This window comes from Hirundo rustica, chromosome 2 (assembly GCF_015227805.2).
Source record: "Hirundo rustica isolate bHirRus1 chromosome 2, bHirRus1.pri.v3, whole genome shotgun sequence".
Taxonomy (NCBI): domain Eukaryota; kingdom Metazoa; phylum Chordata; class Aves; order Passeriformes; family Hirundinidae; genus Hirundo; species Hirundo rustica.
Window position 1 is genome coordinate 104,872,597 of NC_053451.1, and position 544,740 is coordinate 105,417,336.

General features: G+C 40.7%; 2 protein-coding genes across 4 annotated transcripts; one reads left to right on the forward strand and one right to left on the reverse strand.

The window, feature by feature from the left end:
• Positions 1-15,272: 15,272 nt before the first annotated feature.
• On the forward strand, positions 15,273-118,730 carry PHEX (phosphate regulating endopeptidase X-linked). The gene is made up of 22 exons (XM_040057033.2): positions 15,273-15,384; positions 19,517-19,585; positions 20,725-20,886; positions 36,404-36,490; positions 37,535-37,761; positions 40,935-41,003; positions 41,569-41,685; positions 44,781-44,864; positions 45,177-45,322; positions 51,557-51,650; positions 56,427-56,555; positions 60,474-60,575; positions 77,002-77,079; positions 78,645-78,748; positions 86,109-86,167; positions 97,945-97,999; positions 101,092-101,159; positions 102,985-103,115; positions 106,106-106,171; positions 106,288-106,392; positions 108,137-108,213; positions 118,614-118,730. Exons 1-22 carry the CDS (start codon positions 15,273-15,275, stop codon positions 118,714-118,716), a joined length of 2,244 nt encoding a protein of 747 aa, XP_039912967.1. The 3' UTR covers positions 118,717-118,730.
• On the reverse strand, positions 110,202-435,526 carry LOC120749537 (uncharacterized). Of its 3 annotated transcripts, none has more exons than XM_040057035.2 (7): positions 435,499-435,526; positions 348,642-348,812; positions 335,381-335,448; positions 287,126-287,249; positions 286,009-286,127; positions 116,138-116,578; positions 110,202-113,181 (listed from the first exon to the last, which is right to left on the reverse strand). In XM_040057035.2, exon 7 carries the CDS (start codon positions 113,145-113,147, stop codon positions 112,047-112,049), a length of 1,101 nt encoding a protein of 366 aa, XP_039912969.1. In that variant the 5' UTR covers positions 113,148-113,181; positions 116,138-116,578; positions 286,009-286,127; positions 287,126-287,249; positions 335,381-335,448; positions 348,642-348,812; positions 435,499-435,526; the 3' UTR covers positions 110,202-112,046. The 3 variants fall into 3 exon arrangements, 2 of the variants coding, with proteins under 2 accessions (XP_039912969.1, XP_039912970.1); XM_040057036.2 differs by having other exon boundaries at positions 335,381-335,451; XR_009208605.1 differs by lacking the exons at positions 110,202-113,181; positions 116,138-116,578 and adding an exon at positions 184,447-184,600.
• Between the last annotated feature and the right edge of the window lie 109,214 nt (positions 435,527-544,740).

Consider the following 544,740-nt stretch of genomic DNA (forward strand, 5'->3'; position numbering starts at 1 on the left):
TCTTTTAAAAGAAAAGCAAGTCTCTGTGTTAGAATTTTCAGATGCAAACTGCAATAGCTGATCAGTTTTCAGTGTTTAAGGCCAGTTGGGAAATGGCTGTGATTGCTGCACTATGTATGCAAACAGTTCCCAAGACATGGTTAACATCAGAGGTTTCTTAATTATTCTTTGCACTAAATGCTGCTTCCACCTAGAAGTTATTGACTGATAGTAGTTTGTGCAAGGAGAAGCCTGCTGGCATTGTATCTACTGCATCTGTGCAATGCACATGTTGAAATAAAGGTATGCTGTCATTCCTTGTATGTTTGAATTGTTAAATCCATTGTGGATTCAGTGTATTCAAATCACAGAATTGATGGGTATGATGCTTACCATTGTACCTCCTTTTTCCTTGTAGCATAAAGGTACTTCCTGGTCCTTTTATTGAGTCTCTTTTCTGTCTCAGATTAATAAATTCAGTTATTTTCTATATAATGAATGCTCAGATAAGATACTCTGTAGTATGGAACAGTGCACTGATATTTGTAATGGGGGAGTCACTTGAGACTTCAGTGATATTTGCCTAGAAAGAGTTAATTTTCTGTACAGTGTTTTAGATGTGAATTCTTTTGAAGGTCTCTAAGTGGAAGTTTGAGTTTTTCTGCTAAAGCAGTAAGTTGGCTTTGGTTGATAGTGTGACTCATTGCATGGCACAGAGAAAAGACAGGCTTAGGAGGAGTCAGCGTGACATTGAGAATGATGGAGACTGGCACAGAACTTCAGGAAACAGGGAGAAGGTCACTAACAGGACAGGCACATCAAAGAGGTTATTAATCTTACCAAAGCACACCCCAGAATAATGTTATACTATGAAAGAAAAACATGACTTCCAGAAAATATAGAGAGATTTACATGAATTCCAGCTAACTGGAAAAGAAAAGTATTTACATCTGCATTAAGTACAGAGATAGCAGAAGGCTTGCTAGTTGGGGAAAAAGAAAGGGGGAAGGCTTAGCTTAGAGGGGAAAAAAAGTCTCCCATATAGGCTGAGGGTAGAATAAGGAGTAATTTTGCAGCGCCTACATGCACGGTAGGGAAGGTAGGTATCTTGGGTTTTTATTTTTGCTGTCTGAGAGTTTGAGGTGTTGACAGCTTGCTGGAGGGGGAACCAAGGCGAGGGGACAGGTGAGAGGAAGAGAACTCAATTTCTTATTTTAATTGAGGAATAGGAGACTGCGGATGATGTTGCCTGTGGGTAATAGGAGAAAGCTGACAAACTTTGCCCACAGAGAGGAGTAGTTGGAGTCATTAGAGATGCTGAGGGAGCAAGTGAGAGAAGTAGCGAAGTAAGCAACTGCTGCAGTGATTAATAATAGTGCTGAGCAGCTTAGAAGTGCCTTCTTGAAATGTGGAATGCTTTAGGAAGCAAGGAATGTGGAATGGGAGCTGGGAGGACGTGAAGAAGTTCATACCGTGGTCCTACATTGCAGTGAACTTGAACATTGGAGGTCGAAGTGGAGGAGGTAGAAAGAAGGAAAAGTAAAATGTGAAATTAATTTCATAATTGGAAGTGTGATGAGAAGTATTCCTGTGGAATGTCTAGAGTGGAAAGGATGCAGGGACAAGAGACAATAAGTTGGAAAGGAGCTAGGGAAATGAGCCAGGAGGAGGAACCAAGAAACAGGACAGCGCAACAGATGTGGTGTGGGGATGTAGGGAACACATCTGGACATACAAAAAAGTGCCAGTCACACTGCCCAGCCCATCCTCTGATGGTACTGGACAAAGAAGGAAGAGAAATGGGAAACATTTGGCTTTCATTTGCCTTTTTTTTTTTTTTTTTTTAACTGAGTAATGAGTGCAAGATGTCTTCGAAGTATTTTAGAAGGAAAAGAGCTTAACTGCTGGAAATGAAATGAAGACTAAAAGGAAACTTCAGATTAAGGAGTGCTTAAGGGTAGACTGATTACTGAAGCAAATAAAGACAAGCTTCATGAAGTCCAAAGGCAGCACATCTGTGGGATTTATCTCATGTGTTGTCACTGAGCATGGAAGGGAGGAAGGCAGAAGGATACCAGTGGCATCTCTGCCGTCTTCAGCTCATGGAACTGGAAACACTGATCAGAAGTGGGAAATGTATGATAATAATTAAGAAGCACTGCTACAGCCATCTGAGTTCAACATGCCATGATAACTTCATGTGTTATTTGAGAGGTTGTTTCATGACTCAATGATGAGTATGCCATGTTGCCTGTGGAACACCTAAATAAAAAAGTATTTTAGTGGTGCATAATGGAAACATTATGCAACTGTTCTTTGTATAGGCACAGAAATGCACCAGTGGAATTAAACAATAGTTTTAGTAGATGGGAATAACAAAAATGCATGTGTATATCTCTGTGACGCCTTTTGTTGTTCTGGTAGTGTTAATCTAATGCTTCCCCATTTAAATTTAGTTAATGATCAAATCTAATGGGTTTGATTTTAAAAATTATTTAATTTTATTCTGTGCTTTGTCCTGATTCTGCACTTAATCTCCTCACTGAGACTCCCTGTGAAATTACTTCCTAGTGATTGGCATGTCTTGTATCAGGTGTTTTCAATGATGTTTTATAACTACTGGTTAATTAATTAGGGTGGAAGGATGACAGGTCTTTTTTTCAGGAAAGAAATTTTTGGCAGCTCATTGTTTAAAATCACAATGAAGACTGACAAAATACTTATAGAAACATGCATTGACTTTTCTTTTTAGAAAGGACCAGATACTGTTAGAAAATTTTCACCTGTGTCTTTAATTAAAATGTCTCTACTACGATTGTAGAATTCTTACAGTATGTACAACAGTTAAATACTAAGGAAAGGGAAGTTATCTGCTGGCATTTTTTGGAGCTGATTTGCAGATAGCCATGTGGATTAAGTTATAGTCAAGTTGCACATAATAGAAACATGAAGGTAATCAACTGTTAACCTAACCCTGCCAACACTAACCCATGTCCCTGAGTGCCATATCTGCTTCATGGATGGTGAATCATCTTCCCTGCACAGCCTGTTCCAGTGCTTCACAATGCTTTCAGCGAAGAATTTTTTTTTTAATAGACAGTGTAAACTGCCTGTGGCACTTGAGGCCATTGGCTCTTGTCCTACTGTTTATTACTTGGGAGAAAAGAGTGACCTCACCTTACTCCTTTCAGGTGATTAAAGAGAGCAATAATGTCATCCCAGTCTTTTTTCAAGGCTAGAGAAGCCTTTCCTCAGCTGCTGCTCCTAAGGTTTGTGCTCTAGGGTCCCACAGAGTGAACCTCCAAAGGCCTTAGAGGCCCCTGAGTTCCTCTGTTCCTGACTGTCAGATCTTCCCTACTGCTGGAGCCTCAGCCTCCTCTGGATGCAGTTCAATGGCTTCTGGGAGATGGCCTTGTGTGCAGACACTTCTGGTTTTTGCCTTTCTTTCTGCACTGCTCCAAAGTAGAAGGATTGCCTGTGTCTCCCAGGCAGCTGCGAAGGTCGCTCATGGTGCAGGTAAATGAATGTCTTTGGCCTGGGGGTCTGGGCCCGGTAGCAGTGAAGCTGCAGGACTGGATGGGGTGAGAAGTGATAAAATGCTCCGTAGTGGAGCTGGAACAGCCCTGTGAGCAGCAAAGTGAGAGGAGGGCAGAGACTACTGCAAGCATCAGAGGGGAGATTCCCCTGCTGCCCTGCACAGGACTCCAATGGAGCATGGACTTCCCTGCTGTCTTTGGAGGGAACTAGGCCAGGTAGGGATCTACTGCTCTCCACCGGACGTGCACTGAGGCATGTGGATATTTCCTGAAGGAACTGGAGCCCCTCTGGCAGCAGCTTTATCCTGAAGGACCGTGACCCTTGGCTGGGGTCACTCTGGAGCAAGGGAGGAGCGCGTGGAAGATGGAGCAGCAGGTTAGAGTGGGTGGTAGTGACTGAGCCCAGCTCGGTGCCTTGCACCTCTCAGGGGAGTGGGGCACGAAGGGGCAGGAGTGAATCTGAGCCCAAGGAAAAAGACTTGGGATGTGAGAAGTGTTTAATCTTTATTGCTCACTTCCCTGCATTTTTAACTGGCAACACGTTGAGTTTGGTAACTGGTAAAAAGATGAATGTTATGGAAGCTCAGCTGGAAGGAACTTCTAGAGCAAAAAGAAGTATCTAGTCCAAATTCTTGAGGGTATCTAGTCCAAGTTCACCTCAGTGAGGAAAAGTTAGAGTGTATTGTTAAAGGGCATTTCCCAAATGCCTCTTGAATGCTGGCAGGCTTGAGGCATTCACCACCTGTCTAGGAGGCCTGTAGGATGGACATTTTTCTTAAGTCTCCCTGGAACATCTTCAACTTTTTTAAAAAAAAAGGTACATTAGGTATGACTGGGAAAACAAGAGAGGAATTTAGTGCTCTTCTAGGTAAGTAGGGCAAGTGACAGCCTCATTAAAACTGAGGAGTCCAAACCATTTTCAAGTTGCTGACTGCTTAGCCTGGAGGCATAAAAATATTAACAACTTTTGGAACTTCTGGAACAATGAAAGATGGTGTTATCTTGAGCTAAAGCTAAAGAGCCAAACTACTGCCAAAGCCTTTCTATTGCTGTGTGTTCAGCCTAGGGGTTGTGCTAGGAGTATTTTATGAGCTTGTTCCCTATACAGACCTAACCCTTAGGTTTGCTGAGGCTATGAGGTAGAGTCTCTCTTGTCCCCTGTCTCTCTAAACTTCTCTTTTTAGTAGTGCTGCAAATGCTTATGAGATATGTAAATTTAATGAGCTGTAACTTCTCAAAGGTAAATATTTCAGACTCTTGACTGGGGTGTTTTCTAAGGTCTGTTTAACACAGTCCTCCCAATGCTACAGGTTATGGGAGAGGGTTGCTGTGGTGTCATTTATTCCAGTAGCTGTGCCATGTGAATGGTCCCAGCTGTCTCTGCACTCTCATTGCTTTGGCATCACCTTGTGTTATCACGTCTGCCATGAGAGTTTCAGCGAGCTCTCCTGTCACCCTGGTTTTTCGGAGTTTTTTAAAGCCATTTGATTGTTCATAAAATGGAGTCAGACTTTTTAGCTACTGTACAATATTAGGAGCAGTTTCTACCTTTTCCCACATGTAACATAAACAAATCCTTTGTTTTTCATTCTCTGTCCTTTGTGTGCATATTTCTAACCTGAAAACAATTGTAACTGACAGTTGGTCTGGCCATTTGGCTGAGGGGTGAAAACTCCAGAAGCCAATCTACAGCCAGACCCACAAATGTATAAAAAGTAAGAAATAAACAGGCTGGGGGGCTCTGGGCTTGGCTCAGCCTTGAGCTCGCTAGGAGGAACTCTCTGCCCTGCGAAAATTTCTCATTTCCGTGTGATTGCTTTGCGTATCCCAGTCACACTCTTCCCATGGCCGTGTGACCAAGCAAGTGGGTTAAAAACAGGCAAGCAGAAACCTTAAAGGGAGATGGGAAACTGACATCGCTCACGCTGCTGAAATGAATGGATGAAAAAGCTGCCTGTGCTTCAAACAGACCTGTCTAGCTCCTCGTGTGCTGGCAGACCCCAGTGGTGAGCAGGAACGGGAACTGGTGGTGGGATTGAGGAGCAAGTCATGCCAGGTGTGAGATATGGGAAAAATGTTTAAAGTAAGGGCTGCAGAACATCATGGTTTGTACTTGCTTTAGAAATATGGAGAGGAGTTGTTAAGGGGACTTCCCCTTGGTTTTTTTTTTTGGGTTTTTTTTCCCTTGTCTTTCTCTGACCCCAGCTACTGAATTACTTACGGGACTTTCTCTGACCCCAGCTACTGAATTACTTACGGGACCCTTTCAACTAAAGATATTCTATGCAATTTTGATTTCGGTCATCCAGAAATTTCAAATCATTTGAACTTTTAAGAGCATGTTATAGGTAAGCTAGTAACTTTGTTCTAGTGGGAACTTTGTTCTAGTGGGAATTAGAATCTTTATCTGTGTCAGTACTCTGCTGGTGGTGTAGCTTTGTAGGTTATGTGTTGTTTTTCAGTTACCTGTTGCCATTCGTACCTTCAAAACTTCTAAATAAAATTTTATGTCAGCAATTTGGCTGTCCCAGTTGATTTTGGTTACATGGATTGATTTTTTTTTTTTTTTTCTTCTGAGACTAGGTTAAAAATACGATAATATTTTACTCAAGTTTTAGATACATTTTCTCAAAAGGAATGTGTTTTGAAGAATATGGGGACAGCACCCATTTTGTGCAACATGAGCTTCCTGGCTCTTGATCTTTGCTCTATTCTTTAAAAATAAAGAAGTGTGAGGCTCATTATTTAATTTAATTTTTAATATAAGCAAAATCAGCAATGTGGTTTTAAATACTTTTGCAGAAGGAGTGCTGCTGTATGCTCAGTGAGTTACAGTGGCAGGTACCTGTGTGGGCTGTGGTGAGTTCCTTCATCCAGCAGAAATGTTTTTATGTACTGAATTTGTGTTATTTGCAAGAACAGAACAACATGGTCTAGGTCTGGATCATGCTTGTGACCTGGCTTTCCAGCACCTGCTTGGTTGTTGGGTGGCAGTGAGTGAAAAGTTTTTCCAGCGAACAGAAAATTTGCCATTTTTAAGCATTTAATAGTGAACAAATTATACTCAAATACACCTGAACTTCAAATGTACGAAAATACATTTTATGTCATGCTGATCAAAATATATTTGAATAACTTTATCTATTTTGTAGTGCATCCAGATTCATGCTCAATGAAGCTCAATGGATGAGTTTCATTCAGTGTTTTATTTAGTTTAAAATTATGTTTTATAGTTGCTTTTATGCCCAGATATAGGGGAGAAAAATATGTAGTTAAAATAAAAGCAGTAAGCCATAAATGTTTTTATGAAAAGAGGTTGAAAACATTCCATACCTCTTAAGAGCATGTTTTCCAAAGGCAAAGGCTGCAATGCCCCAAGAAAATGTAGTCATGGCATCACACTATGAAAGCCTAGACAGGAGTATGAGTTTATCTGATTGTCTTGGTCTGAAGTGAACTGAATTTGCATCATTCCTGTTTATGTGTTCTGGAGCTCTTAAAAGTGTGAGTTGTGACAGCAAAGGGAATGAATTAATTTCAGCAATGGTCAGCACCTTGGTGAAAACCGGAACATGGCACTGCGTTTTTTCAGAATGCTTTTCCAGGGAAAGACTTGGAACCAAAGAAAATTAGGAAAGGCCTGTGTAAGAGGAGCAGGAGCCTCTATGAAGTCTAAGAAAGACCTGTGAGGAAATGGAGGGCTTTCACTTAAAACAGTTGATATCCTGGGCTGTGAGGCCATGTTCTAGCTGGCTACAGCACAGCCTGGGATCCTGATCTCTCTGATACCCCTGGCACACAGAAATTCTCATCAAGGTCTTACCAGTCTTGTTCTACCCCAGCTGCCCTGAACGTGGTGTTGGATATACCCAGATGCAGAGTTAAGTCAGGTTTGGGAAGCCAGTTGGAAATGAATGTTTAGTGTGTCTTAGTCCAGATGTAGTCTGGCTGTGCTTTCTCTCTGTTTTGGGGAGATGGAATATGCCTCTCCAGGCTCTTATTTTCTCTCATTAATTGCTGCTTCAAAAGCCATGATACTCCTACTTTGTTTTTAGGAACTTACTGCCAGCCTGCAGACTTTTGCTTAGGTAAAGCAGATGCTGTATGTTCTGGCCAATCTAAATTCTGTTGGTAGTTCAAATCGCAAGACACTTATCACATCTATCACTTTTTTATTAAAAGCACAATCTTCATGGAAGTTTTACTTGAATGTTGTTTTGAAGTTGGGTAATGAATGTCCCATTTCAGTCAACCAGTTCAACCAAGGAAGAGGTTGATCACGTTTACAGCAATTTCAAAGAACTAGCAACAGAAACAGCATTAAATTATTAAAAACCTATGAATTTATCAGCGTCTTTTAGTGGACCAAGATTCTGTCATTTTCTTGGGAAATGCATATTGAAGAAGCTAAGGAAACTTTTTCAGAAGAACGTGATCCTTTCTGCAAGTTGTAGGAAAGGATTTAGCTTTGGTTGGCATAATTTTCCTTCCCTTTAAGCAAGCTTGGTCTGCCTGACTATTGACTATTTTTGTCATTGTTATTAACTTTGCTAACCGTATTGCTAATTTCTTTGCATGGTTATTTAGATGTCTGAGAGTAGCTAGTTAGAGCCATACTGAGACGCTTTCATCTGTTTCCCTAATCCAGCTACTAGTTCTTAGGTTAGTGAAAATTTATGGGGAGCAATACCATTTAATGATCCAGCTTTTGATCTATAACAAGTAGTTTGGGTATGTTTGACAGTACAGAAATCCTTATTCTGTTCTAAAACCTTGTGTTAATAGTAGAGAAGACAACAAAGCTTTATTTGAATTAGAGATGATAGAAACTTAAGGGATGGGCTGTCAGAGACATAGCAATTTGACTTGTAAAGATAATTATAGTTGGTGCCTAACTTTGATTTTTGAGGATTTCTGCACGAAAGCTAATGTTTGGTCTTGATGATCCTGTCCCGTGGGGCCTCATGCTGTGGTTTCAACCTCATCCGACTCTGGTCTCCCCTTTACAGAGAATTTGCTGGCTAAATACATTCACACTCTGCTGGGGGGTTGCTGCTTGGCATTATTAGATACGTACATAGTTACTGGAGTTGCACCAAGATGAGGACAAGAACAGGCAATATTAGAAATACCTCCACTGAATTAATGCACACAAAATCTTATGTTGTCAAGGGGCGTTTTGTTTAGGACATCATATTTAATGTGTGATCTTTCTGGCTTTTAGCTGCATGCAAAGTGAATTTTAATCTCATTTTGAGATGAAGAATGAGAAAAAGAACTCAGTGGAACAAAATGCTTTGAAATAAAGCTAACTTCATGAAAACCCTGAGCTGGTTGTAGCAATACCCTGGAAGAGCAGGATTGGGTTTTTCAGGTTTGTGGGTGTGGGTTTTTTTGTTGGTGGTTTTCTTGGTTGATTGGTTTGTTTGTTGTTGTTGTTTGTTTGTTTTTTGCCAGCCTGATTTCTTCTGAAAACAGAGGTAATGCAGTTGTGCTTTCCTGTCTCTGTGTCCCCTCTCTCCCACCCAGCCTTGCTAAGAAATGCTGGACCTTGCCAGCCAGCTTCAGTCAAATTTGACAGAGGAGATTTGGGTTCAAAGATATTAGTTCTGATAAGTCTTTTCTGGGATGAAAAGGTGTCTTGTTTCTGCTACAAGCCCTTGGTTAGGTGCATTTGTTGTGCAAAGGGATGTGACCCACCAGCTCCTGTGCAAGAAGAGCTTTCACCAGAGCTTGTGCCTGATGGGACTGCCGAACTCTACTGCCTTGGGGTTAAAGCACTTGGAGGAGCTTTTGCTTAGCTTTTTTGGTTTCCTATGAAAGTTAGCACAAACAAGCTCTGAGTAGATAGCTGTGACACAGTGCCTGTTACCTGTTCAGTGGCACCTCTGTGGAGCAATTGCTCTGCTCCTGGCTGCAGGTGTCTGAACTCTGTTGCTGCCAAAGACAGATTTGTGCTGCTGGAGATCCAAGTGGGAGAGCAGGCAGGAATCATTGCTTTTGCAGAGTTAGTCATGCTTCTCCAAGAGACAGAAGGTCAGAGTGGAGGGATCTCCTTGGCAGATGCTAAAAGCAGTCACATTCAGGACTGGTGGCTCCCCTCTTTTAATTTAAAATACCAGTGAATGCGTGTCTCATTGCACGCCTGGAAATTCATCCATGGGACACAAACTCCTTGGTAACCAAGCTTCTTGTTTCAACTCATATAAATAGACTTTGACAGCTGTGAGCGAACATCTGGACAAAGCAAAATAAGTGGGTAAAGCTCTGGTGGAATGATGCAATATTTTAAGGAAACAACAGATATTTGTGTTCTATCTCCCTGCACCTACAGCTGTGATCACTGGAAAGGTGACATTTGCCAGCAATGTCATTTTCACTGTCTTTACAGCCTATGTATGTCATTAGATTATAAGAAAAAAGCAAAAATTTGCTCTGAGTTATGCCAGGGTATCTTGTATATTTCTTAATCCCCAACTGAAATGCCTTTCTACAGTGCGTGTCAGCATGAGCTGTTGTTTAATCAATACAGCAGGATGACATATGGGAAGGATGCCCGTGTGATGGCTCTGTCTAAACACTCTCTGGTTGTAGTGCGAATGTGGTCTTTAGGAGAAGTAGTGTTTGGTTTAGCTAGAATTTAATGTGCTTCTTGACAAAAAATTGCCGGAAGACCTAAAGCAGTTCCTTCTGCTTGAGAACATATGCATTGCTTCATTAAAGTGCTTTTTCAAAGGCAGCAAATAAAAAGCTTGCAAACTTGAGTGGCATAACTTTAATCATCCCAGATGTTGGGTTTCATAGTCAGTTGCTGTTTGGGTTAGATATAAGCACTTTTTGGTCGGAGACCGCAATGTTTCCTGCAGCAGGGAAATTTTTTTCTTGGAGTAATGAAAATAGCTTAATCTACTTGGAACTGAAAAAGAAAAAAATTGATTTGGGGTATTACATGTTGGAGACCAAAGTTTTCTGCTTTGCAGGGTGTTCTTGCAGTTGCAGTTAGAATTAGTGGAAAAGCTTGCCACCAGCAGCGTTTGGAGCCCTGCAGATCCTGTTGGCTCAGTATTGACTCCTAATTAATGACCCACATTCTCACAGATGCGCAGAGGCCTTCTGTGATGTGGCTGTACGAGTGGAAAACAATAGAATAATTTCTTTCCAGCTGTATCTGTCCCATGAATAAAGGACATGAAGTAGTGCCAGAGTGTGGTTTCTCTTGACTGCAGCACAGAAGTTTGGCAGCTTTTGTAGCCAAGGGAGTGTAATTTATAAAAATCAGAGATCTGATGACAACTGGTCAAGTTGTCTTCAAATGCAGTATGTTGGGATTTTCTTGAGTACTCTCTGTGTGTAAAGCCCAATTCTGGCTACAACAGCTGCATAATTCAAAAAAACAGTTCAAGGCCCAGGGTGAAACCCTTGAAATGGGATGGACTATAGCCTTTACTCTGACCCATGCTAATTAATCTCTTTCAATGAAGCCAGCATATACCTCTGTTTCTACAAGGAAGCCACTCAAGCTGTATCTGGTGTCTCTGCTTCCATCAGTGTGATGGTGGCTGTGTTTTCCTTTTACCATGGGCTAAAAATACTCAATAGTACATCACCTAAGCTGTGATGCTGTGATTGTGGACTACTTCTGTTAAGCTGTACTTGTAGTAATGTGCATTGGGCACATCCCAGATAGGACAAGTCTTTAATGTGCAATATGAATACAGTGGCCTCTGGGGCAATGTCTGTAACTCATGTGTTGGTGTAACCTAATATGTTTTACCTGTGTTACATTGGAGTTTACATCTAGAACTGAGCTGGGATTTTTTTTTTTTTTCTCTTTGTTTAAAAATTATCAGTGATTGTTTTAATATGTTCTGAAGTTATCTAAATGCCAGAAAGATTAATTTTACAGTACTCATGTTCATTGCACACAGGTTCTTTAAGCAAGCTTGAGCTGATCATGTGCTGACCTCGGGCTGTTTTGCTGTTCCAGACATTCACCAACACCTATGCAACTGGTTTTGGCTGGTCCAGTGAAAACTGGGCAATATGTGTGATTTTGTTGATCAATTGAAGAATCAAACCTCACTTCCTTGGAGGAAGCCATGAGGAGAAGCCAAAATGGTCCTATTGATTTTAGCTCTGATAAGTGCTCTTCTCTGACTCTGGCATAATGGGTGGAAGTGAGAATTGTCTGCTTGTGGAAGAGCAGGATAACAAACAGTCATGTGTTTGTGAGTGTACATTCACCTGCATTCGCATACACACTATATTCACAGACAGACCTGTTCTAGAGGCTGGGACACTTGCTGTGTGTCCCAGCCCGGAGCGAGTTCCAGAGGGTTTGCCACCTCTGGCATATGGCCATGGATAAATTTTTTGTGCATTGCCCTGGCTTTGTTATAAGTGCCAGAGCGATCCCGTTATTGGAGTGGGATCTTGGTCAGGAGGAATTCTGAATGAATGAAGCGTGATTTGCAGCATGTAGCATTTAGTTATTACTTTTTTGCCCCTTATGTCTGTTCAATGTTTTATGGCTGTTTAGCAGAGTCTTTGCCCAGCCTCATTAAGTGCCTTATTCGGCTACAATGGGCAGGAGTGCTGTTAGCAGTTCCAGCAGGAAGTGTGGCCATGTATCCTGTACCTGCCAAAGAGCTTGGGATGAGCAAGGCAACCAAATCCTAGAACACTCATCAAAAATGCAAATTAAATTCCACAGGCTTCTGTCACAGATCATCAGTATCAGGAACTTACATGTGCTCTGTGCACCTTTTCAAACCCTGCCAGAAATGGACTCTACAGCTGTTGCCTGCAGCTGTTTATGGTTTAGCTGTAATTTAATAGTTCTGTACATGCGGGAGAAACCGAGATGGTTTACTGACTACAGGCAGACTCTACAGCCAGAGGGAAGGACACTTTACACTATACCACGGTGTAAATAACCCCACAAACCCAAACATGGAAAAGTCATTCTGTTGCTGACAGCTGATTTGTGATTTTTCTTGCCACAAGGATTAGGTGCTCCTTGGAGCTGACTCGCCAGAGGACTCCTGTAGTTGGAGCTTGCTGGATTTTGTTGGGGTAGTTCCATGTTCCCATAGTCCTCACCTTCTGGTGTTTGGGAGAGGGGAATGAATTGTCCAGCTTCTCCCTGCTCCTTCCCTATCTCTCCTTTCCCTCTTCCCCTGACACAGATTTCCAAAGAGAAATAACTGGTTGCTGCTTTGTTGAAAGCTGTTCTTGGTTGCTGGCTTGATGTTGTCCTAGAAAGAGATCAATTGTGACGATGCAGAGCCATGCAGGGTGCCCAGGCAGTGCAAAGGAGAGCGCTTCATTGCAAAACCCAAGCCTTTTTTAGCAGTTAGCTGGTTATCAGTTTACAGAGATTTAAGGCACAACAAGCCCAAGTCAACCAACCACCATAGACCACGATGTGGGCATACGGCAGTCACGCAGCGCGTCTCTCACGTCTCTCTGCCCCCATTCCAGCTGAGTCACTCTCCTGTAGTTCTCTTATACTTGGCCTAAGTAGCACACCTGAGCCATGGTTTTACAAGGGTCACAAGGCCCTTATTTTATAAGGCTTTACCTATGTGCAACAATTGATGAAGGCAAAATCCTGCTAGTGGAACACTGATTGAGCATGATGTTCAGTACATTCTAGTACTTCTCAAGGGGAAGAACCTGAAATTTAGAGATTATGCAGGAATAGGGTAAGCATATGACAATTCAGTGTTGGTTGGGGGGACATAAAGCTGAGGGTATGAATAGGTTTAATAGCTCAGCATTTGTGGTGTTGGGGTTTGGTAGAAAAACCATCAGGTAACCAACAGCAAATACGTGTGAAAAGGTCCTTCTGAGGTTTAGTCAGTGGTCAGATCACGGACACAGTGGATTAAGTGTTGAGATCACACTGCGTCCATGCATCTTCTGGGTAAACACCCTGCCCTTTTGGCAGCGCCTTTGAGATGATAGTGATTTCTGATATGAGCACTCAGTTGCACTGACATCACACAAATACCTTCCCAACCCTGTGCTGGTAACAGTCTTGTGCTGAGTATTTCTTGTAACCTGATATCCGCTCACGCACGTGGAGTCATTCATGCATGAGTGGGAATTTTTGTACTGCAGGGCATGTGGTCCTCCTGGTTCTGCAGCAAGCATCATTTCCCTCTCCTGCCTCAGCTGGTGGATGTCAAAATCATGGGTTATATGTGGGACAATAGGCAGGTGAAAAGGAACAAATGTTTTTTTCCTGTTCTGCACCAAGCAGAGATAAGAATGCCCTCTTGAAGCTTCCTGGTGAAGAGATTCAGAAATAAGAACTGAGGGCATTTTGTTTGCAGCACCTCAGCGAGTTAGTAGAGGGGGTTGAGAAGTGAGGATTTCAGGACCTTCAAACTCTTAAGTCTTTTTCTAGATAGAATGAACTTTCCCTTGATGTCCACCTGACATCCAGGACAACTTGTGTGCAGCTGCTCGCTCAGAAAAAGGTTTCAGTCTCCAAACTGCTAACTGCCATCACACACATTTTGTGACACTCTTGTCTTATCTTGTGTCTTCTCTCTACTTGTGCAGCTTTTTATCAGGGTGGTTGGGGGCCGAGATGAGGACTTTTAATTCCCCACAAAAGTAAATAACTCAGGCATATAAACTATAGCTGAAAGCGTGAGGACGGTGCTCTGTCTCCCTGCATCCTTATGTTTTGTTTGAGAGTCCAGCTCTGGAGAAAGCAAGAGCTCTCAGAGGGCTGAATGTCACACTCAGATCAGAGAATTCACCCTGAAATGGCTAATTTTTTTTACTTAATTAATGAAGAAAGTTTGCTGCATGGAGAGAGGACTATCCAGTCTACTCCACTGAGAAATCCATATAAATAAGATTTTTTTTTTTAATCCTCCACCATCTTGAAGTGCCAAATAGATACTTTTACACTGAGCTCCTAGTAGTACTTGACTTGGAAGCATAGGATTGTCTCTTAAAATGTGTTGTGAACCAACAAGGACTGAAATATCTTGCCTGGAAAAAAAAACAGATCTCGCTTTTAGAGCAGGACTCTTCTGTAGGTTGTGCTGATTATTGCTTTGTGCTGCTTGACTGTGATTTTTGGCACAGAGCGTCACATACCAAATTCCCGAAATAAAATGCTACATGATATTCTAAGAGTTCTTAGGAAGCTTTAAAAAGGGATTTGCCTGCTGAGTGGGTACCTCTTCTGGTGAAGCCAAATGATACAGCCAAATGGTTTAAAAGGAAAAAACTTTAGTCAGCAGATAATTAGTCTTTTTAAATAAGTGCAAGGAGAAAAAACGAAAACCTTCCATCAGACTTGTGTTTGTAGAAGTTGTCAGCAATCCTGCTTTGATTGGAGAGGGTGTGCAGCTCCTTGAATAGTTAAAACATCTGTTCAGCGACGTTGTGAAATGCTCGTGTTCAGAACCCCTGATAAGGGGGACTGCTGAGCGCTTGGCTCATAGAGGCTCCACAGGCAGCAAGGGCTGCACAAGCTGTGGCCACCGCTTGCCTTTCCTCCTGCTGGGCAGAGCAAAACAGAGGAGACAACTACTGTTTTACATGCTTTGAGAGGGAGAGAGCAGGAAGTGCCTAGGAAATGGTTCATGACAGAAACCTGGAGTTTTAAATAGGGGAGAGGAGGAGGAGGAGAGCTCATGGGCACAGTTTATGAAGAGTTGAAACACTGACACCACAGCAGCAGGAGAAAACCAGACTTCTGCGAGAGGAAGCGCATCCCAAGCTATCCTGATGGAAGGAGAGACAGTCCCCGAGGGCAGAGGAGCAGCCAGCAAAGCCACTCGGATCGCCCTCGGTGTCTTTGTGAGTGGCACTGTTGTGCTTGGCACCGCTCTTTTCTTGGGTAAGTGAAAACATTGACACTAACCTGAGCACAGCCCTCCCCAGCCTGTCTGCTGGGCGCCCGTGTTTGTGCCTCACGACGTCTTCTGGTGAAAAGCTAAGTCTTTCTTTCATCCCCTTTTTATTTTTATCCTGAAAGGGATATGGATCAGTAAAGGAGTTCTTGTTGTGGGAATCCTAGAGCTGGGAGATGCAATGTAAACTCATGTAATGTTTTGAATGCTGAATTTAAATTTGGATAATCCGTTGAATGTGTTCTGACCAGAACCAGGTTCTTTCACAGGACGGAGAGAAACAGGTGAGATTATGCTGATTACGGATTCACTGGCTGTGACCGATGTGGAGTAATAGCCTCTCTTTCCTGAGAATGAATCTGTGTAGTGCACACATTTTATGGTATCTTTCGGATTTTCGTTCATTTGGTTTTCATTTAGGGCTTGACTAAAATTCGCATAGAAAGCTTCAATACTGCATATGTGTGCACATATTTTAGATCTTTCTGTTCTATGATGAATTGCAAAGTCGCCTGTACAAAAGTCATAAAGAGTGCATCTAGAATGAAACTGAAATATTTTCATCAGATATATAAACTGTAACTAGACGCAACCAGAAGGAATTAGTTTTTCCTCTCCCAGATTTGGAATTGCCTGTAGATTGGTTTTGTTAGAACACTTGAAAGCATATGCCTACACTTCTGAAATTGTGTGTAGAAATATAAATACGCCCAGAAACTCCAACCAAAGAGGAAGCTGTGTTGTATCCTGTAAGAACTTTGCAGAGTTGGATCCTCTTTTGGAAGAATTCAGCCAAACTTTTTGTTTCTTTACACAAATTTCCCTAGATTGGTGGAAGCCTTGCCTCTAAGTATATCTTTTGCTTTCCTCCAGTCCTTTATGATACCGTGATCTTGTTTGAAAGGTCTGCTTTGTTTATAGTCACAACATAGAAAACAGTGTCAGGTTTTCTATAGAATATTTAAAGCACCAGATTCACTTTTGGTTAGAGTTTTTCTGCTCTGGAGCAATTTCTGCAACATTTGCAGGCAAATAACTTCGGTGTTAGTGATCCCATTCAACTCAACAAAACTTTTTATAACCATGAGTGAGTTTGAATCTTCAAATTTCCAGATGAAAAAAAAAAAACAAACGTTTTTCCCCTAAAGAATGCAGTATAAACAGCAGGGAGTAATAATGGAGAGACCTTATTTCTTTTTGCCTGCACTAGGTTTGTTAGTTTATTGCTTAGAGCAATAAAAGAAATAGACATTTACCACCACAGCTTCTCAGAGATAGAACTGCTTTGTCCATAGGCCAGGTGTGAAAATTCAAGGAAATATATTAATTTTTGCAGACAGTTTTCCAAGTGTGCCTGTGGCATGTTCTGTAGGCAGGGATTCAGTGTTAAAATTTTCATTGGCATAACTGCTAAGAAAAAAATGTTGGCCTTGTGTCAACCAAAATGCTTTTAGGTTTTGTTTGGAAATTGTCTGAAATTTTCAACCTAAAGAACCAAGGAAAAAAAGTTAAATTGTTTTGGTTTAACATTTTTTCAGTTAGATGTTTCCATGCTTCATGGTGACAAGGTTTTGTTTGTAAGTTTGAGCTTAATTTTTTTTAGTTTTATTTAACTGTAGAAATGGACATCATTTTTTCTGTCCATATGAAACATTTCGGGCACCTCAAGATGTTATTTTTTTCTTCAGTTTTCATTTAATCTGCAAAACTTGCTCTTTCTGGTACACCTGAAATGAATTTTCCAGCCTGAGGAGTGAAATGTAGCTTTCTCCTACTTTCTCCTTCTCGTGGTTGCTGCAAGTCTAAGGAGGGTGTGGAAGAATCAGGTTTTATTTACTGTTCCTTGCTCATCCTGGCTGTGACCTCAGTGTGACTCCAGTGGGGAGCTCCCAGGGCAGAGGCTCGGCATTGCTGGGGTCCTGCCTGTGACACTCTGGTAGGAGTGGGGGCTGTGGCAGGGCAGGAGACACCTCCTCCTTGGAGAAAGCAGATTTCTCTCCTGTCCCTTAGGTGAGAAGTCAGGCAGCTTTGAATCTCATTTTGAAAGCCTCTCCTCCTGACTTGGTAGTCCTTTGGGCTTCTCACATCAGAGGAACGTTCACATAATTTGCTTCTGTAAATTTGTATGCCTTTTCCCTTATAGATTTTTTTTTAACTCAATTGTTATGTGCATTTGCTTAAGAGTCTGGAAACAGGCTTATCAAGAAAGAAGCTAAGATGCTGAGGGTTATAACCATAACTTTAAGTAATAATCTCATAATTAGTTATCTTAACAATAAAAAGGCAAGAAAACAAAACTGTGCAGAGTTTTTCTGTCAAAATTAGCAGTTACTTAAAATGGAAATGTTACTGCCAAAAATTTGTTCAAATGATCAAATTGTAAGTTTCCCAGTTGAAATGGTATTTTGCTTTTGTTTGTAAGTATCAAAAACACAAGGACTGCTTCAGATTAAGAATGAAATGATATCTGGGCTTTTCCTTCCTTTCTCTGCTTTGTTGAGAAAAAAGTCTAGCAAACGTTCAAGACCTGGATGAATTCTAAAGGGCTAAATTCTAATCAGGGAAAAAGGTGAGTTGGGAGGAATGCAGTATTTAATTGAAAGGGACATTATCCATTATTTTTAGTTCATCTTTGTAGTGGCTCAAAATCATATTCTGGAGATCTTCACTTCTCTATTTTCTCCTGTTCTTCAATATTCCAATTGCTATCTTTGTATGCCTCAAAATTTCTTGGCTAATTTACAAAGGTGTTTGAGGTGTTGTGTTTCACTAAACAAATGCAAGCTTTGGTAAAGCTGTCCAGAAATAATTTTGCATTCCCATTTTCTGAGAAACTTGGATTGAAATCCAGCTATTCCTGTCATTCGTTGCCATTAAAACTGCAAGATTGGAAGAGATGAAACAGCTTTATATTTAATTCTAGATTTAGGACTTCTGGTAAAAAAAAATTCCAGGGCTAAATATGCTAAAAATATTTCACATTTTGCAATCACTTTTGAACAACATATAACTACAGCAGAAATTGTTGTATAACTATCAACGCTGTTAAAGCTATTGTGCCATAATATATTCCATTGTTGTTTTTTTTTGTTCAGCATTATTTGCTTTTTTTTTATTTTTGCCATGGACTTTTATTAAGATAATGGATATAATGAGACATTTCTTTATGCCTACTGAGCACGTCTAGTGAGTGCTATTTCACCTATCCCTTGGGATTCTCCCTTCCTAATCCTAAGTATCAATTATCTGCATATTTTCTGTCTGAGAGCAGTGTCTGAAATTAGCAATTCCTGTGCTTAAATTTCAGTGGCAGTTGTAATACATGTTTTTAAAAGATGAGCAAAATTAACTGACAATTTCATAGTTCTTCTCAGCAAGGCTTTTGGAAACAAATGCCATTACAATACTTTTGGGAGAAAGTTCAGACAGAAACTGGGTTGCACCTTGTAAAGCACAGCTATCCTTGTGCCCATTGCAATCTGCTTTGTTCCAGGCTGGAATTAGGAGACCCTGGGAGTGTCCTGTTGGAGCTGGGCAGTGTCAGTGTCAGCTGCAGGGCAGTGTGAGCCCCGCAGCTCAGGGGAGCTGTGGAAACCCTGCCGAGGGTGCTGAGACTGCTCCGTGTTGCATTTCCAGCCATGGGAGGTGCACCCTGGTCCAGCGGAAGGCCCCTGCCCATGGCAGAGCATTGGAATTAGAGGGTCTTTAAGGTCCCTTCCAACCCAAGTCGTTCTGTTCTCCTGTGTTTCCAAGCTCTGGAGGATGATAACGATGCTGAGTTGTGTCATGGTGGTGCTGGCTGTCGGTGAGCAGGGCTGAAGTGATGCTGCTCCAGGCACTCCGCAGCGACGGCCCTTGCTCTGTGCTGCCCGTGAACAAAGAGCGGGAAACAAAAAGCGGGATTAGGAGGGGAAAATCATTTGTACAAGCTGCAGTATTTACATAACATACATTCTAAATATTTACTTAATATACATTTTAAGTGCTCTAAATCAATGCAGTCAGAGAGGCACTGGGACCAGAGGCTGCACTGATATTGGAATGATCGAGTACACAACATTTGGCTGCAGTTGTCAAAATTCATTGAAAATGATCTCATTATGGTTTTCCATTTTGCAGTTAGCCAAGGTCTTATAAAGTTTCATCCGAAGCAGCAGTACTGTTTGACTGCAGAATGCATTGAAGCTGGTAAGCAGCAATTTTATCCTCTCAATTGTATCGTGATTATAGTATGTTAATGAGATATTTATACCATTTAATTTTTTCCCATTATACATTTTAGCCAGAAAGCTTAATTAATGAGGGAGAAAGAATGACAACCCCAAACTTTTTAAAAAGTCACTGTTCAAATTGCTTCAGTTCTGTTTATTTTGTACAATTAAAATTCGTGTTTTAATTTGGTCTAATACTAGTCTAACAATGTTGACTCAAAGTTTCCCATAGGGAGTTATTTTTCTTTTTTTTAAATAGGAAACAAAATGTTAGCCTTCACGTATATTTTGTTGCTTCCTTTCCAGTTATCAGAAAACTAGCAAGTGAATTGTTAAGCAGAGAGATGCTTTTGTACCAGATCTGGCACATGCTTTATAGGATTTAAAATTAAAATAAGGTAGATTCAGACTAGTTATATGGAAGAAAATTTTTATGGTGGGGGTGGTGAAACACTGGCACAGGTCACTCAGAGAAGTTGTGGAGGCTTCATTCTGGAGGTGTTCAAGGGCAGGTTAGATGGGACTCTGAGCAACTTGGTCTAGTTGACGATGTCCCTGCTTATTGCAGAAGTTTGGACTAGGTGACCTTTAAGGGTTCCTTCCAACCCAAGCAATTCTGTGATTTTGTGATTAGGTACTGAAAAGTTACTGAGTCTTGGGCTTGTCAGACTGATCTCTCTCTTACCGCCTCTCACTGGCAATAGCAACCGGTAAGGAAGCAGTCACAAAATGGAGCTGAAAATACAATTATCTTTTCCAGTGTATGGTAGATCATAATTTGATTTATTTTCTAGTGCAGTATTCAGCTAGAGGTAAACACTGCATAGTTACTGAAATGCTAATCATAATCTACTTAATGTGTATCACTACTAAATTCCTCAGGCAATTAATTCTATCATGGAAACAATGGAGAGCCTGCTGGCTCCAGCAGCTCATATTCATGTTATGCCAAGTTCAGTCGTTGTTGCTGTATGGCACTCAAGAAGATTCATTGCAGATATTTTGTCTTTTTTGTTTGTTTGTTTCTCATTAATCATAATTTCTGTGCTGTAACCTTGTGTAATTCTCTATTTAAGAAAAAGTGTTCCACAAAATCAATGTGGTGTCTTTTTACAGCTGCTGCCATCCTGAGCAAGATAAATCAATCTGTAGATCCATGTGAGAACTTCTATCGATTTGCATGTGATGGCTGGATTCATAATAACCCCATTCCTGAAGATATGTCCAACTATGGTGTTTATCCCTGGCTGCGACACAATGTGGACCTCAAACTAAAGGGTAAATAGATAATTTCTTAAAGTATTTGGTTGGCTTGTCACTGTAGCTTGGTAATTGGCTGGGTTTGAGATGACCAAAAATCTCCACAGTTCTCATCACTGGATAACATCCAACAGCCCGACTTGATTTTCTCATATAAGTGTATATATATATATATATATATATATGTGTGTGTGTGTATATATATATATATATAAAATTGAAAATCACATTGAGAGATACTAAATTTAACAAAAGCAGAATTTGGGAGGAAGTATAGAACTGCTGGGAATTCTGGGAATTCTACCAGTTAAGAATGAAGGGATGAAATGATACTGACTATACCGAAAGGAAAAGACAAGGGGATTTAACTCTTTCCCCCTTCCAGCAGATGGTTAGACCAGAGTGCCGGAGCTCAGCACACACACGTAAGAATGTCCCAAAACCAATCATCAGTCCAGAGCAGCAGGCTGTCTCTAAATGGCCAACAGCAGGAAAATATAATAAGGCCAAACTGGAGTGATATTCTCCAGTACACTCACCTAGCCCTTGGCAAAGAAAATTTTCAGGCCTCCAGAGATGGAGGTTGTTTGGATATTGTGTTTCCTTCCCACTGCCGTTCAGGCTGCCACTGAAGTACCTGAGCTATCATCAGTGAAACAGAAAGTTTCTTAGGAGTGTTTCTGGAGGAAAAAATAGCCCCAGGGTGGAAATGTGTAGGAAGAAAGGTATTTTAATCTGCATATGACTTGCCTTTGGTCTGTACTCTGCAGTGTGGCTACCTCACCAGGAAGCCCTGCAGACCAGCTGGGGAGAGAGGGTGATGATTATTGTTTGGTAGGAAAATCTTGCAACATTCTTATAGTCTCGGCTAGAAGTGAATCATTCAAAAAAAGGGACGCATGCAGGATTTAATATTGTTGGTGATGTGCTTGAGCTTTGCCCACCTTGAGTACACAATTGACATGTTAATTGACATAAGGGCCTGATTTGAGCTCACCACAGAATGGAGGTCAGTTTTAGGATTCAATGCTTAAATATAGCACTTATTTTTCTTTGGATTTTGTGTAGGCACCAAAGCCCTTCTCCAATTGCTTTCTCCAGTCTTATTGTGTTCAGTTTCACATCATTAAGTATTTTAAAAGCTGCATTTGGGTTCAGAATATGAGTTTTGGTTTTCAGCATTGTATATGATCTCAAGACTTGCATTTAAAGTCTGCTGAAGCTGTCACAAGGAAAGGAAAAAAAATATTGCCAGAGCCTGTTTCAAGTTATACTTTTCATTCTAATTGATCTGCTGCCAGAATTGGGCTATATTAGATAACAGCACATCCTGCATGAACCATGGCCACAAAGAGGCCAGGCTTAATTGAATATAGAGTAGCAAGCTGTCACTGTCATCCTTAATTTCCTCTTTTTACAGGTCCTAATCAAGGACATCATGCTAAGCCAGATTTTTATTAGGTTTACTTTCTGCAGTCCCTTTAGAAGCTGCTAATACATAGAAAAAATGCAAGACAAGGAAAGAAACATCCAAGTGGGAAGTATTTGCTTAATGGAAACTCCATATCAGATAATGGGAGTTTATACAAAGTTATTTAATAGGAAACCCTTGGCATGGACAGGGACAAAGATGTAAAATGCTGGTTGGTGTTCAGGAGTGTTTTTAATACAACATTTGCCATCTCCTCCTTAACTTTTTACTTCATGAACTGTCCAAAACATACCCTTTGTAAATAAAAAAAAGGAAAAAGAAAAGTGTTGGTAGCTGAAATAACAAGCATAACTTCAGCCTCTAGGTATATTTGTGTTTTCCCTCGAGTTATTTCAATATACTAGCTCAACACTGAGTTATTAATTTGTATATGACCACAACCGTGCTAGCAGAAGTTTTAGCAAGAGGAAGAACTCCTGTATAGAGAAATGATTATAGGACTGAATAGACCTTTGGAAGCAAATTTAATCTCTCCTTTCTCAAGAACTCTTAGTAGAACTTTGTACCACACAGTACACACCTGTTTGACATTCGCTAGATTAAAAAAGCCGGGGTTTTAAAGACCTGGTTATTATGCAAGTTCTATGCTCTGAAATACTTATCATAATAAAGAAATCTACTAATCTTAAAGTCATAACATGGCTTGGGTAGAAAGACACACTTTTCATATTTGATTCTCTTTGATGGTACAATATAGATGGAAACATTTATTCAGGCTATATATTAAAAAAATATGTTATTTAAATAAACTGTTTGGACATCTAATCTGTTTTCTGTTCCCTGAATGTTTCTAAGCCTGCTCTTCTTCCTGAGAAAGGGATGTTGGGCAAAGGATATGTTACACAGGTTGCACAAGTGTATCTTCAATATTCTGGAAGCTTAATTTTTTTGTTCAGGAGCAATTTCTTCAGAAGATCCTTCAGTTAAATAATGGGTAGCAAGTGTAAGAATTAATTTAGTCTTACCAAAAAAATGTAGTTGAAGCTATGTAATGTCATGTACTGAATCCTGCATTAGGTATTAGTGGGTTTGAGAACAAAACATTATTTTCTATTTCTTTTGTGTTTGGTGTTTTGGTTTGTTTGCCGTTTCTTTGTTTGGTGGGTTTTTTTGTTTGTTTAGTGTTGTGTGTGGTTTGGGGGTTTGTTTAGTTTTCTTTTTTTGTGGCTTTTTTTTTTTTTTTTGTGTGTGTGTGTGTGTGTGTGTGTGTTTTGGGGGGCGTTTAGAGGTTCTTTGAGACTTACAAGAGGAAACAATTTTGCAGCTTCAGAAAAGGGTAGAACATTTTTTGTGCCTTAATAGGGAATTTCAAAGAGAGGAAATGCTAGTAGATCAATGGAAAATAGCTAAGAAGTACTGGGTGGTTGATTTTTTTTTTTGGCTGCATATCTCTGGTTGATTAAAGGATCAAAATTAGAACCATTAATTTTGGGGTTCTTCTAGATCTGAAAGACATAATGTGAGAGTTAAAAATACTTTTCTTTTTAAGATTTGGGTTTAAAATGGGGTAGGAATATAAATATAATGCTCCCATGGGTTTCTCTAGCTGTCTTAAGATGCATTCAAGCTAAAATCCTACCATCATTTCCCCTTTAATTTTTTTTCCCATACATTGTTTCCATACACTTGGTTTATTTTTCTGCACTCAGAGGAATCCACAAACCACATGTGTAACTCACTTTGATCGCCTGGCTATACAAAATAAATAAAGTTCTAGCCTGGAGAAAGTGGTAGTAGGTCTTTCCTTGCAGCCTTCAGCAGGATTTTGGGCGTCATGGAGGAATGTAAAGAAGATAATGGTAGAGAGCCAAAAATGTCTCAAAAGCAGCGGCCTGTGGTGTGGGTTACGATGCAGATCTAGGTAAAAGACATGTAATATGCAGGTTAAAATTTCTTATAGAACTGTTCCTTATAGAACTTTTTTGGAAAAGTCTGAGGTACAACCACCTCCCTGTAACCATTCCCGTCTGGACCAGATTGTCCCTGACCTGAAGCCAGCCTTTCCTTTTCAAACACAGCGCAGGCATGTGAAAAAGTACCTCACGTGGGTTAAGAGCAAACACTCCTAGTGCCCAATAGACCTCTGATGAGGAAGTTCTTGGAGTCCTTCAAAATGGAAAGAATCATTTGATTGTGGCCTGTGTTGTATGAGCAGAAGCGATAGCAAACTGCAACAGCTTCAGCCTTATGTCAGGTCAAGACTGCAGTTAACTCTATGAATCACTAGATGTTTGTCCACTTACCATAAATTTCCTGCAAAGCTATTTGTGTTCCTGATGAATTTTTCCATTTTGATTTGATGACCTCCATTAAGGTTTTAGGAGTGCTTTTGTCTTGCCACTGAAAAGCAAGGGCTTTTCGTGGAGAGTTCAGAGCTGGAAGTCTGAAGCACATAATTCAATGCTTATTATCTGTGGTGAATGTTGGTTGTGAACCCAGAAGCTTCTTTTCCTTTCTCTGAAGTCTGAAGTACAATGGTATACAGCTGGCTTATTTTTTTCCTTCTCTGAGTGACCATGCAGGAAGCAATAAATTAAAATAAAAACAACAAAACAAAACTCCAAAAACTTTTTGAAATCTCAGCACCGCAAAGGAGCTGATTTGAATTATGTGAACCATTTTATGCAGCGTAGGCAACTTTTCCCAAGACAATCTGCAAGGATTTCCTTTGGAAAATAAATTCTTTATAAGTAAAACCAGTAAGTAAAAATCTCGCTTTGGAAATTTATGCTGTCTGACTATAAAATATAATTTCAGACTGATCCCAGGAGCTGGTGTTGGGCAGTTGCTGCTATTGAGTGGTTGCTGTCCTGCACAGAGGGCCCTGTGCCACAGGGCTCTTTTAGGGCTGGGTTTTTTCTCCCACCATTCAACTGGTGCTCAACTGGGACCACTGGGATAGTTTGGATGTGTCCTGTTAAGTCTGAAATGCAGCTGCTGACACTCATCCCCAGGTTTCTGTGTTAGCTGACCTGTCTTTTGTGATTTGTTTCCTTCAAAATTATTTGAGCTTTTCGAGAGCTGTCCCAAGCATGAGGAAGAATACCAGCAGTAATTAAGATAAAATAGGATATTTATGTTTTTGCCTCCAATATATTACTGGGCAGCTGCTCTTGAATAAAAGGAAAGCAGAGAAAAGCAATAGCACTTCATGCTGTTTTGCTTGGTATTTTCTGCAGTAAATTGATCTCTTTTCAATGGTACAGACACTTTTTTCCAGTGGTCCAGATCTTTCCTATAGTGGCTTATTTATCTGAATGTAAGAAAAAAGAGAAGTGGCACAAGTCAGGTAAATCTCTCCAGTCAAGAAGTTAGTAACTTTTTGTTAAAATGAAATAACTAAATCAAAAGTAGAGATGCCAAGACTTTTTCCAGGCTTGTGGCTGCTCCAAATGAAAATTGGGTTTGTAATGGGTGATTTTGGAAAACCATGAGTACAGAGAGGAGACAATTTTGGTATCTAAATGAGGTTTAAAGGCAGCACAGTAACTGAGCCGCAGGATTCCCACAGCATCTCCCTGGTTTGGAGACTAGAATGGGATCCTCCTCTGAGCCCTCAGCTAGAACCAAAGTGGCACATCCTGCTCACTCCTGTTCCACATGTGGCACGTATTTCCCCTAAATTTACAGTGAGTCTGGGGTTTGTATGATATATATCATGCATATTTGCTGGGACCGAATTTCAAAATTCTTGATGGCTCTTTTTGGGTGGGTAATTTTACAGAATGAGGATTGATGCCTTGGAAGGCACAGCAACCCATAACATCTGATTCCCTTTTCAGACCAAAAAAAAAATCCCACAAGTACATGTTGAAAGTGTTATTGCAATGATGTAAATGTAAATGTCATTAAGTATGGAGCTCCACCTATATTGTAATGATTGGAAAATTTGCAATCTTCTGCTGTAAATGCAGCATTTAAGATTTAAAATCATTTGCATAACGTTATAATGATGTGTTTTCTTCTAAAGCATAATACTTGGAGGCCAGAGGGGCAGGGCAGGGAAGAGGGCAATTCTACTCAAAAGAGTAAGATTTATTGTTGAAATTAAATTTATGAACAGAGGCTCTCCCCTCCTTATAAAACAAATTTTGGGTTGATCACAGCTTGTGTACAGTTATGTTGACTTGTGGAGGAACTCACATGATGGGCTTATCTTTTGACATAGTAACTCAGAGAATTTACGAAATGCTGAAACTGTAAACAAACAACATTTCCATTTCGGAAATGTGCAGTGTATTAGGGCACTGAACAGCATTAGGAAGCACTTATGTAAGCACAGCTGTGTGAATGCTATTTCCATGAGAACTTCCATATTGCTAAAATGGATATTCAAGGAAAGAATTGAGGAATTTCTTTTCAAGGGGCGAGGGGGAGCCCTAGAATATCAGTATATTAGTTGGGTTTATTTGTCTAAATACAGAATTCTTTCATGAAATTGGTATTTGGGAATATATATTTGTTTTACTTGGTATATGTTTCTTGGGAACTAGAACCTATATGAATTGATTAATTACTAGATTTTCATGAATTCCTGTGGAAATACATATTCATATAAATTACATCCTCATGAGTACAAAATTAATTCATAATGATTTAAATGTGTCTGTGGAATATTAGAAGAATTAATAATGAGGGGCTGTTATTTTCAAGAGTCACTGCTCCATCCATGGTGAGATGAATGCTGCCATCAAGAAATTGGCTGATGGACATTAATTGTATCAAATACAAAAAATATCTTCCTGAATTGATAACTGCTCTCTTGATCATGATTAAATACCTTAAAAAAACCAAAAAAACCCAACCAAAACAAAACCCCAAAACTAACCCCCCCCAAACCAAAACAATAAAAAAAAGCAAACAAACCAAATTCCCCCCCACCAACCAATCACCAACCCATCCTCTCCCCTCAGCTCACAAAATAAAACAAGGGGAGGAGGGAGAAACAATTTATCAAAACAAGGCATGCCTAGACTAAGGCATCAGCTCCACAAGGTCCATTCTGAGGAACGAACTCATAGAGCTGCAGAATACACTGGTAGTTCTATTAAAGAAAAAACAAACAAACAAACTAGTTAATGGTTTGGAAATATGGAAAATTTTATATTTAATATCTGAAGCATATCTGAGGCTATGCAAGCCAACACAAGGCCTTCCAAAAGTGACTAATGGCCCCGTCCATTGATGTCCTGGGTGGTTCTGCCTTATAAAGAAGTGGGAATACACAACGCAGCAGGTGTAGGGCAATCTGAGAGGAGTCCAGTGTTCTGCATTATTTCATATTCCTGTGTGAACAAGGGGTTTGCCATTATGAAATTTGCTTTGAGTGATTGTTTCAAGCACTTACGTACTCCAATAAGATGATTCTGGTGATCTGATTATTAGTAATGGGGAACTGAGAGGAAAAAAAAGAAAGTAGTAGAAGGCTGGTTAAGAAGGGAATGCAAAAAGCATGAAAGTGGAAATAAAGTACGCTTTGGAAAAATTTAAGAACTTCATTATAAAGAGAACACCAGAAAGGTGTATTGATTTCTTACTTTATTTTACTTTAGACACTCAAAGCAAAAGGCTTTAATTAGGCAAGGGTAACTTTAAGCATATGGAGAAAGCTTTTTTGCAAACCTTTTATGCCAGTTTGTTCTCCCATATATATATATATATATATTTAGCAAACAGTAGAGAAATCTGGACTATAATTCATCAGAAACTCAAACTAGGTATATATAAAATGAAGTGAAATATATTTTGTACTGCATTATGTTTGGATTGCTTCCCTTCCTGTGCTCTGAAACCGAGAATTGTTTACAGCCACCAATGCACAAAGAAAAGGAAGAAGAGCCTTAATGTCAGTAACAATTCAGCAAATATTTAATATATTTATGATGGCAAGAAAATTTTTCATTGCTTTTTTTGTTTGTTCATTTGTGAAGGAGTAAAAATTTTATCTTTAGACTGTGTGTTTTCTTATTTTGGACTTTTGGAAACAAATTTTTATTTGAAAACCAATCATTTGCAGTTCACTCCTAATGCAGTGGGGAAGAGGATTCTGGACTGCACGTGTCAGACTGTGCATAAGATACCTGGACTAGCAAGGAGCAATGCAGAGCAATTAGCAGAACTAGTAGTTTACAAAAAAGAAATAATTTTAGATTAGGCCATATTTTAGGGAAACCTCAGAAACCAAATATTGTATTGCTATCAATTGTTGCTAGAGGAAAGAAGTGGCTTTGCACACTTAAATTGCCTATCAGGAGACATTCTCAGCTGAACTTTTGTTTTAAAGGCATAAAGGAGTTTAATGAGGCCTTGAAATCATGTATTTGAGGTTGGGTTGCACAGGTGTTGGACAAGAACTGTGAGCAGGCATCTGCACATCCACTGAGATTTTTCTCTGTGGTATTTTCCAGGCAGGCGAGATCTTGCTTTGCTCTTCTTCCAAGGCTTCCAGATGAAAAACAATGCTGAAATGGAAGCTGGGCTGGTGCATTTGTGTGGGAGTTTGGCCTGTGCTATTAACCTGCTAAGAGGGGCAAAGTTGTACTGAAACATTAAATGTTGTGTCCTACAGCAGATGTCCATGATTCTGAAAATGATTTCAGAGGAGTGCTCTGAGGGAACAGACTTAACTCCAAGAATAATCTTGGCTTGATGATGCTTGTGTTGTTCCCAATAAGTATGTTCAGCTTGAAATTCCAAACAAGTCTGTCACTTCCTTTCAGAACATACATACATACATACATATATATATATGTAAAATATTCTTCACTCTCCCCTCTAGACTCCATTCCAGCTATAAGAGTCCCTTTTCCACAATGATGAGAATAAAAATATATGTATGAGTTTTTCTTCTTTGACTGTTTTGTAACCTGGAATGTTGCAGTCTAATGAAATTTTTATTTTCATGTATCAAGACAGGAACATTAACATTACACAGCAGTCTTGTGTATAATTTTATATGCTGTGGCCAGTGCTTTTATTTTGGGGTAGAACATTGTGCCCCTCGGAGGCACAATGAAACTTACCACTGCCAACTCTCCTCCACTTTAGACTCTGAAAAGGAGGAATTGGAAACCAGATACTCTAAATGAATGTCAGCTGGCCCCAAACCATTCTGAAATGATCACTCTTGGAATGTGTAAGCTCATGTTGCTTCAGACTGTACATTTGTCTAGCTGTGATGTCTGTAACAGCACTGTGGTTTTAAAGTTTTTTGTGTGCCCTTTGGCATCCTGGTCAAATCTTTGCTCTGTGAACCACACTGACCTTGGCTTCTGAAATCCAGTGTGCTGAGAGTTTGAAGAGAGGGTGAAGCCTTCATGCTACAGCTGGAGTGCCAGACAACCCCAGTGGCACAAGTGCAGTTGGATACTTGGGGTTTAGAGGTTACTTTTCAGAAACTCTTTTGCCATACCTCTTAAGTGTGAAGAAAATATGGGAATTAGAGGTTAGACATTCTTAATGAGAGCTAGATTAATCACAATTTTCTTATAGTACAGGGACCTCAGGGAATGACATTCTGCACATGTGTTGTGTGTTTGATTTAATTGCTAAACACCAACCAAGGTTTCAGAAGGTTTTTCTCTACATTTAAAAGGTAAATCCTCACAGAACCTCTTTAAAAGAACTTGCTGCTGGCTTCAGAGGATCACCTGCAATTTTCCAAAAGATAACTTGGGTTTTGTTTTTTCACAGAGGTAGCACATAACAGTGCTAATTTAGGGAGGAAACAAAAGTTGTCACTGGTAGCTGGAGATGGGAATAGATCTTTTAATTACTCTTCTCATCAGTTAAGAAACTCAGTTCTTATAGCTGTAGAGCGCAGTGAGGGGAGGGTGACTAGCAGAGTATTGCTCAAGTATTGAAAGAGAAATTCTCTGTCATTGGGTATTTGCAAATAAACCTGCTGAATGTGGAGGCCCTTGGGCTGCTTTCTGAGTCTGATCCCAAAAAGAATGCATTACAAGCTGCTTTCACTGTAGTACTGAGCATCATCTGGGCAGTGCCAAGCAACTCCCACTGTCTCTGAAACGGGACTGAGGGGCATTCACCGTCTCCAAAGGATCACAGTCTTTGAGTGTATTGATCAAGTTCAGCAAGCTTTATGCTCATAAAGGAGCACTATTCCAATCACTATGACTCTGATAAGGAGCAATCTGTGGCTCACTTTCTTTATCTGCAACAATGGATAATGGCTGTGTCTCCTTGGTCTGTCATGTGCTTTGAGTGCTTTGAGATCTGTATCCTAAATATATAGAGTGCAATCGTAGGAGGAACCACTGGATTATTTCCTATGACCTTTTTTGTGTCACAGACAACTATTTTACCCATGTAATGCAGCTCAGTAGCTTGCACTGGGATAAAACATAATTGACTTTGGGGTAAAGTTAATCTCCCCAAAAAGCATGAAATCTTGAACATATTAAAGGGCAGAGAAGCCACTATCTCCTCTGGTTGCTGGTTCCAGTGGTTAATCACTGTCACTGCTGAATTTGTCTTCATTGTTCAACAGCTGGCTTTCTTTGTGTCTTTTTTTTTTCAATAGACTGAAGTCCTCTCTGGCACCAAGCATTTTCTAAAGGTGTTTTGATATTGTGATCCCATCACCCTTTCACATTTCTTGGGGGAAAATCATGTTCCCTCATTATATGCTTTTTTTGAGCCTCCCTTCTATTTCTCAAGCCACACCCTCCAAAGAAAAAACTCAACTGTTTTGGTATTTTTCTGCCCTCTGTCCAACTGTCCAACATTGTTTTTACAATTCAGACAGCCAAAGGGCAGGCTGTGTTCCAGTCTGTCTCACCAGCCTGTGTACACACTAAGATCATCTTCCCACTTTGATACTTCTCTGGTTTTGCAGTCCAACACTCCCGTCTGTTCTAGCATTGCCATGGGAGTTCATGCTGAATTATTTGTCTGCTTCTAGCTTTTCACTCCTCCAGGGTTACAACTTTCCAGGAAATGGGATGTCCCTTGGGGTTCTTGTATAATTTTTGTTTTGTTTACAGTCCAAACGTATTCCCTGGGGGATGTTTGCACATTGAGTTGTTTTTCTTCAAGATACTAAGCATGAAAATATATTTCAAATCATTGTCAGATATCACTGTGCAAACGCTTGAACTTGCATTTTCCACACAGAGCAAATGTTTGTAAAAGGATAAGGACAAAATCTAATGGAAAAAACGCTACTGACTTTACTAACCCAATGATTTCTCTGCATCTAGGGTTGTAAAGTGCAGAGAAAACTCTTATTTTTCTTGTTAGAATAGGAAATAAGCCTCGTGAATAACATAGTATTTCTCAGGATTTCAACACAACTATATACATAGAAAACTGTCTGATAGGATACAGTATATATACAATCTGATCAGGACACTGATAAATTGAGTCAATATTTCTAATCTGAATAAATGGCGTGCATGTTTCTTTTCTCTGCAAATCTGGCTTTACAATCCTTTTTCACGCAGTCCAAGTCAGACGAAGGAAAGGTACAGGATTTCTTGGTGCCATAAATAAAATATGGTGGTTGAAAACCAAAATGAAGCTATGCAAGACAGTGGGCTGGAAAATCAACAAGGGCTGGAAATGGAAAGTAAGGTTAAAGGTAAAACTTAACCGCAAGACTATCCTTAGCAGCTTTAGAATAGTATGGAGTTAAATAAACACACATGCAAAGCTTACTTTGTAATGTGCCTTGCTCTCACTTTTAACAGCAGATGATTGCTATTTACTCAAGGGTAGTGAACCACAGGAAGCTGGCCTTTTTTAGCCCTCTTGCCCTGAAAAAAAGACTATGTGAAAGGAATTCAATATCAGCTCTCTTCCTTCCCGTCCCAGCTCCCCACCCCCAGCTGTGCCTTTTTTCCTTGACCGTATATCTGAGCATCTCCAGTTCAGACAAGCGAAGATCACTCCCAGCTATGGAGTGTTTTTTTGTCAGTGATGTTGAGTCTTTGTGTTCTATACAAGAGTTGGGGAGTGCAGTGATGCAAACGTGCCTGACCTGGGGTGACAGAAGTTCAAGAACCTTGACTGCAATGGGAACTTCTGCACCCCCAATGCCTTGGTACAAGAAAATGAATGATGAAGCCATTTACAGTCTCAGGAAGTTTAGGATATTGTGAACACCTTTAGCCAGTTTCTGACTGTGCAAGTGGTAGCTCCTTGATGAGATGAGCTACATTATTACAGAACTGTGGAGTGCAATTGACAATAAGTGTTGACACTTGCCATAACTAAGTTTTATGTGACGGGAAACCTGAATCTTGCATTTGGACATTCTGTGCATATGGAAACACGAACAATGAGGTGCTGAGGTTAGTGATAGAGGCCAAGATCCTTTTTTAGTCCAAAGAGAATGACTTTGGAAATAATTTAAAAGTGAAGAAAGTGAAAGATGTAATTGAAAAATAGCTGTTCTGCTAAAAAAGCCATTCAAATGTATACTTGATATTTGGCTAAGGAAATGGGATCCAAAGTGTACATTCAGCTGGCTTAAACTATGCTGGTTCACTTTGTTTGTCCTGGTGATTTTTGGTAATGATATTCTGCTTTGCAAGCAGGCTAGTGGTTTAACTCAGTAGCAGCAATAAATTGTTAAGTTTTGGTTGATGTTAATAACAGTTTTGTGCTTTTTCAGATGCCTGGAAATCAGCTTAGATTGTGGTTTCTTTTTAACCTCTGCAGCCAGATTGCTATTCTATGTCTAGTGCTGTATCATTCAAATGAGAGCTGACAAATGAGCTGTTATTTTAAAGGTGTCTTTTCAATATTGTTGGAGTGATGTGTATTTCCTAATCTGATCAAAACTATTTATTCCTAACAATTCTTCTTTAGAGGTAAAAGTTTGGTGTCCTAAAATGGAAGATTGCTTTAAGAAATTAGAACTTCTAGTTTGAAACAAGAAAACAGAAAACAAGCAAGCAAGCAAGACAGATCCAAGAACAAGATCAATGTCCTCCTCAGTGCTAAGTGAGCCATTTTAGTCAAAATGTTGGTAGCCCTGATCTTCCTAACTAGGTCAAAATTTAAGGAACCTGTGCTTTAGGAAAACCTATCAGACTGAACTTCTCAGTGGATTTATATGAATATGCACAATTCCTTAGTGAGGTGTGAGAGCTGGAGCTTGGAAAGACAAAGTAAAAAACTAAACAGCAAATCTGTGGTATCTTATGAGGTTCAACATTAACTGGTCTTTGGTGGTCTTTCTCTTCCTATCCCTCAAAAAACAACATAGGTTTTGCTTACATTTTGGCATTGAAACAGAAAATATCTGAAGCCATTACAATTTTTCAAAGTGGAAGGAAATTCTCCCAGACAGCTATAGTTCAGGTGAATTTTTTTCTGAGGGGCTGAATTTGCTCTCCATATATCACTGGCTGGCATTTCCCTTACTGTAGATGAGAACCTGAAATCCATGTCAGGTGTCAGGAGGAGAAGCACTGCTCAGAGAGTGTGGGATGGCCCTGGGGCAGGTTTGTTCAGCTTGCAGAGTCCTGGGAGAGCAGAGACTGAGCTGCTGCCCTGTGGAGAGCAGCATGCATCGACCCACACGAACAGAAATGCTCTGTATGGAGTGGGTTTGTCAGAGCCTGCAGCTGCAGCCAGGCTACTCACAGGACCCAATACTGCTAATTTAAAGAGAGCTTGATGGGCTTGCATTGATCTCAATCACAGTAGTGACTTTCTTTCCATGAATAAACAACCCCTAGACTAATTGATTACATATATCTTTGATCTGTATGCTGTGCTTCTTGCCTTCTCTTGCTATTTATCTTTAAGAACTTAAATACTCAAGGACCTGTAAAATCCGTATGTATTTGTGAGCTAAATAAGAAGCAAATTTCTAAACGTTGAATTTGGATTTTATACTAGCTAATGTAGAAATCATGTGGATGTGAGCAATGCTCCAGGTCTGACCTTCTAAATCTTGCTGAAAATGTGAGGTTAAGGCTGGGAAACCTCCATAGCCTAAAGACTATCCATGGATCACACCCCCTATTCCAGTGTCCACAGGATTTAAGCAACTTATTAAGTCTTTTATGTTTGATCACTGGATTTTATATTATAGAACCGAGAATTGTCTTCATAAAAGGATTCTGATCAAGTTGGCAACATCTACCCCGCCTCACTCTCTGCAGTAAGAGGTCACATTAATGACATGGTTTGATGGGAAAACACCAGACCTGATTTTAATACAGTTTGATGCAGTTGTATCTCTAGAGTTGATTATATTGGCTCTTATAATCTGTTTCTCTCTTGAGTTTTAGCCATTGGATTTTATTAGCTTCAAAGCTCACTGGCAAAGACAGAAATTATTGTAATGGCTTTAATGGGAGAGTAGTTTTTCATCCTTAGTTTTATGGAGGATTCATTTATCATTTCTTTTAAAATGCCATTTTAAAAATGTGAACAGGTCTGATTATGCTGCTAAGAATTGTGTACACTGAACATACATGTTGATGATTGGCATTATATTGTGTTTAACAATTTGGGAAATACTAGAGGATTTAAAACCAAAGCTATCCTCTTTGGAAATATTTTTAGGGGAAAATCTTATTCATGACTAAAAGGGAATAATCTCATTAAATTTCTTAAGGGTCTAAGCAAAAGAATTGGACAATGGGGGTTTTTGTATGTTTAAGGAGAAAAGGGGTTGGAGGGAGAGAACAAGTGACATTTATTCATCACAATGGTATTCCTTGAGTAATAAAGTAATAAACAGTTTGAGGTCTGCATTATGGTCCTCTGAGAGCTCACATGAGTTCAGGTGGTGAATGTCTAAGAGGAACCATGGCTGGTTCCTCAGAGTGCTGTGGAGATTTTTGGGAAATAAATGCCTTAAAATGCTGCCTCAAGCAGTGAGCTCCTAGTACTGAGACAAGCTGTGCAAACCCAGGCTGTTCTCAGCTGTAGAACTGAGCAGTCACACCCACCTTTCTGCATTGTGGGATGGACTCTGGCAAGCTGCGGGAAGAGCAGGGCTGGAGGGTGAGCAGCTGCCACTGTTTGCAGGAGGGTGCTGCTTTTGGATGGCAGTACCGCCGCCTCTCCAGCACTCTGCACGTCCCCAGCCAGTCCTGGCAGAGGAATCACCTTGCATTGACCCCAATCCTGTTCCATGTGGGAGCTGTTTGGTCTTGCCATGGCTGGTGTAAGGGAGTCTCAGTGGTCCTCTGCATTCACAGGCCTCTGGGACTCTTGTGTTGCACTTTTGTGTGGAGCATGCATCTCAGCACATTTGCACTGTGCTGCCGTTGCTCATTTAAAACGCAGAGCCCTGGGTGGTACTTTGGGCAGGGAAGGGAGTCTTGAATTTTTCTAGGCTTTTTAGCTCTGGCTGAGCACACAAGAGGAGGGACTTGATACCAGCAAAGCCACTCCTTCCAGTGGTTCCAGTAACAATAAGGTAAGGCTGTGCAGGACCTGCTTGGGTCTTTCAAAACCAGACAAGGTCCAACAGAATTCACCAGCCCTGTTCCTGTACTGTGCTCAAGAGTTACCTGCTTCTCTTGGCCATGGAAGTGCTTGTGCTGTGCAGCCCCTGAGCTGACAGAACTCTCTGAAGCTCAGCTGCCTCTACATTCAGCCATGGTACTTTTTATCTGCAGCTGCATTGTGGCAGATTTACAGCTTTCACCTGGAATCTTGTAACCTTCTCAGTTAGGTCCTGATTTCATAATGTATCAGCACCAAAAGCTGAGCCACTGGAAGAAATTCCTGACTCCCTGCTCTGTGTGTTGATTCCTACCCTCACCCCGTGATTGCCTGTCACCTCAGTTTGCTGAGGGTAGCTGGTTGTGAGGATGAGTAATGAGCTGCATCTGTCATTTGGCTTTATCTCAGTTTTCTTAAAAATAAATAAATAACAAATCCTTCTCAGCTGGGGATTGGAAAAGGTGCAATTATGTCTGTGCTGCTGCTAAAGAAAGTACGTGTGGAGCCTCATACTTAATTAAACAAATGCTATGATTAAACCAAATGCTGAAACAGGAAAACAGTGTCCACATTTTCCAAAGTATTGAAAAAATAATTTTGTTTTTTCAGCACTACTAGAGAAACCCATCAGCAAAAGACGAGATAGTGAAGCTGTACAGAAGGCCAAGATCCTTTATGCATCCTGCATGAATGAGAGTAAGTGAATTGATTTGAGGAGGGCATAGATGCATTCCCTGTATTTATAAAGACAGGCTTTTTATCTCTCTGCAGAGCTCTGTGAAGCTCTGGGCAGGTGCATGGACCTTGCTGATATGGATTCAACTGAATGCAGAGGGTCTTTCACACATCTGAAGCTGACTTGAGACTGGGGTACACCCAGGCACAAGAAGTCAGTTTTAGAGAAACCTCTGCTTGTCTGAATGGTGAAGAGATATTTATCTGTGCAAAAGGGTGTTAAGCTGCGCCTCACGGTAGTGGGGTTAGTGCCTGGGGTTAGTAAATCAGAGGAATCCTCTGATGAAATTCTCATACTGATACTTTCAAGAGCCTGTTGCTCATCACCTTCTACATTTCTCTAAATCTGTTTAATCAAAACACTACCCCAGGGCTGGGTACAGATGGCCCTGGACTCTTAACTTTGGTATCTCCATGTCAAGCAAGCTAGCCACATTTGCAGAGTGCTTTTCCTCAGCTTGTAAACGCTGCTGTAATGTAATGTACAATAATTCAGGACACATCACTACACTTAGGTTGCTGCACAGGTGAAAGAAGACTTGGAAGTCCCCTTTGTCCTTTTGACTCTTTTAGGATTTATTTCCTGCACAGTTTCCTTCCAGCATGGCCCATCTGACTGCCAGCAAGTGAGACAGCCTGCTTTACAGCCCTGGTGCCCAGGTGGTGCCCCTCTAGCTTTGATTATGATCAATAACCCCCCTCCCCAAAAACAGTGGAGTTTCCATGTTAATTCCTAAGCAAGGGGTGTTTTGTTTTTTTTTTAAATTTACTTAATTCCAGCCTTTGTCTTTTCTGAAAGGCACTGACTTGCCTCTTATTCTTGATACAGATAAACACGGTTGGACTTCTATGCTGCTGTGCTCCCAAGCAAAGCAGAGGCGTTGAGTTTCAGCTATTGTGATTGCCTTGCTTGGAAATCAATCAATGCCAATAAATCTTTGTCTTGTGTGGCTGCTGCTGGACTGGAGTTGTCTGGAATGTAATTGTCACACTTTGACATTTCAGATAAAATTGAAAAAGCCGATGTGAAACCCCTGTTAAGTATACTGAAGCACTCACCTTTCCGCTGGCCTGTGTTGGAATCCAATATTGGACCTGAAGGACTGTGGTCAGAAAGGAGGTTCAGCTTAGTCCAAGCCTTGGCAACTCTTCGTGGCCAGTACAGCAGCTCTGTGTTCATCCGCTTGTATGTGGCTGCTGATGACAAAATCTCCAATCGCTATATCCTGAAGGTACAGCACGGCATTTCTCATAGGTTACTTTGCATGGTATTTTATGGTCTCTTTTTTAAAAACACATTTACATACCAAATGTTTACGTTTAATTGTTGTTGTTTATTATCTGCTTGCTTACAGATGTATGTAGGTGCCAGTTTATGTAGAAGCCAGTGGCAACAACATACTATTGAAAAGTATTTCTGTGCAGGTTTTCTTCTTTCAAATAATAAAAAAACCCCATAAAAATGTCTAGTAGACCAATAGCCAGGGTCTACGTGCATGAGAGAAAGAACTCAATATCTAATTCTGTGTGCTGCTGATGACTCTTTGCTTGCATGAAGAATGCTTTTTGTCTGTGGGAATGAAAAATGGTCTATCAGTAGCAGATATTTTAAAATTGAGCTGGTTTTCTTGAGATGGAAGCACTTAATCTGGTGCTTATACAGCTCCTTGCAATACAGATATATCCCAAGTGCTTTTGAACATGAAATAAGAGAATTTACTGTTTTCCTGAAATGCTCTTGCTTTTAGACCAAAACATTACCAGTTTGTTAACAGTGCATGGCATTACACAACAGTTTAGTAAAAAACAGACTCAGGAAATATTGCCTCCCTCTAGTTTGCCAAAGCTCCAGATAAAATTGTATAACTGTGGCAAGACCGAGTGTCTGAGCCAAATGCATTGTTTAAGAAGCAGTTCAGATGAGTGGCCAGAGCAGACCCTCCCTCCACGGCTACAAGAAAATACTTTGTGAAGGCAAGAGAGAGGGAACATAAGGAAATAAGAAAGTTATGATGGCATTCATCGCAGCAAAAGAGGATCTGTGACCCTTATTTGCTAGCATCTTGGCTAGCTGTATTAATGTAGCTGAGAATATGTTGTGTTTGTAGACCGTGGTGGTACTGGAGTGGATGTCAGTTCTAAGTCAGTTCTTCCATGTGTCTTTTGACTGAGGCATTTAACTGGCATAAATTTGAAGGGTAACTTTTCCTCATCTCTAGGACATTTTCCTGGATAGCCAACAGCAGACAACAGTTGGCTGTATTAAAGATGTCATTCTGCTACGATGCTGTTGAGATCCTGTCAGGTTTTTTTCAGCTGGAGACTCACTTAAAAGAACTGAGGCAGAAAAATCAGGGAGATGTTTATTTGGATATCTCTTGTCATAGTATTTCAGTTCAAGTCACCTGTTAGCAAATAGTTGGGCAGGGACACCCTCACTGCTGGTCTCTGGGAAATGATTTATAACCAGCAGTACCTTCACTCTCTATGCTTAGGGGCACCTAGGAATTAAATTTCTAACTGAAGTCCTACATGCTATGAATAACATATCATTCTGTAGGGTATTCTGATGTTAATTTGATTAGGACCTTGGTCTGCAGAATGCATCAGCTAGCCATGCTCTACTTTGTCCATGTTTTAACAAATTCCCTGGGGTGTAGATGTACCACAGAGTATTTCAATCTGCTTGTGAAAATGTCTTTATTGCAGAATTCTTTTTGTTCAGCATTGCAAAATCATCAATGGGTCATAAAAGAAGTGGAAACTCCAAACAAATCTTTGTTCAGCATTCAATATCATCTGTTTGTTTTGGTTTTTTTTCCCATGTGTGCTGAAGCAGTTGGTTAATTTTTTTTTTTTTCATTTATTTCTCATATTTGTGCTCTCTTGGTTTAATGTGCTGTCAAATCTAATTCTTAAGACCAGGGTATTTGAATGAGCATTTAATGTAAGTCACATAATTGAAATTTCCCAAATAACGTGAAGTTAACTGTTGCAAAGACACATGTGCAGAAAGCATAAGAATATATATTTTTTGCATCATTGTGCTAAGAAAAGAAAGTGATGCTGTTTTACAAAGAATGACAGTTACTGAGCATCACAATACTCCTTTATGAGGATGGTTTGTTTTATTTGTTTATGGTATATTTTAAAGTTTGTGAATATCAACTAGTAGAAGAAAACATTACATTTATTTATTCACTTTAAATTCTAAGGTTTTTTTATTTGTTATATGTAAAAAATGTGAAATATAAATCACTTAACCTAAAGTATTTAGATTAAAAAATACTTATATGAATTGTATGAATAAATACAATCTATTTTCACTAGACTTATCTTTTAAAAACAATTGCAGCATCAAAACAAAAATGTTTAGAATATCAAAGCAGTTGTTTCTGCTCCAATCAGTATCTTATTCAGAATTTGGAAGCTGATTGATTGAAGTTTTCAGCTTTGGCTTCCATACCCTAACCTAATTTGATCACATTGAAAAGTTCTGGGAAATCTCAGTTCCCAGTAATTTATATAAAATATATGCTGTGTACTGAGTTTTTCCTAGTTAGGAATTTGAAGCAATATGCAAATGTTCCCGTGTAGATGTTTCACTCAAAACACTAAATGCAGATCTCAAACTTTTCAGGCCTAATTCCAATATTGGGGTGAATGTAGATCAGAAAATCTGATCCATGTTTAGATGGAAATGATAAGTGAAGGTCAAAGTTTCATCTGGACTACCAGACACCTTTAGCTAAAGTACTGGGGACATAACAATATCCTGTGCATGCAGAACTGTCTGGTAGCCACTTCAGTTTCAGTTCATCTGTTCAAAAGACTGAGAACATCACCCAGTGCTGGTCTAGGGTGAAGCTCAGAAGTGTCATCTCAGTTTCAGTCAAAAAAACCTAATGGTGCCTCCTAGATGGACAGCAGCTCTCATGCTCCAGCACCTCAGGGCCATTTGGTGCTTGCACTAGAGTGCTGTGGTCCCAAGCTGACTCTTGTACCCCTGAAATAGGCATAGTATGGGTGCATGGTCATCAGCACCAAAGGTTTGATCCTGTAGGCCCAGTCCTTTTGCATTTCCTACTCACTGAAATAGCTGTTTTAAATACCTAAATCACACCCGTGATTCTTTTCTTTAGGTGACCCAGCTATTGCAGGGGTCATCTGAGGCTCCTCAGGTAACAGGAATATGATTTAGTTAACACCTGTCAGCATAGCTTAGCATTTTCCTGTTGTTTTGAAATCCTGTCGAACACATGGTGCAGTGTTTTATACGTCAGATATTTGCACGCAACTACCGTAATTGCCAGAAAAATACAAACCCTTCCAAAGCTTCTAACCACTTTATCTTTGAATCTGATTAATTTAGCTGTTAAATGTTACTGTATGTTGTTTTTAACAGCTTGATCAAGCAAGCCTCTCTCTGGCATCCCGAGAGGATTACCTAGAAAATACCACAGAAGCCAAATCTGTAAGTATTTTCAGGTGGAAAATAGAGCCACCATTTTTCCTCTCATATTTTTTTCATTGTTGGTTTGGTTTTGTTGAGCTCCAAACTCTTGAGTTTGGAGAAAGAGTTGTGTTTTGTTTGGATTTGGGTTTTGCAGGGCATCTAGCAGAAAACACCACTTCTATCAAAACACTCTTGCAAAGTTTCCTAAAGGAAGCTTGCACTTTTATACAAGTACTTCTGTCCCATGGTGCTTACTGTATTAGCTGGCCTAAAATACTGGTGTACATTTTTACACATTGCCTAATCCATTTGTAAGAGCTGAAAGTTGCCAGCCGAATCCAGAACTATGATTTGCATTTCCTGAGATTTGTAGTCTGAACCACAGCAGTTGTCTCTGTCATGCACAATATTTTATTTCTCCTTTTTAACTTGCGTAGCATTGAAGGTAAGGAAAGAACAACCTTGGTTCCTAAGGCTTAAAAGTATTATACTCCTTCCTATAGCAGGGCATTTCTGGTCTACTGCTACAACTCTGCTCAAGAGCAATTCCTGTTGTCATTTCAGTCTTTCTCTTTCTTTGCAGTACCGAGATGCCTTTTTGCAGTTCATGGTTGATACAGCAGTGCTTCTGGGTGCAAATGCCTCCCGAGCTGAATCTGATATGAAATCAGTTCTAAAACTGGAAGTTAAAATAGCAGAGGTTGGTAATCTAAATTATTCCTGTACTGAAATGAAAAGCCATTATATCAACAGCGTTTTAGAAGCAGAATGAAAGGAGCAGATCCTGATGAAGAAAAGATGAATAATATTTCTCCCTTAGTTAATTGTTAAAGTGTAAATTTTATTCTCAGGGGAAAAGCGTTAGCCAACTACCCTTGGTGTTTTAAAACATAATGTCAGCCAGGCTGACTAGAGGCAAACGTGGGGGTGTCATGGCAGCATTTGAGGGATGGTGCATTAGAGAGGTCCCTTGGTCTGCCATCTCAGTGGAGGGGGGGGATGGATATCCATATTGCAATAGAGATGCAGGGGTTGTTGATGTGCTAGAAACTGTAGAAGTGCCTGAGGATGGTCCCATAGGAATTAGGGCTTCTGAAAAGGTGATGAGATCAATATCCCAGCTGAAGTGCATCTACAGCAGTTCACTGGTACCCACTGGGTAGCTGGGGAAATGTGGTATAACTCAAGACCTTACATGTCTTTTCCAACCTCAGTGATTCTATCATTTTGAAGCTGTGTAGAATCTGAGCTCCTGCCATGCATCTGTGTTGAGAACATATTCCTCTTTTGTTTAAGAAGCAGTCTAGGCTGAATCTCTGTGGAACAGTCTAAAAGCAGTGCCTGACTGAGGTGGGATATTGAATCTTGGTGCTGAGAGAGCAGTGTTTACAGCAGCACCACCCTTAGCTCCTGAAGTGTTTTCCTGGAGGAGTCTGGGAGAGTGGATGAAAAACTCATGAGTTTTAATTTAGGGGATCAACTGAATTTAGTAAAGCTAAGTGTATTTAAATCTGGTACTTGGTTCTGACATTTACTTGGTGACATTTTTGCTCCCTCGTGGAGTTTAATTTATACCACAGGATTATTGCAGATCGAAGGAGTATTTTTTCTCCTCTATATCTCTGTTTCAGTGTGCCTACTACAGGAATCCCACTCATGGGAGCAGCAAGTTCATTATCATTTCAACATCTACTAAAACTAGAGAGAAGGGTTGGCCTTAGTGTTGGGAAACCACCAAAAGAAAGGGTACAGACTTGGTGCTCGTTTGCAGAACTGCCAGCTGAGTATTTCCTCATATTGGCAAGGAAAGAAGCTATCACTGTGAAATGGTGGTCTCCTGTTAGCAGAGAAACTTGTTGCATGGAACAGGTGATGCAGCAGATGTCTTTTATCTGGGTTCTCCTGTTGCAGTCTACAGGCTGCTTCTTAATGGTGTGTTTGTACAGAAGTGAGGGCCACCCACAATAGTAGCCATTCAGTGTTTCCAACTCTCTGCAGAAAGGGATGAAATTTTATCAAATGTCTAAGCCAAGCCCAATATTCATTTTCAGTTACTTAGCATGGATGGACTAATGCACAAATATTTCCTTGTGACTTAGCTTGACACTTGAAAAACAGTAAATATTTCTTATGTTTATCAGTGATGGCATAAGAATATGAATCCTTAGCTCTGGTAGCTCTAATGCTTTGCTTAACAAGTGTCTGACAGGGCATTAATCCACAAAATATGTAAGTGAAGCTGCTGTGTGAAATGGCATGGATCATGTAACAACCCTCAGCATCAGCAATGCACATAGTTATGCAACAAGCCATGCTTGCTTACACGTCCTTTTAGTAAGAACAATCCTCCTAATATCTGTCCTAATATATAGATATTAGGCATGAGTCAATGGACATGGATTGTCGCATAAACCCTAATAAACATAATGATTGTATAAACATCTTAGTGTGATGGAAGTAGTCCTGTTTGTCACTGGAGATTTTACTGTATCCTGTGTTCCTCTGCATTTTTTCAAGTAAACATGTTTCTTTAAATTTCTATGCTCAGGAAGAAGCAGCAAGAATACTTTGGATAAAGGAAGGACTGGCTTGCTTTGAGAGAACTAGTTGTGTACATGGAAGATTTTTATTAAGTTTAAATCACTGGAGCAAGAGGGAAGTTTAGAGAGGAAGGGAGTAAATGCTTCAAGAAGTGTTTAAAGATTTTTCAGAAAAATAAAATTTGCAGAAAGGGAAAAGTGTTGTCTGTTTTTGTTGGGGGTTTTTTTGTGTTTGTGTGTGGGTTTTTTTTTTTTTTTGTGTGTGTGTTTTTGTTTGTTTGTTTGTTTTTTGTTTGTTTTTTTTTCCTCTATGGCTTGAGCAATACTAAAACCATAAACAATTACCGGAGGATTTTGGTTGGAGAAGCGCCCGCTGTCTGGTTAGTCTGGCATCAATCTCTGTCCTTTCGACAGCCTAGAATACAGCCTGTTGTATAGGATTTACCTTACAGCAGGGCTGGAATTGCCATTGGGAATATTTGTTTCTCTTGAGCACTGAGAAAATTTTGAGCTATATCTTGTACTTTGTTTTACTGTTATGAACCACAGGGCTGTCTTGGAGTCTGCATGTCCTTCTTGTCAGTGATAAAAGGACTTGCTTCATATTTAGGATTTCTTTTGCTGTATCCTTGGACACTGCCGAGGAACTTGAGATCTGTCTGGTCACCCAGAGGAGAGGCCTGGTTGGGGAATGCTTTATTCATGTCTGGCCGGTATACTCAGGTTTCCTGCTATGAAAATCAGGATGATGGGGTGAAATGAGGAGAAACTTGTGTGTATCTGGATGTTCCCCCAGGTGGAGTAAAGCCCTAGCAGCAACACATTCAAATCCAAGATGTGAGATGCACTTCCAGTTATGAAGATGCACCTAACTCAGATTTGACCTATTAAATCTGAAGTTGGCTTCTACTTGATAGGAAGGAATGACTAATTATTAATAGTCAAGGTGTACTTTTATCTCTTATGTAGTAACATGTCTGCCCTTAGCATAATCAGAGCTAAATCAGTCTAATAAGTTCAAAGAAGACCTGCAGCTCACTAAATTTCCCAGTAATGAGTTAAACATAAAAAGAACTATGTTCCATTTCTTCTAGTTAAATGCAGTCCTCAGAAATGGAAGCTAGTGCCATAAATGCTTGGGAAGTAGGTGGTGAGATATTTGTGCACCGGGATTATGAAGGATGGTAATGACGTAAGAGTCCCTGCAAGATTAATCTTGTTTTGATGGTTTTTTGCATTTTTCTCTCTTCACCAGATCATGATTCCATATGAAAATCGAACAAGTGAGGTGATGTACAATAAAATGAACATATCGGAGCTTAGTGCCATGATTCCACAGGTTGGTTGGGGAAAATTGAAAAATTATTCTTTTAATATCTGACCTGTATAATTAAAACTGTCTTTAGTGTTCAGAGCAGCATGTTAAAGAAGTATCATTAGGAATGTATGTGCTCATTTACAGTGTATGCTTTTTTAAATACAGTTCCAACTTTAATATTAGAGGATTGAAAACATATGTAATGACAAAGTGCAATAGTTTCTAAGTTTTTCATAAGTGAAGCATTGAAACCATTAGTTTTAAACCTGTACCTTAGTTAAAAATCATCTCTCTTCACATCTGCTTTAACCAGCCTTCTCTTTGTCATTGCAGTTTGACTGGCTGGGATACATCAAGAAAGTGATTGACACCAAACTCTATCCTGAGCTTAAAGATATAGGTCCTTCAGAAAACGTGATTGTCCGTGTTCCCCAGTACTTCAAAGATTTATTCAGGATACTAGAAAACGAAAGGAAAAAGTAAGGATCCTATGATGGTACACTTACACTTGTAAGGGGACATAAAATGCTGGTTTTTTTCTATATCTATTTTTTTTTCCCATGAGTTTCAGCTATTCTTGGAATCAAGTCTCTAGGCTAACAGTTTGTTTGGTTTTGTCTGAATGAGGATTTAGATATTACCTGGTGCCCAGCAGGAGAATTTTCGGTTTCAACATCTTTCTTCTGTGGTTAACACAGGTTGCAGTAAAGCTGCTCTTTCCAGATGCATTCAGCATCTCTTAACTTGTATAAGGTCTTGTATCTTGTGAAATCCTTTACACCTGTAGAACATAGTTGTGAAATGCAGGTAGCTCAGATTAAACATGGTAGATGTGCTTTTCACAGGGAAGAAAGACAGCTTAAGGGAGTGAAGAAAAAGTTGCATCCCATTTGAACCATCCTTACTGATGACATCTAAGGGATTTCTGTGATAGTTTTTTCTCTGAGGCATGTTACTGAACTTTAAAATAAATTTTGTTAAGATGTTGCCTCCAAATATTAATCTTTGCTGATTGTATAGTATAGCCACCAACCAAAGTATTTCAGGAAAAAAAAAAAGACAAAGATTATTCTTATATTGTCACTCTATGTCTCTAGTGATGGAATGCTTACATTAATTCTTAGTACCTGTAAAAATAGCACGCAAATCAAACAATTGGAAAAATGAAATTACTGATTTGCCTACAGATCATCAAATATTCTTTCTTAAAAAGATTCAGATAAGTAGCATTACTGCCACCAATATTAATCTATTGAAGAAAGCTTTTAAAATTGTTTGGGCCATCCCTGCTTTCTAATTCAAAGTTTGTTACATTGGTGGGTATAAATGTGTGATTTAGAGGACGCATATCTAGCAAGATAACAGGGAATTAGTTATTCCCTGCATACAAATATACTTATATCCAAATATATTCTATAACTACAGAGTAAACACCTGGAGACTTTTTCCATTTGTTTCTTACTCAAGGAAAATCTGACTATTCAAGGGAAGTTAAGCCAGCCTGTGTGTCATGGCAGAAGGAGGCTGGAGTAATGACCAGAAATAATTGCAATGCTTGTCTTTAGCAAAGTTCAAGATCGGGTTTCTGACCTCACAGGTCAGGGGGAGAGGGCAAAAACAGTCTTAGTGTATTCACACTGCATATGTTATAGGTGTTGATGGCTTAGGCATTTTCTGCCCAGTCTTATCCTAAGAAATTTGTGTCATAAAATGTTAAAAATGACAAATAGTGAGTACTAAACTGAACCCAAGCAGGCTTCAAATTCTTGTGTATAAAATGTATCCAAACAGCCCAGGCATGATAACCAAGATCATGTTTATCTATTAGGTGATAATGTTCATTACTTAAAATGTCAGAGTCTGCTCCAGAGGTAGCATTGCTATCTGGCCTGAGAAAATTAGGAAATCATCTCAATGTGAGCTCCTAACAATGAGGTCTCAACATTTCCCTGTAGGGTGAACCCTGAAAGGTTAACAAGGATATTTTCTTTTAGATGATCTCATTTGTCATTCTCCATATGACATTTTAAAGAATTATTTAATGTAAACAATGTGAATTTGATTTGTTACTGAAAATATCTAGACCTGAAATTCTTAGAAAAGCATTTCAAAATTTTAGGTTTGCTTCAGTGTTTGTAATGGGAATTTTCATCTCATCATTTCAGGAGATGGAGTGTCATTAGGAAAAGCAGGTACTTTTGCCAAGTTCATATTCTTTTCAGTTACAAGGCTATCCCTAAATTATACTTTTATTCCAGTGCCTTGTGTGCCCTCTTCCTCCTCCAGAGCACCCTGCTAGCCTGGGTTCTATTTAAAATGTCACAAAAAGATGGCTCATGCCCCTGTATCTTACCCAGTGATCTGGTAAAGTATTTCCTGAAGTTTGTTTCAGGTGGAGGAAAGAATGGAGTGAAAATTAAGTCTGGCTACAGCAGCAGTTCGTGTTGGAAGTGTCAAGTTGTACAGACTCACAATCCTCGTGTTAAAAATTTCTCCCTCAGAGAACCTGCTGAGCAATCTTGAATTGTGAAATCATTCACAGGGCAATATTACTAATGGAGAGCTCACTGATGTGGTGTAGCATGAATTTAGCAGAATTTTACTTGACTGCATATGATCCAGTTACGGTGTGGAGCTCGAAATAGGTACAGCAGCATGGTGCAGAGTTCGGTCTGAAGTCCCCAGGCCAGGGCACTGCTGTGACTCCAGCCTAGGAGCTGGGCTCTCCATAGTGAGCTGCCCAAGAGGCTCAGCTACCAGCCTGCAGGAGTTTCCATTAGCTTGGGGTTAGCTAGCCTTAGTCATGTCAGGTGCTGAAGTAAGTCACACCTTTGTAAGAGGGATTCAGGGATTCATTCAGCTTTTTGATGTACTCATTCATTTTTTAATGGGCTTATCTCTATTACAGGAAGAAGAGATGTTATGTAGCTGTAATGTAAATGAGCAATGGGAGAGCTCCAGTACAGCTGTGCCACGTGAAGGGGGGAGGTAGAACAGTGCTGGCACTAATCAGGAACTTATATCCCTTCCTTCTTACCTGTGTGCTGGTGCTTTATGTGAGCCATAAATAGGATGCTCTAAATTGCATCCTTTCTGGAGATCTTTGCAGCTGTTGAAAGCAGCTTTATCATTCTCATAGACCTCAGAATACATAATTAGTTTCACAGAAAGGTTTGGGTCGGAAGGAACTCTGTAGATTGCCTTGTTTCAACACCCTTGCCACAGGCAGGGACACCTTGCACTAGGCTGGGTTGCTCAGAGCCCCAGTGTGACGACCCGCCCGTAAGGGCAAGGGATGAACGCTTTCAGGGATGGGGCATCCACAGCTTCACTGGACAACCTGTTCAGTGCCTCATCTCCTTCCTAAATTCAATAAAGAATTTCCTCCTAATAGCTGATAAATCTATCCTTTTTCAGTGGAAAACCAGTCTCCCTTGTCTTACCACTCTATGTCCTTGTAAAATGTCCCTCTCCAGCTTTCTTGTAGGCCCCTTTTCCTTTGTCATACCTTCCCGTATCTTTGCAGTATGGGACCATTAATTGAGAAGAACTCTAATTCACATAACGTACCAGGAATTTTCTTCAGAGTTGGATGGAGACACTAAATCTCTTTTCTGGTCTTAGTATCCATCTGAAAAATTAGGGAAGTTGCAATAATTTGTCTTGAATTAGTGCCTCTAGCAACAGAGGCAAAAGTTTTTCAGTACTTATAATTTGATCCGTGACTCAATTCTGAATACAATTTTCAAACAGATATAAAATTTGTGAAAGAGATCTTTTTCTTAAAATGTCAATTAATTTTTCTACCTATCTCATATTAAATCTGTCCTCTTTAATTGCTACCGTGTCTGTTGATTAAAATATTGCGAACTCAAAGAATTTTACATGAGCAACCTACTTTATTCTCAGACAGGACAGAAAGTACTTTAGTAAATATTCATAAGTACTGGTTTAATTTTAACTGTCCCAGCAAACAATCTCTCTACCACTTCCTTTGGGAGTGTGTGTCACAATAAGGGTCATACTGGTTAAAAGTGAGCCTACACTTCCTGCAGCAGGCATTTGGAAGTTAAAATAGAGTGTACAGTTCTGAAAGGTTACAACGACAATTAGTCTGGTCTCATCAAAAGAACAGAGAGGATTTTTATGTTTTATTTGTGTGTTGGATTTTGCTCCATGTATAGAGATTAACTTCTCTGAGCTTCAGTGAACTTATTTGCAAAACTGGGATGAAAATCACCCCAATATCTGCACTGTAGTAACTTTATCAGCAAAAAGTGAAAGTTTTTAATCCAACTGAAAATAACCAAATTATTTGAAGCTTGCATAGTTATCCCAAAATGTAAAATAATAATCTCCCAAGTGGGTAAACAAATTCAGATAAATTACTATTTTAGTTTGTATTGAAAAACAAACTAAAGCCCACTGCACTTCAAACATGTGACAACAAACCCCCTCAACCTTTCCGCCTGTTGCCCACCCCCCATTAATAAGCATTCAAGTGGAACCTCCCTGTTGTTTTTTGCATTGTGTGTTCTGTTGTGCTTACGACCTGGAATTATTACTGTCTCATCTGACAGCTTGGTTTTAGCATGTGTCAGCCTTTTTCTTCCCAAATTAAAACAATCCCATATTAATTGTGTTTCCTGCAACTGTCATCCACCTTCATTACTTATACCTGACACAAACATCTCTGAATTCTTGTTGATACTACTGTTTTTCAATCAGTCAGGTTTTCGAGACCCAGCCTTTATGAATTTGAGTCTTTCATTCTACCAATTTGAGAAAGGTTCCCCATCTCAAATGTAAGGACAAACATTGCTGTGTGAAAACAAGTACACAGAAGAGAGAATTGATTTTGGTTTTGGTGGTGATTAAGTACTACATTGTAATGCATAATTGATGCCTGATAGTGATTTATTGATGCCTGGGGATTTTACCCAAGGCTTTTGATTGGAAGCAGATCTTTAACCTTTTAATCTGTGAGATTTGTATAAATGCTGCAGAAGTTGCTACAGCTGGCTATTCTTCAGCTCTCCTAAAATATCTGAGACAGATTGTTGTGAGATTGCTAGAGTTCATGTCATTTACCAAAACAAGGAGAGCTGAGTGCTTTTAGGGTGCTTCACTTGTCACTGAGTGAGCAAATTCCACACTGTCAGAAACTTGTTAAGGGAAAAATCTGAGCTTTGTGGCATTTCTTAGATTGAAATTAATTTTTAATGATCCTAAACATTATCTTAAAATGGCGTGATTATCTAAACAGAGCTAATTATTTTGGCTTTTGTGACATGTACTGTGTTATAAATGTACATTATTCCTACTAAAAAAATCTGTTCCAGATCTGTTTCACAATTATTGTGGGCATTTACGTGCACTGTAGAATATATCTGTGTATTAAAAGAGGGAATATACCCAGCATGAGAGGTGCAACAACACATCTTGAGCTGAAGGCTTTGTATGGGTGGACTGGAGCTTAGCTAGAGGCAAAACTGAAGTTCTGTCTCAAATGCTGCTGTCAAGACAGCATGCGCACAAAGTGTGTTTCCAAGCTGTTACGATTCAGAGGAGGGAACTGCTTGGGTTGTGTCTCTGAGTGAAGCTAACGGAGTGACACTGTAGAACAGCTGCATTGCCCCGCACTTACGGCAATGGGAGATTGCAGAAATGGGAGTTTCAGAGATGGGGGAGTTGTTCAGACAGTCCATAACAGCACCCTTGGTTGTATAGAGGCCATTTTCCTGCCTACAGAGAAGTCTATGGCCTGTCAAAAATATTATGTATATCCCAGTGGGGAACAAATAACATTTGAATATCCTAGCTTTGAAGCCATGACTATCCTTGAGAAATATGTCATGTATAAAAGATGAGAATAAGAAGTGTAGGCCATTGTTGGACTTGTTTTGAGACTGTTTGAAGTTGAATTGCGTATTTCAGAATGCACCTTTAGCTCATACAGCCACTGCTGAACATGGAGAGAGATCAATCTAGGCTGGATAAATCCTCCAGTCAGGTGCCCAAAGTTTTAGAAAAGGGGCATGGATGCGAGATCTCCTGGGAATTTTAAACAAGCTCTTCCTTGATCTCTCAGCCGAATTCGTAAAGATTTTTGTTACTGACACTACTCTTTTTTGGTATTTCAATTATCCATCTGACAAAATATGAATGGTAATACTTTAATAACTTGGTGAATAGTAGAAGTTTTCAAAGCATATTGATAACTTCTAATGAAAAATACAAATATGAGATAATGAGAGTGTATATGGGATGGACTGTTATCTATTCTGTTACCATTTATGTGCTCTACTAATGAGGGGAGATAACATTCACTTTGATCTACAAAAGAAAAAAAACAGTTAATCTCTGGATAGAACTTTGATGCAACTATTAATATAACAGTTCTTGCCACTTCTAAGGAAAATGAAAGCTGCCTTTTGGGGAAAAGAAAACCAACTGAAAAAGATGTACTAGGTGATGGACTTGTTATAAATAACCCCTTGAAGATGGTTATCATGGGGAAATTATATATTAAATGGTCGCAATCATACAGATTCTCCTGTGTAATTGGGATTTATCAATTTGGCCATCACTCATTAAATTTAAGGTGAAATTTCCACCATTCGGGTAAAATGTTTGTAGAGCTGTTTCTGTGAGTGCTTTGTGGTAGATCATATGTGTTTACAAGTCTGATAAAAATATGTGTGATTTAACAGGACTCTTGCCAATTACCTGGTGTGGAGGATGGTTTATTCAAGGTTATTTAACCTCAGCAGACGTTTTCAGTATCGGTGGCTGGAATTTTCTCGGGTAAGTTATGCTTTCATAGAATTTACAAGGGTGCTAGTGTTGACTCTGTTGGTTTCCTCTATAGCTAAGTATGTTTCAGCTTATACCTTTGCAAAACACAAAATGTTTTCCATGCTGGATAAATATCTTGAATAAACTGTTTCTTTTTTTTGAAGACACCCTCTAAAACAATTGACATACGTATTTTTGTGTATAACACTAAGACATTTGCATGATGCTAATATGACATTAAGACAAAAAAGTCTTTTAGGTGATGTTCAAGAGGTTTTGACACCTCCCCTCTAAAAACCTTAGTCTTCTTTTGCAGAAACTAATTTTGTTATGAGGGCTGTGACATTCAGGCCAAACCCTTTTGACCAAAATCTAAACTTTTTTGAAAACTACTGTTTGCCCTCGTGTGAATATAGCTCTAATAAAACAGAAGTCTAGGATTTCACTTTTTTAAAGCTTGCTCAAAGCTCTCCCATGCTCTAATGCCAACATTACATGAGCTCTAGCACAAGGATACCCAGTCATTTCCACAGAGAAGATAATCAGGTGCTTTCCAGCTTGGGATTGCAGAAGAACCAGAAAACTGCCACAGGCTGTGAAAGCAGAACTAATTATCTGTTCAGTAATATGGGCATTTATGTAAAACACATTTGATTAAGTGAACCCTGAATAGAAAGCGACCTTGGTAATTGTGTGGGCAGTGTGAGGGCTCCTTAAGTAAACCAAGGATGATACTGAAACTGAATGGTATTTCATCTTGTGTCTAAGCCACTTTGGATGGTGAACTTTGTTTGGCACTATGAAAATTGGCTGACAACAGGAGGCTGGCATGGTGCAGGAGGTGTGGGTGTTCTGTTCTCCCTGGTGAGGCATGCAGGTGACTAATTAAAGAACCTGTACTGTTTTTCCTTGAGTAATACTGGAATACTTCTGCGTGGATCACATACCTAAAAATAAACTCCAGTAGCTTGATGGAAAACTACACAGGAAAGGCAGCCTCTTGTACTTCTTAGATCATATTCAAAATAGTCTTGTTAAAGATGCTATTTTCTTCATGTTAAATATGAGAAAATGGCTGTCAGAACCACAGTGACAAGTTTGTAGGTGTCCCCTCCTGGGACATTTCTTGCTAGTCAGGTAAAATAGATTGATGCTGGCTATCAGCCAGTCTGTAGCATAATACTGAGTTACATTGAGTTATATAATGGCCAGAAAAAAATCCTGAAAGGAAACATTAAGCTTTGGATGCTGTGCATTTTAATATGATAACTGGCTGCTGTCACATCGCTGGGATATAGAAGCCTAGGGAGAAATCTAATTTAAAGTGATTCAGTGCTTTTTAGTAGTCTCATCAAGGCTGTCATAGAATTATGGAATGGGTCAGATTGGAAGGGACCACAGTGGGGCCATCTGGTCCAGCCTCCCTCCCTGTTCAAGCAGGGCCATCCCAGAGCACATGGCACAGGATTGTGCCCAGGTGGTTCTTGAACATCTCCAGTGAAGGAGATTCCACAGCCTCTCTGGACAATCTGTGCCAGTGCTTGGTCACTGCACAGGGAAGAAATTCTTCCTCATGTGCAGCTGGAACTTCCTGTGCATCAGTTTCTGTCTCTGGTCCTATTGCTCAGCATCACAGAAAAGAGCCTCCGAAAGGCTCCATCCTCTTGGCATCTTCCCTACTTTTAAACAGTGATGGGCTTTCCTCTCAGTTTTCTTTTCTCAGGGCTGAACAGGCTCAACTCCCTCAGTCTCTCTTTGTAAGAGAGATGCTCCAGTCCCTTAATCATATTTGTTGTGCTCCACTGGATGCACTCCAGGATCTCCAGGTGTCTCTTGTCCTGGGGCAAGGCACAGCACTCCAGATACACTCATCTCACCTGGGCTGAGCAGAGGGGCAGGATCACCTCCCTGCCCTGCTGGCAACGCTCTCCCTAGTGCACCCCAGGATCCCACTGGCCCTCTCGGCCCCAGGGCACTGCTGGCTCATGGACAGCTCATTGTGCACCAGGAGCCCCAGGCCCTTCTCTGCAGAGCTGCCCCAGCCGGTCGGCCCCAGCCCGTGCTGGTGCCTGGCCTTGTCCTTCCCCGCTGCAGGACCCTGCATTTGCCTGGGCTGGATCTCAGGCCGTTCCTCTGCCCGTCCCTGCAGCCTGTCAAGGCCCCTCTGAAGGGTGCACAGCTCTCGGGGGTATCGGCCACGCTCCCAGCTCTGAGCATCAGTGACCTCACTGAGGAGGCCTCTGCCCCTTCCTGCAACTCACTGATGGGTCAGTTAATGCTGGCCGTGTAAATGGCTGTGAAAGCTTACAGCGCAGTAAAAGCAGTGAATCGGCAGCTCACTCCTGTTATCTGCCCCTGGGACCTGGAGATGAGAGTTAGTTGAGTGAAGTAAACAGCGGTAGCTAATAGTTAATAGCTAAAGTTAATTGGAGTAATCAACTCAGTGGAACAGACTTCACAGGTCAATAGAAAGGACATGAGGAATGGAGTCCAAGGCATTGCATTAGTCTGTTGTTGAATGGATCTGTCTAGTCAGAGGATGGAGAACTAGAGGCACTTTAGGATCATAAAAAGGACCCACCGAGCCCTTGCCAGGTAAGTGAATAAAACTTTGAATTACTGCTAAAAAGATATGACCATGAGATAAATCAGTGACCCTCAGAGGAAAGGATGTATTTTATTTTATTGTTTCATTAATTCAGTCAGCCTCAACTATCACAAGCAGACTGGGTTTTTTTTCACCCGGTTCTCATTTTTTATTGGTGGCTTTTATACCTTGTATGTAGAAATCTTGGCACCAGGGCTTTAAAATCTTTGCAAGGAGAAGGAAAAATACATGATGAGACTTCAAAAAAGACTTCAGGTTTAGAAATAGGACAAACCTGCTGACTCTAGAGAAAGTGCTTTGAGTACCACATCAGCAACCATCAGCAGCTCCTCTGCAGTGGCACTTTGAGACCTTGTAAATGTGCAGTGGCACCTGGGGAAGAGGTTGGTTAATTGTGTCGTGAAGCTCTGAATTGACTGGGAGGGCTTGAAACCTGCTATTTATAGCCACTGTTACTACCTGAAGTACTGTGTTTTAGAGTGGTGCATTAATATTAGGAGGACCATTTGAGGGAGTTCCTGTTGGCTGTTGCAACATAAATATCAATAAACCAGCTGTGAGATATAATCTATTCCTCTCAGCTCTATTTTTATTGGTCTCACAGCTTGTGCTGCCTTTATGTCCCCCTTACAGTCAAGCCTCCCTCAAAATAATGATAATTATTATGTTGTAATAATAGTATGTCACAGTCTAAAACCCAGCTCTGTCTCCTGACTATTTCTATGGCTGATGTATACTCGCAGCTTTTGGAATGAATTTCAAGCTCTAATGAGTAATGCCATAACTCCCCTTCTTCCCCTGCATCAGGAAAAACTCCATTGCGGGTTTACTCTCACCACAGAGAGAAATTTCCTTCTCTTTTGTTCTTGTTGTTCTTTTGTTGTTCTTTTGTGTTTTGTTGTATTATGTATAAAGGTTGAAGAACTTGGAAAAGGAGTTGATTGTCAAATTTGGCTCTGTTTAGAAAAAAATATCACCTTATTATGTATTGGTTTGACTAATAAGATTTTCTTTTAGAAGCAATGTACCCTTTGCCATCGAAAATCTATTACTGCATATACAGTATTAATGAAAAGCATTTGGAAATGCAATTCACCGGTGTATTTAAGTGTGAGTCATTGATTATGCTTAATTACAGACAATATGATAGGGAAAATCAATCTTTGAACTACCAAAATATCTCACCTTCAATAGCTGAGGGTTAAGCTGCTCTGGAATTTTCCAATGAAATCTTATCCTATTGGAAAAAGACAAATCCAAACCCTTCTGTTTTGTTGGACATTAATCTTGTGCTCAAAGGAGGAGAATAATGGGGAAAAAAAGGGCTCAGAAAAATTGCAAAATTGGTGCTTAAGAGGCTTATATAATCTGGGAGAGACCAAAATCCCTATCCCACCTGCTCTGGTCTGAGGCTGACTATATTCTGCCTTTACAGGGCTGTCAGGTGCTAACTGCTGGACTGGGATTGTGTTTATTTTCTATGGAAAAGCTTAAACAGTTCCTTAAGTGGAAAGGGAGCACTTTGAACCTTGAAAATTACAAAATTTTCATAAATCAGCACTGCTTATAGCTCACATGGACCCATCTTCTATCTTGTTGTGTGCAGGATTTATTTACACAAGCTACATCTTGATGAGCAATGTAATGTTAGCTAGGTAAGCACCCACAGTAATAACATTCTTCCTGTGAGAAACAGGAACCAAGGCAGAATAAGCTCTTGAGTTCTATTTTGCCTTATTCCTTGTTGTGTTGACCATTCTTGACTGTTTCTTTTGAAGCTCATTTATGGTAACATCATCAGAGTCTGAAAGTATGTATTTAATAGCATTCCTTTAGTAAAATATGCACGTTGTCCTACTAATATCTTTCTACTGCAACATAGAGTGATTTTTTTTTTTTTATTTTTTGGGACAAGACAAACTTATTCAGTGTTCTTGATAATTCAAACCTCTTTAAGCACTAATTCTCTAAGCCTAGTCTAAGTCATTGCTACCATTGTCCTGTTCTTAAGTTTAAAATCTTACAGGTTTTATGTGGTGTTCAAAATATTTGTCATCACATTGGATGAGAATAGAAATAACTGTAGAGTATCATTGTTTCATTTTGGTGGCTTTTTGACAAATATGCTTTGGCCTGTACCACACGTGGGTTCTTAAACAGTATGCCCCTGTCAACAGGTGATCCATGGGACTACAACTTTGCTGCCTCAGTGGGATAAATGTGTGGACCTTGTAGAAAATGCCCTTCCCTATGTTGTGGGTAAGATGTTTGTGAAAGCCCATTTTCAAGAAGACAAGAAAGAGATGGTAAGTCCTCTGCAGTCTCTGTCTGGAAATTTTCAATTAGTGGTTTCATCCTCACAAATTGCTGATGTGAGAATCAAGTTTAAAAAGAGATAAGATTTTAAAAATTTTTTTGTTTGAATTTAAAACCCCCAAAACACAAGGAGAAAGTTTAATTAGTTTGAAGAAGTGTTACCTTTCTGCGCCCCTGGGCACTGCCCCTTCTTTCCATCTGCAGTCCCTCAGACAAATAAGCAGCCAATTCAAAAACAGCAGCAAATTTATGTAAATAGTGAAAGCCAGGCTGTGCAGGAATAGAGTGAGGGGTATTGATGAGTAGTGGTTCAGTATAGCTAATATAATTTATTGTAGTAAACTTTTTACTGGCTAGTCAAAAAACTGGTTGAGATTCCTCTGCTTTAGGACTCCACTTTGAAAGCTGTGACTACTACACCTGTAATCTGAGCAAGAAGCATGTGACTGATGTCTGGCTCAAATTAAGGGAAACTGAGAGCCACATAGTGAGAGTTTATATTCGTGATTCAAATCTTTACTGCTGAACAGTGGAAGGAAATATTCTTCCATACATTTGTGTCTAGAGAGATGTTCATCCTCATTCTAAAATTTCAACAATAGCTATGTTATCACTTCTCTCAATAACATATTCAAATAATTAATTGCCCTTCACAATAATGTATGACGTATTTTCACTTCATGTTTTTCTTATGAGATTTTCCAGTATCTGCTTTTACAGCCATTGATTTTCCAGCAGTAATCAGTTTTAAATTGACTCCTTTAGTCATTGAACTTAGCTCTCCATGCAGTAGAGGCACAACCATTTAGGAAATGACATGAGATAACACCCTGTGCTGGGACCAACATCTCTGTGAAAGCCCTGCACTGAAAATATACTTTCCTCTAGCCACCCCCTCGGCTCTCACTGGCTCAGTTGTTCAGGGGTTTTAGAGAAATATATTTCATAGAGATAAAATAAAGATTTCAAAAGAGTGGCTCTCACCTCCAGCTTCTGTCCAAGCTTTATTCTCGATGTGATGTTCCAGGAGCCCGAGAAGAGAGAGCGTGAACAGGAAGAGAAAGGGGTATATCTATTTTTGGGCCAAGGAAAGATATTGGCCCTGAGCCAATAGGGTCAGGAGGAGGTATGATAGGGAAGAAGGGTTAAACTACATAGCACAGGCTTCAGGGGGATTCTGAGGGGAAAAACCATTCCTCAGAGGAGCACAACACTGCACTGCCCTGGCTCAGTAGCCTGAGTTTGCCTGATTGACTTTATCTACTTGGACTACTTTCTCAGAGAAGGAAATCATAAAAAACATTTTAGAAAGCACACACTTATTTGACTTGCCTAAATCTTTGTCATCTGTTTCCCTCTCAGGTTCTACTTTTTTTTTTTTTTTTTTTCATATTTGCCTTCATCTGGAGTTTCCTCTCTGAGATCCAGCTTTTCAATCCCCCTTTTTTGAGCCAGTTTGTAATGTGCTATTTGGCCATTTTGTCACAAAAATATGCCAGGCATATGCAGCGTGTTATCCTGCACGGATAAGTGGGAAGAGTAGGAGTAAAAGAAATGTACACTTTATGGAGGGGATGGACACATTTTCATATCTGCATATGTGAAGAAAAATTATGAGAAGCAGATAGAACAGAGACTGGTTTCTCTTGAAATGTGAGTTAATGAGAATATTTCTTAGTGCGCACATTCCTTTTAGACCAAAGCTTTGGAAAATTATCAAGTCTGAATTCACAGTAGCACCCATAGTGAGAAATGCATATAAAATTCATAGTGTAGGTCACAACATTCAGTCTTAAAATGAACAACCCATGAAGCTAAAATTACATACAAGTGAAATTAATTGGATTTTATTTAGAAGTGTGCTTTTCAAATTAATAATTTGTGGTGTTATCATTTTCATTTCACTGGTTTTCAGCTCTATTTCTCTCGCTTACTTTTAAGCAGTAAGAAAGCATGTGAGTAAAGCACTCTTATTTGTAATTTTTTTTTTTTTTTTTCCTTTTTTTTTTTTTTTCTTCTTTTTTTTTTTTCTTTTCTGGCTTACAGCATATATCTGTCTATGATAAGCAAATCCTGAGTTACAGATATTATGGATTCTTCCCCCCCGCCATGTTTTGTGATTGATGTTTCGTACCTTAGATACTTCTCCTTTTTTTTTTTTTTTATCAAGAAAGACATTATTTGTGTCTAAATATAGCACTGCTTCTAACTCAGAGTGCCTGCAGTGTTTTTTACAGATACGCCTGAGCAGTTTCAGTAATAACTTTGATAGCAGGAATAGGTTTCTGCCTCTGCCCCCTGCAGCTGCAGCTGCTGCATAAAGCCTAAGTATACACCAGGGCCCAGCTGCAGAGCTTGAGTTTGAACTTGTAACCTCCAAATACAGGGAGTTCACCTCATTAGTGAACCAAGTTAATTGAGTCAGTGCTCTGTCATCAATATCTTTAAGTTAACCTATTTCCTGGGATGCAGTTTACTGTGAATGCTCACTCTTTAGTCATATTTAATGCTAGACCTGCTCTGGTTGACCCATATTGCCTCTAAAAATAAGAAAATGTTTTTTGAAAAAGGTAGGAAAAAATTAATAATCCAAGGAACTTTGCTACCTTTTTTTTCTGACTGCACCACAAATAAAGGACAGTTCCAGATTAAAATATTCATCTGATACATTAATGACAATTTAGCTGAAAGTAATGTTACTTTTGAGGTTTTAGTTCCTGCTTTTAATGACATTTCAGATCTACTAGATTTACTGAATAAGATTATACGAACTTCTGCTGCTTGACATTTTCATTATTTTTAAATGTAACATAACTGATAACACAAAGATCCAATAAGTCTTCATCTAATGGGTATTTGTCATGTTTGGTGCTGTCTTAACTCTGGTTTGTGCTAAAGGACTCAGGCAATGGCTGGATCCCCCTCACCGCCTCACTCTCACAGCATTCTCCACGTCTATCTGTCATGGAGTTCATCTCATGATGTAAATAGAGGCAGCTGCTTGCATACACTTTTCTGGCTTGCCAGACAGATCCATAGGGATGAGGGTTCTTTAGACTCATAAAATGCCTATCTTAGCCATTACATTTCTGTCATTTCAAGGTTATCTTACTGTGTATACTCACTGAACAGTCCTATTATTGTTATTTTTTACTTGCTTGAGATGTGGTCTTGGCTTTGCAGAGGTGTCTGAAGAAACAGCCCAGACGAAATGGTTGTGGGCTTTCCTTTCCCGGTTTGGCACAGATCCAAGCTGTCACTGGTGGTCCAGGACCACAGAAGCAGTTAAGGCTGCTCAGTGGTGTGAGCCAGGGCCTCCCTCCCTGCAGTAAGTAAAGGGTAGCAATGCTTCACAAATGCAGGTAAATACAGGCTAAATATTTGGATACTGCTTTGTATTTGGATCACGATGCTGTCAGCCAAATTCAGCTCTTAGCCAGTATTAATAAGGCATGTCTCAGTCTCACATAAACTGAACCAGGCCACAGGCATTCTCTCTGCAGGAAAGGGATTATTTGTGCAAATGCCTTTCAGCTGGCTCCTTCTGCATGGGCCAGTGCTCTAGAACCTAAGGGCCAGAAATCTCCCCAAAGGACTGCCAATCTCTTGGTGTTTTCCATGATTTCAAGATTGATATTCTTACAAATATGACATGAAATGATCAGTGATGCACAGGGTGTGTGATACGAGAAGGGAAAGAAGACGGAAAAAATCTTACCTTCAGAAGAAGTGTCTTAGTACTGGAGGAAGCAGAAATTAGCCTTCAAGAAAGGACAGCAGATACCCCCTGATCTGCAAACATTTGTGATCTAACCAAGCCTATCACTCCTACATACACCAAAACTTTCCTTACAAAGATTCAGCCATGATATATTTTACTGGGGAGGGATTTACTAAATATTTTGCAGATGGAGGAATTGACTGAAGGAATTCGCTGGGCTTTTATCGACATGTTAGAAAAGGAAAACGACTGGATGGACTCTGAAACAAAAAGAAAAGCTCATGAGAAGGTAATAAATATATGTGTTGAATAAGTAAGATTCAGTTATGATAAAGATTTGACTTGAGTGATAACAGTATGTCATGGACAGTACTTGCAGTTCCAGTTACTTACTGATCATTTTGTTTGAGAAGGGACACATTTGTTTTATTGGATGCCGAGCCATCTGAGCACCTGCTTCTCTGCAGAAGTTATTTTTGTTACCTTGTTCTTCTTCCCTTGTGTCCACCTTTCGCTATCTGTCTCTGCCTGATGTAGACTGTGAGCTTATTTCAGATTTCTCTTTTCTTGACAAAGTCTTCACCTTGACTGGGATCCTAGGGACGCACCAATCTACAGAGAGAAAACAGTGTCTAAAGCACCTTTGACAGCTGGGGATATTTTCTGTGAAGGTGGAGGATGCAGCCTAGAAGGGAATATGAGAATAAGCCAGGTTTCATAGTTTTTCCAGTGTTGTGGTGGGAGGCCTAAGCTGAGAGCTGCCTTTGGAGGGTGTAATGGTGATCCCAGGTGAATATGCATTTCCTAACAGAATAATGCCAGTTATGAAGTGTTATAATCAAGGATGGCATTGCTGGTCTTGATTGCTTTCAGATAAAGCCACAATAAAATGCAGGAGACAAACCTGAAGGCAGAAGGGTGGACTCAAAACCTCCTTTTCATTCTATTCCCACATTTACAGCATGTGATGAGTGGAAAGGAAGATTGTCCAGATGCAGAGCTCTGCCCCCAGAGCAGAAATTGGAGGGGACATATAGAAAGAGAACTGGAGGGCGTTGTGTAGGTCTGTGTCCTTATTTGTTGAGGTAATGGGATATCAGTGAATTAGTAAGCACCCTCTTTGAATAAACTGACAGGCAAGTGCAGCTGAACTGTTCCTGCTCTCTGTGCTTGAATAAAAATAGCAGTATCTTGATTTAAAAGCAAACATGGACTTCAAAGTTTTTTAGTAATTCTAATGAAAAGGCTGTTGAGCCATTTTATCATTGGAATGATTTAAATTCCTTATGCAGTCCATTTACATTTTATACAGCAGTGCTCTTCACATATGTGCAAACGAAATAGAGCTGCATAAATGCACCAATAAACTCTATAGCAAGAGAACAATAGTAAAATGACATTTATTTCCTGCTAACCTAGTGGTAAATGGGCTGCAGTTGTTACTTCTTACTGGCTGTTCTGCTTTTTTTTTGTTTGTTACTAGAAATTCCATTAGAAATATAATGATCTGTAATTTAGATATTTGTTAAAATTGATACAAAGTAAGAGCAGGAAGATTTTCTAATGATTTCCTTAATAAAGATACTTCTATATAACAACCTGCTTAGTGATTTTGTTCAAAATTTGCCACCTGCCTTTCAGCAGGGAAACAATACAAACATCGCCAAAAATTAACTCCTAAAAAAAGCTCTCCCTTTCCCATTTTAAGGAGGGTTTTCATCAGAAGGTAGGCTAGATCTTTGGTAGATAGAATTGGCTGTTTCTCTCTTCTGACACATTTTGGAAGCACACAGCACCCTGCTCCCAATTTAGACATGTCACTGAACGTTCTGAAGTTTGTGGGGTGAGTCTGGGCTGAACAATGCATGTCAAACTAAATTACATAAGCACAACAAAAATAATACTACAAGCCATAGTACTATCGAATAGCCAACAGTTTAAAATCATTCTCACTGAACTGAAAAAAACGTTTCATAGTTTGCTGACATAGGAACCAGGTCAAACTTGTAAGACATGGGTGTTATGTAATGCCTTAGATACTGCAGTAACTATTATGTGGTACGAGTTACATCTACAAGTTTAAGTTCAGATTCACAGAAATAGCTACTTGGCTGGAAGGAAAGAGCCTAGAGAGACATTTGGTAGATTTTTCGGATGTGGAGTGTGTGCATGTTTATTAAGTATTACTTATTGTTAATGATAGATCTTCTCTTTGCTCTGGAACTCTTGGATGAGTGTGTTTTTAATTCAAGAAGTAGATTCATTACATGTAGGGTCAGATAATTCACAGGGGAAATCTAAGTTTCATAATACAACAGAACCTTCAAACTCTGTTACACTGTTCTAATTAAATCTCAAGAGCTTAGCACTTTCTGCTGTTACTTTTTCAATACTTTTGGCTTTAATAAAGCAGCACAGACAAGTACGAATTTTATGAGGGAGATTGGTTGGTTAAAAAAAACCCAGTATTACTTTATTGTAGAGACTTGTAAAAGCTGCATTTCTTTGTCAATAAATGTCATCCACATGCTGGACTCTGTATCCAGGATGGAGAAGCACCAGGTATCAAATATATATCGGGAGAGAGCGCAAGGCAGCAGCTAGGGACTTGGGGGCTCTCTGCTTCGGGGAAAAGCAGGCTGAAGGGCCACCTCTACATCTTCCTGAAGTGGGGAGGTGGAGAGGGGGGTGCTGATCTCATCTCCCTGGGGTCCAGTGACAGCATGTGTGGGAACAGTTCAAAGCTGCTTCATCAGCAGAGGTTGGACTGGACATTGGGAAGCTTTTCTTTACCAGGTGGGTGGTAAAACATTGGAACAGGTTTTCTGGAGAGGTAATCAATGGCCCAAGCCTGTGTTTAAGAGGCATTTGGACAATGCCCTTAAACAACATGCTTTAACTTTTGGTCACCCTGAGGTGGTCAGGCTGCTGGACAAGATGTTCTTCCTTCCAGCTGAAATGTTCTAATTCTATTCTATCAATTAAGCAAAGAAAGGAAGCTATTAGTTAGATAAAGGATGTTTTAGTCTTTTATGTTTCCACCAGTAGCTGTTGCATAGTTCCCTGTAGTAGTGCAGATTGGACCTTCTGCCCTAAGTTCCATGGCAGAACTGTATCCTGCATGTAAATGAGTGATTCAGATATTTTGCTCATCCTCTGTATTTTTAATCTCATTGCATTCTTGAAATGTTCAGATGCTCTGAAAAGAAATTAACTGCAGAAACATTATGGTGGGTTTCTTTACTGTGCCTGCTTCTTGTGATCTATTTAATTTGCCTTTAGTTTTTCTTTAACTCCAGGCATATTTGGGTCATTAACATTTTTTTTTTACTCATTTCCATAAGGAAGAAGAGGGTCAGTGTGGGATCTGGGTGTCTGGACAATGAGCATGGAGAGCCTTGTGGTGGTTGTACCTTTAGATGACAACATTGTAATGTAAAGGACGTGGCAGGTTTAAAATAGAATTAATTGCAAATCCTCTCTGTGATTCAGGTTCTCACTGTTTTGTGTTTTCAGCTTCCTGATTTCTGACTGACACCCACCTTTCTTTTGTGTTTGGCTGAGGCCAAATTTGTATACCTTGCTGTCAGCCTGATGCTTTGCAATCAAAGGAACCATCGACCTCCAGAGGACTCACAAAAGACCCTCTGGTAGTTACTATTCTTGAATTTTGCTTTAGGCAGCTTGTCAGATCTATCTAATCACTCAGTCTGTGACTCTTTGTGTCTGTCCTGTTGTTTTATGTTACTCAGAGGGGACACTACTAATTTGATGCTAAAAGGATCGAATCTACTACTCCATGTGACACAGGGAACAATTGTCTTATAGCCTTGATATCTGAGAAAAATCTCTTTAGCCCTCATATAGTTTGGGTTAAGGTTTGTCGTTCCTTTTGTAACAAAACAGTGTAAGGAGATAACATCTAATAAGTTACCTCTCTCCTCCCTTCATTCCTTTCTTTCTGTGATCGAACGATGAATTTAAACCAGACCATCTGAAAGCCAATCTTACCGAAGGTTTCTAACAGGGTTAGGTGACTCTGCCTTCACGTGCAGTTCTCACCTGGCTCTCTGGATGGAGCTCACGCTGCTTCCAAAGGAGCTCTGAGTCCCAGAGCTCAGCTCCGTGCTGTGCTGCTGTTTTCTCTCCTGTCCTTGCTCCTCTGCTCTAGTCAAGCCCTTCTTTATTGTACCGTATTTCTCTATCATCTCAAATTTGCTTCAAGTATGTCTGTTAATCCCCCGGAATTTTCAATGGAATGAACAAACAAACAAACACCCCAGGCAGGTTTCTGTTCGTGCCCTTTTAGTCTCCCTTTTGTAAGGGTCATTACGTTTTGCCCTCATTTGCGGAACAGAGAAATTACTCAATTGGGTGCAGCTCCCAGGTGTGTGTGGCAACACTCTTCAGATGCATGTTCTGTGAGTTCCCCATGGCCATGTCACAGCCTCTGAGCAGGGCTGCAGGGGTAGGGAGAGAAGCGAGACCCTTTTGTTTCCCTTGCAATGAGTGTGCAGAATGCAGCCAGCTATGGTGGCTAAATGGTATTGACAGCTGTGTTTCGGCATGGTGAACCCCAAGGGAGAGGGGGAACCCACAAATGGAACTCCACTGATGTAACTTGTGTGATGAGGGCTCACTTCTTTAAAATGGTAATTTGTTGCTTCTGCTCTTCAAAAGATAATTCAATGGAAGATCATCACTGACATGTTACATTATTCCCACTCCTGGGTAGGAACCATTATTTCATTAATCACTATTTTTCCTTTCTAAAATGCCCCTTGTTCTTGAGTTTAACTGGAGGCTTGAAAAAAGACGTTTTTCTTAAATTCTGCTAGTCTCTTGTAAAATACCCTGTTAGGCTATGGCACTACACTTCTTATTTGGAAGTTAGGTTTTTTGCTTTGCAGTACTATTTTTAAGGCATGGATGATAAGCCAAAAAACCAGCTTGTTTATCCTCTAGTAAGATTTTTCTGCAACATTATTAACCTCCTTAAGACATGGAGCACAAGTCCCAAGGTCACTGTGCAACCATTTGGCCCTGATCTTGCCTGCTGCTTTGCTTTATTTCTGAGGAAGTTGTGTATGCAACATTTGTTTTCTCCACATCTCTGAGTCTGAAGACTGAGTCAAAAGGAGCACAGGAAAATATCAGGACCGTGTCTAGCTATAGGTGGCTCTCTCAGGCAGTGTTTGGTACCTTTGTTTAGCCTACAGGGCTTGTTCTGCTGCTTCAGAGAACTACAGCAAATCTCCCTAGACAACACAGTGTAATTTGGGCCAATAGCCCTTAGGAAATCAAGAGAATCAAGAGCCATCTGTACCTGATTTCACAAAGTACAGGTACTTTAAAAGGAGGTAGGTGTCCGTGGGTTATCCCACTGAAGCCATTTGTTTCCCAGCCAGAACTTGCTGGCCCTATCCAGTCAATTATCTGAGCTGCAACCTCTTTTCTCAGTTCTCTGTGGTCTCTCTCTCTCTCTTCACATTTGGGTGATTTCACCATGAGCATGACAGATATTCTAGTCAGAGCAGAGTCCAGTGTCTGCTTCGGACAGTGGCCAAACAGTAGCAGATGTTTAGAGATTAATGTAAGGACAGGGAGAGCATAAAGGGACACATTCCCACTGTCCTTTCCTGGCCTCTGACAAACTGCAGCTCACTTGCCTCCTGAGCCAGAAGTGGTGTCTTTGTATTTATTCATATTTCCCTGCTGTGGGTTTGTATAATGACTTCTTGAACTCACAACAATTTTCATCATCCACAACTTCCCAAAGAAATGAGTCCCACTGCCTCACTGTGCTCCGTGGGTAAAAAGAATGTCTTTTTGTTTGAATGAAAAATGTCACCTTCTCCTATGTTATGGCAGTGCAGAAACCAGAGAATCATCATTGCCTGTTCTCTTTTTGTGCTCACTTTGCTTCTGTAAAGTCTTGGCACAGCAATACATACTGGGGGAATGGAGCCTCCTGCTTTTCTTCACATTGCCTGTCTAGGGCATGCACTAGATAGAGTTATGAAAAATAACATTTCATTGAGATCTGAGGCAAACCCAGGCAAAAAGGCCAGGCACCACTGCTTCAGGAGCTAAAATTAATCTTGCTTAATGCCGAGCTAGTTTTGCACAAAGATGACAAATCATCCAGTCTTGAAAGTGGTCAGTGGGTGCTCTGCAAAAATAAAATGTCTTTTGAACCTTGTGGGGTCTGTGGACCCATCCTGTGAAAATTAATTCAAAAATACGACAGAGGAAAGAGTCCTGAGACTCAGTGCCTCTGATTTCAATGGCTGTTTCTAGAATGAAAGCCAGCACAAGGCTGATAGAACAACACTTGGTAAAAGAGATGGATGGAGTTTCAAGACTAAAGCCTGCAAGACACCTTTTACATGTTCCTTTAAGATGATTTTATATCTTTGCTTCAAAATGTCAGAGAACTTCACAAAGTGTAAGACTGCTTCAGAGCACTCATAGAAACTGCTAGACATACTTCAGAAGAGCAGGAGGAATTTCCAAAGGCTCTAATTGCAGTTAGACACTTCATTCCTATTCAAAAGCCTATAGGAGTGACTGCTGACTTCCTAATTTACTGGTTTCACTGGGAAGTTTGATTCAGATATTCATGAAACAACCTTGCCATTTCTAAATTGGACAGTGTAATTTTGTTGAGTACCAATTAAACCTTAGCCAGCTTCTACTTCATGGAAGTGAGCATTCTGAAATTAGGGTGGTCTCTGGATGCAAAAAATTCGAGGGCCTTGTTGTATGGCAGTAGCTGCATTGCAAGGCGCAATGAGCAAATCTCCTCATAAGGCAGAAATGTGTGGAAGTTTGGAAAAGGCAGTCACATTTTAACTCTTTTTCAACATGTGTGCAATTCCTTCGTGCGTTAAATATATCACTAGGGGTTTATCTTCCTGGTTTAACTAATCTTTCACAGAATCACAGAATGGCTGAGGTTGGGAGGGACCACAATGGGGTCATCTGGTCCAATCTCCCTGCTCAAAGAGGGTCATCCCAGAGCACACGGCACAGGATTGTGCCCAGATGGTTCTTGAACATCTTCAGTGAGGGAGACTCCCCACACTCTCTGGGAAATCTGTTCCAATCTATGTTTGGTCACTTCTACAGTAAAACAGTTCTTCCTCTTGTTCAGGTGGAACTTCCTGTGCATCAGAGGCAGTTTCTACCTCTTGTTCTATTCTCGATGTCACCGAGACACACAAAGCAGTCACACACAGGCAAGAGATTTTCGCAGAGGTCCTTCCGATCCCAGCTCACAGCTGCAAGAGCCGAGAGAAGAAGAGGAGACCCCTTTGTTTATTTTTTTTACTTTTTATACATTTTTGGGTCTAGCAGAAGATTGGCTTTTTGGGGTTTCCACCCCTCAGCCTCAGTGGCCAGACCAATTGTCAGTTACAATTGTTTTCAGGTTAGAAATATGCAAACAAAGGACAGAGAATGAAAAACAAAGGATTTGTTTATATTACATCTGTGGGAAAGGTAGAAAACTGCTCTAATATTCTACAGTAACTAAAAGATCTGACTCCATTTATGAAAATCAAAAGGCTAATAAAGAAACTCAGGAAAACCAGGGTAACAGCTCGACATCATTTAGAAGAGCCTCCAAAAGGCTCCATCCTCTGACACTCTCCCTTCAGGTACTTATAGGCATTGATGAGATTCCTTCTCATCTCTTTTTGAGACTGAATAGCCCAGTCCTTCTTCTACCATGTACATGGACATATGAAAATAAGGGAACAACTCAATAGGAATCTGGGAGGAGAGTAGGTGCTGCTCAGAAATCATGTAAGGGATTTGAAAAGTTTGCACTGCTTACCTAGTCTGGAACTTGGTTGGGATTTTTAGGCTGCCACTCCTGTACCATTCCTGAGATAGCTGTTTGGAAAGTACCAATTTTTACAGTAACATTTTTTCACCTGGGAGAAACAGAGAATGGTACTTTCCTTCTACAGTACAAGTGTTCCATGCTTTTCTCTGGATAAAAAATAGGTCTTCACTTTCTATCAGATTAACATCCCCTTTTCTTTTTTATTCATTTTACATCAAATATTTATTTCTCATCACAGACTTTAGTTTTTGAGCTCTAACAATCTATCACACCCTGAATTTAATTTAACCTTCACAGGAAGACTGGGCTTTCCTGATCAGTAACCACAGGAGACGTTCTTCTCCATTGGCCAGAGCTGAAACTAATAGCCATGGCATGTTTGCTTATCTCTTATCTCTGGGGTTAGATTGCTGCTGTCAGCTTCTCCCTTGTTATCTGGCTGCTGCTACTGCTCCCTCAGTTGTGCAGGGATGTCAGTTCCATTAATAACCTGAGCACCATGTAAACAGATAGTGGAAAACAGGTGAAGGGAGAGAAAATTGTGTTTAACCCTGATCTCACAGCTGTCATTTTTCAGACTCTGCCATGACTACGTAAGGCCAGAATGGGTGAGTGACATCAAACACTGGTGACAAATCTCATGTTTGAAATAGGAAGGAGACAGATGGACAGACACCTGCAGAGGCTCAGGGACCACGGTGAATCTGAAGGTTTTATGGCAGAAACAGAACATGAAAGCATTATTATGCCAAATGACAGAGTAATTCTTCCAAAGAGCAAGAGATCCTCCACCACCCCTTGAAGTCTTGGACAGTTTCAGCTTTAACTTTCCCTATCTTTGTTGTTTTAACAAGTAAACCTGTCCCCTGTAGAGATACAGTTACAAAGACAATGTAATCCCTCATTTCAGCAGCAGCAGATATGGAGGTGCAGGAGAGCCATTCTCTATGTGGAGGAATCTACAAGGGCATGCTCAGGTACCTGCTCGGCACTCCCTCGCTCTTTGCAATCAAAGTGCATTTCCTGGCTGTGGTGATCTCCACGTGCTGTAAATGCCCACTGAGAGGAGAGCTGCCTGCTCTGGAGTGGGTGAGGAACTCGGCAGGGCAGGGCCATGGCTCCACCAAGGACCCCAGCCTTGGCACTGAGCTGTCCACAGCCAGGAGCGCGAACCAGCAGCGCTTCAGTTTGCTCAGGTATTGTACCAGCCACTGGGGTCTGCAGCAAAATCCTGAGATCTTAAATGGCTTCAGGTACTGGTATTGCTGGAGTTAACTAGTAAAGGGCCTTTACCACAAGGAGCTCATCAGACTCAGGAATTTCTTGATTTAGTGGCCTTTTAGAGGCCAGGATGCTGTGACTAAGAATAAAGGCTTCCTGAGGTGCCCTCATTTGGGAGGGAGCTGTGAAGTGTCTTGTGCTCAGTTTTCTGCATATGGGATGAGCTTAATCCATATAGATGGATCCATATAGATCTTATACCTAGATATAGTTTAAATAAAAATAAAAATATTTAAAGGTTTGGAATAGGGAGGAATTTGATCTTGAGTAGAGAATAGAGTATTTTCTGAATATATTTTTTCTATATTCTGCAGCCTATGTTTTTGATTATGTATGCATCTGTTTTCCCCCCATATGTTACAAGGCATGGACAGCTAGTGACATGCTTACTGGCACAGTGCTGGTCAGGGTCCCTGTTCAAGCGAAAGGAATTCCTCCACAGAGATAAAACATGCAAGTCATGAGTAATACTTGTGTTTAAGCTCTCAGTCACCATTTCAGTTTGAGTAGTGTCCAAAGGAGTCTCTGCCATGTCTGGTTTCAGTTGTATCAAGACTGCGCCTGAAGCTCACTTGTGAAATGAGAAATGAAAAGGGAATTTTTCACATGCAATTTTTAATGTTAAAAAAAAAAAAAAAAAGCTCAGCAACCTTTGCTTAACCTTGAAAATGTTAAATGAATGTAAACTGATGCAAGCAGAAGCTTAGGTCAGAAGTCCCTTTCTGGAATAGGTTATTCAGTTTTGCATAAACCTGAAAAAGAAACACTGTAGTAAATCATATCCCATACAGTTATGATGGGGAGAGAACTTCCTCACTCTTTCCTGATCTCTGAGCCTGCTTCTCTCTATGTCCAATGCTAAAGATCTCAACACACAAAGGTTTTTTGGGTCCCTGGGGACTTCTATTTTGCTGGCACAGTGGGCTTTCTTAAGCCTGCTGCTTGTCAAGAGCTAAAAAAAAAAAAACAGTAGGAATGATTTTTGGATCAAGGTCGGTGTGTTTCTAGCAAGAGGAGGCATGAACATGGGAGTATGGATCAACTCATGAGGTGTTCTGGGGGTAAGCAGTGAAATGGGTCCAGGAAGGAGTTTTTATAGAATACGGAATATAATAATTTCTGCAACTCACCAATGTGACAGACCAGCCAAAGGTGGTGCTTTTTTTTTTTTTTTTTTTTCCTATTGCAAATCCTTTAGGATCCTGGTGCAAAATTTTATCGTTAAAGATATCTAAGGTAATTTCAAAACACAAAGAGTATTTTGAGTTGGGGGAGTGTGTTTGGTTGTGTGGTTTTCATAGATAACTGTATTGGAAAACGTGCAGTGTTGCCTGAAAATAGAGGCAGGAGGAGTGTGGTTTTTTACAGTGCTAGGTAAGAGTCCAAGCCTAGCTTGACATGAGTCCTATCAAAGGCCCCTTACAGCACATACCATGGGCCATGTATCTATATCTATCTCATGATACTAATGATAGTCTGTGTCTTCAGACCAAAACACATTAGTTTCTGGCTTGTTTGAAGTGCAGCTGGAGGAGCTCCCAACTCTCCACACACCCTGGTGCAGTCATGCCCCAAGTGATCCACAGCTGTGCAGAGGGGAATCCAGTGCAGAAACCCCCGTGCTGGAGCTGACCTGGCACTGCTGGTGTGGCGCCGTAGCTGAGTCATGTTGCATATGTGGGCATCATCCTTTCTTCTGGTCCATGGGCATCGTTCCATCTCCACTGAGAATGCAAAGACCCTTAAAACTCACCCAGGTGCTTTGGACACGAATAGCTAGCAGCTAAGGACTTCTTAGCAGTTAAGGACATCCTGTGCCAGGAACTCAACTGTGCTGGTCTGCAGTATAAGTGCACTTATATTTTCAAAGATGAAAATATTTTCTGTGTGCCACAAAGAAAGGTTTAGCAGATCTGACATTCTGTTTGTGAAAGACGGAATCTCACATATAATATCGTGTGTATAACATAATGGAATCACGCTAGTTGTCATACAGAGGTAGCAAATGGAAAATGGAATTAATATAAAACGGACAAAGATTTTTTTTTCTTAGCAAAATGAAAGCAAAGATGGCAGCAGAATGAGTTTCTGGTGGAAGGAGAAAATATGAATAAGTCTATTGATTGTAGTGCTGCATTGAACTGAAGGGTTGTTCTTATGAAAAATCACAGTTAATTAGTATGTTTATATAAGCAAGACTGAAAGAAAGATGCTAATTTCACATTTTCTCTGACTTAGTCCAGTTTTATTACTTAAAAAAACAAAAACAAAACCAAAAACAAAACAAAACAAAAAAACCTCCAAAAAACACCACCATGTGGGATTAATTTAAAGTGAAAAGTTAATTCCAGTGAAACTTTCATCACAGTGCTTGAACCAAGGAGTGAATCTTTGTATTCCAGAGAGCCAGAAAGGATTTAGGACAGGAAAGAGTGGCACTGATATACATTGTTGCTTTTTCTGACTCTCTTGTTCATGGTAGTCCTACTAAACTTTTAGATGCTTTAAACTTTATTGTGAGTAATAATAATATTGTCTTGCTGAATAGTAGCTATTAAGAGTGAACATATAATCTCAATGAACACCTGTCTTAGAAATTGCTGTGTCTCTTTTCCTCTCTGTTTCCTAGAATTATAAGGTATGGTATGGTATTTTTACATGTACTAAATAGCATTGTCTTGTCAGTAAATTTTCTCTGAGTGAGTCTTTGGTTTCAAAAGATCATTCAGAGGAGGAGCTAACTACTGTCCCACATAACCCTTCTCGTCTTTGTCACATCATGTGTCCCCAGTACTTGGCTTGGAAAAGTTCCAGAACTTGTTTGGTCTCTCTATGTAGTGAGTGAGTGATTCAGCTCAGTGATCTGGGGAAAAGCTTGGTTAAATTTCTGCTGTGTTATTGATGTGTTAAGTGGTCCCACAGAAGGATTGTGTCGAGGAGCTGAGGCAGCCTTTGGAGGCTGTGGGTGCAGGCAGCATGAGAACAACTATGGACAGAGCTGAGAGGAGCGGGGATGAAGAACAAGGACTAGGACATTTTTTTTTCATTTGGCAGCACACAGTTGTTAAATGGACTCAGCTACTTTTGAAACCATAATGTGTATTTAACTGAAAGCAATTTTCTGTGTACATGGGTGTCATTATTCACATAAGTCACTTGATTATTTATTTTACTTTTTCTTTAACCTTGGCCTCAAGCTATTACAAAGATGGAATGATAGCTGTATTTTCTATCTCCATTATTTTAGCAATTATTTTAGAGCATTCAAAAGAATGATTGTAATACAGAGGGGATGGTTATGGTGCAGTGTGAAGTGGTGGAATGTGAATTATTATTAAATGAAACACCAGTTCTTGAAAAGTTTACACAGCTTCTATTATTGTGACATGCAACAAAAAGAGGATAGTTAAGCCAAGTCTTAAAAATAAATAATCATAATCTGTATTCTTGAGTATGGATTAGACAGTTCACTGCAGATCAAATTCTGTTAAAAATTGTCATTTCAGGCCAAGTGTTCATGTTTGAGTTCCCGCTTCACTTTCCATTGTAGTTTACAATGTTAAAATCCCTGATATTTAATTTTTCCACAAAGGAAATGCTGTGCATCTTTAGGGTGAGCTCAATCTATCTCTCACTCAAGTCAGTAGTGACTCCCTACTGACATCTGTAGGATTGGGCTTTAGCCCTGTGATGGAACCTTCCTGTGTTTTGCCAAGATCCATCACTCTATTTTTTCCGTATGTGAACCCTAGATAGATGCAGTCAAATTTATGCAGCAGTTTTAACAGATGGCTCTTGAATCATCTGTTCTCAATGAAAAATGAAAAGACTGGGCACATATATAAAGGCTGAATTAATCTTTGTAATTAAATGGAACATTACTTTGCCATGAATTATTTTAGCTTTCACAATGTATTTCATGCTAATTTTTCAGTGAAGTGTAATTGTATTAATTTTTTATATATTTAGAAGCTTTAAAATTATCTTCACAAAGTTATTGAGTCAAGTTAATATACAGAAGATCTCTGTCAGACTCATAAAACTTTGTTGTGAGATAAATGTTTTGTTTTGTTTTCTCTTCAGAGCAAGTAAAACACATCTGTACTTAGTGCTGTATAAAATATCCGAGTCATACTCTGAGAGGCAAAAAGGCTTTCAGAATGGTCACAGGTTTGATTGTCAAGTGAGAATTTGAATAGGCTGGAAGCTGGGCTGCTTTGGAGCACTGAAACACGTGTGCATTCCCACACTGGCAGGTTGTTAAGCAGGGAGTGAAAGCTAGTTTATTATTTTGTCTGTGTAGTAAAGTGACTTGCAATGCTCTCACTGTGACAGAATGACACTGATGGCAAAATCCTGGCAGTGTTCAAGTCAGTGGGGAAACTTCCACGCACAAGGAGCTGTGGAAGTAGTCCCACCCTGGCTCCTATGCCTCAGAGCCTGCTCCCTCTGGCTGCTGGGATAGAAAAGAGTCATCATGACTTCCCCAAAGCACCCTGTGAGAGCCTCTTGCTTGTGATGGTAGGAGAGAGCTCTGCAGCGATGAGTTTCCTTAATTTACCCAACAGCCCAATGCAGGCTGAGTGCTTAATGATGCTTGGGGGAAGTACCCCATTGCCTCTTTCCTGCCTGTACACATGGCTGTTTAATATGCAAATTAGAAAAAGGAGTTAAATGAGCCTTTAAACCATAAAAAAGTTGTGCAGGGTGGATTTATGGAGGTTTCATGTGCAACTGCCACATGGCTGGTTCCTGTACATTTGTCACATTTCATTTGACTCCCTCTGCTTGCCTCCTGGAAGGCTGGTCTCTCATATATACTCTTAATCCTATCAAGGGGAAAATAATGACATCATTATCAAAGAGTAAGCAAACTGTAGAAGAGTTTTCCACTTCCTTGTGCTGTATAAATAAGGAGTCTCCCAACTGCTGTTAAATATTACACAAGTGAACAGAAAAATAGGCACAGAAACAGGACTTCCAGCACACAAATTTAGAAACCTGCTTTCAATATGGTACTTTCTAACTTATCAGTTGTGTAAATAAATTGAACCAAGTGCTGGGCTCGACTGAAGAGGTTTGCACCTGATGCAAAGCTTCTAGGAGTGATCCCAGTCAGAGGGATTCCCAAGGACTTCAGAAGGCTTCTTATGCTCTCTCATGAGTTTTGCTTTGGAAGTAGGAAACAGTTTCCCTAACCAGGAGCCAAGCATACTTCACTGTCAGCATCAGCTTTGTCTGCCTTATTTGCTCATATCTCTAAACCACACATATTGTGGTAATGCCTTTTAAGTAACAAATGCAATAATATACCATATCTATCTATCGCTCTATCTCACAAAATACATACAGCTTTAGACATTGACAAAGCGTCAAAGTACTAAAAGCAGCATTACCTTTTGAGTTTGCTTTCAAAAATCTAGAGATACATTATGTTATTTACTAGGGTTTTATATAGCCTTTATAAAAAAAAAAAATCTCTGTAGTGTCCAACTATTTTATTCTCATGCTTAGGAATCTCAGTCACACGACATCAAATGTGAAAGTCACAAAGCAAGCAATGAACTCATGCAGAACACTTGAGATTCACCAGATTTGTTTAAGTAGCTGACTTAGCAGAAATTAAAACTGATTGGTTTTGCTCTTTCCTTTTCCAAAGCTAGTTCTAATTAGTGTGGAAAATTGGGAAATGGTAAAGAAAATTTTCTGATTCCTTGCAAAGTTCTATCTGTTAGATCTGACAACACCACCAGGAAAAATTTAGACACTCTTCATTACATACAAGTTTGCAGATGAATCATGCTCCCTTCCTGGCTTTTTATTCTCCCTCACCACCACAGCATTTAAAATATCTTGAAAGACTGCTGAACCTTCTGGCAAAGTGAGGAAACATTCTGTTGAGAGTTAATTTGGCTCATTTCATATTTTCCATTGAGCATTTTTCTTCCATTGCTTTTTTTATTACTAGGGCAATTTGCATGACAATGGGATCTTGCTTAAGAAATTGTCTGCTCCTGCTGCTAATTTCCTACCTGAAGTTGTTACCTTCTGTTTGTGACATCTTAATTATCTCAACCACAATTAATTGTGATGTCACAAATGGAGGATTATGACTTTGAGCTGGAGGTGAGTTTGAGAAGTTGAAGGAGTTTGAAGAAGAAAAGAAGCCTTTCTTCTTGAAAAATAAAAGAGAAGACAGAATGACTTTGGTTAAATGGAGACAATCCTCCATCACCTTTCTTCTTAGAGTTGTGGAACAGCTGGTTTTAGGCCTTGCTGAGTAGGAAGCCCTGGTGTATTGAGATACTGTGAAGTGGGAGAAGGATATGTGGAGGAAGAGGAATCTTCCCTTGAGCTGTCAGCCCCTGCAGCAGGAAGGAAATAAAAGTCGTTGGACCCTAGAGAGGTCCAGGTTCTGCTCACAGAGAGCAGAATGCAGGGTTGGTATGGTTGTACTTGGTTTAAAGGCCAATTATTTATTGCTTATCATATCTTGCAATATTCATTTGAGTTTTGACATCAGAGTTTGATGACCAGGGGAGGACCATTTCTTAAGGCATGGAGGAAATTCCAAGGACTTATGGAGAAATTATATTCACCATTCTGAAAACATAAAAAATGAATGTTTTGTGCTATCCTAGTCTGTCATAGCTGTAATTTTTCCTATGGAATTGTCACATTTCACTTCTTGGTATGTCATCTTAGTTTTTTGTGTACTTTTGCTTTTCTTCTGGAAACCTGTTTCCACAGAGATTCTGGGTGGACTGCTGGTGTTTTTATGTGGATATTACCAAGGCTGTTTATACACTCACATCATGATTTACAAAGTGGTAATACTCATCTACAGCTATTTCACACTGGACTGTTAGTGCAGGTTGTGCATAAATGCTGGGACCATGTCACAACTGAAAGAGGGTTAATGAAAAGTGAAGTGTCTTATTTTAACATCTCTACTGACATTAGGGAAAGGGCAAAGACTGCAAACTAAAGGAGGGAAACTGGACAACTAAACACAGATCAGTCCTGTGGTTTTTGGAAAGCACAGTGTCCTTCAGAAAAGGACCCATCCTCAAGTGCAAGTAGAAGTGGCCCTCAGTGGAAACACCAGTCTGCACTTGCTGGCTCCAAGGCTGATTCACATCTGTGCATCAAATCTGTTCTAGCAGTTGGCTGTGTACTAGCTACTGTGCCATAGCAAAGCAGGCTATTTCCTGTTGTCCTTTGGAAAACGTTGTACAAACAGGCATTTGACCATCTGATTAACACCAAACCCTGTAGGGAAAATCAGCTGTTAAGATTTTGCACTCAGACATGTCGCTGTAAGTACGCAAAAGCTCTGCAGGCAGCGACAGACCCACTGTGATAATCTGACAGCGGAATCCGGACCCTCTGCGTTGTGATGCCGAGCTCATTTGTGGCACCAAGTTTACCTTGTAGGCAAGTTGTTTTGAAGGTAAAATCAGGATGGCTCTAGGGAAGCATAATAATACAAAGTGCAAACTGAGCAAGAAAGAGAAAAAGCTGTATGCTGAGAAGTGTTTTTTTCTGCCAAAACTTTTTTTTCTCTTTTTCTTTTTCAAAGGCAAAAGCAGTTATTGCGAAAGTTGGTTATCCTCAGTTTATAATGAATGACACATACATTAATGAAGACATCAAAACAGTAAGTGTCAGACTTCCAGTCTTTATTCATTTATTGCAGCCATTCTTTGCTGTTTTGCTGCTGTCTAAAGTCAAAATTAATCTTTTGTTTGGCATGCACCTGGACTCGTGCGTGCCTGGTTATTTTTATTTTTGAAGTGTGCTAGCTCTAAATTGTGTCTAAATAGTCAATGCTGTTGTATCTAAGTGAGATAATGAGACCTGCTGGAAGTAAAATCTGCCTGCAAAGAACCTTCCTGCTATTAAGCATTTTAAAGGTTAAGCACAGGCTGTAATAATTTTGCATTTAGTTATAAAAATGGAACAAACTAAAAGCATTTCTTCTCAAAATAATGATTTTCAAAAAAGATTTTACCTCATAATATCACAATTTAAGATGCCCTGTATAAATTCTCTTCTTCTCTCCAGGCTATGAATTTAATTTACAATGGCTGCTTATAAACATGCCAAGAGGTCCTAACCAATCTATAGGTCTATTGGGCTGCCTGCTGGACAAGGACATTGTGGAGGGAATCATTCATGCCCCAGTGCCTGTTCAGCCTAACTCAGACAGGAAGGCAAATGATTAATAATAATAATAATAATATATTTTACTATTTTCCAGCTGTGGCATGCATTTGATGAATTGAATTACTGAAAGTCACAGGCAAACTAGAAACCCAAGTTCAGTCCCCAACCAGTACAATACAAGAGCAATCTTAATTTTTGCCAGAGGACATGAACAAACACTAAATGGAGGCATCATTTATTAAGAAAACCAACTCAGTCAGCCTAGTCCTTGTCCAGGGAAACTGTAGGGTGAGATGGTGCAGTGAAAACAGTATAATGAGATGGAGCATGCGACCAACTCTATCACTCAGTATATGCAACTATTTGCTCAGATAAGTGGCAATGTCTGGTGAAAAATACTTGTTAATCATGCTTGCAAAACCATAGTTTATATCTGAAGAGCAACTTCCTCACAAATCCTAGAGCTGTTTTAAACTGATGACAGGGATTTATAACCTATTAACTTCCCTGTTTAGTTTTGTGTGCATGAATGCTATTAGATTTGGAAACTTACGGAAGCATGGAACCCTGTGGCTGTAAATACTTAAGGTGACAGAACTCTCAGAAGGCACAAAATATGAAGCATTTGTTATAAAATGTAAAGCAAACTGAAAAAGGGGGCTTCATTGCATTGTTGGAATGGGTTTTAAGATGCACTTTTAAAAATAAAAGTAAGCCTACTTCCTCCTGGAAAAGAAGCTCTCCTAATAATAGCCATAGAAATGTGCAGTCTGCAATCCATTGTTGGGTGCTTATGATTCCTTCAGCAGCATTCTGCACAGTGAAGATCTTTCCCTGTGTTCCAGACCCTTGTGCAGATCTGTTCAGCCACTGGGTTTTTTTTTAACTAAGCTCATAAAATATTTATTCTTCCTACCAAGTGTGAAAATTTTACTTGCTTTGATAATCGCTAAAAAATTAGGTGATTATCTCATATAAAATAAAAGTTCTGCTTGTTTTATGTCAGCTTTTGTTTCTTTGGACATGCTTTAAAAATGTTTGTGCTTTCCAACACAGCTGAAGTTTACAGAAAGTGATTATTTTGGCAATGTGTTGCAAACCCGCAAATATGCAGCCCAATCTGATTTCTACTGGCTTAGAAAAGAAGTTCCAAAAACAGAGTGAGTAGACAAAACTTTATATAATCTTCTAAAAATATTTAAACTTATTATTTAATTTATATATTAAATACTGTTATATATTAAGTTTTAATAGAATTATCTTAACAGCAATATGTTATGCCACAAAAAGCCTATGGGCAAACTCCCATTCTTCAGAAACTCCTGTGGATTTGGGGTTTTTTTGTAAGTTCTAGGCATCCCTGTTTATATGCAGAGTAGTCACATGCTTGAAGCTTAAACTTAATTTAATGAAAAAAGGGGTAATTGAATCGCAATTAAAAATGGATTATGTCTCTTGGTCACAGAGTTTGAAATGGTACAGCAGGGATTTATGAAATAAATTTTGTAGGAATGAAATCATAGTAAGAGATAATAGTATTAGTAATACAAATCAGCATTGTTAGTTACCTGCTGCTGATAGCAATTGCACAGAATGAAACATAATTTAATCTACATATGTTATTTTTATTTATTTGTAAACACGAGAGTGCAGATTGTGTCACAAACTGTCATAAAATACATGAGAGAATCATTCTCTTTTCTTTCTGGTGGGTAATCAAATCCTTAAAATGCAAATTAAAACCTAAGCAGAACTTAATTAGTCTAATCATGCTACTTAGAAATGACTCCTTTTACACACAGACTTTGAAATCAGAGCCAATGCTTAGCTCCTGTGGTGGTATTTTCTTAGGGCTCCAGAAATCCTATTCAGACAGAGCTATACCTTGTTCCAGGGGTGGCTCTGTGCTGTCCCTGAGACAGGGGGACAAAGCAAGCCTCTTCATGGTTAGAGTGTTTTAATTTGGCCCTGTGTGTTCAGGGCATTATTTGTAGCTTGGATTTGATTGTGAATTTTACCATCCCATCACAGCTTTCTCTGACGTTGCACTGGTCAAGCTCAGGGGATGATTTTAGGGATTTCCCTCGATGTCAGGACCAGACCATGGTGGTGTATTCTCTTCAGGGTAACAGTTCTGAGGGAGCAGTGACACAACACTGGCCTCTCTCTAGCAAGGGTCAGCCTTGGGGCAGCACTGATGCACCTGTGGATCCTTGGCACGATGGGAAAGCCCCCTGTAAGGAAATCAGTTGGCAGGCAGCCCCTGACTCAAGGACTAGTCTGGGAGTTGTCACATGGGTATGCTTAAAAAATGAAATTGTTACCCAGCTGCCCTCTACAAGATTGAACACCTTCTCCTGCCTGTCTTTACCTTCTTAATTCCAGGACTACATAATAGCCAGCCCCTTATCACCTTTTAGCTCTTTTCTTGTCAACCCTCAGAGTGCATTCAGGCCTGGGGGATGCCGGTTTGATTTCTGGTCCCTTCCCTTTGTTAGCACAGCTATTTGCTCTGCCTTCTGCAGGGCTGGAGGTAATCTTCACCCGAGCCCTGGCAGGGAGGGATAATTAGGGCTCCTGCTGGGACCTTATTCTGTCTCTGCAACTGTTCAGTGATAGAAAAGGACTCTGGAAGTGGTGTCATTCTGCCTGCTGAGGGACACCAAGGCACAAAGAGTCATTGCTGCCTCCAGTAATTTTTAAAAAAAATTATTAAAATAAACCAATAACTCCCACTTACCAGTCTGAGGTATGTCAAACCTGGCCTCAAAAATATCAGCCACTTTTTATAGCCACTTCCCACTTTTAAATTATCATACTCCACTGCTTTCTGATGCTTGTACCTCTCTTTTTTTTCTCACATTTTTCTCTTTTTGCTTTTAAACTTTTACATTTCATAGAACTCCACAGAATTTTTGATGAAACTTGGTGCTATGTTAATAGCTAATTACCCTTGGGTTTTTGTTTCTATTTGCTTCATTTCTTCTTTTCCCTAGTTTAGTGGCTTTTAGCATAGCATTTATATTACAAGATAGATATTATAAGATCATCAAAGTTGTGGACCAAAAAAGATAAATAAGAAAATGAGTGTTTAAGGAAATGAAATAAAAGTTGTTAAAGTAATATTACACTCAAAAAGTAGAACACTATATTCTTTTAGCAGGCAGTCCATGTTTCTCAATAATGTTGAGAATGAGGAATCATTTTCCTCATCTAAATGTGAAATTAAAATGATAGTTCAATCAAAGCACCAGGGAAAGACCATCAGGGGATGGACAGAGGAGATGGGAGATAGAAGACAAAGCAGTTGGATAAAACAAGTGGGGATGTGGATAACCAAGTGGGAAAGAATTGTTTTGGAAATTCAACAGTTTTTAATCTAAAAAAAAAAGGAAAAAAAACTTAAAGCAGGAGTAAATATCAAAAAGCTTTGTTCTCTCTTCTATTCCCTCCATCCCTGGCATTTATCTGCCCGACAGGAGAAGGGAGCGTGGAGGAACTCCGATGAGGCCTTGCTCAGGGCAGGGGTAGCGGGACAAACCCATCCCTACTGGTACCAGAGAGCTGTGAGAAGGCACTGGGGTGCTGCCTGGCCTCTTCTGCCAGTCCTGGGGCCAGGCTCCCCTGAGCACACCTCAGCTCTGGGAGGTATCACTCGTGCTCAACAGCAGCTTTGGATGCCATCTGCCATCCTCACAGCTGGCTGGGGAGATGACTGTCACCTTCACAGCTGGCTCTAGAAAACAAGAAAAAAAGTGCTCAGGTATCAGCAGAGAGAAAAATGAAAGGGATTTGTGCAGGAGCTGAGGAATGTGGTGCACAAACCAGCACAGGTTAGGTTGAGAGGGTTCAGTCTGGAAGGGGCAGTGTGGGAGGATGGGCACAGGTGCGAAGACAATCATTACAACCCACGTGAGATACTGCTGGAGCAGAGGAAAGTGAAGGGAGGTACAGGGGGAAGGGATGGTGATGTGGAAGGGAAAAATTTAGGATAGTCAGGGTTTTAGCTGCATTTGCCTATCCACCCATGGAGTCATACACATTCATACATTCAAATATAGGGGTGTGTGTGTATACAAACACATACCTACATCTTTTTATCAGAGACAGAATCCGTCCTTCTTAACACTGATATCATACTTGCAAATAACAAAACATCAGAGGATTTCTTGGGCACACCACTTCATTATTATTCATCTTTCTGCTTTGAAGTCAGCATATAATCTAAGATTTTTAGACCTGGCCAAACCTTTCTCCATTTTTCACTAGACTTTCAGTGCTGGGGATGTAGACATCTGGGATCCTGATAAGGGGATACAAAGGAAGTAGGCTATGAGAGGATTCTGAGGTCTCCTCCAGGACCTATCCCTGTTTTTCTTGACCACACACAATTGTGTGTAAGCCCTGGCTCTTGGTTTGCCACAAGGGAAGACAGCTCTGAGAGGTTCTGGGTTGGATACCACTAAGGGCAGCGTAAAAGCTCCTTCTGCAAAAAGGAAAAAACAGTCATCAAAAACACTGGGCAGGCTGTTGTCTGTTGGAGAGATGCTGCTGGAAATCATGTGGCTGGGACCTGCCCTGGAGAGGAGAGGCTGAAAAGGAGCCTCCTGGAGCCTTTTCCTGGTCTTTGAACCTCATTTTAAGCAATGATGTGGCACTGAAGGCTTGGCCCAGCCTTACCATCCTAGTTGCTTGTCCATTCCTAATAGAGACAGGTGGCAGCCTGGCCTAGGACAATAATCCATTTCTGCATGGGAAAATATATAAAAGAGACTAACAATGGGAAGAGGAAATACAATTTTGAAAGTCACCTTGAAGGTTGCCTCCCATTTAGAAGTCTTTCTTTATAGTGTTTTCTTTGGAAGACATTTTCCAGCTTCCAGACTCTTTGTACAGTTTTTCACTTCTAACCAGCTTAATTCTTTGTACAGTCACAAGTTCATTTTCCTTGTTTTTATGATTATTTATTTTTCATTTCTTAATTTGAATGTTGAACAGCAAACTGAATGATTTCTTCCAACTCAAAAAATTGAAGACCAATTTGCAAATTCAGTTTGTGCTTTACAAAGAATTAAATAAACTAATAAGCTCCTTGCTGCGTTGTAAATGCTCCCAGCCACCCCGTTCATAAATGGCAGTGTAGCACACTATTCTCTTAACACAGAAAGAAAATATCACAGAGAAAATTGCAGCCTCAAGAACACAGGCTAAGAGAGTTTCTGCCCCACTTGCTATCTCAGTGTATGTTTCACATTTTATTTCTACAAGGAAGATCTCAACCTTACTAGTGTCAGCTCTGCAGAATTAGGTTTTGACTGCTGCAGTAGTAGATAGGTGATGCTACAGGACATCATTCAAAACTGTCCCTTTTTCACAAGCTTATAGCAAATGAAAAAAGTGTAAACAGTTCTGGAATTTTCATTTATTTACTTTGTAATTAATAAGAGCTTGGAATATGTAATACCTTTCCCTTTTTTCTATCCCTCTGTTAGTAGATAAAGTGCACAGAAATTGTAACATGACTTAGAGCAAATGCTCAAGGAATCTGACTTCAAACAAGAATGGGAGAGTTATTTCTAAATTTGCTTCACCTTAAAATTTAACAACAGCAAGCTATTTATTACACACCTTAATATTGTAATTTGGTGTGTAATTAGTTAAGGACTGTCCCTGAAGGTTCAGTCATTTCAAGGAACTTACTGAAAGAGCATGGTAGATGAGAAGTGAAGTTGTTCTGCTAGTCTGGATGGAAGCAGTCTTGGTTATTTCTATTCTTTCATGTAAAATACTTCCTAAATCTTTTTGAGAGGGCTCAGAATGGTACAACAAAAAGCTGGAATGGAAATATGCTTCTTGCCAAATGTCAAATAGGAAATACTCTGCTTGAGACTAGAGAACTCTCATTCTTCGTGGCTCCTCAGTATGGCTGCTGTGTCCTCTTCCCAGCTGCTTAAAAGCATAACAAATTTCATACAGGGTCATTCTTGAGGCCTCTTTATGGACAATCAATTTGAAAAGAACTGAGTTCAGTTTTACAGTGGGAAAATCAAGGCTGCTCTCAGTCTTTGCTCATGCTAAGCTCAGCAAACAAGATGAGCTCTGCTACTGTGGTGGGAGATAGTGAGCAACCTCAGGGCAGGGATGCTGTGATACTCCTTAGCCTGCAAGCTACAAATCTGTGAGTTCACAGGTGTGAAAGCATGGCCAGAGGATGGTGTGATGTCCTCCCTCTGTAAATGCGGACCAAACGTCACCAGCACTCACTGCTGCTCTTGGGCAGGGTGAGGTGTTCCTGTGGGGACAAGCACCTGTATCAGCAGCTCCTCACCCAGTAAAAACAAGTGCAAACTTGTGCAGTTAGGGAGCTGTCTCTAGGCAGTGAAGAGCTCTTTTCTGCTGCTTGTTGTGGTTCCTCTCTGCAGCGAGCTGTGGTAAGCCCACCCCGAGGATGGAGGGAAGAATCACAGCACATTAATCTGTTTTGAAGTATCTGCTATACATCTCAGGCCCTTGATCCTCTGACTGGAAATAAAAGGCTAAGAGGAAATTGCAAAAAGGGAGCATTTTCTGTCCCAAAAGACTTTTTCATGCTTAAGAATTGCTGTTTGAGAACAGAAAGGGAGTTATAAGCAGAACAATCCAAGAGGGTGAGGTGCAAGTCACAACGCTATGTGTCTTTGCTCAAACTGACAGTAAAATATAAATTGAAGAGGTGACTGTTTCGGATGAATCCTTTTCAGATGGGTTTTCCCCTTGTCAAAAAAGGGACAGTTCTTCAGATTTAGAGCTAAGCCTGGAGCGCAGCTCCCAAGACATAAATGGCAGGCTTGCATCCTTTAAAACAGTTCAGCTGATTGTTGCTGAGAACAAACATGAATTTGAAATGTAGTTAATTAAGCCTCTATTTTTTTTTAATATCCCCACACCATATATATTCTTTCTTCAATTTTCCATTATCTCACTACATTACCTCTAACAGTTAATCTCCTTATGAAGAAAGCAGAAAACAGACCAGAAAACAACTTCCCCCTGCTCCTCCCCTTCACGATCTCCTAATAAACAAGAGGGAGAGTTGTCTCTGACAATTAGAGCCAGTAATGTGGCAGATGTTTAAAATACGTACATAACATCACTATTTTAGCTTTCATTGATTAGTTTTTCTAGTTGATGCATTGGAAAATAAACTGTTCAGCTTGGAGAATAAAACAAGTGGTTACTTTTATTGATAAAAGGCAAAATGCCGTCATTTTAAAATTCTCCCCTTTGTTACATGGTTTAAGTGAAGATAATCTTTTTCAGAAAAACAGCCAGGATTTGCAGATGACTCTGTTATAATGGGGCTATTTTAGAGCATGAATTGTGTATACATTGTCACTGATATTGTATATTTTCCATGTTCTGATAGATCTTTCTTTGTCTTACTCATTATTTTGTAGCTCCTTTATCTTCTCTTTAAAAGAAATTCTCCAAAACAATTACATTGCATTCACATGGTTTTATAAAACTTTTGAATAATATTTTTCTAATGACATCAGGATGTTCCTGTTTGGATATTTACTGGAGTTACTTCTAAGTTATTATGGGCTAACCACTAATTATCTTTTTTATTATTATTTTTTTTTTTCCCTCACTTCTCCCTTATAAAATCATAAAGTGAAATCTTGGGCTCACTGAACTCAGGGTTTCACCCAAGGGGATTTGGATCTTGCTGAAGTCAGCCAAGATTTTCCATTCATATGGTTGAAGCCACTGTCAATATAGATGAGCTTAAGCTAAGGAGATTCGTTTGCTATTCATAGAGTCATAGAATTTCCTGAGTTGGAAGGAACTCACAAGGATCATCAAAGTCCAGCTCCTATTCAAGTCTAGGATTTCTTCCAGTATATATGAGAAATAAAACTATGAGAAGAAATGCCTGGCAAGTGGTCTGTTTGTTTAGGATGGTCATGTTCACTGCTTAGGGTACAAAATATGAAGCTGTTTATTTTGAATTTACATTCCCAGAAATTACCTGTTTATGTTGCTGGCATAATCCTAATTTTTCAACTAGTTGTTCAGCAAAGCCTCTAATGCCACTTTACTTATTTCAAAATACTCTCCTCTCCTCTAATTTCAACACGGAGTTCCTTCACACGTGTTTGAAAAATACCCAAGAGAGTTTTTACAGCTGCTGTCAGTTTTGCAGCCTCTGCTGGGTGAATTTTGTTTCATCAGCATGGCTGGCCTCACAAGCACAGTGGTCACTTAAAAATTAAACAGATCACATGATAGGAACACTAACAATCGTTCCTGTAGGGCATTCATTGCCTGTATGGAGTTTAAGTCATTAAACAATAGATTTCAATGTTCTAGAAACAGTGGGTAACGTGTACTGAAATGGAAAAATACTTAAACTTTAATGTGTATTAAGTCCTTAATGTTTTTACTTCCCTCTACTGAGTTCAATTTTATCTTTGCTCTTTGATTCATAAAGGTCAATGGCAATGTACTGACAGACAATTTCTTTTGTTCTTACTACAGGTGGTTTACAAGCCCGACTACTGTAAATGCTTTCTACAGTGCATCTACCAACCAGATCAGTGAGTATCTGCCTTCTGAGCCTCCTTGTAAAGTGCCTGTTTGGGAATGTATGTACCAAGCTTCAGATAACAGCTGTACCTATTGTGTTGTTTGTGACTGAAAATTAAAAGTTCAAACCTGGTAATTCAGTTATGAGACTCAAGTGAGAGGATTGTTCTGGAAAACCCAAAGCTCCCACAGATTGGAACTACTGTTGCTCCATGAGTTACCCTGTATCAGAAGAGTTGGAGTGACTGTGTGTGTCTGTGTTTGTGTGTGTGTGTTTATACTCTGTCCATTGTGGATGATAGTTTAAATCACTTGTATTAAGCCTAATGTTTCTATCTTCTGTTTTCTGTGTCAAAAATGTGCACACACATCTCCATAAATACACAGTGATAGCAGTTCTGTTCTCTAGTAGTGACAGATATGTAACAATAAATGTGACTAGAGAAGACTGTGATATAGACCAGAAAACATAAGAAGGTGTATCCAGCGCATCTGTTCAATACCTTCAAGGACAAGGAGGGATATCTGTAGTTAACTGAAAGTTCTTACCTGTATGTGCAGTACTACCAGTCTTATTCTAATTTTTGTTAATGGTTGTTTTTAGGTAGCATACATTCTAGTGTGGAAACAAATAATGTAAAAGAGCTGAGTTTTTCAAAGTTGAGTTGTGAGTTTGGATGTTCATTTCCTGTTTGCTTTAATGGGGCTTTGAATTGAAATTTTCTAACAGGCTTTAAAATTCCAGTCTTTCTGTGTACAACAATGTTACCTTTACCCTGGCAATTCTCTTTGCTCTTATTAGCTTTGCATGCTAATCAACCTTCTTTTTCTATGCTGTTGGGGTCTGGAAGGTGGCTGCCACCGATTCTGTGCTTTCAGTCCCCAGAGACAGGACCTCAAAAATTGCTGAGTGATTCCCCCATTTTCTCCTAAATCTCTTTTAGTCACAGAGAGAAAGACATAAAGTTAACATATCACACTGAAGAAGGTACAGCAGAGGGCTGGCACTTTGAGTCTGCTGGTATTTGCTTCTATCAATTTCTGTAAACAGTTTCAACTTCAAACCACTCACTGAAAATCTTTCATGTCTAAGTGGTCTCATTTGTAAAGCATGTATAATAATTAGGCAGTTCTTTTGATTTAAATTAGTGCTAGATTTAGGTAGCTCTGCCTCAGTTAGAGGGCTGTCATCATTAAGCAGTCACATTTTTGTTGATCATCTGAGGGAGCACCTGGCTGAGGTGGTCACAGCTCCGAGGTACCCGTGAAGCATTACAGCTGCTCTTCCTCCAGCCACCACTGCTGCTAGAAAGGTTTTGTGTGAGTGGAGAGGAAGCCTGCTCAGAGAAGAACAAGAGCCATTGCTGTTAAACCTTCTTTAATATTGGCTTCTTTCAAATTTGAGCAGTGCTCAGCTGTCCCAGCCTCTCTGCTGTGGTACATTAGAGAAAACTGTGATGAGAGGCTGGAGCCACTGAAAATTTCACACTCGCTGTGTCTGAAAGAGTCAGGAGGCAGAGAGTTGTCAAATGTGAGCCATCAGTCATGGGTGTAGGGGAAATTGTATTTTCTATCATAACTGCTGACCTTGTTCTGCTGGCAGGTGACCTGGAAGTTTGGACAGTGCCACTCACTCTCGGTCCTTTTAGGACTGTTTCAAAGAGGAAAAGGGTTTAGGTGGCTCTGAACCAAACTCTCTTGTACCTGAGAGAGAGGTACAAATGTAATCATGCCCTAAAAATGATGTGCAACAGGAGGAAAGATTCAGAGAAAGACACAGTACCATCCTGCACTACTGGGTTTTTACGGGGCAAAGAGGTCCTGTGTGATGTGGGAAGAACATTCTCTGGGAGAAGTTGCTGATAAACATTTGGCAAATGACTTCTGATTTCCCATCAGTGCTGGGGAATGAAGAACTGCGGCCTTACTGCTTTGCAGCTGTGTTTTCAGTAGTAATCCGTACCAAGTTCTGGCAGCTGCTCACATGCCACAAGAACTGTGGCATTTTTAAAGAGTTCTAGAAACAAGAGTCATTTGAGAATAACAATTAATCTTGAACTCCAGCAAGTTAAATGTAAAACTGTGATACAGCAAGCCCAGAAAGATTTCAAGGACCAAATTTCTAGGAGCATAAGAGCTAATAATAAAACCTTTTTGTCAAATTCACTGAGAGAGTCTCTAAGGCATAAAAATCAGATAATTCTTTGCATTGGAAGAGTTTGGGAAGTTCTAATTCCGGAGCTTATTCTTGTGAGGTTAGTTCCAGAAATAGTTTTAAATTTAGAGTCAATAGAAGGGACTTTAGAAGAAATTGATACAATGAACTGTAACAAATACAAGGACCAGATAATATTCTCCCAAATGTTTCAAATAAACTTAGACAAAAAATTTCCAAACAACCAGCTTCTATTTTTCAAAAGACAGTTCAGAGGGATCTGCATAGCAAGTCATTTTATATGAAAGAATCTGGTTGTGACCACAACATGATTGAATAGAGAGAGAAAAAATAAGCATATGATATAACAGTGAAGAGTAAACATGAGAATATGTTTTTGCTTTTTCCTTTAGAAAAAAAATCACGCTTTCATAATCTACTAGAATTTTTTTTTTTAAATTCAGAAAGCAAGTAAGCATGCTTGATATAATTATATGTTTTTTTCCATAGAACACTTTTGATTAGGTTCTTTCCCAATACTGATAACTGAAAGTTGTCGTGGGACAAGAAAGATGGCCCTTTCATAAACTAATGACTGATTAGAGATAAGAGCAGGAGGTAGGAACAAATTACTTGTTAGTAAATAGTTGGAGAGGTGTGTCGTGAGGATCTGTGCTGCTCACTGCACTACCAGGTGAACTGAAAAGAGGGTGTTGTGTTCTGTACAAAAAACCAAAGGGATCTAAACCCCGTCTAGGAGGAGAGTTCCCTCTGCTGCTGGCTGCTGGAAGGTAGGATTATGTGCTAGCAAAAGAGTTACCTCACAGGTAATTCTGACACTTTCCCTTCTCATCTACTAATGATCACTCCTGTAAATGAGTGAATGGACCAAATATTCTTTTTATCTTCTTTGAGTGCCTCTGCTCTTCAGTGAGCAAACTGGACTTTAGTGTCTTCAAGGCCCATCCATTTTTCCTCTTTGTAAGTGAGTTTACTAAGAAGAATTTGAGAAATAAGAATTTTAAAATGCATAATAGAATTTGATTATGGAAAGTAGTTTCTACATAAATTGGAAAATCCCCGGTTCCAAAATTTGATTCTAAGAATTAGGACCAGTAGTTTGGAAATGGAAATGTACTGTGTGATGATATCAACAAAGCCACAGCAGCTCCAAACTTGATCAGTCGCTGGAGGTTTTTTTGAAAAAAATTAGAGAAAAAGAAACATCAGTGCCTTGACCCATGGATTCTGAAAAGGAATGATCATCAGGTACCTGCACAAAGGAAGGGGATTGTGGATGTTTTGATCACTTCTGAGTTTTAGGCAGCTGCTTTTGCTTTCTGTGTTCAGAGAACAGGGAAGTCTCTGACACTCTTGATGGAAGGATCACAAATTCTTCTCTCTCTATAATCTGTATCATTGACATAAATTTTGGACTATCCATGCAAGTCCATGTGACCTTCATATACAGGCAGGCTGTTAGTGTTTTCAACTTGGCTACTCAGTTACTTGGAAGAAAAGGTCTTGTTTCTCTAAAAGAGAAAATTAATAGAGAATAGAAACTAAGATGATTTTTAAAATTTCTAGATTTGGGAGAATTTAGCAAATCTTGCATATGTAGTCGATGCAACAGATTTTGCTCTCTTCCAGTGCAAACACTTCTGTGTTTGCTGTTGCTTTGTTTTATTTTCATTACTAAACTACAGATAGTTTCAATCACCAATTATTCTGTTAATACCTCCAAAGGAGAAATAAATAGCTGCAGCAATGTGAGATGTGCTGCAAAGAGCTGAGTTAAAATATGTTGCATCTAATTTATCTTAATATTATATGTTTACTCCTGATGTTCTCTGTATGTGAGTTCTATTTATTTATTTCCTTTTCTTCCATAATTCAAAATGTCTTAGATGAACGACTATGCATGTTTATATTGGGTGTTAATATTTTTTAAATCCTAGTTTGGATAATTTTTCAATTTTCTGTACATTAGTTTGTCAATTTCCCCTTTAATTATGGTACTTAACAAGGACAACAGGTATGTGTCATTGCCTTTAGAGTCTCAAAATGTGTATCTAAGTACACTTCATATCATCTAAGCAGCATGAATACTATCTTTTTAATTACCATAATTGGAACACTAAACACACATTCCTAAAGGATTAGTTTATTTTAATCCACTCTAGAGCAGTCAACAAATATGTGCTGAAAATAGACACAAGTGATGATCAAAGTGTGCTAGCATACTTCTGTTCAAGAAAATGTTTTATTTCATTACAGCACTAAAATATTGGCCTTTGAATATGTTAAGGATAAAAGGGAGCTGTTCATCAGACATTTGGTGTATTTAGGCTTTTTTAAACTGTAAATATATGTGCCTCTACAATATATAAAAATAGTCACATTTGTGGGCTGTGAACAGCAATGAAAGGGATATTCACCATGAACTGAGGCAAATATAAGCAATGCACTCATGAGATATAAGCTTGAATAGATGTACTGGATAATTCATGTTGATATTATCTCTGTAAGTTTATATCCATGCTCCTTCTCAGTCATTTGTGATGTTACTGCAGTTCTCTAGTGAAAGTCAAGAGGCCTCTTTAGAGAGTGGCCTCAGTACATTACAGGAAGCAGATATAATCTACAACAGCATTTAAAAATTGCATTCAAATTAGCATCCATAGAGAAAACCACAGATGAGAGCTCATATTAGCCAATAAGTATCACCTTTACAGGAAGCATCATGCAGATATTTACGCTGGCAGCTCACTGATGCTGTGAGTTGCAGGGGAGAACTCATCTTGCCAAGAGCCAGGGAAGTGCTGGCAAACAGCACCTGGTGCAGTGGCCCGGGCAGGATAAGGGGAATGTGCACAGGGGCATTCTCTCTTCTGTTAAGAGCTGGACTACTTGGAAGGTTATAGAGGAAGTAGTGTCAAGTGTGCCATTAGTTTCCTGGAGGTTAATGAACATGGCAGATTTGGACTGAAGACTTTCTGAGCCCTGTTACTGAGTAAGCTTTAAGTGTCTTAAGTGAGCCCTCATTTTCAATTTTTCCTATTTACTAAAAGAGCACTATTCTCTTTAATCATGGTGCATGATCCTTACCTCCATTCTTTATTTTTTTCTTCCTAAAATTCTTATCATGAATGTATAAAACAGAACAACTTGTTCTCTGTTCCTCTCCCCCTACCCCTGTTCCCTCACCCTGGGGAATCCACTGAGGCTTTTTCCTCATAAAATAAAGATTAAAGTTTCTTGCAAAACAGATGTTTTCACATTTCCTACTCCCTTAGCAGACAGTATTCCTTGGCGCCTCACAAACCACGTCACGTTTCTCCTCATGTTGCCCCACTGAGGTTGGTAAACACCAGATTCTCTCTATTCCATGAGTTGAAAAAAGTGTCTTTGTCAGGTGAAGCAGAAACTGAGCCAAGGATTGAAGCAGATGCTGCAGAGTCCTTTGCTTTAGGACCATTACTTCCCATTTATTCACTGACCTCTTCATAAAATTAAGCTTTGTATTCATGCATTGCATGGAAGGGTTACTGTGCCTTACACAATTGATATTTTTTATTGAGTCGTTGAAAACCGATATAGTCACGGACAAAAAAACCTCTAACTAATTAAAGTTAGAAAGTGGTATGTTTATTCACCGGCGGGCGGCACGGGAGTCATCTCCCAAAGGCGTGGCCACCCTGAACAAGGCTCTTTGCTCTCTATTTATTTTCCCAGATTTTACCTACAATACATATGCATAATCCCAGCACCTCCCATCCCCGCTCTGTATTAAAATGAGGCTCTCAGTCCTTCATGTGTGTGCAGTTCTTCTCTTGAATTGGGTCGGTGGTCTCGAATTGGGTCAGTGGTCTCAAAGGATGAAGTCAGGAGAGTCTTCATCAGGTCTCTATGACCCTCTGGCACTGTCCAAGGTCCCCTGCTTTGTGATTGATTGATACCAAGTCCAGGTGCTGGCCATTGTTCTTAGTGGTTTCAATCTGTTCTTATGACAGTGCACTTACTCCACTTTTTCTATAAACAAACTCATAATATAACAGTTAGCTCGAGCTTAGGCATCTGATAATCATTAACCTACCATTTACGAATCTAACTTACATCTTGATCAATATAAATTGCTTCTAACCTTTAGCTAAAATCTTAACTCTTTAAAATCATGTTTCACTATCCTTACACATTTTTTGTTTTCTATCCTCTTTGCCCACAGGGTAAACTTGAAATAAGGTGTATGATTCAGGTCCATGTGATGACAGGCACTTTGGTCTCTGTCACCTAGATATGGATGCTCAAAGCTGTCTGGGGTGCTCCACGGTGTCTGAAAGGTTTTCTCATGTGTTTTATCTGAGATAAAACTTACAGGAGCACCTCGCCATTGAGATTGGCAGCTAGACCCTAAAGAGGACATCAAAACCATCTCTGGGGTGAGATTCAGTTGACCAAACAGAAGTCTGTGGAACCATCTTAAACAAGTGTATCCTGCCCTTTGGGCTGTTTTTAGACAACTAACCAACACCCCAGCTGTCTTCACATTAATTCCTTATGTGAATTCAACATTCTTTGATTACTGACCAGTAATTAGTCTCCTGCTTATATCTTCTCCATTTAAAACTGCACATCTGAATTCATTCAACAGCATTTGAAAAAAACAAGTTGTTCTTTTGAACACATCTGAGAACTGCCAGTGCACCAAGTGGCACCAGAGCACCTTGTTTATCACACAGTTTAGCACAGCTCTCTCCCATACCTGTTACTTACATAAAGGATTCACTAGCCTGTCAGAAGTTGCTTTAAACAAACCAACCTCATCACTGGAAGCTGTAAATGCACTAACTTGGAATTTGCCTTACTCAGCTAAAAACATCATGCAATATAACTGAATAATGTAATTGAACTATAAAATTTGAATTCATACTTAGATTTGAACACCACATTTCCTCATGGTTTGGTGAATCTTCTCATGTGTTTTTGTTTTAGTTTATCCATTATTGCTCTGCATTTTTTCAGGGAATTATCAGATCAAATTTAGTTACTTGTGTCTACTTGGCAAACTAGCAATATTATATTGAGGTAACGGTATTCATCTGCTATTCATGGTATTCATGGTGTTATTTTACACCATGAAGGTATCAGCTAGTAAATGGATTTATTAATGGCAGTACAGCCCCTGAAAAATTGGAGAAAAAGGAAACACCTTGAAATTTTTAATACATTCTGACAAGCTTTACAGCACCTTGCTGGAGAAAGATGCTGAAAATGATATCACGGATATAACAAAGATAGAAGCCTTCAATAACATTAATAGTAGTCCTGTGCAGGCAAAGTTCTGCCAGAGCTTCAAGATGAGCATAAATTCAGAGTGAAATATTTGAAGTAAGCCAGGTGTACTCCACTGCTTGAAGTTCCCCTGCATTCCAGAGCAGTAAGGTGACTAAGAGGAAAGTTGAACAGTCACTGTCCAAGACACAGGGGTTTAGAAAGCCAAAAGCCTCCCTGGAGATGAATCTGGCAAGGGATGTGAAGAAACGTTTCTGCAAGTGTAGCTGCAGCAGCAGCAAGTTGAGGGAAAATGTAGTGCTGAATGTGATCAGGGGCCCTGGTAACAGAGGAGATTTAGGAGGTGTAGGTTAAGGAACGTTTAACCAGACTGGGCAAACACAAGCCCACAGGCTCTGACAGGGTGCACCTACAAGCTCACAACATCATTATGAGGCCAGTCTTGGTAATATTTGAAAGATTATGGTGACTAGGGATTGGAAGAGTCCTGAAGACTGTAAAAAAGCAAATGTCATTCCTATCACTAAGAAGTAAGATCTAGGGAATTACAAGCTAGGCTCACAACAGTCCTGGTGTACATGATAAAGTAAATCCTGGAAACAGTTTCTCTGACCAGCTTTCTACATCAAGATTACTAGCTCAGTGGAGGAGGAGAAAGATGTGAATATGATTTATTCCTCAGAAAGAATTTGAGCACTGTCTCCCCTAACATGCTCAAATACAAACCGCTGAAGAATTGGCTACTCGAGTGGATGGTCAGGTGCACTGAAAACTCCTTGACCTGCTGGGCTTAAAGGGCTGTGATCAGAACAGCTGGTCTCTAGCAGGTTGGGATGAGCAGCACAAAGTCCATCTTGAGGATGATCTAGCCTGGCTGTCCCATCTTGCCACCAGTAAGATGCACTGATGTTGGTAGCAGTGCTGTTCTGTGACAGCCTGAGCTCAGCTGTCCACGGAGCAGTGCTCTTGAGGCATGTCACACCAGTGCCCGTCTCAGAATGACCCTGCAGCCCAGTGGCATTGCTCCAAATTTAGGGAGGTTTTAGGAAGGTAGTCAAAGCATATTCTGCAAGTCCAGGTCTTGATGGCAGATGGGTTTGTGGGGTCTGTAATACGATAACACAACATTCCTTCTGTGTGCTGTCGGTGAGTAATGGCCTTGAGTGTGGACACTGGGCCTGCATTTGCAATCTAATGTATAAAATCATCTAGTGTATAAAGAGAGACTGTCAGCCTGTATCTCTCTTCTGGGGCTGTGTAAAGGGAGAAAGCTTTAGAAGAGGCACAACATGGGATAAATCTGTGGTCAAGTGTCAGCTCAAAATACATCCCCAGTGCCTGTATCTATTCCTTAAGATGTGAAATTCTCTGAAGCCTGTCTGTCTTACTCCTTCAGATCTGTCCTTTTCCTGCTTGAAATCCAGTGGCATACAAATAACCCCATTAGTATTTATTGCATCTGCAGCCTAGTATGAGCTCTCTGAGTTTTGTCATTAATTCTTTTAGGTGCAATATGCCAAACAAAAAAAGAAACAGGCTTCACAAGGGAATTGCCTAAATTGAGGGATTCAGATCAGCACAAAATAAGAAACTGGTGATCAATCTCACGTTACAATTTCAAGGATGTTCTAGGTATAAGACATTGTTATCCTTGCTCCCCCCAAGGATGATGTAGTTGTTGCTTGCCTGAAGGAGATGTTGCATTAAAAGCGTTGCCAGACCTTCATGTGTAGAGCTGGAAGTGGACAAGCACCCTGAGTCCCTCAGTGCTGCTGACCTCTGGGGAATGGGCCCCATTTGCTCTACTAGCTCACCAAGAATCACTTTCAAACGTAGACTTTTTTTTTCTTACTAAAAACAAACAAACAAACAAAACCAACAAACCCACAAAACATGCAGCCCTCAAACAAAACAAAACAAAACAAAGCAACTCCTACTGGTGATAATGTATTCCAGTTTCCTGAATTTTCCTGAAATATTTGTTATGTTCTACTGGCCTCTGACTCTGCTTTGGCCTGAAAATACTTTCTGAGCTTCCTTTAGTGCAAGCTACAGAGGTGTATTCACACATGTCCAGAAGCAGAAACAACTCCTTCAACCAGCACTTCGCTCTAATCTAAAATGGATCCTGACTCTGAGTAAAATAATTACCAACCTGTTCTACAGATTCAGCACTGGAGCTTCCTAGCATTCACTCACATTGTTTGTTCAGTGAAAACTATCTCATGGCTTAACTCACAGATGATTGTGTTTCAGCAATGTTCAAGAAGACACACTTAGTGTAGCTGGATAAGCCTGAGTGAAGATTTGTACCTTATTTGCTGTAAATAATGTATATTACCTCTACTGCAGAAAAGTGCAAATTCACTGCATGTTTATACCTGGAAAAAATAATTGCAGCCCCTTAAAAGCTCTTGAAAGCCTCTTGGTGCAGTGACAGGCACCCAGGATTGTTTGATCATTAAACATGATTTGTGGGGTGACTGTGATGGCTTGGTTTATACCACCTTCAGTATGGCTCATTTGTTCATTTTGGACACAGCTCCTCTCATCCATTGCTGTGGGGATAGGATCATTTAGAGTTAGCAGAATCTAAGTATTCCTAAAACCTTTTCCGAATTTCAGTGTTTGGAGGGAACCAGTGCAGACTAGATTTTCAGCTCTGAACAGGCTCTTAAGGCCTAACAAGCAATTTTTATCAGGTTGAATGAGTGTACCATTTCTGCTTAAAATGTTCTGTTTAAACGTGCATAATAAATAATCTTTGTGCACTTGGAGGCAAGGAGAGTTAGATCAATAAAACTTTGTCCTTGACATTGGTAAAATTGTGGTTTGTAGTGCTGGAAAAGAAAATGATGCTGTGCTTGAAACAATAAAACAATATCTGAAGAAGTAAGGATAAAAACCCCAGACAACACTTGGAAAATAAGTTTGAAACCCACACTTTTTATAAATTAGTTGCAGATAGTGAATGATGGTGGCAACAGAAGAGCAACAGAAAAAGGCAGCTGGGCAGGCCAGGAGGGCATGCCTTGGGCCACATCACTTGGCATGAATTACACCCAGCATATTGGGTTTGGGGGTTTTTGTTGTTGTTGGTAGTGGGTTTTTTTGTTTGTTTGTTTGTTTGTTTTTTAATTATTATTTTATTTATATTTTTATTTGAAGGTAAGTTTTAAAGTCTTTGTAAGGAAGAGACAAAGATCTTGCCTGGCAACTTATGTCAGATGTAAAGAAATTTATGATCAATCAACAAAAAACTGAATAGTGTTACAATCAAGTGAATATGTTTTCTGTATTGTCCTGGGTGTTCAGGTGATTTCTTGAAGAGATACCTATAGGGTAAATCACCAGTCCTGGGAAGACAAATGAGCCACTTGAGGAAATGTTCTTCCTCAACAAGGTGATGACCATGTGGGTAAACCTTCTAAGCAGGTGTGTGCCTGTGCTTTATAGATGGCAGTTTGTGGTACAAGACAGTAAATTCCACATTTGGGCCTGGAAGGATGGCACTTTTCACCATCACAGAAGAATTTTAACCATGGGTGTATGTTTTATTTAGGAATTCTTTGGACTGGTAAACTTTTACCATGTGTAATTCCATTGTCTTTCGTATCCTGGCCCTAAAATGTCACCCTGGAATTGAAAATAAAGCTGTGCCTTTGAATTTGAGGAGCAATTTTGATTCCTATAAGAAACATAAGTAGCTCATCACTCACCACTGATATTTTTTGTCAACTGGTTAGTCTACCAGAAGCAGACAGGTAATTTCTGTAGCTAGAGTGACCCTACAGACTTAATAATCTACAGTTTTCCCTTACAGAAGTGCCTAAGTATGTTTATTTACCTTTGTTTTTCATAACTAGAATCAGGTTTCATTTATCTTTGTTTTTCATAAATAGAATCAGCTTACACTTTATCACTTTTGTATTTCCTTCACTGAAGCCTCACTAAGCCAACAGTATTTTAATTCTTATTGCACTTTACCTGTGTATTGTCTATCGATCAGTCAGCACATTTGAGGGTAGTCAGTACTCTTCACAGGAAATATGGGGTGTGTTTTTCTCAGGAGCACATGCATTCTCTCCGACAGGCGTGTGGCGGGATCTCCGCTGCCTCTCTGAAATCCTCTCTATTGCATTCTTCCACCTGAGGGAAAGCTCCCCTCGAAAAACATTCTGAAACCAAACAAATGAGGCCATAAAATCTAAACCCTAGGGAATTGTGACAGCTATTCAGCAGTATTCAATTGACCTCACTCTTTTTTTTTTTTTTTTTTTTTTTTTTTTTTTTTTTTTTTTTTTAATTTGTTTTTTTTTGTTGTTGTGTTTGTTATTGCAGGATTCCCAGCAGGAGAACTTCAAAAGCCTTTCTTTTGGGGAACAGAGTATCCTAGGTAAGTGCTGCACCAGGGAACCTCATCCACCTAGTACTGAGGAATACAGGGAAAGTTATTGCAAACACATATAGACAAAGAAGAGGGCATGGAGAAGAAGGTCATGGTACTGAAGGCAACCGCAAGGTAGCACCTAAGAAAACTGTGTTGTCCTTCTGTAGGGCATGTTTGGCCCTTGGGTTGTTTCTTTGCTGCTGTCTCCTGCTTTTTCTACTGGAAGAGCTGACTTTGAGAAGTGCTGCTTTGTGCAATACTTTTTCCTACCCTTGGGAGCCATATGCACTGCTGTTGTCTTAAACTGATGACTGATTTCTCACTAGAATTCCTAATTAAGTGCACCCAAGTGCAAGTGTTTCAATGCTACAGCATGCAGATATAGCAGTGTGCACATGGCAGGTATTAAAAGGAATTGTAAATCAGGTAACTAACACTTCCTGAACAGAAGTGAATACCCTGAGAAGCCAATTATTATCAGTTTATTGTTCGCTTTCTGCTAATATCTAAGATTAGCAGTAGGCCCTTGTCTGTGCCTGTCGAGGTGCATAAGAATATCTTCATGTGCATAAACGATTGCCTGAGCAGGCCCATGTGCCAATGTAGCTGAGGAAGGGTAATTATAGGTCATGTACATTAAATTTTGAAAAATCACTGCTTTTGTGCAGTTCAATAGGTTTCTATTTTAGGGCAGGATAAGACCATGAAAAGTTTCTGATGGCAGTTTCTGAAAGTTATTTTGCAGTTATATAAAACCAGTTGCTGGTGAAACATATCCTTAATAAATCTTTTTTAAAAAAAAAACCCTCAAACTTTTTGATCACTTTGTGTTTGCCATCATCCAATCGGGATTGTGTCCTTGTAAACAGAAAATTTGGCAATATATGTAGAAAGACACGTTCAATTTAGGAACAAATTAATTTGTATTCATAGAGAATTGTTGCGGGCCAGGTGACTTTGTAAGTGGTAATTGGGGATAGAAGAAAGACCTTTTTTTTTTTAGGTGAACTTATTTACTGTTACAGTTATTGCAGACCTGTTTCCAGCTTTGCTTTCTGAAGAGATTTCTCTGTATCTTGACCTCCTGCCATAGTGATAAAATTGTGGTTCTTTCAAAGTATTATACTTTGCTCATTTCTCTTCTTTAAAGGTTACCTTAGCCTAAATTGGTTTTGCTTGAGTAGGTATCAAAATGAAATTTAGTAAACAAATGTAGCTGGTTTATATCAGACAACAGATTGCTTTTGTCCTTGAAATATTCTGGCTGTTTTCTGTCTGCATAGAAGAAACAGTACATGACAGTGGAACAGATAAACCATGCAAAAGTCACCAGTGCTTGCTGAAAAACTGATTTAGCAAATATTTAACATTTAGTGGCATTTTAATGTCCAGTTCCAGACCAACCACCAAAAACCAGTTACATCTATTTGCATAAAGAGAAGCTTAGCTATCACTTTTGCATCTCAATACAAGAAATAATATAACATTCAAATAATTTACAGTTGTGAGTTTTTAGTGCCAGGTATATTGCAGTAGAGACTTCAAACTTCCTGATCTCATCACTTCCTTACAGTTCTCTGAGCCTCCCCAGTCCCAGAAAGTTCCCCTTTAATGTGGTATCTGCTGGGCTGCACCTATCCCTTCCATCCCTGTCCAGCTGTGCCCAGAAGTGAGAAGCAAGAACAGGGCTGGAAAAATTTCTGGAAAAAATGTTGTTGAGCTGGACAAAATGCTGAGCTGGAGTTCACAGGTTCAAAGGCCAACATTCACTGCAACCTTATCCCCATCTTTTTGAGTTAAGGAAAGCTGTAGGAGTGCCAGAACATCAGCCTGTCCTTTCTCCTGTCACTCGTGGTGACAAAGATCCTTAGAGGAAAAATAAGATGTATTTAGTAATAGGGCTTGTTTCTTCTTTATCTCTTTACATGTTTTGTGCCATTATTTTTATACTTCTTCCGCTGCAAAAGATCCTGTATAACCCCTTTACTTCAGATATGGAAAACAAGTCTTACATAGTGAATTTATTAGGGATAATTATCACTGTGTGCTACACAAGATTACAAATTTGTCACACAAAAGGATGATATTTCCATTGCTGAAACATATAATTTTAACCTGCATTTTTTGGAGATGGTTTGTAACCGTATTTGGTGTAAAAAGCAGTAGGGAAGATTTTAACACATGCAAAGTACCATTCAGGAAAGAAAAAACAAAGTGAAGGATTTTCATAGGAGCAGAGGGAATTAAATGATATAATACTTTTTGGGCATGACTGAGATGAGTAATTAGTGCACTATGGATCATTAGGTCCAATAATGCATTATTTCAAAACCCTCTGCCTTCCTTCTATTTCAATAAGATGTGCTGGAAATACTATAAGCTACTTTGAAGTATGACATCTCAATAACAGAAATAATTCAAATCACAAAAGCAACTCAATAAATGAAAGATGCATTTAGTAAAACCTACCCCATGATAGTCACTGTATTTGGTGTAAAAAAGCCCTGAGCTTTTCCCTCTTTCATCCCTATTTCTTCTAAAAGCAGTTTATTGTGATATAATAAGGAAGATATACTTAATTGTCAATCAGGAATACAAGGTATTTATTTTTACTCTGTTTCCTGGGTGCATTAGATCTAACTGTATTATCATGTCCTACTCCAGGGCAGGTGCAAGAGAATTATATGACCTTTCTTTTTAAAGCTGAATGGACATCTGTTAATGCTTTACAAAATATAATCTTTGTTTTGGAGTAGTTACAGCTATAACTTTGTCCTGTTCCCAGTCAGAATATACAGAGTGCAGTCAGCTGAAGGAGATATTTTGGAGCTCATAGAGTGCTGATAAGGGATTTGGTTGGAAGAGGGAATGATCACACTTCTTTCAAAGTTTTGGATTAAATGTTACTTTTAAACAAGAGTTTAATGTTAAGACTTTCAACATCTTTAAGTCAAAATTGTGTAGATCTGATTTTTAGACCCATATACCCTGCCTCCTCACTCTCTTTTTAAGTCAATAATGATCTTTCCTGAGGTATTTGTCCTTTAATGTTCATGACTGTGAACACCTTCTGAGGAAGCTGCTTCTTCGTGTTACAGGTCATTAAGTTATGGTGCCATAGGAGTGATTGTTGGCCATGAATTTACTCATGGATTTGATAGCAATGGTGAGTATTTCACTGCATTTTGACAACTTTTTTATTTACAGAGTTGACAGATTAAAAAGCTGACTTGTACATGCTGTAGCATTTTTAGGGTTTTTGTGGTTTTTTTTTTTTTTTTTTTTTTTTTTTTTTTTTTTTTTTTTTTTTTTTAATGGTGCTGAGTTGTGTGAAAAAATTATAAACCTGTATTTATTAGATTTATTTGCATGGAATCTTGCTTGTCTGAATTGGATTTTATTTGGTAAGAAATATCACAAGTCTGATCTTTTTCTGTTTGTCTTGAATGAAAACTAAATCAGCAACAGATTCTGAAATCCTAACAGGCAGTGGGAAGGGCAAAGGGATAATTTTTGATTGAAAAAATTACTTCCAAGAAAACTTTTCATTCCAGGTTTAACATTTTTCAAAAGATAATTGCAGAAGTTTTAAAGTACAATACTGTACCAAGAGTGGCACAGAAAAGGTCTTGCAAAATATTAAAATTAAATTCAAAAAAGAGAGAGAGGGGAAAAATGGTCAGAAAATGTCAATCCTATTGTCCTGACACACTGGATGGAGTGGGGCATTTCCACTACCTAGGTTTGGCTGTCTCAGCAAAGTGCTTTTAAAAATTGGGCTCCTGACAGAAAGTGAGGGGAGAGAGGGAAGGAGGGAGGTGCAGGGAGAAAGAAACTTGAACCTCCTTCTCCAGGGAGCAATTTTGAGTTTGCTTATGTTGTGTAATATTGAATACCTTAAAAAACCCAAAAACACCTCCCCCCCCCAAAAAAAACCCCCACCACATTGTATCCTGGTATCCTGTTTGCACTGCTCTACAACACTTTGTGTCAGCAAACACTCCAGAATGGAGACACTTTTCTTCATAAACTCCCACCTTGTGCAGGTGAGCACCTAATCTCCACCTTGTCTCCTGCCAGTCAGAAAGGAACCTGAGGTTTGATTCCCTCAGCAGATGAGGGAATCCTCCTCCTTCTTGCCAGGGTCTTGCCTTCCAAATATAGAAATAAATAGGGAATTTTTTACCTTCGACAAGACAATATACAGAGGAGGAAAAAGAAAGGAAATAAAAAGATGAAACAAAACATCTGCAGTACTTGGTATTGTGGCTGTGTTGCTCCTTACCTCTCTCTCCTGCAGTTACAGAGAAGAATCAAATCACAGAGCAAGGCTGCATCCACACGGGCAGCTAAACACACTCTCAGAAAAGTCCAAACATGTCTTATGTCAAACTGGCTGGAGTCATGATGGAGATGAAATATTCTCCTTCAGATGATAGGAGCAGGGTTTCACCTGAGGCTGAAACAAGCCACTGCTGTAACCATCAGCTGGGCAATGGGATGTGTGTATTCCCCCTGTTTCCATGAGTAGGGTTTAAAAGTTCCAGTTTTGCTCCAAAATCAAGAATGGGAACTTCAGAAGTTTGCATGAAAAGGATTTTTTTCTTAATCAAGTGAAGAATTAATAATAAGTTAGTTATCATCACATTTTTAAAATTAAAGACACATAGTCTGAGGATGAAAAATGCAATTATACTTGCAAGAAACCTAAGTACCTCTTACACTATGTAATTACAAAATGTACTATAGAACTCATTAGTCATTACTATCTTTTTCTGCAAATGGCAATTATGACAATAAATAGAATGCCAGCTTTTCACTGCTGATTTGAGTGGGGTCAAGATTTTGCTCGCTGATGCTATCCATTTTGTACACACACTTACATGAGAACATTCACCTCTCATTTCTGTAAAGGTGATAGATTCCTAAACTGTAAAAGTTTTCTCCTGCAAAAACATTTGTTTTCTTTCCTTCTTTCTTTCCTTTTTGAGGCCGGAAATATGACAAAAATGGAAATTTAGACCCCTGGTGGACAACTGACTCTGAAGAAAAATTTAAAGAGAAAACAAAATGCATGATTAATCAATACAACAATTACTACTGGAAGCAAGCAGGCTTACATGTATGTAAACCACCAGTGACTGAAAACAGTGGTACATGAGGAGTTTGGGTTGTTGTGCTTTTTTTCCTAAGTTCTCTTTTTATAAATCCCAACATATTGGGATATTAGGCTACTAACTTCATTTTTCACAACAAATGATTTTTTGAGGTGAATAATTGTGTTAAAAATTGTCTGTCAGGTTTGATTAGTCCAGTCAAATACCACTACCCACACTCTGGTGACAGGGTTAAACCATTTATCTCCATCACATCGTTTTAGAATCAGAGGAAGAGGATGAAGCCACTCAGCAGGGCTGGTCTAATTATTGTGAGCATGTTAAATGTCTTCTGAAGATGAGGTCTGTAATGAAAACCAAGCAGTCACTCTTTGAGAAAGAATATAATAGCATATTTTATAGATTCCTTTTAAAATTCTGCCCATTATTTATTGCAGCTATAAAATGGATGCATAAGCCCTACTTTATTTCAGATTCAACTCTTGCTATTTCTCCCATGTGTGCACACAGACCCCATTTGTATGTTTAATCAAGGGAATATGACAGCAGTAGCTCCTAGAAAAGGATTGGGAAGGAAAGTGTGAGGGAATTGTTTCTGTTTCATTGTCTATCAGAGGTATGGGCTTCCCTGAAAATGTGTTCATATGTGTGTCCAAAAAGAGGATAAACTTCATATGTGTGTCCAAAATGAGGATACATCCCAGACCTTCAGAAATGAATAGCTGAAATTCCAGTAATGTTGTCTGGGACATGATTTTAATCTTAGTTTCCAGGATAAAACACATGCTCCAGTCCCCACTCAATTCTATCACCCCTACTTACATTTTAGAAATATTAGTACATCTTTGCCTTTTAAGAATAGTGAGGGCCCTGTGAAATGCTTATCAACAATTCTAGCACTCTTCCCAGGCTTGTTTTGTACTGATCTCAGAGATAACAAAGCCATATTGTGTTCCAAACTGAAGTCCAGCAACTCAAACTTGAAATACTTCATAATAAGCTAATTTACAAATAAAAAAATTCAGGCTTATTCCTGAATATCTGTAGGACAAAAACTGTCATTACAAAAATGCCAATGATCAAGGAAGATCATTAAAACCTTCCCCAAGGATGTGGCTGAGCCCGTCCCGTGCCTCTGCCACTGGCTTGGCCATCCCCTTTTGCACTGTCTCTTGAGATGAGGTAGGTCTGAACTTCCTCCCAGAGTAGAGACTGCCTTTGAAGACCATGGATGGGCTTCCTAGAGAGATCCTGTTACCCACAGCCTTGTCATCCCATTTCTTCTATATCCATGGGGTAACCAAAAGGACTTTTTAGATTATAGAAGATTTTCCCAATTTTCTGCCATATTTTATAGCTTTTGTATGAAGAGCTATGCAAGCAAAGACCTTTTTTTTTATTATCATTTTGGCCTGTAATTTACATCAATACTCTGCAGATTTTTTTACCCTTGTATGAATATTTTTCATGGATCAAGAAACCTATTTATTCTTCTTCTTTCTCATCTGGTATACAATGAAAATGTCTTCAGAAAAGAAGCCTGATGAAAGAATAAGTGGATATAGAAATTGCTTCAGAGTGCAACAATCACATAAAGTCATCTCATCAAATACAGGGCTTATCATGGTCCTTGATCCCTGCCACAAACTCTCTGTGCAGAATAGCCTAAGATACCTGATCCAGAGTTGCCTGAGATCAGCAGAAAGAATTCCTCCACTTTTTAGATGACCTGTGGCCCTGTGTCAGTGTTAGTTTATTCTGATCTCATGCTCTGAGTCAGGCTCCTTCCCAAGCCCAATGCAAGTAAATCGTGTGAGCAGGAAGGGCAGGGAAAAAGGCAGCTGTTGTGCATGCCTGTTCCCTGGTGTCCCAGAACCTTTTGTCCTCTCACCTCTGTCTCCATCCTCCTGAGGGCAGGGGAGAGCTGACAGGAAAGGGTTGCACTTTCCTCTGTGGCTCCCATTTTTCCTGTGACATTGCACACACGTCATCGAGTAAGATGTCCTGAGTCCAACCTGGGCTCTCCTCTGCACTGAGTGCACAAGTTGTGCACAAGTACCTGGCCATTGTCTTGGTGTTTTTACCTCTTCTTCTCCATTATTCCCTCTTTTGCCATCCTGAAACTGAATCCTGATGCCAACCCCACTGTACTGAACCCTGTGGCACGGGAGATCTGATGGCTGCAGCCAGCATTGACCTTCAGAGCCCTGCTCAAACTGTGCTCAATTATTTTGCTTATTTGAGGCACAGGAGAGAGGAAAACAGCTTAATTATAAATATATTTGGTAACACAAGGACCTTAGTAGGCTGGGTGAGTAGAGATAATGCTACTCCAGCAGAAATTAGGATTTCTTTGTAATGACATTGCGCTTGATAATGCCAGGAGACCAGTTTCCTCACAAAGTTTATATAGTGCAGTTTCTCACAATACATTCTAGTTGCTATTGCTCCTGCTCTTGGAATCAATACACAGGAGAAGCAACAGGAATCTCCTTTGCAGATATTTTTAGAGCACTGAATATACTACCAATTTTGATTCTGTCTCTGACAGTTATTTTTAATTCTGCTTATTTATGTTATGACTTAGAAGTTATTTTAGCATCCCAGTAGTATATTAAGAGTTATGTAGGGAAATAAATATTGCCTTTTAGATAAAAGTTTAAGAGGCTACTGGATCTCACATGTCACCAGATATAAACAGTCCTTTGGGGAAAATTACTGACGCTCAGCTCAAAGATCAGGGGCTGGATTCTTAAGTGCGTTCTATCTGCTATATTTTGTTCTACAGAGATCTATGACCAGAGCCAGGATAACTCATCACAGAAAATAGTTTAGTGGCAGTTTTCACATGGAAACCCAGTTTTCCTAACCAAAGTTGGTTGAAATTGACTGAGGTTGTCCTTGCCTTGTTTTACTTTCCCCCCTCTTTTTGAAGCTGACCAAGCAGGAAGTTTGGAAATGGGTCAAATGACTGATGTTCTTTCATTCTGCCAAGGTGAAAGGGAAGAGAACTCTGGCAGAAAACATTGCAGATAATGGAGGTTTGCGAGAAGCTTTCAGGGTAAGTAGATGAAAAATATCTGAAACGTCGTATTATTAAAAAAAAAAAGAAAAGAAAAAAATAGCTGTGGTTATCTTCATGTTGCTGAAAGGCACTTAGTATCTCTTTCTTATCAGGCATACAGGAAATGGATTACAGAAAAGAGGGGAGGACAAGAAGAGCCTTTACTGCCAGGCCTTGAGTTCACACATAACCAGCTTTTCTTTCTGAGTTATGCCCATGTGAGTAGTACAAATGTGTTTCAAATCCTCATCTATTAACCTGAACAATACGCAGTGCAGAGATGAGCTTGATTGGTTTCAACAATCTGCGTCACCTAAACACAGACTTTTGAGAGTATAAGCAGGGACTTTTCCCGCAATTATTGTTTCTTTCTCTTTCCTTCTTTGTCCTGAACTACCCATGGGGCCAGAACCGCTGAAATTATTCTTGGTTTTGCACAGTGTTGTCACAGCAACTTTCTTCTTTCTATTTCCCTGCACTAAAAGGATTTTCCTGCATGTATTGACTCCTCAGCCTCCTTCAATTTTAACTAACACCATTTGTTACTGTGTATGCTGTTCAAGGACGCTAAGCAGCAGTGAAGAAAGTCTTAGTTTGTTTTTTCCCATCTGTACACTAAATATGCCGTAACAAAACTTTGATAAGGAATGTGAGTTTTTTAGAAAAAAAACATAGAGCAAGAGAGAGGATCAGAACTTATTTGGGTAAATAAATTGAGGCAAACTCCCTACATGAGAGGTAAAAGGCTATAAAACTTCACCACCAGTTGGAGGAATGAATCATCCAAAACTGAAGAAACAGGACCTAATGCAACCCATCCTGGCTGAAAATAATTTCTCTGCTGACAGTCAGTATAGCAGTCTATGGGCCTATGTCTGTTTCAGTTTGACTATACTGAAAAAAGAAGATATTCCACTCTCATTGTTTGTTCTGAATTAAGTTTCACCTCATGTCAGTTTTTCTCCAAGAAAAATTTGAAGCAATAGGGAACATCTGGGGGTCTTTCAGGACCATGGCAGGAATCATATGTCCGGTGGTCCCTCACAGGGAAGGGGACTCGTGCACAGTGGGAGCACTGTATGCAAGGTACCCTTGAGCTCAGTCTATTTCCACAAAGCTCAAGACACACAACAGACTTATTTAAAATGTCACAACTGCGTTCAGCCAGACAAAATTGCACTCAAGTCCACTGAAATCCTATGGGCAATCTGGCTTAAGGGATTTTGTTGATAGGAACATTTAATGTAGAGACTTAGGTACGGTAGGGGCAGTTTAAAGGAGATTTTTCATGCAATGGATACAGTATAAGAGGGATAATTCAGTTGTACAAATATTCTAGCTACCCTGGTTTTGGTCAGTTATGATTGGGTGAAGTATATCAGGAACAGGGAACTGGGGACCACTAATGGAAATGTGGAAAATGTGTAATTTCAAAAGAAACTGACATTAGAAAATGGCATAAATATGTCAGGTAAAAGAGCAGCAATTCTAGAGATGATAAGCATCATTACGTGTACCTTTTGTACCTACATTACATAGTTTTGAGACCAAAAAGTATGTTTGGTAGTTATTAAGGTGTGAGATGCTGCAGCACAAGCTGAAAGACAAGCTACTATTATAGAGAACTTAAAAAAAAAAAACTAGTTAAGTGACTGTGATTAGATGATGGGAAAGAATGTGTAGAGAAAAACAGTGGGTGGATACTGGATCTATTAGGGGATTTGAAAAACAAGATAATATACCAGAAGAAAACTGCAGATTGGCAAAGGTGAAACAAAGTAAGAATTTATGGTGTCTTTCCATTTTATGAGTTCTATAAGTAATAGGCATCTTAAGAACAGTGACATTACATTTTGTTTTACATTAAATGTCATCCCAGATAATGTGCCTCTTTCTGTTTTTGTTTGTTTGTTTGTTTTTTGGTTGGTTTTTTGTTGTTGTGTTTGTTTTAAATTTTATTAGGTAAGATGCAACTCCTTTAGACCGGAATCTGCGAGGGAGCAGATATATACTGGAGCTCACAGCCCTCCTCAGTTCAGGTAGTGCAAATGTGGTATTTCCTCGGTGTACACACAGAATCACTCTCTGCAGAACAGAAGTGCAGAAATATAGCATTTTAAGAGGAGGTTAAGAGCAAACACAAAATTGGACTGTGCTCTTGGTTTAGATGGAAATTGAACTGGTTTTATTAGCTTATCTTTCACTATTACAAATGGTTTTCTGTGAAATTGAGGAGCTTGCATCTACCTTCAAAACCATTTGAACGAGAACATATTCTGATCCCTGTGATGTCCTGTAATCATGGCCTGAGTACCTAAAATGCCTCATGTATCACTTTCTTTCCCTAAGCAATTCTAGTTTAGAAAACAGTAACTATAGGTAGGGTCCTTGACTTACTCTGTCTGAGTTCACTAAAAGCTCCTAATTCTTGACCTTGAATGACATTGATAATGCAAAGCAAAATGTGCCCTGTGAGTTCAGTTCAAACTCTTCCAACGGCCTTCAAGTGACACTTTGCTTGAAGGAGCTGTGGTTGTCCAGCACTGACAGAGGGAGTCTGTCTTTGCCAAAGGGCCCCCCACAGGCTCCTGCAGCCCCAGACACTTGTGAACTCCCTGCTCTGGGAAGGGGGGAGGTTTTAGAGACTACACAGGAGTTAGGGAGTCAGAGTTTTTTTATCTGCTGCTTCACCAAGGTCATGTTGGTTTTGTTTGGATTCATGTTGCATTTACTTAACTAAGAATTCTGGGTTTGCCTGTGGTCAAGTACTACATTTAATCTTTATTTGGACAAAGGATGTTAACTCCACAACAAAATTCACACAATACAGTGGATTACTTGCCTTCTAGAGAATCCTACAACTTTCTGTTGACTTTTTAGTCAGCAGAAATCAATAAAAGAGTGTTTTACCAGCTAGTGAGGGTAAAAGTAGTGCATATACAAATCTTTGTGCCTTTTAACAAGGCACAAAGAGATGCATCATTGAAGATACATCATGACAATGACACAGAAGTGTCAGGCTGACTTTCAGCCTACAGGGATTTTTTTTTCGTAATTCCCACCCTTGTTAAGATTTTGGTAAAATAACAATCTGTTGTCTTTTAAAAGACTCATATTTATTTACCTATAGGTGTATTTATATTCTGAATCATTACATAGATACGTTCCCATGAGATGGTGTCACTATCCGCTAATACCGGGTGGAAATTGTGATGGTTTGGTGATCTCAGAGCACAAAAGACACAGCAGGAGACAACAACAGTCTACTCAACAACAATGCACTTTTATTGAGTGCAATCACGGTATGCAATAGAGGGAGAGGAGGAGAGAGAGAGAAAGAGAAAGAAGGGATTATAGCTACCAACAAAGAAGAATGGAGTCCTCGTGGTGATGCCAATAGATGCGTCTTCCCACGGGGTGATCACGAGTTGGTTAACTAAGGGGGTCTTCTTTGTAGTCTTTTCCAAAGCGACAGGCAGTTGGCCAACGCATGGGGGGTTCCTTTGAGAGAACAGGTACAGGACAGACCAGTCCTCTGCAGCAAGCACAGCCAGTCCGCCGTGACCTGCCCATTGTTCCTGACCTGTTTTCTGGTCCAGCAAACACTCCTGCAGCAACACTTGGCAGACATCCCACCTCAGCCAGGCCAGAACTCCTGTGATGGGGTCTCAGGGTTTCATTCTCTGTCCTTGGTGATGGTTGTGAGGCAGATGAGGGATCTTTGGAACGTCTCTTACACCACCCCATGACTCACAATTGTTGTCAAGAGAGCTCCATTAGCAAGATTCCGTGGTGTTGTTGCGAAGCCTTCAGGACTCGTCAATGTTGGTAGCATATCCCGGAAAATAGAGACAGTATGACAGAGAGAGAGAAAAAGAAAGAAAGGAAAATTAGGAAAAAGAAATAGGAAAAAATAAACAAATACAATCAATATTAATTAAAACAAATTTTTCAAATAATCAAAACAAATCAGAAAAATCAAAATAATTTTCACAGGATTACAAAAAATTAATTCAAAACACACATCTAAATTTTGTAATCCATAATTATGGCTTATTCATATAGTTTGCCTTGTACCAATAGCCTTGGGAGTGTCCACAGGGGAGGGGACATTGGCCAAATTGTGTGCATTAATTATAGACATCAGTTGTGTTAATTATTTCATCATCCTCCAATTCATAATGAATAAAATTGCTGATAAAACAAAACCAATCAAAGATAAAATCAAAAGGACAATGATGGGATGACACAATTTGTTCAGGACACTTGTGGCAGTAGGTGACCACCCAAAAAGAGTATCTCACCACCTGTGTTCGGCATTCTTTCTTACCCTTTCCATAACACAATGTATTTCTTTCACATTGTGATGGACAGTCACCAGGGTTTTCTGTCCCTTTTCCTTGATCTTTTCCAAAATTTCTATTAAAACCTGATGAAGCAACAATTTCTTTACCAAAGTAAGGTGATGAGACTCTCCCCGTCGGAGCCCGTGCTCCATTTTAGCCTCGGCTAGCTTGAGAGAGAGCCCACACCAGAAGGAATCTGCCTTCACCAGGATCCTTAAAGCTGCCCAGAGAGGCTGCTGGAACCTTTTTCTTTAGAGCGTTCAGGAGACCCTCGATGGCAACAGGAGAGTCTGCTCTCTGTCCGTGCGGGAATCGCGGCTTTATTCTGGGGTCCTGCCCCTGCCGGCCTGAGCTCAGTATTTAGCTCTGTTTCCATCCCCACCCCATCCCATCCCAGAGAGAGTGAGCCCCCGGCCATCCCAGGGCTTTTTCCCAGGGGAGACGGGCCTAGAGGCAGGGACAAGCTACTGCCCAGTCAGGGATAAGGTGGGAGTGGAACAGAGTTGGGTTACGTTCCAGTGTGGGGGATGGATGCAGCTGAGCAGGGACAAACCACGTGATAGCTTCCAAGGGGAACAGGGGATACAATAGAAAACATTACAAAACCCAATTAACACATTGTAACAGTAAGGTTCATCCCAATGGGGGGAGGCAATTGTTAGTGAATCAGTGTATAATTGGATTCTAAAAGGCAATAAGAGGTAACTGGGGCTGAATAAAAAAAATCACACCCTGTAATTTTGGTAAAGTTACAAACACAAAAATTTGAGTGATTTTTAGTATCCACAACTACATTTTCTAGAAATACAACATCACAAGCAGTTCTAAAGCATGCACAACAATTGCCTCTATATACAAGTACTGTTTCAGAAGTCTCGTTAGGATGAATTTCAAAATGACAGATATTTTGTTCTGTGTCCAGACAAACATCTTGAGCTATAATTGCATTACTTTCACAGATGAACCCTTGTTGTTCCCGGACAATACAAGATTCTAAATTAACAGTTTGCCATTTCTTACCAATTTGATGGGCCCATTCCCTATGCTTGAACAGATAGAGAATAGCTCCATCATGGTTCAATCCTAATGCAATGATAGGAAATATCAAATGCACTGCGGCATTATGCATGGTTAACACAAAAGCTGTGGCTGTGTTTGTAATGGGGTTGTAAGTAAAATTCACTAAGTTCCACCAGGATTGGAATTCTCTTTCAAAATAAGTGGCACTGTTCCAAATTGTTTTCTGAATTTCAGTAGGAAAAATGCCTTCTTCACCTTCTCTTATAATTGAGGCAGCAACTGACTGCATCCACAATTGTGCCTGGATACATCTGAGGGCCAAAAAATGTTATTTTGTGTAGCACCAAGTGCATCAATTACCAATTTGTTGTCATTCACATTTACCTTTCCCCATTTTGGTAATATGTTTGATAATAACCACTGATGTGTTCCCAAAGCCAATAAGGATGACTGCAGTGGTTGTAGTAATTTGGTCAAATCTCTAGTTGTGGCAGCCAATTTATTCATTAATGCTTAACAGATTGGGCTATAGCATTTATTTTAAACTTAAAAGAAAGCCCTTTAGTATTTTTGGACCAAAGACAAACCACTTCTACGGTTTGTGCTAATGTAAAATTGTGCCAACAATCCTGTACGCTTGGGTGCATACAAGCCTTTTCATGCTTATTTGTCTGATTTGTCAAAACACTGATTGAGGTTGCCTTTCTATGGGTAGTTCCGTTAATCATTCGACATCCTATACTAATTTTTTCCCCTACTACCCCTTGAAGCTGCCAGGTTTTTTGTTTTTCCCATTCCTGCCTAGTGTATATCTGATTCTCATGCATAACAACAGTTGATAAATTTAAATCCTTCACATTTCCCATGGATCCGGTAAAATGAACAAAAGCCTGGGACCAAGGCCATTCAGTATCATATTGACTAAGGGTACTCTCAGTCCCTTCCACCCTTTGGGGCGTAACTACTCTACTCAATGTGGGCTTTGGTATAGTATTTATCTTAAATTTGTGAATTAGGCCTTTTAAACCTAATGGATCTGTCGAGTTATTTAGCCAAAGGCATGTCACATAAGTTGGTTTGGCTAAAGTAAAACTATACCAACAATCAGTTGATTCATTTTTACAATCCTTTGTAATTGCAATATTGTTGGTCCTGGGACTTAAAGTGTAGTTACCAACATACTCCTGACGACAACACAAAACAAGGGGGATTTGTTTGGCACACTTCCACTTCGTTGTAGGACACAGTTCTGCTGTAGGGATGTGCAAATAATTTTTTCCATCTGGTTCTAAAAAATTTCCAGCAATTGTAATGGTGGAAGCTTTCTCATAAAGAGATCCTTCCACTTTTCTGCATGCTACCATAATTATTTCACCGATTGTTCCAGTTAGCGTTCTAATCCAATCCTCCCGATCCCATCTCCATTCACTTGGACGATATATCTTAGAGTCATGTAGCACTACAGTCGCTAGGTTCGAGTGATGATCTGTGGGATATGATCCTAGAACACCAGTGTACCTGATGGTAGCTCCAGACCATGGCAATTCAGCTGGTATCTGGCCATGGGGTTGTGGTAGGATGCAGAAAAGTATCACCAACTTTATCATGGTTTATGTGGTCTTCATGTCCCCCGGGGTTCTCCTGTGAAAAGTAAACACAACAAAGTCTGCCATCAAGAGGTAGAGAATTAGAATGATGGAATTATTCAGCGTGTAATTTATCTGATGCTCTTTCCCTGGAGCATCAAAGGCTATCCATGCATATTTATTCAGAGGGGTTTTTAGCACTAGTGGTACTTCTCCTACAGTAGAGAGGTCCACCGAAACAGGTTGTCCAGGGTAATGTGCTGGATTCTTAGAATCATTTAGTACCCATGGTGAGGGAATTATGCTTGGAGCTGTCGAGCAAAATGCAGTGATTTTGGGACACCCATTTACTCCCCATCTATCATTCACACCTTTCACAGCTTCTTCAGTTATTGAGAAGATGTTACAGTAATGTTCAATCTGAGCATACCACTTTCTTACTGAGGTCCTCTGGGCCACCCCATCAGGTGGGGGGGTCCCAGTAATGACTGTTTTAATAACTTTGAAAGGGCCTCACAAGACAATTGGTTGTTGTCATGCAACCTCTCCACTTCTATGAGAGCTAAGCTAACCACAAACAATCCTTTTTCCCAGGTAGTATATTTTTTTTTCAGCATCTTTGAAACCACAGGAATAAAAACCAACAGGTCTCATTGGACCCTCAGGACATTGCTGCCATATGTATACTGACAACCCAGAATTGACAAACCCCCATTCCACCTGTAAAGGGTCTGTAGGATGAGTAGGGCCAAGGGCTTGGTGAGCCATTGCTTCAAAAATCAACAACTGCATTGCTTCTTCCTGAGAAGCAGTCCGTTCCCATTTTATCCCTTTCCTCAGCAAGTCATGAAGATATCTGACGATTATGGAAAAATCTGGGATGTGTTTTCTCCAAAACACTAATAATCCCAAAGCATGGTGAAGATCTTTCCCAGATTCAGGCATTTTAATTTGATCTAAGGAGATTAGGGTATCAGGTGGGATACGTCATACCTCCCTTCCACCAAATTCCCAAATATTTCTCTTCATGTGAAGGTTTTTGGATTTTTTCAGAGGGAATTTGCAAATCAAGACTTTCTAAGTGGGAGATTATTTTCTGTTGGATGTCTCCCACTTCTTCTATTTCATCTCATCCCACAAGGATATCATCAATGTATTGATCTAACTCTTGGGCATCTTGAGCCCCAATATACCTAACACCTTTTGTTTTTTCTGATTTTTCCTCTGGGGTTTTTACAGGTCCATACTTTCTACTGTAATTAATGAGATCTACTGCAACCTGACTCCATGTCCAAACTTTACGATCACCGGCAGATGAGTTAGACTGAGAAGCTGGTGGCTGAGAGGGGGTTGAATATGGAGTAAACCCAGGATTGGTAGATCCAGTTTGGTCACTTGGGTTTCCAAGGAATCTATCCAGCCTCTCTACGGGTCCTAAAACCATTGTGGTTTTTTGTAAAGTAATTGCTGTAGGTTTGAGTGCTTCTGGAAGCCCCCAAATTAAAGGAGCCATTCGTTCAGGCTGCACAGGTAATTTGCATTGGGGATTCATATCCAGGAAATAATTTCCTTTCATGTATCATTTGCAGGCAGGCGTCTTTTTGGACGCTTTCCAAAAGCTGGTTGGGGGTACTGCCTATAGCTAAAGGGTCTCCCCTTTCCAAAGGATTAATTCCCGTAGCCCAGAAAGCTGTGTGCTGTGTCAGGGACTATGTGTCATGTTTGTCTCCTGTTGTTAAGAAAAATCCATGTCCCCCATATCCACTGGCCTCCTGTTCAGTCAATTTAATTTGGTCTCCTCCAGTGAGAGACACTCAGAAGATATATTCTGTCTCTGATTCTTGTGGGGGACAGCTGTATTCTGATTTAATCAGGGGTCTCAAACAAGGGCAGCAGTATTCCCCACAATTTTTTACTAATTCCAATTCCTTCTGGAGGTATATTCAATTAACGTAGGTTGTTTTTTTTTTTCATCTGCTTCCTTTGGGGAGTTGGGATTTTATGAATTCTTAGATTACTCATCTTTCAAGGCCCCGTAGCAAATGATTTTCATTCCTTTCTTCATCTAATTGTTTCTGCAAAATTCCCACTAAGTTTTGAAGAGATTCTATAATTTTTTCCTCTTCATTATACCACCTAAAGTGGTTTTGTATAGCAGCCGTAAGGCATGCTCCTAAAACAGAACATATTATGGCTTTATCTTGGTCAAATCTAAATTTTGTTTCATGTTGTAAAACACATACTCTATCAATCACACTCTCCAAATTAAACCAGTTATTTTGAGCCCACTCTTCTCTTCCAGGAGAGAGCTTGGCATTATGTTTTGCTAGCAGAGCATAAAGTACAGCTTTGTCTTTTGCACTAAGGTTTTCAGTCATTTTATGAAGAGATCAAAACCACAACAGGGAGGTAAGACAGTTACACACTCACACAGCTCAGCTGTGTCTCCCTTCGCTTCCCTGAGTGGGTGAAGAGACCAAATCTGCCTGGGAGGTACTCCTTAGTTACTGAACAGGTTGTCCCTTCACTGCACCAGACAGTCACAAAATTACACAAGTACAAAATCAGTCCCGCCTTTTGCACAATGAGATCTTTTGTGAAATCCTGAAGGCAGAACCCTCAACTTGAGTATGGGGATGCTTTACACCTAGGTGTGTACAGTTTGTGGGAAATTTGAGTCACCCCCCTTGCTTTCTTGACACCGCTCACCCCTTTCAAGGTGTCGGGCAAGGTGCGGCTGGAGCGAAACGCTTTTCCCGTTACAGACTATACACAACCTGCAAACCCCTTTGCCATCTGGATCCTGTCTGTGTTGCCAATTAAATGTCATGATCCTCTAATACAGGGCAGAAATCGTGATGGTTCATTTGGTGATCTCAGAGCACAAAAGACACAGCAGGAGACAACAACTGTCTACTCAACAACAATGCACTTTTATTGAGTGCAATCACAGTATGCAATAGAGGGAGAGGAGGAGAGAGAGAGAAAGAGAAAGAAGGGATTATAGCTACCAACAAAGAAGAATGGAGTCCTCTTGGTGATGCCAATAGATGCGTCTTCCCAAGGGGTGATCACGAGTTGGTTAACTAAGGGAGTCCTCTTTATAGTCTTTTCTAAAGTGACAGGCAGTTGGCCAAAGCATGGGGGGTTCCTTTGAGAGAACAGGTACAGGACAGACCAGTCCTCTGCAGCAGGCACAGCCAGTCCACCATGACCTGCCCATTGTTCCTGACCAGTTTTCTGGTCCAGCAAACACTCCTGCAGCAACACTTGGCAGACATCCCACCTCAGCCAGGCCAGAACTCCTGTGATGGGGTTTCAGGGTTTCATTCTCTGTCCTTGGTGACGGTCGTGAGGCAGATGAGGGATCTTTGGAACATCTCTTACAGATAGTGATATACATGGAGTTCTAGGGTAGAGTATTTATTAGGAAAACTCCTGAAGGCATGAGGCTATGAAAGAAAATTTCAGAGAAGTTTAGATTAATTTGAGATCTAGAAAACATAGACAGAACTTTTTCTTGGTTTTTGTGTGAGATACTGAGAACTGGCTTCTGTTTCAGAACTGAAGAAAAGCACTAGTGCTTGTCTCCTCTTGCAAATCATATCACCTGAGCTAACAAATATCTATTTCTCTCTAATTGGTTTCATTTATGTCCCAAGACTATTATAAGCATAGCTGCAGTACTTCTAGCTCCAACACTGACAGCTCTTTCTGTCCAAAAAGCTCAAAAGGCCCTTTTAAAAGTAATTATAAAAGGTAAAATAAAAATTATAGAAATTAACAACACATATCTAGAGCACAGGTGTGTACATCTAAAAGACTCACACCAGTTTCTCTTCACAGTCAAAAAGGAAATAGCATTTTAGAAGTTAATATATATATATAAATCATCTTTCAGCAGGTAAAAAAATTAAATTACTTAGACTCTGCAGGTACATCTTTCTGTTGATTACCAAGGGAGGCCAGCGTGACCTGCTCAAGGAAAGGTGTCTCTGCTGTAATTCAATGAGATGAAATCCAGACACCCCACTCTGATTTCAGTTAATGTGTGGCAATATCAAACCAGGGGTAGAAAAGTGGCACGCATGCACACATAAAGATTTTTCCACTGGAAAAATTCTGGGTTTATTTGTTTTTTAATTGGCAGATTTTCAGTATTAGCACATCTTTGCTATTTTTGAATGCCAATTTCAGATTGAAATCCCTGGCATGGCAGGCAGAACTCCCACCAACGTCAGCAGCAGTTCTGCACGACCAGCTCTTGACGTTCCAGTCCCTGAATTTGTATCTGCAATTTTTTTTATAGTAAAGTTGTATATCTTGTTTGAAGCCTAACCTCATTTGGTAATCTTCCCTACAAAACTGACCTTTAGGCATTTTTGTACCAGACGACTGCAAATTTTCTTACTCGCATAAAGTCTAATCAATGTAATAAGAATATTTTCTACCGTGCTGAGCTGCACTGAGAAAGTGATTGTCTGCAATATGGAAAAATGCCTCCTCACTGCATAACAAAGGAAAGGTATACAATTACACAGTAGATATTTTTCTGCTTCTATCTCAGGAAGCTCTTTAATACCATTGCAAGTTTCAGGTTAGTAAATCCCAAGATGGTTAAAAACATAGGGAAAAGCAGCAAACAACACAACTGCAATCTACCAAAGGTAAAATAATAGTTTCTGACTGGGGCAAATAATGCAGATGTGAAAGCAGGAGCCAACCATGACTGCATGCAAAGGCTAAGCTCTTCCCTATGCCTGAAGGTGCCAGCCTGGAATGCAGACACATTGTCCAGCTTGTGTCAGGCAGGGACATGCTGACACATGCAGGGACATGCAGTGTCACACCACTTGTGGTAGAAGCAAGAGAGCTTGGGACCTGGTCAGGGCAGAAGGGTCAGAAAATATATTTCCACAATATCAGAGGAGTTGAGAAGCTCACAGGTGCAAGGCTGAGCTGCCCAACAAGAGGCTGTAACTACCCCCAAGCCTGCAAAGTCCCAGGGACCCACTGCATGTGGGTGTGCAGAGTGTGTTGTTAGGAGGATCTGGAACCACATGAAACCACTGCCAGCACAACCCCAGTGTGTGCTTACATCCTCCTGTCTGCTGCACCGCAGCTGTCTGCAAGGCTGGAAGAAGAAGGATTCCACCATGCACAGCTGCTGCTGATCTCCCACTTGTGCTGCCAAGAGTTACACCAAGGGTTATATTAAAAAATTGTTCTAAAGGACACAGTATCACAAAATGCATTTGTTTTTTATTGAGTTTCTAGCAAAGCGAGATGTTTCTCAAAGCATAAACCAGTATTTGCTTCATATTAACTTTAACTAGGAGCCCTTCTCCTGGACCTTTTGGTTTTATTTGTGGAAAAAATTATATGAAAGCCTGAAAATTCAGCCTGAAGTGAAAACACTGAAATGCTTGCAGAGCTGTAGTATTTGACAAAAGGCAACCTGCATGTCAATCACTTTTCTCTCTGCAGAGTAATTGGAGCCATGAGCAACTTTGAAGAGTTCCGTAAAGCTTTCAACTGCGCAGCGAACACGACGATGAACCGCGGGGCAGAGTCCTGCCGGCTGTGGTAGCTGTCCCTTCCAGCTCTTCTGTCAGCAGGAGGCTGCCATGTGAACTGCTCAAGCCCACAGCCAGTTTCAGAATGATGGTCTGAAACCTGGAGAGGTGTTACTCCAAATGCATCTTCCTCATCCATGCTAATGGATCTGATCATTCCCTATGTAGAGCCTAGAAATATTCCAAATAGAAGAGTTTGTCTTTAAGCATAATAAAAAAACCCAACTAACTCCTTTTAGCCATAAAGCTACTCTGGCTCATCTGCAGTTGCACTGCTGTTGATGGATAACTGCCATTATCAATTCTAATTCCTGATTTATAGTTGAGCAAAATGTAAATGCTAAAATCCAGTTTTAATCTATGGCTCTGCAGGGGTTCTATGCAGAATGCTCCCACACAAAATTTATTCTTTCTGGATGAAGAAATTCATGACCTGCTATAGAGCCAGCTCTGATCTGCTGCGTGATACTGCATTTTCATAACTTATGCTGTCACAGCCCAGCATGCCAGAAATGATGTTGCATGATGTAAAGACACAAGACTTTATATAAGTTCAGTTTAATATGTCAGATTAGTGCCTCTGGTTTTGGAACAGTTTCAAGCTGAGAAAGTACCTCACAGTATCCATCTCTAGGACTAAAACATAAAGGATACTTTTCAGATCATGGCCTCTTCTAATTTTAGAACACCTTATGATAAAAATCAATGTATGGGGAAAATTAGAGGCTCTCAGAGAGGATTCCCAGCACCACAATATTCATAAATACTGCAGCATTTACCCCGGATTACACTATAGGCAGTTTTTTCCCAAGGGATGGTTTTTACTTTGTGCTGAAGATGCGTTCATCTACATTTATCTTTTTAAAGGTAGAAATACTATACCAGTTTTAAATGATGGATTTTATAGTGTCTGTGTCTTACATGACATTGTAACTAATGGGCATGTTTGGCCTCATGTTCTGTGTGGGGCAGGGTGACTTGTGATTTTAAGGTAAGAGTATGTGACAGAAAAACAGAGTACCAGCATCATTTGACTTGTCTAGATAAAAGACCAGTTTAGAAGTAGAGGACTTAAAAGTACACTAAAAATACAGACTAGTTGAGTTTTCAATTTGATTTTTAAGAATATTCATTAAAAGATATTTTATTACAGCAGAAAAACTTTAACACATAACTGTTACTAGGGGGGGTGGGGGATGGGATGGGGGTGAGGGAGGATGCACACACAACTCTTTTTTTCCTAACAGAAAGGTACTTATATAAGTGGTATGTATTTATACCTTCTGCATTATTTCATTTTTACATGGTGGAACTATTTTAAAAGGAGTTTCTTTAGACTGATTTAATTACTGCAAACCCATATTTGTCTCTGCGTGTATATACATACTTGCAAAACATAATTTTTATATTCTTTAATTTTATCAGTATAAAAATGTTAGTAAGATAAACTTTTTTACAAGGATTGGTCAAATACTGTTGGATAAGGACTTGGATGGACAGTCGCATCCAAAGGGTGGTAGTCAATGGCTCAGAGTTCCAATGGACATCTGTGCCAAGTGGTGCCCCTCAAGGGCACCAGTGCCATTTAATATCTTCATTAACGACATAGATAAAGGGATCAAATTCACCCTCAGCAAGTTTACAGATGAGTGATGTGGTTGCCACACCTGAAGGGTGGGATGGCATCCAATGGGACTTGGATGATGAGAATTGGCCCTTGGGACTGTCGTGAGGTTTAACAAGACCAAGTGCAAGGGGCTACACCCAGGGCTGGGAAACTCCTTGTATCAGCAAAGGCTGGGGATGACAGATAAAGAGCAGCCCTGCCTAGAAGGCCTTGGGGGAGCTGGTGGGTGAGAGGCTGGACATGACCCAGAAACAGGCATTTGCAGCCCCAAAAAACAAGTGTCCTGGGCTGCATCCAAAGCACTGAGTACCACGAGCATGCTGAGGCACTGGAACGGAAATGTTCAAGGCCATTTTGGATAGGGCTCTGAACCACCTGGTGGAAGTGCAAGGAGGTGTCCTTACCCTGGCAGGGGGTTGGAATTAGATGATCCTTAAGGCCCCTTACAACCCAAATCATTCTATGATTCTGATTCTATGGTTGTCCAACAGTCATGGTGGAGGAACGTTTACCGAAGCTAACTAATTGAAACAAATTGGGTTATTTTCCTCTGTGTATTCAGAAAGGAGGGGGACATAATGGAAGCATAATTTATGGAAAAGGACAGGATCTCAAACTACCTTCCAGGAAGCAGACATTCCTGTCCTCAAGGCTGTGTTGCCACTTTTTAGAAACAAAATATTGCGATTTGGGACCAAAACATTCTTTTATAATTTTTTCCTGGAAAAAGTTATAGTTTTCTTAAGAGGAAAGCATTTTCCCTTCTTTCATGCCAGCTCAGTTCCTGAGTTCCATGGATTACAGATTATCATTTGAATTGCTGCTGCTAAATTTTTTTCCTGGAGGTATTTTTCACATAAATAGTGGTGACAGAATTTTCATAGAGCTTTTCCTCAAACAAGTAGGTATGGGTCATTAGCAAAGGGATACTGTTTGCTGGCTAATGGAAAAGTTCCTTAGCAAATTATGTATGTACTGACTCTATTTCTGTGCTCATACGAGCACTGACATGACTTGATGTTAGCTGCTTTGGATCAACAGCACAAAGTTCAGGGTTTACATCCTGGCCCAATTAAAGGTAGTACCAGTATGGTTGTCGTTCTCAGAAAAATAAGGACATCCAGTCAGGCACTTATGTGAATTTTCTAAATTACTGGAATATACAAAGATGATTTCACAACAGTCAACTTTGGGTTTTCTAATTTTATCTCTCAAATCAGAGATGCATTTCCAAGAATTCCTCTCTCATGGTTATTTTCCAGTGGGAGAGATTCTTTAATTTTGTGATTTATGAAGTTGTTTCTCTGTACTGGATAGGAACTTTTTCTAAAATATCTGATGTTTCTTGCCTTAAATGTCTCTCTTCCTGCTCCTTGTTAGGCTGGGGTCTTTCATGTTTAATACCAAGGATTTCTGCACGGTGGTGTGCATTTTTCCAATGACACAGGAACCACTGCAAACTCTTTCATCCTTGTTAGGCCATCCCCTGCAGCAGGCAGGGGACAGGTTCTGGGCTGGGGGGAGAGTAGGGAGCTGGGTCTTTTGGGGGCAATGCACTAGGAGAGAGGAAGAGAGGGCATGACCAGATTTTGTACCCTGACTTTGGCAGCTGAGAGGGTACCCACGCACTGCCGGGGGAAGCCGTAAGTCCTTGCTGCTAACTGGTACGTTCATCGGTAGTATCCTAATTCAGGAAATTCTTGCTGTTGACTCAGGTTCTCAGTGTCTGGGGTTTAGGTCTTGCCTGTGTCCACAAAAGGATCCTGGCCTGCCTCACCTGCTGCTTTTTTACCTCAAACCAAAGAGTTGATCATGCAATTTACAATTCAATTTGGATAAGCTGCTTAGGTACCATTTGGAAAGCAAAGTAGAAGGTAATTTAAAAAGTTCTTAAAACTTGTCATCAAAGACAGCCAAGACATTAGTGATGGTTTGAGAGGGCTCTGCCCATTGCGTCTGTTTTTTCAGGCCACCTGGCTGTGCTTTGTTTTTGAATTGTGCCTCCTGGGTCTGTGCCAGCAGTTTCTTCCTGCATTGCTCTCAGGTTCACTTATTGCATCTATGCAAACAAATCCTTCACCATATGTATCCTTTCCCCAGAGCTTTAAAATTGTTATTTTTCTCAATTGTCAGTAATATTGTGAAATGTTTCTTCCTGTTGGCTCAGTAATTTACTTCTTTTTTAGTGACCAGGAAGGGAAGGGTCACCTATGAATGAAACATTTTTACCTTTGTAAATCTGAGGAGATATTTTTCTACTGTGTAGAGATAAAGAATCAGCCTCTACTCCTGTCCCATGTCTCCTTCTTCAGAAACTTATTCTATTCTAGTTAATCTAGTCTAGTCTTAGTCTAGTCTTTTTTTTTTTTTTTTTTTTTTTAAAAAAAAAAAAAAAGCCTGATATGCTAAAACACCAGTTTATACACTGTGAATATTTCTTTATTGTGGAAGACTTAGCTCTCTGAAAAGGCAGCTGTGCTATTCACCTGTGTAAACTGCTTAGTTAAATAAATGATGTCCAAGCTGGGTCTGGACACTGAAGGACCAAAAAACTCCACTGAATTATAAAACTCTGCCTCGTGCTCTGTGCAGGGGGACTTAACTATTCTTTAGGTAGCAACACTATAATGTTACTAATTGGTTGAATAATTTATAAAATAATCAGGTGGGTCTGCATATCTTTTCATTGAGTATTATTCAATTACAGGCTTGGAAGTATATCTCATAACAATGTTTTATATATATATATATGTATCTGCCAGTAAAAAGTTAGAAGCCTGACAGCACAGGTGGTAGAACTATAGTGACTTAAATGGTTGTTTGTGTTTAGGTCTTCTTTATCTCATTTTTATTTACTGGTCAGTCTTTTGTACATTTGAATTTTTCTACTTGCGTAGTAAGTTCTTGATTGACTGTTTTAAAGACAATTGTGTTAGCAAATAAAGCCAAAGTGTTGAAGAATTTTTCTATGCTTGCAGTATGGCAAAACTTGCTTGGCTTGGCACTGTCCAACTCTACAATATTACTTCTATAATATATAGTCTTAATGAGATGTAATAAAAAGCATAATGATATGGCCCCATGTTCTCAAGACTACTTTTACTGCTTGACAGGCTGAAGGACCTCTCAGACTCTCACAGAGTTGTGTAGGCATAGTCAGCCAGAGTATGGGCTCCACTTGCCCTCATCACCCTGCTGGAAGCAATTGAAATTAATGTCTGGTGAGCTGCTGTGGATGAGGGCTGGATGCTGTAAAAGCTGCAGAAGGGCAGACAGCAGAGCTGTCTCAACCAGAAGCCACTGAAAGAAAGAGTGAGAAAAGATCTGCCTGCCTGTCACACTCCCTCTTCCCCAAGTCCATGCCTGTCTCAGTTTTTCAACTGCTTTAAAGCATTTTCCAGAGGAGTTTTTGATAGGATAGTCCTTGTGCCATGGCTGAGTTTGAACTTCAGCTCAGCACACAATGCACCTCACGAGCACGACCGAGCACTTGTTCAAGGGCTGTTTGGGCACAGGGGCTGTGCTGGGGCCTTATCCATCACTAACTGGGCTTTTCTGGGCTAAGTGCTCCATTTCTTGGGCTCTGCCCCGACCAAGTTTCCTGGCATAGCTTGGGTGGCCATAAGCAGTGGTACTGTCCCACCTCAAGGCAGCATCATGTCTATGAGTGACAAGGAGCAATTTCTGCTGGTGGGGGCAATGTTGGTCTTGCTGCACCTTTTGGATGATGCTCAGTGGTGATGCAGCCCCTTGCAGGTCACTCTCCACATTGCTCTTGGGTTTGGGGTGGCAGGGTGTCTTCAAAAACCTGCATAAGGTCTGTCTCCTACTTTACCGTGCAGCCTTACAACATTTCTAAGAGCAAAACCAAAGGTTTCTGTGCAGGAAGATGAATTAACAAATCAAAGGTTGGGGTCAGAGTGTGAAACCAGCCTCAGTCCAAGAGAATTCTCATGGGTTTATCAGCACCTTGGAAAGATGCTTTAACAGTGTCTGGATAACACCCTGAGGAATTGAGGGTTTAACTGCTGCAGCGAGAGCCTGTTTCACTAATCAGACAATTTAATCCCATTTACAGTGTAATATATATTAATAAAAAAGAAAAGAAATTAAAGATACCCAAGGGATTCTTCAGCACAGCATTACATTTTATTAAATATAACATCAAAGTTGGAAGTTGCTGAGAATCAAGATAAAGTGTAACACTGAATTGTGATCAAAGAAAGAGATATAATGATATCATTTTAATAATCCATAAGCACCAAAGCTGGAACACTTTTATGTATGAGGTAAGACACACAGCTGCATATATTAACTGTGGTTGTGAACTGAGATGCACATTATAATACATGTTTAAAAATTTTATCATATCCATATCTACCATCCAAACTGGTAAACAAAGCTTGAGGAAAGGCTTCAAAAGGGGTTTTAAACTTTTTCTACCACAAAGTTTATTTAACATACCAGTGCTGCTGTTAGCAATGACCACTTAGGTTGCTTTATATGGATGATGCATAGTCCTTTTCTGAAATGTGAATAGCAGACATTTGAGTATAAAAATCTGAAAAAATATAATGTCACATCCTCTTGACACTAAGAGATAATCTGGGTAGAACCAGGAAAAAAATTACATTCTCAAATACAACAGTTAGGGAAACACAAACATGTGAGTTTATGCCATGCTATACAATAAGAAATAAAAAGCTTGTAGGATATGAAGTTGCCAGACTGGGTCAGGGGAATGGTTTGAAACTTGACAGATTATTTCTGCTGGGAGAAAAACCTGAGTGCAGGAGATCTGTCTGCCTTTGTGACTTCCTGGGGCACGTGTGTGTTACAGCTCAGTCCTTTGGTGGAGGTCACAGTGCTGTGCCATCTGAGTTCACCCCAATCAGCCCTGGGGCTTGAGGGGCTATTTGCTTTCTCTTGGGTGTCTAGAGCACCCAAACAGGCTGCAATTCTGCCACCGATTTCTAGTTTTATACATCTTTTTTGTTCTTGTCACCAAGGAACACATCGTATGAATCAGCTGCTCTCCATATCATGGCATTTGCAATGAATAAAGAGGTGCTTTTGTAGGTCTGTGCTGCAAAACAATGCAGTGCTGCTGCATCTCAAAAACATCTGTGTGGTTTGTGAAACAGGGCTGCTTTGCATCAGATAACGTGCTTTCATGTCATTCTACTAGAATGTGTCTTGGGTGGTTTGCACTGGAGACCAGAGAGCAAAATGGGAAATAACATCTGAATAGGATGACAAAGAGAAATTAGAAACTCTTTAGTGTTGTAAGTCAGTAAAAGATTCTACAAAGCATTAGTACAATCACTGCTATGAATGATTTTATAGATATATGGGCACAGTGCAGGAAGTCTGTAAGTCTGTGCTATGCATGTATAAAAATGTCAGAAATATGAATTATTTTTTAAAAAAATGAGTCTCAGGGTAGAACTTTGACCTCAGTGAGTTCATTGAGTGATTAATATCTGTGGGGCCAGCATTTTAGTCATTCTGGATAATAGCACATAAAGTTTACTGATTTAAAACTATTTGGGACACACATTTTCTTCTAGACAGAAAGAAATTTCTAGCCTCTGGTATTTACAGAATCTGCCCTGTCCTCAGTCATTTGCATAGGACTTACTCTATTTGCTCTTGTTTATCAGATTCTCCATTTTCATATTTTTAAGCATTTCAAGAGCGACTTTATCACTGTTTCAGAATTGCAAAGTAGCTTTTCCAACTTGCCCTTTCCAGATATGGTTCTATTAATCATTAAAATAAACTTGATATGTTCTGTCGAACTAAGTGTAGGCTTATTTATGACACTGAGGTCAAAAATTGGGGTTTTTTGCATCTCCTAAATGTCTTGGTCTCCATGATGTGGCAGAAAAGTTTTGTGTTACTGGGTTGACAGGGGAAGCTGTCGGTGCCCATGGCAAGGTCAGTGCTGTAGGGCTGCAGGGTGGCTGGGTCGTTCACCATGGGCACATAAAGCTGCTCAGCAGGAAGAAGTCTGCTCGTCTGTGTGACTTGCATTAAAATGGTACAGCCTGACAAAACAAACAAATCTATTGCCCCAACCAAGAAATTAAAGTACATTTCTTGGACAAGTCAAAAAAGTGGGAAGACTTGAGCCATGGTGCTGAGGCCAGTAGTAAAAGCACTTGCATGTTGCTTGTGCAAACTCCAGCAATGTTACAGCCCCGCAGAGCTGCCTCTGCCTGCAGCTGTGTCTTTCTCTTTGTTTTGAGATGACTCAAATTGCTGGATGGCTGAGCAAGGAACAAACCTCGCCACTGTGAGAAGGAGAGCTTGCTAGGAAACAGGGCACCCCACTGCTGTCCAGAGAGGAATCACGGAATCCTTTAGGCTGCAAAAGATGGTCAGCCTCCACTGCCAAGTCCACCACTAAACCATGTTCCTAAATGGTACATCCACACATCTTTTAAATACCTCCAGTGATGGTGACTCAGCTCCTTCCCTGGGGAGTCCCCAGTGGCTCCACCACCAGTTCCCACTATAGCAGTGGGGACAGTGCACCTTTTTACAGCGTCAGGTTAAACCTCCTGCCTCCTTAGAGAAGCCTACCTGTGAAAAACATGATGGAATGGAGAGGAGAAAGGGACTTGGCCCAGCGAGGTCTGTTAAAGCACTGGGCACACCTTGGTTTGTGTAAGCACCGGCAGAGTGGCAGGACTGGTGTGCCACCTCCCCAGCTGCCAGAGTTCTGGCGTTCGTGCACTCTTGCAGGGCTCCTGCCGGGTTCATGCACTCCCTCCCTCCCTCCCGTGCATGGGTGCAAATGCCCGTGTGTGCTGTGTGCACACACGGTGAGTGAATGTCTGAGGTGTGCTCTGCACACCGGCCTCTCCTTATTCCTGCTCCCTCCTACAGCCAGGCCAATCACCACCAGGCAGGAGTGGGAAGCAAGCAGGGTGCCCTCTTCCCAAGTCACCCCAGGTGAGCGAATTCCCTGGAAGCTTGCAGCAGCAGCATGTGGCAGCACAAACCCATCCCAGCCTCAGACAGTGGAAAGGTGTCAGGTCACTTTAGAGACAAGATAAGAACATTTCTCCTCCTAGCCTGGGTTGAAGTAAAATGTCATGGTCTGACTTCAGCTTAATAATTATTTTAGACCTTCAGTGTATGATAGAAGGGCAAAATATGGAACGTTCCTTTAGTGAACAATTTCATTCTTTCAGCTGGGTTTTCCTTTGTTCTGCCTCAGTTCAGTGACAGCCAGCAGCTCAAACCTGTTTGCACAGTAGTCCTTGCACGAACAACATGTGTTGAGGCAATCACTGTGGCTGTATTCAGCATGCTTATTCAGCTTTCTTTTAATAAATCCAGTAATAGGCTTTCAGAGGCAATGAAGGGAAAGGAATCATTTGGAAAGAAAGCTGTTGAAAAGAATACAATGCATACGTGATAGAGAAGAATGTGATTTTGGAGGTCTGTGCAGCTGTTTTATTTCTTTAGAAGATTTTCATCAACATGATTACACAGGGAAGCAAAGTGATTTTAAAACAGTATGGTTATAATCAGTCAGTAGAGAAAACAAAGGGGCATTTTCCCTTTTTCATTCACTTTTGTTTTCTCCCTTTCATGTGATATTACAAGTAAAAATCTCATATTAGCTGATTTTAATTAAAACTATCCATGCTAAGGTTTTCCTAGAGAAGCAATTTCAGTCTTTGCCCACTAGATCATTTAATCAAAGATATCCTAAATGCTTTCAAGATTGCTGTGGCTGCACCAATCTGACTGCCATCAGTTTAATGGCATTCCCAGTGGATTTGAAAAAAAAAAAGTGTAATTGGACATGAGCCCATCCTTTCAAGTGGGATTAGCTGCTTTGCTGCAGTCTTCCCCTAAATTTCAGGGTCTGATGTTATTTTCTTGTTCCTTTTGCACTTAACTGCTGCAAAGCAACCCTCCAGTGCCATCTTTAGAATTGAACAGTGCAGGTACAGCTAAGGAAAGTGTGGAGTTGGACTCCTGCAAAAAGCCACCTTTCTGTGTCACTAGGAGCAACTGGTGTCTGGCTGAAACTGGGGGTAACCCCACACCTTTCCTCACAAAAGAGAACTGTACGTGTGCAGTGGAAATTTGCCACTTGACGCTCCTAAAGGCTTTTGGATGGATTTTTCCAACAACCTCCTACCTACACCCTCTCCTCTGTGGTGTGCGTATCAGGACCCTTAAGCAAAGCACCAGCAACATTTTCCCTGCCCCAGCAGCCATATTCTGCATGTCCCACCTGGATGCCTGAGGCTTGGCTGCTCTCACCCTGCCTCGTGCTCACGCAGCAGCACAGCCCACTCACACAGCTCTTCCCATAGGGCAAGGCCAGCAGGGCCTCTCACCACGGGGCAAACACAGAGCGCCTCCCCCATGGTCACCAGAGGATCAGAGGGCCTTCAGGCACACCCCTGTGAGAAAATGACAGAAACCTTGCAAGATGTGGGGCTTCACGTGCTGCCTTGCTCTCTGCCTCCTTTTATACGTGAAAGGGGATTTGGTGCCTTGTGTCTAGAACCCATAGCTGCCCCTGTACACATTATTTTTGCTCCGTTATATTTTAGATGGACCAATTTAGGACAAAATTTACCTTTGTCTTTTCTGTCAATAATAATGGTTCCGTAACTGGTTTTTTCAACCCTCCCACATTGTCAAAATTTTTCAGAGCCTAACTTTTAGTCAACTTGTGCTTGTGAAGTTATTCAAGTGTTTACATTGCCAAAAGCAAAGGAAGTCCAAAAGGGGAATGCTTCACTTGGGTGGCGGAAGACCTACATGAGCATGGAGACCACAGGCACACTGTTCCCCTTCTCCAAGCCCTGTACCACGTCCAGGTCACCAGCAGCAGATATGGCAGCACCAGAGCACCTAAGTCCTGACCAGCTTCCAGGACAAAGGAGTGCCCAAGGGATGCTTTAGCTGGAGAGAGATGGTTTTGAACATGGAAACATCCATTTCCATAATGGCTGATGTGGGTTTGATGCCTGCTGTGGAAAAGTTTCATTTTAAGGCATTTCCAGATCAGTTTGTTTGACTTGTGTTATATTAGGTGACAGCTCAGGAAACAAAGACAGATCAGGTGGAATTGAAGGGAACAGGTCCTTCTCTTGGGGTGATTGAGTGAAATGTCCTTGGTGTCAAGAGGACAGTGGAGGAGGCTGCAAAAGAAAGAACAAGAACACTGAATGTCACCTCATCAAAGTTAAATTTCCCAGGATTTCAAAGGACACATGAAGACTGCCTAAGACATTCTTGGTACTGCTGGTGCAAAGGGTGGATATCACCAACAAATACAATTATAGAGAAGGAACATTTACCACCAAAAAGAGCTGGCTTTGGTATATGTGAATATAGAAATAATTTCCAGATAATTCTTACAGGAATCAACTAGCTGTAATTATGCAGTACAGGAACTGGAAGAGCCCTGCTCCCTGTGTCAAGACAACATGTAAGAAGTACGATTCAAGTGTTGTAAAACAGAGATGTGAAACTGTGATAGAGCTCTTGAATGTTTAAATGCAAGAGGGCATAAGCCAAAATACCACACAAAATGAGAAACAGAAAGGTGATTCTCAAGCCAATGTGGGAAGAAACTTCAGGAGCTAGGAAAATGTGCATGATGTAGGCAACCAAGAAGGTAATAGTCGTATTATTCCAGAGGAGCATTTCAGGGGGGCAAGGTACAGCAGAGCAAGAGGGAATGTAAAAAGGGACAGCTTCAAAGCAATGTACTGTTTGCCATTTTAAGCTGTAACACAGCTGAAGACCTGGTGGCTCAGATCCCCTGCCATGGAAAGAGAAATGTGCCTGAAGGCGGTGACTAAAGGAGGAGCCAGGCTGGCTCCACCAAGCAGCAGATGTGCAACTAGGTGTGTGCTTTGTTTTGTGGAAAATGAAGTGAAACTGGAACACTTTCCTTATGCATCATTGCAAAAAGTTCAAAAGAAAGAGAGATAAAACATTTGCCATCAAAGGGAAGAGGAGATAATTTTGGCAAGACAGCTGATATGAACCCTACTCTTAGCTCTACAGTGACAATCTCAGTCTGGAAAGTTACTTGAAAAAAAGGCAAGAGGCCAGTCCTCCTTTGATAGTCAGTGATAGTTTTCTCTTTTTGCTATTTTCATACCTGATATAATTAATGAGAAAATGTCAAAAATTACTCATAACAAAGACAGTGAATGTGTTGAACCCTCCATGAATAACAGCACAGTTCACATGAAATATGAAAATTAATACCTGCCAGCAAACTAAAATCTTTAAAGAAATGATTGAAAACACATTTCATCTTCTTCCTGGGTTTTATTATTTGCATTTTGAAAATACTGTAGTCTTTGATTGTGAAGACTAGGAGGACACGCCTACTGTTTTCCAAAAAATTTATTTGCACCACGATTCTCCTAGGAAGTCCTGAGAGAGCAAGGATTTGAAGGAAACTGTGCTTTGTTCTTTGTCCCTTGAGTATGTGCTCAGCCATGGGGGTTTTTTGGGGGTTTGTTTTTTTTTTTTTTTTTTTTGAGCTGTCTTACACCTTTCCAAACAATGATGTTTCATACTTGACAGAAGTGGTAGCACACCCAATCATCTGCATTCAATTTTGGGCAGCTTAATTAATTAAGTGCTTATCTTAATGTGCCATGTGACAAAAACCCCAAAAGCTTTCTTAGTGAAAATAGATATAATGTGCTGACAATGTTAAAATACAATTGGTGATTAGTGTGCATTGAGAGTTAAAAATATACCACAAGAGTCAGAGTTTGGGAAAGCATTTGAGCTGCACAGTAACAGAGGAGAACAACGATTCTTTTTCTCTGATGTCTCTTATAAGATGAATTTTCTATGAGGTGTTTTCTTTGAGGATTTGAAATCTTCCGTGGAGGGTTGGCATCTGGAAATTGTCCCTTTCCATCTGGTTTCTGCTTCCAAGTCTTGAAATATTTAGATGCATTTGGCTATTTCCCTTGTGTGAATGGCTCCAGTGAGTTACTCCTCAGAGTTTTTCCAACTACCAATAGGATGAATTTATTTAATTTACTATAATATAAAAAACAGAGAGATACCAGAAAAGCAGCTGGAGTTTAAATTAGCAAGGGAGGCGAAGGACAAGAAGAAGGGCTTCTATAACAGAATTGAAAAAGGAGAACTAAAGAAATTGTGAGCTTGCTGCTAAGAACAGCTAGAGATTGAGTGACAAAGGATACAGAAATGGTGGAGGTGGTCAGTGCCTTTTTGCCTTTTTTGCTGTGCAAGATTGCCTTCAGACTCTCCTGCTCTTGAGGCTGGTTGTAGTGTCCTCTGTGGCAATACCTGGAGGAGAGGAAGACAGAGTAAGGGAGCACTCAAGCAAGTTGGGCATATAGAAGCCAGATGGTCCAGATGGGATGTCTCTAGGAGCACCAGAGGAGTGGGCCAACATCACCCTGTGGCTGCTCTATAGCAGCTTTGCAAGGACATGACAAAGTTTATGGAGCCAGTCCTCTTGGAGGTCCTGTCCCAGTGCTTGAATGTCAAAAGGGTGATTGGAACCAGCCTGCATGGAATTACCAGCAGCATATTGTGCCTGATGAAACTGATTGCCTTCCGTGACGAGACAGATGACTCACAGTGAGGAGAGGGTGGTGGATGCTGTATATTTTGACTTTAGCAAAGCCTTTGGTGTGGTTTCCAACAGTATTTTCATGGCCAAATTGGTGAGATATGCTTGGCTAAGCGGACAGTAAGCAATAAGGTGAATGGATAATAGCCTGGACAATGTGTCTTCAAGGATTTTAATCAACAGTACGATGTGCATCTACCTGATGGTTGCTGTGATAGTCTTCAGGGATTCATATTTGGGACCAGACTGTTTTATGTCTTTAAATTACCGGGATGAAGGGACAGTGTGTGTTGCGGTGTGTTTTTGTCCCTAATAGTCTGTTCTGTTTCCCCGCTGCTTTGCTGGTTCAGTCTAAGTTATACCCTCCCCCTAGCTGTCCATCTTCCCTAAGGCCTATTCCTTGTTAGAGAGTTCTCTGTTCCTCCTCCTTTAGAGTTGTCAATCCCACACGGTACCTGCCCCCTGCTCTGGAAATCCCCTAGGAAATCCTCTAATATTCGAAGTCCCATTGGTTTGTTTGAGCCGTTCCCCTCCCCTTGTGTTCTCATTGGCTTGTATATTGTCAATCCCGCCCTGTGATGATCTCCCCGTGTCTTCCCTATTGGTTAAAAGTTGTACTCTCCACCTGAGACCTCTCCTTTATGTGTTTTCTGTTTTTCATCCCTGACCCTTCTTTAGAATAAACCTTTTGGAAACCGCAGAGAAGACCTCTCCCCACTTCTTGTTCCTGCCCTTGATGCTTGACAGCCTGTGCTGTAGAGCATAAGCCCTACAGCTGTATCCTGGACTGTGCTGCTTTCTGGGAACGGTCCACTCTCGGCCTGGTGCCGGGAGCTGGCTGGGGAACACCCGGCACTATATTGAGTGTGCACTACTCAGAAAATTCACAGCTGATGCCAAGTTGTGTAGAGGGAAATCTTGCTAGACTGGAGCAATGCATTGATTGGACCCTCATGAAGTTCAGCAAAGGGAAGTGCAAAATCCCGCACCTTGGAAAGAAGAATCCCAGCAACCATCTGGGCCAGGGACTAAGAGATTAGCAGGCAACCTTGCAACAAGGGAACTATCAATTTGGTGCTACAAGTTAAATATCAGTGAGCAGTGTATCCCTGTGGCAAAGGCAGCCAATCTCATCCTGCACAATTTTAGCAAAACTGTACCCAGGGGGTCCAAGGAAATGACTTTTCCCATGTATTTGACATTTATGAGGTTGTGCTGAAAGTTTTGCATCCAGTTTTGAGCTCCCCACTACAAGAAAGCTATGGACCTTCTGGGGCAAGTTCAGCCCCAGTCCCCAAGATGTTCACGGGGCTGGAGTACATGGTATAAAGGAAAGACCACAGGGACTGTTTTTTCAGCAGAAGAAAAGGCAAACGGGAGAGTTTATTGCTATCCAGAACTGTTTAATGAGAGGGTGTAGAGAAGACAGACCCAAACTCTACTCATAGAGATGAAGTGAAAAGAGGCAACAGATAAGGAAAAATATAAAAAATAGTAGCAAAACCATCTTCAGTGTGAAAAATGTCAAACAATCACACAATGCCTTTGGAGATTGTGCAGTCTCCATCCTAAGAAACACTCAAATTCAACAGGAGGCAACCTAGGCAACCTGCTGGTCCTACTTTTAGTGGGAAGTGGACTAGAGACTGGCAGGGTTTCAAACCTGGAATACTCTGCAATTCTCTGGCAGTGTTAATCCTATAATATCAACACTGTGTGAAATTAGAAGATGGTGGATTAGAGACCATGATAAAAGCAACTGTTTTGGTTGGCCAGTCTAGATATGGGGATGTTGAGAACATTTGAGATGCAAGGGTAGACGCTTTGGGATTTGTTTGATGTGGTGAGCCAGCCATGCAAGAGGTGGGGGAAGGAACCGATGCAGGGGCCAAACAGAATGACTGTGAAGCTATTAAGAGCCTTATGGAAAATCTTGACTCGTTGCATGGTAAATGCTGTTCATATCAAATTACAAGTGAGAAATGTGAGCACCTTTTGTGAGAGAGATCAGAATTTCATGGTTGATAACTGTTTCCAGAGTGAGCTGGACTAGAGTGCTACATCCAATGCTCCAGAGCTCTGAAAGCAGCTCAACCCGAGACCTCAGCAATACGTTTGAGAAAGGGCAGGTGGTTCTTTCAGCTGTTCTCCTGTACAAATTGCAGTTCCTGAAAAAAACACAAAGTGAACAATCTTAAAAGATGGCTTATTTAGTGAAGTAAATCTTGAGAGTTGTCACTTGAAGAATGATGATTTTTAAACTGACCTTGAACAAATAGTTTGTGTGACTATTTATTGTGAGCTGACTGTAGCCAGTGGCTTGCTCACTACAGCTCTAGCTCAGATGTTTGCCTTGTATGTCCAGTATGACACCCAGCCTGTTCTCAGTGGCCGAAATGTATGGTGCTGATCCTCTTCTTTGGCAAGCTCTAATTAGTGCTGCATTTCTCAAAAAATGCATATTCTTCAATTACAGAATAAAATAATTAATTCAGTGAATTAATTTTCATTATTAAAAGTTATATTTCAACATATTATTCATTACTATCTAGAAAATGGCTGGCAGCATCATGTTACAGGCTAGTTTTTCCTAGTTGTGACTTGCAAAATTCTTTTTTGAGAGAGGCTGCTAATGCACTCTGGCCATTACTGCATACCTAATAATTGCAAAGGACATTACCTGAATTCAGGGTTTTCATTAGTAAAATTGCTATTCTCAGAATTCTTAAAGGCCTGTGTCAAATGGAATCCTAGAATGCCTCACCACAAACCCATTTTTATCAGCAGGCTCACAATACTGCTTCTGTCTCTCTGACACATATTGATTCTAAGTTTTCATGACAAAGATAATGGCTTTGCTAATGGTGCAGTAAGTATCACAATTTACATCAGCTATAAATCATCGAGTATCTCAAGAGCATATAATCTACCATGAATGAGCTGAGTCATAAATTGTGTCCCTGTTACATTTGTGTCAGTCCAGCAAACCAGTATCACTTCTCTCTCCCCAGCCTACACATTACAAAGTGCTACAGGGGAGTAAAAAAAAAAAAAACAAAACCAAAACAACAAGACAACAACTCTAGAAATTGATTTTCAGACATGTAACAACACATCTAAAAAAGGTCAGCAAGTAAACTCCTTCTTGGGGTTGTTGGCAAAATAGAGTAAAATTGACACAAACTATAAAAAAAAAGGATGACAGCAAATTCATCCATCTGCCCCTTGGCTTTCAAGCATACCTGTGGCCTCATCGTTTAGGAGGAAAGACATGGAGAGCTCCCAGAGAGCACCACACACATGGACAGTGCATTGAGATGGGCTTTTTGTCCTTCATCATGAGCAGGTGGTTTTGCCTTCAGAAATCCTGTGGCACTTTCCCAGCCTGCTGTGGAATAGTTCTTCATGGGCAGCCAAGGAGTTAATTTAAATGATGATCTCTCTGCTCCCTGCCAGGAAGATGAGCCTTCTTGGCCAGGGCACAGGGCAGAGTGACCTGCTGCTGCAGGGGACACAAATGCAGTCTCAATTTTACATAACTTCTTTAAAAAATTTGAGCTCTCATGCTTCAAGACACAAAGACTTGACTGAATGGAGGGAGCAACCCTTGGCCAGATTTCCTCTAATCTCTGTCCTGACTGCTGTGCATTTTATCCGTGTCTGACTTTGACAGATGCAGTGGTTGTAAAAACCTTCAGTAAAAGGAAAAGATTGGGGTAGGCAAGCAAATTAACACAAAGTTTAGCCTCAAGGTGTTCCCTGCTAAATGTTTTCCTGGCATTCTTTCTGCTGGGGCAGCACTGCTTTGGAACTCAGGACGGTTTCTGTGATGTGCTCTGCCATGTGGACTTTTAAATAAGCTGATATGTAGTCAGACTCTGGTTTTCTCTCCCATGAGCACCAGTAGTTGTGAAGACTTGCCAGGGTTTCTTTTCAGACTTTCAAAAGTTGTGCCTAAATCTGTCTTAGTACATAATCTAAGTTTCACATGAAAGAAGTCAGGTCACACTGGGCTCTTGGATAGTTTGGCTTGGGGGAAAACAGATCAGTCTGCTGGATCAGGTTTTAGAAAAATTAATTGCTTTGTTTTTGAGGGTTTATACAGGACTTTGGTGGAATTAGCAATGCAAGCACAGTTTTGCTGATCATGGAATCCTGATTGGTTTGGGTTGGAAGGGACCTTAAAAATCACTTAATTCCACAGCCCCTCCCCAGGGATGCCACCACGAGGTCAGGCTGCCCAGAGCCATCTGCAGCCTGGCCTCAATCAGGAGCAGAACCGAGCCTGACTGCGTGAGATGCAAAAACATTTGACGTGAATAACATGAAATGAGTCTACAGAACAAGCAGCTGCAGAACTGCCTTTCAGCAGAGCTTGAATGGCAATGCAGAGTATTTTAAAATGTTTTGATATCTCTCTTAGGCCAGGAAAACCCAAGAGATCACCCCATTCGTGCTGCAGAAAAAAATTTCAGCTAATTGTGGGGGATTCTCATTCTAGTTAGCAGGCTCTAAAATGCCTACAGCTAACTCTAACCTTGACAGGAACTGAACTAAGATATTTTGCAGAATGGGTATTCACAAATAACAGTTGTATCTCTTGATCTTTGTAAGTATCTCATTTTATTTAGAAGTATTTCTAATAGAAGTTGGAGCTGTTAGTATAGATTGTGCCGTTGAAAAATTTACAAATAACGACACTGGCATAAATGGAATTGTTGAATAGTGAAACAACTGGCTAATTCTGTGCAAAGTCCTTTGCTGAGGCTCAGCAAAGCCATGAGAAGCCCAGGTTCCCCTGACTTCCTCCAAGTCATCATAAGATCCTTTGCTATTCTGAGCAGAGATGCACAGCATATGGAATTCTCTTATTTTATGTAATGCAGACAAGCAAAAATAAAATTCTGAAGACATAAGTAAGCACAAAGTCCATACATTCCCTTTACATTGGACCTGTGTAGCCATTTCTTTGGTGTTAAAGGTATTTCATAGGAGTTTTTCTTGGTTTTGTTTTACTTAAACTGTGCCCACATAAAGCCTGCTGTCAAGCACAGGATTCCTGGAAACAACAATTACTAGCTAGAATGCCTTCACATTCACCACTGTATCATGTTGGAGTTTTCTGCCCTGCTGTGTATGTTCCATTTCTGAGTAATAACTCGTTTTCTTTGTAGGTGAATAACATATGATCTTTAATATTTGAATAGTCCCTCAAAATAAAGTACATTTTGAAATGTTTTACTCTTCAATAACACTATAATTAGTATCTGTTTCATTACAAAGTGTCTCAAAAACCTTCCTATTCCTCTTCCTAACGAGCATTCAATCAAATTCAGTAATTCTGGGGCTGGAACACGAGAACTACTGCGATAAGTTTATGATGCAGTGTGCTTGCTGTGGAATGGGAGCATCCTAACTCCATAGAAAGCTATAGATAATTAAATTGGTCTCTTCATAAAATGTTTTTCACCTATGAAACATTGTACAGAAGTTTCTCTTTTCTTCTGTGAGCAGTTGAAAAGAACTAAAGCTCTTTTATTTTATTTTTCTCCAGCAAGATTGTTTTAGGTAAAGGCTATATTTCAACAACAAAAAAAAATCATAAAGAAAATAAAAAAGGTTTTGTGATAGTTGCCACCTCTTTTTGTTTCATCTTCAAAGTCAAATATTTTGCTTCGGGCCTCTACCCAAAGACTGCTATGGTAAATAATAGATGCTATGTTATTTGTAAAATGTTATTTTTATGTTCTTTCTATTTCAGCAAATCCTGCCCTTTTCTAATATTAAGAAATCTCTACAGTTGGTGTCTAAAAATATTCTTCAGCACAAGACAAATGATCTTCACTTTCCTTTACACATTTGTTCTCGACTAAACTTCATGGATACATTTCAGCTGAGAAGAAATTAACACTGTGATTGGGACTCCCCTGATATGACTGCAAAGAGCTGTGGGTGGGAGGAGGGAAGGAGAGAGAGGCATGATTGCCTCTCTATAAATAGAGCATTCTCTGCACATCACCGATTCTGCACAGATGTCTGTCAATGACATGGATGCTACTTCAGAAATTTCTTAAACAGCTGCATTCCATGCACAGAGGAGATAATTAACAAATGGATTGGGGTTGCAGAAACGTTTTGTTTGGTGACAGATATTTGGATACAATCTTACTTTTTATTTATGGAATAAACGCCCTTAATCTGATTTCCTTCTATTATTTGTCAGAGGAACATAAGTAATTATTTTCTAGGTGAAGATATTTATATCACAATCTAAGAGTCAATAATTTACTACTTTACTAGGAGAAAACAGATGCCTTTGAAGTACTGTTTGACTAACCACAGACATTTTTTCTGGGCAAAGGAAATGCACAGTGTTTGATGAGGGAATATATAAAGTCTGAAGCAGAGGGGCTACTTTCCAAGAAGAGGACAGACTTCTCAGGGAGAGCTTTTCTAGGAGAGTGTTGGCCCACCCTTACAAATGTTCCTTATGGGGATGTATACTCAACTTTTCAGGTTTCCAAACCCAAAGTAAATTTCCTTCTGGAAATTCACTGGTAAATGAATAAGTCCTATATTGTTATATAAACATTTTTGCCTAGAAAATAATTATTTACATAATAATAAACTGCTAGTTAACCTGGAGAACATGAGACAAATTCAATATCCAGGATTATGCAGTCAGATTAGGTAACATACTTGTGCCTCCTTGTCTTAAAATCTATACCTCCTTAATAATTCCCTGGATAACTTTCAGATTTTGGTAAGGAGTGCCACCATATCCTGTTCAAATCAAGTTACTCAGAAATACCATGGGTAAGGGTTTATCTTCCTTGGTAGTTCCCTCTCATTTCACTGACTGAAATGAACCTGGATGACTCCTGAAGGGATGTCCTAGGTTACAATGTAAGATGTGCCCAAAGTATGTATTCTATCACCATCGACATGAGCTGTTGAAGCTAGGCTGGGCAGTGTTTCCCTTGCCCCCTCCCTCCAGACTATCTTCTGTTAATGGCCCATCAATGCCTTCCTGCATGACTCATAGATAACTCCCTCCAGGAGCTATCTCTGTTCAATGGGCAATCAAGGACCCATTACAAGACTGATAAAATGATATCAGCCCATTGTGAGATGCTCCCCCCAGGGGGAGGAGCCAAGCATTCCCACCTGGATATAATCTGGGGTTTGGGGCAGCCTTACCCACTGGATTCCCAGAGGACAAGAGCTACCAGACCTTTCTGCAGGAACACTGCTTCAACAAGACTGCTTCTTCTGGACTGCTACCACCACGGTGTCAGGTTGTATTCTGGCTCTGTCAGTGTTCCTTTGTACTATTGCATGTGTTCTATTTTATTTTACTTTTTTTTTTCTTTTTTTTTTTTTTTTCTCTCCTATTAAATTGTTTTTCTGACTTGGAGTCTCTCACTGGTTTTGCCTTCAAGCCAGCATGAGGGACTAGGATTGCACTACTTGTTTTTGCAGGTATTTCAGAAATATTTGAAATATATTCCCCCTTTTGTTCCCTGCTTTGCTAAATAATCTGTGCCTGTTCCAGATCAGCTGGCATTAACAGGGGACTGGGGTGAAGGAGACACAGCAAGGGGAACTGGAAAGGCATTTCAGGGAGCGTGGGGAGGGAGGCAAGTGCGGTGGGAAGGAACCAGCTGCTGTGATTTAAAGCATGTGGTACATGTTAGCATGGAGCAAAATACATGCAGGGAGCTAATGGAGCTGGTGTAGTCTCTCAGAGGAGATAATTTAGGTATGCTGGATATCTTAACTGCCTTTTTTAAAGCCTGGAATAATTTGGTTCTAATTTCTGAGCAGGGACTTGAAGCCCACACAGCAGTAAGTCTTGATAATTATTAATTATATGTTTTCCTTCTGTTCTCGATGACCTTGTTGGTAAAAGCCGTGTGGTAAAGCTAGAATATTAAGAGGTTTATGGGCTCTGGCATGCCACCTAGCTGGAAAAGAGGAAAATATTGAAAGAACAAATGGATAACAGAAAGTATAACCTTGAACTTGCACCCTTTGAGAAGGCACTGAAATGTGGAGTGCACTCATCCAGCGCACATGGCCGCTGAAGGAGTGAGGAGGTGATTTCCGCGTTTAGCTACAATTAAAATTCACACACACTCTCTTCTGTTAGTCTGATCTAAAATGGCATCAGGCAAACTACCCATGGAGGAAATTCTAACTTGAAAACCTGCCTTAGCTTTATCCCAGCAGAGATCCAGGTACCACAGCTTTGGCTCAAGCATTATGGTGCATCACAAAAGGAAGGACTCAAGTACCATGGGGAACACAAATTAAATCTGAAGAGAAGAAACTCTGGTATGAAATTTTTGTTTCTACTTCGTTACCTTGTAAGAAGCTGCACTACAAGATCCCTGTTTTCTTTTCCAGATGTGGATATTAGTCTGGAAATCCAGGTTTCTGTACATGTGAACACTTATGCTGTTTTTAAAGCTGTACCTACTTAAAGAAGTGGTGCCCTCTGATCTTTCTCCAGTTGTCTGACTCCCCACAATTTATTTTTCTTTTCCTCATTAGAAATAATGAAGTAACCTGGCTTGCAATAGGTGAACAATGTTCTGGAAACCACAAAAGCAGGCTGTTTGCCACAGTTAAAAAGAAAAAGTATAACAGGATGTAGACTTCAAGATGCTGAGGAGATACTTTGCTTTTGACTCCTCTGAAAAATCAATTGGCCTTCAATCCTTGACACACTCAGAAGAAAACATTTCCTTACTGGTTCTGTCATGGATTTCTTCCACAGGTTTAGAACATAATGTCATTCTCTGCATGGTGGCTTGTATAGTAAGTGAATTATAGCAGTGATGTTGGGAAGAGCCCCTTAGAAGTTCAGACACTATAAAACCAGCATCCACCCACGCTTTACTTTTAACATTATCACACAACACAAGCACAGAATATCTCAAATTAAGTTAGAAATCTCAAACCTTTTATCTCCTGCCCTTTTGACTAACAATGTAATGTGTTTCTGAGCTCTTTAAATTGCAGAAAGTGGTCTCACTAGAGTAGCAAACTTCAGTGATAAAGATTTATGCGCAATTATGACTAGTAAGAGAGGAAAAAGAAAGGTAGTTTTATGAAAGCATAGATGTCTGCTGCAAAAGGTAGATTGGACTGGGAAAGTTAGAGCAGTTATAGAACACCCTTTCTTGCCTGAATAATATTTTAAAACACATCACTGCTTGCAGTGTGAGTGTTGCAAAGAGGTCACAGCTGGCTCTCAGAGCTGCTTGGAAAGTGGAACAAATGATGAATTCTTCTGTCATCTTCCCTTGTCTTTGTCCTTTCCACATTCGCTTTATCTCTCACTTGTGTCTTTTTGGTGGATCCACAGATGTACTCTCTCTGAGATAAAGAAGTGCCTTTTTGCTTGACTGGGCTCTCTAGTGAATATGGGAGCAACCTATTACAGGGCAGCAGTGCCTCAGCTCCTCCTGCTGAGGACTAGAAGCTGAAAACTGGTTAGCAGAACCCCCAACATTCAGATTAGGTGCTGCCAAAATTTGCTGTCTGGGAAAAACTTGCAATAGATTACACCTGGGCCACTAATTTTATGTCACAAATAAAGCAGCTTGCTAATGTGAGAAAATAAAGGTTGGGTAAAAATAGGAAGAGAGGAGACCATTACTGTGCTCACCTGCTGCCACTCAACTGGGAGGCATCAACCGTAAATACGGTTCCTGCAGCTTGTGAGCACATTGAGGGCAAAAGCAGAAGCACAGGAGGAAAATTTGGTGCCTTGGAAAAGCAACAGACTCTTGAAACTATCTTTGGTGCCACCAATGGTTTGGCTCTCAGCCCTCAGGAGACCAACAATAATTAATGGGCTTGTGTGGAAGGGCTTCAGAGAGCTGGAAATCCCTGGGAGACCCATTCTCCAGGCAGAAAAACTCACTCTGCAACACACAATCAGGCCTGATTATTTGTATTTCCAGACCAGTTCCAACAGGGACTGCAGAGATATGGCTGCTTTACTCTTCATGGTGCTTTGTAGGAACACGGACCACCTGGAGCATCAGGTCTGCACTTCCACTGCTTTATTTTTAGGGTCAGTCATCACTCCTTCCCTTAACAGCTGCTCAGAAGTCTCAAGTGATTCACATTTTCTTGTCTTGCCCTCTATTTAGTTACATCAAAATTTAGGAGCCCAGGTGAAACTTAGGCAAAAAGAAAGTAATTGATACAACATTATTTGCAATCTCTGCACCCAATGTTACACTTCCAATTACATATCCATATAAAACATGTAAGTACTAGAAAGTCAGCATGTTTTATAAACAGAGCAGCTGGCCCAGACGAAGATTTACCCTGTTGTAGTTTTTTATCATGAGGATTTTGCTCCATTAAGTTGAACATGCTGTGGGAGAAATGATCATATTGGTGAACAAAAACTCCTCAGCAAAGGGAGAACACCAATAGATACAACATACAGCAACCTCTCTGCACAGTGCACACTTCTGGCTCTGGTGACCTGAAATCAGATGGATTTTGAACATTGTGCCCCAAGTTATTACATCTCCAGTGTATGTCAGGGATATTACTGGTGCTTTAAATCTTGGACTTTTTATGGCAATATTATACAGAATCACATACCTGTCACCTGACAGTATAAGACAGAGTAAAGGATAATAAGATCTTTTCTTAATGTTCTCTTCAGGTCCTAAAACTTTAGCGATTTGTTGATGTTGTTGGTTGGTTGGGTTTTTTTTTAACTAAAATTAACGTTAATTCTTTGGTGGTATTCAAGTGCCTGTAACTACAGCTGCCCACAGCAGTCATCTGCAGCAGAGGAATAAGGGTTATTCAGCTTTAATGTGTGATTCAGCCATGAGAAATTGGGTGCCTTTAACCAAGCTGATGCCAATGAAAATCCACTTTTAAAATAAGCCATTTACATCAGTGAAGAAAGATGGCAGTGTAGTGGGAACATATTGTCTGGCACAACCAGACCCTATTAGGTCTGGCTATAGCCTTCCAGTGGTATTATGAGCAAGACAGCTAATCACTCAGTGCCTCTGCTCCTCAGCTATATAACAAAGGTGGTAATTCTTTGCCAGGCTATTCCTTTTTTCTTGTCTCTTCAAGGCATAGACTGCACTGTGTAGGACCTTCCTACAGGGTGTTATTTTTATATCAGTAGTACCTTCAAATATGAAATGTAGGCTAAAGCATCTGGTTTGGTTGTTATTACTAGAATAAAATAAAGGCTATTTTAGATTTAACAAGGGCTTCATCACAGAAAAAAAGCTGCTGAGTGAACCATCCATTTAGAATTACTTTTGGATTAATATACATCAGGTTTTAAATCACTCCAGATTTTGAATGAACTGTGATGGCATTAATAAAGGGGAAAATCTTCAAGTTTTACCTTTGTAAGGTTCTTGCCTTGTTAAGATGTTTTAGCATATGATCCCTGCTGCATTAATATTGGATGTGCAAAGCATGGAGAGTATTGGGGGTTTTGGGGTCAGACAGACTCATGGCACATCATGTCAAAAGCAGTAGGGGAGATGGGAGAGGCTTTCACACCTGGAGACATAGGTGGACACAGACAGGGCCTGTGTGGCTCTTTCAGACAGAGGGATGGGCAGGATGGATATTCAGTTCCCAGCTTTGTTAACTAGCTTTTATTAAGCCAGAAATGGTGTTTAGCTTTGTAAATAGTTTTACTCTGGCCTGGCTGTTTGCGTATTAGCTTGGAAGACTCAACAAATTCCAGTGTATGCTTGTAAGGCTTGAAACACCATGATGTCCTGGACTTTAACCTGTTTTCTTGCAGCTAATAAATGAAGAACTTTCTGTTCTCCACAGGACCACAAGCGTGTTTTTTAAGGCAGCACAGAGCTTCTTTTTCTTTCCTGCTCTTGCAGTTGTTTTGTAGAAGACAAGATGCTTTGCAGTGAGCCATAGGGAGGCATATTTTCCTCCTTAGATGTGGCTTTAACTTGCACAATCCAAGCAACAAATGCCATGTTTTGTATAATTGCAGGGAAGTGGATGTAACTAATGATCAATACCAAGAATTGAACCATTTTCTCTATCTGCAAATTATCAATAAAAGGCCTGGGATTTCATGATTTGTCTCTTGTTCCAAATTAATCAGTCAGGAAAGAAACTATAAATTAGTCAGTGTATTCACTGAGCAGGTATGGATGCTGATGGCTGGAAACTTTACAGACAGGGTGAGGTGAGTCCCAGAGTTTTCAGGAGCATCAAATGAGGAGCTGTGGCAGGGTGCTGCCAGGAGCTGGCCCCTGGGGAACTGTCAGCCAGATGAATTTTAAATCCTGCCTGCAAGGCTGTCTGCCTGGGGCAGTGGCGTAGCCCCACCCCATGTCCAGTGTCAGAGAAGCTGCCAGTGCTTTCTGGTAGAGAGCATAGCAGAGAACAGCATCCCTGCTCCCCCAGTACTTGCTTGGGGACTCAATTTTTGTGTTACCATCAGACAACCTTTGCATGTGCCTTCAGACCTAATTACCTTGAATTTCCTTGCTGTGTGGGGTTTGATGTGCCTGGGGGAAACACCTGTGCAAGAGCCTTCCCGTGACATCTGCAGGCTCCTAAAGAAGCAGTCTGATCTTCCCTGGAAAGCTCATGATCCACAAGAGTATCTAAAACGTGCTCTGCTGCCTCTTTTCATTTTAAATGCCAGCAGCACTTTAACATAAACACAAAAGTGTCCATTCCATTTATATTAGCTCTAAAAATGCCTTACAGATTGATACTTAGAGGGGGCTCTGGTGGGAAGCCATCTTCTGCCTCAATGTCCATCTTCAGCCTCTCCTCTGGTCCATTCAAGCAGACAGAAATATCTAAGAGCACACAAATCGTTATGTATGTGACTTTTTAACAAAACAGTAGCTCTCCTCTTTAGGTATGGCTCTCCCTCACCACACAGTAGGTTTAGGGTCCACCACCGCTGTCAGGTTTGGAAGCCCCCGTGAGCTGTATTTTAGGATTTGAGCTAGCCCATGTGGCATGAGGCAGCTGTGGGCTGGCTGCTGGTGCCTTGTTCCTCAGCCTCAGCTGAGTGTGGGCCTTTGGAACTGGTGGGGACCATAAGGGCTGTGTAGCAGAGCTGAGGCTTTCAGTGCAGGAACCTTCCTGATTGATAAGAGTTGTCATTTCTGCAAGTTCCCTTTAAGCATCCCTCTAGCATTGCCCTGGGTTTTAAAAGGTTTTAAGGTTATTCACATGACCAAGATCAAGCTGCTGGTACCATGTCTTTGTTGAATATAGCTGTGCAGTCCTGCAGATAAATACCTGACTCCTCCAGCCGGGTAGGTTATCCCTCCATGTCTAATCTGTCACAAAAGATTTGTGTTTGAAAGCAAAATAACAGTTTTCTTACTTTATTTTTTATTACCGTAAATCTGTCAAAAGCAAGCAGCAGGAGCAGAGCTCTACATCCTGAGGGGAAAGAAGAAAAAATATTGTTTTGATGGGAAACTCAGATAAATCGTTTAAATTAAGAATTACTGACACTGTGGCTGCTGGAGGTGCAAATGGAACACCTAACTGCTTGAAACAAGAGTCTGGGAAAAGTCAGAGAAATTGTGCAAAAAAGAAGTTGTGCATAACATTCCCTCTTCTCTGGTGCTTGTTAATCTAAGGTTTTTCTCAGCAAAACACCATAGGCTATTGTATACTGAGGAAATGGTCAATTTACTGTTGAAGTATAGGGCTGGAGTTTGAAGAAGCAGTGGACAAAATGTAACTGAGAAGGAAGTAGAGGCTGAAGTTTCAGATTGTGTTATCCAGTGTGTGTGGCCTCCCAGCCAGGAAACCTCAGCCTCACACAGCAGCACGTGTTTCAGTGGTGAGCAAGAACTGCCTCACTTGTCCAAGGGACCTTTAGTCCTGCCGAGAACTGCTTTACTGCATAAGCAGACTCCTGGAAGACCACTGAAGTGTTTCTAATGAAAGACATGAAAGTCTCGACAAATTGGTGAAGATGGTACAAAATGATGCTGCAATTCACTGCAGAAGGCTCTTTCCCTCCTGATGAAAGACCGGTGTCCTGAGCTTTAAGGGGAATCCACTGCAGCACTTTTCATCAAAGTTAAAGCCACAATTTAGACATTGACCTTCACCATGTAATTAAATAAAGACAGCAGCAAGGGCTTCAGCAGAGACAGCACCCTAACTTTAAAGACAAGAAGGTGGATGCAAAATCCTTGTGTGTGAAATGGCAGTATTGATCGCAGACTGGATAGGAGGGAGCACACAGGCAGCATGACTGGACAAGGGTGTACAGGCCTCATTATTTATGATAATTAAAGTTTGACGGTCAAAGTGCGCCTTAGATGCAATTTGCTGCATTGATCTCAACGCTCTTTACATAAAGAATATTTATACTTTACAGAAAACTTTCCCTCCCCTCTGCACGTGCAGCCTGGTTGATAGCTGGAGCTCAGCACACGTGTCCTGAGTGAACATAGCCCACCTTTGAACGCCATCCCAAGCCTGCCAGCCATGCTGACCTAGGAAATGTGAGATTATTATAACCCCCCAAATGAGTTTGCAGTAAATACTCAAAGGCAATAAAGTATTTTTTTATGAACAGAACACAAGACATTAAACAATTCATTAATGACAGCTTCACATTTCTTTGAAGTCATTATGATTAGAGATGCATAATGTAATATTGCCCTGCATTATGAAATTGCTTAGATTTCAATTTCTCCTTCACTGGTCACAAAAAGAAATCTAATATGTTTGGTTTGTGGGGTGTTTGTGTTTTTTGTTTTTTTTTTTTTTTTTTTTTTGGTTTTTTTTGTTTTGTTTTGTTTTGTTTTTTGTTTTTTGTTTTTTTTTCCCCTCGTGTAAATTCACCCTATCCAGTGTGGTGCTTCCAAGGCACACATTTCATTTTTATGAGCTGGGCACTGTGAGTCACACTATTAACCGGTATCAGGAGCAACACATCACCAGACTGTCCTTTGCTGCACGACCTATATTTAGAAAGGGAATGAGACTGCTGCTGGGTTATATAATGATGCAGCTATTTATAGATCTCCATTATACCTAGAGAGCACCATCCAGCCATCTGAGCTGAGAGCAGCCAGGCTGACAGAGGTGTGATTATAGATTCGTCATCTTCCCTACCTTTCCCCCAGACACAGCTGCAATTTTACATTGCCATTGTTTCTGTTTACTTCACTTGCAGTAAAAATATATGTAAAATCCTCTATTCAGACAAAAAAAAAAAAAAAAAAAAGTGCCCCCACCCAACATTTTAGAACCTGCAATTACTTGTGGAAAGGTAAAACAGAGTGTCACAAAACAAAACAAAACAAAAAAATAACAACAACAAATAAAAACCCAAACCCAAAACAAACAAAACCCAAGCAACCTACATTTTCATTTACTTTCCTTTTCAATTGCATGAAAGTAGTCAAATGGACCAGCCTTAAAAATACACCTATATTTCTAGTAGCACTGCACTAAAATTTTCAGATTCTGAGTTTTTCCACTTTTTTTTTCTATTATACTCACTTCTAGTGGCCACAAGTAGAAAAAGCAATGAGAAACACGACTTTTTGTTGGGTCTGAGCAAACATAAGGATGGGGAGTCAAGCATTTGTGTTGGAGGTAGAATTGTGGTTTTGCTGTATCTAGCATGTCTCACAGCTAAACACTGGTTCAGTCCTGCACAGCACTTAGTTCAGACAAAATACATTTTCAGACAAAGAGTTGCAAAGCAGATATTAACACTTTAAGGTGAGTTACGAAGAAGGCACGGGGCATGGTCTCCCTGCTTACACATCTAAGGCATTTCAGACATGTTCATTTGTATATTCTCTAGAATTGTAATTTTACTTGTAGAGTAGTAAATAGACCAGATTTCTGCCCTGGTCTCTTGGTGTCCACCCCGAACAGAAGGCTCAGCCCTGGCTGGAACTGCTGGAGCAATTATCTCACTGCTGCAATTAGCTCACACCAAGGCAGGTTCATTCCACAGTAGGCTCTTGCCTGTGGGAAAGTGTAAGCCTTGGAGCTGGTACAAAACTGGGAGGAGTGTCAGGTGCACCAGAAAGTCCTGCTGACATCCCAAGGGACCTCAACAGGCAGAAGAAATGGGCTGTCAGGAACCTCATGGAGTTTAACCAGGAAAAGTGTAAAGTCCTGCCTCCGGGGAGGAAATCCCAGGCATCAGAACATGCCAGGGGCCATCTGACTCTCAAGCATCTTTGCAGAGAAGGTTGAGGGGGTCCTGGGGGACACCAGCTTTGGCAGGAGCCAGCAATGTCCCCACCCATAAAAAAGGTGAACAGCACCCTGGGCTGCATTAGGAAAAGTGACTCAGACCTGGTGAGACACACCGGGACTAATGGGGGTTGAACTTGACCATCTCTAGAAGTGTTCTCCCACCTCAGCTTGTCTGCAGGCCTGGGAAGGCTGTTCCTCAGCTGCAGAATCACTACTTTGATCTTTAAGGACCTTTCCAACACAAACATTCCTATGGCTCTACACCTGTTGAAGAGGACGGGGTCAGCATGGGGCAGGAGGAATGAAGGAGGAATCCATTGGAGTGGATCCTCTCTGGGTCCTTTATGCAGTGAACAGACAGGGTAAGGTGTGTCAGAATGGATCTGTGGGACATGAAGTGCCAAGAGCAGAGTTACCAAAGGTAGTCTGGTTTTCAGCTGCTGTCAAATGCCTGCCTCCAAGAGGGAGGCAACGCCTGCTCTGGAGCTGTGCAGCTTCATCCGTTCCCCCATCAGTAAAGCAGCCAGATGCTTGTCCTGCTGTGCAATAAATCACCAGTTAGAGGTCTCCACAAGGCTGAGGGAGAGTTGGATCTGTCCCTTCCTCTGCTCCCAGGAATTTATAGCCTTGGGGCATGACTGAGGGCTGCTCAGAGTCCTCCTAGTTGAAGCCCAATTGCGCACAAATACTCAGGAGAGACCAGTGACAAGCTGTAGTGGCTGAAAATAATCAGCTCCTACCTGAAGAAGTGAAATGTGTTTTCTTTCAGCTTCCTGGATTTCCATGCATTTGTTTCTCCCCAGCCCATGGAGGTCCATGAACCAGAGTGGAGCACAGGAAACCTCAGAGCAGTAAGTTCAGGTGTCTTTGTGCTGTTGAATGTAACTGTGCTTGGCAGGGTGTAAAGTTCAAGTGCTGCTTTTTAGCTGCTGGGTGCAGGCTGGGTTACCTGATGCCAGGAGCAGGGACAAGGCAAGCAGTGGGTACACCAGGGTCTGCATCTGGCAGCAAATTTGCTGACATCTAAAATAAGAGAATATTTCTCAGTCCCCTTTTCTCTTTTTGATCTTTCCTTTCTTTTCTTATATCTCCCTCTTCTCTCATCAGGGTGTTAAATCTGTCTCTTCCAACTCTATTCAGATATCCAGTGTTCATAGAGCTAGCAAAAGTAGGATACCCTTGGAAGCCCTGTCAATGCTGATTGGAATCAGCTACTGACTCAACAATTTTCAGACAAATACAGTCACAGTGAAATCACATAAACATCAAGGAACCAGGATGAAAAGTATTTCCTTGTCGTATCAAAATAGTTTATTTATGGTGTCATAATACTTGTTACCTATATTATATTACTATTGCCTGGTACCTACGCCTAGAGGTGGTTTTTGCTTCATTTGCAAGAGTCCATGTCATCACATTGTGTCACCACATTGCGTCATCACAGGCCACTGTTTAGAGCAAGCACGATAATTCCAGCTTATATCATCAAGTGCTAATTAAGGTGCTTAAAATATTAACCATCAGGCATCAGCCTCTTCACTGCAATTATAAGCAGCTTGTTTCTGCAAATTGAGAGGGGTAATGATACAAAACACCTGGTGAGATGGCACACATTTTGTTCCTGGCCAGGGTTGCAATTCTCTCAGGCCCCAGGATTTATAAAACTCCCTCATGCCCTTTAGCCTTATCCTAGGGTAACTTAATGATGCTTGTATCCCCAATCGTCTGTTCTGTTTGTGCTGTATATTGAGTTCTGTGCCTTTAAGACTGGTTCTAAGAGCAAGGAGAAGCACGGAGTTTGTTTTGAGAAAACTGCCTGACTGCTCCACATTCTTCTGCGGACGGCGTGTTCGGCGGAGGGTTGGAGAGACTGCAGGACAGAGATCTTTTTCCTTTGCTTTTAGTTAGTTTCAGCTAGCTAGGGCAGAGAAGTTCCCTGGACTGTTTATTTCCTTTTTCTTGGAACTGTCTAAACCTGCTCTGGACAGAAAACCCAGGGGAGCACTGGGGGCTGCACCTGCGGCCCACCGGGGCCTGGACCTCGGCATTTTCCAGCAGCGCCGGAGGGACTGGGACTGAGGAGACGCTGAGAGAGAGCCGAGCTCCACCCACGGCAAGGACTTTCTCAATTTGCCATCTCACTTCAGAAGGAGAGGTTTTATTGTTTCATACTATTCATTCTTTATACTTGTATGCACTTCATTTGTTTAGTAAAATAGTTTCTTCCACTTTTCTCCAAAGAGGTTTTTTTTTTTTTTTTTACCGGACCGGTTGGAGGGAGGGGCCACTTGGGTTTGCTTCCTTAGAGGGATCCTATACAGGGGTTTTCTCCCAAATTTGTCCCAAACCAGGACAAGCCTGTACATGCAAGGCATGCATAAGTATCACAAGAGAATTACAATATAAAGGGGGGCACTGTCAATCTGACGGCCATTAAAATATGGGATGACCAAATCCCTTAATATACTGAGTTACTGCTGTTGGCTTTAAATACACATTGGAGAGGATTAACTGCAAAGCATGTTAAACCAAGGGCATATCTCTCACCCTCAGCTGCCGCAAATGGGATGTAAGTTCTGCATACAGAAGAAAGGAGAAGGATTTTGACAGCTGGAGATGCTTATCTTTCCTTACTACAGGGAAGGCTGGACAAGATGCTGCCTGCCACCTTTCCAGGCTGATGTTATCTACACATCAGTGAGGGTGCTGAATGTCAGTCTGTGACAGCTGGGGAGCACCTGCTTCCATATGCAGAGGAGCTTGCCACCACACAACAGCAGCAGATAATGTTCTTTGAAGTGGGGCAGGGGAGGCAAGGCACAAAGCATGCATTCAGAATAGGCACCATCCTCATGAATTAATTTGAGGACTGTTTATTAAAACATGTAAAAACATTGCAAATGCCTATGTTAGCTGGCAATCATTATCCATCATATTTAATTAATCCATAGATATCTAATTTACTCTGAGCTTCTTGTTAATATATGGAGTTTGATTTATTGTGGCTGGTATTGAATAGTAAAAAAAACCTCCCACTAAGACAACAGGCCAAACTGCTGTGGAAGACAAGCACAGTTGCTGAAATGTAAGAGCTTTTTGATGTCCTGCCTGGAGGTGGTACAAACCCTAGCTGTTGAGCCATTGCAGAGGAGGTGGCGTAATTTTGTCAACACTTGAGGCACATTTGAGGTCCAGAATGCCTCTCTGTTTGGAGAAGAAGCTTTTCCAGATCATACAGAGAAGTTCTCAGAGTATAATGGTTAAAAAACTATAATACCCCCACAGGGTATTATTTTGGTGTAATATTACCCTATGGACCCTCTTTGTGTGTTGTGCTGTATCTCAACAGCTTTGTCCTCTTGTGGTGTAGGGCACTGCTCCTGCTTTCTGGTTAGGGAAATCCCATCACCAGCAAATATGTGCCTCCCCTGTCCTGGTAGCCTCTTCCAACAGGGATGCTTATGCAGCAAAAGCTCTCAGTTTTTCCTCCTCACTGTGTAATTGTCAATATGAGACACCCAAGACCAGGCTTCAGAGAGGCCAGGTAAGGAGTAACATCCAAAATTTATTTTTCTGCTGCAACATAATGAAACTAGGGTAAGACAGAGGGTAAGAGCAGGTAAGGGGGTTCTGAGCTCTCCAGCCCTGTGATTTACTCAGTCAGTCACAGGGGGAGGAAAGTGGCCAGAGGCTGTTCCCAGGGACTGACGATACATTTTGGCAACCCACAGCAAACTGTTCCCCCTTCTCTGCCAAATGAACAGCTCTATTCCCATGTGAATTGAGGCATGTATGCCCCAGAGGCGGGTAGGAATTCGGGTGTGTAACTACATTTAGAGTGCAATTCACCCAATCATTTAGATTGGAAAACACCTTTAAGATCATTGAGTCCAAGCATTAACCCAGCACTGCCAAGTCCACCACTAAACCACATCTCTAACAATACATCTACACATTTTTCATCATTTTCCACCACTTTCTTGGGCAGCCTGTTCCAATGCTTGTCTACCCTATCAGTGTAGAATTTTTTCCTAGTAATTCCAATACAACCATACTGTCAATATAGTTAATTGACACAGGAGAGCTATTGACCAGGCAAAATGTTGGTAGCTGTTACAGGTGAACCCCCTTGCTGACTAGGCTGAGTAGAGTCAAGGTTCACGTACTTCAATGCAGAAAACTGTATTAAATTATTAAAAGGTGTTATGTCCTTTCTCCCATCAGGAGGCTGAGGTCTTCCCCAAGCTCCACATCACCTCAGCCAGCCCTGTGTGGGTGTCTTGGCTACCCTTCAGTGTCTCGAGTGGCCCCAGGATGTGACACTGGGGAGCTGAACTGGAACCTGGCTTCCCACTGCTTACCATCAGGGTCTGGGCATGCTGTTCACATCTTGGCACTTCACAGACCGTGCTTGGCTTTAGGTGTCACACCCTGCCAGCACGGTCTGACTCTTGGTAATTTCCCTCTCAGACTGCAGGTTTTCTGCTCCTGCTGTCCTCAGCTGGCAGACATATCACCCAGACCCTACAAGTCTCTGAACTCCAGGTTTTAGCTTTGGCTTGCAGATTTATGGAGCTACAGCAGAAAGAGGAAAAAAACAAGCTTGAACTGCTCATGAGAACAGAGTCTGAGGTGGGGAGAGGGCAGGGATGAATGGGGCAGTGCACAAAGTGTGGCAGCAAGGGTCTCATTGCTTTACATATCAGGTCTCTTGGCACACCTGCTTTTCTTTAATCACTGGTGATTTTCTCTGTAATGTCTACAAATGGTGCTTCAAATGTATAAACTCTTGTTGTTGTTGTTTAATAGACACATAGGTAGTAAAATAGGAATTGCTCATTCCTGCTTAAGTGCTGGAGGGAGCTTGATTAGTTGGGAATAGCTGCTATAAAGGTTGTGAGGTCAGGATCCTTTGAGATTTTGAAATATTTCATCAGGTTTTTAACTAGTCTTAGTACGCTGTCTCTCCCTGCCCCCAATTAGTGGGCTTTGTATTTCGGGATTCTGCTATGCATAAAAAGTTCTGCTTTACCTAAAGGAAAATAAAACTGCCCTTTAGCAGATATATTGCTTTTCAGAGCAAATTGGTTTGACTATATTTGGAAGCCCATATGTGCTGAAAAAAGCCCTTTAACTGGGAAGAGTTACTCAAAGACCATAAAATGAACGTACAGTAAATGTTCATGAGCTCAAACCAGGGAGCTGTTTCATTGAACTGCAGGAGACATAATACAACTGCAGAACGTTGTTTTCTCCTTTTCTTCACTTTTTGTTCATTACTATTCAAAGCAGGTGCTATCTAATGGTAGAAACAAGTTTTCCAGCTATATCCCTTCTGAGGTGTTTACAAAATTGATAGAATGCAAATTAGGAAAATTCCGAGGCTTCCCTCAGCTTTTCAGCTCTCTGGTTCTAAAATCTCATGTTATATTGCAGCGCTGGTTTGGAAGTAGCATATCCTCTTGTGGCACTGGGCTTGGGGCACTTCTTGGGTCCATATCTATGCCTCACATTTTGTGTGAGCCTTAGGAGAGCAGGGAGGGCCCAAGGACAGCTCTGGACTTCTGAGCTTCAGAGAACAGCCAGAGAGCTGGACCCTGGTGCCACTGATGGGCTTTGAGATCCCTCATGGTGAAAGCATTTCCCAGAGCTGGAGCTGTGTGGGTGTCTGCTCTTAACGTCTCAGGGATTAGGCAAGAGCTGAATTACCCTGGGATGGGAGAGCTCCCAGGGAGCCCTGCCTGAATTGCCATGGATTGTGCATCACACCCTGGGGAGAAGCTGCCCTCCTCTCAGGGATACGGAGAGTCTTTCCTTTGGAGACAGAGAAATGAGCGAGTGTCACTTCAGGAGGGACATTCCCTCATGATAAAATCTTTATAAGGCAGATCAGGACTGCTCCTTTGCAGAGACAAGGAGCTAGCTTGTGAGCCACAAAATATGATGATAACACAACATCCCATGTTCAGCCCACATTTTCTCCTGCTTCCAGAAGCATTTCACTTCTGTACACTGCTCATTGACTGAGAAAAGGAGACACAACACCTTTCTCCCTGGCTTCTAGGGTAATTTATTGCTGATACCAGAGAAAACTGAGCTTCTCCTGCCCTGCCCTTGCATGTCCCTATTCCTCTGAATTACTGCCTGAGGTGCTGAGACAGGCTCTCCTCCCCTGTAGTCCAAAAAAGGACTTTCTTACCAGCAAGCTACAGCTGAAGCTGTGCGGCTTTCCTTTCTCATTTCATCTGGAGCTGATTAGGAACAAATAAGGGTGAGGTGACAGCTCTGGGTAGAAGAGCCTTCTCCCTTCCTGGGAGAAGGAAAGCTGAATAAGCTGCAGGGGAGAAGTGATATTTTGTCTTCACAGGACTGCAGTAGGAAAGTAAATAAGAATACTGCCCTAGATGGGTAAGCTAAAGCTGGGATAGCTGGGGAGGTTTAGCTGTCACAACCATCTGCCTTGCCTCTCTCCTGGAAGCTGCCTCTCCAGCTGAATGATTCATGAATCACCTCAATTTACAGCGTGGCATAGTCATAGGAATTAAAATTAATGTGCTCTGCCTTTGATACATTACTCTGTAAGTGCAGCATTGCAGAGACAGAGACACATCCCAGTCAGAGTGTGCCTGATCCTTGAGGAATACTTGGCTCTGCAAGAGTGCAAGGTGGTTCCTCAAAAGAAGAAACCTGTCACCTTCCTAGTGCCATCCATGCCAAATATGTGCCAACAACTTTATCCAAGTTATTTTTCCTGTGCACTCTCCAAATATAATGTTTCCTCAAAAAAAAAAAAAAAAAAAAAAAAAAAAAAAAAAAAAAAAAAAAAAAAAAAAAAAAAAAAAAAAAAAATTGAAAAATATTTTTAGATTATTTGGTTCAAAACTTGCTTCCTCAGCAAGACTTGTGTATTTTTTCTGTTTCTCTCTGAAATGTTTTAAGATGCTGAATTGCAATTGTCTCTAGATAAAACACCTCCAACAGGCAGTTTTTACTAACTCGGTTTGCTTTGGTTTCATGCAAGGAAGTGTCATGGCTTGTAATCGTGCTTATCAAGAGGAATGAACAATTACATTCATCATCTGAGATGATCTTGGAATAAATTTTAGGGTTTTACTGGCATCAAGATCTGTACAGCAGAATCATGGATAGCATGCATGAGCTGAATTAGATGCATCTCTTCAAAATTCCCACTGGGTTTGATCAGCCAGCTATGTCTTTGCTAAAGGAATGTTATTGGTTACTTTCCAGTGTACCCAATGAGTGAACTCAAAACTTTAAAAGGCTTTGGGAGGGCAGCCCCTGGGGTTTCCTGGGACTTGGAGATAAAGTAGGCAGTCTCTAACTACACTGAGCTGAAGAGAGAGGACAAAAGAGGGCTTAAGAATTCTGAAAAAAAACTCCAAAGAAAACCAAAACCAAAACAAACAAACAAACAAACCACTGTAAAAGCTTCCTTTGACAAATTATAAGGAGAAAACCAAACAAATGGTAAAAAAACCAAAGTCTCTTAAGTGAATTGCATTCACATCCAGCTGTCGTTGTGAATGATTTAAGGACAGATTCAGGTTCCTTTACCCTGATTTCCTCTCCTCCTCCCCCCATTCCCTCCTCTCCTGCTCCCCAGACACGCATGCTGTGCCCTCTGCAAGCCAAGTGTGAAATAGCTGCCTTCATTCATGTGTGACCTGCATCAGCCCTCCAGGAGTGTGGAGGGGAGGGAGTTTTTCCTCCTGATTGTTGAATGCACAGGGTCAGGCAGGACCTACAAGGACAGCGATATTGTCTCATCTTCTGTGTGTGAGGCCCACAGGTTCCCTCACACAAGTACCGAGAATTACGCCACCAGGGCTTTTGATTCGCATCTGTTCTGCTCTAGAGCCAGCTGCATAATGTTACAGTGATGGTAAAGGCTTAAAGGCTGTGGGGGCTGAAGCAGAAAATCCCCTGGGGATCACTGGTAAGGGATCATTTTGCCCTCTGCAGCGAATGTTGTCCCATAGCTTGTTCAGGATAAAGTAGAAAAGAAGGAATCGCACCTCCCTGGTATAAAATAGGTCTCTTTTTAGTGTCGTGTGAACATCTGAACCATCTAAAACATGCCTTGTATTTTATTATTTTGTACACCTCTGGTGTACATTTTCTGTGATTGTGAGGACAGGGTTGTTTCTTGCTCAGGAGTGATTTTTCTAAAAGAGAAAGCGGAGGTAACCCTCCTGTTACCTACTGCTGCTCCCCAGAATGTGAGCTTTTCTAATATAAACCAAATCTTGCAGTGACAGGGAACAGAAGCAGCCCAACACAGCGCATATGAAACTGAAGTTTAAAATTGCAGCTTTGCTTTTATCAGCATGCAGGCAGCTGATACTTTTTTGTCTTGGCTAGCAGAAGAACACCTCTCTTCTCTCACAATAGATCTGGAGGCTAAGAATAGACATGGCAAGTTCGTCTGATAGGTTTTAATGGCATCTCTTGGGAAAAAAATGGGCAATCACCAGTCTGTCAAGTTAAGACTGAGAGAAAGACAGCCCAGGAAGCACAGGGCAAGAATATTGATGAACTGCCTTGTTCAGCATTTGTTTAGGTGCCACCTGTAGCTGGAGAGGTTTTGCTTTTCTCTCCAGTGCTTGATTGCGTCAGTGTGCGATGCTTTCCTTGCTGCTTCCTCCCTCCTCCTCAAAAAACAAACAAACAATTAAGTTTAAAGCCATGCTTATCAGGGAGGCAGGGTTGGATTAGCTTACAAAAATAAAAATTTCATGGTGTGCTGGAGACAGACACTGAAAACGGGGGAAGCACTTAAATAGCTGCGTTAGTGCAGTGCTGTGAGCATTCAGAGTGTGTCACACAGAGCTCAGCAACCAGCAGCAGCCTCCTGCAACACGGCTCAGTGACCATCACTGTCCCCCTCCCTCTGGGGCTGCTGCCCCAGGGCTCACAGCTGCTTTAAATGTGAAGGCTAGTTATGGTTCACCCAGCTCTGGAGCACCTCGCTGATGGGTGTTCCCCAACTGAATGAAAAACTGTTGTTTTAAAAAAATAGCTGACGTTAATATTCCTAGGAATTGTTATGAGCCTAAAGGGCACTTTCACAGCTGTGCCCTCGAGAGCAGCGTGTAAAGAGCAGCTTGTGGCTCCTGGGAAATACTAGTGGCTACTTTGGTTTTTTTTCACCTGCATAGTGGCAACCACATTTTAAAAGGATAATAAATGAAATTATGGCTCGACTTCACAAGAGCAAGGTGAGAATGGTCAGTAGTTTGCTTTTCCATAGGAATGTTGCCTAGGAAACATCAGCCTGTGGCAGCTGTATGTTAGTAAAGACAGACTACCTTTGGCTGTGAGGAGGCATGTCAAGAAAATGCTTCTAAAAGGAAGGGGGTGCGAGGAGACAAAGAGACCCTGCAGCCTGCCCTTGCTCTCCTGCAGTTAGGGCATATCACTAACAGCTAGAGCTGCCAGAGGACCTTGGGATGCTCCTGGCACTCACTGGTACACTAGTTGCTAAATTAAGGTGATCCAAGCCTCTCTTTGTCTTTGGAGCAGTTCGAGAGGCACATGACACACATGGAGCAAAACTGAGATGGATCTGCCTGTGCCATGGTGGGGGCACAGTGACTGGAGCATGACTGCTCCAAAACACCTGGACAGACACAGCAGTAGTCCTAGAAACACTTTTGAAGCAGAGAGATGGCATCATTAAAGAGTGAGAGGTGACAGAACCAGATATTAATGAAGATCCTGTCAATACCAAGATAGCAAAGGGAAAAGAAAATAAAAGCTTTAAGGGGAACAGGGCAGCTCTCAGGAGGAAGGGAAGAAAACCTCACTTTTCCAAAGACACAAGAGCTGTAACTAAAAGCATACAGAATGCAAAGCAGAGCAGTTTGGAAACATGTTGAATTTGAGGTGATATTGTCAATAGAAGAGGAAATAAGTGACTTTTTCGTCTTTCACAAAAGCTGTCAGAAAGCTACCAGGTGAATTGGAAAATTATTTTCTATATGACAAAACTTAAAAAAAAAAGATTTTGTACAAAAACCTGGGGAAAACTGTGAATGAAGGACTTCAATACAAGCTGAAAAATAACTATATGTCAAAGCCACTGAAATCTAGTGGCAGGTACAGTATTGATTTCCTTGGAAGACAGGGTCAAGGAGAGGTGACTTACATAATTTCAGAATAAATATTCTTTTCAATCCAGCACTGCAATCACTGTAGCCCCTCTGCATTTCCTACAAGTGCAAATACAATAATTCCATAAAGCCCATTTCTCTTCACTGCTCAGAAGCACCTCGCTTGTTCATTTTTTTTGTGTATGTAATAGTTGTAGATACATGTAGCAGAGAAGGAAAGGTTGAGGTGCTCCTTGGAAAAATGGAGGTTCAGAAGCAAAGTTTTCAAATCTCAGGAACTGTTTTTTTGTTCAATCCTTAGCTGTAAATCCCAAAGACCTGGGCATCTTCTGTCACTTCTAGAACTATGTCTGTATTCTGCAGCCATACCAAGTGGCCCCTGCTGGTTGACACTTTCACTGGAATTCAGATTTGTGGCTTGCCACATAAGAGGTTGTCAAGAAGCTAAAGCCAGCCTAACATAAAGGTTCCCCAAACCTTGTAGAAATTTAAAAATAGAGACAAAAGACACTATCTACTCTCTGTCTTTTCTTCTGGTAGGATTTCATGATCAATTTGTCCAACTTGCACTTTACAATCCTCCAGTGGTGGAAGGGTTGGCTGTCTTTTTCATCAGGAAACATTACTCTATGTTTATCCTAAGTTTCCCTTGCTGCTGTTTATGCTCACTGCTGTTTTTCCCAGTCCTGTTAGGGAAGGGGAAAAATTACTCTATATTTTGAACACATAGCCAAAACTAATTATCAACTCATTTTTCAGCCTTCCTTTCAACAAATAAACAAACAAAAAAAGCCACAAAAAAACCAAAGAAAAAAACCAAAAAAACCTCTCATGTACTGCGTCCTCATCCAGTGCTCAGTAGATTCCCCCAAGAGATCCCACATGTTTATTGATGTATGCTGGATATCAGCAATAAAGAGAACAGGGGAATTATTCACCCATCTACATGGGTTTATCCGTTTAATCCCGAGTCTGATCCTGTTCTTTCCCTGCAGGAGGGCAAAGATCTTTGATTGTAGCTGGTAATCAGTGGAAGTGTACTAGCCCAAGGCACATGGTGTTGGGGTTGTGCTCCTTGGGAGCAGGGGACTGGTATCAGAGACAAAACCCAGCCAGAGCTTTCTTTGCACTAAGCAAGGTACTCTCCCAAGGTCACTGATTGCATCTGTCAATCAGCATCATTCACTTTGAATGTTAATGCAAGTGACAGTATGATGTTATGAACTTGTCCTGTAATTGCTCCTATTAGCCCAGGATTCTTGACCTCCTGGATTTCAGGGGATGCTTGGATTTTTTTTTAAAAAAATTTTTTGCCATCATTATAATTTCACATTGTGGTTCTGGTTGTGTTAGGCAGTCAGAGATGATCTTCAGGCCATGGACTCATTTAGCAATGAGTGCAGCAGATGCTCTGAGAAGGTGAAGTCTCTAGAGGGGATTTGTGAAAGTGATTCTATCTTCCTACTTGCACAAGTTGCACCTGAGCTCACCGTGGGAAGAAGGGATCCATCAGCACCTGTTAAGGCTCAAATAAAATGGAATCTGCAGTATGAATAGTTCATGTTATCCATATTGGCAGACATGACCCCTTGGGGGAACTCCCTTTCACTCCAGACTGAGTCTGAAAACATTCCTGGAACAAAGAGGCTCTACTTATGTGGGCAATGAGTTCAGCTGTGTCATGGGCATCAGTGGAGAGTCCTTTGTTCTTGTGACAGTCATTAAACTTTCAGCAGTTCCTATCCAAATGTAGCAACAGTGGGAACCCCCTTTCTAGAGAAGAGTTTAAAAAACAATCCCACAAAGAGTTCCGTGCAGGTGTCTCATAACACGTCACAGTAGAGATGTGCAAGACACCTTTTTTCATGCAGCAATAGCAGCCCTTTATTGTTCACAGCTCATGTTTATATGGTTTTCTTAAAGCATTGTGTTTAATTTTAATTAGTTAGCTACTCCGTTCATTGGTTAGTAGTTGCTAGTGTACGTATTCACCAAAGACTTCCTTCCCTAAAGATGTTTACATTCTTGTATAATAATTCTCACAGGTACAGAATCAGTTCTCACAGGTACCAGTTTCTTTTCTCACAGGTGCAGGTTCCTTTTCTCACATCTCTGCCCCTATTCCAGCTGAGTCACTCTTCCGTAGTTCTCTTCCACTTGGCTTGAGTAGCAGGCCTGGGCCATGATTTCACAAGGGTAACAAGTTCCTTATTTTATAAGGCTTTACCTGTATGTCACAGTAACACCTCTGGAACAGGGAACAAGGAACTCCTCCCTTGTTACAGACCAAAAAGACCTCGTGTGGGCTGCAGACTAACACATACTTCAGTGAAGTGAGAATGGACCCGCTGGGTAAGAACAAAAGGCCATTCAGCTCTTTCTGAATGAGTCCAGAAGAAGATTATATGACATGAGAAATAAACTGTGGTGATTTTACATGATGCATTTCCTCAGCTCTCAGCAACCCCTGGTTTAGGGAAAATAGAAACTGCAACTGTTCAGAAGACAGAAAGGAGGGGTGGACTGGAGAAAGCGCACGAACCAGAAGAAACATGGTGCAGGTCATTGGTAATGAAGACCCAGGCAGCATCCAGCCTTTGGATGGGTTTTCACACTTGTGATTGATGTAAAATCATAACTCTGAATAAAACACGGGATCTGTTAGCAACTGAAAGGCAAATCTCTTTGAGAATTACTGTCTACTCTGGTTGGCTACTGAAGACCAGACAAGGGAAAGGAACTGTGGATTACAGGTAGAAAAAATTCTTGAAGAGGGGCTGAGCTTTGTTGGATTTAGTGCATGAAACAGATGTGATGAGCAGAGTGTCTGTCATCCTGTGAAGGACAGGGGAGAAAGAGGAAGGAGAAAAGTGGGGTTAGCGATTGGCATGAACCAGCATGCCTCTGATAATGCTGTGGTTGAGCTCTCCTCAGTTATTCATGCATGTAAGAAGTGGTGTTAGTGATTGAGGTTGTATAAAGAGATAAAATAGCTTTATACTGATAATTAGGCACACTGGTAGTTATAATTTATTTTCTTATAACTTACTTATTTTATTGACAAGGAAGGAGAACCATGCATCTGTCAGTTCATTCAGAGGTGTTACCATCAACTATATATGGGGTCTGACTTCAGGATGTGGAGGATATTGGCTTCAGTGGAGCCCTGCCAAGAGTATTAAATGGTAAATGAAGAGGAGCAGTTTTAAATTGAGGCTGGAGATTTTGTTCGAAATAAACTCAATGATCCAAGCTGCTTTTCTGCAATAGAAATCCTGACTGGCTTGCTTCTGAAATTCCCAGTACTTTGTGACCTGAGGATGTTGAGACCTATAAAAACTGAAAGTTGATCATTTGAATTTGCAGTTGAATTTGCCTGAATGTGAGGGAAAGCCTTAAACCAGAGTGAAAATCATTCATTCACAGGAATATGTGTTGAAGTCACTTTTTAAAAATTCAGTTTTTAATAGACAATGCTGCCATTTATTGACTAGAAGGGAGCATAACACCCTATTAGTCCTTGACATGCCATAACTCCAGGACACTCAACTGTTTCTGCATTAACAAGAATATATTGAAGAAATATTCCAAAACAGGACTTTTTGGATGGTTTCCCAAAATCTCCAAATAAAATCATAATGTTCTTCAAGTCATCATAAACATTGATTTCTCCTTAATTTTAAATAGACATACTATGACAATAAAACATTCTAACTTTACTTGTTCAATAGCAATATTTTTATAGAGAACTCGCTAATTAGCTTGCATGCTTTCTATTTTCTGCTTAATGTTGACAAATGACATTTAATTCAGGCCAAAATTAACATCATTGCAGAATTATGCTGAAGACACCACTGTTTTACCTTTGAACTTCACTAATTTCTTCTCAATGAGAGGAAATACAATTCTGCCTGACATGACAGGTCCTATCTCAAGTGAAGTCACATGCACTGAGTTTTAGGGAGGAAAATGCTAACAATTTTAATGTTCCCATACTCAATTTGCCAGGGGAAAGTAACAGATTTTTTATGGGAAAAGGCTGGATTTGGAGTAAATCTTTGTTTCTGAGTCATGATAAAGAAAAGACTGATGTGATTATCATACTTGATAGTGTTTAGGGAAAATAATGATGCATCTATCTCTTTGATGGATTCCCCTGTTAGCCAAAGCTGGCAATGCAGAATCCTGGGGATATTGTTGTAATTTTTATTTTCCAAAAAACCTTTCCCAGTAAATAAGCCTTCATTGTGAGGATGATATATCAAAATTAATCAGGCATGAATGGGAGAACACATCCATTTACAGGTGTGCATGAAAGACCAATTTTGGATTAAAAAAAGAAGGTAAATTACTGTCAGACTATAAATTCATTAAAATGAAATTTTAGGCCCTTTGCCTGCAAGATGGCTAAAAATAACTCAAGGGATAGCCTTGAGAAGCACCTTGAAGCCAAAGTTTTCTGTGTCCCATGGAGGGGACCATGTCCTACTGTGCTCTCGTGTGGCAGAACAAAAAGCAATTGAATTCAGCAACCAACACAGTCACTCTAGGCTCTTCCGGTTGATTTAAAACTTGATACATTTTATTCTTTCACTTCAGATTCAAATAGGCTGTGGGTTATGGAAGGTGAAGGTGCTAGAATTTTTGAAAAGTTAAAGGGGTTTCGGCAAAAATAAGATTTGCAGAAGGATAAAGCAGCTGAAGATTTTCAGACAAGCAAAGCGCTGTATGTTTTGATTTAAACTGTTCTCAGTTAAATCATTAACATTGCTAATTAAATTGTCACTTTTGGATTTCATGATTAATAGTTGATGGAGATGAATGGGAAAAGTCACACCTCTCCAGACTTTTGCTCCAGGCATTTCAAGATTTCCTTCATAGCCACAGAAGTTAGTAGTTACTTCCACAAGCAGCACCAGTAATGTGATCTGGGTGCCTTAGCTTTACATTTGAAGTAAAATGCTCTAATATTGAAGAGGGTTTGAGTCTTTGAGTGTTTGGGGGCACCGGAGCCCTCCAGGAACACCTAGCTTGGCTCCTCTGCTGCCTGGGCAGTGGGCAGTGCATACTGAAGCCTTGGCATCCATGGGGTCATTTAGGGCTTCTCTCTCTCTAAGCCAGCCACTGATTTTCAGGAAATTGGTAAAAACACATAGTTTTTTAAATGGCTGTCTTTATTTTAAATCTGGATACTGTCCCAAGTCTAACATTTATTAGGATTTAGTAAATAGATATTAAATACACTTAGATGCACACAAGAAACTGTTTTCTTGGCAAGCAGGGTAGACAACAGATCATCCTTCAGGTAGGATCAATACCTGCACACACCATTTTCTTCCCACTGAGAGTTAGGGCTTTATCTGTTTCCTGCCAAAGATTTTGACACTGGATGATAAACTTGTCACTGCCAGAGAGGCAGCCCTGCCTTGGGGACAGTGGAGCGCATGCAAGCTTTGTAACCTTCAATATCACCTTTCTTGGTGTTTTTTCAAATTTTGTTTGGTATTCAGGGTTGTAAAACTTCTCCTCCCTTGGTGCACCTGCTGCTTAGTGCCTGTGTCCTATTATTTCAGTTTGCCACTAACCTTTTGCTTCCTCCCCTCCCCTTTTTCTATAAAACCTATGGAACAAATCAGATAATTGGGAAAGAACTGAATACTGTGCTGACTCATACTCATCAATAGTTCTCTTAACAAACTTGTAAATGGAGGATGAGTATTACTGCTTATGGTCCACAAGGAGCAAAATAACTACTTGATATTCAGATCAACAGCTAAACAGAAGTGGAGGTGGAGACCAACCAAGATACTTCCGTTTCCAAATTGATTCAACTAATACAGAGCACTTACAAAGAAAGAAGGCCATTTTAAAACTTAATCTTAGGCACTATCTGAATTTAGGCAAAAAATCTGCGTACACCTCACTGCAAAATGTTCTCACGAGCTAAAAGGGTCACTTGCACTTTCTCCACTTAGTCACTGTGAAGAGGAGGTGAAAACGACCTCTTGCCTTCTACATGGGAATTGAAATTTCCTCACTTTTAGATATGCATTCCCAAAGGAGAAATGAAGTAATGTGATATTCAGAGCAGCAACATTTAACATTTCAACCTCATTGAATTCACAGCTGCTGCACTCGGTATCTGCTCTCGCACACCAGGCAAGAGGGCTGGCTGACACTGCACGTTCACAGCAGCTGCCAGGCTGGGGGGAAATCTGCCTTTCCTGCTCAGAAGAAACAACTGAAGAACTGAGTTTTCCTGGTTTTTTCCCTCAGGCCTAGGTTTAGACTCACCTCAGGTCAGCCAGAAAGTACCTGTTACCCTCTGGGAGGATGAATATCTTCTTTCTTGGAGTTCTCCTGTTTAGAGGCTGCATTGGTGGAAGCTGTTTCCAGCTGTGACTGGAGACCACCCTGAGCATCAATGGCTTGCTCATGGTTCAGCCCCACTGCTGGCTAAACAGCCCTCCTGGGTGGGAGAATCGGAGGAAGCAAAGAGAAGGAAATTAACTCTACTGTCAGTAATTTAATGCCTGCCTGCCATTAGTGCCTTCTCGGAGCAGGGAGGACTTTTCCTCACACAGGGAGGTTCCCTCAGGCATGCTGGCTTTGTGTGTGTGGATACAATGTCAGGCTACCTCAGGGACCAGCCCAGTGGTTTCAGGATTTTACTAGCTGTGTACTTGCTATGTAATTTAGGATTAAGGAGGAATTACTTGAGTGGCAAAATGTCAAACACGGAAACTTAAAAGTTCCTGAAAAGGCTGTTGTTTATTTATTAACTCTGTAACTCTTAAATATATTGACTCTGCTTTTTATTAAATATTTATAGTTTATTAACTTTTCCTCAAGGTGAATTAAAATCACAGAAGTCCTGTATTCACAGGTTTTCAGATAGGTTTACATATCATGTGGATAATTACATTATTCCTCCTAACTTGAAGGAAGTGTAAAAATGAGAAGCTTATCCTTGCACGAGATGCTATTAATTAGGTCAGATATAATCTATCGGTTAATGAGATCCTTTAGACTTTGAACATAGCTTCTGTTCAGTTCAGAGCTTTAGACACTCACTGCAGGGTACAAACCACAGGTGATTCCTGGGATCATATAGGACTAGGAGTGGCCCCATACCACAATCAGTACCAGCAGACAGTCTGGATTGCGCCACATCATTGTCACTGCCCCATAAAAAATGGAACCCAACTTTTGAAGACTATCATGAGAAGACCTGGTTTTATGAATGACAGGTTTGATCACACTGCAATTGGTTGCAATCTGAATCAATGCTATTTGGTCAATAGGGAGTTTTGTAAAGAGAAATCAAGGCACAGAAGTTTACAACTTATATTCTTTTCTTCCTTGGTATTTTTATTGAACATTTTTATCATGATTGTGGGCTATATTAAGCAATAATTCATTATGGCCCTGATCCAAAGACCATTTAAGTTAGTGAAGGAAATCCCATGTAATTCAGGATCTACCATTCACTGCAAAGGGTTCTGGATCAGCTCCAGCAGCTATAAAGTTTGTTCTGGAAAAGCTCATTTCTAGTCTGTATAGTAGCTCTGTATCAGTGTGACCAGTAAATCAATACTGGAAATTTCATGTATTTTTCTGTTTCAATTAAGACTTCTTTGTAAATTTTCCCATCTGCATGTCATTAGATATGTTAAGACAAGCAACTGTGATCCCCAGGGTTGACCAGGGTATCATAATAACCACAACCAATGGTTTTCTAAGTGCCAAAAGGAGTCAATCCTTTACCCCTTTCAGACTGCATCTGGAGAGCTTGCATGGCCATAGAATTTTTTTCCCATTAAATAAACCCCATACATTCATAAACACCATTAAAATTGTGCTACTGCAGATGTTTACAAGATCCAAGATAATGTAGAGATTCTTAAGGTCCTCCACAGGAATTCAAGGCAAACACCCCCACCTCCCCCCCCCCCCCCCCCCCCCCGTAGTGGTGCAGAACTGTTTTATTAGGTTTTTATAAGAAGTTTATGTTATGGTTCATTTCACTGTATCCCCAATTCTGTAACCCTTTTTGTGTTTTCTGTATAACAAGGTGTTTTGTGTCAGTCCTCCCACTCCTCACCTGACTTGTAACATCCCCTCTGCCCCGCCACGCCCTGGGGCAGCTTGTCTATCACTCCAGGGGTCCCTCCCGGATTGTGAAATCTCAGGGAGAGGGCTTCAGGTGCTAGGTCCCCTGGGGGGAATTCCTTTGGCTCTGGATTTTAGTGGTCCGGGGCTTGGGGGTGGGCACACCTTGTTACCCCCTGAATCCCCTGATTTGTTGTCTTGTTATAACCCCCCTGGAACCCCTCCCCCGCTTATAAGGTGGAGGAGGGAGATTCAAACTCTCCCGCTCCCTGGGCTGTCTGGCCTGAGGTTTGGACCGGCTGCGGACTTCCCGCAGCTGGGCCTGAATAAACACCTTTTAACCTGCTAAGCTGAGAGCCAGCCTTTTCTTCTACTGCTGCTGCTGTCACGACACTACTTGGTCCAGCGGCTGCTGAGAAGCCGAACCAGCAGGTAAAAATAACCTGAGTGCCTATCTGAACTGGGAACTTCTGCGGCTGTGCTGACCAGAGCTAGCCGGAGGTCAACTCCCGCCCGGTGCAGGGACAGAACCAGCCACACCCCCCCCCCGACAAAAAAAAACAACAAAAAAAAGGATAAAAGGATAAAGGTCAGTTCTTCTTTGTGTCATTGGGAAGAAAAAGAAAGTCAAATGCTGTAGTAAGCTGCAAGAACCAAATGATGGTCAAGCAGTGGAAGAGAGTTCTGTGGAGCAAGTGTTGTTTCTTATGCATGTGGACTGATGAGCTCTGAGGTAGAAAAGATGTCTTCCCCCTTCTAGTTTGTTTTTTGTAAGATAGTCTATAGTTTTGCTGTTTTTCATGTGGTTTTGCAGCATAAAGTTAAAAAAAATAAATTGTGTGTGTATTATAGAACAGGGGTAGTTTATATAATATTGCTCAGCACTGTAAATTTGACTGCAGACCTAACATTTTGGACCTGTTCCTGCTTCAGTGCTAAAGGAGATTGAAGTACTTAAGAACTTTAAATATGTAAATATTAAGCTTAGAAATCTCTGGCCTTAGAAGGACTTCTTCAGTGCTGGGGGAGGCTATTTATTTCCTTCTTTGTATATTGTGCTATGGATTCCCTCCAAAGACATGGTGCCTGTTCTCCCAGGAGCAAAGAGGATACTGGTGGTTAGAGACTTCACCCAAGAAAATGGACTTTTTGTCTCCTCTGTGTAATATACAGAATTCAGTCTTAACTCCAGTCAAGTTAGGGGAATGTGGGGCTGGGTATTCCACATCCCAGGTAATGTTGCAAACCAAGACACAAAACAGGTAAACAGAAATTTGGGAGAACCACACTGGAGGGACAGTTCAGGTCCCGAGATGCTTTCCCCAGGGTCTAGGGACCAGATCTACAAATATCCACTTTTACAGGCCTCTAATATTTCCAGGGAATTGTATTTTCTGTGCTTGCATGACTGGTCAGTGTAGCTCAGACGGAGCTGAAGGAGATGGACATCTTCTTGAATTGCTGGAACTCCTGTAAATGATTTATGTCAGTGAAATGGGGAGACACAGAAAGCCTGTGGGATCCCCATCCCTGGGAGTGTTCAAGACCAAGCTGGATGGGGCTCTGAGTAACTTGGTCAAGTGAAATGTTCCCTGCCCTGGCTGGGGGTTTGGGAGGAGATGTTCTTAAAATCTCTTCCAACCCAAACTCTTCTATGATTCTATGAATTGTATGTGCTGAACAGATTGGCTACAGGCAATAGGCAGCCACCACAGGATCCAGCCCACACAGTGTATCCAGTCTTCTGAAACTGCCTGACTGAATTGCAGATGTGCATGAAGGTCCATGATGGCCAGAGTTATTATAGGGCAACTCAGCTTGGGCTGCTATATGTCCACAACTTCAGAAAAAAGTATACAAAATTATGCATGTGGACAAAATCTGTGTTAGATACATCTCACATAATGTTGTGTTACTCCACAGGAACTCAGGAGTTCTGAGTGTACTTATGAGGCAGCAGAAGTCTCACCAAGTGTTCCTATTAACTAAAATTACATTTCCTGTTATCTGACATGAAAGGAGAGACTTCCTCCAAATTATCTTCACTTTTGATAAAACACCTTGCAGCTTTCAGAAAGGTGCAGAATAATAGAAAATTCACAGCCTGTTCAAAATCTGAGACCATTAACTGAGACTGATTTCCCAGAATAGCTGAGAGAGCGATCACTCCTCCCGGATATTCACGCACAAGAGAACTCTTGTGGAGATATAGATTGTCAAGTTACTGAAGAAGGACTGGACATGGGCAGATAAAATTTGAACTGTGCACCTACAACTTTAGAACAACACCCATATGGGTCCTGAATGTGGCTCATCCCACTGTGGGGCTCCAGGAGGCAAGCTGAGTTATTTCTCATGGGTGTAGTTGAATTTTTCTTTTTTGCAGCTAAGTGTCACTGACTAATGAAAATATATTGGCACAACCCTTGCAGGTTATTGTTCCATGTGGCTGTACTTCTTAGCTGGGAATTTGCAAGCAGGTCATGGCTGAAAGCAATATGAAGGCACTCAGCTATTCAAATATTCAAAATACATCATGCTATATTCATTGGAAGCAAAGTCTGATGAAATTATGTGTATACTAGGAACTGATAATGAAACATGGCATTGCATTGGCACTGGCTGTGTCAGCAACAGAGAAATTACCAACTTTAAATATTTATATAGTAAAATGAAATGCAACTATTAATGTTTCCAAGAAGCATGCACTGCTGTACTATAGATAGACATGAAGAATAGAGTTTTGGAATATCTCTAACAGGACAATTTATCATTTTTGCAGAATAGTTCCATGTCTGTGGAAACATGGTCTTAAAGAAATTAGAAAAAGGGTTGCAATGAACCAAAAAGGTCTGAACACGAAAAATGGATGTTCCTAAGGGCTTAAGTACACAATGGAAAATGAATGTCGTAAGTAACCTGTTTTTCTGTATTGCTGATTTATTTATGTTGATTTAAAAACAGTAAGTACACATATTTCTTAACAATGCTTTGGAAGCCAATGATATTTATGGTCCTTCAAGAGATCATAGACTTATTTTCTTTTTGTTAATTTAATTCTTTGAAAAATGACCACTTTGATGTTTATTATTTTTGGTGTGAGAAGATGAGGAATAAACAGAGCAACCCATAAATGCAGTTAATGGTGCTTAATCTCAGTTGCTTTCCTATACTGAAAGAAATCCTGAAGTCCTGCCTAGAGCATGATAAAGGAACCCTGGGAGCACTTAGGATGTGGGCCGGTTACATCATTTCCTTCAGCAGCTTGATAAATCAAAGTTTCCTGTTGCAGTCCCAAATTCATCAACTATAAACCCAAAGACTACAGTAGGGCTGGGATTTCTCTTTACTTATTCCCCAAATGGGATGAAAACATGGTGATTTCTGCCCAGCGATAAGAAAAACCTGCTTTATTGCAACACCAAAGTTAGTAATTTAAAGTCCTGGGAAGCTATGCATATTGATTTGGATTGTCTTCAGTTGTCTTGTCTAAGCTGCTGGTGTAAAATTATAGTAATTTTTTGAGACAAGAAGGGCTAAGGATATGATGTGGAGCACTGTGCTTCAGTTTCTGTTTTCTGCATTTTTGTTTTGGCTGTTTAGTGTAAGCTCACTCAAACCAACTGAAAAGGTGAACTGGGAAAAAGCCTTGTCCCTTCCATGAGTGATGGCCATGGCAGTGTAAATCAGACCAATTGCCACTGGGAGCTGTCTTCCTTTTCTCTTGTCCTGCACGGGCTGGGAGCAGAAGAACATCCAGCTGAGATCTAACCCAGCAAAATGGAGCAGTGCTCAGTCTGAAGCCAAAAGAAACCCCTGAAGACCTCAGCACTCCACCAGGTGAACTTCAGCATCAGTTCAGAGGATGGAACTGAGTACTGGGACACTTTCAGGTCACATCATCTCAAATTGCTGGGGAAACACAAAATTGGTGTCCATGCAGCTATGACAGAGTCTTTAGTGATTCTTGCCTCCTTATCTCAGCTTCAGCAGAAGCATCCATGTGATAACCAGGGTGAATTTCAGAATCTAAGCATTTGGTATGAATTATGTATGCAAAATGCTATTTTTTCCCCATCGGTGTACATCTTGACTCTGAAAAATCATTGACAAAAGAAGAGCGTGCATTGTGCAAGAGTTTTTTAATCACTTGTCATGAATTTGCCGAAACATATCTCGTGTATTGCATTTCATCACCGCAGAGATCAGACCCTTCCTGAAGGTGATGGAAGAACAAATCCTGCAAGCTGCAGTCAGGCAAAGCACCCACACTTGTGCTACATGGCTCTGAGGCTGTCCAGGCACTGCGACTCTGTGTTGGCAGGAGGACATGGTTTGATCTGCTGGTTTTAAGAAAAGTACATTTTATGCTTAAAACCACAGTCATGATTTCTCAGCTCTGACCTACTAGAAAATGAATTGATATCACGCTGTATATCTCACATGCCACCAAACAGCTGCTGGGACCTGTGTATATGCAATGATCCTCAGGTCTTCAAAGTTTTAGGTGCGCCAAGAAGCTTATTTAAAAGTAAAGTGACTTGTATTGAGCTTCATAACCTCTGAGCAGAATTTAGCCTGTCATTAAATCCCTGTCTTTTTTCCAACTATAAGCTTCAAGGCTTGAAAAAAAACCCCAACTTTTTTTCCTTATAGAGGCGTGGAAATGCTATTGCTAAACTTAGTGCCTGTGGCATCACATACAAAGAAACAGGAGCTCAGGTTAATAGAATCATATAGTGCCTACATTGCATATTTTGCTTCTTATCTTGCAAATAATGTGGCAGCTTGCTTCGGGTTATCTTGGTGGATGATGACCATATGAATCATGATTTTAAAGAGGTAAGATTTTAGCTAAGGGTTAGAAGCAATTTATATGGATCAAAATGTAAGTTAGATTTGTAAATGGTAGGTTAATGATTATTAGATGCCTAAGCTAGAGCTAATTGTTATATTATGAGCTTGTTTATAGAAAAAGTGGAGTAAGTGCACCGTCATAAGAACAGATTGAAACCACTAAGAACAATGGCCAGCACCTGGACTTGGTATCAATCAATCACGAAGCAGGGGACCTTGGACAGTGCCAGAGGGTCACAGAGACCTGATGAAGACTCTCCTGACTTCATCCTTTGTAACCACTGACCCAATTCAAGACCACTGACCCAATTCAAGAGAAGAACTGCGCACACATGAAGGACTGAGAGCCTCATTTTAATACAGAGCGGGGATGGGAGTTGCTGGGGTTATGCATATGTATTGTATGTAAGATCTTGGAAAATAAATAGAGAGCAAAGAGCCTTGTTCAGGGCAGCCACGCCTTTCGGAGACGACTCCCGTGCTGCCCGCCGGTGAATAAACACACCACTTTCTAACTTTAATTATTTAGAGGGTCTTTGTCCGTGATTGTATCAGTTTTCAACGACTCACATATACAATTCTGGGCATGGATGCTCCTTGGGAGGTGAAATAGTCATTCTGCATTTTGCCCTCTAAGGTGCTGTTCAGCAAGAGAAATACCTTAGTACTAAAAAAACCCTGAAATGGTATTAGAAACATACTTCTGAAAAATTTGGCTGATTTCAACTTTTAGGTTTTACCATCCATTAGCATTCACATTTGAACCTGGCTGATGGATATTTTTCAGCCAGGAACTGCCTCCACTGTTAGCTCTTCCACAATCCAAGCGATCAACTTGATTAAACCAAGCATCAAGCAGAGAAATCCAAGGAATTCAGAAGAGTTTACAGTCAGAAAATACCACAGCACTCCCACCAGAAGTCGCAGTAATTATTTCTGTTGTACTAAAGGGTATAAGTCTTGTCTTCTAAATTTAGTAAATGGGAAGGCCCAGGCAATAAGGACAAATATATTTGCATTATGCATATTCTTCATGTGGAAAAGACTCTCTATGGGAAATGCTGCAGTAGAACTGGTCATGAATACTTTAATATCTTTTGGGAATTTGCAGTCAAATGTCTTTTCCATTTTAAGAAAAATCTTTCTTGGTTGATATGCCCCAGGGGGTTTGCCTGATCCTGGACTGGGGGTTTCCTTTTTTGCCATTAAAGTGAAATATCAAATTACAATTTACAAGTAAATTTGCAGTCTATAGTGCTAGCAATATGTCATCTGATACAAAGAAGCATTTCCAGAGCTCAGGGAAACAGCTCTCTGCATTCTTAAATGTCTGAATATTTCAAATACAAGAGTGTCAGCAACAGCATTTTAAGGAAGCATTTTAACCATACTTCCTAATGGGCAGTGGCAGGGGGAAGTGGAAGGATATTTCACATTTCATATTTCACATCACAGCAAAATCGAATACAAGCAGTGGAGCATTCATGCATTTTTTAATACTTGCCATTACTCTGCACAGAATTTAGTTTATTAAGTAATGGTTCATTTCAAGAAAAGTTACAATATTTCATATCAGATGTTGTTTTTCTCCAGAATTTTTCTAGGTTGTCTTTTTTCTCTTGGTTTCTTTTGGGTGTTTTTTTGTTTGTTTGTTTGTTTTGTTTTTGTGAGTTTGTTTGGGGTTTTTTTTCTTTTATTGGGTTTTGTCTGGGGTTTTTTTGGTGGAGGGAGTAAGGACTTTTATTGATTATTTTTGGTTGGGTTTTTTGGTGGTTAGGTTTTTGGGGGTTTTTGCTTGGTAGGGTTTTTTTTGGTGGGGTTTGGGGCTTTTTGGTTGTTGTTTTGTTAGGTTTTGTTTTTGTTTTAGGTTTTTTTGCATTGTTTTGGGGTTTTTGGAGGGATGGGTCTGAGGACACATACACACATAAATAAACCCTAGTCCAAACTGGATCAGGGCATTTTTAAAGAAAATAAAAAATAAGATAAATATGATCTTAAACTCTAGGCAATATTTAATCAGAGAGAATATTTCAAAATAACTCTGCATATATATCTATAATTACATAATTATATATGCTTATACTTTGATGATGAAAATGAATGGTTTACTAACATGTTGCTCATCAAGAAGAGAAAAGAAGACAGTGATCAATATAAAGGGATAAGGTGAGTTTTACAGGTGATTTTATTATAGAATGTTTTAACTTTGACAGGCATAATGAATGTTCATTTACTGCCCAATGCCATAGACAAATGTGCCATAAAAAGGGCAAAGAGGACAAAGAATAGAAAATCTGAGATGAATTTTCTATTCCTTGCCTCCTGAAATTTTGTAAATACACCTATCTTATGATGTGCATTCCTCTCTCATTTCTCTTACTATTAAAGAGTTGAGCCCTTTCTCTCTAGTTTTGTAAGGATTAAAAGCATCCCCACCACCTGGTGCTGGTAGACTTTTCGTAGCACTGCAGTATTTACAGCATCTGATGTCAATAATATAATGTTGTACAGAGGGCAATAATTTCCTGTTCTGCTGAGCTTGTTTGTCAAAACATGATGCTTTAACCCAATTTTGATGCATTCAGTGGAGAGGAAGAAAACACACACACAGCAGTGCTTGTCTAAGGAGCTGAACAGACCTGCATGGCAATGACACTGAAGCACTTCCTTGCCTTAATATGTACTTGTGTTTCCATCTGTGAGTGATTCCATTCCATACAGATTTTCTAAGCCCTTGCTTACTTGGATGGTTGGCTTAAGCTTGCTTCCAGGATATGATTGTAACAGCACTCCAAAACCACAAAAAATCCCTCAATCTAGATCTTGAGTGACTATGGGTTATTTTAAAGTGGTTTAGATACTTTGAGCTAAATTTTTAACGACATTTATGGAGCTCAGTGATGTCTCCTACTCAAACCCTTCAATGATGATCCACTTGTATTTGCCTTTTCAGTTCCTAGTTCTTCTGCTTCCAATGCACACCTTTGATTTTCCCAAGCAGCACCTGCCAGGAGCAGTTTTCTCTGCCCTCCTTCACGAAAAACACCTAGCAAAACTGACAATGAGCAGTAAATATGTATGTATCATCAGATTTCAAACCTAGTATGAGCACGAACTTTCTGACTGAGCTTTTGCCAATAGCCTGAGAACTTTTCAGAGATGCTGCCTGCACTTCTCTTAGAGATTTCCCACTCTTCCCCCTTGGGCAGAGTCATTTGTGACACAGTGGCACAAACCACACTTATGCACCAAAGTTTGCTGTGGGTTTGGTTGGTATATTATTTTGGTTTTCAGCCAGGTTGATTTGGGGTTTTTGTGGTTTTGTTTGTTTATTTGTTTGTTTGCCTTTTTTTTTTTTTTTTTTTTTTTGCATTTGCATATGCATTTGATAATCATAAGGAAGATATTGTCCTTATCCCCTTCCTTTTGGGAGCTGGAGGAAGTAAAGCTTTTTTTTTTTTTTTTCTTTTTTTTTTTTTTTTTTTTTTTTTTTTTTCTTTTTTTCTTTTTTTCTGTATGACACCCATCAGCAGTATCAAAACCATTTATCACAAGGAACCATTTTGGAATAGCACGGTAGTTTTTAAGTGTGAATTAGTAATAGAGGTATATGTTGCCTCATTTTTTTTAATGATGTGAGGTTTCAAAGCAAACTGATGAGTTCTATGTGGCTTTCTATAAATCTGTGCCTCATTCTCTCCACAGTTTCATCTATTTACTTTCCTCTGTGCTGCCTAGCATAAAAGCATCTTTCGTGTTGAACAAATGCAAGCAGATTTTACTCTAGATGTTTCCCTAGGAGCAGGACAGAGAAAGGTAAAAAAAATAGCAGCCCAGATCATGATATGAATGATACATTTCAAATATCATTTCAGATCAGTCATGTCTCTTCTATACTTTGGACCCACAAAACAACATAAAGAGATAACCTAAGTCTATCAACTTAACTTCTTGGCATATTTCTATCTGTTTCTTTATAATCTGCCCCTGAAACTCATTCAAACTCAATTAGGGTCACTTCTGCTTGATCAGATTATTATTCTTTTTTCTGACAATAGTAGTCTGTGAAGAAAACTTTAAATGTAATATTTATTTAAAAAAATAAAGGTGAATAAAATCTTTCGACATTAACACGTTTATCCTTTACTTCGCTCGTGTTAAAGGGACATAGGTAATTTTTTTTCCTTCTCTCTTCTTGAAACATCAGCATAGTGTTCACTTCCTCATAATCTGAAATTGGTTATGATACATTTTATTGTTTCAGTAAAAATAACTACTTCCTACTGAAGAAGCAGGAGTTTGGGTGCAGAAAGAAATCTACAGATAACCTGTTATTATTTTAATTTATAAAGTTCACATTTTCATCAGAGTTGTTGGCTAATGAATCAGTTGGAAACTAGACGTACTTTGCCTGAATCAATACCATTGTTGCAAATATCCACCTGCTAATTCAGCCAGTAATTTTCAGTGGATGTAATATTCATAACTGATTTGCTTTAGCATGCCAAGACCGCTCATCTATGTTAAATGCTGTGGTTTCCTTCTTGTGAGTAAAAGATCAAAATGTTTTATGCATGACAGTAAAAAATAATGAACTTCAGGTATCAGATTTGGATCTATACCTCTGGTTAGTAAAGTAGACTACTGAGACATATTAGCCCATGAGATTGGCACATATGTTTGTGATTAATTAATATTTTAAGCTTTGTTAGTCAGAGAGAGCTGAAGTCTTATTTATGAGGATATGCACACATTAATTCTTTCATATTTTACCGTATATGGTAGGTTCAAAACATGAAGTCATGGTAAAGGAACGAACTAGTTCTTCACAGGATGTCTGTGTCATTCAGTGGATTAAAACAGACTATATTCACTTATGAGAAATTATTCAGCGTAGTGTTTTCCCTTTACTGTTCAGTGTATATTCCAACCATATTTATTGCACACAATATGGTCTTACTTTTAAGACAGATTTATTCAAGTCCTCAAAGCTTTTCTACGGCTTTGATACATCAAACCTTTCTATGGTTTTGAAGCCCAGTAGATGTTTCCATAGGCCTTCAACTCATCTTTATGGAAGATTTCGCCCTATGTGGACGCAAAATAATAAGAGATTCAGATCATCCTGTAGAATTGACTTCTGCTTGTAATTATTTCCCAATCTGTTAATGTTTGTGCCATCTGAAAACAGTACTAGCAATAATTCATGCTTCCCTCCATGTCATAGGTGAGAATATTAAAAAGCACAAAAGCAGACCTTTGGGTGATTTGACTGTTCACAATACCTTTGGGAGGTGATTTTTTTCTGTTAATCCTGTAATTTGATATGTACCATTCAGTCAGTTTTACTATCCATATACAAAAGGTTACATTTTATTTCATGTAATGCTATTATTTTAAGCAAATAGTATTAGATAAAATGCTTCTAGAAATCTGTTGCTATCTATCCTTTGCCAGTTAAGAACCTCATCTGACAGAGAATTTTTTGAGTATTGCCTTTGAAAATCAAATAATAAGCCACGATTTTTATTGAGAATCTTTTCAAAGTGATGACATAAGTATGATTGAAAAAGTACCTCAAAAGAAAATTTATAGGGTAAAAGGTGTGAAAATCAGGTTCAAAAGCTATGGAAATTTTTTTTTTCTTCATACCCCCCTAAAAGTTATTTTCTAGTGCTGTTTTCCCAGAAAAATGGACATTTTATGTTCTTTCTGCAACCAGCTAAAATGGGATTTATGATCAGCTTTGAGAAATATGAAAAAAAACCCCAAAGTATCCATGAGAAAATAGGCAATTTTTTCCACAAAAGGTCAAACAAGAAAAGATAATTGATCTGCTCAATTATGCATTAACAGATCTGTTCAACGAAGTAATTTGCAAGTGCCCTCTGAGTATTATTGGTTGCTGGGGCTCACCTAGTTTATCAAGAACTGAGTCAGATAAAGGAAAACAGCGATTTTCAGTCTCCTAAGCTACTCTGACATGCCATTTGTTTACTTTTTTCTGACATGAATATATGCAGTTGGCCTTGAGCAATATCTGTCAGGAGCCTTTAGACTCAAGGTCACCGTAGGTTGAACCTCATCTTTGGGTGTCTTAGGATCCCCAAGGCTGCAGTGCCTGACCTCAGGCACGAGAAGGAGGGGGAAGCCTTTACCCTACTACAGGACTGGTGTTGGTCTGCCTGCTCCTGACACCTCAGTCCTTATCCTTATCTGCCTCTTTCCTAAGCCAAAGGAAACCCTACCACCCCTACATTTCAGAGCGGCCATACCAGCCTCCTTGGATGGGCACATGGAGGAAGGGGGCCAGTAGCAGCAGACTGTTGATTTATGGGATGTGCAATGGCAAGCTTAGAGAAGTGGTTGTTTCCTTCCCTTTGTTTATGTGCCTGCTACATCCTACTGGCACTTTTGCTGCTCCAGTAGCATCACCAACTGTAACAGGAGCACAGCAATGATGATTAGATCCTCTTAAATTGATTTGTAGTGGCTAAAACCAATTCTATTTAATTTGAAGATTTTATCTGAGCTTTTACTTGCTATCCAGAGACTCAAGGAGCAGAAAATGGCTTACCATTAATTATGAATATCTATGAGAAGCGGAAATCCAATGACAAATTGTGCTGCCAGCCCCTATGATGCCTAGTACACATTGGTCATGCTCATTCTGTTCCCACAGAGTGGTTTGTCTGTCATACTCCTATCAGCTTCTTTTCTGATCACTTTTGGGTTTATATTATTTTTGATTAGCTCATGTTTTAGATCATTAGTTCAACAAATAACCTGTAGCCCGGTGACAGATAATCTGCATTGAGTGAGCATCATTCAACCAATTCCTGACAATTCCCCCTGATTTAGTTTTTAATAGTCATTTTAAACACTTTGAGAAAGAGTTAAATGAACATGAAAATCGTTCTCAGTTTCAAATTTTGTATATCCATCATCTATTAGACACCCACTCTGGGCTCCATCATGCTCATCAATCATTTTGGGTAAGTTATTACATTGGCATTACGTAAAGAGACAAACACTTCCATTCTTCGAGTGCTATTGTACTTTTTATTCTTTCTTGTCTGCACAGACAATGACCATAGGAATAGGTTAATATCAATTTCTGTTTAAAAATTGACCTTTGAATGCCATTAATTTATTGATTTTTAAGTTTCCATACAGTTTAAGTTGCACAAATGGATTTTAAATCACCTACTGACCTATGTTTCTCCTCTGAAGTCCTCTAATTTTCTGGGAAAGAATTGGATTTGGGGCAGTAGAGTCTTAATGGAAAGACATTGTTTGGGTACTGCTCAAAAGTGCTAACACAAAGAACAAAGTACTCCATCAGCACAGATGTCCTTTGGAGAAAAATCAGCTAATTATAACACAGGAGAAATGGTTATCTTATTAGGGAAGTTTAAAAAGATTCTGAGTAGGTATTTGCAGGCTTGTAATATTATATTCTGTAGTTTCTTATCAAAACTGAGAGGAAAGGTTAGTAGGAGTATTGAGGTAGGGGGAAGTATTCAAAAGCTGCCTGCCACTAAGGTCCATCTCCTGATAATAGAAACACAGAACAATTTGGGACGGAAAAAAATCTCAAAAATCATTGAGTCCAACAATTAATTTAACAATGCCATGTCCACCATGAAACCATGTCTTTAAGTGCCACATCTACTTATCTTTTAGATACCTCCAGGGATGGTGACTCAGCCATTTCCCTGGGCAGCCTGTTTTGATGGACGACAACCCTTTCCATGAAGATATTTTTTCCTAATATCCAAGCCAGACCTCCCATGGTGCAAAGTGAGTCTGCTTCCTCTTGCTCTATTGCTTGTGTTTTGGGAGAAGAGATCAACCCCCGTCTCACCACAACCTCCTTTCACGTAGTTGCAAAAAAAAAAGAGAATATCCCCCTTGAGCCTTCTTTTCTCCAGGCTGAACACTCCCAACTCCTTCAGCTGCTCCTCATCAGACTGGTGCTCCTGACCCTTCTCCAGCTCCATTGCCCTTCTCTGGACACACTCCAGCTTCTCGAGGTCTTTCTTGTCACGAGGAGCCCAGAAATGGACATGGAATCTGAGGAGCAGCATCACCAGTGCTGAATGCAGGGGGACAATCCCTGCCCTGCTCCTTCTGGCCACACTATCGCTGACACAGGCCAGGTGCCTTTGGTCTTCTTGGCCACCTGGGCACAGCTGGCTCATGTTCACCTGGCAGTGGACCAACACCCCCAGGTCCTTCTCCATTGGACACATTTCCTTCCACTCTTCCCCAAGCCTGGACCATTGCCTGGGATTGTTGAGACCCAAGTGCAAGACCTGGTACTTGGCCTTGTTGAATCTTATAGTCCATCAATCCAGTCTGTACAGACCCCCATCTACTCTGGACATACAAATTCTATTTTCCTTGGATACTGTTGTTTTTCCCATTTGAATGGCTCTACAAAGATAGACAGAGTGGGCAGGATTCAAGACAGAGCACCATCTTCAAGTTACAGAGGGGGCACCTGAATCCACACATTTTATATATATATTTGTGTATATATATGTATACCCAAATAAAACATACAGAATAAATATAATAGATACACTGTGCATACAAATTCCACAGGTACATCCATGTGCTGCATGAATGTATGTTCCCACACCCTGTGCTAGGTGCTGGCCAGGTCTGTGAGCATCTCTAAAAGGCAATCAAAAATCAAGGGCAAAGATGGGCCATAACTTCAGGTTACTAGGCAGGCTCATGCTGCTAGCTAATACAGAGAGAAGTCATGAAAATCACTAGTATTCTGTTCTTGGCCTACTGCCCTTCATCTGAGATGTGTTTCTCTCTTTTGACCATGCAAACTGGCTTAGTGTGTGCTTGCACATCAGCTAGGGGCACAACTTAGCACGTGTTTGTATGACCGCCATGAACACTGCTAAGTGTAGTATTGAAAGGTCAGTCTCTCAACCATTTAATGAGCCCTCAGTTCATGTCAAGAGACTGATGGAAAGATGACATTCTTACTGAGAATAAGAGATCCCTACTTTGTAATGCTTGTGACAGTTCTGTGCCTTTCCCAGAAGTGTGCCGTAGGCCAGAAGACAAGATAATCGTTTGCAGATCCAAGGCTGAGGCAGTCCAGCGTACAAATGCCCTGCAGGTCCCAGAAAAAACTTGGAGACCACCAAGCCCAATGGAATGCACTACAGCAGAGGGTCTCAGAGGTCTTTTCCAACTTAAATGATTCTGTCATCACTGCTCCACAATTTCAGCACTATGATGTATAGTTTTCTGGTGAAAAAGTCTTGTTTTAAACACTGAAGAGAAGTTTCTGTTTACCAAACTGTAGGCCCCCATCCACTGACCATAAACAATCCAAACAGATGTGTGCCTGGCTGGATGAGGAGCAGGTGGTTCAGTTCAAAGTGTGGCATGACACATGTGTGTTAAAGTGGGATGAATCAGGACAATAGAATACTCTGATGCTATTACTAGTCAGCTTCTACTTTTGTGGAAATAAGAAAATTTCTCAGAGGCAAAAATCCCCTCCCAAATTTGAAAAAAAGATATTTTGATGTCATTGCAGTTATTGTCTCCAGACAATTTTATTTATTTAATTTTATTTTTATTTTATCTTCTTGCATATTTTCCTGATGCTGCTTGTTCATGGAAGTTAACACTGTAATTTCAAGTAAGTGGCATAATATTTAGCTGAAGATTTTGAAAGCCTTAAAGATTGCATCTTAGGAACAGTATACTCTCTGGAGTTTGTTTTATTTGAAAGCTTGACTTCTTAACAGCAGTTATTTCTCAGTCTTGCCTTAAAATGTATGAGTCGTGCGTGTTTAGTGGATTCATATACATTTTCCTTGAATAATCTTTTTTCTCCTAAAGCTGCAGAGCAAACTTAGTGGCTTTTCACTGCTTTCTTCCCAATTTTCTTCCACTGGTTTTGACTCTCACTGAAAGTGGAAGACAAATCATTACAGATACAAATCTCCCTGTAAGGCATATTTAATTTAAGATGTATTTCTCTTGCAAGAAGAACATAGAAAAACGTCTTCTGAGAGATATTTGAAAAAAGACTCAAACAATCCTGCTGTAAATCACCAAAGGCTAGCACAATCTTTTGAAAATTCCATGGGAGAAGTGATATGCACATGAAAAATTTTCTTGTTGAACTTCAAGCTCAATAGCATTCTCTGCTCCCACTCAAAAAATGACAAGGGCATGCCCCAAATTCACACAATTACAAAGTGGATGTGCTTAGGCAAAACACTCTTCTTTTTCTGAGTGGAGGAAATTTGTTGTGTGTGTCAAATTTTGAATGCTCAAGGGATACCAGTCATGATATCCATTATTATTAGCCAATAAATCCTCTTCTTACTCCTCAGGGAATTTCAGCAAAAGGCTGGAGAACTGTTCTGACAGAGGGAATGCCTCAATGTAATGAAAAAATGTTTGAATTATCAACCTCCTGGCCATTGCGCCATATGGGAAGCATTGCTTGGGAAATAGTTGTCTAATTTAGCCATATGTTACATAAATTAAGTCAATGATCACAGGTTAAATATCAAATTATGTATTACGTAATATTTAGCAACACCCAGACTAAGAAAAACTGGTTAAAAAGTAAACAGTCATGATATCCAAGTATGTGAAACAAAACAACTCCATTTACTTTTAGGCATCTACTGTTAGAAATTTTGCAAAAATGCCACAATGTGTTCTGCTCCCACTGGCAAAATCTGGAGAGCAGAGAGCAGAGTGAGTTCAGCATATAATATCAACTGGACATGTATTAGGTAATTTATCAGACTATATTCTGTTTTATGCCTTAATTAGATACCTAAACACCTATGTCCGCATTAAATATTTTCAAAGTTTCTATTTCATGTAAAGAAATCCAGCTTTTCCCTGGGAAATCAAGTGCAAGGACTTTGCTCTTAAAACGAAACCTCAAGTGATTCTTAGTGAATGCTGAGTAAAAGACTTTCCAAAGGAAAATAAACTGATAACCTAGGCGGTGTGACTCTGTGTCTTACAGAAAACAGTATAGCAACTTTTCTGGTTTATAAGGTCCTGATACAAGTGCAAAATGCTACACATCTGACTTTGCTTTAAGCCATGTGTATGTTTAAAAATTCCTTGGTAATATTTTATATGTCACCAAGAATCATGGGGCAAGTTAACTCAAATCCATATCTTCTCGCAGATTCTTATCTCACACTGACTTTGTATCAGTAGAACACTGCTGGTATCAGTTACATTACTTTGCTGATTTGTACTGATACCAATTCAATCAGGAAGACTCGTGATAAGTAGATTGTCAATGACTGGATATCATGTGCTCTCCCTTTTGCTTTCTACTAGAGGTACTAAATCAATTTTCTAAAGTGCCATATATCTTTATAACTGTGGGATTTTGTCTCCATTAGCTCCAATTATTCTTGTTTCCATGCCTGTCATTTTTCATGAATGCTTTGCAAACATTATTTCAGTGGCAAATTACCACTGCCCTTTCTGGACTCTAAAATTAGTGTAAATGTTTATGGCATTTTTATATGGTGGTACTGTGATAAAATCTGAATGTTAACACAGGCAGGGAGATACTGCACCAGGCAGATAATGGCAGACTGAAGGCAGAGTTCAGGGCAAGTCTGAACAGAGCATGTTCAGAACACCTTGGAAATGTTTCCTCCATTCTACACCCATCAAAACTGAAAGCTGTTGGGAGGTTTCCTGGAATCATGGACAAAAGATAAATAAAGAAAAATACGTATTTTATTCTTCATATTTGACTGAAAAGTGACAGAAAGTAGGCCAAGAGTAAAGAATAACAATCTTTGGATAAAATCACTGAAGAGATACTCACTAGCCATCACTCTCTCAGTCCTATGTGGTCTTTACTGGTATCAGCTGATTGTCTCATTGCTGCCTATTGATTTTGACTTTTTAATTTTTTTTCTGATACATTATTCCAGGTGACTGTTGCTCCTCATTTATAGCTAACTTTTGGTCTGCCCAGTATGTCTTCTCCTGCCAAATACTTTTGTTTCACTCCTGCTTGTGCTTACACCTTCCTTTAATGTCAGTTCAATTTGTGAAGCCTTCGTCGTGAGGGAGGCTCATGAGGTAGACCTCTTTTGCCATGCAAGTCCTGTAATAATTCCCTTTCTGACCCTGGCACTTAGTTAACACCCTCAAAGTGGTGCTGGGTTTGTAACTACCGAAGTCAGCACCAGAAGAAATACCACTGTGGTGATCAGGGGTCAGAGCTGATCACCCAGCTAGGAGAGGATGCGAAGCAATCTCAGCCAGCCTGACACGTTTTTTGAGAGTTTGCAGTAACAGTATCTGCTATTCTGCTAGAGATCTGCTACAGTCCAGGTTTTTGTTTGTTTAGTTTATTTCTTTTTTTTCTAGATACTCATCTCCTAGACTAGAGATTAAATCTCCAGTTTCCATCTCTACACACAAAAATGTGAGTCACCAAGAGATCAGTCCTTTTTACCAAGCAAAGAGGTGTTTTCACTATACTTAGTGCTCCAGAAGATGACTTGAAAAGCACAGAAGAAAATCTATAGACACAGACCCTTTTCCAGTTTGGTGGTACAAGATAGACAGCTGCAGGCAACAGAGGGGGCTGTGCTGAAGCCCGTGTGGGCTCATCCTCAATCTCAAACAGAAGCAGTCTAGCCAGGCACACAGCACTGATACAAAACCGGCAGAAGAGAAAATTTTCTTCTGTTCAAAGTCTCCAAAATTCATAAGCTACATGACAGAAATAAAACCAAATGGTACATAGCAGGGCTTTAAAAACAGGGGGATAAAAACCTTTTACACTTCTGACATTGAAGCAGACAGGGGTCCCATTCTCTGATAAGGGACTGATGTTTATGAGCTGACCTTGAGCTCAGTGCACCCTCTCACAAAAGCACCCATTCAGTGACTTCAGTTCCCCTTCTGGGCTCTGGGAATGAATAATCCTCCCTCTTTTCCTTGGTGTCATGTGCCAGCCAAAGGAGCTTATGAAAGAAAATAAATACATGAACATTCAAGCATACATGAGAGAATAGAAGTTTTATTATCACAGAGCCAAATATAGTTACACGTGGCTCAAGCAGCAAAACCTCTGGTGAAACCCTGAGAATCTGCTGCCAAATTCTTCTCTGTGTTCAGTAGTTGAGGTGGGATTTCCAGGCTCAGCCCAAGTGTGATTTCCTGGCGCAGGTACCACTTCTTCCCTTGCCTGTTTGACGATGATACCCAGGCCCTCCATCTTGCAAGGCTTAAATATTTGTGTCTCATCACTACAATGAGGAACAAAAACAAATAAATTCATACAGGATTCATACAAGGACCCTGAACAGCTGCAGGCTATCCTCCCTGGTATAAATGATATTTCTGGGGATTCCACCTGCAGCAGTTTTTATTTTTGGTGTAAAGTATATACCTTATGCCCAGACACTGTTTTGACAGAGGGAGGAGCAATATCACCATGTTTCCCTCAGGAGCATCACTTTATCACGGTTTAGAAAACAATTTTCCTTGTGTCAGGTCCGAGGCCATTGTAAGAAATGATTGGAGCAACAAAATTCGAGATAGGAAAAATGTAAAATAGAGGCCAGCCCCCAAGCACAAGGAGCCTGTGTGAATTGAAGCGCTGAGGGATGTTGGTTAAATCTGTGATGTTTGTCAGACCTGTCTACACCTGGCCAGGCCTCCAGACCTCCTGCACAGATGGCTCTGCACTACCCATTGCCTCCACATATGGGATGAGGAGATCTCAGCTGTGGGGCAGGATGCACCTGTCTCATAAAGACTTGGCCAAGACCTTTGTGATATTTCCCCTGCAGTTTTCCCATTTTAATGGAGGGGATGAGACTTATTGCAGGTGGATGAAACCTCAGATAACAGTCCTCAGAGCTGCAGTTCCGTCAAGGTCCATGTGACAGCAGACTCTGGAAATACATTCCCTTTCTTCAGGAAACATGGAAATGGGTATCACCTGCACTGCAGGTGCTCAGTTTGAGACCGAGCCCCTGCAAAGGAGTTAGTTAATACAGCTCCTGGTGTTTCTCAGCATTTATGAGGGTGGTGTTCTCTACTGCAGCAGAACACAAACTGCACCTATAATTTACTTGGCTCTCCCAGAATGGCTGTTGATGGGCAGGAAAGAAGAAAGGCCTGTAGGTAGTTCAGATGGGCAATAAAAACGGAATGGATAATTCTCATAAACTTCTTCTGCTGGTAAACACATAATTCAGACCTGAAGCTCATTTCCAGGTCTGTTCATAATTCAGAAAATCCCCATATTGGAGACTTTGAGCTCAGACAAATGTCTTGCACTTACATATTTTTAGTATACAGAGAAAGCACTTAAGCTGAAAACCAGAAAATTTGAGAAACCAGAAGCGCAACAGAAAGGCCAGAGGGCACAATCTTCAACCACCCTGTAAAGCAGAAAAAGAACTACTACCTAATTACTATATTATTTGCTTTAATTCAAACAATAAATAAACCACACTGATTTATGGTTCAGGTAGTCTACTTGTTCTTCCTTAAAGCAGCCACTTCAGTGAACAGATTTATAAAAAGTCAAATCATTACAACTTTCTGAACCCTTGCAGTTTCTGATCTATTAATAATCTTGGCTGTGCAATAAGAAGTATGTTCTATCTGTAGTTAATGACATTTGATTCCTGCTGTGAACAAAAATGACAAGAAAAAAAAACAGTTCTACCCATTCACACTTAATATTTTCACAAATCACCTTTGCCAAGAAAGGAAATGCTCTTTTTTGTTTGTTTGTTTTGTGCTTCCCTAACTTCTTCAGGAAATGAGGAGTACTGCCTTTGCTGGCAGCACCAATTAAATAACCAGGTTTGTGGGAAATTACACAGCATCCTATATTTTTAATCCAGTTGCAGGAAGATATGCTGATTCCCAGCATGGGTCTGCTGTTTTGTGAGAGCAGAGAGTGGCAGAGCTGATCTGCTAGAGGCACTATGAATGATAATTGCATACAGGTTAAGTGCTTTGCAAATTAGCTGTGCTTCATCATCCACTTTCTTTTTACTGGCCGTTCAGGTTGGCATACCAAGTGTGCTGAAGGTGACTTGTCTAATCTGCAGCAGCTGGAACATCCTGCCATCCCCACAAAATGATTTCCTGCCATTCCCAAATGAAGCCTACGGAGACAGCTGTTCTTCTGCCAGAGGGGACACATGGAACCATGGATTTTGTCAAGGAGCAACCTCCTCTGGGGTTTTACATGAGTCACTCACTGAAAGAGCATTAGGGCTTAGGAGGCCTGTTCTGGATTCAGAACAGCACCTTGAGGTGTTTCTCTCTGGACTTCTGAAATCCACCTCCATTCTTCCCCAGGTCTCCCCAGAACAGCTGTGCTGAGAATTCCCTCTGAGCACTGGTAGGAAAACCCATACAGTGGCTCTTGTGGCTGACATTTCCCTGGACCTTCAGCATGTATTTCAGTGAGATAATGCAAGATGCGTGCTCTCTCCAGGTGTCTAAGGTAACAGAAAGAGATTATGTTAAGTGCTTGGTGAGAGGCATTTTCCATTTGCAACATTCAACTTCATTTAGCTGTAATGCATGAAAAAATTGACCCACGTGGGTGTTAATCTAGCCATTTAATTGTACCTCTGAAGAGTGAATGTGATGAGCATCATGGATTTTGGCACTGTTGACATTTCTTTTAAGCAGATGACAGTTTGAAAGGATGAGAGCGTATTCTTTTATCACTGCAACAGATAAATACACTACAGAGTGATCGAAGCAGCTTTACACACTGGCAAGTGACAGCAGAGAAAGTGATGGGGAAAAAGGCACAAAGGCAAGTAAAATTTAAATTAAAAAACTGAAGCACAAAATATACAAGTGTTCTTAAAGCCTCTCTGATGCATTTACACTGTGAATAACTGGTGCAGTTGACCAACAATAGACAGTAATAAAATTACAAGACTCTTAAATCTTCCTCGGAAGTGTATTTAAAACTGTGGATCACTGGACACGTACAGTGGGAAAGCTGAAGGGAGACAAAGACCTCTGGTAAAGAACAAGAAGGGTGGCTCTGACAGGGCAGGCTCTGATGTTCCAAATTACGCCCTCTTTCACATCAGTGTTTTAAAAAAGCATTTTGTTTGTTGGTCTGGAAGTCTCAGTACTTTTAGCAAGCCAGCAAGACCTAAGAATTTTCTAGAAACAGACTTTTTTCGTGGTGAGAAGCAATATTTTCCAGAAGTGGTCTGCGTTAGAAGCAGACAGGAATAGGTAAGAGAAGCCCTGGGTGGGGATCACCAGGACTGTAGAAAACATGAAACCTGTGGTTTTAAGGGTCTTGGGTTGCTGAGGGAAATTGCCAAATCTCATTTTTTCTGAGAATCTTTTAAGATTTTCAGCAACAGAATTTTGTCATTGACAATATGTTTTCTCATGCCCCCAAGTCATCTGAGTAGCTACCACCAAGTGAAAAACTCGGCTGAGACTGTAAAGCGTGGAAGACACAGGCACCTTTCAAGTCGCCTGAAATCAGGCAGGTGAATTTCCATATTTATCAACCTAGACAAGCAAAATCAGCTGCCAGCTCAGGAAGATGCTTGGACTGAGAATCCATTGTAACGTTTCCTATCTCAGGTTCGGTAGCTGTTGATTGTTTTCTCCTTGTGTACTTTTAGGGTGCCAAAAGAGAGTTTAAATGCAGATAAAGGTAATTCAATCACATGCAAACACCTGTCTAGCATATATGTATGTTAGCTTATCAGTGGCTATCAGCTATCTGTCAGATACCTTGGAAGGGTGAGAAAATCTGTTACTAACAGAGCAATAGGCTTCCAGAAAGCATTAAGACGGGACCCTTGAAACAGTAAATGTGAAAAATGCCATCTGCATCTAAGGAAACTTTTTGGGTTTTTTGTAAGAAATTTATTTAAGGAAGTGACAAATCTAAGGACACATTATTGCAAATGTAAAATCATTTCCTCACCCACTTTATGAATATTTTATTCCTCCCTATCCCCTACAAAAAAAAAACCCAAAAAAACCCCTAAGCCCCTGGAGAGAGAAACAGAAATGTTAACAACATTACTCTATCAGACATGTAATTGGAGGGGATCTTTCTTCTCTCTTGCCAGAGATAATAAATTATAGATGTTTTTGGGAACCTAATTATGTCACTGAGCAAACACTAACATGACAATATGAATGTTTTCTTCAAACTAACATGATTTTGTGAAACCATTATTTTATTTTAAAAGTACTGCAGAACTCAACTCTGGTTTATTTTTAAAATGATAGATTAAACAGAAAATTTGTAATTAAATACTATCCTGGTTCCTTTGCCACAAAAAGACAAAAGACCAAATGTCAATTTGAAATTAAACTCTTATAGAAGCTGAGCAAACAATAAGGGGATGTACCACTAAGCAAATTATAGCAGTGCAGATATATAACAGATACCCTGATTATCTTTTTTATTGTTGTTAAACCACTAGGCAAATGCAACTCCATCATACTGCGTTTCATGACAATATTTTTGAAGAACTTGAGGCAATAAAAGAGTGTAAGTTTATGTTTACTATGTACTCATGACGACTTAATGGCTGCTGAATTCAGATTTGAAGCAGTTGCAAGAAAGGCTCCAGCACTGTGATACTCAGTGCTGGAAAACCTCAACTTCCAGTACTCCAGACCAGGAGTCAGTGATGCTGTGCCAGCCCAGCCGGGGATGTGTTTGCTTCCTGCTTAGTGGCATCCACAACACCCATCTTACCAAGCAAGGAAATACTTAAACCAGCCCAAAGGGAAAACTAAGAGACGGTTGCTGCTGGAAATTGTGAGAGTGACTTTCCAATGTGGGCATCGTCCTGAGAACTGTCTCATACCAGTAGGTGCAGATGGGCTCAGGACCACCACCGCAACAGGAAACATGCTCCTGTCTCCCAGGCCCAGGTGCCTCTCCCAGGTGGGACTGAAGGCCAGAACTTGCCTCCTTCATGCTTTCATGGTTCTAAGCACATAAGAGCAGACCTCTCTGTTTTCCTGGTCCTCTGCAGCATAGCTTCCATCCTGAAGTATTTTTACCTGAGGAGGAAGGAGTGGGGTTTCTTTTCCACCACAGAAGCATATCTATACCAGTAGCAAATTAGATACTCCAAATGTAGGTTTCAATTCTTTTCAGGGCCAGGATAAATAATTTGTATCACCTGGTTTCCGAGACAGTGCATTTGCAGCAAAATAAAAGTATCCATTGCCTCTGAGCCCTACTCTTCCTCCAAGTGGATGGAAGGCTGCCAGTGCTGCTGAGACATCGTGTGAGTATGCCAAGTAAGCCAGGCTCTTCAGGAGCCTGTGCTGGGGGCACCTGTCAAATATGTAGGTGGGCTTTTAGTTAAGTGCACCCAAGATGGTGACATTTGTCAACGCATGCAATAGCAAAGCTCCAGGTAAATGAGCTTGCTTTGGAAAACTAGGAGACTACCACTAGGTGCCTTAGAAGGGTGAGTAGGGATTTCTTGGGTCATGCTGTTGGAGCAAGATGTGTTAGCTCTAAGTCACGCTTGGTGTGACAATCGTGATTGTAGATGTCACCCCAAAAATTTTGCTGTAGCGGGGGGAAGATCTGTACTGGAGAGAACCTGAAGATGCTGAGTCCTGGATCGTATTCTAAACTGGAACAAAAACCCTGTGCAACTTACTAGACCTTCTTTTTTAATGTTAGGAGATAAAACATAGGCAAAATATGTAGGGACATATTTTGTGGAGATTGGGAGAAATAATGGAAATAATAATATTATAATTATAATTAGGAGAAATAATGGAATAGACTTAAAGTTGAAACTAAGTGTTTTCCAGTTAAGGATTTTAATTTTCTTTGTCTCACTCTCTTTTTAAAATTACGTTTTGTGGACAGTTAAAAACCTTAAAATGGATGTACAACTCTCTGGACAGTATATTTAAGTCTGTTCATGATATTTACAATTCTCTTTGTTTCCTTCCAGAGAAACATAGTGCTCCCTCTCCCAGGACTCCAGAGAACACCACTACCAAGCATTTCAAAGAGCTCCCTGTAGCCTTCCTCCTCAATTTTTTCAGATTCTCTTAGCCAGAGGTACCTTTTTTTTCTGCATTCCTGTTGTTTTTATAACAGATATATTCGGATGCATTTTTCATTTTCTCTTACACACAGCTTCTGTTTGAGACCCTAAGGGCTTCTAAGTAAAATGCAAAAATAGCATGAGAATGAAACTTCCAGTCTTTCTTCAATCTGAGTATAAACAGCAAGATTTTTAGCTCATCATGCTAATTTTTTAAAATCTTCTATTTTTTGGAAATGTTTGTGAGACAGAATTTGGATTTTTAAAATCAGTTTTTCATTACTGTCTTTAAGAAAATCATGCCCATCAGTGGATTCAGGTGTAAACAGTGGACTCAATTTGAAGGGGTAGAAAACAACAGGAGTTTTCAAGTTTTGATGAAATTAATCCTTGTTCCACTGCTTGCTGGTAGATCAGGGGCCTGAACTCACAGCCCAACTCTTCTTGTGGTCTCAGCACCTCCCACTCTTTTCAGGCACTGCTGTGACTGCCTCCATTCCTCCTCAGCTCCTCTGCAGCTTCCCTGATCTCAGCAGCCCTATAACACCTCTCTAACAGATACTGCATTGTTCAGTTGAATCCCTATTTACTATTTTGTCTGGCATTTTTTCACAAGTCCTCTGAAAACCCCTAAGTTCAGGCTTTGTCTCCCTGGGTCTCCCACTCTTATCTGTGCTAACCACCTTCCCAGCACACCTTCCCAGCTTACAGAGACCTTTCAGGCTTGAATTAATCCTTTCCCCTGTCTGGGTTTGCACTTGCACACTTTCCTCGCACTGTACCTTGGGAAGCTCTTCTTTTCTGCCTTCATTTAGTGCACAGAGATGCAATGTTTAGAAAGGAAGGAGGCCTGTATGGAAGTCTTTTAAGCATTTAATGAGGATAAATCACAAGAGACTGAAAGATCAGGAATCACCAGTCAAACAAACTGAAAAAGCTAAAGAAAGTATTTTATAAAGTCATACATTGCTGCCTTTCTCCTTAAGCCCTTCCTTCTACATAGAACAGATAGCCCAACCTCAAAAATAAACCTCAAAAATGAAGAGAATTGCAGGAGCCGTGAAGACAAATCCCTTTTTTTATGAAGTTAAACAAAGCCGAGGGTCAGAGAAAGTGAGACAGAACTGTGGGGGCAGCACGGGCAGCATGGTGACAAATGAGGTGGCACTTGCTGGATGCCAAGATGATTCCCCTTGTCACAGTCTTTGCCAGAGATCAGGAGGCAGATGTGCCTCACACAGATGTTTCCTGGGGACAGAGAAGGAGACATTTATAAAACATTGGAAGTACCAGAACAAAGGTTTGTCTGGGGGGAATAAAGTCAAAGAGAATGTGCCTCTGTGCTGAATTTCCTTCAGCTCTGGCAGGTGCTGTGGTGCCAGCGTTCCTTCTACGTGCCCTGCCGACACAGAGAGGGTGTGCAAGTGTTTGTGCTCTAATTTAAGGTGGGGAAAACCAAGTTGCTTTCCATTTTTACAATACTACCACAGTTACTACTACTACTCAAATAATAATAAAACAGGTCCATCCCAGTCTGAGCATCATCAGATGATTTTTAAACCAGGGAAGTCTCCTGCATATGAAAAATAATAAAAACACTCAATAATGATGTGGGATAACTTCTCTGACTATCTGCTGCCAACAGAAATGCAAATGTGATCGCTGCCTTGAATTTGAACCCCGAAAAACTGCTAAAATGCCAGAAAGAAATGAGCTGTTGCCTAATGACTAAAAGTTTTAGTCCTTCCTCCAAGTAATGAGTTCAGCAGTAGTGTAATATGCTTCATACCCTTTAAAAAATAAACATTTCTGGTTTAGATACAATCTAAATGAACTTGGAATTAAAATAATTCTTCATTGGCTTCAAATTAGATGGATTGGCCAGGTCTGAGCATTACTGCTGCTTAATTTAATATGACGTATTGGCCTGGCATTTCCATTTTTAATGTGGGAAGCTGTGTTTATAAATAAGATCTTTTATCTCAGGAACAGCAGTTTAAATTTTTTGAAAACTAACAGAGATCTATTTAAATGATGTCTTGCACACTGTTCAGGCTGGGTACCCTAAGAAAATGTAAATCTGTTTTAAGAATAAATTAACCCATGAATAACTTAAAAAAACTTCAATTTTTTTGCCTCCTGCATCTCTTCCTGCTATGAAGCATTCAAGATAAAGTATTTCTTGGATGCTTTGATAGCACTGAGGAAATTGTGCATTTGATTGACATCTTTCAAAATATTTCTGGCCTGATATTTTCCTGTCATGCCCTGTAAAGGATGTATATGCATCATACTGACAACATGCAGGAATTCTTTCCTCCCCAGTTACAAAGCCAAAAGTTATCCTGAACAGTGCAGGAAATGTAGCCTGAAGATATGTCTAGCCCCATCTCTTCCAATTTTCTGATCATATCTATAAAACTGCTGAAACTTTGGCCACCATGAGCTGAAGCAGAGCAGTGTGTGAGTACTATCTGCCTTCCTTGAGGGGTAGCCCTGAAGCATGTGATAGCATCAAGCCCAGTACAAATGTAGCAACCAGGGCCATTTCCATTCCAAAATTCATCCTACACTTTACACACTAGCATGAAAGTTAGAGCAGTAACTGAGAAAAAAAGAACCTTGATCTCAAACCTTCCCCAGGATTAGAGTATTCCCCAGAGGATCACAGAATTCAGAATCACAGAATTATTAGGTTGGAAGAGATTCCAACATCATCAAGTCCAACCCAGCCCTAATACCTCAACTAAACCATGGCATCGAGTGCCGCATCCAGTCTTCTCTTAAAAACATCCAGAGATGGTGAATCCACCACCTCCCCAGGTAGACCATTCCAATGCTTTATTACCCTTTTTGTAAAAAACTTTTTCCTCATATCCAACCTATATTTCCCTTGGTGCAGCCTGTGTCTCTCGTTCTGTCAGTCGCTGCCTGGAGAAAGAGACCAACCCCCAGCTGTCTACAGGTGTCTTCAGGAAGTTGTAGAGAGTGATAAGGTCACCTCCGAGTCTCCTTTTCTCCAGGCTGAACAACCCCAGCTCCCTCAGTCATTCCTCACAGGGTTTCTGCTCCAAGCCCCTCACCAGCCTCATTCCCTCCTCTGGACACACTCAAGCATCTCAACGTCCTTCCTAAACTGAGGGGCCAGAACTGGACACAGCACTCAAGGTGTGGCCTCACCAGTGCCGAGTACAGGGGCAGAATGACCTCCCTGCTCCTGCTGGCCACACCATTCCTGATCCAGGCCAGGATGCCACTGGCCCTCTTGGCCACCTGGGCACACTGCTGGCTCATGTCCAGCTGCTGTCACCAGCACCCCCAGGTCCCTTTCCTCCTGGGCACTGTCCAGCCACACCATCCCCAGCCTGTAACGCTGCAGGGGGTTATTGTGGCCAAAGTGCAGGACTCAGCACTTGGACTTGTTAAACTCCATCCTATTGGATGCTCCTCTGCACCACCAAGATACAGGCCAAGCTGCTATGAGGACAGAAGCAATTTTTATTTGGTCAAAATGTAGTTGAATCTGATGGAAAGAGACAATCCCAGGCACAACTGCTGCTAAACAAGGGGACTTGCTGCTGGGATACAGCTGTCCAGGGTGTGATCCAGGAGCAGCAGGGAGCCCAGAGCCTCACTGTGCTTCAGACTGGAAGGCATGGAAGACTTTGCTCATGAAGTAAAAATGAACTCATACATTTTGTGAGACTCACAATGACACTGACCTCAGTAACCAATAGTCAGCACTAACATCAGAAGGAAACAAATCACTTGTTCTGGAGTTCTCAAGTAACACCTCTGTGCACAAAACAGGTGCAGGTGTGGTTCACGAACAGTTCAATAGTACACCTTTGAAATGTACATTCTTAGGGTGGGTAGAGTAGAAAGTAATCTCAGATATGCAGAAAACAGTTATTCTTTTAATTTGATAAGCCCTTTCCTAGCAGTTGGTCAGCAAAGGCAAGCAGGAGTTGTATCCAAATCACAGTTGCAATGAAGCCATCCCTGTACGCTAAACATTTTCAGCACTTGCCGATGACAGTTTTGCTTTTTGGGGACCCCCTTCTACCATGAAGCAGCCCAGTTACTCAGCATGCTGGAAATGCAGCTGAGCGGGAGCACAGGGGATGGAAGAGCTGAGCTATAAAACAGAAGGTCACTGGCCAGAGGATATAATTTCATCCTGTGTACTGGAGCCCATGGCAAGTATGCCACATGTTGGGACACATTGAAGGGCTGCTTTAGATCTGGAGTAAACACTTTAAAAATCTGAGAATTAGCAGGTAACTTTGTGACTGGGAAAATCTGGCTGGCAGCTTTGAATTATATTGTCTTCCAAGGCTGAGGAAAACCTATTGCAAAGAGGATGTGTCCAGGGTTACTCTTGGTTTGGTGAGGAGGGGATGTCCCATTTTTCTTCCGTGCTTATGTTAGTCCCTTGCATGTACAGCATTGAAACTGTGGCTCCACTGCAAAGAAGCTGCAAAGTTCCTAAGGGTTTTAGACAGCCACTTTCAGCAGCCTTCATAAGAGGACCAGAAAAAGCTCAGCTAAAGTCAAACTGCCATGAAACATCCAATAAAGACTTTTCTTTCTGCAATGTGCAGGCAGTAGCAATGAGATACCAGTCCAAGGGACCCTTTATCAAGTTACAGCTGTTCTGAGGAACAAAATTGCTGCTGTCAGTTATTTGCAGTTAAAGAACAAGCACTGCAGGGGGAAATACAAAATGCTTTTACAGCGCCCTAATGGCCATGAGTCCAGAGCATTATTTATGTTTGGTGAAAAGCCAGCATGAATCCAGTAAGGTAAAGCGCTGTCACTGTCACCAGTCTCCCCCTGCTTTCCCCTGCTGACCTGCCTGCCCTTGGGGGAGCCCAAAGCAAAGCTCAGGGGATGAGGGTCTCCAAGCCTGTAAGCAGCACCGAGCTGCCCTGCTGAGCTCTGTACTGTGCTGGCGCCTCTGCATTGTCAGCTACCGTCCCTCCGTGTCTCCTTCCTTGGTGGCACCAAGAAGATGGACGTAAGAAACCGGACCAAATTTTTTTTATTGTTTTTAATTTCCACAAACAGGAACTTGATAAATTAGATTGTTAGATTTTGTTTGTAGCAGCTAAGCAATCTCATAAACGGCTGGAGAGCTAATGAAGTGTACTTCAGTCACTGAACTGGACTGGTATATAATTTAATTTTCCCTTACATTCAAAAACTATATAATTATCAGAATTCCTCTAAGATTCCTCTTAACCTACTAAGTTTAAATTTTTTCTATAGATCATATTAATTTGAATCTAATAATTTAGATGGAACTCCTTCAATGTCTGCTGCCAATTCATTTGTGAGTTGCATTCACAGTACAGAAAGCAAGTATACAGTTAATTATTTTACATTTTTTCAATATACTAAAAGGTGGAAGAATTATTAGAATTCACCACACTTGGGCCAGGGACAAGAGTTCCTTCAGGCTTGAAATTTCAGATTGACTTCCTAATAAGTTTTATTCATAATGTAGAGTTTAATTATACTCAATTAGATATTCAGAATAGTTTCACTTTTATGCAGCTGCTAAAACTGTAGTTACAGTTAATTAATAGTACAATAATCAACCAGTCTTTATGTCTGAGTCAGGTTTCTCTTATATAAATGTAGTCCTGCAAAGTCCATTTCTGAGCTCTGTGTAGTTTCTTGGACTGTCTTCACAGCTTCTAGGAGAGAAGGTCACCAAGCTGTGTTCAGGTGGGCCCTGAAGATGGTTACTGCCTTAGGGATGTCCATCTCCTTGGCTAAGTAGGGAACAGAGCTGGTTTAGCCCAGGCGCCTCACTTTCAGGTAGCTGAAGTCAGGTAAGAAGGACTTAAGCCTTCATCTCTTGGGATTATTGCAGCTTTTTTTTTTTTTTTTTTTTCCCCAGGGAAGAGAATATTCTCTTTATTTTTTGATAATTTCTAGTCATGTTAAGACTTTGGCATTTTATAAAATGAAAGCTTCAGAATAGAGAATTAATCCCATCATAAAAATTTAGTCAATAACATTTTGAAGTAAAGAATGCAATTTATGCTTCATACATTTCCTAGCCCCATCTTGTCTTCCCTATGGAAGACTGTCTCAAGATACTGCTTTTTCCAGATCACATACCCATAAATATAGGAAAATACATAACAGTAGGGTTATCTTTCCTATATTCCTATTAGTAATATGTGCCATTTAAACTTTTCAATAAGAAAGGATATCCTAAACTGATGCTACAACTTTTTTCAAAGTTTGTGTCATGCAGTTACAGTGTATTTGAAGAGATTTATAAATTATATATATTCCCAATATGTGTATGGTATGTCATTGGTTTGGATTCTTATTTATCATTATTAGAAGTCATATCTCAGTAATGCTGCAATCTACATTTTTCATCCTTAGATAACGATATCTTGAAAGTACTTTTCACATCTTGAATCTGGGTCCATTGATACTATGATATAGTGATACACCAAGAAAGCAGAACTGAAAAACTTGCCCTAGTTTTTTTTTCTGGTTATATCAGTTTGTATACAAAAGTAAACTTAATCATAGTGCTTTCATAAGTACTTCATGGTTATTTTGAATATGTGTTCTACAGAGGTATTTTGAATGTAGAATCCCGAGAGGCCTGTAGCAGTAAGACCAATAAGTATCTGTGTATAACATTTGAAAAGATCAAAGGGTAAGATGAAAAGAATAAAAATATGGCCATATCTGATGCTCCTGCAGTCTGCCAAATATTACAAATAGAAACTGAAGACTTATCTGAAATAGAATGTTTGAGGAGCATCAAGGATAACACAGCCTTGTGAACAGTGGTGAGGACGCCTGAAACATAGATAGCTTTTTCATCTATCCTCCTAAAAGTCACATGGAAGGGGTTTGAAAGAGACAGGCAAATCAACAAATGGTTACAGGACTGGTGCCACAGCCAGGGGTTTGGCTGCTTGGATAATGGGGCTCTCTTTGAGAAGTTTGAGGAGTGAGGGCCCATCTCTCAGAGAAGGGGAAGATCTTTGGTCACAGGCTTGCTGATCTGGGGAAGAGGCTTAAATTGCAGTTGTGGAGAAGAAGCCTCAGTCCATCCCAATCATATTAGTTTGGTACCAGTGTGAGCAAGAAATGCCCAGAGCCTGGAGAGGACTTACAGGTCAGCAGGAGAGCACCTGAAGAGCAGCACTGAGGAACTGCAGCCACTCCAGCCAGTAAGACAGCTTATTTAAAATCATAGAAGCATAAAATCACTAACATTGGAAAAAACCACTGGGTTCCAATCTTTGACCAAACACCACCTTATCAACTAAACCACAGCACTAAATGCTACATCCAGTCATCTCTCAAATGCTTCCAGGGGTGGTGGCTCCACCACTACCTCGGGCAGCCCATTCCAATGTTTAACCACCCTTTCAGTGAAGAAATTCTTCCTGACATCCATCTGAACTTCCCCTGCTGCAGCTTGCAGCCGTTTCCTCTTATCCTGCCATGGGTTGCCTGGGAGAACAACCCCTGACTGGCTGAAACATCCTTTTAGGGAGTTTTAGAGAGCAATAGGATCCCCCCTGAGCCTCCTTTTCTTCAGGATTAACCCCCTCATCTCCCTAGGCCCCTCCTCACATGACCGACTCTCCAGACCCTTCACCAACCTTGTTGCCCTGTTGAGAGTCGCTCTCCAATGTCTCTATGCAAAGGCACAAAAGGCAGGGAATAAACAAGAGGAGTTGGAGTTGTGCACACCTCTGCAAGGCTGTGATCCTGCTGGCATCACGGTGGGATGGATCCTGGGACGGGAGTGCTCAGATGGAAGGACGCAGGCATTTTAGGAAGGACAGACAGAGAGACCAGGAGGAGGTGTCTCCATCTATGCAGAAGGGCAGCTGCAGTGTGAGGAGCTCTGCCTGCAGATGGGTGAGGAGCTGGCTGAGAGCTCAGGGGTCGGGGCTGAAGGGAGGGCAGGGCCAGGTAACATTATCATGGAGATCTGCACAGGCTGCCCCACCAGGAGTTCTGAACAGATGGAGCCTGCAATAGACAGGTAGGAGCAGCCTATGGGAATTCACCAGTCCTGGTCCCCAAGGGGCACTTCAACCACCCCAACACAGCAGGAAGCACAACAGAGCAGGGCATAGGCAGTCCAGAAAGTTCCTGGAATGCACTAATGATAACTTCCTACTCCAGGTGACAGAGGAGCTGTTGAGGAGAGGACCTTAAAATGGTTTCATTCCCCATGTGCTGTGCTGGACCTTGCTCTCACAAATGAGGGGCTGGTGAGGAATGTGAGGCTCAAGGGAAGCCTGGGCTGCAGTGACCAGGGAATGGTGGAGTTTGAGGTCCTTAGGGCAGTGAGGAGGGTGCACAGCCAGCTCAGTGCCCCGGACTCCAGGAGAGCAGACTTTGGCCTCTTCAGGGTTCTGCTTGATAAAGTCCCAACCCTGAAGGGAAGAGGAGCCCTAGGAAGCTGGCTGATGTTCAAAGATCATCTCTTCCAAGCTCAGGAGCAATGCATCCCAACAAAGAGGAAGACAGGCAAAAACTCCAGGGGGCCTGTGGGGATGAACAAGGAAATCCTGGACAAACTCAAACATAGAAACAAAGCCTTCAGAGGATGGCAGCAAGGACAGTTAGCATGGGAGGAATACAGAGAAATTCTCCAAGCAGCCAGGGATCAGGTTAGGAAAGCTAAAGCCCTGATAGAATTAAATCTGGCCAGGGATGTCAAGAGTAAGAAGAGAAGCTTCTACAGGTACATCAGTGATAAAAGGAAGACTACAGAATATGGGCCCCCTCAGGAAGGAAATACTCCTGCGGGGAGAACTGAGGTACTTAATGACTTTTTGCCTCATTCCTCACCAGCACGCTCTCCAGACACACCACTTGAGTCATGGAAGGCAAAGGCAGGGATTGGGAGAATGAAAAACTGCCCAGCACAGGAGATCAAGTTTGAGACCGTCACAGGAAGATGAAGGTGCATGATTCCAGGGGACCTGATGAGATGCACCCACAGGGTCCTGAGGAAGCTGGTGGATGGAGTTGCTAGGGCATTGTAAACCATATTTGAGAAGTCATGGCAGTTCAGTGAAGTTCCCACTGACTGGAAAAAGGGAAACATAACCCCCATTTTTAGAAAGGGAAAAAGGAAAGATCTGGGTAACTACAGGCCGGTCAGTCTCATCTCCGTGCCTGGTGAGTTCATGGAGCTAACCTGGCTGGAAACTATGCTAAGGCACATCAAAATTATGCAGGGGATTGGTGACAGCTAATGTGGCTTCACTAAAGCATATTTAGGATATGTACCTTATTTCTGAGTAATAAAAAATGTTAGGCAATAATTTTATTTCAAATAACCCCCTACTATTGCAGCTGCAGATGTATCATTCAGTTCCTAAATTTTGTTCTGTAACAGAATCATTTTTCCTTATCTTTAAATAAAGCTCTATTCAGAGGATATAGCCTGGAAAAAACTATGCCTTATTCGTGAAATTGTTGCTATAATCTAATCAATTAAGATCTTATTGTGTAGGCTTTTTAGCTAGTTTCGACTGAGAAAAAAAAACCATTTAGAATTCAGATTGTGGTTTTGGTAACTGTAGCATCAACTGTGAAATGAAAATCAGGGTTTTGGGGTTTTTTTTTAATAATTCAGAGATTCTTTTTTATGAATGAAAGAAATTACAGTCCTAAAAAAGTCAAAGCATGTAATCAGAACTTGTAAAATATTCCATTCTGTTTTATGACATCTCAACTCCAATCAAATAAACAGAGCCATAAAGAACCGGAGACTTGATTGACTGTTTAAAGGAAAAGCTGTCACTTTGATTACAGGCAAGTGAGCAGACACATTACTAAATGTAAACTGCATTTAATTTTATTATGCAAGCAGGTTTAATAACGTCACAAATCAGTTATGCAAACTGAAACACTATGTGCAACTGCATACAGATTTCTGATACTGAGTGGGGGCTGTGGATCATAGCTATTTTCAATTTAAGTGTTCTAAATTTATTAGGGAGTAAAAGGTAATTAAAAATGAGTGACCATCAGAGAAAAAACAAAACAAAACAAGGCAAAACAAAAACTCACACCCTGTTGTTTAAACCAAAGTGGTAGGGCTTTCAAATAGGTTTTCAAGTAGATTCTTGCAGTGCTGTGAAAAAATGCCCTTATGGTGCTTCTATTCAAAAATTTGAAGCATTTTTCTACTCCCTTTTCCCCTCTGGTTTCATTCTCCAAGTGCAAATAATTTTGAAATTCAAAATGACTCATTAAGTTATAGATCTTTGACACTATACTTGTGCAGGTTTTTTGGTCTACGCACAGAAGGAAGCAAGACATGAACCATTTCATAGAATCAAAGAATCAATTAGAACCGAAAAGACCTCGAAGACCATCAAGTAGGACTGTAAACACAGCACTGCTAGGTGCACCACTAAGCCCTGTCCCTAAACACCACATCTGCATGTCTCATAAACACCTCCAGGGATGGTGATTCTACCACTCCCCTGGGCAACCTGTCCCAGTGCTTGACAGCTCCTTTGGTGAAGAAATTTTTCCTGCTATCCTGCTATCCAATCTTTATGTTGATCTCTGGTTGAGAGTAATTTTTTCCTTGCCCTGCTGCCCAGGGGAGATAGTTCAAACAAGACTCAGCTGAGGACTTCTGAAAACACTGGGATATCGAGCCCAAAAGTGGACTTTTGCAGCCGTAGCAATAGTTCTGTGCTGCTGCGTGTTGAGGGGAGATCTGGTTTCAGCTGTGTTTTCCCACAGCCCATGGGACCCTGGTTTGCCAAGCTGGAGAGCCCAGCCCTGCCTGCTTATTTCTGCCTCCTGACCCACCCAGCAACGCAGAGTTACAGACCTGGAGCTGCCCTGGTAACGTACAGCTGAGGGAAACGTGCAATTACAACATATGATGCACATCAGACAAAACTCAGCAGGGAAACAGATGGGGAGACAGGCAAGGGTGGCTGCTACGTGATTCCCAATAGGAGAGCAGCACAGGTCCCTATCTGAGCACTTGTTCCCAATGCAAAGACAGGGAGAAAATGTTGGTGGGTCTGTAGGTTTCACCCAGGGAGCCTGTAGTAAAACACAACCGTCCTGAAGCAGTAGATGGCACATTCTCACAGCAATGATATGTCCAACAGAAAGCAATTCTATAGCAGGCTTTGTTGTGTTGGCTTAAAAAGTAAAAAAAAACCAAAAACCCCAAAATTTAGTCACTGGAGAGGAAGCATTCAAAGCCTGGAGATCAGCAATCACAATCTGATTACATTCAGTGTGGAAAAACAGAGAATAAGGGTTAGTTTTGTCAAGCTGAGGGAAATTATGAGAAGTTATTATTTTCTGACTGGCAATCTTTTTTTTTCTGGCTCCTCAGAGCACTCCTTAGAAACTTATATTAGATGATTAGAAGGCCATGAATGTACAGTTGAAAAGATGAAATGTTTTTCTAAAAGTTCCTTTTAGTTCACTAACAAAATTAAGGTGATAAGCTGGGTAACAAATATTGCAAAGAGAAATGGGAGGAATAGACAGCAGTCAATGCAAACTCAGGGTAAGCTTTTGGAGCACAGAAAAATGGAACGGAGATCAGCAGGTAGGAACTTTGGAAAAGATACAATTAAGCATCAGTGTGGTGATATGGAATTAAAACAACTATATCAGGAGAAAAAGAATTCTTAGTATACTAAATATACCTGTCTTGAAAAAGAATGATAGCACAGTCAGTAATGAAGGAAAATAGCAGACTTTTCAATAACTAATAAGTTGTTGTTGTTGTTGTTGTTGTTCAGAAGGAAACAGAATAGCTCACATATTCATGAAGACACAAGATGCATTCATTATTCAAAAGGAACTGAAAAACAAGATGTTGTTTCCAACTGCCAGCAGTTTTTAAACTAGCTGGCCTGAGTAAGTATCAGCATAAAAGGACTAGGCAAGGAGATGGGAGACTGATGCACCTACCTTCAGTACTGATAACTCAGAGTGCTTAACAAAATTCCACACCGTAGATGATCAGACCTGACCAGCAGCCTGTTGTGGGCAGCTGAAGAACACAGCTATTCTGACACCAACCTCAAATATAAAAATTGATCAATAATGATCAGAGCAATGAAAGTCACTCAGCGCAATTTGACTGCAACAAGACTCAGCAAAACAAACCTGATTTCATTCTTCATTGAGTTTACTTCCTGTCTGATTGTTGTGTTATAGATATATAATAGATGTAATGGATGTTGTTGTTTTTTTTTTTTTTTTTTTTTTTTTTTTTTTTTTTTTTTTTTTTTCATCACACACACATCCCAGCTGAGGAACTGGCACTTTACGATATCAACAACCTTACATTAAACTGTTTTAAGAGCTCAAAGAGCAATCCATGAGGGCATCTCTTAAGTGATTTTCACCAAAATTAGTGCCAAGTGATACTCTTCATCATTTCTATTTATGCGCTAGAAATACATATAAAATAATTCCTAATACAATTTGGCTTCAGCCTATATACAGGAATTTATCTAATGATGTCTCCAGCAACGAGGGCAGAGCACCGGCAGAGAATGATCTCAACAGATCACAAGCTGAGTCCAGACCACAAGTTGGGTCCAAATCGTTATAACAGAGCTGAAAGAAATTCTGTATGTGTTGGAACGTGGGGTGCAGGTCATGCAAAGAGACAAAGAACATCTGTCCCAGCACAAAGCTGTTCTAAAAGATTTAAGCATCTTAAATGAGAAACTGAGTATTATTACAGAAGGTAACAATTCTGGTACCTACATTTTAATGGAAATTAAAACTAATTGGGATCACAAAAATATTGAAATAATTGAAAATTATTATGTGAAATAAAATCAAATTAAATTTAATTAAAAGTTATTTAAATTTCTCACAGGTGAAACACTAACTAGGAGTTAAGATAAGGATAACAAACGAAGGAGTCTGTTTATCCTGTCAAAGAAGGGACTGGGAAATTACATGAGCTGATTGCCTTGCTGGACAAAGATGCGAAAGGACCCAGTTTTAGCAAAGACCAGCACACAGAGAGGGAACAGTTGAATACTGAGGTCATCCACAGCCAGGTGAGAAATAAACCACACTTCAAAAAATGACAGGCCTTGACCACTGAAGCAAGACATGAGAGGAATAAATTTGATAACCACAAGCCAGGATTAAGTGGCTTTCTGGAAGCTGTGGTTCATTTAACCAGGAGTTACTGGTCTCTAGGCAAGGATAATGGGACCAATATTAAGCCTTTTCGTGCAGATCATCAGGCTGCTTGCTTAAAGATTCCCCTCTAATCTTAAATACTAAAACCTGGCAAGACAAAAGGTAAGTGTCACGAGGATAAATGCTGAAAGTATTACAGGACATTTAAAACAAGTAAATTATAGAGATGACACTGGGGATCACTCCATTTTTGGTAAATACCTGTATAATTTTGATTCCTCAAAGATCTTAAGCATGGTTATGATTTTATGTGGGTGGTTAATTCCTCAGTGTTTCAATAGAATTTAAGCATCTGTTTAGCTCAATCAAAGTTTTATCTGAATATCTAGGGCTGTGAAATTTCATTTTTCAATATTTTAGTGCACCTTCTGCACATCTGATCATATGTCATCAATTATAACTGATTTCCACAGTCTTTAAGGAAAGGGGAATCAAACTGAATCACATGTTTATGGTATTCTAAACCTTTCTCTAACAAAGAAGATATTAAAATAGAGGTTTGTCTGAGAGCCAAATGAGGTGAATATAATGGTAAGAGATCAAACTTGGAAAAGAGGGTTTGTGAATTTACTTGACTCTTTGTATCATGAAAGAGCATGAGAAAACCTGAAAAATCATACTTAATTTCATGCTGTTTCAATATGCCCCACAGTATGTTCAATGTACATTTTTGCAGAGCCACAAATACTTTTTGTCTATATCTGGCTCATTCGGTCTTTGATAAAACTGGTCCTCCATCCTCATCTTCATCCTCAGTTTCTATATATTGAAACCCATCTGCAACGAGATATTCTTCTTAATGGCAGTGGAGAGCCCTGGGTCTACTCTTCTCTTCCAGAAACACATGGTAGAAATTTCAAAAGTTTCTCATTTTGGCCTCCAGAGGTCATCAAGACCTTTACCTTGGAGCACAGTGAGTGCAGAGTGAGGGTGGCTGGAAAAATCCCATTGATAGCTTCAGTGACTCATCAGTCTTGTTAGGGAGCAGAATAAAAAGGGAAAAAGTCTATTCCAAAAACATTCCATGTGGAAAATAAAGAGAAAAAGATAAAAGATAAAAGAGGAGGGAGGGGGGAGAGGAGGAGGAGGAGGAGAAGGGGAAGGAGAAGGAGAAGGAGAAGGAGAAGGAGAAGGAGAAGGAGAAGGAGAAGGAGAAGGAGAAGGAGAAGGAGAAGGAGAAGGAGAAGGAGAAGGAGAAGAAGAGAAAGAAGGAGAGAAGGAGAAGGGGAAAGGGAAAGGGAAGGGGAAGAAGAAGGAGAAGGGGAAGAAGAAGGAGAAGGGGAAGAAGAAGGAGAAGGGAGAAAAAGAAAGGCAAAAAGAAACCTAACCAATTAATTAGTCTATTAAATCAGTGTTAAATATTCACTCAGTTATTTTATTTGCAAAGTGTGTATAGGGAATGCTCATCTGTTGCCTGGCACAACGCAGGACAATCTTTGACTGTGTGGAAATCAAACTAAGATCTCAAGCAGCCAGACAGAAAAGTCCAGATGTCTTGTAAGCCAGCATTTCACTCATTTGGAGACTAGCTGCCAGGCTGTGCAAGTCAGGTAATTCCTCTGCCCCAGTGCAGTGACAGAGGAGAGGATGTGAGTGCACCTGTACCTGCAGAACCTCGTGGGTGCCCACATGGCTCCTGCCACTCCCTCCCTGACAGAGCTGGCACAGGAAGCTGGGTTGTGCTGCAGAGGCTGGGGGATGCTGGAGCCCCTCCCCTGCAGCGGGAAAGACAGATTTTGGCAATAAGTTGTTAAGTAAAAGTCTGGACTCAATTTCTTAGCAGTCTTGTTTGTGAAGTTAATATGTGTGTAAAGTACCAATTTGCCTCTGAGAACTGCCCCAGTCTCTTTGAAAATTTGGCAGAATATACTCAGAATGTACATTATATTTATTCTTAATTAAGGAATTCCAAGAAAGTATTTAACCTGTGATCTCAAAATGAAATGTGAAGGTAGTTAATGAGAATGGAAACCTAGTCTAAATCTGCAAAGAACCCAGCAAAGTTATTTATGTAAAAAATCCAGTAGAATGTATTTATACCATATAGAAATCTTTGAGGGACTATGCCAAATGAAATCCAGGCTATTAGGATTCTTATAAATGCAATCTCTTCACTTCAGTGTTCCTCACAATGTCATTCTTAGTTTTGTTACTTAAATTCTTTCTACATAATCTCTAGATATCATTCACAAGCTGCCTCATACTTCAGCCCTACTAAAAAAAATATCATTCCAAGGATGTCCCTAGTCCATGTTTCCTCTTCATGCAGACATATTTCTCAATATAACAAAATGAAAGGAGCACTGAAAAAAGTCCCCAAATATGTAATATGATAATATATAACAAGGATAATTACTGGAACTGGAGAGACAGTTGCAGGAAACTAGAATGTCATGAAGAAAGTACTTCCATTTTTGTACAAGTTTCTGCACTTCTACCATCCCATGGTTTCTACTGCTTCTTAACAAGATGCCTAAGGAATCCTTTTTAGCAGGTTTTGAAAAATAATGGGCACGATTTCTAGAATAACAGTATCTATTAAAAGGTTGCAGGATGTAAAGTAGCTTGATATGACCTTGAGATGATTACATATCCCTCTTTCAACATATATGTCAGCTTCAATTTTTCTTTTCATTTCAAATTTCTGCCATTTAATTATCAAGGGAGGCTGTCACAGAATGAAGAAAATTCCAGGTTTATGCAAACCTCTGGATTCCCTGTGTACATGAAAGGAAAAAGTTAGGGCTGTTTAGATGGAGAGAAATCTCAATAACTTAGAGAAAACAGTGTCCTATACTTTCATGATTGTGCATTTGTTCTTGTCAAATCTATGAGAACACATTAGCATACTTCAATTTAGATGACAGGTTTTCTCGGTTGCTTTTATGGACAATTTAGTCTGCTCTCAAACTCAAAAGGGCTTTTAATGTCTTGTATTGAGGTCTTGTGATCCACATTTATGTGGTTTATGGTGGACTGGGCAGTGCTGGGTTAACAGTTGAACTTGATGGTCTTGAAAGACCTTTCCAACCTAAATGACTCTATGGTTCTATGATCAGCAATATCAACAAGGAAATCCTGGGTAATTATTCTTTGGCTCGTGTGATATTCAGCAGCACAAAGAAAAGCAAGCACAGACACATGACACTATATTTTCTCTCTAAAAAATGGCAGCATAAGTTGTGTTTTAGCTTGTTCCTTTCCCTAGTTTTCACTCTTTGGGATATTTTACTTGATTTCTCTTTAATAAAATTATGACAGAAACTAATTCCAGATAAATGGCTCAGACTACTTCTCCTCTTAGAAAAAACATAGACCAGAGATGGAGACAAGCCTCAAAGACTTGCAGTTCACCTTATTATCAACTTCCATCACAGCAATGGCACTCAATCTGCTTGTCCAGGGCAGTAGAACACAAAGGTAGCCAGGGAAACCCACTGAAATATTTGAGAAGTGGAACTTGATTTCGCACTATGTCAATGATATGGTGGCATTTTCTCCTATAAATCAGTAACAAAATCAAAATTAATTGCTCCAGGTATAGAGGCAGCAATGATGTAATTTTTTAAGCACTGTGCATATCCAGTATATGTTATCTGATATGAAACTGAATTTTCTCATTTCTATGCTGTTACACACAACATAACAACATACAAATGAGAAGTAACATAGTTATGTTATTGCTTTTGTAACACACTTGAGTGTTTGGTGACCACAGATGATGAAACCTCACTGCAGATTTAATGCCTGTGGAATATATAAGTAATAATTTAGGAAATTTTGAGACCGCTGGTATTAATTTATCCTGAAAGGGGTAGTTCCACCAGAATTCAGATGAGTCACTTTCTTGGTGAAACATAAAGAAACTTTCTTTGTCTAAAGTTTTTTCTTCACGTTCAATTTAATCTGTGATCAAGCAGAGAATGTGTAATAAGCTGCCTTTGGTGTTCTGCGCCACGCTTTACTGTACGTGCTTATTGACTTTGGGAGATCTGCCAGAGCAGCTATCAGAGTGCCTATCTTGTTATGTCATCCCTAAAATGCTCTTGTACAACACACTTTTGTTCCTGATAACTTCTGAAATGTTTGAGTTGTTTCAATTTATTCATTGAATATAATCTCCCAACAACTTAAGAAGGTGACCTGCAAATAAAGCTTTGTGTAGTTCTACTGCTAAGTGGTATTCTACAAAAATGCTAAAATCAAATTAAAAATTAACTTTCATTCCTAAAGGGGACATATGCATAAATGATATCCCTCTGGAACTTATGGATAAGATTTAAAACATCCTGAGGAATTCTATATTTCTTCAGTTAAAATCTGAGTAACTTTTCTTGCAGATTGTACTGACAAGCACATTAGAATTGGGAAGGTGTATTTCATGAACAATAAACCCCATCAGCAAAACTTACTGCCATATCCTGGGCTGATAGTTTAAGAACTCAGTAAAATACTCTGACAGGTTAAATAAGCGGTAATAGCATCATTATAGCTGTGATGGTCCAAGAATGCAAGCGAGGAAAATCTGCAGGGAGCAGTACAGGCATTACCAATGCTCTTGGAAAAAACATTTTAATTTCTCACCTCGGAGGAAGGTCCTCCCTGCAAAGAGGTTCCTTTCCACCAGCCAGGTGGGGCCACAAGTGCTCTGCAAAGAGCACTCACAGCAGCACCCGAGGGCTGGGCTCTGCACCCCTGGCTTTTTGGTGACCTGTGGTTGATGGCTGGTGTGTGGAGGAAATTGTGTCAGCCCATGGGAGTTGGTAATTGCCACGTTATCGCTGCTCATTTTCCTTGCAGGGTCTAGAGGGATGATGCTGGTGTAAGAGGAAAGAGTGGTGATTAATGGCTTTATGTGGAAGTCAGAGTGAAATCAGACTTTCAGTCCTCACGATTGTGAGGCCACCTATATGCTCCAGGAATCCAGCAGTTATTAATTATTTGAACAAAATAATTAGGTTAAACTTAGAACAAATGTTCTCCACCCTGCTTAGTCAAAAGATTTCTCCTTCTGATCAAACTGAAAGGAGATCATTTGTGCTGGAAAGCCTGACCAATATCACTCATGTTTACAAACCTTTTTTTAACCTGTTTTATAGTTATGTTTAAATAATTCTTTATTATATGTTTGTGAATTTGGCTTCTTTCCTAGGACTCATGTTTCTTCCTGACAATTCATGCACTCACAGACTTACATATTCCAAAACCCAGAGAAAATAACCAAGACAATGAAGAGTTTTTTTAAACTACCACATCAAAGAAATATGATGGCAAGACATTGATAAAATCCATTCAGCAAGTACAAAACAGTAATTCCATCACCATGATCAAAGTGTTCTTGTGAAGCCCATGATCAAGTGAATACAATACTGGAAAATAAGAACCCATTTCTTGGAAATAATGTCACTTTTAAAAGGAGAAAATTCATTGCTCGTGTACTTGCAAATGAATGATACATTTAGTTGCTTACAGAGCCTTCATCTCTCAAAGGGGTAATGTAATTAAAATTAACCTGTGACCAAAAGCTGAAAATGTGCTCTTGGATGAAAAGATAAAACAGTCATCTACAATGTACAATATATTGAACTGGACAACAGCATTTGCTTCAAAGCTCAAGGACACCTCAGCATCTATAATTAGAAGGCTCTCAAAGGGCATAGGCAGAGTCTTTCAATTGAGGTTGATGACACTTCTTTTAAAACAGCCCCACAACATGAAAGCCTGAGTCCCTGTTAACCTTTTAAGGAAAGTAAGTGAAAGATGAGTACAGTCAGCTCTGCTTTTGGCTTTACCATCTCAAAGCAGCTATACCTCAGTAAAAAGTCAAATGGTGCAGCTAATAGATGTATTTGCCTTTTAAACTGTGATTCTGAAGTCTAGGACTGATTGAAGGAGGTTTCCAACATTAACTTCACAGAATCACAGAATAATGAGGTTGGAAGAGACCTCTAAGATCATCAAGTCCAACCTATGCCTTAACACCTCAACTAGACTATAGCACTAAGTGCCGTGTCCAGTCTTTTTTTAAACACATCCAGAGATGGTGACTCCACCACCTCCCTGGGAAGACAATTCCAGTGCTTTATTATTCTTTCAGTGAAAAATTTTTTCCTAATATCTAACCTGTACCTTTCCTGACGTAGCTTGAGACTGTGTCCCCTTGTTCTGTCAGTTGCTGCCCGGTGGAAGAGACCGACCCCCACCTGTCTACAACCTCCCTTCAGGAAGTTGTAGAGAGTGATAAGGTCACCTCTAAGCCTCCTCTTCTCCAGGCTAACTTATTAGGGTGTCTGAGCTTTTATAATCTTCCTGGAATTATTTTCTCTCCATTCTTGAATGTAACAATAAAGATTTATTCTTCCCCCCCTCCCCCCAAAAAATCCCTGAGATGTAACCCCTTCATATCATAAAACTGAGGGACTATGGCAGAAGTTAATCCTGACCTTTGAGGAGACATCTTACAGAAGGAAACACCTATTTACTTAGAGGAGGGCCCAAAAGAGGCTTTGTTTCCTTTCCAAACACTAAAGGGTGAGTGATAAACATCAAGTTTTGAATGCTGTTCATAACAAGCAGTATTGGAATGTCATATATTTTTCTCCTTTCCTTAAGTATTCTAAGTTTCTCTTGCATCTGGATAATTGATATTCTCAAGGCAATACCTTCCTGTATGACTCAGATACTGGAAGTATCCATGAGTCTGTAATGGGAACTGCATCTTCACGCAATACAGCAAAATAGCATGACTTCGAAAAGTTCATTATTTTGATTATAGGAGTATCATCCTCATATTATCTTCAATACAGCTACTGTGGTACAAGAAATACATTTATTAGCTCTAATGGGCATATTATCCTATCAGGTTAATCTGAGCTAAGTTCCTGCAAAACCACAGAGTGAAATCCCACCTCGCTCTCTGGAAGCAGGCTGATTTTAAAGCACAAAATAAATAAAGCTGTTTTAATATTAAACTGTTGCTATTCTTTTTTTAATTAAACTAATGCTATGAACTTAATATAATAATTTGTGTTGACTTTATATATTAGTCCTGTTTGAAGCTCGTAGATTGTGCTGCAGCATACTGATGGGACACAGGCAGCTTTGGCAAGCATCCAGGAGACTGCAGTCTTCAGAAAATGTTTTTCTTGGTATGAATCAATGTGAGGCAGATTTTGTCTAGAACGGTAACAACTCTAAAGGGGCAGTGTTGTATCCCCAGTGGTCTGAGTGTGTGCGCAAAGCAAGGGGAAAAAGCAAACCAGTCCTTGGGCAAAGCAGGCAGGCTTTTGGCACAACAGCCCTTCCTTTGGGAACACTGGCTCCTCTTCAAGTCTGAAATAGAAGCCACAACCCAGCTGCTATTTAAAGGTTGAGAGCAATTTCTCTGACTTTAGTTTAATTCCATCCATCAATTAGACAAATCTGAAAAGAAATGGGATTGGTACCTGGGGGACAGAGCAGGATTTTAGCAAGGAAGGAATGATAAGGTCACTGTCTCCCATGGGACAGAGAAAGAGAAAGTCCACTGATCGCCACCTGTGGAACATGAAGATGCAGACTGGAATAAATTAAATTCTAGCAATTACCAGATCATGCTAATATTAAACTGTACCAAATAAAAATCCCTTGAATCAGCACATGATTAGCAAACCAACTCTTTTATTTGTGTAGCGTGAGAAGCTGGTTCTGTGGTTCTGGGGGGGGTGGCTAAATCTCTCCATTCTTTTCCAACCAGTTGTGGACACAGATGGATTTAGCTTTCATTACCCAGGATATTAGGTGTGTGGTTTTGTGGGGTTTTTTTTGTTGGTTTTTTTTGGGGGGGTGGGGTTTGGTTTTTTTTTTTTTTTGTTTTGTTTTGGTTTTTTTTTTTGTTTTGTTTTGTTTTGTTTTGTTTTGTTTTGTGTTTTGTTGTTGTTGGTTTTTGGTTTTTTTTTTTTTTCCCTTCATCTACACCTATGCTATAGGGGCAACAATTAATTATCCCCCTCAGCCAGAAATTCATCTGGATTTCAGCTACATCAGTACAAATGTCTGCCCAGGTGTTAGCATGATGCAAAGAGGTGCTGGCTGGGGTTTGATTTCTTGGTGCCAGGCAATGAGAAGGAAGCCCTGAGTTTCAGTCAGATCAGCTCGGATCCAGGGTATCCCATGTGGCATTTACTGCCACGCTCAAAGTTGCAAATGATGGTCTGCAGGAGAGATGCAGAAAGCATGGTCCCTCTGAAGACCCTAAAATAAGGATAAGAATTCCTGACGAGTCATGTGACTGTCAGAGGATGGATGTGTGTTGGTAACATACTATGCAGCTGGAGAAAAAAAAAATCAGACTTTGGCTTACACCAGCTCGAGGTATTTCTGAACACTGACCTCCTGCACTAGGTCGAGATTCACCACAACAGCAATATAAAGGCTGGATGATTTTACAAATCAGTTTGAAATTATGTTGCAGTAATGAAATGGGTAGAAAAAATGTAACAATATGAAATGAGGTTTTTGTTCCAAGAAAGCAGAAGTAAGGTAATGATAAAACCACTGTTCAGCTTTGCACCCAGGTCTTTTTTCATTCAGAGAGAAGAAAATTCTTTAGAGCAGGAAATTATAAAGTGAAAATGAAAAACACAGTAGGCCAGATTTAAAAGTCAATTTTAATTGCAGAAATATCATCTTTAATTGTAGAAATAGCCTGAACTCTGAGGACAAGTAATACGATATATCTTTTGCTCAAAGTAATTAGTTAAATTTTAAAAAAAAGAGAGAGGTGATTAAAGGCACGTGTGAATTAGTCCTTAGACTCTCTAAGAACCTTCCTTGGCTGTGCTGCAAAGGAACAAAGCATTTTTATGGAAATGAAATGACACCAAGTCCCAAGATGTCACATGAAGAGAACTTTAATAGTTTGGATGACTCTTGGTTCAACAAGGAAATTGGCCAGGGCCATTACAGGTGGGGGGGACAAACTATTAGACAGGAGAAAGAGATCATGCCTTGCCAGTGATTTATGCAACTATTTGTTAGCAGACTGAGTTCATGGGGTTTCTTTCCTTCATCCTAGAAAGGTTATAAACAACTCCAGTGCAAATACAACCTTGACAAATTTATTCTGAAAGGCAGTGAGCTTAACAAGCTAACGGGCATCAGGTCATATCCCTAACCATGTCAGAGTCTGCAGTGTCTACCATTATCCAACTGACAAAAAAGTAGGAGCCCTCAGCTTCTTGAGAGACAGATACAGAACTCTTACTTTCATCAGCAGTAGCAATAAGCAGTGGAAGAACTTTCTCTGGATCCTCCCTGAGCACTTCACTACCTTACTTAACACTGTGTTAAGAAAGAGTAAAGGCACAGAGGAACATGCTTGTTTTAAAATGGTTAGAGAAACTGGACCTGAGGATGTTTTTTTCCAGAGACTGACCATTAAGCAAGACCTTGTCCCACCACTGGTTATGTTAAAAGGTCAGAGAACGAGTAAAAATGCCTCCACCATCATCATCCTGGGCCCTCATCCAAGGAATGGTCTATGGGCAGGAACAGAGGCCAGGATGCTCTGACCTCCCACCTCTGTGTCATCCAGGCAGGCTCTGGGCCAGGAGCAGAGGTCAGGCAAAAACAACTTCTTGCTGCTGAAGGGAATCTTGCCAGGAATTTCAGCAGTGGCTTTCAAGAAGGATGCCAATGAACAAGTCTGAATACCAATGATTTCCAGGGCCAGGGACTCACTCCAAGCTATGGGCATCCTGGTGTGAAGAGCTGTGGCACCAGCCCCAGGAAAACAGCGCCTGCCTGGGGCTCTGCAGGCTTGGGTTGGTTGTATTTATGCAGCAGCTGAAATCACTGTGCTGGGGATACCCACACCATTCGTTCTGTTTGACTTGTTAAAGCAATTTTCTGCTTCTAACAGCACTCCTGAGTGACCATGGGTCACCATGTGGCACCTTGGCCAGGAAGCCACGCCGGTGACTTCCCTAGACACATGGTGGACATGGAGATCCCCACTGCTCTGTCATTGTATGTGGGGGAGGAAGGGAAGGTCTCCCTGGCCTCCCTCCTCTTCTCCTGCCAGCCCCTTTTATCCAAGTAAACCTGAATTTCCAGTGGCAGCTGGGTCCCCACCCTCTGTCTGTTGGGTCCTGCTGAGGTGCACCTCTATCCTCACCAGACCCTGTAGATCCTGATGTGGACTCCAGAGACACAGATCAGCTACCCTGAGCTCTCCTGGCAGAAGGTAATGAATAATGTTACCTTGCAGGCAACACTCCCTGAATTTTAGCCCTCTGCTTGTCTTTAGCACACAGCCCAAGAGAAGCAGAAACCACTTACATGTTACTTATTCTTCCTAAACTCTTTCTTGGGAACAGCTGAGGAATTACGGTTGAAATATTTTTAAAAACCCTACCCAAGGCAGATGTAAGTGTAGCAAATTTCAGCTTGAGCAGTTCTGTGTAGTGATAAAGCAAAGAAAATACAGCTAATGGCAAATACTAAGCAGCCTTAGCCACAGGCAGTTTTACTAGCTCCAGCAGGAATGTGTGGTGTTTTTCCCATAAATACTGCATTGAAGTGCTGTAACTCTCACTCTGCCTCCGTTCAGCTAGCATCAAAACCCTAAGCAAACTTCTCTGTATGCACAACCCTAATTGAAAACAAAGTAAATTAAATGAATTCTAAGTAGTGCCAATAATAGCTACTAGTTATTTTGCAGTAAAAATACCGATATTTTATCAGTTTTTAATAACTGTGTTTTCCTGCTGTTTGCAATGACAAGAAATTTCTTCCAGTAACAACACAGTTGTTCCCTTGAAATTATTCAGCAGGCCTCAAATGAGCAATATATTAAAAACAAGATAAACAAAATTACTAAAATGTAATTGTGCTGCAAAGAAACAGATATAAAGGAGGGTCTATTTCAATTTCCATTTGGTGACTTTGCCTTAATCTCATTTCCAGTGAAACACTTTTGCAAGTGTTTCCATTCAATAACTTTCACCATCACTGACAAATGGAAAGGAAGATATAGTGCTGGGTAGAACGAAACCATTTCTGGGGAATATATTATATACATTTATCTTCTTTTATGCTTGTAATTTATAAAAATAATGTGTGATTTTTTTTAGCCTCTACATTACCTGAAAAAAAAAATATTTAAACCATTTATACAATTGCTCTGCATCTCTGAATGCAATTATCCTGAATGTGCAATGAAAATTTTCAGGTAAATTATGATCATATAATAAGTTTATCTAGAATAGTTCTATTCAATTTTTTTTTTTTTAAGCTAAAGTTCTGCATAAAAAATGAAAGGTTGCTTCTTCAGCTGGCCTATATCCTCTCTCCAATGCCTGGATTTGTGACACACTTCTCGTGGCCTTATGCTTTATGAGATTTGTCAGCCGAACAAGAGTTAACAACATTTTCCTCATGCAGCTATTCAGTAACGAAATTCTTATGTTTCATTTGCAGTGAAAGCAGAGAAAGTGGTGCTATTGTTGAGCCTGCACTGCCGTGTTCCCAGCTGGCACCACCGAGCCTCCTGCTCAGGGCTCTCCCTTCACAGAGCACCAGGAAACCTCACAGCACAGGGCAGGCTTTCAGCGCTCGGTCTGGGTGGGGAAGGGGTCTTCTTCAGTGATTCAGGAGCTTGTAAAATATTAGAATCCTAGGGGTTATTCAAATCCATTTTTAACTCTGTAGTGAAAAGAATTTCTTTGGTTGCTGCTGAACGAAAAGACTGAGAAAATATGATCAAGACTGTTGAAAGGTTTTGCGGTGACAAAGACTTTCCAGAGATTTCAGAGAACTTTAAAGAAAGAATAAATTATTCCTGGTTTATTGAATACTCCTCAGATACTAGTTAAATGTCAATTCAGCCCCAAACTGTCTTTCTCCTTCATGGTACTCTGCCTTATTCAGAGGCAAAATGATCTTATTGTTGAGCCCCGTGAGTCCACATCACACGAGAGAACGGAGACTTATGCAACTCCCATGTGGTAACACGCTGATGGAGAAACAGCTTTTATGCCAAAATCATTCTTACAGAACTTGCCCATCCAATTCTAATTAGAAGTTGGAAAATTTTAATGAAAGAAAACCATGAATATTTTAAAGACAATAGCCTGCTGGTAAAGTGTTTAAATTCAGCTCTTCTGCTTTTCTCTTTTTGCCTACATCCTGCCTTTGCCAGTGCCTTTCTTGGGGGATTCGGAGATGCACAAATTGTAGTCTCTCTTCCAAGCACTGGCTCTGATTTCCTTCCAGCCAACTGTGGTCAAAAGACTTGTTGGGGAGAAAAGCTCCTTCTTGCAGAACAGTAATTTTGAGGTCTTGCCAGAACAACCAGGCTTATCCCTCACCCCTCCATAGTCACTGGCATGGATTTCTAGGGAGTCATTGTTGCCAAAATAATCTGAAATGGTAGCTTACATCTAGAGCTATACAAAATATTTCCACTTCAGTGACAATGCCTCTAATTTTATTGGTCATTTCCATAGTAAATGCTGTGTAGCATGGCTAGAGTTTGCAGTCAGGATCAAACCTTGTTTTCATGGGTGATATGAAGGTGTAAGGATGAAATTCTAAGTACCTAGGCCTGTTGGACAGCTCAAGGCACAGGTAGCAGCTAGGGATATTTATTAACTTGGCTCAATATGGTAGGCATCTAACTTCCGTACAAATTGCAAAAGTTAGGTACTTAGCCTGCTTGGTTGTTTTGATTTACACTCACCAATACATACCTATGCTGGCAGGTCTCTAAATACCTTTAAAACCTACTCCATTAAAGCATAAATCTCCTTACAACCACTCGAACTTTCTTTGGGCTAGGACTGAAGGATATGTAGGCATCTGTTTGTCCTCTCACCTTTTGAAAGCCATGTGGAACTACACATATCTCATCCTGTAGCCTTGAGACCCTGGGCTCTTGCACACGAATCAGATCAGAAAATGGAGCCTCTTTATTAAACTATAGCTATTAAACTATAGGATTTTTTTCAGTTAAAGAAAGCAGGCTACAAAAATTACTCTGCTATTCTGACATACTAGCAGAAAATTATCTTGAATGCATAGAAGTATGTAGTTATAAATAAAAGCCAAGAAAGAAGATTGCATTAAACACCATAGTAATCATGAGCAGTAAGAGTGATATTTTTTAGGCTCTTTTAACCACATTTTCCCATTCTAGTTTCCATTTGTTAATTTAAAATAAGTGCGCATTTTCCCCACTTGAGGGGTTTTTTAGCTGTAATGGTCACCATGGTTATCACAAAGACAATTTAAATGTTAGAAATGCACAAAATTGACTTCTAGTGGTTCATTCTGGAGAATACTTAAAACTACTGAAGCCTGGTTAGATAACAAAGCTGGTTAAAGAAACCTCTCTGCTCAGTCATATTTATTTCATGGTTAGTTCATCTGGATAGTTAAGACTAGACACGTTCCTGAGAGAGATAAATTTGCATCTAGCCCTTAAATTGGCTGTATTTTACACCAAAGAGTCATTGTGGGTTGCAAACAAGAGGAGCTATAATCCTAGAAATGGGCCTAGGACTCTCTCTTCCTCAGTTAGTACTTGTACCAAGCAGTTCCTTAGAGAGGGGAGAATTTATTACTTCTGCCCCCTTCAGCTATGCCTAGTTTCCATTCAGTGTATTTTAAAATTTAAAGAGGAAACTGTTATACACATATCTGGGGAACCAGGCATTTGACTCAGGCTCTTGAAGTATAAGCAGCCAGGATTTTTCTCCACTGGCCTCCAAAAAGTGCCCATCTGCCCCTCTGCTTAAACTTGACAGCCTGAATACTTCCTTTAGGAGAACTAATTCACAAGATATCGGTAGCTAAAGGCATAAGATTTCCTTACACCTCTTTTAAGGTTTATCCTTAGCTGGTGGTCCTAACCCTTGTGCAGACCCTGCTGGCAGTGCTTTCCTCTCCTCCTCCTGCCCTGCCTGCCTCCAGCTCTGCCCCATTGCCATCCACACCTGTGTTCTCAGGCAGCACAGGCAGGACTTCTAGAGGGGGAAACACGCCAGCTCAAATCATCCCCACCGTGTGTATTCCCTGTTAGTCTCCTTGCAGCTCTCCAAACTCATCCCTGATTGCTGTCTCTGCTTTTATTTTTTGTTAACAAAAACCATTAAGCTGGGAACACTGAAATCCCCACTGAGCCTTTTCCTTTTCCAGAACTGCCATATACAGCCTGGCACAGCTGTAATGAGAGTCTCAGAAACACAAAATCAAGCCAATGTAGTAAATTCCCACTGGAAATGATCACTGACATCTATAAAGCTTAACATTATCCCCTGTCTAATACAGAATCCCTTGGCAGAAATGATGCAAACTTGCCTTCACCGAATGTATTAGCGGAGATGGGGGATAACTCTTGCTAATAAATAAACTGTAAATACTTCATAGGCTTCCTGCGTCTGAAATGAACAAAGGAAATGGAAAATTAAAGGAAAAGAAAGAGGAAAATAACATGAAGAAAAAAGAGGGAAGAATAAAGCATTTTCTGTTTTATTCAGGTTTCTGGTTTCCACAGGTTTTCTTTACTCTCTCAAGACAAAGAAGGAACTGTATAATTACAAAATAATTTTCCATGGATCTTGCTGGAGGTGACATCAGATGGACTCCAGCTTTTAGACCCAGCTGAGGGTTCATGCAGGCAAGACCTTCAAGTTATGTGGATTCAGTGGTTGCCCTCTTGGCTTTCATGTGATCATGGCCAACTCACTTCTGTGTTTCAGCCTTGCTTTTGCTCTGGTAGTGATAACTAAAGACAACTGTTTTTTGAAACTATGCTTATTCATAGCAAAATCTAAAGATTGCTCAAAAATTATTGTTTTCCTGTTTGCTTTTGGAGGCAACAGAGATAAGGCAGAATTTTCCACCAGGAAAAAATCCAACATGCAGACTCAGAGCAGATGACATAAACCAATCTGCCAGTAAATCTTTGACTCAGTTTATGGGAACAGCAATCCCTTGAGACTCCAAGGGGTGCTGTTTGCCCAGGAGTGAACACCTCTGCAGACACAGGGTGTTGGTCACAGTCTGAGGAGCTGTGATTCACAGCAGTGCCCTCAGCACAGGCAGAGGCTCCAGGGAACTGAGCCCAACAAAGGGATCCATGTGACCATTTTCATTGCAGGTGTAAAGATGAAATTGTCCAAATTCCCGTAATTTCAGTGTCTAGAATTTGTAATGTTGATTTGATGTTCTTGCCCAAACAAAACAGAACACAGAAACATATAATCTCCAAAGAGAAGAAAATAATGTTTTCCCTTTTCTCCTAATTTTCTATTTTATCATTTATTTCCTCTCTTCTCATCCTACACCTGCAAAACCAGGCTTTCTAAGGAAAGTCATAATCCTGCATGTTATAGCACAGCAATATTTTCCATATGGCTGGAGCTTAGAGAAGTGATGCCAAAACTAAAAAACAAAACAAAACAAAACAACCAAAAAGAAAACACACCCACACACACACACACACACACACACACACAAAAACAAACAAACAAACAAAAAAACCCCCAAAAACAAAAAACAAAAGAAATTAAAAATATATGGAATTATTTAAGTACTGAGTTTCTCTCAAAAGAGACAAGAGACATCAAAATTGAGAAAATCCAGGTGTATGGAACAAGCATATATTGCCTTAATTGAAACCCAGAAACATTCTAATTGCTAGAAAATGCTAATGAAGCAAAACTACTTGTTTCTTAAGTGAACATTTTACTAAATCACAGGCATTTAATTTCCTCTTGTGCATTTTGATAGCATGCATTGCCTGAAAATAAAGCACCCAAAGAAATGTGAAGATTGTGTTTACCAAAAAAATAACTGTTGTGACAATTAGAGTTTCTTCAAAAGGATATTTCAAAATATTATCCATCAGCTAAGTGCAAGAAAGCACATAATTTGGCACTAATTTGCCTCTAGCTTGAAACAGAGGGGACATTTCAGTGAAGTGTCTTGAGTAACCTTAGCAAGGAAATTTAAAGGAGCTCCTCATTTGACTAAGGGGATGGAAAGATCTGGGATTTTGGAAATCCCAGCAATGCAATATCCTTATATTTCTAATGAGAGCAACTTCATTAGTGCATTTTTAAGAGAACTTGAAGTGATTAACTGATAATTAACCAGTGGAATTTTTTTTTTTTTATTTCAGACCATCAGCCCACACATTGTTGAGGCCATTTGACTTAGGGACAGAAAACTTCCCTGCAAATTGGAAAAGTGGATTTGTGGAACAGAATTAAGAGATTTTGCTTAGATTACTCTGGAAGGTTTATATTGGTTATCTATGTTTGATATGACCGCCATTTTATTCCTCTGACTGAATAACTGGAATATTTCTGGTCTTTCCATAAAACACGAGACTGTCCCTTGAGGTAAACTAAATTCCCAGTCGGCCTACGAATTTTCTTAGGACAAATCATTCGTGCTAAAGGACAACCTCCTTTGATATCTTTCTTTCCTACTGAAAAAGCTGTGTTAGTCACCCTGCCCCGTGCAGCCAGTTAGCCTGGGGAGCTGTTCGGACACTGCAGTGGGACGCCCCTTTTCATTAAGGCCAAGCATTCAGTATTCACCTAACGGGACTTTCAATGAGTTCAGTGCAGCTGTGAGTTGGCATTCACTGTTTGCTGAGATGTCTTCCCTCTCCTTTGCCCACAAAACCTCCTTGGCCCTGCTTGAGTAAGAAAATGGGGTTATTAATGAACGGGGAAATGTATGCCCCAGCATTGGTATGGACAACATGAACCCGGACAGCTTAAAGGGAACGGCTTCTGAGGAATCAGGTCTGTGTTTGCACAGGGATTGAAGGTCCACGGAAATGAATGGACCAAATAACTTCAAAATAAGCACATTTTTCATCTTAGTGGTCACATTCAGTGCTTCAATGAATTATTTTAATTCACTGAGGATACAGAAGCTTTTACACGTTATTCCCCAATAAATGGAAGTTCAGCTCTTAATCTTTTTACAAACCTGATACAAGTAACAACTTTTGTGAAGCTACACCAACAACGCGGAAAAAAACCCCAATGAGGATAGGTCCTTTGCTTTGGCAGAGGGCCGGTGGTAGCTATAGCCTTGTGAACAGTGTAAAAGTTTTACTGTGCAGAACACTGGTAAAAGCCTAGCAAAAGCAAAAGGAAAAAATGTGAAACAGCACAGACATCTCAACTGTGCAAAGCTTATAAGCAGTATATATAGCTTATAACTTATATTTCAGCAATATAAAATATTTATTTAATCAAATCTACCAAGAACTGTTATAGGAAGGAACTCTGTGTTTCTTCTGACTCTGCTTTTCAGCTGAGTATTTTGCTTCCACACGTCACTTCCACACACAAGGAACAATTGCTTTTTTACAACTTTTACCCAAATTCTTTTCCACCCATTATCAAATAAAATCAGCTTCTTTCTTTTAGATTTACAGAAGTTTTTTGCATCTCCTGAATAGGAATTGATCTCATCCATGATGACAGGCTGCTTCCAGGACATTGACACCTGTGACATCCCCAGGGACCATCCCCATTTCCTGGGAAGTCTGGCATAATTTCCTCAGTCATCCTCATTTTCACTTAACCACTTCCCCACTTTTTCTCAAAAATGTGAGTATCTCAAACAGCTTGCTGAAAGACAAATCTTATAGATCTAGATTTATCTTTATTTTCTGTAAGCAGTCATTCCCACCTGCTCTATTTGTCGTTCTGCTGGACGGTGCTATCTCTGCAAGCGAGCTGAAGTGCTTCAGCCCCATTAGAAAAAGGTCAGTCATATACAGGATTTGAAACCTGAATTCTATTTAATCATAATGAAATACTTGCTGAAATCTCTCCTACTCCTCCTCCACAACAACAACAACAACAACAACAAAAACAACCGCCCAAAAATAAAAAAAAAAAAACAAAGCAAATCAAAACAACAAAAAATCCAAAACACACAAACACACAAGAAGAAAACACGGTGCCTGAGCATCTACTTGCACATCCCTTCATCAGCTACTTTAAGACAGTGTCATTCACCTAAGATAACTCCAGATCTATCAGGCAAATTTGGATGCCCAAACATTTCTCTGCGTGATTCCAAATATTTCATCCACACTCTAAGCAAAATTCTTGCTTTTAATAATGACCTTTGTAGTTTGACTTCCATTCACTGTGAGTTCAAAACTGCTCCTTCGTTCGGGTCGGGAATTGCTTTTTCAAAGCAACACCCTGAGGCACACAAAAATAACAAGGAAATTCAGCCGGCGTGCTCCCCTCTGCACTCCTTGCTTGCCAGCAGGAGTCAACAAAGTGCTGCTGCCAGGAGGCCACCTGGGATGAGCCACCTCTAGCAGCAATGCCCAAATTTATGTAAGTGCTGGTGCCTGTACAGACTGCAAAGCTTTTCAGTATGTCCTAGAGCACCCAGAGTTTGGTCCCATCCCTGGCAGTGTTCCAGGACGGGCTCTGAGAAACCTGGTCCCATGGAAAGGGTCCCTGCACGTGGACAGGGGTTGGAACTATGTGGTTTTTCTCCACCCTGAATCACTGTATGGTTCTATGATTATCTGAAGGCTATAGGTCTGTCTGACATTCTCAGAGCCTTGTGTTGCTCTTCTTTCCATGGGTGACCCAGCTCAGCAAGGAGCCCACACTTCCAAAGCACCAAGGTAGAAGGCTCTTGTACTTGGGAAAGCAGGAACAATATTGCTTACCCAGCCTGACAGACAGTGCCACGATCCTGCCTGGAGAATCCTTTTATTATACCTGGCCCACAAAGATACAATAGGTGAGAACTTCTCTAAGAGATTAATGTCACAAAAATACTATATTCTTCTATATTCTTCATCACTCAAAAAGTGATGAAAATTAAATCACAGAAGTTTAATTAATTCTCATTCTCTCTACCAAAACGTCCAAACCTAAACAGACAGCAAAAACCACAGAAAAATATCTTATACAAATAATTTAATAAATAGAAAAGATTATATTTGTGCTTAGCAAACACCCAAACACTGAGGAGCAGGTATATTTTACATACTGACCAGGAACCCTCTCTCTGTTTAGGGCCCAGAGAGGATCTAACTTCACACTGCTGATGAAGGGATGAAAGAGTCTGAGGATTAAGTGAACATATATAAAGTGGGAAATGAGATTTATGTGTGAAAGTCAAAGCCAGAGTCTTGCCCTTTCAAGCAAATTGCATTTGTGGGGAAAAAAAAAAAAAAATACATCTCAATACTTAGTTCACACAGAATTCAGTAGGTTTCTACACATATATATGGGGACCTGCTTACATAAACTCCTGTGAGGAACATGAACACAGAATAATAAGAGTACTAGATTTCTATTCTTAGTATTGAATCAGTAATAATGAAGGAAATCAGTGCAGTGCAATTTCATTTTCAAATACAATTCAGTGGTGTCAACAAACACCATTCCAAACTCATCATAATTTTTTCCGCCCAAGGCTGTGAGGGGAGAGACAACATCTATTTTCGTTGCATGTATGATTCTTAAAAACAACACTGTAATTGAATGATTCAGAATACTGAGTCTTGCAGCAATTATTTTTCTCACTGCTCCAGAATAATGCTTCAAAATCCCAACAGAATGTCTCCATAAAATGTAGGTGTTGTCCCTGTGCTCTCCAACAGGAGCTTTTCTGATTTATTTGCCTTGGAAGTTGTCTCTGCTTCTAGTAGACCCCTTCTCTGGCACAGGGCTCCCGGGTAGCATTAAAGCAGCAAGCATCAGGAAACTACTTCTGCTGCTTCACCACCCTCTGCTTAGCTTCCCAACACCATGCAAGCAGCCATTCAAGTCCCTTGCTGTTTCTCTGGCTCCTCCTGTCTCTTCTGTTAGGATGTGTCACAAGGATGTGCTGGTGTAGATCCTCGGCTTCTCCAAGGAACTGCCACTTGGGAACTTCAAGCCCTCATCTTCAGGCTCTCACAGAGATCCTCACACTACACCCCTTGGCAAAGCCTGGCTAGTCCTAAAAAAGAGCCCAACAGACAACTTCTTTCAACAGCTTTTGAAAGTATCTGACTTTCTTACTGGCTTTTTCCCCCTTCTGTCTTTATTAACTTCACCTTCTAATTAGGTCCCATGAAGATACATCTCCTCATTTAACTTAAAAGGTTCATTGACCCTCTGGCGCACTGCTGTAACCCAGTAACCTGTGAGTACAGTAATTAGGACATTATAAAACATTGAGTTGATCTTCACACTTCACATTCAGAGGAGGAGACGTGTGCTGTGTTGCAAAGAGAGCTGGCTGAAGCAAAGAAAGCCCAAAGTGAAGGAAAAATTAATAATTTAGGAAAGAAAGTTGGGATTATTCATGGGAAGAAGAGATCAATTGGAGCAACAAACTTCACGGGGAGTTGCTAAGGACTGCACTTTCAATGTGCTTCAAGAAAGCTCCAGGAGCAGTAAGGAATAAAAAGAGTGCAAAAGGCAGGAGAGGGAAGGGCAGCAATCACTCGCTGACTTTTGTTAACACATTCCTAGTGCAGCAGACTGACAGTAACAGGGCACATGATAAGAAACTAGCCAAGAGTCAGCTTTTGTCACATGCCGCTCCTGGTGTGGCCTGTGGTATGCAGATGGTCCCAAACTGTCTTCACTGCATTCATACAAAGTCATGTAGCTTCACAAGGATATTCATGCGAATTCAAGAAGCACAATTTAATCATCAAGGAAATGGCAGAACCTTTCCTAAAGTGTTATCTTTATGAAGGCAACTGACTCGTTCTATTCTTATTTACTATTACATTATTTTTCAGCCAATAAAAGTAGAATGTGTCAAAATGCCTGACAGCACGTAACACCAAGAGACAGATGAAACTGCAGATACAAGCCCGTGCCATACATCACTGCGGGTACAAAGCAGGACTTCAAGCACTTGTTTCAGACATCCCTGAAAGTAATGGTTTATGAACCACATCCTGGGCTTTTTAATCATCACAGATGTACTGCCTTCAACAGAACTGCACTGCTAAATATACATGTACTGATGCACAACATGATACTCTAAAACAAGTGTATCGAGCTTAGATCCATGTCAAAATAAAAAAACCCATTAAGTGTGTACATGGAACTGTACTTGTACCAATGAAGAATGTAGCTCATTAAACTGCTAGATTTAATGACAAGATTGTTAGCATTGTTGAGATATCTGCAAAATCCTTTGGATCATCCTGGATTATCTCTTCAGCTATTCCTCTTACATAATTTTTAATTTCCTTGGCAGTTAATCCTGTTACGGAGGAGGTTTTGAACAAACACTTTAATTTTTGCAAATTGATTTCCATGATATTCCTTTTCCATTGTGCCCCTTCACCGTTCAAGCTCTGCAATAATATTATGTAATGGAGCCCACACATCACCCTTCCCTCTTTTATAAAACAGTCACATCACACCATGTACTTTTACAGGCACCTCAGAAAAATGATTTGCTGGTTCCAAAACCCACACACAATTCTTTTTTTTTTTTTCCTCACAGAGATCCTGATTTGCTTCTTCAACATCAGTTATTTATCCCTGTAGCAGCCTGAAAAAATAGGCAATATTAGTCACTCCTGTAAATCCTGAATAAGCCATGTTAACGATTACAGTTTACAAAACTGTTACTGCAGGAGACACCTCAAAGTTCATCAATGAAACAAAGTGCACCTTAAAGTCTAGTGCTATTCAGATTAATCAAAGCTTTCTGAGGTTATAGAAGCAGGCACACTTTGAGAGTATGTGTGTCTGGGGAGCTCAGCTTGCCGTAATTCCATAAACATTCATCTTCCCTGCAGAGCCACAAAGCTGAGGGACTCAATCAGGTATGATATAACTTGGAGTGAAAACGCTGGGGTGCAGCTCAGTGACTGGGGGACACACCTTCGACCTCTCCAGGTGTGTGCCTGTGAAATTGGTCCCTTAAAGCCCTGCATTCCATGTTTCACCAGGATAAAGAGGAAAGGCTGTGGTGATGAATAGACAGACTTCAATTCCTGTTGAAAAAAGTTTTCTCCCTGTTTTTGATTTTTTTTTTTTTTTTTTAATTCTTCATTATATTAGAACATATAACACCCCTGCATCCACAATGCACTTCATGGTTTGAAAGGAAGGAGTTTCTGGAAGAAACAGCTATCCCAGTTTTACCTGGTATCTGACCATACACCTTCTCTCAAGTATCAATATCAACCATGCTTTGTTTTCATAACAGAAGAAACTTTTCCCCTATATGGTCAGCATGAGATCCAGGTAAATGTGGGATGATAATTTTTGCACTTGATTGTTTAAAACAGGCTTTATGTCGATGATAAACATACCTCAAAGGACTCATTCCAGGTAAAGGCAATGTTTGTGCAGATTTCAGGACTCCATCTTTCTCCAATAGGATGATACTCAGCCTTTCCTCAATCAGCATAAGAATTCACAAATGTTCCCATTTCATTTCCATATTTTTCCTTGTTGTGAACCAAAGAGGTTCAGGGGGAGCTTTAGAAAAATCTTCCATAAGAGATTATACAACGAAAGCCATTTTCTCTGCTCAGACAGACCTGATCTCCAAACACTATGAAAAATAATTGGAACTATATGAGCCAACTCTCGTCTGAGCTGTCAGAAAAGATCGGGAAGCACTTGCGAAGGACTAAGGGCGTTTGGAAGCATGTCAGAGGGATTAAATAAGGAAAAAGAATTGTGTGGGTCTTTGAAGGAGATGGCACAGGGAAGAAAAGAATGGAGAGGAGAAGACAGCATAAATAATGTCTCAAAGCTGGAAGCGTCATAATCAGGTCAAAAGGGAAAAAAAGATGGTTTTAGCAATCTGTGTGCTTATAGCTTGAAGGGAGATCAGAGAGTGTGTGTTATCACAGACAAGGAAGGATGTAAAAGGATCTGCAGAAGGAGATTTGAAATTGTTTCAGTCCAAGTTTTCTCACTGTAGAGCTCAAAAATTCCGTGTCCTAGCCTTACTTAAGAGCATCACTATCAAAATACCAGCAGCATTCATAACCACTTCTGCTCCTCCTTTTATCTAATCCCACATTTCACAGTTTAATAAGTCATCATGGTGGATGAAAAGCCTTTCTTTGGCCGTATTTAAGCTGTTGTCTATTTACACAGCAGGTGCAACAAAAGAAGCTGCCCTTGAGTTTCCGTTCTCCATTAGCCTTGCCAGCAAAGGAAATCTCTACCAGTTGAGGAACGCCTCACATTTCATGTGGGTCATGGATAGAGAAGAAAGAGATGAGCAGGTAACAACAACCTTGTCTGTTTCTTTGTTTGGGGTTCATTCTAGCTGCATTGTTCATACTTAGGCTTTGGTTTTTGGCATTTTTACTTTAACCATATATCTCTATTAACTCACATTTATTATGATATGACAATAAATTTAGGTGTACAAAGTCAGCTATTCAACTCCAAAATTCAAGATTGTCTTCAAAAATCAGTATCAGGGCATGTAGAATTGAAGCAGCCTCATACAGAGTCACCTTGATATAAAATCTCCCTGGCTAAAAAGTGACCATGTGTCTCTATCCTGTATGAACCAAGAAATGTGGTTGGATAGTGGCCTTTGTAAGTATTTTCTGGCAAAAGAGAAACAAATGTACGCCCTTGTCCTTTGGTCCTCTCAGCCACTCCTTCTCTCACCACCTTCCAGGTCTCATATTCTCTTCTTTCTGCCCAGGCAACTCACCTTTCTCTGCCCTGCTCCAATTCCCTTCCTTTTATTCTTGGAAACTGCTCTCCCAGTTCTGCTGAAACAGAGAAAAAGTCTTGAAAGGAACAGCTTTCTTTTAGAGTCCACCCAGGAGATCCAGTCCGGTCCCATGTTGTTCAGAAAATATTGATACTGTTTAAGTTTGGTCATCAGAGAAAAAAATTAAACTGGAGCACACTAATTGAAATTCATCAAAGGCAAAAATTAGCTCTTTCAGAGCCCCTCTGGTCAAGAGTAAACTGTGTTCATGGACTCTGACCACAGATGAATGTGATAATAGGTGGTTGTCTTTTTTTTTTTTTTTTTTTTTTTTTTTTTTTTTTTTTTTAATATATATATTAAAAAAAAAAAAAAAAGCAGGGGGAACATCAACCCTGTTTGTTTAGCACGTCTGTAGTCCCACCACTGGGAGCCAACATAGTCATATAATATATCACTGTCACTGCTTGAAAAACAGCCCCAGATTTATGGCAGGCGCAGGACCCTAAAATAAACATATAACAAACTGTTCTGGGACCAGTAGAAAAAGCAAAGCTTGATTTATTAAAGATGAATTATAGCTGAATTTGCTAACAAACTAAGCTCTGGCCAATCCTTTTCCCTTGGCTGAAACAGCCAAAACACCTTTCACAGGTGGCCTGCCTACTGCAATTGAGGATGTGTTCATGTTAGTCTGTCCCTTTCTGATCCCCCCGCTTATTTTCTTTTTCCTAGTCAACTTTTCAACTTCAAACCTGTTAGAGACTTGTGTATCTGTGTCCTCTATATCCCTGTGAAATTCAGCAAAACAGCTTGAAAGTAATTGGAGAAATTATACATATATGTGTATTCTCTTCATAGAGACATTAGTCGAAACAATAAATCTTAAATCTGTGCATGAAACTGATATTTTTTCATAGTTTTCCAAGCATTGATACAATTTTTCCTTTATTAAACATATCTATAATATCTATTGATTCTGTACATCATGCAGGTCTGTAGATCATTTTTAGGTCATAGAAATTTGAAATTCAAATTATAATATGAGTGACCTGCAACAACCTAGTGAGAAATAACTGTTTATATAGGAATGAGTCAAAGCCAGCCTTTGATGCCTCTGACTGCTGATCCAACATTATGCAGCAGAGACACACACACTGTGCTGTGGGGAATGTCAGAAGCTTCTGGGTTAACCACTAAAGATCTTTCAACCTGGCTTTCACTTCCTTTCTTAAATGTCTTAGTGAGAATATCCAATATAAAAATATCCCGGTATATTTGATTTGATTTCTCCATATTATAGGAGGAATGTCCAAAATGATGGTGCATTCCCATAAGTACATTTTACACTACAGGGAACAAACGATTCCAAAAGCCAATGGCAGTGAAGACAAAGACCTCCTAATGTGAAGTACCAGAGAAAAAAATCAGTGGGAAAATAAGTAAGGGGAAAATCAAGACCTGATAAGACAGGTGGGATAACCCCAAATCTCTGAGTAACCTACAGCGATTTACACACCCTTCAGAAATGCAGAGTTTTTTGAATAAATGTGGTTATGTAGAATACATATTGCTATTCCACTACCCCATGTGAATACAGATTTCTGCCTTAGGAAGAGTATGTTCTTTCAGGGCACTCACTGATTACTGATTCCTGTTTGAATACCTGTTCTGTTTATCCTATTCTACCCTTTCCTATCCTACCAAATCCTGTTCTTCTGACATCACATTTACAATTGCATCTTGTCACAATCTTTCAGCTGAATGCTACATAATATTGCTCACAACTGTTACATACACTATTCAAATTTTTTCAGTAATTGTTTTATTCTTGGCACAGTCTTTTCCTAAAAAAAAAAAATAATTCATATTACACTAAATTTTTTTTTTTTCAATCTAGATAATCTCACAAAATAAAAAGTGAATCCTTGTGTACCTGAAACTAAAAAGGGATTTAATTAGACAGAATGTAGCTCTTGGTGCTAGTAGAGTTAGTGTCCCTACAGCCATTCCCATGGCCAGAAAATGCCAGCTGGTAGCTTTTGATGATTTTTATAGATCAGACACCAACAAATAATTTTGAACCTTTTGATTGCCTCTTTGAAATTAGCCCCTGGGCCTGATGTGAGTGTCCTTTTTCTTCTTTATTTCAAGAAGATCTGGGTGTAAGCTGCACATCTGAAAGTGTCTGTGGTCCTAAGCTCTAGTGACTGTAGGTTAAATATTGGAATTGTTTGGGTTTTTTATGAAAGGTATCTGAAATCTGTTCCCTCCAGAATCAGAATGACAGTGGGTAATTTACGTTAAGTGACTTCTGGGGACAATTGCCATCCACTTAAACTTCAATATTTGCTGTTGTTTTTGAGTTTCACAGCTGTGTAGCTCCTAACCCAAGAGTATTTCATCTGCAAGTCCTAATGATGCACAGCACAAAGCAGTGTGACCTTGTAGAGCAGACCTCAGGGTCCCAGCATTACAACAATGGCAAAAAGACACAGCTAAGAAAAGAAATAAAGTGCTCAAAGTTAAAATTTCTCTTTTAAGATCAATGAGAAGATTTTATTTGAAGAAGTTATGGCCCATTTCAGTTAATAATGAGGCTGCTGCCAGACAATCTAAGAGATACGTCCCCCCAGGCAACGGTACAGAACTAAAACCAAGCGAAAGACACTACAATATATTAATTAATCAGTGGGCTTCCAGCTTCTCATTGGCAGTCTGCACTGAAGTTTCAGTAATTCCTAAGCATTCCACAATAAAATAGAACCCACTTCAAGGATTCAACCAACAACAGATTAATTCAGCAAACTTCTGAATTAATGTGTAGTGTGGGGATTGAGTTCTAATCCTAAATCTAAGGAGGATTAAGGAGGAAAATACCATGAACACAGAAAGGCCAAGACAAAACCAAACAGCCAACCAAAAAACAATGAAGCAAGGCAAGGCAAATTTTCTATTATAGGTTCTCACAACACTAGAGGAGTTGGGTTGCCTGATGCTATTAAGAGATTTTTCAAATGAATATGAATACTACCAACTACAAATTAAAGGTGGGGGGGTTCAGGGTTTTTTTGCTTATTTATGTTGGGGTTTTATGGGTTGTTGTTGTTGTTTGGTTTGGGATTTTTTTACATTTTGACTTAAAACTTATAAAGTAAAGGGTTTAGTTAATGAAGAAGCAAAAACTTTAAATCTGCTGAGACATTCTGGATACTCCAGGTCTCTACTCAAATGCTAGGAAGCCTAGGTTTCAATTATTTTGCTTCTTGTGGTAGACAAAGATTTCTGTTGAGTTGTGTCAAGGCTGAAGTGTGAAGTTATTAGACTTTTTACCACGTTTTAGAGACAAGAAGATCTACAAGTGGAGGAGCAGACAAGCAGAGGAGGATCTGGCTAAGAACAAATCCATCCATGAAATGGGTTTTCTATGGCACAATGTTGCTTAGTCATGAAAAAGTGATGCAGGTCAAGGAGTCCTTTTTTGGAACCACATAAATACAGTTTTCTAAGAAATTTTGCAGAACATTCAACTCCTGTACATTTTCCTTAAGTGTCCTGTGTTCCTTGAAAGAAAAAAAGAAAAGAAGAAAAGAAGAAAAAAGAAAAAAGAAAAAAAGGAAAAACAAAAAAAAAAAAAACCAACCAAAAAAAAACACTTTTCTTTTCTGAAGAGTTCTACTTTTCATCTTCAGCATGGTGTTACAAGTTCATGCATGAGGATAAAAAAAGACTGCAAAAGCAGTAACTCAGTCCAGCTTATTCTAATCAGCAATGTTACTGTTGCAATCACGATCTATCTAAAAAGTGCCTCAATTCAAATATTAGCATTATAAGTTCCCAAGGAAAAAAAAAATTCTAAAATTTTTAACATTAAAAAAGAAAAGGTCTACTCAATACAAGAAAGAATGTCATATTCCTGTAACTTTGAATTAGGTTTGCCATAATTTAGAGGGCTATAGAAAAATATATTTCAGGACACGCTAGGTTTCTTCTTAACAGAAGTTTCAGCCCTTTTTTTTTTTTCTAAATTAAGTCAGGATAACTCTAGAAAGACTCTACATCAGTTACTCTACCAATAAAATGCTGTCTATGTAAGGCAGTGAAGAGCTGAGGAAGTCACAAAGCTCCTAAAGAATCATAAAGAAAAAAACTCAGTGTCTGTGTTAGAGTGACCCTCTCACCTGCACAATTTAAGTTTGCACCTTACTTTTCTGTACCTCAGTCTCAGTTCCAGGGACTTATTGAATGCATGGAAGTATGAAGATGAACGATGGCTTTTTTCACCTTTACAGAAGTCAGCTCTACAACTGCAGAGAGCAGATATTCTGCACTATGCAATGACAGCAAGGGAGGATTGAGTTTTAAGTTTAATTCTGCTGTGCAACTAAGAACTTGCAAAACTTTCTACAGAAAGTGAGGAATTTATCAACGTGGATGAAATGGGCTTATGTCAGCTTATATTAGATATCTATTCTTATTTTTTCCCATATTTGAAAAGATTTTATTAATGATTCTGCTTTAAGTCTGAAAAGAAATTCAAGCTAGGAACAGTACAGTAATATTTAAAAGATTATCTGGACTACCTACCTGAAATGGAGCATTATTGCATTATTGAACAAATTATTTGAACTCTTCAAAGAGATAGTGTCTTAAGCAATAATCACTGTCTGAATCTGTGGAGCAAAAGGAAGAAATTAGGCTTGATTAATATATGTTTTTGACTGAGTAATTCAACTGAACATGACATGAAAAGGGAGAAGATCTTAGTATTGTGTTAACAAGTTCACAAAAATGCAGGGAGGGTAACATCTGTGAGCCAGATAAAGTAGGAGTCAGAGAAGTAACAAATGAGACAGATGCTGTCAGAGATGTAAAGACTCACCTGCAGGATAAATTATTCTCTCTAACCATCTCTAGTTCAGGGACCTACAGCACTCCCATGGGCTCTGACTTTTTTTAGCTGGTTTAGAATCTTCTGTTTTTTCTGGGGTTGCAGCGCCTGTGAACATACTATAACTCATTTATACTGAGGATAATTTGATTTCGGATTTTTGTTAAATTTGTTTGGTGTCAAATGAAAACCCCAAAGATATTATCTGCATTAATGTACATGATTACTAGCATATTTTTACCAGTTAAATGTCATTTTGTCAACTTGGTAAAGATCAGTAAGGCTACAATTAAAAGAACACATGATTTTCAGACACATCTGTTAACCCAGGGGGCTCTCCCACCTTCCTCAATACAGATGATGAACTACAAGCAAAGGGGGCCCATTGGCTTCTTCCTGCTAATCCCATTGCACATACTTATTTTACATCACCTTTGGGCTGAGAGACAATCAAATGCACAAGTAAATATTTCAATAAACTTGGCATTCCTATGATGAGAAATGTTTAGAAGTTCAAGATAATTTGCACACTGGAAACACAAAGAATATGCAGTTAAAGTTGGGCCACTGTATTCAGAATACTAATTTATAGGTATTTTGTATTAAAAGGAAGTGATCAGCATTTTTTTCGTTTTCCTTTTATCAGTGAAATCTCTGTGAAAATCCAGAAGATTGCTTCCACAGTGACTTTGAACCACAAGTATGCTGACCTTTAAAAATTAACACCACTTTGTGGTTCCGTTCTTATCCTTCCTCTTGCTGACAACCATGACAAAATTGTTGGCAGACTGTCAATATCTCAGACCACAGACAGTCACCAACTGTTCAGATACCTTGTTATTCACAGTCCAGTTTCCTCCCCAAGCCTCAAGGGACCACTTCCCAAGGTGTGGGATGTGCAAGACATTAGTTGTGATTCTGGATCTGGAGTTTCACAGAGGGTTTTGGCATACAAAATGTCTGTGCTGCTTTGGGGCCTCATACTCAGAAAGGCTTTGCAGAGTATATTATTAGATTAGTTTCACCCAAAGAGCAACAGAAAAGAGAGGAACAGAAAACATTTTGCATTGCAGTCCCCATGATGAGGCCACATGCTTTCCCCAGGTGCAGCAATGCTGCTGCAGGACTCTCATCAGGATGAGCAAAAGGAACAGGAAAGGCAAAGATTGCAGTGAAACAGAGCAGGGCTGCAGGACCCCAGGCGGTGCTGGGCTGGAGGAGCTGGGGGTGGGGGAATGAGACAGGCTTGGCCGGCTGTGTCTGCAGGAGCGAGGGGAAGAGGGTGAGAATATGGGAATTTTTTGGTGAGATGTTAGGCATGTGACCCCACTTGAGTCAGAGAAAAGTGCACTTCTTTGGTTAGAGAAAAGAGGTGACAGAAAGAGATATTTTTCCAATATCAGCAAGAAGCTAGGTCTTGAGGCAATATAAATCATAATATAGATGTAGCTGCTGACCATGACAACCTGATATGGATTTTCACCTCTCTTCTTAACCTCTCTTGCCAGTATTATACCCAGCTTCTGCTCCAGTCATGGCATGTTGTTACAACGAACTTTGTAGTTTCTTTGGCTTCCTATGGAGATCTAGTAATTTGGTTGATTTTTTTTTCTTTTTTCTCAATTACCAAATAAAGACCAGCAGTAGGTACTTTTGTACACCTGACTGAAAAAACTCCCCATGATTTTGCTTTTGACATGTATAAATGAACGTAACCAGTTATCACCATTGAGAGGAAGTACAAAGAGCATTCACTAGGAAAAAATAAGCAAAACTCTCAAAAATCCACCCTGGTGATTTTTGTATTACATATTTGTGTCCTTATAGTGTTTGAAAATTTTTTTTGTGGTATTTTATAGAGGCATGCTTATAATCACATGTAATTAGCTGAGTAAGAAAAGAAACACTGACTTCCTAAAGAAATACAATAGATTTTTCAGACATTTGTTTCAAAGCACAGTAAAAGGTGTCAGAAAGCCCCCACACTTCAAAGTTTCTGACCCAAGTCCAACGACCGCAGCTCAGAACCATGTAAAATCATCTCCTGAGGTCAAAAAAAGCAGACCCCTGCCTGTGTGACACTGTCTGAAATAGTAAACCCTGCTTCTCATCACAGCTGCTCCAGACCTGCTTGGGTTCCTGGTGCTTTCAGTCCCTCAGTCAGAGCTGCTTTGTGCCTTTGCCTCCAATCCTCTTGCACACCTTCAGACTGAGAGAGATAAATACACGGATGCGGGCAACATCATCAAGAGTGCCTTTCTAAGGGCTTCAGGTGGAGTTTGGAGTAGGTCTTGATACTAGTGCCTATTATTTGAGCAGAATAAAGCTTCATAGAATTGGAACCTAGCTGTATAAAAATTGTGAGCCATCCTAGGATATGGCTACTATATTAATTACAAAGATTAGAAGGTCTATTCCTTTCTGTTTATCAGAGGTGGGCATCAAAGCTCTGTGGCATATTAAGCATTGCCCATTAGTATGATATGACAGAAAACTACCACCAGGTTCTATTTAAACCTCTAAAAAATTGGGACCTTAAGCACAGAAAAGCCCTAAAATGCTGAAGCATATCACTGTCTCAGGGACGCTCAACAACACTGAGGTGGAAGAGCCTGGAAATAGGGGCCTGTTTAAGTCAGAGATGGCTGAAGACAGGTAAAGATGAGCAAAAGGCTTTGTAATTAAACTGCTATGTAACAAAAACTCATCCAGAGCCTTTAGAGAAACATGTTCCTGATTTACAATCAGCTCCTTGCCTCCTTGAGGAAGCTGCTGATAAACTGTGACTGGACTTTTGACCACCCTGAGCTGTGTGGTTCATGTGGCTGCCTTCACCATGCCAAATCCTCTTTAACACCCCACACAGCTGCTTCTGATTCCTGTGATCTCTAGGGGATATCTGAACTAATTTTGGGGGGTGTTTCTTCTGAGGTGTGGACTTCCCTCACTCTTTGTGAAGTTCCAACACATCACAGCTCCTGGCAAAGTCTCTACACAGCTGTTCCACCAATGGCAGACGGTGACTGTAGGATCCCAACCTTAGAGCAATGAGGGAGAAAGAAGGGATAGAAAAGCTTCAGCTTGAGTTAGTTGTCTTGCATGACATAACTGCAGTTACCTTCTCTCAAGAGTACTAGGCACAATTCTTTTTTTAAGTGTCTCATCTGGGGTGTTTCTCCTTGTTCCTCTAGCAAATTTGAGACTATATATGTTTCTATTAATCTTCTATTAAGACAATTTTCATCTTTAGCTTTATGATCTCACATTGGCTTTCCCTTGATAAAACATCTCTTCTATTAAGGAATTTCTCTGTGATATTTGGATACAACAGACTTCGAAACAAATTAGTCCTTGATTAGCCTGTCTCTCCTCTCTCTCTGCCTTTCCTTAAACTTATCACAAAATTTCAATGGAAAAAAAAAAAGTTTCAACTTAAACTTTAATTCTTGAGATGAAAACGTGCAGTGACACTCACTTCCTTTTATATGCAATGCAGTAGACAGCAGGTAGCATTTAGTGCATTCCCTTTTTCTTGAAATTGCTATCTGTACTTTTTTATGCTGTTTTTCTGTACCTTTGCCATATCTGTATTGAACACATTAGGAAAAGAGGAAAAAGGAGGATAAAATGGATTTTTTTGCCTCATGGTGTCATTTCTTTCCCCCATTGGTTTCTGTGAAATGATCAAAGCCATCTACCAAGATAGCAAGAGAAGGTTTAAAATGTGTTTGTCCTCTGGTTTCCTGCTGCTCTGCCTGAGCCTCTTTTTCCCTTTGCCATTTACAGTATTGGTCGCTTCATTAGCAAGGGATTACAACAACCAAATCTGCCCTGATTCTCCAGAGTGCTCCTCCCACTCTTCAATTACCCATTTAGCTAGTGCTGTACATTCAAAGCAGCCCCTTTTCCAGCTAGTTTGACCTGGCCAAACAAACAAGAGCAGCCCTAACCTGACAGTATATCCTGGCTGAAGGGATCCCTCCTGGGTGAACACATCCTCACCTGGCACAGACCCTCCCCAGCCATGTCTTTGCTCAACCCACAGAGCTGCAGGAACACGAATAAAGGCCAGGATCAGGAAGACAGCTTCTGCTCCTAATGCCTTGGCCATTTATAACTGCTTCTAAGTCATCTCTTGGACGTAAGGGTCGTGCACCTTAGCCAAAAGTGGTGTCCACACCAGCCAAATGTAAGCAGAAGAAACAGATGGTCCAGGTTTGAAAGTGTGTGCACCTCGCTCTTCACACCCTCCTCTTCCTTCTCACCGCCCAAGGACTGAAAGTCTTGTCACTGCTGACAGGGTCAGATTATCACAGCACGCTTATCCCAAGGAATTGTAAAATGTCTGGTTTTTCTGCATAGAAACAAGGATTCAGATGCGCTCCCAAAACACTGAAGGGAAACACAAAAAGATAAGTCAGCTCAGCAGAGAAAGCACAAAACCAATCATTCTCAGCCAGTGAAGAAAGCTGATAAATGTCTCATCAGTGACCTCTAGAAGTTCAGATAATCAGTGGTAAAATATGCTCTACCACCACAATATATAGCTCTCTAGAGGATTTTCATGAAATCAAGATGATGCTGAAAATAGAAGGATCCCCCAACAACTTCTCTAGCACCAATTAGATATTAGTTCCTTTGGGAATCTGAATAAGAAATACATAACTAGCTTATTGTCTAAAGAATACAAGTACTGTAAAAGGTGTTATCATGTCTTCTGCAGGGACACAGATTCAGGGAATCACTGGAAATCTGCTCTGTCAAAAAAACCCCAAGCAAACAAACAAACAAAACAAAACCAAAACAAAACAAAAAACCACAAAAAACACTTCCCCTGTGTACACCAAAGAAAATGTCATATTCTATTAAAATCAGTTAGTTAGTGACTTTTTTTAGATGAGGTTAAAAAAAAAAACAAAAAACCACACACACACACAAAACAACAATAACAAAAACAGAAAGAAAGCTGCAATCTACAATCTTGGTACATTTAAATGTTTCCTTGATTTTAAAAACAAGGTTGTACTGACAGGTAAAATACCAGTGTCCATCCTGTGTACTTTTGAAAACAGCCAACAAGGAAGATTAAAACCAACATTATTTCCAGTCTAAAAATAAGCTCTGAAAAGCACTGTACTCCATATATCTCTCAGTCACGCGTTGTTTCTTTTGCACTGCTCTGGCACAAATGGGCTCTCAAACCAGCTGATAACACTGATCACCTTGCAGGGTGAGATAAAAGGAGTCTCTTTCTGAGAGGACTGAGAAAACTTCTCTTGTCTGCCTTAACCACTGAGAAAATGGTTGCAGCTCTGGACACTGATTTCTGAACCCAGGAATGTGAAGGTGGCCCTGCTGCAATCACTACAAACTTCCCCACAGGCAGAAAGTACAAATGAGCTCAGCATCCTCATTTCTGAAGAAAAATTGCAGCAATTGCCAAATCTAACTTTTTTCCTATTATCACACATAAATAGACCAAACCACTTCTACTTAACAAACTGGTTTTGATTAAAATATCACAAAAATTAAGCAGCCTCTAGAACAACACTGCTTAACCCATATTGATGCTCTAATTTGCAGAAGACAGGTAAAACTGTGAGCTTGGTCCTCTCTATTTCAATGCAGAGTGCCCATCAGACATGTACAAACCTTATGTTACTGCTTCCATCAAAAATTTCGCCATAGCAGGGCAGCTGGCAGACAAATACCTCAAATGACTATTCAGACAGCCTTATGTGTCCAGAGCAGAGGGACAGAATCTCCTTCCTCCACCTGCTGGCCACATTTCTCTTGATGCAGCCCAGGAACAAGGTTGGCTTTCTGGGCTGCAAACGTGCATGGACAGCTCATGTCCAAATTCTCACCTACCAGCACCCCCAGCTCCGGCCAGGCAAGGCTACTCTCAAATTTGTTCATCCCCCAGCCTGGGTTGATACTGAGGTTGCCCTGACCCAGGTGTAGCTCCTCACACTTTATTTTGTTAAACCTCATGAGATTCTTATGGGACCAGTTCTTGAGACTGTCCAGGTCCCAAGGCATCCTGTATCTCAGGTGTGGCAACCACATTACTCAGCTTGATGTCATCTGCAAACTCTCTGAGGGTGCCCTGATCCCTTTGTCTATGTCATTAATGAAGACACTAAATGGCTCTGGTCCCAGTACAGACCCCTGAGGGGCACCATTTATCACTGGTGTCCATTGGGACACTGAGCTGTTGACTATGATCCTCTAGATGTGACCATCCAACCTCTTTCTTCTGCACCAAACAGCCCACCCACTGAGTCCAGCTCCCAACAATTTAGAGACCAGGATGTTGTGGGGAACTGTGTCAAAGGCTTTGCCGAAGTACAGATAAATGACATCTGTATCCCTTCCCTTGCTCACTGATGTGGTCACTCCATTATAGAAGGCCACTGGGTTGGTCAGGGAGGACTTGCCTTTGGTGGAGCCCAAATCCTCTCCCTGTTCTCCATGTGCCCTCGCACGGCTTCAGGGAGGATCTGTTCCATGATCTTCCCAGGCACAGAAACCTTAGAAACCTTTTGCTCTCTTTGATGGTTGTAATCAACTTTATTTCCTCTACAGAATTCCAATTATCCCATTAAACAATGATTCAGGATGCTTATATTGACACAGGTGCCTTAATTGGTTAATTTGTACATGTGTCAGCCCCAGCTAAGAATTTGTTTCCCTCAGGACTCTGGAGTGCATCTTATCAGATCCCATAGACTTACACTCACTCAGGTGCCTCAGGTGGTCGTGAACTTGATCTGTACTTACAAAGGGAGGGACTTTGCCCTCCCAAGCTCCATCCTGCTTTCCATCCACTCCAGGTGTGGGAAGAGAGGTTATCATTGAAGACTGAGGCAAAAAGGGTGTTGAGTACCTCCACCTTTTCCTCATCCACCATTACCAGTTTACCAGTGCTGTTCATCAGGGGCAGTCGCCTTCTCTGACCTTCCTTTTCTGGTTAACACAACTGTAGAAGCCCTTCTTGCTAATCTTCCTTGCCAAGTTCAGTTTCACCTTCACCTTGGCCTTCCTCACCTGATCCCTACACAACAAAACTTCATCTCCATACTCTTCCCTGCTCACCTGTCCTTGTTTCTACTTTCCTGTGCTTCTTTTCCTTTAGTTTGACCAGCAATTCCCTGTTCAGCCATGCCAGTTCCTTGCCCTATTTCTTCCTCCTGGGGATTGCCAGCTCTATTGCTATTTTCATAACTTTTTGCATAGGAAAAAAGGTGCTATGAATTACACATGCTTGTGCTCCAGAGACCCCTACCAATTCAACATACAAACCTAAGTGCTTGCTCTCCATATTTGCATCTTCTGAAAGACTTTATGAGCACAGTGCTGGGAATTTCAGGTATTTTATGGCCACTTACAAGACCATCAGATACCAAAGTCTTGTTGGGCTGAAAGGGAAGCAGAACCTGCAGCCAGCTGAAGGGCAGGACTGCTATGCTGCATTAGATGTGCTCCTCCTTGAAACATGTGGTGGACAGACCCCAGTGAGCTGCCTTGGAGGGGTGACCTGAGCTGGCAACAGTGACTGTCCCCTCCAACTTAGTGATTGCACTGGAATGCCATCTGAGCTGGGGAACGGAGGAGACTCCTGCTTCACGTTGGTCAGTTAGACAAACGCTACAGCTTCCTTCCCGCATGGCCTTGGCAACCGCAGTCCCATTCCTTTTCACATTCCCAGAAGGTCAAAGTCAATCTATTCAGACCTCCTCAAACTTATTTTAGTTTTGTTTCTGACAATTCTACTGAGGCCACCTTCAGAAAACAACCGTGAAGAGCAGTGAGTCGATAATTCCGCTGTGGTGGCTGTCCCTCAGTGCTGCTACAAACCCTTCTAAACCATATTGCTCAGAACATGTGGAAATTATGTGCAGTCTTCCAGGAAGCTTTTCATTTGCTATTCACTTCCCAGCAGCAGGAAAGCCTTTCTCAGCTTTCCATTTTAGACATCAAATCAAAGTAAGTCTGAAGATTATTGTTTTCCTATGCAAAACAAATTAATAATTAATTGTCATGGGATTTCTCTATGTAGTTCCCACCTGTGAGGAATTAGCTGGAGTCCTTGAGATTGAAAACAATTAATGAACACAGGATGTGCAGTCTCTGCATGAACATTTTGGATTATTCCACATCATGTTCTGCCAATAATCCCACTGTTGCTAAAGCGCACATCCAAAGCTCAGAATTCACAGCACACGTGACGATGATACATTTCCAATAATGCCCCAGATGTGACCACCTTTAACTTCAGTGGAACACTGGTGACAATACACACCCAGCATGTATTACAGTGGCTGTGAGAGTCATTAGGGTGGGATGCAAATATCTGTAATGAACAATGGACAAAATTTGGCAAGTGCTAATAGAACCATTAAAATATCTGAAAAAAAAGAAAGATGTTTACTGCTCCCCACAATGGAAGGGTTTAAAACTATTCAGACCCTGAAAATTAAGTTCTGTGTGTTGTTCAGGAAGCACAACAATGTTACCACCACTGTATTGCAACCCAGCCTCTCTCAGCCACCCTCTCACTGCCCGTGAGAAGGACAATACCACGAGTGTTCACTGCCCTGTCAATTTATAAAGGGTACCTTGGGATAGACGCAGTCTAAACCCAAGAAATAGAAAGCTTAGGATTAGTTTACAGCTAATTGTTACGTCTCCAACCCTGGCCCTCCTCGCTGCAGACTCCCCAGTATTTTCTAGTGCAGACTCTTTTACCATAGTATGGAAACAACTTGTTTTAATATGAAAATTTTTTTGTGTCCTGTAAGTATCCTTGCTCTAAGGACATCCCCTTCTTATCTGGAAAGTGCATGGCCGTATTTGGCTTATTCCAATTCCTAGAGAACATATGCATTGATAACACTTGTGTAGAAGTATAAATTTGTTTCAGTGCCTTTTGCAAGCTGAATGAACTCAAATTGCCAGAACTTCTTGCCTGTTTTTTCCCAGCTATAGATGCTATCGAGCAAATCCCGGCTATTAATGAGTAAACTTCAAAAAAGCTTGAAGTTGCTTTCAACAGAAAATCAAATATTTGACTTTTTTTTTTTCAGTAATCAGCTCCCTGATGACATAAAACTGGTCTGGAAATCTTACAAGCACTGTTATTGCAATGTCAGCAATTCAACCCTGCAATGCCACAAAGCCAGCTCATGATATCTTGAGGGTTGCTCCTGACAGTAGAAAATCCAGATGGATATAAAAGAAAAAAAAATTTTTAGAAGTGAACAGAAAAAAGTTTGCCCATCTATTCTGAAAACAGTGCCCCGCCCCCCAAAAAAATCCGAGAATTGTCCCACCTGAGAGGAAAATCCTTCCATTTGCATTCATAGATTTTAGATACCACAGAAATCAGAGAAGAAACTTAGAACTACCAGAAATATGAAAAAATTCTGACACTTTCTTTCACATTCACAAATACAATCAATGAGGAGATGATAATTCATAAATTCTGATATTTCTGATGACTATCCTGAACATGCTGGAATTTACCCAGCTCTGACTTTCAGAACAGCTGCCTTTTGACTTTGAGATGAAACTATAAGGAATCAAAATACCAGATACTACTGCATAAATGGGTGCAAGCACCTCAGTGAATTTTTTGGAAAAGGGGAATGGACACTGGTTGAATTAATTAGGAATAAGAATTGCAAAATATCTTAGAGTCCTCTAGAAATTGTGCTCTGTGCTCAAGAGCCTGGTGTTCCAGCTGCTGTTTTGTGGGGCCTAAGAGAAAGGAACGCTTTATCTTGGGCCTAAGTCACCACCTTAAATGGTTCCCTCCATAAGACAGGTGTCCTAAATGCTGCTTTTATCCTTTTGTGACAATTATGTTTTGTATGAAAAGGAATTTGTTTTACAGAGTTCACATATGCTCAGTAGGAGAAACCTCACTAGTTTTGTGGTCATTTTCAGAAGCAGCATCCCTGAAGATGGCACATTTGGAAAAGGCATTATTTCATACTGCTGCATAGCAGCAATTGGCACCCCAGTTGATAAAAGCTACTACTCAAACAATATAAAATAGCCAACACCAAGGAGAAAGAGAGTTCTTTTCTATCCCAAAATATAACTCTGCAGAGTACCTGTTGTATTGCATTTAATCTAATTTACTAAAGGAGAGATGAATCTCCTTGCTTCAATCAAGCTATTTTTAAAAAGAGATTGGTGGTGATTCAGCTGAATGGTGACTAAACCACTGACAAATTTCCCTTGTCAGCTTGTGTGTATAAAAAGATGCTTTGCTGGAATGTATCATCTGCAGATACCACTACCTTTTTGGACTGGTTAGGGATTTTCCTGTCAAACTATATTACTTTAATTATTATTTAAAATTATATGCATACAAAGCTTTTAGCACATTTCAGAGAGGCATCAGGCCATACATTTGAGCTGTACTGGGTTTGCATGGCTGGGAGTGGCTTCTGTGGGCAGTTTCCAGAAGCTATCCCCCAATCCAACAGAGCCAGTTCCAGCTGGCTACAAAACCAGACCCACCACAGGAGCAAGACAGTGTGGGACGAACAGCTCTGCAGACACCAAGGTCGGTGCAGAGGGAGGGGCAGGAGGTGCTCCAGGCGCTGGTGCACAGATTCCCCTGCAGCCCGTGGTGAAGATCAGGGTGGGGCAGCTGTGCCCCTGCAGCCCATGGGGCAGAGATCTACCTGCAGACCCTCCAAGGGATCGACAGTGAAGCAGGTGGATGGCCCAAAAGAGGCTGTGACTCCACGGGAAGCCAAAAAGGCTTTGGAGGCATTTTTGGAGGTTTTATGGTCTCACAGAGATGGGAACCCCCACTGGAGCAGGGGAAGAGTGAAGTCGTCCCCCTGAGGGGAGAGGAGTGGATGAGGTCTGACCACAGACTTCATTCCCTATCCCCTGAACTACTGGATGGGAGGAAGGTAGAGAAAAACAGGAGTGAAGTTATGCCTGGAAAGAAGGGAGAAGTAGGGGAAGATGTTTCTAAGATTTGGATTTATTTCTCACTAACTTACTCTGTTTCAATTGGTAATAAATAAAGTAACTTCCCCAAGCTGAGTCTGTTTTGCCCATGACAGTACCTGGTGAGTGATCTCTCCCCATATTTATCTCGACCCACAAGCCTTTCACTCTCTCCCCTGCCCAACTGAGGAGAGGAGTGACAGAGCGGCTTCAGCGGCTACTTGGTGTGCAGCCAGTCAACCAACCACACAAGTCACAAGAGAGAGAGTGTAAAACAGGTATTGCACAAGATCATTAGTGGAAACTGCTTGTTTAATTTACTTTGTGTGAACTGAATGTATCTTCTGAAAGGATAAACAGAGATACATTCCCGTGAACAGAAAAGCAGAATTCTGAAAGTTACTCTGTGTTTACATCAGCAGAGAGAAAGATATTAAATCTGTAAACTAAAGTAGAAGTGGAGTTGAGAAATAACTATTACATTCTCTTGAGTAGGGCACTTAATTACTCTATAGCTCTAATTACTCTCTATAGCTGCCTTCTAGGGACTATAGCAGAAGCTCATGCACATGACGTTTATCAGGCTGTACGTTTGGAATATAATAATCCTGGCAGTTCACTAGTGGGTTTGCTTGGTCCTGAAAAACTGATTTCCTAGGAAATTGCTTTTTAAGATCTACCTGTAGTTCTGTCTGGTTTCTCTGATGATTTACAAGACTAGATAACCTGTTTTCTTGCCATGGTGAGAACAAGTCTTAGGGAACGCAGATGAATGTTTTTGTCCTTCTCTTCACCTTGACTTTAAAATCTCACTTTATGTCAGTGAAAATTGTTGCACATTTAATTAGCTGTTTTGTGGATGCAGAGTGAAAGACAGTTTAGTAAATAGTCTGTCTATTATTTCTATCCTCATAAGTCAATAATGAAAATTATGTCGCTCACAGGACAGCATATGCAAATAAATGTGCATATGATAGACTGAAAGCAGAATTCAATGGCATCTAATAGGTGTTTAATTGCTTTGGAGTGCTACTAAAAAAAAAAGCAATATTATTAGGATGTTTTTCTTGCAAATGGGTTTTAGAAGCATATGGTCAGTGCTGCATAATCTCAGTCTTATAATTAAAACTAAATAGGTTACAAATTGCAAGGTACAAGAAAATAAAAGCTCAGCAGCAAGTATATGTATGGCTTAACATGGATTAGTGTGTGTTGCGTGGTGCTTGTGGGTGCACCTAAACGCTGTGCTCCAGCACTACACCTACCAGGAATCACCATTGTGGCTTAGGAGGAACTGTGGCTGTCTAAGAAGACCTGAGGGAAACAAATACTTAGCTGGGGCTGACAAGAGTACAAATTAACCAATTAAGGCACCTGTATCAATATAACCATCCTGACTCATTGTTTAATAGGATAATTGGAATTCTGTAGAGGAAATAAAGTTGATTACAAGGATCAAACAGAGGGAAAGGCTTCTAAGCATTGGTCTCTTGCTTGTGACAAGCTGTAGCTTATGAGGCTGCTGACATAGAACAAATAGCAGCGTGGGGAATAAAAGGTCAGGTCATTACTTTTTAGTGCTTACAATAAAACTGTGTACATGCTATGAAAAAATAGGCAACACTCTGCATGTCTAACAATAAGCATCAAGTCTATATTCCAACTTTTTGTACGTATCTGAATTCCCAGAATGTTCCGGTTTTACCTGACAAATGGTTCTTGGTATAATGCAATTCAGAAGATTTTCCCATCATCTTAAATGCATCTATAAATTAATTTACAATACAATCCTAGCTGTCTACTCCTTGGTTTTGATGGGTGGATTTGCCCGTGAAAGCATATGATGAACAGATGGTGGAAGAGAAAAGTCAAAGAGATGAGGGGCTAGTTGGGTTCTCCAAGCCAAAGAAATAAGATGTGGATGATTTACTCTCTATAAAAAGAAGACAAACTGATCTCCAGGGAGAAGGAAGAATGGAAATAACTTTGCTGTATTCTCAGGAAGCAATCTATCACAAAAGGTCAGCAGGCCTTTATGTTTGAAGAAGAAAATGAAAAGGCATCTGTGGCTTATTGTGTCCAAATGTATTATTTCCTTTGAAGGATTCAAAATATTTTTTTCCAGCAGAAACTGAGGCCTATGTAACTTGTCTTGCATGTTTCTGAAGAGTAGGCTGACTATTTGGGATAGAAAAAAAGAAAATCTAGTACAAGACAAGACCTAGTACTATCTTTTCCTCATGTGTCAAATGAAAGTTTTGGGTGTACAAGACGTGCTATATTTTATCTGGGATATCAAGAGAGAAATAATAAAGAACAGCTATTGCTTTATTTATTTATTCCCATTCTCCCTTTTTTTTTTTTTTTTTATTTTTCTTTTTCCTTCCTGCCATTACTCTTTGCAGGGCACAGACCTTTAAAGGGCTCCAGCTGTAATGAACTGTATTTCTCAAGATGCAGATCTTCCATTGGTATAGTATGAGAATCTTATAGTTCCATTTTGGAACTGCAGAAGCAGCTGGGAGCTAGGAAACTGAATAAGGGCCAGTACTACAACTCTCTTTAGGCTACAGAAATCTGAAAAGCAAAAGTCTTCCATCTGAGGAATTTAAAGTAATTTCCTTTCAGTTGAAAATGTCCAATCACCCTGTTCGAATTTAATGGAATTCTGGCATTTCAAATTTTGCCTAATTTTGCATCAAAACCCAAGATGAAAAAGGATAAAATTTCTCCATTCAATACCAGAAATTCTCTATTCAATAATAGCTGACATTGCCTAGAACACACAGCACACCATAATGTTATTGAAATGAATAAAATAAATGAGTGCTCTGTAAGCTCCAGGACACATAATGAAATGAAAAATAATGAAACGCATAATGAAACACAGAAGTCCATTAAATTTATTTGCTATAATGAGACTCTACCCATCTTATCAAACTTCTGTGATAAACTTTGCCCCTCCTGGGCCTGATGATTTTTTGCAAGTTGTACAAATGAAACAATTCTTATCCAGCATTACACACACAGAAGAAAGGTGCACAGTGACCTAAAACAAGGACGTGCAGAAATTCTTTTAATGAGACCACACTGAATGAGCCCTTAGGATCCTTCTGTGGAAGAAAATTAGAAGAATAATCACATTAGGACAAAAAGATGACCAAAAAATATGCACTTTCTATAAGCCCATGGTGAAGTTAGTGTCTCAGCAGATACCAGATTCCGCTATGCAAACAGGATGACTCAAAGGTAATTGACACAAGAGAGAAGGAAGTAATATGTTGTTGAATGTGCTCTGACCTCTTTTCTCCCCACAAAACTCTCCAATACATGTATGTTTGTAATTAAAATTACATAAAATTCTTGCTGAATGTATCTATCATGGCTTTCAGATATATCTGTCCTGGAAGAACTAAAAAAAAAATAAAAATTGCATAACAAAAACAGTGTATTCTGCTCTTGGCTTTTCATATACTATAAGGCCACTTGCAGCAGCAAAGCCAACAACAGATTAGAACTCTGAAATCTCTCCTTCATCTGAGATTGCTTTCTGAAATCAAATTCAGGCAGAGAGAAAAGGAGAAACAAACAAGTTTACTGCAGCTCTGCAGTAGCAAATAATCAAGATAACGACTTGAGGAGCATAAAGTGAAGCATCAGATTCTTCAAATAATATGATAATTGAAACACAGGTGTTGAATCTCCAGTTATGTGCAGATCTCTCTTCTCTCAGAGAATGGAAAGGGCACAGAAGGGTTAGCCTGAGATGAGCAACAATGCAGGGAAAAAGAGCCAGTCTGTGAACTAGAGGACAAATCTATCTCAACCTAAAATTTGTCATAGGCTGTGTTGTACAGGCAGTCTGTTCAAACACATGACAAATGACACTGCTATTCATAGAGCAGGCATAACACAGGTTGCTACAACTGAAATTGTTACCAATACCGTCCCATGCACCAAGAAATGTTATTCATTCATCTGCAGAGCACCAGGGGCTGAACGTGTGCTTAAGAGGTAATTATAGTTAATAGAGTAAAAATTATCTGTTAGTTATGTGCAACTAACCTTTAGGGTTTGTTCAAAAAAACTCAGCCGTGGAGGCCTTTAGAATCTCTTTTTGCACTTGCCCTGCATTTCAGGAAATGAGAAATATTTAATCTCTGGTTATAAGGCAGCAATATATTGTTTTGACATCAGGTCTGGGGAACAGATTCATCCAAATGTTTCACATCAGTCCTTTATTTTCACAGCTATGATAAAAAGGGTGCATCTTCAACTTATTTGCAGCCTCTTCCTGTCTTTTTAAATATATTTCAAGAAGGGCACAGATTGTCTAGCCAATGAGTTATACTGTATGCGTAAAAATATGTGGATAATAATGTTCTGTCATCTTCATACAGCTTTGTGGAGAATCTTGGCTTCAGGCCAAACAACTGCAAAAGCAAAACTTTTTCCCCTCAGCATTTTAGCAAAGTCCACATAACACATCTTTAAGTAAATTGGTGTTATAACAGGTTTCCACTGATCCATCTTGAGGATTCAAATGAGAACCAAAAATAGATCTTGTTTTCAATTTCCCCTGAGCACTGTCCTAGGGTAACTTTATGATGCCTGTATTCCCAATCGTCTGTTCTGTTTGTGCTGTACATTGAGTCCTGTGCCTTTAAGACTGGTTCTAAGAGCAAGGAGAAGCGCGGAGTTTGTTTTGAGAAAACTGCCCGACTCCTCCACATTCTTCTGCGGACGGGGTGTTCGGCGGAGGCTTGGAGAGACGGCAGGACAGAGATCTTTTTTTGCTTTTAGTTAGTTTCAGCTAGCTAGGGCAGAGAAGTTCCCTGGACTGTTTTTTTTCCTTTTTCTTGGAACTGTTTAAACCTGCTCTGGACTGAAAACCCAGGGGAGCACTGGGGGCTGCACCTGCGGCCCACCGGGGCCTGGACCTCGGCATTTTCCAGCAGCGCCGGAGGGACTGGGACTGAGGAGAGGCACTGAGAGAGAGAGCCGAGCTACCCCCACGGCAAGGACTTTCTCAATTTGCCATCTCACTTCAGAAGGAGAGGTTTTATTGTTTCATACTGTTCATTCTTTATACTTGTATGCACTTCATTTGTTTAGTAAAATAGTTTTTTCCACTTTTCTCCAAAGAGGGTTTTGGGTTTTTTTTTTCCGGACCGGTGGGAGGGAGGGATCCTATACAGGGGTTTTCTCCCAAATTTGTCCCAAACCAGGACATACTTTCAACTGGCGCCCACTGCGGGGCACGAGAGAGTGGAAAAAACTTGTATTGATTATTATTAACTGCATTTTTTGGTTGTCCTTTGGGTGGGGATTAAACAATCAGTAGCCATGTTGCTTCTTGAATTCCTAATGTCTCTTAGAATGGAGTCTTTTCTGCATTTCTGTTCCCTAGGCTTTTTTGAGGTCTTAATACCTTTCTGGTCCCTAGGTTTGTTTTCTTACCCAGAAATAGCTCCAATATTGTCCCTAACATACAGCTTTTACATTAGGGATGCACAAATTAGAATAGCTATTTTGCTGGGTTCGGTGATTATGGTTTACAAGAAGCTTATAAAGATACTGGAGTTTGTTCTGGGTATGTTCAGTTTATGGTTTTTTCGTCCTACCCTGCGTCCTAGTTCCAGCAGCATGTTTTGGGGATTTATCAACAATTGCACCCAGTTTGTTAGAGGAGGAGTAGGGGATGAGGCTCTTCAGCCTCTTCTTTCCTTCTTCTCTTTTGAGTCAGTTACATCACTTTTGGAGAAGGTTCAGCGTCTCCTGAATGTTAAAGACCCCACCTCCCTGGTATTTCACCTGGTGACTTTCCTCTATATAGTTTATAGCTTTTCTAGAATAAGTCACACACTGCTAAACCCTGTAGGGCAGCAGACAGAAGCAAGGGAGCAGGGAAAATGGGTATTTCAAAGACCCAAAGGGATTTAGGTGGGCATTCGGGATAGCAGCTGTAGAGACAGAGGGTGTTAAGCAGTTGAATACCTTGCCTGGACTATCAGAGAACCCATCTGCTGTAGGTCTTCTGAGGGTGGAAGAGCAACAAGTGCCAATTGCCACTTCAATAGTGCATCGCCGACAGTACAGAACAACTCGAGATGCTGTGATCCCCATCCACAAGATGATCCGTGAGCTGGAGAGCCAAGGGGTGGTCAGCAAAACCCACTCACCCTTCAATAGCCCCATCTGGCCTGTGCGCAAGTCTGATGGAGGATGGAGATTGACTGTGGACTACCGCGCCTTGAACGAAGTAACTCCACCATTGAGCGCTGCTGTGCCGGACATGCTGGAACTCCAGTACGAGCTGGAGTCCAAGGCAGCAAAGTGGTACGCCACAATTGACATTGCTAATGCCTTTTTCTCCATTCCTCTGGCTGCAGAATGCAGGCCTCAGTTTGCTTTTACCTGGAGGGGCGTGCAGTACACCTGGAACCGACTGCCCCAGGGGTGGAAACACAGCCCCACCATCTGCCATGGACTGATCCAGGCTGCACTGGAAAAGGGTGAGGCTCCGGAACATTTACAGTACATCGATGACATCATTGTGTGGGGAAACACAGCAATGGAAGTGTTTGAGAAGGGAGAGAAGATCATCCAGATTCTCCTGAAGGCTGGTTTTGCTATCAAGAAGAGCAAAGTTAAGGGACCCGCTCGAGAGATCCAGTTTCTGGGAGTAAAGTGGCATGATGGAAGGCGTCAGATTCCCACTGAAGTCATCAACAAGATCACAGCAATGTGTCCACCGACCAGTAAGAAGGAGACACAAGCTTTCCTAGGCGCCATAGGTTTCTGGAGGATGCACATTCCTGAGTACAGCCAGATTGTGAGCCCTCTCTACCTGGTCACCCGCAAGAAGAACGATTTCCACTGGGGCCCTGAACAGCAACAAGCCTTTGCCCAGATCAAGCAGGAGATCGCTCATGCAGTAGCCCTTGGCCCAGTGAGGACAGGACCAGATGTGAAGAACGTGCTCTACTCAGCAGCCGGGAACAATGGCCTGTCCTGGAGCCTTTGGCAGAAGGTGCCTGGGGAGACTCGGGGCCGACCACTGGGATTCTGGAGCCGAAGCTACAGAGGGTCCGAAGCCAACTACACTCCAACAGAAAAGGAAATCTTGGCCGCCTATGAAGGAGTTCAAGCCGCCTCAGAAGTAGTAGGCACTGAAACACAACTCCTGCTGGCACCCCGACTACCAGTGCTGGGATGGATGTTCAAAGCAGAAGTTCCCTCTACCCACCATGCCACCAATGCCACATGGAGCAAATGGATTGCCCTCATCACTCAGCGCGCCCGCATTGGAAACCCAAATCGCCCTGGGATTTTGGAAATAATTACAAACTGGCCGGAAGGTGAAAACTTTGATCTCATGGATGAAGAAGAGCAGGAACAAGTGACACGTGCTGAAGAAGCTCCACCATACAACCAACTGCCAGCAGAAGAAACACGCTATGCGCTTTTCACTGACGGTTCCTGCCGCGTCGTAGGGATGAACCGGAAGTGGAAAGCAGCTGTATGGAGCCCCACACGACAGGTTGCACAAGCCACTGAAGGAGAAGGTGGGTCAAGCCAACTCGCTGAGCTCAAAGCTGTTCAACTGGCCCTGGACATTGCTGAAAGAGAGAAGTGGCCAAAGCTCTACCTCTACACTGATTCGTGGATGGTGGCCAATGCTCTGTGGGGCTGGCTGGAGAAGTGGAAAAAGGGCAACTGGCAGCGTAGGGGAAAACCAATCTGGGCTGCAGATGAGTGGAAGGACATTGCCACTCGGGTAGAGAAGCTACCTGTCAAAGTCCGTCATGTAGATGCCCATGTCCCCAAGAGTCGGGCTAATGAGGAGCACCGAAACAACGAGCAGGTAGATCAAGCTGCAAAGATAGAGGTGTCAAAGATAGACTTAGACTGGCAACACAAAGGAGAGTTGTTTCTAGCTCGATGGGCCCATGATGCCTCAGGCCATCAGGGCAGAGATGCCACCTATAAGTGGGCCCGAGACCGAGGGGTGGATCTAACCATGGACAGTATTTCTCAGGTTATCCATGACTGTGAGACGTGTGCTGCCATCAAGCAGGCCAAGCGGGTGAAGCCCCTGTGGTATGGCGGGCGATGGTCCAAGTATAAGTATGGGGAAGCCTGGCAGATTGACTACATCACCCTTCCCCAAACCCGCCAAGGCAAGCGCTACGTGCTCACAATGGTAGAGGCCACCACAGGTTGGCTGGAGACCTACCCTGTGCCTCACGCTACGGCCCGTAACACCATTCTAGGCCTTGAAAAACAAGTTCTTTGGAGGCATGGTACCCCTGAGAGGATTGAGTCAGACAATGGAACTCATTTCAAGAACAGCCTCATCAACAACTGGGCTAGGGAACATGGCATTGAGTGGGTGTACCATATCCCCTATCATGCACCAGCTTCAGGGAAAGTAGAAAGATACAATGGACTGCTAAAAACCACCCTGAAAGCACTGGGTGGGGGATCATTCAAAAACTGGGAGCAGCATCTAGCAAAGGCCACCTGGTTAGTTAACACCCGAGGTTCCACCAACAGAGCAGGCCCTGCCCAATCTGAGTCCCTACATACAGTAGATGGAGAGAAAGTCCCAGTAGTACATGTAAGAGGTTTATTAGGGAAGACAGTTTGGATCAATTCTGCTTCAAGTACAGAGGACCCCATCCGTGGGATTGTCTTTGCTCAGGGGCCAGGCTGCACATGGTGGGTAATGCAGAAAGATGGAACCACACGATGTGTACCCCAGGGAAATTTGATTGTTGGGTGAGAACCGTGTGTAATTATCACTGTGTGCTGAATGGTACTGCCACTGTATGTAGCTGTATATTGCATATTGTTTTTATATAGATGTATGTGTGTGTAGAGCTGGAATATATATTAGTTTTAGTAAATTGACGATATGGGGATACAAGGGGTGGAATGTCCTAGGGTAACTTTATGATGCCTGTATTCCCAATCGTCTGTTCTGTTTGTGCTGTACATTGAGTCCTGTGCCTTTAAGACTGGTTCTAAGAGCAAGGAGAAGCGCGGAGTTTGTTTTGAGAAAACTGCCCGACTCCTCCACATTCTTCTGCGGACGGGGTGTTCGGCGGAGGCTTGGAGAGACGGCAGGACAGAGATCTTTTTTTGCTTTTAGTTAGTTTCAGCTAGCTAGGGCAGAGAAGTTCCCTGGACTGTTTTTTTTCCTTTTTCTTGGAACTGTTTAAACCTGCTCTGGACTGAAAACCCAGGGGAGCACTGGGGGCTGCACCTGCGGCCCACCGGGGCCTGGACCTCGGCATTTTCCAGCAGCGCCGGAGGGACTGGGACTGAGGAGAGGCACTGAGAGAGAGAGCCGAGCTACCCCCACGGCAAGGACTTTCTCAATTTGCCATCTCACTTCAGAAGGAGAGGTTTTATTGTTTCATACTGTTCATTCTTTATACTTGTATGCACTTCATTTGTTTAGTAAAATAGTTTTTTCCACTTTTCTCCAAAGAGGGTTTTGGGTTTTTTTTTCCGGACCGGTGGGAGGGAGGGATCCTATACAGGGGTTTTCTCCCAAATTTGTCCCAAACCAGGACAGCACAAAATGATTTGAAATCTTTCCTTGCCACAGGAAACAAACAGATAAAACCCCCAAGCTTGGCAATGATTCAGTATATATATGTGCCTGTTTAGTATTTAAATCCAGAAGCCAAGGAACTCTTTATTAGAGAAGGACTTGCAACATATCCAATAAAGGTAGGAAGCAAGTGTGACTCTCCAAGAAAACCCCTTTCTCTGTAGTCAGTTGCCTTGTGTCATCTGCAAAGGAAAACTCAGCTCAGAGTATGCAGCAGATGTTGAAGCCACCTCTGCAGAGAGGTGCAGGACATGGAAATAGCCACCCACCACAAGTATACCTATGCGTTAAGGGACTGGCAGAGTATAGGTGAAGATGTGATCGGATACCATTAATTGGAATAAACAGTACAGGTTAAAAAATAGATTGTAACTTCATCTTGAATTATGAAAAGGGGACCCCCACCCCGCCCCACCTGGAAAATTCCTGCAGAATGGCAAAGTCATTGAATCAGTAACAAACACAGCAAGCGTTTTAAAGCAGGAAAGCCCTTACCTTTAGGGCTGATGGGATTATATGCAGTTTTTCAAGTAACTACTCCTGGATTTGTCTGAGATAAGTGATTGTGTTTTCAGAAATGGAAACAAGATGATCTCATTTAAAAATTTAGTACTTTCTTAAAATATTGATGTAAAAAAAAGTGGTCCCTGGCAAGGAGATTTGGATGTGTTGAAGGAGAGAACAAAATCTAGAAACAGTAGCTCAGCATTCAACTCAATTTTAGTACATACTTTTAAAAAAAAGATAAAACTACAGTGTATGATCTCATAGATATAGTTGAGATTGAATCCCTGAAAAAAGATTTCAAGTACAATCAAATGTACTTGATTGGCAGAAACCAGACCATCTCTAATTTTGCTAAAAGCACACGCACATTAAGTTACTCTCTTAATGACTGTTGATAGAATTACCATCAAGAAATAAAAATTAATAATTTTTTGTGTCATTGTTGCTAATGTGATGTTCTGTTTGTTTTTCAGCAAGGCATACGTATAACACTCATCACTAGGGGCAGTGGCAGTGTAAGGAGGTAGCACGGTTATCTTGACGTCAAACTAATTAAGATTAGCTTGAAGAAAGCAAAGGATGGCCACCTCTCCAGCTCTGTAGAACAAAAGGAACAGGGACAACAAGGGGAAGATTAATAACAGTTTATGTAAGAAGTGCTTGATTTTGTTCTGCTTATGTGGAATTCTGCAGCTCGATAAAGTGAAAGGAGAGAAAGGGAAAGTATTTCTTGGTCCTTGGAAAAATAAAAAATGGGTTGTTAATTGGCAAGTGTTTAAAGGGCTGGCTCTAATCAGGCTAAATGGGCTTGTTTTTCCAACACTGGGTCTCACATCAAAACAACAAGAAACAATTGAAAAATCTTTGGTGAAGAAAGCAAGAGGAAGTGAGTTGTCACCAGCTGTTTGAAGACAAAATCCTCCAATAAATGTGTAGCAGCAGATGCCATGTGAAGCAGAGGGAATGTAAATGTATATGAGTCATCCCATAAGCTTAGGGGGGACAAGCTGCAGGCCAGATCCTGGGGGCAAAGATTTTTGTGACTTTAACCATCTCTCCACTTGCTTTGTACTTCATTCAAGTATACTGTATATATTTTTGGGAAGGTTAAAGAGCCCTGAGGAGGAGTATCTTACAGAAATATTCTTTGGGCCTATGGCATCAAAAAAAGGAGATGGCCCAGCATCATTGTCTGTCCAGCAGGAAGAAGACTTTAAAGCATTTCCCCTTTTCCTCTTTTTTTTTAGTTCAGGATAATGATAAAAATTGTTAAAAGGATCGTTTATATCATTTGCAGCATATTTGTTTTACACTTCAGTTTCATAAACTGGCACACTGGGAAAGGGTAGAAAATTGGCATAGCAGAAAAAATAGAAGAACTACCTGCTGTGTTTCAGAGAGATAATCCCGAGGATCCCATCTCAGGCTGGTTGCCCCTGGGTAGAGGGATAAGACCTTCTGAAACTTTAAGTATGATGGAACTTGAAATGAAAGTGACAGAAAGATGGCCTCCAGGATTTTTCTATAAAATCCTGTTTCTCTAAGGGAAATAGCAAGAAAGAGACAGAGGAATGAGTCCCAGACTCAGCTCTTGCCTTGGCTGTCCCACCTGTACATATTTAGGCACTCTCATACTCTAGTCATTATAAAAAACACACTGATTTGTACAATTCCTTAATCTTATAAAAAAACAGGTCATTGGGGATTATCAAATTCTCATCCATTTAATTTCAAAATTCTCTTCTTTCCCCCTGAAACACCAAGATCTCCCACAGAGAGGGAAAAAGGGCTTTAGCAGAAGACTTTGCATGGAGGTGGATCTGCATTTTGAATCCATTTTTGTTTCATGCTACCATGTTCCACTGTGACAGATCTTGAGAATTCCCTCCTGCCAGTCACCCTCAAGGCAGCTATCCCCAGTTTCTCCACTGAATTCATGCTGCTTAACATGTCACAAACAAGGAGAGGCTTTTTGTTCTTCAAAGGAGAACTCTGGAGCTGACTGGAAACAGTGATTAAATTTTGTGAAAATATAATGATATTTTGATATTAGAACACACTGATATAGTTGATCTTTCCTGGTTTAAACAAAAGAAAACACGACAAAAAGGAGAGAGAGGGAGCGAGGAGGCTATTGCACCTCCATAGCCAGTGGTGCAGATGTTTGGAAATTCAGCTGTGCCAGAAGGGACACTGCAGGGGTATCAAGCCAGTGGGGAAACAATGACACTCTGAGCTGCATTGGATGATGATTTTCAGGCTTCATCGGGGTGATGCCATGAACCTGGTGGAACGTGTCGCATGTACCTGCAGACTCTATCAGTGGGCAGGGTAGGCATGTAAGATTATAGTTTTCTTTGGGATATTTTATCTGCAAAGCTACTCTTTAAGAAACAAAAAACCCCCAAACACCTGATCTCAGGAAGGAGGTTTGAGGACTGGGCTTTTCCATGTCTCACTGCAGGGCACAGGTGGGAGCCAAGCATTAGCAAATCTTTCCTCTGTATCTGGCAAATTTAGCAGGAAAGGAATGAAATGAGATCCTGCTGCCCTTTATCCCTTGTTTTCCAGACACGTGGTCAAAATAAACTGCATTACATGTGATCCAAGACATATTCTTCTCCAGGCTCATAATGTGTTCACTTCCATTATTGTATTTCCCAGGGCCAGTAATCGGGGTCCCAACGTGGGAAGGGATGGGACAGCACAGGGGAGCCTGACAGCACCCAGGCTTCTTCCTCAGAGCTGGGAGGCAGATTGTGACATGAATCTATAGCTCATGGTGGTTGGTTCTTCAGTGATGAGAGTGAACCGCAGAGCAGACACTGCATTTCCAAGGGAGGGAAATCCAGCCTGACTCGGTTTGTCATAAGTGATTAGATTTTATAGTGTGCTTATGTACTTCTCCTAATCAAATTAGCATGTTGGCTCAAAATCAGCCTAGCAGAAAACCTCTCATTTTCTTACCCATTCTGCTCCATTTATCACCTGGAATTACCAAAGTTTTGAGATTTTCTTTTCTGTCTGACTAGGCCCAGTTCTGCTTAGCTTATGAAATTTGAAACATTCATTGCCCAAGGTTGCAAGAGCAATGAATATTTATAATCCCATCTTCCCAGCACACTCAGAGGTGTCTCACAGTGTGATTTCACATTAGAAATGTCCCACCTGTGGGGATCACTCAGAAAAACACAGACTACAAGTCTGTACAACATAGAACAAGGTCAACACCCAAATTGTGGGAATTATCATCTTAAAAAAGGTTGCATATCTGATGATACACTGCCCCAACACTGATTTATAGGTGCTGTACTAGTGACTCTCCCCTGTGAAGACAGAATTTCAGCTATTAAGTTACGACATTATTCCCTGGTTCTTTTTCTGAGGCTTCTCATGAATCAGCTGCAAATTGTATAATGCACTCTTCTCACCCTATCTCAAACAGCAAGGAATGAAAAAAGGATTTCGCACCTCGCTTCAGAGCCCAAGGAAATATTATAGTTTAAAGAACATAGCAACTAGTGACAAAACACAGGCAGGACTACAACAATGAGAACTGCTTACAAAATACTGCAAATGAAACTTCCTAACCCTTCAAGCACCTTCTGTTAATTCACTGCAAATATAGGTCTTTTTCTAGGCTGAGGCCACACCCTAAAACACCCAACCCCCCTCCCATTTCGTCGCCAAAAATGCCATTAAAGCTTAATGTTAATTCAGATTATTTTCCTATTCAATACAGAGCTATGAGGATTACAGTCAGTTTTAACACTTGTCAGGAAAATATGGTTCTTCCACTTTGCAGACAGGCAATTAACGTTCAGCAGCGGCACTGAAATTAGAAACTGTCTAGAGGCCATTTTAGGCCAAGAAAGTTTTGCCATTGATTTTAATGCATCCAGATATAACGTGTTCTCCAGTATCCTGCCCTTTCCTATTTTTCCCAAACTTTGGGCAAACCATCAAATTGAAGCCTGCCCTGTAAATCCCATAAGCTATTAATGTAGTTCCCTTAGCTGGAAGATAGATTAATGACCTGAGACTTCTATAGAATATTTGCTACTTCAGTGCAAATTAATATCATATTTTATCCTCATTTTATACCCACATCCAGCCCTTCCTTCTGCAAAGGATACCAGAAGGAGCTGATTATTTAAATGCCAAGATTCTAAATCTTATCTTCAAATTTTTAATCAAACTGTTAAATATGAGTCTTAAATTGCTGCATTTCCATTTTTCATACTTTCCTCACCTCATTTTTCATGACAAGAACAAAGAAAGAATTAAACACTCAGATGTGTTTAGGAGGGTTTTTTAAATACTAATGAAGTTTTTTAAATGCTTTACATTTTTTCAGGACTCTGTTCTCCTCCACACCTTGGGCTGGGACTCAATAAAAATGTCTTTCACTTCACCCAAGCCTAAGTTCTTAGTTTTAAAATAGGTAGCTTTAAATTTTCTTGGTATTGTGTGCTATCCTGCTAATAATAATTTTGTCCACAATCTCCTATATCTTTTTTTTAAAATTAAATTATCAATTCTTCTTCCACTGCTTAAAATAACATTGTTTACTAAACACATTTCTTTGACACTAAATGAAATTTCTAGGGAAAGCAAAATCATGAAAACATGAAAATGCCTTGAGACACGTTTAGTTCTATAAAACTCAGGTCAGACCTCCTTTCTGTAGGAATTAAAATTTATGGCAAGGTCTCTAGTTCCTCAGGTAAGCACAGCAGGCTATTAGAAGAAATAAAAGAAGTGGCAGTGGGGGAAAAGACAAAGTTGTTTTCTCTTACTATTCCTTCTTGCACTTTAAAAGAGTTTGGTCTTTGTTTGTAAACAGTTAAACTAAGTTGAAACTTCAAACTTACATCAAAACTTTTTTTTTTTTTTAATACTTCCAACCCTGAATAATAATAGTACTAATAATAAAAAGAAAAATGTTATGAAAATCACAGAAAACAAACAGCATTTGGAATGAAACTATACATTTTATTTTCTGTCTATATTTGCTTTCATACAAAAGTCTATGAAGAAAACATAGTCACTTCACAAAGTTTTTGTTGTTGAATCCTTACACAGTTTTGGCATCAGTATTAAGTATCAAATCATAGGCATATCACAAATTTAAAACAGACTTGCAAACACATTCACTAACACTTCATCAAGCTGCTTTGTAAAGTTCACTATTAGTACTGGGGATTGCTGTGGTCAAAAGAATTTTGGGGAGCACCTTTCAGACACTCACCCCTCTCTTGATTAGAAATATCCTTTATATCCAGACTTAACATATTTAGCACTCACTACAACATTTGTAGGGGACCGACAAGGAACATCTCATTCAACTGGCTGACCACTTCAGGCCTGACCAAAAGGTAAAATATGTTTTTAAAGGTATTCTCTAAATGCCTCTTAAATGCTGACAGGCTGGGGACATCCACCACCTCTCCAGGAAACCTGTTCCAGTGTTTGACTACCCTCTAGGCAAAGAATTGCTCTTTAATGTCCAATGTAAAGCTCCCCTGGTGCGGGTCAGCCGCCCCTCCTGACTGTAGGAGCTGTATCTGCCAGGTCAGTGGTCTCCCTCCTCTTCTGCTGCCCCATTCCCCAGCGGTGCTAGGTATCACTGCATTTCAAAGCAGATGATGCCCTCCACAGTTCTTCCTCCAGCAGCTGAACTCTTCCTTGTCCCTGTATGCATGCTTCTGTGGACTGACCTTCCTGTGGATTGATTTTTATGTCTTGTATTCTGTGTCTTCCTGTTCAACAAGGGTCTCTGACTCTTCCTGTCTTCTCATCTCTCTTACATAGTTTCCTCAGTGGCCATCTGAATGTCACCATTTGTGTGACCGTGCTGTGAGTCCTCCTTTCCAGCTGTGAAGGTACACTTGACAAAAGGTTGGGCCATGCCCTGAGGTTCAACTCAATGAACTAACTATGAGAAATTACTGGACAAGGCAGAAATCAGAGCAGGAAGTTAACAAGGGTTACAAATAATACCATGAAGGATGACCAAATTTCACAGATGGATAAGATGTGAAGATGGCTGAAGTAGGAGGTTTAGATTGGCTATTAGGAAAACTTTCTTCATTAAAAGAGTTACTAAGCATTGGAAAAAGTGGCCCAGGGAAAGTATTACCCTAGAAGTATTTAAAATATTTAAAAGTGTGGATGTGACATTTAAGAACATGGTTTAGTAGTGGACTTGGCAGTGTGAGGGTAAAGGTTGGACTCAATGGTCATTTCCAACCTAAATGATTCTATGATTCTATGGAATCTCACATATAACAGAGGGGAGAACAAAGACATTTTTAAGAGTAAACCCTTGCTAGGTCCCCAGGAGCTACTAAATTATTGGATAGGCAACGCTACAGAAACACCAAATTCTGATACAGAGGTAGCAAAGAGACTTGTGAGGAAAAACTAACCAAGGTACAAAATTATTGAGAATAGACACAGAGAGAGAAAGAGAGGTGATAAATGAGAACAGGCATGGGGAATGGAGGAGATGGAACAAAAGGGGACAGCTGTGTTGCTGTTGCATGGATTGTGCACCTGATTGCCACAATCCATCCTATCTTCTCATTCAGCTCAACTCCGTTTTCCGCATAAGATGTGTACCATGAGAATTCTTTGTTTGAGAAATAGCTTTGAAGTTAGAAAAGAGAGATAACAGGCTACAGAAGCAAGGTAGGGAACATGAAAAAATTCATATGACAAACTCTGCTTGTCCTGGTTTCAGCTGGGACAGAGTTAATTTTTCTTCATAGAAGCTGGTACAGTGCTGTGTTTTGAATTTGGTATGACAGTAATGTTGATAGCACACTGATGTTTTGGTTGTTGACAAGCAGTGTTTACCTTAAGTCAGAGACTTTTATGTCCATGCTCTGACAGTGAGGAGCTACACAAAAGCTGGAAGGGAACATAGCTAGGACAGCTGACTCAGACTGACCAAGGGGATATTTCACACCAGAGAATATCTTGTCTCCTCTATGAATTGGGGCAGTTACCCAGAAAGGGGCTGAGTGCAGCTCAGGGATGGGCTGGGTACCAGTCAGCGGGTGGTGAATAACTATGTATTATTTGTCTTTTAGGTTTTATCTCTCTTTCTCTCTCCCCTCCCCTCATTCTTTTTATTACTACTATTGTTACATTTTAGTTAATTTCAATTGTGAAATTGTCCTTATCTCAACACATAACTTTTACTTTTTCCCCCTGGTTCTCCTTCCCGTCCCACTTGAGGCAGGGTGGTGAGTAAGTGAGCGGCTGTGTGGGACTTGGTTGCCAGCTGGGGTTAAACCACAACACCCCCATAAAATCCTACGCAGACACTGCTGTCTATTGTTATTGGTTCATTGGTGCCCGAGTTGCTAAGCCTTTTGGCAGAGAAAATCAGAATGCACTTGATTTCCACTCTGCTGTAGCCAGCATGCTTCCAGTGCCCAACATAATTATTTTAATGCCAGCTCAAGTATCACTGCACTGCAGCACTGCCATACTTTGTCTCATCAAGGAAGAGAGCAAGCTAAACCACTACACCTCCACTCAAAGCTTCCCCTTCTTTTGTCCTAGAGGTAACACTGCAAGCAGCACCGACAAAAAGAAATAAAAGAAAGAAATTGGCAGTAGTATTGCCTCTGAGATCTCAGGAAATCAAACCGTAATAATCCAAATAAATTAGATAAGTGGGAGACTCAACAGAATCTTTCATAAAAAACACTGACACCCAAGCTATCCTATCTACAATTCTGACAAGGGGAAGAAAAGGGAAATTCACTAAACCAAAATCCAGAGGAAAAAAATACAATCTCTAAGTTTCAACCTTGATTTAATAATTGAAACATTATGTTCCTTAACATTACGCATGGCATGCTGTGCTCTGATGTGCCAAACTCACAGACAACTGCCTGGTTTAGATGTTATTAGTCTGCTGACACCCTGTCTGTCTTGATTCTGCCATTTCCAAGTAGAGATAAAGTCACAGCTCTAAAACATGGTGTGGACACCCACACATTGCACTTGTTTCCAATGGAGCCTTCCCAACAGATCAGTTTACAAAGGCCAGCCCCACTTGGCTGGCATCATTCTCTTGAAACCTAAACTCTGAGAAGATAATTTATTGTTACTACATGCATAGCACCTGTCATATTTTACCCACTGAAATGTGTATAAAATACATCTCCTGTGACTGTCAGGGAAGGAAGGATTGGTGTTGGCTGCCACTAGTGACAAGTCCCTTCCTCCAGCCTTTTGCCTGAGTTGTGCAAAGCCCTCATGAAGGCTTATCCACATCCTGTATCCAACTTGAGGAAAACCTCGACCTGGGCTCTTGAGTACTTGCCACATATTTAACCTTTAACCTGTGAAATAGATGCTGCCTTTCAGCTGCTGGCAATTAGCTCAGTGAGAAGATGACAAGGAGGAGACTGGGCTCTTGTTCAGCAATGATACTGCTGCTCTCAGTCTGTCAACCAGCCAGGGACAAACAGTTTGCTGTGCAAGTGTTATCATTTTACTGAGCAGATCCCCAGTGCCACACTACAGCTGGCAAACAGCAGAAACAGAAGTAGTTCCATTAAAAGCATGTGCTGCACTTCAGCCTTCTATGGGACACACTTCCCACATCCGTCATCTTTGCTCTGACTTCCCCACATCACTTCCCCACATTTACTCTGGCTTTTCCACATCCCCACATTTGCCACCACAGCCTTAAGAACACCAAGTTTGAAGGTTTTCAGTCTGCTGAAGAAAAAGCATGTTTAGCATTCACAGAGTGAGAAAGCTGTCTTTTCCAAAATGTTACATTTAAGATTGATTCACAATCATAATGGAATGAGACCTCAGCTGAGAAAAGGGAGAAGATGAAGTTAATTAAAGTGCTGTTCAGCTGGAACTTGAAAATTCTTCAATCAAGGAAATATATCATACTCTGCCTCTTCCCGTGTACATTGAAAAATAGCAACTGCTGTGGATTTAATTAAAACTTAGACTTGGTTTTTAGTTAATACTCTTTACTTGATTCATTATTATTCAGTCAAGATGCAAAGTTATGACCCTCATCATGAAAAAGAATATTTTCCTACATTATGATAACCTATGTGATTTTTTTTTTGGTTTTGAATTTCTTATAATACCTGGGGAAAGCTGGAGAACAGAAAGGTTACTCGCTCAGCTGGTTTAACTTGGCCTTTCCATTTAGTTTAAAGGTGGCGGATTTTGTTTGCTCTGTTCTACTCAATAAATTTTGGTTGTTGCTCAACCACAGATTTGAAGTTAAAATGTCGTATTAAGAGACAGATACTCAAAGATTGCACAAACCCCCTTCTCCATCAAAGCCCATAATACACATTCCCTCACTAGTGGGGAACTGTGCTGCAGCTAAATAAGCCCACCTTGAAGCAGCAAGGTACTTAATTTTAATCACTGTGTGGTTTCCTCATTACCTACAGAATCCAAATCCCAGCTCACCAATACACCGGTATATAATTTTAGAAAGATTCATTTCTTCTCCCAGCTACAAGCACAACAACAACTCAGAGGTCTTTTGGCATCAAGAGCAGTAACATTTATACCAGCAACCCTCAGCTGCGGTGCCACATTATGAATAAAGGATGAACTCAAAATCACTGCAGGGGTGGATATCTCAGCCTGCAGTTGCTCTGTCAGCAGGGCAGACTGCTCTAAGCTGGTCCCATGCTCCAATGGCATAGATCCACATCTTGCATTCTGCATACAGTCTCACACTAAGAAGGTTCTGCTGATTTCAGAGGCCTTTTGGAGAGCTTGGATAAGATGGGGTGGTCCGTGGCCCAGGCTAATAAGATGCTCCAGACATTAGCTGATCTCGTCCTGGTGTCTGCACTGCCCTCTCAAGCACAAGCACGCTCTGAGGAGCCAAAACCACACCACATCAATCAGTTTTCACCATCTGAACATGCTCCCTCCCACCCTCTGTGCTGATAGAGTGGATTCACTTTGCAAACTGCAAATAAATCCTTCTGGCCTAATTGATAAATCTAATCTATGAGCTAAAGCTTGACTGCCTGCCTCAGTGGCTGGGGAAAATAGTAAAACAACTACATTACAGACTTACAGCCTTCCTTTAGTGACCAGAATTCAGCAGCAAAGGAATCTTTTTGCCCTTCTAACACAACTGCCCACCCAAACTCATACAGAGATGCTGTGTTTCTTACTACTGTCTCTGATAGGGTAGTGCAGAGCAGGAGCAGACTCACTGAGCCTGCTGAATCAATATAAAAACAAGCATGGTCTTTAAAAATATGCTTATAAGGAAGACTGAAGTTAAGGGGAAAATGTCCATTTTAACCTGAAGATGCAAATAACATAAAATATGTTTAAGGCTTGTAAGGACGGGATAGATGAAAGAAAACTTGTATCCAGGAGTTATCTGAATTCCCACTGGGTGGTTGTGTAAGTACCATCCTTCCAACGTGTAATCTGTAACTGTGGCAACCCAGTTCTTTTTAAAGGGGACAGGGATGGAAAATAAGGTCTCCACTCCTCACAGCCTGAGATAACCATCACAAAACTGCATAGGCTTAGGCAGGGAGACACATCTGGTAGGAGAGAGTCGAGAAGAGGCTGAGAAGGCTGCAGAAGGGTTAGGGTCAGGCAGGTGAGAAAAGGAAAATGCTCTCTGATGCCTACACAGCTTCAACATGCATCACTGCTCACTTACAGGGTCTGTTTCATTTTAAACCTTTGTTGTATGAGTAACCTAAGGGTTTAATAAATTAAAATGTAGTTAGAAAAAATAGGAATTAGAATAAAATAGTCCTAAAAGAGGTTTGCCTCCGTAAGCATTAAAATGGATAAAAAGGATAAAAAGGATAAAAATGGGGAAAGATAACACACAGCTGTTGTTCTCTGTGACTTCCTGTCCCATTCCCCACCTTAGCAGTTACAATTTTACATCACATCAAAGATAAATAGAATATGGATTTAGATGCAAAAAATGTTACCTAGATTTTAGAGAGACTATATTCTTCATATCAACAGGTTTTAGTATTTGTGCTTTTTCATTGTTTCATATCCTTTACAAAAGGAAAGGAAAAAACCCTTCCTATACTTCCTTGAATTAAAGCCTTTTTTTTAATGTTTTCTGTCCTGTAGACAAGCTCACATGAAAGAATTTGCAACAATTAATTCCCCAGTTTAACTGAAAACATGGTGGATAAATCCACAGAAGGCCCTATACAGTATTGATATACTTCTATTACACTTTTAGAAATGTGTTTCCATGTGTCTAGGATAAAACAGAAAAATAGATAAAAGACTCAGTATATCTATTAACATTAACAAAAAAAAAAAAAAAAAAAAAGAGGAAAAAAGAACAACAACAACAAAATCCATTAAGTGTGGGAACTGAAATGAACAAATTAGTGTTCCTTTCATATCCACAGTAGTGCAGAAAAACTAAATTTAAGGCAATGTGATAGAGACGTCATTTACGGACCTTCTTCTAGAGCAGGGAGTAGTACTGACAAGTACACATGACATAAGAGAAAAGAAAATATTGCAACACTCACTCAGCAAGGTCCCAGGAAGATCTACACAGAAAAATGCTTCTTTCTAAATTGTCTACAGCAGTCTTTGAATTTTCAATACACTTATTTCTTGTTAGCCTGTTTTAATCAACAAAAAACAACTCAATGCCTGTTTGATAGACCCAGAGGCACACACTGATCTGTGACAAGGAAGCCTCACCACCAGGCTGCAGGAAGCAGAGATCAGGCAGCCTGGTGCAGCCTCTGCATCCAGGTCATGCACAGAGCAGAGCCTGCATCCACAACAATTCATAGTGGTGTGGATTTGAATTAAGAACCACTACGTAAATGTCCACTACATCGTTCGCACTCACATGAGTCTGAATATGCACCACAAACATTTGCCAAGTGTCTGGACAAGCATTTCTGGTGGTATTAGCTGAATAAATTTGCAGTGAGACTGCACAAGCTACAAGAGAGCTGTGAACATCAGCCTAGAGAGGGCCAAATAAGGTAACAGATTAATCACATGGAGTCAATTCCCATCTGTAGGGTCACACAGTGGGTCAGACATATCCACACAAGAAAATGCTTCAAACAAAGAACAAAACACAAAAAGATGATGTCTGTACACAACACCATGCAAGCCAATAAGTTAGGATAATGGCAAACTCAAATCCTACTTGCTTCAGTTTCCCATTCCTCATTGAATTAAGTAGCTTGAATGATGATACCATGTGGAAGAAATAGGCAAATTAAAAGCATAAAATGGGGAAAGTAAGGAGAAGAGAGACAACCAAGAGAAGGGGGAACAATTTTTGCCAATACACTGACCTTGGTATATTCTGTTGTATTTTTAAAAGATAATTTTTCCCTTTAGAAATACTCATCATTGGCCACATGCCCGGATGAGTCAAAAAGAAGACACATGGGCACTCAACAGACAGGAAGATTTAACATATTGTCATTGTTCTCTGGAATTTATTTCAGATAATGAATATTCCAGAACTGAATTATTTTCCTTTGGTCCAAATATTACGGAAAATATTTAGCTTAAACCAGTCTGTTAATGTATTCTCATAACCATGTATCTTTGACAGTAACATTAGCAGCTAAAAATCCACAAAATAAACAATATAGGGAAAACTAGGTCATCAATCATACTAGAGAATGAAAAATGCAATCAGAGCTACTCTTAATAAATGCTCACACAGCATTTCTGCATTTCTGTGTTTCATTTACAGAAGATTTGACATTGCTAAGTATTCAATGTTGAATTTTTATTTCAAAAAGAAGCTATAAATTAAGCAGCCTATTGTGCTTAGAGTAAGGTTATGATCACTTTACTATGTGTCAAGTCAATCTTTCAGACTTTGTGCTAAAAATGCAACTTTGTGAAAATCCCTGCTACTGCTATGGAGTTCTTTGAACTGCAGTGTGGCTGTCAAATATGTCAGTTGCTGAGGGAGCCTCTCATGGTGCTGAAGAATAAAATATTTGATTTGTGAGTCAGGAAAAGTGGAATAGAGACATGCTGACACAGAAGTGAGCAGGTTCAATAGCCTGATCACCAGTTCTTTAGCTGGGTACACAAATGTCAGATTCCAGATGTAGATCAAAGTGCCCCAGGATGTCGTGAGCTCTGTGTGGCACACATGGAGCCATTAGAGTCTGTCCCTGCACTGCACTGCAATGCCATGGAAGTCTGTGCAGAACAGAGGCCAAAATGTAGGAGGAGGCATTAAGGGAGAAGCACAGTGAGACAAGTGTTTGGAAAGATAATCTGAGCAAAATAAATCAATCAGAGGGGCCTGTGACTTGAGCCATCCTGCGAGACCTTGGGTTGAATGCAGCGTCTCTGGCACACCCAACCACATTTTGTAGTTCTGCTGGTTGGGGAGATTGTCTCACAGCCTCTCCCCAGAGATGGGGTCTTTGTAAGGTGAAAGAACATGGCCTCAAATGCTGGCTGTCAGGGCCAGTTCCTACTGCTATGCATTATATGCAAAATTTGAACCCTCCAATCACAACCCTGCTATGTTAACCACTGCCCAAAATACTGTGAAACCCCTACTCCAAATCCAAAAATACTATTATCACTCACATATCTTTGATTGTGCTGGTTTTTTCAATATATTAAAAAAAAAAAAAAAACAAACATGAAGAACATTTAGTCTTTTCATTTTTTAAATTTTAATTACATCTCCTAACCAGGGACTGCAAAATAAAGTCATATCATAGGACTTCAAGTTCACTTCTTCTTTTGCAACATAATGCAACACATTTTTAGTTTCTTCATCTTAAAGTCATAAAAGAATCTGCTGTTACTCTGCTAAGAGAAACAGATTTCTCTTTTTATTCCCACCTTCAAGATACTTCCAAGTTTTTTCAAGCTGATTCTGAGCTAGTGTAGAAATTGTTATTGTTTTACTATAATGGTTTAGCTCTTAAAAATTCAACATATTTATTTGAAGAAAACAGAACAGTTTTACTTCTCTTTCTAATATCTGAATATTAAAAGTATTGCTATATGCTTTAGTTCTCCAAGGTTCAAATCTCACTGAAAGAGTTTCTTATATTTTTCATTTATTTTTTATATTTATATATAAATTTGAATCTCTCTTGCCAGATTCCTCCCAGCTTCTAATAGAAAGTAGCCATAAGTGAAGACTGGCATGTGCTATTCTCAAAATTACTTTGCCATGTTATTCCATCTGATGTACATGTGTTTGCTACACTATTTTTGGTATTGACACAAGCCTGCTACCCTTGTGAGCTGCTCTATGATTGAAGATTTAAAGAGATTTGCTAAAGATGAAAGATGAAGCACTGAATTTCATGAAATTGTAAATCCTAACACAATTAATTTAAAGATGCACATTCCAAGCATGTGCCAAGACACAAACGCATATCATTAAAGGCGAAAGCATCAATCTCCCTTTAACACTGGTAGATTTTACATCACAGCCCTAATGTTGTTTAAAAAAAAATTTAATATTTGACTATGAAAGGGTAAGTCTGTTTTGTTTAAAATTAGACGTACACTCAAGGAAAGTTGAGGGAAATCACTGGCCTGTAGGGTTAGGCAGAAAGAGCATTCGTCACACCCTCAGTAATGCCTGGATGTCTGTGAAAGTCACAAGAAATACTCAGAATTTTTAGAAAGAAGAATCTCTGTATAGGTGCGCAGATTAACTTTATAATCTAGCAATGAGTTCCACTGATCTTTTAATTCATATGAACAGTTTCTATGCCAAACCTCAGCCTGAGGTGGCTGGTGAGTCATAGAAATATTTTTACATACTTAAACTGGTGGGAGAGTTCAAAAATTGATTGGAAAATTACAGAGAAAATAAACTTTCATTGGAAAATACAATTTTGTCCCCAGGAGGTCTCACTTAGGAAGTTCCTTTGGTGTTCAAGCACTCCACTCCAGACAATTCATGTCCAGGAGCAGGAGTACCACATCTGTGCCCTGTCCAAACTAGAAGCCTTGTCAGCTCATTAACCTGAGCTCTGTATGACATGAAAGCAGTCACCTGGCCTTCTGATCTGAGCAAGACTTCCCAGACTGATGGCACAGCCTAGTGTTCCCAATCCAGGCATGCCTCTCTCACACCAAGCTGCCTCCTCTTCAGTTGGACCTGCCTTGAGAAAACAGATGAGCTCTCACTGCTGAGCCTTTTAAAGGATTCTCACATTCCCACCTATTATAGATAGTAAGACACAGTGTATTAAAACTTGTTTGGAGCATTTCCTCAAAGAGGAATCTTACTCTGCTTCAGTCCTGTTGCAATTCATCAATGTTGACTTTTTTAAACTGGTGTCCACTGTATTTATTTGTTGACTTTTTCAATATTTACACAGGATGTAATGATCCACAGATAGTTCATTAGTAGTTCATTTATCTTGTTACAAACCAAACTTGGAAATCTCTAGGAAGCATGGCCAGCAGGCCAAGGGAGGTAATTCTCCTCCTCCTACTCCATTTCCATGAGATCCCATCTGGAATACTGAATCCAGCTCTGGAATCCCCAACATAAGGATGTGGACCTGTTAGTGACAGTCCAGAGGAGGCCATTGGGATGGTTGTAGGGTTGGAGAACCTCTCCTATGAAGACAGGCTGAGAGGTGAGGTTGTTCATCCTGAAGAAGGCTCCAGGAGACCTTGCAGCAGTCTTCCAGTACCGACAGGAAAGGTGGAGAGGAACTTTTCACAAGGGCATGCAGTGATATGATATGGGGAAATGGCTTTAAGATGAAAGAGGTTTAGGTCAGATGTTAGGAAGAAATTCTTTACTGTGAAGGTGGTAAGGCTCTGGAACAAGATACCCAGACCAGTGGTGGATCCCTGGAATTGTTCAAGGCCAGGTTGAACCAGGCAACCCGGACTAGTGAAAGGTGTCCCTGCCCATGGTAGAGGCACTGAAAGTAGATAATATTTAGGGTCCCCTCCAACCCAAACCATTCAATAATTCTGTGATCTCCAAATTGTTTTACAAGAGCTCATAGCTAGAGATTTATGACCAGCAGGTCAGTATGCAGCATCACTGTTTTCAAAACTCCTCCATTCCATGTATTTCCAAGGGAAAATCACATTTTTGAAAACCACAACTGGAATCTAGCCACTGTACCTAGAGCCCGCAGGGCAAGTGGCTATTTGGAGCACAGATCCTGAAGTGCCCCTGTGCTAGGTCATCCCTGTGGTTCCCTTTTGCCTGGCTCCTCTTCTTGCCACCCTCATTTCGTGGCCAGAACACCCAGGTCTCAGCCCTCCTAGGGGAGACTGAATGATATTGCAACAGAAACAAATACTAGCAGCAAGACTCTCGAAACCCCCTGAAAGGGAAACAAAGGAAGAGTCTGTACACACCATTAGCCCTCTCTGTACTATCACACAGTGAACCTAAGTCACTGCTCCTTGCTTCTTCATCAACCTCCAGGTTTTCTGGTATCAGTCCTTGGCTGGGTTGGGCCAGCAGGCACTCCTGGACGTATTCTAACTAACCCGAATAGAATCAGCCACATTTTTCCAGCTTCACCAGATATTACAGACAAAGACTATGCAGAGTGTTGGTGCAAGGCAATACAGACATTTTAAGATTATGGTAATAGATACATTCAGAACTTCACAGTAATTGAGTTCACATACTGATGAAGGTAATAAATATATTTTAGTTCCACTAAAGAGGTGAAAAGTTTTTTCAGGAAAAAGCTTGAGATTATTAAAGTGCTTTGAGAATAATTATTTATTTTATTTTATGTATTTTTAACTGGTTTGTAAAGTTGAATGTGATAAAATAGCTTCAGAACACTCTATTGAAATGGAAAAAGAAAATACATTACTTTTTCAAGGTTCTCCCTTTTCTGGTAATTATTTCTTGAAATCAGCAGAAGTTAATTAAAAATTTCAGGACATTTTTCCAGTGGAAAAAAAAAAATGTTTTAGGAAATAAAAAAAAATTGCTCTAATTCCAAATTTGTTTAGAAAGGAAATTTCATACCTCCATTTCTTAATGATCAGAGCATATATAACCAATAGTAGCCACTCCTATATAAGCTGTTAGGGGGAAAAAAAATCAAAAAGACCCCATATGTATTACTATTTAATGTTTTAAAATTCTTATTTCAGATATTTAGAAATGTATGCCACAGATGTGCACGCTTTACCCTGTGTAAAGCAGAAATTCTCACCTAAACCCAATAAAGAACTGCATCTGAGTGCACATGGTAATGTTCCCTCAACACTACATCCATCCCAGCTTGTACCTGGAAAGCCCAGGGGACACTGGGAGGCCAGCAGCAAACTGCAGAGTGCCAGGGAATGGCTGCCTTTGCTCTTCCTTGCTCCCACATGGCCAGAGATCAGTGACACTTTTAAAGGTCAAAATTAACAAGATTTGGCATCAGAATTAGTAATTTTTTCTATCCTTTCTTTCCCAAAGTGATTCTGCACTGCGGTCTTATACACACAAATACATGTCCTCATGGTGTAGATTTTGTTTGTGGAATCCAGGAAACATTCACCCTGGTTTAAGGAGGGAAAGAGGAGTAAAGAGCTCAGCTTTGTCATTCTCTGTCACACTGGTGTGTACTTTATTCTTCAAGTGCTTCAGCTGGGGCCAACACATCTGCATGTACAGAGCAAAGCACTAATCAGGTTAAATAAGATTAAAGAAGGGTGGCAGATTCAGGTCACACCAAGGGTAAAAATATCCATTATTTTTTAAAAATAAAAAAATATATACTGTAAAATAGGAAAAGACATAACATATTTGACAGAATTTTGGAGGAAGAGACAAGCCTTGTAAACCACTAAGAAGTAGCAAAGACTATTGATGCCACAAGTTCCATGGCTGGAAGCTCTCCATCTCAGTGGGAGCTCTGAGATAACCAGAACAACCTGCCACAAAATCACTACCTGAGGAAGTACCACCCTCATTGATTTCTTTGATGTAGAAATTATTCCTGTGCTCTAGTCAGCCAGATAATCGTTTTACAAAAGGAATTATTAGTATCAGAATTTCTGCAGCTCTGAAATGTCCCTCGGCAAGCAACTAACTCTTCCACCCACTCAGTACGCCCCCACTTGTGAATTGCAATTAGCATTGCAAATGTCTTTCCCTTTTCAGAACTATTGATTGTGCTATTAAATAGCAGTAGAGTTTAAAATGCTTGCAAATCTGCTTTAGCTTCCATTCTCTGTTATCTATCTACCTACAAAGCTATCTATCAATTATCTATCTGTCTATCTATCTATCAGAAAAAAAATCCAATTCTATGTAGGTACTACCATCACAGAACTACTGCACAATCTTTTAGTTATGGGCAATACATATAATGCAGTATTTTCACTCGTCTTTCAAAGCTTTATTTACATGGTCTAAATTTCTTCCCATGATTTAGGGGAAATACTCCCATTGTGCATCCCCCCTCAGCATACCCTAGACCAAAATTTTATGACTAGTTAAAAGAAACACTATTTTCTTTTAACACAGGAGTTCATCTCCTGTGCATTTCTGTTTTTTCTGCTTAATACCTCACTTTATTTAAATCTGGATACATAGATATGTATGGATGTGTTGGTTATAAGGAGGCAGTAAAAGAGTGAGATATTTGATATATAGTTGCTCTCACATGCAGATATTGCTTTTAAGGGTGAACAGAAGGGTATTCTGTGACTGACAGGAGTTCGGAAAATTGCAATGATGGGCAGTGAGCAAAACACCACATTGGTACGACTATTCTTAATATGCCTTGTGCAACACTGGTGTAAACCCAGCAATTTACCACACACTGTAAGATGATTGCAAACATCCTCTATAATCTTATGTAGGCTTAGTGGGGGAGCTGAGAGGTGAAGACTAAGAAGTACTAGGACTCTGAGGAAGAGATTGAGCTGGAGCCTCACTCTGCCATGCCTATACCTCTCATCACAACCTCAATTAAGAAAAAGAAGGTAAAGTAGTAAATACCTGAAAAAAACCCTGAAAAATATAGAAGGTTTTTGAGAGGACTCCCTTTTGAGTTGAATGGAGGGCCCAGTATGCTGACTAGACCCAACCTGCTGCTCATAGTCATCTTTGAAAGGACATGGGATTCAGGAGAGGTGTCTGAGAACTGGAAGAAAAAGTCACCCCTGTCTTCAAAAAGGGCAAGAAGGAGAGGCAAGGAGCTACCAACCAGTTAGGTCAGCCTCAGCTCAGTCCCTGGAATGGTGATGGAGCAGAGAGGAAAATGGTGGATATTGGTTATCTCAACCTGAACAGGGTTTTCAACACTGTCTCTCACAATATCCCAATTGACAATCTCAGGAAGTATGGACTAGATGAATGGACAGTGAGGTGGATTGAGAACTGCCTGAATGACAGATCCCAGAGGATCATGATTTGAGGCCCAAGGTCTAGTTGGAGGCCTGTCACTATTGGCGCCCTCTAAGGTTCAATAGTGGGCCCAGAATTGTTTAACAGACCCATCCGTGAGTTGCAGGAAGGGGCAGAGGCCTCCTCAGCGAGGTCACTGATGCTCAGAGCTGGGAGCGTGGCCGATACCCCCGAGAGCTGTGCACCCTTCAGAGGGGCCTTGACAGGCTGCAGGGACGGGCAGAGGAACGGCCTGAGATCCAGCCCAGGCAAATGCAGGGTCCTGCACCGGGGAAGGACAAGGCCAGGCACCAGCACGGGCTGGGGCCGACCGGCTGGGGCAGCTCTGCAGAGAAGGGCCTGGGGCTCCTGGTGCACAATGAGCTGTCCATGAGCCAGCAGTGCCCTGGGGCCGAGAGGGCCAGTGGGATCCTGGGGTGCACTAGGGAGAGCGTTGCCAGCAGGGCAGGGAGGTGATCCTGCCCCTCTGCTCAGCCCAGGTGAGATGAGTGTATCTGGAGTGCTGTGCCTTGCCCCAGGACAAGAGACACCTGGAGATCCTGGAATGGGTCCAGCAGAGAACAACAAAGACAATTAAGGGACTGGAGCACCTCTCTTAAGAGACTGAGGGAGCTGGGCCTGTTCAGCCCTGAGAAGAGAAAACTGAGAGGGAACTCATTAGAGTCTGTACGTATTTGAAGGGAGGGTGTCAAGAGGAGCCAGGCTCTTCCTGGGACTGCCCAGCTTAGGACAAGAGGCAACAGGAAGAGACTGATGCACAACAGGCACACCTGATTATGTGGAGGAATATCTTCCCTGTGAAGTGACCAAACACTGGCACAGATTACCCAGAGAGGTCATGGCGTCTCCCTCACTGGAGATGTTCAAGAACCATATGGACACAATCCTGTGCCATGTGCTCTGGGATGGCCCTGCTTGAGCAGAAAGGTGGGACCAGATGACCTTTCAGCCTTACTTCAGCGTTCTGTGATTCTGTGAGATTGCTGTGCCACCACAGAAAGATTCACAAGCCCTTTGTCCAGGAAGGGAGGAGACAGAAAACTGCAATTTTAACAACTTCTGACTCCAGAGGATGAGCAGGGTATGGAAAATCAACACATCAGAAGGGCTTTGTTTATCTCAGTTACAGACAAACTCAAACAAGACTTTATTTGCATTTGCACAAACAGCAAAGTGTGCTACAATAAGCTTTTCTAAAATGATTAGCTGGAGGAGGGGAAAGCAGGCCTTCCCAGCAAGTTGCTTTGAAGATTCATGTGTAAGCAGGAGAGGGATGTGATGAGCGATTGTATGAAGCGATCCAGAGGAGGTGAGTCCATGCTGCACCAGAGGACTCCTCCTTGGGAGAGCCCACAGAGGTAATCCTAAGATGCAGCTACCAAGGCTACCAAGTTTTTCCTGAAGTGTTTGGGGAACAGATTAGTTTTTCACACAAGTTTACCGTGCTTAATTTGATGCTTTCAAAGAAGCAGCTCCATCTCTGTAATCAAGAGCTTTTCTCTTTGCTTTCTAGTTTTGATTTTAAGCTCGTCTAGCCCCCGTATTTTGACAAACTTAGAGTACAGCAGTATTAGGGATGTACTACATTCGAGTGATGTTGCCGTATGATAAACCATATGCAAACTGAGACACGTCTGGGAATCCATGGGGTCATGGTGAAGTGCTAAGAACAAAGGGAAAAAACTTCATGGGGAAGGATTACTTCTGACAGAGTTTAAAGCTGAGAGAATCAGCTGCTTTGAAAAATCTCACATCATCACATGTGTCTCTTCTGATAAAAACATCAGTAATCCTGTGTTCCAGATGTAAAGTACTCAGCCTGCTTATTGACTGCACAGTGGTAAATTCTTCATTAAAGCTGGTTTCTAGCTGTATCTCAGAAACTGAATGTTCATTTGAGTGAAAAGTGACCTGAAACCATTGCTACTGAGCAATCTGACCTTATGTGGGAAAGTATGTGCACGTCATCAGGCAGATTGCAATAACGTATCTGAGAGGTGAAAGATAAAAGCTCGACTACAGTTGGCTTGGCAAAATGTGTTCTCACAGGAACATATTGCTCCACGAACACTGCCATTCATAGAAACAGACCAGTTTTAGGCATGGTTTCTAAGATGCAAGGAGGGGTGTGGGGACCAGACAAATATCCCTTCTTGAAAACAAGAATTTAAATTGTTTGCTGAATTGAGATGGACCAATCAACCCCGACCAGAAGAGTGCAATCCCCCAAGGAAACTGCCATGAATACAGCTGGTCTTCCTGACAAGAAGGGGAGCCTGAACTTGTGGCTCCTGCATGCCAACAAACTTTTGTAAGCAATTAGCTCAAGACCATTAGTTTCTTAATTGGTTAGCTATTCTTTCCTTCTTATATCTGCAAATGAGGGTAAATTTTCCTGTGATAGGAAACTCAGCTATAATGTTATATCCTAAGGAGAGTAGTTTTAAAATGTTTGTTTTTCTCTTGAGACCTGATGAGACAGAATATAATTGTTTTAATTTCTGTGAGTTCAGGAACTCGGTGACCTTTTTATATATGTATATGAAATTAAGACCATTCACCAGACAGGTGGTCTCACACCCCTTCATCGCTAATTTATAAATTTTCACTGGAGCTACTTTCACTGCTCTAGTTCCAGCACCTCTAGGTGAGGCTCTCATTTCAATCATGGTAATTTCCAGATAGTGATAATTTTTATACCCCTACTTTTACATTGATTTATAGAAATTGTGATGAAAGATTAGGAAAAAAAACCTGTTTGTGTTAAATTACATCCTTTTTTTATAGCAGGCTGGTTATATTAACCAAAAAAGATATTAAACTGCCACACTGATATCGAACAGCAAGCTGAATTAATTTGTTTTTTTGAAAAAAAAAAAAAAAAGAATCAGCAGAAATAAATTTATATTTCCTAAATGTTGCATATGTTCATATATCCTTAGTGTTCAGTGAGCAGGCACTTTAGTAAACCTACAGCACACTATAAAACCTCAGCAGCATCTGGATGGGACTAGCACAAAAAAAAAGGAGTTATGGGCGCAAAATATGCTTGGACAGAAATCACCATTTCCCTGTACAATTACATAGTTTATTACAGCTGATTTTTCATGCAATTAGTAAATTAGATCAGGATGTTCTAAGTTTCTTTTTTCAGCAATCTGCAAAATATTAAAAGCAATAAAATAACAAATCCAGACATTTATACTGAAGTGCCTATGGGGCAAGTTGCCATATTTCAGGCTTACTCAGGACTTTATTGCCAAATCCCAAAATATAGGACTCTGACATAAAATGAATCCTTTTAGTGCAGCTGTGTTTATTTTAGTAAAGAGTATGCCTACGTTTGTGCTTTAGTTCAGATGATGAACATGTTTTTGAAGGCAGATTGTGCAGTTGCTGCCACTTAGCATGCTTTGATTCATATGATGGAAAAGCCTCAGAGAATACTTTTACAATTAACCAGATTCTTTTCAAATTAAACCAAACTGGATGATGGGATTGAGGAACACATTTACTGTCCTCCAGCTGCTATGACCATTTTGTCCTTTGAAAAAGAACAGGAATAGTTTGAAGTAAAACTCACCTGAAATGGGGAAAAAATTGTCCTAAGTGAGTCCTCAGCACCAGCTGGATCTCTTCCTATGGCACTGAACTTCTTGCACATGAAGGTACAGCCTTCAGAGACCTACAGTAAACACCAAAAATTCCTTTCCATTCTTCACAAGGAAAAAGATCCCAGCCTCATAGTACTGTGGGTTTCCCAGGCAAGTGCTTTTGAGCCTCTGATGTACAAGTGAGACCATAAATTGTCTAACTACTAAACCAGAGAGAAGTTTAATGTGATCTTTCCCAAACAGCAATTAACCTAATAGTATCCTACAAAAAACACCAGTGACATTTCAAACCAGACTGGTATATGTCATTAGAATCACATTGTTTATGTCACATCATATCCACTGGCTTGCGTGAAAACCTCTAGAAACAAATATCTCCCTTTTATTTTAGACTGTAAGGACACTGTCTTAGGGACCACAACATTGTGATACGAGAGTGGAAATCCCCATTCTGTTCATGGCTTGTACTTGCTGCTGTTTATCAATTCAGCATATTGGTCCACACATCTGGCAATTAGGGATTTCCATCTTTAGTTAAATTATGCACTCTTACTGAAGTGCCCCACAAGGACAGTGAGTCTCAGTAATACAAAACCTCCTACAACAGATAGAGGCATTACTTCAATGTAAAGTACCTTGACTTGTTAAAATATTTTAAATTGAAATTTGAAATCAAAGCATAAAAGCTGTACAGGATATTTTAAGTCAAGTATAAGCTCTGCTGCTATGACCTTAGACTTATCTATATCTTTTGGTGATTTTATTTCCATGCAGCCAGGTAATGATTAGTGCTCCCAAGGATAAAGTTCAAATGAATGTTGCCCCTTAACCCTATAACACCTCAGGAAGGTTTAGTTGTTAACATAGTCTCAAAAAAGTGCAAAGTAGTACGTAGCACAAACGAATTTCATAGTTATGCAATTATGCAAATGTCACTTGCATGAAATATGTCATCCATAAGAGAAAAAAAACCATTAAGCCTTGTAGAAAAGAGTTTCCTGCTCTTAGAGGATCTAAATTTGGATGCCTAATCTAAACACCAAAGCAATTATTATGTGATTCTGTTTATGATCTAAGCAGGGAATAATTGCACCTGTCTCTGTTGAGGAACAACACAGTTTTCATAGTGGGTGGAAGCCAGCGATATGCTGGGAGGGATTAGGAAATACATGAGCTGGATGGCAAAGTCTTTGATCCTGAATGGAAACAGAAGGAGACATTGGCACATCAGGATCAGGAGTTTTCTACCAGCCAAGACTGAGGACATGCTGTGTAGACCATATTCAAGTCCTTGCCCACACATAGTAGATCCACTTTTATACCTTGCCAACAGACATATTTCACAAGCTTTTCTGGATTTGATACAAGAATAGAACCTGTCTGGAGTTTCCTGAGTTCCCATTGGCTACATTTTTATAAGGCTGTGACCTGTTACTCAATTTTAACATCGCAAATGTACAGTTCACTTTGGTTTTGTCTGTGTGTGGCATAGCAAGCTTTGAGACGATGACACTGGAGCGCTCTAGCAAAGCCCACCACACCAATGCAGTCCTCGATGGTATCTGTAAAACAGCAGGGTGCATTCCACTTTAATGCCAGGGACAGCCTGGGAGCTGGTAATGCAAGAACCTCTGTGTAAGAGGTGTCTTCCACCATGCAGCAGCACAGGACTGACCCCAGGACATTGTAGGAAAGTGAGAAGCAAATGCTAAAATGGGATGTCTGAACATGGAAGCTCCTCCCAGGAGTTCTTCCGAATAACAAAGCTGAGGCAGGACTTCTGTGTGCCTGTCATTTAACTTAAATCGTGGCTATTCCCTGACAACACAAGATCAATTTGCAATGCTTTGGAGATTCAGTGTGTGTTTGCTTTGCTTGCTTTCCCTTTATTTGGAGAATATAAATGAGGATAGGAAAAAGACAAAATTTTCGGAGGAAATCTTGTTCCCAAGGCAGAGACCAAGCAACTGAAATAAAAAAGCCTCTTTTTTGATAAGGGATAGAGTGGTATCACAGAGCCACGAACAATGCAGCACTATGTAAACTGAACTTAATAGAGCCTGATGGGCCAGTCAGGTGTATAAACAGGTAGACATCAGAAATCTGCTTACACAGAAAAAGAAGTGATGGCATTGAAAAATTTTCAGAGAAGGCATTATTGCTTAAATGCAGGTACAGAGTTTAATCCAGACTGGGAAAACTGCCTGCACTTCTGGTTTTCTTATGAAGGAACCTGCTGGTGGCAAAGCAGGAGTTATTTCAAGCCTGGACATGTAGATGCAGAGAGTAGAAGAAGTTGCTTATGAGAGGTAGGTGAAATTACCGAAGAACATTAGGACTGGTTGGGAGTTAAGGCTGAAATAAGTAGCTGTAGGGAAAGAGAATGATCATGTCCCATGAGGAGAATTGGTCATGTTCATCTTACAGAGAAGACTCATATGCTGACGAATGACTGCACTTTTTTTTTGAAAGTGCAAAATGTTCACACAGTAACAGAAGAGCCCAAGATGTACAATATCTACAGCAAGAGTGGAAAGCTTAGACCAGTTTATCACCATATTACAAGAGAACATGATATATTCTGCATAGAGAGACTTCATGATGAATACTTAACATCCTTTGAAAGATGCAGTGTCAAAACCACTAGAACTTCTAGAAAAAAAAAAAAAAAAAGAGAGAGGTTCATGGAACCTCTGTTAAACTTTCTAGTTCTGCTTAGTGGATAAAGTGTAAGGAGACCCTTATTTATACAGAGAAACCGTAACAGGTGCAAAGCCAGCTTTCAGTAGTAGAGAAGAAAAATACATCTCAGTGAAGGATCAGAAAAAAGGCAAGGGAAAATTATTTAGGACTCCACCACAGAACACAAGAGGAAACTAAATTATGAAGACCTGTGCAGCTAAAATCCAAAACTCAACACCTTTTGCTGTTCTGAAGTTAAAACTAGAACAACAGGTGCTGCAAATCCTGTCAGTCTTTGTAGTGGTTTTGTGAGGTGGGCAGAGGGGTCCATTATAAAATCATCAGCTTGTACACAGCATTTCAGTACAGCTCAGTTATGACCAGCGTGTCTATTCCTGTGTTTCAATTCCCACTTATTTCCTTTGTAGTGAATGGAGCACAAATGCAGAGACACAGCAATTAAATTGTCATTCACAAAGGCTGGAATTGAAGCACATCTTTCCAACAGGGGCATCTATGCTTGCGCTCACATCATTACTAGATCCTTCACTGTTTCCTTTTCAGTTGATTTACAGTTGCCTAATAATTACATATTCAGTTAACTGTTCGAAAACTGTTTTCACATCATGGAAACATGATGTGAAAAAGGAAAGATAAATGAGAAAGTGCTACATCTCTCTGGGGAAATGCAGAGAAACCCAAACCCCATCTGTCTGCAGTCATCTGCCTGGACATTGGATGTAGATTGTATGAAAGCCACACACTTACAGAGTAGATAGAGCTGCACATCATATTGCACACCAGAGCTGAGCACATTAGTTTGCCACCAAGAAAACGTGCTGTTCCAGCCTTTTGGCCAGCCCTGCCTCATGTCCCATTAGCCCCGGCCATAGAGACTTGCCAAGATGAAATTTATTCTTGAAATTTATCCCTGCAAACCACCTAAAATTATTATCTTAGTTTCTTAAGCTGAAATTAGATGTTTCATTCCCCTTGCACTGACATTCTGCTCTTGAGCAAATTTTGCCTTTGTTGCTAGATAGGAATAGTCTTTTCCATATGTAACAGGTTTTCATTAATCATTTTTACCAGTGTCCTTTCAAAATACAGCCCCCAGCATATCTCCAATTAACACCTGGTGACCATAGTTTTGAAATCTCTTTCTGCATGCAAGAATTGACTGGCCAAAGAGGACAAAGATACTGGCACTGCTGCACAAATAAAGGTGGCAGGCCAGCCCCAGGGTGAATAACAACAGCATCCTTCGGGCTAGGTAGGGAAGGGAAGGACCGGGAACAAGCATAGTGAAATTGAGGGGCAGATAGGGAATAACTGATAAGAACATGTGGAGAAAGGACAGATGATCCTGAGGTTCATAAACCCTTCTGTATTTCTAGAGGCTTAGAAGCATTCAGGCAGCAGCAGGAGCTAATTTTATTTTAAAAGGTGCTATCTTGGCATTACAGAAATAGACTGGTCTCTGACTGGCATTACATTAACTATCATTGCTATAACATAACTCATCTCTGTAGCTATATAGGGTATGGCTATAGATATGCAGAATTTGGCTCCAGCAGAGCCTGGTCGGGGAGTACTGCAGCAGCTGATTTTCTAACAGCAGTAGGGCCATGCCTGTATTTATCCGTCTTGCTGAGCTCTGTGCCCTGCTCCTCAGAAAACGTCCTTTGCCATATCCCAGCATGACAGATCTATCGAAAGATCTGCTTCTTGGTGACAGCTGCACAAAATACCAAGTGCAGTACAGGAGATGATATCAAGGAATTGCTTAGTCATCTTATCTTGCTCAAAGTCTGTAAAGTAACAATGATGAAGTTAATTAATTGGAGGCAATTAGTGCAGGTATCTGAACAAGGAAGAAAATTTTACAAAATGAAGCATCAGCTTTGGATGTGATTGCACCTTTTTCTACCTTTTCATGATAATTTCTATTGAGCTACATGTTTGACATCATAGGAATAATTCAGTTTGATGTGAAGACATTTACATAAAGGCTTTCACAGACAAATGCCTAGACTCTGTTTTTAGTTAGCAAATGTTAAGGAGCTGCTTAGGAAGAGCTCATTTGGACACCTGCCTGGGATTCAGATGCCTAAACATAGACAACCCATGCTGTTTGGGTGCTGTGGAGATCCCTGGACTAGTCCCTAGCACATGCTCCAGGGAGTTCTCCTGGAAGCCTCTGGTAATGTCCAGTCTTGGCCAGTCATCTGGGGGACTAAGGGCCACCTCAGATGGCAACTGTGGGCAACTGAGAACTGTCTGTAATGGCCCGGTGAAATTATTTTGACTCTTTTGTGTCCAAGAAATGACTGGATGTGGCACTCAGTGCTACAGTCTAGTTGAGCTTTGGTCAAGGGTTGAACTTGATGATACCAGAGGCTCTTTCAACCTAATTGATTCTGTGATTCTGGGATCTAAAGTAATATTCTATATCTGTTTCTATGAATACATAGCAAGGCTTTATGCTTAAATGTGCATGCAAATAATGCTCTTGAAATAAATGGCCTCTCAGCTGAAGTTCCAGTTATGTAAATAAGGTCATTTCCTGTATATTTAAATCCATAAACTTTTCCTTTGTTCAAAAAGAAAAAAAAAAAAAAAAAGAAGAAGAAAAAAAAAAAGAGGCAGCAAACAAAACCCCAAAGAAGTCCATCTTTGCACACAATTTATTTGTATTTCTGAGATTTCTAAATGAGCTCTCCAAATGTGTCTCCATTATGTTTTTAGTTCAGATCAGGAATGCATTTCCAAAGCCAAATCTCTCAGTTTTTCCCAATTACTATGCCTTGCTTTTCCTCTTGATCTACACTTTCATTGTATGTTTCAGGATCACTAGTCTGAGATTGTAGACATAACGAGGGATTAAAAACTCAGTAACTGGAGAAACATTTAACAACTGTTTTTCAAAAGCTGTGGTGTAACAAGGAACTAAGTAGTAAGCACAGAGACTTTCCAAATTAGAAGAATCTTCAGAACAGAATACAAATTTACCTAATGGTTACTGTAAAGGGAATCACAAGAAAGCACAGTAGGGAATCAAGCAAGCAAATATCCAGATTAATATATTGTATGAAATATTAATGAATAAATAATGCACAGCATCTTAGTAGCTATTTTTGGCAGAACTGTGAACTACATGGTCAGTGGAACAGGATATAAATACAAATCATTGATTTTAATAAGACATTTGAAACATTTGAAATATTCTTGCATTAATTGGTTTGGACATTCTCAGGATACCATACTTTATCTACCTGTAATAACACATTGAGACAATTGACATTATATTTTCACTATCTTCACATTTGGGAAAATGAAGGGAGCATGTGCTACTTTTACAAAGAATAACAATATTTTTCACTGAGGGTGGGATATCAATCTCTTATTATATAAACTGACCTAAGAAATGGCAAGTATTTATAGTCTCACATTCAAGGCTGCAGAACCACTTTTCAAGCATCACTGGAGGTCAAAAATTGCTGGAAAGAATTGTTAGTTAGTTTGAGTTCCAAATGAGGAGCATAGCAGGGAAACACATCGAGAAAACACATAGCCTGTCTTCTTGACTCTGGAGAGACTTGTGAAATTCAAAAAGAGCAGCACATTGGGCCAAAATCTACTGCTTGTGATGTGGACATCATTATGTGACTGGATGTCATAAAATCCAGACAACCAATTCCTCAGCTCATGTGAGGAGCTCACAGAGGAGAAACATAAATACCTAAGGCAATGCACTAAGGAGCCTCATGGTATTGTCTAGAAGCACTGAAGGAGATCCAAACTGGGAAAATGCAGAAGAGCAAATCTGATGAATCACACACTGCAGGGCGGATACTCCATGGGAGAAAAGGAACAGAAAGGTAGCAAGGCTGAAAAAGATCTGAGTAGGATACACAGGGAGAAGGGTCAGAACTGGAATTGCAGCATTCAGTAACAACAACAACAAAAGCCCAAACTAACAGCCAGTGCAATTTGCAGCTCCTTTATTAGGTGCTCCACTGTATGCAGTCTGTAATACAGAGTTTAGGAGCAGGAAGGCACCAGGACCCCACTGGGGAACCCATGCGTTTACCAAGTCCACCTGGGAGATGGCAGGGGTTGGGTGCCCCTTCCTGATGACATATTCTTGAAAGCACACGACAAACACTGCCATCTGGCTACCTTCATGCCAAGATGAATTGGAAGGGATCCAGACAAAGCAAGACAAAGAGCTGGAAGGAATGACTTGAAAGGAAATATTAAATGAATTAAAATAAGCATAGCACAGCTAAAGAACCACGGTGGGTCAGGAGACAGGGACTACAGTAACTGAGCCACTCTTAGGCAGAGGTATAGATGAAAAAGTCTATCATTTACAGTAAAGAGGCAGAAGGAAGAACTTGCCATCTTAATATTCTTCTCCTTCAATTTTTACTCTATACATGGTAGCTTTACCATATCATCATGGAATGCCAACAGCAGGAAAGACACAAGTGCGGAAATAACCCCCATCTTTCTTAACAGTTCACTTTGAATTCCATTTAATAATTCATTTAATTGCCTCCTCTCCTTTCTTACTGCTCTAGGCCAGGCTCGTCATTACACAGGACTAAGAAACCAGTTCTCTCAGAAACCAATACTGTATCAATAAGGCATGCTCAAAGTAATCTGTGAACATTTCCAGTACTGCTACAAGATGATTCCTTTTTCTATGCCTTGTTATTGCAGGACCAAAGAGTCTTGGAATTCCTTGGGCTCATATAATTTCAATGAAATAATAAATTATATAATGATTTTTCATGAGACTTCCTCCTCCCATCTGTTTTTTGTTGTCATTGCTTTTGATTTTGTTTGGGGTTTTTTTCTGTTCTGAATTTGGGGCATAGGCAGAGACACCTGAAAATAGATCCACCAAGTCCCACCTCTCAGAAGGAGAGTCCTTGGCCTGGCATCAGTACCCCATTTAGGAAGATTGTAACCACTCAGGGAGGGCAGAGACTCCAACTGTGCCTTCTACCCTATGGAATTTGTGCCCAGGACAATTCTTTCCATGTTATTCTCCCCTATGTCCAAATGCTAATTTGTCAACAACCACCTTTTAACTGTTTTCCTTACATTAGTTTCTTCTTTGATTATTAATGATGGTAAGCTTTTCCCAGGAAGGATTTTTTTTCTCCCTAGTAAATCTTTTGAGGGTGTAGCTCCCACTATACCTTTTCTTCCTTCTCACCCTTTACTCACTGGTGTAATTTATACAGCTCCTTGTGTGTTATTTTTAACATCAGAAGGTCAGAACCTCAACTGCCTATAATCATACAAGTGAATTTTTAACTCTGAGGAAGGTTTTCTTGGATCATGGAAGACTGATATTCTTTTAGGCAGTAAAATTATACCCAGTGATATGAAAGAGAAAGACACTTGCTTTGCTAACAAGACTTTTAAAAGTATGAGCTAGGAGCATCTTTTCCTTGTTGTTCAGCAGTCTTTTGACCAAGAACTGAAAAAACTGAGAGAAACATCACTGAATCACAGAAGTTACAGCTGTGCAAAGCTCACACACTGAGAGTTGTTTTGTCAGCTCTATGCTCTACGCTTTACAACATGGAAGAGCTCCCCACAATACCATTTGCTTTCTTTTTCAGGTCATAAACTCATTTCCATTCATAATGCAAAAAAGGAGTAACACAAACCAGGGCATGGAAAACTACATTTTAAACCAAAATAAGCCTGTGGAACTTATGACAAGTTGAAAATGTTTGAACATCTTTCACTAGAGTTAGCAGCTTGAGAAGTATGAGAAAATTCAAGGGAATCTATGGATTTTGATGAATTTCTCAATATAAAATTAGTTTTGAGTAAGCTGTTTATGGAAGTGAAATGACATTTTGGCAAAGAACTTGTGTATGACGCATATTTATACTTCTGTGCAATATCATGCATACATTACAACCAAAATTGCATTTCATATTGCAATATTTTATATTGTCAAAAATGAGAATTTCTGGGGATTTTATTTTATTTAGAAGTGAAAATAGATGGAGTTCTATTTTATTCAGGATCTGGCAATACCTCCCCCCCCCCCTGCCCCTTGTTGCTTTCCTGGTGAGCAAGCAATCAAATTTTAAAAGGATAATCTTTTCCCAACCTTTGGCTATAATTAACAATGTTACTTAGAGACAGCAGTTTGAAAAGTTACAGTATAATTGATGCAGCATGAAGTGAACCAAGAGGGCAAAGTTGAAATGCAGATATTAACATAATCCACTCCTCACATTCCAGAGAAGTTCACATTCTTTCCCAGCATGTAATTTCCTTATTAAAAAATACTCCTGTCTTTAAAGTACTGCCCTTTCTTGGATGCACAAATGACAGCTCTTACATTCCGAAAGACACTTTGTAGTCTTCCCTGCTGTCATAGCCTGGACATTTGGAAGAGAAAAATGCCCAAGTTTGGGGTTTTATTTTGCACAAGGATCAGTCAGCCAACAGCAGCCTCCTCATGCAGCTGTTTCTACATACATACAGAGCCAAAGGCATGAATAAACCTTTAGCTTCCTAATAACATGTAAACATGCTCAAAACAGTTCTGCATTAGATTACTGACTCTCATTTACGTTACTGCCTGAAAACATATGAGAGTGGCTTGGAGGTGATGTGGTTGGTTTTTTTTTTTTTTTTTTTTTTTTTTTTTTTTTTTTTTTTTTTTTTTTTTAAGTTTACTAAATTGTTTGAATAAGCAGACATAAAAGGGAAAGGGCAAATGAGTTTGTTCTCTGAAGGGATGAATGCACTGCTAGCTTTCCAGTGGGGCACATTGTTTCCCCTCCACTGCAGGCACACTTGTGAAATTACAAAATTCCAGAATAAAGTCAAAGGTTTAGAAACCACTTTACTTGGGCTCATATTTAAGCTTTCAGGTGTCTGTTATTAGCACAACCATTTTCCAAATCTGACCATACCCGTGTGAGATGAACAGTCTTGAAATACCTCGTGTTTCCATGCTCCACACAGAACAAGCAGTCACATCTGTGATATCTCACTCTCCAAAACAACAGGGCAAGGTTTTTTCTGCTGTTTCAAATAGTCTCTTCATTCAGCACAGGCACCTGTGTTTGAAGAGGAAGGGGAAGAGGGATGGGGAAAAGGAGTAAAGAAGTCAAGTGTGGTGGAGTTCCTCCCTCAGCATCTCTGCTGGAGTTCTACCTGGAGATTACAGACAGAAAGTTCAGCATCACTTCCCCATATCTCCAGCTGTACTCACATGGCACATAGGTCCTGCAGTTGGATGTGGCTGTTTGACAGCTATACACATCAGAGGAGACCCTATAGGATCTCCTTCCTGACAGCTGTTTTTCAGAAATAGAGCCAGTGTTCATAACAGAAACAGGCAGATGCTGTGGCTGCTCAGCACATTGGAAATGAGGCCACTTGCATTTAAGATCTTATAAATGGATTTGGTTTTCTAATTTCAGGACCTACATTTGGAGAAAAAATCCTTATTCATCCTATGATTTTCATTTTTAACCTCTCTGTGGATGTGCAGATCTTTAATTTTCCATTCCATGCATACACATTATAATCTCTCTAAGTATAAATCAGTCAAATGATCATCCTGTATATAAATTTAGTGTTCCCTGATCAATGTATCTTTCATATGCATGAAAGAACTACCCCACATGCTACTGCAGACTCCTACATTTCCCTGTTCTTTTATTCAGCTGTATTGGATTTTCTTTGTTTTTTGAGCAGTTGTACTCCTTTGACAGTACATAGCTGTCATGGTTCTGTCTCACAGGTTTCTATACATCAGAGACCAGCTTTAAAACTATTTTGACAGGTTAAAAGCTGGGATTTTTCCAGGGACAGGATGGAGAGAAGCAGGAATGAGAGAAGTGAAAAAGAGTATTCCTTGACACCCCCTAATCTCCTCAGTGCAGATGGCACTGTCATTTTCAAGTAGCTTCTGTGCACAACAGCCATTGCTAAAGAGTGAAAGTTGGAATGCTGAAAATAGTCTTTTTGGGAGATACATGCATATCTGTATGTGCATCTATCCAATATGCCCAGCTGTGAATGCAGGAGCAGACAAATGAGCAAAGCTTACCTTCCTTCTTCCTCCCCCTGTCCATTCACTAAAATTAATTGTTTCCCAAGATGCTGTAGGCCACATTGTTAATTATTGTCTCTCTCTTCTGCACCTGAGGCATCACACTGGTTTAGAAAACAGCCTGCAAACAGATGGAGAGCTGCTGGAGATGAATCTGAAGGTATGTGAAAAAAAAAAAAAAAGGATACAGACTTTATGATACTGCAGGCTCAGATGGTCTATTAATTTTCAATAATATTCTGGAAAGAAAGGAGGTCTCTACATGTTTTTAGGCTTAATTTGTTTTCAAAAAAAGAGTTACAAGGGCCAATTTCTTTTATGATTTCATCACAGTCATTTATGCCTAAAGAATATTTATGGGAAAATATTCTAATCACCCCTGCACCAGCCCTGCTGTTTCTCAGACAACCCTTCCCCCAGTAGGCAGCTGTACGTGCACTGTGCCTGACAGGACCAAGGCTGGCTGTCTTGCAGACCAGACAGAAAAGCCAGCTTGAACTGGATGCTGCATGCAGCCTCTTGTCTGCTGCCTTAATGCCACTGGCTCATCCCCAACACCTGCCCTTACAACCTGATCCTGCCACCGTGCTGCCACAGAAAGCCAGAGTAGCCTGGGGCAAAGCTGTCCCAGCCTGCCTTCATCCCACCTGCATGAGGCAATGTCCTGATGCAATCCCAACAAACAGACTCCACTCTTTGATCCTCAGCCTGGCAATTAGCAAAAAGTCGCTGCAATTGTTGACATCAACTGGTTTTTCATCTTCCCAGGCTGAGGATCAAAGGTGGTACAAACACAGCGAGGAGGCAGGGACATCTCTAATGGTGCTCAAAGGTGTCCTGTCCGACTGAGGAGGGCTTTGCAAAGGGACACAAAGCACAAGCATCCAGACCTACCTGATGTGCAGCATGCCAGCTTCAAAACAGGTAAAAGGGTTTCCCTTTCATAAGTACCTCAATATGATAATTTTCTGTGTAAAAATACCCAAGAGATGGATACAAAAACCATAAGCTCTTCTAATAGAGCCATCTTAGCCTCTTCAAAGGGAAAACTATTGCTGCACATAAGGAACAGTTGCAATTTCTAAATGGGGAAAAAAGCCTTTCAGACTTGGCTGGAAGTTCAGCTCTGCATATTAGCCAAATTACTTCAGAAAGGCAGTGGAAACGGTATTAATAGATTTATCAAATGACTATCCAAAGGAATCCAGATATTTTAGCCAAGAAGCAAGGAAAAGCAAGTTAATTATACCACAACCAGACCTCTGATCCATAGGGAAGTGAGGAAGAAAAGGTTATACCTAAAATGCAGTGGCCACCACTCCTTTTCCAGGGCTGGCATTGTGCATATTTTGTGGAGCATAGTCTACTTGGTAGAGATTGGTACACAATTTGTCATGTGTTATACACAGCTTGTCAGGCTGTCATATGAATGTGCACAGGAACTCTGGAACTTAAGTATGATGTCATTTCCTCCAGTACCCAAATTCTGCATATGAGTGTTTTGCAATCCAGCAGAGATTATTCTCAACTGCCATCACTTCATGAAATTCTTGGTACAGAAACAACTACATGCATAGTGCATTGTATATGCTCCTATACATTTAGTTTAGATAACAAAATCTACTGTCTCTCACTCTTTTAAAAAGCTCACCAAACACAATAATTATGTCACAAGGATCAGTCTGTATCATCATCACCTGCACAGGTAAATAAACAGTATATTGTTGCATGGCCTTGGGATTCGATTCTTAATCTGCCTTTTCTCATGTTCTGCGGATGGTGCAAAATGTAAACATTTGAAGCCAGTAGGGCTGAATATGTCTCTAGCTCCCTCTCTCTTTGCAAAAGCAGTATTGAGGCCTCAGGCCCTCCATCTGCCCCATGGGTAAGAGGTGGAGGTAAGGGTGGTTCCTGCTGAACCATCTTCCCCCTCGGTGCTGCGGAGGATGAGAGAGGTAACTGGCCAGTGGCGGTGCTTAGCCAGAGCACTGCAGACTTCCCAAAGCAGTGCTGCAAATTATACTAGCATTTGATCTGGAAAGGACAATCTATTCCAACACAATTTTAGATTCCTTTCTTTCTTTCTTCAGTGAACCCTTTGTTTTATTTTGGACAACAGTTCTTTGGTAAAATGCAATTGCCTTTAATGAATTGCTTTTCTCAGCTGTCACTGTACCGAAAATTCAGGGTGATTTATTTGACCTGTAGCAGAGGTATAAGACTAAGATTTTAGCTCTTCTCCATTCTAACAGGAGTATTTGCTCTGGTAGGATCAGTTCACTGATGGGGGCTTTTGGCTATTGATAGGCATAAAAGAAAGATGCCAGTATTTGGATACCCATCAGACACTAAGGTTTGTAGGCTGGGCTGAGAGCAAACTTGTCCAATGGTGGTGATATATCACAGACTGTTCCCAGGCTGTCATAGGCCCAAAGATGCTTCCATTTCTGCGTTTTATGAGGCAAAATGAGAAAAGATCTATGAAATCAATTCACACTCTCAAAATGGTGCGTTAGTCATGGGTCAAACAATTAGCCACATCTGCAAAGCGGTACACTTGCTGATTGCTAAATTCTCACCTCCAAGAACTTGGGCTAAATTTTAGTTTAAACACCTTGTTGCATGGAAAAAATGTTGCAATTGCACACCTAAATGACAGGTATTGAAATGAACATTTGTGTAAAGGAAGGTTTTTTCCTCTGAAAAAATAAAAATGTTGTGGCTGAAGGTTCTGATCTGTTCTCTACCATTCGTATCCCCTCTTGCTGTTCCAAGATATTTCTATTCAGAGCCACAAAATAATTCTGGTGAGAACTAAATCTCAGCCAGACTTTATCTGTTAACTTTTAACTCACACTTAGTATAAAAACTTTTTACATGCAACCTGATTTTAAAGTGTTTTACTTAGCCAGTTCCTGACCCCTTATGCTGCTATGTAAGATTACAATTTACCCACAGACTCTTTCTCTATGCATGTAAGACCTGGTGCAGTTACATAAATGAAATATGATAAGCAGTCTTCTAGTTCTGATAATTGACAATAGTAAGGCTTTGGCTAAAGTGCTGGTATTTACAAAATCTTTGGAGTTGTCAACAGACATTACAGATTTTGTTGTATGCTTCAAAAGAATCATAGAGGACACCCCTCTGCACAAGCCTGCCAATGACGCAAGTGACCTTGTTGAGCTCACCCGGGATTGATCAGCCCAAAAGCAGAATGAAAAACAAACAAACAAACAAGTTCTCTGTCATGGCAATTAGCAAAGCAGTCTTTTGTGTGATGTTGTCAGCAAAGGCTAGAATCTGCTCCTACGAGGGGAGAAAACAATGGGAATGGCAGACAGGAGTGAAATGTTTCAACAGAGAGGGAAGACTTGCTCCAAACTTTAAACAGGAGACGTTTCTAAAAGGAAAGGAGAAGAGTATGAGAAAAGCCTATGAGGGATGAAAGAAAGCTAACATGAAGGAAAAGGAAAGCAAGAAGGGAGGATAAAGAGAGCTCCATGAAGTAGTTCTGCCAGAGGACCATGTCAAAAGCCAAAACTAGTGCAGCATTACAATGGCACTTTAGTAGTGGAGAGAAATCCAACCCAGTGGTAGCCAGGAGAGTACCCAAAGGTACATAAAGCATTCATTTAATGGATGCACCATGAACAAAACTGTAAGGAAAAGAACAAAATTTTCACTAATGTCTCATAGATTCCCTCATAAAATCTGAACTTTCCCCAAATCAACACAGCCAAATAGCTAAACTTCTTGCAGTACTTACATGTAGTGCCTGCACCTGACAATAAGAGTGATTATTAATTTTCTGTGCATAGGTCAGGTATAAAGTCATGCAGTTTTCTGTGATTTAGTTTCCCATCTGTAAAGCTGCCACCTCTGCTTCATTAAAGGCAAAGAGGCAATAAATTGACAAGGAAGAGTATAAATAAAGAAGGACAAAGCAGATGATTTAATGGCAACATCAGGCTCAGGTCCAGATTAGAATAAAAAGCATATAAAACTGTGAAGCTGTTAACTGATGTATTTTATAATAAAAACATAAGCATCTTCCAAAATATTTCTGAAAAGGGAACAGGACAACTCAAAGTATCAGTATGAAATTAAATTCCTCTCTTTGTCGTAGGCATTCACAGACTCTGCTTCCCTGTTGCCTCCCTTCTAGGAAGACTTTTCTCCTTCTTTATTCTGCCTAATTGTCAAGGTTTAAAGGACGCTGAAAAGCACAGGATGGGTTCATTAGAATTGCAAAATATGGCCGCATACCATTTGCAGCAGGGCACTATTTATCTCTGTTGCCACGCCATACTGTGAGGTGGCACCAAAAACCAGACGCTGCAGACCAGAGCTAGGGAATGCTAATCATCCTACATCAGACCCAAACCATGCAGGATTCAAGGTTAACTGTAGTTGAGAACATCTGTTCAAGGCAATAAATGACTTCCAAAGACAACTGGGAGTGAGCTTTAGATTTTTGACATAACCAGCTCCTTTCTGTTGGTCTGGAAGACCTAGGTCAAATTCTTGGCCATTTGTTTCAGTCTCTTGTGTCTACATAACCATTTCTGTCACTTTCCTTCAATGGATGGCACAACTACCTCTTCTCAGATCCTTGGAAGGCCACCAGGTTGTCACCCATGTTAAAAAATGAACACGATCATGTCTTTCTTTGCTTAGTTGCATCAAAGTAACAATATAAATTACAACTCCTGCACAGCCCTCAGCACAGCAGTCTATGCGTAAATACCATCCTCTAGTTTGCTAAAGGAATCTATCCAGCCAGTTGCCCAGGTTCACCCTTAATTTCTTTCATATTAAATGCCACACATGTGTCCTGTCCTACAGCAAAAACAAGCAGAACTGGAAAAGGTACTCAGTCTGCAATACATCGTAGTGCCAAAGCATTACTAAGAAGTAACTATGAGGTTGCCGGATCAGAGACTGCACATTAAGTTACTTTGCATTTGGTCTAAGTCTGGAGTCCTGCTCTTACTGAAGTCAACAGCAAGCCTGCAATTAATTGCAACAATAGTAAGATGTATTTTAGGGAGCCACCATAAAGGGGTAAGCTGGATTATCTAATGACACATACGTATTTTACTAAATGTGTTGCTTGCCAAGCTAATTAGTTACCCTGTAAATGAAAAGGTCAACCCTGCATAATATTTGCATCTCATCTTTCTGAGTCAAATTTCCTGTGCATAGTAGGTGGAAAGAAATTAATTCTACTGAAGTTGTGAACAGCTGATAGGAACACTTTGGCAGGCAGAGAAAAAATTGAAAAAAGTTGTTCAAGGCTGATCTGAAACTAAGAACATGGAACATGTCCATCCGGAAGACACCAATCCCATGGCCACCAGCTCCATATTGTACAATTTGTTTCAAATAGTTCTGCAGCCAAGCAATACATTGAAAATGTCAGTCACACTTTACACTTTTTCCACTGCTTCTGCTGCTCTTTACTAAGCCACATATGCAAGTCAAGGAGAGACAAGGCTCATGAAATCACTCCACTGCACCAAGGTGCTACATTTGACCCCAAGCTGACACCCTGTAGAGAAGAGTTACCTGACAAGCCACACTATCATGTGCACACTCCACTGTTCCCCTATTTCGACAGCTGGAGTAATCCATCACAATATAACTATTATACACCTGCAGCTCACTAACTTTGAAGCTCTCAGAATCTTGCACATCTGTAGCAGCCCTTTTCTTTTCCAACACCTTTGTCATTTAGATATAGCTGAAGTATGAATACTTGGCATAATAAAAAATGCTTGAAAGATATTGACAAAGCCATCAGAAAGAAGTTAAAGAAAAGGCACCAGAAGCCTTCGTGGGAAATATCAAACCAAAACAAACAGAATGTTTCAGGGCAGTCAGCAGATTAACCAGGAACTTTGGAAATTTTTTTCTTTTTCAGTGAAACAGCCAGCTTTGTGTTTCAGTCTGTAAACATCCTTTGCCAGAAGATGATCTTCAGAGACTCTGTCCTTGCTAAAGGGCTTTACTTAATGGGGTGTTACATGAAAAAGCATATCTGTCTTTCAGGAAAATGTGCCCTGTGGGCTCACTGGAACAGTGGCAATAACTAGAGGAAAAGAAAAACAGGATATGAAATATGTCCTGGCTATTGTAGGCTTAAATATATTTTAAGTCACTCTGCCAGGACTGAAACCTTTGGTGCCATAAATTTCCCAGTAACCTGTGTGCATTAAGTAGGTGTCAGGGGACCTTGCTCCTTTCAACAAGGAGTCACATCTTCCCAGCAGCAAATCTTGTTCTCAAAGGCTTGAGTCTTGCTTGCAGCAGCTGCCCAAGCCAGCTCTGAACTCACTCTCCAGACAGACTTTCCATTGCAGGGAAGCCACAGGATCCTGGGGCCTGGGGCTCACCCCCTGCCCATGGGCTGGCCCCTGCAGCATTTCCTCTGTGAATGACATATGAGCTGGGAATTTAAAGCCCTTACACCTATACTGCAAATGGTTACATCATTCTTCAAATGACAGGTCATTTGAAATACCTGAAATATGTCAGACTATTTTCTTTGACAGCCAGGATAAGAACTTTGCACCCCACTTAGCTGGCCTATATGTAACACAGTGGATTGCTATAAGATACAATATAAAGAAAGCTTAGCTTACAACTTGTATTGCAAAACCCTTCATTCCCTATATATTTGAACCAAAGTTTTGAATTCAGATGTACTTAAAGATGCCTTTTTTTTTTTCTTTTCTTTTCTTTTCTTTTCTTTTCTTTTCTTTTTTTTTTTTTTTTTTTTTTTTTTTTTTTTTTTTTTTTTTTTTTTTTTTTTTTTTTTAGTGCACATACAGGCTTATAGACTGGTAGCACTAGGAATCAGCTAGTTCATTATAAAGGAAGTAAACACATACTCAGTTCTGGTTTCAAGGAAGACACAACCCCTACATACATCTTTCATCAGGCAGGATTTTCCTGGACCCAAATAACAATGAATATGGCACTCATGTTCATCCTTCTCTACTCATGCTTTATCTAAGAAATGCTTCCTTCTGGCTCTGAGTTACCCATCTTACTCTTATTATCAGAAGGGATATAATAACTCCTCTGTGACATCAGCTCTATTATCTAGAAAGGAAAAAACAAGATTACCTAATTTTACTCATAAGACTTGTGCAAGAGAGATTTAGGAGGTAGCAGTAGATTTTTAAATCTCTTTCTTATATCATCCAGGCTAAAAGCTCTCTCTCTTTCCCCAATTTGGTTGAAGAATATTTGTCAAGAATATCAGTATGCAACTGTTGAAATCTTCTGGAACTATCAAAAATCCCACAATATGTAAAATTGTGAATTAATCTGAAAAGGTTTTGGTACTGGAAAGACAAATATTCTGCGTCAACTTTAGGATTTTATAAGGAATATTGAAATTCTCAATGTTTACCTCAAGGGCCCTAGTAAGGACCAACCTTTAAACCCAATTTACCTTTGAAGCCAGTAACCAACTGTTCCATTTGGTATCCCTTCTACTGATTCAGCTCTGTGCTGTGCTATTTTCACCTCATCAGCCCCAGCCATCCTATTCTTGAATTGGTTTTTGTCCTGCTCTTTAACATAAAACTTGCTATAGAAAGAGAAAATGTGAACACCAGTGCAGACTTATTCTTAAAATAAATGCTCCCTTAATCAAAATTGGATGACTAACAAGCATAAAATTATGGCTCTAATACCACATATAATCGTTTATCTCATTGCAAAGAGGCATACATCATTTGCATTGTGTTCCAGTAGTGTTTTATACCCACTTTACCATAATCTAAATGAGCATACACAGCACAGACAAATGGAGATTCTAGCCCATCTTATGCATTTGCCTGGAGAGCACAATAACGTTTGTTGTGTGTGCTTTTAAAAATAGTGGTCCTATAAATAAACACATTAAAATATAAAGACAAAGCAGTGGGCAATCTCACTGCCTGAGCAGTTTTAATTGTGAGATATACTTTTCACAAAAAAAAAAGGATAGTTTTAATTTATTTTTTTTTTCTGGACAGCAATTTTAATAAAGTATATTTGAAACTTATACAAGCTACGGAATAAGTTTGTTGAAGAGAATTTAAACCTGTGGTTTCATCAGCTCAGCATGTGGGTACTGCTAACCACTCTTAGAGCTCAGACTAGATATTATTTTCTTCTGCCCACTCCTCATTATCTGGGGTGCACTTAGCAGTCCGAGTCAGGGACTGAGCTTTAAACAACTTTAAAAACTTATAAAAATGGCAACTTCCAGAGTATGTATTTCTTTCCTTGACCTTACTTCTGCACAAAGGCTATACGAAACTTTCACTTCTCCATCTGCAGCATCCTCCCCATTCCCAAAACCACCTGTGAAGTTCAATAATGCATAGTCCCTCAGGGAGAGCAAGTATGGCTTCACATGACAATATTTGCAAGAGCCGATTCCACTCCCATTATGACTTAACATCCTTTTCTGACCTTGTAGATCTATGAGAAACTGGCACTTGAAACTCTGACATTTTTATAAGAGACTAGCTGATCTTATACCTAATTTTAGAGAGCTGTATAAAGCTCTTTTTCCTGTTCACAAGGATAACTCACTCAGCACAGCTGATCTTACTGTACAGAAGTATAAGGCTTTACAAGTAAAAAGATATGCATACTAAAATACATTGCAAAATTCTCTTCTGTATTGTTAAAGTCATTTATCTGTGACATATGTGGCATGAAGATGAAAATACGATATGGTCTAAAGGCTTTATTGTTATTTCACTTGGACTGAACTGCATTGCTTACGCTCAATGCACCATTTGTGCAGCATGCTTTTCTGATTCTGCCCACAACCTAAGGCTACCATCCAAAAATCAAGGGAGCAGTACAATCTTGACATAGATTAACCTCAAAAATAAACTGTAGCTGTATTAAAGAACTGTGAAATTCTACCTGGAGATTATTTGCTCAAAGAACAGGAACATGACAGTAGGAGGATGAATTGACGATGTCCCTGCTCATCACAGGGGTGTTGGCCTAGACATTTAAATGTCCCTTCCAACCCAAACTACTCTATGATTCTAAGATTCTATGATTCTGTGATTCTATGATTCTATGATTCTATGAATGACCCTCAGCAAAATAAAAGAGATAAATGGATACTCTGCACAGCACATTAAACCCTTCAGCATAATATCAATCCTCTTTTTCCATCAGTCAGACTTGTATGAATTTAGCACTTAAGGGAATAACTATAATTACAAATTTTACATGTCAGTACAGAAAATATATTACATATTGGTATAAGTATGTTTCTATGTGGAAATTAAGGGTTCTATATTATCTGTCTTGGTAAGCATTGTGTAGGTAGTTTATTATCTTTATGTCCAGCTCTAATTATTGATTGACATTCAGTGTTCTGCTGCTAGGGATGGGTTTAATTGCATTCCTCTGGTATTTTAAACTTCACTACTTCTTTTCTACCAGCATAATATTAAAAATATTATTTTGTCTTCGCACACTGATGTTTCTGCATTCATTCTTATTTTTTCCTGGAGAGTCTGCTCTCTTTCCAATAACCCCGCTCTTGTATACTAGAGTGATGTTCACCTTTGACCACTAGTTCTGCCTCATTTGTTTCATCTCTTCTCACAAAATATTCCCCTTTAGCTTACATGCTTTATTTTTTTTCTTCCTAAATTAATTTAAAATTCATTTCATCAGTCCTCAGTGTTTATCTCAGCTTAGCTTTTTAGAGAAATCAGTTTTGTGTGTGTCTACATATGATATAGCGTCAAGAGACTTATATGTCCCAGCACAATGTAACCTTTACTTTACTTTTCTGAGGCTATTCAGGACTGTCCGCACAGAAATATGGCACATTCATCAAGCCTGATTGCCTGGTCTTTAAACAACAGCAATTGTTCTTTCCATATTACACATCCACAGAATCACAAAATATTCTGAGTTGGAAGGAAACCCACAAAGATCATCAAATCCAGCTCTTAACAGGCCATACAGGGATCAAACCCATGACCTTGGCCTTATCAGCACCATGCTCTAAACAATTGAGATAATTCCACTTAATTCTCCCTCCAACTTTCCCCAACAATACAGAAAAAACTGCTACCCTCTTTCTGTCTTTTGATGTTTCCCTAGCTGTTAACAAGACGTGAAAACAAAAAGATATTCTAAAGGTTTTTCTTACTTTCTCTTAATGATTTACCTGGAATTTGTGAATGTTATTCATCTAGATCAGTTCCCTTGTCAAAATGTAATGGTTCCATATACTTAACAGTGTACTCTAACGTAATTGTAAACCCTTTAATACCTTCTGTGGGAAAATACATTTTCATCTTCCAGATGTGGCCTTCAGCTTTTGTCAGAAATGCCTATACTATGTAATAGGAAAAAAAAAAAGTATATAGTTCTCTGAAATACATTCTTTAGTAAAAAATAACCTATTTATGTTGCTTTGTGACCTTACAAGGTTTGATAGATAACTCTACATATTCTATGTGTATAAAACCATTTCTTTTTACCATATTAATGCCATTAATTAGCATTATTATTACCATCCTTAAAGTCTAAATTACGCTTATCATCAATTTATCAATATCTTCAGCCTTCCTTGCAGCTACAAGAACTCTCCCTTTTTCATATGAAGCATTTTCTTCCTCCGTAAATAATTTTATTGAGTGTGAGGTAAAGTCTGGGTTATCTGGTCCAAGCAATCTGGCCCACAATTGGCATTCACATACTTTTCACATACGTAAGTGTACACTTTGAGATCTTCTACCTCCTGCATCAGACCGTTGTAGAGAACAGAACAGAACCATCTGCAGCCATCTGTAATGGCATATACAGAAAGAGGGAAACTCTAAATTTGCTTCACACTACCAGACTTGTGCATGTGATGTTGGGTGTTGTAAGAGGGAGGCAAAAGTTTGCAGGCCTAGCAGCGCTTCTAGCAGTGGGGAGCACTGGAATAAGAGGATGCATAACATGCATGAGTCTGTTCATTCATGTAGTGCAAACTGACAGCTCTGAAACTCCGTACTGTAGACAGAGCTTGGCCCAAGGTGTATGATATTACACACATGGCAAAACTTGAATATTCCAATCCTGATTTTTTTTCCACACTGCTCAGGTACGAAGCACCTGTTTGGTGCTTTCCAACTTAAGCCTGTTGATAGATCCTGTGTTATTAGTTTTATGTCATTTCACTAAATGTTTCCTTACAAATGTTTTTGTGGATATGCAGAAATAGAGAACTTGGGTGTGTAAATCTATCTATGCAATGTACAGGGTCTGGAGAAACTAACTACACTACCAACAATGAAAGCATCAAAATGCACAAGGAGACTGTTGTTACTGTGAAATCTTACATGTCACATCACCATACAAGACAAGCATTTGACTATCCAATATATATATATGTGTGTGTGTATATATATATATGTATATGTATGCTAAATAACAAGCTTTGCATTGCTCTCTGCACAATTAGATCATTACCTGAGCAGTAGCAAGTCCCTGTCTGAGACAACTGCAATCAATGCAAGATTCTTCATTCCAAGCAGTGCCATTCTGTGAGTCTGTGCCAGTTTGCACTGATGCCATTTGCGCCCTCCATCAGTTAGTTCATGCTATCATCCTCACTTGTGTCTTTTACTGCTATTGTGCCTTTCATCTGCAGATCACTTCCCTTTCATGTACTGTCATCTCCACCTTTTTTCTTAGAATAGTATTTCACTTTAGTCATTTAGGTCTTGCAGCTCTCCCTGCTTGCTTTGTCTAATTGGCTCTTAAAACCTTTTTCACAATGAAGAAACTAATTAAACTATTTTGATCAGTTTCCAAAATTTTCCTGAGGAAATGAATAATGTATCAGTTTGCATGATAATTTTCTTACCTATTTCATTTAGGTAATTTTGGAGCATTTTTGCATTCACTGGGACAGAAATAAAGAAGCAAGTTCGGCTCTGTGGGAAAGCTGGCTTGGGAAACCGTTTCCAGAGAGACCTATATATCAGTCTCTGACTAAGTAATACAATATAACTAAATTGTCCTTGAAGCATAGATTGGAGTGTTCCAAACTCATGGAAAATCAGGGTTACACTTACTCCTCTACTCCCACTTCGTAGCTCATTGAATCATTAAATCTTTTATACAATCTGACATATCTTCTGGGGCAGAGTTTGAAAGTACTCGTCCTCCCCAACAGTCTATATGCCAGGGAACTTTCCAGGTCAGACTGTGCTTGTAAAAGCAGGAAAAGGGGCTAAAACAAGATGTCCTCTTGAAAAGGCTGAGGAGGAGGTGAGAGGAATCACCACCTACTTCTGCTCTGGTTCCCTTTTAAAAGAAAAGATTGATTCTTCCATGTGTTTTTCTGTGAAGAGGAGGATTAAGTTCCTACTTTCATGGCTGTAAATCATGCGTGGAGAGAAATGCATGCAGAGAAATGCACAGTTAAGCACGTAAGCCTCCAAGAGGGTGGAGATTTAAAACATGAGTGAGTCCTCAGGGCTTTGCTGCCTCAGCTGGCTCAATGCTTAGGGTTGTGCACACCACTGTGTTCCAGACATTCTTTCTTTGCCATTGTATAGGAAACCTACAACTCCAACCCAAGGCCACAGATTCTGTAATGAGTTTCCAAATATTATGTGGTATCAAAGTCCTTGTTCCCCCAAAACTTAAATCTCTATAACTTATCAATAATTTCATTACTTCTTTCACACACGCAGTACTGTATGCCTTTGATCATTAAGACAAATGAAATGTTTCAGCAGTTGCAACAGAGCAGGATATACCTGCAAATATATGAATGTCAGGACTCTCAGGCAACATACTTACTGATGAACTGTATTTAAATCCTTCTCTACCAATGGGTACCAAACCTGGCAGGTGCTGAAACTGTGGATGTGTGCCTCACCTGCCTGCTTTTGTGCCTTACCATCCCATGCATGACGCATCAGAAGTCCTGCCTCCACCTGTTTTGTGGTTTAATGGCCTTGCCACAGCTCTGAATTTCTCTTCTCATCCACTGCTCCTGGGACCACAGCCCCTATTGCTCCCTATGTGATCCCCCTGATGCAGCAGGACGCAGGGGAAAGGAGAGGGGCAGAGTTCCCAGAAGCACTGGCATGGTTGGAAGCTCTAGGTCCTGCAAGAAGAGCCCATTGTTTGCAGTCTATATTTCAGGAGTGGAGGGAAGAGCAAGGTTTCACGTTTCCTGACATCCTTATGCTCCAAACTGCAGTATGATTTACAGGTCCTCCTCTCTCCCTGGTCAGATGCACAATCAGCTCCATAGCCAGCAAGACAGGGCAAGATGATAACTCTCCGCCTTCCACCACCCCTCCAAACCTCAGAGAAGCTTCACCCCAAGGCCCTAACAGAGTAAATGGCAGCTAGGGTGATTTCCTCATGCACTGAGTCACCAAGTGGTCTGAACACTCATCCTCAACTGTGATGAAACCGCATACCTCTGAACTTTGACAACCAATGCAAATAAAGTTATTGAGTGATCATGCCATTTCCTGTTAACTTTTTTTTTTTTTTTTTTTTTTCATATTTCATTCACTAAAAAGGCAATTTTAGCTCCTGGAAAAGGCATTTTAAGCAAAATTCAGAAATGTGACCTGGAAAGCTCATATAAATTGGATTTTTCTCTGTCATCTCTCTATACTTTTGATTATTCTTGACATTCTATAATGTTAAGTTATAAATAGAAAGCATTTTGAAAATGTCATAATATCCTGAGTGTAATAAGAGAATACCAGAGCTAGAAAATATGCTTAAGAAATCAAGATCACATAGCAGACTGAAGAGGAAGAATTAAACTGGGCTTCACTGCAATGGAACTTAACATCTACAAAAAAAAGTGAACTGTGAGCTCAAGCTGGAAGCTACAATTGAAATATAAACATTACTTATTGAAAGCAAGATGCCATATAAATAAGACCAAGCACAAAAGCTGAACACTTGTGGCATTACTGGATAGAGCAATGATGCTTTTTCAGCCTTTCAAGTGAACCTAATTCAGATTATGTCCCCCAGCTAACCCAAGCATTCAAAGTCTTTGTACTTATCCTTCAGTAGAGTATGAATTTGTTTTGGAATATTCTAGCTGAACTGGTTTCTTTTTCTTTGCCTTTTCATTGCATATATAAATTATTCTCATCTCTTTACAGGTCTTCTGTGTCTTAACTCTGCACAGGAAAAAGGACTGGTACTGATCAATACATTACAAGCTTTTCCAATTCTCATAAATTAAATCAGAATATTTATTAAAGATCAAAATCAATTCTTTCTTTTCTATGCTTGAACCTAAAGTATAGAGCAATTTCTGCTTTGATTTGTACAGAACACTTTGCTGACTGTATTAATAGCTACAAATTCATCCCAGACTGTGTGGAATAGAGTTTGTCTCCTAGAATGTGCCTGAGAGCATTTCAGGAGCTCGGCACCACTCTGGAGTCTCTTGGCACTCTGGAGTCTGGGGATGGCCAGAAGAGTCACAAACATGGCTGGAATTGTTTTTGGCTAGTACTGAAGCATAACTAAAGTTATAATAATAAAACCATGGCAGTAAGATGATATGACCTGATGTAACTCTGGTGAAAATTTCAATGAGTGATTTGCAAGCTCAATAAAGACTAGATTCTCAACATAGTCAATAAAATGGTTCGGGAGTATTTCAGAAATGAATATATGAAGCAGAAAAACTTACAAATAACTAAGGCAATTTCTGTGGAGCTTTGCCCAAACAGACATTTATCCCATTATACCATCCCATTCTAACAGTGCCTTGTTTAAGCATCTAAGGCAACCAATGAAAATCCAATGAAAAATACCTTTTTCACTCTAGAACTCTAGCTTCTTGATTACAAAGAAGTGAAGCTAAGACTTTGGGTGACTAAGGGTGACTGGCCAGAGGAGAAAACACAAACAGTACCTAGTATCAATGTAATCTGAGAGTCCCAGCTACAGAAGGGCAAGGTCTGTCACACTGCCACTGCCACATGGTGGAATTAACATCCACAGTAATAAGCAAAACAAGAGGGGTCTTAAAATCTCTACAGCAGAGAATACAGATGTTTTGGCTTTTTTTTTTTTTTCACCTGACACAAGCAAAAATATTTGGCTATAATTGCATGATGGGAGAAAGAACACTCTTTAAAGTTTAAGAATTACCTGACTACTTAAAAGCTGTTTTCCAAGATGGGTCATTTTTCTCCCAAATGTGACTGGTCTGTTCCACGTGAATGCAAATTCTCATTTCTGCTTTGTTCTTTGTCAAGAAAATTGCAATCAATATTATTTTAATCCACGTTTTATACAGTGTTGAACCTTTTATTTGTCTCAATGAACAAATAATTTGAACTGAGACTGTGCTCAGCACTTTCTGAGTATCTAAAAATAATTTTAAAAATGGATTCTCCCTTTCACTTTTAGGCTTTGAATTATGGACCACTCCATTGCCTGGAAGCAACAGAAGTTCTTAAATTATATAAAGTGAATTATCTTCTTGCTTTTGTTATTAAAACAAGAAATTAGACATGTTTGGGAGTCAGTAAAAATTTAATGTAATCAATGAAAAGTCTACATAAATTGACATTCATATTTTCTTTGGTGTGGTGGGGGTTTTTTTGGTGGTGGTGTTGTTGTTGTTGTTGGGGTTTGGTTTTTTCGGTTTTTTTTTGGGGGTTTTTTTTTTTTTTTTTCGGGGTTTTTTGGTTTTTTTTTTTCCCAGCTTTTAAGGTAACATTATCTGGACTTGATTGCATTAATTTAATTTTATGAAAGATTGCCATGCTGGATATAGATATATATACCAAACATTTACTTTAACACTAACTGCAGTCATCAGAAGTTACAGGAAATTTGTGTGTACCTATTGATGGAGAAGGTGAATTCCCGCAATCCCAAAATCCTTAAATGCATATAACAAAGGTAATTTTGGTAATGTTTTGGAAAAATATAAATAAATGTCCTGTTATGATATTTCTACACCCTGACTGATATTCCTCTTTTGAAGAGTTTTAGCATCTGTAACAAGTAATATTTATAACAAGTGAAAAGTAGGTCTTGAGAAAATCAAGCTGACATTTGGAGAGCTACATTTGGTGCAATTCAAATTCACTGCAGCTGCAGTATAAATAATCTGAGCACTGCCAGAGATGAGCTACTTATGTCTGTATACACACAGAACAATTTAAATTTCTCCACATTTAATTTCAAATAAAGGACAGTTTTACGGCTGATCAGCGCAGTACACAGGATCTCAAGCATGACAAAACCATGAAATCTGAAGGAGCTTCCATCACAAAGAGCCTAAGAACACAACATTTTCTTCAAAACTGCTTCACAGCCCTCTCCACTAAATCCAAGTGTAATGTAGAAATTTGGTGTAATCCATCTTAATTATGTTGAATACTATTTGCAGATAAAATTTGAAGAAAGTTAGAGAGTCAATGCTTTCTATGGCATTTTGTATTTTTGATAGTGCTGGATAGAGGGGGCTGGGGGAATATAGGCAAAGATAGGACTGGAATTTAAGGACAAATTCTTGCTATAGAAAACACCTCTGTGCTAGTTTTTCCCCAGGTACTGCACAGCAGCTGAGCCACAGATGCTCAGCTCCTCTGTGGGCTTGGAAGGGTTACAGCCAGCACTGCCACCCCCTCTGGGATGGCATGGGAGCCACATCACTCACAGGGACTACAAATTTCATCCATCAGTTTAGGCTCAATGGGATGGAGGAAAACGAGACATTCAGGATTCAGTTGGGCCAAGTCAGTATTGGAAGACTTGAGAGTTAGGGCACACTGGATTAAATGATGGATCTCTTCTTAAATTGTCCCCTTGAAGTCACTTTTTCTACAATCTCAACGTCAGTTTTTACAAGAGTTTATGGACCATGGGCTTTAGGGAAACATTTATACCACTATAAGCTCAGTATAAGGGAAAAATATTGTGCTGATTCTTTTAAAAAACGGCATTGCTTACATTGCTTGCCTTATCACATTTCAGTGTTGTCTTACAAATAGTATGGGCTGTGGTAAACTGGAAAAGCAATAGAATAATGGTGGAAATAAAAACAGGGAACTCTGCTGACAACCATTTATTCAGATGTTGTTTCTCATCATAAAAATCAAGTTCCTATTTCCAGTCTTAGAAATTATATAATTCAGATGGTATTTTCAGAGGTTTTTCCCTCTTCCTTTTTTTTCCCTTTTGCACAATTGTTTTAGGGTGACTTTGTGATGCTTGTATCCCCAATCACCTGATCTGCTTATGGTACATATTAAGTAGAGATAAGAGCTTCAGCTCTCTCTCGGTGTGTTGTCTGCAGAATGGACAGCAGGAGAGAGCTCTCCTTTGCTTTCAGTTATTTTTTTTAGATAGCTGAGGCCAGACATTTTTGGAAATGTTCAGCTGTTATTCGGTCCAGGAACATCAGGACTATTGTCCAGAGGCCCCCCAAGCTGCGCTGCAGCCGGGACACCGGACCGAGCCCCAGGAGACTGAGAGAGAGACAGGGATACACCCACAAAAAGGACTCTGTCCCACCCACAGAAGGACTTTCTGAATTTGCCATCTCTTCAGAACAACAGGAGGTTTCACTCTTCAATATTATTAATTTTCTCATGTTTGAGAATGTTTTGCTTGTTAAATAAACAGTTTTTTCCACTTTTCTCAAAGGACATTTATGTCTTCTGAACTGGTTGGTGGAGGGGCATCTTGAATTTGCTTTATACAGGAGACCACTTCAAAAGTTTCCTCCTAAATTTGCCTAAACCTAAACCAGGACAACAATTCTTAAATTCTTAGAGTTGCCTTGTCATTTTAATGACATATGAATAACATCCAGTTTGCTGTAACATCTTGATTTTCATTGAGAATTCTTCTGAATATTTAAAGAAATAATGGCTATGCTTGAAAGTGTTCCAGAATTTAAAAAAAAAAAAAAAAAAAAAAAAAAAAAGCAGCGTGTGTTGATGTTTAATAGAATTTTTGCTGGAATCTGTAATTATTAATTAACTCCCTTTGAAATCTTTGAGTCATCTCATGAAGGAACAGAAAGTCTATGTTAGATTTACGAGAATAATCATGCAATCAAAGAACAATTTAATCCATATTCAGTGTGATCTCTACAGAAACAAAGTCAGACTTTGAAGTGTTCACTGCAACCTTTTTGTGAACATTTCTTCTCACTTTTTTTACTCACCCACCCAGGAACATCACTGATTTTGCAGGAGTGTCATCATCCAAAACCAAGCCACTCAAAACCTTGTAAATTTATATCTGAAGCTACAATTAAGAGTAACTTTTGATAGATCTTGGGAAATATATGAAATTACATTACAGAAATGCCTTCAACCTTGTCCTGCAGATATGATATTTAATAATTACATTTAAATATCTTATTTTATTAAGATAAATTGGATTTTTTAAAAATGTGTTTCTTCTTTTTTGGCATCCGAGAGAGAAGAGAGAAAGTTGCTGAAGTGCCGTACCTACGCATTCCTTCCACCAGCTCAGAAGAACAGCTGCTCATACCTGTGGGTATAATTTTGCAGCTAAACCAATATTTCTGTCAGTCAGGAAGACACAGAAATTACTTCAGTTGCATTTGTAATTAAATGTGCCTACAAAGTGAGGGCCAAAAAAACCCACAGACAGCAATTTAAAAACCTATCCCTCTGGCAGATTTCTTGATTTCTTGTGTTATATACGTGTCAATACTGTCATTAGTGCAATTGTTCTGAAGGGGCTATTTTTGACTGACACCATCGGGGAAGTCAGAATCAGGCCCAGAGATGTTCAGATCAAGGGATGGATTCCACAGTTGTGATGGCTTTCCCAGTCTCATTCATAAAATCATTTGTTGCACCCACTGCCAATGGAAGTATCCTTGCACAAAAAGCTTCACTCTTCATGCCAGGTTTTTCAAGAGCAAGAAATCATCCAGCATCAAGCCATAGCTGACATTCCATGGCCTGTCCCTTAATTTTCTGATTTCTCACAATGAAGACAAAACATGGAACATGAGGGAGAAATTTAACGCAGATTCCCTGTTCTAAGCACTGTCTGAACTGGAAAGAGGAGGGTATCACAGCCAACATAAACTTGCTGGCACAGATGAAAAGTCTGCACCTGTCTGAACTTGCACAGAAACACTCTGTGATTCCCTGCTGGAAATCAGCTGAGGATGGTTATGTGCTTATAGTACAGATCATCTCTTCCACCTGGAAATGAAGAGCAATTCAGGGTCTAAACAGGATTTGTGGCTTCAGAGCTGATCCTGTACTGCTTGGTCCATCAGATGTGATCCTCTTTTGAGAGGCCATTCAATGCTACAACTTGAGCAAAAGGGAAACTTTAAAAAAAGACCAACACTACATGGTGCTGATTCAGTTTCTGATAGAGACTTCCAGATACACAGATGACTGAAGCAAAGGCTACTGAGTTGCTCTGCTTTTCTGGCTTTAGAAAATGTCCGACTGGTTGATTGCTGCTACGTTATGCTAAGCAACACAAGTAAAGGAGCCCTCTTCTGTCTATAAGTGTGATCGTATCTTCTCTGTTATCTCTAAGGTGCAGGAAATACTCTAAGTCATATTTCAAAGGTGAGATAATCTTTATGGTGGAGGTAGAAGTCTTTCTTAAGGTAGAAAATTCTGTCTGTATCAAAGTCACTGTTCCTAATTGACTTCTCTACATATTGGTTACATGTAGCTGGGGCAAAAGAGGAGCTTTCAGGCTCCTGACATCAGCAATACACTGTCCAAACAAGCACATCTTCTAATGCAGCACGGCTGGGCCATGTCAGCTCATCTTCTACATCCTTATCAGTCATTCCTAGCCAACTTTCTTATCATAACTACTTCTTCATATCACTTCTGTTTGTTGTGACATTATGGCCCACAGGCAAATGACTTAAATTTTTTAGCTCATAATTTCATGCATTTCTAATTTATTGCCTCACTTTGAATTGCCATTAAAATGAAAATAGAAGAAGGGGAAAAAAACCAGCCTTTTGCATGTTTATTCACCAAGCAGTTTTCTAAGGTTCTTAGAGGTCTAATTATGATATGAAAACATGATTTCTGACTTTGCAGATGATACTAAATTGGAAGAGAATAAAAACAAATGAGGAATAATTAGGTAGTGCAGCCAGATATAAAAGAATTTAGATCATGTTATATTTCAGGAATAATGGATGGCAAATGCAGAGCTGTGCAAATAAATTGAGAATAATTAGCCCCACAGTGTGGCATAAAAATTGGGATCCTGTTTAGAAAGACAAGAGGCTACAACACACAAAGTGAGGTAAATTCTAAACTTTGAATGCAAAATTCACATCTAAGATTTCCTTACTTATGTGACTTGCTAGCAGTCTCAGTGGTACTCCCCTAGAAATAGGATAGAACTCAGTGTCAGCAAGAAAACACCACTTGGCTTCCGGGAAAGGAAGGGCTACATGGTACAGTCTAAGAACAGTTTCCTCCGGAGCACACAGGACTGTATTAGCTAAATAATGGACCACAGGCTGTATTCAGTCTGCAGGACGTCTCTGCCCAAACCAGTATCTTTCTCAAGGGGCAAAAAGAGAAATAGTGGGGATAATACACCAAGGAAATGTTTTGCTTCTTTGCTCGAGTGCTACTGCAGAAGAGCCACCTGACTCTGACTGCGGCAGAAATGCGCCACTTGTTTGGAAAGAGCTCTAGGCTGATCAAGAACAGCCATTTTTTATTTCCTTACATTATGTTATGTTCCTTAATATAGGCAGGCCTGAAGTTAGAAAAAGGTTTCCAACAGTTGAGCTGGGAGGTTCCAGGAAAGCTGTCAGTGGGAACAATGGTGGGAAGATACCTTGCTAGTTTTAAAATGTCGCTTCATGAGTCATGACAGATTAAATGCTGAGATAGCAGGGATGGCAAGGGACATCCCCCTAAGAGATCACCATGGTTTCCTACGCTGCTGCTTTCCGCTCTATATACTGCTGCCTACTTCTCTTGACTGAAACACAACCTGTCAAAAACACACTCCCTCTTCTGCATGTATCAGCACATTAATTTTCAGCTATGTGATATGGGACGTTCTTTTGTATCAACCCAAGGGGAAAAAAAAAAAAAAAAAAAAAGCCTTTTTTCTTTCTTGAAGAGATGAAAATATGTTCAGGTGTTCAGGAAATTGATTTTTTGTTTTATTGAGTTGTCTGTTCATTTTGAAGGTGGGTGAAGATGGAAAATGGACAAATGCGTGAGGGAATTAAGATCACTGCTGGTGAATCAGTACTGCAAGGGATTACTGACTACGGAACATTTTCACTGAAAACAGAATTAAATAGACCTCTCTAGAATAATGATGTCTAAAATCCATCATTAGTTTGTGGAATTCGAAAAGTATTAGGTGGATCTGTTTGCCCATCTAGAGATGCCTTTATGGAGGTGAAGATATATCTTCCTTGGTATTCTTTTAGTAAAATTTTAGCTTTTTTAACAAAAGCAAAATAGTGACAAAAGCTTCATTTTACAGCATTTATACATCTCTTTCTAGCCAAGTTTCCCACAGAATAGGTTTGAGTTATGAGCCATCTTTCAAAGTATGCAAGTGAAAGGCCATGGAAATCTTCAGGATTCCAGCACTAAATGCCTGCATAATTTATGGTAGGGTGCACATCATTTCTATGTATGGTTGTACACAGGCTCATTTCACATTTGAAATTCAACTCTTCCAGCTGACTAAATACTCTAAAATTTGTAATAAGAACAATGCTTTGCTGTAAGATATCATTTTGGCTAGTACCAAAAGTACTATGACGATTTACTTTCAACAAAAGCCAGTGGGACCAACAGCAAGTAATGAAAACATAGTAATTTATAATTTATTTTTATAATCCTTTTGTTACATGAGATTCAGCAAAATTTCAAATCCTGTAAACCATCCCCTTAAAATACAGTTACTACGCTACTCAGTCTCAGTTTTCTGTTCTCTGTTTCCTTCGGCCCATTCCTTCCAGGAGCTCTCCCTCTGCTGGGATCCCTCAAGTTCTGTCCTTGGGACATGAGACAGTGAACAAGCTTCCGACACAAGTTTTGATAGCCACTATGTCCCTGATCCTTCACCAGAAGAGTTGAATTAGGATGTTTTCAGGGAAGGTGGGAAATAGTGTGATTCCAGAAGGAAGAGTAAATCATTCCCCAAACCCTGGAACATATATCCTGAAGTCACCCAGGTTTCCAGAGCAAAGACCTGATTTAAAACATACAAGCTCAGACCGAGGCAGGGTCCTCCAGAAGCACTGATGAAGGTTGCAGTTCAGATCCCACAAGTCCCTTTAGGTCAAGTTGTGCAGCTGCAGCGTGAAAGGTGGGATGAACATAAAGTAGGGGAGGTGTGATTCATTAGTGCAGTGCAGCTCTTGTACGATCCAGCTCAGAGAACAGCACCTGCACTGGTGACGGACACTTCTACCAGCTCTAGACTTTTGGGAGCACAGCCCAGCCTTGTCACATCACCCTTCTCCCCAGCTGCAGTACAGCAGCTCTCCCTCCTGCCTGACCATTAGTCTGTGGAACTGACACCTGGTATCTAGGCAAACAGGCAGGATGGACCTCAGGTGCCTTTAGGATCCAAGACATCAATTTATAAATAAGATCAGTTTTAGATTAGCAGGATTTTAATTGTATGAGAGGTAACTTAAAAGCTGTGACTATTATTGAACTCTCTATGTCCCAGAGATCTCTAATAGAGTTCAGGAACACCTTCCCCTGAAATCCATCAGCTTCCCCCTTTTCTTAGCTCTGTACTATTGCCTTGAGCTGTTTTAGTGCCAGATGCGGCAGGAAGAGGCAGCGGAACCAGATCTGCCCTCCAAAAGAGTTCTGTAGTCTTCCATAGCCACAAGGGGAGCCTACCATAGAAAATCTATCTTCAAATCCATCAGCTGTGCTATAAGAGCCCCCACTCTGTCTCCCAGCCGCTTAGGAATCCTGCCACTAGGAATCAGAGCTGCTGGAACACACACCCCAGGAAGCAAACACCCTGAGAACTTGCACTGCATCAGGCAGCAGCTCCCAGGGGGGTTGTGCTCGTGGCCATTGCTCCCACTGAACACTTGGACCATGGCAGAAGCCAAAGGCCAAGAGCCTAGAGCCCAGTGCTTGGCACCAGGAGCCTGCAGCCATCACACTGCCTCTGGCAAATCCCAGCTGTGCCCGTCTCTGCACCCTGGCTATGTGCTCTTGCCCTTCTTATTCTGCAGAAGATATGCACCATTTGAGCCTTTTTGTTTGTCCCTGTTGTGGGGTTTTTTTGTTTCCAGGAAGTTTTCTTGGCCCAAGAATTAATCATGGCATTTAATTAAAGTATAATTTTGTTAGTGATATATGCATAAATCTTTAATTTATTTGTTGTTGAGAAAAGCAACTCTGTATAAATAAAAATAAAACCAAAAACTATTAAAAAGTTAAAAACAGCCTGACTTGCTCTGCAGAATTTTCAATCCTCCAGGATTCAGCAAAAATAGAATGAAGCACTTACATCTTCCAAAAGCATTAAGCCAAGTACTTCATTGAAGGTTAAAGTGCAGAAATATGAAATAACTGAAAAGCTGGCTCACTGGACTGCAAATTGGCCAAGAAGAGGAAAAGAATTTATAAGAGGTTGTGACAGAGATCAGCAGATCTTCAGCCTCTCAATAGTATATTAACAATGGCATCAAAAACTTTTGCTGTCAGTTCCTAATAGTAAATCCTGGTTAACAATAAGGAAAGAACAATACAATCAGAAACAGGAAAATGTAAAATATTCATGCATTGCAGTACTCATAAATAACAACATATGGGAGGGAAAAGCAGTCAAGAAAGGGATCACTATCAAATGGAAAATGGTTGCAGAATTACAAGGAAAACAATTCTACTCCAGAAAAAAAGTCTGTACCCAGTTCAGCTAAAAATGCAGCTCCTATAAATAAGACAAGCAAAATCACCTTAGAATTAGGCTCAGCTTTCAGAAAAGCTGAGAAAGTGGTTTTTATATATATATATATTTTATATATATATATATATATATATACACACACACACACACACACACACATGTATCTCTGTGTGTGTGTTTGATTAGTAAAATATAATCTAGATTAAACTGAATTCAATACTCGGTTAAAGAGGGAAAGCATTTGAATAGGCAGACATTTTTACAGTACAAATTTTATCTAATCTACAGTGTCCTATTGGTCAGCCTTACAGATTGTGTGTCTTTCTTTAAAGACAAATGTTAAGATTTGCCTTAAATCACATTCCCAAGTATTTTCCACTCTTGCTGGTTTTGTAACCATCACAGGTGCTCTATTTTATCAGCATGAGGTCCACCACGAGTCTGGGATAAACAGACAAGTCCTGGCCACCTGCTGCCGTGCATCAGTAGAGATGTATCAGTGCAGATTGTATGAGTGGAGAGTTAACCTGGCATCACCATTCCTAGCTCAAGTTTAAAAACAGAGGGTTTTCTTGCAAAATTCTTCATTTTTTCCTTCAAGCCCTATAGTTTCCAATGCAATCCACAGTGGTGTTAAAGCAAAAAAAACCCTCACACCTTCCTCTAATCAAAGGCTTAGGCTGACCTTCCAGTTGTTGCCTCTCTGCCAAAGCTCTAGTGAAGTCTAAAATGGAGCATAAGATTTCAAAGGATTTTCTCCCTTCTTTAAGAAAGAAAAGGGAAAAAAAAAAAAAAAAAAAAAAAAAAAAAAAAAAAAAAAAAAGGCAGCGCACCACCTTGTAATTTAAATTTTTACATAGTATTTGCTTTGCATGTCCATTTGAAATATTCCCTGTGTCTCTAAGCAGACACTTTGCAATTTTATCATTCAAAATTCCTGAGCAGTAATATTGTGAATTACCATGTAAATGTAATAAATTTCCTTCATCCTTTCATGGGATGCTGGTTGTTTCCTTTTCTATTTAAAGGAATTTCTGCAACTCTTTTTGTCATTCTGAATTTCAAAAATTAGGGGAAAAAAACATCATAAAGAACAGTGTTTTTAAGGCATGTAACTTTTCCACACTCTGATCCTGGACAAATTTGGCAAGGAATGCAGACAAACACTGACCCGGGAAGCAGGAACTAATTCAAAATTTTATTTTGGCATTGAACCAGTGGACTCAGTGAAATAATGTCTTGCTAAAATTACAACGTGACCAGTGAGGACATGACAAAAGGATTCTGAGAACCTCACAGAGATGTCTGATGACGTTAAGATAAGGATTATTAAACAGGGGAGGAAATATATACAACTTCCTCAGAAGAAAAGTGCCATCCTGAGCTCCTGATTAGTAAAATAGGCAAATGGCATCACTGAGTCAACAACCACTGTAGTAGTGATCTCTGCACAGAATCTGATGGATTTCTCCATTGTGAAAGGAATCTAAGCAAAAAGTAATGAAATTTCTTTCTGGGAATTGGTTTTAATAGTGTAGATTACAAAGAGGCTGTACTGTTTTCAAAAGACTCATTCCTCATTTTTCCAGTCAAGTCATAGCTATTCTATCCTATAAAATATGATTCATATCAGAACAATGGCAAGTTTTCTGAAATCTATGATACAGTACCTGTATTAAATGTTTAGGCATTAAAACAAATAAACAAAAAAGGATGACAGAAATTTAAAGACACCAACTGTTTTAAGAATATATACAGTGGAATAATATCCATAAAAAGTATCTCCATAATAATGTTCAAAATTAAAAGCTTTCAATTGCTCTTGGTTCTGAAAACTGCGTTTATCTGAATAAATATAATTCCCTTTGAAGACCAGACTATCCCTTATCATGTATTATTTTCTTGTCAACCAAAAATTTCCATAGCAATGCAAGTGCAGTGGGGCCAGAGCTCTCTGGATACTTCATTACCAATGGCTTTCATTTGTTCTGGTGCCACTCTTTTTTTTTTCAAAACCATGCACCCTAGGAATTACTATTTTTCATAACTGAAGGTATTATTGAGAAAAAATCAGGGGGAAAAGAATGTGTCCCCAGATTGCTTCAAAAAAGGGCACCATCACAGGATATAACAGAGAGACAAAGCAAAAGCTGAAGATTAATATTCTTGTTTCAGCTGACACATTCATTTTCCAGGCATCAGTCTAAGAACATTCATGTTAAAAGCAGTGGGAAATAACCTGTAAAAATTAAGTAACTTCATCTTTATAGAAAGTATTTTGTAAGAATGAACTTCAGCAAAATCTTTAATATTTTTTATGCCTTAGAATAACAGAATGAGGGTTTTCAATTTGCTTAGCTATGGAAAATCCCCTTACAACAAACTTCTCAAAAATAAAAGCTATTATGCATCTGGTTCACAGCTTACCACACAGGACTGCTCTTTCAAAGGCATTTTTCTCACTCCTTTCTCAAAGATAGCTTTACATCTTTCCAGTGAAGAGCTTATGATTTTTCCTTTATTAAATTCGTGGTCATCTGCATTCATTGCATTGACTGATTTTTGATTTCTTAATATTACAAGCTTTATTTTAGTCAGAACTAGATTCCTGCTTTCCACTGGAAGTTATGAATCTTTCAGTAAAAGCAAGACTTACATTAAAATTAAGTTGTAAATTTCAAGTGGGTATGTAAAACTGAAAAGGCTAGGAAGCCTTTTCTTGAAGAACCATGACGACAAACATAAGGCAACACATCACAAGGAGCATCAGCTTCTTTCTGATGTGTCATAATATATCCCATAATGTAATGAAACAAACTTTAAAAAGTAGTTTCAGTGGGCCAGGCCTTCAATTACTTTGAATGGAAGCCACACTCATCTTACTGCACTAAATGAATACCCTTTTAATTCCATTTTTAGACCTTCCAAATACTACAATTTTTAACATCTCCAAAAATCAGCTTTTTGTCAAGCTACACATTACTTTCTCAAATTATCATCACATATCTCCTTCCGTGTTAATTTCTTTTTCACTAAGGAGATCACTAATAATCCAGATGGAAATTTGGCGCAATCACTTATAAACTGCTTTCCATTACAGAAAAATAAGAGGAAATTGATTAGTCTTTCATTCATCTGTGTAAACTCTGAAAATATAAATTAAAAAGCCAAAGATTGAACATAACGAGCAGAAAAAAACCCATGAAAATAACTTCCAGTGTATTTGAGGCACATGGTTATCCACTAACACGGGAGGTACTAATCCAGAAAAGACTTTAGCTTTGGGCAGAATTTCTCCCTCTTTCCAAATGACATGTATATCCAAGAACAGTGACCATTTTTATGTTGAATCTACTTGACATAGCACAAGAGATAAAATGAACCTACAATGCTAAGCAAAAAAAATCAGTGCATGCTGGTCTGAACACAGACTTTCTGTTCTACTGGAAAACACCAGATTTGTTTTCATTATGATAGGAACAAAAGGAAAAGCTGAATTTTATTTGTAAGGAAAAAAAATGCTACTTCAAATTAAGAATTTTTGTTCCAATTTTGATTTAATATTATGTTCAAACTATAGGTTGTAAAAATAAGAAGCATTTTGAAATAAGAAACCACAGAATTTCATTATGGATAAGACTGAAAATTACATTTTCATAATTTTTCCTTAATTAGACTTTATTGAAAGTGAAGTTTCACACAAAATTATACTATTTATAAATAAAATTTATTTTTCCAATGAGCAACTTGTATTTTGTAAACCTCTCTACTTTTTGTTTTTATGAGAAAATAATGCACCCCTGCTATCAGTCCATAGTACAACTTTTAAATGGCTGAGAATTTCATCAGAACCAAATCAAACCAAAATCCACTTAGGTGAAAACCAACTTGTTGGAGCTGACAGTCTGCTAAAGGTGTAGATAGTAGAGACAAGGCAGAAATTCCGTGCAAGCTGTGTGTCCTGTACACTGTACACACTGAGCACTAGTAAGCAGATAACATTAGAGAATGCAGAGCATGAAATGTCAAGGGCAGCAGACACAGAAAGAGGAAGGTAATGAATGCACTTAAGAAGTCATGGAGAAGTGGAGGCATTGAAGAAACATTCACACAAATATGCTACAATGTGAACAAAAATGATGCGCTTAGAGGCTGTTGCAGCAATATATAACGGGAAGGAAAAAGTTGGAGTATGCACCAACTTTAGGTGTAATCACTACAAACCAGGCAAAATAGGAAGAAAAAGTCAAAGTATTTTATAGCTTGCAGAGAAATCTTTATTCAGAAATCAGTTTAAGGGACAAAAATTCTACAGAGTCCATCATTACACTCACTTTTGTATCAACCAGCCAAAAAATGGGGAAAAATCACTTTCAGCAAGAGATTAAAACAAGAAATGGCTCAAAACATAAAGGCCAAGACTTTATTCATATGTGAAAAATTAGTCTAAATGCTAAGAAGAAGTCAGAAGAAGCTGATTAATCTTGGAATTAGAATATTTATTATGTGCTGAATTATGTGCACTTAGCTACCCAATATTAGAAATCACAATCCAGTAAAATGAAGGAAGTGGTTGTACTTCAGGCTGTCATAAAATGCAGCTTGGAGAAGTCAGAGCTGAAAAACAGTATGTTGTTTAGTATCCTGATAAAGTAGATCACAGGGGAGGAAGTCAAAGAGAATGGACTGGGGGTTTTGCAGGAGCAGAAGGGGAAAGGGGGGTCACTGCAAATGATTTGCTACGAGCAAATTTCTCTTTAGCAGCTGTAGGACAAACCCTGACAACCTCACTGCTTTAGAGGATGGGTATAAAACATGCTGCATGCCTACTGGGTAGTAGGATCCCCGCTTTCCTCTAGGAGGAAAAAAATGCTAAGGTGAAAGATAAAGTTTTCCCAAGCCAAGTTCCAACACAAGAAAATATAACTGCAGGCACTCAGCCCCAGGGACCTGGAGCGCTCAAGCAAAGAAACACTCTTACCTCAGGTTTTAATTTTTATTTGATATATATCAGAAAGAATATTTAATAGCTCCCCTATTCACCTACGTGCTCTGTAATACTCACACATACAGAGTATGAAGATTATGAGACAGACTAATGCCTCTCTCCACTGAAATTACTGTAATAGCAAAGCCATTTTGCAAATGACAGTGTAAGTATCAGCTCAGATAATTCTGGAAAATTAACGCCTCAAATGAAATGCCGCCTCAGAGCTGAGGGAATACATTTAATTCTTTGGTCTTTTTACTCTTACTTTATATATATTGTTTACTACTCTGGAGTATAGTTTTGGTTTTTTTCACCCCTACTCTTCAGCACGAGGCCAGTGCAGTCATTTAGCAGGCTTTAAAACAAAAAAGGATCTCAGAATCAGCTGACATGAAGGCTGAGTGCTACTAAACAGAGAAAGGTGAACAGCTTGCAGGATGAGGTGGAGATCAGAGGCAGGCACTCAGTCTCCCTTAACCTGAAAAAGGGGATGGGAAAGCCACACACAACTCCAGGCAGCAATTCATTCATCTTATGTGCCCTATAATTGCTCTGCAGAGGTGTCACTCTCTCTCCACACTGATAAACGGAGGCCAAATCATTAGCATGGACTAAAGGACCAGATTTCTGAAGCCTTAGAATACATTAAATAGATCCTGATAGATAAAGACTATTCTGACTCCGCAGGACAATGACAAGGAAGAAAAACTACACAGGACATTACGAGAAGAACAGTAAGGGTGGAATAACAAGGTGACCGGAACAGTGATACTAAGTAGTTTGCTGGTTGTTTGCTTGTTGATTTGTTGATATATTTCTATTTTTAAGACCTAGAGAACTACCTCATTCTATTTATGCTACTAGTAACTTGGAATTTACTACTACTACTACTAATTTTTCTTAAGCTGAATTTATATATGCCTCTTTTTTCTATCAGATTGTACAATTAGCAAACAAAAAGGGCAAATTCTTTCCTTGGTCAGCTCTTTGGATATTCTTAGCCCCCAGGGCACTAAACACAGGCTTTATGCATTATGTGGAAAATGTCCATAATATATTAAGCGTACTCCAAGAATCCTCTAAGAGGGTTGAATATAAACCAAAATCAAGTAGGGGAAGCATATGGAGCCTATATACACCAAAAATGCTCTGAACTGCAGCACATCCAGATCTGTGTCATACAATGAAGATAAAGAAAATTCATTCTTTCTCAAGATAATATTTACTATACCCAGTTCTTCAATTACATAAATTTTATTATCTCTTTTCTTGATCATTTCCATGTTTCAAGGCTGTGGTATCTGCTTTTGATTCTTTATATTTATCATAGGGTTTTAATTTTCATATTAACTGTGGTAATTCATGTCTTGTGTTTCAGTCTTTCTACTGAATTCAGGCTCTATATAAGTCAATCTCATAAATGGATGCAATTAACTTTGTTACTGAATTTACCTGATTGCAGGACATCAAAAAATACTTTGCAAAAATTCAAGTTCCCAATCTGCAAAAGCCCTCATGATAATGGGCCACTCGGTGGATAAGAAATGTGCTGAATGGTGGCACTCAAAGAGCTGTGTTAGTGGCTTGACGTCCAAGTAGAGACCAGTGACAAGCAGTGTTCTTCAGGGGACAGTATTGGGATCTGCACTGTCTAACATCTTTGTCAGTAACATGGACATTGGTTTTGAACAGGACCTCAGCAAGACTGCCAATAATCCCAAGCTGTGTGGTGTGGTCAAGATGCTGTAGGGAAGGGATGTCCTCCAGAGGGACCCTGACAGGCCTTAAAGATGGGCCCATGTGAACCTCATGAAGCTAAGTAAGGCCTGACCTGGGTCAGGACAGTCCCAAGCACAAACACAAGATGGGCAGAGAATGGATTGAGAACAGTGGACAAGGACTTGAAGGTGTTGATGGGTGAGAAGCTGGAGGTGAGGTGGTGTCCTAGGTTACAATGTAAAATGTGCCCAAAGGATGTATTCTATCACCATCTACATGAAATGTTGAAACTAAGTTGTTTCTTGCAACTTAGTTGCAAACTTCAAGTTGTTTGTTGCACCACTGTTTCCCTTGCCCCCTCCCTCCAGACCATCTTCTGTTAATGGCCCATCAATGCCTTCCTGCATGACTCACAGACAACTCCCTCCAGGAGCTATCTCTGTTTAATGGACAATCAAGGACCCATTACAAAACTGATAAAATTATATCAGTCCATTGTGAGATGCTCCGCCCAGGGGGAGGAGCCAAGCATTCCCACCTGGATATAATCTGGCATCTGGGACAGCACAGGCAGTCTTATCCACTGGATTCCCAGAGGACAAGAGCTACCAGACCTTTCTGCAGGAACACTGCTTCAACAAGACTGCTTCATCTGGACTGCTACCACCGCGGTGTCAGGTTGTATTCTGACTCTGTCAGTGATCTTTTGTACCATTGCATGTGTTTTATTTTATTTTACTTTTTTTTCTTCCTCTCCTATTAAATTGTTTTTTCTGACTTGGAGTCTCTCACTAGTTTTGCCTTCAAGCCAGCACAGGTGGCAATGTGCACTTGCAGCCCAGAAGGCCGACAGTGTCCTGGGCTACATCCAAAGCCCCGTGGGCAGCAGGGCCAGGGAGGGGATTCTGCCCCACTCTAGTGAGATGGACCTGGAGTGCTGCTTCCAGCCCTGGAGTCCCCAACATCAGAAGGACATGGACCTGTTGGAGTGAGTCCAGAAGAGGGACAACAAGATGATCAGAAGACAGGCTGGGGGAGCTGGGGTTGTTCAGCCTAGAGAAGAGAAGGCTCCAGTGACACCTTCCAGCATCTTCCCAGTACCTAAAGGGACTACAAGAAAGCCAGAGAGGGACTTTTCACAGGAACAGGTAGGGACTGGACAAGGGGGAATGATTTTAAACTGAAAGAGAGCAGGTCAAGGTTAGACATAAGGAAAAAAATCTTCACTGTCAGGGTGGTAAGACACTGGCACAGGTTGCCCAGAGCAGCTGTGGATGCCCCATCCCTGGAAGTGTTCAAGGCCAGGCTGGATGGAGCTCTGAGCAGCCTGGTCTAGTGCCCACGGCAGGGGGTTGCAACCAAACTATGATTCTGTGATCTGAAAATTTGAGGATTCCATTCAGAGCTTGTCAATTATTAGCTCAAAGTTAGAGCTGGAAAAGGGATTTTGCTGGTTTTGGAATCCAAAAGTCTGTCAGTTCCTTGTGACTTAACTGTTTGATAAGAAAACATACAACATTATAGTCAAAGGGACAAAATTAAAAGCAAATTAAGAAAAGACAGAAGATAGTCACAAGGTATTTTGCTGCTAAAACTAGTGGAAAGAAGGTACTACTGCATCTTACAACTTAGACAGTAATTTTCTTTTTTTTCTTATCTCCTTCCCTTAATTGCATTTCTCCTTGCATGCAATTACACTATTGCTTTAGTTAGGATCAAAAGTGAATCTTCTCTTTCCACTTGGGTTCAGAGAGGTCTCAGAGCAAGAGAATTGGTTTCCTAGTAGGGTTATTCAGTGGTCAGTAATAATTGGGCCTTGTACATTTAATACTTTCCTGATAACCCAAGCATAACAGAGGTCATGCTTTGTTAGATAACAGGATGTGCAGGATTGAAAATACTAGGAGACATTAAATGCAAGATGTTCTTGAAAAACTGGAGAAACAGTCTGGAAAAATGCAATTCACTAAGTGTAAATTCTAGCTCTAGATCAATGTACACAAATACAACATGCGAAACAATTAGCCATGGCAGCAGCCATGCCGGAAAAGATCTGGAGGAGGCAAACAGAAAATGACTCAGCACTGATCTACTGCTGTGGAAATTAAGGCCCCTTATGCTAGGGGCTTATATGCCTTATACAAACAGGAGTTTAATCTCTAAGTGGTACAAAATAATCCTCTTTCCTACTTTCTTCCCTAGCCCTGGAGTCTCAGCAGAGCTGATGTGTCAGGTGTTGGGTATCCTTTCAAGAAGGATGTAGACAATCAAAAGAGAACACAAAGGAGAATGCTGAATAAGGTGAAGGAGAATTGATTTCTGAAAAAAAAAATTGAAATTTGGAATTGTTTTATCTGGGGAAGACTGCTTGCAAGGCACAAAAGAAAATATGTTCTTTGTGAATCAGAAGAAATACAAAAAGGTTAGACTGTAGCAAAGGGCTTTGAGAATTTTTTTTTCTTATATTGGTTAAACCAGTAGAATAAATTTTTCTGGAAGTTGTGAAAACTCGATCAGCATGGTTTTAAGCACTGTTTTATTGAAACTGTCAGAAATGTCACAGGTAGAGGGATCTTGGCTTGAAGCAAGGACCCACAGTCCAGATGGCAGACAGCTGAACTGTATAGCCTGCAGTCTGCCTGTTACTCTTCATATCTTTGCTCTGCAGATGACAAAAAGATATCCTAGGATTTAATAGTTTGCAAATTCCACAAGAAGATAAACATAGGCTTAGCTGGTCCAAAACTTAGGCACAGCATTGCACCTACTGTGTATTCACAGGCAATGTTAGATGGGAGAGAGACTTCCTGTACAGCACCTGTGATCATCAGACAGCCCTGGCAGAACTGCTGCTCACACTGCATTAACACACTGCACATGGGGCTGCTAACGAGGGGAGCAATGTCCTGCTGACCTCTGTCCTTCATCCCATGACCCCCACAGTGTCCCCCATCTGATTTTCATCTTGTTTTGGAGGGATAGTCAATTAGATCACTGTTCTTTTCCTCCTTCTCACTGTTTCACCAGAAGCCCTTCTGTACTTCATTTTTCTTTTTTCTGCCCGATTCATCTCCTCCATTTCTTCTACTTGAAGCAATTCTTCAGAGCCATGTCTCCTTTTTTTTCAATATGGTCTGCATCCATTTAGAATGTGAAAATGTACTATTAGTTTCTCTTCAGCTTTTGCAGCTGTGGTTTCTGTTCCCAAGGCCTTGTCAGAGATTATCCCGTTAAGTGCCAAACATGGAAGGGGTTCATAGTCAACACGGAGATGCCATCAACTCAGACTATCTCACCAGCCAAAAAAATACTGCACCACATCAGCCAGCCTGCTTAGTTTTCTGTTGCCTGATTCTTGTAGGTTATGAGCAAACATCTCTAACAAAAGTGATGGGGATAACCCAAAAGCATATCAAACCTGCTATAATTAAATACTGTAGGAAGATGTGAGACTGGGTTCTTTGACTCCTAGTGGCTCAAGAAAAGAAATCCTTAAATATTATTTGGTTTGAAAGACACCAGTTAATTCTGTATAATGTATGGTATTAGCAATTGATACACTTGCTTTGTTTAGGGAAATTTGAAGAATAAAACAGATTGCTGTTTCCATCAAAACACTTCAAGCTGGATTTAATAGGGCTGAAATGCTAATTGTGAATTGTATTTCACATCATACATTGCAGACTAATTTAAAAAGAGGAAAACATATTATGGTAAATACCAGAATGCATTCACTATGAGTCATCTAAGCATATGATGAACTGGAACAATACCAGCAGCACAACATAAAGCAGCTGAATTAAAGCTAGAGGGAGTACAATACCTTTTGATCAGGCTTAGCATGTACTGAGAATATATACAGCTGCACATACACCATTAGGTTTCTGGCAAAGAAAACAATATGAACATTTTCATCTTCCCTCTCCTTTCCCCAGTGAAACAATTCCAAATATATTTGCATTAAGTTACTAAGAAGCGAAATAAGTACTCTTGCTTGTATGAAGAACAGGCAGCTTCAGCATCTGTTCCCCATGCTCCACTGTGATGCTGACCATGCTTATATTACACAGATGCTTGCTTTTAGCATCCTAATGAGAACTTTCAGGAATTCAATTACTATTAAATTAGCTTTACTGAATGTTATCAGAATGCTTCTGAGGGTTTTGTATTATCCTATCAGCACAGGAAGGAAGGAATACCACACTGTCAATCCAATTATTTTTTCATGTACATTTACAGGGAGGGGAAGGGTCAATCATATGATTTGTCTTTCTCAGGGGAAAAAGAAGAACGGAGCCGACACCTCTGGGAATTCACTACCAGTTCCTTGGAACTTGAAGAAAGCCACTTTTGTCAAAGCCTCTCAATCCTCTCAGTAACCACCAGCTTTTAATTGTCACAGTAGCTTTTCCAGAGACACTGGCTCCCTTTGAAATAGCTATCAAGTAGTCAGGATCCTCATTATCCACAACACAGTGCTGGAATTCAAAAGACATTAGTTTATTCTTTGCCTCATAAAACTTCAGATCTTCTCTGAGGTGAAAGAAGCTCTGAAAAAGTCCACATGGCTTCCTCCAGATGAATTCTGAGGCCCTCTTAAAAGCCCTATGACTATGACTATATGATTCTGAGATACCTGGGTGTGAATGCTCCCAGGGATAGCTCTGCTTTAGAAGAAAGGTCGGAACACTGGTCCTTAGTCCTTCCATCCAGTAACTACTTATGTTTTCCCCAGTACCTTGAAGCATTGTCCAAAGCAATATTACAGAGGATAGTGTATTTCAGTTATAGTTCCATGGCAACATTATGTGAACATTAGATATTTGTAAATAGGCATTACACAAACACACTACATTTTTCTCAGATTTCCTCCTTCACATCCTTGTATACTCATTTTTTTTCTCTAAAATATGCACTAGAAAGCTCTTTTGTACTTTACACTTTTGATTTGCATTCTGGTAGTTGTGTTTCCACAACTTTTTTCTGAGGATCAAGCAGTAACAGGCTTGATTCCATTGGTTCAAAACTGTATTCCCCTTCTGAGATGTGTAACAACCGTGTTAAGAACTGAGCCAGAATCTAGAGTAGGGATTTGATATATAAATCCTCAGATGTCCCACAGTGCCCATCATTCATCAATAGCTTACTCAACTGCCCTACTATAAGAAACAGAGGATGCCAGCAGGGATCAAAGCACAAGGGACTCTGAGTGTATATTAACTGAATTAAATTGTCAGTGTATTAAACTTCCATGAATTCACAGGTTGATTTAAGCTTATTTAGAAACTAAACTTCTACCTGGTGATATAAAAATACCCACATACAAATACATACCTACAAAAATAGGGAATCAATACTCTCAATTCCTTGCAAATTTAAAAGAATCAAACACAATTAAAACCTGCTTAGCTTAGCAGTAATGCAGAAGAATATAATTATTTCTCTCAGTGCTTAGATTACCTTCTCTATTAAAACCTTTTCTTCTAGAAAACTTTGGCTGTTTAGAGAGCATAAAGATCAGTAAATAAATATGTGGCAGTAGTAATTTAGTTACTCATATTACTGGAAAAAAATGGTTGTATTTATCTCTTCAGCATACAAAGTGCCATAAGATTGCCTTTTCTAATTTACTGAACTAAGCCCAGAAACAATTACCATCCAAAAATGCCAAATCCCCTGGTATACATACACCCAACTAACTCATGTTGTGACTGCAATCTGGAACATCCCTGTGCCATGCAGCCACAGGGGACCTCAGAGACATTGTAAGGTGGCAAAACACAGCACTGTGCTTATGAAACAGGAGCACAGCACGCTCAGTGCGGAGGCAGCACCCAGAGGGGGCAACGTTCTTCCAGCATCAGTCGCTTTGGAGACAGGCAGGTTCCATCCCTGGAGGGAGGGCAGCAGATGTGCTCCCATCCTTCAGGGCTGAGGCAGGATGTATCCTGATCATTTGCACTCCAAGGCAGATATTTCCATGAGCCACCAGCTGTCACAGCACTAGGAGCTTCTGCTGATGAAGGGCAGCGCACAGCAAAGGGGTGTCAGGCCCAGGCAGTTCCCAGAGGAGGGCAGGGTTTTCCAGCCAATGCTGTACAGACACATGAATGCACCGGCAGCCTTTGTAATGCCAGAAGAACAACTTCAGCTGAACCACTGCAGAGAAGTCTTCCCACCACCAGTAAATCGGAGAATTAGATAAGACACCATGTTTTTAAAGTGCAAAACCAGGACAGCTTCCCAGCTACTTTCCTTCATGTATCTTGTACCGTAGCTAGTCTCTCACTCGGAGCCCTGGCTCCATTTTCGCTCCGGCTAGCCTGAGAGACAAACCACAGTTGGAAGGATTCTTCCTCAGTGTCCCCAGAATCCCGGAGTGGCCGGGAACCTTTCTCTTAGGAGAGAGAGCAAATCCCCGTTGATGGCAAAGGAGGGTCTGAACTTGATCCAGGGGGAAATCAAGGCTTTATTCAGTCTTTCTTCCGTGGCCCTGCCCCCACGTGGGCCAGGAGCCCCTTCCCAGTCTCTGTGCCAAGTGAATTTTGCCACCAGTTGCTCTGGCTTATATCCAGGGAAGGGGCTAAACGGGGACAATCCACTACCCAATCGGAGATAAGGTGGGAGTGGAACAGAGTTGGATTACATTCCAATATGAGAGAATGGGTGGGGAAAAGGGTCAGGGACAAACCTCGGGATGTTACATTTTCCAGGGGAACAGGGGGATACAGAAGAAACTATTACAAAACCCAATCTAAAAATGAAATACAATATAAAACCAAATAATACACAGCAACACTGTACATTTATTTTTATAAGAGGTTTTAGACTAAACTTTGAAGGGTTTTTCAAAGTCAGACCTATGGCTTTTTCCTGTGTTTATTTTTGCCCAGCTGAGCTTCCACTGAATTAAATTTTAACCCAGTAAACTTGTTCAAGAAGAGCTTTGGGGGGGACCTTGGTATGTCTGAGATCAGGGGCTTCCAGCTTTTCCTCCTCCTCTGCTGCTCCAGGATAACTGGCAACAGCACCACAAGCTACCTTACCTCTTGTCACCTCACAGTAATAATACGAACTAAAAAAGCAAACAGTGCAGCTATTATTTGAGAAAGAAACTGTTAAGACACCCATGGTCTGTGGTCTGTGGAGATGACTCATTCCACAGCACAATCTAATTCCAAAACAATTACAGCAAAATCAAAATCCTCACACAAAGGAGAGACAAAATACAAAGTCTGGCCCTCTGCTGAGCACATGACCCTATAAAGCTGACATGACTGCAGAGATTGCACTGCCTTCTCACCATAAAGCACAACTGTCCATTTTCTTTAAACTCTTCCAGGGAGAATTCAATGGTAAAGAAAACAGACTACAGGGCAGTATGGTTCAAATGTGAGTTCTTGTGCAAATTTGCAATTGGAGCTTAATTCAAAAAGAGAATTAGCATTCTTTTCCTCCACTGTAATTTAAAATAAATTACCCACTGACCAAAACCAATAGATTATCATATTAATTGGTAACTTTTATGTTCTTTATATTGTAAAAGAAAACCACAATTTTTCTAAATATGTTCATTACTCAGATAATTATCCAAAACAATTATGCAATACAATTACCCAGACAATTACTTAGGAGGGAAATTATCTCCAGATGCATCACAAGCTATTCTATGAAGTGCTCAGTATTTATCGTTTTAGTTGTATTGGCTGTGATTGATCAAATGAGTCATACATTGTTCTGTCAATTCTCCATTGCGAGCAAATACTTCTAGAGCAAATATCCACTAATTCTAACTTCAGGTGGTGTAAATATCACACACGCGAGCTCACACTTCACATTCATACTCTGTGGTGGAAAAAGTCTGAACTAACCGAAATCTAATCCAGGCAAAATGCCACTTGACTATGTATTGCCCCATCTGTACTTCCCCTTAAAGCAGTATTTTCTACCTGTTAAAGGCATACCAAGTTCTGTGAAACAACCAGATGAATAGTCAGATTTCTTCTCTTGATCTGGAACTAGTCACTAATTTGTTAGCAAGATTATTTTTAAAATCACAGTTTTCCATGTCAATGCAGAAAATTAAGTGGTAACTAGTGTGATCTCATACAGTATTGCAAATTCTCAGTCATGCAAAAAAAGTAAGCTTTTATTTTAGACTTGAATTTATGGGCTTCTTGTTTTGCACTTAAAATAGATTATCTTTTAATTATTAGTTTTTCTTGTCGTTTGGAATGAACCTAAGAATTCAAAGCACAACCACAGCCAAAGCAGGCAAATTTTGTCTGTGTTTGTGAGCAAAAAATATAGAAATGACAAACCAAGCTTCAGCATCTATTATCTCTGAGTAAAAAATTTAACAGATTAGCTGTTTTATAATTAACGTTCCAGGACCTGCTATGAAAGCCTTAATAAGGTGTAGGGCTGAATCAACAAATTCTTGAGCAAGTTCACCACCAACTCATTAGTATTTCTGCATCATTGCATTTCTAACAGTTTCTGGAAGTTTCAAGGGCCATAATGCCAAGGCTCTCTGAGGTCCAGCATGGTCTTTGAATCACCTTAAGCAGTGAGGTTTAAAAAGCCCACAAAGTACACCTCATTTTACTGTTTTAAAATATTGCATATTAAGATATTCCAGTTCGATCATTACAAAGACTTGCCATGACTTACACTGACGGCACATTCTTCAAAAATTTTCTTAGGCCCTATTTTCAGATGTTTTCGTCCTAGTTGGACATATTTGACAGTACAGATAGACAACTAAGCCCTAGGGCTAGGCATGAGTTTCACTTCTTAACGATATTTTATCTACAAAGAGCAGCATACAAAAAGACAAGTTGCGCTGGGCTCTGCAGCTTCTATTGATTTTAAAACGCAAACTCATACTTCCTCCTCTGCTTTCATAGAAGAATTTAATTGGCGCCAAAGTGAAAGATCCCAGCATGACCTGTCTCCACTCTAAGCCACTCCAGCTGTGATTGTGAGCAAATCTGTACATTCAGACACTGCCACAAGAGAGACCTTCCTAATAAGCTGAGCTTTTGCACTGATGGAGGCAAAAAAGGAGTGCTAGGTTGGAAACAGGGAGAGCTGAGACTTGGCTTACCCCACCCTTAGAATTAATCAAAGCTTTAAAGGCCTCAATAAGGACCAAATGAAAACAGAATAAGAACTTGACTATTTACTCCACACAGAAGACTTAGTACAGGTAATAGTGCTAACAACCTGTGTAGGATAAGTGTTAGGATAGTTTATTAACCTATATTATGTAGGCACTAGGATTGCAGTCCCTCACACATTCTTTTCCACTTTTCTGACCAGAATCTCACTAGGGATGGGACTTCTTTGCAGTCTCTAGGTTTTTCACTGCACTGTGAGCAAGTCTGAGTTAGCTTTAAACTACCTGCTGCTGCTTATAATGAAAAGTGAATTACTCAGCCTCAGCATAATGTGTTCACTACCCACCAGTGCAAGGTGGGCATGCCTTATCATAGAATCATAGAATGATATGGGTTGAAGGGCACCTTAAACATCACCTAGTTCCAAACTCCCTGCTGTGGACAGGAACACCTTCCACTAGACCAGGTTTCTCAGAATCCCATCCAACCTAGCCTTGAACACTGCCAGGGATGGGGCGCTTCTATGGGTAACTCATTCCTGTGCCAGAGCATACTCACAGTAAGGAATTTCCTCCTAATATCTAATCTAACGCCTCTTTCAGTTTAAAACCATTGCCCCTTGTCCCTGGAGCCTTTCTCTTCTCTAGACAGATCAACCCCAACTTTCTCCGTCATTACACACTGCAGTGTTGCTGGCTGGGCATCCCTTGCTTTCACACACTGCCCCCTTTCCTCGGAGTGTTGTGAAGGGGATGCTCTGATGCAAATACGCTATGCACAATCACCTGTCACTGATATGGCAATATCCACAGCCAACACATGTGGGGCAACCTGTTCCTCCTTCTGATTCTGACTTTACAAAACTTAATCCTTGCACACTAAAAGAAGATTTTAACCAGAAAGAAATTTAAGCAGTAGTTTGTCCGAGTGTGTTGAGCTAGATATTAGAAAAAGAGGGTTTTGACAGTTTTTCAGTACTGCCAATGGAGAAACATAGCATGCAGGAAAAAGAGCAACAGAGTGAAGAAATTATTGGAAAGATAATTCCAGTCATTTAAAACAGTGCTTCAGATGGGACTAAATGTTAACACAGGCTAAATGGTCTCAGGGTCCCAATAGTCTTCTAAGTAAAAACTGAAAGCTACCAAAAATAGTCTTGTTCTAGAAGAATTTTCCCAACCTCAGGTACTTTTCTATGTATCTTTAATGTATCACAGACATATAAAAAATATATCACATACACATCTGGACTGAATAATGATTTCATCCAATTAAATGTATTATTTTAAACCTAGGAAAAAAAAAAAAAAAAACCAAGAGAAATACACAAGCTATAGAAACACTTTTAAAATTCTGTGTCAACTTCATCTTGAAACAATTGAGCATCACCTCCACATGTTTAGAGGAGTAATTTCTGCAACCAACAAAACTAGAAAGGACATGCAAAGCCAGAGGTGAAAGGCAGAGCTGGCACATGGGTATTGTTCTTTTCTTCTTTTTTTGTGCAACTGAATTGGTCCATATCCTGAGTTTGTTCGTTCACTCCTTTCCATCCCAGTCATAAGCAGGGAACCTCAAAAACTCCTCTTCTAGTTTTGATACTGGAAGGATAGATAAACCAAAAATGTTATTTTTCAGTAGAGGTCCTTCCCCGAGGTAGTTTGTCTGAAAGAAGGTGCAGCTTGGCACACTGGGAAATAGCTCATTGTTAAGAAAGAAACAAGGTCTGATTGAGCTGCCATGCCATGAGGGAAGGGAAGGGAAAATAACCTGCAGGATGAGTTCAGGACAACATCACTCAAATACAAATAATGGACAGAAGATTTAATGCCCTTTGGGGTACCATTAAGGCTGAAATTTGTGATCCAATGAAGCATTTATTTGCCACTGACTGTAATGGGACTATGATTTAATTGTTTTTGTGTTCTCCCAAAGTGTGGAGGACTCAATTTTTGAAACTTCAGGCACAAATTGAGAAAGAATGAAAGAAACTAGTCCTAAATCAGAAAATGTAAACAGTAATTACAAAATTAGTATTTTCTTTAACAGGATTTTTGAACAGAGAAATAGACACGTAGATTAAAGTCAATCAGACTATTTTTCTTTAGTAAGTCTAAAATGCTTTACGGAGAAGCATTTATTTCAATGACATTTTAAAGAGGGTCCATGCCAATTTCAAAAGGAAAATATGGAAGAGAAAAAGGAATCAAAACACTTCCTTTCTCAGTTTGAAAACTGACATTTTGATTCAAATATTTTCACCTAACAAAATTATAAGGCTGTGACTTTGTGCCAGTGTGGAACAAAAATAGATGTATAACCTTCAAAAATCATCATAAAATCAATTTCTTTCCTATGACCTGCTCTCTAATTGTCTGGAATTATATCACATAGCTTAAGAAGCTGCCAAGAAATGTCCAAATTCAAAGACATTATGAAAGTAAGCAGAAAATAAGCTATTTTTTTAATGTAATCTCACTGATTTCATAAAAACCTTGGCTTGATGGCCTCTTTAAATTGCTTTTTTCCTCTATGTGTGAAGCTATAAATCCCTTCTTGCTACTAGATGTTTCTATATCTCTAGTGATCTCAGATGCAACTGCCTCACTTTTTATTAGCATAAAGAAAAAAGAGTTGTTATTTGCCATACTGCCAAAGTCTGAAAACATTTTCAGTTCTTATCTATAATTCTGTAGGTGAGAATTGTAGCTGCTGTGATGGGCTTTAACGGGAAGCTCACTTTTGCTTTCAAAAATATGCATTAATGGCAGGATGAAGCAAATTCCCTTCCTCCTGGCGGCCTGAATGTGTGATGTTGGCAGGTAGGAAATCAACGCTTCTTTGGTCTGGAAAGCAATAACACAATACTTAAGACGGGGCAGAGGTTTTTTTTCAGTGTCTCCACGCAACCACACCTCATCCTAGGGACTCCCGGCGCCCATTTCCAGAAGAAGGTCTCTACTCTTCACTGCTGCGTTGCCCCTGCCTGGATGTGTAGAAATCCAGTGGAGGCAACATCTGGCAGGACTTGGGCAGGTGAGTGGGACACCTGGAGGCAACATCTGGCAGGACTTGGGCAGGTGAGGGGGACACCTGGGGGCAACATCTGGCAGGACTTGGGCAGGTGAGTGGGACACCTGGGGGCAACATCTAGCAGGACTTGGGCAGGTGAGGGGGACACCTGGGGGCAACATCTGGCAGGACGGACAGGTGAGTGGGACACCTGGAGGCAACATCTGGCAGGACGGACAGGTGAGGGGGACACCTGGGGGCAACATCTGGCAGGACTTGGGCAGGTGAGGGGGACAGCAGCTAATTAGGAGGCTGTCACTAGAGGGCAATGGAGCTCTTTAGCTGTCCCGCTCCTGCCGCCCCGTGTGCCCCGGCCGAGCTCTCCCGGAGCTCCGGGCAGCGACCCAGCCGCGGCTCCGCCCTGTGAGGAAACGAGAACGACTCACTCTGGTCTAGAGCAAGACGCTGTTTAAACAGAATCCATTGGATTAGGCGGAGGCATGTGGGATTTTGCAAAACTTGGAATGCTTGGTGGGTATCTGGCAGGCCATTAATTAGGTCAGGGGATATCTGCAGGTAAAGGGACCTCCCCAAGGTGATATTGTAGGAGACAACAGCAGAAGAGAAGCAAGAGCTGAAGGAAAACTCAGTCTTCATATAAGCAAGCAAGAATCCCAAGAATCACAGCAGTTGCTGGGCATCCAAAACAGCATCTATTCACAATCAGTTTTGGGCAGAGAAAGAGAGAAACCAAACAGCCAAGTTTTGAATGGGAGAGTCCAGAGGATATGCCAGATTTTGAACTCAGTGTTGAGGTGCAATGAGCTTGGTGCCGCTGTTACAAGAGTTTGGTCTTAGATTCTCAGTATTTAAGGAAGATTCTTATTTTCACAGGAGTGGAAAGATTTCTCTTTTTAATGCAGATTAAAATTCTCTACTCAGTTATAAATCAAAAATTAACAACTTTATCTAGGTCAGGGCATTGAAGCTTCATTAAAGTTTTATCCTCATTCACTAAATTTTAATTTTAATGTGGCACATCTGACAAGTCTTGTGGGACTACTTAGAATCCATTGACATCCTTCTGTCACTGGTATCAAAGCCTCATCTTTGAGACTCTTGTTTCGAGATACCTAGCTGTCATTGGATTATTTTGTCTCTGCAGTGGTGTCACAATCAATGGCTGTGCAGGCATTCACATGCATGTCCCACATATGTCAGCTAAATCTCACACACCACAGAAATAAACTGCTTTACCTCTAGAAACACAGATTTCTATGTAATCACTTAAAGGGAAAGCTATAACTCTTTTTTTTTTTTTTTTTTTTTTTTTTTTTTTTTTTTTTTTAATCCCTTCCAGCCTTTTAAAATATACTGGAACTGGTTGCCTGTAATTTAAAACACCACAACAACTCTACAGTTTAATTTGCAAACAATATTTAATCACAGGAATGGCCATGAGAAGTAAAAAATATTTTCCATATCCTTGCTGACATTTTTATGACTATTTATGGCAGAAATGTTGATGCACTATTTGAAAAAACTGTCTGTGGACCTGGAAGACATCTAATTCTGGAGAAGAAACAGTACCACGTGATTTATCTAGTCAGTCAATCCAGAATTATGGCAGAAATTTATTGTTTCAGCTATTGTGGCCTTTAACATCTGAGCAATTACCAGGCTAAAGTACAGGCCTCTTACAGAATAACAGTTAAGACACATTCATGGAATTCCTTTATTAATCTTTTCCTGGCCAAAAATTCCGTGCCAATATTTCAAAAATACAAATGGTGAAATGCATGTATATAAGGTAGGTATAAATGGATTCATATCAACTTCTTGGAAATTGATTTGATCCAGGAAAGACCCCCAAACTTTTCTTGTTTGTATTCCCAAGCATCTACCATGGTTTGCCCTCGGATCTCAGGCCTGCTGTTAGCATGGCTGTGACTCAGTAGAGGTAATAACCCCTCAGTCAGGGCAGCGGCGTGATCCTGGGCTCGTGTGCAAGAGGGAGGGCAAAGATGTAGGACAGAAAGAGACATTCCTAACACGTGCAAAGTCACAACACATGGCAGAGATTTTCCTTTGATTTGCAGTTGTGTCCCACAGAGCATTCCTACTGCTGCTGTCTTGCTTACAGGTCCCCCCTGACACACTCTGGGGAAACATCACTGTCCTTGTGTTTGACAGGATGGAAGGTGTTGCACTAGGTCTGAACTCACCAAAGTATTACATCATCCCGCATTTCTCATCAGTCCTGAAACTTTTTTCCTACTGGAGAGCTTTTAAGCCTACTTCTTCCTTCTGTGATTCTGCACACAGATCAACTTTCAGGCAGCAAAGGCTTTTAACAAACACAGGATGAAGGGATGAAGCAAAGGAAGGGCAAGACACACTCAGTAATATATGTTGTATCTAACTAACATAAGTTGGCAGTGCTCTCACTGCATCTTTGACTTTCAAAGCAGCATGCACTCCATTCTGCCCCAACCTGTCCACACCACTATGCACCAATCTTTTAACCTGAATTTACAGACAATGTTAAATGTTTTGGTGGTCTCACAGTCGCTTGTAGCTGCCTGCACTGTTTCTTCACTTCCCTCCTTCAGAATCACTGCCTTGTACAGAGAAATTATATTTCACTTACTTTCTTCTGTAAGAATAAAAATGTGAAGATAAAACTCCAAGAGTGCCAAGAAATGTTTCTGCCCATTAGAAATACTGGCCTGGTTCTACCTAGTCTGGCCTTATCTTCAGATGGGAAGACTTAATACTGCACCTCACAGCAATAAAGTACTGGTAATTTTTCTTAAGAGAAAAATATTTTATTTACATATGCTTCATATTGATAATTGACCTTCTAATTCAAAGCTGAAATTCTGCTCCTGAATCCAGCTACAACTAAGTCCCAAGTATTTGTTCTTCTTGACATATTAGGATTACATTTATTGAACTTCAGCTTTGTTTTTAATTGAATGCTGATGCCTAATCTTACCACTTATTAGCCTTATTTCTCTTTTCTGTTGCAGATCCTTAAGTGTTCCAAGCACCATTCCTCCTTAAAAATAAAGCTCCTGCTTGTTTGCTTTTTCATTTCCTTAGCCAGACTTCAGATTGCATTTTCCTGAACACCGTAGCTATTTATCCAGGGGAAGGACTAAAGGACAGATTCCTTCTGACATTCTCAGCATGCTGCTGTGAAGACTCCTGGCTTGAAGGGCCCATAATAATGGAAGATGAAAGCTTTTTAACAGTTCACCTTCTTGAGTAAATTACCAACACACAAAGTTCAAAATGGGTTCAAAATTCATATTCCCCTCCTCAGGAACAGACATCAACAAAAGCAAAGTATATGTATCAGGACCACTGAACACACATTTTTGTATTTCCATATAGCAGAGAAAAAAAATACTTTTTTCCAAAGGAGAGGGGGGAGGGGGAAAAAAAAAAAAAAAAAAAAAAAAAAAAAGGACCTTTTTATAGAGCCTAGTTTCAAGGCTATTTCAGTACCCATTCTCCATTATTCGTGCCTGGATTAATATCTTCCGGCACACAAACCAGCCAGTTCTGCAACTTGGCTTCATTAAATTACTTTATACATAATTCAAGATGGAAGTAAATTCTTTTCTTCTTTCTTGCACCCTCCCACTTTATACCTACAGTCAGTCCTACGACTACATTTTGACAGAGTGGCTCAGTGACTGTTACACCTTCTGACAGTAGCAAACTGAGAAACATTTTTTAAGCACAGCCGTTCCTGCGGCCACGGGCAGGGGTGAATTCCAGCTTCCATCAGTAAAACATACGTGGGCCACAAGGAGTACACTGAGCATTGGTATCACAGAGTCCCTGAAGCCATGAAACCATCCAAAGCACTCAGAACAGCTCAGGCAATTTGTCCCACTGACCCGCATTCACCACCAATCTCTGCCCATTCAAATACACTGTTTATACTCCCCTAAGTCCCTGTATCAGTTGATGCTTGTCACTGGTTAACATTCTCAAATACCAAGGATATTTCCTAATTCCAAACAGGTAAGGACTTCAGATGTTCCAGCAAGGAAACACTTTGATTAATGTTGACCAATACATGCAAATAAAAAGAAGAAAAGGGTCACCACTTTGTTTTAGACATCAGATACGGCACTTTGCACCAAGGAAAATCCCCACTGACTTTGTAATTGCCTAGTGGAGGAGAATGAAAAAGGAACTCAAATCATTTAAAACTTTGCTGATCTGTCATCACATTAACAACTTTCCAACTTTGACATGGCCCTGAATAGAACATAGGCTTAAAAGCAAAAATAAAATGAAAAAAAACTCCCAAATGCCTTCATCTTCACATTAAGATGGATTTTTGCAATGAATGAATAACCTCTTTCACTTTTAATTTAGACCTACCCATCAACATGGCTGTTATTATTCACAGCAGCAAAGTCCTTGCCACACTACAGCAGAACTAATAGCTGCATCTCTGTTTTCCCCAAGAATTCACAATGTTATTTAAATAAGTCTAGTATGCCATAGGTACAGCAGACAAGGCTGCTTCTAATGAAGGGCTATTTTTATTTCTGTCCAAACTTTATATAACATGACTGGAATTTGCTTGTGGAAGAAAGGATCATTAATAGCATGCCATCTCTCCCCTGCATGCAAGGACTCATGACATCCTTGGACATTTTCAATAGTCATGTTGACATCTATATTCTATCAAGAAGCACTATGTCATTTACTAAACAGCACAGGCAAGACAGTATCCTTGATGTTTCCATAATACATGATGCAGTGTTTTCCTGAGAGAAGCAAAGCAAGAAATAAATCTTCTGCCAAATAAGTCACGAAGTGTGGAAAAGCCATCAGCTTCTCCATGTATGCCTCTCCAAGACCGAGCACAATGGGATGTCACTGCCCAGGCTCCTGACTGGGGCACTGATCCTGCTACCACACAGGATCATTGGGTCATCTCTCCTGCATGGCAGGAAAGTGAATTATAGCATGGAGTAAAGCTTTCCCCAACTTAATTCCACAGTTCAACCTTTCAAAGGGACATTAGTGAGATGCCCAGACCATGTGCTATTACGATAAGCAATGGGGGTTCATGTGCCCAGGACCTGCCTGACTGCTCCCTCCACACTTTCCATAGGGGTATTTTCATTCAGGATCCAGAGGAGGTTCCCCTGCAAAGTTGTATGTGCGCTTGCCAGGTTACTTTTTGAGAACAAACACAGATATCTGCAGTCTTATTATTCACCACACATAAAATGGTAGAGAAAAATTAATTACAAGTCATGCAAGTGACTAAGTTGTTATATTGTACTTAGAATCTCCACCCTTTTGTGGCCAACCTCCAAGTGTGCTTAGATTTCTTTAGGTGAAGCTCTGTAGCATATTCAGAGTTTCTACCAAACAGATCATTTGGGATGTATAAACAAATGCACTTATTAACATAGAGCTTACCTTTCAAGAAAGTTGACAGCCAGTTGTGCTGGAAGATGTAGGTAGAGCCATCTAATTGTAATTCAGATCTGCTGAAAACCAAACAGAAAATTAAGGAATGAACTGAAAAAGGACCTTAATGTGGAAATCTCTGTTTAAACACCTCAAAAATAACTGTTTCTCTGGTGTCAGACATATTGTTTATGTCAGGCTTATTATTTCAGGATTATTTTTTCCCAGCCTTTGGAGCCATCTTAAAGCCACCACTTAGAGGTGTTGTATTCAGGGGTAAGTAATCACTAATCAGAGAGGAAGATGAGAAATGATACATAACTCAGGGAAAGGATCTCTACAGTAGAGGCAATTTTGAAACTAGACAGGACTTGCAAGGACGGGCTAAAATAAAAATAGGACCTAGACGGACAGGCTTTTATTGATAGAGATTTTTATATTTTCACTATTTGTGAAGAGGTACAAAATACACCAGGTCCTGAAAGAAAAGGCTATCTTGAAGTGTGTGATGAGCACTTCCAGGACCTGGCTCCCAACATCTTACAGCTGCAAAAAAAAAAAGAAAAATCACTTCTGTGGGTGGCTTCTTCTCACCATTGACATTGACTAAATGTCAATCAATGCAAAACCAGCACAAGCCCACTGAACCAGGAGAGGCTCTGCTGCTGGGCGCTCTGTAGAGGTGAAAGAACTGAAACACATCATCTAAGAGGCAGAGCACCTGGAAGACTCAAGCTCTTTGCTCTTAACTTGCTGAGACAACCTTGCTGAGAAAACACTTTAGACTGCCTTTCATGGTTTATGAGAAGGTATTCTATACAGCCAAAACAAAGAACATATTCTGAATACCTACTAACCTCAAAATAATGTTCAAAATAATAGACACACTCCTATATTCTACTGAAGTTAATATAATTTTTCAGTTTGAATTTTGAACATTATGAACTTTTATGATTGCTGAGCTCAGAGCTTTATAGTGGCCGAATTAGGAATTCCATGTAGAAAATATTTCAGCCGGAAGTGCTGCAAAGATTGAACCCTCTTTGAGCAATATGCTGTTTTAAAAGAAAAATCCATGCCCAAAATTCCATAATATTACAAGGAATCCAAGTCTAAAAATCTTTTTTAAATCAAGCATTTGTTTAAAATTGTGCAACTTATACCAGAGTTAGGGCTTAAAAAAATAAACTACTTATTCAATAAAAAGTAGGTTTATGTCACAGTTGGAACACAATAGACAACTTGTAGTTTATTCAGAGCAACCACAAGTGATTTTTCTCCAGGAATATCTTGTTTCTATCAGTATTACTATGTTATGCATCACTTACATGTGTATGTAACAGCAGTTCCCAAACTGTGATCATTTTACTCATTTCTACTACGGTGCACAGATAAGTGATTAGCTCCTCATTTCTCTGATTACGGTAGGTAGCAAGAAAAGAGGTGTGAACAGTATGTTGCTAATGAAAAAATGTGGGTGCCAAGAAGGAATTGCAAAAATTGTAATATATGATATTAAGAAGATGAGAGAAAGAAATTACTGACACACTTTCTCAGCTGCTCATGCAGCCACCATACTGATAGGTAAGCTGCTCGAGATGTATGAGAGACTTAATACAGCTAATAATAAATTATAATGAAGTCTGAACAAGGATATATGAAAATGACTGTGTCCACACGACATTTCGTACTGCAGGAGGAAAGGCTGAGTCAGCAGGAGGTTGGAGAGCTGTAGTTATGAAATGAAAATGAGCTTTTCAACTCAAGGAACAGCAGAGAGATGGAGTTCTAACTCCCAGTGAAAGCCAGCAGGCAGAGCACATAACCCACCTGGCCCTATACAAAGTTATAAAGTACGAAGAAATGCAAGCCCTCTCCCAGTGCCATGCCTGGACTGGAATGGTGTGTAGAAAACATATTTTTTGCAGCTCTGTGCCACATTATCTCCAGGGCTTCAAGCCTCTGCTGCAGGGTAGGATAGTTAGCTTTCCTATTAAACGTGTCAGGATATGGCTGGAAGCTGAAGCAGAAGAGATTGTGTTTAATGAAACTTCTCTGGGTCTTACACTTCAGTGGTGTATTAAGACCTAAAAGGTTTTAACCAAAATCTTGGACTCGTCCATATAATTCAAAATACAGGCTTTATGTTCCAGCTCAGCAAATGAATGATGCAGCAGTCTATCACTGTTGAGAAATACATTTTTCCAGGTGTCTGAGTACAGCCAGCCCTTGGGGTGACTAATCCTCTACCTCAGTTTGAAAATCACAGCTCCACTGGTATTTTAGCTGAGGACAGGAGTGTGCTTTTGAAGAGACTCCCCTGAGCATTCCCCATTATGTCATTTTGCTTTTCACTGCAGGGCAATCTCAGAGCACAGAGACTGTGTTCATTTGGGATGAAACTAAACTGGGGTGCCCTGAGCATGCTCCATTGCTAGTGAGCTCTCATTCAGCAGGGTGGAAGTGCATCTTTAAGAGGGTGTTAGTGTGGATGTTGAGTCTCCTGCATTCTCTGCTCACCTCTGCAGGTTCATCCCCCATGCTAATACAGGCACACAACTGTGCACCATACATACACCACTACTGCCAACATTTACATCCCAACCAGGAAGTGAGGAAAACAAAATTCTGACATAGGAATTATCTCCTTAACTGAAGTGAACTTTTGAACAAATGGGTATTTGCAAAACTACCAGTATAAACCAATTTGTACAACTTTACAGGGGCAGGGAATATAAGAGTAACAAAGGGCATTTAGACAGACTAGACAAGCATATTGTACCTATGAAAGGATCCTCATCATTACTGCAAGCACTAGTACTTGCATACAAGGCATGTAATTTTCATCATGTTGTCTGTAGCACCATGACAGAGCTTATAGTTTCAGGAGGGATGTGGGCTGAAGATGAAGTAATTTCATATGCAGTCAGATATTTTCATATTTTCATTTTCTCCCATATGGAAGAGAGAAAAGGACAGGCAACTGTCCTTTTCCTAAGGAAAAACCTTATTGTTTTAAACATTCTTTCCTAAAATTTAGTATTTTCTCTGGAACTGCATATTAGTCTTCCTTAAAAGAAGATTTGAAAAGTGAATAATAAATAAAATAAAAATATTTATTTCTTTAATAATGAAATTTTCGAGATATGTGTAAATGTTGTTGTTGTTGTTGTTGTTGTGGTAATAACTTAATTTTCCGTTTCAAGGAAAAACTCTTTGATACTTGGAACCAAGTATCAAACAAAGAGGAACAAAGAGGCATGCATCTGTTGAATAATGCTAATTCATATTCAAGCTGTGCTACCTAATTACAATGCATTTTTCATGGTACCATCACAGATTACCATGGATGATTCTTGGTCAGTCATGACTTACTTAATTAGCAGGAACTTAACTATTATATTTTTTGACTTTTCATGGATTGAATAGAGTATGCCTTCCAGCTCTTATGATCAAACATACTCCCTGCCCAAAGTATAGGATTAAAGCCATTATATCGATCAAATCACAAGCAGGCATCTTTTTGCTTTGCTCCACAAATGTAGAAATGGAAGTGATGTTCACAAACCAAATGTATTACAGTGAATAAAAAACTGACTCAGTCCTGGAAAAGCAAAACACAATGTATCTGAGGAATTTCACCCTAAAAAGCTTCCTTCTTGAATAATTTTAAGAGTATTTTTAGATATTAGTGTAGGTGTTGGGGGAAAGCCCACATTGCTTTAAAGTCTGCCTTTTGTTTAAAACACCATTTCAAGAGATGATGTTATGCAATTAGAAAGAAGAAAGGAAAAGATTCAACCCAGTTATAGTAATAGAATTTCACACAGTCTGTAAAAGGTTCTGTCTTAGAAAGCTTTAGAAATATTCAGTATATAATTTAGTAGATCATTGAGATTTATGTTCATATTAGATGAAAATATCAATATAAATCTTTTTTTTCCAAACAGGTTTAGACAAATTATTCTCTTTACAAATAAGTCTCTATCCATATGCCTATATGAGTGTCTTAAATACCAAGTCCTAAAATACAGGAATCTTAAATGGATGTTTTTGCTACCTGCCTTAGAGTAGCTGCAGTCCTTTGTGTCATGCAGTAGGAACTGAATCAAAGAAAAATTCACCTGAGTCTAGGAAAGAGGCTAATCTGGTACTGGAAGGATACTCTCTACAAAAGAAGAAAAATACAGCAAAGAAAACCCAACATTTTTTCCACAAACCTTAAAGACAGAGACAGTTTCTGAGGGAGAAAAGACTATTTACTTTCAGCGCTGCTTGCACTCCTTAGCACTCTGCTTAGGACTGCCAAAAAATTCATACATACCAGGTCACATCAACAGGACTTCCCAGAACAATATTTTTTTTCTGAGGACAGCCACTAGCAGATACTGGGTGGGAGTGGAAGGAGAGAGAAGGCACACAATCATACTTTGTTCTCATATGTCCTCCTCACTTCTGGAAGTTTGGAGACCACACAATGAGGAGGTTACAGCCACAACACAGGGCATAATAGGCTGTCAGCCATCTTCTTCCCATAAATCCCCTGGATTGCTTTTAACCCAGTTATATTTTACACTGACAAACTCAGGCTTCAGTTTCTAGATGAATTCTTGGTGTGGATTAAACAGCCCTCACGGGGTATCCCTTATCTCCAGACATGTGAGAAGCAGTTAAGGGAGAAAGGAGAAGAGAGAGGACAGGATTGGAGATCAAATCTCTGTCTCAATGGGCTTCAAATCATGGAGGCTTTCTGATCATACTGGAAAATTTGTCCACTCTTCTCTGTGTGCACTTACCTGGATACCATCATCTATGTTATTTAAAGTCTGTGTAAGACAGAGTAAATTGTTGCCCTGTCTTCCAGCTGGAGCCTCTATCGCAGTATATCAAAACATGACCTTTACCTCTTAGGAAGGCATGACTTTGCAAAATTTTGGGGTTTTGTAGCATAGGTCTGTTAGGAAAAGAAAATTCCACAACTAAACTAGAGATTAACTCAGTTCACTGAGAACTTGGGGCTACTCAGTAAACATGGCAAACAGGCTACAAATCAGATTTATTCCAGTGGATCCTGCATAACCTTGTGTCACCAGCCAAATGGAAGATCTAATGTCTTCTCATGTATCCAGCCAAGAAATCTTTGCACTACACCACAGATACTCCTAAGAAGAAGGCCTTTAAGGACAGCAGAACCTAAACAATGAAAAAAATAAAACTTTTGAATTTTACTCTTTATTTTTTTAAAAATCTGGCTGAAGAAGTTCTGTGCCTGTTTTTTAGTTCCATTCCTGTGCAGCACAGTAGAGGTAACAGAAATTACAGGGTGGCAGGCAGGCAAGTAAGTTGGCCACATTAGTTCACATTCTAAACAAATAGCAAAGGCCTTTCCTTTCAGCAATTTATGCACTGACAGGACACTCCAGCACCTGGCACATCTCTGCTGAAGTCCAGAGTGCCACCTCTAAACAATACTTTACTATTAAGGACACAAAAGTCCAAAGCTCAAAATTAAAGATTAAAATACTTTAGGTAATGCCAAGAACATACATACTTAAACTTGGTTCCAAATGCAACAGGGCAATTATTTACCTATGAAGTCCTAAGGTCAGATCTTTTTTTCTTTTGCTAGGAATACTAGGAGTTGTGGGAACATGTCCAAGTATTTTGATGTTATTGGCTCACCATATCTATTCACCTGTCAGGTGCTGCACCATATTTAGTAATTCCTGTTAGCTCCATGATGACATTTGTCACTGGATTGCCATTTTTGGCCTACTCCTGAATACCCTGCAGCTGCTTCTCTGAAAGAGTGAGTCATCCAAAACTGTTAAATCTGAAAGCCAGTCTCAGTTTGGCTCCCAGCAAAATCAACACATATGACAAACCATCTACACTTGTGTGGAGGTGTTCAAGGGACTGATAGTGAAACCCTAAAGTGTTGTGGGGAGGCAAAGATTCTAGCACCTGCACACTTTGCATGGCATGGCATGGAAGCCAAATAACTCCGCTGTAATCTCCTGGGGGCTAACCAGGAAAGTCAAGCGGCACTATGTCATGAGCTGCAATTCAACTGTGGTGGGGCACCTATCCCTTAAAATACACTTGATGAGCACAAAAAGTCCCATGTCCTCACCCACAGCAAACTTGATGTGATCAGTGCTCAAACTATGCTGATGTCACCATTCTCCTGTACACAGACTTCAGAAAAGCACAGAATGGGCCAGGCTGGAAGGCCTCCACAAGGATGATCAAGTCCTGATCCCTCACAGGACCACCCCAGGAATCTCACCATGTGCCTGAAAGCATAGTCTAAATGCTCCTTGAACTGTCAAGTTTGATGCTGTGCTCAGTTCCCTGGCCAACCTGTCCCAGTTCCCAACCACTTTCTGGGTGAAGGACCTTTTTCTAATATCCAACCTAAACCTACCTTAACACAACTTCAGGCTATTCCCTCAGGTCCTGCCTCTTATCACAGGGAGGAAACCAGTGTCTGCCTTTCCTCTTCCCCTCAAGAGGAAGTTGTAACTGCAATGAGGTCTCCCCTCAGTCTCCTCTTCTTGAGGCTGAACAGACCAAGTGACCGCAGCTGCTCCTCACACGGCTTCATCTCAAAGCCCTTCACCATCCTCGTGGCCTCCTTTGGACACTCTCTATGAGATTAACAACTTTCTTATCTTGTGGCACACAAAACTGTCCCAGATCTCAAGATGAGGTTGCTGCAGAGCAGAGCAGAGCAGAGCAGGACAATCCTTTCTCTTGCCTGGCTGGTGATGCTGGGCCTGATGATCCCCAGGACATAACTGGCCCTCGTGGCTGCCAGGGCACTGCTGGCTCATGTTCAACTTTCCATCAGCCAGGACACCAGGTCCCTTTCTACAGCACTGCTTTCCAGCATCTCATTCCCCAGTCTGTCCATAAATCCAGGGTTCCCCTGTCTCGTGCAGAATCCAGCACTTTGCCTTGAATTTCACATAGTTGGTGATTGCCCAGTCCTCTAATTGATCAAGATCTCTCTGCAGGGCCTTCCTGCCTTCCAGAGCAACGCTTTCTCCCAGTTTTGTAGAGTTCCATGGTATCCCTTCCAATCTGGCATCCAAGTAATTTATGGAGATGTTGAAGAGCACAGGGCTGAGGATGGAGCCCTGTGGAACCACACTAGTGACAGGTAACCAGACTGATGTCACCCCATTGATTATAACCTTTGTGCCTGACCCATGAGCCAGTTGGTTTTTTGGAATTTGTGTTCTGCTAAGCAAAATTTGAAAATGGGGAACATCCCATGATGTGTTTATCCAGCTCTGTGCTGGACATTTTGTCCAGAAGGATCCTGGGAGAGACAGTATTGAAAGTTTTATTGAAATCCAAAAAGATTACATCAGCTGATTTCCCTTGATCAGCTATGGGAGTTACCTTGTCATGTAGTTATATTATACCAGAATCCAAGCCAAATTTAAGATCAAATGTCACCAAACTAGGACAAAACACTAAGCAGTTATGAATGTTATATATTTAAAATACTATATATGGAGACATATATATACATGAAATTACACATTTAGGCATATGAAGCTTCTAAGGAAGGTGCCTTCTGATCAATAAGAATATTAAGAACTATTTAAATTAATTTCCAATTGATCAATCTTTATATAATTGAGAAAATATAAAATGGAGCTCAGCTGGACATAAATTGTTCACATTAGGCAGCCTCTTAAATGCTAACAGCAAAAAAATTGATATTTTGCTGCAGGAATTCTTTCAAACAACAAGAAGAAATAAACAGGAGCAATACATTTAGTTACACACGTATGGGAACAAAATAGCAAAGTTATACGCTGACATTTCGTCAATTGCTTGCTGTAAATGGTGCATTTTTAAGATTGCCAGAGATTATCACCAATTGCCTGATGTTCAGTGCCTTCCCCTATAATGATGTTCTCAGAGGCTATTTGAATTTTGCTTGGGAAGGTCCCAGGAGGTAATTTTATTTGGTTTCAAACTTTTCTCTCCTGTAGAAAATCTGATAGGCTATTTCCAGTGGTAAATGTTGATGTTTTATTATTACTTTACATATTTCAGGTTTATAACTGAACTACTGAGTGGCATTAGACTATTTTGTATGTTTCCAGCTATTCCAATTCTTTGCTTCATAAACTTCTGAAAATAATAAAATCTTGTTTTGATGGAGCAGCTTCTAAACATAACCACAAGGTAAAATACCAAAAGCAAACCTTCAGGCTGTTTGTGTAAACACTAGGGGAGCAATCACAAAGTAAAATGAAGATGCGTCAGGAGTATATCAACCAGTGGCAATATTTTGTATTTATTCATTTATTTTAAAATATTAAAGAAAAATAATTAAATACTTAGAACGTATATTTCAAGCTATCCAGTGGACACCACACTTTCCTTTCTCTCCTACATTGAGATTTCAAAATTATTTTGTCATCTAGGCTTTTTTTTTTTTTTTTTTTTTTTTTTTTTTTTTTACAATAATAGAGATAGGCAGCCAAAGATAAGCTCAACAGTTATGTATTCAAATCTGCATTTTGCAGGCATTTATACTCTTTTGGCATTGTTACTGTTCCCCAGCTCCTGTTCTTCCTAAGATGAATTGTATAGCCTTCCTGCAGCCCGTCCCTGGTCACCCCTTGAGGTCTGGATGTGGTCAGAGGAGAAACATTCTCTCCTAGGAGATTCTTGCTGCAGAATTGGGGAGTATAATTCACCAACTTCTTCAAAATCTAGAAGAATTACCAAGATGATTAGGGGTCTGGAGCATGTCTCTTACCAGGAGAGACTGAGGGAGCTGGGTTTGTTTAATCGGGAGAAGACTGAGAGGGGATCTCATTAATGCATATAAATGTCTCAAAGGTGGGTGCCAAGAGGATAGTGCTTTCTTCAGTGGTGCTCAGTAACACCATGAGGAGCAAAGGCCAGAAACTAAAACTCAGGAAGCTCCAACATGAGGAAGAACTTGTTTACATTGAGGGTGGCAGAGCACTGGAACAGGCTGCCCAAGGAGGTTGTGGAGTCTCCCTCTGGAGATTCTCAAAACCAACCTAGACTCATTCCTGTGTCACCTGCTTCAGGCGACCCTGCCTTTGCAGAGGATTATCTCCAGAAGTCCCTGCCAACAATTCTGTCACTCTGTGAAGAAACTTATTAAAAAACTCACGGTGTCTCAATATTCACTTGTGAGACAGCTGTGTCAATGGCATCTGCCAGAGCACCATGGGTTCCCAGTCAGCCGGGACCATGCCATGGAGGGCTCCCCATGCAGGGCATGCAGCCAGCCCAGCGCAGACAGGAACAGGGCAGCTGCAGGATAACAGAGCAGCCCCAGCACCAGGCATCTCTGTGGGGCCAGGGAAAGGAATGCTCTGAGGCTGGGCTGGGCTGTGGGGAGCTGGAGGATGGTCCTGCTGCAGCACCTCTGGGGCAAGGGCTGGTGTGGGGTCCTGAGCCCTGGGCAGGGAATGGGGAGCCCTGGGCAGGGGATGGGGAGCCCTGGGCAGGGGATGGGGAGCCCTGAGGGGTCTGTGTTGGCACAGGCAAGGCTGGGGGTGTCCTCAGGGCCCTGCCAGCACAGGGTATTATTTATATGGCTGTAGGCCAAGGATTAGATAGTGAGGCATAGTCTCTCCTACGAGGAGTGTTTGGTGACTGATGGGAAGCAGTGTGTCCAAATTGGACTTGCTGGTGAATGTTTGGGCTGTTTTCAGAGGGCTGGTACTGAGTAAGGCTGATTTGATGTTTTCTGTTTTACACAGCTTTCTTTCCTCCCTAGTGCACGGATGACAGAGCCAGCTCTAGGCATGAGGACAGTGTTACTACTGTTCTAGTGCATCTGAGGGGGCAGATTGCTCCAGCCAGCAAAAGACATGGCCTTGTAGGATGGCTGGTGAGTCTGGGGAAGATACATGTTGGAAAGCAGGTATGACTGGGGAAGAGTAGGTGGAAATGCAGAGGAAATCTTCCTAAAAGCAGCAGTCCTAAGATTTCCAGGAACACCCTTTCCCTGAGAGCACATAAGCAAAGCCCAGCTTGCCAAGGCTTCTCCTCCTTGCTCCCCAACCCAGATCACAGAATCAAAGATTCACCAGACAGATTGGGTTGGAAGGGGCTTTTGAAGATCCCATAGTCTGACTCCTCTACCATGGCCTGGGACACGTACCACTAGATGAAGTTGCTCAAAGCCCCATCCAACCTGGCATTGAGCACTACTTCTGCTGGGTTCCTGTAAGTACTAGTGCTGCCTGGCACAGATTCAGTTCTGGCTCTCGGTTGGCTTATTCATGACTGCAAAATTTACTTATTAACTGAACTTCCTGGTGAAGCATGGAGGTATTGGAATTGCTCCAAACTTACGTTCTCTTACAGATCATTAAAATTCCCACCATAGTAAGTAGCATGATGCAACAACAAACATCTACAAGGAGAAACTGGTTGGTTCTACCGTAAGACAGAAAACTATCCAATGGGATAGATTCTGAATAAACTCCTGAGTCTGGACTTTTACAAAAGGAGTAAGAAGAAAACATACAGAAAAAACAAACACATGTCTCAAGAAACTTTAATGCTAATTATGCTTTCACTTTTCAGCAAGACTCCTACTGGTCGTTGAACATAACCTCTATCCTCATGTCTTTTGAAATTATGTATATAAACATGAAATCTAATATAGTAAAGGTGTTCAGTAAAGAAAACAGTATCCCCTTATGTGCCATATGATAATTTACATACAGCTCAAAGAGGAAAGATATTCTCCCATTTTTCAGTGAAATTTTTATTCTGGTTCAAGTTCAAGAGGTCTAGCCAACTTTTTTAAACAGTTGAGCTCCCTTCAATTCACTCTTCCTCTCAACGTTATCCTAAATAACATGTTTTCCTATTAAGCCTGATGGAATTTCAGAGCACTCAGGGTTGAGTTTTTTCCTAAAATAAATGAAAGTGTTAAGCTGTGGGAACATTTTGTCAGATAGGTATGTCACCTTGTGGTTCTGTCAGACACCACAGCTATAGAATAATGTAGATCAATAGCAGTGCAGAAATCAGAAGTGGAGGATAGCACTAGTACAGTTTGGTTTGGTTTGTTACAGTAATTTTATATTAATGCCATTGAAATAGAAAAGAAGCAAGTGGCTTTTTTAAAGAATCTTTTCCAATTGCTAAAGACCTGGGAGAATTTTACAAAGACAAAAACGTTTTCCGCAGATAAGCACACAAGTTTTTATATACTTTTGCTGAACTACAGCAGTGTACCATGATGGTTTTCACAGACCTCTCTCTTCCTGAGGTTCCTTGGAAGGTTCCCAGGGACAGCTCCATAACAGTGTGTGATTTTATGCACAAAGTTAAGCACCTGTTAATTAATGTGGGATTGCCTTTATCACAGAAGATTACCAGGAATTTCCTAACAAGTTAAATTGAAGGCAAAACAGCGCAAAGTAACTGAGATTAACTGATAATATCAAGAAAGAAATCTGCAATTGAGACTGTTGGTGCTGCAACAGAGACAAACTTATTTTGTTTCCTGCAGAAATAAGATTACCATCACTCAGCCACAAAACACAAGCCTGCATTGCCAATCCACCTTAGTTTTCCTCAGTGTAACCTTTTGCACATTATCATTTTCAGCTTAAAATTACCTGAACCAAAGAGGCCCCAAGTGCAGGCACCCTCCTGAACGCTTTTATCAGAGAGAACAGGTTAGAGGTTAAAATAGTTCTAGCAACCTTAGTTTACACCCAGATACTCAGAGCAAAATATTAATGCTCCCACATTTCCTAAAGAGAAATAGGCTACTCTTGCATGCAAGAACTTTTTGCTGAACTTTAATGCACATTAAGTAAAAGCCAATGTTCCCCATTTTAAAATTTTGCATAGCAGGACCCAAACTCCAAAAAGTCTACAGTCTAATCAAAAAGACAGAGAAGATTATTTTCAGAATACTTCAAAATATTAAGAACTAACCAGAACTCACAGCTTTTCAAAGTCCTTGGCTGAAAGAGACAGTTTCTGCATATTTTGTATGGATACAAAAAGGAAAGAGAATTCTAATGTAAGAAGAGAGTCTGCTGAGAGGAAGGGACAGGTTGCTCTCAGCAGGCTTGAATATGAACAAACTCACAGGCAAGCTTTGAACCCTACCTCATAATTGGTGTTGATATAAGAAGAGTGACTGTGTGCAAGAAAGGAAGACGATGCCCCCGTCCCTGAGGCATGCACTTCAAACCTGATTGAGAGAAATTTTTCCCTTGGTACAATCACTTCTACTTCAGTGAAACTCCAGCATGACAAGCATTTTATATGCACTGTAAAGGGACCAGAATACTAATTTCTAAATGGAAAATGATAAACATCTTCCTCTATTTAGGCTTGTGGCTATGACAGGGAAGGCAGGCATGGATGGAACTCCAAACAGAAATGCCTCTGCAGAGATGAAGGCATTCAATATGCAGTAAATACACAAGTCCTTTACAACGAATAAATCCCAAACAACAACTTTTTCTGGTACCAGAACATTCATTCACAGAAAGATCTTTTAAAAGCCATCACATTTGATTTTGCTTTTGGATAGTTGAAAAGTTATTATATCCCAAAAGGCAGACATATTTGAATAATAAACTCCTTAATATAACAAGATGGTTATGTGTAAATATTTGCCTATCACAACAGTGTGCTTGAACCATTGCATCTTTAAAATTGTATTAGCTATCCACATATGTCAAACTGCAAGTGAGATTAATATAAGCAAGTGTCTCATTAACTTCCCTTCTTACATTGGGAAAATGAGCCATGAACAAATTTCAGAAGTTATGAGGGTTAATTTGGATGAGCAGACAAAGTATTGATGTTTGCCTGATTTATCTCTTGAGTCTGAACCATAAACCTCATAAACCTGAAACTCTACTTAATTTAGCAATGTTTTCTTGATTTTTTAGCTCAGACAGAAATGAATGGGAATTCATGGCATTTTTGTGCCTCAGGCAGGGGATGTACAGATCTTGCAAGTCTGGATTTTTTGTAAAAGATGGGTTTTATCAGCAGAAGTCACTTCTCTGCCTTGTCAGTGCTCAGGACAGAAAATCACATTTTTAGTGAACCATTTTTTAATTATTAGAATGGTGGTAGCATGAATGATATCTCTTTTGCCTGACTATTTTGAAAACCAAAATCAAGTGGCAGATAGGGAAGAGCTGCTAGAGTCATCTTTTGGATGTTATATAATGACTGTTCCCCATTGTCTCAAAAAGTTAATCTTACTCACCTCATGTTATTGACAGATACAAGTTTCTCCTCCTTCTCGCCACCTACATAGGCATGCTCACCATGAGACATGTTGGTAGTTCTAGTGTGAGCATGCCATCCTTGCTTTCTTCTGGTCTAGAGGAGTCAAAAGATGGTTGGGCAAGGCACTGCAGAAACCAATCCCTTCAGTCTGGGGAGAGAAAAGATGACTTTTAGCTCTGATCCTGAGAGAGGGAAGAAGGAAGACCCTCCTTCTGGGACATGTGCTAGAGTGAGGGATGATGGCAACAGCAGGAATCAAAATGCAAAATTCACATAAGACAGGACTGCAGCTACAGCACATTGTGGGTAATGGACAAGACACAGTTCAGGAACTGGTTGTACTTTCAGACTGTGAAACCAGACTCTTCTGATTCCCCTTAGTCTTCCAGGAATCATAGAAACTTTTCTGTCTGTTTCCAGAGACATTCAAGATTGTTTCCATTATATTGTGCATAATCCCTGTAGACTGTGATCAGTTTTGAACTGAAATACACTAATAAAATCACCAATGATGATTTAAGGACACCCAAGATTTATCAGCTGCAGTAAAAAAAAAATCTGTCCAGCTAAGTCTGTAAGGTTATGTTAGTGCCAAATAGATTGCAAACTTACAGACTATTCAAGAAAAAGGGTTTGTCTTCAAGATACTGTTTTTTCCTCATCAGGAGCTCTTCACCACAGAACCACATTACTGGCAAAGGACAATTGGGAAGTGGTTACTTCTGATTGATTTACTTGAATTTATATAAGTAATAATAGTTTCTCACAAAATGAACTTTGCATTTCACTTCTGCCCTGGTAGCACCCTCACCTCTTTTCTTGGCCCAGTAACTTTTTCGAAAATTATGTAAAATGCATTTGACAGAAACCACTACTTCTGTTTAAAGTCAGCAGCAGTCCATCCACTTCATGCCCATACATACAAGGATTGTTAGCACATAAGTGACAGAGCAAATAAAATTATCTATAAAACTGAGTTTTAAATGGATGGTAATTATTTAAGCTGTCCCACGGCACTTTGTGGGCAATAAGCAAAAAATGAAAACACCATTGCTTCCTAAGGCATATATTTAAATTCCAGTATCTTGTCTTAAAACAAATAAGCTAACCAAGCAACCAACCAGAGAAAAATCTCCTGAAAGGCAAATCCAGATCCCTCTGCCTTCCTGTCAGGATGACAGTAAGCCTTAAATGAAGAAGGTTCATCTCTTTTTGAGTGGAATTTAGTGTTTTTCTACCAGGTTATACATAAAAGCTTGCACTTGAATGAACATACACTTTTCATCTTCATGATGAGTTATGCAGAAAGAAAAAGATTGTGCATATGTCTTTCCTTAACAAAGTTTTATATTTATATGAATCTGTTCACTGCTTATGCCATTTCTTTCAGATGTCTTCAGTTAAACAGCCCTGTTGTCTCTTCATTCCTTTTGCAAATAGGGCTGTCACTAGGTCATGCCTTGCTGTTTAGTTATTTTTAGCGTTTCCATTACACCTGGAGATGTTTGCAGCTAAAGTGCTGCCATCTGGAGTTGTTAATGGCATGCTGGTGGAAGTGTAATCACTGCATGACTTTGTTCTGCACTTCCCCAGGGTGCAGAAAAATGTGATACACATTTAATTTATGTTAGTTTGGGCTTACAGCTGCTCATCATCAAGTGTGATAATATATACAATTTGGTGTTCTCCTTCAATATCTTGCCATCAAAAGTTACCTTTGACATATGAACAGTTCCAACCATAACCAAAATATACCTGTACACACTAAAAATATCTTTAGGTGAAACCTGTTTAATTTTTCTAGGAATTACAAATCTAGGAGCCTTAGAAATCAAGAAATCAAAATTGTATTTATCTTAGTAGGAGGTTCCTCTCTTGTTTTTATTGCCACTGATTTTGGGATGGCAATTTATCTCTGCTTTTCATTCACTTTAAGCTGCAGAAAGGAGATTTTATCTGCATTATCCGATTTGTCTCTGCTATGTGATAGCAGAAAATGATGTATTATTGTCTTAGCTATAGCAATTTATAAACCAAGAACCTAAATTCTGCCTTCCAGCCAGGGGCTTTTTAGGCTTGAGAAAGGACATTATCAGGTAGGTGCTTTGCTGTCTCATTTGTTGTTGTTTGTGGCTTTTTTTAATGACAGCATTTTACCAGGGAACAATCAAAATTATGCTCACATTCAAAACAAATTGAGTCTTTTTTCCATGTTAACACATTATTCTGTCTCAAAGGAGACTTGGCCTCCTAACTGGAAAAAAATGAAGTCTGAATTGCAGAAGAGGAAACAAGAGCTTTAATAGGTGTGTAACTGCATAATTCATAGAAGATGAAGCAACACATGCAGCATGGAACCTGTTGTACAGAAGACCTACACTTTGAGCTGCTGAGCAGCTCTACCAGTCACAGCTCTTGGCATTGCTCAGATAGATGTACTCTGCCTGCTTCTCACTTCGGGAAAAAAATCATTGATTTTCACGTAGAGGCTTGACTTAACTCCACAGATTGTGCTCCACTGAAGAATGTACCCCTAACCTGGGCTCCACCCTTACATGGTCTCTGCTTGGGCATCAAGCACCCCAAAAATGCAAGTCAAGCCAGAAACAAGACTCACTCACTGTCACTCTTATCTGGGAGGTCTGCAGTGACTTTTCTCTCATGGAAGTCTTGCAAAGAGCCCAGAGGTGGGAGGATTTGCTTGAGTGTAAATAAATGCCAGGTATGGGGAAAGCTGATGTTTTACAGAATGGGAGGAGCCTTTTCATCCCGGATAGGGAGCAGGAGGGTTTTTCTGAGTTAACCCACTCACAGAGATCCTCTCTCACATTAGTGTTGCCCAAGCAGGAGGCACGTTAGTATCCCTGATGAGGCTGGGGCTTCCCTTCCAGTGCCACAGAGGCATCCAACCCTCAGTGATTTCTGTCTCTATCCTTAGGAGGCAATGCCACCCAGGGGGTTATGAGACCTCTTTTTCTCCCCCCTCACACAAAATATATTCATTTGAGAAGCACCACAGTGTAAAGGCAGCTCTGAAATGAAATCCCAATGCTTCAGTCTCAGGGCAAACAATGGAAATCTCAGCTGAAATTAGAGAGTTTTGAAAAGCAGGGCAATGTGGTTAGGCAGCCAAGCTGGAAAATTTTGACTTCTGACTTTTATACTAAATGTACATGTTTGACAAACAACAAATTGAGAATTTTACTTCTTATATAACCTGTGTGTTTGAGTCACATAAAACTCTAAATATCAAGCAATCTGAGGAACTGATAGTGGACATGTGTGGATGAAGGGGTATGTAAATATTTCTAGATACTATGTTGACGCAGTTGCAAATTTCCATATTGCATTACAGCTAAAAGACTATAATTTGTCACAGTCACACAAAACAAATTTGGAAAGCTGTCTTGGCATTATTTTTCCTAAACAAACTTCTAACATCTCTCAAATCTGCTCTATATTTTCCGTATTTGCCCAAATGCTCTACAGTTTTGTTTCTAGCTCTATGTTCCTTATGAGTTTTGTTTGTTTGTTTGTTTGTTTTTAATTACATGCTATATACAAGTAAGATGAGAATACACTTGAAGAAAACAGAAAAAAAAAACATTAACTTTTTTGGAACAGGGATTGCTTCATTCAGATTGGTGGGAGGATAAAGGCTACTCTGAAGATTTGGTTGCCCATTGAGATGAAGGTGTTGAAAATGCAAGTGAAAATGTTTTAATGTTCATGTAAATATTCATATTCTGCCAAGATACAAACAAGGAAACTGATTTTTATATTAGAGGATCTTGCATCAGGAGAATTCCTGATATGGAAATGTGGAGGGAGCCTTTATGTTTATATTTGGTCGATATTTACTATTATAGTTAAAAAAAGGTGGGGGCCTGGTGGGGGAAGAAGGAAAGACAGAAAAAATAGAGAAGAGAAATTTGGAAGCCATTCCTGTTACTAGAGTAGCAAGTATTGAGGTGATGGAAAGAAATGTCTCTGGATGAACTTCATTTTCTAAATTTGCAAAACACACATCTGGAAGTGTACTATCTTTGGACCCCAGCTGCGGTGCATTGTCATCCAGGCTTAGCTGAAAGAAAAGAAATAAAATGCTTCTTTTCTAGGAAAAAAAGCAGGTTCAGCCTCTTAACAGAACACACCAGGGTAAGAAGATTGTGTTATATGACCGGTCACAAACTTTGGCTCTATAAGTTCAATATGAAAATTTCTAGTTTGCCTCTACTGTATTCTTAGGTTTGTATTCTTGAAGGAGGGAAACCTATAGATTCCCTTCTAGTCATGATTTTGGGCCAGCTGTAAAATTTGTCATAGGTGAATTGTCATTAGGATTACTCTCTAGTGTGATCATGTTGGTCACATGAACATGAGGGCAGTGTGACCACTATGGTTTTACTAAAGTTTCTTAAATAGAATTTTTTTAAATCTAAGTGCGAGGAGGATGCCAAATTGCTTCTACCTTTCCTAAAAAAAAAAAAAAAAAAAAAAAAGGAAAAATTTTAATATGCCTGGTGGAAACAATGACCTTGTGAGAACTATTTATTAATATAAGCCATCAGAGGATAGAATATTAATAATAATTGGGAACTTAATTAGATATCTGGCAGTGCTTAAACAACCAATTTATTTTTAAAAAAAAGTTAAAAAGCCAGATCAACTAGGGTCATCTCTCCAATTAAATAAGTGATAGCAATCTTTTCCTTAATTTGTATTCAAAACTAAAGTTTTTAAGTATCATTCATTTCACTTTAAAAGAATGTTTTGACAGAGAAAAGGATTTTCTTTTGAGCTAATTTATTTCAAGATTTCAACTATTGTTGATTTTAAAGAAAATAAAGGAATGTCTCCTCAAATAGCCATCAGAAAAGAAAGAGCTAAATTGTTGTAAATACTTTTTAAGCTTCCTTAAAAAAAGGAAAGACTAATATATCTCAGGGTATGGGATGTGGGTGCGCAGGTACTGTCAGGGGCAACATCTTTGAGGAGCATCCAGGCCTTTCCCATGCCAGGCACAGCAGCTTCCAGTCAGGAATGAAGGACTGAATTTGAGCCTGGAAAAGGCTGGGGAGAGGGCAAGTGTTTTAATTTTGTATTTGTTTATCATTACCCAAATCTGCTTTAATTGTCGATAAATTCCCTGCAGTCAAGTCAGTTTTGGCTGTGATGATAACTGGAGAAATCTTGCTGTCTTTATATCCTCCCAGAAGCTTTTTCATCTAATTTTCTACCTGTCCTGTTGAGCAAAGAAAGTAGGGAGTGGCATCCAGGTGGACATCCAGGTGCTGGCCAAGGCACTGTAACCCACCACAGTCAGGGTGGAGGAGCCAAAGAAGAACCTCTCGCTGTCACCTCCCAGCTCTCATCCTATCACAACACACCACAGGTATGTCTTATCCTTCTAATGCAGGCTTTGGTCACATAAGCCAGTCCTACAGCTGGACAGCCCCAAGGAAAGCAAATTCCACATTATCATCAAAAAACAGCTAGTTTTTATTTCTGCACCATAAGTAAAACTGATAATGGCTTATTAAAGAAAATATGGGTATTGATCTATTATGTTTATTACGATGCCAGGCAGAGTGCAGCATAGCTCCCAAATAAACACCACAATTTACAGGTGATCACAGAGTCCTTTTATTTACAAAAGCATTGAATACCCAAAACACAAATGCATATTCATAACCCTGGTGCATCCTGTTCCCTGCTTCCTATGGTAATTAGCTAAAAAGCCATTAAGCATGCGTAGTTTGTTCTTTGAAATGGGTCGGTGGTCCTTTTCATGGGGAGGGGTCCCCAAAATGAGGAAGTAAAGAAGTCTTCTTCATTCTGACCTTTCTACCTTCTCAATGCAAATGTGATAAATGAACCCTTGGTAGGACTCCTATTTCCTGAGTTCGTGACCGTTCAATGAGTTTCTAGGCAGAGGAGGCCTACAATTGTCTTATGTTCCTAAAAGCTATTTATCAGTTTCTGTATTCTTCATTATAAACACAGCTAACCAAACATAAAGTTGACAAGTAATCAGTTATTCTAATATGGAAGAGTGATCCCAAACCCAGTTTCTCTTACTTAATTACTAACTTTTAATTTCAGCAAAGCCTACCCATTTTAGTTAATTTCAGCAAAGCTTATTTCTAACTAAAAACTTAACCCTTCTAAAATCCTTAATTCTCTAAAGTTTATATCTCAATAAGATGAACGTTTTTAAACTACACCAAGGTCAGTGCAGCAGAAGTTAAAATTCAATGTTTGTTTTACAAAGTTAGTGAGATACAGAAAAAAATCACTACTATGATGCAAAAGGAGCAGCCTTTTCTACAAATAACTATAATTTGAAATTCTATAAAGCACCAAATGGGGAACATGAAGCCTTCTACTTCCAGACATGTGAGCTAACCTAACAGACAAAAGGGTACAATTTCATTTGGGTCTAAGATATGTGTACGTGCTACTACTACATAGTAGCAAATTAAAGATTAAAGAACTTCAAAAACCTTTGCAACCCACAATCCTTCTGAGTTACTTTACATACCTTGGGGGAGCCCTAAGCTTTAACAGCAGAAGGACATCCAAATTTGTTGAAACATAAGCAGAAGCTGAGCAAGGTCAGCAAGGCAAGGTGGAAGGTAGATCTCTTAATTAGTAGTGGAAAAATGTATTTTCTTCAGGAGAGGTTCTGTTTATATCTTGGTTATTTTATCCTAGTACTTTAATTCTTCTTCACCTTAAACCACATTATTTCTCTTTTTAAAGTTGCTTAATCCAATTTCCTCTTGAAATAATTTCTATTTATTGCTAACGCACACAGTTTATTACAGTATTCCCTTATGTGAACTCAAATGATTCACTTCAATGCCTTGTCTACAAGTTTCCAAGTCTACTTGTCAACTTTATGGTATATGACCTCCCATTTTTGAAGCAACTACTCTTAAACCATGGAGAGGTATCAATCTATAGCATTCCTTCAGTATATTTCCTTCCACTGTGAGATGCCCTCTTAGCCTCAATTTATCTGTGCTGTCTAATATACTACAGCCTGTAGCTAGGTCTGTCTAATCTGTCTTCATAACTCATATCCTCACAGTCCTAAGCACTTATACAATTCTTCGCTGCAGCCTCTTCAATCTTGACAGCAGTTTTTTCAATATGGAAAAGAATTTGCTCACAGCTTTTAGAAGATGGGTGAAACAAATTAGATTATTATAGATTTTATCACAAACTAAAAACTCGTTGGAAATTGTTTGAATTACTCCATTTTTTGCATATTGTTACAAAATTTAATAAAGATAAAACTGTGAGAGTTCAGTTGACAGTATCTTTCAAAAGGAAAGTTAAGAACTTATAATTACTGCAAACAGTGATTTCTTCACTAAGAACAATCAAGTGGATTTTTTCAAGTGGATTTTACTCTATGTGGTATCCATTTGGGAATTTGATCCAAAAAGTCTTACAAAAAATACACATATATGACAGTATGAAACCCTTTAAAAAATCATTTTTATTTCCAAAGACAGTAACGTCAGTTTTCCCACACATTTATAACCACTGCAGTACTTCATACAAGTGTATACTTCTAAGGACAGACATGGGGAAGTTCAGGCTTTATTTGTGGGAATCAAACAGCACTGAAAGCACACTTGCATCCATAAATGCAATAAAGTACTGAACTGGTATTGATATGGCATCCACCCTGTGGTGGGTTCCAGTGAGGCACAATCCCAGATCCAGGGTATAATTACTCTAAAGGAATCCAGTAGCATTTGCTCTGAAGTCATTTACAGAAACACCTGCCCTACCACGTTAATCTGGGAAGACTTCTGGACACTGGGAAGCCTGAGTTGTGGGTAAGGTGAAGTCATTTTTTCTTGCACTCTTTAACTAGTAGCTCATTTGCATTGAGAGAGAATCACAACAAAACCAGACCCCTCCATCCTTCCATCACCAAATAAGTGCTTCCACTCAAGTGGAAAAAACGCCAGCACCATCCTCTTGGAATGCCTATTACCAGCATTGCTTTCAGCCATTTTTGCACATACCATTACGCACACATAATAAGGTGAACAATCACTTTTAAAAGATTCATGTGCAAGAAAATAATGCAGAAGGTTTAAGTGAATCAGAAGATCCAAACCTGCATTTTATAGGTTGCAACAATATTTTTGTGAAAAAATCTGCTGTCACCCTCCTTTGGCACTTTGGGCTCTGTTACACTGAGAGAGAAAAAAAAATACTGCAAAATATCAAAATACAGTAACTGCAAAACAAGTTTATAAAATTGCATCATTAAAATAAAATATTTTAATATTTAATCATATTTCATCACTACTGTAGTTTTTTTTTTTATACAGAAACTCCCAGAAGGACAGGCTCTGAACCAGTTCCTTGACTGGATTCCCAATAAACTCAAAAAATAACCAGAAAGGGATCAGTTAAGGGAAGAAAAATCACAAACAGAAAGAAACAGAGCAAGGAAGATTTGGAACCTTGGTTACATGCATAAAACTGATGTTACCTGAGGCACCATTGGACAGTCCCATACATCACAGAAATCTTACATCTATTTTAGACAGTGGGCTATTATTCCTACAGAACAGAACACTGCCTTGCCTGAGCTTTGCAGCTTTGTGGATGTTCTTTTCAGTGACAATGAAATTGCATGTAATCTCTTCTGATTACACCAAAATTGCTAGGATTTGCAAAGAACACATTTGAATTCATACATCCAAAAAGTAAATCAAGCTTATAATTTAGGCAACATAACTTTTGTAGATCTGACATCATACCATTCTGACTGAAAGATTTAAGTCTGAGTGAAAGGTTTAAGGGGGCTATTTTTGGATCCATCAATAAAAGTTAGTTTCCCAAGGAATCGTGATATTTATGTGGAGGGAGAATATCGGTTCTGCCTGCACAGATAGGAATGTTCACGCTTTATCTGTAAATATGACATTTTCTACTATGCATTTTGAATAAAGATTGTTCAGCAGTCAGACTTCCATAGCCAGGATGTGTTGCCTGAACACAACTAAGCAAGGGACCTGGTGCATCTAGTCACAGCTTTGTTGAACTACAGCAGTGCATGACATTACAGCAACAGTTACCAGACAGCTCAGAAAGAGACCCAAATGGGCAACCACCATCATCATAGAAAGGGATAGAGATACTGAAAAGATTACAGTGACAAATCTACCACTTGCATTTTTTAGCATAAAGCAAATTTTCAATGTTGAATTATCACACAAGAAAATTAAGAACTGCCTTTCTTCCATTCAGCATAAAGTCTGCTTCTGCAACACTGCCTTTTGACTTCAGAGGTGATTCAGTAGGATTTCCAGACCTGGATGGTTAAACAATCCAAAAAATCCCTTGGGTTTGGGGTTTTTTCATTAAGTATTATTAAACAAAGCACTAATTTAATTACTTTTCTTGGGAGATACAAAATCAAATGGCAATCAGAATACCTTTAATTCCCTCTTTGCTGACCCACAGTGTTAAATGAAATGAGAGAATGGCTTTTGTTACCAATATTACTACAGCATAGCAGTTCCTTTGTGTGGTTTTACACAGGTTTTGAACACCTGGTTTGGCAGCTTTATTCAAACAAAAATTCAGATCTAACCTTGCAGAGATGGGAGGAGAAGGGACTTTTAGGATTCAAATAGAAATAAAAATTCCCATGGGAGACAGGAAGAATTGTATTCCTAGTTGCCCAAAAAAGTGTTAAATGTATGTCTTCTCACCATCAGGACACCCTTTTAAATTCCCACCCATTAACAAAAAGGTAAGGTCAGTGGCAGCAAGTAAAACAACTAATATCCAGCTAGAGAGAATCAAGCAAACAGAGGCAGAAATCAATTTGCAGAATCTTGGCTGACAGCAAAACAACTGTACGTCTTTCCTTCGGTTCCTAGTTTAAATTGTCTGTCATTGTATTACACAAAGTCCTTCAGCAGCTGACTTCACTAGTCTCCCTGTCCTCCCCAGAGCACTAAGGACCAAACCCCACAAGCAATAGCGTGGCTGTCCTTACATTCAGAAGGCCTCACGTGTTTGTCTCTACTCACTGGAGTCTATATCCACAGGCATGGAACACTTCCCTTCCATCCTCTCCGGCCATGGACTGAGTTTGACCTGTGGGGGAGATAAGAGCCATGCCCTGGGACTCTGTGCCTGTTTCCTCCTCCACAATATTCATTCAGAGGCAAGTGAGAGCTGGAGTGGAAGCAAGACACAAGAGATAGGTATTGTCGTAAGTTTGAGTCGTTCCTCCAGCTTGGCAGGACGAGAGCAGCAGTTTGGCAATGTGTGGGCATTTTATTTGCTCTGCGCTGCTTCCCTGTTCAGAGGGGGAAGTTCAGTCCAATCCTTTCAGGCTCTGAAGAACTTCGCTTAATCAGAGTGGATTTGCTGCTTCAGTCACACCAATGACAGAGACCTTTAAAAGAAAAAGACTCCATTCTCTAATACCTTCTGCACCTTCACTGTCATGTTCAAACTTGAAGCTTGAGATTTGCTACATAATCAATCCACTTGTTAGCAAGATCTTAATTGCTGCATGTGATTAAGATCCAGACTTAGATTTTAAAACCTAACTAGATTTTAAAACCAAAACTAGAACCGCAGCACCGAAAAGCGTCTTCATACTAATGCTATTCTTATATTCCAGGGTCTGGAGCTTCTCATCCTAGAATAATATAGATGTAGTGCTCTTCATCACAAAACAAAAAAGAAAAGAAGTGAATGAAACCGTTCTACTAGCTTCTTAACCTTCAATGCAGTTTACGCATTGCCCGCTTCCCACTTTACAAGTTACTGACTAGTCTGATTTTTAGCATAAAAAACTTTAAATTTACATATTGTATTTTTTTTTTTGGTTTTTTATTTATTTTAAACTTCGGTCTTTCAGGTTTTGGGGGTTTTTTTAGCTTTCTTTCTGCTACCCTTTTTTTTTTTTTTTTCTTTCCCACATAATCTTTTAAATAGTCTAGCAAGTTTTTTTCTGATATTTACTGTGTATCAGTATCAACAAAGACCCATAAATGTACTTTCCATAGAAATAAGTGGGCAAAAGGCATATCAATTCCTTTGTGACTATAGTCCCCAAGGCTTAGTGGCTCCACCTACAAACTGGATTTTGAACACACTTATTATTTTAAGTAACAGTCTTGCCCCCAGAGCTTATCATCTGATTAGAAAAAACAGCAGGAGGACAAGGTAAGGTTTATTCCCATTAGCAGATGAGAATAGAGGCATGGTTTCATTATCTAAGGTGATCCCAAAAATCTGTGTTAGAAGCAAAAGTCAAGGTCATTTCTTCAACTCAGCATCCAAGCAATGTCCAACCACCATATAAGATGTTTTTCTCTTTAGCTGCAGCAACTCCTTCTCTAGCTCAAGTTTTGTTTATCTAAATACGCACAGTGAACAAGTCATTCTGATCACAAGTTGAGTTACAACCACTTCTAAGCTGGACCAATGCATACAAATACAGAGGGAGGAGGGGGCACCAGTCCTTCTCTTGGACATGGCCTCTTCCTTTGTAGTGGGCCACACAAGGTCAGCAGGACAATTGTCCTGTGCATGGGAACATGATTCCTGATGCCATGGCTGGAACTGTTAATTACAGTTCACATGTCCAGCAAACTGTTCCACAAGTCCTGCATGAAGGAGTTATAAGTTGACATTTTCTGCCTTAGTGGCTGCAAAGGTCATAAAGGCTCCTCCTAGCATGACAATTTCAACCTGAAATAGGGGTTACTAGAGGCTCTTATCACTTCTTTGGTTCCTCTTTACTGTGTCTCTTTGTGCAGAAGACTTTGCAAGTGTCACTATCCCACATTTGGATAATGAGATTAATGAGAGCTGAGCCCCAGAAAGTTCTTTACTAGGCATTTTTGTAATGAACAGTAATAAGTACTATGACTTTTGTGATCAGCTGCTATTTCTTTGTGAGCCATGCTGTGAAAAGATGTGTCACTTGATCAATACTGTGGCAGTAGAAATACCTGGAATATAGTTATATATAACAATTCTTTTACCAACATAAATTAGCTTTGTTCTATTATACTTATTTACATTATACTTTTGCCACTGATTCTGAATTGGGAGCATTTCAGTTACAATATATCAGTATTCTTACACTGGTGTAGCACAAAAAACAATTCTGGAAGCTTTAATTAATTCTAAACAATCAGCTAGGAACCTTTCTTCTTCAGCACACAAGCAAATTCACAATGAGAGAACAGTGCAACCAGCATATTTACGTAAAGATTACTTCCTCTCAGAAGATGTAAAATGTGTTTTTGACCAGACAAGAGTGTTATTGTTCTGCAGTATACACAGAATCTTATTAACCTGGCTGAGAAGATAAAAGGAATGGCAATAGCACAGTTATTGAATTTTAATAGAAAGTCTATATATATACTGACTCTTGATAAAATGAAGAAAAAGCGAGACTTTTTTTTTTACCATGATGAGACAGAAGACAATTAGAGGAGTCATTCCAAAACAAGATACAATTTTATCAACTGAGTGTCACGTTTTGGGCTCTTGATAGGCTTTTACTTCCTTTCTGTTTTTGCCCTATACACAGTGACTGATCCATATGAGACAATAAACATCAAGAACCTCACTACTGCACAATCATTTTGTCCTCCCTACCGAGACCACAACCTCCATCCCTATGTCAGCAGCTTCCTCAGATCCCCTTTAAAAATTCTCTTGACATAGAGGTCTTTTTTCTTTCTCCTCTATGCTTTTTCTGCTCTTCCTTAAACAGTTTTTGTCTGATCCTGGTTGAACAGGATTATTCTGCTGGAGGTAAGAGTAGTCAAAGCCCACATACATTGACATGACTCCATCTCAGAGTATATACTGAAAACAAAGAGGGACAGCAATTGCTATTACTGAGATAACACATTTAAATAAAAAGCCCTACAAGGAGCTCTGCATTAGCATATTACCACTTGGGAAGAGAGGATGAGAAACACCATCTTTCAGGTCATACTTGTGAGAAAGAAGATTCTCTGCTCAGTTCATCAATAACACATGACTCTATAACGAATATTGCTTCATTTCCAGCCTCACTTAATATTTTGCCACTTTTTGCTGATGTGAGCATTCACTTGAGTCCCTTTGCATTTACTTGTTATTCAATGTCCAAATCTGATGTAACTCTCTCACCTTCTTTTCTCCCTTTAGACTGCACTAAGCTCCTTTTATTCTTCCCACGCCATACCTTTAAGAGTTTGTGATTCATAGGATGTTTCTCCTACAACCTTCTAGGCTACTCTTTTCCTATGAAATATTTACACAATCTTTCTGAACATGAGAACAACCATGGCAGCACTTTCCCCAGTTTCTCTGATTCATTACTGGGGATAATCATCCAATTTTACTTCCATTAAAAATCAGATATTACATATAAGTAACTTATTCTAGAAAGTAAAACTTCTAAAAGACTTGGGTTAACTTACAGAGAAAAGCATATACCTGCAGCACAGCAGTAATCAAATGAGGATTTATAGTCATTTAAGTGATGTTTTATAGCAGAAATTTCATTTGCATTTGTTATAATTCTTAATCAGGTCTCAGAAATACAAACTTAATCCTAGCGTTTTGAATATTCAGGTTAATGAGCTTCAACCTGAAATTAGGAAAATAAGGCAACAACAGAAAAGCCTGGCCTTGAAAACTATTCATGCCACATCAGGAGGTGTTACATCCTCTTTATTTATAACATAACATCAAGTTGGTAAAGCAGTAAGAGAGTAGAAGTGTTTCAATTATAGTAAAAGTTTAGGCAGGCCAAGGTAATTGATACTTGAAACAACACCCACAAAAAGGGGTTACTTTTTGAGAGTGTTGTTTCAAGTGTCAGTTACCTTTAAAAAGCAACTCTAAGGTTTATTTTTTATTTAACAAGAATATTAAATGAAGTTTCCGGAGAATAAACAAAAGTTTCAAGCCTTGAGAACACAAGAGGATGCCTGTTCATTGCTAGTGCTTTGTGAACTGAAGCAAGCACTCTTAGACCTGCAGTGCATGGTCGTGCTACGTTTTAGGACAGGGAAGGTTTTGAGCAGGAAGGAGGGCTGGAGAAAGGACTGGTGATCTGTTTGTGGGAGACCATAAAAAACCACACCTTGAAACAGCAAACTGTGGCCATATTACTCCTAATCTTTTGTCATACAGCATTCACACAATTAATAAATTAACAATATCTGCCAAACGTTAAAATCAGGATTTCCCATTTTCTTATAATGAGGAGATCATTTCTTATTTCTGGTCACAACCAAAGAAAATGCAAAGAAGTAAAGCCACATTAGATGCCTTCCCTCAAAGTCTCTTGAGGAGACATAGAAAGAGAAAACTGTCATCTGAGGTATGTGAGACCTAAACCAAGAGAAACCCTTGGAGGGGGATGTAGAACCACCCACCAAAGATGCTGAGCTTTTCTTCAGAGATGAAAAATGAAAAGCCACCCACTGCTACCTTAGACCCAGGATTACTATGAGCATCATGATAGTAGAAAGCAGTGATTAAAAAAATGGTAACTTGAAATAGAACAAGGACAACGAATGTTCTGCTGAGGTCTGAGACTGCAGAGTGATCAGAATCTTTGCTGCAAAGTGGCCTTCCATGGTCAGGCAAGGTGCAAATAGCCTTCAGACATAAAAAAAATAACACCTTTTGGGAAAACTGAATTTTCATCAGAGTCAGGAGATGCAAAATTAATGTCAGCAAGCAACAAAAAGAAGATGAAACTGAGCACCTTCTTGAGAAGGGGTGAACAGATGGTCCAATCATCCCCTTGAGGAGCACCCTGGGGACACCCTCCCTCCAGCTTCCCAGACAAAGGGAACGTGTCAGGCAATTCACTCCAAATCCTCACACTGGGAGGTAGTCACTAGACAACCCTCCCTAGAGTTAGCACACACCCTGTTATCAGAAGGGCACAGTTCAGGCCAGGCTCTGGCCCATGAGGAACTTCGATGCCATTCTGTAGCTGTAAGCTGAAGTGCGTGTCAAAGGCTTCATTGCATCTGCAACATCCATTCATCTTAGCTGGTCTTTTGGCTAAAGAACACAGAAAAAGAGGCCAAAGGACAATTTTTGAACTACGTAGATATAACTCCAAATGAAGGAGACTGATGTCATGTGCAGTCTGATGACGGCTACGTTGTAAAATCTCCTTTTACAGTACATTCTATCTTTACTGGCAGCAGAGGCTCTGAGGGGTTTTCTGTTGATATTTCTTATTTGTTAGTTTTGGGGAATGGTAAATTGCAATTTCACAGACTGGTAACAAGTCATTTTGCTATGTATCACCACAAGCAAAGGACCTGTACATAAATGAAAACAACCAAAAAAACCAACCCAACCCAACCCAACTCAACCCAACCCAACTCAACCCAACCCAACCCAACCCAAAAAAAAAAAAAAAAACAAAAAACCAACAACAACAAAAACCAAAAAAACCACCATAACCCAAAACCAGCTATTTAAAGATACCTTCTTAAAATGATGATGTTGAGAAGTTTGAGAAGCTGCTGAAGTTACCAGTTGACAGATGTGTAACTCTAGCAAAGAGTTAATTAATACAGTCAAATAGCTGTACCTTCTGTTCCTTATTACATCTTGTTGTGGACAACACTTCTAGGAATATCTCATTTCCTTTGTCATCCAAGCTGAAGTGAGAAAGTGATCTCTGATTTAAGATCCTATTTCCCAACATCTACTTCACAAGCTAGCTTCTATACTTAATCAACAATGAGGCTATAAATATGCACACCTTGTTATTTCAATGTTTCACTTGATGAAACATAAGAGGCCACTAGTGGACAGCTAGAATAAGAATGAAGGATTACTGCAGTAGCTCCTAGATGACCTGATATAATGCAAATTTGATGATAGAGCCAAAACTGGGGGGAGGGCAATATTTCACTCTGCCAGGTTTCAGTGACATAGACCACATCAGGGCTATTATCCATGATGGAAATTTAGATATGTTGCAATTTATTTGGGAAAGACAGGCTGTTTAGTAAGGAAACAAAAGAAATGATAGATTGAAACAGCAGAGTCCACTGCTTGTGACTAGGTGGACTATCCCAGAAAAGAATAGCTGAGAGACTTTTATGAAAGATGCAACACTATTTTTCCTAGACCAAGTGTGATGTATTCCAATCTGAAGGGACATTTTACACCTGAAATATTACTGCGAGGCATCTGAAAACAGAAGATGAGACCTCGCTGCACATAGGTGAAAATGTTGTGATAAATATGCCACCTGTGGGTAAGATTAATATAGAGGAGGATATATTGAGGAGGAGGGAGTATATCTATATATAAGGAGATATTCAGGGAGGGGGTTACAAAAATATTCACACGTGCCAGTCTATTTTCTACGTGAAATAAGGCCAAATTAAGCTTAAGTTAATGTCCAGATCATCTCTTCAACATGTTATGATATCAACACTCGGCAACGTTGTTATAGCAAAAGAAAGGGTGAAAACAAAATAAAGAGAGACAAAAAGATCAGTGAAAACTATCTGCTTCCTCCCACACATGCCTTTATTACAGAATTTTGCTTCTGAATGAGGTTGTCCTTTTGTACATATTCACATGAATTGAGGAGACAAAGTTTCAAGAGACAGAGCAAATAATAGGCTCTATGATATGAAAATGACTTGCAGAGCCTTAAATTTCTGGAATTTCTTCTATGAAAAAACAGCAACTGCTTAGAAAGCCCCACCCTCTAACAGGGAAACATCAGGTTCAATGAAGTGTTTTCTCCTCAAATAATACATTCTTTTCTTCTGAACCTAAAGGAAGAGAGAAAAAGATTTCACAGTATCCAATTGCACAGGAACATTATTCAGAATAAGGGCTGGAATACATATCTCTCCAAACACTCCCAAATGTGCTAGCCCCTGAGTTTCTGGCAATTCACTTCTGATCCACGCTGGGAAGAAAATACATTCTGAACTATTGCAAAAATTTTGGCTATTTCAAATAACAGGAGCTATCATCTAGTAAACTCTAATCTCCAGTCCCAGAGATGCAGTTAAAGGATCAAAGCTATTCCAAAATCCTGTTGGCTATGTAGCTTCACATCATATATTTGCAACGCTTGCATGGACATTCTCTAGAAAATCAGCAGTAACCCCTTTGGAAATTAATTCTTCTCTCTTTGTACCACAAAAGAGCACAACACATTTTAATTCATTCTCAGTGTATGAAAATCTTTCCCTGTTGGGATTTAAAAGAGAAATTAATCCCAAAACAGTGATTCCAGTAAAATTCACAACCCTCCCATAAACTCCTCAGCACTGTTTCAGGACTAATTGACAATGCAGTTACATTGTTGGTGATATAAAAAGAACTCTACTGCAGTATTTCTTCAGTGTCTTATGACTTAAGTGAAGCAGGTATTTTCTGAAGCAAATAAAACTATCCAGTAAATCCTCTGTAACATTCTGGGGTAGGGAAAAGAGAGAATATTTTCAAGTCTGTTGCTGTAGACTTGTTTTCATGACCCACCTGGGAAAAAAAGGCCATAGCTAAACTGAGTAAGACAACTTCACTGAGTTTCCCTGCAATAAAGATGAAATCATCACTGGGCAACAACACACTGAATTTTAAACTCGGGGCATGGGAAGGGTATTTTGAGGGGCATATATCTTTTTCCTTTCACACTGATCAATAAGTCAAGCACTCCATCATCAGAGTTCATGATCATAAATGTAAAGTGATTTAAGCCCCAGAATTCACAAGAAGTCACAGGAAATTTTGCTTTCTTACCATTATATTTTTAATAGATTGGCAATGTGGCAGAGCCTCAACGCTGAATTGCAAACATCAGATTTTAAAATTCTTGCCTGTGCAGCACAGAATTATGATCCAAAGGAGCTGGGCAGGGGCTGCTTTGCAGCGATCTGGTATCTGGGCCAATACCTAGTTCATCTGCAGACTTTTGCGTCTATTAAGATTGATAAATATTTAAAAGCTTCACCACCAGCTCCAATAGGAAAGAAGACAGAGATCTGATGTTCTGATCTGTTTTCCTATTTAGACAGTCTTGAATAATTCCAGGGTAGTTGCAGCCAACAGCACTGATATTCCCAGTCACTGAATTAGCAGATAATGTTCTCTCTAGTGATCGGTACCAGAATATGTATAGCACAGCATTTGCACCCCTAGGAGCCAAAGGCTCAAACAAAGGGTTTAATGGATGCAGTAGTCTTGTCTTTAATGGGATCAGGATATCCTTTCATAACTATTTTTTTAGTTGAATAGTCCTGTAAATGTGTGTTGTAGTAAACCTGTCCTTATCACATTCAATTTAAGAAACCTTCATATTTTTTTCACTTCTTTTGGTGTTTAAGACAGAAGCAAAGAGTCACTTTATCCAACCTTGGTGATACCTAATTCAGTTTTGCTTGCATCCTGCTGAGATCATCCCACACCCTTGCAGACAGGATGCAGTTAACTATTAGAATCTGCCAGAGTGAATCAGCAGGATCTATACAACTTCTCACTGCAGACTTCCATGTGTTGCAAATCAAAGAAGGCAAGAGAAAAATGCCTGGTTACATCCCTGATTTAGAAAAAGTCCAACTTACTAAAAAGAAGATGAGTCATTTTTTGGGAGAGGGAAAAAAACCCCAAAAACAAACAAAAAAAACAACAAAAAAACAAAAAAAAAAAAACAAAAAAAAAAAAAACAAAAAAAAAAAAAAAAAAAAAAAAACACCACCAAATCAAACAGGATAATTTGCATAAGCCAGAGATGGCACAAGTATATTTCTTCTTTCCAATAAATCACAGAGACACCAGCAAAGCCCAGTAACAGCAATCATTGCAAAACTGTTACATTATATAGTTGTTTTTACTCTCAAGTACACAATTACCATTATTACCATTATTAATAATTGTATTAAATGAGGGTTTTATACATAAAAGAAATTATTTTTATTTAGGAATAAACATATTTTCTATGATGCCTTTGGAAGATTGGGATTTGTTGTTGTTGTTGTTGGTTTGTGTGTATGTGTTTTTCCAGTAGAATTTTTATAAGCACAGAACTAAAGATGACTCAGAATTTTTATGAAGAGAATTGGGATAAATATTTGCGATAAGACAGAGGGGACAAGTCTATTGCAGAGTCCCACAGTTTTATAAAAAAATGCTAAATCTGGAGATTGTTGAACTCTGTACGCTGTATTAGCAGGCAGAGGCTAGGAATACTAATCACAGAAAACTTGCTGTAAATCTGAGAGATAAACAACAGGGTCAGGGACTGAAAATATCTGGCAGATAAGCTTTGTGCCAGAAACATTTTAAAGATGGTAAAAAAATACTGCAAAACTGCCATGAAATAATGGAAGAGGGTATCACTTTCTTTCCTGAGAAATCTGTTCTCATTCAGGTATGAATCGCCGCATACTTGAATGTAAGACCCTCTTCTCCCAAGCTGTAAATTACACAAGTACAGTAGTGCCATTCCCAGCAGCAGCAGCAGCAGCCAAGTCCTTCATGAATCCTGCTCATGCAGGAAAAACACGCCAACATGCTGAATGTACATACACCCTCAATCAGTACAAAGGAGGAGCTGTTGCACACACCTGAGTTTTTCCCCATTATTTACTTTTAAAATAATATCCCTACCACCTTGTAGGAAAACCAGAGCAGAATGGCAAGGAAATAATGGGAATGTTTTAGTGCATCTGAATGGTTTGAAAACAGAAAGGTGATGTCAATTATACTGACAGTGAAAACCATGGCAATTAAATCACTTTGGTAAACAAAATTATTACAATTTTATGCACAGATTCACTACATTGAAAACAAATGAGAAAAGTCTAGATTTGTAATCAACAGAGAAAAAGAAATTATATAACTGTATTAGCTTTAAATTAATTCTGTTGTTGGATGAATAAGATATGTGCTGTTGCTATATTCTGTGAGTTTTATGAGATATTTACAGTTCTGTAGCTGAGTTCTCACGTCTGTACCATAAACAATCATTGTTTTCTACATTCCTTTCTGATGAAAGTCATCTGATTGACTTCCAGTTTGGCCAGTGGGATGGAGAGGTGGTAATCTTGTTCTCTAATCCCTGGTCATTGTTCAGAATCTATATAAGTGAGGTCTTAGTAAACAATAAAAGCTTTTTCTTCAGCCTTCTTGGAGTCAAAAGATTCTGTGAGTATTTTTGTGTCCTCTAACTACAATGTGCTAGTACAAGATACCTGAATAAATCATTTGCATAGTTATTTTTTTAAAGTATGTGAATTTATCACTAATCAAGAAGAGTGCATTAATTTTTTGCATCATTTCAAGGTAATGGGCAGGAAAATAAGAACTGTAGGCTTTCCTCTTAGAAACTTGGAGGGGGAACCAAACAATGTTAGGATGAGAACTGTTGGAGGATTTCATAATTAAAGCTGGAGTCCTAAAGCTTTTAATATGAAAATGAATGACTTCTTTAAAGAACCAACAAGTTGTTTCTCCAGCCTTCACTGCTAGAAGCTTGCACTTCAGTCTGCAATTCCCAAGCTTCAGCTTCCAGTTGTCCATTCCTGGTGTATCTACGTGTCATGGTTCAACCCCAGCAAGCAGCCAAGCCCCATGCAGCCACTGGCTCTCTCCCCCACCAGCAGGTTTGGGCAGACAGTTGGAAGGCTGGAAGTGAGAAAACTTGTGGGTTGAGATAAAGACAATTTAATAAGGAAAGCAAAAGCCATGCTCACAAGCAAAGCAAAATCAGAAATTCATTCACTGCTTCCCATGGTTGGGCAGGTGTTCAGCTATCTCCAGGATGGCAGGGACCCATGGCACAGAACGGGGACTTGGGAAGACAAACACCATCACTCCAAACATTCCCCCTTCTTCTACTTCCCTTTATACTGAGGATGATGACACATGGCCTGGAATGTGCCTTTGGTCAGTTGGGATCTCCTGTCCTAGCTCTGTCTCCTCCCAGCCTCCCATGCACTCCCAGCTCCCTCGCCAGCCAGCATGGCAGTACCAAAAGCAGAAAAGGCCTTGGCTCTGTGTAAGCCCTGCTCATCAGTAACAAAAACATCTCTGTATTATCAGCCCTATGCTCAGCACAAATCCAATACACAGCCCCATACTAGCCACTGTGAAGAAAATTAACTCTATCCCAGCCAAAAGCAGCTCACTCCTAAATTCATGACTTCTGCTGTGAGTCAGCTTCGTCAGCTTCTTGCTACACAGGCAATATGTCTACTTTTAAATATTCTCTGCAGTGAACTGGATTTCTTTTTCCTCTCTCTTGCAAGAAAGACTATGATGAAGTGTCAGGAAATAGCCTAGTGTTTGCCTTTTGAACTCTTCCCATCTAGCCAACATACTTGTATGTAAGAATGCAGACAACACAATGCACTGAGTATCCCGGTATTACTTTCCTTAATGCCAAAACATGGCTATATTTTCACAGCTATATTTTCACTCAATATGCAGCCCACTGACATTGGCTAGGACGTCACTTGTCATTTCTAGCACCACCCTGTAACAGGAGCTCAGTTCAGGCTGGCAGCCACTGCACCTCCTGGGGCCCTGAGCCATTGCCCCACATCTGCTCAGACAGCCCAGGCAAAGCAAGTGCTGCTCACTCTTAGCTGCCCCCCTCTCTGGCTGTGGTTCATATGCCATTCTAGAAAGCCCATCTTCTCCCATGAGGACCCTGATACTTCTAAATGACTCTTCTGCCTTTACTTTACACTTCATTAACCTCTGGATCTCTGAAACTTCATCAGCAATTATTTTGTTCAACACTGGTAAAAATTTTAAGAAAACCCCAGCATTTTTGGAGGAGGTAGTGGGCTTTTTTACCCTACCTTCTTGATCTCCCACTCTTGCTAAGGACAAGCACAGCCATTTCAAACAGAGCATCTGAACTTGTTCATTGAAACATCTTAATTATTACATTTTAACTAATTTAATATATGCTATATTAATTTCACTTGGCAGTAATTATTTTTCTATCAGAAGGCTTCTCTGCCAAAACTCAGTTGTTTTACTGGAGTCTGTGACGACAGTGTTGCCTTTATCTCACAGATTTGTAATTTAATTAAAACTGATACCAAATAAATAAATGAACTGTTTATTATAAAACCATGTTGAATAACACTCATTAGAATGGAGGGATTATGGTTTACATTGATTATTATCATTCTTTTCATGATTTGTTGAGAACTGATAAAAGGCTGGCCAATTTAAAGCTACCTAGCACAGCCTACTAATTTATAAACATGCAGAAAAAACACTAGTTTTTATTGTGTCCCCCCATATCTTCTGTAACACTCCCAGAGACGCTGAGCTGAAGTGGTTTGGAGAACTCCTCAGCCAGTTCTTTCAGCACTCCTGGCTTCATTGCAAGATGGCATTGCAGTGAGAGCTGCAGCTGCTCACCAACAATGCTGCTCACATACACCACCACATTTCCAGGCACTTGCTCTTCCCTCTGGGTACTGACATTTGAATTCGTGCATTTGCTGACTAGGTGAAGGAATGAAACAAAAGCTCAACATTTCTGTTCTTATGAGAGAAACAAAAGGTAACATATTTCAAATTTTTCCAGTGGAACTCAACTCCCAAAATTTAAATCAGAGAACACTGACTTTCCTTTCTTAAAAAACTTGGAGAGTAGTGAGTAGCTCTGAAAACACAAAGCAAGAAAACAAACAAAAAACAAACAAAAACCAACAAAAATGCAATGAGGAAGCCCAAACCCAAGAGGGCAAACACAAGAGGAGAGAGCAAGCAGCACAGGAGGAGAGAGGTCAGTAACAAAGAGCAGTAGGGCAGTCCCCCGGGAAATCCTGCAATTGAATCACGGCTACTGACCTCCCAGCCAGGGCTGAAGCACACAGCAAGGCAGGGCATCCTCTGGGAAACAGAAGCCTTTGCTGTGCTGCCAGCCTGAAACCTTTCTGATTGCTCTGTTAGTCCTTTCCAGCAGCTGTATGCAGTTCCATATTTCAGTCTCACAGAGGAATGTAACACTTGTCTAAAAACTTTCCAAGGATGACAACAAGCACATACTTACTCCTATGAGCACAAAAATCACACTGAAGAGTAAATGCATTAAATGCCTTCTCTAATCTTGGGATTATGGAACCCAGCCAAGAATTGGAGTTCTCATCAGCACTGATGAAAGACGTGTGTATTTTACAGTATGAGCACGACATGAAGTGAGTGGGCACATAAAATACAATATTCACCAGCAAAGGTCAAAAAAACAAAAGTCCAGTAAGAAATAAACAAACAAATGACCAGAGTATCTTTACTGCATCAATAGAAACTTAGGCCCTCAGTGTGCTGTTATAGCACACCATTTTGAGGAGCCGAACTGACAACTATCTCTCCAGGTTGTTAGAGAATAACAACTAACACCTGAGAATGCTAATATAAGTTTTAGAAGTAGTTTTCAAAATACTCCAAAATGAAAAGTATAAAGATAATGGTCCAAATCTAAAGTCTAAAACTGAATCACAGTACACAGGCATTACATCCCTGTGATCTAAAAGCATATCTTTTCTAAAATTCATGTCAAAGCAATACATGCACAGACAGAGAGCTGACCATAGCTTTCGATGTACAAACAGAAACACATAGCGTATTTTGCCAGAAGGATGTGGCTAAGTCTGAGGTGTTCCAGAGTAGAAATCAGCAACCTATACACTGTAGGTATCACAGGCTTTCATCTGGCTGCTGCCTTGAAAAGGATAGGGCCACACAGCTTCAATATCCAGAATGTTATCAGACCTTTATTCAGATTAAAGCAGAGTTCTACGTTTGCCAGACCTCAAGGTAGCGAGAAAATAACTATCCACACCCAAAATATTTAAATGCCAGTACAGCCTCTCAGACAGGTGACTTATTACTGATAAGTGATATTACACCCCACTTCTTCCAAGGTCTAGGAGCACAAACATGTTCCTCGTGTCCCATGGGTTTTGAGTCACACCGACAGTCATATGGTAAACAAATGTTCTTAGCTGAGGAGCCAGTTCTTACCAAATAATGACCCAGACTGCTATGGCAACACAAGAGAAGGAGAACTCCCTCTTGAGTCCAGAGAAGGACCACCAAGATGATTGGAGGAATTGAGTACCCCCCTTATGAGGAAGGGCTGAGAGAATTGGGATTGGTCAACCTGGAGAAGTCTTTGGTTGTGACCTAATTGCAGCCTTCCAGTAACTGAAGGGAGCCTACAAGAAAGACAGAGAGGGACTTTTCACAAGGGCTGTATTGATGGGACAAGGGGCAATGGCTTCAAACTGAAAAATGGTAGGTTTAGATGAGATACTAGGTAGAAATTCTTTGTTGTGAGGGTGATGAGGCACTGGCACAGGTTGCCCAGAAATGCTGTGGATGCCCTATCTCTGTAGGTGTTCAAGGCCAGGCTGGATGGAGCTCTGAGCGATTCGGTCTAGAAAACAGTCTCCCTGACCATGGCACCAAGGTTGGAATCAGATAATACCCTTACAACTCAAACCATTCTATGATTCTGTGATTCCCTTAATGTCCTCACAATCACAGTCTCTTGTTGCAAAACTTCGTATGTAGTCAGTCATGCACCCAGCAGGACCTTTACCATTGTCAACATGTGGCTTCACCTACATGCCACCCACCATCAAAACAGAACAGTGAGGCTGAAGCTGTGAACAAGGACACTGGGGATGAATCTATTGAGAGAGAGCTGAAGACAAAAAATGTCTCCCTGCAGTGCTAAGAACCTAATTCTGCCATCTGATCAGTGTTCCTTTCAGTGTTCCCTGAAAACAAACTGCAGGCTTCACTTGATTTCAAGATCACCTAAATGGTTTTGCATCCCAAAACAAGAGTTATTCTGCTGGAAATACAAAAAGCCTGGCCAACACACCCCTTTTTAATTTGAGCCTCCAAAGGAATTTTGCATAGCAACCTGCATGAGCACACAGGGGAGCCCTGTGCTTGTCTCCTCAGCCACGAAATCCTGAGCTGAACAAAGCAAGGTCAAATATGTTCTGTACAGACACTGATGTCACCTTTTCACAAGAATCAGTCTTGACACTTTTTTCTGTTGCTCTCCCTTACAATGATGCCGTATTTCAACCGTTACAAAGAAAAAGAACAGCCTGAAGGCCAGAGCAGAACTGCAATGGAATAGCAACCTGACACTCTGGAGACACATATGCATACACTAAAATAAGCCCTTCTTCTCCTGGGCAGCTGACACTGAGGAGAGCAGTGCTCCCAGGAATGATGTCCTGTTTTACATCACATGTAACCTCTGCATCCAAAACCAAAGTGGTTCAAGAGCTTGTGAGTGTGTTTTGGATCAGACCCATGCCAAAATCAACAGTGGCACTGCAAGAAGGTGACAGAGAAGGTGGAACTGTAAATCTGCAGTCAAGACCAGGAGGAATAAGTGAGATTCTAGTTAGTTATTCTGCCTTATGGGTGACTGCATCTGCAAATGAGGGAGGTGCTGAAAATCTTTTGTGTCGCAGTGTCCTTCTCGGAGCAGTGGCTCCTTCCACCCAAGCTAGCTCGACACTGCAATCAGTTGGGGAACACTCCTCCGGATTTTGGGAACCAGAGGAACAGCGAAAGGGGTTTTCCCCTTATCATGGGATGGACCACACCAACAACAGAGGAAGGAGTCAAACTCAGCTGGAGGGCAAAGTCCAAGGTGTTTATTCAGTCCCACCCAGGAACATCCAAACCTCAGGGGAGCTGCTCCAGCCCAGCTGCCCCAGGCAAGGAGACCTGGCCTTAAATGCAGGGGAGGGACTAACGGAGGAGACAAACCAACATCCAATGAAGGATAAGGTGTGAGTGGAACAGGGTTGGAGGGACATTCAAAGAAACCAATCCTGCCCTATCACTCGATGTCCCTACTTGAACTTTCTAGAAGCCAGGAAGAACAATCGAATGACAGGCAGGGCACGTAGGAGCGGACTGAGAGGAATATGGGAGGATTGACAGGGAAGAGGGGCAGGGACAAACCTTGGAACATAACATTTCTCAGGAGAACAGGGGAGTACAGAACAAACCATTATAACGAAAATAAATAACATAAAATACAATACGAAAATAAAACAGAGCACAACGCAACACTTTTGAAGTTCAGTGAAGGTACCATTATAAGAGAGGAATAACAGAAAACTACTCTTGGCTCGCATTCCCCAACATCATCCTTACATTTTTCATGCTAGACAGAGATGTTTCCTTCTTTTTCTTCCCAACACCTTAACACAGGACCAAATGAACTTGCAGGTGTGTATAGACGAGTGCCCATATGATTAATACAGATTTGAACCTGCAATTATCATCATAAGTGCTTGTTCTGAGTAGTGTGGATGTTTTTCTCACAAAGTGCTCCCTTTGCACTTTCCAGGCAATCAAATGCTATAAAAACAGCTCTGATAACCTACAGTAGTTTACACTTATTCTTCTAATAAATACTCAACAGTGATTAATACTGAATAGTTAATATTACATAATTTTAAGAACTATTGTTGAAATTACTTAGCATAGAGAAAAAAGCAGCTTCTCACTGTTTCTGATTGCATTTGTTATTGGTTCCTATTGTCTCATTGGAGGACATCAAAAACAACTTGTTGTTGCATGTATTTGCATGTATATTTTCTTACTCTACAAAATGTTGAGTGAATTATCCACTGTATTAAAATAAAGATATTGTCTCCAGAATATTCAGATGGGGTTTCCCTGTTGTATGGACATTGTTGTGTTAAAATCTTTGTGAATTAATTTCATGGTAAAACATGAAAACAGGAGAAAAGGCTATGATCTATTTATCTGTAGGGTAATTGTCTGCAGATAGCCACTTGATTTGTAGCAGAGCATACTTTTGCTTTTAATCCGTAGGTTAGATCTCAGGTCCAGTATTCTGCTCCTTTCTGAAAAACCCCACAGATTATGAAGTGTATAGTGTGTATCCAAGGGCTCTACAGAAGGGCATTCAGTGAAGTATTGCTGGGTCAGAGAGGGAAACCAGAAGGGCAGCTTAAGTAAGCAAAACACAGTCTTCCTCCTAAAGCTATATGCAGTTCAGAACAGCATCTTTACTGTGATTGTCTTCCAGTTTTATCTACACTAGAGTGAAAAGGAATTATTCCTTCTGTGGGAAAACCATGCAAGAGGAATTAATGTTACATCTATTCATATTTTCATATATTTTCATATATTTTCATATTTCCATGTTTACTAAGACAATTCATTGTGCTTTGTAAGCCTACCACCAAATGATGAATTTTTATTGCATTTAAGCTTCATGATAAATATAGCACCTAGCGTACCCAATTATTACAGCCTATGTTCATTACCACAGGAAACTAGATTCTAAAGTTGTTTAGGGTAGACAACTCCCCCAGTCCCAGGTCCTTCCTCATTAAGCCGCAATTAGTATGATAAATGGGGATGGTTATCTGGTTACAGGCAATAATGACACTGCTTGCTCATCAAGAAATGAGGAGAAATAATTGAATATCACAAGAAATGGCTTAATAATTAATAATAGTACCTCAGTCACCTGCGAATAAAGCAGAACTCCATCCAGGTGTTCATTATAGGCTGCAGTTCAAAGCCAACATGGCCTTGACTTCAAAATAGCTATCTGCATTAATGTGGTAGGCAGAAGGATGAAATCGTACTTGTCCTTGACAGGAGGGCTGCAAGGTGCTTGAGATGGAGTGTGCACAGTCAAGCTGAAGCTGGAGTTGGTAATCATTTTGGCTAAAGCAGCTGCAGCCTGAGGAGCGTGTGAGTGCATCCTCGGTGGCTTCCTAATCTGTAAGCACCATCTAGGCCAACATTTCCCTCTCCACAAAGTGACCTAAAGAGCACTTGAGTATCTAATTTTTTAATATACATTGAATTAAGGAAGAATATTCTGTGGCACATGGACAGTACTAGATTAAATGAAAGAGGGTTCACTTTTCTGTCACTTAGTTACAAATACAGCATTATATAATCTCATTTAATTGCACTCTTCACCTCTTTAACATCCTCAGCCTTCTGTCTCAACCCATCTCTCCTCAAGAAACATCTCCTGCTGACTGAAACTGCCTTCCAATAATTAAGCTCCATATCCACTTTTCTCCCAGGGGTACACAAGACTATGTCCATGTCATAGAAATCAAATGCAACAGGGCTCAGCAGTACCTCAAGAGGGTCACCTAATTCGCCTTTCGTCCCAAAGGCAGGATCAACTTCTTCTAAATTGTTCTTGACAGAAGTTCATTTAATCTGCTCTTAAATCCTCCAGTGGCTCTGTAGCCTCCCTCAGCAATTCAGGCTGTGATCAGCCTCCTTTACCATTAGAAAACTCCAAATGCTCAAGGTACATTTCCTTTACTGTAATTTAGCCCATCACTTCTTGTACCAGTCTGTCAATGTTATAACTGCATCAAGTCAGAGAATTTTACTTGCCTTAATTTACTGCCAACCAACACAAATATACAATCACTGGTTCACAGTGAGGGGAAAAAAGAAAACAAACAGAAATCACTGTGCAAAAACCTACTTAAATTCCTGTCCTTCACCTTCCTGTGCTCAAGTACTCTGACTTTTGCCTTTTTTTAACCTCAGTGCACCAAAATTTCTCCAGTGAGGCACAGTTGCATGGGAGGCTGAAGCAGTGTAACTTGTTCTAACCCTCGATAATTAAGGTTTCCTGCCATGTTCCATAGTTTCCTTTTCCCATCGTGGGTTGCTCATGAATCCCAGTCCCTCAGCAATGTCCCATTATGGGTCAACCATGGCCGCAGTCCCCCTGTTGTGTCCTTTCCCCAAGCGTGTTCCAGCAGACAGGTTTGTTGACTCCTTCAGGCAACCTGGTACCCACGGCTTTGGCTGTGACTCATGGGCAGTTCAGGGAGGAAGAGCTGGCAGCAGCGCAGTGCTGGGCAGCTTCCTCCAGCCTCAGCTCTAGGCTCTTAAGACAGCTGGTGGTCAATATCTACAGGCAGGTCCCTCGGTTTGGCCTTTTGTCTTTCGTTCCCTCTGTTCCCAGCGCTGCTCCTCAAACAAGTGCAGTGTGGTGCTGGTCTAGGTTGCACAGGCAGGATGTGGCTTTTGCACAGGTATCCCTGGGGGTGGCTACATCCAGCTTATCTCCATCCCTGATGGAGCCCTGATCTGCTCAGCTGCTCAGAACTGCTCTTATCGGACTCATTACTCCTGAAGTCAGCCTTCCTTACTTCATATTTCAGTTTCATTGCTCCACTGTTGAAAGATACTTACATTTGTGCTTAAGTACTTTCCTTTGCTTAATCAAAGCTTGTGTACTTGTATGTAAACACACTAATTGCAGGCAAAATTGCTCTTATGTAAGCCACTACCTGATGTTTTTCATGGAGGTGGAAAAGCGCAACAAAGACCTTTGCACCCATTAAACATTTTAGGAAAAGCTTTTAACTTTGGGTGAGGAAGTGTGTCATAAGGAATTTGAGTGCATTATCATCAATATCATCAGAAGAGAAGAATAATTTATTCCTGACAGTTGTCTTTTACAGCATGTCATTAGAATGATCCCTTTATAGCACCCATTCATATACATGACATCTTAAGTCATACCAATCCATCTTCCTCAGCACATAAAAGACTATCATCTTTCTAATATCTCATTTTTTTCATTTGAAAGCCTGAGTCAAAAATCATTTCACAAGCATTAACAAGTCCAGCCTAACAATTTCCTGGAATCCTCAAGCGCTTTCTAGAGCCATCTCTTTTTCCTTCCTTTCTGGCCCCACCCCGATCTTGTAAAAGAAAAGTAAGTACAAGAATGCAAGACACTTCTTGAATGAAGGACTAAGTGAAACAGACTATTCTTACCAACCCAGGTTACTGATAAGCATATGATTTTGTCATCAAGAAGCCTGTCTGACCAGATGGAATACACACCTCAACCATTTGGTTATCAAAGCCACCCCCCCAAAAAATAATCTCTGAGTTGGAGAAGACTAACAGCACATACAAGGACAGCTGTCTCTCTAACATGCTTGGAACAGACAACAAAAACAGTTGGGATTTGGTGGCCAGCCTAGCAAAGGCTCTTTGCTCTGGTGCTATGTAAAATTTTCATAATAGTTAACATCTGACCTGAAGTTCTCCTCAATTCTGCCTTAGATCCCTACAGTTCATTTGTTTATATCTCTCATTAGAGATAAATACCTCTCACTAGAGAGACAAATCATGCTTTCCTCAGCAAAAGCAGTCAGGGAAACTGAGGTAACTTCCACACATATTTACATCTCCATAACTTGGAACCATCATCCCACAGCTGATCAGCTTGGTCTAAGTTCAACTCCTTTTACATTTTTTCAGGTAAATCTCAGTCAACAAATATGCTTCCTCTCCTCTGCAAGTAAGTATTTTTCCATAGTTAGGTTCTTGATGCAACTCTTACTGTTTCATTGTTTCATACCTTCCCACTTCAAGGACTGTAACAGCGCGATATTCCATTCCATTCCATTCCATTCCATTCCATTCCATTCCATTCACTGAATTTAGATGGGTACGGTCCAATCTAACATCCCCTCACAATAATGGTGTGATATTAAATCAGACTCACAGGATGTGTTCACTTCATACATAGACTTTTTCACAGGGTAACTGTACTCAGACTATGGAAAGGCTTCATGTACAGACTCAGAAATTGCTTCTTTACATATCCTAAGACTTAGTTGCCCAGTCTCATATTAATTGTTTGCATTGCTGGCACTCAATGTCAGCATGCTGTCACTGAAGAAACATGTTATTATGATAGGGCTTTTAGCACAAAGATTACTTATCAATAGAAGAAGAAAAAAAAAAAAAAAAAAAAAAAAAAAGGCAAGAGTACCATTCAAGATCTTGTAATATAATTAGCACAGCATAATAGATAAGAGTTTTAATGCAGAAATCACCTCCTTGATTGTAGAGGGAAACTCTATTTCCTCTTCTGCTGCAATATTAAAGAACTGAACTTTATTCCTCATGCAGCTGAAGGTATCTCTTCATAGTGAAGTCAGTATCACAGAGAAAAGAGACAAAAAAGTAAAACCTGTACACTTCTGTAAAGTCAAACCATCAGGTTTGTAGCTTGTTTGGTGACAGATAATGAAATGCACATTTATTTCTCACTACCTCCTGCTCCAATAGGAAAATGGCAGTGTAAACCACAATCCTCTCAGTCAGAACACACAAACAATGAAAGAAATATATGCAGAACTCACCTCACTGTGTCTAGTACATGGCATTGAACCTAAACTTTCAGCCATCTCAAAAGCAATCCTCACCCTGAATTCACAGGGAATTCTCTCTGTATTTTGTGCATACAGAAGTCAGATTTGCTAGTAGGTCATCATATATATTTCTGAAGTCCATGGTCTAGTGAGTTCAATTTTAAATATTTAATATTAGGTAGAATTCTTTGGAGTTATATGAAACGGAAGATATTTTCTCCTAATTTTTAATGCTTGCACATATTAGTGTTGCATACTTGGAAATGTCCACTTTTCATGCTGGATGCATGTAAGGGAGTGAGGGTGATAAACAGACAGAACCAGGAGGTACAGGATTCTGGATAACTGGAAGTTACCCAGCATGTAATAATTATGCATTGCTATCAAAATACACAATAAAAGATTAAGAGCGCATCACAAGAAGAGACATTTTCACTTGTTGCTCACATCAGTAGCAAATATATCCATCTGTTGGATCAAATCTTTGTCCAAGTAATGCACAGATTACAGTTTGCTGCTAAAGTTGAAATATGTCTGAAATGGTAAAAATACAGTCCTTTGACTACTCAAAGATTTTGGGTATTTATATATTTTTACAAGAAGATCCTTCCCATTACCCTCCCTGTTTTAGCCAAATTCCACTTTGAATAGACTCATTTTTCAGTCTGCATGCTGTCTAGGTTTAATGAGATGCTTTAATTGGACTCAGCTAGTAATTGAAACACAGGACTGTGGGTGTGGCAGGGACCTCTGCTCCTGCTGTCCTCAGTGACCTCTTCAGAGAGACTCAGGTCACTGCCTCGTGGGCTTCTACTCTGCAGAGGCCTGAATCACTCCTGGCCTGCTAATCCACCCTATTGCCTTTATGTTGGCCATGCCAACCAGAATTTAAATATTTTCCTTCGTAATCTGAAGACTAAGTCTCACTATACACAGCCAAGCAAATTCTCTGCCTTCCTTTCTAAAACCCAGCAAACAATGGTGCTGACATTCCACTTACACACACACCCCCACACATTTCCAAATTTCAGTTTGAAGTGAAATAAAAACAAATTTAAAATTTAAAAGCCTCTTTTTTTTCAATGTTGCAGAACCACAGAATTGCTGAGGTAGGCAGGCACCTCTTGGGGTTGTCTTGTCCAATCTTCTCTGCTCAAGCAGGGCCACCCAGGGCTGGCTGCCAAGGAACTTGTCCAGATGACTTTAGATTATCTCCAAGGATACACAGATGGAGACTCAACAACCTTCCTGAGCAATCTGTGCCAGTGTTTGGTCACCCTCATGGTGAAAAATTTATTTCCTCTGGTTCCATGTGCCATCTGAAGTAGGGTACTTTTAATGGGAAATTTTATGGGCAATGAGATTCCTTGACCGTGTATTGGTGAGCAGAACACTGCCATTTGTGGATGAAGATTAAGAACTACTGATTGGTACTGCACCACTACTCTTGCCCCTTGTGACTTGAAGAATAAAGCTGACTGTACTCATCAATATCCCCACACTGTGAAGAAATTATCTCCATAGATCTTTATAAATCTATTAAGAAAATTGAGCAAACCACAGGAAAGACTAATATCTGTGGCATAAAAGCAGAACTGGCTTATGCAACCAGCTTCATGTGCATTTTAATACTATTTCTTTTAAGCATAGCAGCCAATAGATTAAGCATGAACTTGAAAGGTCATTTAACAAAAGTAGGAAAGAAATGCTTTCTCCTAATGTTCCTAATTTTTATAGAGAAAAAAATTATTTTTTTCAAAATCAAGTTGCTTTCTCCAGCTTCTTGCCTGTGGTAAAGGAGCATAGCTATATTCACTTCAGTAAGGCTCACCAGATGGTAATAGTGTTTAAAAACTTGTGGTTTTAAGATATATATATACATGTTTTGATTCTAATATATGCTAAGAAGATAAAAGATCATTAATTAAAAAAAAAAAAAAAATCACAAAAAAAACCCCAACAAACCACAAACCCACAACCTACAATCAGAGGGTTGATAGGGTGCCTTTAATGGCCTTAAAATGCCTGCTAAGGCAACTTAGATATTCAAACAGCAATACCTGCTCCTGGTACTTAGCATGTAAAACAACAACTGTTCTGGTCAGCCTCTGTTACTTACATTTTGATTGTTAAGGGGCTTTGGCTTTTTCCAACCTATGTTGATTAGCTTGCAGGGAGAGGGACAGCACAGGCAACATGGCCTCCATCTGATGTACTCTTTCACAAAACCCTTACATTAATCAATGAAAAACATGCCAGAAAAGGAGATGCTGCCGGTACAACAGTGCAAAGAAAATCTTCTATCTTTCTCCAGCAACGATGCTGTATGTCATGCAAATGTACATGCAAAGGTGCATGTATATTTATCTCTCTGGTGAAAAAAAGATTTATCTCTAATGAGAGAAAGATATACTTGAAAGCAGGAGTCATATTTCTCAGCCAAAACAACACTAGGTTACATCTTCAACAGTTTTCATGCTCTTATGTTGTTATTATTAAGCAACTGCCTTATGGCCTTATCACATACACCAAGAAAACAAGATGTTTTGCCAGCACATTTCTAATTTGATGGATCATGATTTTTATCTCCCAGCAAGGATACGATCTTTGCATGTCCTTTTTTATGGCTACTATTTAAGGCGCTGAGCCATGGCAGTATCTCCCATGAACCATTTCTAGAATACAAAAAAATAGTTTAAAAATGCAAGGAGGTTACCAGTCATTTTTGCAGTAACTGGGGAGTGTGGCTGAGGGGTACATGACCCATGATATCCATGATAACTAACCCATGACATACACTTCCAACACCCTTCACTAGTGCTTGATTCTCAGTTTTCTTTTGGCACTCATGGTACTTCAGTGCCTCGCTTGAATTTTAGCTGTTTCTTCCAAAGTGTCGTCTTCATATACTGTTGTAAATATATAAAAGAGTGTAAAAGACAGCCACCTTTACCTTCTGAATCCTCCCTGTTCTCCAGTCCTCTTCACACACCATATGGAGGGAAGGAATGAGCACACAGAGCTCTTGTGACCAGAAGTTACAGGTTTCCTGAGAGGGTGAAGTGGGCCACGCTATCTTCCAAACATTCTGTGGACCTCCTGCATACCTAAAGCAGCAATAACTTCTGCTAAGTACATACCCACTTAATGCCCTGCTGTTCTCCACAAGAACTTGTCAGACTCTGCTGACTTCTTGGAAAAACTCAGATGAGGAAAGATTCAGCAGCACTTGTGTTGATCTCAACAATTAAGTATTTAAGTGGAATCAAAACACATAAGAGAGAAACAAAGCCAGAAGTTGTGCAAAGGCAGCAGCAGCTCCAGTGCCCTGTGTGTCAGTGCTGTCCAAATTCACAAGAATATTATTTTGCCATTCCAGAATATTACTCACATCAAAGAATAGTGCATTATAATGGCATTAGAACAGATTAATCCAGTGAGATCAAAGCTTAGTAGTCTGTTTCTAACATTGGATGGTTCATGATGGATGGTTCATGATGAATGGTCCGTAATGACTGAGCAGGCAAAGCATTTAAGAAAGCCACACAAGTGCAGAATTATCCTTTCCTCCTCTACCACTCCATGATTTTTTGAGGTGGGGCTATGGGTATTTCTTTTATTTTTGTAATGTTTTTAAACTACTTAGATTTTGCTTTACAGAACATCCTGACAGAGACTTCCAAATTCAGTTTTGAAAAGTCACTGATGGATCACCCACTAATAGAAACCATCAAGCAAAAATCAAGGAATTCCTGAGCAAGCCACAGGGAGATTTTTCTTTGGTCTTTGAAAAGTTTTTCAAAGGACAGGGTCTCTGGTTTTCTTCTTCACTTTTCAGACTTGAAAATAGCGTTATCAATGAGCTGGCCTCAGAGGATGTCAGCTTCACACACATTTGGAGGGAAGTGCTGCTATAATTGCATCCTATCTGGGTGTACTATGATGCCCTCTGGTCCTACTACGTCAGGAAGGAGCAAGAGGAAGCTCTTCCTTGAGGAAGAGGAAGCTGCACCAAGCATGGTGACAAAGCTGGCAAAGGCAATGGTATCAACAGCATGAGCTCAGTCTCACCACACCGTGTGAGATAAGATCCCAGAACAGGCAAGTCTATAATCACAGAATCATGTAATACTTTGAGTTGGAATGGATCTTTTAAAAATCATCAAGTCCAACCTACCTGCAAACCAATCATGAATATTTCCATGGACAGAGAATCTCTGAGCAATCTGTTTCAATGTTTTATCACTCTCATTTTAAAAAACTTCTTCCTTATATCTAATTTAAGTGCACCATCCTTAGTTTTAAAGCCATTACCCCTTGTCCTGTGAGCACATGCCCATGTAAAACATTCCGCTCTCTCTTTTTTTATAAGTTCCCTTTAGGTACTAGAAGGTTGCTATAAGGTCCCCCCATATCCTCCAGGCTGAACAATCCTAAATAAGTAATAAGGCATCAGGCCTGAGGTCAAAAACCAGCTCACAAGTCAGAGCCAGGATCTAGTGTGTGGACAGGCACAAGCAACAGGCTGCAACACCTACTGCAGAGTGTCCCAAGCAGGAATCAATCTCATTCCCAGGCAGCTGTGGGAAACCTCTGCCATGGGAAGCCTTCTTACAGCTTTTGGTCAAAAAAGCCCCAAGGCAAAAAAGGCTTTTTCAAGTATCTCTTTCTGACCAGAGATGTGGCCTTGAGTCCAGAGAGCCAAACTCCTGGGAGGGATGTGGAATCGTATTCTAGGCTCTGCCACTGCTATTCCAAAGGCAAGGGGGTCTTTCCCTGCTGTCTGCATTGCTACATAGATTGCAGCTGCTTCTGTGGAAAACACTTTACAGGCTGGATGACTGACATGACTTCCCTGCTTAAGTCTCCCCTTTCTGATGCGGCCCTTTATTCACTCTTTTGAAAAGCTATTGAGTGAATTTCAATTTAGATTATTTGGAATAATAAAATTTTAAAAGCAGGTCAGGTAGAGGAAATCAGTGTTGGAAGGCCATAGCTAAACCACCAATTTCATCTTCAAAACAGATTTATATCCCAATCTCTCAAAACTCATTTAAAAAAAAAAAAGGCAACAACCCATAAGAGCTGATATCAGGTCAACAGTACAGCATCTTCTTAAGCTTCATATTAATTGTACAAGTGTGTTTTCAGTTACATTTTAACCAATGAAAATCTCCCCTGTTCAAGTGTTTCTATAATTCAAAACCTAACTGAAAGTTACACAAATACCTCAATGCTTTTCATCACGTAGGATAGTACTTTGTGAGTTAAGGGCAGGCAATTTCAGGACAAAATATATCCATCAAAGCTACCTTGAGGAACTGGTCCAGGCAGTAATGACCTCAAAATGACTACTCACAGGATTAAATACTGTATACAGGAGCCAGCAATTTTAACCTTATTAATTGCAGAGTAACCTCAGTTCACTAACTCAATTACTTAAATAATTTGCACAATCATTATTCCTTAATTACTAGCACAACTTTAATAGCAAAGATGTAAAACTGTGGAGATATCGTTTAAAAATAAAGTTGCTAGAGAATATTTACTAGGTTCCCCTCCAGTGCTTTAAATTCATTCTGCTTGAAAATGGAGCTTGGAAGAACACCGATTGTTAAAGTTATGGTCCGTCCAAATTTGCCTGTTACTTTGGAAGAATTTGAGATGCAATCTGTGAAAATGGAGAGAGATTTAACAGACTCTGGATCTGATATAGGGAGGTCAGTTTCATGATGGTTTTTTTTGTTGGCAACCTTTCATACAAATTTAAGAGGGATGGGAATGGGCTCTGGAGAAGTTTTTCACTTTGATTGATGTGGATGGTAGGGTGGTGGTGTTTGGTCATTTAAGAAAGCAGCACAAAAGTTTGTAGACAAACAAGTGAACTGTCTTGAACTTGGCACTCATTTAAAGAATCACAGGTGGCAGAAAATATTATCCCGGAAAGAGGGAGACAAGACAGCAATAGAGACATCTGCAAGTTGTCAGGGTAAGGATTGCTGTTGAGCTACCATCTTAGTAACTGGTTCATTGTGCATGGAAAAACAAAGGGATAGACGAGGATGTTCCAGGATGTCTCTTGGAAAACTAGCAGGGAATGGAAGTGGGGAGGGAAGGGAAATAATTTCTCTGAGGGGTGCACTGAAGAAGCAATTAATCACAGAGTGAAGAAGAGAAGCAGTACTACAGTCACAGCTGAAAGCAGCAGAGGAGTCAAGCAGATCCTTTCTTTCCTCAGAGTGCCGAAGGAAACTGCCCTGTCATGCAATTGGAAGTCAGATGCCGATTTTGAGCTTAGGTGCACAAGGAGGCCTTGAAATGTTTTTAACAGAACACACTGTGACACAGAACTTGCCTCAGTTTTAGTGCAAAAACAAAGTTTGCATGAATTGGTTCATTATAATACTTTCATATGTTGTTTTTTCCCCTGCTTTCTACAGCTGCATGGTAGTAAGAAAACTGTCCCCATTAGAGCTATTCATTTCACAACAATAATACATGCAGTACAACAACAGAATATGAATGAGCCACAAAATAATGAACTTGTAAAATCTATGGAGGCAAGAAGTCAATTTTTTTTTTTTTTAACGTGCTGAGAAATAGACTAAAGAAGCATTTAACCAATTATCTGTATACTCTGCCCTTTTCTCAGCATATCTGGAAGCACAGGCTCTCTTCCCTGACACCGCAGGAGAGAAGCTGCCAAGCATGGCTCTGCCTCCGCTGCTGCAGCTACACCCACTCCTGTACTCTGTGGCAGCATCAGGGAGCAGCAGTCTCCTTTTTCTTCCTGTGAATGTGAGTGAATGTCCACCAGCCCTAGAACTGAGGATCCAGGCACATTGCTGCCAGTGACTAATCCAGCCTCCATCACCCTGAAATCTGGAGGGAACAAAATGAGTTCCTCCATAAGGCATATCCACCTTTGTTGATTGCCACAGTTGTGGGGTCTCTCCTTAACACAATGCACTTCAGAAGATGTCATTGTTGTTTTACACCTGATACGTGCACATGTATTAAGATTTTTATGAACTACCTTCCTTTCTAGAGATGAATGTTATCTGCTTCTGGTGTCTTTCTCTCTTGGGTTTTGGATCCTTAGTGATGTTCCCATACAAGAGCTCTGTTTATATCCTTGTAAGTGCCTGTCTGGATTGATTTTCTTTCCTCAGCAAATTCCACTCACTCCCTCCAGAACGATTTCCAAATCTTCTTGTGATCTCTCTCTGGCCGCTGGCTGCAGTCCAGGTCCTTCTGGAACCTGACATCACACTAAGGTCACTTTCTTAACTGTAGGTTTGTGACTGAGTTGTGACAAAAGGGGAAATCATTTTACTTTCTGCTTTCCCCCTTTACTTAACAACATGCTGTATATATAGATTTCTGTCTCTGTACCGGCTCCTGAAATGTTTTAGTGCTTTCACATTTAGCAGTAATATAAAATAGCAGCAGCTCAGTTCAGTGCTTTAGCAGTATTTCTATTACTTCCAGAGCCTGATCCAGGTATTCTAAAGTTAGTTTGTGGATCTCAACATTGTGCCTCTGTGTGCCTTTAGACCACAGGCTTCTCAGTGCCTGCTGTGTTTGTACAGTCCTGACCAAAGATCCTCCCTCACCCGCCACACCTCTCCTGAGATCCACAGTAATGTCTGTAATAAAAAGAAATGTGGAATTTTTCCTGCGTCACATAGAGTAGTGTCAGGCTTAGAAATATTTGTTATTCTGTCCTAAGAGAGAAATTTAGTGTGTCTACCTCCTCTTGAGTTTTGCAGGGTCACTTTCCAAATCCAGGGAGGCATATCCCCCACACAGCCTCTCAAACAGATGCAAAAACCACTGCTCCAAATTTTGGCTTCCCTTCATCTCATTACAAAAAGCAGCTCATGCCCTGCGGTGGAGGAGGTGCAGAATTATGCAGGAGGTCAGACTCCATCATTCTGCTGATCACTTCTGTCCTTTACTGTCTAAAAATAAGTTTTCAAAGCCCTTCTTAGGTCTAATAGAGTCTTCGTAAGAAATCCTTGAACTGAGATCCATTTCTGGATTCATGCAAACAGCTGAATCAATCCATTTACAATTAAAGTCTCTGATCCAGCCGAGAGACCAATTCTTATTCCCTTTATTAACAGTTTTCAAAATTCTAAATGTTGATGCTTAATTCTGCACTTTCTGCAATTTCTTTTAAGTAACTTTCACAAAGGACAGTTGGCTAATATTCAGTACTCAGCTTTGTACAGGAGCTGGTGGTCACAAAAAGTGCAAAGCAACATTCCAGCAAATTTCCTTGTCCTCCTGCTCTTCAGTGAGGTTGGTTGCTGTTGCTTGTGAACATTTGAGTTGCAGCAGCAGCACAGGTGATATTACCAGCTTCTTCTTATTTCCTCAGGATAATAATTCATTGTACAATAGGAAGCCAGCATAAGAAGATTGAAAACAGAGGGAAAAAAAAAAAAAAATGGGAAATATCTAATTTCTGGAATGAGAGTGGTTGGATCAACTTTTCCTTTTTTTCCCTAACCAAAAATCACAAATTACTATTTTCACATTTTTTTATAGCAGCTGCTGAATATGCTTATGGAAATTTCCACTTAAAAAAGTAACTATGATTTTTGAAGACTTGCCCTGTATTAAAATGTTTGGGCCTAGAATCATCTGGTATCTGAGCAATACAATATTACATAAAATTCTTGGATTTTAATAAAATTTCTGGATATGGATCAGTTAATAAACTTTGTTTCACCAACCACCTCACAGATACCCAGTTATGACTGCTTAATGAATGTTCCCCTGAAATGAAATCTGGAACATTTCAAACTACCAGACTGATGGAAAAAATAATTCTCTGTTAAGAAAAACCCTGTTGCAGATCCAGTTCTACATAGCTGAAGCTCACTTTAATTCAATTGGCAGCATTTTCACCCTTGAAAATCTTCTCATATAGCATCGTGGCAGTCTTTTATGTTCACAGTGATTATTTACTGAACAAAAGTTTACAAAAATATGGTGCTGGGGGTGCAAGGCCAACTGTTCCCACACATTCCAGCTTCCATAAGTGCTGTATCCCTTCTGGATCTATAGGTTCTGCAGGGAAAGGTAGGCACAGAGCCTTTCCTAGGAGCAGGCTTGAAATGCTTGAACATTACATTAGGACTAAAAGCTTGCATACTTTGAAGGGGTGCTACACAAATGCAAGTAGCCCAACTGCAAGTGTTTAGCCCTCTCCCTGCGCTGGGCACAAAGTGCAGAGCTGCACCTGCAATGGGAGCTGCACCTGCAATGGGAGCTGCACCTGCAGAGGAAGCTGCATCTACAGAGGAAGCTGCACCTGGTGATGGGAGCTGCACTTGCAGGGGAAGTTGCACCTGATGATGGAAGCTGCACCTGCAATGGGAGCTGCACTTGCAATGGGAGCTGCACCTGCAGGGGAAGCTGCACCTGGTGATGGGAGCCACACAGTCCATGCCAGCTGCTTCCTGCTGGCCTCAGCTGCTGGTGTCAGGTGCAGGAGGCCAGGTATCACCTAGGCACTGTCTGGAAGGTGTGCAACAATGTGCTGGAGAAGACTGTGACACCTTGGGCTGCCACACTTCCATCTTTCTTTTTATGAGAAGGGAATTCTGGAGACTGGGAACAAGCTCCAATGCTTGAGCTTACACTGCAAACCTGACACTGGGAGATGCCAGTCAGCCCTAGTAAGAATCCAAGCTGGACCAGCATAGGCTTGCTTTGTAGTCCTGTTGTACAACCCTGAGCTCAAGGTAATAAATTAGCTTCCTCGTTCCCATCTTAACACTTTTATAGCCCCTGCTACAGACACTGCCTCATAATATTACCACCAAAAAAAAAATAATATTTGTGATGATGGTGGAGTTGAATCAGCAGTGAGTGCAACTTAGGCACTGGGCTGATGATGAACAGTGCATCACTGACTGTGGAGAGGCAGCCACAGCTACAGTAATGAAACATTGGAGACCGTGGTTCCTGTGATAAACAATATGCCACTTCCTTGCTGCTTCCACCAAAGCATTGTACACAAGACTACTGATCAGCTGCATGGAAGTGACATAGCCGTTGCCAAATTTCTAATTTATTGAGGTTTGTCAAGCAAATAGCAGCAGTGGCTGTGGAAGAACTATTCACGAATGGGAAAATGGATTTTGCTTCATAATTGTCAGGAAATTGTAATACATTGGTAATGAGACAGTTTTAGGCAGCTTCACCTTTTTCCCAAAATCATTAATTAGAACAGTTCAGCTAAGCCAATTGTGTACATTCCTCTGGAGTTAATGAACTGGCTTTCAACAGAAAAACACACAGACAGGAAAAGGGGAAGAAAACACACAAAGGTGGAACTAAGACATCTTAGTTAGGGACTGGTTTATTTTTATGGCATAAGTGAAAAGATACCAAAAACGACCTTTTCACTAAACAAATACCTTTCAGTCTTGTCAGCTCAATATGAGTGCGGGTATTTCAGCTGCTAGACTGAACTACAAAATGTCACAAACACCAACTGCAGGTGAATCCTCTCTGGTACTGACACCGGGGTGGCAGCATCATTTTTGCAAAAGTAGCAAAACAAAACAGAGCTTACTACACCCACTGAGGAAGGAAGGCAGCACAGTAGAACATTTACTCCAAGGACAGAGATCTCACAATCTCTCTGGGCAACCTGTCCAGTGTTTGATCAGCCTTTGAGAAAACATCTAAATGGAATTTTCTGTGTTTCAAATTGTGATAATTACCTCTTGTCCTGTCACTGGCCACTAGAGTCTGCCTCCGTCATCTTTACTTTGCTCATCCAACCCAATCAGGTATTTATGCCTGTGGGTAAGATCCCCCAACTCTTCTCCAGGCTGTACAATCACAGCTCTCTCAGGCCCACCTTATATGACAAATGCTCCAGTCCTTTAATCTGCTTTGTGGGCTTTGTGGGCTTTCACTGGACTTGCTCCGGTACATTCGCGTCTCTCTTGTGCTGGGACCCAGAACCCAGAACTCCAGATACATATCACAGGTTCTGAGTGCAGGAGGAGGATCCCCACCCTCAGTCTGGTGACACCCTGCCTGCTGCAGTACATGGGCACCACCAATCGGGTCCCAGGTGCCAAAAGACAATACAAAACTTGTCATAGAATCATAGAACCATTTAGATTGGAAAAGATCTGTAAGATGATTGAGTCTAACTGTCAAATTTGCACTGCTGAGTCCATCACAAAACCCTGTCCCCAAGTGCCACATCTGCACATCTTGTACATAGCTCCAGGGATGGCGACTCCACAACACATACCTGGGAGCCTTGTTCCAATGATTGACAACCTCTTCTGTGATGAAGATTTAAATAAAATATCAAATCTAAACTTCCCCTGGTGCAGCTTTCCCCTGGTCCTTTTCACTTGTCTTCTGTTTGTTGTTCTTCTGCACAGTGTGCAGGAAAGATTTTTCCTCCTTAATGTCCAAGCATTTGTAGAAGTTGCAAACTTCCCAGCCAGCCAGCTAGGAATGTGAAGGCAACATCAAAAAGCTGGTTGGGGGAGAACTTTTCCAAATATTCTGGGACATTATGCTGAGGGATTTCTTTTACTCCTATACCTAATCTACCTAGACTTCTGCCATTTTCAGATAACACTAATAAACTTTTACATAAAATAACTATTCAACTATTCATCTGGAAGCCAGGTGGGAGCCATTCTGTAGCCCTCCTCATTGTGCAGAGACTACAGTTGTCAAATGTTGACACTATTTTACCCTGCTTAAGAGATAATCAACTTACAGAATTTCAAAAGTCGATGTTGTTTATCTTCACAAGTCTTTTTAGTTTAGCTTTTGGATTGAAACACTTCAAGCACTTCAAACCAGTATCACATGGTTTGCTGAAGCCTGCTACAGAAATCATAATAAAAGGCCTATTGTAGAAGAAGCATGAATAAATACACAAGGAAGACGAGATTCATTGGGACTGGGACAATTCAACGTCTTTTGTAGACAAGTATTTACTTCTTCCTGATTCACCATTACCTGAGGTATTTCTCTAAGCAGCAGCAAAGTGTCAAAGGCAAGAAGAATTTTAACAGCTCAGCATATGAATAACAGACATATCCTGAGACACAGCCAACTGAAGCTGTCACAAGGAAGATGAGGTACACAGGTTTGTTCAGGGATTGAACACTCCAAGCAACTCAGTAGTGCTGGCTGCAGATGTGCCCTGTGCACACACACTTGGGACAAAGGCAATGAAAGCCCATAAAAATAGATGTAAGATGAGAGAAATTTTACAGACGTAGTGCAGCCTGGAAAGGGGTGTGGGACTATGACCAACACTAGACTCCTACTCTGTTCAGGGAAATGAAATTTTGTAGGTGTTTGAAATAACAGATTCATAGTGAAAAAAATGCAGACTCTGTATCAATTCCCTTTTTGAATGAAAAAAAAAAAAAAAATTGTAAGAGCCTGACTAATGCTTAAATCCTCAGGTCAAAGGTACACCTGACTGGACAGGAGAGAAATTGAGATGCTAGTCTTGTTGAGCCAGGGTGGAAAGAGCTTAATCAAAAAGTTAACTAAAAATATTTAAACAAACCTGGCAGAAGACCTAGAGGCTTTAATGTAGGAGTCTGGGAAGCCTGAGAATATCTCCAAAGGGCTCAACACCCACAGCTGCAGTTTTTGTGGGGGAAAAGCATCCAAAATAAGGTTGAAACCTGGCTTCTGAATTGCTTGGTGGTTTTAAGAGGTTTGACCATATGTTTGCTATTTATAAGAAAGGAGCCAGTTTAGTCCAGCCATTTCTGGACGAAAATCTCTGTAACTACAGAATGTCAAGATAGATAATTTCTAAATATGCACTTTAAGTACCAAGTAGATACTTGATCGTGGATACTCACACAAGAAAAGAGTTCAAACTATTGATTTACACAACAAATTTTTGTTCTGGGCGAAAGGAAAAAATCCTTGGTATTTTGCACCAGATGGCCCTCGGAGGATATGAACTAGCTTCATTTTTTTTCGGAAGCCTCTCAATGCCTCATATCTCGTGGGTGATGGATAGCTGTCTATATTTCACAGGAAGAGCTGCCATGCAGGAAGGCACCTCTCAGACAAATATCACAGAATAGCTGTTTGTGATAATGGTTTATGACGCACTTGCAGCACATAAGAAATCCCTTCAGAACCAAAGATGATTTTTATATAATAGATAAAACCAAAACTGAATTCTGGGGCCAATCAGGCAGTAGTTCCATGTGATTGTGGAAGAGTCATAAATCAGGAAAAGATCTGTCCAGCAGCGTAACCCACTTGCCAGCAGGGTTATCTGAAACATTCAAGTCTCTGGCAGCAATTTTAACTAAAGAATCCACTGTAATTAACTCATTAGCAGTTGTTCCAATGAGTTTAGCACTGTAAGCCTCTGAGGCTCCAGAAAGCCGGATATTTCAGAGGCTGTAAATTTTGCTAGAATGTGGCAGAGGCTTGTACAAGGCTTCTCTCAGTAAACAGAAATGAGTTAAACCATCTTCCACTTCTCGGGAAAATGTAACATTTGTGGCAACCCTTGCTGGCAGTACACATCCTACGGTGCTTTTCCATGGCTACTCAGGCTACATAGCAAGGCCAGCAATAAACACACATCCTTTTACGCTCAGCAGTCAGGTCTTTCTTTACTTTTGGGGCTAAAACAAAACCTCCTACAGCTACAGCTCCATTAGGGCCTACAGCAGCTGGCAGCACTGTGTGCAGCAAAGAACAGTAGATGTATAACACACAAAGGTCATTTCTGTGACAGAGTGGAACCTGCTCTAACAAGTTATGAATATGTAACAGAAAATGGAGTTTGACAGGTGTTTTCTGTTCTCCAGGCTGAAGTCCTGCACAATGTGGAAAAGTCTCCCCTTTACTGGGTCTTGCAAAAGACACTGAAACCCCTACTGCATCACACCAAGCCCCATAGCAGTCAATGCTGCTCCTTGACCAGGAGTGCACGACCCAAAGGTTTCCCTTGCAAAGCGTCCCAGGCAGGAGCTCCTTATCCAAGTCCACGTTGCACAGCTTCAGGCACTGAGTCAGCACAGGTCACTGGGGGGACAACTCTGCAGCCACCAATTGCTGCCTCACAGATCTCACCCAGATTCTCTGTACATGCCATGTACAAGCCTGGAATGCTGGCTAGACAACAGTAATCCCAGTGTGCAGGTGGGACCACAGGGTCTTTCCAACCTAGGCAGTCCTCAGCAACCCCTGTCCCTTTTCATCAGGGGCACAGACTTCCAGTAAAAACATATTGCAGGAAAAGAGGGAGAAAAGCCACTCCACACCAGGACTGCTATGCTTTCCACACTTAGCTGTTCAGAATCCATTCTTGCCAGTATGCCCCAAGGACAACACATGCAAATCTTGGCCTTCACTAGGCTGGACTCCTTGAAGATCCCTGTTCCATGGGGGGTGTTCTGCTCCAAGTCTTTCTGGCATATGTGTGTTCTACCACCATCCTTGTCAACTCTGCTTCTAGCAGTTATGTCACAGTCCTCCCCATGGAGAAGCAGGGAGTCACAGAGACACTGTGCCGTGTTTTCCTATGGGATTGGCTCTGGCATGCACAGTAGAGCAAGAAAAGCCTAGCCTGCCTTTGGTTCATGTGCTCAGTACAATCCTTTAATGCAGAGGATCTGGACAGACTTGTTGCTTTGAGAATAACAACACATGTTTCAGCAATTAAGTTGTTTCTTGTATCAGATGCTCAATGCAGTATCATCTGCATTTTATTTTTTAAATATCGAGAGAAACATTTTATGAACTGCCATTATCTAGTTTGGCAGATAACGTATGTAGCTGGGTCATAGTTTCTAGAGTTTCATTACAGTGTGGTAGCAGTTATGCATTTTCTAATGAAAGCTGGAATTTGTAGACACTGACAACATACCAGAACTGCAGGGGGTAGCAAAACACAAAACCAGATAATTCTGAAAGACTTCAGTGAAAATCACAAGAATTTGCAGTCCAGCCAATGCCTGTCCAAGTCTGGGTACAACTGAAAACAACCACCCTGGGGTGCTCCTCTACTTCTTTTAGATCTGGACCCCGCTGACACTAAAAAAGAGCTGTGGGAGGAAAGGACAGCTCTGCTAAGGAGGCTGGGAGGACAGGACAGCCCAGTCAGGACACACTCAGGGTGCTGGTCTGGCTTTGTTTAGCTCTGCCTGCAGCCAAACTCCAGCTTGCAGTAGTGCTCCTAGAGCACCAAAACCACGGTTCCTCAAAAGCCATGAGGAGATGTAAGATCTGTTGGATCAAACAGTGTCCAGGACAGCTTGCAGCTCAGCCACAGACCAAACTCACTTAGAAGAGGCACCAAATCTTCCCTGATCTGCTGGCAGAGCAACAGCTTGTGTCGGTGGGCTTGAGCCCTTCAGGAAGATAACCTTCCATCACTCGTGTGGTTCTGCCACAAAGTGACAGCTTGTGTCAGGGCAAACAGGACACATGACCCCAGAATGAAGTAAAAAGCAGCAGCAAGTGCCAAGCAAGACAAGACCTCACTTCAGCTCCATCAGACTGTGCCAAACAGTTGAGCAAACAGCCACCGAAGCAGCAACCTTGAACCTCTGGTGTAGCTGATAGCTGAGGTAACTGTGCTCACATCTGTAGCCAATTTTCATCTGCAAATAGGGCCTCATCTTGCATGTTTGATGAATAACCTTTACTACTGCTACTGATGTCCTCTTCAGCACAGATAGACCGTGCACTTGCCACAATCAGCTCTTACAAGCCGAGTCTTTCTCAGTCTGCTGCATTCCAGTTTTTGGAGGAGGAAAAGATTAAATTTGAAGCTTAATTATTTAAAATAAATTAGTTTCCCCGCTTAAGACGTAGAGATGTGATTTAACAAGTTGGGGACTGACATTTAAAAGTTTAGTGGTGAGTCAGACTGTGCCAAAAGGGTGCAATTGAGAACAGAGTGAAAAGTGAATGTAAACTCTCTGGAGCTTTAATCTTGATTGCAATATTACCGACCAGAACTGACCCAGATTCATCTTGCCTAGCTTTTTAAACATAGATGTGACACCCTATTTAGAAACTGTTGTCCTACACACCATCTGTAGTTTATGGAGAAAAATCAAGACCTCTGGGGGAAATCAGCCTGATCTGAAATCCAGATTTCCACAGCCTGTTAGCAACATTCCCTTCCCTTTTACAAGAAGTCTCCTGATTACATCACCCTTGCATCTGTGAGCTGTAGGAGTCAGGCTGTTCATAAAAATCTGCTTTAGACACCAGAACATCTAGAACTTACCCTCTCTACTCAGCTTTCTAGCTTGTTGTCTTGCTTGCTCTGCCCCTGCCCAGCAATGACCACTGAGGATCCTTGTGTTTTAGGAGCACACCCCAGCAGGTGCCATTCTGCACACTCAGCAGGTATTGCTCCCATCCACGCTGCTGTGTTAAAGCACGGGGTTTACACGGCCATCTGGAACACATCTCCAGCTCTTTCTGAGCACCCACAGGCACAGGACTCCAGATGAAGCCTCAGGAGCCTTGTTTAAAGCTGACAGTTTGTGGTGGCCTCCATGGCCACCAGGGACATTGTTCTGCTGCCCAACAGGACCCACGCTCCTCTTTCAAAAGGCTTCCCCAGCCCGTACTGGTATTTGGGGTTGTCCTGCCTCAGCTGTTGGTCATTTTGGCCAGACTGCTGGGATGCTTCTGAATAGTAGACCTGTTTTCCAGCCTGGTGTCATACTGGGAGGGCTCTGCTTCCCCTTACCATCCTCCAATACATTCTTCCAGGCATTTTAAAAGCATCCCACCTTTGTTTTCTTTTGCCTCTTTCTGAATCCCCCATACAAGAGGGATCCTTACAAAGTGAATTAAGAAACTGTGTGTGACAGAAACAGATAATGTGAGACTGATTAACAAAAGCTCAAGAAAAGGAATTGAATGTAAAAACTTTCACTATTCTTGTGTTTTAAGCCCACACAGACAATACAAGATTCCTATTTGCCTTAAAGGTACATAAATTTTTACTGGCTTTATTTGCTGGAAGCAAAGCTTAATGTTCAGTATCACAGCACAGTGATAGGGGTTTAAGTTGTATAGTCACTGACTAGATCAGTAAAATCAAAATGCAGTTTCAAATCAACCAAATATAAAATAACTTCTCTGAAGGCAAAGAACCAGAACAGTCCACAGTGTTGATGGACCATTGAAGAAAAAGATTCAAGAGTTCTTTAACTAAAGTTCTTCAATATGTCAAGGTGTAATAAACTAGTATTTAAAAATATACACTGTACTATGCTTAGCCTGGAAATCAAGAGACCATACCACTAATATAACTAACTAACTAAATAAATTGATTGTACCATCAAAGCACTGTGATCATTTTGCATTTTCTTCAATAGGAAAAAAAAATAATTTCCTGCAGTGAAATAAAGGTGAAGAGGGATTAAAGTGATAACATTCAAAAGAAGTGCATTTGTTTATATTATCTAAAATAGGTAAAGAAAAATGACACAGAAGAAAACATCAAGATGACAATGCAAACTATGTAAGATTTTAAGATGCCATTTCATGCTGAAAATAAAGGCTAAAATAGCACTTTTCAGTTCCATGTATCTGTGCTTTCCCTAATTTTCTCCAAGATTCTCCACGTTTGTAAGTGGTTACTGTTTCAAAATGAACAGACCTGCAACACATCTTATTTTATAATTGGGACACTGCCCAGTTTCAGAATTCCAACAGGAAATTAAGATTCTGCTACCCCAATTTGTATTCAGAAATAAGAAAACATAAGTTGTCCCTATCCTATAGACCAGCTCCTCAGCTAGGGAAAACTGAGACCCTAAGAAGATCTTTTTGTTTCTGTTTTTCCCTCAGAAAAAACCAACAGGACGGCATTTAAAGCACACCCACGCTACATATGGAAAATGTAGTTCCAGGTGTTTCACTGGTATTGATCACGGCAGGGATGGGAACACAGGTGTCACAGGGCAGTGTCCTAAGTGGAATCATACAGTGCCATTAGGAGCATTTTGCAAATGGTCCGGGAGCTGGGAACAGCAGGAGCACATCCCCATATTGCACAGATGCCTCGGGAGTTCACAGGGTGAGAAACACCTCAGCAACAGGAACTGGGAGCAGGACACTGGGCTCAGGCTCCAGATTCTGAGGATTGAACTCCATAAGAAGAGATTGCTTTCCTTAGAGTAAAGAGAAGCAAGTCACAAGGATACTGGTTGGAAGACACCTCCAGTGATCACCCAGAGCAGTCTCCTGCCCCAAGCAGGAGTGCTGCCAGCACCAGCTCTGCCATGGCTTTGTCTTTGTCTTGAATACTCTGTCAGGCAAATGGCACCATCCACCCAGAGATAAGGCTTCTCCTCACGTCTGATCTGAGCCCTGCAAGCTTCAGTGCAGCCGTTTATCCCTTGCCATCTGTTTTGACTCCACCATGAAGACTGGCTCTGTCATCTCTATCCCTGCTCTTTAAATAACTATCCACTGCTCTACACTACACCTGCCCTTCGAGTTCTTCACTGATACCCTCAGACTCTCACTGTAGCCCCTGTTGTCCCACTGAATCCTCTTCTGTAAGTAAGGGGCTGTACTGCTCCTCTGAGGGTTATCTGAAAAAATCAGGAATCACTACTTTAGGTCACTTCAAGGGTTTTATCCTTTTCTTTCCCTTCCCTGAACTTCTTTTGCAAAACAAGCATACTACCGCAAAAAAAGTTGCAATGATACAAATTAACCTTATCTGATAAAAATTAACATGACCCCAAAGCTGTTCCAATGATCCATGACAAAATATGGGGTTATCTTCTTTACTTGAAGTGCCTAACAAAGACAAAGAAAGAAACAAAGAAAGATTTAAGCCTAAGATATTCTTCTTTTCCTGGATGATAATTGAAAAAAGAACCCCAAAAGAGCAATTAATCTTCCTTATCTGAGCTGACTTATCATAAGAGGCATCGCCTTCTGGAGTTGTCTGTTCAATTCATTGCTTACAAATGGAGGGTGATAGACTTAGGCTCAGACATCAAGCTTAGTGTAGATGACTCCCATGTTACTAGCAATGTTTGCTAATAATACGTAAGCTAAACAGACAAGCTAAGTTCCTCTCCTAAACTGAAGCTGGTTTGATCAAGCAAGCCAGAGTAAAAATGTGGTTATGTTTTGATAGAACAAGAAACAGTTACAAATTTAAATGCAAAGATGGCATTAATGGTGCAATTTGCATCTGTCTCCAAAGCTAATATGCAGATATTACACTTCCTTTTACAACAGTGTAAAATGTACAGTATATATTTAATTGGAGAGTTTGCAGACTCTGGGAAGTTTCACTGCTTTCTTAGCACACTGGACATACATGTTAACTCTGCTCTCTTACTTCATTCACCTCCTCTATGAAATTCCTATACATTTTTATAGAAGGAACAGATGATATCTCCTAATTTTATTCTCAGTTGCACAATGTTATTTTATATGATTCATCAATATTACACTCATGAAGTGCAGAAACGTAAACCTTCTCCACTAAAAAACACTCCAAAGCCTAAGTTCTAGCATTATTCATACCCCTGAAACATCATGGCAGATTTAATTTATCAGCACCACTGTCTGTTTCAAAGCTGATAGCAAACAGTAAGAGCATTGTGAGGGGTCATCACATTTCACAAATGTTTTGGCTGCGAGAAGTAGATCAAAAGGTAATTTTGGCAAGGAAAAAGAGGACCCCTAGGAACAGAAATGTAAGAAAAGTAACGTAGTTGGGAATTTCTCCATCTCCTCGTTCCAGAGTAGAAGCAGTGAAGAAGTGAACTGGAACCTTGGCTTGGCCTCCAGCAGCCAGGAGGTCTGATGGACTGGACTAGACCAAGACAACCAGGAACACACCAAGCAAGTGGGCCAGGAAGGAAAGATTCACTGCAGAAGCAGCCCTTCCTGAAGACACGATGCAGTGTCATCTGAAAGTCATTATGCAAATGGTCTGATTTCTAAATGAGGTGTTTCTCAAAGCCCTTAAATTGTGCAGAACAGTGTTGGATGGCTGATATTGCCATTCTGCCAAAGAGAAATCATTGGGACCAGTGAAAAAACTTAAATATTAACTACTACAGGGTTTTTTTTCTTCTATAAAATCTTTTTTAAAATGCATTTATATATGGGAACACCTCTGAAACAAAATAGGTGCTATAGAATTGTAATTCTGTGCTTTTTAACAGAAACACTGTAGTTCTGCCTAAGCCAAAGTTATTCAAAGGAGAAACATATTAACTGATGGGATGAGAAATTCAGTGTGGCAAAGACCTTACTCAGCCTCAGTAAAGTCTGAGCAAGAAAGAGAATGAAACAGAGACAAATTCACATAAGCACTGGCACTGAAGATACAGAGGTGGGGGAAGGGCCAGGGAGAGATGGACGTTTAATACCACAATTTTGGCAAAGACTCATATCCTATAATTTTAGCTATCAACAAGAGCATCCTCCAGAGAGTGGTGCAAAGCACAAATTCAAATTCCTCCCAGTCTGAGAAGCAAAGACAAACTAGATTGGTAAGAAATAATAGCACAAAGGATCTGTATTTGTTGACTGGAGTTAAAGAGAAGTATTAATTTTCTTCTGTCAAAATTAAATGGATTTATATTTGACTTACCAAAGGTTTTCTGGTCCATTATGGTAAAAAAAAAAAAAAAAAAAAAAAAAAAAAAAAAAAAAAAAAAAAAAAAAAAAAAAAAATCCTGAAGAGAATTGGTAGCAAAAGCAAAATACCTCAGAGTTAAGCCCTGTGCCATACCTTGCAGTCACGACCTTCAGCTCCAGCAGGATCTGCTTCTCCAGCTCCCTTATCTACCTTTCTATATAACTAGTCCAGCTCACAGAAAGTGAGTTCACTGAGCACACTTTCAGATCAAAAACCTTATTAAAGCAACATAATGTGAGGAAGATAGGACCAAGTGATTGACAGTAATTGTATTAGAAATGGGAAAGGCTGCATAGCCCTTTTTGAAATGCAGATTTCGCAGGACTGTGAGAGGTTGAGATCCAATGCTGCATTGGGCCCATTAAAGAGCTTTTTAGGCCAGAAGGGATATCTTTAGAGTCTCACTTCACAGACCACAACATTTCACTGTTTAATTCCTTCATTAAAGCAGTAAGAGTTCATTGTGCTGTATCATATCTAGATTTAAAAGGATTTTCAAGGAAAAATAATAATCTATAAAACTCCTAGATAAAGTTATTCCAGCAGTTATTTAGCCTTGCTTTAAAAAGTCCTCTTTTTTGTCACCTGAAATAATCTGGTTTTAGAGATTGAGTAGCATCATGCTTTCATTCACTAGATTAAATTGTCATCCTGTATCAAAAAATGTCACTGTGTAGCAACTCTTAAACCATGAGAAAATAGCATGCCAACCTTCTCTTTGTCAAAATAAAAAGATTGTGCTTCTTCACTTCTCACAGACAGCGTGTCCAGACCTCTGACTCTGCTGGAAGGATTTCAGAGGCATTTAAAACATCAGCATCACAACTGGACTCTGACCCCAGCAGCAGTTTCACCAGGACAGAAGTGACATCATACCTTAGCTCCTACAGGATATCTCTTCACCAGACATATTCATGTACCCCTGGTTTCCTTAGTACTGTACACAGGGGGGTTCCAGAGTTCCCTGACAGCACAATGGCTTTGTACCACCAGTCAGAGGTGGCAGCTGTGGAAAACAAGAGCCTGAAACACCCGAGTGAATGCTGTCTTACACAAGACTACATTGTGGTGATGCCTAAAGGCTTCTAGCTTTTTCATATCTTTGTAGCTTTGTAGATTTTTTATATGTAGTTGTAGAGCTTCTAGTACTTTTCCTGCCCTTTCTCATATTTCAGAATAATAGTCCAACCTTTCTAACCCTTTCTGGGTCTTATTCTCAAGAAGAGAATTTTTGACAAGGACATCTTGTTTTTCCAGAACTTGAGAGATACAGGGCAAAGAAAACCATGGACCAGCTCCAAGAGACAGACACAAGGGTGGGCTAGTGGGAAAACTGATCTCTTCTTGGATGTACCTGCTAGATATAGCAATTAATTAACTTTTTTAAAATTGCAGAAATCCTGTATCACATGTGCGCATAGCCATATTTGTGCACCTGAAATCTTCCATTAAATAACTGCTTTTTATCTTACCCCTCTTAATATTGTTTGGAAAGTTTTTGACTCTTGATTCTAGGCAACAGTGGAGTCAGAAACACCTGAGCTAGCTTTTAGAAACTTTACTGTGACAGCATGGAGCTCTATACAGCTAAATTTATCTTGTTTCTTGGCAGTCTGCAGCATAGGCATACTGGGTAGGATTCATCTGGCCAAGTGTAGACATACACATCTGAGCCAGACACCCTTGGCTCCTATATGGACATCTTCTCTGAGAGTAGGTGTTTGAAATAGATTACATGAGTCACCCCTTAAAAGAGCCCACTTTTCTCCACAGATCACACAGGGAACTTAGAATAGCTCAGAGGTAAGCACCTCCAGGCTGCAGTAAAGTTTGCCAAATCAAATCCCACTCCCTTCAAAGAGAGAGGATAGACTCTTGAAAAACACATCAGAAAATTTCAGAAATCCTGATTTTGCCTTTTTCTTCTTCCCCTTTCCATCAGGCTTGGTATGAAAACACAGAGTGTTTGAGAGAAAATTGTAAAGAGTTTTGTCAAACTTCTTCATTCAAAATTAATCTTTCCAAGTGCTGTACTATTAGTACTGCTTCAATCCAAACATGCATGTATTAAGAATTTCAAATTAATTTTATTTAAAGACTCTTTAGTTGAAAGTTACACTTTTCCATATAACTTTCCACTTTGTTAAAAACTAGCAGCCTTTTGTAATTTCAACATATCAGTAGTTTCTTCCTTTTTTCTGTGTGATGTCAGGTTTGGAAAAAGATTAGTGAACACTTTGGTGTTTGCGTTATGACACTAATGTATAACAGGGTACTGCACCAATTGCTGCTTGGTTATGTTGGAGGTTTTCCTGTTTCTCATTTGATTTTGGCAAGCAACAATAGTTACGTGCAATATGTTGCTTAGGAACTACATACTACATACTGTGTGAAATCAATAATTATTACTGCAGCTGACCTTCATTTCTCTGTCAACATTAATAATCAGAGTACATATTTTCATCAGGACTTGGGAAAAAAAAAACCCAACAACTTAAAGCACACAAATCCAGATAAAAAAAAACCACTATTTATTTCTGATTACAACTGTCCAGTCTCATACTGATCAAATGGGAATAGTGTGTAAGTGGTGCTCACAACTTGAGATTCCAAGGGGTCCATGCGCCTTCTTCCTTTCTTTGATTTATATTGTGAGAAGAAAGTGATTGAGCAGGTTGAGCTCATGGTGCTGGTGATAAGGTGTTTCAAGATTTAGTTCAAGAGATTTTAAATTAGGTCCTCTGCTACACATTGCTTCGGTAAAACAGAAGAAATTATTTTTAGCTGAAAAAATTCCTCATTTTTATTTTTTTCATCCTTTAGATAGCAGAAGTTAGTATTTTATATTAAAAATAGTAAAAACCCCTCTTCTGTGCTGTTCTCCTGAGATGCAATAGTTTAAGAGAATATGTAGCCACAGAAAGGCCATTCATTTGCCAGTATTAATTACTCAATGTGCTATTGACCTTAAAGGTTGAGCTAGGTGAATGAGTTGGCAGACATTCACAAATAAAATGTTGCTGTTGTCCACTCTTTGGTTATTTCAATACATACATTTTCCATATGTAAAGTTTGCTCTTACTCGTCTATCAAGCACATACATTTGAAAGAAGTAATACTTTTTCCTGTACTACAGCATTATTTCTCTTTTTCCCTGTTTGAAGAAGACAACCATAGATGTTCCTATTTTAAATGATGACTGAAAATACAAGAAATTCTCAATATTGCTCTAAAGCAAGTTAAATTAAAGATTATCCTTTGAACTGGGATGGAACATCATAAGTCAAATTTTAATTTACTATGGGGTATATTTGAATTTGAAGTTTTAGATGTTCTTTCGGCCTTTCTCAGCAGCTTTTTAAAGTTTCAGCAATGAAAAAGGTTAGCATGCAAAAGCTTAAAAGCATAGTATTTCTGAGTACACGAATGCACCTTTTACATCATACCATAAAATTAATTATGCCAGAGAGAAAACAAACTTGTGTTATACAAACTCTCAAAAGATTTCTCCATGAAAAGAATTCAGACCAACAATCAACACAGACATTTGAACCTGCATTGTTACAAAGTCTTCTCCTCAGAATTTATGATTAATATAAATTTGAATTCCACGCTGCAAGATAATGTTGAATACCTAAAAGATAAATTATGGCAAGGTAGATTTCAAATAGAAGAAACTATGAAGTATTTAAGAAACAAGATTACATAAACAGTGCCTCATAATAAGCATCCAACGTGTGTGGTAGAGTCCATTTTTATTTAATAACAACATGATGCAGGATCATTTATGGATTAAAGAGCAAGAACCCCATTTTTAGACAGAAACCAAATAGTTCTTTGAATGAGACATGTATTAAGTATTCTTTGAATGAGACATGTATTTAACTCATGTAAATACATGAGTTAAAAATGACATAAAGTCTTATCTAAAGAAACTATTCTTTAACTATGAAGCACTACCTATATCTTTTACTTGCCAAGTTGTCAAACTTTTTATGAGTTATATCTGAGTTTCCTCATTCATTCTGTGATTGGTATACATGCATAGAGCAGTATTTAACTTTTTGACCATGTAACTGCACTTGTTGGTTGACTTGATTATTTCTGTTGTGGATAGGACAAATTACATTGCACTGGGCTTTGTTGTGGTACAAGGCTTGTGTCATCCCTTTTCACTCTTTAACTATTTTTCAATAGACTCACGCTGTAGCTACATTAACTATAATGAAAATTACTAATTATAGTAGTAATACTCATTATGTTGTGCATATATTAACAGCAGAAGCAGCACTTGATTCCTGGTGTACAGCACACTGGAAATTCAGCTTGATTTTAGTGGCTCTTACTGCATCCCAAAACTGCTCCTGCCTCCAAACAGACAAGGTCCTTGTGTTACAGCACAAGTTTGTTTCAGAATCGGCACTAACTTGTACATTCATTTTATATGCTTTGAAACTTAAGCATTTTCACTTCCAGGTTTCCTCACTCCTTGGCACTGGTCAACTCTTCAAAGCACGGTCTGACAAAGAGACAGAACAACAGCTTGAACAGAGGCATCCTGCTGGGAAACAGCAGCACCTCCCTGACACACATCTGCCACGAGTTTCGTCTAGCCCATCATTAAGACCAGTAGTCATAGACTTTTTATAAGTCTAATTTGATTTCACACAACACTACCCCACCTATTTTATTCATTCAACAGGCCTAGTGCCATGATTTAGGAGTGTGCTTTTATGATGTACACAGAAAACCTTTTCCCAGGGTATGAATTCTTTTATGGATAAACATACAGAAGAGGAAAAAAAACAAAACAAAACAAAACAAAACAGGATTTTATGTTCCCACCTTGGGAAAATTTTGTGCTTCTATCCTGGAAAAATACCAAAGAGTTGAATAATCATATCTTCTGCAAAGATTTTCCCCACAAGATCAAGCTTGAGAGCTTGTTCCTGTGATGCCCAATAGTCTACAGCCATGTGTGCTGTCTGTCTCTCACTAGGCATGGTTCTGCAGCTCAGATTCCACAAAGAGGGGCAGGGAGGCAACTGGAGAAGAGAAGTTGCTGCAAAAATTGAAAGAAAGACAACCCAGTAGGACAAGGCATCAAGATGAGCAGAGGAGAGCTCATGTCATGGCCTCCTCAACTCCTCAAAAATATTTCTTTGTAAAGTCATAGCAACTACCAACAGCTTTCTGTGGGGGAACAAAAAACAAAACAAAACAAAACAAACAAACAAACAAAGAAAAAAAAAACCAAAAAAAAAAAAAAACAACACCACCCCACACCCTTAAACCAACCAAACAATCAAAATAAAAACCAAACCGCAAAATATATATGTATCATCCTGAATATTCAGTAGCAGCTTTAAATGGACTGAATAAATCCCCTAAACAATAAATCAATGACTACAACATGAGCACAGATCTGCCTCTCATGTGCTACCTGGTATATATGAATATATTTCCACTAAAAAATTCGTAAGGATTCACTTCTTTCTCAATAGGGACAAGGCAAATGAAAGGAAGAGATGATGGTTTAATGCAAGAAGTTAAGGACAGATGTCTAGAGCAGTTGTGTTATGTACCTGGATCTCAAGCACACTCAAAGCACACAAAGGCCTTTGTACACACCAGGTAAAGAGAGCTTTTCAGGGTGCTTACTGTTGTAGGGCTGTCCAAGACCTTCACTTAGCTGCAGCATTTGGCATAGTTGTTGCAACAATCCTGCACGACGCCTGTGTGCTTCTCAAAGCCCTTTTCCAAGTCTCTGCATGATTTAACTGAGAGCCAATATTCTATTTCCACAATATTTTAAGTTAATGGCAAAAAGATTCTGGACATATCTTATTACTTTGCTCATTTTTTCCCCCGGGGCCTTTCTGCTGCCTCTGACAGCTTTCTGATTGCAGCCTTTCCTCACCCAGCAATGCCTCAAGTTTCATCATCCAAATTACTGTACTTTGAGTCCCCTGCAGTAACTGTGTTTATTTCCAATATCCCAACAGGAAGACCCCCATCAAGATGAGTCATTCTTATTTCCAAGGGTGTTGTATTGAGGCTGCTCAGAGGAAGATGCAGCAGCAGCTGCTTTGTATTAGCCTAGTGGGGGGAAAAAAGCACAAGGCCCTGCTTTCGGCTAAATTTCTTTCCAGCAAGACAGGCATTTCTTTCCAGAAATGATGAACATTACAAACACTTACTCTAACAAAAACCCTGTTGGAAGTACCAGAGTTCCGAAAACCTCTGGAATTATGCCATGATGTGGAAGAGGGAAGCGGCTATTTTAAACTTGCTGCTGTCTGGACAGAAAGTGATGCTTTGCTGTGAACTGCTGGGCCTCTGAACTGTTCATTCATGCATTATTTTTTGGCAGCCTTCACCATTTCCACAGAATCACTGGCAGCAGCTTCACTAGAGAGCGGGTAATTCTGACCCTGCAACTTCTCTAACACTATTAATCACAAACAGGTTTTTAGCTGCCTCATAGCAGTGATTATTCAGAGCTGTTTTACAATGGTGTAATGCTGCCATGAAATCTCACACATACAGATTCTCTGAAGATTCAGAATAATCCTCGTTTTCCACTTAAAGAGCACAGGAAAAACCTTCCAGCATGTTACTGCTGTAGCACAGATAGAGCCAGCTCACGCAGACCTTCAAACAATGGAGCTAGAATTAGGTCAAGATGCAGCAGAAATCCAAAAAGTTTTGATTCTAAATCAAAGAGAGATTTCCAGCTCTAATTCTGCTATCTTTGAAAAGAATCCTTGCATATTATACGCAGGTAGCACAGACTAGTCACTGGAATATCACATCATTTGCCCTTGGGCTCCAGAGAGGCAGTTAAAAATAAACAAATGCCTGTGTGTATCAGCATAAGAACCACACATTTCCAAAACTTCAAACATCAATGGAATATTTGTCACCATTACCATGAATTGCTTAGGTGTGATATGATGCGGCTTTCTGGAACCTCTGCAATTAGCCAGGGATGTACAAAACGAGGAGTCATGGTCAGTACACAGAAAACACAAGCAAGGCCACCCAACAAGTGGCTGAATTTTCAAAGTGCTCCTAAAACTACGTGCAGTTCTACAACAGTGGGACAGCCCGAGGACAGGGACACAGGATACAATGTCAGAGAGGTGCTGGGGAAACATCTTCTCTTAGAGTCCATCTTACATATGTAACTTTGAAAGCTGTCATTTTAATTGCAGACAGTTGTTACATTTGTTCTTCCTAGCTACTCTTCTATGCCCAAGTGGAATGGAAGTGGTGCCTGATGGGCTGTTGGGAAGATTAGGGATTTCTTTGTTTTTTGCTCTTAATGTTCTTGCTGAATTTATTTATAGCTTGGCTGGTTATTAGAACTTGTTCCATATGGTAATCTGGCAATGCCAAGCAAAGGATTTAAAATTAAAAAATAGATTATTTCAGCAAGAATATATGTTTTTGTGAGTTGGAAATTCACACAGAAGTATTGGAACCCAATTTAACCCAGCTTTTCAGGGGAGAAGTGAGGGAAGAAAGTAGCCAGAGGGTAAACAGGAGATTATATGAAAACAGAAATTTTCTTTCATGTTGTTGGAAAGTGGCCCAAAAGCTCATTGTGTTGAAGCCTACTTCAACAAGAAAAAAGAAGACAGCTTTTCTGGATTAGAGGGTTTTCCAGTCTTTTGCTTCTGCAGGAAATGCAGCTAAGAACCCCTGGGAGGAAAGCAAAAAGACAACAACCCAGTAAGCAAACAATTTGGACCCAAACTAAGACAAATTAGATACACGCCTGTATAACTAGAATAGAAAATACTAATAAACTTTATATTTCAGGATTTAAGCATATAGAGAAAAGGCTGTTCTGCAATGCCAATGGGACAAGAAATAAGAAATATTTCATACATATATACATCTAGGTTACCTTGAAAAATATGCTTTAATGTTTCAAATGGCATAGTAATACCACAATGCAGGTTTCTGACCCCTGCTTCAAAGGTGTCTGGACTAGAGTTGACCAAAAATCTCAGATACACATTTGATGAGGGTGCTTTGACTAGAAAAGAGAATTTACTGCTTTGTAACCGGTTAGAATAGAGATTTGGTTTTCAGCCTACCTTTGGCATATATTTATAAAAAAAGGAAACACACAACAAAATCATAACAAAACAGAAAACAGATTTCCAAGTCCCACATGTTTTTGAACAAATATGTCAGAATTTCCCCAGAGTATTCAGACCAGGATAGCACAAGTACTGGAAAAATATATTGCACAGACAGCATCAGTAAGCAAAAATTGCATTTTTATTACCAATAAAGTACAAAGTCTGAAATCACAGCAAAAGTACTTCTCCCACAGATAAATTATTTTTGAAAAAATAATTTAAAGTAAAGACAACATTTCCTATTCCTCCAGTTACAATGGAGACCTATACGTAGAACAGAAAAGACTGATCAGTACAACCTTTGCCAAATTCTGACAAAACCTTCCAGGATTCAGTATTATCACTAGCAGTAAGGCCAATGTGACATTCAAGTGAGCCTGATTGCAGCCATTAGGTTTGCTTTTTTGATTTCATAGTCTTTTGTAAACCCAAGTAAAAATACATAGAAATCAGGTGTGCTGCTGATTATGTTTCTATCTTGGCCACTGTGCAAAATACAGTAGCCAGTAGCATCAGCCAAAAAATACAGGTATTGGTATACTGATAAGTAAATCAAACTTTGGGTTTCATTTCCTCACCTTGCACTTAATGAACAAAGGAGTTTGTTACAAAACAAGTCCTAAGAGGAGTGTTGACGCATACTGCTCTCAGTTTCAAGACTTTTTAAAAAGACATTCAATTATTGTGTTGGATGAAGTTTTGAGCAAAGACCAAGATTTTTGATCTTTTAAAGAAGTCTGTGAGAGCTGATTGGCTTATGGGGTTCAGGAAGAAAACAAAGCTGTTCCAGGGAAGGGGGCCTGACACACAGAGATGGAACATCATCTGACTTGATTATTGGGTTGCTGCTATCATCAAGACCCAGCCAAGGGTCCCCAGACCCACCAGAGAGGTGGGGATCAGTCCCAGTCCCTGGGAATCCCCTCTGAGCCAAGCAGCAAGAGGGTGTTGGGTTTCCCTGCCCAGCACACAGAGGAAGTGGCACAACACACTGAGGGACAGCATTATGGAGGGTCAAATCATCCTGTGTGCACCATCACAGTGACAGAGCCCTGAGGCACATACCCTCAACAGCCTGTCCACCAGGAATGTGTCCATCACCCTCCAGTGAACCGAAGAGATGAGTGGGTGCACGGAGGGACAGAAACGTTCCTGGACAGCAAGAAACTCTGCTGTAGGAAATGTCACAATCTCAAGTGGTCATTTAAACCAGCTCAATACACCTGAAGAGAAAGCAGACAATACAACAGTAAAACTACACCGCACATTAGCAGTGCTCAGGTAGATTTTGTGCTCCACATATGAGGGGACAAGAAGTCCTCTGCTCTTCCCCTACTCCAGCAAAATCCATGTGATATTCATGCCATACTAACTCATTAAATAGTGCACTTCAACACATCTCAACTGTCATTAAGGTCACACTAATTACAAGGAAAAACCCTTGCTTGTATGAAAACAGATCTTTATATTTACAACTATGTGCACTTTAAGACTGACCAGCAAACCAAGGGACAATGAGTTTAGCAATTGTTATAAGGTTTGTTTCTTGCAACAATTGAAGGTAAATGATCCTCTTCTGTTCCAGTCTTTCATGCTAAGGCCAAACTGGGAAGGTGGGACCACAAACTCTAAGACAAGATTTCTCTGCCCTAATCAATGGGAAGGTCAGGGTCAAAGGCTACTGCAACATAGAAGGGACGGCCAACTAAATTCTAACATTTCCTTTTTTCCACACATGGAATTTCTTCCTGATACATACTTTCACACACAAGTTAAAACATCAAGTGTAAAGATAAAAGACGTATTAAGGTCATAGCAGGGAGTAATAGCACATCTGTGAAAATTCAATTTCTTTGCAAGTATATACTGCATTTTCTAGTTTCTTTCCTGATCCTACAGAAGTCAGTATCTAGTGCTTGCCATCTCATGTATACACCAGTTTTCCATTTGTCACATTCTTTTACAGTGAATGCAGTACTAATAGTGTTCTTATCCCTTCCAATAGAGTGCATTGCAGCAGTAAGAATACTTCAGGCAAAATAGGATTATCATAGCTTACATCCACAGTGCAGGACATGTAAGGTCAAAATTTTTTCTTGATTATGGATATCCCAGTTGAGATACCACCCACCTCATTTTTTGAGACCGCTTAGCATTCTCTCTGCTATTGCAGTGACAGCAAAAAACTTTATGGACTGCAGTTATGGCCATGAGTGCTCTGTATTCTCTAAAATAAGATCCCAAGAACATTTAGTCTAACAAAAAATTCATGACAAGCTTGAGAGTGTGGTTAGTGGGTGTACTGGCACTATAAGAGAACTCAGAAGCTCCGGCAGAGGGATTACCAAGATCTCCTTAAATATGCTCACCTCTCCCCAGAGGGAAACCACTTGTCCCATCCTCATCCAGTCCCCTGTATCATTCAGACTACCCAGACACCAAAAAAGATGCACTTTGATGCCAGGACCACCCCTCCAACTAACCATTCCTTGACACAATTCACGAGTAAGCAGTTTCCCTGCAGGGAGAGGTGCCATGGTACTTAGCCATGCCTTGCTGCAGATGGATTTATGTTATTTCTAGTTCACACCACTGAACAGGGAGGTCTCCTGCCATCAGCAGACACAGTGGCAGGGAGAGATCTATAGCGTGGATTGCGGACCCTGCTCAAGTGCCTGCATGATTCTCCCAAGTAGGAGCACAGAGCCTTTTCCCACCAGCTGACAAAGGATGACAAAGTGGGAATGAGAGCAGCTCCTTCTGGTTCCTTTGCACACAGCCTGCCAAAGCCATGAGCAAGGAAGTCTGTGGGACAGCAATGCTTTCCTTCTGCCACAGAAAAAGAGGCAGGACTTTGAACTTCATGGAGGATCACTGAAGAAAAAGGGAAGAGGCTCAGCTATAATCCAGTCCATGAAATTAAAAAGCATTTGGGATGAGAGGTGCGAGACACAAAGCAATCCCTGCCCACAGAGCTGTGGGCTGTCTGGGGAAGAGGGCCGAGAGGAATCAGTTTTATAACCCCATGACTTATCTGAGCCAGGGGAAATACAGGGACACTTCTGACATGGATCATTATCAGTGAAACTGCATAGCTCCTACCATAGCAGGTTCATACCACATCCCTGAGAGACATAACTCTGCCTCTCAAAGTAATTCATATGAATGAATTACAGGAAAAATTATGTGCTGCTCAGTCTTGTCCTACTCCACAGGTACTAAATCCTTGCTGCCTGGCCTGGAAAGAGAGATGAAGTTTAGCACTCCTCTCTGGGAAAAATCCTGGCAGTGAGGTATCCAGCATTCCATGAAGTCCAGATGAAACACTTTCAAAAATACCAGGAGAAAACATCTAGAATCCAGTTATAACCTGCTGCCTGCTGCTTTTGTCATGTCTTCTCTGCCCTGGAGGAGTTTAGCCTTCTTACATTGCAGAAAATGGGTGGTGAGGAGAAGGGATATAAAGTGGTGAATGAGTGGACAAGATGGACACATCAGCCACTCAAAGCTGTAGCTTCCACAGGAAGCTAACACAGGAAATGAAAAAGAGAAAGCTATCAAGGTAGTATCAGCATGTAATCCTGATAACAGAACATTACACATTAACCCAACCCCTTCCAAGAAGAAAAATAAGGGTTACAGGAGTAGAAATTCTCTGCTGCAGGACTGCAGAAAAACCTCAAAGACTATTTCTTTATCCATGGCAGTGTTTAAAAGACAGTGCCTATTGGCTCTGGCACAGCTCGTGTATGTGCACACACAGGCACAGGCAGCAGACTCAGCCCTTCTGTGCTGTAGTATCAAAACAATCTTTGCATAAGCCTAGGAAACCCTCGGCTCCTGTCTCAGGGGACACTCAGACAAACCATAAATTTGTCTGAACATATTTCTGGTTTCCCACATTTCTGTGCTGCTCAGCATTCTTCTTGAATCTAGCTCAGATCTGCTAGTCCATACATACACTCTCTGGAGGCCTGTGAAACACTCTCTGAGCAAGCATTAAAACACACTGTTTTAATCTTCTGAAATTATTATAACTTAAAATGTTGGAGCAAAACAAATTAAAGGGGGCCATTGTCTGGATGGTCTGAAACCCATGCATGCAAAGGTTCCAGCAGTGGAAGGGGGCTCTCCAGTGTAAAATGAAATTCAGCCCTCATCTCATCTTTAATTTCATTCAAAACCTTTGCTGCTTGATTATCAGTTAAGTTTCAAAAAGCTGCTCTGTCTGTGAGCCACAGTGGCTGTTCAGACACACATATACGTGTGTGGGACAACACAGTGCAGCATGGGACACTGCAATCACGGGGAAAACAAGTAACATGAACAGGCATCACAGAGCTGCAGCATGAAAGTTCAGCAGCAACCTTACAGCTTTCAGTAATACCTAAAGAGCTGCTGTTCTCCCCAGTGAGCATCACTTGGAGCAGTCTGGAGCCAATCAGCATCACCAAGGAAGAAAATTTCCTCCATATCATGTCTTGTCTCCAGTGAAAACACCATTCTAGCATCACTAGCCTCAAAAGAATTCCCGTAGTATGAAATATTTTAGGTTTGTAAGATAGGTGTGTCCAGGCTTATCTATTGACAAATTTATTTCTCAAATATTTCTCCTGGTTCCCAGAAGATGCCCAAGCTTTTTGGCACCAGTCACAGCTGTGCTGGATACCATGCTAGAAAGTGAAGAATACACATGGTTGTGGTGCAGTGTACACTTTTTGGTCAGCCTAGAGATCACATGAATGATAGATAGCTTGTAACCACTGCCCGTGACACAGATCAATACCAACAGCCTGGCCAGGTAACACACAATGCTTTGTAGGTGTCCTGGGGCAGTTCTCAAGTCTCCATTTTCCATTCATCAAAGCTCAACCCAGAACTCTTCCAGCACTGTTGTCACACTTTCTCCCTCAGCACAGATAAAGCTCCTGCTCCCCTGATGAGTCTGTACTAATGTTCTTTACCAAAATATAGACTAACACACTGCCATCACCCACTGTCACTGTCACTTAACCACTGGCAGTGGAAAAGAGCTGCAAGTAGAGACAGTTGTTTTACAACATAAAAGAAGATAGAGGTGCAGGAACTATCAACAATTTTAAAATTAACTGCATATCTCTCAGGCTGGGAGAACCAGGAGATGAGGCTCTTGCCATAACAGCATCAGCAGAGTCCCCAGAAAAGAAAGTTGAGTTTGATGCCAAGCTCTGTGCGCCTGATCCTTTGCTGCAGATGATCCCACAGGACCCCTGCCATTCCTTACAATGCCTTGGGGCATTCTTGTACTCTGCTCTGCAACAGAAAATGGCAGCTGCTCCTCCCCAGGACAGCCTGGTCTCGAATCCTCTTAACTGCAACTTCATGTTCTTACAATCAGGCACTGTGTCAAAACAATCTATTTTGGTTTATTTTGTTGTTTTATTTATAAAAGATAAACACCTCATGGGAAAGATGGGCTGGCGAAACACAAATCTACATCCTTTCCCTCACAATTAACAATTGTGAAAAGCAAATAAATGATTTGCTGGGAAAAGCAAACATTCCAACAGTCACACATGATCTCATTCTGGTACTGTGTTCATATGCTAGTGAAACATCACAATGCAGTTTCAGACACCTGCATGCTGTGTGCATCTGTATTTCTCTCCCACATTTATGCATAACATATTTAAGATAGGTACAATGCTGTCAGTGGAGAGAGCAAAAACTGCTCTTATAAACACATCAGTAGTCATGGAATTTCAGAGCCTAAAGAGAGAGTTGATCATTTCAATACCACAAACCAGCACATTCCCCAGTGGCAATATATTTCTATCCTCACTAGGAACTACATGTTCTTCCCGCAGTTATTTTCTTCTGCATCTGTAACACCTTGTTTTCTGTAGTCATTTCATTGTGAATGGAGAAAAGTCGGGTAACAGCTGTAGATGCAGAGGGAAACAATCCTTGAAAATCTTGTGCCCCTCTCTGAACTTGTTGCTGCAATTTCAGGAACAGAGGTGACCAGTTTGTTTGCTTTATTACCTGCAGGAAAAGACTACAACTATAAGCTACAGCCTGCTAGATTTTCTACAACATCCCAAGACCAGAAAGAAATTAGTAACACAAAGAAATACATAGAATATCTTCTTCATTATAGATAGGAAGTGTGCTAAGGACACTTAGCACCTATCTGACCTATACTGACCTATCTGGTCAGTAATCAATAACCTAAAGAACTGGCTGACTAAGACACTTGAAAATTTCACAGAAGTGCCAGGATTTGTTAGAGAGCATTGCAGTGGAGAGTTTGTTCAGCTCCAGAGCTAGTGGAAAATGCCAGCCATGTTTGTGTAAATGTATGACCAGAAAACCCACTCAAGATGCTGTAATATCTGGTGCAGTTCTGATATTGTACTCCAGGTATCTGATAATAACATTGTTTCAAAGTGATTACCAGAAGTTGCCCATACAGCTGAAGAGGGAAGATTTCTATTGTGTGTCTTCAGAGAGCAGTTAGAACAACCTGATGCAAATATAAGTGCCTTTGTTTCTCTCCCTTTACAACACCACCCTCCATAGCACTGCATCTTTTATCATTTTCCAGTGAAATATGGCCCTAAAGCCTCTTTTGTTTGTTCCAATACTTGCAGAAACATCTTTCTTTTGATCTCAGGGCTGCCTCTCTTTGTGAACTAACTGAACATCCCATTAAACCAGTCCATTAGTCCTTCTTGAAGCACATCCCCCTGTACACACAACTTTATCATAGCTGCACAGAGCCTACAGCCCCAGCCCAGCAACTGAGGGACTCTGGCTGACCTTCTCACCATAAGTATGTGCTGCAACACCACTAAATTGTTCACACCATCCATAACATACAAGGTATTAAGGGGTTCTCAGCAAAATTTCTCAGTGTGATTTGTCACATAAACACCCTGTCTCTTGAAGATGACTACTACTGCACTATTTACTTTCTGGATAGGAAATAAAACCACTTGAATCACAAAGAGAAAGAATTTAAATAAACCTAAGAAAACGGTTTTTCTTGAAGTAATACCAATTGCATGCACACAGTCTAACACACACACACAATTTAAAGCTGTAATAAGTTATAGAAAAAATGTCACTGCTGAAGAAAGTGACTGCAGCCCTAAAAAGTCCTAAAAATTTCAGAGTCCTACCAGGTTTTTTCTCTCCCTTTTTTACTCATAGGTCCTATACTAACAATTCCGGCCCTGCTTCCAGCTGCTGTAGGTGGTGGGTGATTAAGATTTAATTCACAACCATTTATGCTAGAATGTCTTGCTACAAATCTGTAAAGGTAAATTGTGTGCATTCATTTAAGTCTAAGATATGAAAGAAACTAAGATGAACCTTAAGTAGATTGCTTTTCCAAAACTTATTTTAAAGCCAGTCTCATGGTTTTGATCATTCTGAGCTGGAGGTAACTCGAACCATTTTCTCTCCACGTACCTTCAGCATTGCTCACTGTTCTTCCCATGTGCTGAACGAGAAAGGAGATCAGCAGATCAATTACTTAAAGCCTGTTGTAAAATGGCTGCATGCATTTTATAAGATTCATATTTGCTGTGGAGGATGATCAGTACAGATATTTATTGTGTAGTGAGGATGTAGCAGAAAGATTAATTCTTGGAAGTAATGCAGCCTGACAAATGAGGTACTATGCAGATACTGTCCATATATCAAACCATATCCTACCCAGTAAGATTGACAAGGCTGTTCACGCACAGCAGCAATACCTAGGCCTGACCTGGCTGTGAGAGTGAAGGCACTGCATCCAAATAATGCTGCAATGTTGTCAATCCCACCTTTCTTCAAAGAAAGAAGCAAAGTACAGTTCAAAGACCATCTGAGGTCTGAACAGGGGTTTTGCCCTTCCAGCAAAATTGTTGCCTGTTTCACTTTGTCAAAGGTCTCATCAAAGTGCACTCTTCTGAACTAATTCCTGTGCTACACATAAACAAGAAAAGTTTGAGAATCCTTTTAAATTCAGAAATGCCACAATACAAAAGTCACTGATACCAATTTTTAAGCCCTTTTCCCTCTTTTAAATTTAGGATGCTTAATGTCTTTGCTGTCCCTACAGACAGGTAGTTAAAAGGAATGCAAACTGTTAAAAAAGAAAAAAGGGGATGTGTGGAAACCATACAACGAAGTAACTACAAATGGGGCACTGCTGTAGAACTCCATTTTTGAGACACAGGAGCAAGGGAATAAATCAAATAACTCAGACTGTCCAAAGCAATATGATGGAGCGTGGAATTTTTGGCACATAACAGTCTCATGATTAATGAAAACACAAATAAAAATCAATGGCTGAGTTGTTCAAAGAACAAATTCTCCCTAGCAGTAAAAAGGCTTGAATACTGGCTGGCAGCCTAATTTCATTAGGAAATGCATTCCAATTAATGGAAGCTCTGCAAACAAGAGATAATTACTAAGGCGAGACAGAGGAAAGGCCTTAAAGCCTTTCAGCTTCTCTTCTTTGGCTGCAGCTTGCCCTTTTCTCCATCCAATTCATTTAAGGTGGGGTTCATTGGAATTCTGTAAGAGTATTTTCCAACCTCCTCACCATTCCTGCTGCGCAAGAGTCTCCTTGCCTGCTTCTGTCATTGGCCTCGTCCCCCATACACACTATGTACTGTGAAGTTTCCCGTGCTGGGGAGGGATGTGTTTGTTCTCACATCTCAGTGTCTGAATGCCAGTTGTGCCATTATTTCTGTGCTACTTGTTCGTATTAATTTTGATGCTACATTTCCTGTGCCAAATTAAATACTGGCACAGACAGGTGCCTGAAATCAAAGTTATGCCTGCTTATGCTCTGGCGAATTTAGTTTTTTCACTTCCATGATTTCATTTCTCAGGAAAACAGCAATTATGTAACCTTGGTAGAAACAGACGCCAACAATACTAAGTTCACAACCGCACTCCTTTCACCCCAAGGGCTTCTTTCAATGGGAGGATGGAAAGTTCCTTAAAACCAAACAAGCAACCCAGATCTTTTGTTTTAACAGACGTGCTTCCCTATCCTATCTGCACGTAGGCAGACACTTGAGGTACTTTGCCTCCCTCACGTCATCCTCTCGAATGCCATGCTCTTACAAAAGGTCTCCACCACATCTCTCTCACAATCTGTACTGGCCTTGACCCAGAGGATATTGGACAGTCCATCATGAAGGTGTGTGAAGCAGTGCGTTGTGCAGAGCTCATCAGTGAGGAAGAACCATCCTTGAAGTCCCTACACTGCACACCAGAAGATGCTGCTGCCAGGGACAAGGATGCTTGGCAGGAGCTGCATCCCGCTTGGGATTTTTCACCCGGAGGCTCTGCAGAAGTTGTTACATCCATCTACGCAGCTAATAAAGCCTAAGTGGCTGCAATGCCATTCTCTCTCTTTGATGTCCAGCCCAAGCTGAGTGTCCAAGGACTCAGGAACTGCTTTGTAAGCTCACATGGGCCAGCATGGCACCCCAGGGCTCAGCACTAAGTCCTGTGCAGTGAGGGTGCTGCCATTCTCTCAGCTGCTGCCAGCTAGCCTGGGTATGGAAACACCTGGGTCAAGTGTACAAAAACCAAACATGAGCATAGAGGCAGCCCTACTGCTTTTGGGAGACCTAAATCTCAGCAGGACACCCACTTAATTATCTGTCTACATTTAACTTACTTATGTGAAAACCCAAGCATCCATCCACAGCCACCACGTGGTATTACATATTTCCAGTATCTTCCGTAACAGGCAAAAATAAAGGATACACACACAAAAAGCACTGAGTTTCACAGAATCATAGAATTGTTACGGTTGGGAAAGACCTTTAAGATCAATTCCAACCATCAATCTAGCACCACCACCATCTTCTTCACCATTAAACCATGTCCTCATGTCACATATCCTCATGTTATTTGAACACTTATTTGAACACTTCCAGGGATGGTGACTCACCCACCTCCCTAGGCTGCCTTTTCCAATATTTTATAAGCCTGTCTTTGAAAAAACTTTTTCCTAATATCGAAGCTAAACCACCTCTGGTGCGACTTAAGGCTACTTTCTCTTATCCTGTCACTTGTTACTAGAAGAGACCAAGCCCCACCCAGCTACTCCCTCCTCCTGAGTGCAATAAGGTCGCCCCTGAGCCTCCTTTTCTCCAGGCTGAACAACCCCAGCTCCCCCCATAGCTCTTCATAGGACTTGCATTCCTGCCCCTTCACCAGATTTGTTGCCCTCCTCTGAACTCCCTCCAGGGTTTGTGGCAATGGATACAGACCTATTTTATTCACCAATTCTAATAATGTGAGTCACTAATTTAATATTTAAAAATAAATAAATAAAACCAAACAAAAATCAGGCAAAAAAATCAGCCTATACCACAGACAGCAGCAGCACTATGCTAACTAAACCATACAATGCCTGTTTCCAGGGGCTGATCAGCTCACTACACGCATTTTAGGCATGGCTCTGCAGTTCTGAAGTGTTGGGTCAGACATGTAATATATCTTTCTCTCCCACTGTGGCGATACGAGATCATCATTTTAAAGGTCTTCCCTGGCATGCCTGCCAGGCTGTTTGTCTGAGCTGCAGTGGTATTTTTGGAGACAAAGACTTGGCCGCGGTGCAGGACAGGTGGCCTGGCAGCAGTGGTAGGAAGCTATCAAACCGCGCAGCGTACATTTCAAAACACAAACCAGAGGGAGAGGAGATAAATCATTTACTGTATTTAACTTAGCATATTGCTACTTTATGTGACTCATATAGCCTTGCGGAAGACTCCCCAGACAGGTTAGGCCAAGTTTGAAAGAAAGACGATGTAAAGCTTACGGACTGCCAGGCATTTGTGAAGTTAGTATGCATAAATGCATGGAGGCAGCAGGGAAAGCAACAAAATTGAAAATGGGAAGGAATCTGCAACAGCCCATCTTCCTTCACTCTCCCTGCATTTCAAGGACCTTTCTATGCTTCATTGGTCAAAAATAAAGCTGAACCATCCTCTGAAGGCCAGCGCAAAGAGGCCTCGGCCAGAAAAAGCATCAGTACCTCGCACTCCACCTGAAGAGTCTGTCCACAGCATTGCTGTTGGTTCTAAGGGCCAAGGAAACCTCCACCTTCTTCCAGTGGCAGGGCTGAACACCTGCCATCATGCCACCAAGTCACTTGACCAGAGCTGGTGTGCACCCACAGCACAGTCAAGCTACAGGTGGCTCTGACCTGCAGCCAAGGCACACGCAGGAACTGCCAGGAACCACATCCACAGCAAAGCTGGGGCTCAATGGAAAATGTCTCACACATTTCCTTTTATTGTGCCTGAGCCTTGAGACACTTGTGCATCCTACACCTGGTTACTCTCTTACTGAAGGTCTTCTCAGCAGGAAGCAGCAAACAGTAAGAACACTTCTGACTGAACTGAAAAGGCATGCCTCTTCTTCTAGGGTACGTGGAGCCTCCAACTCAGCATGTCACTAGAGAAGCACTAGCAGTGTGCAGGGGACTGTCAGGCACATCTGATCCGACTACACGTGGTGTGAGATTTGCAAACCCAGGCACAGTGCACATGTCTTTCCCTCTTAGCCCAATTCAAATCAAAAAATTCCAAACTAGGAGCCTCCTTGGGAAGACTGCATTGCTTAGCAATTCTTTTGAAGGTAGTTAGTTTTAATCCAGTTACCAAGAGCTACACTAATTCTGTGTTCTTCATTTTAAGCTGAGTTCCTTGAAAAACAAGATTTTCTGCATACTGGCACTTTTTCTCATTGCTTTTAAATGTGCAGGCTGTTCTCAGCTAAATACAACAAAGGGGAGGCATCACCAACCTACTCAAATCCAACAAGATTCATGACAGATGCGGCCAGACAAGGGAAGCCCAAACTGGAGTCCCTGTACAAGAAAAAAAAATCCCATTAAAACAACCACAATGCCAGACACTAGAGTGCTCACAGGGTGGAGAGATTTTATTGCAGCTCAGTAGTGTGTAAAGCTTCAAGCAGACCTCATTGCGAGTTAGTCACAGGCTAATGCAAATACAAGACACAACACTATGGAAACAATCTTGTGCAGAGCTGCCCCCATCTCACAGAACAATTTATGAAAAAATTAGGATGTCACATAATGCTGCATGCCCTACAGCATGTGAAATTATCTTTAGCAGACAAACTTATAAGAAAAGTCATCAGCTATACTTGGCTAGACATTTTCCCTGCATCCTTCAATAATTTATATTGCATTCATAAATTTACTGACTGTGCTGTGTCTCTCTCTCTCTCCCTGACCCATCTCAGCCTGGCCCAGAATGGACACCAGAATAACCTGCTATCATTTCCAGGGTCATCACAACAAGTGTGCCCCTGCAATCTCTCATTCTTTTATTGCAAATGCACTGTTCCCAAGCCTGGTTCTTTCTCCCATCTGAGTCAGGAGAATGAATCATCAAAAATGCTATTGTCAAATGCTTTCTATGAATTATGTTCTGCACTGCAGTGGCTTGCTCTGCTCAGGATTCTCTAGTTTATTGGTATTTCTCCATGGGATTACTTTTTGAAATCGCTGAACCAAAGTCTGATTTTCCCCAAAAGGGGGCAGCCCATTTTAAGCCATTTTTAATGGGCATGAAATTGAAAGCACAAGCCAGTTTGTTACATGACTGATGTCAAAAAGTAACATCACCATAGGTGTCCAGAAAACATAATTTAAAAAAAAAAAAAAAAAAAAAAGGAAGATGTATTATATATAGATATTATATAACTCAGCAACATCTGATTAATGGGGTACCAGTATGCTCCAGGAGCACGTGAACCAACACACAATACCTACTGCTGTATTTCTCAGTCTCATTTTGTTTCAAGGGCATTTGCTCACATCAGGTATCTGGGGTACAGAAGAGAAGGAAGTGTTACTGATCTTTGGTGTAAAAGTTTATCCTATTCATATTCTTTATCAAGTACAGACAATTAAGAATTCTGTGTGGGTTTTAATCCCTCAGACCCTGACTGGGGTAGGAACTGAAGGTGCTGAATGACCTAATTGAACCAAAATCTGCACCTCCTATAAGCCACACATACACCAAAATTAGACATCCTTGCTCATTATTTTGATATTGAATAAATAATATAAAAGACAAAAATATTGTAAGAAAAGCAGAGTATAGAAATTAAAACTAGATCAGTTTAGTCTAGAAATAAGGTATATGGGTATAGGGTTTGAACAAATGAGTAGTCTTCTACAGCAAAAGCCAAATGACATCTGTCTATTAATTCTTCTTTGAAGCTACTAGCTCTTTCTCAAGACTTTCAACTTTTAATACTTTTTTTTTTTTTAAGGTTGCATGCCTTTGACAGGTCATTCATGTCACAAATAGAAAGTTATTTCAGTTATTTTCAATTTTGTTGTTTTTCACCCAAATAAGTAGTCCTCCAAAATTGCTCTGCAAAAGCTTGTATTAGATCCTCCATCATTTGCCCTTGGCAGATCAAAGCTAGATGACTTTCTAGCAATACAGAGTCAGATGCAAGAATCCCTGGATCTCTTTCATGCTGAAATTCAGTCTAGAGAAATACAGCTCTTTTCCTTCTTAGTGTCTACAACATGGAAGTCCTGATCATCACTTTTTTTTTTACATTTAACCAGGTACTTAAGCTAGGTCCTAATGAAAATATCATCCTAAGGCAATTAATTATTTCTTTAAACAATAACATACTTAGAGTGTCAGGAAAGAATATAATTTCTTTCCAAACTCCACCAATGCTACTTTTTTTTAAAGACACAGAAACAGAATATATCATGAGAAAATAATTACATCCGCCTGCTGGAATGTAAAAATTGGGAAAAAAACAAAACAAAACAAAAAACCCACCACATTTCCAGCATAATGACAGTAAGGAGACCAGAAAATGGCATAAAGTAAAATGGCATAAAGTATATCCATTTTCATGACAAGGGCTGTAAAGAGAAAAAGAAAAGTGAAAAACTAGTCTGCTTCAGAGTCTGCATGATCTGATCCTCCATCAGTTATCTATTCCAAAGAAGCAGAAAAGAATTTCTGTCTACAGAGTAAATCCACTTTGATAGTTCGTCCTGTTGTCTTGTAGTTCCCCCTGGAGACCGGAGGGTACGAAGTGTTGTGTCCCTGGGTAGCACTGTTCAGATACAGTTTAACAATTCCCCTCATCAAATCCTTGCCCTGTGTATCTCCCCGAAGAACAGGGATGGTGACAATCCCGTCTCAGCCACGCATCGATTTCATTCCAAGCTGATGTAGCAGGAGCTACATCCACTTCCAGGTCTGCCTTACTCCTTTGCAGCTGCTTCTACTGACACACTCCCTGTGCAGCAGGAGGCTGAAGCCACAGCTTTGGCTCTTCCTCATCCTATCAGCTGCCCAGTGAAATGTTCTAGGTCATGAACATTTGCAAATTAAACATCATAATGGGATCTCTGAATTACCGGATAATCAGATTAAATCTCTTTTTCTGAAAATCACATACCTCAACTGATACAGAAATTAAAATGCAATGAATAGGACACAATCTTTCCCACCATGCAGTACTCTTGGACTATGAAATTCCCTTCACTGTTTAAAGTACCTAGTTTCTAAAGGCCAGTAATTATCACATTTTGGGGTTACTTGCAGTCTGGTAAAGGGCTCTTTATTTTCTTGCAAACATACCACTATTATGATCTCATTTTTTTGTTCACCTGCCTTCTGTCACACAGACCTTTTGAGTGTGACAGCAGTTGCAATTCCTTTCCTCTTTTTTTTTTTTTTTTTTTTTTTTTTTTGGGGGGGGGGGTAGTTTTTTTTCTTTGAAAATAGCATTCCAGGTTGTAAAAATAAAAAGTACCTCATTTACTAACTTCATTTACTTATAGCTTGTGCATTTTATTCCTTTCCTACTAAGCAACTTCTTCATTTGGGCTTTCAATTACACAGAATTTCATCTCAGCAGAGCTTTTTATTACATGGTGCTCAGATCAAATAGTAGGCCACAGAAGATCTTTACAGAGAGAGTACACTGCATTTAATATAAGTGGGATATGAAAGACACAGTATATAAACAGCTTTTTAGCCCTAAGTAATATATTTCCAGTAATGGGGTTTTTTTACTGAACTAATATCTTCTCAATTATCTACAGATCAACACAGTATTTCCTTAAAATCATACATATGCAATTTAATTTCAGAATAACCTTCAATTTTAAAGCCTTTTCAATATAACTACTTAGCTTCTCATGTCTTTTATTTATCAGAGAACATGATTCCAAAACAGATTTCAGACTACGGTATTCTTTTGTGCAGAATACATCTTCATATACTCACAGAAACACCACTTAAAGAATTTAGGAGACATTAGGAAACCCACCCAGAGGCAAATGCATCAAAAAAAGTTTTACTGATTTTGATTCAGTTACATGGAACCACACAACAGCAGTAGATTTTTAGTTAGAGATGGAAAAGGTTCTTTGTCATATCATTATTCCCTTCATTAGTCTGTCCTCAAGTACTACCATCAACAACCTCACCCTTGCACTTTTTAATGCTCTTCTTCCTCTCTGTATCTTCCCTTCATATTTTAAGAAATAAGGTTTTAGAATCAAGCAAATTCTTTGTAATTCTTTGACTTTGAAAGCTTTCTGCCCTTGGCCATGGAAGACTTTCACCCCTAGACAACCTCTCCAGGGGAATGATCTCTTCCTGAGTTAATTATATTCATGTTAATATAACCTTTAGCTATAAACATATACATGAACACACATGGACCCATCTGTATTTGCCTCTCTGTAATCCAGCCTTGAGCTGGCAACATGTGCTTCCCCAAACTAAGAGAGTGGGTTGAGGTTAAACTATGACAACGTTGTCAGATGCGAATTTGCATCAAGGGAAGATGCAGTTCAGCCTCTTCAAAAAAAAACAGCACACAAAATGCACTTTATTTGATACATTTCTTCAAATACAGTGTTTGAGCAGCTGAGGAACAGCTGGGGCTGAAGCTCAAACATCCTGCAGTGTGCCCCAGCTCCCTGGGCTCTGCCCTGACACATTGTACCTGATGCACAAGACTTGCCCAGCGCAGATACACTGACGGTGGCGGGGGCCCACCCATGTCCCGTGGCATGCACAGCCCTATTGTTTTCAGTCAGCTGCTTACAATCACTCATAAGTCTGTCAAGATTAATGAGTATTTCTTAAATACAATTGTGGGAACAGAAGTTCAACTTCCATGCCATTTTGCTCCATGACAAACAGTGCTGCTCTTTAAAGCTTGGAAGAAAAAGAACACTTTTATGACCTCATTGCAGTTCTTTCTAGCTGTGACCCTGATGTTTGTGGAAAGGGCAAAGAATCACACACCACACATCTTGCTAATCTTTTCAGTCCCTGTGTTCAGGAATCATCCATAAATAGCTATTGGTCATAGAAAATACTCATGCACCTAAGGCTGGGTGCTAGATTGCAACCAGAAATCTTCTAATCAGTATTATTCTTGGCAAGTATGCCTGTGACATCGGTATGTATTTCTTTTCCATCAAGGTTGGTCAGTATCTTTCATACAGATGATTTAATAATCAACATATTCTGAACAGAGGTATCAGACAGGTGAACAGAAGTTCCCTCAGGTAAGTTTGCAATGCCTGTTAGTGAGCAGGTCACTAGAATACAGACACATAAAGCAGCAGCACTCTTGTCTTCTCACTGAGGACACTGATAGTCCTTGGCTACACATGAGACAGCCACAGCCAAGTTCGTTCTTCTGGCAAGACAGAGAAGACAGAGATAAGGATAATATGTTGTAGACTGTAACACTAAAGGACCAAGACCCAAGGCTAAGAGAACATTATGGTAAGCTCCAGTTGAACAACACAGTTCTTTATTGGGGACACCTTCAACCCAGCTGTAAAATGGGAGGGCACAGATCAGCACAAACTGGGGGCAGCAAAAGAAAGCAACTGGATCTTCTTTTTAAGCCTGATGGAAAATTATCAGCTCTCATAAGAAATTCAATTTGTGGCAAAAAATTGGGGAGAAAGGATCATTTTAAGGCACGACTTCATACAGGACAAAGAGAGGGTCCTACCAATGTTACAAACAGTTCCAGTGCGTAAATGTTGTTGCAGCTGCTGGGGAATATAGACTGTGCATGTTGTAGGCTGCTACCACTGGTAAACTGAAATAGAATTGAACAGAGCAGTCTTTCAATGCAATAACTGGAATGGGGATAGGGTAGGGAAGGAAGTATTTTTATGGTCACAGGAAAAAAAAAATGTAAATTTGTTCTTGAGAACAAACATGGAGGGACATATTTTCTGTTTATATTTTTATAAATTAAAAAAAAAAAACCAACCCTATTTGAAAAAGAATTTATCATCACAATTTAAAAAATATACTCACTATATTCCTAGAGCAAGACCTGAAATTTGGTTATGCATTTGCTTTTGGGTACTTAACAAATTTTGTATTTAGTGGTGTCATCAGCATGGTCCAGCGGATAAAAGAGCAGCTTGAGACTCATTGATACTACCCCTGGCTCTGTTTGTAGGTGATCTGGGCATGTAATTTCAAAGTCCTCTGCAAAGAAAGCCAGCTTCATTATTTCCAATTTTAGTAGGATGGAAGGATAAATTGTTCCAGTGGGCAAAAGTGGGAGAGAAATGGCATATACAATTACTAACTATACTAATTGTTTATGAAATACCTGGATTCAACTGAGGAACATTTTTCCTTGCTTTACCAAAAAGGTGAGAAACATTCAAGTGAACATTAACTGTTCTAGATGCAAAACATTTTCATGCATTACTCTCAGAGCCCTGTCAGTAGTGAACAGCATTAATAAAAATGGAACAGATACGGCTCTACTTAAATGCAATGGACTTTCTAAAGATCAAACTTCTAAATTCTGATTCTTGAGAATGTGGAGCAGAACCTCATTAAGATCCCTTGGGCTCATCATGATATATAAGTTGTAGCTCTGAAATTGGTTTTTCTTTCTGTCACCCAACATTTCAACATAAAGAAATTTCAATATAATCTTAAACAATCACAGCTCTGAAGAGAGCCACAAAATTCTTTCATATGTAAGCAATATAAACACAGTCACAGGAAAACTCTCTACTAAGGTTTTCATACAACCTCTGTCAAGCACAGTGCAGAATCTCATCTAGCCCAACATGAAAATTTCATCTTTGTCCTTTATGCATTTAACCAATTCAGAAACCTTGCCTGAGTTTGGCACTAGATTCATCTGCTCTGTTCACAGGCCAAAAACAGCTGCCTCAGATAACAGAAGGAATAATATGTCAAATCCCTGGTTCTTTTTGTCCTGGCTATTTAGGAAGGCTCAAGAGAGCAACAGGAGATGGGAGTACAGACATATCTTAAGTTCTAAAGCATACACAGGACTTTCCCTGCTTTCACTCCTGCCAGTAAAAACTTAAACATAAAACCAATTCTTTGATATAATATCTGAGTAGAGCAAGAGACTACATTGTTTCATCAATATTCAGAGGTCTGAATAAAGCCCCAAAGCTCTCTAAACAAATAGAGAACCATGGTCCTCTCAGAAATGGCCAATAATTGCACCAAAAAACACGCTGAATTTAAGTTTTTTGAGGGTTTTGGGGGGGGGGGGTTTGTTGCTGTTTTGTTTTGTTTTGTTTTAATATGACAGGTATCTCTAAGAGTTCAGATCTGAAAAATACAAGTCTTTGAATATCACAGTCTTTTTTAACTAGAATGTATTTTTACATACTGTCATAAAGGCAAACCTTGCTTGCTCAGTTTCACCTTCTAGACAGTTCTTTTTATTAGGCTTGTGTTGGCTACACTGAGGAATTCCTTCCCGTATGATGAACCAGAACAGGTATTTAAAAAGAGCAAGTGAAACTGGGCCACCCCTCTTCGGTGATTCAAGGAGATAGTGACCTTAGGAGCTCAATTTTCCAAATCCTTTACCGTCATGACATTATTTAACCCCTTTTCTCCCTCTAAATAACAATGCAATATACATGTGCAAAATACTTCTCTGCCCTTACTCTGTACTGTCATTACACGTCTAAGAGCCACAGCAGCTCACTGAAACCTCACTCATGGCACACTACAACTTGCATCCACTTTACCAAAACTGACAGATCCCTTTACATCAGATAGCTTTCCTCTTTCTTAGACTTACTGTGGAAAACTGATATTGTTGCCACTAAAACATCAATAAAGTGCTAAATAGTCATTGCTAATAACCAGTTCTTACAGGATCCAACAGAAAGGTACACACTCAGTGAGGATTCCCCATTCACAGTCATGTTTCATTGCCTGTCTGCCAGCTTTTAGTCCATTTAAGAAGCATCAAATTGATTTCATTTCAGTCTAGTCACTTGATCAAAAAATCATGCCTCACAGAAGCATATTATATATTACTTCAATGAAATGGCATTGATCAAACTGTATTTATTATCTCTCAAAAAAGAGAATAAAGAAAGGAATAAAAAGGCTGGTTGATAAAATCTATTTTCCAAAAATCACGGGTGACTAGACTAAAAGAATGATAGGAAGCTTAAATGTAGTCCAGTTAGAAAATTTCTTTCATTTTTTCCAGGACCAGAGCCAATTTGATAGGCTTCCAATTATCCAGAAAATTCCTTTTGAAAGCATTGGTGACAAATTTCCAAGTTCACTGTAATTTCTCCCTGTTTCAAAGCATATTGAAAAATTCAAGCTTCATAACCCAAAGAATTCTACAATGAATTCTGTAAAACCTTCTGGGTATTAGTTGTCAGGTCCAGATGTTTAAATAAGCCAAAGAGTAGCACAACAGCAGCTCACACAGCAGAGGTGGAGGAGGCTGTTATGTGCTTCACCATCACCACCAGCCGAGACACAGTCTTGGTACTTTATCCTTTACTGACACCTGAAGAAGAGAAGTAGTTCAATGAATACTTTTCTTAATTCTAACAGACATTTTTTAGCCAACAACAGCCCACTTTTTTGTTCAGACTCCTTTCATTTTTACTAGGCCTCTTTAAAATATTTTTTAAAAAAATACAAGAGAAAGGTATTTTATCCATTATTCCATTCACCACTGAGATTTTTTTGTGCCTTTATCAATTTCCTAAAGTATTTAACCTTTATTTTATAGAACTTTTGTACTCCTACCTTCTCACTTTGGCATTTCCATAGCAATAATTTTTATTTGGTGGGTTTCCTTCATCTTTTTGGTCATCAAGTCTCTACTATTCTTAGACAGAAAAAAAAAATGTTTTATCATTTTTAGTTGTCTTGAAACTTGATTTCAGTAATATGAAATTGATCATTTTCATAAACCAGTGAGAACAGGGACTTGAATATATTTATTACAGGAAAGCAGAAAAAAATCAGGATCACTTATGCCTAATTAACTACTCACTTGTGATTTGCACGCCACATAGAGAAGCGCTGTAGGAGAGGAAAAGCTATGGTACTGCTGACTACAGCTACCACGACACTCAGTAGAGAACCTCTCTGTCACAGAAAATCCTTTTGTGCATCCCCCGGAGTTCCATTCTCTGCTGTGGAAAAAATCACCCGAGAGAAGCTGCTGCTCAAAGGCTCATGGCACAGAGGGGTCTCCTTACAGGCCACGACGCCACTCAGCTGCTCAAGGAGCAGCAGCAGAGACCAGACAGCTCCTGGCTCACCCTGCAGCACCCCTGCACCATGGGTTCCCTCAGAACTGGCTTTACAATGTCCCCCGATACGCAGCAGAGCAATTCTGCTGCAGCCCCCCATCCAGGGAAAGCTAAGGACACCCCCATGGGATCTAGGGCTGTTTACTTGGCTCTGGCCAGCTGAGACACAAACTAGATAGCAACTTGAATGGCATTTTCAATACAAGATCCCAGAACATAAATTCAACAAAAGGACACAAAATTCAATGAATATCATATGCAGATCAAGTGAGGAAAAGAGATTCTTAACCAGTGTGTGTAAGACTTTACAGTGGAAAGACTATATTTATTAATGGTAGTTTATAATTTATACTATGTCCCAGGACTATACTTTCTGTTCTGCAAAGATCAAATAAAGTATTTTTACTTTAGCAAGAAAATAGTAATTTGCTAGATGTCAATGGACTGTGTTTTCTGTTCTTCTGCAACAGCTATTCTCTGAAGGCTTAAACAGATTGTTCTTTAACCATAATGTTGTTAAAGAAATGCCAGGAAGTTTATTCATGGTTTATTAATACTGCAGAGGACCCAATGCAGTAAGATGTCCAGACTTCCAAAAAACAGTCTTGCCAACCATCCCCTGGGCCAGATTCCAATCAAAGGAAGAACATGATAGCCAAGCTGCAGCTACAATGGCTTCAGAAATTGTTGAAAAAATAAAAACTAGAATGATCCAAGACACAGAGGCCTACTCCAATTTTATACACACACACACACACACAAAAAAAAAAAAAAAAAAAAAAAAAAAAAAAAAAAAAAAAAATCCCCAAATGCCACTCACATTTTATTTGCACCATCACATAAAGTCCAGATGGGGTCTGTAAGAATATTTTTTCACCAAATACTTTGTCGGAGTTCAGATTAGTGTTCTGACACCAAAAGGCAAAGCCTCTAACTGACTGCAGTACATTTCTTCATCCTATCATATGCTTTCTTTCCCTGCAGAATATTGATAATTCTGTCATCCAGGTTCCTCTTATCTTTTTGATAAATGAGGCTATTGCCTTCCTAACTTATTAAGGCATTTAGACTCTCCTTTACATTTGAAAGGCATATCTGATATACAAAATAATTATGAAGCCCTTCACTAGAAAACTATTTTGGTGAACACCATCTAGACTTAGGTTTTCAGTTTCTGAGAACTTTTAAGTTTGCTCTCAAAAAAGATCATGTGCATTACCTCCGTCCGGGCCAAATGTTTCCTTTTCAAGATTAGTGCTTGCAGATTTTTGTTCATCTCTGGAATGCTACAGGGTGAAAAAGGGGTTTTAAAGTGATATGTTTCCCATGAAAAGGTGCCCAGCTTCTTCTGAAGGCACATTCTACTATTGATCAGTCATTTTGCTCTCTATGAAAATGAATGACGGTATAATACACAGAAGTGTGCGGTTGTATTCCTTAATAGATAGAAGTTCCCAGTGCCACATCCAGAAACAGACTCCAAAGGCATTGCAAAGCTGTCCCCCACCATGGTTTGGGGAGGCAGAGGGCAGAGCATGGTACCTTCAACAGAACAGAATAGATCCCACCACGCCCATTCCCAAGCATTCAGCTCCTGCCACCAGGCAATGCCTCCTCGCTTCTTACTCCTCCATATTCCAGAGATGAAAGCAGAAACATTTCAGATGTGATTGCCTGTCCCAGATGTTTCAACCCTTCATAAAGGAAAGAAATTCATTTACTATAAAAGTTGCCTACAAAAGGGTGGCTGTTCAGTATATCTGCTGGATGAAAACCTCTGTCACTATATGACATTCAGGCAGCCTTTTTTCTTTTTCATGACATATACAATGCTAGGAAAAGTGAGTTTACCAGGGCTCCAAGCCCTGTAAATATGAAGTGTTGATTTTTTTAGAGCATTCTCAAATGCAGAGCTACTTCAATAATACAATTTAAATCCAAGGATTATGTATCAGTGTTTCTTCTGTAATTCTTTTTCTTCAAAGAAATAAAAATTGACTTTATCAAACTGCACAATCACAAGTTAAAATCTGGTAGCCTTACAGGCAGGAGCCCCTCACTTTTCACGGTTTGCTGTTCTTCACCATCTCAGTGCCAAAACATTTCTGCAGAGCTGTCACAGGGGAACTTGAGGTAGAATCCCTGAGATTTATATTAAGCAAGAGTTTGGGTATCAGGTGACAGATATTCTCAAGTCCTCCTAATAAGGTCATGAAGAATTTTGTTTGCAAACACAGCATTTCTGATTCCAAAACTGCAACTTTTAAAGAAACTGATGGGTTCCAAACTTTATTTTAACATGTATTTCTAGATGTTTTTAAGGTTCTTTTAAGGTGGCAACTACCTTTGAATACGTACCCAGCCCTCCTGACATGTAAGATGAGACAATTGTTCAGTAAATCTTGTCATTTAGCTCATTGGAATTGGGATTTCATTCAGGTTTTGGCTTAACAAAACCAGGGATAGCAACCTAAGAGTAGGTCTAGCACTTAGAAAGAGGACAAAAACCTGGAGAATTACGATCAAAAAAAGCGTGGGCAGCAGGTCAAGGGAGAGGATTCTGCCCCTCTATTTGCTCTCATGTGACCCCACCTGAAGCACTGCATCCAGCACAGGAAGAATAGGGATCTGCTGGACCAAGTCCAGAAGGTGGCCACAAAGAGGCCTGGAACACTTCTCCTATGAAGATAGGCTGAGAGAGTTGGGGTTCCAGACCCCAAAGGGGCTACAACAGAGCTGGAGAGGGATTTTTTTACAAGGGCTTGTAGTGATAGGACAAGCAGGAAAGACTTTAAACCACTTTTAAGTTCAAAGACGGCAGGTTTAGATCAGTTCTTAGGAAGAAATTCTTTAGAGTGAGGGTGGTGAGGCACTGGCACAAGTTGCCCAGAAGAGCTTTGGATGACCCAGCCCTGGGACTGTTCAGGGCCAGGTTCACTGGGGCCCTTGAGCAACCTGGTCTACTGGAAGGTTCCCTGCTTGACAGGGGGTTGAAATGAGATGACCTTTAAGGGCCCTTCCAACCCATTCTATGATTCTATAACTTTACAATATGGTTTATTTATTCAGCAATGCCAAGGAGACAGCCTTAGCAGTTTTTGAATATTTCTCCTATAATGCACAGGGACTTTGGGGTTTTTTTAAAGCATAATAGCAGTTCCTAAACAATACAATATTACTTCATACTGTTAAACACCAGTTCAGGTACTACATGTTTTGTTTTCTCCATTCTACTCTAGGCTGTTATGAAAACAAAAACAAACTTAATACATTTGTTGCTATTTGTGCTATGTATAGATCTACTTGGCCTGGAGTCCTCTTCTCTTCTTCATTTCTATCTGGAGCTGGGAAATTTTTCTTGAAGCAGTATTGTTTTTCATTTGGGAAAAAAAAAAAAAAAAGAAAAAGAAAATAAAAAAAAAAGGCAAGGGAAAATGATTTAAAATCAAGGGAAAATGATTTAAAAGTCTTGCATCTTACAGAGTACATACACCCAGTTATAAATATGCTACAATCAGCACACTACACATTTTATGAAGAAAGAACAGATGATGGTGGAATTCAGTTCGTGCTAAGAAAGCAGGAACAGGGCTTATAAGAATGCTTACATCTGTCCCTAATTTGCTTGCACATAAACCCACAGTAATCTGCTTTATTGCCAAAGTCATATAAAGAAATTGGGCACCAAGGAGCATAGGTAATCTTGAACTGGAGGCCCTCCAGCCTAATTAGATATAAACACCCAGAAGGCCAGAAACTGAAATATGGCATGTAGATTTTGAAATATATGAAGAGACAAACAGTCTCATTACCAGCCATCCGGGTGTATGCTTAAGCCCCTGAAGTTTCTTTTTTCGACTGAGGGAAAGAGTAAGCCATGTCTATGCCTGAGGCTAAGCACAAGGAAAAGCACCCTGCTCCTTCTGGAAACATTCCTGATCTCCCAACCCCGACCCCAGCACGCTCCTCCTGGGCTTTGTGCATCTCTTGGCCACTCTTTTTGTAAAGACACACCCACAGTCAGCCAGCTGATTTAGTATCAATAATGCTGGAAAGCCAAAACATTATAAATCATTGAAAAATAAGACAAAGAAGCACTTCTGTGGATAGTTTATAGAGGTATTGGTTCGTTATTCACTATTTAGTAGATACATTTCTTCAAGTTAGTCATGGAGTTTTGCCAGAAGCCATTTTAAAAGTGATAATTTTCCTTATTTCAAACCATGGAATGTTCTTTATTTTTATTGCATTAAAAAAAAAAAGAAAAAATAATAAAAAAAAAACCACTATTGTTGGCTACTTTCTGACTACAAGCTACTCTGTCTTTGATTTCATCTATGCATCTCTGTTATAGAACAATGAAAAACTATGAGTGAATTAAAGAAATAGACAGAGGAGAAGTCCATGACAATTTTAAGGCAGAATGGCAGCAGCAGAAAAGGCTGTGTGCAGAACTGACCTCCATGCTGGAGATTTCAGGCACTTTCAGGGACTTTCTATTTTTGGAACCATAATAGCTGCACTTAACTAACCAGGGTGCGATAGAAATGTTTTTATCAAGTTATCTTCCTCTAAATTATTTGGAGGAACAATGCAAGGCAACACATTATTTCCTTTTTCAATTGAATTTTTACATTATCAGGAAATATCACACTGGCCATAAAACTATAAACAACTTTTAGTTTTAGTAAAGTAAAAGGAGCTTTGTGCTTCTTTTCTTTTTCTGCAAACACAACACAAAGGACAGAGAAGAGTCCAGAAATCTCGCGTGCAACAAAAAATTGTGGATAAAGCCTTCCGTTAATTGGCTTTCAAGGTCAATTTGTATCTTCATTTGTGATACTGTTGTGGTATCAGTGCCTGAGAATACCAATCAGGCACATTTTCTTGATACATTTTACGAGAAGACTATTCGACATCTAACCTTAGCAGCAAGTACCACTGAAGCATTACTATTACAAAATGAACAGGCAAATATTAATGGGGATAATTTTTAAAAGAACTTTTCCTAAAGATTATTTTTTACACTTTTTGCACTTGTAAAGGTCTTGTTTGTTTGTTTTTAATAATATGTACCAGGATATGTACTGTTCTCTTTTGCCCTTCTCTGTGCCTTAGGTTTGAGTTTCAAAGAAAGAAAACAAAGCAGTAAGAAAGGAGTTACTTGGCCACGACGTGGCAAGCCTTACAGTACTGCCCATAGCTGTGTGACCTCAGCCAGCAGTGAAAATTGGGGATGCCCCTCTGGTAGGGGACCCGCAACCCGCCGAGGGAACAGAGCCTTGGCCCGCGGGCCTGTCTGCCTCCGGGGGCAAGCGCAGACAGACATGAGCTCACCGCCCACGCAGGAGCCAGCTCTGCTCGGGAGCCACAGAGCCTCAGCACAGAAACGCGTGCCCAACCTGATGCGTCTGTGCCCAGCACAGGGAGCCGAGATCAGGCGGCAGCATCCACCCCGACGTGCCCGGGACAGTGCACGGGATAGCGCACGGGATAGCACATGGAGCGCCGGGCGGGCGCCAGGTGCAGGCACGGCCGCTGCCCTGCTGACGATGGGGGGACAAGGCACCTGCGAGGCCGGTGACCGGCCAGCCTTTGCTAAGGACAAATTCAAACAAGAACAAATAAAGGGGAGAGCGGGCAAGCCTTGTCTGCTTGAAGCGCATCAAAGGGCAGATGCCACCGCTGTGGGCCCAGGCCCACGCTAGAGCGAAGCGGCCCCGAGGGCACACGCAGGGCCGGGTGTCTGCCCCGGGGTGGGAAGTGGGGACGGAAAAACCCGCCCAGCCACGAGGAGGCCGTCGGCGAAGCCAAGCGAGGTGGCAGAAGCTGCGAAGGGAGGTGCCCCGGGCGGGCAAAGCAGGGTGGCGGAGCGGAGGGCGGTGAGGGGAAAGCCTGCGAGCCCCGGCCCCAGGGAACGGGGCTCAGCTCTGTGCTGAGGAGCTGCACCCTCCCCGAGGCAGGCGCGCCATGCACGGCCCGGGGCGAGCCCCGGTGCCTGACCCCGAGAGCTGCCCCGGCCCCCTGCATCGCCCCGACCCCGCCACGGGCAGGACCCCCCTTACCTTCCGCTGCGGGCGGGGCCGCTGCTCGCCCGGCCCCCGGCTGCTCCTGCCAGGAGCGGCGGGGCTGGTCCGGGGCTCCCTGCAGGGCGGGAGCGCCCGGCCCAGCACAGCGCGGCCCGGCCCGGCACGGCCCGGCCCGGCACGGCCCGGCCCCACACGGCCAAGCACGGCGGCGAGGCGTTCCCGGGGCCGCCGGCGGCGCGGAGCCGAGCGGGGAAGCCCGGGCTCTCCCGGCTCCCCCGGCCGCCGCGGCACCTGTTGCCAGGGAAACCCAGGTGTCTCCTCATCCGCGGCCATCCCCGGCGCGGCGGAGGGGGCGAGGGGCGCGGGGGCGGCGGCGCTTGCGGCGCGGTGGAGGCGGCGGAAATTTAACAAGCGGTCTTTCCTACGAGGGGCTGGGAGCGTGTCTTCGGGCGGGTTTCTCCCAGTTTTGGGCACAATAAACCCGCTCGTCTGCTAAGCTGGGGCCTGTTTCAGAAAGAGTAATTGTGATTTGGGCAGGAACTGCCAGTCCCTGCGTGCCCAGCGAAGCTCCTGTGTCCTGGCCTTGCTATGCCGGACTCTGAAACAGGTGGAGAAATCACGAGCGGATTTCCTTTGGCTTTCTGACAGTGGAGAGCGATGTCATTGCATTGACTGGTTCAGCAGCAGTTCTATCTGTAGCATAAGGGTATTCATTCCAGTGTGGGGGGAAAGATCGTAGAAATTACACCACTCAAAAATTGCCTCCATTCCCTTCTTGTGCACGGCTATTTTTCTTGCAGTAAACAACTAATCAGTTCCAGGAATTTGAGGGAGGCTGTGTATTTAGGTAACTCTGCAGCTAGCTGGGTTTGCCAGCACCCACTCACCCCTAAGGCTGATCCTTCGTGCCACTCTTAGCTCTCTCTGACTGATGACTTCTCCTTTGCATCTTTCTTTTGCAGCAGAAAGCATAGGTCTCTCCATTTGGATCCTTGTGGTATTCCTTTATTTCCAAAATCCTGTAGTACTCCGCCTGTAAACTAAAATAGTGTCTTACAATAAAAGTAAAAATTAATTTGACAATTTCTGATCATATATTCATCAAAATTAGTTTTCTTTTGAGCACTTGAAATTAACTTTTCCTGCCCAAGGAGAAGGTTGTTGTTTTTTGGGGTTTTTTTGGTTTTTTTTTTTTTTTAAAAAAAGGTATGACTGTTTATATTTTGTATGTTAATAAGCAAGAAATTTCTATGATTTTATTCAATTTAATATGTCAAGACCTGACAGACAGATTGATAACCTCTGCACAGGCTATGTCCTGGCACTGGGGGCCCAGAAGTAGAAGTTACAATCCCATATTCTTCTGCCAGTCTGGGGAGAACCCAACACTGGGCGATAGTGGTTCCTGTCCCGTAGACCTTTTAATCCCATAAAAAGTCCCCAGAAATGGTTGTCACTCCCTTATCCCAGGAAAATCACATCTGGTTTCAGTATGTGTGCCCTCTCTCCCACATGGCAGGGCTGGAGTTTCTTCTGAAACTCCAAACCAATCCTATCCTAACGAAAACTTCTTGCAGAGGCACTGCTGCTGTTGTCTTGGAAGGGAAAAAATGTGGTCAAATTAGAGAGATAAGGATATTTTGTTTCCAGATATATCCTCCTGCAGCAGTTGCTATGGTTTTGCACATTCTGAAGTTGTTTTGACGCATCAGCACTAAAAACTGTCATAAAACATCAAAGGCATCAGCTGAACAAGAGGCAACTCAGTTCCCGTGCTGTGTGCTAGTTTCAGTTTCTGTGTCAAGCTATGCCACAAGTAGTTGTTTTCAAGGTCTATCAGATCTTCAGGCACCCTTCACACTGACCCAAAAGACAAGGTCCTGTACAAGGTCCCTCATTTGAGCAAGACTGAAAGCTCTCTTGTGAATTAGAACACATGCTATGTGTAGCTTGTGCACTAATAAATGATCAGTAATTCCTTCTTCCTCACTTCTTTGCATAATTATTTCACCTTTCTCCCATCTCAGTGTGAGAGATGAATCTTTAGTTTAATAAATACCCCCAAGAACCTGAAATGCCTTTCAGTGAGCTTGGGGGAAGTTACAACCCATCCTCTTCAAGCATTCAAGTTACTGAGCCAAAAAAGAGGAGCTTATAAAGCTTCTGTTGTGGCAATTATCTTTGGAGAATATAAGATTGCCTTTCTTCTCTCTGTTGTTTTTTCTTGACAGGCTTTTAAAAAATGCACATAGAGGGGGGGAAGAAAAACCTCAAAGTGTTCTCTCAGTTCAGTGAAACTGCAATGGGTGCTGTTCATTTGCAGAAATACCTGACATAGCTTAATTCTGAAGAAATTACAGAAAAAAACAAGAGTAACCTTAGAGGTTTTTTTTCTAATGCTTTTTGGCCATGACTACTGTGAAGTTCATGAAACGTGTGTATGTGTAATGCCAGAGAAATGGTGCATTTTTAAGGTCCCAGTTTGTCACCTTGCATGAACTCACAGTTCACAATATGAATAAGGCCAGGAGTAAAATAAAGATTAAAAGGTGTATGAAAATAACTAATGGTAGTTTTATTAATATGCTGATTCTTTCTGGCTGGCGTTTAGATGACAGCTGACCTTATAAAATCTACCAGCAGTAAATATTTTTACCTGCCATTTTGTCTCGCATACAACAACAGCACCAAGTCTGAAGTATTCTTAATCAGGGTACCTGAAGAACATCATAAGATTTAGATATTTTGGTCTTTTGTCACATGCGCTCTTTCATTTTTCTCGAACAAGAAGGATTCAATTAACTGAGACACAGCAAAGAAACCATGCAGAATTTTATCAGAAGGGTTATATGCAAAATCTATGTGCTACTTCACTGGAAACCGATGGCACCAGTCCAGTAACTAACATATGCTATGGCGACGGTGACACCACATGGGAGGGATGGGCTGGGCTGCAGGGTGAAAGGAAGTGCTAAGCAGAGTACACGGTAGACGGAGGGAGCTATTCCAGGTTTATCTTCCCAGTGCTATTTTTAAGTTTTTAGATTAAATCTGATCTCGATACAGCCCTTCTTTCCACACATTTGGGAGTCAGCGCAGCACACGCACATGGAAAATACTTCCCAGTTACAGCATGAACAAGCTGAGCAGGAGGGACTCACTGCAAGATTACCATTCAAATCGCCATCTGCCCAAGGGAAAGGACAGCATGTAGTTGCACTATTCCTGGAGCAAAGAAAGGACCAGGTAGTTACCAAGTCCTCCTTGCTCTCTGCAGAAAGTTGGTAGAGCACACCTCAAGAGGTTTGTTCCTGCACTGACTTGCTCATGCTGCCAGTGGCTTTAGCAAAGATACAGGCAAACTTCTTCTTGTGACCCTGCCTCAAAGTTTCTTTATTGCAAGTGCACAAATTTTGGGATGTGGAGGAGAGCAACAACAACAAATACAGGACTAATAATGCAGTACCCTCAGAGAGGAGAAAGAAGGTAGGATGAGAATATACTTTCCTTTTACTCCTATGGCTTTTTCCTAGCTTACATCTTCTGAAGACGTTCACAGGCCAGCCCTATTTTTTTACTGTTTGCCATGACACAATTCCTTCAAGTAACAGAGTACTTAGGATAAATGTCAGACCTGAATCATGGAAAAAGTAGTCTGAACATCTATTCTTTATATACACAAAGGCTTTTGTAAAAATTATTTGGCCACTTAACAGTGGAATTGGACCATCAAAGAAGAGGAAACTCCTGCAGACTATTTTCTGAAATGAATGATCTGTCTACAAAGAGCAGTTCACAGAGCAAGCCCTTAAGGCTCCAAAAGGGAAAGGCTATTTAGTTACTTAGTGTAATCTCTACCATAAGCTCTATCTTATCCCACAGGTGTAAAATAACAACATCTGATCTGAAACCATCCGTAGAGCTGCTAAGCAAACATATAAAAACCTAAAACTGCAACTAAAACTGCTGCCAATTGTTAGCTGTTACCGGTGGAAATGAAGGTGTAAGAAAAGTCAAGAAAAGGTAATTTCATTCCTCACTTTGACTCCTGGCTCTCAGCTGCTTTTGCTCCAGGAGTGGTCAGACCCCAGAAGCTGTTCAGTTTCTCACCGTGTTAAGAAGCTGGCCTAGAAGGCATTGACTGATCGTTTATTCCAGAGAAGCCCCTTCCTCTCCAACATGTCCATGACACTCCCTAGCTTTCATGGGGGCATAGAGAATTGCTCCTGCAGACCCACCCAAATCAGCAGGATTCCACTTTGCCATGGCACAGAAACTTGGTAGCAGCCAGTTACACCAGCAACGCTCTCTTTCCCTGCTGCCAGAGAAGCATGAAGAGCTCATAGGGAAGCTGAGAACTGAGTTTGACATTTACAAACTAAGAGCAAGGCTAGCTGCATTGTCTACAAGCACAGAACTTTCATTCACAGTTTCCAAATGTTCTGCTTCACAGAAGTCGAAAGCTCCCACTGGTCCCTCAGGAGCCTACCTGGGATCAGAAAGTAATTTTATCTAGCACAAAAGACAGCTGGATGCCACCGTGATCAGGTTTGGCACATTCCCAGAGGTTGGTTGCTCACTGGACAATATCACCATTATGTTGAGTTCTCTACTCTGCTACATGGTTACATAATTTAAGACAGTGAGATGAAACTTAGCACACAGAATTCTACTTGTTTTATTCCTAGCTCAACAATTGCAGTCAGTCAGTCATTTTATATCTGTATATAGAACTTAATCCATACTGCAGTAACTCATGTACCATGCTATATTGCTGCACTGAGCCTCTGCCAGTTTCACATCAGCCACCTCTGTCAAGTCCCATAGGATAAGAGGGCCTGTAAGACCTATTCAAAATAGGTTTTTTTACCCTGGCTGGCCACACATGATCTAACTTCCATCACCAGCCAGGTGCCAGGGGAAGAGCAACTGATGTGGAGAAAGGCTGTTGGAAATGGTATTCCTGCCTGTGTCATCCCAGCTGCTGAACTTCTGCTCTTTTGTTATCTGAATCTGCACTTGCAGTGCCTGCCTGGACAGCCTCTTATTTTAATTGCTATTACTTTCAATTACATTTATCTGGGGGAGGGAATTTAGAGTTAAAGCAGCATATTTTATGTTTATAGAAATGATAATCATGTTCAGAGAGCAGATTAAAAGGGTTCTCATAATGATGGCAGTGAAGGCATAAGATAGAGCTTTCATTTCCATAAAGCATTAAGCAAACCCTACTTTACTGCCAGCACAATCTGCTGCTGGCTCTAACTATTTATGTTTATTTTTATGTATTTATTATGTGTTTGTCCCCTGCTGTCAAGGAGACAGGCTTCTGCTCCTTACCTTTCAGGAATGCATTAATCCTGGTGATTGGTTACTGTATGGGGAGGGAACAGAGCAAGAGGAATACGAACTGCAGCAACCTAGTGCAGTGTAAATCCTGGGAACAAGCTGAACTAGATAGAGATGGAATCTGGGAACCGTTCTTAATCCTAACAATTGCAAGCAATGAGAACACGCAGAACCCAAAATAACACTCCTGGGTAACAGCGGACTTTTCTGGGTTTTCTCCAAGTGGAAATTTTATTAATGCATCCCAGGTTGGGGTTCTGAAACAACAAAATACAAGTTGATGCAGAGTTAATTCTCCTTCCTGCTGCTGGCCCCAGAAAAGCAGGTGTCGTCATGGGCTGTTGGCTGCCTCCTCCCGTGCACAGGGCACCGTGATTAGAACAGCATGAAAAGCCCGGTGAAGCCGCCAGAGCTGGCACGGGGCAGTGTGCCTAACAGAAAAGCAGTGGGGGAAGGAGTCTCTTGATGGGTGATGTCACCGTAAATAAGCCTTAGGTTAGCCCAGAAAAATTCCGTTAAAGCTTTACTTTTTTTCCTGTTTGCTCAGTTGCCAAATTTGCTGAAACTCCACTGGCTGTATGACTAATCATGCCTGTTAGTATTTCCCCCCCATGATGAACCTAAGAAAAGTTGCATTCAGAACACTCATTACAAACCCAAAAGCACTGAAGGAAAAGACTATATTCTGAAATTTCCTGTTCCTGTCCAATTGAATATTTGTCATCTTCTAAACCCTGTGAATGCCTTAACTTTTAAATTATTTTTAATGAAGTGTTCGTTTAATCCTTTCCTTGCTGATTCATCATAGGGACATCAGTGATCCAATCAGATGTTGTGGGAAGTGAATGGATCAGATACACAAATGAGCTCTAGTAACAGAAATTTAAATGTCTCCCCCAATCCACACCTCCTCTCCACAGCCTCCATAGCAACCATGTTTTTGAGAATCTTTTCAAAGATTCTCAAAAATTCAGTCTCCAGGGGAAAGTAAATCCCTAAAATCACATTAAAAATCTGAAGCAGGAAAACCAGAGAATTCTTGCACAAAGCACAAGAGAGAAATATCACAAAATCTGAACCTCCAAGTCACACATCAATTCCAATTTTACAGTTTTCAATTCCATCAGTGCCAGTTTTCAGCATCATTATAGCCTTGTGATGCCTTTAAAAACTAGGAGGGAGGGAGGGCTTTTCAGTGCAGCTCTACTGAAACCTGTGTCTAATGATAATTTAAAGTAATTTATAACCCATAAAGCACTCACAGCAAGGCCAGTATCACAGTATCTAGTGATATTTATGAATTTGCGGGTCCCAGTTCTATTAATATGAATAATACGCTGATTATTAATGAGATAAAAGAGTGTTTATTGTTTATCTTTCATTAAAAATACTAAGGAAGCAATCTGCAACCTACTGACATCTGGAATTATGGTTTGTGTAATCTGCATATTTTGCTTTGTTTGCACAGGATGGGTCAGATCATAAGTGGTTTATGGTGCTCTTTAACATACAGCTATGGCATGAATAGGCTGAAAAGACAGATGCTAGGCAAGTCAGCAGTTTACTGATTTGACATTCACTGCATTTGCAAGGTTAACACAACTTCTGTCCTGAACAAAAAGGAATCAGGGGCTTCTGCATTCCCCACTGAACCATTTGAGGGCTGCTGGTTGCAAGGAATAAGGGCACTGCTGTCACACAAGGACCTGCATTATGGCAGAGAAAAAGCCCAAAGGGTAAATATAAAATTTTCTGCTTTCTCAGGCAGCATTTGTGCAAAATGTATGTATGCATAACTACTTCTAAAAATTGCTTCGTTTAGGGAAAAATGTGGTGGTTACAGAAAAGCAAGCATCAAACTTTCTTTAGAAATAAATTATAGTATCAAGCCTAAATTAGCAGATCTGCAACTGCTCTGTAATATCCTCCTGAACCCAAATGTGTTATAAGAGGTCTTTTATATACAAGGCATGTCATGAATTAACACAAAAAACAAGGAATCTGATATGGAGTAAGGTACTTCAGCCATGCAGAGGGAAGATTTAAAACCAGGTCTGTGTATACCAGGTAAATATTAACAAATACATAACTAGAGATTCAGGTAAAGGCAGTGTGAAGGCATGCTTCCTGCATTTATCTCCTCTCTTTTACGAAGTACAGCAGCAACACTTTGACTCTATTTTGCTAGAATGTAATTTCTGGCATTGTGTGCCTCTGCTGGCATTTTGGTTTTGGATCTCTCTAGATCCACAGCAGCAGCGGCATTAGCCTCATAATATAGTGCTGCAATCCCTACAACTGTGTATCATTAATGGGAAATCATTTTAATACTCTTGTAAACACCATCAGAGAGCCAGGAGACTATTTGTATTTGTTTTACTGTCACAGACTAAACTGCCTTATTCCAACCCTGTCCATCAAATTAGTGCTGGACCAGGTTCAAAGCACTCTAAACCTGCCAACTCCAGTCTGGCTTGAACTTTAATAGAACCAGGCAACCATTTTCTGGTGCAGACGCTGCAAGCATATCAGTTGAAAATACATGTATTGATAAAGTGCTCCATCCTACAGAAGGCTGCAATCCCCATGTTGGATGCACAGCACTTTGCTCCAAAGGTTTTATTATAGGTTTTATACTTCACATTGGCAGAATTTTTCATTTTGCCCACATGGAGAAAATGTAGGTGTATAAAATATTGGATAATCTTGTTACATAAAATAGCTTACATTTTTATGTAAGAATACAGTCTATATTTAGTCCAAAGTCTTCCCCTCTGAGGTAGCTCTTGGTTTTAGCCCAAGAAGAAGGAGAAATTTGGCAGTGTTGAAAGAGAGATTTTCTGACCTAGTCACTGGAAGAGATGGTATGATTTTTAGATAAAAAATATACTTTTTTTTTTTCCCCCAAAAGACTGAATATTCAGTTCAGCCCACCACAGTTGACGATAAAACACAAAACTGTTAACCAAAACATGTTTGCTGAGAGGGGTTTTCAAGCCTTAGCTGGGTGGGAGGAACAGCAGGTGACCTGGGAGCACAGCAAGCCAGGGAGCTGAAAGCACCATCTCACAGAGCCACCAGGATGAAGTTTCCTGGGCAAAGTGGGGTGGCACTAATAGCTGCAGAGCATCTGTGAGGGTGTACTGCAGTGGTGGTGTACCTCAGCCTGCAACTCCAGCTCTTCCTTTAGCCACTGCTGCTGAAGTTCAGAAGGAAGCCTCATCTGCCCAGTCAAAGGCCAGGTCTATATTGAAAATATTTGCCGGAAAGGAATGCCATCACAGGGAAAAGGAAGACACAAAGGTGGCTAATGCATTTTTTTCAATGCTGAAGAAGTGCCTGTGAACAGTTCCCAGAAGCAATGCTGCTAACAAGAGAAATTCTGAGTGACTGCACACTCAAGCACATTTCTTTTAGCCCTCATTTTTGATCTTTTTTGTTCACTTTCTGTCAACAGCAAAGTGTTCAAAGCTAAGCTCCATCGCTCATGGAAAGCAAGATGTTAGCTCACCTCTCAGCTGCAATCAGAATTTGAATTGTATGTTTAATAAATTGGGGTTGTGATGGTTAGTTACAAGAGCTAACAAAAGTATCTCTTAGGATTTGCATAGCAATCCTATACAGGAGGAGCTTCCAAGTACAACTATCAAATATTCACAAGTGCCTGTAACCTTTTCACTTCCGTCCAGATGCTCCCCCCAGTACCATGCTGTGCAGGAACTGCCACTGAAATCAGCACAATTCCCAACAGAAAATGCTACTCAGCTTGAGTAAAGGTGACAGAATCGAACCCTTGGAGGGGGAGGATGAGAAAACTCAGTATTAGTTTGAATAATTAATGTATCTGAGAATATCCTAATCTCCTTATGAAGAGAGAGGCAAAATCTAAATACATTATTCATGATGAATTATTCAGTCAGCTGTGAATGAATTATCCTGGGAATATTTTGCTGGCTTTCAAAACTTCTTTCTTAGAACAAATAAATCTAGTTTGGGGAAAAACATCCCCTTTAGTGGCCAACCATATTTTCAAACTAGTCTGTCAGCCAAAGATAAATTTAAAATGTTTTCTAGCATTTACATCTACTGTAGCATCATCTAGGAATCCAAGCAATGCATTTGCATCATAGCAGCATCATGCAGGAATCCCAGTAATAGCTTCTTATTGTCTTTGGTGCAGTATAGACAAAGATGTGACTATAATGCTGTTAGACTCAAAGGAAAGTGTAAAAGTATTCCAACACCATGAGATTTTATAAGACCAAATCTAAAATTCTGGAAGAAGGACTAATTGTTGACTAAGCATACAATTGTATATGCACACCTTCAAGACCATCTCCATGAAAAGTAGTGTGTTTTCAATGTCACACCTACGACATGAAGTGAGACAGAATTTTTCCTAGGACTCCTTCACTAAGCCCTATTGCCAAAACCTCAGAAGCTCAAGGGAAGGATGCATCTATGAATAAACAAGATGGCTGGATTTCACTTTCTGAGCACTGAAATCCCTTGAGTGCAATATAGTTACTTCTTTTTTTTTTTTTTCCCCTCAGGGATTTGTACAGTTAAAATTATCAGGGTGGGAGAGGTTTAATATATTCACGCAGAACAGAACAAGCACACTCCAAAATCATCAGAGAAGATGTCAGATCAGGCAACTTAAGTTTGTCTATTCTTTTCATCCCTCTATTTTTTCTTTGGTAGGACAATTTACAGAAAACAGTGTGTCCCCAGTAGAATATAGAAGGGTAACCCAACAGATGTAGCAGCTTCTCCTTTGCTTATTCTAATGCAATGAAAGGCCTATGAGATGGACAAGTGGGAATGTCAGGTGTTTAAAACTCTTAAAAAAATACCCAGGAGCAAAACCTTAGTACCATAATGCCCCAAAAGTGTCACCAAGTTCAAAAAAAGAAACAAGCTGGAAAAAACTTCTCACCCTTTTAAGCCAAGACAGAACAAGGAAAGAGGGAGGATAAGAACTGACATCACAGATGGAAAATGGAAAATAGCTATGACATATCTCAAGCTTCAGTGAGAAACTCTGCTCTGTCTCAGCAAGGGGACCTTTTGAATCATATTTGTGATTCTTACTTCACTTATTTGAGGCCTATTTTGCTTTAAATCCTGTGTTCATGCCTGGGTATTTTCTCTCTCTTAATTAAACCTCCACATCAGACTTTTATTAAGACAGAGGCAAAGCCTGTACCTTCCTCATTCTCTCAAGGTTATCTTCTGAAATAGGATTGAATTCTTTTAATGGAGAGAGACGGGGGGGGAGAACTGCTAAACCCATGGGAAAGTTGTAATTCCACAGTTATTTCCAAGAATACAAAAGATTGCTGTATCTTATATCTGGACAATCCAATTAGCTTAATGTCTGGGAATTAAACAGGCTGCTGACCATGTTGGAGAACTGACCTATTTCAATGGAAATGGAAACAGGAAAACTGTTGTATTGGCACAGCAGTCTCACGTCAGCTCAGTAGCCAAGTCTCCAGAATCATCCTGAAATTAACTGCGGGCCATCACTGCTCAAAGAAGGAATGGAAACTTGTTATTGAAAATCACAGCCACTATAGTTCCTGTTCCCTGACTGGTATGCACCACAAAAGTTAATGGGGATTTTCAAATGGGTATCCCCAGTTGCTGAATTCACAGGTTTGCTCTCTAAACAAGTAATGAGCTAATGGCCTCCAGATCCATAAAATATTTATATAAAGTTTTTCCATTTGAGTGCAAAAAGAAGTCTTGCTGGTTGGAAAATTTTCAATAAATACATATCTCAAAAGAAAATCTCCCTTCCCTTTCCCTTTTTTTTTTTTTTTTTATCCTTGAATGACATGGAGTGCCACAGCATTACTCTGTTATATGTGTTTTGGAGGGGGAGTTTTGTCCTGTGTTTGGTTTGCTTCACACTTTGGAGTGTTCCCAGCTGCAACCAAAAGCAGAAGCATGCAAAGCTGGTTCCTCTCTGCCACACACTGTGAGGCTTTTCCTGTCAGCAAAGGTGCCAGAGCTCTGGACTCCCCAGGGTGTCACATACTTCCATGGATGGCCATGGCCTCAGGCACAGCTCATCCCTCTCAGAGAAGGGATAAAGAGCCAAACAAAGTTATTGGCTATGCTGGGACAGCACCATACACAGCATGGGAGCCCTCTCACTGAGAAACACTGCTCTCTTCTTCCTTTCTTAAGTGTAGTTTATGGTGCTTAAAACATTCGCATTTACCTCCACAAGCCCTCCTGATCAGTGACAACAGAGGTGGAAATTACAGGGAAGTAAATCTTCACCAGCAAGAATTAGTTAAATGTTTGGTATAGAAAGTTTCACAGTTTCAGAGGTGGAAATTTTTTGTGTCACCTTCACATTTCATTCTCAAACTTTGTGTTGATCTCCTTCTAGACAAGATCATTATTGTACAGAAGACCTTTTTAAATCTCAGACATCTGCATGCTTTAAAAAGAAAATAAAAATAAGAAGAGAATTTTAAAAATCAGAAAACATAAACAAAATTAAGTGATGTTTGGAAAATAAGTCTTACAACAACATACCATGCATAGCATTTAACACTCACACATGACAACATCGTCTATAAACTGGAGAGACATGGATTTGACAGATTGACCACTTGGTGAATAAAAATTGACTGGATGGTCTCACTCAAAGAGTTTTGTCAATGTTTCAGTGTCCAGGTGGAGGCCAGTGATGAGTGCTGTTCCTCAGAAGTCAGTAATGGGATCAGCACTGTTTAAAATCTTTGTCAGTAGCAAGGTCATTGAGAGCAAGTTATCTGACAATGCCAAGCTGTGTGGTGGTAGACACCCTGGAGGGAAAAGATGTCATCCAGAGGGACCGTGACAGGACTGAGAGGTGGATCTGTGTGAACCTCAGGAAGTTCAGCAAGGCCAAGTGCAAGGTCCTGACCTGGGTCAGGACAGTCCCAAGCACAAACACAGGATGGGCAGAGAATGGATTGAGAACAGCCCTGGGGGGAAGGACCTGGGGTTGCTGATTGATGGAAAGCTCAACATGACCCTGCAATGTGCCCTTGCAGCCCAGAAACCAACCACATCCTGGGCTGCTTCAAAAGCAGCGTGGGCAGCAGGGCCAGGGCAGAGATTCTGTCCTTCTGCTCTGCTCTGCTCTCAATCAGCCTGACTTGTAGTGCTGCATCCATCTCCAGGCTCCCCTGAACAGGAAGGATGCAGACCTGCTGGAATGAATCCAGAGGAATCTGTGAAGATGATCAGAGGGCTGGAACACCTCTTCTACAAAGACAGGCTGAGAGAGTTGGGCTTGTTCATCCTGGAGTAGAAAAGGCTCTCAGGAGATCTTCTAGCAGCTTTCTAGTACCTAAGGAGCCTACAAGAAATCTGGAGAGGAACTTCCTACAGGCACATGTAGGGATAGGACAAGGGGAAATGGCTTTAAGATGAAAGAGGGCAGGTTTAAGCTAGATACTAGGAAGAAATTCTTCACTGGTAGGGTGATGAGACACTGGAACAGGGTGTCCAGAGGAGTGGTAGATGCCCCATCCCTGGAAATGTCCAAAGTCAGGTTGGATGGAGCTCTGAGCAACCTGGTCTAGTCCCAGGGAAGATGTCCCTGACAGGGAAATTGGAATTAGATGATTTTAAAGGCCCCTTTCATTCCAAACCATTCTATGATTCCATGATATTAAGAGGCCTGGTCATTCAACCTAAAGGTAATATAATATGTAACTGCCAGAAAAACATGAAGTTAATAAATAAGAATCAAGATCACTTTCTTATGTGGCACTCTTCATAAACAGACTTAAAGAGCTTTATAGGGAAGATGACTCTCATAAAGGCAAAGACCACTTATTTTCTATTTTACTAAAAATACCATTTAGGATTTTAACCCAGAAGGTGACACATCTCCCTGAAAAGGACTTACTTTCTGAAATTTTCTCTACAGCTTGAGCATATATACGGTCATATATATAAGTTGGATGAAGAACAGACAAGCAAGGAAAGAAATTGATTCATATGGGAAAGAACTGGCTTCATATGAGGCACCAGAACTATTTCTCTTCTTGACCATTTTAGCAGTTCTGAGCAGGAGACAGTTTAATTGCTCATGTCTTTCATGATATAAAATGTCTTAAGACATAGAAGGTCATTTCTCATTTCCTCCATAAAATAGTTTACCACAGAGTTTTTGCAGGAAGGGATATACCAGATTATTGGCTATTTGGATTACTCATAAGGGTCATTATGGTATGTTTAAAAGAATTATGAGAAATCAAAAAATAATGTCCATGTTCACTAGCAAGAAAAAAAAATGTAAAATGGGACAGTAAAATGTGATGTTTCCTGCCAAAAGATCCCCAAACTCTTTCATTCATGCAGTGGAAACTGCTTGGTGCCTGAAGCCTCCTGTGCAGCAGTAGGCAATAAAACCCTTATAGGCAGAGAATTAGCCCAGCCGTCAGAGCAGTGCGCTTCTTACTTCTCTCAGTTTGCCCTATCTCTGCTTTGAGCAGTTCACTTGAAAGTTAATTCAGCAAATCAGCATGTTACCTTTTCAGTGATTTTATTCACTCTAAGTCAGAACTATACTGCAGGATGAAAACAAACCCTAGGGAAGCCATCTGATCCAGCCAGACATGGCTGGCTCCTGCGTTGCTCTTCTGCTGCCAGCCGTCATGGCAGAGCTGGATGCGATCGATACCACATCCCACCAAATGCCAGCATTTGTCATCTTAGTGAAAAGTGACACAGTTCAGAAATTATAACTTTAGAAGGAAATTCGTACAGCAACCAATTAATACTGGTCACTGCAAACAAAACTGTATTGGCAGTGGCTAACCTGCCAGTGCCCACACACTCCAGCTTGGAAGGAAGACTTAAAATTAGAAGAACAGCATTTATTGAGTTGGGTGGTATCCGTATCAGGTGTCAGTCCTAAGGGTAGATAAGTCATCTTAGATGTTACCTGAATATCTAGGAAAGAGTGAGATCTTTGGAAGTTTTTAATCATTTTGGAGGTCCTTTTAGGCTGAACTTACTGTCTCTGCCTTCTGTTTTGCTTTTCTCCTCAAGTTCTTTGATTTATCTGACCCACTTTTTGTTCCAGCTGAAGTCAGTGGGAGTTTCACCATCGATTCCACAGAGCATTGGCCTTGCCAATAAAAAGGAATTAGCCTTCTCTGATGAGGGCAGTTGGGTGTTAATGGTATAAGACAAGGGAAAGACAAAGGTCATGGACAGGAGGACTTGTATCTCCCTGTGCTGGCTTGAAGGCAAAACTAGCGAGAGACTCCAAGTCAGAAAAAAAACAATTTAATAGGAGAGGGAAAAAAAAAAAGTAAAATAAAATAAAACACATGCAATGGTACAAAAGATCACTGACAGAGTCAGAATACAACCTGAAACCGTGGTGGTGGCAGTCCAGATGAAGTGGTCTTGTTGAAGCAGTGTTCTTGCAGAGAAGGTCTGGTAGCTCTTGTCCTCTGGGGATCCAGTGGGTAAGGCTCCCTGTGCTGTCCCAAGGCCCCGATTATATCCAGGTGGGAATGCTTGGCTCCTCCCCCTGGGCGGAGCATCTCACAATGGACTGATATCATTTTATCAGTTTTGCAATGGGTCCTTGATTGCCTATTAAACAGAGATAGCTCCTGGGGAGAGTTATCTATGAGTCATGCAGGACGGTATTGATGGGCCATTAACAGAAGATAGTCTGGAGGGAGGGGGCACGGGAAACAGTGGTGCACAACAACATTTCATGTAGATGGTGATAGAATACATACTTTGGGCACATTTTACATTGTAACCTAGGACACTCCCATATACAGATTAGATAAAGCAGAACAGAAGGGGAGAACAAGTAGACACTGATAGATACCAACACTAAAATGCCATCATATAAGGCTAGATATTGAGGGGGAAAAGGATAGGGCCCTAGATCAAGGAAAAAAAAAAAAAATTTCAGGCCAGTGCCATCACAGGAGACATTACACTGCTACATATCAATGGGCTCTGGTGTGGATGGGGGTGCTGCTGCCCCAACTCAAATCCTCTGTCTCCCGGGAGGGGAAAGGCTGCCTATAGCTTTGAATCTATTGGGTTTGTGCCACAATATCCACAGAATCTATGCGCTTTTAATACTGCCCTATGTACAGCAGTTGTCACAACTACAAGGAGTTCCATTTTCAACTACTCACAAGATCAACCTGGCTGCATAAAACACAATTTTCATGCTAGAGTTAGTGTTTGCCACTGGGGCCTACTCTGTTCACCTGACAATTTTGCAGATGTGTCCAAGAGCTGGAAGCAGCACCCTTATGTTAACATCCTATCTGCATCTCCATTCTCTCAGCACAGCACCTGCCACATTTGCTGGGAAGGATGTCCAAAAAGACAGAGATGGTTTACAGAACAGAGAAGGATTTATAAACAATGAGTCATTCATATTCTCTCTGAGACAGAGACAAATCTCAGCAGCTGCAGAAAGGAACACAAATGCCAATGGAGAGGGTTTGGAGGGAACAATAATGTGCATGTTTGAGCCTCCAAACATGACCCTTTGGGGCAGTTACCTGTCTACCAAGGATTTTAGGTCCCAAGCCTTAAGCTTATATTCCAGCGAAGTTAGGAAATGAGCCAGCACTGTGGTACAAGCTGGAAACAGCGCAGCCCACAGTGCATTTTTTGTAGAAATGAAGCTCAGTATACTGAGACTTTTATTATTTTCTGCTAAGTGTTTTCTGATACAGTTTGTAAGAAAATTATGATACTGTCACAAATAGCTCAAGTTCTTGCGTTGCATTTGGACATTTATTAGGGAGTGAAGTCCCTTTTGGGGGGTATTAGTTGTCACAGGTGGATACAGATCAGTGAGGTATAAGAACATTTATTTGTTTGATAGTCTGTAAAAACGTCAGGTAAATTTATCCTAGTATTTTAATGCTGAGAGATACAAAATGCAGAAGACACAAGGAAAAGGGAGAGGAAGCAGTACAGGAAGGGTTTGAGCCAGAGAGTATGGAGGGTATCTTCCCATCCTTAAACTGATCCAAGTCAGTGAGGACCACATACAGGGGTTTTGGTCCAGACACGACTTCTGTTTGGAATGCAAAACAAACTTGTACAAGGCTGCGCTCTAATCTGTAGCAAATACAAACTACCAAACCACTACTAAGTGGCAGAAGCATTTACTTAGCAGTTTCTCAGACAACTCCTTGCTTTGCATGATAACAGATTCCCTTGTACCAACAGTCTAGAGATTTGCTTGGCTGACTTATTGATTATTGAAAGCAGTGCTTTAATGCTGACTTTCCCAGAAGACCATGCAGCATGTTTGATTTTAACTATCCCTTGCCATTAATAAGTGTAAATATTCATTTTCAGAATTCAAGCTTATTAGGCACATATCTACAAAAGAATAATGGTTCACACAAGATGAAAGCAACCGGGGATTTTGTCAGATGAGATCCAATAAGAAAATTAATGTTAGAAGCTCTTTGTCTCCATCTGCCATCAAGCAAAATGAGCTTAAAATATTGGCAATGATTACCCTGGGACCATTCAGGCAATATATTTTCCGTGGAACAAGGTCCGCTTCCTGCTAAGATAGGCACATACACACACACACACATACATACATACATACATACATACATACATACATACATACATATATATATATATATGTAAACACACATATTCTTACATCCATTAATTCAGATCCCTTGTATGATACTCAGATGTGTAAGTATTTACAGAATCAAGGCTCAAAGATACCACAGACCCAGAGAGCTGCTGCCTTGCCAGTGGCTAAACTAATAGTTACAAGTATGGTTTTTCTCTCAATTTTGACTGAGAATTATTTTCACAGTGAAAAGGGGAATAAAATCAGTTGTGAGTTTTTTTCTATAGAGCTGTCATGGTTACCTTTTCACACTAGCCTTGCCTACAGGAAGAAAGGGTCTGGCCACAGCACTGCCAGGCCAGGTAGCATGGGGCAGGAGGGCAAGTCAGAGCGGGGTCCTCTCCCCAGAGCCCCATCCCACTCCCCAGAGGTGGCAAGTGGAGCCAGACTGGGGACTGTGGCCCCAGACATGGGAATGGAGGAGTTCCAAGGCCAAGCAAGGATTCAGAATCAGTGAAAGTTGTGGGCAGGAGTAGGCAGAGCTGCAGAAAGCTCGTAAAGTGACCAGGGGTGAGGGCTGAAGCTGAAATACAGCTGAAGTTCCTGGAGGCATCCCAGCCCCAATAAGGTTTCCTGCAGCCTTTCTCACACAGCTCTGCCCCTGAGCTCACACAGGACTTCTCACACTGCACCCTGCAGCACTGGCCTTGGGCACACATCTCAAAACCATTTGGAGCTCTGCATTTCTTCAGGACTCCATTAGAAAAGTGCAACACTTCATATCTTTTAGAAGACACTTTTTTCTTCTTTGTAAAAAAAACAACAGTGATCATGAACAATAGTTCATGTTTTTGGTGATCCCAAGTTACATTTTTGGGGGGTTTTGTGGCTGTTGGGGCCTTTTTCTGAACTAAAGACAGGATTTCTAGTATGCTTTTTCCACGTTTTGTATTAAAGGCTTTTAACATCTTCAACTATTTTATTTCTTTTAACTCTGAATGGTGAACAGTATTGAATTGCTGCCATAAAATACGAGTCCCCTAAGGAGACAGACATGATTACCATATTAATATTCCATGTAGTAACAAATACATGAAGTAGTAACTCATTGCTCCGGGAAAAAACACACTCTGATGATTAAAGAAACACATCTGGGAAAAAAGCTGCTATTAACACCGGTGTAAGTGGCTGGACATACAGTAAGCAATAAACCACATGAGGGCAGGACAAAAGTTTTATGCATGGGTGGAGACAACAAATATGAAATTCGGCAACCCCCATCCTTCAGTAAGAGCATTCAGTAATAAGAACGACCATAAATGTCCTTCATCTGATATTTGTATTCACAAATGCTATGAAAACCATAACCTAATGCCTCAAGCAGAAATAAATTTTTAAGCATCTTTCTCCTTGAACATATCCTGCTTCATGAATGACAGGATTTTGAGGAAAGATGTCATATTTTGTTCATTTCAGCTCTTAACTCACACATTTCATATTTCTGCCATTCTTGGTATGCCTTTACTCATCTTATATATGCATTCAGCAATCCCTTATTACAGTGTTAGAGCTATTTATTAACAAGGATTTTGATCCTGCTCTGCCAGGTTGCTGTTGTGTAGCCAGTGAAAGCATATCTGCACTCTCTCATCCCACAGCAGTGTTGTCTAAGCCCACCTTTCCACCCTGGCATTGCTCTTTCCCGCTCCTGTAAGGCTTCCACAACACACCCTGAGATCAGACAAACTCCAGCGCACTCTCTCTCTCACCACAGTGCTCTGAACAACCCTCTGAACTGCTGACAGTGCCATCTGCAAGCAGTGCACTGGCACAGGTGGCACAAGGGAAGCACGGCTAATGTGGAGGCCTGTGGGCTCACTATGGGACTTCCTGGGGCTCTGCCTTGGAAGAACGTCCCCTAGACCCCGACTCCTCCTATCGACTCTCCGTTTAACTGACAGGTTGTCAATCAACCCCAGTGCCACACCCCCTGTTGGCCCATTGGCTGTTACTCCCCCAGCTGACCTTATTTGGTCAGGTTTCTAGCAGTTTCTCTGCTTTTGTAATACTATTGGTTTGTATCCCTGTCTGTTTACCCTTCTGTTTTCCTATTGGTTATTGTACTCCCTTCTCCCTCCCACATCTCTCAGTGATTGGTTTTTACTGTTGGCTCCACCCCCTTCTACCCACATATAAGCCTAAGGCCTCTAACTGGTGGGGGTGTTTGTCTGTGGGCTGTTATTGTTTGTAGGTGTAATAAGTTACCACTGAATCCACACAAAGACCCTTCCTGCTTCTGCTGTTATAATTAAGCAGCTGCAGCGTGTGAGGGTTTGTTGTGTGTCTGGTGGAGCACGCTCCTCACGGGGACACTCTGGAAAGGTTGCAGCAATCCACCAACCGCCTGTGCTGCAACAGGCTAGGGCACCCCTTCTCTTTTAACAATTTTCTAATGAGCATGTTTCAAAAAGCGTCAGATTCAAAAAACAGAGGCATGGAACACCTTTAGCAGACCTCAATGGAGAGAAGTTTGTGTGCGACAATCCTCTACTTTCTCTCTCAATTATTAGTTTAAACATAGCCAGGAGTATTTCACATTAAGCTTCTAAGTTTGGTTCCCACAGAGGGAATTGCTAAACTGGAATTGCTGGAAGCTATTACAGTGAAGGAATGATGTTTCTATCAGTCTATATCTTGACATAAGTATATGAAATATATAAGAAACATTTTTCAAAATTACTATAAGCTAGCATCTAGGAAGCCTCTGATAAGGGCAGTCACACACTGCAGAAAAAAAGGTCTCTCTGTAATTTTTACCTGCTGCATCTCTGGAGTGACAACTTTAAACGTTAAAAGATTAAAGATGCTTGAAAAAGGCCACCATCTCCTGATGAAGCAGCATCTGAGCTAACAACACTTTTCTACTAAGGTTGTTAGTGTTACTCTATTGACTTCAGGGCTTCCCACCACTTCTGTCACTCTAACTCACAGTTTGCTTTGTTGCAAGGAGAGTGAATCCATCTTTGCTCCGTGGCCATAGTGCCTAGGGGGAGTTGCCTAGGTCCAAATTATGGCAAGAAAGATTTGGACTAGATAATAGTGGAAAAACAGTTCTGATAGTAGAGTTCCTAAATCATTGCTGGTAATTCAGGAGGATGTGGATCCTCTCATGATGGAGATTTTGAAGAACTGGGTAAACATTTGCCAAGACTTGTGTAAACACGTCTATGAGGGGACAGACTTAAGGGTGGCTTCTCAGGCTTCTGGTTGTTTATGGATCTCTGAGACAGAACATGTCTTAAAGCATTAGTCTGAAACACAAAAGCAGTTTTCCTTTTCAGCCAGTCCCAGAAGAAAAGCAACATTCCTGCGTTTCACAATACAGCAACGAACTCAGCTGTGAAAGCTGTCATAAAAACGTTCATGCAACTGTGCATACAAAATGCACACTCAGTTACCACAACCAATGTAAGACTAAATGTGTGTTTACCTACAGCCATTCCCCGCCCAGCCTTGCATTTTTCTGCAGGCGTTGACTGATAGGTACAATTACGGTGGTTCCACGCATAATTCAGTACACAAGGACTGGGCTAGGTTCATAATTTTTTTTTTTCCCAAGGAGGCATCAATCTTCTCCTTAGGAAGAGAAAAAACAGGGAAAGACTGGTTAATAAAAACAGGTAGCCAGCAAGCTAGCTAGCAGCAGTAGCCCAATGCTTCAATTATAATTCATTCCGTTTCAGCCGTAACATTCAAGACATATCATGAGCATCACGCAGTGATGTGCATACTCCCACACCCAGTGAAAGTGGTTCATACATCAGTATACCATATACTATAGTCACTACCTGTATTTTGAGTCTTCATTCCTTCATAAAGATTTAGCAATTTCACCAGATTCTGTGGAATTTATCTAGATTTACTTTGGCAGAAGAGTAAAGGAATGTACTGCAGAGATGTCTGTTTCATTCAGGAGTCATTTAGTTCTTAGAGAGAAAGGTTTGGCTGAAAACAGGATAGAAATTCAAAGATTCAAAGTGTGTTGGAAAAAACCAGAGCAATCCATCATAACCAAGCAAGAGATTTTCGGTGACTAGTGCCATAACTTGATGGTAGTCATGAATTTATCAGAGAGCTTGGGAGTATATCAGAACAAGATGCTTGACTCACAAATAAACCTCTTTAAGTGATGTCATGTTAACAGGCCAAGATGCATAGCCTGCATTTATTCTTGCTAAATGCCAAGCACTTGGTAAGTAAAAAATAATTTGAATTACAAATTTTTCTTTTCCTTTTTTTTTTAATTAGGCTTCTGGATTGGCCAATCATGTTATATTGTGGAATCCTGAATGGCTGCTTCACTGGCATTTCCTTCCCATGATGCTTCTGTAAAAGCCATTTTTCTACTCTTATTTAAGTATAAGGTTTTCTAGAAGATGGGGGACTTGCTTTGAAACATTTGTTCCTGGATGGTTTTACAGATGTTACAGAACCTTAGCTGAAAGTTTTCATCAGTCTTCTCCAGATGATGCATAATCAGTTTAAATGAAAGAGCTTTCAGTCTTAGACAGGACTAAATGACCCTTCCTAGTCCCAGTGGCCGAGCCTCACCCAACACCTCATAGTATTGTTACTTCCCAAAGAAGCTGCAAACATCAAAGCAGTCTGATGGCAACAGTCTGGCAATGCACAGAATGACATGGAAGGCTTCCCACTCTCATGCTCTGGATTTAGTGTTGAGTGCCTCGATGTATAGAATCGTGTCTTGACCCTTGACAGTGATCAATGATTATCCTATAGTGTACTACTGAAAATCTCCTTGCTATTGCTGAAAATGCCAGCAGAAGCTCTGCTGCTTTTACAGTCTGTCCATGCTTTTGAACTTGTCTTTGAAGGCTGTAGTTACACCAGAGCTTGGCTGAATGACTTGGAGTCTGCCACCCACGCTCCTGACTCTGCAGATCATCTTCATCAGCTGGTATTGCTTTCAGTCTTTCATCTGGCTGAACCTGTTGGTTGATTATTGTATGAAACAGACTTGGGGAGATGTGCAGTGCAACATTTGTCAGCCTTCAATTCTATTTTTGAACTGGAAATTTTATTTTTCCCAAAGCAATGTATTTTATTTGGCAAGGCTTGCTTCAACAATATACATGCATTCTCCAGAGCAAGCAAAAAATAAGCTTCTGTGTCCGTATGCCAGAATGGGAACTATGTATGTGCTCCCTTGAGAAGAACAGTGAGAACATGTGCATGTGTGTGTGTCGAAGTTCCAAATGTATAGTATTTATCAGCCACATTATCCATACATTATCAATGGACATCAGAATTTCCAGCCATATTCCAAACAGTTTTCAGTTGATCCTTTATGGGCTAAATTCTCCTTTCCATAAAGACTTCTAGAAGGACTCATGGGTGAAGAGTCTTTTCACCTCTCATTGTCATGTTGGGACACGAACATGAATTTTAATTGCAGATTTTTGTTCTATCAGCTCTATCAAGAAGCAGCTTTGAAAAGAGAATACAGTTATTTTAAGGCATACTGAGGTTTTTAGTGCCCACTGGTGATAGCACAAGAAATACCTGTTTGAAAGTAATATCCACTGACTGTTGCTTGTCCACTCATCTTACCCTTTACCTCTGCCAAGGTTCAGGGGACCATTTTTTGACCTCTAGGGTGAGAAAGGACAGACCAAATCCCCACATCAGCTGGCTGAGGGATATTGAGGACTGAGGAAGCCAGTGGCAGGAGCCCAGCATACCCACATTAGGTATTTTCTCACTGCAGGGCTGGAAACTGGGAGTTGCCAACATGGTAATGAAGGGAAAAGTGTGATTTTGCGTATGGACAGGATCAAAATTACTCTTGATTCTCAGGGCCACTCTTTCTTACTGTACATCACGGCATCACAATTCTCGCACAAACATACATGCACGTATATAAATACTATATATGCTTGAAAATGCATCCACACATAGATCTAATGTGAAGACCCATAATCAATTGTTAGTGAGGGGCAAGGAGTGAAAAAAATTCCCAGTTATGACTGAACTGTTTAAACCCTCCAGTAAAAGCTCTCATTAGTATACAATATTCATATTCCACATAGCCCTTGAATATTTCAATTCAAAAATTATCCTTATAATTTATTTCATACATCCCCACAGGCTGAGCCCAGACCCACCAAACAAGGCAGTTTCCTGAAGCTTGAAAGCTGTTTAATCTTTTCTGGCCCCTCTGAGATAACTTCTGAATGGGCTCTCTAAGCTTCTTATACTAAAAGGTGATCACAATGTAAGGCCAGAAGTTCCCTGGTTCCCTTCAGAGGGTGGACACATGCTGGGCCTGACCAGTTATCTGTAAATACAGATAGACTTTCAACCTGTTGTACAAAAAGGATTGTGTATGCTGGAGCAAATATATATATTAGAAATTTCCTCATGACAATAAGAAATCACTAAGAAATTACCAGGAGGGAGAAGAAGACAAATATTTTTAAATGAGTGGTCTCAACATGTCCCTTTGTGACTGATTGAAATGAGAGTTATGAGGTCTGGATTCAGCCTTTTATTATGAGACACTGAGGTTCTGCAGTATATTTTTTCCTTTCTTTAATTTGGATCTGTGGAAAAAATTGGCATGAAATACAAATAAATGACAAAGTGCTGAGAATTAGGCCATTTGTCTGTAAAACCAGACATAATCCCCAAAATAGCAAAACACAGAAAAATGCATCAAAATGTATTAGTGATGACAGACCATATATTACACAGGCACTTAATGCAACTGTAGGTCACTTATCAGTACCAGTGAGTCACAGTAGCCTAACATTAGCTGTAAGAGGCAACGTACAGACAAATATTAATTACAATAACAATTACTGCTAAGTGCAGCATTTTGCTAGATACAATGACAGCTAAAAGGCTGGTGAAGTGCTCACAATAATGAGCGAAGTAAATATTTCCACCCTCAAGTATATATATATATATATACACATATATATACATATTGCTTGTTGGAAGGAGATGAAGAAATATGTAAATCTCTATGAATACATCTTTTAAAATGCTACAATAATCTTCTTCATTTCAAAATCTCTCTAGAGAGAGATTTAAAAGCCCCATAGCTGATGCCTCACACAGACACCCATAGGTCTGAAGAGCCAGTGGAGTTGCCCAGTTCATGTGGGTTTTCTTTCCCTATATTTCAACCCAGCTTTGCCTGTCTTCACTTACCCCTGAGTCCCTGGTGTCAGCTCCATGAGGCTGGGCTGGCCAGCAGTGGGGCAGCCTGCAGCAGGGACCTCCCCCAGCAGCCCTGTCCGCCACACTCAGAGGTGACCAGCAGAGCCAGGCTGGGGTTGGCCAGGCACAGGGCACCTCTGGGACCGAGTCAGGGGGGCAAGTCTGGGGTCAGCAGACAAGACTCACAGGGTTGGGTACAGCTGTACCACAGTACGAGGGCTGGAGCTGAAACGCAGCCCCAAAGCCTGAGGATGATTCTTCTCACAGTTGCTCCTGGCCACATTTCTGCTTTCCCAGCAATGAGAACATAGTTTGCATGGTGTGCCAATATCAGAGCAGCCAAACCATTAGTGTTCAGGCACATGGCAGAGCCTGTCCATGTAACCAGGGCACCTCATATTTTCTTCTGCGAGTCTCCAAATCTCAAATTTTACTTGGACAATACAAAACATGAAGGCCTGATGGATGGTGGCCCCCAGCCTCAATGTCAGAGTGCCACCAAACAGAGAAGCCATGCTCCAAACTCAGCACAGTGACAGTTTTCTGTCCAGTTCTCCTTTGGCATGTTTTCATGGGGCACAGTTTGTTTTAGATACAGATTTACAGCACTGCATCCTCTCCACCTTTAAGCCCACATGTGGGAAGGATATTGGCGTCCTCACAGTGATTCTGCACTTAGTTCCTGTTAATGTACCTTAGCATAACAGATGAGTCAGACCTACTCTTTGCATCACTTTCATCTAGAAAGCAGTGACCATGTTCCTGTGCAGGTCAAATCGCGGGGTCTTACTGGCATAACTCTGCCACAATGGCTGTTCACCTGCAGGAAAGCTGTGTGGATAGGACATGAGGAAGTGCTGAGTGTGCTGCTCTCATCAATGAGGATGTGAACTAAAGTATTGCCTAATGAAGGGTCAAGGGGCATTTTATATGACATGAATTTTGTGATTAGATCACCAGAATTATCATCAGATTAGATCATCAGAATTATCATCATCCATCTACTGATACATGTAGGCAAGGCCATGGAACAGAGGTCAGACGTGGTGTGGGATGTACATGCAGCTCCTGTGCCTCGAAGCATGTCAGTAAGGTCTGTGGAATCACCTAGACTGAGTCCAGAAGGAGCTGGGAAAAAAAAAATCATCATCATCCCATGTCTCTCAAAGACAGGCCATCCACTTGGCCTGTGAAATTTCAGATGAATGTGGTAACTGAGTCATTATGGCACTGTTTGCTGAGGTGGTAGTAATTTCCCAGTACAGGATTTCTGCTCTGACAGATTAGAGGTATTCTGGTCTATCATGGAGCTGAAAGGATTGTACCCTTTCTGGGTAACATTTGTAGCTAGAAGGGGAAAAGGACATTCACAATTTTTTTTTCAGGTGTACTGGCTTAGCTACTTATTTGATTTATCACGTGTCCCTTCTGACACAAGATGAAATAAGAAGAGAGCTAGTCTTCAGAGGAAACAGGCATCCAGCTCATAGAATATATTAGTTTCAATAACACAGTTCAAAGGAATGCAACTCCTTTCAATATATTCAGGGATTTGTTCACCAATTTGGGTTCAGCTGCTTTCAAAACAGAAAGAAGAAACCTACTTGTGTGATATAACCAGATGCCATTTGCAGAGACTGTGACATATGGTCCTTCAGACGTGGAGATAATCACAGAGGATAATTCTTGAGAGCCCGTTAGGATTCCAGAGTAGCTGTCTCTGCCATGTGGTGCTTGCTGATGTCTAAATATGATAAATTCACTCACTTTATTTTCAAAAACACAGCTGAAGGAGTTTTAAAAGGAGTAGCATGAAAGTAAAAAAGTATCAACCCTAATTACTCAATCAAAGTGAGAAATATATTCCTGATTCCATCCAAGTTCAAGGCAAGTTAATGAACTAAATAGAAATCTGCAGCTGAAACTCACTGATATGAGAATAATCTAATTTTCCACAATGAATGCAATAAGGATTTCAAGGGAGCCTACACAAGCTTTTGTTCAATACATGGCTTGGGAAGGCTGTGGGTATACCTCGTTCTTTCACCCCTTTCTTTCCTTAAAAAAAAAAATAAATGAATTAAAATGAAAGAACCCTTGTATTCAGGGTAAGAAGCAAAAAAATGTTAAAGTTTATGTTGTTATCACAAAAAACTATTTTAAAAATGTTTAAATACATTTAAATACACTGAAAACAGAGGCTGTAAAATACTGGCTTCCCCCAGCACAGGGGGTCCGGGCTGGTATTTGATCATATGCCTCTTCCAATCTGGTATTCGTCCATCAGAATTGACAAAAAGAATTATCTGGAAGAAAAAAAATCACAGTAAATGCTTGTGAGCATCTAAAACTGCAGCAGTGCCTACACTGTGCACTTCTACCCTGCACAGAAAAGGGCCAGGGCTGGAGAACTAAACCCTTCTCCTAGCTCACTCCTGCCACAATGCCTGGGTAGGTACTGGGGCCAAGGTCTGTGCCAGGGACCGGTCCCAAAGGAAGCGTGGGCAAGAGTCCATCAGCATCAGCTTGGCCTGGGACCATCATGTCACTGGACACACAGCCACACGTTGTGCCATGAGACCACTGTTCAACTGGCCTGTGGCACAAACTTCAGAGAGCTCATCAGGCACTTGGAAATGAAGCACAAGCAATAACACCCATAGTTTAAGGCTGCAGGCTCATCTGAAGGTCATAGGCTGTGCAGTGTAAATCCAGTCTGCTCTGGACCTGCCTTACATAGTGTGGTGCAAGATACTCTGTGCTCCCCGGTCCTGAATTTGATTCCTTAACCTGTTAGGCGTAATCTGTAATTCACTCCACCAGTCTGAGATATGTAATGAAAAAATCAGCTCCACACACCAGGACTGACAGAGTTAGAAGTTTCTTTGGGCATCAGATTACTCCCAAAACAGTCTAGAAAAGTATGAAGTGCCATCACTTGAAATACTGAAGTAAAGATTTTAGTGATTGTTGCCGCAGTAGCTGAAGCACATTAAAGGAAGTCCTACAGATGTCATAGGAAGATGTAGCATGTAGGAAGACACAGCTGACTTAATGTCAGCTGATGATCTCCCATGATATAATTACTGTCCTATAATTTGGTCTTTCTCCTGACACAAGGAATCCTTCTTGTGTTGTTTTTTTTTTTTCTCAGTGCAATGCAAGACACACTGGATGAAGTAACAGACAAAAGGTGAAAGTCCTTGTGGCCTTATACACCCGTGAAAGCAGTATGTGTGAAAATGGTGCCAAAGTATCCCATAGGTATTCTTAAACCAATACAGCTTGAAAATTGCTGAGTACTCAGCTTACCTGGGTAAAGGGGACTAAAATACCCTTTCTGAAGCTAGAATGGGGTCAACTGTTGACAAACGTGCCTTTCCAAGGAGGCACATTCTATGTGTAGCATTCTATGTGTAGCATGACTATTCAGTTTTACTGAATTCATTGCTCGGCTCAGCTGTGTGGAGAGTGTTCAGAAGACTTCTTCATGTCTTTTAGATCCTACGTCCGGTTGCGTCCCCGCTCCGGGTGGGAGCTGACCCCCAGCTAGCTCGGGTCAACACAGACACAAAGTTTCCAGTTCGTTTTGGCTTCTCGGCTTGGCAGCTGGACCCCAAGGTGACAGTCAACAGCAGCAGAAGAGAAAAGGCTGGCTCTCAGCTTAGCAGGTTAAAGGATGTTTATTAGCAGAGATCTCCAAGCTCCGAGGCGAGCGGCTCGGAGCTTCCAGGCTGAGAACCCAGCGGCTGAGAACCCGGCGGCTGAGAGAGCTTGCTCCTCCCTCCCACCCCCTATAAGCGGGGGAGGGTCCCAGGGAGGATACAAAAAGACCACAAATCAGGGATTTCAGGGGGTAACAAGGTGTGCCCACCCCCAAGCTTCAGACCACTAAAATCCAGAGCCAAAGGAATTTCCCCCAGGCTACCTATCACATGAAGCCCTCTGCCGGAGATTTCACAATCCGGGAGGGACCCCGGGAGTGATAGGCAAGCTGCCCCAGAGAGGGGGGTTGGGGCAGAGGGGATGTTACATGTCATGTGAGGTATGGGATGATTGACACAAAATACCTTATTATACAGACAACACAAAAGGGATACAGAATTGGGGATACAGTGAAACGAACCATAACATAAACTTCTTACAAAAATCTAATAAAACAGTTCTGCACCACCACAAGATCCAGCACATCCCACTCCAAATGAAGAGTCCAAGAAAATTACTCAGGTCTTCAATCTCTTGTAAGCCTTTCAGGCATAGGAATGGGTTGCCCAAGGAGATGTTGGAGTCACCAGCCAAAGAGTGCACATTGCACTCAGTGCCCTGTTGTAGTTGACAAGGTGGGGATTAGTCAAAGGGGGGACTCCGTGATCTTGAAGGTCCTTTCCAACATTAACGATTCCATGATTCTGTATTGCCCGAGGGGACAGTTATTATATATATTAGTTATTCTGTATGGATTGTATAAAGCTCGGTATGCAGGCTCTGGAAACCTGTGCTTCAAGACATCAGCAGGTAAATATGGAAGAAAAGACTGTTTTCAATTCACTTGTGAGGTTTTAACTGCTCACAAGCTCATTTGTGCCACAAGGCAGCAGCAAAATTGCTTTATCAGCCTTGGGAATATGAATTTTGTGCTCCCCAGAGTAACAGAACATCCTCTGTCTGGAAGAGGAAACTAGTATGAGCAGTTAACTTTCCATATTTGTCATTCCTTCCATTTCAAGAAATGAAAATGCTTCAAGTGCTTTCATTAAACTCATTTAGCAACAGAGAAACTAGAACAAAGACACAGGATTTCCATGCTGCAGGAGATGCTAATCACCCTGGATTTGTTTCCTACAAAAATGACACAGAAAAATAGGATGTATGAATGGAGGGAACAGAAATTTTGGACACCCATGATTAAGGAATTTTTGAACTTCTGGATTAAAATAAAGCATTTCTTGGCATTCCAAAACCACAGCTTTCCTGTTTGATTCACTGGCCCAAAATGAAAACTTCTGTTTTGAATGAAACTATCTGTTTTTACAGAAACAATTCACAGTTCACAGAATAGTGTGAGTTGGAAGGGACCCACAAGCATCATCAAGTGATCAGAGTCAACATGAATCTCTGTGACCAATCCAGCTGCCAAAAAGCCTTTGGGGAGTTGACTCCCCATGCCTTCCTGTTCTTCAGATGGGCATTCATCCCCAGCCAAAATGTATTTTCCATGGCCTCACCACACAGCAGAGGTCTAGGACAATCCTGTAATGTATCACACTGACTCAGACACAAGGAGAAAACAGCCATTGTTTCTCATTTTTGATGGGCACAGTTTCATCAAAGTCTTTTTTCCTGTGGCAACTTTCTATTTTGATGAAATGCACTGTTTCTTATGGAAAAATATGTGATGTTTTCCATAGGCTATTAAACAACCCTCAGAAAATAGATTTGACAAAAGAATGGATGAATTAATGAAGACCTACACCACTGAAGGCAGATTCTCCCATCAAGAAAACAAAAATAATATTTGAATTAATTTGGTAGGTAATTCTTCTAAAATGATGGAAGTTTGCCAAGATTTTATCTTTATATGTTGCACTCAAAGATGGAGTGATACATTTTGAATTTAATGAACATGTGTGTTTATATGACTTTATATGAAGAACCAATGACTTCTTCAATTTTATATGGCGTGGCTTGTATTTTTAAGAATTATCTATTAGTAGTTTAGGAAAAAATGTACGGTCTGAATGTTAAACTCTGTAATCAGTTCTGTTATGCTACTTGTTTCTAAGGGGCAAATTCAATACAACTCATGTATTTTCCAGTGTAGACATGTACATGGGAAATCACTTCTAATACCATGGCAAATCACTTCTAATACCATGGCAAAATAAAGTGTTTAAATCTTCACATTCCTCACAATTTCCAGTCCTCTTTTTGACTAGTAATTACACAGTCATAAATCACAATTATCCTGAAATATTGTGTTATTAATAACATGCTGTCCAAAAAGTCAACAATAATATTGAGAGCTTCTGTAAATTTGCTCATTTCTCCTACTTGTTGATAATCACAATGGCTCATAAATGGTCACCTGAGTCATATTTGTTACCTGTTTGGCTGACATGCAAATTGAATGAGAGGAAAATCAGCTAAGAAATGATGGAAAATTAGAAATTCCAAGTGTATTTAGTTTTGTTATCACAGATAATTTCAAATACTCCCTCCAACAATTCTGGCATGACAATAGATCCAGTAATGTGACCTCAAAGCTGCAGCTCAGTGTTTCAGTTCTATACACGAGGATTCCAGGGTATTCCTGTCTTCTGTGAGCTCCTCTGCCTAGGCACTGTGCTAGAGGCTAGAAAGTGGAGGTCATGTTTACCTGACAGACTGTAGAAAGAAACCCTAGAGACAAAATAGGCTTTGATATAGGTACAAGTGTAGGTGTAGGGGTAGGTGTGGGTATAGGCATATACTTTCCCAGACAAATAAAACTATTTTAGAACTTGAGATTTCCTTGGTACCCTCCCAGAGTCTGCTAAAAAGAAGGACAAGGAAGACAAGTCTCCTCCTTGCTGTCCACAGTGGTTCTCCAGCACTGCACTGACAAGGAGAGGGGAAAGAAGTTTCATGCTGTCTTTGGACACTCAGACATGTAAAATGAAAGAGCAAAGGAAAAACGTACTGCAGGCTCCCCTCGCCTGTGGGGGTGGATGCCTGGAGATTCTGATCACATGGCTGTGGGGGGCTCCTTGGGACAGACACCCCACACACACATCTTCCCAGCTGGGATGAATGCTCCTTTGGGGAGCGGGAGCACACAGCGAGGAGCAGCAGCTCTGCCCTCCTCGGCGCGGCGGGGGAAGCACTCAAGAGGAGGAGGAATCTCCTCTCTCCGGCTCTAGCAGCTGAATTCTCTCGCCACCACGCTGGGAGCTGGCGAGGAGGACTGCCTGTGCCAGGGCTGTCGTTACCGATGTAAATTAAACAGTTACCACCGCAGGGTGACTCTCTGCTCTTTTCCCTGAGCAGACAGCTGCTCCAGAAAACACATGCTCCGGCTGCTCAGGCTGAAAGGAAGAACCGCAGAGATTTTATTTATAGATGCAATAGGCAGGTGTTCCGCATTTAATGTCTGCCCAGTAAGAGCTGGAATTGTCTCTTTGCCCACAATGACCACATATTTTATTACTTTCTGGGTACATAATGCATTATATATACTCTTTGCCTCTCCCTTCCCATTTGGATTCAGTGCATAACCTCTGTACAGCTGTGTTGCCCTCTCCTGCAGCAAAACGTTTACTGATCTTATCAAGACAGAAAGACAAAGTGCTGCAGACTGTGGAAAACTAAGCTTTAATGGAGGAGTTCACGCCAAGGTGTGCCTGCTGTGTTTCTGATGGCAGAAGAGTGTTGTGCAAGGAACGTCCGTCCGTCATTTCAGTACGAAATGCTTCATCAAGGCTTGGGAAGCCGTGTATGAAATACTAATTAATTACCGCTGTCTCACTATACCATTGTGAAACTGGCACAGTGCAGCTTTGTGCAGGTTGTTTTCAGAAACTGTTGCCTTTTATTTCAGCTACTTGATCATAGAATGCTGCATAATTTATACATCTAAGAGCCTTTTGTAGGGCATGTTGGTAGAAAAGCTCATAAGTTCCCGAGGAGCTGGGGTCTTGTCAATATTAGCAAGGAATTTTGAGGCTGGCAAACAAGCACAACAAAAGCAGTTCCTGTGCTTGTTGCCATCCATGATTTTGGTGACTGCAGGTTTGCTACACTGACTTGTGACAAAGCAATAAGAAAGCAAAACTAAGCTCTCCCAAATCCATACGAAACAAAAAAGACTCCTTGCTGTAAAAGCAATTCGGCAGCCACACCGTGGCACAAATACATTTTGAAAAGATACGAAAATGAACTTCAAAATGGTTTTCATTTGAGCTGAAGGAGAAGACAGATACTTTTGGAATTGCAGTCCTATGTCCCAGTCACCAGGAATGCAGAGCATAGGAGCATAGGCAACTTCCACTACAGACTGCCATTGACAAAACTGGGAGATATTTTTTTCCACATTTCTTGATCAGAGTAAATATAATATTCTGGCATGCCATTTTTACCTAAGGAAAAGGCATAATCAGATTGAGGATAATTTAAAAACTATTTCTCTCTTTGGAAATACCTTTTTTGTGTTTGGAAAAATATCCACAGGAAAGAGTAGGGAGGGCTGAGGAGTTCTGGGGCTGTCCTCAAAGGCTTCATAAGAGGCCATTAGTGTCAAAGAGCCCATCTGGTGAGCAGACCTCAGCTGGAAAACATCAGGAAGCACCATCACAATGCACAAGCAGGTAAGGAGCAGTGATGCAAAAGTCAGGCACAGGAGCAAGACAGCACAGCTGCAAACCCATGAGTGTGAGGGGGACATTTATGCCCCCAGAGCTGCCTACCTAATAGCTCAGTGTCTATCCCAAGTCAGAAATCCAAACTCTCTTGACCCACAGTGTAGAAGGCACCTTCCTCTCCTCCTAGGCTGCAGAGGGAACCTCCATGATGAGCTTGGGTTGGACCCCCTAAACTTTACACAGCTACAGCTGGGTGAGGGGGATGCAAGGGATGTGCCAGGACTAAGAATAAAGCTCACAAGTCTTTGCTTTCCAGCTCTACAATTAAACTGCTAAAACATGTTGACAATATGCCTGAATCTTGTTGGAACATCTATGGCAGAAAAACAGCTTATGCCTGTGCCTGTAATTACTTATAATTAGAATGTGTAATTTGGATGTGGACAAACAACCAGGCTCAACTGCATACAGAGACCTGTCCCTGCCACAGCAAAATTTTTAGAAAGATCAAATAGTGATCACATTCTGTAGATGCTAATATTCATAGCTTAGTAAAGAAGCACATATAATAACCAGCTAAACAATTCTGGTTGTTCACAGTTCCTCATCCTTAAAAGATAACAGACTGTAATTAAGATATTTTCAGGAAAACGGTGTGTTCTTTCACCTCTTGACGATGTCTATGCAGCACAGAGCATCACCTTGGCCTGCACTGTGCACAGGGCTATGCCACATGCCCTTGAAAAAGTGGAGGTGACCTGAGTGCATAATGGCCTCTAGAGCCAGAGCACAGATAGGCAAAAGGAGATGTGTGTCACTGGAGGACACGAAGAGAAAATGAATACTCACACAATGACTCCAAGAAGAAGGCTGAAGAAAAGACTTTATTATTTACCAAGACCTCTTATATAGATTCTGAACAATGACCAGGGATTGGAGAACAAGGTTGCCACATCTCCATCCCACTGGCCAGGCTAGAAGTCAATAAGTTGACTCTCATCAGAAAGGAATGTGAAAAACAACTCTTGTTTTTGTTACAAGCGTGAGAAACTCAGCTACAGAACTGTAAACATCACAAAAAGCTCATAGAATATGGCAACAGGCATGGCCCTAGGTATCTCGTTGAAGAAGGGTGAAAAGAGGTGTGCTTGATGCCATTTCCACTGCTGTGCCCAGAGCTCCAGGACATTGGTAGAGGACAGTCCCTCAGTCAACACAGCCCCTCTCCTTGCCCCTGACTGCCATCCCTTGATACTCCAGGCCCATGTTCTTTCTTCTTGGCATCCATGGGCAGAAAGATATCTGTATCTATAAGACCAGAGGCAAAGGGCAAGCTGGGCAGAAATATGATTTTGGAGGACCAAGCCATCTGGAGGACACAGCACAGACTGTGCTGAGACAGCCCATCCAGGCTCTGTCGGGTGCTCCACCTCTCTGCCATCTGTGCTCTGCCCTGCCACCCCCGGGCACAGATTAGGAATCCAAACACAGAGTGCTACTGGTACCTGTCAGAGAGGAGATTCAAATGGAAGCAAGGTGCCTTGCCACATCTGCTCCTCCATTTTCCTGGCAAGGGAATGATTCTCCAGAAAATGGAAAGTATTCAGGAGTTGTTAATGAACATGGCACTGCCACAGCATCTCCCATGTCTCACTAAAACTGTGATGCTGGAGGAACAGAGCAGGTCACACAAGAGACAGCACTTTTGTCCCAGCCCTTATGGCAGTGTTGAAGGGCTGAAAAAATGTGAAGGAAGAGAGACAAATTTAAAAAAAAAAAATTAAAAAAAAATTAAAAAAAGGTCACAATATCCCTGAGGAAGGTATTCAGTAGATATTTCTGGCTGGTACATAGTGAAGCTGCTCCTCTATCATTGTAGGTTTTACTCTCCACAGGTTCCCTACAAAAATGTAGGCAAGTACCAAGCTTGTTCAGCGCACAGAAAAAAGCTACTGGTGACTAGCAAGTAGAGCCAAAGCCTCAGTCAAAAATAGACTGGATTTCAGGATTCAGTCCAATAGGAAGAGGAGGCACAGACCTGGAATGTACAGGTGTGTTTCTAGGGAATTGGAAATGCATCTGAGAAAGTGCATCCTACCTGACAGACAGCATTCTCTGTGCGCTCTGCGTCAAATTGTTTGCAGGGAGGCTGAAGCAAGGGGAGAGGAGAAAGCAAAATTTGGCCAGTAGCATATCTTGCTGCACAGAAGACCTGAGGCTGTGCAAATATTTCCAGTCAAAAACATGAACTGCAGCCCAAAATCCAAATATGTGATCAGAGACATCTATTTCCCCCTAATGTTTACTTTTCAGATGCATATTATCAGATGGCAAGTAAAAATTATTTCAGATCCCTAAAGGCACACAGGCACCTTCATGCTGACAAGAACACAGTGGATGGGCAAATTGTTTAACTTCTCAGTTTTCAATGATGGCAGACTATTAAATCAGCTTGGAGCTGACTCGGTACGATGCCCTCCAGTTGCAGAGCTGAAGATTTGTTCTTGTTCTCCCTAATTACTTTGATATAATTAGTTTCTACATTGCAACTGACTTGGCCTTTCTCTTGCCAGCACAGCATTTTGTCAGTGGCTACTCCAAAGTTCACATGTGCCATTTTGTCTTTACCTACCACATCCTCTATTCCCCTAAGTAATTCAGAAGAAGACACATTTTGCCTGTGGTGATCATTTAAGCATTGTACACGTCCCTAATTATTTTCTAATTTACTAAAAATAAATTTCTAAATTACTAATTTGTCTAATAGTGAAGTGAACGTTCTTTGTAATAAGGTAACTATAACTTTTGCAGAATTCCAGTCCTCCTTTATGGGAGCTGGCTTTATGTTCAGAGTTCATGTGCTTTTGCTTACAGATAAACCACTCAAATGTTTTCAAAACTCATGGATGAGTACTATCTGGCCCTAGTGATTAATTTAATTTTTAAATTGTTTCTCATTGTCATTATTTACAAAAAATAAAGAACCTCTAGAGCAGGTATTTCCCCCTTTTCCACTGTGATGAAGATAAATGCAAGAAATTTGTTTTGCTGCAATTTCCTTATTATCCCAAACAGTTCCTTTTCAAAATAACAGTGTCATCTGATGGACACATTGGATGAAATGCATTTGTTTCTCTCACTGCATAGTTTATACAATAAGTTGTCTTTTACTTTTCCAACAAGCTCTGTGGTTGGCAAGTTATCCTGTGACTACCAAAGTACTACTGAGCAAATAATTTGATTTTTCCTTCCAATGGTTGAAGGCTTTCCCCTTTTTTCCCAGCCAATTGCTACTGGTAGCCAACTGAAACTGCCTGTCCCTTCACAGACTCCTGATCCTGAGATTCTTGAGAAGATTTTCATTTTCTTCCCCCTTCCTACTAATTACAGTGCATGTTCCTTCCCACTAAGTTCACATAATCTTAGAATTTACTATTTCCTCCCCCTTGCTGGCTTAAGAATACAAACACTTCTAAAAAAAAAAAAAATAAAATAAAAAAAAAAAAATAAAAAAAATTACAGCACCTTGCAAGTGTTTTAGCACACCTTTATAGCACAATTTTTTTAAAAATTCCACTTCCAGGGAGTTCTTGCACTGAAAACCTCTGTTACTTTTCTTCACTAAGCCTGCGAGTCCCAGGCCATCCACAAGGTTCTGCAGAGGCACAGACAAGGCGGAGAGCCCCAGCCCCAACCAGCAATGGAAATACAGGCATACACTATGCAACAACTTTTCAAGACTTAAACACTCACCAGACTCCATCACACTTCACATAGCACAAGATAATCTAATTTATAATAATACTGCAGCAAACTAAACCAATAAATATAGCTTCAATCTGCACAGCCACATTTGAAGAAATGTCATTGTGGGCACAGTAGGAGCAATGTGTAATAAATGTTTCATTGGCTCCCACAGGTAATATTTTTGCCAAGGCAGCTGGAGAAACTGTGCAAGTTTACTGGCCCGCATATTCAAGCTCAGAATCTATTTGAGGAAAACAGCTGAGAACTACACACAAATTTATATCATAAAAATAATAGAAAGCCTGAATTGCAGTGACATATTTAGCTCAGAAAATAATAATTCTATTATTCTGTTGTTATTGCTAATAATAACACCAGTATTACAACACCCAAAGCATGGGAAGTTTCAAAGTTTTGTGTACAGAAAAAAAAACAGCTCTTGCATGATGGGGGTAAAAACTGACCGGGGTTGAGAATCCCAGAAATTGCATTCATGCAAAATTGTTCCAAAGCTTTCTTTTATGACAGACCTTTTTCCGAGTGCAGTAGATCAAGATGAGCATAACACAGGGATGGAAGAAGGTAGTAAAAGAAATATATCCTCCTAGAGTCAGGATCTAACTGTAATGTTGACTTCAGAATGAGTCAAATTGGTTTTTCAGTGCCAAAAGTACTGAAGATCATTACTTCCAATGACTCCAAAGAGTTTAAGTATTCTGCAGAAAGCCCAAGATTTCTGAAAAGTCAGGAAACTTAATTGCCACCCAATGCTCTCATGCTTCTCCTTTGCCATGCTCACCTACAAGGGATATTTGATGGAGAGATAGGTGTCCAAGATACCATACCATCTCTGACCTTGCATTTTCCAAGGTGGTCCCCTTAAGAAGAGGATCTCCCTTCAGGAGAGAAGGAATCAGACTTTTTTCTGGCCTGAACAAACCAATTAAATGTGCACTTGGGAACCACTCATTGTTAATGCCAGGGCAGGCAGGAGAAAGTGCATATCAACTCCTCCAGGAGGCAAACAACATTTCCAGGAGGCTGACTTTGTTGATGCCTTTCATCTTCACCAAGAAATAGAAACCAGAGCTGGGGCTGCAGCCCTCGTGTTTCTCCTGTGAGCCTTTTATAGAATGCAATGCCAAATTCCAGAGCATCACACTGTCTCTAAGAGAATGCATGGTGAAGTTTCTCAGGGAGCCAAATGACCATGCAGTTTTCTCCCACTTGAAGGAAGGATCATGCACTCAGAAGGATACTTCAGCCTTTTCATTGTAGGCACACACTCCAGCATTTACCTTGAAAAAATATATTCACAGATCACAATAGCCACAGAAAGAAAATCTTGAACAACATTCACCCTTCCATCTTCAATGCACATATAAACAAGAATGAGCTGTAACAAGATTGGACTGTTTCTGTTTGTCTTGTTGTAATAAAAATATTAATAAGATAGGTATTAAGTTATAGTGTTCCCTTTTCCTGCATTAGTAATTCTGATGGAAAACAATATGGACAGCTTATACTGTCCCTGGGCAAATATTAAATAAACAAAAGGTTCAAATACGATAAGCATTAATATTTCATGAAATTGGGCAGACCATCAAGAAAGCTTTTCTTGATCACTTTACCTAGCATTCTCCCTGTGGGATTAAAAATAGCATTAATGAGAAGCAGAAAGAAATACCTCAAGCAGTAGAAGTACACACTGAGTATGAAAATGAACTCCTTTTTGGATGTCTCAGAGGAGCAGGGCTGTGCAAGAGACAACATTTCAGATGTCTTAGCAGTATATTTTGAAAAGTCAGGCAGCCAAGTTCTGGGTTTTTTTTGTTTTATTTGCTGTTGCCCACAGAACTTTTCAAAACCCTGCTCCATCCAAGCACTTTACAGGTGTTATTTCAGGACTACACAGTATGGGACAGTTTGGACCAGTGGATAACTATGAAAATTGTGGAAACCCACAAGTACTGTTGCAGTGCCCACAATGGTTTAATCATCACTTGAAGAGGTGCTGGAAGTCTCTTCTTCTTTCACAGCAAGCTGGAAAGGATCCAGCCCTGTTGGAGTCCAGGTCGTTCCTTTGTCTGCTCTGGAGGGTCAGGGACCTGGACAGAGGGGTCTGGGACCCCTGCCCAGAGCTCAGAGAGACACTGGCTTTGATCTCAGTCCATGGGAAAGACTTCCTGCACTGCAGAAAGCATTGCAGGCCACAAGAGTGTGAAAGATTGTAGTTTAGTATATCACAGGGAGAAAAAACAGTAAATTTATATTTCTAGCATTGAAGTGAATGGGGGCAAGATGGAGAATTTGGGGTGTTGTCTCCTTCTTCTTCATCCTTCTTGCCTGACTCCATTTCAGCAGTGACATTGGCACAAAGTAGTTAGTGAGGATTGGATCGGAGCAGAGATGACCTTTTTAGTATTAGTGATAGGCATTGGTGAGAAATAGTAAATAAGAAATACGTAACAATTAGTATAAAAGATAACGACAGCCCAGTTCGGGGGGAGTCATCAGAAGTCCAAGCCGCGGCAAACATCTTGTTGGACTGAGAAAATTGTAAGATAAGAAACAATAAACGAAGCATGCAACCTTGAAAAATCTAAACCTAAAGACTCTGTCTCTTCCTTCGGTTTGGCACAGAGCTGTGCAGAGGGCAAAGGACTCTAAAACCACCTGAATGCCAGGGAACAAACCTAACAACTGGCGTCCCTGAGTGGGCACCGACACAGCCCCAGGATCCCTGGAAGAGAATCCCTCAGGAGCGGGCTGGGTCTCCTCAAGCAGCAGTCTTATGGTCATTGGTGCCCATGGGGGTTTGCATTTGAAACCTACATGGGAAAGTGAGGACACTCAGCCACCAGCGTCAGGAGAAGCGAAGACCCAGCTGACTCTGCAAGCACGTGTGCTGGAGCTGCAGAGCAAGAGGCTTTTGGACGTGTGCCACGGCCAGGGTGCACATGGTGTTAATTTGAGTCTCCTCAACGGGATCTGTTTTGCTTGGTCTTAGACAATTATAGCCCAGACATCTTCATCTGGGCTGGTTGTCTAACTCAAGGAGGAATAGGTGCTCCCAGGGCATAATTTACATCCTCCTCAGATAAATGTCTGAAATAGAGCAGATGAATCATTTTCTAGAAGCACCTCCAGACTCTCCCTTGTCTCCAGAGTCATAAAGGAGGCCAGACAACCAGAGCAGATGTAGACTTCTGCTTTTGGGGCTTATAAAATTAAGTGAGAAGAGTGTCACCATTTGAGACTGAGTTGCATTAGACTTGTACGTGATTCAGTGTGAAAGCAGCAAAGAATACAACCACCTTCATGGAAAACAAAGGACACCATAACTATAATTTTCATCAGCCTATGTTTTATTGAGCTGAGCCACATAAAATTCCAGGTCCATTTACAAGGAAAATGCCAAATACCCACTCTTCTTGAAAAAAGTTCCCAGAATAACATATAACTTCGTGAAGCACCTCTTTGTGTTTCCCCTGGCATTCATAGTTTCTCAGAGCATACATCGGTCCCTACTTGCAGTTTCTAATGCCCTAGCTTGGGCATCTAATATTCAGAGTGCATGTGCTCCATAGTCAGTTTATTTCCTTTTCTTTCTGAAAGTCAGTCTTTTAACAGATGTGGAGAGTTTATTCTGGCCATGGCCATTTATAATTATAATAAAATCACAGTTTTATTGTGACCCTATATTCTTCAACTGTGTGTACTCCCTACAGATTTTCCTGAATTCTAGAACACAAAATGTGCTGCATGCTCTAAACAGTGGTTGATGGCTTCTGCTCTATTCCAGTAGCATTCCATGCCATAAAAATGTGCTGCAGAAATTATATTCTGTAGTGCTTTTATTTTCATTCAGTTCAGCATTGCACAGTGATTCTGTTCCCGGAAAAGGAAGAGCTGGCAATCAATATGTTTAGACTGTCTGTAGACTCTACCCTGAATTAATTACCCATTAACTCAATGTACTTAGCACATTTTTAAAGCCCACAATAGACGTGCTACATATTTATTTATGGTTATAGATGTCTGTTTCTTACCCAAAATGGATCTTCTAATCTCTATGTAAAAACCCCTTTTTTTTTATTGTTCTGAGGAAATGTGAAATGGTGTCCATAGCAGCCTTTATTAAATGTGTTAAATACTTGCTGCTAATTGACTGCTAATAATTCAGAGAACTAAAAGTCTACAGTAGATGTATCTTCTCTGATTTCCCTGGCAAAAGCATTGTCTCCTTAATCATCAAACAGCATTGTGGTTAACTCCAGACTCTGCTCACTGGTCTCTAACCAAGACCACAGCACACATGTATAGAGCTCTTATTCTTGTGCTCCAGGGAGGGCAAGTGGCCGAGACCAGAAGTTCACAGTGCTCCATTGGCTGAGAGTATCTGCGATGTCCCATGAACTCCAGACACATCCCCTCTTTCCTGCATTTTCTGGGCCACCCTTAAGCATTTAGAAACAAGGAGCATTTGAAGAGTTCTGTGAAGTAAAATGGACAGATTTCAAAAAATGAAATTAAAGTTAAGATGCTCTGACATAACATAACAATTCATGGAACGTCCAGGTAATTCAGAAAGTGATTGCAAGAACACGTTTTCCACTTGCTACTCATATATATCAGCTCCCAGGAAAGGCTTCATTGTTCACCTTTCTCCACAGAAACATTTTCAAATTCATTCAATTTCCTCTGCATTTTATATTAGAAAGAGAGTTTCACAGAGTTTAGAAGAGAGTACTGAGCAAGCTTTAATATACTCATTATGCCATAACTTGGCCTTTCCTCGATTTTAGCATTTTAAATTCACATTGTCTTATAAGAACACCTTACCCAAGGAAAGAAAAAAATTTAGGGAAAGCATCTGAAAAGAAAATAAATGAGTTTAATCAAATAGCCATTTTCAGGTCTTTGTGGTATATATTTGAGGAGCAGATTCTTTCCTACATCCTAAAATTGCACATTGTTACATTAATTTAACTAATAGGCATTAGTTATGGCAGCCCGCTTGGTAAAGGTTCTGAGCCAGTGTCGTTTCTATAGATTTATACACTTGGAAATGTGCACTTTAAATGAGAATCTTGCTGGTGTCAAAATTAAATTAAACTGAATTAAATCATATGCCTGATCACAGACCTAAGATTCTTTCAGAATCAGGTCCAAATTATGATCGTAACTCTAACCCGACTACCGAAGAAAATTAAAAGGCAGTTCCAACTTCATTATCCTCTGCTGAAGTTGCCGGCTATACAAACAGGGCAAAATCCTTAGCTGTGCAAAGTGTCTGCTGCTGGAGCACTTCCAGGACAATTACTGCCACACTCACAATCTGAAAAGCTCTGCCAGCAATGAATTCTCCGTCCTGGGGCGAACGGCTCCTCCAGGAACTGTGATCACTCTGGGGTCAGATGCTCACCCCAAGATGAGCACCTAAGACTAAACTTCAGGTCCATCAAGTCCCTATTCCTCCTCCCCACGCCCCGACTCCCAGTTTCAGACCCAGAAGGATCTAGCAGTGATGTGCTATCAGGATATGTCTGTCAATGTTGACACACAAATGTCTCGACGGGTTGACGTCCACCTCATCTGAAGTACTGTAGTCAGTCACAGCCAGTCCTGTCTTGCCTCAGAGTGCACCCGTCAGAGCAGCCTTCACAGAAAGCAGAGTAAGTGATGCTCTGCCAGCTTTAGTCCAGTAATCCAGTGGTTTGCAGCACTTAGGTGTGGCACAGTCATAGTGAATATACGATGGGACCTAGGAAGGGCTTTTCCTCAAAGATGGAAGATGCTACTAGGACCTCAGGGATGGAGTAAGGCTCAGAGTAAACCAATATCCATCCTGCTGAGTTTGGACTTCCTGTAGGAATCGGAAGCTGGAAAATGGTGTTTCCCAAAAATATTTCATTTTGTATTTATGTGGTTCCCCATGTGCTAGCTGAGAGCAGCCACCTGCTGCTTCTGTATCCATGCCAAAGGCTCTTACCCTACCTTAAGCTACTTGAAGCATCAATGCACGAGCAAGCGAATGAAACATCTGCAAGGCAATGTAGGCTGGGAGCTTTCCCAGCAAGAAGCCTCTCTCAGCTTTGCCATGCAGAACCTTGGACCCTCCTACTACAAACAAATGCCCCAAGAGCTCTCAATGGAATCACAGAATCATGGAATCATCTAGATTGGAAGAGACCTCCAAGATTATCTATTCCAACCCAGCAAACCATAATTAGCCCTAAACCGGAAGTTCCACATCCAGATGCCTTTTGAGCACTTTCAGAGATGACTCCACACCTCTCCACACTTACTGCAGTGCCAGACCACTCTTTCAGTGAAAAACAAATTTCAGTGAAGCCCCAGGGGGTCCAAACCTGGGCGATCAGACCCTTTGGTTTCTTCGGGACTCTGCCCTGGCAAGGACTTAGTAGAGAGGCAGCCTTGATCCAGCTGTCTTGAAAAGGAAATTTAATAATACAAAAAAAATAAACAGGAAGGCGTACACTGCATAAAAAGTGAACTGGAAAAAGGTTGCAACAGTGTGCAAACAGCAGGGTCCAGGGCTAGGCAAGGGTACTTACACATTTTGGAGATGGAAGGGATTAAGGCAGGGTCTGGAGGAAGGGTCCCATAGGGGAGAATGATTAAGAATATTAAAATTTCTGCACCAAACAGTAACCTATAACAATACAGAGAACTGAGAACTTTCTGGCAACAATTTGCATGCTTAGAAAGGGGTCTCCCATGGCAGTAATCCAGGGTTTTCTTCCCTTCTAGGGAAATCACTCTCTATTTCAGATATCTGAGCTGAACCTTTCCTGGTGAAAAAGAAGGTTATTTTCTCTCATTCTTTCACCTGAGACATGGCAGAAAAGACCAACTCTCACATGGCTACTATCTCCTTTCAAGTTACTGCAGAGAGTGATGAGGTCTCCCCTTAAGCCTCCTTTTTTTCCAGACTATACAGCCACATCTCCTTCAGCGGCCCCTCACAGAACATGTTTTCTAGACCCTTCACCAATTCCATTGCCTTTCTCTGGACACACTCCAGCATCCCAATGCCCTTTTTAGAATTGAGGGGCCCAGAACTGAACACAAGAGTTGAGGTGTAGCCTCACCCATGCCAAGTACCAGTAAACAATCACTGTCCTGATCCACTGCTCACAGCATGCCAGTGACCTTCTGGCCCCCCTGGGCACATGCTGGCTCATGTTCAGCTGATTGTCAACCAGCACCTCCAGGTCACCTTCTTCAGGGCAGCTCTCTGACCACAGTCCCTCAAGCCTGGAGTGTTGCATGGGTTGTTGTGCTCGGAATGCAGGACCTGGCACGCATGCCTTACTGAACCTGAGCCGATCAATACCGTTTGTCCAGATCCCTCTGCAGAGCCCTTCAGCTCTGCAGCAGATCTACACCCCCATCCAGCTTGGTGTCATCTGTGAACTTACTTTGGGTGCACTCAATCCCCTCATCCAAATCATCAGCCAGTTGCTCCTGGAGAGCACTGTGGGAGACAGTGTCAAAGGCTTACTGAAGTCTAGATAGACAACATTCCCAGCTTTTCCCTCATTCACTCAGTGGGTCACTTTGTCGTAGAAGGAAATCAGGTAGGTTACACAGGACCTGCTTTTCATAAACCCACATTGGCCTGATCCCCAAGCACACGCCACCTGATGGTGCTCAGGGTGATCAGCTCCCTGAGAATGGCACAAGTCATAGCACAAACATACCAGACTCACAAAATCAAAAAAGATAACACCACGTCTCCTTATGCACATTGTAAACGTATGTTTAGGCAGGCCCCACGTCTGTCAGGTTTTTGTCAGTCAGAAATGGGACCATGATGAGAAAACTTTGGGTATCATTTTTGGTCATTACTGATCTCTAGCCTTCAATCAATATGGCATTTGTTAAGTGGGGTATGGAAGGTTTGAAGTACATGAATGTCAAAGTTGTTACATGAGGCGTCAATTCATTTATGTTTCTCTTTGCTGGCCTGACCAAACACAGTTCCGCAGCACCCATGAACTTGTAAGAAATGTATGCGTGTGATGAAGTATGGGTTATACTCTGGTGAAAAGAAATTCTACTCTGTGTATCTCTTCCTTAAAGATATGTGGCTTATCTCAGGGTGAGATTTAGGGAATCTCTGATCATACAGCTGGATCACAGCTGATCCAGAAACCTGGCAAGTATCTGTCATTAAAAGTGATCAAGGGAATAACCCTTCCCCTTCCATGTCACAATACTAAAAGAGAGCAGACACAAACAGAAGGAGACACAGATGCACAGATATCACTCCTTCCACCCACAGGGTCTTTTGGGACTGGGGGTGATAGATGCACTGTGCTGGTAACAGACCACCCTCCACCAACCCACATCTGCCCTGGGAGAGGGAACTGTGCTCTGCAGGTGTTGCAAGCTGTAATTCTGAGAGAGACTCAAAATATGCCAGACACCAAGCTTGTACCTACCTTTCTGCAGCTTTTCAAACGCTGAATAACTCATCACTCCCGAGGATCATCTCACTGGTTTTCCACTCATCTCCCTTTCCTGCACAGAAAGCAAACTATCTTTTTCCAACAGATATCTGCTACAATCAGGAGCCAGCTTTGTGTAGCTACTGTGCCCAAAGGCAGCCTCTTGTCAGTCAGTCTCAGAAGTCTCTTTGAAGGCTGGTTTATTGGCTGCTTGTGAGAAGATTGAGGGAGAGTGAGTTTTTTCCTTTTCTTTGTATTTTCTTTTAAAGAACTTTTCTTTCAAAGTGATGCTCCAAGGAATGCCTACTGCTCCATGCAATATTCTTTGTGGGACGAGATATTACAGTTAAGCCTTCTGTAGAAAAACATCATTTATTTTAACAGAAAAACATAAGTTATTTTTACAGAACGCAACTTGTACTACTGTGCTCCCCAAACACATGCAACAAATACACGTCCATATAGCGCAGCTTTATTTGGAAATTAAGTCTGATATTGTATTTTTCCCAGATGCTGAGGGCTTCCTCCCCTATTTTAGTGCAACCAAGGTGTGTCAGTATAGCTATCCTGTCTCACTTTTCATTTTCCTGAATAACTTTGAAAACTGTTGTTCCCTGGCAATACTTCCCGATACATCTGCATTCAAAACAAACTCATCTGTGCCCTTCTTCAGGGAAGGGATGGGCTGAAGGGAGCGAAGGGTGATACAATAGCTGTCCTGCCAGCACTCAGCAGGGCAGCACAAACAAAATCAGCAGCCCACTTAATTCTCTAAAATGAAAAAGCACATTCCTCTGGCACAGCACCTTATAAGTACTATCCAGCAGGGATCTCTCCCATCTGTGCACACTGAAGGGCCACAGATTGAATACCAGAAGTATTGTCATACGAGAAGTATTACAATGATGATAGTGTGGCATGAGCTCTCTACCAAGTCAGGATCAAACTGCAGAACAGTAGATCAAACTGTAACGACATGCTAAATTGACCTGGACGTTGATAATAAGCTGCGTCATCCATGTAGAAAGTAGTAGCAGCCATGGAGGGCAGCCACAGGCCTCACATCCTCACCCTAAAATTCCTTACCACAGTGTCCAAAATCACTGGATAACTCAAATCTTGTCATTTCCACCTGGACACTGGTAAAAAGGTAAAATCTTTGCTACTTCTGCCAAAAGTAACTGAACAATCCTTCAAGCTTGCTTGGACCCTAATGAGTGATCATTAATCATGGGTATTTTCTAAGCACAGTTTAGAGTTCTAATAAATGCCAAATAAAGAATTAACAAGGCTATAATCAAGCAAATATGTTCCCTGATCACTGCAGCAGGCTGGCTCAGAGCCAGATAAACAGGGCGCTGTAGTTCCAAACCTTTCCTGTGTTCCTGCACATTCCTCCACCGGTCGCCTTTAGGGAAGAAGGCAGACTCATGTTTTCATATGTCTGATGTCATAGGAGAAATCTGACTTCTCACTGCTGCCTCGGAGGGAGAATGGAAATGAGGGGAGAGGAGTTCCTGATCTAGTTTAGTGCAGTGTGGGCAAGACCTTCAGCTCACCCACACACAGTTGTGGTGTCCAGAAGAGATCCCTTTAGAGGAAGGAAGCCACAGGAGGGAGATGGTTACGTTAAATCCACAAAGCAGATGCCTTTTTCAAAACTCAAATGAAATAGTCCCTTTCTCCTCCACCTCAGCTTGCAGGTGCTTCCTTTTCTCCCAGCCACCTCCTGCTGCTCCAGCTTGAACTGGGAGTCCCTGCTCTTTGAGGAGGGGACAGTACAGGAAATCCAAGACTAACTTGCTCCCTGTCCTGCCTCTCCCACCATGGCTGAATTGATGAACAAACAGCTGTAGGCAGAAAGAGAGCACAATTTCAATGACCCATTCCAGATACACAGGGAAAAACCCTAAGAAATGTGCAATCTAACTTGGGACAAAACATAACCATCCCTCCTGGCAGGCAGAGGAAGGCAATGACAGGAACAGTGCCCAATCACAACAGTTGGCTGCTGCACGGACTGAAGGCATTATAAATGCACACTAGGAAAAACCATCAAGCTGAGATGAAACCATCTGGACCCAGTTAGGCAACAGCAGCTGGCTGGGGAGTGCAGAGGAGGGTTTGAAGGGGAATAATGCAATCAGTGGTTCCTTTAATGGATGGCAACTCTCTAAAACCCTCTAGCCCCTCTTCTCAGCAGGATCCAGTGCTAATCTATGATAGCCAGGGCAAAGTGCAGTTGAAGAAGCAGCCTTTTGCTATGCAAACTACACCCTGTCTAGGAAACAAGATTATAATGATTGAATCTATCAAATCAATGGGAAAAGGTGAGGGTGACACAAAATGCTGCAGCAGAGACAGTCACCACTCAACCAGTGCCCGAAAAACACCCACAGCATAATGATGGGGTTTCACAGCTTTGGGTGCTTACAATCTGCTGAGTCTTTAGTGGTTCCAAAACCCAAAATGAGTTTTCTCCTTGTTGTGGCCCTCACTGACCTCAACCCAGCTGAGGGCACACAAGCCTGGCCAGAGAAGAACTGGATTTGTCAGTGTCCACTTCCCATTGCAGTTTTGACATAGCATCCGACAAGTCGCTAAAACTCAGTTGCATCCTCCGTAATGGTGTTTTTTTCACACCCCTTGCTGGTGTGACACGACACCCCCAGGCCTGACAGATGCAAGTGTCACAACTGAAGCCAGGGGCAGTGATTCATGGAGCATGTGATGGCAGCTTGGCGTTCATAACAGTCATGCATTTGCCACACTGAATTCATGGAGATCTGTGATTTATTTTCTGCTGCCAGGCTCTGACTCCCCCTCTACATTTAAGCCTGCCTGATCATTACTCCCAGTCTTACCAGGCTCCCACCAAATTTCAAGCCCTGCTTTCAGCCTTCTGTCCCCAGCCCTATCCCATCCTTCCTTTCCCATTGTTTGCTATACCTGCATGCATCCCAGGCCTTGGGAGCCCTCCTTAATCTCCCTTCCCAGGTTCTGTCCCCACCTCAGCCCCACTGAAGCCCCAGGCCCACCAAAAGCCTCGCTGAAGCCACCTGGGGCTGAAGCCCCTCTGTTTGTCTGGTGAATCTTGGTGTCTCCTCCCCTCAATAGACGTTCCCAGCACCTGACCCAGCTCAAGCTGCAGTTTTCCATCCTCTGCAAAGCTAATGCTTGAGGGTTTTTAACCTTTTCTTTTTGTTGATCTTCTAGGGGCTTTTTTTCCCTTCCCTTTTCTTCTGCCTTTTTCTGCTCCCAGTCTCTTTCAGTTCTCTTTTGCCAGATTCATTGTCTTCAGACTCAAACTGAAGAGAGCCCCTTTTGCCCTCCCTGGACAGGGCACTGGGAGATGTCCTCTGCCCCTGTCATACCCCCAGAACCAGTCTATACCCCTTTTTTAGGAGACTTGGGTCTTCAAAGCAACGTTTTATACCAGACTATGTATTCAGTTGCACACACTTCCTTTATTTACTGTTAAAAAAATCTTATCAACTGATGTGCACATCTATTTACAATCCAACCCTGCAAATAGTTGCAGTAGAAAATGGAAAAAACTTTGGAAGTGTAAAATTGCATTAGCATTTTTTTAAACAAAACTCTTTGCTTCAGAAAATTTTATGGCTGCCCTGAAAGAGTTTCTTTAACACATGCTGCCAAAAGGAAAAATGAATGTATTTTGGGTCAGGCCACGAGAACTTCTCCATGTTTTGTTGGGTTACAAAAGCAAAGACCTCATTAGCATTGTTTTGATGCACCTTTTCAAGTCATACATTCGTTTACATTACAAATGTTTGTAACATTTGTTTCAGATGCATGGGTGGAAAACTTACTTTTAAATATTATCTAATGCATAAAAAACTACACCTACATTTTGTTCCATGTAGTAGTTACCATAAAATCAGTCCAAAATATATAGCATGTGTAGTAGATATTTATGTATGACTCTCCCCCCACTATGTATCCCATCATGCCTGCAAAGTCTTCAAAATGCATTTTGAAAATGCAGAAACCTCAGAAAAGAACTGCAAAGATTATTCCAGGGCTGAAGATACTGCACCACAAGGCATTTTAAAAGCTTGCCAGGAAGAAGACTCAGACATTACTGGATTACAGTATCTAAGGACCTCTAGGGGAATCTTTTCCAGGTGGGAGAGAACTGTTTAATTCACCAGAAAAAAGCACGTAAAGGAATAATGGTTGGAAGCTGAGGCTGATCAGGAATTGGGGATGTGGTTTTAATAGAATTAAACCAGTAGAATAAGTGGTGGGGGCTGTTCTTGGCATCTTGAAGTCCTTAAATGCAGAGTGGATGCTTTTCTAGAGACCTGGTTTATCAAACATATTTCACTGGGATCTCTGTAGGAGTGTCAGGGTGAGATACATAGATAGACCTGCAAGTCCCAGGCATCTTAGCAGATTATGTCAAGATCCCTCCAAAATACATAACATTAATGTATTCCTTCTTGCTCAGGACTGAAAACACTGTGGATGGACTTCACTTCTCAGGATGTTGGTACGTATTTTGAGACGTGGCAAGGATTGTGAGATCTCCCACGCCGTACAGAATGAGCTGTGGGATGTCTGATACCTACAGATGGTCTGAGAGCAGCTTTACACCTTGTACAGCACCACTGGATCCTGATGCCATACTGAGGGACAAGCATTCCGTTGTCCCTGCCCCGAATATCATTGACTGAATTCCTAACACAATTTACAGGGGTATCAGAGACATTCATGGAACAGCTTGATCCAGCAGACACCAGTTATATCAGGCCACCTTGTGTGATCTTGATGGAGTCATGGAGATGGTGCAGTGGAATTTGCTTTATTCCTTCTATTATTCAATCCATCCTGGAGGAAGCGGAGATACTCCCCACATGAGTGGAGAGTAGAAAGAAAAGAGGTACTGAGGTGACAATTTCTTGTATTTTTCATCATTATTCACAGTTTTTTAACTCCTCTCTGCCCCATCCAGACTGTCAGCTGCAGACCTCACCAAACCTGTGGATGTGGCACTTCCACATCACCTCGGTCATTAGGTAAGGACAGTGAAGGCCATCCTTCCAGCACAATTCCACAGCAGCTGGCAGAGCCTCTTCCTTTTGACCCTCCAGCCCAAAGTTCAGGGAAAGAGAGCTCCAGCTGAACTGAATACAAGGAGAGCACTCCACCTCCGAGGGCTTTCTGCCCCAAACAGTCTCTGTTTTAAGAAGCTAAGGAAAGGGCTTGTAATGTTAAAAAATATTATTTGTATGTTTTGTGCTGCCAGTTTTCCCTGATTACTCCTGATGTGCAATTCATAAATATTTACCCACTTTTTTATTGGCCAGATGGGTTACCACCCAAGTTGGTGGTACTATTCTTGTCAGTCATTTCATTTAAGGAAAAAAAAAAAAAAAAAAAAAAAAAAAAAAAAAAAAAAAAAAAAAGCTCATTGTTTTATTAAAAGGTCGTTAATTTAGCTGAAAATACCATTTTCTACAGGAGATATTCCCTCCTGTCATTCAGTAACACAGAAATAAACACTGTAATTGTCCAGAGACAAACTGCCTTCTAGAAATTAACTTCTCCACAACATTTCATTCAGGCAGTTGGAATTTTAATACTAAACCAATTAAAAGCAATATAGACCTACATGAATAGGATATTAATTTCTTCACCAGAAGTGGAAATGAGTGGGTGCTTTGATTCCCACAGGGAAGGCAACTCCAGCAACCAGCAGCTTAATCTACAAAGGCTGCAGCCTCAAATGAGGGATTCACTGTGCACGACTGGATCATTACGCTGTGTGGATATTATTGCTACAGCCAAAGCCTCATCCAGTCTGCAGTAGCCCCAGGAAATAATGAAAAAATAAAGCAAGGTGATCTTCTTAAAAAAAAAAAAAAAAAGCCCACACTTTCCCCTTGTAGCTTATCAGATTGTATGAATGTGAATATAACTGTGCCAAAATCTCTCTTGCATAAATTGTCATACCAAATCAATTCTAAGTATAAAAGAAGTGCTTACATTGAACTGATCTGTTCAATCTCTTATTTCCAGTTGCAGACAATAGTGAAAAAGAACATTTAATCCACATTCAGCATCTTCTTTTATTGAGGATTAGCCACAGGAAACAATATTAGTTCACTCTCCGTGTTGGGGTGGCATGTGATGCTATCCAGGTAGGGGTTGAAGCAAATTCAGATGAATTCTGCTGACAAGGCTCCTGCAGTCTGAAGTTGGACTGGATCATCCATGGATAACAGCCAGCAGTCCAACAGCCATTTCCTCTTCCTCGTTCGTACCCCTGGTGCAGTGGCCAGGCCACGAAGAGAAGGATGTAGCGGGATCATTGTCCTATTAGCCCACCAGCAAATACACTAAGAAATACTTCCACACGTTAGGAGCTGTATCTGCTTTAATTAACATTAGAAACAGATGTATAAGAGATAAAGCATGAGGGAAGATGCAAAATACAAGGTAACAAAGTGAAGAAGCAGTAATGATGATGGGAAACTTTGCTAGAGTTCTATAATGTTAATTGATTCTTTAAATGTTGTACATCCCAGGCAGCCAAGACTCCTGTTTAGGAGTGTTGTATATCAAAATTGAGCAGGACACCCAGAGAGGGGCTTTAATTTAGTTTTAAGTTGCAATCATCTAGTTCTTGTAGAACAATTTGTCATGTGTCACCAAATAAATAACACTTCAGGGCATTTAAGTTTCTTAAAATCACAGCAGCTGCTTTTCCAAGTGCTCCTAGATCTGTGTACATCATTACAGAGATCTTCAACATGTTCAGTGGATCCCAATGAAGTTTTATGTAATTCTTATATTCATATAATATGAAGTACTATTCACACACATTGTCAACTTCAATATGACAACAATTTAGCATTAGACATTCCACTCAAGCAAGGTCAGATCAGATGAGGAGTTCAGGGGATTTGCAAAGGGGAAAGGAGAGAGAAATTCAACCCAACATAGTATGTCCAAGCTTCCCCAGCCCCATCATGTCCTGCTTTTCCCCAGAATTCACCACAAAAATCAGCTTTGCCTGTGGTAACAGTACATTACTTTGTTCCTAGTGGGTTAAATACTAATCTAAATTTTTGCCTTCAGACACCTAGACCTCCCTCCTCCCACTTCCCCCATACATGCACTGTGGGGTGAATGTCATGTCATACACTGCAGGGTGAAAGGAGGGCCAATATGGCTTAAACCAGGAACTGTAAACCTAAAACATCTCTCCTTTGGTGTATGGGAGGTTTTCTGTCTTCATAGATTCAACAACTGTTTCTTTTAATACTCAATAAAGCAAAAAGGATCTTTATATCCCTCATAAGGCCAACTGCACAGTTCAGTACAAACCTACAGTTCAACAACCAAACGTAACATATTTTTTTCTGTTTTCAAATTGCCCAGCAGCATACCACAATATCTGCAGCATGAAGTAGTCGCAGTAGCCTCTGTGTAGGATTTTTATTATTTAGCTGATCAGCAAAATATATCTTGCCAGTTTTGAGCATCTTCAGCTAAAAGCATTTTGGTTTACAGAATAATAAAGCAATATATTTTTGTTCCGTGACTCTGAATGTAATACCTGGTTTTCCTTGCAAGCCTTGCTGTGGATACGAAAAAAAGAAATCTGTCATCATTTGCGGTATTTGCTATAATTGTCAATTTCCATGAATACTGTTACCAGCAAACTACTTTCCAAAAACATTTGAGTAAATAAGAAAGGGAGTAAGTATGAGTACAGTCAAAGAGAAGTTCCTTAAAAATGTGAATGAATATTCACCCTGTTCCACAGTCGTTTCCATGCTCCTATCAGTTGGAAGCACTATCCTGAAAGCTGCTAGCTGGCTAGAGCCAGATATTGATTCCTGCTAGTGCACTTTCACATTGTCATCTGATTATACCAGCTGGTGGAATCTCACTCATTGCAATGAGGGGAGGAAAGCAGAGAAAATCCAAAGCAGATAGAAGCATCCTTAAATGCTTTGTCTGTAGGGACTTAACCTAACCTCTTCCCCAAAAAAACACAGAGATTTTTTAGGTTCCTATGCTAACTATTTCAGTGTAGAACCTCTGGAAGTGCCAAGTGGTTTTTAACGCCCTCTACCATACTGCAATAGTTCACATTGTCACCCACCTACCTGCCACTGAAAATACACCCAGCATCAGTTTTCACGACAAATCTGTGAAGGCAGGGTCTTGCTCAAATATCTTAGTTAATGAAAAGCTATTAGTCTGATTGCAAGTTGGTAATTGTTCTAGCCCTGTGGAAAATGCCATTAAAATAATTTTTACAGAATTCTTTTAATAACTAGCTATTTTTGTACCACAATAGCTTTCAAATCTCATGAGGCCAGTGTGTAATACATGACTGTTCCAGCTTGCAGCTCTCAGCACTCAGAGGGTATATACCAGGTTTCAAGTTGTTAATTTGTTATGGTAATCAATACCTTATCCTTTTTAACCACAGAGGCAAACTCATTTGCTCTTTTCAGTTTGATATTGGATTATGAATGATTTACATCCATAACTACTGAAAATGCCACATGACACTTAACAGCATCAGCTAGGGATTTACAACTTGTTTTTCATAGGGTCTTTAACAGATTTTTTCTGCAAGGTGCCAGGTGACAGCACCAGCAATATTTGATGATTTGGGACCATTTTTCAAAGATGGTCATCTAGATAATTATATATTCATAAATATTTGCATTAAAAAACATTGAAAAAATCAGCTCTGATGATCAACCAGTCAGTCCTTTCCATTTTACCAGCTACCATCCATGCCTGCTACAGCAGCAAACAGCAGGCACTTAAAACTTAACCAGCTCTATTACATCTATCAACACCTTTGAGTTGTGCAGGAACATAAGTAAATCTGATAAACTCGCCTGCTAAACAGATTTGTGTCAGCTGTAAAGAAGCTTTTCAGAGTATAATTTCTTGAAGCATTTCCCAAGTGTTGTCCTAGGTTATAAATTATATGTAATCCAAAGTGTAATCAGGAAGGAAAAGAGGATATAAGGAAATTTCAACATTCTTTTCCTGGTGGTTGTAACTTCATCTCACATCATCTCTTAGGTCCTCCTTAGGCCACCACAGTGATGCTTTGCACATTTAAAGAACATTGTGAAGACAGACATGAAGACTTACAAATATAGATTTGTTTGCAGGATTGGGGGTTCATGATATTTCAAATATATTAATTTTTTAATATTTTTAAAGGTTAGAATGACATTTCTTTCTTCAATTATTTCTCTTTCATTCATTGCAAGCCTTATTCCTTCTTCTGATTCCCCTTTTATATATAGTTTTTAATTGCCTTTTATTTTCTCAGCACAATGGATTTCCCTACCTATCCTTTTAAAATTAGTTTATTATCCAATGCCGTGGTCACACTCCAGTGTTTCATCTGGGTGACACTAAACTGAAGTGGCTTAGTTTATAGGCCATGTAATTTTGATGAGTCTTAATTTTGCATGAAGATCAAGCAGCCAGGGCAGCAAAAGTCATTCATGGAAAATGCCTTCTCTCTCGAAGACCACTTGTATGATGAAGTCGTTCCTTGATTGAAACTATTTCTAATTACATTAACTACACTCTCCCTCTAATCTCCCACCATTACTAAGCTTGTTATTTCATTTCCTGAAGCCCTAGCACTTTCTAACTGACGTATCCCAAATGAAAATATTATGGCTATATCTGACTCCAGCATATTTCAGCCTGATGTCTTTAGCTAGACTATAGATTTTGAAACATATGAACCTTTTATTTTGCTAATAGTCCAAAAGAGAGTGCTTTGGCATAAGATCAGTCAGTGTTTGTCTAATGTAAATGGCCCTCATAAAGCATTGATTTTGTCATTTATTTTAAAAATTTTCATTGCTGTTTTGTTTGTGATAAGTACATACTCGGAGCATTTCCAGAACAGCTTGACATAGAGCAGAATATGGGAAGCATTTGCAGGAGTTCAGTCAGCTGTCACTCAGTACATGAAAAACCTCAGGGGAGAGGAGCTTTCCTTATGCCTTAAGAGTGGGAGCTCTGCTCTGCCAGAGCACAGCAGGAAGAACCTTCTGCAGCAAGAGCTATATAGCACTGACACTTCAAATGCCGGATACCAGTCTTCAAACCTCAGCTGAAATGTCCCTTATTTCAACCATGAAACTGGGAGAGACAGTGATCTACAAGTACCAATACATTAATCACATTCAGCATCAAATCATTACACTGAACTGCCTCTTAAAGTCATCTGGAAGGTAGGCCTCTAAGCAGAATCAATGCTCACTCTTATCACTGGAGAGAGCTAGCTGGGTTTAATGAAATATGATTCATTAGAACGTTTTCACACTTAGCCCTGGAATTCAGCCAACAGCAATTTGTAGGTCTTGCTAAACATCAGCTTTATCCAATACAATAGAAATTCAAAGTAATTGTCAGATTATTCCTTCCGTACTCTCTTTGCATCAGTAACTGTCTTACTACCACCTAGTCCAAGATACCAGTTTTATTTTCCACTTAGGTTTTCAGCTAAGTACTTCTATTGCTGGTAGGGGAAAAAAAAAAAAAAAAAAAGACATGCTTATATGCCTCCTTGAAGCACTCCCTTGCCTGATGTCTACAAAATATGTCAACATTGAGCTCTGTGTGTGCAGAGGTCACAGTACCATGCTGAGCCACTTTGCCTGCCTGTTTCCCTGGGCTCCTCAATATGCTATCAACATCAGTTGTCTCACATCTTAGCCTGGGATTGCAAGCTCCTTCTTCCCATTGCAAACTCTTCACAAGGCTGTGCAATAGCTACTAGACTGGGTCATGGTCTACAAGTCAGTGTCAGTAGCAGCACCACTAACTAAACCCCCAGGGGTTTCACAGGCTTGGCTACAAATTAATAGTTAACTCAAATTTCATACAGACAATTCAGTGTTCACAGCGGAAAAACTATGGCTAGGAAAAGGAGCAAACACACCACACTGATCTTATTCTAAAGGGCAGACCTTCAGATTGCATAGAAGAGCATAACAACATTGGTGTCAGTAGAATTATGACAACTGATACCAAGGACACATGTGTCACTCTTTGAGTAAAACTTACACGATGCAAGGTCTTTTTCATAAGGATTTATTGAACTTAATATGTTGCTAACAGTTGTTACTGCACTTTCATTTCAGTTTTTAAACCAGCAGCATCCCAGTAATCCCATGAGGGAAATAAAATATGACCTAAGCACACAGTGCAAATTTTTAAAATGAAGCGTTCCTAAACAACCTCACAAGCCAAAGTTATTCACTCAACTAATCCATGAGAAAATGCAGATGCCAAATCTGTTCTTAGGCAATTTGAGCAGTACTCACATAAGTCTACCACCCACATCCCACTTAGTCAAATCTTCTAAGCTTTCCTCAGCACCAGCTATGGTGGTGTCCAATCTTTTTGAGGATTACTGATGCATGGTTAAATATAGGAAAGACAGTCTAGAAAAAAGAACAGCTGTGAGTTTGTGTACCAACAGGGAGACAAGCAACAGCCTCTGATTTTGTCTGAAAACAGCAGAGTCCCATAGAGAAAGAAGGGTTTCAAACCACTTGAGCAGAAAGACCAGAAATCTTCTGTCATTTCTAGGTCCCTTACTGGGAAGCTATCAGCATATCAACATGCCTAATGATTTGATGAACTTCCACCTGTGACACAGAAAGCCAAACAGAACTTTGCCTTTTTTTTGTTTGTTTGTTTGTTTTTTTTTGTTTTTTGTTTTTTTGTTTTTTGTTTTTTGGTTTTTGTTTTTTGTTTTTGTTTTTTAAACCAGAAATTAAAATTCATGTCAAAACCCTCATTTGCTTCAGATTATGTTTTGGTGAGGTTTCAAGGAATCAGTAGAGTAACTGAAGCACAGAAATATCTAGCAGAGCCACCAGGAACCCAGCAAGGATTTGTAGTCTATCATATTTAGTGTTGCTGAGTGATCCAAATGAATTAGCATTGATTTTTCTGTATATTTGTCCCTCTCCAAGATGTAATCACTTAATAATAATACTAAAACTGCTATTCTAAGAGATATTTTGTCTCCAAATTGTTGGGGCTTTTGTTTCGTTTTGTTTTGGGGTTGTTTGTTTGGGTTTTTGGTTGGGGTTTTTTTTGTTTGTTTTTTGGTTGGTTGGTTGGTTTTTTGTTTGTTTGTTTTAATTTTCGTATGTGTCTCTTCATTAACATGTTATTGACAGGGTCAAAATTTCTCAGAGCACATGTATATTAAAGTGCAAGTACTGGCTTAGTACTTCCTCCTGTAAAGAATTACATTATAATCAGATAACCTGTCTCTCCACCTTTTCTCAAATCATGGCTTCATTTTCTGATGTGTAGGATTATTTCTGACAAATAAGCAACAGCTAATTTGTGCAGAATAGTTTACATGGCACATCAGACTGTTTTTCTACCAACATTTATTTTTTTAACCCCTCAGGAACACGCTATTTTTTCCATACCTTCCGTCATATAACACCTTTTTCTTTTTTTTTTTTTTTTTTTTTTTTTTTTTTTCCCTTTAAGGAAAATACTATTACTATTGTGGAGATCTTGTAAAGTCTCATAAAAGCAAGGAAAAAATGTAAAGCTTGTGCATTGACACCAGCTGTCAGCTCAGCATTTAGTTAAAATGTTAAGAGACAGAGCCAAGGATAAATTTGAAAGCATAATCTCATATATATCATGATGAATCATATCTTGAAATGTCTTACCTTAACTAGCCTGGAAGGGTGATTGTAAGTGAGTTGTAAGCGAGATGTCTGAGCTATTTTGGAAAGGAACTAGATAGAGTGTGGCAAATTTATGTGCTGGAGGAATAAAAATTTACTAGCAGCTCTTAAAGATGGTGTGAATATGTATTAATTAGCAAAGTTACGGTGACATCATTGGTAAATTTCTTTTTACAGAACTACAGATATAGTAGAGATGTAGTACTGTAGGAAGCCATGTAGACATAGGCAAGAAAATCAAATAAAAGCTTTACTGGTGATCAGGATTTCTAGTTAAAGTTCAGAACAATATTTTGTTTCCTATAAGGTTCAGACTGAAGTGCTAAGAATACTTTTTTGGCCATAAATATCTGTAATGCTCAGATAACATCACAAAGGTACTGGGATCTGGCATCATCATAAAGAACAAAATTTCCCTGCAAGATACAAATATCATCAAGGCATGCAAATAATATATGATTGAGCCAGTTTAGATTTGAATAAAGCACATCTCTTAAACTTAGCATTGCTGGAGACAGGTACTTGTTCCATGCCCCTACTCCTTGCATCTGTGTTAAACCTAGTATCATATAATGTTAAGGGGAAAAAAACAATCTAAACTTTTTTCAAAAAAACAGCCCAACCCTGACTGAGAAGCCTTAGGACAAATGTTACATTATAGATACATAGCCACATTGCAATTGAGGAAGGTGTAAGAGTGAAAAATTAGCTCTACAAAGTTTCTCTATATATCTAAAATGCAGAACAATTTAAGCTAAAGGATCAGAATTTAAAGACAAAATCAGAGAGTTGCTGAGGGTGTTGAGATCCTTTTATTAGAGAAATGCTCTACCCAAGTTTAGGTGCAAAAATGATTATAGGCTGAAGTCAATAGTAAGATTTTATTTATTCATAAATGTGAGGTAGAGAAAGGTAGAAGGAAATAGAGAAGATGGAGAGGGCAGGGGTAGGGGGAAGAGAGAGACAGATTAAGTGGAAAGATGCCACCACTCATGGATCCAGCAGTATCCCATTGTCCTTCTTCATCCTGATCTTCTCAGTGATGGGTTTCACAAGGTTTCAAAACTTCCCAAGGTTTCAAAAATCGTCACTACTTACACGTTTCAGCAAACAAAGGACTTAGTGCTCACTGGCTACACAGTTCCCTGATTCCATTATTTAGATTATTCTCTCACTTCCAATGTTAGTCAGTCCCGTGCTCAGTCTTTCTCTTCCTTTGGCTAGGCGGGTTTTTGATTCCGTGGGCTGCGCTCAATCTCGCTCTGCCGGAAGCACCTCCAGCCAGAGGGAGCCTGTGGGGTGCGGGCCCGGGGCGACACACAGTCCCCGGCAGCGCAAAGTCTCCTTTGCAGCTGTATTACAAAAACCAGGCCTTTGTCAGCAGTTGGCCTGTTATCGCTTACATGGTTCTAAATCATAACAAATGTAATTTGACCAACCACCATGCACCGCGATGTGAACACACGATGGGTACATAACTTGTCTTTCTACCCCTGATTCAGCTGAGTCTCTTTCCCATAGTGCTTTTCTACTTAGCCGAAGTAACAGGCCTGAGCCATGATTCCGCAAGGCCTCCCTTTTATAAAGCCTTACTTCTCGGGAACAGGAGCTGCCCTCAGCACAGTTACTGAGTTTTCTTGCCTTGGGGATTCTTTGCAGTGGTTCATTCCTCTCCCCCAGCTTGTTTGCCTCCCCTCTAGGTCTGAGATAACACGCAGAGAATGGCACCGCTCTTCTCTTGTTCCAGGTTCCTATCAAGTGGCTTAGCTCACAGGCCAAGTTTCAGGAATCCAAAGGCGCATTCAGGGGCTAGGGGCATGCCGGTGGTCACAGATGCCATCTGTCCCGTACCTTGGGCTCATCTTTGTTTGACTGTCACCATGCTTAGGGGCAGTTGTCCCTCCACACATTTTGGCACAATTGGGAATTTTTTGTCTGGATTCATTACCCAGGATGTGCTAGTCAGACCTCTCCAGGCCTGGAGTCAAAGCCATGTTTTGTTTATGTCAGGGCAAAGTCCTGCTGTTATTTCAACAGAGTTTGGGACAGACAATTGTGTTCTCCTTACAGAGGTTCAGAAGTTTTTGGGAATTATTTGCCTCTCATCTGCACTCATCAGCAGAAACAACAATTTTGCCTGCAGTGTAAGGGAAGGGACGCAGAGAAGCCACGTCTGAGGAACAGCTCTGAAATGGGAACAGAAATGTCTCCAGCTTTCGGCTTTCACAAAGCAATCCTGTGTGACAGATGGAGCAATTGTAGGTGTGAAGCATATTTGAAGTTTGCATTTATTTATTTCTTCATTTTTCTCTACTGTAACTTTGTTGCCAGTAAATAATCAAGAACTCAGCCCTTTGCTTTATTATTTTTTATCTGAATGCATATCTAGTGTTCAAAGTGACTGCAATGATTCTAAAAATAAGAAATTTAAAAAAAAAAAAATGGGGGATTTGCACTTCCATGGAGATAAGATATCTAAGCAAAGAAGTCTTCCAGAGAGCTAGGAGCCAAGACAACTTTGGGACTCCCAGGAGTTGGTTTGTTTCCAGCCACATTCTCTTTGCAAGCTGACATTGACAAATAGCGGGATGGAAGGAGAGATTTCCCTGGAGTGTACTATCCTAACCCCCATTGCAGGCAGTAAAAAAGACAAGACATGTTTTCAAGAAACTCCATATCATTGCTGAGTGTTATAACCATTTCCTAGTATTTCTGTGAGTGAGAGGCATCCTGTCCTTATCATTTCTTAGTCCATATGTCACCTTTTCAAATCTTTTTGGCTTCACATCCACAAGCTCATTAACAATTCAGCCAAGCCTAAGTAATTTCAGGGCCACTTTCTTGTCAAGTTAAGAATTAAATGTCCAGCAAACAATGGCTGCACATCTCAGGTTAGTGCTGCCAGATGCTCCTTTCCCTCACTCCCCTTTGCTTTGGACAGAACTGCAGGAGCCTGTACTCCCAGCTCTGTTTCCTCATCCTCTGTGAGGAGGTGGTCAGTGCCACAGGATGGGATGGCTCTGGGCCCTCCTCTGTGCAGCAGCAAAAAATCAGAATGTTGTGTTCTCCACAGTAATTCAGTGTAAAGACTGTGATTTATTAATAATGTCTTTATGAGATACTGAGATGGGAACCCTTAAAAACTAGTGGGGAAAGGAAAAGACAACCACATGGGTAGTTGCTTTAAAAGCAGTAAGAGTTCACCCTGTTAAATACTGAGCATCTACAACTTGATCCCTTCCCTACAAGCTAAGGACAACCAGTATTCTGCACAATCAAGTTCTTAAAGACTTGGTTGCCCCTGTTGGGTCAGGAAACTCAGCTCCTAGGCACAGCAGTACCTTGTTGCACAAGGACAAGGACTGACTTACTTGGAGATAAAGGGGTTTTTTCAATTTGGTTTTATGTGTGAGTAGGAACTCCAAGACCTTTGACTCTTGAAGACCTCAGCAAACTAGGCTTCTACTGCAAGGTGCAAGCCTGCAATCATCATTTTTTTCTTCCCCTAAGAAGTAAGTGACAGATACCGATAGGAAAAAAGGGGAAAAAATCTGCTTATATTTAGAAAGGGAATAGCTCAAACAATCCTCCCTGTGGGGAGAGGGGATAAGAGCAAGAATAAACTTACAGTAAGTGTTAGTTTAGTGTTAGTAAACAGAGTACTGTCAACATACTTCTGGTATTACATCCTGGCTCCAGGAAGTAGGCTAGAGTAGGGTGCAGTAGGATCACTTTCACTTGAGAAAACAGGTAAGTACCTTCCAAAGTCTTAACATGAACTGAAACTTGGGAGAGTCTATTAGAAAGCTCATTCAAGTTAAAAAAATATAGGATGAGTCATTTATGTCAAAAACACATACCTGAAAGATCTTCTTCAGGTTCACAGATAAATCTAAAATCAAGTCCATTCAAGAATATTAATTACACAGCGCATCTAAGAGCCATATTATAAAACTTTTTTAAATGGTGAGGAACTTAGGTCAATATTAAAGCTTAAATTTACAGTTTCAGAGCTGAAAGACAGTCATGGTTTAAATAGGAATACCAATATAATATTAGGTGGTTTTAATTAGAAGAGTTCATTTTGAAAAACCAATTAACACTTGTTAAGTGAACTGTCAAATTAACTAATACAATTTAAAACTTAGTAGAATTTTGATATTTTTGGTTTTAATGCTTTTTTTCCATGACTAAACCAATTCTTTCTACTTTGTCTTATCCATCTGGGCCCCTGCTTGGGAATGTCATTAGTGTTTCAGACCCCACTGAGTGGCAATAGTGCTACTTGCTGAACAGAGATAATTGAAACAGGGGCAGGTATTTCTGAAAGTATTTCCAGAATTCCTTAGGGATGGACATATAAATCTGGTAAATATTATTTAGCTTCCTGCAGAAACTGCTTCAGTATGAGGGCAGATACCAGTGCTGCTGCTGATTTGCTTCACCTGCAACACAATATTTTGGTCTGGTTTCTACCAGGTTTGCAAGGCATAGACAAAGGCCAAAACTTCTTTGAAAGACACCCAACCACCTGGAGAAGGAAAGCAATTTTATATAAAAAACCATATATTACTTACTCAGCTGCTCCATCTTTCTGAAGAAAGTGGCCTTGGTCCCAGTGATGTCCACAAGCTCTCTTGTGTAACCATCTCCTGGCCAGCATTTCTGGAAGCCATAACTCCATAACTGCTGTCTGAAAGACAGTGGCTTGGGAGAACGGACACACAGCCAGTCAGCAGAGCAGCCAGCAGGGCTGTGCTCACCATCTGTTTGCCACTGCAAGGTGACCTCACCTCACCACAGCCAGCAAATACCAGCTGCTCTAGGTGGGCTACAGCGGGACTTAGAGCATGTGGGGTCCTTTAGGTAACTGGCAGGCATACAATCTTTGCTGTGGCAAATGTGGGATGTGTCCCCGTGTCCAAAAGAAGTGAGTTAGTTGGCAAGAGTAAGAGCATGAATGCTGTTTATCACAGGGATCTTGTGCACCTGTCAGTGCCGCAAAGGTAACAGGAAGATGTTGATAAGAGTGCAAATGGAAAAGACATCTAGAGAGATGAGAGTATTTTCTATCAAGTGTCTACTTAGTCAGCACTTGTCATTTTCACAATGCTCTGAACAATCAGGGAAAGCAAGTGGCAGAGCCATGCAGACTGAAGGAAGCCTCTATACACACTCCAGTCTATATGCTTCCTTCTGGGAGACTGCTCCTGAGAACAGCTGATGCACACATCTGTGGCCACCAGACCTTTTTTGCGAACCCTTCTCAACAGGAGGCCCCTTCTGAGGAATGCAGGTACACCAGTAGATGCAAACGAGCTTCCGTCTGCAAAGCCCTAACTTCATTGTTAAGCCTTGTTTATCAGGGACTGTATCCCCATTTTGTGGATATACAGCAGCATCCTCACTGTGTGAATCATTATAAGCTGCAAACTACTTGCAAAGTATGGGCATACACACAGTATAGCAAAGACAAATAATTTTAACTGACTAAGTAGACACTGGCTAAAGGAGTGAGAAAGTCTGTAGTACCACACGCTGCGGCTGGGGACTGATGCTGCCTGCCTGTCTCATGGCAGCATTGGTGAGAGGCTTGCTCAGAAAGCCCCAGCAGAAAGGATGATATTTTACACTGCAGGTGGTTTCCAAATGACTAACTCCAGCACTGGAAACAGCCCGAGCACAGCAGCACAGAGCTATGAAGCCTGGTTTGTCCTGTTTCACAGCATCTTCCTGCACAAAAAAGCTCTTTCTTTCACACATCTTTTTACTCTTTCCAAATCCCATCACATTGCAATGCAAAGGAGGCTGAGTTCTGGATATTTGTTTTTTACCAAAACTGTTCTCACTTCTCTGTAGGTATTTCCACTGAAAATATCCCAGCTGGGTGTAGTGACAGCATCAGAAATGTGGTAAGACATCAGAGACATGAAAGAGATCAGCTCTTAGCCTATTTGGAGGGGGAGGAGGGGGTGGTTTATCACTGCCCTGACATCACGTTGCTGCGTGAAGTGAGATTTCTCCCTACAGCCTTGGACTGTTTGAGGCTGGGGCACCCCATAGAGGGCTCTGGTTGGGGCTGGGCAGCTTCAGCCCTCTGAAAGCCACGGCCACCCCCAGCATGTGGCATGAAGGCCGAGACTGACAACTGCTCCCAAAACTTCCAGCTCCTCTCCTCCTGCCAGCATCTCGAATGGCCACCACCCTTCCCAGGGAAGTGACTCAACCTATAATCATGGCGCAGGGTCAAGCAGCTGGAAGGGTGTCAAGGAGGGAAATGGCTTCAGCAGTGGAGATGAATGGATGGTGGATCCTTTAAATTTAATTCTGCATCTTGGAGATGTCAAAGAATTACAGTACTTCTCCAAAGAAGTAGTTTACAGCCTTTAGAAAACACAAAGCTACAGATATGCTTCACTGAATTTCCCTTGGATTTAACCCAAAGCTGACGTTACTCTGACTAATTCCACTTCTTTCTCACCTTCATATCCTCAAATACAGCTAATTTTAGCAGGGAAGTAATGCTCTTTATACTCAGCAAAGCACTCTGAAGTTTTTTTAACCATTATTCCATTTACACACTGTGTCAATCCCAAAGAAAAGCACAGCTCTGCAGACCCAAATACGATATGACACAATCTGCTCCTGGGTTTCCACGTAGAACAGCTGTATCCCACTGCTGATCCACAGTATGTGTGGACTCCATCAACTGAGCAGACTGAAGTTCACTTTGAAACCTGAATGTGAGTTGAGCTCACTTAACTAACACAGAAATCAGGATAAATTTCTTGGTAGCAAATAGGACACCTGCATTTCCACAGTGAATTACTTTGGAATTTATATCCCATCATGGTAACCACATTTTAAAAGAATCACATTGCTATCATAATAGCTTTAGCAACTGTACAGAGCTAAGTAAACTTGTAGAGTTACCTGTTGTGTGGGCCAGCTGGAAAAAGCCAGTCAAATTCTGCTCAAAATAGATGTGCATTATTTCCACTTATCTGCACTTTTCTTTGGCTACATCAGTGAAAATCAAAACTGAGAAGTGTCCATAAGGAAAATATATATATATATATACACACACACACACACACATACATATATACACACACACACACACACACACACACACACACAAAAACAAACAAAGCCACCCACCTAACATGGTCTTTTTGATTTGAATTCCCAGGCACCATTTTAAAATTAAACACTTTAATTATGAGTCATAATTCAAAGTTTATTATATATTTTCAGTCCTGTATAGGTATATCTTTGTAAAAAAGTTAAATCTCTACTATGACATTACAACAAATTGACACAATATTTCACTGTCACTGTCGGCAGGTCACAAAATAATGAAAATTATCAAAACCAAGTACAAATGAAAGCACCAAATAGAGGAAAAAAATCCAAACAACACACTGAGGCTTTGAAATTAAAAATTTAGAAACTTTGTCCAACCCCAAGTTTTTTGAAAGGTGGTGACATTTTGAAAATCCTGGATTTTGTTCTAAGGTGAAACTAAAAATTAATTTCAGTATGTGCAGATTTTGAAACTAGACGACCAGGTGATTTCCCTGAAAGCAGTAGCTTCTGCAACACCAGTGTGAACTGATGTGAGATTCCCAGACAGGCTTTACAGGTCAGTAGGAGAAAGGGATGTTTTAAGCAAGATGACTTCTCCAAATTTAAGAGAAATTTTGAGACTTTTTTTGGCAGACTTCAGACGCAGACAACAAAGGTGAAGGAATCAATATTCTTTTTCAGTGACATAATTTGCCCTTGTCTTGCAAAACTAGGCTGAAATTATTTCACTTTTTGTGAGAGGCATTGCCTACAAAGAGAAGCCAAAAAAACTTATTATGTACAGGCAAAATAATCCGAGAGAGCAGAAATAAAGAGAATGTGCTAGAGAATTCTGTAACAACCCTAGAGGAAGTGGATCTGAGGGTATCAAAGAGCATGGGGAACTTTGTGAAAAACATTTGAATAATGCCTTTGAAATAGGAAGTATGGGAAGACATGAGAAGTGATACAGGAGCTGCTAATTTGCAGCTCTCCACTCCCTGTCTGTGCAGGCAGCACACCACTGCCCTGAAGCCTTAGTGCCCGTCAGCCAGTTCTGAGAAGGCACCGGAACAGCGCCCTGGCACTGAGGAGTCACGACAGGGAGCAGCAGCCCAGTCACTCTCCAAATTGGGCCAGTTACTTGCTGATTTCCCCTGCTACTGCGCTGGGGCTGGAAGTGTCTCAGGTCAGGTGGAGCACCTGCCTTCAGGTCTCATCCTCAAGGAGCACTAGAGTTTAAGCTGATCAATCTGAATGGAAAGAGAAGAAAGTGAAAACACTGGCATCCTTTATTTACCAGCCATATCCAGTGAATGCATTCCCTTACAATGTAGGAAGGTTCACCTTATCCATTTCAACCTTTTATCGTTTGCTTTCTGTGCCGACATTTTCTCTGAACTGTTCTCCCAGGCTTGACTTCAAGGTTTGAAGAACATATGATGGAACCTGACCAGAGTAAACCTCAGCTAAAAGGCTCACAGTGAAATTTCACAAGATCACTCTTCCCTCAGATATAAAAACAGCAGAAAACATAATTTTATTTTTTTTTTTTTCCTAAAGCCCGTTTAGGAAGGCAAAGCAAATCACGAACTGGCCAGATGAGAGTGGGGCCAGGGTAAGTGAGGCATGAAACCTGTTTGTTTGAGACAGGAAAGGACAAAAGAGGTCCTATATTTTTTGCCACCTCCAAGTCTTTGCTCAAGTATCCAGTCAAACCTCACCCTTAAGAGCAGCATCAAAATAAATACTACAGGCATTTCTTGCATCCTTGCTTCTGTTTAGATATTACCACAAAGAAAAGGCCTCATGCAGCTCTGTCATCTGGGGTCAGATTGATCAGGGGTAGAGTGGAAGCAAGAAGTTACCTGTGGAGCAGGCACCCTGCGACCCCTGAAAGCCCTGATCCAGCTGGCTGATCCAGCTCTTCACCATCCTTCCTAACGTAAAGCTTGGGAATTAAGCTGCCCTTAGCAGGAGGTTAATGACAGAATTGCATCTACAGATGCAATTTACAGACAAGTAAGGGCCAGCCATAATCTGGTCTGCATGGATAAGTAGTTTATAGGGAGGAACAAAAAGCTCTAAACCACAAAAAACAAGAAATTGAAACCAAGCATAGTACAAAGTTGTTTTGGTTTAGATCAAATGACACACACAATTTTTGAACCACAGAATTTATGTGCTTTCCTAGTGATTAATATTTAAAAAGATTGTTTGGCACTGGACACTCAGTACATGTCTTGCAAGGACTTGGCACAGAGAAGAGGTAAGTAATCAGAAATGTGCCAAAAACTTGTCAAGGAAAAACTTGCGCTCAGTACTAATCAAGCTCAACTCTGTGCCAGTCCTCCCACTCATCCTTTCATAGGAGAAAGTCTTGCAGCGTGAGCCTGCCCATGCTGCTTCAGAGACAAGCAACACCTTCCACAGTCAGCTGACAAAAATGAAAGTTTGGGAGGGCTGAAAAGAGAAAAAAAATACAACTCACCTTCTGCTCTGCAGCAAGGATCACTGCTGGGCACAGAGTCCTGCCTGTTCTGCTCAGGGGACTTCCAAGAGTAAAAGACTTAATTCGCATGTCTGCAGCACTAAGAAATAAATTTCATCATGCCCCTTGTCCAGAGTGTTTTGGTCCCCGGTGCCATTGCCGTGGCAGCTTGACAGCAGCCACCATATTTTTCTGCTGCGAAAGAGTTCACTCTAGAGGCTGTATCAGAGACACCAAACTCATTAAGAGTTGTCCCTGTCTGGATGAGAGATGCAGATGCAGAGCAAAGTCATCTCTTTGCTTGCCACTTGTGGCATTCGGTATGCTGAAGGGCTCTCCTGGGATAGGGCCCATGCCCAGCAACAGTGTGGGGCAGGGACACACGGGTGGGGTCTGTCCGGAGTGGGGCAGGGACACACGGGTGGGGTCTGTCTGGAGTGGGACAGGGACACACGGGTGGGGTCTGTCCGGAGTGGGGCAGGGACACACGGGTGGGGTTTGTCTGGAGTGGGGCAGGGACACACGGGTGGGGTCTGTCCGGAGTGGGGCAGGGACACACAGGTGGGGTTTGTCTGGAGTGGGACAGGGACACACGGGTGGGGTTTGTCTGGAGTGGGGCAGGGACACACAGGTGGGGTTTGTCTGGAGTGGGACAGGGACACACGGGTGGGGTTTGTCTGGAGTGGACAAGGACACACAGGTGGGGTTTGTCTGGAGTGGGGCAGGGACTTGCAGGCAGATTTTGTCAGCCACACTGGGACAAGTTGGTGTGCTCAGGCTGCATTTTCCTGCTCTTTTTAGAGGAAAACCTGGCACAGGACAGCCACAGACACCAGGTTCTCCTTGATTGCAGGGAGGCGAGCACCAGCGGAGCTCGTGCACACTCCTCCTGCCTTGCACTTCCAAACGGTGATCCTCACCTCCCATCATAGGTAGCATTTACTCTCCTTTCCCACCTTCCCTCACAGTGTCTGAGGGTGCCATTCAAATATTAATGAGCACAGCTCATGAAAGCCCTGCAAAGCCCAGAGCACTCACGTTGCAGGATGGAAATAGAGAGGTTAATTATCATGGGGGGGTGGGAGGTCCTTGTTGGAGCCACCAGTGTTACTAGCGCTCCTATCATTAATTTACTTGGCAAAAACTTCCTCCTTATTGACTTGTATCCACAAGTTTAAAAAGGGAGGGCTATTCATGCCATCTTTTTTGTTGGTTTTGCACCTGAATTAGCAAATACATCCACCAAAGTGCCTAAATTAGCTTTGAAATATCTCTTGAATAATATTTCTATCCCCAATGATTATAAAGAACCCCAGAGACACAAATTTCTGTCTGAGTATAGCTAGCTGGTGTGTACCCTCTTTCGTGTACAGTTTATATACCCTGATTTTATTTAGGCTTAAAAATAGGATGCATCAAAAATCTTCTGAGAATCTAAACCAATTTACAACTGCCTATGCACAGAAAGTTTCACTAACTTCACAGTGTTTGTTAATATCACTGTACCCACACATGTTTAAACAACTGCAGAGTCAGAACTGCATTTGGCTGAGAATCTCAACCAAATCCTCTCTTAATTTTTTTCCATATAAAGAAGTAAATATATTTAACATTACATGGAGATAAGAGCTTTAAAAATAAATAAAAAAATAAATTTAAAAAAAAAAAAAAACCACAAACAAAAGAAGAAAGCAGCAGTTGCATTCTCCCAAAGATATGCAATCTCCTACCTGCCACAGTCAGAGAGCATTCCAGAGCTGCACACATCACTGTTTATATTATCAAGGATACTGCATGGAAAGTAGGCAAGCCAGGGCTATATTGGCACCTGTGCCACTGAAACACAGGAGAAAAGACAGGCACAACTTGCCTCACTCCGGCAAACTGCATTAGAAAAAGGAAATTAACCTCCTGGCTTCCAAAGCACATTACAAACATTACAAGGGAAAATATATGTATTGTGAGGGCAGTAATTTTCTTTTTTTTTTTTTCCAATCCCTTTTCTTTCACTCTGTAATCAACATTTTGAAATGCTAAAAAAAAAATAACACACATCTTTTCTACAGTGTTCATTTCCTGGAAGGCAAAACTGATCTGCAAACATGATCAACCACAGAGCCAATCATGAGTCTAAAGTCAACTATTTTCCCAAACTGGCTAAAGCAAGTCCCTTGTCCCCCTCAGAGAGAGATAACACACAGATGTACAAATAGTAGGCACCCAAGAGGATGGGGGAAAAAGGGGAGAGGTGGGATAGGAGGAAGCCAAAGCAGCAGAGCACTATTTGCTTTAGATAATAGTTCAGAAACAATAGAAACAATAGAAATCTTTTGACTCTAATCTGCAGCTTGAAAAATATTAAGGTTGGGAAAAAACTCTGATGGAACAGCTAACATTTAAATACTGCTGTTGTTTGGGGACATTAGCAGGAAAAGGAAACATAGCCACTGTTGTTGGCGCATCTGATTTTCTCCCCCATCTCTCAGCGAGGGCTCACACACATCCTCAGAAGTCCTGCACGCCAGAGTGACCCATGATGCTTCTCTTGCTGGAGTTGGCAGTAGGGAAATACCACTGTGCTTCAGAAAGCATTCTGGGATCCCTCATTCTGGCAGGGGTGAGAGCAGATCGTGGAGCTCCAGTGGTGCTGTTTTTCTTTCTCTGTTTGATGGATGCAGAAATCATGGTCAGGCTGCTACAAAAGGAGCCCTGGACCCCAGATTGTAATGCTGTACTTCTTGATCCCTCCTTTTGCTCCAGCAAAGAAATTTTGCAGTATGCAGCATCATATTGAAAACTGTTCCCTTCCTCATTGCTAGATAAATAGACCAGTGTCTGGCCATGAGGAAACAGTCCTCTTGTGGTGGAGGCTTCAGGTGTAAACTGTGACCTCAGAAAAAGCAAAGACAAAGCAGTACAGAGTTTAAAAACTTTTTATTGCATCTTTAATTTCAGTGTAACTTTCAGCCTATTATCTTAACAGTAACTTCTATCAGTTTTAGATTCTCACTGCTTTTTCCCCCTAAAATAAAAATCTTTGCAAATTGTTGTTGTTGTTATATTAATCACACTTTCTACAGCAGGACCTATGGCATCAAGGATTAATGATCAAATAACCAAGCTTTAATATAGATAAATGAGATCTACCTACCTCTGCTTTAAGCACTTACCCCCACATGCTCCACACTGCAGCAAACAGATCAGATAACGTACATTTCTCTGCATCCCTAGGGCACTAACCTAAAAGCCAACCCTCCCTAATACCCTCAAAGTATCAGGACCCCAGGGAATCCACAGTCCAGGCAGAAACAGGAGAGTGAAAGGGGTGAATCACATGTGTGAAGTGTGGTCGGTGCAGGAAGGGAAAGGGGTATCAGTTGGGAGAATGGGACGATAAAGAAGAGAACTGGAAACACTAAGAAGGAAAAAAGGCACCGATAGGGACAGCATGAATTGGAGGCAACTGGAAGGGCAATGAAGATAGGTGACACAGCTTCTTACACAGGGAGAGCCAACACATCTGTGCAGGGCAGAAGCAGCCCAATCACATCTGCACAATGTCCTTTGACTCATCTCTCTTCCCTGGCCCTGGAGCCTCCAGGGCTGCCCCCAGCTGCTGGGCACCCAGAGACTTTGGTGGCAGCAAAGTGACATTCCAGAGAAGAGGAAATAGGGAGCCTTGACCTTAGCTCCTGGATCTCAGGGCTAAGAGAGGGATTTGGAGCAGCTCTGCTCAGCCCATTGAGAGACAGAACCAAGGGTCACCCAGTTATCCTTCCGCAGACCAAACCAACACATCTCTAATTAGCATTCAGAGGGGCACTCAGACTGGCTATGAAGATATCAAGGGATGGCAAATCCATCATTTCTTTCATTCATTGATTCCTCTAGTAAATCCTCTTTACTGAGGAAAAAAAAATTGGCTTTACATCTGAGTCCCTTATAATCTGTCACCCTCAAAATGTGAAACTACAGTCCTGGAAGCTAGATGTTCAGGATAGGTCTGTGTAAGTCGCTCAAAAAATATATTCTTTAGGACAGACAGTGTTTGGACATCTGACCAACCAGCCACATCTGGATTAAAGCATTAATTTGAATTATATGGGCATATTTTTTTGGATCAACTCTTCTGCCAATATTGTGCACCTGTATCACATACCTCACATTCAGAATAGTGCTGTTCCATCACAGAACTTTGCAGGGTGAGCAGGAGGAGCCAGGACTGCTTAGAAAATGATGTGTTTTCACAGACAAACAGGCAAGAGGTTTCATTCAAGTTTGTGCTTTGTAGGAATTCCAAGAGAAAAAGAAAGTGGTGGTTTTTTTGTGTAGACTCAAAGACATCATTTTCTGCCCAGTTTCCTTGTTTCATGGAATGTCAAGTAAATCTGCCTGTTAATAGACATAGTCTGGCAATAAAACCCAGTATGTGAACAGAAAAGGACTGCTTATTTTGCTTTAAAGTATCGTTAAATCAAATTTGTGCTCACACAGAAACTTGTGTAACAAAGCTTGTGGAGTGTGAGCCAGCAGGAATTTCAAGGAAATAACTGTATTTTAAAAAGTCATCCACAGCATCTGAACATGACTGCAGTGAAAACTTAGGCAAAAATAACTGCCCACAGAAAGAAAAATGCACCTGGTGTTAACAGTCTAGTAAAGATACCTTAGAGTATCAAAGGTTAATGGAGGTTTTAAAAACATTAAAGCTTTAATTTCAATTCTTTTAAGAATAACCATATACTTAATGCTTTGCTGAGACTCCTTGGGCTTTGCTTTTCAAAAGCCTTGGGATTCCAGCAAGGGCAGTTCACTGCTTGGTATAAGTAGACAGAAGTTTAATAAGAGCATAAGAGAACTATTTTTTCATAATTATCTGACAGGTTTTTATCCACTTCCAATCAAAACTTTCTTCCCTCTGAAACACTTAATTTGTTTAAGTTGAACTGTAAAATTCCCTTACAGCCATCAGACTTGGGGTGTTTCTCAATATCACTGACAGCAAAAAAACAAATTAAAAAAAAAAAAAAAATCATTCTGTGGCAACTCTTTAACCTTTCAGATGAGTGTTCTTCTCTTTCCCATACTGAAGGGAGGTTCAGAATTAAGCTATCAGCAAACCATTCCATGAGGAAGATGAGAGACCAGATATGAGCTGCAGACCAGAGCATGCAGAATACATATCCAGTTAAGAAAAAAAAGTGCAATGTGTGTGTTTTTCAAATGTGTTTCATTGGAGGGAGTTTATAAGAAGAATTAATGATAGTCTGAACTCAAATCTTATCTCTCTACAGGGCACTGAGTCTTTTGCAGAAAAGAAGAAATGCTTTCAGCTTAATTATGGAGTTAAGTAAATAACTATATTTTTGAGTAGGCAAAAGAACAAAGATTTGCAAGAATTTGAATTGCATTTGAAATTATCTGTGACTTTAAATTAAGATGTCTCTAGAAATAATGCTGGGTATTATCTTTCACACAGAACTGAAAGTAAAATTGGCTTCTCTATGCAGAAGGTCCTCTCCACAGTACAATAAATTGTATTAATCCATTAGCAGAAATGTCAAGCTCAACCGATAATTATCAGCTGGCTTTGTAAAACCACCAGCCATTCCTCATTATATTTATGTAAGAGATCTAACTGGAGAGGTCCATTCTGAGATATCTGATGATCTTTTACTTAATGTAACAACCTTCTTGCAGCACAAGACTGAGTTTGCTGCAAAATGCACCTTGACTTCCAGGCTCCAGGGTTTCACATCAGGCAGAGAGGGTTCAGAGCATCCTGCCAGTATGAGCAAAACTGCACTACACCTGACCAGGTGTCTTGGTTTGGAAGACAGGTATCTGCTAGGGAGGGGCGGGACCTCTCTAGGAATGGGGAATTCCAATCCCCTCCCTCCAAGTTATTATAATTTAGAAGATTAAAGAGGCTTTTCAGGCAGAGGTATGGGGAAAGGAATAACAGTTCTTTACTAGCAAGTACAACAAGGCAAACAAACAACAACTACAGCATTAATAATAAACAGAACCAGGAACCTCAAGGGGCTTTGTTTCACAAAGCCTGGGGCAGTCTGATCCCTTGGGACCCCGAGAGCACCAAGCTGGAACAGTGGAAACTCCCGGGCTGGTGGCTGGGACAGCGGGGTGTCCCCAGCAGGCAAACGGGGAATGTCCCGGCAAAGTGAGCGGTGCTGAAGGAGCTGCGATGGCCGGGCAGGGCTGGCCCAGCTCCAGCAGGGCAGGTGAAGGGGCTCAGAATTCCTGGGCACACGAGCAGATGATGGTAGATTTCCCAGGACCGGACTTTCTGTTGACAGTGGACTCCTCCTGCAGCAAGCAGCAGCCTGGCCGTCCTCTGCGATGCCGAGAGCAAGAGGAACACCCAGCTCCTCCAGCCCTGTCCTTTTCCTGCCCCTAAACTCGGTGTGATCTTCCCCCTCCCGACTTTCAGCCACCTCCCTTGTGTTGGTCAAACACCATCTAAGCACCAGCACTTAGTCTCTTAGCAACTTATGGGAAAAATTCTCTTAAGACAAAAAAAAAAAGAAACAAATCATCCCCCAACACCAGGAAAGAATGATGATAAATTCGCTCCTACCATGGAAAATCTAGGATGGAAGATGTGTCTGTAAACCAGGCAGAGGGAGGTCAGAGCTGGGGCTTGTAGATCACGGGGAAGCAATGGTGTTTGGTGTCCATATGGATGACAGCACCAGTAACAGGCTCTCTGGCACACCCACAGGCCCTGCCCACAGCAGCAGCATCCAGAGCAGCCCAGCTGGGCCAGACTTTTGTCTTCTTTCTGCCTCAGCAGAAGGTCTGCATCTGCAGGATTGGGTTCAGAGTACCTGAGGGAAGTTCCTGGCTCTGCTGAACACAGCGGTGGATTTCCCAACTGTTCCAGCAGTACCAGTTCCAGGTGTTTAGAAAAAGGGCTGTACAAAACAACATCGGCTTGCTGGTAAGAGGGATGTGCAAGGAAGATTGTTTTGGCTTACTCCAACCCACTCTGCTTTATTCCTAATGGCTAGATTTATGCAAAAAAATGCAGAGAAATATATATCAAACAACTCAGCTGAAGGGATACTTTTTAAATCAAGTGTGATCAAGATAAAATTTTGCCAGTTGTGCTAAAAAAATTTAAAAAAAAAAAAACAAAAAACCACAAACCAGAAAGTCTGTTTTAATGTTAGACAAACCTAAAAATTTACCATAAAGACTATGGAGATACTCAGAGAAATTCTAGGGGTTTGCACATTAGGGTGCCACTATTTATGGCACAGTCTCAGTGAACACAAGGAGGGAGAAGCATAAAGGCTTAATCTGTTCCCCCTGGAAGCCAGAGTGGTGCCCTGATGAGGCAGGACTGGGCTGCCTGCTCTGTAGCAGCATGTATAATGGATGAGACTTTCAGGAGGTGGGTGTTCAGGTGCCAAAAGCTGATGCTCACAGAACCGTTAGTCACTTCTGAAAAGCCTTTGGCAGGATCCCTAACAACATGGAACCAATCCATAGCTATACAGCTCACAAGTGGGATGCTACAGACTTAATGGTCTGTTCTCAAGCAGATATATGGTTTGTTTTTGTTGAGTTATTGAGTTTGTTGATGGCTTCTTGGAACAGAATGGGATTGAATGAAAAAGGGAAGGTGATTCACAGAAAAATGGCTCAGCGGACCAAAATACACCTTCTCTACTCTGTGCCACTGGCTGTCACTGTCAGCTCCAACTGCAGACAGCTTGGAAAGGTTTTTTTCCTTCCTTTCTTTTTATCTCTCACCTCACAACAACATGAGTGTGTGTCCATCTTTACAATGACTGATGAAGGCCTGGAAGCATTTTAGGAGCAATAGGGTAAGAAGAGGGGATGAGGAGTAAGCCTGGTCCCAGTTCTGCCAGAGCGGTTCAGGGTGAGAACTATGTAGATACATCACACCAGAAGGGAATTGTGGCAGCACCAAGCCTTTAACCAATTAGTTCTTCATCAGCTGAAGACACTGGTGAAAGGGTCAGAAAATGAATGAGGTTTGAAATGGGCATAGCTAATTTTCTCCTCAAACACTGGTAATTTATTTACTCTCAAGTCAAAAACTTAGTTGTAGTCAATGCCATCTCCTTTCTTTTATGTGACTACCCAAAATAATTTAAAAAACAGTTGTTTTTACTGCCACTTACTTTCAGAGCCATTCATGAGACTGAGCTTCAAAACAATAACGAAACAAAAAATATGCCAAATATAACAGGCAGCAGAGAGCAAAGATGCACACAACAGCTCCTCAAGCACTCAGCATTTCAGCTGCATTAAGCAAGACACCCTGCTGGCATTCGGGCCAAGAGGGACTGTGACAATACCAGGGCCTGAGAGCTGAGACACTGCTATGTGCCATGGCAGACACCTCCCCGAGCCCAGAGGAGGCACTGCAGACACTCTTACAGGGACACGCACGGCAGAAAGGCAAGAGCTGCACACGGGATTTTCCCTCTCTGTGGAGCTAGCAAGGGCTGCATGGGACGGGCAGAAAGCTGCCCATGAGAGCAGTGAGGGGCCTCCCCTGAGCTGACAGCAATGCCCCACTGCATGCTGCAGAGCAGGGCAGAGGAAGCACTTTGAACTTTTGCAGTTCACCTTTTCAGTGGCAACACATCCCCCCTTGAGATGATACAGCAGTGCCTTCATCCATCGCTGAGATGTCCAGGAGCAAATTTTAGTAGCACACATACCTATACTCCTCAGCTGGGTCTCAACCCATGCAATTCCTCTGACGTACACTCAGACTTAGGATCTTCAAACTGTTTAGTGGATCTGAGCAAAACAGAAAGCTTGATATGCCACAGAGAGCAGGGGCAAAGAGGCAAGTTGTGAAAATATTCATGAGGAGGATATAGGGAGGAATGGCTTTAGACTGAGAGAGAGTAGGTTTAGATTAAATATGAGCAAGAAATTCTTTAGTGTGAGTGTGGTCACTGGAACAGGTTGTCCAGAGAAGCTGTGGATGCCCCATCCCTGGCAGTGTTCAAGGCAGGCTGGATGGAGCTCTGAGCAACCCGGGACGGGGGAAGGTGTCCCTGCCCACAGCAGGTTGTTGGAACAAGAACATCTTAAGATACCTTCCAATCCAAACCATTCTGTGAATCTAAATTATCCTAAATCCTTGCTTTTTATTCATCAAGGACTTCACAGGGCCATTTAGGAACCTGCTTATCCAAGCAAAACATTTTTCTAGATGAGTAGTCCAAAACAAAGTTTGGCAGCTCTGTGCATGTACGCAGACAACCCAGCCATTCCATTGAAGCACACAAAATCTATTGTGTTAGCATAGATGGTTAGTAGTCAACATAAAAATCAATTCAGCCAAAATCTGACAAAAAAACCTCCAGCTTGTTCAATTGGTTCCCACTTATCACATGTAAAGGAGATCCAAAGAGGCTTTCAAGAAACAGCCACGAACAGTGCTCTGACACTAAGATATGATGGTGAAAAAACTGCAGAAGAGCTCCGGTCAAACTTCCCCACGGGTCTCTCCTCCCTTACCCCAGGCTGAATTTGGCAGTGACAGGATCAGCTCCTGGTCCTCTAATGGTGCAGGGCTGTCAGACTTCACCTACCTTTCATGATTTGTGTATTTGACAGACATGTCACCTCACTGCAGGGCTCAGATACAACCTCAGGCATTGACGAGGGAATGAAAACCATTTGGCTTAGGTACCAAATTGCCAGTCAGGAGAACAGGACATTAGTATTTGCCTCTTCCCCAGGCAGCTTTTGACATTTTGCAATTTGCAAGCATCACCAGAGGGCTTTTCACACCTGCCTGGAAACAAAAGTCAGGGCTTCATCATGGCAGGTCAAGTCTAACACTCTGTCACAATGACTTTCAGAGCAAAAGTATCCAGCTCTGCTGTATAAAATCAACACTTCACCCATAGCCTACTTGACAAATCAAGAGAAATCAGGACAATACAAAATTCTCTTTAAAAAGTCCTCTGGAGCTCACCAGTAAGGCAAGCAACAGGTCAACCTGCCTTTGGGTAACATTCCTGGTCGTCAAAATAGAGATAATCCACTTTTAAGTAGCATTTACTGGGAGGCTGGATACATCAGCTAAAAACAAAACAAAACAGAAACCTCAAACTCAAGTATTTACAAGCAGACTAAGCACCTCTTACATCCAAACACCAGTAAATTAGCCAGCTTAACAATAACAAATCACTGATTTAAATCCCACCTCTATCCAAACAGCATACATTTAGAGCCCTAACATCAAATTAATTTTATCAGCCTAATTCCATGCATCCCATTCCTATTCTCATCAAGACACTTGGCACAGGCCAAGAAATGGGAAAGGCCAAGGTGCCAAGGAGGGAAGGGATGGATAAGCACTACCTGGTTTGCTCAAAGCACAGCAGCCACAGAGATTGGAGCACAGCAAGCAGCTGAACCTGGAAGCAACTCAGCTGTATAAAGGCATTCAGCGAGGCTGACAGTTTTCTACCTGCACTAAAGCACATGGGTTTATCACCTGGTGTTCATTGATCTGTGCAAATTACTTGCCAAATGTAAACTAACTGGGGCGTAATTTGCATAATCAGCAACATGATACTGAGGCTGATATAGCACTTGTGTATTCATGCCTCTCAGGAGTCAAAGAAGTGCTAATATCAGTGCATAGCCCTGTCCACTAGAGGAACTCACCCAGGAGACAGCTCCAAAATTGTTGGTTTTCTGCATGAGACATACTATGTGCTCATCACACATGTGGGGTGGCCTGCAGCCATATCCCTCCACCTTGGAACTATTGAGCTCAGGTCAAAACAGCAGTAAAAATGCAGCCTGACATGGTCAAGCATAGCCCAGGATTAGCAGGTGCTGCCTGAAGCCTGTGGAGCACCTTTGTCCTTCCAAGCCGCTGCTGGCAAAGCCAAGTAAAGAATAGTGCAAACCCATACACAGTGCCACCATCCAGGCCTGTAGCATGATTCAGGTGTTTTAAATGTTAAAATGTATTAGACAAAATGATCATTTGGCTCTTTTCAAGTAAATTCACGGTCATCAAACTGCAGGAGATGCTATTGCCCCACCTCAATACCTGTCAGTCAAAAACAAAGGTAACTTGCATCTTTTTGTTCATGATGTCTGCCTGAGGGCATTTAATTACTTCATAAACCTGAGTGTAAAAAGGATTGATGCTCCCATTTTCACCTATTACTCGTAAATATGCTGCTCCACATTTTTCATACGCATTTTTCTAGAGCATGTTAAGGATCCTAACAATATTTTTCCACTGTCCTGAAAGACATTAAGAAAGTTTCTCCCACCTGTAAACAAATACCACTAAACAGAAAATGTCTGTGTGAATCCACCAAAACCAGCACTGTGGAAAATGTTTTGTCTTCTGAAATGGAACAAAATGATTTTATAAGCTGTCCATGAGAAGCTATTCTAAGGGGAAAAAAAGGGGAAATATTCTTAATTCCCACATAGCAAAGGGGAAAACTCTCTGTCTCCATTTCCATGGAATTGCCCAGGTCTAAACCACCGTTCTGAGGAGTCCCAGGCCCTGTGCTCTGGGGCTGGGCTACTCAGTCTCAAAAGGATCATGCAAGCACCTGGCCTCTACTTTGTCAGGAGCGTTCTGAAAACACCAAGGATCCAGGAACAGTATGCGGATCTACTACGTACGTCCAAGTCACCTTACCAGGGCAAAAAAACCAGGAGAAAAGAACCTCAAAAATTACTGGAGCCATGAAAAGAAAAGAAAAAAACATTCCTTGCAGTAAAAGACATCTTTGTCTGTTCAGTTCATCCAAAAGAAGGTTGAAAGGTGGCTTGATCACAATTCACAAGGGGCTGCACCCAGCTTATGGCCAGTTCCCCTCACCAGCAGGGAAGAACATCCATTTTAGCAGACTTTGATGTATAGTTAAACACCACATTGCTATTTTCTAGTGCTTCTACTGTAGGAGAAAGGAGTTTATTTCATACAAAGGCAAGGCCTACCAGGAATGTTTGATGGAATACAAAGAACCAGTTGGATCCCAAATAAGCTTAGAAGAAGATATAGATTACCTCTTTCAGGTACCACTGTGGAAAGAAACCTCATGTATTCAGTAGCAAGACTTCCTACAAATCCTTCACATTTTTTAAAGAACTGTAATTCTTTCTATATTTTTGCAAAGAGTTGGCTTTTTCTGTGCAGTTAACACTTTCTGTTGCCAACAGATATTATCAATTTCTGTTTGAAATACAGGAAATGAACCATCATAATTTTGTAAGTATTCGGAAAAAAAATCTTTCTCCAGAAAAAAAAAAAAACAACACAAGATTTGAAAACTTTAGAGGGGAATTCATAACCAGATCCCTGTGATATCTGATTCTGCGAGTCACAGCCTGAAGTGAGAGGTGGTACTTCGTAAAGGAAACACAAAGCATTGTAGCTATTGAATTTGCCAGTTGTAGTGCTATAACAAAGACCACTGTAATTGGCAGCAGACTGATTACCTGGCTTGAATGCAAAGGCTAGAGCAGACTAATTTTTATAATTAAACGTATAAAGTGTTGAGAAAATTAGATGCCTGGCAATTACAAGATGGAAGAAAACACACCTTGTTGTACCGTAGCTAAGCCCAAGAAACAAGGTGTGTTCATTTGATGATAAAATTCTTCACTGTTTCTTCTACATAGCTTCGGAAAGTTACATCATGGGTTTATAAATTATTTGCTTCATCAGACTTGCCAAAATATTTCTGATTTCAGGCTGGTAGCTATAACATCCATCCTGGTCATGAATGTTTAGGATCATGCACCCATTCACATATATACAGACACACAAATATCAATGTGTCTGTGTGTATACTCACATCTACATTTTACACATGGGTATCTATTTCTAGATGTAAAAGTTTCCTGTGACCTTTCCCATTACTGAATGCTATTGAATTTGACTACTAATGAGTAGCAGAGCTTAGAAATTAACATGTGGAACAGGCAGGCATTACTTCTGTGTGATGCTTATTTGTGGATCTTGACATTTCCCTGAAGTCAGCCACTCAAGGAAGTGGCTGTGGACACTTGGAGGACTTAGAAAAGTTAAGGCTAACCTAACAAAATCAAGCAAATTTGTGATGACTCACTGTCCAAAACGTCAGTGTACCCATCACAAGATCCGCCAGGAAGGAGGACTTGCCCACCATTTCCTCAACCCCATAATGAATTGTAATACTGCAGTAATGCTAATCAATACAGAGAGCTAGAGTAGCTTTAGAAGGATATTCAGAAAAATAATTGTACACGATGCAACATTTCCAGACGCCTTTCATTCCACTTGGTAGCATGATGCTCAAGGAGCACAAAAGAGCCAACATTCAACCATGCCCTTTAAACAGTTTGCCTGTAGAGACAGGGCATGACTCACAAAGCAGGGTATTCTCAGCTGAGACAGCAGCTTCTGACTCAGCAGTGAGCAGCCAAATGTCTGCTAGTAAAGGTGATGAAAAGGTCAGTCTGATAACTTCAAGTGAAGGAGGAACTGGCAACAAGTTGAGCTCGCTACCTTGGGCAGCACACTTTGGCTGGAAAAGCTGCAAGGTGTCCTTCTGGTGCTGCAAATTATCAATGAAGCTGCAGGTGCACTTTGAACTGATTCACTAGTTCTCATAACTACACCTTCCAAAAACAAGCTGTTCTTTGGATGTAGAGGATGACATGCGTGGCACTGCCACACAGAATCTATCCTTCTGTGAGTTCTTCTTAAAGAACAGGAATTCAAAAGCAAAACTGTTCTTGCTGTTAAAGACCCTAAGCAAAATATGTCCCAGGCTGATATTCATCCATCCCTTCTCAATAAATTATACTTGCAAGTCAAAGTATATCTCATCACAAAAGGAAATTAATGAGTCAGATATTGAATTGGTCCTTTGGATCCAGCAGGGAGGAGGCCACCCCGAACCCCAGTGCCTGCTGCTGTCCCCACAGGACAGGTGCCTTGCGGGGACAGCCAGCAGGACACAGGAGCAGTTCTCAGAGTCCTGAGGTACCACATGCAGTACTGACAGTCAGAGAGCAAAGGTGTTTCACTAGTAAACCTGATGGCTGACTATTGAGGTAAGTCCCCCTTCTCCTGCACTGCCTATAATCCAGAAATTCTGGCAATCATAAATGAAGACAGTAAAGATAAAGCTAAATGTAAAGAAACTGCACTCGAGAAGATGCTTTATGGTTCTGAGTTCCTCTGAACTTGGTGAAGCAGCTACAAAACCTCATCATCACTTTATGAGCTATGTTCATGTTCTGCAGTGGCTTTTTACTTACTAATAGCATCTTACATTAGCCAAAACAGCACCATAAAGGAGACCCCAAGAAAATCTTCAGTGTAAATTTGAGAAAAGTATTACATACGAACTGAGAAGAACTACTGCAAGGATGCCACGAATTATCCAATAGCTAAAGTTTTCCTTTTTTTGCCCAGGTTATAGGTTCACTAAGGAGTGTTGTACTTACTTGACACTGGCAGTGGAAAAAGTTTAGTTTGCCCTTGTAAAGGTGAGGTAAAAACTTTCTAGAATGAAAAGACTCAAGCATGAAAGAAGTCCCATCCATTAACTCAAATATGTCCCACTTCTTCCAGTCTTTTAAGTATAGGTCTGTAAAGAGCAAATGTTGGACCATCACAACTTTGGAAACAGGGGAGATTCAGATTTACTCGGATAAGAAGAACTAAGACCAGATAAGTTCACTGAGAACACAGAGAAGCTGGTGCATAACCTGTAGGTGTGAAGTTGGGTGTGAAATCAGAGTGCCTCTGCTATGCCATGAAGACAAAACCCGCTGCGTGCCTGAAGGATGGTGTGAGGGCCTGATGGGGTGTCTGAAGGGGCAAAGCCTGCCAGAATAGCAGTGGAGGCCTACTTAAAGTGCAGAGAGACAAACTTGGTGCAATCACAGCCCTGCTGCTTTTTGGACATGGCAGCTGCTACAAGCTATTTCACAAACTGACTGGGCAGCATCTCAGAGAGACTAATGGGCACAGGCCAAAGCAGTCACAGAATGTGCTGTTGTTTAGGCAGCGTGGGCAGAGACCCAGCTGCCAAGGATGCTCTGTGTTATTCTGCTGCACGTTTTCAACCAATGCATCCGGGTTTGCACCTTCCCTTGCCTGAGGGACCCTGAAACGTGGCTTGCCTAGGGAGGGAAAGGGGTGTCAGCTCCCCCCTCCTCCTAATTCTTCACATTTCCTCACAGGAAGCTGCCACTATTGCTGAGGTTGTTTCCTCTCCTCCAGGTCTCTTTCCATGATTGCCTGCAGAGATCAAGTGTCCTACAGAAAATCAGTGCAGATGCTACAGAGCTATCAGATGGCAGTGATTCCCCAGCTGATTGCAATATAGCATTTTTAGTTCCTTGAGTCGCTTCACGGAGATTTAGGAAAAAGGGAGTTCCCTGCAATAAGACATTGTCATTATGCAGCACAATCAGGCACTGTGATGAAATGTTCTTTTTCCAGCAGGGTTCCCATGAAGCTCTGAGAAGACACAGAGGATTGTGAGACTGATGGGGTTGGCAGATCTGATCTTGGATTTCTCTCAGACATCTGCTCTGTGAATAAATGCCACACTGCAGATGACAAACGAACTTTGTTCACTACCTCAGTCAGGTAACCTCCCCTGCCCTGCAGGGAACAGGCTTCCCTCAGGCAGTGAGGAGGTCTGTGATGGAACTTTTCTGCAGGGCAGAAAAGCTGAGAGGGAGCTGAGAGGGATCTGCAACCCACCCCGTTACATGTCACATATCCAGAGTAAAAGGGGGAGAGTGGAGGAAATGTTTTGCTGCTCAGAAAACTGGTAGGCTTCTTAACAGCACAGGGGGCAGGCGTGGCCAAAATGAGAAATCTGACTGCAAGCCCGAGCACCCTGGTTTCTGGTTGGGTTTTCTGATCTTTAACAGTATTTAGCCACACAGAAAGCTATTTCATAGCTTACCCATGCTGTTACTCTGTGATGTGTAACCTGCAACCATCAGAAGTAATATATCCCAGTTTCTCACACTGCAGGTTCACTCATGAATGAAAAGTGAATTTGATTCTCGAGCGGTCGGTCCAGATGCTGTGGCTGACACTGGCTTTCCCTCCTGCTTCCGACTCAGGCCACAACAGAGCACTTCTGTCTGCAAAGCAACATCAGCATGTCAAGAAAAATCAATGAAAGCAAGGGGAAAAAATGCCTCTGGCTCTGTCGGGCTTTTAAAGCATAGCTGCACTTCAGAGCTTGGAAAAAGCACAACGCTGAGAAAAGTCCCAGGAGAGCATAGGAACTTTGGAGTCACCTTTGGAGGAGTCTCAGATCTCCCTCTCTCTATCCATCTTTACTGACTTTACTGTCTTTAAGGTAGGCCAAGTCACATATTTCAGTGGCATTTCTGCAGTTTATCAGCTGTTTCAGTGGGGTGAGGATCCACCAAGTACTACTGCAAACCGCAGTGCCAGGCATGCTTTGAACCCACGCCTCATTTTGAGAAATGCAGCAGAAACACAGCACCAGAAAACATAATTTGTGTCTTTTTATTTCTGCACTTAAGTGTTTTTTCATGGCCAAGCAGTAGGTATGAGGAGTTTCTGTCTCACACAAATCTCTTGCATGGCCATTTAGCACTGAATGCCCTTCAGAAGCTGGTAATGTGCCACATGCAAAGGACTGTGCTCTATGGAGCACTCAAAATGTAAATGCCAGGCTGCTGGGCCAAAGACTTGGACTGCTGTATCTTAGGATGATGAACTTCTGGCAAATCCAAGTCAGGTTCCCATTAAAGATCTTGAGACAAACTGCAGAGGTGAGCAGCTGCAGAAAAGACATGATGCTTTCCAGGCTCTCCAGCTCAGGAGTAAGAAGCCAGGTCAGCATTCCAAGCTTCCTGCTGTGGACTCAGGAGACCCAGAGCTCAGAAGGGTACCTCTAACTAGAGTCCCAGGCAGCTGCTGGATGACAGAAATGCAGCTGACAAGGATGTCATCTGCTCTGAGCAGCAGGTAGCATGACTGAATTTTGCTCATTTTAGAAACCCCTGGTTTCTGAAATACAAATTTCTCAGAACTTCTGATGTGCAGGGCATTTGGAGGCTGTCCCTGTACAGCCTGATTGCTATCACAACTGTTCTTCAGAAACGTGAAATTTCACTCTCCATTCAGACTAATTCCATACTCCTCATCCAACAGCTTCCTACTAGAAATGCCAGAATGGCTCCTTCTTTTCAGTGCAGCCTTCAAAATCTAGGCCCAAAAATACTTCATGGACAGGTCTTTCAGCTTATAGAAAAATCTGCCCCCAGACATTTTCTTTCCTTTTCTCCTTCTCCATATTCTCCCCCATGTATTTGCCTGAACTCCATCCCATAAATTTCATCTATGTTTCAGCTTGGCAAAATTTTGAAATATTATATCATTTAGTGAAATGTCATGTCATTCAAGGGTTCAACAAGCAAAACATTCAAATCATAAATATTAAAATAACAAAACATGTGTTCAAAATGATGCTTCTGTTTTACTACAAACATTTAAAAGTCTTAATAATACAACAGAATTTTATTTAAACTGAAGGATATTGGGATTTTGAACTTTTTTTGACCAAGTCCTTTGGTCACACACATAGAATAAGTGATTACACTCAGCCACATATCCATTTCAGAGGATATACAAACCCCTGCAAACATAGATGGCCACGTGGTTCATGAAGTTGACTGTCTTCCTACTCCACTGCACACCACTGTTTATCATTTTCTGCTCATTTTCCTCCAGATTACACCCTTTGAGTTTGTTTTATCTGACTAACTGAATCTTTTGTTCAGCCCAAAAGTTTACACAATGTCTATTTCACATGGCTCGGGGTGAAAAAAAATGTGTTGTTTAATACGTCGCACCAATAGAAAAAAAAAAATTATTCCCACTATTCTTCTCCAAATACCTATCTCTACTTTTTTCCACGTCAGGCAAACTCAAAGACTCAAAGGGATCCCTCTGTCAATATCTCTTTTGCAGGGAATGAGTACAAGAGAAGAATACTCAATGGTGCTAATGCAACAAGGAAGCTACCGTGCAAGCCTTGGGCCACAGAGACAGTGCACAATGCTTGCATTACCATTTCAAGAAGATTTTTCAAATCATAGACCTTGAAATCTACTATTTGCAAATGAAATTGTTTTTCACCATCCTGGGAATAAGGGTCAAGAAAAAAGCTAATGATGGCCTTACAAATTTTACACACAAAATAGGCATCCCTTACGTGCAAAGCTGCTCTCAAGAGATCATTTCACTAACAGCTGCAGAGTCTGAATTTTTTGGTCCTGATATTTAGACAGGAATCCAAAAAGCCACGTGAATCACACAGACACCTCAGGCTTAGTTATTCTCAGTGAATCTCAGCTGCCCCAGGGGCTGAGTGTGCCTTGCTGAACTACTCCACATATTGTCCCTGCCATTTCCAATTCCACGTCACCACACTTCTCCTTCAAAGGCCAGGTGAACTGAGAGACCATTCAGTCCTACAGAGCTCTGTCTTCAGATTCAGCCAGCATAGGAAGAAGGGGGTTCTGAGCAGAAATTCCTGGTGTAATTCACTGGGAACTATGGTCAGCTCTGGGGTCCTGGCCTGAAAGGGCCTTCCCAGCTGCTTTGTACATGCTATAATGTTTCAGACCCCTGCTTGTGGCGGTGCATGTTTTATTTTATTTGTTCTATGTAATTTATACTGAGTTTTGTATTGGTTTGTTCCAATGTACCCCCCAGTTTCTATAATGGTTCCATCCCCACATGTTTGTTATATAATCCCCGGTTATCTGTCAATCATCCCACTCCCCCACCTGTCCCTGTCAATCCCCTCTCTCTCCTCTTGGGCGCCCTGTCTGTCACTTCGGGGCCCTTCCCTGGTTTCTGGAAAGATCCAGGAGAGGCGTCGAGTGATAGGTTGGTACCCAGGAAATCCCCCTCCCCCTTCTTGTTATTGGTTCAATGTTCAGGAGCTAACACCCATTGTTACACCCCTATATCCCCTGATTGGCTGACCTGTTGTCACCACCCCTAGATCCTCCCCCCATTAAAAGATCGTGCACAGCTCTGTTCGGGGCTCTCTCTGGGCAGCAGTTGTCAGAGGTGGAGCTCTCTGCTGGTCTCCGCTCCAATAAACCATCTTTAACCCCGCACAAGAAAGTTGATCCTTTATCCATCGCCACAGTCGTGCCTCCAACGAGTCCTGTCGTCGGCATGGGGGAACCAAGGCCCCACAGGGAGGAGGTTGCTTGCCCAGCCTGCAACCCCGACCTTACTCGCATAAGCCGCAGTGCGAGGCTGAGCTAGCCTGTGGTCAGCGCCTGCCGAGCGCGAGGGGCACTGCGACACCTGCTCAGGTATGACATGGGTATTTGTGGGTCTTTGTTGCCAGCATGGCAAGACAAGCACCACTGTGTGCAGAAATTACAAGTGGAGTACCAAGATTGGAGACTTGGGAAGGCTTTAAATGGCTCTGCCATGGAAATGGATCACCAGAAACCCCCTAAGAAAAGAGGACGAGTGGAAGAGAGGTTTTCTCAGTGAAAATCAAACCCCAGTTTCCTACTGGAACAAAACACCGCAAACACACCTTGCTACTTGAACACCAGCCTCTATTGCCTTTCCAGCAGCTCTACTGGCATCCTTCCTCTCAGAGTTAACTCAAGCAGACCTACCTTTCTAACTCCACAAGTAAAACTGTAGTTAAGATATTGTAATGAGGGACTAGAAAAAGAGTCATTTTATTGTGTCACAAGTGTTAATGGCCCATTTTGTAGAAAAAGGTATACTGCTTTGTGGAGCAGTAAATTTGGCAGCTTTCTATTCATTATCAGAACATGGTTCCTCAGCAAAATAGCACTGATCCATACACACATCCTCCACACTGGCACAAAGAATTAGGTCAGGCTGCCTTTTGTCCCCCTTTTTCACTCCTCAGCCCCCAAAGCCACACCAGGAAAGCATGCAGACACCGGATTCTTCCTTCAAACATCTTTAAACCATTCACCTCAACCAAAGCAGACTTGAATTACCCCTCTGAGAAGGAAACTATCAAGCCTATAATTTTACTACCATACAGCCCAGTTTGTTCACCTTCTTGGTTTATCTTCTCCATGGTTCATCTGAACAATGTAGGAAACAATTTAGCCATACAAGGGCTTTTAATTCACAGCCACACACTGGCAAAGCCTGGGCTGGGAAGAAGGAATGCAGTGGGGACCATTCTGGGATGTACAGCCCTGCCATCCCCTCTGTCCATCCAGCCACCAGGTCTTCTGCTACACACTTGGAGTGAGCAATGTCACAGGCAAAATATTACTGATATTTGGCTACTCAGTTTCTGCCAGTCACTGCTTTAACTCACCTCAGAAAGAGTCAGCATCCAACAGAGAGGTGACCCAAAACAATAATGTATCTTGAAAATACCCACATTCAAGAACCAACCCCAGTGGGCATTTATAACTCAATCAGACCCTACCAGGTTACTCTTTTCTGCACCTGACTTTCAGGAAGGTGACTCTTTCCTGAATTTCACACCAACTTTCCAGAAGCAGGTCAGTACTGCCACCCTTGGCTTGTCATTGCAGTGGGGACAATAAATCAGTAAACACATAAAAGAGTAAAAGCTGAAGGAGGAAAAGGCAGAGAATGGGTAACTCTTCCAGGTCACTGAAGTAAGAGGTGCCTGTTACCTTCTCTGTGAGAGTTTTCTCAGTACAGTCCTGCAGCCTTAGCTGGTGTGGATTATCTCTGTGATTCCCTGTCATTTCCTGGAAGAAAGAAACAGGCCCACAGGCTGCACCTGTCAGTGCTCAAGCTTCATTATGCAGAGTAAGATCCAAACAGGCATCTCAATTAATCATACTCGTGTATTAGTAAGTAATTCATTAATTCAATAAATTGCTTTCGGCCATGGCATAATCAGTCATGTCAGAGATTATAACAAAAATCACGAACCAAAGTGTTAAACATGGACCCATCCTTGCTGATTCATCATTCGTAGCAACCATTCATGGCAAAACAGGTATACTTTATATACTTTAAGACAGGGTAACGTGAAAAATTTATCATCTTAATTGTGCAGATTTCCTCTATCAGATCTGCTGGTTGAGCAATATAATATCCAAACTACAGAAAATTCACATGCAAACCAACTCAGAAAAAAATAAACATTTTTGTGATTTGTTCACTGATAGCCAGTAAACACCCTGCTTGATAAATGGGGCTTACGGTAACATGCAATTCCTCATCCCCCAGGCACAGATGCTGTAAGAACCAAAATCAGCCCCAGACAGAGCTCTGAGAACCGACACTGAGCAAGCTCCTGCTGCAATGCTATATCTCCATCATCCTAATTTCTATTGTCTGTTACCCAATAGGCCACTGTACCACATGAAGGAAATGTCAATCAAAAGGTTTCATTCATTTGGACCTATTCATTTGGTAATGTTTTTATGGCAAGGAAGAAGGTCTGCATCACAGAACTCAAAAAACTGGGCTTGAAGGACCTCAGACTCTTATGTCCATTTATCCACACCTATCTCGTCATTAGCAGGTGCCTATCTAATTACAGATAATCTGTACTTACAGATTTCAAGAAATATAATCCCCAGGCAATGTATCCCAGTCTTTCATTTTTCCTATGTTTAGAAATGTTTTCTTACCATCTTCTGACAAGCTAAGCTCATACACTTCTTGTTACATCTACCAGACACTTGGAAAAGGTTCTGCTCCCTTGCTTTTTGCAGTAGACTTTCCTTTGGAGCCTCTGAAGTTTGCGGCTCTCTTCCCCATCCAGTTTCTCTTCTATATTCATGATTCAAACTGTGATATTTTAGGGTCAATTTCCCTTACCTTGTATGTAGGAAAAAATTACAGACTCAGATAGAACAAGACTGTCTGTAGATTAATACTTGTGTCATTAAGTTGGTTAAGATAGGCAAAATTAAGTTAAAGCTAAAAAGGGAGAGACAGGGAGAGGTTTTCTTTTTTTAAATTGCCCTACATACAACACAAGAACTTATTCCTACTGACAGACCACTTCTATATCTTTTTAAGCCCAGGAGAGGGCAAGCTACAGTGCTTACAGTAAGATTATTTCACTTCATTCTGCAAATGAATTAAGTTAAAAGTTCTATAGTTATAGTGAGTAGAAATTGGAAAAGCTTGCTGAGAAATTCACAGTTCACCTGTTCCCCTAATGGGACCCATGAGATGCCACTAGCTGGACCAAGAGTATATCCAGGTCATCCTCTGGTTATGGTACCCTGTTTCACAGGTACCCTGACCTAGGAAAGAAGGTGCATTTCAGGTTCTCTTTGCCCAACACAATCACTTGGGACATTTTCTTCACATTTCAAAAACTAAGCAATGCAGGCTTTCTCCTGCAGGGAACTTGTCCAGCTGACCTGTCACTGCCATGCAATATTGCCAGCTTTCCTTCTGTCTCCTGACTTGTCCGTCAGTGGAAAGAGCCAACTCCCGCCTGACACAGGACACCACTGTGGGGCACATGTCACTCCAAAGCACTAGGGCTGCCCCTGCAGTGAAAGCAGAGATCCTCTTGTATTCTTCCTTGTTCTTGCTGCTTCACAGCCTGTGTCACCTGCCTCAGCTGACTGTCCAGACACATGGAACTCAGTAAAACACAGAACTATTTTGGACATTCATTCTGGAGGCTGCAGAGCAGGACTATCCTTTGTGGGATCGTTCTGTTCATCAGGAAAGTTGTTGACTTTGCAACCACCTGAGCACGACACACAGACATCCCTCTTAAATCACTGCAGTCCAGTTTCAGGCTAGAAACTCTCCTCTTCACCTGTGCACTGCTACAGAGGTTAGAGGATATGGAGGACAGACCTATGAAAAGCTGCCCCAGGTAGAATGAGAAGCATGTTTCGTCTTCCTCCTCCAGATCCCAGTGTTTTCTACAGGTGTAGCAGAAAACCACAGTGACTGTGCAGTGGCTGAGAATGCAGAGTGCCCTGCTGCCACCACTCTGATAAGCAAAAGCAGCTTGCTTTTGCTGTCAAAGTTTTCTTTCTTTCTTTCTTTCTTTTTCATAATTCTTTCATAATAATAAAAACTTCAAAGTGCAGTGTTTTCATGGTTATCAATTATCTGTGTTATTTGTTGTTAGTTATCTGTAGTATCTGTTGCCTGTATAAGTTACCAGTTCTGTGTATCAATATCTGTTTTCTGTACCCCAAACTCCAGTTCTCTATCAAACATTGTACATCCCCATCCTCAAGACTCCACAGTCCCTTCCTAAGACCCCAAAACCCCTTACCTTGTCTAGATTAAGCCTCCGCTGCTCCCTTGTTAGCCTACCAGCCCATCAAAGCCACCTGTGCCTCGTCTGCCACTCTCCACCTGCCAGTCATGGCATCGACCCCGCCTGCCTTTTTACCAACTCCTCCCTGCCCACCTGTCAACCCAGAGACACTACCCGCTTCCTGTCCATTCCTTGCCTGGCACCACCCCTTATGGAAATCAGGCGACTCCCAGGGTGCCTTGCTCAAACAGAAGCGGGTGGATACTAACAGCCCCTAATAATAATGAGCCAACATAAACTTCAAAAGAATGAAAGACAGCAACAGGTGAGGAAAGTGCCCAGGCATCCACAAGCTACATCTAACAGTTCTCTAGATTCTCACCCAGACCTAAGAAGCACTGGCAGGGAGATTACTCCCCAGACCAAAAGAGCCTAGAGCAAGTTCCTGGGAGCTTCCGTGAGGCAAGGCTCCCGACTCTGCAGCGCATGCGGCAAAGTCATCGAAGACCTCCTCCTCAGCGGTGCCCATCGAGAGCAGCGGTGGCGTAGGCGTTCCCCCGAGCCATCCCTAAAAAGAGCTGAAAATAAAGGCATTAAAGGAGTTAAAACGATCTCCTGCCCAGTTTATTTCCAACAATACTGCTTATTTAACACTTTGTCCAGATGATATCTGTGCATTGAGAAAGCACAGGATGAACTGCTTTTGCAAATTTCATTATCGCTGAAACGATGACAAATTACTCAGGACTTGCAGGAAATCCTCCTGTCAGGAAAAGCCATTCTAGTAAAAAGCTAGTGACTTCTAACAGAAACCTGTGATTTTAAGACTCAGAACTTATAATAAATAGTATTCAAATGCATGCTAAACAGTCTTAGCATAATTATCTACTAGAAACCTTATTGACAATATTTACAGCTACTAAGCACATTAAGATAAAAGGTTCCCACAAGCAATTCTAGAGTATCAATTTTTTTTTATTATATATATAATAGCTTAAGAAATTAGTAATTCTACATTCAGCTGAGGAAAAACATTTTGGGAAGAGGAGATAAGTTGCAAACAGCAGTATTACAATGCAGAGCTTCAAAAAAAAAAAATCGGAATAGGTTTTGGTATCTTCAGAATGAGCGTCCGTGGATCTAAAGCTATTTGATGTCAATGGGAAGGCTCCTCTAAGTAGTCTTTTGGAGGCATAGAAACTCTTTACAGTCATCAAAATCAAAGTAAAATACTTTCCTTTGGACAGAAACAGCTTGGAAGTATACAAAAAAAGATGCAATAAAAATCAAAAGCAGGATGGTCTTTCCTGAACAGTGGGAATTTCCTTTTAACTTATATAGCCTTGGATTAGTGAGGAGAGGTGCAATCCTTGGCTTTGTGGATGTGTGTCCATTTGCCTGTATTTTGTTGCAAATGTGAGTATTTTGTCGTAACTTTAACAAAACAAAACCCCACAAAAAAAAAAAAAACCAAACCAAAAACAAAAACAAAACAAAAACAAAAAAAAAAAAAGAAAAAAAAAAAAAAAAAAAGAAAAAAAAAAAGCAACAGAGAAACATTAAGAACATTAAGAGTTGTATGAAATGGTAGAAATTCGGACAAATGGTCTACTGACACAAAGCTGAAGGATTTTGCCCAGGTCTAGGTAAAAGCTACAGCTGTGTCACTGAAATACTGGGTTTACAAAATTGCACATTTCCCTACAAAACAGATAATTTCCTCCCAAATAAACTGCTTCTAGGTAATTAAAAGGACTGAATATTAAAAAAAAAAAAAAAAAAAAAAAAAAATCACTTTCCTGGTGTAATTAGAGTTGCTCAAACTAATGGTCCAAGGAATTCCCAAATACTCAGATGCCCTCTTAATTGCAGCTGAGCAGCTATAATGGTATAAAGCAGTTCCAGATAACTCAGGGCTGGAGGGTAGACAAGCTGTAAAACTCATTCTTGCTGGAAAACCTGCCAAGGCCAAGCACTGAAGGTGACAGCTGCATTCAGCATCATTTCCCCATTCTGCAATAAAGCTGACAAATTAAGTGACATTTAAAACAAGAAATCTTGCTTGAATGTATGTGCAAATATATGCCTCACTTCACTCCTGGAAGGGAATATCCTGTTAAGACTGAGGAAATGGCTATGTCAAGGGACAAAAAGCCCAAATGTTTTAAAAGCAAAGGGCTGTCTTTTCTGCGCATGTCCCTGTTCTCGTTAAATATGAAGGATGAAGACCAATTCTTCCCACAGCACAAACACATTCCCGACTTTAAGTAGATTTAACTAGACGGCTTCATTGGGATACTCTCTCCATTAGGCATATGTCTAAGCACCTCAGTAAGCCCAGGGCTGATTTTTCAAACAATTTTATCACACAAGTAAACAGCAATAAAAGGAAATTGAGAAATAAATGTTCAAAGAAAATCCTCATTAGTTTCTAGATTTTGAGGTTAAAACAAATTTGTCTCCTAACATAGAGTGTGAAAGAGGACACATTTTTCAAAGGGGCTTAGAAGCCAGCTCTCTATTGTAACCCTAAAACACCATTTTGAAAAGGTGGCCATGTGGACATTGAACTGATTTGAAAATAACGTCACAGCTATTCATACTTACTGACTATTACCTTTAAGTGACCAGATGATCTTTGCATAATATTCACATTTTTATATCCAAACTGTGTTCACAAATACGATCTGTGACCATCTCTCAACAAGTACGTAAGTGCCAAAAATTGCACATCAAGGTAGACAGGTCAAATATTTCAGGGCTTGCTATTCCAGGCTGGTGCCCAGTAAATCTTGCATGAAACTCCTATTTCAGCTTATACTGAGATTTTCATGACCAGGGGTCTGTAGGTTGGGTGGAGGGAAAGAGTGTGGTCTGGAGTGGAAGAAGCAGTCTGACATTCTCAGTCCAGTGGAGGGAGGACCACCACGATGGGCACAGGACCATGCCACAGGACATTTGGGGGGACGCTGGGGAAGCTGGAGCTGTTCAGGCTGGGGAGGGAGGGCTCAGAAGGGATGAGCTCATTGCCACAGCTTATGGCTACACAGCAGAGAGAACCAAGCTCTTATCAGGGGTTAGCAGCAAAAGAGCAAGAAGAAATGGGCACAAGTTAAAGTGATGTGGGGAGCAATTCTCCATGAGAGTGGTCAGACACTGGAACCAGTGTCCAGAAAGCTCAAGGGATCACCAACCTTGGAAATATTCAAAACTCATCTGGACAAAGCCACAAGCAACCTGGTCCTAATTTTTAATGTCACCCTTTTTTAGCGGGGAGGATGAATCATGCAATCTCCAAAATACCCTTGCAGCCCATAAAATGCTATGGTTGTATGATCCTCTCTATGCAAGGATTTAAATACACATACATTTTTGGCAAATAGTATCAAAGCGCTTTCTGGTGATATTTGCATATGGGTGTTCTCATTTCCATACCCAAAAATTCCTGGGTGTTAAGCAGTATGCAGGTTTTAAATTTCCTTGTTTCCATTTTAACTCTGTTGTCTAACATCAAAATGAGAAATAATAGCAGACAAACCCCCTTTTCTTTTATTGCATCTAAGATACAGAATGGTATTTCCCCTTAAAATATCTTTTCCCCAAAACCACTAAGATTGAATATATGTTCTTATAAGACTATACTCTAAAAAGAGAAAAAAAATGAGCAAGAATTATGATGGATGATTTAAATGATAAATAAATGTTTTCTTTGCCACAACTGGAGTATAATAAACCCATAACTCAGTTTCATGTACCTTGACCTAAGGATACATGAACTTTTTCAGAACAATACTTTTTCTAAGTATCACAGGTTCAATATATCTCATTTCTCTTTTTCTCCAGATACACACAAAGAAACCCATTAAATATTTTGTATTTAGCCAACACATTTTAATATAACTTTTTCTGTTTCCTCTGAATTCTCTCCTAAGTGAGACAGTAAACACAATAAAGAGGGAGATTTTTGAAAGTGTAAGAAAATAGAAATAACAGCAGTCTTGTCTGTGACTGATGGTCAGATGCTAAAATTCTGTCTCCAACAGCAGCCAGAAGCAGACTCCTAAAGTGGAGTCTAACAGGGAGGTGAATAAACTAACCCTGAATGCTCCTCCAACCTCCACCAATCTGCAGCTCAGGGACTTTCAGAGCTTGAGATGATTTCCATGTACTCAGAAACCTCCACAGATTGGTGAGTGCTAATGGCCAGGTTAGTCCATCATTCTTATGTATGAAGTCAGGATTGTTGATTTCCAGTATGTCCCATTTTAGATTAATTTTTCTTTTTTTCTTATTTCCAATTCCCTATGCTAAATCCCTAGCCATGCAATATTTTTCTGCAGTTCTGCACAATCAGCTTTCAATTTTGCTACTCTGAAGAATTTAATATCACCAGTACAAGTTTGTCAACAGTCTATATTCACCCACTTTTGCAGAATATTATACATAAATTAATTCATAAATTCATATTTTGAATTCCACATGTCTTGGCACAAAGCATTCTGGATCTCTCTTCCCTGGAAAAACTTACTACTTTAACTCTCTGTTACCTATCTTTTAAACAACTATTTACTTTTTTGCCTTACTTTTTGTCCTTGGATGCCTAGGCTTGTAAAGGAACCTTGGGGGAACTCAACAAAGAGAGGTGCTGAGCCCTTCCCCCTGGTATCCAGTGGCAGCATGCGTGGGAATGGTTCAAAGCTGTTTTGTCAGGGGAGGTTTAGACTTGTTTTAGAGACATTGAGAAGCATTTCATTACTGAGAGGGTGGTCAAAAGCTGGAACAGGCTTCCTGGAGAGGTGGTGGATGCCCCAAGTCATCAATGTTTTGAGGAATTTGGACAACGACCTTAACGATGTGCTTTAACTTTTGGTTACCCTGAGGTGGTCAGGCTGTGAGGCAAGATGTTCCTTTTAAGTCCCCTCCAACTATTCTAGTCTAGTCTAGTTTATTCTATTCACAAACTACTTGGAAATCTACGTGGGTGGTGTCAACCAGGTCTGCTGCAGCTACGTGCGAAGAATACCAATAGGAGACAGGTGTTTCCACTACAAAAGGTGTGGAGTGACATCCTCCAAACATGATATTCATTCTCACTTCCGTGGATTATGCTCTTTACTGATTCAGCAGATCTGCTCAGTACAGATGTTTGACATCAGATTTTCCCTAGTCCCCTTGAAAAACCTAATTAATTCCTAAAAAATTGCAGAAACCAAGGAGTTTTGCAAGAGAGTCTCTACACCACAGCCAGCAGCTGAGCTCTTTTATCCCCATATTCCTCTGGAACGCTATCTCATCCCAGTGACTTGCTGTTTTTCATTTGATGTCTTTGTTCTAAAATTAGCCACATACTTTTGGTGATTCAAAAGTTCAAAGCTGAGCTAAGAGCAGAGCATATTATATTCCAAAGCTGTATAAGTGCCTCACTCCTATTTGTAAGAAACAGTTATGAACATTGAGAGGAATGACAAGATTTGTCTTTACAAACAAGCCCTGGGTCTGCTGGTAGATAAAACTAGCACTGAGAGATAAGAGAAACAATGGGAAGGATTCTATTGATTGATGATTGGAAAAGAAGATACTTGCCTTTACAAACAAACCATAGGTTTGTTTGTAAAAGAAATTTACTGTTGAGAGATGAAAGCAACAATGGGGAAAAACCCATAAATCCCATGAAAATTAAAAATTTGGGGGGGTTATACATTAAAAGGGGAATCTTAGGCATTTCGGGAAGTCTGTACCTCTCAAGTACCTCAGCCAGTGGGGAAAGAGAGAGGGAAATGCAGCTGGGAAATTTGGATAAAAAGGAGGCTGCGTCCTCCGAAAAACTGAGAGACCCCAGGGGAAATGCCCCATGGCCTCTCACTTTATTCAAGTAAAGTAAAAGGACTCCTCTGTCTCCTTTTTGGACATAAACCTCTGGTGTTACTGAATTAATTTGCCTAACAACATGATATCTTCAGATGAGCTATACAGATAGATTCTATAGACATAAATATCTTCTAAAATGGTAATTCAGGTAGACCTGTTGCTTTACACTCACTCCAAACTTAGAGTGATGAAGTCCCAGCTGCATAGTCCTGCCCCTGTCTTGAGGCACCCAATTTTCTTCAGTCCTATGTACATTTAGGATTGTTCAGTCGATGAAATATAATCCAATGCCTCAGCACAGCAGAAATGCCACTGATGTGGGTCTACACCAGGGAATTGCATTTCATAAATTGTTATCCTCTACAAGTATTTAGCAAAAAAAAGCACCGGGGGGCGGGGGGGGAAAATGAAAAAATAAAAATTTTCATCCATTGGTGCAATCCCCTTTCCCAGTTAGCACATTTCAGCTGGCACACAGTAATTTACTATGTCATGGTAACATGTTCATGGACTCACTTTCTTTAGCAAGAGTTCTGCTGCAGACCATGGGTTCCAATAGACCAGTACAATCCTGATCTATATTTTTCCACAGTGGGAAAAAAAATGAGCCCACTGTTTCAGAGACTGAAAGTTTTTGTGCAGCAATATGAAATTTTAAGTAGATCCATTATATATCCCTGTGGGTTTAGAAAGAATGCACTTCCTTGCCTCTGGAATAATTCTTGGATGCAAAAAAAAAAAAAGTGTCTCCCTCTAATCTGTCTTTCTGGCAACAAGGCCAGCCTTTTATCATTGCCCTAATGTTGTCAATTACTTTCAGTTAATGCCAGATCCCTCTCATTAATGTCAAGAAAACATAAGCTCCTCTTTTTCCCTGAATTCCCCTTATGGAGGCAAGTGTTGCCTGTGGTGGAATGTGTGCCCAAATGCAGTCAGTGGGAATCGCTATGTGAGGCTATAAACACGCTGCCTGCCTAATGCTCATGCTGCTTAAGACCTGAGAGGATGAATAAAAGAAGTTTCATCACTGTATGCCTCTTTTCTAACTCAAAGTAGGGATTAGGAATTGTGAACTTTTTTCCATTGTAAACTAATAGGCATAATAATCCTATCAGCATTTTGTATTTGTGCACTAGTAAGTGACTTCATTGAGCAGTCTGTATGTACCTTAGACAATACACACAAAAAATAATTTAAAACAAAGCGTTCAGCCAGTGTAGCATGTGTGTCTGTGCAGGGAGCTGCCTGTGCCTCCACCCAGCTGTAGCAGTCCTTGCAGATCCACCCTGGCAGCCCATCACTTCACCCAAACCCCCTCCCTTACCTCACACCACCTCCAACATCTCCCAGCTGCAAATCCTTCCCACTACTGTCAGCACCAGATTTGGCAGAAACCTTTTTACATAAATCTGTAACAGAGAAAGCCATGGTGTTGGGAGTGGGGGGTATAGCACATTTATTGCTTCTGCAGAGCAGAGGGGAAACTCAAATTATTAAAACTCAGTTTTCACCATTGGTGGAAAAAATAGGACTAAAGAAATGGTTTTAGAAAGTGTTTAAGCTTCCCACCCACAGCATGTACTCACCATGTGTATTCAGGTCAGCATACTATTTCCTATGAGTCACGTTCAGCAGTGCCTTAGCTGCATATTTTAGTCAGAGTGATCTTAGCTGAAGCCTGTGCTGTGAGGAGGCTGGCAGTGTCCAAATTTGTTCTAGTATCCTGGAATTTGCTCCTTTGAGTGTTGTGACTCATTATAATCCTACAGAATTGAACTGTTTCTGTGTACTGTTCCCACTGTGCTAATGAAATAGTTAAAAACCCCATCTGTGGTACAGAATAGCAACACAGTTGTTATAGAATTAATAATACAATATGGAGGTGGGTTATACAGCTCAAATGCAGCTACACCAGCATTATCTAGCTGAGTATTTGCTGAGGGGGAAAGCCAAAGCTTCTTTTCATAATGCAGCTGCTTGCTTCAAGTTCCTTATTACCCTCTCTCAGTCAGTAGCACGACTGTCATTTTTGGCTATAGAAATGTGGGGAAATAGTCACAGAGCTGCTCACAGGAGACCACTCAGCCACAGAGGGGTGGATGCTCACCCATGCTTGCTCTGCTGCCAGCGGCATCTCCCAGCCTCTGGTGGCTACTGCAGGCCATGGCTTGGGTGCCACATGTGAACCCCCAGCCTCCCTAGGCAGAGTAACCAACAACCGTGCTGTGAAATATCCATGCAGTCATCTTCCTCTAGCCTCGCTTGTGCTGGTCCCATGAGCACTATAGAGTACACTTTGCTGGCAGTTAGCTGCTTACAGGAGTTTTATGCTTCCTTAAGGCTTGCCCAGCCCTTTGAAAACCCAAACCAAGGACCCCAGTACTCGTGGTGTTGCAGCAGCAAGTTGCATTGTTAAGAGATGCTTTTTATCTTACAGCTCATAAGTACAACCTCTAATGCCTGTTAGGATGACAGGCGTCACAGCCCCAAGGGATGAGGAAGCTCCAAAGCTTCTTCCACAGTAAGTGGGGAAGAGGAACAGCCAGGAACAGCAGAATGGAGGAGGGGAAGACAAAGAAGTTTACAAGATGGTTTTGTTTTCCCTGTGACCAGTGAGTCACTGCAGGACTGAGTCCCTCAGCCAGCTTGGCTGCGCACATGGAGAGGAGCAGCAGGATGACTCCACACACCCAGCAACCATTTCACCAGAGGCAGAGCAATTTACTGAGTTTGTGTGAATGGGTAGGCTCATCACTTGGGATTACAATTAACACTGGAAGGAGATCCAAGAAGTTGTAAAAGTTTAAAGGGATGCCTGTCATGTAATATTCTCTTCAATTTAAATTATATCAAAAATCTGGAGCGTATGCCTAATAAGCAAGAGTAGAATTAATCCCCTAGCTGTCAGCAACAGTGCTCTGAAATGGTGAGTTACATCTAATTACGTATTTTTTTAAAGCCTGGCTGCAATCAGTTAGCTTCTGCCCCAGCTGACAAGGAGAGGAACCATGGCCGTGATGTGAGATTGCATATCACAACCACAGGGGCATTTACACTCGTGTTAAAATAGTTAAAGCTGAATGGAGTCAACACCTCCAAACTCAAGGAGAGTAGTGAAAAAGGAGAGTTTGAAACCAACACCCTCCAGCTCTTTATGCCTGAGAAAGGGCACAGGAAATCTTCTATCTTTAATGCATAGTTCAGATCCATTTCCTTTGATCCTCACTCCAGCATCCCTGCTGCCACCACTAACTGGCCAGGCCATGTCACACCACTGCCATGAAAGCCAGGTGAGAGGCTTCAGAGGCTTGTTTGGGGTTTTTTCAGGGAACCTATAATGCCTCCTAATAAGTGAGGTTAAGATAAGAGGCACTACTAGAGAGCATAAGCTCATACATTTTTAGGGTATTCTTAATAATCTTATGCTTCCTGAGACATTATAACAGTGAAGCAATCTAACCATCCTAGAAAAGGCTATTCTGAATTTTCTTGCTTTTTTTTACTCCTAGATGAAGGAAACTTATTTTTCTGGCTTAATGTCTATTTCCATACTGAAGCTGATATCCACTGTGGCATATAAGTGCATGAGTTTTATTAGCTCTGTTTCCTCAAATGCAGGTCAGTAGCAAAAAACCATATTCCCCCGTGCTATTTGCTAGAGTTAATATTTATTGCTGCAGTAAAATAAGAGAATTTTAATCTAGGAAATACTTCCTACAGCAAGCTAGTGTAATATTTTGGGTCTACAATTTTAGATTAGTTTATATCAGCCCTGAAAATGAGGATTGGACATAATGAGCTGCTGAGATGAATGAAAAGAGTGCCCAAGCAAAGAGGAATTGTAAGTTACAATCAGCCTTTGTACTAAGATGTATCAACTCAGCTTTGTGTTCATTCCTAGTGTTGTAAAACCACATCTCATGGCTGACTTGGCCCACTCTGCTCCTCTGCACACTTGGATACCCCCAGTAAAACACATTTTTTCCAATAGGGCCTGCTGAGGCCCACAGTAACTTTTGACAGTGCATGAATTAAAGCTGGTGAGAGCAGCCTCCCTCCCCAAGTCACCCCAGATTGCATTAAAGTTTATATTCATATTGAAAAACCTGTCTTATGATTTCCATCAAAAATGTTTTTTATTAAATCCCCTCTAGACACAACTGATTGGAACTTTAAATAATGTATTCAGATTTTCTCCCATCAATCATCAACCAAATTGTTCTTCCTTTTTTTTTCCTTCCATTATTATTGAAAGATTACCTCCACCGTGCAGCACTAATTAGGAAGGAGGGTTGATTGAAAAGGCAGCATTTCATTGAACAATTGTTATTCCGTTTTTTTTTTCCAGGTTAAGGCAGGCTTCTGCCGTTATTTTTACATAACCTAGCCCTTAGAGACAGAAGCAACATCCTGCAGAGAGCAGAAACGACTTGCTTAGGAATACATCCATAAACCTGACAAGAATCAGCATCCAGAGACTGCTCCAACTCCTGTCTGCAGTCTCTAAAGTTTTCAGCTGAAGTATAGTGAAAATGAGTTTCTGCAGTGCTGGATCCCAACCAGAGAGAAGAGTGGGTACTGCAGGTTTTCAGTCAGGAATCTTCAACAAAAAGCAACAACAAAAAACCCATCCCTTGCTTTTATTTGATAAAAGAGTCTGTAGGAACTGTCTGTGTGAGGAGGGTAAGAAGCTCGTTATTTTCCCTGGCACTGGGAGAGCAAATAAAAGCTTCCAGCAGGCAGTTTGGCTTCTAGAAATTGATTTAGTGTTAGAAGTGGTCTCTGTTCCATCCTGGGAATGCAGGCTGGGGAGGGGTCGCCCACTGCAGCTGAACTCACATCTAATCCAAGTGAGAGCAGAAAGGATAATATAAGGGACTCAGCCTAGGCACAGGCACCCAGCACCTTCCCTCTCCCTCAAAAGAGAGAAAGTTGGAGTTGAAATCTGGACCTGTGACCAGAAATCACACAGCAGCAGTATCTTTGTAGCAGATTGAAGTAACCCTGGAAGAGACATGTCTGCTCCTTGGTATGTGCCATTATGCTTCTACAAGAGGCCCAAATTACAAAATAGGGATATCAGTTTGGCCTGTCCAGTGGGTCAGGACTTAGATGTACCACTAGCTTGAGAAGATGAAGCTAGACAACGTAAATTCCTGGGCAGGATTTGCATTCACTTCAAGACATCTGAACTTGGAGCTGGTTGGGAGGACAGCTGAGGCATGAATGAGTGATTTCCCTATGAAATAGCTCCTGAAAATCATAGAGGGGGCCAGAGGGGCTGCTCCAGCTATGGGAGCATCCAGCAGCCTCTTCTGAAGTGGAGGGATACCGAAGGAGGAAGAAAAACAAGATCTTTCTAGGAAATGATGTGAGTTTGTAAGGCCATTCCATGAGGCCAGGGAGCTGAAGGGGCAGCCAGCTTAGATCAGTAACTCCAATAAACTGTACACAGTCCTAACAGCATCCTGAAAAACCCCTCACAGGTCTCTTCCCTTGAGTCAATGGGTCTTCACAAAGAAAGAGAAAGGCCTGAGCACTTCTTGTAGCTTTATTTCAGGGTTTAGCCCAGGCATGACTGCACAGCAGCTTATTGTTCATTCAACAGCAGAGCAGGAATTTCTCCAATGGAAAGAATGTAGCTGAGATCCAGGAGATGACCAACATACCTTCGCTGAAATACTTCAGCATATTTCTATTTAATAGAAAGACCAGAAATTTTATCTGAAACTAGGAGTTAAAAGCAGCAGATGTTCTGTCCTCTGTGGATGTCCACTGCTGAAACCACAGCAGCCCAATTTCCAACAGGGCTTTCATAACACTACCACAATACTTAACTATTAATAGAAACAATTTCTATCTGGAATGATGGGAAAATACCACAACACAGATATTTCATTGATCTTGAGAAAAGTTGTGAAAATTAATTTCACCAGGGTCAAGGAAGAGAAGATTTTCAAGCCTCTCCTCATTTCTCCACTTGAGGAGCAAGTCCCTTCCCTTGGTGTCACCTCCTGCACAATCTTCTTTCCATCTCAGACCAAAGCAAACCAAACCTCACTCGGTTCTTGCTGGCTCAGGCCACCAGAGGAGAGCAGAGGAACTGAGGCAGTTTCTATATCCCTTAGGATCCTGAGCTCTGAGTCTGTCTGTAGGCAGTAAGTAAAAAGATGCTTCATTTGGTTTTCCACCTTTGGAAGAATTTAAAAACCTACTGAGATCACAATTTGCCATCATTTGACCTTGCTCCCGCTGCCTTCAATGCATCCTGGTTCAGGCATCCAGTGAGTCGAAGATTCTGTGCCCTGTCTCCAAACCTCAACAACTCTCCCCCGAGGCAGGCAGCACTTCCCAGAGCTGTTTCCATCTCTATCTCAAGGAATCCCAGCACATCAGCTCCACCTCTCTGCAAGGCTCCTCAGGAAAGTTCTTTTGTATAAAACATTGGCCCCGATAACTGCAAATGAAAGACAAATTCGGCAGATAAATGAGCTGGATATTATTTTATTGTAATTTAAACAATCATTTTTGAAGTGTGTAAGATTATATAGAACCTGTAATCAGAGCCAAGAGATGTCACTGAATAATACATGACATGATATAAATTAAGGAAAGAATGATTATATGTAATAAAAAGAATAAGAAATTTCTTCTTGCAGGAAGGATAGGAACCACATTATTGCTGAGCAGAGAGTGATAAAAATCATCTCCTTATGAATAAAGCTATGGGAAAAAGAAAATGCCAGAGAGAATGGAAACGACCAAGGAAGGCTTGGCCAGGACTTAGTAAGCAAAGCCAGGGGCTTGTAACTCTTCCCAACAGAGCAGCACAGTGATGTTCACAAATAATTTATTCCACAACCGATGTAAAAACTATTGATGAGTATTTTTTGCTTTTGTTTTTCAAAGGGTTTTACTTCCTACAACTTCTTGGCTGATAAAAATGCCTGGCATAATGATGAGCAGAGCCGTGTATAGAAAGGGAATTGTGAGCCAGCAGGAGAGCAGCTCCCCCCGTGCTGGAGTTCCCCTGTGTGAGGGGTCCTGGCACAGAGCACAAAAGCCTCTCCAGGCCTGGTGTTGTCCTCACAGACACCCCTGTTAAACCCACAGATTTACCTCATCCTGAGTCAGCTGAGGGGTTAAAAGTGCATTTATTCCATGGAAATTCAAGACTCCCCTATCTCCTATATTGAACAGCTATAGAATAAAAGAATTTGCCTGTGTCCAGCCATCCACGGTTGGCTAATCACTCAAAGCAGCATCATCAGCCACTGGGGTGTGATGATACCTCTAAGGATGTGGCAGCCTGGCAGCACCAACACTCAGAAGCTTCTAGTTTGTAAGGACAATATTTATTACTGCCTGTCCCTCAAAAGCTTCTATCCCCAAGGAAAACATGGCAAACAATGACTCGTACCCCTTAAACCAGAATTAGTGATGGTTGGATAGAAGTTCCTATAGAGCTCAACATCTTCTCACCCAGCTTAGAGGAAAAAGATGAGAAACATAAAGATATGCCATGCTGAGGACAGAGCAGCAAATAGCTGTGCCTCCTGTCCTGTGGTCTGAACCTCCATTGCCTTGCAGAATAAAAAACAAGGCAGTGGCCATACTCCAGACAAAAATGCTGCCACCAAGGTGAATTGCAGAGTCAGGTAGACCAAAGGGGTGTTTTCTGCAAAATTTAGTGACTACCCATAGTGCGAGGTGGCAGAGAATCAGACATTCATATGCTGGGCTTGAGAACTTCTACTGGAAATCAGAAAAAATTAAGTTCCTGTTAAAGACAAACCATGATGTTTCCAGGATAGATCTACAGATAAAGATGCGTCTTTGGCTTGAGAATGAGAAAAGTGCAAAAACCACTTTTGCATCAGTTTAATTATCTTTTTAAATCTATGCACTGTAATGACCTTCCTATCCCATAATACATCAGCCATTCACAAGTATTTCAGCATAGGTACCACACCCTCTCAATTGCTTTCTTCCTTTGCAGCCAGCAGGAGAAAATAACCTTATTATGTTGCAGCTTGGGCTGGGAGCAGGAGGCAAAAGGGCTGCAGTGCTCACTGAAGAAAAGCTGGGTCAGCAGCCAGAGCTGGCATCGCCCAGGGCTCCCAGCTCTTCTGCATGGGTGGAGCAGCAGGTTCCCCAGATCCCAACACAGGATTTTGTAATAAGCAAAGGGTTTGTTGGCTGGGATTTTTTTCAGTGCTGTCACTTCTGAGGAGGGAGAAATGCCCCGTTAATCAGGACAGAAATTATGGTACCACAGCAATTTAGTATGCAGGATTGATTTTTAAATTAACAAATATGCAGTCTTAACATCATGTCTTGAGCAATTTCATGTACAATACATACTTCTCCATACTTTCTTCATTATAAAAACTAATTCTTTCACCTTCTACCACTACCATATCCATTTTTTCTCCATTTTCTGTTAGCAGTGTAGCTTGTCCAGCGGACTCTCATAATGCTTTTCCAATGGACAACAACAAAATTGGCATTAACACCCTCACTTTGCTTCATATACTCATCAAGTCTCTAGATTCTACTGTGATCTCCCTTGGCACCTGTGAGTTTGGGGTTAGTTTTCCAGCTGCTCTCACTTTCTTGGGGCAGCCAAGCAAAACCCTCCCACCTGGCACTGGTATGAGGAGAGTAATGGACAGTTTTCAGTGAATGAAACTTCAGAGTTTATAGTTTATTATCTTGGACAGAATTTGTAGTTTGTTAGTTGTTACAGAGTAGTCTAGACAAAAAAAAAAAAATCTGACTAAAAATAATCATCTTCATTAGAAAATTTGATTTTTTTAAAAAAAATTCAATTCTATAAAGGTGATGTTGTATGTCCAAGAAAGAATTTCTAGGGGGAAAAAAAAAAAAAAAAAAAAAAAAAAAAAAAAAAAAAAAAAAAAAAGTTTTTTGCCTACTTCAAGTGAGGACTTGCAATCTTAAACCTTACAATCACAGAAATGCACAAGCTCAGAAAAGTACCTTGCAAATTCTACTTCTTCTGAGATGACAGAAACTTTCATTTAAAAGGTATGAAGAAAGCTTGGAAATTGTCTTTTCTGACTAGCAGTATTTACAGATCGTTTTTCAACTCTGTTTCTTCATGGTTGGTTTGCAAGTTAGAAACATTGAGAATACCTTTCTGAATAATAAATATTAATGCAAATATTATTTTATTTAAGCTGTTTTGAAAGGTTCATTGTCATATCAGGCCTAAAGAGACCCATTAACCACTTCTTGAAATTTTTTAATCTTTTTAAATACCTATTATCTTCATAACCCTCTCCTGGTTTTCTCCATCTCAACTTGCTAAAAATTTTGGATAAAATTCTGTTAATAAAGCCCAGTATATCAAAGAGAGAACAAACCAAGTTTAATAGGTGAATTATCCTTCTAATTGTTATTTTGTACATACATCATCTCTTTCAGCAGAGATCTCAAAATATTTTATGACAGCATATTGAGTGATATACAAATTATACCTAATAACATGCCAGGAGATAGTACATCGAAAATTTAATTGTCAAAGGTCAAATAAAGAGTGATTTGTAAAACCAGGGCAAGCACCTAAAGAGTCCTAACTATGGTTCCTTCAATTTACTCTATGAAATATATCAAGCCTGATTTGCAGCTGCCTTCATCTTTGTGTAATTATTCAGCGCAGTGCAAGACAAGTGTAAAACAGGAGAAAAATGGGTGCCAAATCAAAGCAGCACAAGTATGAAACGATGAACAAGGGAGAAGACAATGCAGAATCCCTAAATTCTTGCCCATCATGACCAGCTTGTCTCTGGTTCATTAACTCTCTTGTTTACCTACCAACATAAATGATAAATTTTGTAGTGCTCTGTTGACAAAAGGGTTGGCCAGTTATCATTTTGCTGATGGATGACTCTGCCGCAAATTAAATCATTATTGGTGTACACTAGGTGTCATACCACCTTTTCCTTCTGGTTTTTCAGCAATGACGTGTCAGTAGAATTAGAACTCAGATTTTTGGGGGGTTGGTGTGTTGTATAGCCGGTGGCTAAAATCTGGGTCTTAAATTTAATGGATTTCTCTTAAATATAGGTTTATATCACATATATAGGTATCTGAACTCTCACATCTTGTTGCACAGGCCTCAGGTGAGACTTGTATCATGATAGACAATATTAAATGCAACTTACTTTGAACAAATTATAGAAAGTGTAAGGTAACACTAAAACACCTCTCACTAAATTAAAAAGTAACTAATTTAGCAAACTGCTTCTCATAGCATTATCCCTTCTTGTTACCAGATGCTCCCAGCCAGCACTTCAGAACACACTCATTCTCAGTAGGGACTAGCAACTTAACTAATTAAAGCATTTGCAACATTAAGAGACAGTCACTAGTCCCACTGTATTTTGGATTCATCCTACATAGAAATGAACTAGAAATGTTATATTGGAAAGATATTTTAGAGGTTAATGCATAAGCTACGTTATAAAACACTGGTGAGGAGATCTGATGATACTTTTTGTCTTCACTAACCACAAAAAAATTTAACTCTACTCCAGTTCAGATGTAAATATTTTATTTTGACACAAAATTCTTATGTTTTGAAGCCCATGTTAGAAAAAAAAAATAAAATTTTCATCAAGATCTAACCTTACGTCTCTCAAAAATTAAATCAAAAAAGACAGACAGAATATTCCTTTTCTTTAAAAAAGGGAACCAACAAGCAAAACAAAGCAGGCATTTTTTTAAATCACAAAATTAGAAAAGACACCGCACGTCACTTTTAAATTAACAGCAACACTAGCTCATTCTTCTGAACATGATATTAAAAAATCTGTTTTAAAACATAAATGGTAAGGTATCAGGCTAAGTGTTTTTTACAGTGATTCTTTGACTAAAGTGCTTTTCGTGGTACTGTCCATCCAAAGATCTCACAGCAATTTTCCGGCACTGATGCGCTAACTCCCCTGACATTGACAAATACACTGCTGTTCTCTTTAGCAGTTATGGGAGCTGAGTCACAGAATATAAAGTCTCTCACAGGAGGCTTTACAAGAAGCTAAAGTTTTCTAGGTGTGTCAGTTCCACAACTCAACAAGCAGGCAATTTCCTCCACCCCACGGGGGCCAAAATCCTCAGCTGTACCTTCAGCAACGCGGGTCTCACACACCCTCCTTGCCCCTCTGTGACATGGGCTTTTTCTGCAGCCCCCATCACCGCTGCCTTGTCCATACCTCCAACCTAAGTGTCCTTCATTTTTTCCACTATAAAGTGTGCCTGGACACAATTCTAGAAAGGTCTAGATGGAGGATTCTATGTGCTGTACTTGAAAGCCACCCTCAGCCGCAGACCCACCCTAAGACACCCGACCGTTGTGTCCTTTCACCTGGTGCTTCTTCCCACGCTGTTGTGTTTTGCTCCACATGCTCCTTAATGTTCAGATCATTCCCAAAGCATCTCCCTCGCCTCCCTCCAATTCCCACTCAAGTTGTCTGGAGAGGGGGTGGGAGGGTAAAAAAATGGGGGAGGAAGAAGAAAATCTGCAATTAAATGGACCCCGAGATACATTCACGCTACAGTAAGAACTGGTGTTATCCTTGCTTTCCCCACCTCCCTTCCTCTCCTCCCTCACATCTCCTCCCCTGCCTATGATCTGTATTTCTCTGACAAAGATTTGACAATCCTTTCTCAGGGCAAGAAGAGGAACTGTTTGTGGCAGGAGTGAGTGGTGCAGGAGCTCACAGTCCTTTCCCCAGCCCCAGGCCAGGGCTGCTCCCCCTGTGCCCTGCCCAGGGTCGTCCCCAGGCAGGGGCTGCACCTCTACTCCTGCACATCAGATGCCTTGTGTGTTTGGGAGCCCATGGGAAAAATGCAAGCTAAAGAGGAACCAAGACCTTCAACTTGGCTCAAATGCATATTTTCGATGCTTAACCTTTTTAAATGGCATCAGCATTGCACCACAATTAGACTTTAATATATCGCTGTCTCGATCCATGTATCTTCATTCCAAGTATTATTTGTTGTAGAAAACATCTTATGATGACCTGCCACCACAGCATACACATTTGAAATACATTCCAGAATTAATTAATTTATTAATTATCATAAAATATCATCATCAGCTATTTTCATCATGCTGTCAATGGTCTGTGTACACAAGCTAGGGGGTGCACACACCTTGTCTGAGGTAACAATGGTTTGTATAAATCACGGTTAGGTAATAATCACAGTGAATAATAAGTAGAATTCACAGTACAGCACATTCACCTTAGGGAAGATGAGAGTGACCAGGATGATAAAAAGACTCCAAGATGAAAAGGTCTTGCTTGTGCTGGCAGCAGAGGCTGGCAGATGAGAAATACAATGAACCCAAAAGACAGAAGCAACTGAATTTACCCCTGGTTCTTGTAAGCAATTAATGATCAGTAAAACCCCATCGGAGAGGTGTTTGAAGCATATGAGGAAATGGGGAGAGGGAAAGCATCACATTAGGTGAATCTTCCTGGGCCATGCCTTGTTTTCCACAAAGGCAGCTAGAAATGTTGGAAGAGAGCTGTGGAACAGCCCCTCATACCAGAACAACATACAGCAAAACAATTTTTCTCCCCTCCTTATTGAACAGAAACTACAAACCAGAGTTCCATCTCAAGGCTTCCCAGCAGGGCAGTGGGAGCTCCTTTTCTCCTGCTCAGTTTAGCAAAACCATGCAGGAAAGGGAGGTGATAATCCCCTGGCGACATTTCACTTAACACTTCTCTGGGAGGCAATAATTCCTGTGTGCCACAGGAAGCAGAGTAATGGAAGCAGGCTCTGTCTCAGAGAAGCGTGTTAATGTACTTGCAGCACATAAAGGACATTATTATGAGCTTAATCCAAGTTTTGATGAAAGCACTGTAAAGCTTTTATAAGGCCTTGGTGACAATTAGGCACTTTCACTTCAGAGCAGGTGCTGCTTGGCAGCCCTAAACACTGAGGGGCTCCAAACCGAAGGAAACCCTGACCCAGGCACCAGATATGCA

Excerpts from the sequence above, each read along its gene's own strand:
- PHEX (XM_040057033.2), top strand. The coding sequence starts at position 15,273 with ATGGAAGGAGAGACAGTCCCCGAGGGCAGAGGAGCAGCCAGCAAAGCC. Across the intron at positions 51,651-56,426 it reads GGTGGCTGGAATTTTCTCGG|GTGATCCATGGGACTACAAC; the intron begins GTAAGTTATGCT and ends CCCTGTCAACAG. Across the intron at positions 98,000-101,091 it reads TGGGGAACAGAGTATCCTAG|GTCATTAAGTTATGGTGCCA; the intron begins GTAAGTGCTGCA and ends TTCGTGTTACAG.
- LOC120749537 (XM_040057035.2), bottom strand. The coding sequence starts at position 113,147 with ATGATAAAGTTGGTGATACTTTTCTGCATCCTACCACAACCCCATGGC.